The sequence below is a fragment of the Nomascus leucogenys genome, chromosome 16 (assembly GCF_006542625.1).
Source record: "Nomascus leucogenys isolate Asia chromosome 16, Asia_NLE_v1, whole genome shotgun sequence".
NCBI classification, from domain to species: domain Eukaryota; kingdom Metazoa; phylum Chordata; class Mammalia; order Primates; family Hylobatidae; genus Nomascus; species Nomascus leucogenys.
In genome coordinates, this window is record NC_044396.1 from 86,312,050 (window position 1) to 86,888,765 (window position 576,716).

The 576,716-nt window shown below is 43.2% G+C and overlaps 1 protein-coding gene across 2 annotated transcripts; it reads right to left on the minus strand.

Annotated features, from left to right (window-relative positions):
- Positions 1 to 227,937: 227,937 nt before the first annotated feature.
- Positions 227,938 to 462,719, minus strand: ZFAT (zinc finger and AT-hook domain containing). Of its 2 annotated transcripts, XM_003276274.3 has the most exons (16): positions 462,525 to 462,719; positions 409,776 to 409,952; positions 389,048 to 389,299; positions 361,693 to 361,878; positions 359,922 to 360,072; positions 352,698 to 354,154; positions 351,656 to 351,888; positions 341,189 to 341,276; positions 339,168 to 339,317; positions 333,095 to 333,268; positions 314,671 to 314,759; positions 281,536 to 281,674; positions 269,531 to 269,649; positions 261,050 to 261,176; positions 258,241 to 258,371; positions 227,938 to 228,871 (listed from the first exon to the last, which is right to left on the minus strand). In XM_003276274.3, exons 1-16 carry the CDS (start codon positions 462,541 to 462,543, stop codon positions 228,632 to 228,634), a joined length of 3,732 nt encoding a protein of 1,243 aa, XP_003276322.2. In that variant the 5' UTR covers positions 462,544 to 462,719; the 3' UTR covers positions 227,938 to 228,631. The 2 variants fall into 2 exon arrangements, with proteins under 2 accessions (XP_003276322.2, XP_003276325.2); XM_003276277.4 differs by lacking the exon at positions 361,693 to 361,878 and having other exon boundaries at positions 227,950 to 228,871; positions 462,525 to 462,715.
- Between the last annotated feature and the right edge of the window lie 113,997 nt (positions 462,720 to 576,716).

The following is a 576,716-nucleotide window of genomic DNA, read 5'->3' on the forward strand; positions in this document are numbered from 1 at the left end:
TTTTAGATTACTCATTTTTAAATTTAAAGGGTAAAGAAACTTTTCTCATAAAGTTTATCACCATTAAATATAATACCCAAGTCTCTCTGGCTTCCAAATCCATGTGCATTCAACATGTAATGCAGGACTGGAAGTCACTGATTAATTATGAATACTTTAATCTTATTTGGGTATGTATGAGTTGGCTCAAGGAACATTGACCCATGGGTGTAGAAAACAGTACACGTAAGTTTTGATTGCTGAAGGATGAAGCAGGAAAAAGTGAGCAGATATTTAAGTGGGTTATTGTTCTGGCATTTTCTGGGCATAACTCAGTTTCTTATAGAAGTTTAGGCATGACCACGAGAGGCAGTGATTTGGAACCAAGGCATGATAGATTCTATGTCAATAGCCTTAGCAAAAGATGCTTTATAAGGTAGAAGGACCACTCCAGAGGCAAAGTCATAAGAATCAATAGTGCTGTTCTGTTCCATTAAGCAAATGCTTATTGATTACCTGCCTTATGTAATGGCATTGTGTGAGACCCTGCAGAAAACAAAGATGTATGAGGCAGAGTCTCAGATTTCCAAGGATTCTCCCAGCCTCATGGGAAACAGATGAGCCAACGTGACTGCAAGTGCCAAGTTACAGGAATCTTTGGGGAAAGATGGAAGTTTGGGAAAGCGATGCTTGACATCATCTTTTTTTTTTGATGAATTAATTAGCTAATATATTTTCTATTTTATTATTATTATACTTTAAGTTTTAGGGTACATGTGCACAATGTGCAGATTTGTTACATTTGTATACATGTGCCATGTTGGTGTGCTGTATGCATTAACTCGTCATTTAGCATTAGGCATCTTAAAGTTCAGGCTATTTCTTGATGTGGTCTCCAAGGCAAGATTCATACACATTTACCTTCAAATTTTAACTAATTGAGAAACAGACATGGATATTACACTAGAATAGAAGCAAAAGAAGTGGTTGCTTGTTTTCATAAAACTACATTGTGTAACTCAGCTTGAATCTACAGTCAAAATCACTCTGAACCTTGGAATGAACAGAAGGAGAGAATCAGATCTCAAGAGAAGACCACACACCTGGAGAAGCTCCAACTGCTTCACACCTGACAAGAATTAAGACCTCTAAGAAGAGAATGATCTATGGTAACCATGAAGCTGATGTGTTACTTCCTCTTTGAATTCTGGGTTTCCCTTTTTTTTTTTTCTTTCAAATGATTAGGGAAAAAGATGGGATTGGCACTTCTGACAGCCCTAAAGACACTTAAGCTGTGTTAAAAGATCAGTACAAGTGAGCCACACATCCTCCTCAGGGAAAATCACATGGCACTATAAGACATCACAGCTTGCACAGGGAACTTCACGCTGTTTGAAATTACTGAGGTCTTATACATAAAGCAGGAAATTCAGTCTGCAATGAGGGTTTAAAGCTAAGTGTACCAGGAGGGTGGATACTGGTGAGATGAGAAGACCATGGGGATGGATAACTCAGTGCTAGCTGTTAGCTTTCCCAGTCAGGAAACATAGCATGTTGGAGCTAGTGGAGTCAAGTGGCTCCTGAGGAGGTCAACAACTGGGAGAAAATATGATACCATGGGCATCTGAGATGATACTATGGAAGGGAAACCCCATCTGCTTAAGGGCTATGTTTGCTAGGCACACTCTCACCTTCTACTTCCTGTTCACAGAGCAAAAACCAGACATGAGTCTAATAAATTTTGAATTAAAGAGATATTTTCCTCAGAGGTAATCACTACTAACATTCTCTACGAAAACCATTTTCCACTTTCTTTCTTTCCTGCTTGTCCAAAAGCAAATCTTACAAAAGAACCTCTTAAGAGTGGCATCTGTGGTGCAATCTGCCACTTAATCCCTTTCAGAATCATCAGCCCACTTGAAGTTCATTTGCTCCTCTCAAAATCCCTGGGGGGCATCCACAATAGCTGGCATCATCAAGCACTTTTATTTTCCAACTCAACTGTAAACTCACCCTTTTCAAGGCAGTGACTTGACTGTGCCATGCCTTTTCATTTCTTTTGGCAGAACGTGAGTGTGAGTCCCAATGCAGATGATCAGTGTGATCTCGGACAAGTATCCAAAATTCAATGATCATTTGTTTCTTTATGTATAAGTTGGATATAAGAATGTCTAAAATTATGTGGAAGATTAGAAAATATAGTATTTATAAAACATCATTAAGGGTTTGGCACTAGTAGGTGCTCAGCAAATGTGTCTGAAGAAATGAAGCAACAGCCTCCTCATGGAGTGCTCCAATTACTGTGTAACAACATTTAGTAAAACAACTACCATTTTATTTTGCTCACAATTTTGTGGATTGGAATTTGGACAGACATAATAGAGATGGTTTATCTCTATTTCACAACGACTGGGCCTCATCTGGGGTGATGCAAATGACTGTAGATGGCTGCAATGGCTCGGTCAGGTCTTATGTCTGGAGCCTCAATTCTTGCTTCCAACTGGGTTCCTTGGTTCTTTACCCATTGTGTCTGGAGGGACTGGAGTGACTCCTTCTTCACTCTTATGTCTAGGGTTATGACTGGGTTATCTAGAATATCTGAAAGCTACCTAGGCATCTATCTCTTTCTGCATGGCCTCTCCACATGGCTAGCTTGGGCTTCCTCACAACATGGTGGTGTCAGCATAGTCAGCTATTTTACTCTATGGCTCTCTTTTCCCAGAGTGAGCGTTACAAAAAGCCTGGTTGTAAGTTGCCACATCCTACTGTCATCTGGCCTCAGAATACCAGAAGCTTCTATTGGTCAAGCAAGTCACTAGGGCCAACCTTAATTCAAGCAGAGAGGAATTAGATGCCACCCCTCGATTTGTGGAATACAAAGAATTTGCAGTCCTCTGTTTAGATGCTGAAGTTTAGAGCTATCCTACTAGTCTCTATGGTACCCATCACAAAATGCTTTAATATGTCCTTCAGTCTTACTGTTGGAATTTCTCTAGTCAGATTTATTCCTTGTCCTCTCTTCTCACTTCTTAAATTTATTATAAATCTTATGTTGCACACATTTCTTTCTACTATTGACATATTAGAGGCAAGTCAATATACATTATGCATTTATGGCCCTATAAAGGAAATAGAAAAGAGATGTCAATTCATCAAATACATTTTGCTTCTCAGAGAAACAAGGCCTTCACATAAAAGGATGGTGGGGCATGTGGGGAATGGAAGTGGGAGAGATTGTGGCAAAGAAGTTAAATCACCCAGCTCAGATCATATAGCATGTTAGGAGCCCAGCTTAGATAAGGACGGTAATAACCTAAACTTTTTATCTGCCTAATTTTCTGCCATCTGTGCCTTCTCCCTCATTCTCAGACATTTATATCCCACTGGAAAAGTTGATCTCATTTATGAAAAGGTCCCAAGTTCTCTCCAATAAGTATTTGACTAGATTTAATTATGCCCCCTCCCTCCTTGTTTTTTGTTTTTCAACCATGTATTAATTAAACCGTAATTACCAAGTCCCAACCATATATCAACCTCAGTTCTAGGCACTAGGGTACACCAGGAAGTAAGAGACAAGATCCCTGCTTTCATGGATTATTTATAATGAAGTAATAATAATACAGTGCTTGGAAAAGTGATGGCAGGTCACACACATGCAAAAATCAATTTAATGTGGATGTAATAACAAAAAAGCTTAGAGGAAGATTTGCAAACTATAAGAAATTTACATTCCCTTTGTTTTCTAGGTCTTGCTCGAAGAAGAAGAAGAAGAAGGAGGAGGAGAAGAAGAAGAAGAGAGAAGAGAAGAGAGGAAAGGAAGGGAAGGGGAAGGGGAGGGAAGGGGAAGGAGAGGGAAGGGGAAGGAGAAGGGGAGGGGAGGGAAGGGAAGAAGGGAGGGTGAAAGGGAAGGAGGAAGGGAAGGAAGCCAGGAAGGAAGAAAGACAAAAACTGAATATCCAAAAGCCAACAAAGCCTAGGTATAGTTGTCTACAAATCTGTAGAGTTGTGTCATAGTTAAAAAGGCCTCCTCAACTCCATATAAAATTATTATACTATAGTTTCTTATTCAATTTTAATGGATTTATTTTAAACTTTTAATCTTTGTAAAATTCATCTTTTGTAAAGTAGAAGGTAAGGATCCCACTTTGAGATTGTTATCCAGTTGTCCTAAGAGCATTAAATGAATAATTCATATTTTCCTACTTATTCATTCATTCAACAAATATATGGACATTGCTATGAACTAGGCATGGATCTAGGGGGTAGAAACACAGTAGTAGAACAAAACAGAAAAAACTCCTGCCCACATGAAGCTTAACCAATATTGTCGAATTTCTGTGTGCCTTCAGGTCTATTCCTATACTTTTTATTTATTCTCTTGAACTATATGTTAATTTATGTGACAGTACCATACCATTTTCATTATTGGGGCTTTTAATTAATGTGTTTAATACCTGATAAGGGTAGTTGATCCTTAGTATTCTTTTTCATAATTTTCCTGGGTATTCTTACCTGTGTATTTTTTCTGCATGATGCTCACAATCAGCCTGTCTAAAACTATAGGAAAATGACTCTTTGTAATGTCATTGAAATAACATTTTAGATTCAGAGGGAACATGTGCAGGTTAAGTGAGTATGTTGCATAATGCTTGGGTCTGGGCTTATATTGAACCCACCACCCAAACAGTGAACATGGTACCCAATTGGTAGTTTTTCAGACCTTCCCCCTTCCCTCCCTCCTCTCTTTCAGAGTCTCTAGTTTCTGTTGTTTCTGTCTTTATGCCCATGTGTAGCTGCCACTTATAAGTGAGAACATGTGATATTTGATTTTCTTTCTGTGTTAATTCACTTAGGATGGCCTCCAACTAAATCTATGTTGCTGCAAAGGACATGATTTCATTCTTTTTGTGGCTGTGTAGTATTCCATGGTGTATATGTACATTTTCTTTATCCAATCCACTCTTGATGGACACTGAGGCTGATGAAATAATATTAAGTGCATAATTCTTACAAGAGAGAATAGATATATTTATAATATTGAGTCTTCCTATTCAAGAACATATCAGATATTTCTACTTCTGGAGTAGTTTTTTATGTCCCTATGGAATTATTTTTAGCTTTCTTCACAGATCTCTTTCAAATTACTTGAATGTTTCTAGGCATTTTATCTTTCATGTTACTATTGCAAATGATATTGTTTCCTCTATTCAATGAGCTAACTGGTCATTTTGTATATGTGAAAAAATATGATGTCTCTGTATTAATTTCATCCTTAATTGAATTTTCTGTTTGTATTGTCTTTTCCACTGATTCTCATGTTTTCTAGGTATATAATTATACTATCTATAAATAGTAGTAATTTTACAAAGACTACTTGTAAAGCAGCCCAAATGTTCTACTTACATCCTTGCTGGTACCACCTTCCAACCCAGTTTTCACCTGGCAGGTAGCATGAACTTAATAAACCACAAATATTATTATGACACATACACTACTCCCTCCATTGTAAATGCTTCCCATTTTTCTTCAAATAAAGACCACAATCCTTAACACCATGGCCCTACCTAAATCACCCCTTATCTAAGTTCCCTGCCTCATTCCACCCAGAACTTGTCCTCAGTCTCTTTTCCCTACTTCCTGGGCTGTGCCAGGCTCCCTGCCCCAACATAAAGAATTTACCAATACTTTTACCTTTGTCTCAAATATTTGATACCTAATCACCACCTACTCATTCTCTTGATCTCAATTTAATCATGATTTCTTCAGAGACTGTTTCATTGACTCCCTAATTCTGGATCAAGTCCCATTACTCACTTCCATATCACTACATGTCTACCCCTCCAGGTGCCTACCATAGTAGTAATTTTCCAACTGGCCATCTTCTCCCTACTCTAATGTTCCATTAAAGAAGGGACCATATTAATTTTTCTTTTCATTATTTCCCAGATCTCTAGCATTGTGCCTGCCTGGCACAGAGGTACCTATCTGTGCACTCTCTAGCAACATTATGAATATTCAGAAGGAAGGATCCACATCTTACTCATTTTTACTCATCTTACTCATCTTACTCACCACAATACCTAGTACAATCTGATACAAACAATTATTTGAAATTAACCTCTAAATTCATAAGATTAGCTCTTACACATAGAAGCTGCATAAGGCACTAAAGTTTCATTTCCCTGCAGAGGTGGGGAATGGACAAAAGAAAAAAATAGAAAAAAAGGAAATGCCCAGAGTCACGGATCTATACAGAATATTTGGGGAATACCAAGGAGGAGCATAATAGCCTTTCTGTGTCAATGATCAATATATGGCTCTTCGTTAGTCTTACCTCTATCAACCAGACCCCCTCTATGCCTTCATTTTCCTTCGGTATTTGGAAAACATATATTTCTTTAATAAGTATGTATTGCAGATATGTTCTGGCTCCAGGGACCCAAATTTGAACAAATGACATATTGAAATTCTGAACTGGGCATTGAAGAGCAAATTCAAGCCATTTAACAGGCTTTGATTAAAATTATCACCTCCCCATGAGACTCATACCAGGGATGCAACGATGGTTCGACATATGCAAATCAATCAATCAATGTGATCTGTCAATAGAATAAAAGGACAAAAAACATATGATGATTTCAATTGATAATGAAAGCGTACTTTATAAAATTCAACATTCTTTCATGATAAATCTCTCAGGAAACTGGGTAGAGAAGGAAAATACCTCGACACAAGAAAAACCATATACGACAGACCCCAGCTAGTGTCACATTGAATAGGGAAAAACTGAAAGCCTTTCCTCTAAGATCTGGAGCAAGACAAGGATGCCCACTTTCACCACTGTTATTCAACATAGTACTGGAAGTTCTAGCTAGAGCAATCAGACAAGAGAAAGAAATTTACAAAAATTAGAAAGGAAGAAGTCAAATTATCCTTGCTGCACATGATATGATCTTATATTTGAAAAAAAATAAAGGCTACACCTAAAGATGTAAAAAACTTCTAGAACTTATAAACAAATTCAGTAAAGTTGCAGGATACAAAACCAACATACAAAAATCAGTAGTATTTTTATATGTCAACAGCAAAAAATTGAAAAATCAGGAAAGTAACCCCATTACAATAGCTACAAATAAAATTAAATACCAAAAGAAGTGAAAGACCTCTACAATGAAAACTGCAAAACAATGATGCAAGCAATTGGAGAAAACACCAAAAAAAGGGAAATATATTCCATGTTCATGTATTGTAAGAATCAATAGTATTAAAATGTCCATACTACTCAAAGCGATCTATAGATCCAATGCAATCTCTATCAAAATAATAACGACATTCTTTACAGAATAGAAAAAAAATCGTACAATTTATATGGAACCAGAAAAGAACCAGAATAGCTAAAGTTATGCTGAGTAAAAATAACAGAACTGGAAGAATCACATTACCTGATTTCAAATTAAACTAGAACTGTGGTAATCAAAAAGGCATGGTACTGGCATAAACACAGCCACATAGACCAATGGAACAGAATAGGCAATCCACAAATAAATTCATACATCTACAGTGAACTCATTTTTTGACAAAAGTGCCAAGAATATCCACTGAGAAAAAGACAGTCTTTTCAATAAATGGTGTGTGAAAACTGGCTTTCCATATGTAGAATAATGAGACTAGACCCCTATCCCTCTCTCTCTCTCCATATACAAAAATCAAATCAAAATGGATTAAAGACTTAAATCTAAAACCTCAAACTATGGAACTACTAAAAGAAAATATTGGGGAAACTCTCCAGGACATTGGTATGGGCAAAGATTTCTTGAATAATACCCTAAAAGTACAAGCAACCAAAGCAAAGATGGACAAATGGGATCATATCAAGTTAAAAAGCTTCTACACAGCAAACAAAATGCTCAACAAAGTCAAGAGACAACCTACGGAATGGGGGAAAATATTTGTAAATTATCCATTCCAACAAAAGATTAATAACCAGAATATGTAAGGAGCTAAAATAATCAGAAAATATATATATGTAATAATCTTATTACAAAATAGGCAAAATATCTAAATAGACATTTCTCAAAAGAACACATACAAATGACAAACAGGATTATGAAAAGATGCTCAACATTACTGATCATCAGAAAAATGCAAATCAGAACTACAATGAGATATCATTTCATTCCATCAGTTAAAATGGCTTTTGTCCTAAAGACAAGCAATAATGAATGCTGGGAAGGATATGGAAAAAAGACAACACTCGTATACTGTTGGTGGGAATGTAAATTAGTGTTAAATAGTATTAAATACAAACATTATGGAGAACAGTATGGAGGGTCCTTTAAAAACTGGAAGTAGAACTACCACAGGATTCAGCACTCCCACTGCTAGGCATATACCCAAAGAAAGTAAATCCATTTATTGAAGATAAATTTGCACTCCCATTTTTATTGTGGCACTATTCACAATAGCCAAGATTTGGAAGCAACCTAAGTGTTCGTTAACAGATGAATGGATAAAGAAAACATGGCACATATTCACAACGGCGTACTAGTCAGCCATAAAAAAGAATGAGATCCTGTCATTTGCAAGAACCTGGATGAGACTGGAGGACATTAAATTAAGTGAAATAAGCTAGGCACTGAAAGAAAAACTTTGTATGCTTTCACTCATTTGTGGGAGCTAAAAAGGTAAATAATTGAACTCATGGAGGTAAAGAGTAGAAGGATGGTTACCAGAGGCTGGGAAGGGTAGTGAGGAAGAAGTGGGGGAAGTGGATATGGTTAATGGGTACAGGGATACGGTTAGGTAGAATGAATAAGATCTAGTATTTCATAGCACAACAGGGTGACTACAGTTGGCAATAATTTATCATACATTTTAAAATAACTAAAAGTATAATTGGAATGTTTACACAGGGAAATGATAAATGCTTGGGGTGACGAATACACCATATGATTATTATACATTGTATACCTATATCAAAATATCTCACATACCTCATAAATATACACATCTACTATGTACTCATAAAAATTAATTTTTTTTAATTACTACAACCACCCTCTTTCTCCCACTCCTCAGCCACAGGTTTTTACACACTTTCCATTAGGAAAGTAACACTCCCATAATAATCACCAGGAATGGATCGAGGTTTATCGTATCTCTCAGGTACGTTGGGACAGGGAAGCAAAAACTGAGGACCTCTGAATTACAGAAGTGTTATGAGAGGATGAAGCATGCCTCCCATTACAGCTCAACACTTACTGAGAGCCAATCATGCCCCAAGTGCCACTTTCTAGCACCCAGAGTTCAAAGTCTACAAGATAAATTTGGTCCTAATTGAGATCAGAGTTGACTAGAGCAGAGGAACCTGTAAGTGGAAAGGACAGAAAGTGAGGGAGCAAAACAAAAAACAAAAAAGTGGGCATGTGGGGACTATCTGTGTGAGTATACTTGTTTTATCTAATTGGGCTGGGTGGGATATAGTTGGAAAATTGCCCAGACTAAATGCATCTTAAAATATTGGAAATCCTTTCCCAGCCCTCTCCTCTTTCTGACCCTGTTGCTGCTGCCCCTGCTGAATTTGTAATTCCTGGTACTTGCAGATAACACAGGCACTGGTCATTCCATGGGCTACGGTCTGAATGGCTCCCACAGTTTAAGTGGTGAGCCATAATTCCCACTGTGGTGGTACTAAGAGGTGGGACCTTTTGGGAAGTGATAAAGTGATGAAGACTCTGCTTCAATGAATGGACTCGTGTCTTTTAAAAGGGTAGACAGGAACTAGCCTAGGCCCGTTTTATTCTTGTGCTCTTCTACCATGTGAGGACATACTATTTGTCCCGTTTTGTCCTTTCCATCCCTTTGGCCACGTCAGGACACCTAGACAGTGCCACCTATGAGGAAAGAGACCTAACCTGATGCCAAACCTGCCTTGATTTTGGAATTCCCAGCCTCCAGATCTGTGAGAAATAATATCTATTGTTCATAAATTACCTAGGCTGTGGTATTTTGTTGTAGAAGTACAAACAAAACTAAGACAGTATGTCACCATAAATAACCAAAAGATAAGGTAAAAGTTGATTATTTCCCAATACAACACACACGATACAAGAATACCCTGAAAAAAATGTGTCGTAACAATAAATAATATAATTTATTGAGTCCTTACTATGTTCTAGGTATTATACGGAGGATTTCTTTTTTTGAAATCGAGTGTCACTCTGTTGCCCAGTCTGGAGTGCAGTGGTACAGTCTCGGCTCACTGCAACCTCCACCTCCTGGGTTTGAGCGATTCTCCTGCCTCAGCCTCCCGAGTAGCTGGGACTACAGGTGCCCGCCACTACTCCAGGGTAATTTTTTGTATTTTTAGTAGAGATGGGGTTTCACCGTGTTATCCAGGATGGTCTCCATCTCCTGACCTCATGATCCGCCCACCTCACCTCCCAAAGTGCTGGGCTTACAGGCATGAGCCACCGCGCCCAGCCTATACAAAGCATTTTACGGCCATTAATACATCTAATTCTCACAATACTGTAAAGAGGTATTACCCCTACGTAATGAGCAGGAAACTAAAGCCCAAAAAGACTAAGCAAAATTCTCAGTACTATATAGATAGTAAACAGGAGAGCCAGGAATCCAACTCAGTCTGTAATTGTGGTTTGATGGGTCAAAATAGAACACCCGCTGAGTTCAAATCAACTGACATATGGTGATTTGAAATCAGACAGATGGAAATCCTAATGCCAGCTTCATGACCAGTGAAAATAAATTAGGAAACAGGACATGGCTAAGCTGGGCAACCAAAGAAACTTATAATGTTCCCCTGAATTGAGGTGGCCCTTCCTCCAAAATGCAGGTCCCTGCGGTCCAGTGTACTTTACAAACAGCCCAGATTAGAATGCTTTCTATTTGCAGGTTCACCCCAAAAAGAGAGGAGGCCACAAGTCAGGGCCCCTCAAATCCAGTGTGTCCCTTGGGCACAAGGGGCCAGGAGTACTGTGTTAGGAAGTCTTTTAAAGCAAAACAAAGGAGCAAGAAACAAACAATCCACCCTAACATTTCCTTGATCTTGGCCCTCTTACTTAGTTCATTGGGGTTTGATTTTTAATCTAACCCAAAATAGGAGTGAGGCTATGCTTTTCAGGGGAGGACCTCACATTCAATACCAGTCGCTCTTCCAGTGTCACCCTGAAACTGTGGATGAGTAATTTAGATTTTGCCTGTAAAAGTTTCTAAAATTATCTGAATAATCAATTCATTACATGAACTTCAGAAACCTCTACATACAAGCTGAAAATGTACTCCTAGTTCTGTTTCCCACCTCCAGTTATGTTGAGACAAATTGTCTAATACTACTCATGGGAGATTCTGTGATAAGTTTTAAGAATGACAGAAAGATACCTTGATAACCTGAAATCAATTACATGGAAATGCCCTGAAGTTGAATAAAAACCAGCCCCATTACTGTAGTTGCAGAAAGAAATTAAACTCCAGAGATTCAAGTCCTTTTGCAAGATAAAACATGAAGATCTTGTTGTGTAAAGGAAGTAAAGGCCTAAATTCTCTTGCCTTTGTCAGCTAAAAGTCTGTGGACTATGGCAGAGCTTTTCACTAAGATTCAAGGTCCTGGCTAGGCGCGGTGACTCATGCCTATAATCCCAGCACTTTGGGAGGCCAGGGCAGGTGGATCATTTGAGGTCAGGAGTTCAAGACCAGCCTGGTCAACATGATGGAACCCCATAGCTACTAAAAATACAAAAATTAGCCAGGCATGGTAGCACATGCATGTAATCCCAGCTGCTGGGGAGGCTGAGCCAGGAGAATTGCTTGAATCCAGGAGGTGGAGCTTGCAGTGAGCTGAGATTGAGCCATTGCACTCCAGCCTGGGTGAAGAAGTGAGACTCCATCACAAAACAAACATAAATAAAGATTCAAGGTCCTCTTTCATGATATAGGATTGTTATTTGGAATTGGCTGACAATCCAAATAACAGACTCCCTTTCATCTAAGTGTGGCCAAATAGTTGAGTTCTGCCAATGAGATGGGGGCAGAAGTGGTATGTTCCCCCAGGTCCAGACCAGGTTCATAAAAGCCTGGATATGTTCCTCCATTCTCTCTCATTTGTTCCCTCCACCTGATGAATATCTACATCAAGAATAACCCTACAGATCATGCAACCATGTTACCAAAGTCTTCATCAGAATGAATTTTCATAAGACTGCATAGGGCAAACACTCTATATCACCACAAAAGACAGAATTTCATGTCAAAAGTCCAGGGTTTGCTTGTTATGGCAACTAGCATTAACATAATCAAGAGAAAGTTTTAAAAAGTCAAAAATTCAACATCCCTAATTTTTGTTTTATTATGCTCAATCTCAGCCTAGACTTTCATTCAGAGGTATAGCTGAGGTAGAGATAAGACTGAGGTTCCTTCAGGAGTCCAGTCTGGGCTGTTCGTTTAGACATCCATTTATTTAGGACCACAACAAAAAATGTTCTTTTGAGTTTCATTATTTTAAGAGTCTAAACTGTTAACAGAATGCGTAAGATTATCACAGCCCTGGGCCCACACTCATGACATTGGAAAAGTAAATCCTCAGTTCCTAGGGCAATTTTACCAAGCAAAATGATGTTCCCAGAATGTAAGAATGGATAGCCACCAAAAATGAAACTGAGAGAAGGGGAGGGTAGGGGAAAGTGATCTTTCTCAACATCATCATGACCAAGTCACTGCTCATTCTAACGATGATTGTCCAAGGCTCGTGACTTGTGAGACTAAACACGGCACTCTCTACCAGATGGAGTGTCATAAAACCATGTTATGACACCGGTTTGCCATGTTGAGTAGGGAAATCCACCCATGCATGCTTTTTCATTTTCCAGAGAGTAGCATTTGAGAGTTGCCAAATTAGCACAGTTTCAAATGTTACGATGGTGACACTCTCAGTCATCAGATCTTACTCAAGATGTTTTTAATTTCCATCCTGCATCTTCCAACATCTCAATTTCCATTTCCCTCTGAGTCTTAAGGGTCTGGCACCCCTACTTTTAAATTTAACAAGCATTCCAACTTATTGGAATAAGCTCCACAGTCTCCTGGGAGTATGTCTCTGCTCCTGTGTCCCAGTGGTTGCCTACTCTGCTTCCTAGTTGGAATTGCTTACATTCAAGATATCAATTTCATAGGGTATTTTTTCCTCTAGTTTCCACATTTTTTCTCATTGGGGAATCATCTTTAATGGGTTACTGAATAGCAACCATAATTGATGTTTCTGAGGCACATGTCCTAGGGAAAGAGGGAGGACAAATACCTCTGCAACGTGCCCTTAAGATGCTGCCTCAGGTTTTTAAAGTTCCTTTCTTGGACAACCTTTCTTTCTTCCATCTCTCCTTTTATTTCTTGTCTATTTGGACATACTACCACTCATTCATTTCCATCTGTTGTTCACCTACTTAGACTCAGCTGAGTTTCTAAGAGTTTAACCTGCCTCATATGTGGGCCCCTTTCTCTCTCTAACACACCTAAGCTAGCTCATTTACCAGAATGAAGTGCCTTTCTTTGTTTTGCTTCCCCTTCGCTTTTGGATAGTATAATATACAGACTTCTAGAGCTTTTCTTAACAAAAACGACACTAATCTTCATCCTCTCCTCATTTTGCTTTGAACCCATCTTTCCAGAGGGCAAAGGCAGCAACAAGGGAGAGACATTGCCCCACCATTCACTGATGAACCTGCACTGGTTCCCACACTGGCAAAGTTTCATTAAGCACTTCAGCACACTGGCACGACTGCTGCCAACAGCTAGGCTTCAGAACACATCTCAGCAGCATCCGGGAGTTGACGCCAGCCAGCCTGAAGCTCTCACCACCACTGAAATCCTCCAAGGAAGTGCCATGCATTGCCAGCAGCTGCTTTCATGACTTGCAGACATGTAGGCTGGATTTGTTAGCTCCTTATCAACTTGCAAATGACTTTGACAAATTTTCTTGTTTGTTTTTTTTTTTTCTTTTGAGGAAATGTTTGGATTGCTATTGCAGAGTCTTGTTTATATGGCAATTAAAGCAGGAAGCAATTATCATCAATTATCATGTAAGACTAGCTACTGTCTTGTAGTTACTGTGTTAATTGGCAGTAAGTTTAGGTAGAAATTATTGTTGCCCACTTCCAACTAAAAACTAAAGAATGTCATGTCAAGAGTGAAGAGAGCACATCTAAAATACAGTTTTCCCTTTAAAGAAATTTTATCTTTAAAAAGAAAAGAGAGCACTTTTCTTAATGTTTGTATATTTCTCATTGCTTAAGTCATTCGTTCATTCAAAAGTTGATGATGATGATGATGATGATGATGATGATGATGCGATAGACAGCTTCTAAGATGGCTTCCAATGATCTGTGCTTCCTAGCTTTCGTGCCCTTGTATAGAAGTGACTCATATAGCCAATAGGATATAAACAAAATGATGGCATGTGACTTCCAAAGTTAGGGCATGGAAGTTATTTTAGGGACCACCACACTCTCCTGGATTGCTCAGTCTATAAAAAGCTATCAAGAGGACCAATATGTCAAGAGACCCTCAACTCTGTGGAGAGATCAACATGGCATTGAACTGAGGCCACACACCAACCAGCTCATACCAACTTTCCGCCATGCCAGTGAACCACTGTAGAAATGGATCCTGCAGCCCTAGTCAAGTCTTTGAAAGACTATAACCCCAGCTCACGATGTAGCTCAACCTCTTGAAAGACTCTAAGCCACATCTACCTAGCTAAGTAATTTCCAAATGACTGTCTCATAGAAATTGTAAGCAATAATGAACATTTGTTGTTTTAAGCCACTCAATTCTGAGGTAGATTATTATCCAACAGTAGATAATTGATACAGATGGTGATTAATATTGTTAATGACTATGATGGTGATTCCACCTCTCATCCCCTAGGAAGAGAAAATGTACAATCAGACATAGGATTTGCCCTTTAAGAAAATGACTTAATAAAAGATAAACCACAAGGTAACTCACTTAGCACTAAAATAAGATTACTTATTTAGACTCTGGTTTTGTAGTTGCATTGTGGTTTTTTGTGTGTGTGTTTTTGTTTTGTTTTGTTTCTTTTTTGTTTTGTTTTTTTGTTTTTTTTTTTGAAACAGGTTCTCACTCTCTTCCCCAGACTGAAGGGCAGTGGTGCAACTGCGGCTCACTGTAGCCTCAATCTTCCAGGCCCAAGCCATCCTCCTACCTCAGCCTCCTGAGTAGCTAGGCAAAAGGTGCATGCCACCTTGCCTGGCTAATTTTTTTAATTTTTTTTTTTTTTAAGATTCATTATCTCACTATGGTGCCCAGTCTGGTCTCGAACTCCTGGGCTCAATCTTCCCGCCTCAGCCTCCCAAAGTGTTGGTATTACAGGCATGAGCCACCATGCTTGGCCTATAGTTGCATTGTCTTAATAATGAAGTAGAGTAAGGACCTAGATATTTTGACAGCAGGACCTAAAAAAAATAACTTATTTTCTAACTAAAGAGGAAGAAGCAAAGTTCTTGGAAAGAAGAATTATGACAGGGCTCTTCTATCACTCATATAGATTTTCTGTGCTGTATTTTCTACCATTCAGTGTAGAAAAGATAAGATCTCCCTTACTGTCAAATTGTTTTATTACAGAGCTGTCTTTGCCCATCTGAAATATAAACCTGTATGCTTGTACAAATGTTAAAGTTGGTGAAACATGTTTTAGATAATTATATACAATTATAAAACATAATTCTCAGAGAAGATTTTTTTTTATAAATCACTGCTTTTGTTAACTTAAATATAATTGAACTTAAAATAAATGTATTTTATTCTGCTTTTCCATCTTATGCTGACACTGGTGATTAACACACTAGTATTAAAAATATAGTTCAGTATACATCTGGCCTTTTAAACTGTTGTAATTTTCTGCATTATTTATTCAGTAGTTCACAAAAAAGATTTTATTTAAATAATCATATACCTCTAATTGTTTCCAACTCTAAAACATAGTGTGAAGTTTTGTTCTTCTATACATGAGTGTAGTATTTTGGGGTTTAGACAGCATTTGCTCATGTTTTCTCATGTGCAGAATACAACAATAACAATAAACATCACCTGATTAGGCATCTTGATGCTTATTTTACAGATAAGTAAATTGAAACCCTGAAAAGTATAGTAACCTAGAAAAGGCACAGTTAAAACTGGATGCCAAGCTTAGTAAGGGTCAGAGCCTGGAGTTGAAGCTGTGGTTGCCTGACTTTAGGCTGCTGTTACAAGTTGAGGTGAACAGAAGTACTGTTAAATGATATTTTATTCAGAGTGCCCAGGAATTTGCTAATTCTGCCAGGGCATATCACCATACCCTACAAGGTTCCCAAGGAAGATAGGTGCACAGAGCCTACCTGGCAGAGCAAAGCACATTTCATTAGTTGTGATTTTGTCCCCAGCCTCTAAGACAAAACACTAATAAACCAGGCGGGATCATGTGACGTAATTTCCCAAAAGCCAAGGCTTATTCCTTATCTTACCATTGCATTGCAAAGCAAAGTCAAAAATGTATACTCAGCTACACTGAAGAGAAGACACAAAGCTCTTTAGAGAGTGCAAATGTATCTTGCATGGAAAGTCCCCAGGCATTAGCTCCTGGCCTATCATCTAGAGATGCAGGATTGTACGATTGGGTGCCACACTGGAAGAAGAGCAAGCTTCCTGATACAGCATGAAACAGACAGGCACACCATATGAGACCGAGCTGACCTTGCTCTCCTGCTCTCCAGCATTTGATCTGCATGGAAGGAGTTGATGGAAGAGAGTGTCTGTTAGAACTTGGTCTCTACTTGCTTTTGAAGCTTTACCATGAAAATGTAGCCACATCAGTTCCATAGGCACTGATCTAACCTAATCACACTCCTGCCTCTGGTTTCTGGGGAGTTTGGCCCCTGACCCTGCCTCCTTCTTATAAAAGCTAGAGAAGGAGCTACATACTCTCTAGGGGCCAACACCTATGTGTTTTCCATCATGCTGCTCTCTTCTGAGGAACAGGATTTCTGCCATGATTTCCATTTTCTTGGCTGTGTCCTTGCTACCTGCTGAGAGATATCCTAGATGCTGACTGGTCACTAATAATAGTCTGGCTGCCTGTTTGCCATCTGTTCCTGAATTAGCAGCTGCCATTCTCTACCCACTTCCACCACATCCTGGGTTGGATCTTACTGAAATATCAATGATTGTACTAGACTATCCACAGCCAAAAACTACCTATTGTGTGACCCTACGGAGACTTTATCCAGCTTACTAGGCTATCCTTCTCTCAGAATCCATAGAAATCTCTGCCTCTGTCCTCCTCTTTCCATCTCGACACTAGTCAGGCACCACCTCTCCCCTGGATGACTATAATAACTGGTCTCTCTGCATTCTGTGATACCTCTTTACAATCTATTTTCTAAACAGAAGCTGAATAAGTCACATCACCAGTTCTCTCCTGAAAGCTCTGAAGCATCTAAAATGAAATCTAAACTCCTTATCGTGGCTGAGGCTCCAAGAGCTGAGCCTCCATCTCCATATCTTTCATGTCAGTTTCTACCTGGTTCGTACGTTTTAAGCCAGTGGCTCTCAAATATTTTGACCAAGACCCACAATGAGAAAGAAATTTTGCATCATGAATTAGTCCATACGTGTGTGTACTGGATATAGTGTTGTACACACACACAAACACACACACCAGAAAGAAAAGTTCAATGAACTAATACCTTTCTAAGTATTTAATCTTACAAAGTATGAAGCACTCTGATATATTTAATTTGGTTCTATTTAAATCTATTCTTTCTATTCATCAATTTCTTTCTATTCTTTTATGTTTTTATTGTTAATGCGGGTGTTGACTCACTTGACACACTAGTGTATTACAGCTTCTTCAATTTGTCCCATACCATCCACAACACATTTCTTCAAAAATACCAAACTTGGAGCAGCAATGGCATCTTTCCAATGATAGTTTCCACTGTGGTTTTCAATGGGGCTCAATTGGCATTTGGGTTTTGATATGGTTTGGCTCTGTCCTCACCCAAATCTCTTCTTGAATTGTAGCTCCTATAATTCCCACATGTCACGGGAGGGACTCAGTGGGAGGTAATTGAATCATGGGGATGGGTCTTTCCCATACTGTTCTCATTATAGTGAATAAGTCTCATGAGATCTGATGGTTTTATAAAAGAGAGGTCCCCTGCACATGCTCTTTTGCCTACCACCATGTAAAATGTGGCTTTGCTCCTCCTTGCCTTCCACCATGATTGTGAAGCCTCCCCAGCCATGTGGAACTGTAAGTCAATTAAAGCTCTTTGCTTTATAAATTACCCAATCTCAGGCATGTCTTTATGAGCAGCATGAGAACAGACTAATACAGGGTGGAACAATTTTTTATTGTAAGTAACTGCCTAATTCATTTTGGGATATATGGTATCTTTAGCCCCAAATCCACCCAATGCCAGTAATGTCACTAATCATTGTGACTGTGAAAAAATGCTTCCATACATTTCCCAATGTCCCTGCTCCAACTGAGAACTATTAGAACTAATGCTTCACCTTAATATTTTTGCGTAGATTGCTGTTTTTACTCCACTCTTACCTTTCAAATTCAAAGCTGCAGAGAGACCTTCTCTGACCACCTAATCTAAATTTGCCAGTGCCCATAAACTCTGTAATACCATGTTTTAATTATGTCATAAGAGTTTTGATTACTGGAAATTATTTTATCTATTAATTGACTTATTAGCTCTCCATGCCCCCTCTCCTTTGGAGAGTTTAGGAAAACTCTCCAAGTGCGGGACATTTGCTTGCCTTGCTTTCTGGTCTGCCCCCAATATCTAAAAGATCCCGACCCACAGTGGGTGCTTTATGAATAAGTGAATAAAACTCCTTGAATCCTGGTATGACTCAAGGCCCCATTTACTTGTTTCACTTTGTCAATCTTCTTCACTCCATTTATATTTTATATATGTGAGCCATACCAACCATGAACCTTGTTTTTTTCAGACAGAAGTAGTTCCATACTTTTGCTCTGACATCTCTAAGAGCAACCCCTTCCGCCACATTCCTAAAAACCTCTTGATTGTTAGGGGATGCTGTCCCTGAATTTCTCCAGCACTGTGATGTAAGGGAATGAGCATAAACAGAGGAAGCACACAGACACGGACATAGCTTCAGTCTTGAGTTGGGGCTCACCAACTGAGCAATATTGCATAGATTTCTAAGTTTCTGGTTTATCCTCTGAAACAATGAACCTTAACAGCTAGGTCTCAAGATGATTATAAAGGTTAATCAAGACAATGTATGCAGAATATAGTAATACTTAATAAATGATCATTCTTTCCCCAATCCCCTCCCAAAGGTTTACCTACACACTGTCTGAATGTCCATATTCCTGTCCAAGAGAAAATATTTTTAGAACTCTTTTTCAACACTTTCTTAAATAACCCATTCAATAGTTAAATTAGGAACTCATATGAAGTAAGCCATGTGTGGAAGCCAAAGGACAGGGCAGTTTTAGCTTGTTTACCTTTAGAACCGGCAAAGCTAAGAGCTGCCATAATGATGACCATCAATGTAGCAATATACAGTTGCATTTCGGGTCCTACAGTTTTGCTTAATAATTTATCTTTACTAAATGATTTCATGAATTCTCCTAGTTATACATTTGTAGCTTTCTTTTCTCTTCATTTGCTGTATAAAGGTCAGAACCTTGTTTCTGCTTTAATTCTGCTCATTCTAACAGTTTTATGCAGCAAACATCCTCAATTCTGCACACAAATAGAGACATCGTGGTGCAATAGATTTTAACAAGGGATCTGAATTTTGGGAAAATCTTTGTGACTAAAAATATGATATTGAACAAGTCTGAATTTTTCTTAATCCCAGTCAGCTCACCTGTCAAATGAAACTTATAGAACCTAACTAACCAGCTCATGAGATTGTTGGGAGGAAAAATGAAATAATATATGTGTTAGCTCTGTGTGAATTATTAAATACAGTAGTCAATAAGTATTTGCAGAATAGATAAAATTTTTTAAATGAGTAAGTAAATTACCATGTAACCATGTGCCTTCCCTGATAAAGTATTTTAAGGGGTCAGCTTGGCCTTTGGGAGAAAATCTAAACTCAGTAGAACCATGACAGTTGGTGCCTCTCTGTTCATCCTTGATCCCTGAAATTCTGTGACTGTGCCCTGCAGCCATGCTTCTCACTCTGATCCATCCTGTTTCCATACCTTAGCATATGTTTTTCCTTTGGAAAGCTCGTCCTCTCCCAGGACCTCCCTGGATTTCCCCCATCTGAAGGCTTCTCCAAGTGATATGGTTTGGCTGCATCCCTACCCAAATCTCTTCTTGAATTGTAACTCCCACAATTCTCACACGTCATGAGAGGAACCTGGTGGGGGGTGATTGAATCATGGGGGCAAGCCTTTCCTGTGCTGTTCTCATGATAGTGAATGAGTCTCATGAGATCTAATGGTTTTAAAAATGAGAGTTCCTCGCACAAGCTCTTTTTGCCTGCCCGCCATCCACATAAGATGTGACTTGCTCCTCCTTGCCTTCTGCCATGATTGTGAGGCCTCCCCAGCCACGAGGAACTGTGAGTCCAATTAAATATCTTTCTTTTGTAAATGGCCTAGTCTTAGGTATGTCTTTATCAGAAGCATGAAAACTGACTAATACTGTAAATTGGTACCAATAGAGTGGGGCGTTGCTGAAAAGATACCCGAAAATGTGGAAGTGACTTTGAACTGGGTTAACAGGCAGAGGTTGGAACAGTTTAGAGGGCTCAGAAGAAGATAGGAAAATGTGGGAATGTTTAGAACTTCCCAGAGACTTGTTGAATGGCCTTGCCCAAAATGCTGATAGCAATATGAACAATAAAGTGCAGGCTGAGATGGTCTCAGATGGAGATGAGGAACTTGTTGGGAACTGGAGCAAAGTGACCCTTGTTATGTTTTAGCAGAGAGATTGGTGACATTTTGCCCCTGCCCTAGGGATTTGTGGAACTTTGAACTTGAGAGAGATGATTTAGGGTATTTGGCAGAAGAAATTTCTAAGCAGCAAAGCATTCAAGAAGTGACATGGGTGCTGTTAAAGACAGTCAGTTTTGTAAGGGAAGCAGAGCATAAAAAATCAGAAAATTTGCAGCCTGACAATGCCATAGAAAAGACAATCCCATTTTCTCAGGAGAAATTCAAGCTGGCTGCAAAAATTTGCATAAGAAACAACCAAATGTTAATGCCTAAGACAATGGGGAAAATATCTCCAGGGCATGTTAGAGGTCAAGGCAGCCCCTCCCATCATAGGCCCAGAGGCCTAGGAGGAAAACATGGTTTCGTGGGTCAGGCTCAGGGTCCCTATGCTGTGTGCAGCCGAGGGACTTGGTGCCCTGTGTCCCAGCCACTCCAGCCATGGCTGAAAGGGGTCAGTGGACAGCTCCAGCTGGGGCCTCAGAGAGTGCAAGCCCCAAGCCTTGGCAGCTTCCATATGGTGTTGAGCCTGTGAGTGCACAGAAATCAAGAATTGGGGTTTGGGAACTTCCACCTAGATTTCAGAAAATTAATGGAAATTCCTAGATGCCCAGGCAGAAGTTTGCTGCAGGGGTGGGACCTTCATGGAGAACCTCTCCTAGGACAGTGCAGAAAGGAAGCGTGGGGTCAGAGCCCCCACGCAGAGTCCCTACTAGGGCACCACCCAGTGGAGCTGTGAGAAAAGGGCCACTGTCCTCCAGACTCCAGAATGGTAAATCCACTGACAGCTGGCAACGTATGCCTGGAAAAGCCACAATCAACACCAGCCTGTAAAAGCCGCCAGGAGGGAGGCTGTACCCTGCAGAGCCACTGGGGTGGAGCTTCCCAAGACCATGGGAACCCACCTTTTGCAGCAGCGTGACCTGGATGTGAGACATGGAGTCAAAGGAGATCATTTTGGAGCTTTAAGATTTGACTGCCTTGCTGGATATTGGACTTGCATGGGGCTTGTAGCCCCTTTGTTTTGGCCAATTTCTCCCACTTGGAATGGCTGTATTTACCCAGTGCCTGTATCCCCACTGTATCTGGGAAGTAACTAACTTGTTTTTGATTTTACAGGCTCATAGGCAGAAGGGACTTGCCTTGTCTCCGATGAAACATTGGACTCTGGACTTTTGGGTTAATGTTGAAATTAGTTAAGACTTTGGGGGACTGTTGGAAAGGCATGATTGGTTTTGAAATGTGAGGACATGAGATTTAGGAGGGGCCAGCGATGGAATGATATGGTTTGGCTGTGTCCCCACCCAAATCTCATATTAAGTGGTAACTCAAATTCCCACATGTCATGGCAGGAACCTGGTGGGAGGTGATTGAATTATGGGGTCAGGTATTTCCTGAGCTGTTCTCATGGTAGTGAAAGAGTCTCATGAGGTCTGATGGTTGTAAAAGCAGGAGTTGCCTGCACAAGCTCTTTTTGCCTGCTGCCATCCACATAAGATGTGACTTGCTCCTCCTTGCCTTCCTCCACAATCGTGAGGCATCCCCAGCCACATAGAATTGTGAGTCCAATTAAATCTCTTTTTTTTTGTAAATTGCCCAGTCTCAGGTATGTCTTTATCGGCACTATGAAAACAGACTCATACACCAAATGAGAGCCTCTTCTCCTGTGCACTCATATTACCTTAATGATAGTACTCACCATAGTGCAATTTTTGACTAAAAATTGATATTCTTGGCATTATATTTTTGACTCCTGACACAGGGTTGCTATGGATTGGTCAGCTTCTAGAATATTGTATCTAATGCCAGTGAATGGTGATAGAATTTTTATTTCTCCATATAAATGGGACAGGTCAGTGCACATGGAGCTGGTATGTATCTCTGGGTTCTTGATTTATTCCAAACAAATAAAGAGATAAGTATAGTCCAAAAATTGCTGCCCTAACCTTGAGAAGACCTGGAACTAGGTGGAACTAAAAAATGAGGCAAACTCCTAGAAAAAGTGGCTTGGTCTCCAAACTACTCTGCTCATTCCGCCTATCAGTAAAAAATTATTTAGCAGGTACCCCAATATACACTTGTTTGTCTATTAACTAAATACTTATATTTATAGACTAATGTTTATACATGCATATTCTAAACTATATATCTATATAAATTAAATGCCAATGTGTTATATATTTTGTGAAACATGTATGAAAATAGAAGTTAATTGAAGATAACAGTATGAATCCATATCTTAAATATCAAAAAAACTTGATTCTGTTTTTCTTTTAGATAAAAAATAGCCAACTTCTGGCAAAACTATGCAGAACAAACATGTGCTTTTATTCCATTTCCTCATAAAGCCCCTGCTAAGTTACTAATTATCAGCAAAGAAATACAAATACATAAACCCACCCAGATATAGAGAATGAAAAGGAGATAGCACACATTTTTAAAAAGCAAGCACACTTTCAAATATGTAAATCAAAACTGTGGTTCACAAGTAAACTAGCAGACTACAGAAAAAAAAATAAATTTTTGTAGGTTGGAACACAACAAGAATTAAGCATTTTTGAGCTGCAGAATCCTGGAAAGGCTCAGGAATTAGAAATGCCAAATAGTTCTGAAGGCAGCCTCTAAGCAGTGGAGCTAAAAGCAGGAAGATTAGGTGAAAGTCAAACAAGAAGCAATAAATTACCAATACCTATGATTCTACACCTCCCTCCCTGCTCCTTTGTTGTGTATATAATAAAATATTAGTATCCATAATTTGGAGAGAATTCCTACAAATTCTTAAGAAACTCAATAGAAAAAAAAGACAAGAGGCAAGAATGGGCCTTTCACATAAGAGGAAGCATAAATGATGAATATACTTACTTCGCTGGCAATCAAGAAAGTGCAAATCAAGACCAGAATGAGCTAATATTTTATACTATTCATTGAGCAAAAACTAAGAAGCCTTAATATAACAAGTGTTATTGAGGATATAATTTGGCAGAATTCTTATAAACAGCAAAGTGAGAGCATAATTTAGAAAACAATTTGGCATTATTGTGTGCATTAGATTGGCTATGCTAATAACTATAAAAACCAGCTCCTAAATCTAAGTGACTTAACACAATAAAAGTCTAACGTAACAAGTTTCTAGTCTTTCATGTGAGTGCTCCTAATTAAATGGCTCTCCTCCAACCAGTGGACCTAGAGTTCCAGGCTCTGTCCATCAAATGGTTCTGCTATCTCAGAGAATTGTGCTTCTAGTTTGAAAGATCACGTGAAATGTTACAGGGCCAGGTATGAGTTAAATTACTTCCACTCACATTACACTAACCAAAGCTCAATCACATGATCCTATGCTATTTGCAGACAAGGCTGGAAAATGTAGTCTTCTTGTGTAACCAAAAAAATTGAGATTTGTGAGCACCTGAAAGGTCACTGGCGTATCTTGTAAAGTTGAGCATAAATACACCATACATGCTGGGAAATGCTCTTCTGGATAAGTTGGAGTCACTTCTCGGAGACCCCAGAGGGATTCTTGCACATACAAACATACAAGTATGTTGATGAAAGCATTGTTCCTAATAGCAAAACCTGGAAACAACCCAAAAGACCCTGAAAAGTCCAAATACCCACCCATAAAAAACCTAACAACAATCCAAATCAACAAGTAAAGAAATAGCTGGGCACAGTGGTTCACGCCTGTAATCCCAGCACTTTGGGAGGCCAAGACGGGTGATCACCTGACATCAGGAGTTTGAGACCAGCCTGGTCAACATGGTGAAACCCCATGTCTACTAAAAATACAAAAAATTAGCCAGGAGTGGTGGCACACACCTGTAATCCCAGCTACTTGGGAGGCTGAGGCAGGAGAATTGCTGGAACCTGGGAGGCAGAGGTTGCAGTGAGTCTAGATGGCGCCACTGCACTCCAGCCTGGGCAATAGAGCAAGACTCTGTCTCAAAAAATAAATGAAATGAATGAAAGAAAGAAAGAAGGAAAGAAAGAAAGAAGCAAAGAAAGGAAGAAAGAAGGAAAGAAAAGAAAAGAAAGGAAGGAAGGAAGGAAGGAAGGAAGGAAGAAAGAAAGAAAGAAAGAAAGAAAGAAAGAAAGAAAGAAAGAAAGAAAGAAAGGCAGGCAGGCTTATTCGCCAAGTGGAATGTTTTATAACAGCAACATGAATGAACTGTAATCATAGACAGTGAAAAAGGTGAGTCTTATAACAGATGTTGAGTGGAAGAAAAGTGAATTGCCAAAGAGCATCTTCAAGTATATTATTTTTAAATAAAACTTAAAACCTAAACAATTCTAAATCAATTTGTGTAAGGGATGTATTAGTGGTTTTTAAAATTATTTTAAAGTGCATAACAGGATGATAAACACAAAAAGGAGAGAACCTATGGGAAATTCCAACACAACCAGGAATACTCTAGTTATGAGTTGTTATGAAGGTTCATGGGTGACCATATTATTACTATAATGTTTAACTCACATATATTCTAAACTTAGGGGGAAAGTCTCTCTTTGCTTAGAAGTCATGCTTATTTGCTAACTTGTTATGTTTCTATCTTTCAGTAGGGAGAAACATGAAGAGGAAGACAATAGAGGTTGGATGAGCTGCTGCCCAGAGCCCTTTGTTTCTGTCCTCAGGTAAAAATATCCTCTAGATCTGATTCCCATTGGATGGCAGCCTTGTGGACCCTGCAGAGATTTGACCACAGAGATCCTTCTGTCAGCCACCCCCAGTCACTAAAGGAAGGATAGAAGGATCTGTGACCTGGAAGTTTAGGACTTTGCAGAATCTAACTTTTAGGATGAAGGCTGGAAACAGTGCAAATAATATCTGGACACTGTTTCACACTCTGTTCGTTGCAAAAAAGTGCATTTAAAACTCTCCCTTTGATGTGATGAGATTTCCATTGCATTGACATTAAAAAAAAAAATCAGAGTACGGCCTGGCCTAGAGAGAAAAGGAAACTCCAATATGACAGATCCTAAGACTAATGTGCTTAAAGCAATACCTGGAATCGTAAGTGCATTTAATACATGTTTGTTGCTATTGAAATTAATATTTATTATACATATATGACATATATGTATAAGTATACATATGAAAATATGTATTTATTCAAGGCTTTCATTATATACAGACAACAGACTCTCTTCTAATCATGGGATAGGCATAAACTCTAGTCTCCCCATCACAGTACTTTCGACACTCATTCTCTTACTGCTCTATCATGCTGTCTTCACCTTTGTCTTGAGCATCATTTCCTGATTCACAGCATCCTTTTCATGCTGATTACAACAGTTTGCATACCCTGTTTGTTTTCTCAGTTTCGTTTTTTAAAAGGTAAGCGTTTCTACTAGAAGAAGAAACATTCGCTATCTCTATAATTTGGAGGTTAACCAGTTATTTCCTATTTCTGTATTTTTTGCCATTGTATTTGCATAGAGCTTAAAAATAAAAACAGAACCTTGGGAGTCATTGTGTTGCGATTTATAAAGAAGGACTTAGTTGCTGATAAGACTACTCAGCAACAACATGTGGAGAGACGAAAGTAGTTAAATAGAATGTCGCCTGGTGTCCCTTCAAAGCCTATGGTCTTGCCAGCTCCTTGAGAATAATGACTGTATCGTTCACCTCCATATTTCAGGTCTCTAGAGCACAAAGTTCCTGAAATTTCCACCCAATAAATGTTAAAAACAATTCGTGAATTAATAAGCGAAGAATGGATCTTTAGAAAGAAATCGTTTCCTAAAGTTTGACGGAAGATACAAATAGTCTATCCCAGGCTTAGGAAGAGAATAGAGTCTTACCCACATCACTTCATGATGTTCCCCATAAGGATTAAGGAAGGGGACCCTACTTGCGATTGAACACACCAAAAGGCATTGAATATATCATTATATGAGATACTCCAATTTGCTTTTGTATACTCGGAATTATTAGAAAGTTCCCTTTTTCCATTATTAACCTATGGAAAATTCCAACACGGCCAGGAATATTCTAATTATGTGTTGTTTTGAAGGTTCATGGGTAATCATATTATTACTACAATTTTTAACTCATATATATTCTAAACTTAGGGGGAAATCTCTATTTGCTTAGAAGTCATGCTTATTTGCTAACTTATTTTGTTTCTATCTATAAGAACAGAGAAACATGAGGAGGGAGGCAACAGAGGTAGAATGAGCTGCTACCCAGAGCCCTTTGTTTCTGTCCTCAGGTAAAAATATTTTCTGGACCTGATTCTCGTTGGATGGAAGTCTTGTGGACCCTATAGAGATTTGGCAATAAGAGTAACACTTAACCATCTGCTGTGGTGGAAAGAACACTCACTGTAGGGTCACTCTAGCCTGGATTCTAATCTCAGTTCTTTATTTATCAGGTGAGTGCCTGTAGATAAGTTACTTTGACTCTCAGAGCCTGAGATTCTGTATCTATACAATGGGGGAAGTAATGCCTGCCATAATGAAAAGCTTATACAAGATAATCAGGAAGTTCCTGGCTTAAGGAAGAAGCTGAATGTATGTCATTCCCCCTAAATTTGCGCCCATTTGCTCTGGTTCAAGCTTACTATCCAACAGTGAATATGTTCTCTCACTTTTCCAAATGATAGCCACTCTATTAAGCACAACCATGCAGTCACCATTTATGATCTACTCCAAACGCAACGAACCAGGTTCCTTCAAACGTCAGTAATATGGGGTAGTTCATGATCCTTTGGTGATGACATCATAGAAGGCAAATATGACTCCACAGCAAATAAGTGAAGTGAGCCTGACAGGCTTCATCTGTATTTCTTTAGGGAGAAACGGGGCTACAGGAACGAAGTCTGGCTTCTCATTGTCCACATGCTGCTTGGTCAGCGGAGGGCTAGGCCTCCCAGGTCATTCCCATACCCTAGGGATCCATGGGGAAAAGTGACCCTCTCCATGCAGTTCTGAGGTCATGAAGGTCATTCAGCCAGTTGCAAGGAGAACTGGAGCTAGAAGCCAACCTCACTCCCACTTCCTACCCTACCTTCTTTCTACCTGCTTCTTCCCTATCCTCCCACTTGCCTATGGCAGACACTATGCTTTTAAGGTACAGTCACTTTTAAGCCTAAAAATGAGAAGTTGTTTTTACACAGTCTTGCTATAATTAAGTCATCAGCACAACTCATGAAAACATAACAGTGCCTTTTTAATTAGTGTCTTGAATGTGAATGAATGGTTCATTATTCTTTCCCATCTCAAGCTGAGATCATTATTAAAGTCTGAAGAAATAATAAATAGCCAGACAGGGAAATTCAGAACTGCTTGGTGAGGGTCACTTTTCCCCCTGGTTCCCCAGAATACAGGAATGACCTGTATTCAGGAGGCCTGGCATCTGACCAAGCAGCATGTGGACAATGAGAAGCCAAAGAAAGCTCCTAACATTTGGGCTTGGGTCACCCTCAGAGCAAAGGCATACCATTGAAAGAATAAGGAGACTTTCTAAAAAGACTCACCTGGTTCTCCTTTGAGGTTTATTGGATTTAGATAAACAAGCAATCCTATGTAAGTCCAATATCTTGACTCTGGGCCAGAGAAGTCAGAGTTGTCTTTTATGTGTCTACTTTACAAAAATGTCTTGAGAACCTACTGTGTACCAGTTCCTGTGCTCAGTGCTGGGATCTAAGAACCTACTGTGTACCAGTTCCTGTGCTCAGTCCATTCAGGAAGGCTGATTGGCTGTTGTCCTGATATATAGGAAGGTCTTGCAAAGGAGCTGATGTTTAAAAAACTAGGTCTGGAAAATTGAGTGAGTAGCTGTGCCCCTTCCTCTACACGATGTTATATAGCAGAACTTTTTCCTACATCCCTCTACATATTTCATGACACCTGCTAGAAAGAACCTGCCATATAACCATATAAAGAAATAAAGGAAGTGATTTTAATTTCAACTGCATTTATTGAGCATCATTTTGGCAAGACACAGAGGGGGTTATAAAAGATACAGTTTCTGAGTGTCAGCCCATAATTGGTGGCCATTGTTCTCTCTATAAAGAGGTCAAACTGTAATGATTACCACATTCTGTGATTAACCAAGAGACAGCCTAGTCCCAATTATAAAGCTAATTTGGGCAGGAGTCTTTCCCTCCTGGAGTTTCATCTGTAAAAATGAAGAGGTCAAACACAGAGGCCTGAAGCATCCTGTGCTGTGAGTCTATGATGTTATGATTTCTGTGAAATACGCTTCTGCCTTTGAAACACAGTGCCTGAATGATTCTACTCTCAAGGACAGCATTGAAAATTCAGCTAAATGCTGAGGTATCTGATGGTCAAGAACAAAATCCATTATCCCTGAACATTCAAGGAGAAATGAAAAATTTCATACCAAATGTAGCCCGCAACCTTTCTTGTAATGGTAAGAAGACAGAGACAGAAGTGTGTGCAGGCCCAGGGAGCTGGGTTGTAAGTGGAGGCGCATTAGCTGAATGAAGTGTTGGCCAGGAGTAGGGACCCATAAATATTCCATGACACCCAGATGATTTATCAAAATGAGTTCCAGCCCTCATTTTTGAAACCAGCAATGAGTCTTTTGGTTGTTCTTTGGCCGCTGCCATCCACTATGCTCTGCCTATGGCTGAAGTTCTTCTGCTCCACCAAAAAATCAACCTCAATCTACTCTCCCTTAACACTACCAAGCTACTGAAGTTTTCCAGCATTTGGCTTATGAAATATTCACACCAAGTGTAGCAGGACACTTGAGAAAATGGAGGCAATGGAAATTGAGAGAGGTGATGTATGAAACAGCAACAGTGCTCAAAATGGAATGTCAGATTTTCCTAACACTTGAGTCTGGACTCTTTTCATTTAGAATGCTTCTCAACTTTGTCAAGTTATGGCACACAAAAAAAAATGTTAACATTTGCCTGGCACAATGGAGTTAATAGATAGGACTCCCTGAAACTGGACAAGATACACGCAGAAGTTCCCAGGTATCCCACCCCAAGGACTAAATGAATAGCTTAGCACCTTTATTGTATTAGTCAATTTATGCCAGCTGTTGTAACAACCAAAATCTCAGTGGATTAACACAAGCAAGGTTTATTTCTTATTTGGGTCATTGTCTAACTAGGTATTCCAAGTAGCAAGTGGTTTTCTAAATAGTGGTTCCGGGATCACAGCTCCTTCTATCTGTGGCTCTCCCATCCTCTACACTCTCCTGGGAATCCTCCGTTGGATGACTCATATACAGCCTGCTGATAAGCCAAGAGACAGAAGGAGGAGAATCACAGGACATCTTATGACAGTCAGGCATCCACCACTGTCTCCTATATCCCACTGAGCAGATACCAGCCACATGGTCCGTATGGCAAAAGATCCTAGTGCCCCTGGCTATCCGGAGCAGGATGGGGTGGCTGAACATCTTCCCACTATCTATCACAGGCTTAGCCAGGGTCTTCCTTTGACCTCAGGTCCCCAAAGGGGCTCCATGATTAGCAGCCCTGGCAGCACCTGGGGCCTTTTCAGAACTACAGAAGCTCAGGCCCTAGCTTAGGGCTGTGAATTTCAGTAAGATCCCTAGGTCATCTTGTTTTGAGAAATATTGTGCCAGACCACTCACACATCTAGTGACCATCAAAACTGCCAAACCCATCAAAACAGCAAAGAATTTTAATCAATAAGTTTTCTATGGCCATGAACTCCCAACTCAAAATTATGTGGATACATAAAGAAAAGCACCTATCTTGCAAGAGCATCAATATTTATTAATCATGTATTTTGTGTCAAATACAAAACGAGAAACATCACACACATTATCTCATTTAAGAACTATCATAATCCTGGCCGGGCACAGTGGCTCAGGCCTGTAATCTCAGCACTTTGGGAGGCTGAGGTGGGCAGATCACCTGAGGCCAGGAGTTCGAGACCAGCCTGGCCAACATGGTGAAACCCCGTTTCTACTAAAAATACAAAAAATTAGCCGGGTGTGGTGGTGGGTGCCTGTAATCCCAGTTACTTGGGAGGCTGAGGCAGGAGAATCACTTGAACCTGGGAGGCGGAGACTGAAGTGAGCCGAGATTGTGCCATTGCATTCCAGCCTTGGCAACAAGAGCAAAACTCCATCTCAGAGGGGGGAAAAAAAAAACCTACCACAATCCTGAGGGAGGAGTCATGATCTTTGCTAAAGAAAAGTGAGGAAAAAGTAAGTTTGATATGTAAAGAAACTTACCCAAGACCCCCTGGCTGGTTAGTGAGACACTGAGACCAGAATTCAGAGCTATATGTTTTTAGTCTGGGACTTTCAGTGTTCTGCCATGCAGTAGTTTAGCTGCATTTCAAGCTCAGTCTTTAGACAATGGTCCAGTCGATAATAACTTGAAAAGGGCTCTAGAATTATGTAATTTGGAGAAGAAAATGAAATGCTCAACAGAAGCTTAAAACATGCACATTTAAAAATTTTAAATTATTCCATGAAAAAAAGATTTTCTTGAAGTTAGATTAAAAAGAGATCTTACAGGCTGTTCCAGTTAATTTTAACCTCAGTGAGAAATGTCACATTTCCCATGCACATTTGTTTCGGCATCCAGGAGTGTCAGGACATCCTGTCTCATGGTGGATTTCTGTGAGAATTATATGGTCTATGGAAATAATTATAAAACAAAATCTCATCTCAATGTGAACAAGAAGAAGAAAATGAACCACTAATATTCTGATATTCCAAGGACATGGCAAACCAAGATACACTCTGAGCTCTGAAATGCCCTTTCATCCTTACACTTCTCCTATTTAGTAATACTTGGTAACTCACGTGGTAATTGTTTGCGTCTCACTGGGGGTATGTTTGAATTTATTATGATCTTGACAGGTAGAGAATTTCTCATCGTGTTGACCAGGAGTTCTCAAAGGTAAGTGAGCATGAGGATACTGGGAAAGACTATGCACATGTATATTCCTGAGCCCCGTCCCCAGAAATTCTGACTCAGCACATGTGGACTGGCACTCAGGAATCTAAATGCTAAAAATGCAGCCTAGGTGATATTCCTGTAGGTGGTCCATGGACCTCACTTTGAAAAATGTCTTTTGCAGCATTGCAGTCATTCATTTGCAGTCTGCTCACTCCTTCCTGTCATTATGGTAGGACCCCATTTCTCATTCTCTTACTTCTTAATGCTCAGCTCCTTGCCTAGAACCTTAGGACACAATTATTTTAATGTATAATTCTCAATAAACATTTGCTTAATAAAGGAAAATAAGTGTATAAAATAAAGAAGGTGAAGTAGATGAATGAATAAATGAATGAATATCAAGTACAATGGGCTTCATTGCAACATATTGTAAGGTACTGCCCCTGTCTGTTGGAACCTACTGGGGATTGAACCAACATATTTTTCTGTTTCGGTGCTAAATAATTCTGGGACAAAACATATTTTCCTGTTTTGTGCTAAGCAATACTGAGATCAAACAAAAATAATTGATCTTCATTTCCAATAAATATCTTCTCTTAAAAAATAAGGCTATGTCCTAATTGATCAGCTTACATATCAGGGCTAACAGCATCAATACGCACATCAACACCCTCACCCACCTTGCCATGCACAGAAATCAGGTGTTCACATTATAAACTCTGCCCAATCCTAACTAGTTCCCCACCTTGCAACCAGTTCCCTACCACTCAAGAGAGAGTGAAGACTGAAACCACGGTAGAAATCACCTACTCTGAAATACTACTAATCCACTCTCTTCATTTCTTATTTTGAAGATACTATGAGACTGTGGAGTTGATGTTCTCTTTTGTTAAAATAAGCTTAATAAGCTTAACCTTCCTTGATCAGAAAGTTTTCTGGGGAGTCAACAACCAATACTACAAAGCCTCTTAGCACAGAACTATATAAAACCCAGCACACAATGAGCCTTCAATCATTGCTCTAGACTGGACCAAGAACCCTGACTTATATTACTATGAGTAACCCTATAATATGTTATATATAATATTACTCTGGGTAATCCTCTAATAACAACATATAACATGTATTTATAATATATTTATATTTATAATATGCTATATATTATAGGGTTATCCAGAGTGATTTTCAAGCCAACCCCTTCTGGGTTGCCTGGGTTGGAGAAAACAGAAAGACGGAACGCTTTTTATTCATTCATACATTTATTTGTGCATTCATTTGACAAATATTTATTGGAGAATTATATTGAGCTGGGTACTAGGGATAAAATACTATGCATTCGCTGTCTAGCGGAGGAGATAACTATGTAAACTGATCAGTGTAATGATGTGTCACAAGGGCTGTGATGAGTCTATTGGGAATGGTAGGAACATGAAAAACAGAATGGTCTGTTCTACCTGGAGAGGGAGGAAGTACCACTTTGTGCATAATGGACTCGATGCTTGAGCTGAGATTTGTAAGATTAGGTAAGATTAGATATTACTAAGAAGATGAGGTAAGATAAACATCGGAGAAGACAGAAGGAGCAAAGTTCCGGAGGCATAGAGAGTCTGGGGTCAATGGAGTTGTAAGTATTTTGTCTTTTCTGGAACACAGAATTTGAAAAATCAGTGTGGAAAGGTTAGTAAGGGCCAGACAGATAACAAAATGCCTTATGTCGAAAGGGTATTTGGCTTGATAAAACACTGAAGGGTTTTTATTAAGATAATGACAGGACAAGACTTATATTGTAGAAAATTCCTTCTGGTGACAGAGTAGAAAGTGAATTGGGAGGCAAAATGACACTGGACACAAGGAGAGTAGTTGGTAAGCCAATACATTTGTCCCGTCAAGAGATAGTGAAGGTTGCAACCAAGGTGATGTAGATTGAACAATCTCTCCCAAGAAGATAAGTTCACCTCCTAACCAGTATATGTGAACACAATCTTATTTGGAAATAGGGTCTTTGCAGATGTAATCAAGGTAAGATGAGGTCATAACTAACAATGGTGTGCTCCAATCCAATGGCTAGAGTCCTTAGAAGAAGAGGAAAATTTGGACACAAAGACATACAGAGGGAGAAGATCATGTGACAATGGTGGTAGAGATTGGAGTGATGTGTCTGCAGGCTAAAGAACACCCAGAATAATTACCAGCAACTACCAGAAGCTATGAAGAGAGAAGGAAGAGCCTTCTGAGAGAGCGGGGTCCTGGCCACATCTCAGTTGCAGATTAGAACAGTAAGAGAATAAATTACTGTTTTTGGTTTTGTTTTGTTTTGTTTTGTTTTTGAGATGGAGTCTCACTCTGTCACCAGGCTGGAGTGCAGTGGCATAATCTCAGCTCACTGCAACCTTCGCCTCCTGGGTTCAAGCGATTCTCCTGCCTCAGCCTCCCAAGTAGCTGGGACTACAGGCACGTGCCACCACGCCTGGGTAATTTTTTGTACTTTTAGTAGAGATGGGGTTTCACTATGTTGGCCAGGATGGTCTCAATCTCTTGACCTCATGATCCAACTGCCTCGGCCTCCCAAAATGGTGGGATTACAGGCATGAGCCACTGCGCCCAGCCAAGAATAAATTTCTGTTGTTTTAAGCCATGTAGTTTATTTTATTATAGCAGCCCTAGAAAATTAATATAAAAGCAAATTGTAGCAGAGAGTGGGATGGGGTGATAAACAAACTATGGTTAGGGAATAGAAACTTTAGGGCTCAGAGAAGATTGCAAATGGGATTTAGGAAACACGGGGGGTGGTCAAGGTGAACCCAAAGCTCTGTACTTTTTTCAGTGTTGGACACAGTGTATATGAATATCTAAGAGTTTTCCAACTAAAGGAGTCTGACAGGAGAAAGTGCTGGTCTGTGGGCCAGGAAGAAGGGGCAGACTGGAGGGACCCAAATGTCCACAGGAGAGGAAGCCCATCCCAGGCACAGTGTACAACCTGAGACACCTGCAGAGTACTTTGGAGAGAAAAATGTACACTCTTCAGTACATCTGCCATGTAACTCAGGAAACAGATATTTCTCCTGCCTGTCCTTCAATCCGAGGGCTAATGTGTTTTAATTAAGCCTTGGCAAATGTCATTTTATTCAATTGACTGTCTTGTCCACTTGTCTAACATGACTCTCATTCCAACTCTATCTACTTGTTGTAGCATCATTCTGTCTGTTTTTCTCCCTTAACATTTCTTACGTGGCTCTTCTCCACTTTAGTTCCCTAGCTATTGCCCCAGTTCCAGTTCTCACTACTGATTTGGCCTCCTAATTTTTATTCCCTACCTCTAGTCTTCTCCTTCTTCTTCTTTGAGACAGAGTCTCACTCAATCACCCAGGCTGGAGTGCAATGGCGTAATCTCAGCTTACTACAACCTCCGCCTCCTGGGTTCAAGTAATTCTCCTGCCTCAGTGTCCCGAGTAGCTGGGATTACAGGCATCCACCACCATGCCCAGCTAATTTTTGTATTTTTAGTAGAGACAGAGTTTCACTATCTTGGCCAGTCTGATCTCGAACTCCTGACCTCAGGTTATGTGCACACCTTGGCCTCCAAAAGTGCTGAGATTACAGGCGTGAGCCACCGTGCCTAGCTCCTTCTCTTCTTTTTTCCCCAAATCCATCCTCCAAATGCAGTCCAGAGATTGTTTTCTCAAACACAAACCTGATTATGCAGTGACTCTCCAAGACTTCCAGGAGTGAGTCCGACTTCTTTGCCTGTCAAGTCCTTTCACATCCAAACCCTTTATACTTCTCCAGTCTTTCTCTGAGTGTGTCCCTTAAGTTTCTGAATCTCATTATTATCCTGCTACTCATAGCTCTGCAAACTTCACTCTACTGTGATTGCTATTCCTTCTGTCCAGATTGACTTTATCTTTGTTGAACCCCTTACTCGTGTCCCTAAGTGTTACCTTCTTTATGAAGCCTACAGAATTCCTAACCCAGTGCAAGAACTGACCACCTTCTCCTTTATACACACACTGTGAACATGGGGTTTCTCTACAATCCTGGACCATACATATTGTGACTCTGTCTCTCTAGACTACAGTCACAGAAGAGTGTCTGCATCATATTTATCTTTATAGTTGCAGCACCCAGGAAAGTGACACATAGTAGGACCTAAAAAATAGTGATAAATGAGAACAACAAAACTATTTAAATCCTGCTGGAAGCCTGCTCTCCAAGATAAATGCATCCAGTGTAAGTCCCCTGAGACATTCCTATCAGGGCCGGGTGATTCACGAGTTGTATGATTTATCAGGCTCCATGTACCAGGTGTCACCTCTGCATTCAGCTTCACTGATCAAGAAAATGAATTCGATCCTGGATCTCTGTCCTTCCGATAGCAGCTTGCCAGGAGAAGTCGTTAATGTGGTAAATTATCTTCCTGGCTGTTAATATCATGTACCCGTCTTGTTTCCCTTCTTTTAGTTCAGCTGAGCATCAATTTGTGCCGTGATATGTACATGAATATCTTCATTTCATCAGTACCATTGTCCATCTGTTTGGCTGAAGGCTGAATTACAGAGCTGTGGCCAGGAATGGAGGCATTAGGCAGTCTAAATGCTAACTTCTCCCAAGAGAGAAGGGCAGTCTCGTTTTCAGTTTTCCTGCCCCTACTTACTGCTGGAATGCAGCCTAGCAGACATAGAGCAAGAATTAGAAAAATCATCCTTTAACAGAAAGTTAGAAAATGATGAGGGGCCGGGTGCAGTGGCTCATGCCTATAATCCCAGCGCTTTGGGAGGCCAAGGTGGGTGGATCACCTGAGGTCAGGAGTTTGAGACCAGCCTGGCCAACATGGTAAAACCCCACCTCTACTACAAATACGTAAATTAGCCAGGTATGTTGGCAGGTGCCTGTAATCTGAGCTACTCAGGAGGCTGAGGCAGGAGAATCACTTGAATTTGGGAGGTGGAGGTTGCAGTGAGCCAAGATCTCACCACTGCACTCCAGCCTGGGTGACAGAGTGAGACTTCATCTCAAAAAAAAGAAAAAAAAAAAAAAGAAAGAAAGAAAATGATGAGGTATTTGTCTTCTCTAAGATAGAGGCTATGCCATGAAAGCTGAGTGCAGAACATGAAAGAAGCACCCTGGCCTCCTTAGCTGAGTCCCTAGTCTGCAACCCCAGATCTAACAAATACACATTATTCATTCATGTAAACATAGTTAACATGAGCTTACTACAAGCCAGACACGGTCAACTATGAATGCAAAATAGTCTCTGAATTTATGACTCTTCCATTCCATCAAGTCAACAAATATGTCTTGTACACCTACTGTATACCAAGCACTATGCTAAGTCCTGGGGATGAAGCATTGATTAAACAAAGGACATGCTCTGAAAGACTCAGAAGGTGACGTTTGACAACCACATTTGGAAAAACAGCTTTCCATGCAGAAAGAATGGCTCTCGCAAAGGCCCCAGGACAGAAATGAGTTTGACACATTCAAGGCACAGAGAAAAGGTGGAGTGGTGTGAGTGAGCAGCGGGAGTGGAGGTGGGGGTTGCGGACAGAGTCTAAGGGATGGCAGTGGCCATGGCATGCCTCGGATCCTACTCTACAGGTGATGAGAAGACATTGAAGAGTTTGAAGAGAAGCGCTGCCATCATGTGTATTACTTTTTAAAAAGATCACCTAGTCAACCCCCCTCGTGGAGAATGGGCTGCAGAGGAACAAGGCTGGAGGGAAACCAGTTAGAACTATTTCATTTGTCAAGATGAGAAATAAGGTAGCTGGAACAGGGATTGTTGCAGGGAATATGGTAAGAAGTGATTGAATTGGGATGTATTTTGCAGTAAAGTGGCCAGGGCTTTCTAATGGAAGCGAATGAGTTATGTGTGAAAGAACAAAGCTAACTCTGAGGTTTGTGGGGTGAGCAACTTTGCGGATGGCAGCACCATTTTTAAGGTAGGGAAGTCTTGGGAGTGGGGAGCAGATTTGGAAAGGAAAATCAATAGGTCTGTTTCTAACATGTTATGTTTGAGATGCCAATCAGACATCCAAGGGAGGTTGCCAAATGTGCTTACGAAAGGCGGAGAGAAGGAGGCAGCCAGGTAAGGACATGGAAACAGAAGTGCAGGGTGGCACAGAAGCATTGCACAGATTGAAACGCAACTCATATTGCTGAGCATCTGCCATGTGTCAGGCATCAGACTTTAACTCTCAAGTGCATTATCTCATTTCACCCACACTACAAGGGAGGTGTGATTTCCTTAATGATGGAGGGCTTCAGAGTGAGAGCGCTGCAGTCTACCGCATTTGTACCCCAGTTCTGCTACTTTCTGTCTGTGTGACATTGAGCAAGTTATTTAACCACTGCAGGTCTTTGTTTCCTCATCTGTAAACTGGAAATAGTAATACAACCTTTATGAAGAGTAAAGAGGTAATGCATGTAGACATCAAATTACAGCACATATAAACAATTACCAAATAATAGGCATTATCATTAGCATTCTTTACGTTCATTCTGTTGTGGTTTAATTGTGTCCCATAAAAAGATGTGTTCTATTCCTAACTGCCAGCACCTGTGAAGATGAACTTAGGGAGATATGGTCTTTGCAGAGGCAGTCGAATTAAGATGAAGTCATACTGGATATGAGTGACTCCTAATCCAATGACTGCTGTCCTTAAAAGAAGAGGGAAATTTGGGCCAGGTGTGGTGGCTCACACCTGTAATCCCAGCACTTTGGGAGGCCGAGGCGGGCAGATCACAAAGTCAGGAGATTGAGACCATCCTGGCTAACACAGTGAAACCCCAACTCTACTAAAAATACAAAAAATTAGCCAGGCGTGATTGCGGGCACCTGCAGTCCCAGCTACTCAGGAGGCTGAGGCAGGAGAATGGTGTGAACCCGGGAGGCAGAGGTTGCAGTGAGCCGAGATTGTGCCATTGCACTCCAGCCTGGGCGACAGAGTGAGACTCTGTCTCAAAAAAAAAAAATAAAAGAAGAAGAGGGAAATTTGGACACAGGGAAAGACAGGGAGAATGCCATGTGAAGATGGAGGAATGTTGCCTCAAGCACAGAATGCCAAAGATTGCCGGCAACCAACAGAAGCTAGGAGAGAGACGTGGAATGGACTCTCCCTCAGAGCCTTCAGGAGGCTCCAACCCTGCCAGCACCTCGATTTCAGACATCCAGGCTCCAGAACTGTAAGGGAATACATCTCTGTCATTTTAAGGCACCCACTTTGTGGTATTTTATTACAGCAGCCCTGGGAAACTAATACAAGTTCTATTTAATGAAAGAGGAGATGAAAGTTCCAAAGAGGTGACATGGCTCTCCTAATGTCACATGGCAAAACGTTGGCATCCCTGAACCCATGTCAGAGAATATGCTTCCCCCACTCAGCGCCTGTGAAGGGTCAAGTGCACTATTAGAAACTCAGCTTGCAAATGACTTAGTCATGCCCTGCAGGGACCCATAGTCCACGGATGAGACAGGCAGAAAATTGAGCAAAGAGAATGAGATGCTGACACCAAGGTACTAGGAAAGGTCCGTGAGAGTGTAGACTGAGGGAGCCATTCTGATTTGTGCAGGGGTCAAGAATTTGACAAGGCAGGTGAAAGAATGGCTGGATGTGGAGCAGCAGATGTAAGGAGGGACCAGTCCCTGTAAGACTTGGGAAAGGGTCAGGACAAGTGGTACTGTTTGCACAAGCTGCTGGCACGTGCAAAACATAGACAAACATCATTTCACAAAGACCTCATGCCAGCACTTTGAAGGAGGGTATTATCAGTCATGAATTCAACAGCTAAGACCACTGAAGTTTGAGGGGCTAAGTCACTATCCCCAGATCACATGGTCAGTGCCTATGGACAGAAACTGTAGGAAATCCTTGGTCCAAGCCTTCTGCTCTGCTGGTTCTCATCTAAGTTACTAGCTGCCTGACTTTGAAAAGGCAATTACCTTACCCCAGGCTCCTCATCTGCAACCCAGGAATGGCAATAATCATAGCTGATGGTCGGCATGCACATTACCCCTCCAGCAATACCAGTCTAGTGGTCTCAGGTGGGTCTCCTCACTGCTAGTAAGGCCACAGAGACACAAGATCAAGAATGGTTCTTACCATAATTCCCAGTTCCTTCTGAACATTAATAGTGGACAATGAGGTTGCCGGTCTTTTTGCAGCATCTTTGGGGGTATCAGAGGCAGGAAAGGCCAATTATAAAATATTCTGAGAGTTGATCACAAACACAAAAGGATAGAGAAATTGAGTGTTAAGTGTTTCTAACAAAGAGGAACAGATGTAGCAAACTGGGTTCACAGACATGTGGCAATTTCATCTCAATTGGATGTTAGCGCTAGCCTGTTTAACAAATACACCTGCTGCCTAAGGAGATCGTCAATTCCACTTTAAAATGAGTCACAGAGGGGTGCAGCAAACTAATCTAGGTCTAGGTAGTTTTAAAAAGCAGAAGACAGCTGGCTGAATGGTGGGAAAATGAGATAGGACTGTAGCGTGGTTGGCTCCACAGATAAGAAGCATGACTTGGATGTGGAGCCATGTCATCCCAAGTACCGTCCTTAAACAGAGATGCAATAAGAGACTTTTATTGATTGCTTATCACATGCCTGGAATATTCTAAGCATGGTTACACTCCAGTAAAGAAGATGTTATTTTTATTTTTATTCTCTATACATTAGGGAACTAGGGCAGAGGAATATTTGGACCCAAGGAATCTTCCTCCCAAGTGTGTGCTCTTAATCACTATTCAACTCAACTTCAAGTCTAGCCCACAGGAAGGAACAAAGAGATGAACCGGATTTAAGTCAGCTGTTGGAGGATGCCAAGCTAGGCTTTCCCTCTCAGAACATAAAACCCCAGATGTGGGTAGAATCAGGGATAAAAGTGAGCAGAGAGTCTAGTAATTCTGCAGAAGCCCCAGGGGCTGCCATGAAGTTTAAAGTTTCCAGCATCAGTAGAACAGCCCTGAGAGCAACTCCAATCCATCCTGCCGAGAGTTTCTGGCACTCTGACCAGTTGTGTACAGTTGGTTGTGGGAGTGGGCCCTGCAGCCTGCATAGGACTGGGCTCACTTCTGCTGGATCTGTGATTTCATGGGAGAGGGTACTCAGAAAGGAAACAGACTGCTGATGCTGTCAAATATTCAGTGTGTTTGTTATGGAGACTATTTGTGCCTACAAAGATTTTGTGGTGCTTTGATCAGATGAAGACCAAAAAGTGAAGAAAATCTAAATATCAGGAAATCAACAGATTCTACAAGATGGTGTTCCCTGTACCTTCTAACAGGCAACCTGTATATAGCAAGACTATCATGAGGTGGAGCGCTCATTATGTTTGAGTCAGGGCAGCTTCGTGCATGACATATCGGAGGAGATGTTTAGTAATGTGGGAAGGAGCAAGCCTGGGCATCCCTTGGGAGCCAGACCAGGAAGGGCAGAGGAGGCAGCTCTTGGCCACCACCGTGTTCATGAGCTGTCTCTACCCATGTGACTTTTTCAACACTGGTATGGAGTCTAGAGGCTAATTCTGGAAGCCCTAGAATTGTCCAAATACAAAAGGCTAGAATAAGTCTCCAGTTGTATGATTTTAGGTGAGTTAAACTTTCGAAGCTTCAGTTTTGTCTACTCCAAAATAAGATTAATAATAGTGGGTGCTGTTGCAGGGATTAAATCACGTAGTGTACATTAGATACTTGGGGGGCACTCAATAAGTGGAAAGTAATAACTTTTGTTAATGAATGTTTGCTATTGCTATTAATGAAGTTCTCTACAAGAAATCTTGTGCTTGCATGTGTGTGTGTGTGTGTGTGTGTGCGCGCGCGTGGTTGCATGGACGTATCACTGATAATAGACCAATATTATAATGTACTGTTGTCTAATTTTCACTGGAAAGCCTTCATGAAGGAAGTAGCATTTAATCTGGGCTTTCAAAGAAAAATTGACATTGATCAGAGAAGAAAAGGGTGAAGGGTTTTCCAGACAGAGACACCTGCATGGACAAAGCACAAAATTGCCTGATATTATGGTAACCCATGGAGCCTGACACCTCTGTGGGGGAATTGCCTTAGTCTCTGGCTGTTTTAGAAGTGATGCTTTCTTTTCTAAATGACAGAATAAAGGCTCAGCAGGTGCCACATTTTCTATCTCTATTAGAGAAACTCCAGTTTCTCTCTTCTGACCACAGCAGTTCAGTCCAAATGGCCACATCATGGACACCCACAACCAAGTCTAATCTGTGTCCCTCCCTGGTGCCCAGATAGACCAGGCTGTAAGAAACCTTCCGGAAAAAAAAAAAAAAAAAACAATCCTGAAGGAAAAACTCTTGACCTTGATCTGCAAACACCTGGGTCACAGTGAGGAAGTATGATTTGGAGAACAGCTGGCACCTCCACTTCCTCTCTGAATCTGTTAAACTTCAACTACTCCTTCAAGCTTAAGATTCAGAGTGCCCCAGTTACAGAGATGACTGAAAGTAAAACCAATGTGCAGCATTGGGAGGGTGCTGTGTACGTCCATGCACCAGGACTACTAGAAAGCGGGAGGAGTCTCCTCTGCTCCCGCACAGAACGAAGTGTGGCTTCAGGACAGTGGAACATCCAGAACAATCTGAAATATACTCAGGGAGGCACCAAGACACTAGCATTCTTAGGGGAAAAAAAGGACAAATGCCGAGCACCAGCCCAGCATCTCTAGGGACAGTAGCAGGCAGGCCAGCAGGGACTAAGCAATGCCAGCAGCCAGCAAGGGTGCAGCAGAGACAGCAGCCCTCCAGGAGCACCAGCTGGCAGCAGGCACCATGGTGATGCTATAGGATCTTTGGGGTATTGTTTTTCTGGCCAGAAACCTATGGCCAGAGGCATCTTTGCCCGAGTTTTGCTCAGGCCCACTTGGGCTTGTTTTGACCACTTGGCTTGGCAGGCTGTGCTTGGCTCATGCTACTGGCCTGGGTCTCATGCCTCCCAAGGGAAAGTCAAGCATGGAATGGCAGGGGGAATGTGAGTGAGCATGGGGCCCAGCCACTGTGCATAGTCAGACATGCCAGCTGCTGCAGCAGCACAGGCAGCTCCAGGTGCCAGTATGGATGCCGGCTCTGTGAGGCTGCAGCTGGACCAGGTGCACCACAAGCAGCTTCCATGACTGGAACAAGTGGTGCCTGGAAGCTTGCAGATGCCAAGAACCACAGGCCCTCAAAGAGGGAGTCACAGCCCTGGATCCAGGAGCTCCCAGGTCTTGGAGGGCCACAGCTCTTTTTTCCTTATCTTCACCCACAATGTGGTGAGCAAGGGGCATGTCTCAGCCCTGTTTGTGACACAGCTCTTTTAACCTCGCCATTTGGTGGATCCCAAGTTCTTGTCCTGTGGCCAGGAAGAATAAGGTGTGCAGACAAATTAAGGGAGAGCAAGACAATGAGGGGCTTTATTGAACGATAGAAAAGCTCAGAGGACACCCTCAGGGGAAGCTCCTTTCCACGGCCAGCATGTGCCAATGAGTGTTCAGCTCCTAGAAGAGGGGGTATCTCCTCTCTGCTAAGCAATTTGTCCCAACAGGTGTCCAGCCTATCACCAGATAGGGTAGCTCCTCTCTGCAGCTGGTCATCCCATTGTCTGCACAACTGTCAGCAGAGAGGAGGCCCTGGAGTGGGTTGCTCTTCTCTGCAGCTGATCCTTCTGACTTCTGCTCAGCTCTGGCTGAGCCTGGGGCTTTTATGGGCCTCAGAGGGGAGGAAGAGCACATCCATTGGTCCATGGGTGGCTATGAGTGGGCCCAGAAAAGACACCTCAAGTTCCTACTCTGGTCTGTGGGACTGGCAGCATGGCCCCCAGCTTTCAGGTCCTCCCTGGCCTGAAGGTTGGGCTTCACCAGGAACCCTCCCACTTCTGCCCAGGAGCCTGTCTGCCTCCTGCTATTTATGGTGCCCAGGCTGTAGATGCCAAGGGATGCCTGTGGGCTGGTGCTAAATTGCCATCAGTTCCCCCTAGGGTTCCCTCCTATGCTTTTTGGTGCCCAAAGTCCAGAGGGGGCCAAGGTGGTAGGGTGCTGGCATGTCAGCATTGCCCTGAGCATGTGCATACCCAGCCGGGCCATGACAGTGCCCAGGCTTGGCCCCTACTTTGCTCCAAGGTCAGAGCCAGCGCCAACAGCAGGGAGAAGCCAGGCAGCAGGAGCAGGCACTTCTAAGCCTGCGAGAGTGGGGGTGCCTTCCAGGGCCCCCAAGAGTGCAGAGATGCCTGAGTCTCTGTAGCCACAGCCTGGATGGCTGCAGCTGTGCCAGTGGGGCAGGGCTTCTGCCTGCTCTGTGGAGCAGGAGGCACAAATCTGCAGCCGTGGTTTGGGCAGCTACAGCTATACCCAGGAAGGTGGGGCTCCTGCCTGCTCCCAGGCCCCAAGAGCACAAGGATGCCCAGGTCTGCAGCCATGGCTTGGGCAGCTGCAGCAACACCTGGGGAGTTCCCTCCCCAGCTCAGAAGGGCGGGGCTCCCACTTTTCACCAGCTTCTGCCAGCTCCCACCAGCTCCATGGAGCATGCAGCTCTGACTGTGCCTCTCTGCTGCAGCTGGAGTGATGGCAGCGGTTGCTCCAGATGGCCTGCCACTGCCATCAGTGAGAAGCTCCCTGGGCTCAGTGGACGCTGGAGGGCCCAGCAGTGGGTGTGGCCAGAGGAGAGAAACTGGCAATACCAGTGGTATTTCAGGACTTATTCCTTCCTTTGGATATTCCGAATAACCCAGGAGGCAAGGACACAGAGTTCCAAAAATCCTTCTGGTGTGAGTGACAGCCAGAATATGAGTAATTATTGTTATTTATTAATATTATTTAATAATGAAGAATATTCTCATCCATTTGCTTATTTAACAAATGCTCATTGAGCATCCACCAGTGCCAGACACTCTGCTGAGCACTGGGAACATGTTGGTGGATGAAAGAGACACAACCCTTCCTTCATTAATGTACAGACCAGTGGGAAAGACAGACACTAATCAAAAAAAAACAAAAACAAAAACAAAGAAATGAGCAACTAATCACAAATAGATGACGTCAAGTTACAGAAAAATAAACCAAGATGTGGTAATGGAGAACAAAGAAGAAGCGGCATCTACTTAGACTGAATGGAGAGGATCTATCCAAAAGGTGACATTTTAGATTAATTATGAAAACTGAAAAGGAGCCATCATGAAAACATCAGGGGAAAGAGAATTCCAGGAGGCCTTCAGATGGGAAAGATGCATTTCAGGATCTAAAGGTGGCCAACATGGCTGGCAACAGGGAGTGACCATTTTACCTGTAGGCTGATATAACCTAGAGAAGAAAAGAATGCAAAGAAATACTAACAATGTCCCTCTAATAACAATGGCAACTCCCACTTATACAGTTCTTTCTGTTTCACAATGCATTTCCTATTTACTTTTTCAGTTCCCAATCCACAGTCCTGTAAATGATAAAGCCAAGGCTAATGTATCCGTTCATATGAGACAACTGAGGGCTGAAAAATGTGACTCACCCAAAACATAATGGTGGAGATGCCAGGCAGTTGACTTGGGTCTCTAAAATTTCAGTCCTGACTCTTCCCCAAGTCTTGTTGCCTTGACTCACTGGGGTCATAATTTGATGACACAGGTCCCACATTTTAATCCTTGCCTTCAATAAGTCATGGGATGCCCATGCAAGCCACAGCTCCTTGGTGGAGACTCTTACCTCTGGACAAACAGGACCTGTGAAAAGCTCCTGCCTTCTACTCTGGATACTTCCTGTAAACAAGACTCATTTTCAATGTGACTCTAATAATCAAGAAAATAAATTAGATCCCAGAATCTCTCTCACTTTGGATAATAGCTCGTTCCAGGAAGTCATTAATGCAGTAAATCAAACTCACAACTGTTGACACCATGAAAGCACATTGTTTACCTTCCTTTGATTCATCTGAGTATCAATTAGCTCAGTGATATTTACATAAATATCTCGATTTGGAGGGTGGAATTGTCCATCTGCTTCTGGAAAGATTTAATTAGGTCTGTGTTGCTAGAGAAGAAATTAATCCTTTTCAACATTAACCTTTTCAACTAATGTATGTTTTGCGATGCATTGTGTAACATGCCTTGTTATGTAAATTGGACAAAGTGAAATATTTCAGGCTGGTGAAATGATGTCTTTTAAACTGAAAATATATCTCTCTTTCCAAATCTTGAATGCAAGTGCATCCTTTTGTGCTTTCATATACACAGTCCTTCTTGGTGAGGGTTCTTTCAATCCAACGTCTTGAAGGCTTGTCTTCAATGTTGTATATGCTCTCCAGTCTGCAAGGGATATTGGTGGCATTCTCTGAACCTCACTCCTGCTGGGCCTCTCACCTTCACATTTTCTTCCCGGACCTGTGAGGCTTTCCTGGGACCCCTGAGTAAGATCAGGGCCCTGTGTCATTTGTGTCCTTTCCCATAAGGGAACTCCTCACTTGAAGTGGCTCTTTTATGTGTGTCTTACCCACAGAAGTGACCACTCTAGGAATGTAAAGATCGTGGATTCCTTGTCTGCTGCCATTTGCCTGGTGCCTAGCAAATTGTGCATTTTGTAAAAGACTCTCACTAAATGTATGTTGAAGGAATGAATGAGCAAAACCAGAATCATCAGGTAACAGTTTCACCGTGATCTTACAGCTCACCATCCAGCTCACAGAAGCAAACATTTTGTTAAAGGTATGGATATTATTAATAAAAAGTCAAAATGGGTTTAAATGTAAGGCATCCCCCCTTCCTTTTTTCTACACTCTGACATGAACAGGTGCTCCTGCTTCCAGATTATCCCCTTTCATGAACTCTGTACAGCCGGGTGAACTCGCTGAGGACTCCTATTTTGCTCAGTTCAAGCCCTCCAAGGTCTCACTGTTCAAGAAAAAGGTCTCTTCATCTTCATTGCTTGAAATCTTCATCTCTTCTCCCTTGTCTATGATCAAATGTTTCTCACCTCTTAGAAGCTTTCCATGAGGTCTAAATGTTTTCATATAACTTCCCAAAAGCCTCCACTCAATCCAAGGTAGGGAGGATACTTATAATAATTACAGTCACCACTTATCAGATCCCTACTCTGTCCCAAGCACTTCTCTGATCCTTCCTACATAAATCCCTAAGCTTGCAAAACACTGAAATTTAGGCATCACTGCCCATGTTTCCAGACTCAGAGAGGAATGTGATTGCCCAGTCATACAGCAAGTAGGGTACAGCCTGGATTTTTAAACTCAGATCTATCTACCTCAACAGCCCTTCTCTGCCCTTAGACCATCCTGTCTTCAGGGTCCCTGCAAACCAAAGCACCAGTGCTGAGTAAAGCATTAGGTCTTCGGTTACAATTCTGTTAACCCAATTGACCAGGATTAAAATGGCTCAGAATAGGTGATCTCAAAAGATGTGACTCTGTTTGCATCACTACCTCTATAATAAATCAACCCTCTGTAAATTGGTTAACAAAATATGGACATATAAAGCAAACAAAGATCAGTAAACTTCTTCTGTGAGGAACCAGATAGTAAATATTTTTGGCTTTGTAGGCCATACAATCTCTGTCGTGACTTCTTAACTCTGCCACCGTAGAATGCAGCCATAGACAAAACATAATGATTGGATATAGTTGTATTACAATACAACTGTATTTACAATAGGAGGCAGGATGAATTTGCCCCACTGATTTGCTAACCTCTGAAACAACGGGAAGGTAGATGGTGTTTTTTTTACCACTCTACATTAAGAATACAATTTAATCCTCTCGTTAATGTTTTAAAGGAGGTTGAGTATTATCTCCATTTTAAAGACAAGAAAATTGAAGTCTCAGAGGACAAAGAGGTTGAGGTCCAAGGTTACACAGCTATTAAATGTGCATCTACAGCCCCTGGGCACAAGAAGGTCTTCAGCTTCTCAGTCTGGGTTGTTGCTATTATTTGTTTGATTGTTTTTTTCCTTTAAACTGAGAATAGCTTTAAATTGATATTGTGTTAGAATCCATAGCCCTTCAACTTCCCAATCTTCAAAGTGTCCCTCTTTCCTTCTCCAAGCCCTTTCGCCTATGGTGAGGGCAGGAGATAGTAACCTGTTATACAAAGGCATAACAACCACTTTCTCTAAGAAAGTGACAAAGGTAACATGTTATGCAAAGGTAAAGCAACACTTTCTCTAAGGAAGTGACAAATGACAGCTCCAGACAGAAAGGAACTGCCTGGTGCATAGCATGTGATCAATAGTTCCATATTGAATGATATAAGTGGATGAGTGAAACTGACAGAAGAACATGAATTTTGTTGCCTTGGGTTATGACAAGTTATTAGACAATTAATGGGACTTTGGGTCAGACCTACTTCCTCAAAGTCCTGATCTTATCACTTATTAAACACATAACCTAGGAAAAGTTACTTAGCATTGGTGAACCTCAGTTTCCTCATCTTTAAGAACACCAACAATGCTAGTACCACTTTAATAAGTTGTTACGAGGATTACATAAAATAATTCATGTAAGATACTTAACTCATAACTCAACAAGTGGCATCAATGTGATGACTATGTTTGGCACTGTTACTTACTGCATTTGCATTCTGAGCTCTCACTGGCTTCTATATCCATCATTTCCCATCCTAGAGACAAGAACCAGGTACACTGGTTAAGGATACTAGGTATAATATATTAAACACTAAATATGTTAGTGTGAGAATAGCTGTATCTATCACCAAATGCATCCTCAAAGACCAAAATTCTAACTTTAAAAATCTCAGTAAAAAATTATGCCAATACTGGAATTACAAGAATGCAAAAGGATGGATGCATACCAATGTAGAGACGAAAGGTGAACATTAACACATACAAACAGTTTTATTTACCACGCATTATGAGATATGTTTTTTCCATTTTTTGTTTGTTTTTATGTTAGACACAAGGTTACTTATAAGAAAAAGTAACGAAGAAAAAATTCAATGAAATTACATTTAAAAATCAATGATAGCAGGAAAAACTTTGCCATGTTCTAAAAACTGAAATTACTTTTGTTAACCTAAGCATTCATGAGATAACAGCTTCGTTAACTTGACTACAGAGTTTTTTAATTACTTTTTCTTAAAAATCTCATGAATTTCTGCTTTACTGCTTGAGATCCATACAACAGACTACTTGGCTGGTTTCCTTTTACTTGCCTCCCTTGTTTATTACTGATTCCCATTCAACAGCGGAACAGTGAAACAACAGGGCTATTCATAGGAAACACTGATGATTATTTTTATGAATTACGTGTGTCCCGTCAGATGAACTCCATTAGAACTTCACAGAACAGTACAGATGGAAGGTTCTCAGGCCCAAGTTCATCCACTTGTTATTCCAAATTACCAGGCACCTCATTGGCAATTAAGCAACACGCCTTGAGTTTTCTAAGAGTTCTCTTGTTTTACAAAATTTCTTATTCCCACAAAGACCTTTAGAGAAGTATTGTACGTCATTCCCCTTTGGCCCCAGTACTTACTTGTTCCCAAAACGGCATCCTATATGCAATCAGCAGAGCTGGGTTTGCATCTACTTCTGCCATTTTATTAACCATGTGACCTTGGATAAAACACTTAATTTCTCTCAGTTTTAATTATGTTAACAGCCCTATCCACCTCCCCAATATCATGTATATAACATTTTTTTACCATAATTCTATTTTTTCCTAAAACACAAACTGAGCACTTACTAGGTACCAGACCTTCTGGTAGGTATTTAGGACCCGAAAAGGAAAGACACAGGATCTGTATCATTAGAGAAGACAGACACGCAGATGATCAAAATACAGGACACTGTGAGACCGCAGTGGGCATGTTGTGGGGTGGGGTACCTGTCCATCCTCAGGGCATAAAAGGCTTCAAAAGACGTGATATTTCCCTTCACTCTTTGATAAGAGGGACGGAGACAGGAAGGACAGTCTAATTAGTGGAAAGAGCATGGGGAAAGATACCACCATGTCAACAAGCCCAGCACATCTGGGGAAATGTGCTGAGTCTCATCAGGGCGGGAGTCCAAGGGAGCATGAGGGGAGGAGGCAGGCAGGATAAATATAAAACTAGAAGGGAAACAATCACATTGATTATTGAGAATTTGTTAGTAACACCAATTAAAATAATCCTTAATATCATTGGGCTTTTGTTCCCAATTAGTTATTCCACAAATTCTTACATTCTCATTTATATCATTACCACAATCCTGTGAGGTAGGTGCCATGACTATTTCCATCTTTCAGATGAACCAACAGAGGCCTAGAGGGCTTAAGCACAACAAATGACCAATTCAGGACTCTAACTCAGTTCTGTCTGATGCCACAGTCTCTGCTACTCCTAACCATTGAGTTCTCCTGCCCCAGATGAGGGTCTGGGATTTATTGCATGGTCAGCGAGGGCCTGTGTTGGATAGACTATAGAGGGACCCCATGACCCCCACCTCTTGGTAGTTGCCTATGTAATCTCCTCCTATGTAATCATCTCTCTTGAATATAGGATGGCCTAATGACCTTTCTCTAACTGACAGAATATAGAAAAAGCAATGAAATATCACTTTCATAATAGAAAACTGTGATGTCCCTCTTGCTAGTAGGCTCTTCCTTGTTGATTATGATGAAGTAAGAGACCATTTTGGAAAGCCCCATGAGGCAAAGAACTGAGGACAGTTTCCACTTAACAACAATGAACATAATCTCTCAGTCAAAGAGATCTCCGAAAGCTGAATGCTGCCAACAATTTGAGTGAACTTGGAAGTGGACCCTTCCCCAGTCAACTTTTCAGTGGAGACCCAGCCCTGGACAACTTGACTGAAGACTTGTGAGAGACCTTGGCACAGAGGTCTCTAGAAAAGCAGTGTCCAGGTTCCTGGCCCACATAATGGTGAGATGATGAACATGAGTTGTTTTAAGTCACTAAGTCTGTAATGATTTGTGACACAGCAATCTATAAATAGTACAGAACCTTCAAAGGGTTTAAGCACAGGAATGATAAAAAATAGATCTATGTTTTATAAAGTCAGTTTTGTCAGCAGGGCACAGAGTAGATTAGAGAAAGATAAGGAGGAGAGATTGGCTAACAGGATATTTCAAGGCAAGACATGATGGTGACCTAAATTAAGGCAGTGACAAAGGGAGGAAGAATAGGGGAAGTTACAGAAGAGATATTGGAGGTAGATTCAGTAGGACATTAGATCCAACTTGATATATGGAACAAGGGGAAAGGAGCATTGAGTTTAAACAAAGTGGGTGTCACTGCATTGGCTTCACCCAAAGTTATAGACCTTACTGCTGTCAGCAGCTACTTGGAGCAGCAGCCTGACCTTCATCGATACCAACAACAGAGGATCCACTGAACACCTATATGGGACAAGGGAATTTCTTAGGCCATTTGGGTATCAAATTCTAAAAGCCTCATGATGAGAAAATTTGACACTCTTTAAGACCACAATAAGAGAATCATCCTCTTCAAAATTCAGCCCAGACAGGAGTCTTGGCATCAGGACATTACATCTAAATGCCCCCTGAATAAAACAGTTCACTTTGGAGAGAGCCAGAGGGAAGTAAAGGGCATCTTCAAAGATGAAGATGCACGAAGTGCCTCCATTCCAGGAGGACATGCAGCTGAGAGGATGGCTTCATGATCTTAGCCATTCACTAAGTTGTGCTGCCTCCTTACTATCGCGACTTCTTTACTCAAAGCAACCATGCTTATGGCTGTGCAGAATTAATAGACCAAAATGAGGTAAGAGCATTGAAAAGGGAAATGTACTTTTTACATGACACCTGATCCTAACGTGGTATAAGAACTGAACTTCAGAAAAGTTGAAATGTAATAGAATAGCTGGCATTTTTTTCTGTTTTAAACTTTAGTACTAGCAAAGGGCCATCACGAGCATCAGCTAACTTCATCCTCATGACACCACTTTGGAGTAAGTATTATCTATATCTTGCATATGAGAAAACTGAGTCTCAAAAAGATTTAAGTTTCCTTATGAATATTATTTTGGGGGGTGAATTATGCCCCCCTTACCACCAAAAAAAAATTATCTGTCAAAGTCTTAACTTCCAGTACCGCAGATTATGGCCATATTTGGAGATGGGGTCCTTAAAGAGGTAATTAAGTTAAAAGGAGGTCATTACAGTGGGCCCTAATCCAATCTGACTGTTGTCGTTATTATTAAAACAGCCACAAAAAGAAGGAAAGTGATGTGACGATGTGAAGACACGAGGAGAAGACAGCCATCTACGAACCAAGGAAAGAGGACTTGGAAGAAATCAATCAATGTCAAAACCTTGATTTCAGACCTCTGCCCTCCAGAATTGTTAAAAAATAAATGTCTGTTGTTTAAACCACCCATCTGTGGTACTTTGTTACGGCAGCCCTAGCAAACTACTATAATTACAAAGCAATTAGTCTCTGAAACCAAAAAAGTACATCTCCACCCATCAAAAATCCACCCAATTCTTCTATTAGAATCAAGCATCAGCATTGGGGTGCAAAAAGGTACTGGTGGCTGGTCCCAAAACCCTTAATAGTACTGAGCAATGGATTTCACCTTTGTAACCACTCAGCTTAGAATATATGATTGACAGCTGAGGTCAGGACAGGACCCTAGATCAGCAATACTTGAAGCATGGTCCTAGCATCACGTAGGAGCTTATTAGAAATGCAAACTCTCACAGCTCACACCAGAATCAGAATCTTTCGTCTTGGCGCTCAGAAATAGATGTTGTAACAAGCTCTCTAGCTGAATCTTACATATCCTAAATTTTGAGAAGCCCTGGCTGGCGCATAGGTGTCTAAATGGTGTAATGTCCTCCTGCACCTCTGACTAACACTATGTGTTGGAGGTGGCCAGGGAGGGGCATGGGAGATGTCTTCTGCAGGGTGTTCAAGGCCGCAGTGATGAGGAAAGGATAAACATCTTATTGAGCAACAAATATTTATTGAGCCTTTACTATGTTCCAGGAACTATGCAATATGCTGAGAAAGTAGAAAAAGACCAGACCCTCGAGTTTACAGTCTTACAGGTCATATCAAGGAGTGGAAGAGACAGGAGAGAGAGTGGCAAGGCCAACAACTTCGAGGGTTAGGAGAGTTGACCACCCTGCCTGCAGAGTGCCCCCATGTGGTCCAGATGAGAGGTGCTGGGGGGAGAGGTTGAGGCTCTTTCAGGCAATACCAAGGGCCCCTGCCTGGAGCAGGCCAGCCTACAGTTGCCAGGTTCATTACCCCAAGTCCACCAGTGGCTGTAGCACCATGGCGGTGTTCTAATGAAAAATACCCTCTCCATCACCTTCAAAGCCACCTTCCAGTGGTAGTCTTCCCAGATCTCCTCTATCATAGGTACTTCTCTACATCCTCAGTATTTTGATGTATTGTCTTTAGTTTGCACTCCCTCTGAAGCAGACCCTAAGATAGAAAGTGGTACAGGTGCCTTATTTGGGAGAAATTTGGTACAGGCGTCCTATTTGGGAGATGATTCCAGCAAGCATTGTGCATGAGTGGGGAGGAGAGACAATGATGAGAGGAAAGCTAATAAGGCTAGGGTAATGAGAAGGTCACCACTGTGGGCCACTGGGACTCAGTCCCACAGGGGACCCTCTGAGAGATTGCAAAGCACAGTTCAGAAGTGGACTCTCCAAAGGCAAGGAAGCTGGAGTCCTTACCTAGCTCCTCCCCACCCTCACAGGCTGAGGACTGCTTCAGGGCTTTAACCTTCCTCTCTTCCAACCTGTCCTGCACATGGACAAATCATCCTCCTATGGGCCAAGGGACTCATGATGCCACAGATTGGGAAAGAAGGGTCTGCAGATGACCTCAGGGAAGCAGAGGGATACAGGTGTCCACCAACAGTTATCCTACAAGACACTTCACCAGAGCAGCTCTTACAGAACCACATAAATGCATCTTGTATCTAAGCCCTGCAATATTGTCCCCACCAAGAAAATCGACCATTCTCTCCTGTTCAAGAGCCTCAAGTTGGGCAAAATATAGTGCTGTCTGTTGCTTTCTTCAGCCACCCCGTCTTATGGAATAAAGTATGTGTCTTCCAATGAGATATGCAGTGGCAAAATACACACAGGTACTGTGATTCCAGGCAACAGCAAAGAAATGATGTTTCCATTCTCCTGCACAATGCTATTATGGTTAAATATAAGAAGAAGTTGGTTAGAATTTTAAAATACTGAAAATTACTAGCGGATTCCAACCATTGCCTACAAAAACTTGCTAATGGCCTGTGGAACCACTGAAATATCCTGGGGCACAGGGACCCTGTCTCATTCCTCACTGCTTCCCCAGCACCCACAGCAGTGTCCACACAGAGAGGAAACACCCTGTCTGTGTGTAGTTTGCTGACTGGGATCGACTTCCAAAGCTTTAAAGGGCTTTGGGTGTGCTTCATTCCACATAAGTCTAATTTCGCTTAAAAATTCTTAGAGTTTCAAACAGACATGTTGAAAATTCATGCTTTCATTCACTTTTAATGAGAACTTTCTTTTTTCAAGAATCATCTGCAGGCCGCCTTACAAGTAATTCCACAGCCATCTGGAAGACTTGTGTTGCTACTTAGAAGTGCTAAAAGGGATATATATGGAGGCTGGCTCCCGACAAAATTGGAAATGAGGGGAAGCTCGCTTCAGCAACACATGCCTCCCCTCCCTGCCTCCCGTGAGTGCCCAGAATCCTGGGCACAGCCCACATGCACGCCTCCAAGTCACACACATGTTTCAGAGATTTAAGACACTGCTCTTCCCACAAATATATTTTGTTTTACCAAGAACACTAGAGGATGAAATACTTATTTTGCAAGAAGAGTGCAATAATGGGAGCATTTCAGGCATCGTAATTCCAGACAGGAAAGATAGCCAAGGACAAAATAATCTGTCCAGGGCTCTAGAAATCATAAGACATCAGCCAACTGCATCCATTCATAAGAGCAACCCTGGTTCCCAATAACCCCGTTCAGTACACATCCTCAGAGCATTTTACTAGGTGTCAGGAACTGAAGAAATGGAAATGAGAAATCCATGACCCTACACATAAGAAGCACATACTCTAGGGGCATAGAAAGCTCATTACTCAGACATCCAAGTGTGCTGGGGAAAGAAATCATTACCTAGCTACAGATACATACTAAACTGTCTATTATAAGCACGGTGCTGTGGGAGGCCAGAAGAGAACACCTCAAGCTCTGCTGGGATGTCTGAGGAGTCTGGTGAAGCAGATAACTGTCAGGCTAAGCCTGAAGACCACAGGAGCACGGCAACAGGAGAGAACCTAGAGAAAGCATCACTGACTCTGCAGCTGCAAAGCAGACAAGCAAAAGACTCAAAGCAAGGAATTGCAGGGCAGGTTGGAAGGACAGAGAATTGTGACCTGTAGTTGGTTCATCAGGATGAAAATTTAAAGGACCTCTGGTGGCTACTCCAGACAGGAAATTTAGTTTAGTAGTTAAGAGCTGATATTCCAGAAACAGACTACCATGATTCAAAGTCCAGCTTGGTAATCCATCAGCTATGTGATCCTAAGGAATCAACTTAACTCTTGTTTCCTCCAGTTTTCTCATCTTTAAAGTGGGGTTTATAAGAGACATTCTTTCTAAGATTGCTATGATATTTAAATGAGCTAATGCATTTAAAGCACTTACATTATGCCATGACATTGTTAGTTATCATTGCTATTATAAAGAATGTGGACAACAAAGGCAGTGCTTTGTTTCTGGTGTCTGGAAAACTGGTATTATGTATTTAGTTAGTCATTCAACCAACAATCATTAAGGGTGGATGAGAGCCAAACACAGGTAGATGTGTCTCTTGCCCTCCAGAGGCTCATGGTCCCATCGCAGGAAGACAAGCCTCGTTGGGTTATTATCAATGTCTGCAGAGGACAGTGGGAGAGCGGGCACCAAGCAAGGAATAAATTGGCTTGAAGTAGTCTGGAAAGGCTTTGATGTGAGCCTTGGTTTGTGAGCTGAGCTGTAGGATGTCCACATCCAAGTGTTTGTCCCACCAAGTGGGACCCTGGAATAACAGAACAGGGCAGGGTCCCCTCTGAGCCCGGAATGAGCATGGAGATGGGTTAGGAAGGGATCCCGGGTGCTTGTCATCTCATATTTACCTGAAACACACCACGGCAGCAGAAGCAGCTGGTGAAAGCCCAAGGCCTTTCTGATTGGACAGTGCTGGTGCCAACACAGTGCTGGTGGAATATTTGGACTGGACTTCTGAAACTCTTGGATGAAGAGACATGGGCACAGAACTCACAGGGTTCTGGGGAAAAGGGGAAATGGAAGAGAATTCATGCTATTCTGTAACACCAGGAAACTCTATCTGAAGGCACAAATAAGGCCCTGTGAGCAGAAAACATAAAAAAAGCTACAAGGAGAGATTGCTGAGGGGGGTGGGAGGGCCTACACTGCCATGCTAAGTAGAGTGTGAGTTTGTTAAATTCCGTTGATGTGATCAATGCTTATGCAAGCCTGTCATGCTGAGTTCAACACACATGTCCGCAGTGCTAGAAAAACCACTTGCTATGAAGGATCCTAAAATTACAATCAGGAAAAAGACTCTACACTTTTGTTTGAGAATATTACAATCCAATCATATTAGATAAGCGTATCCAGCTTCTAAGCTTTATTTCGTAATCCCTGTGGGAGGTGGGGGTGGCAGGTGGTTGGAGGCACATAACTGAAGGAGATGAAAAAGAATGGAGGAAAAGTGCAGCATACTTGTGTATGTCTTGACTCCCTCAATTAAGTGGAAACTTCCCATGGCTGAGAATTACATTTTACATTCCTAACTGCCTCTCCCTGGCTCCTACCATGAGGCTGAGTGCATAGTAGGTCCTTAAATCTGCTTCCTGAGTTTAAGGTGCAAAATTCCCCTTTATGCAGAAGCCTGGATTTTGCACACAAACAGCTCTAAAGATAAAGCTGATATTAGTTTGCTGCAAATAGTATGCGTGTTCCTCTTCTAGCTGATGAATATTTCTCCCCTTGAGATTTTTTTAGTGATTCTAGCCCACTGGCTATTTTAAGACCCAGATTTATTATTTTTGTTCATGTCCTAAAAGATTTTAAGAGTCCTATCCTTCTCTTTTATTACCTTCACACATCCTCCCACCTAATTCACAAAAGGAGAATAATTTGGGGTCACATTCCTGTGCCGGCCCCATCTAAAGATAATCAACTGCATATTACAAAAACAACACAGTCAGGCTGAGGCTGGCAGCCTCCGTGTCTTAGGTCAGCAGATACATTGTGGGGCCGCAGGAGAGCAGGGGAGAAATGAGGCTGGTGAGCTCTCTTTATGGTAGTTGGACTTTGAAAGTGCCATTTTAGAGGAGCATATTTCAATTGAGAAAATGACACAAATTTCATATGACAAAGTAAGTATGTTGTGATTAGAAAATAATGAATGCACTTCTAGCATTTTCTGTGTTTTCTGATGCAGAGCTACAATTAGTGTTTAGCAAAAGGAAGGACAAAAATGTCATCTTATTATAAGAAACTGACAGTGTAGCCCCTAGACTATTTGTTAGAGATTAATAAGAAATAGATTCTCATTTCTTTCTTGTTTTGGTCCCAGCTCAGAGGTCTTTTTTCCTGGAGAAATAATATAATAAGCAGAAGCAAATCCTAAAAGGATTTGAGGAAGCCAGGAGTAAAGCAGACATATCCAGAAGGAATAACCAATAGTATTTGCATAATAAAATGAGGCTGATGGAATTTAAAAATTGCATTTTAGCAACCACCAATATAATAATTGATTCAGGGAAGAATCATCAATGAGTGATTTTCAGTTACTACTACAGCATAGCAATTATCCCAAATCTCTAGGGCTAAAGCAACCATTTTATTTGATACATGATTTTGTGGATCAAGAATTTAAGACATTGTCCGGGCAATTCTTGCTTGCAGTCATTCATGTGGTTACAGATGTCAGATGGAGCATCAGCCATCTTTAAGGTTCAGCTGGGCTGCAGCATTTAAGATTGGTCACTTGTATGGTGGCAGTTGGTGCTGGCCATTGGCTGGCAGCACAGCTGGGCTGTTGACCACAGCATCCACTCATGGCCTCTCTAGCATGGCAATCTCAGGGTGGTTGGACTTCTCATTTGCTGCCTAGTTCTTCCCAAGGCCAGCAGCCCAAGAGGACAAAACACAAGCTGCATGACCTTTAGTAAGGCAGCCTCAAAGGACACACAGCATCACTTCCCCTTTACTTCAGTAGACAAAGCCATCACAGCCTCATCTAGATTTGATTGGAGAAAATGTAGACCTCTTCATAGGAGGAATCTCAAAGACTTTCAGGGTCATATTTTATAAACTGTCATGTACTGTTGCCTAAAAGTTTACTAGGGAAGAGGATATTTACTGTCTCAAAGTATTTCTCATAGATTATCTATTTACGAGTAAGGGAAAATAGATGTATTTATGGTGAAGAAATCTGGCAGACACCACCTTAGCCAAGAGATCAAAGTTATTGGGATAAGACATCAGTTTGAAAAGAGCTCCTACCAGAATGGTGAAATCATTGATGCTTTATGAAAAGTTTATGAAGACAATGCTCCAAATAAAGCAGCAGTTTGCAAATGGATAACTCATTTTAAGAAGGGGCAAGAGAATGTTGAAGATAAAGCCTTCAGTGACAGACCATCCACATCAATTTGTGAGGAAAAAAAAAAATTAATCTTGTTCATGCCCCAATTGAACAGAACCAATGATTAACAGCACAAATAATAGCCAACACCGCAGACATCTCAACTGATTCAACTTACACAATTCTAACTGAAAAATTAAAGTTGAGCAAACTTTCCACTTAATGGGTGCCAGAACCATTATGCCCAGATCAGCTGCAGACAAGAGAAAAGCTTTCAACAAAAATGTTAAACAAGTGGGATCAAGATCCTGAAGCATTTCCCTGAAGAACTGTAGTAAGAGATGAAACATGACTTTAACAGTATCACCCTACAGACAAGGCACAATCAAAGCAATGGCTACCAAGAGGTGGAAGTGGTCCAGTCAGAACAATAGCAAATCAGTCAAAAACAAAGGCCATGGCAACAGTTTTTTGAATGCTCAAGGAATTTTGCTTGTTGACTCTCTGGAGGGCCAAAGAACAATAACATCTGCTTATTATGAGAGTGTTTTGAGAAAGTCAGCTGAAGCTTTAGCAGAAAACTCTTGGGAAAGCTTCATCAGGGAGTCCTTTTCCACCATGACAAGGCTCCTTATCATTCCTCTCATCAAACAAGGGCAATCTTATAAGCGTTTTGATGGGAAATCATTAGACATCCATCTTAGAGTCATGATTTGGCTCCCTCTGACTTCATTTTATTTCCTAATTTAAAAAATGTAAGGATTAAATTTCCAGGACCCTCACTCAGGTCTTTAGGGATGGACTAAATAAATGGATGATATCATTGCTTAGAAAAGTACCTTGTACCTGATGGAGCCTATTTTGAGAAAGTTTATATTTTTTATTTTTATCTTTTAATTCCATTTTTTCCATGAACTTTTTAAAGTCCCCTTATATTAACAATTAGTGACTATTAGTGAATATTATGTGGGTGTTAATTGTTTTCTTCTTGCAATTTTCCTAATCTTTTAAAATTATCTTAAAAAGTTACAAAATACTAAAAATTTTAAAAATATATTATAAATGTAACAGAAATTAGGAGGCAAGATATATGTACCAAAAAGAAAAGTATCTACAGCTGAAACAGTTTATTTTTAAATATAGCTATGAGCTTTCTAGCAGATCACAAATGTCTAATACTGGAAGAGGTGGAAAATGCTAAAGATATGTCAAGTATTTCTCAAATTTTATCAATGTGAAAATGTAAGTCTTATAGTGGATTATTAAGGTAACTCATAAAGGAAATGAACATTTTTGACATTGCCAGATGATGTACATACATTCTCCCCCTTAATGGTAATGTCCACATGACTAGGGTTTATAGTTTTTGCATTGATGTGAGCTGCTATGAATTTCACAGAATTCCCACTTTGCTTCAACATGTGAAGGTGTTATTTCTTTAGGCTCAGAAAGACCAGGCAACTTGCCCAAGATCTCACAGCTAAAACATGGCAGAGCCACAATTCAAAACTTGATTTTTCTGTATCAAATCCTTCACTCTTTTTCCTACTCCAATGCCATACCCCAATTCTCAATAAAGATATAGAGATGTTGCTAGCCCATGTCTAATCTTTGGTCAACCTAAGCTGTGACATTAATGCAGGTAATTATAACATAGTCAGCATAGACCTGCATGAGCCACTGGGTGGACTTCATGAGGCAGCCCTATGTCCTTAGATGAAGGGATAAGTAGATGATAGGAAATGCTCCAGTGTGCATGGCTATTGTGAATTTCTATGCTCTCCTCCTTCTAAAGGAAAGGAAGCATAAATGTGGTGGCTGCAAAGCTCTCTTCATGAATTGCCCAAGTGTCTTGGTGGACTGCAAGCTCACCATGAGTCAAAACCATGGCCAAGAAAAATTAATCTGATTTTGAATTTGAATCCCTGGAGATTCAATGAATTTTATTATTTGACAGAACTCAGAGAAACCTTAGCAATCTAACCTGCTAATTTTTACAGATGAGGAAACTGAGGCCCAGGGGAGAAGGATGCCTTGGTTGGGGCAGCAAGCTAATTAGCAGAAGAGGCAAGCCCAGAGCCATTAGACAATCCAGCTCTTACTCTCCTGGGAAGATTTGCTGGTATTCCCAGGCTCGATTTTTCTTTATTTTTTAAAAATCATGTTCTTCCCCTTTTATTGAACTAGAAATTTTCTGACAAGCTTGGAAATGTTAATAGACCATCTGAGAGATCTGGTACCTAATGCAGCTAAAAATATCAAAAAGGATAGGCAGTGCTCTTGACTTCTCTTTCCCTTCAGTGTAGCTGATAGGTTTCTAAAAGGAAGTATTGGGAATGGGTTTGGACAGGGCCTGGTGCAGCTATTAATGACATATTAACACAATCTCATGGCTAGGCAGGCTCTGCTAAAGAATCTGTTAAACTGATCGTGGGAATCAGGAGGTCAAAGGGACCTGGGACAGAAGTAAACTCCCCTGAACCAAACTGGGAAAATAGGAACCATAAATATCAAGAAATAGAGGGCATCTTCATGCACAGCCTTACAACACTGGAGGAAACCAAGTGTCTGAGGGTTTGGAAGGATAAGAATATATTGTCTTGCAGGGAGCAGGGTATAAAATCTCAAGGAAAAAGAAAAACCATGGCCAGATTTTCATGTGTGGAGGGGGAGTGTTGAGAGTGTGCTTTTTCTACAACTGATCTAGCAGAATTTGATCTGTTCAGTTTTTAAAATGATGCCCAGATAAAATCTCACTTAACTATATAAACGTATATATGTGTGCATGTGCATATATGCATGTTTGTGTGTATATGTGTATTATATGTGTGTATTGTGTGTGCATATATATGTGGATATATGTGTACTGTGGTATGTGTATTGTGTGTGTGGATACTTTGTGTAAGTGTCTATATATGTATTGTATATATGTATATGCACATGTGTGCGTGTATGCTGTGTGAAGTGTGTATTATGTGTATGTATATATGTGTATGTGCAAATTGATATTATGTATGTGTATTGTCTCTAGATCCTAGTCGCTACTCCCCACACACTCTTCTTCTCTCTTAGCAGTAAGCTAAGGTCTGGAAAACAGACCTAAAAGCCTGGCAGTTGGAATCCTGTTATTTTTCCTCTTCCCACTTGGGCTATGTGAGATGAAATGCATATTTATATTTGAAAGAAGTCCAATTAGCAGAATAATTCTGAAACTGCCCACTATTTGGCCCAGATTCATACACCTGGGCATTAAAGCAACTCTGATACTCATTTCCAAGGCACCACTGCCAGGTGCTCTCTGGCAAAAGTGACTGATGCCCACAGCATCCAGAGTGTGGACATTTGCACAATAAATGGGCAAACTTTGGGTTTAAAACCCATCCACAACCCTGTGCATTGGTCCTAGTTGTGGCAATGTCTAGAATGTGTGGCTGTGCTTTGAGGGATGATAAATTTTATGAAGCAACCATCAAATTGATGTGCTATTGGGCTCCATCAGATATGCCAACATGATCGATGTTTACCCATCAGTATAGCCAAGACACGATGTGCGGGCCCAGCATGTGTAAGCAAAACATTACCCATTCGGAGTCTTAAGACCTGATGAGAAATTTTGTAGGGGGCTGTTTTTATTATTATTGCTGTTATTATTCCCTCAAGGGGCCTCTATGACTACTGAATTATAACTTATTTATCTTGCAGTTTATTGCAATTTGCCACTTTGCTCCTCATGTCAAAAACCCAATATAATTTTCATCCAAAAAAAACAGGCACTACATTATGATAATGGCATTAGCATTTCATCCATCAGCAGAAACTGAATGCATTACTTAACACATTTCAGAGACATTCATGATAAATTTGAAAAGTTGCTCTTTTGGAAGTGTGTACTTAAACCTTCAGATTATCGTCTAGGTTTGGGAAAATCCTGGCAGCCTGGCCTACTGGAGATGAGGAAGCCTTTTAGGGAGTTGCCAGGACTGCCTCATCCTCGCTGATAGGCCAGGACAGGGATAATTAGAATCAGCTGGAAGTTAGTTTACAATCTGGGCAATGGCTGCTCCAAATCCCAGAGTCACTGGCTTTGAAAAGCCATCTGCCTAAAATTTATTGGCTCAGAATGCTGGCACACAGAGATAATGAATCCAAAGTTATAGGGTCAAGTTCACATGCATCTGAGCCAACTAGCTTGGGGAGGGTGGTAGGGAGCTCTGAGACCACAGCCTCTGGATCTCCTCCAGCCCTGTTGGCTTTATGTACATACAGTGTTGGTTGCCAAGAAGAAAACTGGCAGAAGTGGGGGTGGGGGGATTGCTGGTTCACTCAATTCAAAAAGCTTTTGTTGAGCCGCTATTTGAAAACATTATTCGCTCCCAACTAAGTAGACTTAGCAAAGATAACAAGGCCTGATCCCTGTCCTCAAGAAGCTCACAGTCTAGTGTTGAATCACACAGGTAAACAAGCAATTCTCATGAGAGTTAGAGTAAAGGAAGAAGGTTGAGGTAAGTATTTCCCCAGGTATCTCCTCCAATGGTGACCTCCTTTCCCTCCACTACAGATCTCTGCTCCTCAAAAGGACTCTTCTCTGTAAACCTCTACCCTTTCCAAGTTTCAGTAACCAAACCACTCAACTTTGTTTACTCATCATGGCCTAGAGATGACAGTGTTTCTATTTGGGCCCCTTCACAAGCACACTCTAAGCCAATAGTCAGCAAAAATTTTCTGTAAAGAGCCTAATAGCAAATCGTTTCACCTTCCCAGGCCATGCAGTCTCTGTTACAGCTACTCAATCAACTCTATCCCTGGAGTGCAACAGCAGCCACAGACAATACATAAAGGACTTGACATGGCTGTATTCCAATAAAACTTTATTTACAAAAACACAGGCAACAGAATGGATTTGCCCATGAACTGTAGTTCCAAATCCACAGACAGACTGGGAAGTTTAACCTCTGGCTTCAGTATGCTTGCCCTCAAAGTCTACTTTGGAAAACTAAAAAAATGTATTCCCTTGCAGACTTCTGCTGCAGAGTTTCAGTGACTATGAGTGAGTTACTTGAGGAAAAAGACAAGTTCTTATTTACCTGTGTCCCAAGCACCAACTCCAGTGGGTAGAGCTTTGAACATATAAAACAAACAAACCAAAAAAGGTGCTCCTTGAATAAATGACAAATACAATAGACGCTGGCCACAGGAAGTCAGGCTCGCCCACATGGAAATAGTGAAAGGATCCCAGGAACTTTTGGAGAGCACCACCAGCATCTAGGACAGTCCACCCCTGCACCGCTCAGACCCAGCAGTGCCTCACATGAAGTTGACTCCGTCTTAAAACTAATTACTCTGAAGAGTAACTAAAATGTCTCACAAAAAGAGCATTAGTGGGATGTTGGACAAGCTACAGTCTTCACTACTACAGCTAACCCAAGACCATAGTTCGTATTCACCATCTCCTTCCTCTTCCTCCACTCTAGATTTCTCTCATCCTCAGCCAACACTTTTGCCAAACTAGGCTACTTGCCAAATGGGGTAACCCTAACCTTAATTTTTCTTAACAATGCACATATATTACCCTGATGACAAAATATTTTATAAAATAAAATATTGACATTATTAATAAATATTTTAGCATATTATAGGTGCTCGAAATTGTTAATTCCCTACCCTCAAATTATACTCACATGTTGAATGAAATGCGTTTATTTCACAACAAAATAGAACTCATTTTTTAAAAAAAATTTGAAACCCTTTTTCTGCCTGATTGCACATGCTGACATGTTCTTGCCAAATCCAACTGTTGGCTCATCAAAAAAGAGTTCATTCGTGCTGATTCTTCTGGCACTTCCCTAGTAGATACCACAGTGTGCCTCTGGAATAAAGCAGTAGCATTGCTGGCTGATGGTGCCCAAAGCCAGGGAGATGATCCTCAGTCCAGAAGCAACTTCCTCCCTGTCACATTATCTGTTTTTCTCATCAGCTGCCCTACAGAGCCCTACTCTATAAGGGAGAACAGTTCTTGCCCAGGCATTACCGACTTTCCAGAACCCTGGGGGGCTTCCAAACAGCACATTTTCAGGCTCATTTCATTTCCTGACTTTAACTCAACAGTCTGGAAAGGAATGCAGGAGAATGACGCCCAGGCCTTGGCCCAGAGGGCTTGCAGAGGCCATGACAGCCAAGTTAATGTCAATCTCTTTGGCAGGTTCATGATGGAGGTAGTATCCCAGGGTCCATTGATGCGGAATGGGCCCATGCACAGCAGCTGGTAGAATCGGCTTTTTCTGGCTCCCCACCATGGACAAGAAGAAGCAGGCCCTCAAGAATGAGTCAGCATGGCCACAGCGAGAGTCTGCAGAGGAGAAGGGGCTTGCTCTCTCCCACCCCTCTTCCTGGCACAATGAGGGAGCTGCACAGTCAGGGTATCAGCAAGGAGATTTGGGTCTAACTCAGGAGGGGGTTCCAAAGTTCAGGAAGACACCATTGTGCAAGGCACCTAGTAACTGAGGCGGCACAGGAGATCCCAGTACAGAACCCTGGGTGGTCTCCGGGTTCCATTATCTACCAGCTATGTCACCTGGGCAACTCACATCTCCTGGTGGCCTCAGTATTCTCACTTATAGGAAGGAATTGGTAGTACATGCCTTAATCATTTCACCAAGATTCTTGACAAAGACTCAAAAGTAAGATCATAGATATTTAACTGTCTTGTAAAATTTAAAACACCTTATCACTGCAACCCATTAGGATGAGTCTAAAGATGGCCTCAAAGAAAAAAACCCACATTCGGAAGTCTTAGTTTTGAATCCAGGTTCCATTTCCAATTAGTTAGAAGCCTTCAACATTCTTGGCCTCAAAGTCTATTCTGGAAAACTAAAAAATGAATTCCCCCCACAGACTTCTGCCATGGCATTTCAGTACCATGAGGGGAGTTAACTGAGGAGAAGAACAAGTTCCTCTCAAGCGATAACCCAGTGGGTAGAGCTTAGAAAGTATAAAACACAAAGGGTGTTTCTTGAATGAATGAACAACATTTTAAACGAGGGTAACATAGTCAAACATTAACCACGGCGATACTAATGACAATGATACTACAAATTTTGTTCAGCTGGGCAATATTCTAAATACTTTACTTGCATTATCACATTTAAGCGTCATAACAACTGTATGAAGTAGTTCTGTTATCAGCATGAGTTTTTAAATGGGGAAGGCGAGGCTTCAAGGGGTTAAGTAACTTGTCCAAAGCCACCTGAACTGTCCACAGAAAAGCCAGAATTCAGAAGCACATCTCTCCGACTCTAAAGACAGTGTGCTTTAGGAGACGGGCCCCCAAATACACGCACTGTGGACTTGTAAGGGCAGGGCACAGAGCTTCATTCAGACACGCGGCAGTAGTGGTTAACCCTTTCTGAATACGTGCAGGCACGCTGTCGCTATTGACCTTTATAAGGTGTTACTATAATCCCTATTTTACAGATAAGAAAACGGAGGGCTGGTAAGGTTCAAGGGCTTATTGCAATTTTAAGACTAAGTGGCAGAGCCAAAATTTGAACTCAGGGAGTCTGACACCACAGCCTATGCTTCAACCACTCTAGATACTGCTTCACGGACATGCAAACATGGAGGTGCATGGACACACACACAGACTTCTAATCACGGACTCTTCTCCCCCATGGTGTCTTCTCATATGCTACCTACCAGGCCCTCACTGGCATCAAAGGAAGATAGAGCCGCTGTCACAGTCAGGAGTTGCCTCTCTGGTCCTGTGGGACTGAGCCCTCGTGGAGGTGGGAAACTGCAGAGGAAGAGGAAGTGGGTCGTCTGGAAAGGCAGGGCTGGGCCACAAGCCTACAGTTCTGCAGGCTCTGCTGCTAGTGTGAGTTTCTTCCAGATTCACAGGAGAAGGAAGCTTAGGAGCAGCCAGCCTCCCCTGGCATCTCCGCAGGGGCCAGAATGTGTTGCCTTTTATGTTGTTTGTGCCCCATCAGCAGTTTCTCTTTGCAGTGGAAAAACATCCCACCTTCAGGGAGGCCTCTCAGCTCAGGGGTCTTTAGTGACCTCAATGAGGTAGAAAAAGTGCTTATTATCTCTGCAGAGGAAAGGGAGCATCTCAGAGTTGAGAATAAAGAAGCCCAGCAGAGGCTGGAACTGCAGAGGCACAGACTTAAACAGATGGATGCACCAGTGCCACACGACATTAGAGGCTCTTGTCTCCCATGCACCCCACCCCACAACCTTCACCTCCATCCCCCCTAAATCACGCTTCCTCATGGCCCCTCAGGTCACGCCTCTGCACAAACCCCTCAAGGCCTCTCTATTGCCCTCAGAAAAAGTCAAAACTCTTCAGCATGGTTGAAGAGGGTTGGTCAGCCCACCCCTTCCTCACCTGCTACACCCCAAGCACGCTAAGCTGCTTGGACTTTCCCGGCAGGGCGTGTGCAGCCTCCACACCAGTATCCCAGCTGTGGCCTCTGCCTGTGACATCTCTTCCTCCGCTGGATGTTTCCCAAATTTCTACACTTCAAGATTCCACTCAGTCATCTCTCCCCTGACTACACACACACACATATACACACACACACACCCACACACACACACACACACACCCCTCCCGGATTTGAGTCCCCCCTCTGGATGCCTGTTCTGACAATGCTATAAAGAACTACCTGAGACTGGGTTATTTATAAAGCAAAGAGGTTTAATTACAGTCACGCAGGCTGTATGGGAAGCATGGCTGAGGAGACCTCAGAAAACATAATCATGGTGGAAGGCGAAGGGGAGGCAGGCACATCTTACTTGGCTGAAGAAGAAGGAGAGTGAAGGGGGAGGGGCTACACACTTTTAAACAACCAGATCTTGTGAGAACTCACTCACTATCAGGAGAACAGCAAGGGGGAAGTTCACCTCCATGATCCAATCGCCTCCCACCAGGCCCCTCTTCCAACATTGGGAATTACAATTTGACATGAGATTTGGGTGGGGACACAAATTCAAACCATATCAGTCCCCCAGCAGCCTGCAGGGTCCTCTCTCAGAACAGGCACCACACTGTATGATAACCATTGATGTGACTAGAATCTGAGCTCCTTAAAGGTCAGGACTGAAACCAATTCACACCTGAATTCCCTACACCACACACAGAACCTGGTATGTATGACATACTGAATAAATGCCTACAAATTATCCTAATTCACTGCATTGTTAGAATCAAATGAGATGACAGATGCAGAACATTTGGTAACCTGAAAATAATTATATAAGCTAAATGTACTACTTCATAATGACTAATGAGATAAAAGAAATTTTACCCAAAGCCATTTCTAACATAAAAAATGTCAGACACTGTTAAAGTGCTATTTCTAATCAGCAATTATGAGCAGGGTTTTTCTTCCTTATTAGCAGGATTGTTTTCCTTATAATAAAGAGGTTTTGGGGTTTGTTTCATTTGTATATATAGATGTAGCTTTTGTTTTTATTTATATTCCTAAATCCAAAAAGATTTTAAGGCAACTTTTAAAGGACTTAACATTTTCTGTATTTCCCACCACCCTCAATCACACTGCATAACTTTTGGAATACTCAGAAATAATACTGAGAAACAATTTTTGGGGAGTTTTTCTGACTGGGGTCCACAGTGCCAAGAGACCTCAGAGAAGGGAATGGAAGGTAACCCCAGGGTTGACACTTGGCCCAGGCTTTGGATATATTTGAAAATGATAAACCTGGGCCATTGACTCCTTCTTAGAAAGTGAGTGGTCAGAACTACTAGACACTGCAAAATTACTTTCACCAAAACATACTAGAACCCTGTGTTAGATGCTTCCCACGTCTTTTCTTGTTTAAATCTCACTAGGAGGAAGTCCAGTTAGTTCTTCATTTTGTATTTGAGGAAGCCAGTATTCAGGGGAATCTATAAGCTTGCCCAGCCTCAGGGTGGGAGCTGCACCCAGGACTTGTCTGCATAACTGACAACCTGAACCACTGTGCTGAACGCTGGCTGCCATTGATATGTTAAGGTGGAGGAAGGCTTCAGCTCACCTGTGCCACCTGAACTGAGATATAAACTGCAACAGGACGAGACAGCCTGTGAATGGCCAGAGGTAAGATCAAGGCCTCCTCAGGCGCAAAAGGAAGTCTAAAGGGAAATTTCCATCACACAGTAGGTATAGTAGAAGAATAGACTTGGAGTTCAAAGAAACTAGGGTTCAAATCCCTGCCCCTCCACTTAGAAGCAAGTACCATAACTGTGGGCAATAACAATGCCTTAACCTTTATTTCCTCATCTGTTTAAATAACATGAAACAATTTTTAAACATGAATTGTCCTTACACTCCTACAAGGATTAATTAATCCCATGCACTTAGAGCACATTTCACATTGGCTCTCTTGGTTAAAGTGGGTTTCTCAGCCTACGCACTATTGACATTGAAAGCTGGGTATTTCTTTGTCATGAGGGTTATCGTGTGCACTGGAGAATGGTAAGAAACATCCTGGCCTCTACCCACTAGATGATATCAAACCCCAGTAGTGACAACCAAAAATATTCCAAGTGTTGCCAATGTCCCCTGAGAAGGGGCAAATCTAGCCCTGGCAGAGAACCACTGGTTTAGATGAAAATTTGCTATAGCCATCAGCCAGGGGTGGCCCTTGCAGCCAAAGTTAGCCATCTCCACAAGACAAAGGCCTCCTGCCAGGCAGTTACACTTATCACTGCTGCCCCTGGTAATGTCATAGCTGAATGCTTGTGACGGATTTTTTCTTATGCCAGCCTGGCTAGGACTGTTTAATTGAATAACACTACTAGTCATTCAATCAAAGGTAAATCTAGGTGTTCTGGGCAGGTATCGCATAGATGTAATTAAAGCCCCTAATCAGTTGTCTTTAAGTGAGATTGTCTTGGGGGCTGGACACTGAATGAATTGGAAGGCCTCAAAAGTAGGTCTGAGGTTTTCCCAGGCAAGAGAAGAAACTCTGCTCGTGCATGAGATTCAGCCCCATGCTTGTGGGTTCAACCCTACCCAGGGTCTTCTCTTTCTGACCTTCTGCACTACAGATTTAGGACTCGCTTAGCCAACCCCCACAATCACATAGTAAACTATTTTATGTGTAATAAATCTCTCTCTCTCTCTTTTGCTCTCATACAATGTATGTTTGTATATTACAACTGTCTTTGTGTGTGTGCTTGGTTTGTGTGTGTACTTGTGTGTATATCCTGCTAGTTCTGCTTCTCCTGTTGAATCCTAAATAATACAATGCTAGCACACTACATAAAACTGAAGTTGAACCTCATTCCCACTGAATAAGGGACAGCTCTGCAGGACTTCAGTGTTCAAATTCAAGTTGTTATTCTCAAAGGAATACTGGAATTCTTGTTTTTTTCTGAGAACCATACAAGCATGGATTAGATTCCAACTTCAAGCAGCTATGTAATCACGTACTAGTAACTTAACCTCTCTGGCCATCTATTGACTCATCTAGAAACCTCTTGAGTTGTAAGAATTCAATGAAAGAATATGCATAGTGCCTAAAAATATGGCTTTCTACATCTGTTAGATACACTCAGACCTTAAAAATATTTTAACAATCTTTCAAAAATGTAAATTATAATAAAAGGTAAGGTAAATATATTTCCATAGAGAGAAATATTAGCACATTCTAGTTTATTTTGAAGTTAGTAATGTTCTTTTAAACTTAGCTGTATTATGAAATATACAGCAATTAAAGTTACCTATAGAAATGTCCACATTGAAAATGATGACATATGTTTAAAAGGTCAGAGTAGTGTCACATAAAACATCTAGGATCATTAAGGAATCTAAATATTTGTCTGGGGGAGAATAACATTAACAATCTCTTTGTCCATTGAGATTTTCAACCCTTAGAATATTCCATATGAAGTTCTATTGATTATGGATTTGGACACATTTGCATTTACAACGTCCTTCTGTGTAAGCAGGGTGGACGTTGCTGCTGTAACTCAGGAAGGCACACGGAGGTGGTGGAGGTGGGTGTACAGGGTGAGTAAGCACTGCATTACAGAGTCAGAGTAAGGATGCAGTAATTGATGGGAAATGGAGCAGGGATTCATTCAGGTTTAGGTGATTGTGAATCTGCCAAGAAGCATGGAAAAGAATGAGGAGAAAAGAACATGTTTTAAGAAGAAAATAATACATTTGATTTGTGCTGGTGGAAGTGTTTTTGGGGGCGGTCCACAGGGGCATTTGGACCCAAAAAAAAAAATGCAGCTTGCAGAGCATCTCGGTGACTTTGATGGTAGCATTTACCAGCTGCATTTTAGCCATCTGTGGGCCAGCTCCTTCTTCTCTGGGCTGTGAACACCTTGAGGGAAAAGGCCACATCTTCCTGCCATGGTGTCCAGCAGACATGTGCAGACACTCCATGACAGTTGACTATAAGAAAGGCACCATCAGTCAGTGAAGACTGCAGAAGGCTGCTGTGTCTCAGGCCAGAACTCTAAGACTTAAGGAAGACTGGTTCGAATAAGGCCAACATCCTCAGTGGACTAACACTTCCAAGGCAGCTGATCTCCACAGGAGTGTAGGCTCATGTAATAAGAGAATTAGCAGGTTTCCAAAACCAGAGACAGTTGGCTCTTGGGAACCAAGCAAAACCCAGGCATAGAACCAATGGCAAAGGTTGGCCTCAGGGCCAAGAGGACAGGAGTGTGTGTGGCATCCTTTAGAGCCGGAGCTGAGATACAAGTGCACCAGAGAAGGCTACATTTCTGAATTGTGCATTTAATTACAGTTGATCCTCATCATTCATGGACCATCCATTTGGAATTCATCTATTTGATAAAATTCATTTGTATCCCCCAAACTAATACTTAATGGAGCTTTTGTGATCATTTACAAGCATGTACAGAGCTGTGAAAAGTGTGAATCACTCAATATGCATGTTCCAATGTGCATGTCACCTTGAGATGGATCAAGGCAACATCCTGCCTCGTTTCAGCTCTCATACTATAAACAAGTGCCCCCTTTGACAGCCTATTTAGTGGCACATCTTTCATATTTGAGGGTTTGTCATTTATTTTGCTGTTTTATATTTCCATAGATAGATAGACAGACAGACAGATAGATAGATAGATAGATAGATAGATAGATAGATAGATAGATAGAGCCCCAGCACAGTGTTGAAGGGCTGTCCTGTGTTCCCAAGTGCTAGGCTGTGATGTGCCTTATGTGGTAGATAACCTTCGTTCAGGCATGAGTTGTTGGCTGTGTGTTTAAGGTTAACAAATCCACGATCTATATTAAATAAAATGCTTTCAAACAGAAACACATGTAAACAAGTCTATGTACTGATTACTCGACAAAAACGCATGACCAGGGGCTCATAGGAAACTAACCCCATATGTCCCCGAGGAGTCATGGCACAGCATCTGCTAATTCTGTGTTTGCAATGACTTTATGAAATAGGACTACTGTGAATAATGAGAATCGACTGTACTTTGTTGCCTGGGATGAGGTCGTGTAGGCAGGCTCTGAGTAATAATGCCTTCTCCATGTTTCTAAAGAGGCCTTGCAGGAACATCTGCAGCATATCTTCTCAGTGGAGCGTTTTCTCTTTCTGCCTCAGACATCCCATCACCAGAGGGACAAAAATAAGAATTTGTCACCCCCACACCCGCATCCCCTTGCCCCATCTCTGGCAGCCAGGGCAGGAGGAGGCCAGACAGGAAAACACATCCAGCAGGTAACAATTAAGGAAAGCAATCTCGAACTTCCCTATCTGTCGGACAAAGAAAGACAGCACCCGCCATAACACAATTACTGTCCTTGCCTCTTTGGGATTATTATACAGCTCGATCACAACAATAAAAAAGAATATATTCCTAGCTCAGACTGCGGAGAGACAGCCTCAAAGGAGCAAAGCAACTTCTGCACCCTCAGAGGAAGCCACATTTAGCCAAAGTGTCTGGGGTGGCAAGAGTCCATGACTGAAACAGGAGCAGATGGCAGGCTCCCAGGCCCCATGATTTGGGGTGACTTTTAGGTAATTTTATTTGTATCCCTGCCACAGCAAAGGGCCATCTCCTCATAGCTCTTTTCCTGAAGACAATTTAGTAACATCAGGAGCTGGATCTGTCTTTTTTATGATCTTATAAATAACAACCGTCTAGAGATGGCCTTGGCTGCTGTTCTCTCCAAATATTAAATTAGCTGCTGTGGAAGAAAGTAAATTTAAAAGACATGCCTTATTGTTTCTATAAAAGTGAGGAGAAAAGAGAGTAGGGTCTGGAGAAGGATGGCAGCCCAGGCTGGAGAGAGGAGCACCTCGTGTGGTCACATCTTCTGCCCAAATTTCTTAGACCAGGCTGTCACACTTTTATACAAATTCTCAGATCATGGGTTCCTTATTCTTTCTCAATGCAAATAAGTAATAATGCCTTCTCAATGTTTCTAAGGAGGCCTTGCAAACTGGAGACTGAACATCTCTCAGCTTTTGCTTTCTATCCTGCTCCATGCAAGTTATTTGGAATAAGGGTACAATTATATGCAGGGGCCAGCTCTTCTGGAAGGAATGAAAGACCAGCTTTACCAAGAGCTCCTGCCCATATTATCAGAAGGGTCCAAAAGTAATCCTTGTGATCCTTTGCCTGAAGGTGGAAGCCCTGAGTGCTTTCACATGTGCATGCATGCATTCATTCATTTCATAAGTATATATTGTGCACCAACTCTATTCTTGGCACTGTGCTGGGCACTGGAGATACAGCCAGAAGCAAAGCATCGTCCCTGCCCCCAGAGATCTCACAGCTGGGTCAAAGAGAAGAGCATTTGGAAAAACCATTACCATTGAATATGTGTGCTGTCAGATAGGAGAGTGAAGCCTGCTGGCGAAACAGAAGAAGGGCACCCAACCCAGTCTCAACTGCTCAGAAAAATCTTCCCAGAGGAAGTGAAACTGAGACCCAAAGAATAAATGTGAGCTGCTCAGGCAAGAGGGAGAAACAATATGTGACAGCAAGGCAAGGGTAACAGAGAGCCTACATGTTCCAGGAACATCATCAGATTGGCCCATGGAGCTTGTAGGGGAGGGGGAGCGGTGAAAAAATGACAATGGAGAGGTAAGTGGAGGTCCCGTCATAAAGAGTCTAAAAACTTGGCATCCATGCTCAGTGGCAGATTCCTGAATTTCCCTAGAGGGCAACCAGGTTAACCGTCCTGTAAGCTCTGCCAGGGTCTACCAGGTGCCCTGTGGTCCTGGCTCATACCAGCAGTCCCTGGAAGACAGGACGGTGTGGTATAGCCCTGGCAGTTGTTCAGAGGCTGCTTTCCTCTTGCTCTTGGAAAACACTCATTTTCCTAGAACTGAGTCCTGCCCTATTTGGTGATGGGATTTCTGGAGCCACTTGGCTTTCACATGCTCAAATTTTTGTCCTCTTCTCCACCCTACCTGCCCATCTCAATTCCACACCCTCAGTGGGTCCCGTTGGTCTCTCTGAGAACAGTACACGCAGATGCAACTGCTCCCCATTTCCCTACATTCCTGATTCTCTCTTAGCAACTCCTCCTTCCCCAAATTTCTCCTTCTCATGCCCTCAACAGGGGTCACAGATCCTGGAGAGGGGATCCTCAGCCAGAATCTTCAAACTGAAGATTCTGGCATGAAGCTTGTAGAGGCTAAGCCTTACAACTCCATAGTTGCATGCATGTCACACTTTGAAGCTGTCTGTCATGTTAACCCACAGCAGCCCAGGGAGAGGGTGTGAGGGGTCAGTGAGGAACCCAGTGCTTGGAGAGGTGTCATGGCTTCCTAGGATCACACAGCCAGGCTCAGGGAGACAGGGCTCAAACTTCCATCTCCCAAACCCTCATTCAGTGTTCATTCCACTCTTCCTAGCTTTAGTCGCACTCAGTAAAATGTTCCTTTCAAAAAAAAGGCAGCACCTTCCAAAGACCTGTCCTTGTCAAATGGCTGTTTCATTTTCAGACCGAGAATTTGTGATGTCAACTACATCTTAGAAGCCACAGAGAAAATAAAAAGACCAAGATAAGTATCATTTATTTTATTTATTTATTTATCTATTTATAACTTCGAGGTCTAACAGTGTGCTGGTCTCAGGCTATATAAGAGCATTTGTAACCCAGGGAAGAGCCTTTACTTCCCAAAATGAGGCTCCATTCATCACCATATCATGGAAAAGTCAATCAACCAGATCATGGTGAACAATCTACTGACCAAGATGATGAAGACTGTTTATTACAAATGCCAAAGAATACCAAGGTTTCTGACGTCCTGAGGCAAAATAGAAACACAGAGAAACAACTTCCACTCAAACAAGGAGGCAGCTCCACTTCCTGCTGAAACACTCCCTCCCACACGGAAGATGCAGCAACCCACTGAGAGCAAGACCTACCATGTGTGACACCCAACAGCGGCAGAGTTGTGTGCTCTCACACTTCCTGGAGTTGCCCATGATGTTAATCCTGCCTGAAGTGTGCCCTTTCCCTACTTTGTCACTCAGCAAACTTGTCCTCCTTCTTTGAGGCTCAGTACAAATTTCATCCTCTGTATCCCCACCCCCTCCTAGCCTCTCTGGCAGAATTAGTTGTTCCTGTACCTGGGCTCTCAGAGCATTTTGGTCTTAACACTAACGTAGCTTGCCTTCACGGAGGCTCCAGGAATGATCATGTCTGTTGTCTGTGACGTCTCGGTACCTAAAGGAGTTCCTAGACCATGGTGAGTCTCAAAGCAACATTTCTTGAATGAAAAAAAGAGAGACAGACAAATGAAGACTTCCAATTGGAAGTTATGAGTTCTGGTGACATGATTTGAGGAGGAGGATTTGTCATCTGTTACATACCAGGTGCTTTGCTCTCACTAACTTATTAAATGCACCTCTCAACAAACTATGCAGTAAGTTTAACATTTTTATGATGAAGGTGAAAAAGTAGAGGCTTAGTGGGTATAAGTAACTTGTACACAGTGGATCCAGATTCAACTCCAGGTCTAGCTTGACCCGCAAACCTATGCTGTTTTCACTGTACTGACTTACTCCCCAAATATGATCCCAAGGATAAAGAAAGTAAGATTTCCTTTTCTTGCAATTGCTTTTGGTGTCTTTGTCATGAAATATTTGTCCATTCCTATGGCCAAAATGGCATTGCCTATGTTGTCTTCCAGGGTTTTCATAGTTTTGGGTTTTACATTTAATCCATCATGAGCTGATTTTTTGTATATGGTATAAGTAAGGGGTCCAGTTTCAATCTTCTGCATATGGCTAGCCACTTATTCCAATACCATTTATTGAATAGGGAGCTTTTTCCCCATTCCTTGTTTTTGTAAAATAAAAGCTAAAAAAAAAGTATTTCTTTCAGATTAGAATCTCTGTCACTGGCTGCTGCAAGTGTTGTATCTGGAAAAGTCATATAAAGGCCAACTCAGTTGAAATTTAAAAAAAGAAAGATAATTCATGCTCCACTGCTTGTTGTCCGGCACACAAATACCTAAGTTGAGTCATTAAGTTTTTCCACTTCTCAATGGACATATGAGGTACTTCTACTCCCTCACCCCATCAGGCTTCCTAGAAGATGCTGCACGATACCTACTAGTTTAACCAAAGGAGCAGAAAACACCTGGGAAACCTATGGTGTCAGAAATTTTCTCTAAGGGGGTCTTTTTTCATGTTTGAGAGCTTTGGAGTTATATTGTCAGGGGGAAATTTCCTCCAGGGTCCAGCTCAGGGAAACACCAAGCTGTTCCTTTTAAAACTGACATTCCAGAATCAATCATATTTGCTATTCTGATTACCACAATTTCTCTCTTAGGCATATCATGAAAAGTTCGTAAAGTAAAATGATTGCTTTAATACTTCACACTCTTTGGCCAAGTTGATACTTGTGAAAGGCTGCACCAAATCTCACTTCTATAGATCAGCCCTTGGAATTAGTTAATCCATAAAGTTTAATATATGTATATCGAAAGATCTAAAATGCATACAGTTACTAACACAAGCACGCACGCGCACACGCACACACACACACACACACACACAATCTGGGTTACAAATCCAAGTGTTTACAAGGGGAAGTCCAGCCACAAAAAATAAGTGAAGCTGGCCCAGTAAGGACTGTGATAAAGTAAAGAACAAATGACCATCTAGAGGCACCAGCTACATACATGTGCCCATGTGGAAATATGAATCCCACATGTTAATACTTTGACCCACCATCAACAACTTTGCTCCACCATTTGGCCTCATTGTCCAAAGTGTCTCCCTACTCCCTTATGTTCCCAAGCTGACTGGGCGGCTCTTGTGTGTTTTTACCAACTAGATTCAATCCCAGATGTTGTTGAGCTTCACACAACGCAGCACAGACCCATGTGACAACCCAAAGAGTAGAAAACCTCTTTCCAAGATGGGGATCCCATACCCTTTTTTTTTTGAGACAGGGTCTCCCTCTGTTGCCCAGGCTGGAATGCAGTGGCACCATCAGAGCTCAATGTAACCTCAAAGTCCTGGGCTCAAGTGATTCTTCCATCTTGGCCTCCTGAGTAGCTAGGACTACAGGCATGCACCACCATGCCTGGCTCATTTTTATTTTTTAATTTTTTGTTGAAGTGGGGCCTCACTATGTTACCCAGGCTGGTCTCAAACTCCTGGCCTCAGGCAATCCCCTCACCCCTGCCTCCCATAGTGCTGGGATTACAGATGTGAGTCTCGGCACCTGGCTGCTCTCACACTTTTGTAGCCTGAGTAACCAAGGCAGAAGTTACAGAGAACATGCCAAGTGCCAAGACACTAACTGGATTTGTAAATATTAACCTCCTTATTAGAAAATAAAAAGGCTGCCTTTCTATTTTATAGGCTGTAGATGATTGGTAAACTCTCCATTGTAGGACTCACATAGTTCAGGTTAATAAAGTGTTTGCCGTAAGATTCTGAAAACACAGGTGCATCTCAACCATCTTTCAGCACACTTACCTCGCCTCTTCAGAACTCATCATAGATCCATGGCCCTTCTCACAGACTAAGCTTTTCCACGTGACTGTCATTGTTTTCATTTTTGATGCTCAAGCTGTCTCCTCTATAAATTTTATAGTACATTTATAATCATTTGCAAAGATTTCTCTCTCTTTGACATTTTCCTAGCTTCTCTTTTGTCTTCTTCACCTTCCCTGCCCCCTGAGCCTCCTCAATAAGAGAGTGGTAGCCAGAGATCCAGCATCAGGACTCAGGCATCTGAAGGGAATGCCAACCATTCCACTAACAAGCCGCCTTCCTAGTAAGGAAGCCCATCACTTTTCCAGGCAAGAGAGGCTATTTTGGTTTCCTTCTTCCTAGAAGCCTTTGCAGGCTTAGTACAAGTCTGACTTTAACTAGATTAATTGTTACCCCTTCATTTCCACTGCTGTCATGGACTGGAGGGATATTTACAAGCATCCTCACTCCACCACACTTTTCTAGTGCTTCCACTAATACCATGTCCAACCCCCATCACAAGAGCTGTCTTGTCCTAGGCTCCTGCTCACAACACAAGAGCAGACACGGTCACCCCTCCCTCATGGCTCCATGACTCACCAATCTAAGCACCTGTGACTCTTTCCTTTCTGGGGCTACAAGAATGTCTTCCGCCTGCATGTAGGGCAGTCCAGAAGTGCCAGGGAGTCAAAGCTTTCAGGAGCTTAGGTTATAATGGATGAAAGTAGGGGTATAAATACAGTTCTTTTTTTTTTTTTTTTTTTTTTTTTTTTTTTTTTTTAATGCAGTCTCACTCTGTTGCCCAGGCTGGAGTACAATGGTGTGATCTTGACATACTGCAACCTCCACCTCCCAGGTTTAAGTGATTCTCCTGCCTCAGCCTCCCAAGTAGCCAGGATTACAGGTGCCCACCACCATGCCTGGCTAATTTTTAGTAAACGTAGGGTTTCACCATGCTTACTAGGCTGGTCTTGAACTCCTGACCTCAAGTGATCTGCCTGTCTCTGCCTCCCAAAGTGCTGAGATTACAGGCATGAGCCACAGTGTCCAGCCTAAATACACTTTTTGAATAAGAACAGCATGTTCTACACTGTCTCTCAGAGGTCCCAGTGGGATTGAGCCCCAGTTATATGTAGAAGTAACCTGCTCATTCATGCATGCTGAATTGGCTTCCTTCCCTGCTAGTCTCACTTTTCATCTTCCCTACAGGAATTTCTTGGGATCACTTCCCAAGTAAACTACTTGCAATTGAAATCTTGCCTCAGGCTCTGCATCTGAGGAAACCCAACAGAAATCATCACTGTTCTCTTCCCCTGCGCATTTCGCTTCCTACTCCACCAATCAGAACTCATATCCAGCTTCCTCCAGGGACATGGAAAGGTCACATTCATTTGCCAATCTGACCTTGTAATAAATTGAATACTGGCCCGGAAATAGCATCCCTTTGAGAAACTCAATCCTATGCTAACAGACTCACAGTTCATACTGGCTCAGTCCTGTTCAGCCACATTCCCCTCAGTGTGGGTCAGTTGAGCTCGATTACAGGGATCCCTACAGAACATCTTATCTACCTGCTCACTGGACCAAATAGCTGACAGTCTACTCTATTCACCTTTCCATGCTCTAGCTGATGGCGAGGGCATGGAGATTACTTTAAGGAGCAGACAACCACAAAGGTGCTGATATCGAACTAATTTTCACAGGGCACCAGGTGAGTGAGCTGAATTTACCAGAACATATTGCTTCCAGAATGTGTTGCTGGTGAGTAAAATAGAAACCACAAGTTGGATGTGCAACTAAATTATTTATTATCTACACTATCATAAATAAGTCAGTGAGAGAAACAAGCATACAGTCCAAAATTCTCTCTCAAGTGGGGAGGCTCCAGTTCACGTGCCTATTGACAAATCAAATTACTTGCTTTTTGACCTCATTCTTTAGCTGTGGCATAAACCCTGCTGAGACCCCCACCTAGATATTCTCCAAAGAGGAGCTGGCGAGACAGGCTCTGTGTCTAGTTGCCACTTCCTTCATTTGTATGCAGTTTCTTCATGACACTGTCATACTTGGGTACCCATTGTCAGAACTGCTAACAATGAGGTTTAGCAGTTTCATCTTTCATTGAAACTAAGACCTTGCACCTAGCCAATTTCTCCTCACTGTCAAACAAGCCAAATCATTTCTCTCTTTTTGTCATTTTTTCTACCTCTTTTGCTTCTCTCTTTCTTGAAGAACTTGCTAATTTAACTAAGTTAAGTCACTTTAATATCTTGCCCTCCTCCAACATAAAAAATTCCCACTAAGAGTTCTCTTTCCGATCAATAATGCCACTCATTAATCAGATCTTTCTTTTCTTTACAATACTTGGAAAATCTTAATCTTTATATAGAATTTTCAGATATTTGAATGTTGACAGTAAAATAAAATAAATAAGTAAATAAATCACTCTTAAGTCCAAAAGGAGTACGTCTTCAGCCTGACTGAGGCCTGCTTTAGTTGGTCTGTAGCTTCTGGTAATCAGACGAAAACATTTTATTTGCCTGTGGTTCTGCTAGTACATCGTGATGCTTCAGAATTCCCTGCTTTCTTTTTGACTGTTCCTTTAATCTAGAATTTTCCTTCTATCTCCTCAAACTGGCTTATTACTTCTTAAAACCTTCCTCAGTGAGGTGTTAGCTGTGAAAATGTCCCTTCTCCTCCCACCCCATCAATCCGAGTCTATAATTCTTTCTCTATAATGCTTGTCTCTTCCACACACATCATCAGCTGTTTTTAACATGCCATATGGCTTCTTGGGGCACTTTGGTTTCTTCTACCAGACAATTCCTGGATCTCAGAACCTTGTATTGTACAATCAGTGTATTGATTTCCCTTTTTTTTTTTTTTTCTTTGAGATGGAGTCTCGCTCTGTAACCCAGGCTGGAGTGCAGTGGTGCAATCTCAGCTCACTGCAACTTCTGCCTCCCAAGTTTAAGCGATTCTCGTGCCTCAGCCTCCCGAGTAGCTGGGACTACAGGTGTGTGCCACCAGACCTGGCTAATTGTTTTGTATTTTTGTTAGAGACAGGGTTTTGCCATGTTGGCCAGGCTGGTCTCAAACTCCTGACCTTAGGTGATCTGCCCGCCTCGACCTCCCAAAGTGCTGGGATTACAGGAGTGAGCCATCGTGCCCCGCACAATCAGTGTATCCGTATTTCCAACACCTGGAGATATGGTACCTCCAGATACTTCCAGGTACCAAAATACAGTGCCTGGCACATTGATGGTACCCAGTGAATGTGAATTGGATAAAGGATGAGGAGAATGAATGGATAAAGTTTCTCAAATATACTACAAATTACAATTCTTCATAGCAAAGAATATAGTACCTAGTGAGAGGGGTTGGTTGCGTCTGCCTTCAAAAGTGTGATGTTCAATTTGAGGAATAGCAAAAGGGTATCCCTAACATCTTGCTGCTTATACCATCTCAACAATCCCCACCTATTATTATAAGCACCTAGTAACTTGTTTGCTTCCTCTAATCCAGTGGTTCTCTGCTGGGAGTGATTTTGCAACCCAGATAATATTTTGCAGTGCATGAAGACATTTTTGGTTGTCACAGTTGGGGTTTACTAGTAGCATCTAGTGGGTAGAGACCAGGGATGCTGTTAAACTGACTCAATGCACAGGACAGCCCCTTACAACAAATAATTCCCCAGTCCAAAATACCATTAGTCCTAAGGCCAAAAAACTTTGGCTTAAGAGACACTCACTTTTGCTGCTGCATTAGTAGGCACCCAAAGAATGTTTAAGAAATTGAGGTAATTAGGAGATCCATGATGATTCAGAACAGAGAGTGAGACGTAGAGGTGACAACTTGGAGATATATTGGCTTAGGCTAGAATGTTATTAAGAAGAAGCTGCCAACACCCTGACCTGAGCTTGCTCCTTTCAGACCTCACAGAATCTCTCCAAGACTTCAGAATTGCTTTGTGCTATACATGATTAGTAGGCAACCTTTTCAGATGAATTCAGCTTGAACTGTGCAATTGACATTAAAGAAACAAATGGACTAGGTTTTCCCCTGTGATTTTAATATGGAATTATAGCAGTTTCCTCTATAAAAGTTGGCACCTTCTATCTGGCTCATGGAAAAATGCCATTATTATACTAGTAAAAACTACCTTTTACTGAGCACTTACTGCTGTCAGTTAATAGTGTCCTCCAAAAAGCCCCCAGTTCCTGTGAATATTTCCTTCTTTGGATACAGGGTCTTTGCATATGCAATTAAGTTAAGATGAGGTCACATTAGATTAGGGTGGTGTCTTTAGGAGAGAGAGATTTTGAGACACAAACACACAGGGAAGAAGGCCGTGTGGTAACAGAGGCAGGAATCCAAGTGACGCGGCTGCAATAAGGACTGCCAAGCAGCCCTTGGGAGCTAGGAAGAGGCAAGAAAGGATTCTTCCTTAGAGCCCTGATTTCACACTTCCAGCCTCCAGAACTGTGAGAAAACACATTTCTGCTATTTTTGAGCCACTCAGTTTGTAGCAATTTGTTATGGCAGCCACAGGCAACGTATACATTTACTGTTAATATATGCCTGGGGCAGCGTATGTATTACCTCGCTAAATCCTCACAGCCACCCTTAAACAACATTATCCTGTTTTACGTGGGATGAAATTGTGGCATGAAGAACTTCCATCACTGCCCCATGGCTCCATAGCCAACAGCAATAGAGCCAAGATTCAAATTCAAGTCCACTGGATTTCAAGAGCCAAGCCCTAACCACACCAGCTCAGTAGGTTCCATGCAAACCATTTCCTCCCCTCCATGCCCGTGGCCCTTGAAAAGTCAGAATTTTGGTCAGAGCCTTGCTGCTTCTGTTTTTCCCTCAACACGTGGGGTGCAATCTCCATGGAACCTCTCACTGGGTTCCATTTTTTAAAAACTAAAACACACTTATCTAAGGTTAACTCTTCAGTCATGTCCTTCACAGTGAGTCATCCATTTGAATTCCCCACAGCTCCGCCATCTTGGACAGCCTTTGCCTGGGGCCATGGGGCTGGGGCAGTTGCTTCCCTGTTTGGCTGCCCTCCCTGAGCAGGCTTGAGGTGAGACCCCAAGGTGACACAGAAAGTATCTAGGATTTGATTCCACAGACCTGCTTGGCTCAGAGTCTCCACTCAGCCTCTCCTTGGCTTGGCTCTCTGGTTTGTGTTCACAGATGGGGACCAGAGAGCCAAACCAAGGACAGACATGAAAAGGGATCCTTTCACTTTGACCAACTCATACCTACCATCTCATCACCTACAAGGGAGCTCAGGACCATAGCCAAGCAGCTTAGGCAAGGGGTGGTGAAATACACCCTCTCTATTTCAACCCTGGACTTACACCATGTCTGCATCTGTTTCCTCACCTATAAGCTGGAATACTGAACACAGAAACCCCAAAAAAGTTTCTTGGACCTCCTAAAGCCACAGCCACAGCCAGAATCAATGTCAGTCTCAGCCTCTCAAGCCTGATGTCCACTTTTGTCACCTCTCCAGGAAGTAGTTAGCACCCAAGCAAAGCAGAGGAACCTGTGTTCCTGATAAGCCAGCCATTTTCCTGCAGTACTGACTGCCTGATGGAGGTTGTGGGACAAGTGCTAATGCCTTTGACTCTTTCCGGAGCTCCATGAAGGAACCCCATGTGTATGAGTCTGTTTTCATGCTGCTGATAAAGACATACCCCAAGACTGGGAAGAAAAAGAGGTTTAATGGACTCAGTTCTACATGGCTGGGAAGGCCTCACAATCATGGCAGAAGGCAAGGAGGAGCAGGTCACATCTTGCATGGGTGGCAGCAGGCAAAGAGAGAGATCTTGTGCAGGTTTAATGGACTCACAGTTCCACATGGCTGGGGAGGCCTCACAATCACGGCAGAAGGCAAGGAGGAGCAAGTCACATCTTACATGGGTGGTGGCAGGCAAAGAGAGAGACCTTGTGCAGGGAAACTCCCACTTTTAAAACCATCAGATCTCGTGAGACTTATTTACTATCATGAGAACAGCATGGGAAGGACCCACCCCCATGCTTTAACTACCTACCACTGGGTTCCTCCCACGGGAATTGTGGGAGTTACAATTCAAGATGAAATTTGGGTGGGGACACAGCCAAACTCTATCACCATGCCTTGGGCCACTGCTCACACCCCAGGCCCTCCTTTCTTCCTCTGACCCTCAGCCTTCCTACCCCTTCTCCAGCAGCTGCCATGGCCCCTCCTGCCTTCTGAGTTTCCCTCCAAGTACTAATTATAAGACCAAACATTTTGGGGGACTTACTCTATAACCACCAACCTTTTAGGCTCAAAACCATCTCACATAATCCTCACCACAGCCCACTGGGCAGGCATCATTATCACAGTCTTTAGGTGGGCTATACCCTCTCTCTAGAAGGTGATGGGTTGAATAATGACCCCCAAAGATATCCAGGCCATAAGCCCTGGAACCTGTGGCTGTTACTTTCCATGGCAAAAGGAACTTTGCAAATATGTTTAAGATCTTGCAATGGGAAGATTATCCTGGATTATCCAATGAGTCCTATATACAGTCACAAGTACCCCTATAAGGAGGAGGTAGAGGGAGATTTGACACAGAGAACAGGAGGCAACATGAAAAAAGCAGAGAGAAATTTGACAGTTCTCTGCTACTGGCTTCAAAGGTGGAGGAATGAGACATAAACCAAGGCATGCAACTTGAAAGCTGAAGTGGCAAGGGAGCCAATCCCCTCTAGAGCTTCCAGGGGCAGCACTGCCCTACTGACACCTGGACTTCAGCCCAGTTATACTAATTTTGGATTTCTGTCCTCCAGAACTGTAAGAGAATAAGTCTGTGTTCCTTCAAGCCACTAAATTTGTGGTAACTTGTTATATCAGCCGCAGGAACCTCCTGCTGAATTCCTCAGCTGGGTTTCCCACGGCTGGCTCCTCCTTCTTATTCAGGTCTCCATTCGAATGGTGCCATCTAGATAGGCCCCACCGACTGACAATCGAAGGGCCTGCCTCCTCCCCCAAGCCACCTTTCGTCATCCAGCCTGTTTAGTTTATCACCTGGAATGTTCCTGTTTGTGCATTTCCTTTATTTCTTCTTCTTCTAAAAAACAGCGGGATACATATGCAGAATGTGCAGGTTTGTTACATTGGTATATGGGTGCCATCATAGTTTGCTGCACCTATTGAGCCATCCTCTAAGTTCCCTCCCCTCAACCCCACCCCTCAACAGGCCCTGGTCTGTATTGTTCCCCTCTCTGTGTTCTCTTGCTTTTTGGCTCTCTTCACTTACTAGGTTGCGTTTTGTAAGGACAGGGACATTGTATGTCTTGTTCACCACCCAATCTCGAGAGCCTAGTAGAGTGCCCAGCACATCACAGGGCTCCATGGAGGGCTGTTAATTGAACATATACTTTGAATATGCAGAAACTATAGCTCAAAGCTGCCCCGAGCCACCCAGTGAGGAAATGACAGATCTGGAGCTCAGACTTAGCCACCAAGTTCTTCCCTCTGCCCACCACTGCAAGGGGTCTCACCAACAGCTCCAGTTCCCCTTTGGATGAGGCAAACAGCACAAGGGTTGAGAGCATGGACTCTGCAGGGAGAGCAAATGGGTTCTCATCTTGACTATGCCATGAACTAACTGTTTGATTTGGGGCAACCAAATGCACCTGTCTGTGCCATCAGGGGGAAAATGATAGGACCTAATTTACAGGATTGCTGTGAGAATGGAGCAATTAACCACGTGGAAAGCCCTGGCACATCATCCTATAAGGAAAGATTAGCTCTTCCTATCATTCTATGCCATTCCCAAAGGTGAAACCATGAACCACTAGTTTATGCTAAGCACAGAAGAGAGAGATTTGAATAACTAACTTCTAAAGTCTAAGCGCAAGCACTAAGAAGGGGGAAAAGAGGGAGGAAGCTCAGAAATTTGAACTTTAACAACTGGAAAATAATGGACTGAGCACTTTGGTGTGGAGAAGAACCTCTTCAAACAGACACAGATGGGCTGTCACAGCTTCATTCTTGGGTCATGGTTAACAGTAAGGATCTCAGCATACTGCCCTGGGAGGCCTACTGTAGCAATCTTCAGTGCTTTTCTACCATGCCTCTGTGAAACCCCCAGTATATTTTCCATCGAGATCCACTCTGAATGAAATGATGCCAATGTGGGTAACGTACTCCTCAGCCCCACAGAGCTGCACATGGGGAAGGGGTCTCTGGGGCTGCAGAGAGAAGTTCCACAGCTTCAACTGATGGCCACGGGGTTCCAATTGGCTGGGAATTGTGAGACTGGGAGGGACCCATTGTCTCAGCAGAGGGCTCAGTGCCTGCCTATGGCTAAGAACATGGATTTGGGTTCCTAGATTCAATGTTAGGACTTTAGAAACCTTTGATAGACACATGCTTTTTCAAAGAGAGAGAGAGAAAGTCAGAGAGATTGATACTTTTTTAAATGTTTTTATTGTTGCTAAAATCATTTGAACACTAGGGCTTACATGTAGCAATGAACTTGCGAATTTGCACACTCCATCCCAAAACACAGGCCTCCCACTTGGAAAGGAAGCCTGTCCCACTGGGTTGTGTGGCAAAGAGGGGAGATTAGATTGCTCTGCTGTACAGAGATAGATCCCAACTGGAGGCGAAAAGAAGGAATTTAGGCAAGAATCACAGTTAATTCTCCCAAATCCAACCTTCAGGCAAGCCGCTCCCTCTTATATGGGGAGGAGTGAGTCAGAGGTGTGTGATGGAGCAAAATCCTCCATGGAGGCTGCTCCACTGGAAAGATTAGGAAGGAAGATAGGTGTCACCTACCTAATCTCTTGGAGTATTATTTTTATTATCTTTAAAATAATACCCACATCACAGCATTGGAGTGAAGACAAAATATAAGACATGCAAAGTAATTTAGCACAGCATCTGGCAGATAGTATGTACACAGTAAGTCATTAATATATTTATTTGTATCTTTACATATGAGGGAAGGACTTGAATGCTCCATTAGGTGAGAAGAGAACTAGTATGTTTTGAGAACTTTCTATATTTCAGTTACATGCACCCTAATTTATTCCCTACTCAGAACAAAGCAGTAAGGTGATAATGTTCTTTTTTACAGGTAACAAAACTGAGGCTGAGAGGAAACATGGACAAGTAATCGAATGGGGGTCAGAACAGATCCACCCACTTTCCACTGCCAAAGTAAAAAGAAGACTCAGGAGGTACAATGTGATTCAGGAGAGGAAGTGATGGGCTGGAAGGAACAGCCCATTACAGAGCACTTCAGTTTGGGGAGACAATATTGGCTAAGAACAGGGCTTAAAGAGGGGCATTGCAAAGGGTGATAAAGGCCACTGGGTAAGAAGGCTCCTGAGGTCAAGGTGCCAATGGATTCTCACCATGGGCATGAACATCTTCTGGAACGAGATTGAAAGTGGCATGCAGGAAAACACCAACTGGCAAGTAGACAGATTTTGAAGGATTTTCAGCAGTAGTCTGGGTAAATAATAGATGACTACATTGAGATGTGTGCAGAAAAGCAGGATGAGAATTAGGTTATATATCTATCAATGAAGCAACACTCTGCATAGACTCACTATGCCCTCAGTCTCTGTTTCTCCAAAACAGTCTCTGTTTCTCCGATACTCATTACACACTATCCATCCATCCATCCACCCACCCACCCATTTACCCATCCACCCACACATCTACCCATCCGCCCACCCACCCATCCATCCATTTAGTAAGCATTGCATGATTGCCCCATATTCATTAGGTGCTGTACTGGATGTCGAGGTTTTGGCAGAGAATACACAAACAAGGGTCCTGCTCTCAGAGGGCCCCCACCATCCAGTGAGAAAGACAGATGTTAAACTAGAAATGACTCTAAATGGAGTCCTGGGTCATGCTAGGAAGAGCACAGGGGACTCTGTAAGCACAGAACAAGGGATCTAAGGTGAAATGTCAGGCTGTTTCTGAAAGCATCGTTTATGTTAATTCCTAAAGGACAAAGAGCAGTTATGCAGATGAAGAGTCAGGGAGGAGCCTGTACCAAGGACGAGAGGCAAACGGAAAGGTGGTGTGGCCAAGAAAATGAAAGTTCAGTGTGGTGGCACCATAAAGTCAAGGGGCCCAGGCATAAGAGAGAACCCTGGAGAAGTAGGTCAGTTTAGGCAGAGTCTTTTGAGGCATGTTAAAAAGTTAACCTCAGAGCAATGGGAAGCCTTTGAAGTATCTCAAGCAGACAAGTGGTATAACCTGATATGGTTTTGCTGTGTCCCCACCTAAATCTCAACTTGAATTGTATCCCCCAGAATTCCCACATGTTGTAGGAGGAACCCAGCAGGAGGTAATTGAATTATGAGGTCCGGTCTTTCCCAGGCTATTCTCCCAGTAGTAAATAAGTTCCATGAGATCAGATGGGTTTATCAGGGGTTTCTGTTTTTGCCTCTTCTTCATTTTCCTCTTGCTACTGCCATGTAAGAAGTGCCTTTCACCTCCTGCCATGATTCTGAGGCCTCCCCAGCCATGTGGAACTGTAAGTCCAATTAAACCTCTTTTACTTCCCAGTATTTATCAGCAGCATAAAAACGGACTAATACAAACCATATCTGCACATTAGGATGGTCATTTTGACAGATATGTGGAGAATAAGAACATGACTTGAAACAGAAATCAGTCAGGATGTTAGAGATGATGTTGGCCTGCACAATTACAGTGATGTGGAATTGAGAGAAGCTTCCAGAGTTAAGAGCAATACAGGAAGTCAACTGATAGGACTCAGGGATTGGTGAACTATGGTAGGAGTAAGAGGCCTCCCGCCCTTCTCAACTCACACTTCACATTTATATCCTGATTTTTTAACTGTCTTTTTCTTCAACATCACCCTGTCAGGTCAAAGGATGGGAATTACTAACTTCATTTTGATGATGGGATAACTAGGATGCTGACAGTTTAAATAGAGTCATTTCTCCTTACTGCTCTTCTTTGCTGAGTAGGATTACAGCTTCTGAGCTATTTTCTAAGGGAATATCTTTTCCTCATGTGTATGAGACAGGTTAGCTGTTCATCACACTCTTTTCCGTGCAGATGGACTACATGTCCCAGGCTGCCATGCAGTTAGGGGTGATCATGTGACTGAGTTCTGGCCAATGAAATGTGGGCATCTGACATATGTCATTTCCAGGCTACTCCCCTATCTTCTAATGGGAGGTGAATGCCCAGCATGACCTCAGAAGCCAGAGAGCCAAACAAAGGTTTAGGGTCTCTGAATAACTGTAGGCAATTCAGTTTTTCCTCCCTCCCCTTGCTGCCAAATGGACAAATGGTGAGCAAACTTTTATTGTGTTAATCCACTGAGATTTGAAGGTTTATCTATCAAAGGAGTTAGCATTACCTCAACTGATGCAATTTCCAAATTTTCTAGTCCTCCAGATGTTATTTTATCTAGGAAATGCCTCAGATAAAGAAAATGCCCCTTTGACAGCAGTATTTTCTTAGGATGAACGTTAATGTTGCTTAGCATTATTCCCTTGTATTGGCAGCTCATGATTTCTGTGGGTATTTTTGAGGAGCACCACATATGCTATATATGATGCTGCAGGGTCTCCAGGAGCTCCAAACATGCTCCTAGAGCATCCGTTTATGAAAACAAGTCAAGGAAGATGTTCTTCATGCTTCTGAGTGTCATGAAATGCCTGCAGTGTGCTTCCTGCAATGCCTTCCAGAGCTCTTGGCTCTGGAAATCTGTTCTGAAAGATCTTGGTTTCTGGAGGAACCTGTACTGCAAACAGTTACGACTCAGAATGGTTAATGCTTTGACAGAGTACATTATTAGTCAACTTTTTACTGTGGCATCACCAGACAATGAACAATCCTCAGATCCCAGTGTCCTAACAACAGACATTCATCTATTTTCACAGGTCTGCAGAGAGACTGTATTTGGCTGATCTTGGGTGGATTTGCCTGAGCCTGGTTAATTCCAGGCTTCAGGTTGGGGTCAGATCTGCTCCACATCTCTACATTCCAGGACCCAGGTAGAAGAGGCAACATCTGCATAGGGAAACCTTCTGTGTCTCTTATAAGCCCTTGCTCAGAGGGGCACACTGTCACTTCTGCCCACATTCTTTTGGCCAAAGAAAATCACGTGACTAAGTTCAACATCAAAGGGCCAAGAAAGCATATTCTTTGGAGGCTGGTGAGAGAGAGTGAGTACGTGCTGAACCATAATCTAGTCTACCAAACAGAGCATATACACTGCGTAATTAGCAGTAACAGCATAGGGAAGGGGGCATCCATTGGTCCTGGGAGGTCAAGAATGGCCAGGCAAGGGAGGGAACTTCAGATTTAAAACTTGTGAGACAAATGGAATTAAGCCAATTGGAAGGACAGAAAGAATTCATTTCAGGCAAAGGAAACAGTATGTATGGTGTTGGCAATACTATCTGTGACAGTAAGCATTTGGAAGCTCTCTATACATCCATCAATAAGAGATTTGTTTAAAAAATACATAGAATGACTAAACTGTGGAATACCATGCATAAGTTAAAAAATAATTAAATTAACTTATATAAAACAACAAAGAAAGATTTTCAGGACACATGTTAAGTGAAAAAAACAAACTTCAGAACAGTACATGGAAGATAATATCATGTAAATAAATCCTATACATGAACACAATAAAAATGCTTTTTATACAGATAGACATGTGTGTGTATGTATGTGTGTATATATACACAGTCAGAGAGAGAGAAAGAGAGAGGCAGATAAAAAGAGAGAGAGAGGGGTTTTTATATATGTAAAATCATACCCTTTTCAAGAAACCATCAAGAGGAACACACATCAAACGGCCAGCGCAGCTAGAGATGAGGTCTCTAGAGACTGCTGAGTGCCGTCCAGGGGGGACTCTAGCTTTCTCTGCAAAGTTATCACTTTTTACCAAAAGATGTGCTTATTTGTAACCATTTCACTGAACAGGCTGGGAATGACAGGATACAAGCAAACAATGCCTTAATCCGTGTCCTCCACTAGACTTGCTGTCTTGAATCCTCCTTTCCCTGCCTCCAGATGGACCTCAGGCAGGTGCCAATCACTGTGGTCACTGTTAAATGATAAAACACCCTCCAGTCACTTTGTCATAGGAACGGTCCTGGTTTTTAACAATTTAAATGCACCCAGTGTCATAATCAAAACCATGTCTTGTCCTATGTCACGCTTCCCCTGACACTGCAAACCCCAGGCCTGTCATAGGAGAGGGGAGTGTGAGAAGGATATTTTTCTCTGTCCCTCACTCATCCACTCCCCAATTTCTTAGAAACTCTTTCTGACATCAGCAGGAAATAGAGAGGACAAGGTGATGAGGGGCAAGGGCACGGGACAGTGTGGAGGAGACAAAACCCAGAATCTGCTCCCCCTGAGGGTGGCAGATGCACATTGGAGGCGCTTTCTGTCATGGGTGCTTCTGTGTGGACTCTGGAGAGCCCCCTCCCCAGGGGGGATCTCCAACTGCAGCTCTTGTTGCAGAAATAGCTGCTCATCTCTCAGCCCACCTACAACCTGGGCTCTAGTGTCCCAGCTCTCCACTGAGCTCCCGCTGCTGTCCTTGGAGTTGGACCCCACGTAACTCTTCTTGGTTTGCAGAAACACTAGCGTATTTGGGTCCCATTTTAGGGTAAAGGGCAACTCCCAACATTGCAGCACCTCTCCTTCCCTACTTCCAAATAGGCCACCTGCTACACCCTTGCTCCTTTTGTCTTCCCAGATGGGATTCACACACCAGGCCTTATGATTCCTGAATTCCAGGAGACACTAGGCCAGCTCTCTGATTTTCCTCCATGAAACCCCCCTGACTCAGCCTGAGGTAAGGACCAAGTGCAGAGGAAAAAAGAAATCGGTAGGGGTGCACACACCAACCCTTCCTCCAGATAAATCCCTTCCAATGCTTCATGCCACCTCTTCAGAGGGTGTATGGATGGCTTCCAGTGATGATGAGCAGAGTTCCCATCTCTTAGCATCTCTGCATAAGTGACCCAACATCCCACGTTAGGGTGTGGGTGATCTGGACATCAACTGCATTACCCTTTGGTTTCTCAGTGAAAACTGAGACAACGAGTCCTTTTTTAATACCCTATTATACTAGTATAATGTAATAATCAAAGACCAAAAGATTTAAGTGAGAAAGAGAAGCACAGGAAAAAGATCAGAGGTCTAAATATGCTTCTCCCCTCACCTCACACTACATATACACACACACACATGAATACATATACACATGCACACACATGCTTGCACATGCACACACAAACACAAAAGACCAGGAGAGATAAAAGTTCTGATAAGCTCTGAAAACAAGGAAAAGTTCAAATTTGTGAAAAATAAAGAATCAAGAAGAGTTCAGATGGATGTGCGAGATTTATACCAAGTCCAAACATGGCTTCCAAATGTCTTTTAAAAGATATATAATACCTAAAAGAAATGGCCAGGCATGAAGGCTCATGCCTGTGATCTCAACACTTTAGGAGGCTGAGGCAGAAGGATCTCTTGAGGCCAGGAGTTCAAGGTTACAGTGAGCTATGATTGTGCCACTGTGCTCCAGCCTGGGTGACAGAGCAAGACTCTGTCACTAAAAAAAAAAAAAAAAAAAGAAAGAAAGAAAGAATTATTTGGTATTTTGACAGAACCCAAAAGTCTGGGGAATTGGAAATTAGAGTTTGATCAGGTTTTACTTACTATATGAAATTCATTTTTTTTTTGAGCATGCATTCCCGTGGTAAGCCTTTCCACCTTGGTTGCTGGCAAAGCTGCTTTGAGCTATCTAAAATGTGAGTTGATGCAGCATGCCACTCGTGGTTGGGCTGAAAGAGAACCAAAATGCTGTCATGACAGACCATTTGGCGGCCATGCACAGAGCACCTCACCCTTAATTCTGGGTTTCATCCTATCACCACCTCACCAGTAGTGCTGAAAGTCTTGTTTCCAAAGCGTGATTATTTCTGTACTTCATCATACAGTGTTCCCCAAATATGGTCTGCTTGCCCTGGCTCCCCACCCAGGCTTCTGATTTGGTGCCTTTTCTACACCCAGCTTCTCAACTGGGACTGTAACTCAACCTGTTTGACCCACTCTGTGTGTTTTTCCTCTTGACACCAAATACTTGTTATTTTTCCACACTAATAATTGATTATCCAGTTCCTCCACACCAATTGGGTGCCCAATAATTCAATTCAGTTCCAACACTAACCACCCAGAGTTAGCAGAAGCCACAGATAAAGGCTCAGTCCTACAAGACTGTCCCAGTTCCGACTCCAGCCACAAATGGAGTCCCCAGACTACCCACATTTCTTCCTGGCCAACTATAAATTTGGAGGTTCCCACGACCCCCTCCTCAGGTTTGATAATTTGTAAGAACTCACAGAACTCAGGAAAATGCTTTACTAACGTTTTCAGTTTATTATAAAGGATGGAACCCAGGGACAATCCAATGGAAGAGATGCATAAGGCAGGGTATGAGGGTGAGGGAAAGCGCAGAGTTCCCCTAATTGATTAGGCAAATCACCCTCCCAGCACATGGATGTGCGCCCCCACCCAGAAGCTCTCAAACCCTGTCTGTTAGGGGTTTCAATTGGGGTGTCATTATGTAGGCATGATTAATTAACGCATTGGCTATTGGTGATTGAACTCAACTTCCAGCCTCTCTTCCCTCCCTGGGCACTGGGGGTTGGGGCTGAAAACTCTCACCATGAAATCACTGAGTTGGTTTTTCTGGCAACCAGCCCCCGTCCTGAAGCTATCTAGGGCCCTCAAGGAGTTGCCTCATTACCGTAAACTCAGGTATGGCCAAAAGGGGTTCATTATGAATTTAAGAAAAGACATTTCTCTCTTTCAGGAAATTCCAAGGGTTTTTGTTGCTCTGTGCCAGGAACCTGAAACAAAGACCAAATAGATCTTTTTATTACACCACACAGGCCAGACAGCCAGCCTCCTTCCCTAATGGATCCTGCCCTGCTCTCCAAATCCTGGGTTTTACTGCAGATTTTCATTTCTGGGAACATGCCATGCCCTTTCCCCTCCTGGTCTTCACCATTGACCATTGACCTTCACCAGCACCTCTTGCTAGTTTGCTTTGCCCCTCAGACCCAGTCCTCTTAAATGCTGATACCAGCTCAGGTCAAACCTGAGGCCACCACACCTCTGTCTCCCAGCATGCTCCCTTTGAAGGTTCCCTCCCCTCCAGAGTGGATGCTGATAATATAATCCGAGTAGAACCTGCAAGAGAAACTGCCTCAGCTAGCACAGCTAAGCACCTGGCACTTAACATCCATATTATCAAGATTTGTCAGTAATCAATTAGGCAAAACAAGGGCCTCTTGGGAGGATGGTTTCTGTGTATCCAAAATAACAGTTTTCCAAAGCTGATCTCATTCTTTGTTTTTCTCGCTTTTTAAAAAATTTTTCCTGCAGGAAAAGTAATACATTCATAATGTTTTTTTAAAAGGATGATTAAAGTAAATATCACCTGCTATTATTCACCCCAGAGAGAAGAGCAGTTATCACTGTAACCATTTAGAGTATTTATTTCCATTGCATGGATGCACTGCGATTCCTTCCACCACCCTCCTACTTTGGACTGTTTCTTTAACATAGCTCTCGATAATTAGGGTCCTTCCTGTAATCACCCAAGAATCTTTCACTTTATGCCACTTATATATGGTCATTGCTGTAAGAAAATATCATTTCATGGGCCATTAATGGGCTTAACAGTTTTATTTTAAAAAGTAAAAATCCTCTCACTTAATATTTTTTAAGTGGGGTTGAAGGAAAAGCAATATGCCATGACCCCTCATTTCACTCCAGCTAATATTTATTTAACACCTTCCTGGGCCTGATTCCCTGTGCATGCTGAGCCATTTAACTCACCCAGCAATCCCACCAGCTAGGCATTGTTGCCCCTCAGAAAAGGAGAAGTGAGTTCAACAAGGCTAAGTTACTTTGCAAATCTCACAGTATTAAGAAACTGCAGAGCCATGGTTCAACCCAAGCTGGGTCGGACACCAGAATCTGAGCTCTTTCCACTGTAACAGGCAGCCTCAGATAAGCCAATGGGGGAAAAAAAAAACTCAATAACTATGGTTAAGAACACTGAGTCTGGAGCCAGCCTCTTGGATTCAGTGGCTCCCTCTGGCATAAGTAAGCTGTTAAGTTAGCCTGTCAGTGTCTCTGTCTCCTCAGCTGTAAAATGAGAATAATAACAATAGTGACCCCATCAGACTGTTTGAGAATTAAATCGTGCACATAAAGCCCTTTGAAGGGGCCTGGCACACACGGCGAGCATTCAGTAAACACACCCATTGTTGTTACCACCAACTCCTTAGCACCAAAGCCTCCATGACAGAACAAACCATCTGTGCATGTTTCACGTATGGTATGGGGACATTAACATGCCCTCTAGCACTCTCTTATGTGCACTCATGGCAATGGGTGTGATCAGGGTTTTTCTATTTAAAAATTTAATCTTATGTTTCCATGCTATGTGTATTTGTCTTCTAGCTCATTAAGAACTTTTACAGAAGAAAATATTCCATCCTTTCTTTTCGCACACAAATGAAGATGTCAGGTATCCTCTCCTCCCCTCCCCAACCTACCCCAGCTTTTATGATCTGGAACACTCTTCCAATCCCCTTCTCCTGACCAGCAGCCACCACTTGTTGGAAGCCTTCCCTGATCTCCATCCTTCACTCCCTCCCTCCCCTGGCTAGTCACCATGTCTCCTCTTTGCTTGCACTGGTTTCGGTCCTTACCTTTAAAGCAAATTTTCCTTCTGTCTCAACTGTTTGTAACTTTCTCCCTCTTTCCATTAGGCAATATGCTGATTGCATTCTAAATGCCAATGAGTTTTATAATACTGTCTCCAACAGAGATGCAACCTCCTCACTCCAGACTCATGCTTATATTGACATACTTGCTATCACAAGAATGTTGCAGAGGTACTTGAACCCTCCTGTGGTCAGCCATAGCCCTTTATCCTTCACTGTGAGAACAGAATATCCCAAATAAAATCTGCACCTTCACACTCGGTCCCAGAATGAAGAGGAGACTTGGAACAGGACCAGTGCCATACAGTGTGAGCAAGAAAAAAAGCTTTGCTGTGGGTGCCACCAAGACATTGGGGAGATTGTTTCTGCATCTTATTCTAGAGAAAGCCAATTACTATGCCTCTAAATGGTCCCATCCCCATGCACTCGGCTCACATCCACTCTCCCACTGCACCAAAGGTGATGTTTTAAAAATACAAACCTGATTCTATTACTCCCCTATTTAAAAGATTTCAGTGGTTTTCATTGCTCTCAGAATAAACATCAGGGCTTGATTGTGGCTTTCATGGCTCTCGTCCCAGTATCCCTCTCCAGCCCCATCGCATCCCACTCTGCCTGTCTTGCCTGTGTTGCCATCACAGTGCCCTTTTCATTCCTGGAAGGTGTCACATTCCCTCCCACCCAGAGCCTTCACACATGCTTTTTTTTTCTTGGAATTCTTCCCTTCTTTCTCTCTGTATCTACTTAATTCCTGTTCATCCTTGGACCTCAGCTCCAAGGAATTTGTATTCATTCAAGGGGTATTTCCTAAGTGCTCACTAATGTCACATACTCTTCTAGCCTCTTAGGACACAGACAACATTTCAACCAACCAGGGAAGGTTGTTCTTTTGTTTGCATGGCGCCCTGTACTGTTTTACCATGATCCTTATTGCACACGTAATCACATATATGTAGATGTGATCAGTGCTCATTTGAGTAATGACTGTCTCCCTCACTAGACTAGATGGTTCATAAAAATGGGGCTTAAATCTGTATGATTCCCCACTGTGTTGCCTGTGTTTAGTACTGAACTGACACGTGGTAGATTTCATTGAGTATTTTCCATGATACAGCACTTGCCATGTGGCAAGCATCCCTCGTAAGAACCATACGAACTAGGTACCATTATCATCACCATTTTATGGTGAAACACACAGACGTTAAATGACTTGTCAAGTTATTCTGCTAATATGGGATGGAGCTGAGATTCAAATCCAGGCAGTCTGGCTCCTAAGACCATGCCCTTCACCACTATGTGAATGAATAAATGGATGAATGAATGAAGCTCCCTGGAGCATGAACAGTATGCCCTATGTATTGCCACAGCTACAGTGCTGGTTCAGATGCCCTTAGTATTGAACAAGGACTTGCTGAACAAATCAATCAACCCATGGATGAACTAATGATTGAGTTGTCCCAAGTGGTTTGCTATTTCATGAGTGGCAAAGTGGCAAATGCCTTTCCCTGGAACTCAACACACAAACACTTTCTGATGCAGCATAACACCTAAGTCTGCATGTTAATTACAAGGATCTTTACTGTGGGAAACAAAAGGCCCATACATATGAGGAGACACCCAGAGGGCCTCTCCTGTGCCTTGTATACCTCTTAGATGCCACCTCTGAAGACAGTGTCTTTTCAGGGGAGGTAGGGAGGAGAGTGCCACCTATAAGCTACTTTCACTCCTCTAATCAGCAGGGAAAAGTGCCCTGCCCGAGTTCCCTGGGGACACCAATCAGCAGCTATTCACAGGCCTAATTTCAGAGAAGACGCTGAGCCTCACAGGTCCCAAAGGAGGGCCCAGGACAAGCTTTTGACATTCCAGTTTCCACCAGGAAGCAGCTGAGGAAAAGCTACTTACAAAGCATGCATTTCCCCTGAAGAAGTCACAACATGTCTTTCACTAAAGTAATCTGACATGAGTATCACACAAATACCCTTGGTCTGATTGGTCACATCAATGCACCTTGTTTTGCTTGGTTCCTGAAAAGGAGTACAGCAGCACTGTCAAGTCAAAATGCATATGAAATGCACTCAGAGGATTTCTTTCCAAAAACGTTTGGGCCATTGAGACACTGTGCTGGGGCTAAAGATATGCCTAAGACTCTGCACCAGGCCTCAGAGACTCGGCACAGGAGGAGACAGACAAGTTCACTGGCAATTTTGAGCAGAAAGTGTTGTGGGAGCCCAGAGGAGGAGAACATCCCTTATCCTAAAGGAAGGCTTCCTGGAGACTGTGATATTGGAGTTGACCCTGTACTTCCTACATTGAAGTCATACATCAAGAAAAAAACAATGCTTTGTAAAACAAAGACTTATCTTTATATTTTTAAAAATATTGCTCTGTGTTATTCACCAATAATAATCATAATAGCCAAGGCACATTCTGACCCAGCCCAGCCTCACTTCCTGCCACATCCTTCACTGCAGCCCCTAACATCCAGCCTTATGTAGCTCTCCAACACCAGAAATGCCAAGCCTTCTGTTGTATTGCACTGTTGACCTCAAGCAACCCTCAGGGTCAGGCTTTGCTGGAATCTTCAGGAAATGACCAAGGCTTCCCCACTCTCAGAGCCTCCACAGACTTCCCTGGGAGGAACCAGACATCTACAAACCCTCACAGGATCTTGAGTTCACCCTGGCTGAGAACTTGTCACAGTACGTGGTAAGGCCATCAGTAAGGGGAGAGCAGGAACCTCCCGTATGCCTGGCACACAGTAAGCACCAGTGTCTCTTTGCTGAGAAACAACTGGTTTGATAAATTGATGGGAGAACAAATGACTGCATCTAGCCATCTCACTTACCTGAAATTCTAAAAATCAAAAGGGAAAAGAAAATCTGACTTTGCACAGAAAATATAGAACTAACCAAATACTCCCATTCCTGTGGCCCATTCATTTGACTCCAGAAAGGAACCCCAATCCACAGCCCATGTACTGTCCCTCTGGAAAAAAATTCAAACATGTCTTAGAGTCTATAGGTGTCAGTTTCAAATCCCAACTCTGCCTCTTCAGTTTAGTGCCAAAGCCACACTTTCCTGTTCTGTGTGTTTATAACAATGGTACATGTATTCATTCATTCATTTGAAGCTTCAAATAAGTGCCAAGCACTGTTCTAGTCTTCAGAGATTTAGCAGTGAACAAAACAGACAATGCTCAAATAGAGGAAGAGAAGCAATGAACAAAATAGATCAGTAATATATTGTGGGTTAGATGGTGGATGCATTGAGAGAAACACTGCAAGGAAGGTGGATAGGGAGTGTGGATAGCCAAGGCAGGCTTTTGAGCAGAGACCTGAAAAGCATAGCATCTTAGTCTGTTCTGGCTGCTATAACAAAATAGCTTAGACTATGTGCCTTATAAATAACAAATTTATTTCTGACAGTTTTGGAGGCTGGACATCTAAGATCAAGGCACTGGCAGATTTGATGTCTGGTGAGGGCTGCTTCCTGATTCATAGATGGTGCCTTCTCACTGTGTCCTCACACAAAGAAGGGCAGGGGATTTCTAATGGGCCTCTTTTATAAGGGCACTAACCCCATTCATGGGGGCTCCACACTTATGACCTAATCACCTCCCTTCTAGTACCATCACCTTGAGGGTTAAGATTTCAACATATGAATTTGTGTGGGACACAAACATTTAAAGCATAGCAGGGAATGAGTGGGCCATTGGAATCCTGGGGGAACAGTGTTCCAAGCAGGGGCCACAGCACATGCAAAGGCCCTGAGGCCCAAATGAGACGGGTGAGTTTAAAGTACAAGAAAGAGGGAGATATGGATGACGTTGATGAAACCACAGGAGGGGAGGTGAAAGAGGAAATGAGAGCAGGACATCTGGACTCAGAGGGCCATGTTAAGTACTTTGCCCTGTGCTCTGGGTAAGGGGGGAAGGACATTCACAGGCGCTGCAGCAGGGGAGTAAGATGAACTGATTTATGTCTCATCTGATCACTCTGGTTGCTGTATTGATAACAGACTAAAGGGGGAAGCCCAGAAGCAGGGAGGCCACGTAGGCAGCCACGTGAGAACTGATGGTGACTTGGACAATGCGGTGCTTATGAGCATGGTAGGAAGAAATTGGATTCCAGATACATTACGAGAGTAGAACCAACAGGAATGATTATATGTAAGATGAAGAGCAGAGTTGAGGATGACTTCAAGATTTTGACCTGCCTTATAGGGTTGTAATAGGGAAAAGGAGGAAAAAATACCCATCAAAAGCACTTAGCAGAGGACCTAGCATATGGTAAGTACCACAGAAATATCAACGCTGTTATTATGACCATGATTTAATTTTTTACAAAAAGTTAACTATATCTTTAATTGACCCACAGCAAGGTAGAAAAGGCAATTCAGGGGAGAGAGATACTCCTAGAAGACATCTGATTGGGAAAAAAAAATCCCAGTTAGCAATATAAGAGAAGGCTGAACAAATTCATTAAGCAGAGACACAAGAAATCAGAAAAGCCACAGCTACTCAGACCCAGTCAGTAGGAAGACCAACATTCCTACATGCCAAAGTACATTCCTGGGAATCATCTTTTAAAGGTTAATTTTCTTAATGCCAGTGAGTCATTCAGAAGATCAAATTATATTTATTGTATTCTCCCTAAAAGATCAGTAAACTGCAACCCATTATAGAAAGACTTTCATCTAAAATGCTTAAAGCAAAATACTTGGCACTTAAAAGGGTAATTCCTCAGACATGTAGAAAAGAAATGGCTGCCTCGAAATTCTAGGAAGATGCATCTTATTGTGACCACATAAATTCACTTATATTAAAACATGAAAGACACATTCACATCCATTACCTCCTTTGATGCTCATAAAAGCCCTAGGAGATAGATAATTATCCTTAACTTCATAGGCATGAAATGTTATAGGCCCAGAAATATGAAGTGATTTGTCTGAAGTCGCACTGCAGAATAGATTGAGAGCCAAAGCTAGGAACGTGGAAGAAGGATCCTCCTCCCTCAGGTTCTCTTCACTGGCCCATGCCCTCCCAGTGTCCATGTGCCTGGGAAAGCTGCCCACAGTGGGAAGAGCCAGACCTAGAATTGAAATCTCATTCTGCCACTAACATTTGTGTGATCTTTCATAATCTAAATAAGGCATGGCCAAACTTTCATTGCATGTCAAACTTAATTGCTCTCTAATGGCTTCCAGGGGTCCTGTGTTGAAGGAATCCATGATCAGACAATCTGCCCTGGAAAGAAATGTGAGTTTGATTAACAATGTCTGCCATGAGCACAGACTGGGGAATGGGGGCATGATGCCCCATATCTGTCATCACTGGGTTAGATAGTCTACAAATTCCCTTCCAAATCTCATATCAGATGATTATAACTAAACAGAAATGTCTAGATCCATGAATAAAGGCGAAATGCAAATGCATGAATACACATATATATATTATATATATATCAACTTTCTGCAATACCAGAGAGACTCTGCCAGAGGCTTTTTGTATCATAACAACATTTTCAAATATTTATACTTCACATTTTTAGAATATCCTCACGCTGAGAAGCTCAAGGCAATATACCTTACTAACACTTTTGTGTATTTTCCAATTGCCATTTGTAGAAATTGTATCTTAATCTTAAACTATAGCCAACAGAAATTTGCTCATATTTCTAGAATGTGTGTTGCCATTAACAGTGGAGGTAGCTTTATTGCCTAATCAGTTACTCTACAAATTCCATTTTGTTGAATATATGACATTTTGTAGAGAAATAAAACCATGGCCTAAAAGTAATAAATACAAACTGTAATGGGGGAAAGATTGTACTTTTTATACCTAACTCTACCAAGAATAATCATCACACTAAACAACATACGTTATCTTTGGGATGGTGGTTTCTGCAGCTTAATTGTGACATCTCACTTTGGATCACTTTGCTACAATATACATTATTGGCATGTCTGTGTAACAAACGTCACCTTTGATAATCTCAAAAGGCAAAAGTCTATGCACAGCTTTTTTGACACTGCTTTATTCTAGAAATAATCTATTATTGATTGCTCTGAACAAAATATGCTGTGAAAGTAACTTGCAGCAAGCAGTGAAAAAGTTACTTTTTTTTTTTTTTGGAGACAGAGTCTTGTTCTGTTGCCACAATCTCTGTCTCCTGGGTTCAAGCAATTCTCCTGCCTCAGCTTCCCGAGTAGCTAGGACTGCAGTCATGTGCCACCACACCCGACTACTTTTTGTATTTTCAGTAGAGACAGTTTCATCACGTTGACTGGACTGGTCTTGAACTCCTGGCCTCAAGTGATCTGCCCGCGTGGGCCTCCCAAAGTGCTGAGATTACAGGCGTGAGCCACTGCGCTCAGCCAAGAGTTACATTTTTTGAGCCACAAATATATATCAAGGTGAGCTATATCCCACTTAATTTAATACATGCAACATTCATGGCAGGTTTTTCTTCCAAACCTTGATACTGAACATAAGGAAACAGAGGTAAGCTCATTTATTCAACAAATATTTCTTGAACAGATACTAGGTCTCAGATGCCTATTATAAAACAAGTTATATAACTAGTAAGTAGCAAGTGACAGTAATCTAATTCCTAGATTAGAATTCAGCCATCTGATTATCTTTTCTCCAGCCCAGCATTTCTCACAGTGTGACCTGATATGGCCCACCTACATCAGAGTCAACCAGAGTATTTGTAATAAACATATCCTCAGCCTCACCCAGGCTTACTGAATCAGAATCTCATGTAGGAGCTTGAGAATCTGCCTTTTATCAAGCAACTCTGCTGATTCTGCACACAGTAACATTGAGAACAACCGTTTTTTATTACATCATATCCCCAAGATACTTTAAGCAAGAAGACAGTAGGTATGGTGCCAGGCGGATTGTAGGGATTTGATAAATATTTATTGAATAACTAAACTATTGCTGCATTTGGTGCATTGTTTAATTATATTAAGAGGGCTTTATCTAGGAAACTAGCAACATTTTCTTTATTAAACAAAGAACAGAGTAAAAATTTTGTGATGCCTTCCAAATAAACAGCATATTCACACAAGTACCGGATTTAGTCTCCACGAAATATCTTATCAGCGGATAAGTTAATTCAAATGGCTTGTATAAAGGAAATGACTAAAATGCTAGATAATTTACCAGAATTTTTTAAAATTTAATTTTAAGTCCCAGGATACATGTGCGGATGTGCAGGTTTGTTACATAACCATGTGCCATGGTGGTTTGCTGCACCTATTAACCCATCACCTAGGTATTAATCCCTGCATGCATTAGGTATTTATCCTGATGCTCTCCCTTCCCCTGCACCTACCCCCAAAAGGCCCCAGTGTGTGTTGTTTCCCTCCCTGTGTCCATGTGTTATCATTGTTCAGCTCCCACTTACAAGTAAGAACATGAGGTGTCTGGTTTTCTATTCCTGTGTTAGCTTGCTGAGGATAATGGCTTCCAGTTCCATCCATGTCCCTGCAAAGGACATGATCTCATTCCTTTTTATTGCTGCATAGTTCTCCATTGTGTATGGAATGAACCACATTTTCTCTATCCAGTCTACCACTGATGGGCATTTGGGTTGATTCCAGTCTTTGCTATTGTGCATAGTGCTGCAATGAACCTACAAATGCATATATCTTTATAGTAGAATGATTTATATTCCTTTGGATATATATCCAGTAATGGGATTGCTGGGTCAAATGGTATTTCTAGTTCTAGGTCTTTGAGGAATCACCACACTGTCTTCCACAATGGATAAACTAATTTACATTCCTACCAACAGTGTAAAAACATTCCTATTTCTCCACAGCCTTGCCAGCATCTGTTGTTTCTTGACTTTTTAATAATCACCATTCTGATTGGCATGAGATGATATCTCATTGTGGTTTTGATTTGCATTTCTCTAATGATCAGTGATGTTGAACATTTTTTAATATGCTTGTTGGCCACAGAAATGTCTTCTTCTGAGAAGTGTCTGTTCATTTCCTTTGCCCACTTTTTAATGGGGTTGTTTTTTTCTTGTAAATTTGTTTAAGTTCCTTGTAGATTCTGGATATTAGACCTTTGTCAGATAGATAGATTGCAAAAATTTTCTCCCATTATGTAGGATGTCTGTTCACTCTGACGATAGTTTCTTTTGCTGTGGAGAAGCTCTTTAGTTTAACTAGGTCCCATTTGTCAACTTTTGCTTTTGTTGCCATTGCTTTTGACATTTTCATCATGAATCTTTGCCCGTGCCTATGTCCTGAATGCTATTGCCTAGGTTTTCTTCTAGGATTTTCATAGTTTTGGGTTTTACATTTAAGTCTTTAATCCATCTTGAGTTAATTTTTGTGTAAGGTGTAAGGAAGGGGTCCAGTTTCAATGTTCTGCATATGACTAGACAGTTTTCCCAGCACCATTTATTAAATAGGAAATCCTTTCCCCACTGCTTGTTTTTGTCAGGTTTGTCAAAGATCAGATGGTTGTAAATGTGCAGTCTTATTTCTGACATCTCTATTCTGTTCCACTAGTCTATGTGTCTGTTTTTGTACTAGTACCATGCTGTTTTGGTTACTGTAGCCTTGTAGTATAGTTTGAAGTTGGTAGCCTGATGCCTCCAGCTTTGTTCTTTTTGCTTAGGATTGTCTTGACTATATGGGCTCTTTTTTGATTCCATATGAATTGTGAAGTAGTTTTTTTTCTAATTCTGTGAAGAATCTCAATGGAAGTTTAAAGGAAATAGCATTGAATCTATAAATTACTTTGGGCAGTATGGCCATTTTCATGATATTGATTTTTCCTATCCATGAGCATGGGATGTTTTTCCATTTGTTTGTGTCTTCTCTCATTTCCTTGAGCAGTGGTTTGTAGTTCTCCTTTAAGAGGTCCTTCACTTCCTTTGTTAGCTGTATTCCTAGGTATTTTATTCTCTTTGTGGCAGTTGTGAATGCGAGTTCATTCATGATCTGGCTCTCTGCTTCTCTACTGTTGGTGCATAGGAATGCTTGTGAGTTTTGCCCATTTATTTTGTATCCTGAGACTTTGCTGAAGTTGCTTATCAGCTTAAGAAGCTTTGGGGCTGAGATAACGGGGTGTTCATCGAGATATTGGCCTCAGTTTTCTCTTTTTATTCTATCTCTGCTAGGTTTTGATATCAGGATGATGCTGGCCTCATAAAATGAGTTAGGAAGAAGTCCATCCTTTTCAATTTTTTGGAATCATTTCAAAAGAAATGGTACCAGCTTCTCTTTGTAGCTCTGATATAATTCAGCTGTAAATCCATCTGGTACTGGGCTTTTTTTGGTTGGTAGGCTATTTATTACTGCCTAAATATCAGAATGTGTTATTGGTCTATCCAGGAATTCAGCTTCTTCCTGGTTCAATCTTGGGAGGATGTATGTGTCCAGGAATGTATGCATTTCTTCTAGATTTTCTAGTTTATTTGAATAGAAGGTTTATCATATTCTCTGATGGTTGTTTGTACTTCTGTGGGGTCAGTGGTGATATCCCTGTTATCATTTTTTATTGTGTCTATTTGATTTTCTCTCTTTTCTTCTTTATTAGTCTAGCTAGTGGTATATCTATTTTATCAATTTTTTCAAAAAAACAAGCTTCTGGAATCATTGATTTTTTGAAGGGTTTTTCATGTGTCTATCTCCTCCAGTTTCACTCTGATCATGGTTATTTCTTGCCTTCTGCTAGCTTTGGGGTTTGTTTGCTTTTGGTTCACTAGTTCTTTTAGTTGTGATATTAGGGTATTGATTTTGAGATCTTTCTAGCTTTTTGATGTGAGCAGTTAGTGCTATAAATTTCCCTCTTAACAGTGCTTTAGCTGCATCCCAGAAATTCTGGTATGTTGTCTCTTTGTTCTCATTGGTTTCAAAGAACTTCTTGATTCCTGCCTTAATTTCATTATTTACCCAAGAGTCAGTCAGGAGCAGGTTGTTCAATTTCCATGTACTTGTGTGGTTTTGAGTGAGTTCTTTAATCTCGAGTTCTAATTTGATTGTGGTCTAGCACTGTTTGTTATTATTTCAGTTCTTTTGCATTTGCTGAGGAGTGTTTTACTTCCAATTATGTGATTGATTTTAGAATAAATGCCATATGGCACTGAGAAAAATGTATATCCTGTTGTTTTTGGTTGGAGAGTTCTGTAGATACCTATCAGGTCCACTTGATCCAGAGCTGAGTTCAAGTCCTGAATATCCTGTTAATTTTCTGTCTCAATCTGTCTAATATTAACAGTTGGGTGTTAAAGTCTCCCACTATTATTACGTGGGAGTCTAAGTTTCTTTGTAGGTCTCTAAGAACTTGTTTTATAAATCTGGGTACTCCTCTATTGGATGCATATATATTTAGGATCCTTCGCTCTTCTTGTTGCATTGATCCCTTTGCCATTATGTATTGTGCTTCTTTGTCTTTTTTGATTTTTATTGGTTTAATGTCTACTTTCAGAGACTAAGATTGCAACCCCTGCTTTATTCCACTTTCCATTTGCTTGGTAAATTTTCCTCTGTCCCTTTATTTTGAGCCTGTGTATGTCTTTGCATGTGAGATGGGACCTTTGAATACAGCACACCAATGGGTCTTGACTCTTTATCCAGCTTGTCATTCTGTGTCTTTTAATTGGGGCATTTAGCTCATTTACATTTAAGATTAATATTGTTATATGTGAATTTGATCCTGTCATCATGATGCTAGCTGGTTATTTTGCATGCTAGTTGATGCAATTTCTTCATAGTGTCATTGGTCTTTGTACTTCAGTGTGTTTTTGTAGTGGCCGGTATCAGTTTTTCTTTTCCCTATTTAGTGATTCCTTCAGGAGCTCTTATAAGGCAGGCCTGGTGATGATGAATTCCATCAGCATTTGCTTGTCTAAAAAGGATGTTATTTCTGCTTCATTTATGAATCTTAGTTTGTCCAGATATGAAATTCTGGATTGCAAATTCTTTAAGAACGTTGACTATTAGCCCCCAACATTTTCTGTCTTGTAGGGTTTCTGCTGAGTGGTCTGCTATTAGTCTGATGGGCTTCTCTTTCTGGGTGACCTGGACTTTGTCTCTAGCTGCCCTTAACAAAAAGATTTTTCCTTCATTTCGACCTTGGAGGATCTGATGATTATGTGTCTTGGGGTTGATCTTCTCATGGAGTACCTTACTGGGGTTCTTTAGATTTCCTGAATTTGAATGTTGGCCTATCTTGTTAGGCTGGGGAATTTCTCCCTGATGATATACTGAAGTATGTTTTCCAACTTGGTTCCATTCTCCCCATCTCCTTCAGGTACCCCAATCAGTCATAGATTCAGTCTTTTTACATAATCCCATAGTTCTCAGAGGCTTTGTTCATTCCTTTTCATTCCTTTTTCTCTATTCTTGTCTGCCTGTCTTATTTCAGCAAGATAGTCTTCAAGCTCTGAAATTCTTTCCTCCACTTGGTCAATTCAGCCATTGATACTTGTAGTTGCATTGTGAAGTTCTTTTGTTTTTCAGCTCCATTAGGTGGTTTATGTTTCTCTCTAAACTGATTATTCTGGTTAACGGCTCCTGTAATGTTTTATCATGGTTGTTAGCTTCTTTGCATTGGGTTAGAACATGCCCCTTTAGCTCAGCAAAGTTCATTATTACCCACCTTCTGAAACCTACTTCTGTCAATTCATCCATCTCAGCCTCCATCTAATTCTGTGCTCTTGCTGGAGAGGTGTTGCGATCACTTGGAGGAGAAGAGGAATTCTAGCTTTTTGAGTTTTCAGCGTTTTTTCATTGATTCTTTTTCATCTTTATGAGTTTGTCTAGCTTCAATCTTTGAGGCTGTTGGCCTTTGTATAGGGTTTTTGTGGGGACCTTTTTGTTGATGCTGTTTTTGTTGTTGTTGCTTTCTGTTTTCCTTTTGACAGACAGGCCCCTTTTCTGTAGGGATGCTGTGGTTTGCACGAGTTCCACTCCAGACCCTATTCATCTAGGTCCTTCCCACACCTGGAGGTGTCACCAGTGGAGGCTGCAGAACAGCAAAGATGACTGCCTGCTCCTTCCCAGAGAGACACCAAACTGATGCCAGCAGGAATGCTCCTGTATAAGGTGTCTGACAACACCAGTTGGGGGGTCTCACTCAGTCAGTAAGTTTGAGATCCAGGACCGGCTTAACAAAGCAGTGTGTCTGCCCCCTTGGGAGCGGGGGTGCATTGCGCTGGGTAGAATCCCACTTGTCTGGGCTGCCTGGATTCCTCAGAGCCAGCAGAGGGAAAGACTAAGTCTGCTGATCCCTGGAGATCACAGCCACCCCTCCCACCAGGGGCTTAGCCAGAACTTGAAGACTATCTTGCTGAAATAGGACAGGCAGACAAGATTAGAGAAAAAGAATGAAAAGGAATGAACAAAGTCTCCAAAATCTATGGGATTATTTAAAAAGACTGAACCTACAACTGATTGGGGTACCTGAAAGAGATGGGGAGAATGGAACCAAGTTGGAAAACATACTTCAGGATATCATCCAGGAGAAATTCCCCAACCTAACAAGACAAGCCAACATTCAAATTCAAAAAATCTAGAGAACCCCAGTAAGATACTCCATGAGAAGATCAACCCCAAGACACATAATCATCAGATTCTCCAAGGTCAAATTGAAGGAAAAACTTTTAGCGAATAGGATGTCCTTTCCCCAGTGTATATTTCTGTTGACTTTGTTGAAGACCAGTTGGTTGTAGGTATGTGGCTTTATTTCTGGGTTTTCCATTCTGTTTCATTTATCTATGTGCCTATTTTTATACCAGTACCATGCTATTTTGGTTATTATAGCCTTGTAGTATAATTTAAAATCAGGTAATGTGATGCCTCCAGCTTTGCTCATTTTGCTTAGGATTGCTTTCACATTTACCAAAGCCCCTTTTAAAGCCAAAGATAGCAGTCAACTATTCATAGAGGATTTATGGAATTTATATTAGTTTCATGTGAAACTTAATTGATATTATAATTGGCACCTACTTATGTATTGTCATATAAGGTAGAGCAGTACAGCCACTATCAGGCAGTCAAGGGACCAAAAAAGGAGAGGAGAAGACCATGCTTCATGTCTGCTATATACCACCCTTTGATGATAAAGTGAACAAGACTAAGGTGAAATGGAGGTAAACACTATGTTCAGAAAGATCTTCCTTACAAAAAAAAAAAAAACCCAAAACCAAAAAACTACCAAACATTCCAAAACCAATATGAAAAGAACACTCAAGAAGAATATCATGGAAATATTAACCCAGTGAGTTGGAGGAAAAGCATGTCTCTGAAAGTTATTTATTATAAGAAATAAAGAAAATATTCAATACATGAAGTTTGTAAACATGAACCCATATTATTTTGCACTCTCTATCCTTTCCCTTTGGTAGTTTTCCATACTAAATTCTGGGTTAGCCTTGGACTTAGCCTTGACTAATGAGACCTTAGCAAATGTGATGCAAGCCAAGTCTTAAAAAGTATTTGTGTATGTGTGCTTGTCTTCTCTTGCTGCTCTATGGAACCTTGGGATTGCCATATGCAGAAGCCTGGGCTATCTTACCTTAGTATAAAAGACATGTCTCAGCTGAGGCCCCCAAGAATAGCCTTCCTGTCAACTGGCAGACAATTGCATGAGGCAATCCTAGACCACCTGCACCCAGCCAAGCCAACATGGAGCAGAAGAATCATCCAACAAACTTAGCAAAGAGTAAGAAGTAATAATTTTGCTGTTATATGATGCTTAGATTTGTGGCATTTCTTTCTCAATGCAACAAAAATTGAACTGATAAACGTTTGCTTAGCTTCTCAATAATATGCAAAACACTTTTTTAAAGACAAACAAGAAGCCATTAAAAAGAGTATTAGAAAAGACGACAATTGACTCCCATAAGGAAAAACTGCAATGAGACTAAAAATACAATAATTATTAAAATCAGTAATGCAAGAGAGTAAAACAGATATAACACTGCAAAAAATTAAGCAGTGTAGAGAACAACCTACAGCTTTCATCTCAGAATAGACAGAAAAAGAAATAAGAAATTAAAATGAAAGAAAGTTGATGTGTAAGACAAAGCTTTAAATTATGAGTAGTGCGAATTCCAGAAGAAGAAAGAAGAAACAACCAATAGAATATTACCCAGCCATAAAAAGGAATGGAAGATACATGATACAACATGGATGAACCTCGAAATATTAAGTGAAAGAAGACTGACACAAAAAGTAATGTATGATTCCATTTACATAAAATTGTCCCAAATAGGCAAATTCTCAGAGATAGAAAGCAGATTAGTGCCTCCATCAAGAGCTAGTGGGTGGGGAAAATAGGCAATAACTGTAAATAGGTTAGGGTTTCTTTTCGGGGTGATGAAAATGCTCTAAAATTAGATAGTGGTGATGGTTGCACAGCAAAATAACTACACTGTACATTTTAAAAGGATGAATTTTATGGCATGTGACTTATATCTCAGTAAAGCCATTTTTAAGTCAATTAGCAACTAATGACTCTGGGCTAGATAGCAATATCAATGAAACAACACAGATCAGAAACAGACACATACACACACACACACAAGAATTAATATAAAGGATGAATAACAATTAAATAGGGATTGTATTAGTCCGTTTTCACACTGCTGATAAAGACATATCTGAGACTGGGCAATTTACAAAAGAAAGAGATTTAACTGGACTTACAGTTCCACATGGCTGGGGAAGCCTCACAATCATGACGGAAGGCAAGGAGGAACAAGTCACTTCTTACGTGGATGGCGGCAGGCCAAGAGAGCTTGTGGAGGGAAACTCCACCTTATAAAACCATCAGGTCTCATGAGACTTATTCACTATTACGAGAACAGCACGAGAAAGATCTGCCCCCTGATTAAATTATCTCCCACTGGGTCCCTCCCACAACACGTGGGAATTATGGGAGTACAATTTAAGATGAAATTTGGGTGGGGACACAGAGCCAAACCATATCAAGGATCAATGGATTGTTCAAGACATAGTGTAAAAAGTGGCCTTTTCTTTAAAAGTACATCAAATTTAGATTCTCACCACCAGACAGCAAAATAAATCCTGTTTAGATTAATGATGTGGATGTATAAAGAAAGTAGGTACAAACATAAGAATATTTATTGCTCTACAGAAGAAGATAGACTTCCTTAGCATAAAGGCAATGGAAGCAGTCACAAATTAGAACACTGAAGGATATGCTATCTTAAAACATAAATAAACATCTATAGAACAGAAATGCCTACAAAATTTAAAGGACAGTAATAAAACTGAACAAAACATACCTCATAAATTCCTCACATGAGAGTTTAATATTTTTATTTTTAAAAATGCATTAAAATGGATGAATCCTTAATTAGAAAATGAATAAATAATATTAACAGAGAGAAGAAAATCAAATTGCTAATGAACGTTAAATTTCACAAATAATAACAAATATGGGGGCATTTTTCCATCTATCCAACTGGAAAATATTTATAAATCAGTGCTGTTGAGTTAGAAACTCTGGTAGAATTACAAATCAGTACAGAAGCAATCATGCAATATGTAACAAGTTCTTAAAAATTTTAATACCCAGGTAAACATATACCAATTAACATCAATTTATTACAATAAAACTTATACTTTGAAAAAATATATTATCAGATACACTTCTAGGAATCCATCCTAAGAAAAATTTCAGATATGTAAAGAAAATGATGCATGCATATTGTATTCATTTTTTTCACAAATATTTATTAAGCATCTACTATGTGCCTGGGTCTGTTCTAGTTAATAAGAATAACAGTAACAACAAAACAGACAAAAATCCCTGACCTTACATAGCCTATATTCTAGACAGACAGTAAACAAAATACATGGTCTATTTGGTGTTAAATGTACTGAAGCAGCTGAGAAGAGACACTGGAATGCACAGAAAAGTCTCTGGTCCACTTGCTGTTGAGGTCATTGCCGTGAATGCCCCCAAGCAGGCAGTAAAAAGAAACACAAAGATTCTCACGTTTGGTACATGCCTCCAAGAGACTCTTCTCAAGCCTCTTCCCCAGGTTCCCTGGTGCCTGTTCTCCTAATCTTCCTCCATCTGGGTCCCTGACCATCTAGCCATGTGTCTTAGTCTACTTCTTACCTCAGCTCCCTCTCCCTCCACACAATGTCAATGGTCAAGTGTGCCACTGCAGCTCTGCCTGCTTGGAGGGTGGCTCTTCCATCACCATTTAGAGCCACCCATGAGTGGGGCTGCAGTATGGCAGCAGTATTTTTAGTTCACATCCACCTATTAAATAGGTGAGCCATGTCTTACCTCTCCTGTCAGCCAATGGTAGGGAATTTGAAAGGTCTAGTTTCTGCAGCATATGTTTCCCCTGGTAAATGGCCTCAATTTGCTTGGAGAAACATTGCGGGCAATTGCTACTACATTTGCTTGCTGCAGTTTTGCAGGTTTCTTCCTTGAGAAATGCTATCTTCCCTTCAAACAGTGGGCTCAGGGTATGAGAACTATTTCAGAGCTGGAAACTGGGTGACAGACCACCATCTTTACATTGCAATGACTGGCTTCAGCCCGCTCTTCATCATCTTTTGATTTTTTCCAGTTATATAAGCCAAGTTATGCCTTCATAGGTTTACCTGCACATCTCTATTGCTCGCTGGAACATCACGGTCTATCAGCCACTGATTTAGATCCTGTAAAAGTCCAGGGCACCCTGGTTGTCCCTCTGGCCTTGCTGTGCCCATATATTAATTATGTCCTCCTAACTCTGCTGGCTAAGGGCTGACACCAGGCTTCAGTTAGTCTAGAAACTATTTTGCCCAGTTCAAAAGCATCATCATCCAATGTGAACACATAAATAACACTGAGCTTTTCAAAGACTCTCTTCCACCCTAAGCAGTGTATGGTGGATTCCTTATTGGCCTATGCACCTTCCCAGGAAACATAATTATACAGTGTGCTTTCTGGACTCACATAACAAATCCAGTCTATTATTCCCATCCCTTCAAGCATCTGACTCTCTCCTTATTTCTCTGCTAAGATTGTTCTGGCATTTCCATCTCATTAAGCAATCATTGTTTCCAAGTCTCAGGAAGCCATCCCAACAGAAGATTAGGAATGGCTCCAAGGTGTCTTTGCCAGGACGTTAAATCTTGAATAGGAGAATGCTCCTTTATTAAGAAATTTCCTCCTATCCAGCCATGTGCACTCCAGAACCACCCTTGCCTGTGTTGCTCTGGTTCTAGCACATGCATATGATCCAGATCCTGCAAAACCACGTAACTAAGTGGTTTCCTCCAAGAGCAGGCACTGCATTCCCTGTTTAGACTCTGCTGAGGCCTGACTCTATTTATTGGTATGAAGATAACAAGGAGAAATGGCACAGATCTTGAGGGGAACAGAAAACATGTTCCAACTCATCTGCCTCCCAGTCTCTTCATAGGTCTCTAGGCAAGAGCAAGCTTCTTTCCTCTACCAGAGAGAAAGGAACTGCTTCTAACAACCTGGAAGACTCAAAGGAATCTAGGTACCCATAACACTAAGACACTCCATTCAAATGCCCTATCTCAGCTCTCAGGATATCACTCTTTCCTTATCAGGGCACTGACATTGACACTGGATGCATGCTGAAGTCTCTTTCGCAGTTCTGCCACCCTTACAAGTACATCCTGGGCTTGACTTTCTACATACTCTTTCCTGCTGCTGCTGGAGTTGAGTGTATCTTTAAATTATGCTATAGAAGCATTCTGACTCTACATTGTGCCTTGAGTTGATACCTGATCTGAGCCTACCATTTTAATTTTTAAAAGCTTTCAAAGCAGTCAACAGAATCTAGCCAACTTCTAAATCCTTATGATCACCATTGCCCTGTGGCATTCATGCACTAGGGTTACTACATAATCAGAATATCATGGTTTACTTTCAACCTGTACTCATTCATTCCAGCTGAAATTTTTAGTAATTCCAATATTACAGCATGCTACTTATTATCCACACTCCACTTAACATCACCAGTGAGTGACCCAGAGCATCCACTTCTAGGGGAACTCCTAGTGTCCTCAAAAGCAGAGTCAGAACCTAGGACTTGTGTGTAGGTGGATGATTCTGGAAGTATTACCGTGGAACAAGCAAGGGAGACTGGGGAGAGTGAAACAGGAAAAAAAGAAAGATCAACAGAAGGGTCAATTATCCAAGCCAACACTGCTATGGACAACTGGGGCTGAGTCCCTCTGGGATTGCCCAACACAAAGAACGGCTCTCAGAATTTTCTGTCCAAGGATGGACACAGGGAAGCATGTATCCATCAGCTTCCACCTCCCTTGGTTAAAGGTGCCCAATAATTTCTTAGCTCCCTCTGCTCTTGTGAACTGCACGTGAATTCTTTGCTGTGGTGTTAGAGAACTTCAGAACAGAAAGAAAAGGCACATGGCACAGACCCTTAAGGTAAGACCTTGTCCACAAGAAGAAGTAAATTAAAGCCCACGGGAAGTATAACAGAAGCCATGGCTGGAATCAGAGTGCTGTGGGCTGAACAAGAGTCTTCTAAGGACATCCACACCCTAATCCCTAGAACCTGTGAATGTGAGTTTATATGGAAAAAGTGACTTTGTAGATGTGACCAAATTAAGAATCTTGAGGTAGGGGATTATCCTAAATTACCTGGGTGGGCCCTAAATATAATCCCAAATTTTCTTATAAGAAAGAGAAAGAGGGAGACTTGACAACAGAAAAGAAGGTAAGGTGATAACAGAAGCAAGCTTTGAGGCTGGAGGAGGGGGCCATAAGCTGAAAAATGCAGGAAGCCACCAGAAGCTCAAAAAGGCATGGAAACTGATTCTGTCACCAAAACCTCCAGAAGGAACCAGCCCTGCTGATGCTTAATTGCAGCCCAGTGAAACTGATTTCAGAGTTCTGATCTCCAAACAGACAAGGGAATATATTTTGTGTTGCATTAAGCTACTAAATCAATGGTAATTTGTTACAGTAGCAATAGAAAGTGAATACACGGATTTACAGCAAAGACACTATCAGATGATGTGTGCCTAATTGCAGTCTCTGCACAATGGTCCACTGCTTGACTATTCCATGCCCTTTACTGCTTCATGACCTGTGTTCATGATGTCTCTTTTCTCTAAAGCAGCGGTCCCCAACCTTTTTGGCACCAGGGACCGGTTTCATGGAAGACAATTTTTCCATGGACAGGGGTCGGGGGTATAGAGAGGGATGGTTTCAGGATTATTCAAGCTCATTACATTTATTGTACACTTTATTATTACATTGTAATATATAATGAAATAATTATACAACTCACCATAATGTAGACTCAGTGGGAGCCCTGAGCTTGTTTTCCTGCAACAAGATGGTCCCATCTGGGGGTGATGGGAGACAGTGACAGATCAGCAGGCATTAGATTCTCATGAGGAGCACACAACCTATATCCCTTGCATGCACAGTTCACAGTAGGGTTTGTGCTCCTATGAGAATCTAATGCCACTGCTGATCTGACAGGAGGCAGAGCTCAGGCTCTAATGCAAGTGATGGGGAGCAGCTGAAAATACAGATGAAGCTTCTCTCCCTTGCCTTGCCAGGTGCTCACCTCCCACTGTGAGCAGTCCATGGCTGGGGAGTTGGGAACCCCTGGGGTAAAGCACTCTGTGCTACTATCTGCATGCTTGTCTCCTTCCAATCTTCTGGCTGAAATTTAAATCAAATTCTTGGAGGACTTCAAAGCCTTTCCAATCTAAAGTGAATTTCTGTGATTTTTTTTCCAAAGCCCTGCTTCCTTCATGGTAGTTATCATTTGTTTTTATTTTGCACATGTGTCTGCCTACTTGTTTACTGTGTTTCTCTGCCTGTCTATAGCAAAGCCCTGTATTTTTGAAATTACAGTAACTTTATTACTTTGATATTTTGATCCCCACTGGTTATCGAGGCATTGTGTTTATTCATCATGGGTTTGAATATTGAATAAAAAAATGGTGGTATGAGTGGTACCCACCCACTACCCACATGGTATGTCAGAAGGAAGCAGTTTCTCCTTCCTCCTCCACCATCCGGCTTGACCTACATGACTGATTGCTTTCACACTCTCCCTGGCCAACACTCTAAATAGCCTTTAATGCACCTCTCTACCCCAAACCCCAGCCTGTTGGGCTGGTGTCCTGGCAAAGCCCATGGCTCCTGTCTCCCCTAAATGACTTACTCGAATCCACAGCTATTAGCTGGAATCAATTACAATTTATTCAACAAATTGTGGCAAGTCACTTACTCTCTCCCAGGCTGAGCTAGATTACAGAGATGAACAAGGCCCAGCGTCTCTTTTAGGGAGATCATTACCTAACCCAGAAGTTTGTCAGATATGCAAATTAAAGCAATAACTTTTTCTAGGGGCCATGATACAAGGTGCCCAAAGGAAAAATGGGGTCATTTCTAAAGAGGATTCCAAGAAAGACTTCACAGAAGAGAAAATGCTTGATCTGAACGTCAAGAGCTAAAGAGATTTTCAAAAGGCAGGCAGAGAAGCATGAGTCACCTTGAGTAACTGCATGGAGGCAGTAAGTGGCCAGGGCCACTGAGGAAAAGCAAGCAGAGCAATGTAGCCAGAGTGAAGAGTGAAAGGAAGTACAACAGGATGAGGCTGGAGGGGTGAAAGAGCGTCAGTTGTGGAGAAGCTGTGTGCCCACTGAAGGTGCTCCCTGCCACACACACGCGTTGATGCTCACTCCTCATCCCCATCCTAGAAGGCTGACAATAATTTTATGGGACTCAAAAATCTCCTTTAAAAGGCTGTGGCTTGAAAGGACAGATATTCATTCCAATACCAACATTGAAGACAGTCTTCGGAACTGAGCGTGCAGAGTAGACGCTGCAGGGATGCTGAAGTTACATTTGCATTTCTGTGGATATCCAAGTCTAGTGGGGAAACAGTGATTCTCCACCCCATCCACTGGTGAGGGGGCAATGCCTGGTTTACAGCCACCTGCCAGTCACACTGGTGGCTGTTGTTTATTGCTTCTATATTCTACACAATTTACTTACACTTTTTATATTTACTTCATCCAGGCAAAGAATCTTATGTGTTTCCCCATTTTAGAGATGCAGAAATTGAGTTTAGAGAGGTTCAATGTTGTGCCCAAACTCTCTCAATCAGTAAGTGGCAGAATTGGAACTCAGACACCGGCTTGCCTGTGTCTTTCACCTCCAGATCACAGTATTTCATCCAGCCCAATTTGGGGATTGAACAGCATGACCTTAATGTTGCCACTCACCAAAATTTGCAGCTGGGAAGCTGCCTGATCGACATCTGCCAACTTCTCTGGGTTCTTAAAAAACAGTAGTAGTAATAATAATAGCATCAACAATGATAACAACACATATGAACATACATTGTCAATGAGTCAATAATTATACACAACAAAATATAAGGGGTTTGCTGATGTTTTTTACTAGTAATACTCATTATTTATTGTCTTTTTATTGTGGTCATCATCATTTTAATTTAAAATTGTAACAAGCTGAAGAATTATTAGCAAGGCAAGTAATAAAACCCATTATCGTACTTTTATTTCCTACTTGGGACTATAAATTAAATGTGAGAAAACTAACCTTTACTCCTGAGGAGAGATGATTTAATGTTGAATGACACCAACCCAGGTAAAAAACATCCCCGATGAAATAGGAACTCCAAGTGTGATTCAGCACATGGGGATGTCCAAGCAGGAGAGAATCTCCCCATAAGGCAATTAACTCTGGGTAACATGACCAATGAGTTTCTGAACCTTGGTGAGTGAAGGTGAAAAAGGTCCATAAAGTCTGCAGGGAGCCATCCAAGAGAAACACAGTTTGTAATCAAAACAGAGAGGGAGGAAGAGGACTCATGGCATCTGGTAGAGAAGAATTATTTACCCGGATATTTATTCTACCTTGACACCAAGCATCTGGAGGGATCAAGGCATCTGTCTAAGTGTTTGCTCTGTGTGTGTGTGTGTGTGTGTGTGTGTGCATGCGTGTGCGTGTGCGCATAAGACAGCATACAGAATGGAATAAATCAAACATCTGCAGAAGAGGTGGGACAACTGAGGCAGGAGAGAACAGTTATAAGTGCTCAGTTCCCTCAAATCCCAAACAATTATACTCAAATCCCAGCTCTGACACTGACTATGTGTTCCTCAGAAATTTTCCTAAGCTTCCTAAATTCAGGTTCCTTAGGTGCAAAGTGAGAATAGTAACCAATACTGTTGCCACGAGGCTAGTATAAGTGAATGCATGCTCACTGCATAATAAGTGATTAATAAATCTTGTCCATTATTATAACCATTGTTATTGTTGCTAGTCTATTATGTGAGCACTGCAGAAGGATAATAAAACAAAAAAAAGATGGACTGGATTTTCTCCTTTTTAGCCAGATACTTGCATCTCTAGCAAAAGCAGCTGAGATTAAAAACTATCAGGAAAGAAAAGAGTGGGTCACATTCAAAGAGCAACTTTTGAATTATTTCAAAGCCAATTCTTTACAAAACATAAGGTCCTTGCTACACAAAGGGTGATCTGCAATACCTGGGAGATTGTTAGGAATGCACAATCGCAGCTCCCGCTCCAGAGTCGACTACATCAGAGTCTGCATCTTAACGAGATCCCCACATGATCTGCAAGCACAATCAACTTTGAGGCGCACAGAGCTGGGACACAGTCTGCATTTGTCCACAATCATATCAAATCCTCTAATGAATGGAAAGGAAGGGTCCATTTAGCCAAGCAGCTGATCCATTCAGTCACACCTGATCAATTTACGCCCCACAAGTAAACAGCTGAGCTGACCAGCTCAAATGGAGCAATGCCCAAGGCAATCAGCCCTAAATGGGAAGCAGATGGTGTATGTGAAGGGCCATCCAAAAGTATTTTAACCGGGATATTCCCCACCCCTTGCCCCTAGGAAGTTTACAATCTGTTAGGGGCAACAGAAGAATAGACCTTTAAGTCAAATCGCTAGATGAATAAGAAGAAGGGCTAGGGGTAATTTATTCTAACTTGTAAAATCAGAGTAGCCTCTTAGAGAAGGTACATGCGGACAGTGACAAAGGAGCAGGAAGGGAGTGTAGTAGTCCATTTTCACACTGCTTATAAAGACATATCCAAGACTGGACACTTTACAAAAGAAAGAGGTTTATTGCACTTACAGTTCCACATGGCTAGGGAGGCCTCACAATCACGGCAGGAGGCAAGGAGGAGCAAGTCACATCTTATGTGGATGGGAGCAGGCAAAGAGAGAGCTTGTGCAGAAAAACTCCCATTTTTAAAACCATCAGATCTCATGAGACTTATTCACTACCACAAGAACAGCACAGGAAAGAACTGCCCCCAGGATTCAATTACCGCCCACCAGGTCCCTCCCACAACACCTGGGAATTCAAGATGAGATTTGGGTGGGGACACAGGCAAACCATGTCAGGGAGGAAGATAGATGCAATTGGACAGAAGGGATCCATGAGGAGTAATAGCAGAAAAGTGCAGGGTATGTTCGTACAGAGCCTTGAAAGCTCAGGCAGGTGTTCCAGCAGCAACATCAAGGCAGAGAGAAGAGAAACACCAAGGATATTTGTCCTACAGAGAGAAATGACTTGGACATGTAAACAGGCACAGGTGCTATTTTCTTTAGTCTTTGCAAAAGCAACAGGACAGAATCTTCCTGTGGCTGAGACGAGACAATTCTTTATAATCTGGACTTGATTTGTCCTGTTAGGTGTCAGAGTCCTGCTGTTCCTCACTTTGAGGAAGAAGGAAACCATCCCTCTGATTTGGGGATTTCCAGACTTGTTTAGTTATTTTTCTAATACACAAAATGGGCACTTTTGGCCCTTAAGCCTGTGGAAGAGATGGCTAACTCCACACTAAAATATATTCATCCTTGTGGAAGACAGCATTGTCTCTGGAAAGCAGATTATCATTCCAGCCCTTTATTTCCCAACCTCCTATCCATGACCCCTTGCACTTACATGTAGCCACGAAGCTAATTCTCACTAAAGGATAGAAGCAGAAGCAATGTGTTTGAGCTCAGGCCAAGGCTTAGAAGAATAGGCTTTCTTTCTTTCCCCTATCCACAAGCTTGATGCAAATGATGGCAAGACTCTAGAGGACAATAGAGCCTGGGCTCCAAGTCTTCACAAGAAGTAAAGCCAACCACCAACCAGGAACAAGAGATAAGCTTCTATTGTATTTGAGCCACTATATGTTTTGGGGTCCATATGTTATAGCAGCTAGCATTATCCTCATACAGACTTTATAGGAGTAACTGCTAGGATTAAAGGAAAGAAGGAGAGAAAAGTACATTATAAATTATGATGTCCTAAATAACACCACTGCTTCATTGAACATTTGACAGACATCTATGGAGCAGCTATTATATTCCAAGCTTGTACTTGACACAGAGAAATCAGTGATGAACAGCACAGACATATGCTCTCTCCCAGATGAGTATTGAGCCACCACCCAATAGTGCTGGATGGAGCATAAGAATCATACCATCTATCTTTCAGCAGAGAAAATATTGCATCCTAGCCTCATTTATCTGTCCAATGGGACCAAAGGCAGGCAAAATTAGAGCCACTCCCATGAAACGGCTTTCACCAGGTTTCTATATACTTATTTTTAAATGCATAGCTTGCTTTATTCCGAACAAGATTTAAGACAGCTTACAAGATAGTTTAAATTTAAAACGAAAGAAGAAAGTTATAACAAGGTGGGAATGACATGGTACCATGAATATAGCTAAATATGCAGTCACTAATGACTTACACACTTGCCACAAATTTAGATCTGAGTTTGTTTGGTTTTGGTTTTTAGGTTTTTTTTCTTTTTTTTCTTTTGAGACAGGGTCTCACTTTGTCACCCAGGCTAGAGTGCAGTGGTATATGATCATGGCTCACTGCAGCCTTGCTGGCTCAAGCAATTCTCCCACTTCAGCCCCCTGAGTAGCTGAGACCACAATCACACACTACCATGACTGGCTACTTTTTAAAAATTTTTTGTAAAGACAGGGTCTTGCTATGTTGCCCAGGCTGGTCTCAAACTCCTGGCCTCAAGTGATCCTCCCACCTCAGCCTCCCAATGTGCTGAGATTCCAGGTGTAAGCCACTGTGCCCAGCTTGAGCTTCCTGGAAGCCAAATCAAAATGTTCTTCAGCTGTTATAATATGTGATTATTTACATATCTGTATTCTCCATAGACACGAAGCACCATGAAGGACAAAGACTATGTCTTTTGTTTACTTACTCTAGTATCCACATGACCTCCTGGTCCACAGTAGGTCCCTAATAAGTACATCCATAAGGAAAAGGCAGAGCAGCCTGACGTTCAATCATACCCGGCACTGGGACAAAGAGGCATGTCCCTCCAGATCCTCAGAAGTATAAGCCAACATGCTGTGAAGACCAGCATCATTATCCTAGGCCTACAGTTGACTCATTGGCAAACAACCTGTGGCTGGTCCTCATTTCCTAAACCCCAAGTATTGATGGCATCAGACCAAACACAGTACAGACAAAGCAAATTCTGCAGGGATCTAATATCCTGTGGTTCCAAACCCCAAATCTCTGCCAGTCTGATGTGACCCAGGGGAGGACTGTTGACCACCTGGAAGGAACAGAAGTACCACATAACTTTTTAACAGTCTTCTCCTTCACTGTCTCCCTGGTAGTGTTTTAGATTCCATCAATGAGGCAGCTTTGGCTTCTAGAGGCCAGAGAAGCCATTTATTTTATTATTATGAGAAGCCATTTTCTGACCCTAGAATCTGCATTTTCCATGCAGAAAACTGAAAGCTACCATCTACTCTGTCACTCAGGGCTCCCATAGAAAGAGGTAATTAGTTGGATCAAAGTGCAATTTAAATGTCACTTTTGCTATGAAATTAGAGATACTGTTCCTTTACATTCACTTGATTTTTGTGACTGACCTATTCCCTTTCTTGCTTTGGTCCTTGATTCTAAGAAAGTCAGCAGTGTAGTCCCAGCTAGTTAGAGAGATCAGAAGTGTAGGTGGAAGAGCTTAAAGGGGCAGCAGGGACATCAGATGGCAGGGCTATGGCTGGGATAAGACACTAAAGATGGAGGGAGATTTATAAGCCCCAGCCATGCATGGGGAGAGCATAGGATTCCCAAGTGGGTTTCCAAGAACACCCCAGTGAATAAGCAGGGCTGGTGGTGAGCAGGAACCTGCCAGCTCATTGCACAACTCCAAAGCGCGACTTGCACGGACCACATTGAGGACAATGTGATGGCGCCCTCTGGAGTTGTGTCGTGCATCTGTCCTGCAGGACATAATTTGAGAGGGCTCACTAATAATAGCAGTAAGAACCCACATGTACCGAGTGTTCAGAACATGCCAGCCATGATGCTAAGCACTTTATAAGTATTAGCTCATTTAGTTCTCACAACATTGTAAGTAGGAACTATAGTCATTCCCGTTTTACAAGAGGGGAAACTGAGACTTAGAGATGATAAGTAATTTACCTGAAACTATTCCATTAGTACATGTTGAAGCCAGATTTTTAGCCCAGTCTGGCTTCACAGCTCATGCTCTTAGCCACTTCAATATATGGCCTTCCAGTAAGGTTGATAAAAAGTAGATACAAAATTTACTTTTCCAGACATTGTACACAACAGCTTTCAATTCTGCCCTAGCAATGGAGGGCCCATCCCTTAATTTCCCATGCTGATTCCAGTTCCTTGCCTACGAGTATGTCTCCATATTATGGTGCCAAGGCAGGGAAGAACACTCCTCCAAGACACCACCAGAGAGACATTTACAAAGGCGGAGCTGGCCCTGCAAACTGCTCCCAGCACAGCAGGATGGCTGCAGGTTCTAACAGACAGATCAGCAGCAGTGGCTGGGGCGTTTATTAAGTCCCACTGGTTAAATTCTATTTTCTGATGCAGGCAAACGGCTCCCATTCCCCCATAGTGAGAGCCAGGTGAGCAAGTCAAAGGCAGGGCACAGCAGGGGCTACATTCTGAAGGCAGAAAGTCAGGGGGAGGTGGCTTGTGACAGATTATTTTGAGATAGAGCTGTCAGTGCAGAATAGTCCCTGCCCCACCATGATGGCTCCAGTGTCCAGGAGAAAACTGTCTACAATGTGAAGAGGAAATGGACTTTGCAGAGAGAAGTTGCACCAAGTGACATGTCTACAGCAAGTTGCCCAGGCATTTCCAGGCCCTTTCTACTCTCTCAGAGATAAATCAGCCAGGAAGGATGCAGCTTAATCTGGTTCATCTTTTTGTTGTTATTGTTGGAGACAGAGTTTCGCTGTTGTCGCCCAGGCTGGAGTGCCATGGCGCCATCTCGGCTCACTGCAACCTCTGCCTCTCAGTTTCAAGTGATTCTCCTGCCTCAGCTTCACAAGTAGCTGAGATTACAGGTGTGTGCCACCACGCCCAGCTGATTTTTATATTTTTAGTAGAGATGGGATTTCACCATGTTGGCCAGGCTGGCCTCAAACTCCTGACCTCAGGTGATCCATCCGCCTCGGCCTCCCAAAGTGCTGAGATTACAGATGTGAGCCACTATGCCCAGCCACTTTGTTCTTAAACTGTCATTTCAATCTTCTAAACATTAGATTTAGCTTTTCAATCTGTTTGGGGCCTGGTTTCATTTAGTGTCCTTCCTTTCTTCCCTTCCTACCTCTTTCTCTTCCTCCCTGTTTTCTCTTAATTCTTCTCTCTCTTTCCTCCCTACCTCTTCTTCTTCTTCTTCTTCTTCATCTGTGTCTCTCATGCCCCTCATTCACTGATCCCCCTTTATCTCCAGATAGCTAGCACTCTGCAGACTGAACTGGGTCTAGGATGACCTGCTTATTGCACAAGAGCTCTGTACATGCAAACAAGAGTAGATAAGCAAACGACTGAACACAGTCCAACCAATCTGCGTCACTGCCTTTCTTCAGCCTCAGCTCCTCCAGCAAACATCCCTCTGGGGACCCACCACACCAGTGCTCTTTCAAGTCCTGAAACATGCCCTGTTTCACCCCAAGGACTCCACTCAGGCTGACTCTCTGCCGAGAGCAGGGCTTATTGAGAGGCAGCAGAGACGGGTACTGTGGCTACATTGAGACTTCATCACCATTCTGGAGTCAACTGTTTTTTGGGTTTTTTTTTTTCTTTCCCTAAGTCTCTAATTTCATGTCAGAGGCCAGACAAAAAATGTTACAGAAAGTCAAGACAAGGCTTCCTTTACCTAAGCTGTTGGGTCAGCATAGCATGTGCTTTTTAAATGTCATAGATTTCTGTTTTTCTTTTGCTTACAATTTTTAATCTTTGTCTAAACAACTTTTAGGGGAAATGAAAAACATTTCCTACATTTTATGCCTCTTAAAGGCCTTTATTTTTGTAATCATGCACAGCCAGGCTATTCAAATCCTCTTGGACACTCTAGTCCTATGGCTTTGAAGCATTTTCCCAATCCAAGGGGCAAACAAAGTAAGTGAAATAGTTGAAACAAAACTCAAAGTCTGGGATAATAAATACCTAACAATATTGCATTTTATAGCAGATTTCTGTCTGTTTTCCTGAAAATTTGGAAAATACCTAATTCCAGTCCTCTCTGGACCCTGACAGAGCAATTTTAAGGGTGCACCGTATAATGTGCTTTTTCTTTACCTGAGTTGGGGGAAAACTAAGAGGAGGGTAGCTTGTTAAAGAAGTTAGATGAAAGAGAAAAAGATAAAAGGCATGTAAGTGGGTGGTGATAGTAAAGCTGATGGGAGAAAGAGAGAGGGAGAGAGGTTTCAGAAAGTTCCAGGGCAAGTAGTTACGTTTTTGGTTTTTGTCCTTAATAGCGATTATTTGAAAGTAAGTATTTCATTCTGAAGTCTCAGAATATTAGTCAAAGAAAGCTAGCCATTGACTGGTTGGTATATCTGTCCTCTTCTAGAATTACCATTAAGCCTATGGTTTATTGGCATGTCGAAAGTCTCCATGGTTGCAGTTGAATTCTAAATCATCCTTAGGAAAATGTGACCTTTTATCAGTAGGTGTAAGAATGAGGACTGTAGTGAGTGAACACTTAGGAAGCAGGAGTTCTGCAGTCGGAGGCTCTGATTTTGATATAGATGAGCCAATGACAAACAGAAAAATACGCCAATGCAACTGGTTAAAAACGTGTGCCTATGAAGTGTTTTTCAATGAAGCAGAGCTTAAGAAGGAACCGCACTACTTTTATATTACAATCTGACCACACAAGAAGCGTCTTTATGAAGGTTTTAGTGAGGGACTCAAGGCAAATGTTGACCAATTGCTTCTGCTTTCATTCTTCTCTAGTCTAATTAACCTGCAACCTTTGGTCACTGCTCTAATGGACCTATAAACATTAGTCAGTGGGGCCAGCTTGGACCAGAAGCTTAGGAAATTTATGCCTCCACCTAGAACCTAAGAAGCACTTCCTTGTAGCATTCAATATATACAAGACAATCAAGGGCAATACAAAAACACAAAGGCTAAAATGACCTATTAATAGAAAAATGAAAAGTGAAAGTAAAAGCAATGGAAGAATCAATGGATTAACAGAAAATATCAGCCAAATGATTTACCTCTAAACCAAATATGTACAGCATTAAATGTCTAGAATAGGCAAATTTGTAGAGACAAAAAGTAGATTAGTGGTTGCCTGGGGTTGGGGATGGGAACAAGGATTAACTATGAATAAACATGAGTGATCTTGCTGGGAGAATGAAAATGTTCCAAAACTGATTTATGGTGATGGTTGTGCCACTTGGTACAGTCGCTAAAAATAAATGAATTACAATTCATTTACTTAAAATGGGTGAATTTTAGGTTAGGTAAAACATAATTTAATAAGGCAGCTAAAGAATAATAGAACATTCAGTGTTACGGACTGAATGGCTATGTCCCCCCAAAATTCATGTGTTGAAATCCAAACTTCCAACATGATGGTATAAGATGGGGCCTTTGGGAGATAATTGGGTCACAAGAGTAGAGCCCCCATGAATGAGATTAGTGCTCTTGTAGAAGACTCAAGAGAAGAACACTCTTTCCTCCTTTCAACCATGGAAAGATACAATAAGATGGAAGTCTGTAACCTAGAAGAGGACCCTCACCACAACCTGACCATGCTGACACCCTGATCCTGAACTTCCAGTCTCCAGAACTGTGAGAAAAGAATGTATGACTCATGGAGTCTATGCTAATTTGTTATAGCAGTTGAAGTTCGCTAAAACATAGACTATGGCAAAATATCAACCTGTGTTAAGTATAGAAAATGGATAGATAAGTGTCTGTAATGGTGTCTAATTTTTCTATGTTTTGATTGTTCACAATTTTTTAATTTGAAAAATAAAAAACAACGTTTCCTATCTCAGATATGGCATTATCCTGGGAACACATATTTTCATGATTACAAGGCATACACAATACTTTAAAAAAAAATTAAGAGTTACTGGCACAGTTTTCTGCACTTAATAACTACCCAGTGTTCCTTCTGCGTTGTCAACAACACCTGGCTCAGAACCAGGCTCAGTTAACTTGATTCAATGCCTCCTGTTTGCCGAGATCCAAGGAGAGTTTTTGCAAATATCTTGGCCATTCAAGAGGTTTTTCCTGAGACCTTTCCAAATCTATTAGGAGATATTACTGTAATAATAAAGAATTATGGTGGTTTGAGATAGGAGTGCCACGCCAAGGAATGAACAGACTCATTTGTTCAGTGATTTCATTCTGTACCCCAACCTAGCTGCTCCTGTGATTGATTCTTACTTCAGCAAAGGTACAAATCATTGTATCTAGTGAAACCTCGGGGTCAAATGTCAAAGTAGCAAACCCAACATGTTAATAAATTAGTAAAATATTCTTTTACACACATTTTATTGATTCTCTAAAAGACTAATGGAATCACATAGAACATTTCTGTCATATTATTGCCATCTTTCTGAGGAGGAAACGGAGACACAGAAGATATATGACACAGTAAACGTTGGGCAATATGTGCAATATGCATGTAGCAGAGCTGGGAAAGAATTCCGTTCTCTTGTGTGTTAAAGTCAAGTTACAAAAGAATACATGGAGTGAGACCCTATTTATGTTGCTATTGGATATTGACAGCTCAGGCTTACGATGTCCAAAACCACATTTCTGATCTTCATCACCAGAGCCCAGCCTGCTCTTCCATAGTCTTCCCCATCTCAGTGAATGGTAATTATCCCTTTAGTTTCAAGACAAAAAAAAAGTTTCATCCTTCCCTGACATTTCTTGTTCTCTCATGCACATCCACTAGTCAGCAAATGTCTATCTTATCAACACACACCCAGAAACCTACCACTTCTCAGTAGCTACCTCAACCTCAATAGCTACCACCACTTCCAATAGCTACCACCTTGGACAATTGCAATAAGTCTCCTAGTAGATCTCCCTATGTCAACCTATGCTACCCCCAAATCTACTATTAACTCAGTGGCCAGAGTAAATTACCAGGAAGTCAAAACATCTTACACCTCCATTCAAAACCTTCCAGCGGTTTCTCATAATCCAACTCTTCATTGCATCCTACAAGTCCTCTATTAGGAGGCCTCAATCTTTTCTCTAGCCTCTATCTTCTGCTCCCTCTCCCAGATCTTCTTGTTATTTCAAGCATACTACACATGCTACTGCCTCACCTTTGCAGTTATAAAGGAGTAACTACTCCATCACTTCCTTCATACACTCAAATGTAATCTTCCCAGCGAGGCCTTACCTGAGCACACCTTTCCATCCTCCCTGATGGATTGCAAGAAAAAAGGTTTTGGTTCCTGTACTTGTCTCTCTTGCAATGTGACTCTGAAGCTCCTCTCATCAAGAGAGCAGGACTCTATCATTTCCCTAGTCAATAAGATGCTGGCTTTTGCAAAGACCACATTTTTGGTCTCTATCTTATACAGACATGGTCTTCTGGGAAAGGAGTTAAGAGATAAATTAATTATACAAACATGGAAATTAAAGAACAACCTTATTCAAGCTTTCAGTGGCAAAGTCCAGATCTGAACCCAGGTCTCCTGCCTTTTAATTCACTTCTGTTTCCAGAACACCACCATGGCTTTCAGACAGTTACTTACCAATCCCAACCTTGAGCTTTCACAGAGAACTTAAGCCACATTCTGCCAAAGAAATATTTCTAAGCTTGTCCTCATGATATCCCCAGGAATGAAGCAAGTCAACCAGGCCATAAGCTGTGCAAAGGAAGTCATAGAGCCAAGGGTATAAATAGCCTTTCACAGCTGGCGCATGTGGGATTACAAGCAATAGCATTTCATCACTGAAGACATTGCACTTCATTGCGGAACCACTTCAGTTGTTTCTCCAATGTGTTTATAAATAATCCAGGGCTCTCAGAGTGTCAGCTTTACTAGGTTCCTACTCTCCTATCAAGAGCTTCTTGAACCTCAGTAGTGCCAGTCATGACTGAGTCCTTAGTTAAATCCTGACCTACTTTAAGCAATTCTGACCCCAAAATCTGGGTGGTACTATCAAGTCATTTACTGATTATTTGTAGCTAATATGTGACAAACATTATAATTGGAAGATTATGGGATGACATGGGAACATGGAGCAGGGGACCGAACTTGCTGTGGTCTAAATATAAATTTGGGGAAGCATTCAGCATATAGCCAGTCAATTCATGGGAGTAAGTGATTTTAGCAAGAGGAAATTTGAAAGATAAAAAGAAGAGGGCCAAGAGCAGAACTTCAAGTAATGGAAGCCAGCAAGGGAGAATGCGACGGAGGCAATGAGGCAGAAGAAAATCATTTGAGGGATGTCGCATGCTGTTGTCTGAATGTTTGTGTGCCCCTGAAATTCATGTTGAAATCTCAACCCCCAAGTTGATGGTATTAAGAAGTGGGACCTTTGGGAGGTGATGATATCATAAGATTAGAAGCTCTATGAATGGGATTACTGCCCTTATAAAAGAGACCCCAGAGAGCTGGCTTGCCACTTTCACCAGATGAGGAGACAGGAAGAAGGTATTTGTATGAGGAACAGGTCCTCACCAGACACCAAATCTGCCAGCACCATTGATCGTGGACTTCTCAGGCTCCAGAACTGTGAGCAATAAATGTCTATTGTTTATAAGCTCCCTAGTCTATCGTATTCTGTTGTAGCAGCCCAAACAGGCTAAAACATCATGGTAGCCAACTTGGGATATAAATTTTTAAAGTAGGCAATAGATAGCAAATCCAGGCAGTGCCAGGCTGGAGGTAACAGGTTTATGGCAGTTCAATACTCCTGCCAAGAATAAAGCAAATCAAAAGCAAAATTAGAAAAAAAGTGTTTTTTAAAATATAATTTAAGTCTGTCGGAAACTACTCACTCAGTGAGAGCACAGGAACCAAGATTCTAAGAGGAAGGAAAGCACAGAAATGTTAGCCCAACATTATGTGCCACTTTTTCTTTATTTCATTTGCTGATTTGAACATAGGGTCTCAGAGGATAAGATGCTTAGCAAAAACTCCAGTGGGCTTTGTGAGTCTGGGGAAGGAAAACTGGAACTCAGAGCAAAGAATAAGCTTTCTTGGTTATGCATCCCAGGTTTTCAGTTGTGACCCCCTAAGGACAGAACCCTATGAGTTGGGGAACACCTGAATCGGGACTTCTATCACTAATGCTGATGCCCATCTTTGATTGGCTGTGCTTATCCAATACAATGTTCTGCAGCCGTGGAAATGTCTGATATCTATGCTGTTCAATATAACACAAGCCTTATGTGGCTACTGGGCACTTGAAATGTGGCTAGTGCAACTGAATTTCTAATCTTAATTTTAATTATTCTAAATTTAACTTAAAATATCCACATCAGGGTTGTTTCAGCTGAAAAGAGCAACCTCACCCAAGATCTGGCCTGTTTCCCAGGGTGACCCACATCAATGAATGGTTCACACAAAAGGTCCCAAACCCAGAGCAACTGAAAAGCCATTTCAGACTCAGAGTTCCCCCGTGGGGTTGTAAGGGCTCCACTGGGGCTGCCTCACAGCTCACATGCTCCCTCTGATCTCCTCTTCCTTTCTTTTCTTCCCTCCCCTCCCCTTCCTTCCCTCCTCCCCCCTTCCTCCCCTCCCCTTCCCCTTCCCATCCCTTCCCTTCCTTAGCCATTCATCCCAAAAGCATCCCATAATAAAAATCCCACGTGTAAATCTCCAAGTCAGAGTCTGGGTCCCAGGAAATCCAGCTTCTGACATTTGGCACTTGGAGTAATCCAAGAAAGCAGATATTACCTTGGGAATTTGAAGCTAAATCCATCCAGCCATCAGTTGGGCCCCCTTACTTATGGAGGTGACACATGGTCTCTGGAAGAGTGACATCACAATCATTAAAATTTTCACTAATTGTGAACTAGGATGGGATAATGAAAGGAAAAATGTATACTTAGCTAGGTGATGTATCACATATTTGAGAAATATGGGGGATATAATTGTTATAAGGACAGTGGAATTGAGTGCCTTTGCTAAGTTTTTATGGAGATTCTGGAACAAATTAATGAACAGCTGAGAGTAATTAAACAGTGATTAAAAGGAAAGTGTGAGAGCCAGAGGGCTTCCTTGGTAGTATGTAGGGAGATTGTCCTCTCCTGTGGTAAAGGGGCTGAGAACCAGGCCCCAGGTTGAATTATCAGAACGGCTAAGCTCCAAAGACGGTTAAGCTTCCAGTGAAGCCAAGTCTGCCATGCCAAGGACGGACTCCTGATTGCAAAATAATGGGCCTCTAATGCATGGAATGGATGATACCTGGATAAAAGGGCAATACCCCAAACCTTGAGAAATGACCTACCCCTCCTTATTAAGAGCTGGCACCTCCCCCCAATATTAAAAGGTAATCAAGAGTCCTCCTACCTACAAGGAAACAGAGACACACTTCAGGGTCATATGAATGGTCATGTCATGAGCCGACCCTGAAAAAGTCATGTTTTTCAAGAGGCTATAATATACCGACTGACCATTTTGTGGTCAAGTACCAAATTTTTGAAACTGGAGGGTAGACCCTTCCAGCAGTACTACCTTTAGACCAAGGCAAAAGAGGTCCTCTTCCTTGATCTCACCATTCTTTAGGTGGAGCCACATACCACATATGTAAGCAGCAATAGATTTATTAAAGAATACAGTGGGGGCATCAGTCACAGGGGACCCAGCAGTCCCAGCATCCTCCTAAACTCCCCTATCCAGGCCCCAGAGAAAGGCTATTCCACATCTCCCTCCAATGTCCTTGAAGCAAACGGTGACTGTATCCAACTACTGTGCAGGTTTGGGTGTCCTGGGCAGAGGGCAGAGGACACAGACACTGCTCAGAGTGCAGGTCAGGGATTGGAGGTGGGATAGAAACCAGGAGACCAGGCCGGGCGCAGTGGCTCACTCCTGTATTTTCAGCTCTTTGGGAGGCCAAGGCAGGTGGATCACGAGGTCAGGAGATCAACACCGTCCTGGCTAACATGGTGAAACCCGTCTGTACTAAAAAAAATACAAAAAATTAGCTGGGCATGGTGGCGGGCACCTGTAGTCCCAGCTACTCGGGAGGCTGAGGCAGGAGAATGGCGTGAACGTGGGAGGTGGAGCTTGCAGCGAGCCAAGGTCGCGCCACTGGACTCCAGCCTGGGCGACAGAGCTAGATTCCGTCTCAAAAAAAAAAAAAAAAAAAAAGAAAGAAAAAAGAAACCAGGAGACTGTTGAGGAGTTTGAAACTGCCATCTTGAGAAACCTGAGGAAATGCCAGAATCCATTCAGAACACCCCTGCCTTTGCTGTATGTGGGCTTCATTAATTATGTTCAGAGCAGGTCATCTCTAACATTCCTAACTCTGGCTGGGTGTCAGCTCACAGCACACAGTCCAGTCCCCTTGACAGGCCCATTTCTGCCTCATTTTCTTATCAAGCACTGGCCTCAAGTTCCCCAAAGCAGTGTGGTTGAATTCTCAAGGATTCTGCCAAATGGACTTGAGAAAGAAGAAACCAAAGTCAAGCCCATTGATGACTAACAAATGCACCCTAACTTCCCACTGAAAATGAGTGTGGCCTCTCCCCCACCTGGGGACACAGAGATCCAGAGTGCCCTATCAATTCTTGAGGTAACCTCTAGCCTTGGATTCCTGACTCAGTGTCATCTCTCCCTACTTCCTGGCAGGAATCTTTCTAGAGTGCAAAGCCAACTGTGTTATTCCCCCACTGAAAATCCTCTGGTGGTTTCATATTGTTGAGGGATAATAGATGAATGAATGAACAGGACACTTGGGTCCCTCACCCCATGCCCAGATTGTTCATTCAAGCCTCATATTCTCCCACCCTCTACCACCTGCATCCCTGTCCCTAGTACAGGTCCCCTGCCAGCAAACACCACTTCAGACTTGAGTCTAACTCAATGCTTTCTATTCTCACCTCCCCTCTAGCCTGTGGGCTCCTTGCAGACAGGACCAGGTGTATTCACTTTGTCTCCTCAGCACACAGCAGGTCCTCAACTCATGTCTGAAGGAAGAAGTGAATGAAACTTATGGGTATATAAACTGAATTTGATGAGGCTGGGATACACCAGAATGCCCCCAAAATTGACTGCTATTGTGGAAAATGGGGGAAGATGAGGACTATATCTTATCCCTCTCCATACACCCCCACCTGACATCATGATGCTTGGGGTGAAGGTCCCTTCAACATGTGGTGCCATGATTAAACTGCATGACCTGCACCTCACCCTGCTCAGGATTGTCCTGGGGACAGCGAGAGAGAGGCCTCACTGCGATTCAGGAAGTCTTAGTCTAAACTCAGGCTCTGCTACTCTGACAGTAGGTAGCGAGTCAGACATGAGCAGGGCAGGAGAGGATCCCACCAGGAATGTCAGGGGACCATTTGGTGATGGTCGGGGGTTATAATCTGTCTCTCTAAAATAATAGTTGGGCTCAGCCAGCACCAGGAAAAGGCAATCTCCTAATAAACAGAAACACCTGAAACTGGTGATCAGCCGCTTCCTGATAAGAACTCAGGAGTTGGGCGAGTGGACTCAAGCACATGCATTAAGAGACAAAATGGTGGCATTTAACTGGTATATGACCTTCCTCCAGGAACACTCCACTGGTAAGGGAAAAATGCCTCAAGTGAGCATGTGTACAATTCCAATAAATATACTGTGCATGCAGCCTCTCCTGAGTGCTAGCAGGCCACTATGCACGCAGACAGCACATTCCAAGGTATTGAAGGATTTGGCCAACAGCCCGCCATGCAACAGGGCTCTCTCTTTGTTCCCAGGCAGATTGGCAGGTTAAGAAATAATAGACACACACAAGATAGTGAAAGCTGCGTCCAGGGGGGTCACCACCACAGTGCCAACAATGCACTGGATATACCAGCATTTATTATTAAGTTTAGTGAGGGCAGGGGTAGGTTAGTGAGGGATTTAGGGTCATTTGATTGTGAGGTGAGATGGGCACATGGGGATGAAGTAATTCTTTAACATAACATCTGTATGCAGAAGTACAGTATACAGAGATAAGAATATACAATACAGTGTGTGCATCAGTAATTTCTAGCAGAGCCTTAAAACAGAAACACACTCTTTCCATAACCTATGATTAGCAAGATATTAATCAGCAGTAACAGTTGCAGCAAAAGCTGGTTAAAAACAATCCACAGAAACAGGACGTGAAGCTAGACAACCAGTTAGACCAGAAATTCTCAGAAGGGACTATGCCTTAACCCTAAAGAGGCCTAGAAGAGCCGTGGCAAGATGAGGGCGTTTATAGCCCTATCTTATCCATATGGACAGGCGCCACCCCATGCATCCGTTTACAGGCTCTCCACAAGGGTCGCGTTCCATTCCCAGAGCTATGAACATCTGCTTTTCTGGGATAGGAATCTTGGTGATCTGAAACCTCCCTGACTGCACGTCCATTCATAGGCTCTCCACAGGGGGAAGCACATCACACAGTTGGCTCATTCTGGCAGTCCAACCTGGCATTGTCTTTACACAATCCTGCATGCAATTTTGTATTTACAATAATAAGGAGCATTTCATCTTTTATTCCATAGCAATAGTTTCAAGGGGTCTCCCTACACCAAAGGAAGAATCGGGGAGAGGGGAAACAGGCCCCAGAAGTATGCCAATGTATAAAATCCCAAGTCAAAGGTCAAACAGGGCACTCCATCTCTCAAGCAGCCCGCTTGGCCCTCTTCCAACTGCAGTGCACTTAACCTACTTTCATTCCCACTCTACAGCATTTTAATAAATTTTCACTCTTGCTCTAAAACTTGCCTGAGTCTCTCCTTCTTCCTTATGCCCCTCAGTCAAACTCTTTCTTCTAAGGAGGCAAGAATTGAGGTTACTGCAGATTCTAACGGACTCGCTGTCGGTAACACTGCCTCTTCCCTGTGATTTTAATCTGTGTATTATTTAATCTGTTATTTAATGTCTATGAATTTCTCTTTCCTTATTTATACAATGGAGATAAAAATACCTAGCCTGCATGGCCATTGTGAAGATTAGATGACATCAGGTAGGTAAAGCATTGAACTCAATGTCTGTAACATGGCAGTGCTCAATACACGGAATCTATCAAGCTTGAATGATCAAATGAATCAAAATGAAGAATTCTGTATTAGCTGTGATTCTTCATGAGAAATCAAGAAGCTTTCACCTATGATGTAGTCTCCAAAGCTCACATCAGAAAGAACATAAGCCCTAACACAGTCAGAGATGCTGAGTGAGGACCCTTCAGGGCAACCCTATAGTTAAGTGCTTTGTGAAGTACCTCACCCGCTTTTTCTTTTTATCAAATTGAAAATATTGCAGTATTTGGGCACAATTCCCATCTTTGAATTTATGTAACTCTCGAGATGTGCACTTTATGGCTGTTACGTGATTGAGGTTTGATACTATTTGAATGGTGTCAGGGTTAAATTTCTACACCTGAGTACAGCAAGGAAGGTCGCTCCTAAGTAACTAGTTCATCATCCAGATCTTTGAGGAATCAGGAGCCAGGACAAGATGTCCTGGAAGCTGTGTCAGTGCATCGGGGAAGAGCTTGGACATCCTAAGAGCATAGGGTACAGAGTGAAGAATCTCAGAGCAGATGATCTATGACCTGATGCGAGTGAACCTTGTCCTTGGGAAATCACACCTGGCTTTTCTTCTATTTATTGTGTCATGTGCTCCCCTAGTTTTCATTAGTCTCTACCTCAAAAACCTACCCTGATTCAATGGTGCTCAGGCCCAGGAAGAGAAGAGGTGGAGATTAAGGATGGGCCTGGAGACTTAAAGGGGAAGCACAGCCACACTTACCCAAGGAAGCAATCTCTTTTAAGCACCAAGCCTTGGCTAGCAGTGGGATTTCTTCTGGGTTTTTTTGTTTTTGTTTTTGTTTTAACTATGTTGTTTAATATAAAAGGGAGCACAATTCTGTAAAGAGGAATTTTGGGTTGGGCACAGTGGCTCATGCCTGTAATCCTAGCACTTTGGGAGGCTGAGGTGGGTGGATTGCCTGAGCTCAGGAGTTCAAGACCACCCTGGCCAACATGGTGAAATAAAATACAAAAAATAAAATACAAAAAATTAGCCAGGCATGGTGGCAGGAGCCTGGAGTCCCAGCTAGTCGGGAGGCTGAGGCATGAGAATTGTTTGAATCCGGGATGCGGAAGTTGCGGATTGCACCACTACACTCCAGCCCGGGCAAAAGAGCAAGACTCTGTCTTAAAAAAAAAAAAAAAAAAAAAAAAAGGAATTTTGAACTTGATGAGCTAACCAAGAGGGAAAAACTTTCACCCAAGTAAAAAGAAAATATTTGGGCCATAACAGTGAACAAAGTGCTTCCTCTGTGTCAGGCTCTCTTCTAAGATCTTTACATACATTAAACATTTTAATTTTTACAACAACCTAATGAAAATGAGTGTTCTTATCCCTTTTTACATATGAAGAAACACCGACACAGAGAGGGTAAACAGCGAGCATGTGACAGTCAGGATTTGAACCCAGGCAGCCATCCGGGCCCCATACTCCTAACAGCTGAATGATATCATCTCTTAGAAAAGTGCAGAAACAGATCTCAGTAGCAGGAGGAAGTTCAATAGGAATCCCGCATGCTGTAGCTCTCCACTCTTCCCACACCCTCATGCTACCCCTCTCAACAGCACAAGCTGGGAAGTGGGTCAGAGCTCCGTGGGGGCTCAGTGGTTGTGTTTCAGGCTGAAATGGAGCAGAACAGGATGAAAGCCATCTCTAGAGCTGTCAGTGCTGAGCTCAGCAGGTCAGGGCCAGGTGGGGCCACGCATGGAGGGCGAGAAGTCCAAATTGAAGTGCTTTACCCCACTCCCCGCTGCTGCAAGGCTTCCTCAGCACCTCTATTCACTGTGCACCAGCCAGGGGCCTCCGGGAACCAACACGAGCAGCTGTAGAAACGGTTGACCTTCATTTATGAGGGGATTTTGCTTTTTTAATTAAGAGAGTGAGCACTTATGTTTGTTTTCAGTAGCCATCCTCTAGACAGTAAGATGTTTATTTCTCCAGTCCCCAGAAGAGGAACGAAACAGGAACCCAGTTACAGGAGGCAGAGGCAGAAGATGCAAGCGCAGGCTGTGCACAAAACCCTGCAAGCGTAGGGCTCCTCCTGCCAGAAACATGTTCCAGCAGCAGGGGCCACCCTGACCTGCTCTCGTTCCCTGTAGAATCCCACCACTCTGCCTTGGCCCAGTCTCTGTCCTCGGGCCAGGACATCTCCCATCCCCACCTCTCTCATTCAAACCATCTCTGACATACAATGCCCAGCTCACATGCTGTGTCCCCACCATCTCCAGCTGGAAGTGGCATCTCCCACTCGGCTCCCACAGCATTAGGTCTCTTGGATCATGGCGTGCCCACATCTTACTTTTACTGGAAACTCGTTTGGGTTCATGTGCGTCCCAGAGCTCATTCATGGGAGCCTGCCTTCCTTCCTTCCTTCCTTTCTTCCTTCCCTCCCTCCTTCCTTCCTTTCCTTCCTTCCTTCCTCTGCAGCAGGCAGGGTGGGTGTTAGTCTCTGCATTGACAGAGTCAGTAAGTTAAAGACCAGAGCAGCAGACTTGCTCAAAGAAATGTGGGTCTTAATATTGTCCTGTCTCCAGGATGAGTCTTCTAAGTCCACAGGCCAACATCTGCCACTGACCTTGGTTCTTCCTAGGGAGCTTCTCTGAACACTTTATCCCCAATCCACTCTCCAACCTACTGTCCAGGGGTCTTTTGTGCTTTGTGAACTTCATCCCTAAAACTCATAATGTGGCTCACAGGTCCTGTGAGATATGCTTCCTTTCTAAAACTGCCAGCTCACCTCTCGGCCCTCTTCTCTCCTTGCCACTTGCTAGCCTGCTAGCTTGCTCATGTTTCTCTAACATGGAAAACTCCACTCCCTTCCAACTCACAACTTCAATGCCTGTGGGGCCTTTGCCCAAATTTTATCTTGCTCCCCCCACCCACTTCCAGCACCACTCTTCTCCCAGCAGCCTCCTACCTACCAGTCGTTCTTATGTCAGAATAAAAAACACTTCCTCCCAGAGGAGCTCCTGGCCCTAACTAAACAGGTGAAGGCAACCCACTTCATAATCTCGGAGATCCTTTATGTTCTTGATAGCATGAAGCATACTTTGTGGTTATATATTGAATTTGCAATAATTTATTTTATTTCCCTCACTATATTGGCTACATCATGTAAATTTGCTCCTTGTGTCTGATATTGTGCCTGCCAGGTATCTATGTATCTACATACATACACACACACACACACACACACACACACACACACACATTGAATAAATCAATGAAAAACAAGATAAATGTTTTAAATAGCCACTGGAAGGATATTGGACTTTCCCTTTGAAAATCCTTCTTGCTTTTAGAATTCAGTAAGAATATTTTTTTAGACAAGAGGGGAGACTCAGGTTCTGTTCATTTAGAAAAAGTCCACTGAAAAAAATTAGCTTTCTTATCTTGGCTGTCTAGCAGGGTGTCCAGGGGTTCTCCGGGTTTAATTGTGCCATCTGTGGAGTATGTATCTTGGTTCATGTCTCGGGAAGCAAGAGATAAAGATATTGAAAGGTGCTTGTTCCATTTAAGGGAGAAACACACTGGTCACACTGCCAGAAGGGCAGGCTCTGGAGTGAGCCCAGAGCAAATGAGCTTCTAAATGGCCCCAGCAGCAGAGGAGGAGTCCAGACAGGTCCTCACAAAAGTCAAAGCCCCAACACATGAAACTGTTCTTTCAGCCACTTTCTCCACTCGTCCACAGCAGCAAAAGAGAAAAAAGACTTCCAAGCTTTGTTTTGATGCACTCAGTTGAAAACAAATATTGAGCCCACCTGTCTTCACTCTCAGATTTAAGAGAGGAAATCGTGACCAAAGAATGGGCTTGTTTATCACCTTTGGCCACCTCCCTTCCTACCCTAGTGGTCACCCAAAGAAGCTGTCATTGAATGTATATTCTGGCCCTTAAAAACTGAACTACAATGGGATATATGAAAAAGATGGACCGAACTGGCTGTGCTACTAATTAGTAAGTAAGCCTCGTTAATTTGCCTTGGAAGGATTCTGTAGCTTTCCTGAAAGTTGGCTTCTTTATTTACAAAATGAAGATATAAAGATTTTATGTGAATTTTCTTTCCCATAGGATTATATCAGGAAAGGCCCAAGTGCACCCAGAAGTGGTACAGGGTCATGGTCTAGAGGCAAAAAGACGTGGATTGAATCTTGGTTCTGCCACTGTTTAGCTGTGTGACCTTGGACAAGTCATTTAACCTCTCTGGACTTCAGTATCCTCATCTGTACATAGGAATACAAAAAGCACCTACCGATTACTGCAAGGGCTATTGTGAGATTAAATTTTAAAATGTACATAAAGTGCTGAATGCATGACTGGCACATGGCTGGAGCCCAAGAAATCGCAGTAGCAGTACCTCTATAAACATCCCTAAGATAATGTGAACTATAACTCACTATAATATGTAAATATAGTCGACCATCATTGATTACCTGCCAAGTCAAACCTCTATCACCTGCTGACCTTTCCTTTTCCTCTACTCCCACAGAACATCCTCTCCATACTGCGTATTTGGAACTTAACTATATTCTCCCATATGTTTACTCTAATGGTTTGGTTACAGTTAGAAACAAATGTGGCTCACTCAGGTCAAACCTCCTGTGCTGGGGTAGAAGGTGGGTGAGATGCACAAGGTGGAGTCACCTAATCCAGGGCCTGGTTCCCCTCTGCAGGTATAGGAACTTTATTTACAGGAGTTCACTCCCAGGACTGAGCAGTCTCTCAGGGACTGACTCACACCAACATGCTCCCTCCCTTCCCCACCACACATTAAAGCAAATGCACAGTTACAAATAATCCTGAATTCTAGCACATCCTTTACAGTTGTAGAGTTTTCCCTCCAATGACTGGAAAATTTAGAAAGTGATGGTGCCTGGCGTGAAATAAGTGATCAAGAAATATTTATCGGCCAGGCACAGTGGCTCATGCCTGTAATCCTATCACTTTGGGAGGCTGAGGCAGGCTGATCACCTGAGGTCAGGAGTTCGAGACCAGCCTGGCCAACATGGTGAACCCTCATCTCTACCAAAAATAAAAAATAAAAAAATTAGCTGGGCATGGTAGCACAAGCCTGTAATCCTAGCTACTCGGGAGGCTGAGGCAGGACAACCATTTGAACCCAGGAGGTGGAGCTTGCAGTGAGCCAAGATCGCACCACTGCACTCCAGCCTGGGTGACAGAGCGAGACTCCGTCTCAAAAAAAAAAAAAAAAATTTATCAAATAATATGATCATTATTAATGAGAGGATTGTTGGGTGGAGTGTCAGTTATCTATTGCCACAATAATGCTGCAGAACAATCTACCAAAATGCCTCAGTGACAAACCCTAGCATTTATTGCATACATAGGCCAAGTCAGCTTCAAGTAGGTTAGGTGGCTGTGCTGTCCCAACTGAGAAGTGATGTGCTTTGCCAATGGGCATCTTTAGTAGAAGAGCTGGAAAACAGGAGCCAGGTTCTCTGGTACCCAGCCTTGTGCCTTCCTAATAACCCAGGTTCTCCCAGGTCCCTCTTAGGACTGAGTGGTCCCTCTCAGGGCTAAAATTCTGTGTTAGAACAGATGGGGCTTTTGGAGGCCCATAATATGCTCACATAAACATAAGCTTCCCCATTGTATGCAGGGCCAGTCACAAATTCCAACCAGCTGGGCCAGGACTGAAACAAGTTCTAACACAATTGCTGAGTTCTAGGAGGCAGAATTCGGGCCAATGTTATTAATGGGCTAGATTTAATGATGGGCCAGGGAGTGGGAAGGACTCCACTGGGGAGAGAAATGTTTGCCTCCAGGAGGCAAATCATTCATCTCAGCCACTGCAAGGGAAGCCGTTTGCTTGGCACATGCACACGTTACCCCCACCAAGGGAGAGTTTCCTCTTCCAACTCACAGATAAGAAATGTTCAGGTGGTGAGTGACTTATTAAGTACCTCTGAAAGCCTGGATCCAGGGCTCAGAATGGTCTCCCTGGGCTCAAGAATGCAGTTACACATGCAAACCACTGTGACTGAATTAATTTTAAAAGATCTGTAGAATTCGGTCAAAAGAGCCATTTATCTCCTCTTTCTAGCCCCAGATAATTGGTTGAGTAGAATTATTCAATCTTTACTAGTTAGTTCACATAGAATCTAAGAAGGAGTGAAGCAAAAGTCAGCCTGTCTTCAAGGTCATTCCAAGCTCCAAGGGCATGTTTCTATATGACATGATTTATAGATGTAAAATCATCACTATTTCTCATGATTCATTCATTCGTTCATTCAGTAGACATGTATTAGAGCCATAGATGCCAGCCATTGTACTAGACACGAGGGTTGAAGAATGAACAAGCCATAGTCTCTAACCCAAAGAGCTTTATTTTTCCCTAATGGGGAAAAGAGAATCATAATAAATTATAAAAACTATTTGGAAAAACATTATAATGGGTGTATGACATGAGATTAACAAATAAGCACTAAGGAAGAGGTGGCATCAGAGGTAAGTCTTGAAGGATGAGGAAGGAATTCTAAGCAGAGAACATGCATGCTGGTGCATTGTGTGTCAGCTCATTCAAACTCCTTCCTATCATTCTTCTAGGGGAGACTGGAAAGGTAGAGTCCACATTATGCAGATTCCCTTGCAGCTAAGATCTGCACACAAATTAGATTTTACCAATTAGATATATAAGAGTTGAAAGGCATAAATAAGCTAAACTACTCTATCTTCTCTCTTTTTGAGTTGGGTTTCTGCTAGTAAAGAAGGTCTTAGGAATATGAAGTTTCTCCACAGTAACATTTCAAAGTCTATGTTCCAGCATTTGGTCTATGCCCCAACAGGTATTTGAAATGAAAGCTGAGATCCTGGATGCCAGAAACTGCCCTGGGCAGCCTCAGAAATAGAAGCTCCCCTGTGAATCAATTCTATGCTGATCTGAAAGTGATCCCTTTCAATGATTTTGTTAGCACTGAATTCCTATACTAAATGCCTGTCTGCTTAAAATACATATTTGCTGTATTCAACTTCTACTTGTTTGAAACTTGGAAGCAAACAAAGACTTAAAGATGAGGACTTGAGATTTGTTATCTGAGCTTAGTGGGTTTGGAGGCAGGGACAAGGACATTACCATTTGAACATAGGTTACATGGTATGCAACGACAAAAATGACTTAAAGGATCACCTCTGAACCTCCAGATATAATGGTCCAACTGGTATCAGACTTGTCTTCCTGCCATATATAACTATAAAACTAAAAAAAGGAAATAAGACAACTCTTCTCAGGCATGTGACAATAGGCTACAGAAGACTGAAATTCCAAGAGACGAGAAATTCACAGGTGAGCCTCATGATTGCCCAGCTCTCTGCAAGGGACAACTTCCCAGCTGTTCACTGGAGTCCAGGCATAGCATACTAACCTCACTGATATAGTCTGGCTGTGTCACAACCAAAATCTCATCTTGAATTGTGGTTCTCACAACTCCCACATGTTTTGGGAGGGACCCAGCTAGAGGTAATTGAATCATAGGGTTGGGTCTTTCCCAGGTCGTTCTAGTGATAGTGAATAAGTCTCATGAGATCTGATAGTTTTCTAAAGAGGAGTTCCCCTGCATAAGCTCTCTCTTGCCTGCTGCCATGTAAGATGTGACTTTCTTTCTCCTTTGCCTTCTGCCATGATTGGAAGGCCTCCCCATCCATGTGAAACTGTAAGTCCATTAAACCTGTTATTCTTTATAAATTATCCAGTCTCAGGTATGGCTTTATTAGCAGTGTGAGAACAGACTAATACATTCACTGATGAATGTGCGCCGGGGCTGGAATCTGGGAATCAGGTATCGGAGGACACAAAGCTGTACATATTGTGAAAGGAGAAGTCACTTGTGAGTCACTGACTCAGAGGTGGGCTGCGCAAGCTAAAGGTGAGACTACCAGAGGCTTACCCTAGTCAGTAGGACAGAGACACTGCAGGCTGGACAGTGCCTGGGAAGTTGAAATTATGGTCCAGCAAGAGAGAAGCCAAGACCTCATTAACACCTTGCTAACAACCTAGTCAGCAAACAGAGGAAACAAAAGGGTCCAGATTTAGGTTTAAAGACCACAGGCTATGGGAAGGCCTGCACTAGACACACACTAACAGATGCTAAAATTACGATAAGGTCTACAAGAGAGAGTTTAGAGATTGGATCCCCCAAATTATAGGGCTTGAGAAACACCATAGGTTTTTCCAGATCAATCTTTACAAAGCACAAAACCAAACCAACACAAATTCAAGGTGATCAACTATTAATTGAACCACTTGCAAATAAACAACCTCAATCTACATTATCTAGTTTGTTCAGTGGAAGTTCAAAAGTATTAGGCATGCATGGAAATAGAAAATATAAAAATATAACACTTAGTGAAGAAAAAAATCAATTGAAAACCAAACCTGAGCTAGCACAGATGTAATATTTCACAGATTAAAATTTTGAAGCAGCTAATATAAACGTTCACTTAAAGGAAAATGTGATCTAAGTGAGTGAACAGATAGGGCATCTCAGCAAAGAAATGGAAGCTATATTACAGAGTCAAATGGAAACTTTGCAATTAGAAACTGAGATAAAGTAATCGAATGGGCTTAACAACAGATTGAAAATACAAAAGAGTGAGTCAATAAATTTGAAAGTAAATCAACAGAAATTCTCCAAGCTGAGGAGCAGAGAAAAAAAGATTGGGGAGCGGGTTGAACAGAGATATGTGGGACCGTATCAGAGACCTCCTCAGGGACTAGTGGAACAATAGCACATGTGTACTAAGAGTCCCGGAAAGAGAAGAAAATGAGAAATGGTTCAATAGGTAAAAAGCAGAAAGTCCCAGAACGCTTAATAAGCTATGCATTAAGAAATCTACAAAATATTCAAAAGAACAGCATAAGCACAATCTGCCGAATGTATTTGACCCTAGAACCTTTGTACCATGGAGCAGATTACAGAACTATGTTCTGCAGAATGCAATTTGGGAAATGTCACCCTATAGATTGAAAATGCAGCTAAGGTACCTTTTGGAGATGTCAGTGATTCTGGGCTCTCAGAGGGTGATACTATTCAAAGAGTGGGTGATGGACACTATAAGAATACTGTAAGAGATCGAAGAGGACACAGAAAGAGAGGTAAAGGAGGCTAAAGACAAATGTCCTCCACACATCCTAGTCCCAGGCCCTGAGCCAAGCCCAACTCAAGCTCTGCTTTACATCTCCAGGTCCTCAAGCACCACTCAGTGTACACAGCCCCAGGAGCCCCAAGGGAAATCTGAGTCCAGTACTCAGAAAACTAATTTTTACCAAAGGAGATAGCAACCTTGACGAAGTGCCAAAATCCAGGTGGAGAGGATTGCCTCGTGTTTTCATTTCATTTTCTGAAAGTGACAAAATTGGAGGAAAAGCCATTTAATATGAGAGAAATAGCATGAAACCACAAATCACAGGACTCTGGATCACAGCTGAGTCTGACCAACACTTTCCATGTAACAAATGAAAGAATCTACGGGATATTAAACAGAACACACCACAAAATATAAGACGAAACCTCAAGTAGTATCCAAGAGACAATGTCATGTGGTCGTTTGCATAAGAAAACCTGCAAATACATAAGCTTCTTAGTTACAGAGCACTTGGGAATTTGCTGTTACCTTTGAACTTTATGACAACCCACAGAAATGTGGCATCGTTTTCATGTTACAGATGAAGAAATCAAGACTCAGGGAAGAACTCTGAATTTCTGGAGACCACATAATTAGTTCACAACAGAACTGAGACTCAAACGTAGCTCATTTTTCTTAATAACCCACAGCCAAAAAAAGAAACAGCCAAAGCTAATATATTGCAAAATTGTAAAAATTATGCTTTTTCACATTGCTTTTGCCATGTTCTTCTCCCCACCCCAGTTCCCTTACTCCACTGCTTACTTCATACTCCCTTCCCAGAAATGCCCTCAGTCCGGGAACTCTTTCCTTCTGTGGCACCAATGCTTATTGTCTATAGTGCCTGCCTAAAGGAGAGAGAGAGAGAGAGAGAGAGTGACATCAGCAAGATGGCTGACCAGAGACACCTGGCACTCATTTCTCCCGCAAGAAAGGACCAAGGCAATGAATAAACAGCTAAGATGTAGGAAGAGTGTCAATGGGAAAGCACTGGTGTGCAGCAGGGGAGTGGAGAGGCACCTGTGGTAATTGGAAGTTCAGGATGGCAGGGTGGGTGTGCCAAGCCTCTGCAGTACCCTCTCTCCCACCCAGGTTGGATATGCCTGAAGTCAGGAGGGACTCTCCCTCGTGGGAAAAAAGTGAGCAGAAGAACAACCCCACCAGCTCCAATTGCCACCACGTACCTACAGTCCTTACTACAGGAGAATTCTACAGTCCTCACAGGCCATGTGCCCAGTTTGTAGAGCTACCAGGAATTCATGCACTGGCATTGTCCAGATTATGAGCACATTAGATGAATTTCCCACCCACCACTCACCTCTACATGAGCCAAGCTGCTGCAGCACAGTGCCATCTTAAGACTGAAGCCACTGGCCTCCTCTGGGGCCAGTAGCCATTGCACCATTTCAGCACTGGGGCTCCATCTTCACACCACCAAGCCCACACAGGTGGCTGAATATCACAAATACCACAACCCCAGCTGCATGGAGCCTGTGCCTAGGATCGCTGTAACTGGTCCTGCAGATCAGGAAAACCAACCACTGCATACCTCATTTTATTACACTTCACTTTATTGTGCTTCCCAGATGCTACGAGTTTTCTAAATTAAAGGTTTGTAGTAAACCTGCATTGAGCAAATCTATTTGCACCATTTTTTCCAACCGCATGTGCTTACTTTGTGTCACATTTTGGTAATTCTTGCTATATTTCAAACATTTTATTATTATGGGGAATCTGTAATCAATGATCTTTAATGTTACTATTGTAATTTGGGAGGGAGGGGCACCACAAACCACACCCACATAAGACGGCAAACTTAATTAATAAACGTTCTGACTACTCCAATAATCAGCCCTTCCTCCATCTACTTCCCTATCCTCAGGCCTCCCTATTCCCTGAGATACAACAATATTGAAATTGGGCCAATTAATAACACTACAATGATCTGTAAGTATTCATATGAAAGGCAGAGTCACGTGTCTCTCACTTTGAATCAAAGGCTATATATAATTAAGCTTAGTAAGGAAGGCATGTCAAAAGGTGAGACAGGCCAAAAGCTAGGCCTCTTGTACAAAATAGTGAGCCAAGTTGTAAGTGCAGAAAAAAAGTTCCTGAAGGAAACTAAAAGTGCTATTCTAGTAAACATATGAATAAGAAAGTCAAACAACCATATTGCTGTATTGAGAAAGCTGTAGTGGTCTGGACAGAAAATTGAACCAGCCACAACCTTCCCTTAGGCCAAAGCCTAATCCAGGGAAAGGTCCTAACTCTATTTAATTCTATGAAACATAAAAGAGATTTAAAAACAAAGCTGTGAAAGAAAAAAAATTGAAGCTAGCAGAGGTTGGCTCATGAGGTTTTAAGGAAAGAAGCTATCCCTGCAACATAAAAGTGCAAGGTGAAGCAACAAGTGCTACGGAGAAGTTGCAAGTTATCCAAAAGACCTAGTTAAGATCACTGATGAAGGTGGCTACACTAAACAACAGATTTTTCAATAAAGACAAAACAGCATTTTATTGGAAGTAGATATAATCAAGAACCTTCATAGATAGAGAGAAGTCAATGCCTGGCTCCAAAGCTTCAAAGAGCAGCCTGACTCTCTTAATTTTTTTAATTTTTATTTTATTTTTATAGAGATGAGGGCTTGCTAAATTGCCAGGCTGGTCTCAAACTCTTTGCCTCAGATCCTCCTACCTTGGCCTCCCAAACTGCTGGGATTACAGTCATGAGCCACCACACCTGGCTCCTGGCTGTCTTGTTAGGAGCTAATGCAGCTAGTGACTTTAAGTTGAAGCCAGTGCTTATTTACCATTCCAAAAAAATTCTAGGGCCCTTAAGAATTATGCTAAATCTGTTCCGCCTAGCTCTGTAAATGGAATAACAAAGCCTGGATAACAGCACATCTGTTTATAGCATGGTTTACTGAATATTTTAAACCCACTGCTGAGACCTAGTGCTCAGAAAATAACATGCCTTTCAGAATATTGCTGATTATTGACAATGCTCCTGGTCATCCAAGAGCGCTGATGGAGATATTCCAGAAGATTAATGTTGCTTTCATGCCTGCTAACATCGTACCTATTCTACAGCTTATGCATCAAGAAGTAATTTTGACTTTCAAGCCTCATTATTTAAAAAATGCATTTTTTAAGGCTATACGGCTGCCATAGATAATGATTTCTCTGATGAATCTGGGCAAAGTAAATTGAAAACCTTCTGGCAAATGATTCACCATTCTAGATGCTATTCAGAATATGTGTTATTCGTGAGAGAAGGTTAAAATAGCAACATTAACAGGTGTTTGAAAGAAGTTGATTCCAGCCCTCATGGATAAGTTTGGGGGGTTCATTACTTCTTTGGAAGAAGTAACTGCAAATGTGGCGGAAATACCAAGAGAACTAGAATTAGAAGACATGACTGAATTGCTGCAATCTCTTAGAACTTGAGGGATGAGGAGTTGCTTCTAATGGATGAACAAAGAAAGTGGTATTTTAAACTAAATCTACTACTGGTGACAATGCTATGAATGTTGTTGAAATGATAACAAAGGATTTAGAATATTACATCAACTTAGTTGAGAAAGCAGTGCAGGGCTTGAGAAAATTCACTCCAAGTTTTAAAGTTCTTCTGTAGGTAAAATACTATCAAACAGCATTATCACATGCCACAGAAAAAGGAAGAGTCAATGGATGTGACAAACTTCATAGCTGTCTTATTTTAAGAAATTTCCATGGCCACCGCAACCTTCAGTAAACACCAACCTGATCAGTCAATAGCCATCAACATTAAGGCAACACCAGTGAAAAGAGTGACTCACTGAAGGCTCAGACGATTCTTACCATTTTTTAGTAATAAGTACAGCATTTTTAAATTAAGGTATGTACATTGTTAGACACGATGATATTGCACACTTTATGGACTACAATATATTACAAACCTAACTTCCATATGCACTGGGAAGCCAAAAAAATTTTCTGACTCATTTTATTGTGATACTCATTTTACTGAGGTGGCCTGGAATTGAACATGAAATATCTCCGGGGTATGTCTGCATATTCTGTGCCATGGTCATACGTATCCAAAAAATGAATAAATAAATGGAACAAAGGCATAAAGAAGGTACTTGAAAATTATAAAATACTATGTAAATTCAGATACAGTTTCTCCTTGTCCCATTCTACCGATAGAATCAGCTGATTTTTCTCCAAAATGAAATTAGCTCAATTTTTCTAATTATAAAATAATTCAAGAAGATTATGGGTTTAGACATATCAAAAAGTATATAGAAGAAAGTGCAATATCAGTTTTACACACACACACACATAAACATACTTATATATACATACATAGCTGATACTGTATCTTCACCTTTTCATAATCTGTGATCTTTGAGGTACTGCATAATATAGGACAAAGAATGACCTGGATCACAAAATCTTAGGCAATTTTACTGATGCAAGATGCTTCCCAACATTATACAAACAAGGCTGTTGGCAGTTTCCAACAGCTCAAAGGTTTAGGCTGATACACAGCACAAAATCTCTCTAGTTCCACATCACCATCAGCAAAGTAACCAAGAACCCAGGAGAATCCATACACCATTCATTAGTGAAGTAAATGCAGAATGATCAATGTATACAACAGTGTCTAAATTCAGAGGACAAAGGAAAATACATATTAATGCAGATGACTCCTAGCTTAGGCAGAGGCACTGTAATTGTAAGACATCTCCAAAAGATTTTTTTTTTTTACCAAAAACTGGATAATAACATATGTACTATTTAAAAATCCATGACTTCCTGTTAACAAATATCATGGGGAATGTATATGTTAAAGAATCTATGTATATTTGCCTCTTCCGTTCATTTCATATAAATGAAATCATACAATATGTGGTCTTTTGTGACTGGCTTCTTTCAATTAGCGTAGTGTTTTTAAGGTTCATTCATGTTGCAGCATGTATCAGAACTTCATTTCTTTCTAATTCTGAATAACATTCCACTGTATGAATATACCACATGTTATTCATCCACTTGTCAGTTTTAATCAGCCATGAATAGCAGTCTTGTCTGGCTGCACCCTCACTGCTTCAGCTGATCCCCAATGATGGACACTGGATCTTTCCAAATGTCTAATTTCTTTTTCTTTTAAAATGGAGTCTCTCTCTGTTACTCAGGCTGGAGTGCAGTGGTGCGATCTGGGCTCACTACAACCTCCGCCTTCTGGGTTCAAGCGATTCTTCTGCCTCAGCCTTCCGAGCAGCTGGGACTGCAGGTGCGCGCTACCATACCTGGGTAATTTTTGTATTTTTAGTAGAGATGGGGTTTCACCATATTGGCCAGGCTGGTCTTGAACTTCTGACCTTGTGAACCGCCTGCTTTGGCCTCCCAAAGTGCTGCGATTACAGGCATGAGCCACCGCACCTGGCCCAAATGTTTAATTTCTATGGACAACAATACAAATTATATACTTATAAAATTTTCTTTATACACATATCCTTAAACTTCTAGAATTGAAACCTCTGATTTAAAGGGTATACATACACTTAAGGCTTTTTTGTATATATTGGAAAATCCCTTTCTACCTAACTGCTTCATAAAATGGATTTGTCATCAGTGCTCTGTCTTATAATTATATATAATAGAAACAGAGTGGAGACCTGTCCCTCCACTCATACCTTACCACCCCAATGATGACATGCTAAGAGAGACTTCCTATTCGGTTCCCTCAAAATTCTCTCTTAAAGCCAGCTCGTAGAGTTCACTATGCCAGTGAAGGAAGGGCCAATAAGGGAGACATGTCTACTTTCAGGATGTCAGACCTAAGGAGCTGATAGAAGAGGAAAGGCCCCTGCTGTGAAAATATGACGAGGCATAGTGGAGTACCCTGAACATTGACTTCATAGTTAGCCATGGGTTTGGTTTCAGCTCTGCCATTCACTGTCTGACTCTGGGTGAGCTGGTAAACTTGCCTACGCCCTAGTTTTTTCAATCTGAAAATGGAAGCAATAATACCACCCAAGCAAGACCATTTTTGATGATAGAGATGGTGCACGTAAAATGCCTGACACAAGGTAATGTTCAAAAACACCCCTCAGAGCTCCCAGAACCCCGTGTCACATTCACTTACCTACAGATTGCATTCACCTTAAAGGTTTCAATGTTGTTACTAGCTTAAATTCTGAATTCTGAAAGATGACATTCGGGTGTTCTCCAGGAAGAACTACAGGCAGAAAAGCCAGGCAGGCTTTTCTTCAGATGCGGCATGAATGAGAAGATAGTGGGGTCCCGTGGTCTTTCACAGATTCATTCCCGGAAGCCTGGAATGTGAGATACCTGGCCTGGCCTAGCCCCAGAGTTGAGCGATGTAGAAAGAATGCACAAAACCACCCTCCAGGGAAGCACACGGGGAGCCAGCACCCCCAGCACAGCTGGAGTGTTGTGCGTCCTCAGCCAGAGAGGACAGACACTCCTTCCCTTGAAACTCTCTGCTCGCAGCTTTTTTGACTCCACTCTTTCCAGATACCTTTCTACCTCTCTGACCATTTTCTAATCTTCTTCAAAGACACCTCTACTGCCTCAGTATTCCCCAGCGTCTTCTTTCCCAGTTTCCTCGCATACTCTTACGGGAGTTCTAATCCCACTTCTGTCCCAATGGCCTCATTCAACACTGCATATTGATAATTCACAAATCACAATTACCAATCCCTATCCTAGGAATCATCTAGCTGACTGCTGACTGCACTTCCCAACTCAAACAAGCCTCACACTCCTTAAACTTATTCAGAATTACAGAGTTGGCAGGTGAGAGCCAAAACTCAAACACAGGTCAGCCTAGTTACAAGAGCACAGCCCTCCTACAACCCACCTTACCTTCACTGTCTATCTTAGATTCAGTCACGCTTTCTGATTTTGCTTGAAGAACTACCTCCTCCTGCAAAGTTTTCTGTTTTTAGTTCAGTTCAATTCAATAAGTGTTTGTTGACCATCTCCCTATAAAATATAGATGCAAAGGGGAGCTAACAAGCTGTTTTCATGACCAGGACAAACGTAGGCTTACATAAAAGTGGCCCTCCGCCTCCACACCCAACAATTTACATCTTAAAAATCCAATCTCTGATTATCAAACAGTAAAACTGCAGGCTTTGGGGACAGCACTTCCTTCCTTAGAATGCTATTATAACATCCTTACATATTGTTCATCCGAGTATTTATCTTCCCTCAGACCAAGAAAGATAGGTATATAAGTGAGATCACTAGGATAGTTTGGCTTTCAGCTGTGATGAATTAGTCTGTTGCAGGCCGAAAAAACTAGAAACACTGGGTAATTTACAAAAAAAAAAAAAAAAAACTTATTTGAAGGCATCAGAAAGCTGCCATGGCAGGGCAGGCAGGACACCACGTGGCCAAGCTGCTACAGAGAAGAAAAGTGCTTGAGATGGACTCAACATTGGCACATGACTTTTTGCATGTGGGAATGTTTGCAGATTCTTGGCACGGATGGGGAGGGGAAACAGAAAGTGAACTTTAAGAAACAGCAGCTCTCAGAAGAGCTTTTGTCATCTCACAGGCTGGAGAGATTAAAATTTGAGGTTGGGACTGCCAAGGAAGTCAACACTGAAGCTTGAAAATCCATAAAGAAAATGATTTCCTTTTAAGGGCTTTGGCAAAAATTTTTTGAATTTTTTTGTTTTTGTTTACTTCAAAAGGTAAGCCCTAAAGGAAGCTGGACATACAATGCACCACTAACCAGTGGTTCTCAACCTCATCAGACCCAGGAGGCTCCCTTTCTTTTATATTTTATTTTATTTTTAAATGATAAATAATAATTGGGTATATTCATGGAGACAGAAGGCCAACAGCTAGAAAGCCAAGTGGAACGTAGTTGAAAGTACTGACCAGAAGACTCAGGATTTTACTGATGAAAGTTATCTCCAAATTGATCTAAAGATTTAAAGCTGTTCCAAATCCCAGTAGGTTTTTCAGTGGAAATTGACAGCTGATTGTGCCATTTATATGGAAATGCATGGAGCCAAGATAAATGAGAAAATCTTGAATAAAAACAAAGTTGAAGATTTTAGATTACAGATTATCAAGCTTATAGTAATTAAGATGGTATGATATTGGTACGAGGATAGAAAACTGACCAATGGAACAGAATAGGGAATCCAGAAATAGACCACACACAGATAAAGTCATTCAATGTAAGACGAAGGTGACACGGCAGAGCCATAGGAACAAGGTGTTTTGTTTTGTTTTGTTTTGTAAATGATATTGAGATTATAGAATATCCCTGGGGGAAAAAAATAAGAAATCTTGACCCCATCTCACACTGTAGACAAAAATCAATTCCAGATAAACCCTAGATCTAAATGTAAAAAAAAATTATAAAGCTTTTAGGTGACAATATAAACATGGCCTCTTCTCTTAAACAAGACACAAAAGCACCAATCACTAAGTAAACAATTGATAAATTGGACTTTTTCAAGATGTAAAACTTTTTTAAATTCTGAAGTCACCACTGGATAAAGTATTTGCAGTAAATATATCCAACAAAGAGCTCATATTCAAGATACTGAAAAAACTCCGAATCAGTAAGAAAGACACAGATAACCCATTGATTGTGATTTAAAGACTCAAAACAGGCACTTCATAAAAAGGATATCAAAATGATCAACAAACATGTGAAAAGATTCTCCACACCACTGGTCACACCAAAATACAAATTAAAACCAAAATAAAGTACCACTATACACCTACCAGAACAGTTTTAAAAGGCTGACAAGAATGTAGAGCGACTGAGACTCTCTTACATGGCTGTTGACGTGGGTTTAACAGTCACCTTGGAAAACTGTTTGGGTGTACTTACAAAAGCAAACATGTACTCTAAGACCCAGAAATGCCATGCTTAGGTATAGATCCAAAAAACAAACACATGTATGCACCACAAGACATGTAATAGAATGTTCAAAACAACATTATTCACCATAACCTGGTATTGGACAAAAATGTTCAACAGCAGCCAAATAAATAAATTGTAACATACTCATATAGCAGCAAATAATGCAGCAGTGAAATGGTGCCATTGCTACATGAAAAAAACATGGATAAACCCCATAAACATAATATTAAGCCAAAGCTAAACCCAAAATAGTAGATACTGTATAATTTCTTTTATATAGAATAAAAAACAGGTGAAGATATTTGATAATGAATAAAAATAGTGGTTAATTTTTTGGTGATAGTGATTTTGGTCACCCAGGTGTGTTCACTTTGTAAAAACTCATCAGGTTCTACACATATGATTAGTGCACTTTTTTGCATATATATTATGCTTCAACAAAAAGGTTATTTAAAAACAAGTGATATCCAAGATCACTGGATGAACTTTCAGGGCCCCACCCTTGCCATACACAATGGTAGATTTCCTCTGTCATTGCAAAACAAATCCTCATGATGGATTGGTGAGTCTCCACACCCACACATACCATACAGCCTTCCTTCACAGAAGAAGGATGTAGTAAAGTCAACGTGGTCTGATGGGCAAGGAGTTTGGAGAGGAGCTTGGTCCAGGAGAACGGACTCTAGGACCTCAGTTGTCTAGAGACTCACTGGTGCCCCTTGTCACCTGGATTGAAGAGAAATGGGTTTAGGGAAATGGGGACCATTATTGTTTCTCTGTCTAATGTGGAGGAAGGGTACGCACCACCAACTGCCACGGAGTCAACAGAGACCTGATTCTCCATCACGTGGCCACTGGCAAGCAGCATCTTGCTGCCCTCACCCCCTAAAATCTCAAAATCGTCATTAGGAGGTAGTGACTAAAAGGCCTAATTCAGTGCATGGAAAACTATTTGGGGATGTCAGAATGTAATATGAAAATTGTAAATTATTGAAAAATAAAAGAAAGAAAACATGGAAGTTGAGGATTTCCTATAACTCAGAAACAAGACAGATCACAACTGAGCACCACAGTACTTTTTATTGAGTAGCTCCCCTGAGTTCAGCTGCACTTATCCTGCAGAGCTCTAAATCTCATGGAGGTTGTGGATGGCCTCTTTTATTTATCTGTGCAGTCTCCTTCTAGGCAGGGAATCTCAGGAGGGTCCTCTCTACTCTTTCCCCAAAGAGAAGGTGTATGCAACTGTGTTCTCCTCTTGCCCCATAATGAGAAGAAGGAACTCCATTCCTTGCCAATAAGGGAGCTGGGGAAGGAGAGCGGGACCCCCATTCCTCATTATTATGAAGTTCTGATTATTCCAAGTGCATGAAAGCAAACATATCCATACTCAATTCTGACAAAGTACTAAGGGGTTACAAATGCAAATACTGTTGACGGGATCAATTCAAGAGTCAGAGGATAGAAAATCAGGTAACATGAATCTAGTCAATAGGACAATGGTAGAGAGGTGAGTGGACCTGCCAAAATCACAAAAGTTCCCTGTTATGGTCCGTTTGTATCACCCCACCAAAAAAATTATATGTCGAAACCTCATCACCAATGTGATGGTGTTAGAGGTGGGGCCACTGGGAGGTGATTAGATGATGAGAGTTAATCACACAATTAATAGAATTAGTGTCCTTATATAAGAGGCCCCAGAGATCTGCTTTTCCCCCTTCATCATGTGAGGACACAGTGAGAAGGCACCATCTGTGAACCAGGAAGCAGGACCTCAGTAGACACTGAATCTGCCAGCAACTTTATCTTGGACTTCCCAGTCTCCAGAACTGTGAGAAATAATTTTGTTATTTATAAACTACCCAGTCTATGATATTTTATTATAGGAGTCCAAACAGACTAAGACACTCCCACAGAACAAGTCACCTCCATCTCCCCATTCAGATGAAGACACTAACATGGACACCCACCACAAATGACCCAGGTGGGGCTCCAGTGGGTCTACCCCAGTGGCCATGCTCTTAATCCTGCAATCCCCAGTGTTATTTCCAGGACTGAGTTGTTCTTCAGGAAGTCTTTGTAGAAGTGCCAGGACTTGAGTCAGCTGCATAAGCCTTTCACAGCCTGTGTTCCACACTAGACTTTTCTGACTGCTGCACAAAAAAGGAAGTGGATGATTCTCTTCACAGTGGGACTGCTGGCTCTCTCCTTCCAACCCATTAAGCATGGCGAGGAGCCGTGTAACTTTGCACACGCTGTGCTGTTCTGTATAAATAGGGACCATCCATCAGAAATGTCACAGACAGGAAGTCAATGAGGTTTCTACAACCAATTTACAATCAGAATCTGCTGTGAAATACACACAGAAAATGCCTTAACAGACAGAGAGGATGTGAAATACACATTATGTATGGCTAATAAAGCCATGTTAAATTTGAGGGACCCAGCACAAGGAAGAAAAAGTGGAAAATGTACAAAAGTAAAGGAACAAACAGTGAAGAGTAGGTGGGGTCTCTACTATTCATATTTAGAAATGAAAAACAACAGCAAAAAAAGGCAAATAGAAACAATTTTCCTTTTTTTTTTTTTTTGCCATTCTGCAAACTCAGCAAACCAGGGGCACTCTTGCAAATAAATGTTCTTGATGCTGAATGTATTACTGCTGAGCTAAAAAAGTATAAAAGATTGAAGATTTCTATTTAGGCAGGAAATAAATTTAACCAAAGAGATGGCAAAGCAGGTTTTTAGAGGCAGAGCTGCCAAGTTGCCTCAACCTTGTCCTGGAAGATTGACTTCCAAATGTAAAATTTTGACTGGAGTTCAGACACAGTTTCATCTTTAGAAGCTTCAAAACTATCCTTCCAGGCTAAGGAAGAGATTTTTCCATCATCCCCCTCATAGGCATCCTGATCACACAGGTCCAAGGCATGGCCTTCCATAAGGTAGAGATTCAATACAGTTCAATTACTTTAATGAATGACTAGCAGCATCTTTCTTTCCACATATATTGATGCAAAGAAAAGAGATGTTCGAATGCTAACAAGATCCTTATCAACATCATCATCGTCATCCCAGTGGATATTTAATGACAGCTGGTTTTAATGCTACAATCTCAAGATTATCACAAGAATTGATTTCATACAGAGTGAGTACTATTGCATGCCCACTTTACAGATGGATAAAATCTAGGCTTAGAGCCGAGGTCCCCAACCCCAGGGCTGCAAACTGGGTACCATTCCATAGCCTGTTAGGAATTGGGCTACACAGCAGGAGGTAAGCTGCGATCGAGCATTGCTGCCTGAGCTCCGCCTCCTATCAGATCACCGCCAGCATTAGATTCGCATAGAAGCATGAACTGCCCATGCAAAGGATATAGGTTGCACACTGCTTATGAGATATTAATGCCTGATGATCTGATGTGGAACCGTTTCATCCTGAAACCATACCCCAACCCTGCCACGGTCCATGGAAAAATTGTCTTCCATGAAACCAGTCCCTGATGCTAAAAAGGTTGGAGACCACTGGCTTAGAGAGATTATCAGAAAAGTGATAGACTCAGGATTCCAGCACCTACTTTCTAATGCTAGATGACCAAAAACTGGTCAATGGACCTTCTGCCATTAATCAAGGGCATTTATAAACCGTTTACATGGGTTATTTGTCCATTTTCTTCTCAAGTGTCTCTGAAACAGAAAATCTCTCCTTCTTAGCCTATTCCTGTAATCAGTGTCCCTCCCAGTGAAGAATGAGTCAATAAAATAAACTTTTTCCACATGTAGAACACTGATAATAATAGCTAACTTTATTGGGTGCATGCCAGGCATGGTGCTAATCATTTTATGTGGATTATCTCACTGATTTAGCACATTGGCTCTATGAAGAACCTGCTATTATTAACCAACATTTTACAAGTGAGAAACAAACTTTTGCATACACCCAAAGTACCTACATTCTGTACATGGCAGAGCTAGAATTACTCACTCCCTTGGCAATCTCATCCAGAATTTTCAACACCATCTACAGGCTGGCAATTCCCAAATTTGTTTCTCTATTCCAGACTCATCCCTCTAAATCCTTAATACTATAGCTGATGTCTAACAGGTATCTCAAACTTAACAGTTCCAAAGCAGAATTCTTACAACCCTCTTACTTTGTCCAACCCACAAACAAAAAATCTGCCCCCCACCATAGTCTCTTCTTCTTGGTGTATAGCAACTCCATCCTTGGAATTGCTGGAGACAAAAACTTTGAGATCATCCTGAATTCCCCTCTTTCTTTCACATCTCATGCATCATTCATCAATAAGCCCTTTAGCCTCTATCTTCAAAATATGATCATAATTGGATCATTTCTTACCACTGTACTGCTGTCAACCTGCACCAAGAAACCACTAAGGATTACGACAATAGCCTGTGAATTGACCTTATTGTTCTGCCATTCCTCGCTCACCAAGTCTGCCCTCAAGAGGGTAGCTAGAGAGTGGTAGCTGACTACACTAATTTTCCCCAGTGAACCATGCCTTCTGGTATCCACACCCACGTTGTCTCACACTGACTCTGGGCTGACTTTGGGACTTAGCACATATGAGGCAAACAGAAGCTTAAGAGGTGCTTGCTCTCCAGGAATGCTGCCAGCATCACAGAAGCAATCCCAACCTGGTGTAGCCTCCTTGAGGATGAAAGTCCACATGGAGAGTGGGGGCCAGACGTCCAGGCAATTGCAACAGAGTACAGCCCCTAGCCAGTCCTTTGGCAGATGCAGCCACATGAGTGTGGTCAGGTGAAACCAGCAGACAACTGCCCAGTCAACCCACAGGACAGGGAGAAAAATAAACCACCACTGTTCTGAGCCACTAGCAACAACTAATTGACACAGACATAATCCTTTCAAAACATGCTTGTTTAGTTCATTCCTCTGCTCAAGATGCTCCAATGGCTTCCCATTTAACTCAGAGTAAAAGACAGTTCTAACAACAGCCTCCAACATCCTACACACCCTGTCCTCCTGTCACTTTCTGATGTAATCTCCCGCTGCTGCCTTCTCCACCCCAGCACACTGTCCTCTTTGCTTTTCCTAAAGTTCACCAGGCACAGGATATTCTTTTCCTAGATAATACCCTGGCCTCTTTTGTTTCCTCCTGATTAGAGGAGTACCCTCTAACAACCTACATTAGACAGCCCCATGCCTTCCTCCAGCCCCCCTTCCCTCTGCCCTGGGTGCTGTTTCCTGGAGTTCTTGTCACCGCTGCACCCACTACATGTTCATCTGGGTGCCTGTCTATTGTTTGTTTCTCCAAGTGGAATGTGAGCTCCATGAAGGCAAGGGCTTTGTCTTTGTTCTCTTCTGTATCCACAGCCCAGAACGATGTCTTAATCCTGGTAATGGTCAATGAATATTTGCTGAAGAAAAATAAATGAATGAATAAACTCATTTATGAGTTCAAATGAATGAACCCAAAATGAATGAATGAACTCAATCTAACACACATCCTTACTCCACACCCAAAGGACCACTCAAAACTATTCTACCATCCATGTTATCGTTACTCAAGCTTAAATTAAACATGCTCACCAGATCCATAGTGAAGTGAAGGAGTCATGCCCTTGACAAACCCGTAATCTAGACTAGCATGAAAGTAGGACACGTGAATACTCCCAGGATGGTCTGTAGGATGCTATGGTGAGAAACATAATGTAATATTTAGAAATATAAAAATATTTGGAATATTTAGAAAAATTCAAATATTTGGAATATTTGAGAAATATTTTCTCCAGTATTAGGAAACAAAAACCTAGTCTTTAAATTGCAGCGCCCTAAAATCATAAAGTATTAAGCAAAAGTAAAAATGTTTAGAATGATTCTTTAAAAGCCGTCTCAGAGATCAGTTCTCATTCTCCAATTCCCTGCATAAGCAGTTTTGTTTTCAAAGCCCGTGCATATCCCCTTAATAGATTTGTGTACCTCCAAACACAGGAAATGTGAGCAAGAGTGTTTTGCCACCAAAGACAAAAAGTCAATTTCACATCACAGCAAGAAAATCATTTTCCAAGAAGTTACACAAGTCAACAAACAACAATATCCAAACCTCTGGCACTGGCCTTGTCCAAGGAAATAACTCTTAAATTTAAGGAGAGAAACAACCCAAAGAGATTGGGATGAAGTCACCTTTCTAGAAATTGACAAGATCAGTGACAAAACGTCAAAGCCAAGTTCTCAAGCTTTGCAAGGTTAACAGAAATGTCTGTATAGATTGCAAACTGTAGGCCACTGGATGCTGTAACTTCTCCAAAATGCATAAAAATCCTGTCAATTATAAGCTAGTGAGCTTGACTTCCATCATAAAAACTGTCAGATGAAAATGAGAAACTTCTTTACAAGCCCAGTATTAAATATGACTTGTCAAATCAGTTGTGTCCTGAGCTTGCCGATGGCAATGACCTCATGGCCCTGCAGTTTGCCATGTGTAAGCTCAATAAGGCTCCACACCAGCAATGTAAAAACCTAATTGTGGAGAGCTGCAGTAGAACATGTTTGATGGTTTTGCCTTCCTTGCATATCTTTCCTGGAGAAAAAGGGTTTCCTTTACTCTGTCCCGTCAGCAACTGTGCTTCACTTGGGGGTCCCCGGTGGGCATGTAGCCTAGCCCATCCAATCTGAAAATTCCACCTGCCAGCAATAGGAATTGCTTTGGTTTTGATCACAGGACTCAAATCCACCCAGTGAAGTTAATCCTGATGCTTGGTGGAACCACTGAGAAAGAGGCTTTTACCTGTAGATCACTAAACTGATGAAATATAACCAGGAGCTTCTCTGACTCAGTACAAGAAAAGAAGCTGCTTAAGAATAAAGACAACACAGAGGGAGGCAGAGCTCAGAGATGGAGCAAGAGGGACTGAGGACAGATCCATAATTTTCTGATTCTGCCCTAACTGAAGTTAGCTCTAACCCCAGTTCTTTGCCATCAGCCAGTAAACTACCCCTTTTTTTGTTAACTTGGTTTGATCAGGCTCCTACTTAATGTTAGTGCTGGGCACTTTGTCCCTCAACCAGCACCTCCCCCCATTGACTCAAATCTTCAGGCTTATCCTTGATGTAGCCCAGGAACGAGCCTGCTCTTCCCCAGGCTAGCCGGGGAATCAGGGAATGAGAATTCAAAATCTCCAATAACCTCACTTTACATATTGCTGATCCCAGCCTGGACCTGTTTCAATAACTGAAATTTAGCCTTGCTCTTATAAATACCTGGACTCCAGTTGCAGGTCCCGGGATCCTGTCTCACTAATCCTGTGCTTGAAAGTTCACCTTCAATAAATTTTTGCCCAGACACAACTCATCCATCTTTGATTTCAAATTGCCCAGAAAGTGCCTAGGATGTAATAGAGGTCTATTAGATGCTTAAGACATGTAATAACTACCTAATTGAATGTTTTTAGCAGATGGTATTGGTTCCTGCCCAAAACCCCCTTATCCAGCTGTTGGTGTTGCTGCTAGTGGCTCAGGCTGCACGCTTCTCTGAAGGCTATCCCTTGGCTTACCCATCAGAGCAATTCCCCTGGAAATGCCTGGAGGGTATACTTTCTGCCACAGCATAGAACATCTCATAGGCAATGGCTGATTGGCAGTTACCTTTTTAAAAAAATAAATCTTATTGTGTATATTCAAGGCATACAACATGATGTGAGATACATATATATAATAAAATGGTTACTATAGTGAGACAAAGTAACATAGCCATAATCTCACATAGTTACCCATTTTCTTTTCCCTGTGGCAAGAGCAGCTATAATCTACTCACTTAGCAAAAATCCTGACTACATGACACTATTATTACCTACAGTCCTCCTGTTGTACATTAGGCCTTTAGATTTGTTCATCCTACATGTCTGCCATTGTATATCCTTTGAAAAATATCTCCCCATTTTCTCCTTCCCACCGTGACCCTGGTCATACTATTGTACGCTCTGTCTTTGTATATTTGGTCTTTCATATATATATTCCACATATAAGTGAGATCATGCAATATTTTTCTGTGTCTGGCTTATTTCACTTAGCAAAGTGTCCTCCTCCAGGTCCATCTATGTGGCAAACGGCAGGATCACCACCTTTTTAAAAATTGAATAATATTATATATAAATAAATATATATATTCAGTGTTATTTTTGTTTTTGTTGTTGTTTTTGAGACGGAGTCTCCCCTCTGTCACCCAGACTGGAGTGCAGTGGTTCGATCTTGACTCAGTGCAACCTCCACCTCCCGGATTCAAGTAATTCTACTGCCTCAGCCTCCTGAGTAGCTGGGATTACATGCATGCACCACCATACCTGGCTAATTTTTGTGTTGTTGTTTTTTTTTTTTTATTAATAGAAATGGGGTTTCACCATGTTGGCCATGCCGGTCTGGAACTCCTGACCTCAAATGATCCACCCCCTTCGGCCTCCCAAGGTGCTGGGATTACAGGCATGAGCCACTGTGCCCGGCCTATTCACAGCTTCTTTATCCATTTCTTGGCTATTGTGATTAATGCTGCAATGAACGCAGGCACATGAAAGTACAGATATCTTTATGAGATAATGATTTCATTTCCTTTGAGCATATATATCTAGAAGAGAGATTGCTGGGTTATATGGTAACTTCTTATTTGGGTAAGGCAACTGCTGTGTGCAACTCACACTCCTGAGCCTCCAGTGGAATCTGCCCAAGGCCGACTTCGCCGGAAGCCTAGCTTTCTTTCCTACCTTCTTTTCTTAACTCATCCTGCTTCCCTTCCTCCCTCCTAGGTCTCTTTTGAGTGGTCCCTTAATAAATCACCTGTGTGAGAACTTCTCAGATTCAGCTTCTGGGGAACCTGGATGAGACACTAATGAAGCAATATCTGTTAATGTTGTGGTTGCACAGAACAGGGAGAGGTCACATCACACTTCATGGGAGAGTTGTCATTTGATGTAGATGTTGAAGCATGGACAGGATTTCAAAGGTGGAGGTGAGGAGAAGGTGCGACATTGCAAAAGGAACTGGTTGAGGAAAGGCCCAGAGGCAGATCAGTGTAGCAGAAACATTAAGTGGACATGAAAAGATGAGAAGCCAAGGGGACATTTTTCATTTCCTGTTTTTACCTTCCATAAGTGCCCCTCCATAGTGTTGTGGCTGGTCATACATTGAAAGTTCAGTAGAGTCACGATTTTCATCCTATGTTGTTTGTTAGTGTCCAGAACCCAGACGAGCCAGCTGGAAGAACATGTGAATCAGTGTCAGACTGAACGTATGGGCTGAGGAGGGATGCCAAAGCTTTACACACAATAGAGAAAGGGAAATAATCCTCCCAATGTATTTATATTCACTGGAATACTCCTAGGGAGAAAGAATTTCAGTGGCTAATTCCAAAAAGGAGAACTGAAGAGTAAAGGCTTTGTAATGGGATGAGATAAATTGGAGATGCAGTAAACAGCAGATTAACTAACAGGGAAAGGGCCTGGACATGTTTGGGATCGTGTCTATGAGAAATCATATTTATTACTCATTATGATCTTAGGAGAATGTTATCCAGAAGCTGAGGATGAGAGATAAGCAGCAAGCCCGTAGCCAGTGCATTATCAGGGTGGGCAAAGGCTTTACTAATCAACTCCCAAAGCTTGCTTCTTCTTTGTCAAAGAGTTCAAAATGAACACTCCTGAGCAGATAAATACTTTTCTTCATCATGTGAGAAAAGAAGGGTAGATCCTAGGAACTGTTTGGGTTAAATAAGTGTTGGAAAAGTGGAACTGTATAGAGGATAGGGCTGGTCTCTTCAGTGCCTGCAGTGGAAACAGAGTTTAACAGCCAAGTGACTAAGAAAAGAATCAACTTCACCGACTCCAAACCTCCCTTCCCGAGAGGTGAAACCTCCATGTGGCCTGCATATAATGCAATGCTCTAATGAGGCAAAATTCCAGTGATAATAAACATGGGTTGGGCACAGTGGCTCATGCCTGTAATCCCAGCACTTTGGGAAGCCAAGGCAGGAGGATCACTTGAGTCCAGGAGTTTGAGACCAGCCTAAGCAACTTGGCAAGACCCTCCTCGCTACAAAAAATAAAAAATTAGCCAGGCATGGTGGTGTGAGCCTGTAGTCCCAGCTAAGTGGGAGGCTGGGATGGGAGGATCACTTGATCCCAAGAGACAGAGGCTGCAGTGAGCCATGAGCCATGATCATTCCACTGTACTCCAGTGTGGCCAACAGAGTGAAACTCTGTTTCAAAATTAAAATTAAAATTAACATGAATGAAGAGAGGGAAACACCTGGTTGCAAGAAGCTAGACAATCGAGAATTTCAAAGTAATATTTTATTGTGCTTGGCATAGTCTCACTGCCCACTGCAAAGAGTGGATTGTAACAAATACTTATTTTATTAAGCTAACTTTATCTTGCTTTAAGCATTTGACCTTGTTAGGCTCTAGGTCTCTCATCTGTAAAATAGTACCTATAATTGCCATCATGCCTTGCTTCACAGGATTGTCTTAAGTGAGATAATTCACCAGAGTTTTCTTTGTAAGCTCTCAGGCACCATGCAAACATATTCACCTTCTCTAAAAGCAACAACCCAGCAATATCAAGATGTTAATTATTTTGCATTGATTGAAATTAAGAGGAAGGTCAAAATGGTGACTTAATAATAGTGCCAAGAACACAAAAGATAGAAAAGGAAAACTGCTTTTTATGAGAAATAGCATTAACCTATGGCAATCTCATTTTATTGTGTGCTTTCCATGCTCTATTCCAAGCTTGGGATAGTCAGTTTTCTGAGGAAGCAGATGGATGTTGGTGGATATGTGACCTGCCCACAACAATTACACAGCTTTATGGTGCTTTAAATCATCCCAAAGATCAAAACCAAAAACAAAGTTTCAGAGCTTGTCAAAACTAGTCTAATTAAAGCAGCAAATGTGCTAACTAGCAAATGTGCCTCTGCAGTGAGATAACTCAGGCACTGTCAGCTGCAAAGCATGTTGGAGTCTTGCTGACTTGGGTTGGTGGAAAGAAGAATAAAGCTAAAAATGAAGGATGAGGGATGGGGGATGAAGGGCTTCAGATTCTAAGGGAAGTGGGTTCCAGTGGCCCAAAACAAACCATTCAAGGGAATAGTGTACTAAGTCTTAGTTGGGCCTGGCTGTAGTGCTCCAGAAACTCCAGACTTGTAGGGGGAGGATATAAGAGCCAATGGAGAGTTCATTTGAAAAGAGGGCCCTAGCCAGTGGTTAGTAGCCTTGGTGTGTCAGTACAGGAGTTTGGTCAAGAGCTGTCCAAGGTGCTGAGAATACAAACACGTATCAAACTCAGTCTTAGTAGCCAAGAAACTAACAGGATAGTGGGGAAGACAAAAACATAAGCAGGGTACTTTGACACAATAATAACAACAGATACCATTTATTGATTCTTTATGCTGCGCCAGACAGTGTGCTAGGCATTGTTTCAAACGTAAATAGACCTTTACACAATCCTTCACATACTGGCCCTACCAACATCTCTAACCTCTTTTAAGTAACATTTATGAAACAATCCCACATTCTCAGGCACACTCCCGAGAATATTATAAAATCTATCTCAGGAACCATATGAGCACGAGGGTGGCTCCCAGAACTTGTTATAAAGCTTGCCCGACCCTCCTGGAAAAAGATTATTGAAGTACTTACTCAAATTGATCTAATAATAGTGCTTTTTTTTCAGAAATTGGATTGGAATCCATTATTCTTGCCTCATCCTGTCTCTTAAAGAGAGACAATGTAAGCTAGGGAGTCATTTGTACTCCTGAGTACTGAGAAGCAGGTAAATCAGCCTGCAGTGAGAATTATTCAATAGACACACAGAAAGAAACAAGAGATAGAAAATGGAAAACCTTTCCAATTTATTACAGTTCTACAAACACTAATTTGGACTCCTACCAGAGGTCCAGCTATACTCCTCCTTTAGAACCCATGACATGGCCATGAAACTTGATGACAAATGTCCCCATGTGATTAAGTTGCTTAGGTAAGCCTCTTTTCTTGCAACGAAGAGTCGTGACTCTGCACCACCCAAGGACACCTAGATTGTAATCCAGGATTCAAAGCATAGTTCCTACCATACATTTTAACTTCTTCCACTTCCTCTTCTGATAATTTCCCTGCACACCCTTATTCTATGCTCCAGCCATACCGAACAACTGGCAATTATGTAAACCTTGCCTACATTCTATTATCTACCTTCCACTGCAAATGTTGCTCTCTCTGCCTACATAAAGTTTCCTTCCTTTCTTGCACTGATGCACTCATATTTAACATGCAGGACTCAGTCAAAAGCATTTCTAAGGCTCAAATGTGATCTTTTGTCTCCCAGTCACATCTCCATGTCAGTACTCCTGGCTTTGCCAGTATTCCAGGCTGCTGCCAGGTTCAGAGTCTTCTCTGCACAGAGCATTAACCAGTCTGTCTTCCCCAACACATTTGGCAGCAAGGACCATGCCTTTTCTCTCTTTGTCAAGACCGTCTGGCATAGCACAGATGCACAAGCATTTAGAAACACAAGCAATATTCATTGTGTGGATGAACAATTAAAATTAACATTTTTTGTTTTACACACTTCTTCCAGTACCATGAAAGATGGTTGAAACTTGGTTCAGGTAAGAAAAAAATACTGAGTTTCTTTAGATAAATCTCATGCCATCATGGGATAATAGGATTCAGAAGAACTACAGAGGCTAGCTACATGGTCTGTATTGCTGAATAAATTACCCCCTAACTGGTCTGCCTGAATCTTCTTTTGTCCCATCACCATTCACTCTCCACACAGGAGCCAGAATGATCTTGCTGGGAAATGCAAATCAACTGTAACCCTACTTAGTTTAAAACCCTTCAGTAACTTTCTATTGACTCCAGAATCAAGTGCAAACATTTTGCCATAGTCTATAAGACCCTACGCAATCTAGCCCAAGTGTGTCCCTCTTATGCCATTTCTTCTCCCTCGGTTTATTTCTAGAACTACTACTAATCTTTCATTCCAACTTGCCAAGTTTGCTGCTTCTTTAGGGACATTGCAATGTTTTTTTCTCTCAACTGGAACAATCAGCTTCTACATTTTCAGATGGCTAAATTTTAATTCAAATAATACCTCTCTTAGAGTCCTCCCTCTTCCTCAGTCTAAAGTAGCTTCCTCCCTCCCCACCACTTCCTACGTCACCACTCTCTTCTATTATTTCTACACCTATCACATCTTTATCATTATATTTGTTGGTTTATACCTGTACTTACTCTCTTTTCTAGAATATAAACTCTTTGATGGCAGAGACCATGACTATTTTGTTCATTGCTCTATCCCCGTACCTAGAATACTTTCTGACAAATACTGTAGGTTCTCAATAAATAAATATAAATGGAATCACTGGATATGAGTTCGAGTGTTAGCTTTCTTTTATTATTTGGATGACCTTCGGAAAAATCGCACGTTTCTTCTGAGTTTTTGTTTCCTCATCTATTATTAAAAAAACAAGAACCCTAATAAAAAAAACCTTACCTAACTTCAGAGTGGCATGGTTCCATGATGGTGAACCATTAGTGGATATTAGAATAAAGGGAACTTGCCCTTGAATAACTTTTTAAATGACATATCCTTAATGCAAAGACTAAAGTTGTACAAGTCTGATGTCAAGACTGCTCAGCATAAACCCAGCTGAGTATGTTTAGCTGGAGTAAAAATGAAACCTAATCATTCACCTGCTAATCATCTCAGTATTTCTAGAATATTCATCCTGTCCATTTTATAGCCTGCAAATTGCATCATAAAATTCACAAACACATATGATCTGCTTTTGCATTAATCTCTGCCTGCCAGCCTATGTGGAGAGGAGGCATCTGAGTTTATCTAACATTGGTGATGGCATCAGCTGTTGGTCCCATGGCCCCAGCGGGCAGCTCTCACAAGCAGAAAGGATAAAAGTTTGAGCCTGACTAGAACTAGACCATCATTTATCCTCCACCCTATTTCCCAAGCAGTCAATTGGACTTTCAGAGAAAATTACTGTCAAAGTCACAATTCTCCCCAACATTTAACAGTGGCAGTATGGAAAGAGATTAATGGACCACAGCCAAGAATGCCTCGTCCCTTATCATACATATTTCTTCATGCAATTTACTTGTTTAAATCTAGTTTAGCTAATTCCACATTACACATTTTTCTTTTTTATTTGAAACGGAGTCTTGCCCTGTCGCCCAGGCTGGAGTGCAGTGGCGCAATCTCGACTCACTGCAAGCTCCGCCTCCCGGGTTCATGCCATTCTCCTGCCTCAGCCTCCCGAGTAACTGGGACTACAGGCGCCCACCATCACGCCCGCCTAATTCTTTTGTATTTTTAGTAGAGACGGGGTTTCAACATGTTGGCCAGGATGGTCTTGATCTCCTGACCTTGTGATCCGCCCACCTTGGCCTCCCAAAGTGCTGGGATTACAGGCTTGAGCCACCGCGCCCAGCCACACATTTTTCTTTTTTTTTTTTTTTTTTTTTTTTTTTTTTTTTTTTTTTTTTTTGAGATGGAGTCTTGTTCTGTTACCCAGGCTGGGGTGCAGTGGCATGATCTCGGCTCACTGCAACCTCTGCCTCCTGGGTTCAAGTGATTCTCTTGCCTCAGCCTCCTAAGTAGCTGGGAATACAGGCATGCACCAACATACCCAGCTAATTTTTATATTTTTAGAGACAGTGTTTCACCATGTTGGCCAGGCTGGTTTCGAACTCCCGGCCTCAAGTGATCTGTCCACCTTGGCCTCCCAAAATGCTGGGATGACAGGCATTAGACACCACACTGGGCCCCTTGTAACATTATTAAGTTATTTCTCCACTGTCTTCTTGACTCAACTGTTACCGTTGTGAAGTCTAATGCCGAGATGATTTGTGTTCTTTAGTGGGTAATTTTTTCTCTCTCTCACACTCTCTTTCTCTCAACTTTTCAAGAAGCAAGAGTCTCTGGTGGCTAAAATCCCAGGCACTGGAGCAAGAGATTGCGGGCTTCAGGTCTCAGCTGCCACATGTCCTGACTATAAGATCTGGGGCAAGTTATTTAGACTCCCTGTCCTTCAATGTCCTCATGTGTAAAATGGGGATAATATGAATGGCCACATCTTAAGACTGCCCTAAGGGCTAAATAAGTTCACCCATGTGAAGTACTTAAGGCAGTGCCTGCCAGCAGCACTGGATAAATGTTATCTGTTATCATCTTTGGATTTTCTTTTTCTTTGATAGACTTAAATCTTTCTCTAATATGTAAAAAGTGTCTGTTTTTCTTTGTCCACCCTGTCTTGCACTCAATAAAGCTTTTCAATCAAGAGAGAGTTTTTGTTGTTGTTGTTGTTTGACAGAAGTTTCACTCGTTGCCCAGGCTGGAGTACAATGGTGCGATCTCGGTTCACTACAACCGCTGCCTCCCGGGTTCAAGCTATTCTCCAGCCTCAGCCTCCCGAGTAGTTGGGATTACAGGCACATTCCACCACGTCTGGCTAATTTTTGTATTTTTCATAGAAACAGGGTTTTCACCATGTTGTTCAGGCTGGTCTTGAACTCCTGACTTCAGGTGACTCACCTGCCTCAGCCTCCCAAAGTGCTGGGATTACAGGCATGAGACTTGGCCTCTGAGTGCTAGGATTACAGGTGCCCAGCTGGTTTTTTAAATTTTAAATTTTTTCTTTAGAGACAGGGTTTCACTATGTTGCCCTGGCTGGCCTTGAATTCCTGGGCTCATGTGATCCTCCTGCTTCAGCCTCCTGAGTAGCTGGAACAACAGGACCATGCCATATTGCACATAACTATAATCAAGAGTTGTGATCATTCTTTAATTCTGAAAAATTCTAAGTCGTTTTTTCCTCCACTACTCTCTCCCTTCCATTGATTTTTGCCTTTCCTTCCAGGACTTCCGGTATAAGATGATGAACATTTCCCCAACTCATTACTCCCTTCTTGATGCCTTTGGGAGAATTCCTCAGACTGGCTTTCTAGGTAATTTGTTCTTTGACTACAGGCATTGTGCCATGTAGTCTATCTATTGTGTTCTTTATTTTGACATAATATTTTTCCCACCATACATTTCAATTTGATTCTGTTTTATTAACTCCTTGCTCCTGCTTCCTATCCTGTCTTATCTCTGTGGGAAAATTTATTATGCTTCTTTTGAATTTATGACCTATCTAGACCATTAATTTTTATTTGTATACTATAGCTGAATCTCATTTTCTTGTCTTTCTTTCATAGTGACTGTGTCCCTCAGGTGTGTGGTTAGTTTTTTCTGTGACATTATTTTCCCCTGGAGAGTATCAGGCACCAGTTGATGCCATTCATAGTAAAGGCATATTAGGGGTATTAGATAACACTACCCACACAATTGTAGAGTATTCTGCATTACCGAATTTTGTTTCTCACCACAATTTGTTGTGTCCAATTTTTGTGTCCCGTAGTGACATCATCCTTCTCTTTGGGGACTAAGATTTCTAGACCATCAGATGCCTAAATTCTTGAGATGGAAAACCAAATCTCTGCAAGTGGATTATTAACATAGAGGTTGCAGTCTCAAGTTCACCCCTTCATTTCTAAACCCATGTATTCTGGCTATGGAAAAGATACGTAATTGTCTCTGATTCAAAACATACATGGCCAAACATACATTACATCCTGTAATACAAAATCCCAAGTTTTAAAGATGTACTTACAGTTGTCTGCCAACTCATTACTCCAGGGAATAGTTGTCTCCGAACTGTAAGTACATCTTTAGTAAGCTATTAGCATTTTGATTAGATCAGAGACTTCTGGCTGAGCGATGTAGTAATACCTGATCATTCCATGGTGATGAGCACATTGTTGCACATTTTTTGGCTAGGAAATGCGTTCCTGGGTTAGAAACAATGCTATGCAGAATGGCATGACGCTGGACAAGGCATTCTATGAGTGTGAGGGTGGTGATGTCAGCACAAACACTGTGAGAAAAAAAGGTAAATCTATACCCAGAATATGTTTATTTCAGCGCAGATAGATCTTTATCCTCTTCATGATGGAAGAGGTTCAATGTCATAAACAAACTACCTGGCGGCTGGCTGATCCTCCAGGGAATGGTGCAATGTCAGTGCTTATTGCTGCTTTCCACACTTGGAAGACTAGGCACTTAGCAGTAGTGTTAGCCAGGTCAGTCTTGGCAATAGCAGGTCCATGGTGCTGAGCTCACAGGTTGAGGGAAAGGAGGCAATGCAACAGTGTAGAAGGAGTCAAAGCCATCTGCTCATGCAGCTTATTTGCACCTTCCAAACCTGGCCAAGCTGTCTCATACGTATCATTTTCACCAGATGATATATCACCGCTGTGTACTCCCACAGTGTGTCAGAAACACTCAATACATGATGTGAAACTCAGCCCACATGGTCTCCGGGTGTTTCATGGTTAGGCAATCACAAGGACCAGGAGCAAGCCAGAATGTATCTCTCAAAAGAAAAATCGTTACTTTCAGAAAAGGGAATGGATTTGCTCCAAAGTCCTAGAGGTCTGCACTGCAATTCTTTTGTTGTTGTGGTCCAGAGGCTTCATACAGTCTCCCTATTTTCACTGACACTCTATCATTGTATCTGCTAGATCATGAGACCCCAGTGGCAGAGAAAGTTGCACTGTAGCCTACCTTGCTGCAAGAGGCTTCTCTTTCCCTGGTCTCCAGTTGAAAGTAGCAGCCTTGCAATAACTCTCAATGTGTCAAAGTCGCACACTCGACTGTATTATATGTTGCCTCCAAAATCCAAAAAGACCTAACATGCTTTAAAAAAATTTTTTTCGAAGGCAGGTATTGTGTGGTACAGCAAAATGCCTCTCATCATCTGGAGATGATATCTCAGCATTCTCAAGACCATGGAATAACATTCTTAAGAAACTCATCTGAGGTAGAAGGACTTCAGTTTCTGGAGAAAGCTTATCCTCTACCCTCTAATTCACTCACATCTCTCTAAGGCATCAAAAATGCTTGCTACTCAATGGGGAAATTATTCCCTATTCAATAAACGGTGCTTGGAGAACTACCCAGCCATATGCAGAAGATTGAAACTGGACTCTTTCCTTACACCATATACAACAATTAAGATGGATTAAAAACTTAAATGTAAAACCCAAAACTATATATAAAAAAAAAAAAAGCCTTGAAAGCAACCTAGGCAATACCATTCAGGACATAGGCAGGGGCAAATATTTAATGGTGACGAGTCCAAAAGCAATTGCAACAAAAGCAAAAATTGACAATTGGGATCTAATTAAATTAAAGAGCTTCTGCACAACGAAAAGAAATGACCAACAAGGTAAACAGATGACCTGCAGAATGGGAAAAAAAATTTTGCAAACTATGCATCCGGCAAAGGTCTAATATCCAGCATCTATGAGGAACTTAAATGAATTTACAATTTAAAAAAACATAAAAAGTGGGCAAAGGACATAAACAGACACTTTTAAAAAGAAGACACACATGTTCACAATAATAACATGAGAAAAAGCTCAACATCACTGATCATTAGAGAAATCTAAATCAAAACGACAATGAGATACCAACTAACACCAGTCAGAATAGCTATTGTTAAAAAGTTTAAAAAAAAAATAGGCCAGGTGCGGTGGCTAATGCCTGTAATCTCAGCACTTTGGGAGGCCAAGGCAGGTGGATCACCTGAGGTTAGGAGTTTGAGACCAGCCTGGCCAACACAGTGAAACTTCATCTCTACTGAAAATACAAAAATTAGCTGGATGTGGTGGCAGGTGCCTATAGTCCCATCTACTCAAGAGGCTGAGGCAGGAGAATTGCTTAAACCTGGGAGGCAGAGGTTGCACTGGGCCTGAGATCACGCCACTGCACTCCGGCCTGGCTGACACAGGAGACTCTGTCTCAAATTAATAAATAAATAAAAGTCAATAAATAACAGATGCTGGCAAGATTGTGGAGTAAAAGGAATGCTTATACACTGCTGGTGGGAGTGTAAATTAGTTCAGCTATTGTAGAAGACAGTGTGGTGATTCCTCAAAGACCTAAAGACAGAATTACCATTCAACCCTGCAATCCCATTTGGGTATATACCTAAGGAATATAAATCATTGAATGATTGAATGAATATAAATCATTCTATTATAAAGACACATGAATAGGTTTACTGCAGCATTACTCACAATAACAAGACATGGCATCAACCTAAATGCCCATCAGTGAGGTTGGATAAAGAAAAGATGGTACATATACACCATGGACTACTATGCAGCCGTAAAATAGAACAAGATCATGTCCTTTGCAGGGACATGGATGGAGCTGGAGGCCATTATCCTTAGCAAACTGACACAGGAATAGAAAACCAAACACTGCATGTTCTCACTCATAAGTGAGAGCTAAATGATGAAAACACATGGACATATAGAGGGGAACAACACACACTGGGGCCTTTTGGAGGATGGACAGTGGGAGGAGGGCAAATCTGTGACAGAGTACTATTGGTTCTGCCATGTATAAGCAGGCTGCTTCTGGTGGTCTTAAAAATTGGTATGGAAAAATATAAGCTAGGTCAATAGCTACATAATGAGTGTAACGGCTCATGTTAATTTGCTCCAGTGAAGATACTACATCTGGAACAGCAACTGCAACTAGAGTCCAATCTAATTAAGTTTATGATTGTCTACAGGCATTCTCTAATATTTGTCTGACTTTTGGATAGACTAAACTGGTCAGTTATGTGGAACAGTGACAGCTATCAGCACTTCTGTGCCTTTCAAGACTTTAATGGCGACATTAAACTCTGAAATTTCCGCCATGAATAAAGTATTGCTCTGGTTTATAATCTTGGTAGAACGGAGCTTGGAAGTTTCTAGGATCTTTACTTAGCCCTTCTTACTGGAAAACCCCTCATACCTTGGGTCAGAGGCCCAATACAAGGATTCTTCCAATTGCTACAAATGTCTATTCCAATTACACTGAAGAATTAGAGACATGACCACAGGACAGATCCATGAAACAGCTGGACACACTGTGAACTGGATGTGAGTTAATACTTCATCACCTGACTGCTATAAATCCCCACTTTGACTGGTGGGCCACAGTAACATTTGGGGTTCTCAGAAGTTAATGTAAATTCAGAGCCAAAGCCTCAAATCCTCAAATGATCTGGGCAGTCTTTTTTCTCTGTGTATAGTCACCCCGGTAAATAAATAGGCATACATTCCTTTGAAGAAGGCTTGGAGGAAGATTCACATTATGTACTTGTGGCAATGTTGCAGGATCCTTCCTCAAAATGATCCGGTGTCCCCTTTATTCAAGGTGCTTTAGATTTGTGAACTGTCTTAACCTGGAACCTGGGTGAAAAGCCATAACTCTCTACCATGACAACTCAAAATTAGGTTATTGGCTATCAGACCTAGAATTTTGAGTTTCAGGGTGTGTGTGTGTGTGTGTGTGTTTCTTTACATAGATCCTGCAGTACTCTAGTATCCTGGCCATTTATTTCATTCCTAGATTTTTAGGAACACGATGATCAATTAACAATGCCCAACGGTACCTACAGGCCAAGACTTTGTGAATATCAGTGTTGCATTTATGGTAAATGCACCCATCTTATTTTTTTCCAGGAAGTGCTCTTGACTTCTACTACTCCAGATTCCTATAACCTGAAATGAAATCAAAGAGTCCATCTCAATAGGATTACCCTATTATCACACTTGGCCTACTAAGAAAAATCAGAGATTTTTAAGGAGATAGGTGCTCCCCTCAACACCTTAGTTAAGAGAATGCCTTCATACCACAACTGTGCCACATAGTTGGAGGTGAGTACACAGGCCACACATGATACTTCTACTCCAATATTTATTTTTTCCTAATCCTTTGTTTTCTCTTCCATATCATGTCAGGGAAACTCTGGCATCTCAATGTTATGAAATATATCCCACCATTAAGTCTAAGTTCCAGTCAACCAATCAGTAAGCTGTCAGAGCCATTTCCCACTTCATGAATAATACATTAAATTCAGAATCTTCAGAAAGAATACCCATATCTATTAGTTCAGTCTAATATAGTGTTATAGTCTGTTTTCCTTGATTTAACATCCTTAGAATCCACTCTCACTATATTAGCAATGTTTTCTAATTCATTTTGTACATAAGCTATTTTGTCCTGAGTCATAGAGTGCATCTGCCCTCCAAAGCATAACTTAATATTATTTTGGGTCTACTAGAAATAAGGAATTGCTGTTGTGGGTTTTGAGGAGAATTAGCATCTCTCCTAGGTGAGGTTATCGCTGATTTTCAAGCAACAAAAGAATAATCTTCTCAGATGGTGGAGGGCAAGCTACTTCTACTAGCAAGAGAAGATCAAGCTGACTTGGATTTCAATATGGGCAGCTTCATGTGAGTTCAACCAGATGTCCCCATTCAAAATTTAGGATCCCATTTTTTTTGCAATTAACTTTCACATGGGAAGGTTGGTGAGACTCAAATGATCAATGGATTAAAAGTCCTAATGTAGTTGAGAAATTGTTGCAGTTGCTATAAAAGTGTAAAAGTAAAATATGAGGTAGAAATTAGGGAAAACAAATAATTTCTTAAATCCAATTCCAAACCTGAGGAAAAAACTCTGAATGGTCAGCTTGGGTTTGATGGCTGCCCTAGAGAATCAACAATGAAGAAAGAGTAAGCAGAGAATGTCACCGTGTACTGTAATATGGTTCGTATTTGGTTCAGGTTCAAATTCTGGCTCCACTTCTCTTGCTTTATTATCTCAAGCAAGTTACTTAACCTCTATGTCTTTTACTCATAAGTAAAATAGAGATAGTAATAGTACCCACTTCATGGGGTTGTGGAGATTAAATCAGTTTACGTAACACACTAATAATTGTGAGTTAAATTAGACAAGTGTGGCTCATCTACTGGTAGCTATATTGTGAACCAAGTGAGAAAACTATTTCTATCGAATGAGCGAGTGCATTTTTAAGGGAAATTGTGAAAAAGGAAGTATCCATGAAGCCCATTTATACATGAAGAAACTGAGATGCCAAGAGATTTAGCAGCATGGTGGGTAAAGAGTGTAGCTGGAACTCAGGTCCAGGATCCGCTCTCTAATACCAAGTACCCACTCAGATTTACTCTCTTTCTTCCTGTATCATTTGTAAGGTAGTTAATAGAGTTAGGGTGTCCAAAAGATCATGAGCAGCAGAGGCAACATGGGTAGTCTGTGTCAATTATTTAGGAACAATCTCACTGGTCATAATCCTCAGACAATATTTACCTACCCAAAACTTAAATTTGAATTACAGTACTTTGCATATGGAAGCAAGTCACTGTGTGCAAATGAAGCAGGCCAACTGTCCCCCATCCATGCTTTCCTGTTGCCTTTTCATGTTCCCCTAGACCTGGTAATACTCAGAAAACACTAACAGCTTTGTTGTAGCAAGGACTCTGCAAAAGAAGTCAGTAGCCAATGGAATGGAGATATATGAGGATTTGGATAAGATCTTATGAGAATCTTATGCTGGGACAATGATACCTGGTAGGATTTAGGTCATAACAAAGAACGTCCCCAGGACCAGAGGGCACCAGAGCTGCCCAGATCCTGGGGCAAAACTTACCTATGGAGTTGATTGATAATATATTGATACAGCTAGCACTCACATGTACAGACTCTCTTTAACTGTTCTAGATGTGGGCGTTGCAATGAGACTGACTTGGGTTCAGAGCCCTATTCTGCTACCTCATTAATTTTGTAGCCAAGTAATTTAACTGCTTTGCTTCTTTACTTTAACTAAGTCATGCTGTGAGCATTATAAATCAAGCACCTACTATAAGCCAGTCACTGTTGAAGATAATCCAGGAATGGCCCCATCTTCTGGGAGTTCACAGTGGCACAATAGACACACAATTATAATAAGGTGATAAGGGCTGTGGAAGAGGTGGATGTGGCTGCTTCATGAGTGTGGGGATCATGATGGCTTCTTCATAATCCTGCATTGCAATCTCTTTTCACATTGATCTCTCAACCTGAAATCAATTGCTAACTCAAGCTTTCAATAATCACAGCACAGTGTTATTATAGCAGCTATTTTAGGGATACAACCTTCAACCCAGAATCTTGTTCACATGCCCTTTCTTTTGTGCTTTCCACAAAGGGCTCTGGGAAGCCCTCAAAGGATTGGGTTCTCATTCCCTCTGTATCCCAAAGACCTCCCTCTGACTTTAGTTCTACCACAAATTTCATAACCAAAGTGGGATGGATCCTGAGGCATGCTGGACCCTTGGATCCTATGTCCACAGAGTTAGGAGAGAACAGGGAATTGGCAGGAACAGATCAGGAGATATTGTGCCAGAGGTGGGGGTGGACATAGAGGGGAATGGTCATTAGCAAGGGCCATATAGAGTGTTGAAGGGATACCAGTGAATGAAAATTCAATATGGCCTAGGGCCATGCTATGGTCAGGGACACTCCAGACCTTGGAAATAGTCAGAGATGGGCAAAGTGGCAGCACCAGGCAACCAGTTATGCACTGGAAAATCAGAGATAAAGAGGGGCCTGTTCCTGTCCTCAAGTAGTTGCCAATCTGGAACTGGAGAGAGCAAATGCATGCTTTGCAATATTCTGGTGCCATGATGTCAATCTTCACAGGCCTAGTTGGGACACAGAGCATAGTGACCTCTGCGGGGGATTGGGGTGAAGGAATACGGTTTTGGGAATGTGACCCTTCTATCTGGCAAAGGCTCCCTCTTACCTCTGTTCAAACCTATTTGATCCCAATGACTCAGAACATGAGTTTCACTGTCAGATAATCCTGTCGGCAATGTCAGGAATACCAACATTCCTCCAAATATATTTAACTAGGAACCCTTTAATATATGACACTAATTAACATCCTGTAGAACTAATGCACCAAGAAAGAGCCTTGAGGAACATGGCTTTTTGGCATTTCTACAAAACGCAGCACTTAATAAACATGAACTTATATCAATCACTAATGACTTCAATTAATCAAGAATGTATTAATTTATGCGGATCCAATTGAAAGAAAAGGTCTATAAATTTAACATGAGCTATGCCCCAGCTTATTTATGACCTTTATGATGTGCATGTTGTCATCCCCCTGCCTACAAAGTTTTCTCCACAATCCCCTTCCCAGTCCATGGTTCATCATCCCAAACCCTACTCATTCTTTAAAGCTCACCCCAAACATCCCATGAGAGCATTCTGATTTCAAGTAGTTCCATACCTGCTGCCTGCCTCCCTCATGCATTATAAGAGTCCAGGAGACATTCTGCACCTGGTACTGAAACAATGAGACTATCTTTCTCACTAGAGAGAGGGCGTTCCTATAGGAAAGCTTGAGGCAAGGGGTGCCTATAGGGTCTTAAGGTGATGCTCTCCAAGTCTAGTTTGTTAGAGGATAATAGGACAACAGCAAGGAATTCAGAGTCCTGCCGCACAAAAGCTGCTACATATCTCTGGGAGCCAACTAACTCATCCCACTTCCCCCACTCTTGCCCTCCTCCATTCACCTCCAATTCATTATCCTTACTGCCACTCAGCGTAGCTTTTCTAAAACATATACCTGATCCTGATTACAGCCCTTTAAAATTTCTTTTCCTGCAGATTCAAGCTTAAATTATCTGCCATGACATATAAAGCCATTCACAATTCCAGCCTTTCTCACCATTTCCCAACAAGGGGGCTTTGTTGGAGTCTGATTGAGCTCATCATCCTTCGTTTCTGAATCTAGCACATTTCTACACCCTTGCATACGTTGGTCTCTCCCCTCAACTCCTCCCAATCAGCCTGACCTGCCTTCTCTCCCTTCAGAGCTCAGCTGGCATGGTCTGCCCTCCATTCAGCCTGCCCAGGGTTGCCCAGCTGGGGTAGGTCCTCCTTCTCTAAGCCCTTATGATGCCATGCATGCCTCCTGCTCAGCTCCTGTAACTGTGCTCTGTCCTGCCTGTCTGCCTGCAGGACAGTGTGGGCTCCTCAAGGGCACAGCCTTATCTGGTTCCAGCATTTGCCCGGCCCTCATGAGTGCTCAATCAGCTAAGGCTGCATGGACAATGAGGGAGATGAATTACAGATAATACTTACTGCCTTTCTTCAAACTGAAGGGTTACCAGTTCTGTCGTTTTAATCTAAAAATGAGAAAGTATCTGACATAGTAAGATGACACACTCAAACTTGAGGCAGGGGGATCTTGGAATTGTGATAGAAAAGAACTGGATTCCAGTCCTAGTTGTGTTGCTTGCTCTCTGTGTGACCATGGTCCCATTACTCAGACTCTCAGAGGCAGACAGAGCTGGACTGAGGCCCCTCACAGATAATTTTTAAAATAAAATGATCCAGAAAGACAACCAGGGAGAGGACAATTGCAATACTTAATTTATCTTTGTCTCCCTTATCACAACAAGTGCAGGTACCCACTTGCTATAGTTTTGAATGATTTAATGAATTAATTGACAAGTTAAAATGGATTCCTCCAAGCCTGGAGGTAAACTTTCAAAGGCCAGATTTAAATATTCCCTTCGTTGTGTTGAAATGACAAGTGCCGAAAAACTCAGAGGATCTATCAATTTAATCTTTCCCTAGAGAAGCGGAAATGGGGAGAAGCCAAAAGGCACTATTTTCTGAAAGAGCCCAGATTCTGCTTTGACACATTCGTTGTAAACTCAGAACCAGCTGAGGCTTTCACTGCCCTAGCCTCAGATCACAGGCTCTGACTGTTGGGAACCAGTCCTGGCTTTAATAAAGTGGCATCAGGCAGGATCACATCCTCGACACAGAAGAGCCTCTCACTGCCTTACACCTGAGGCTATGCTAACAAAGCCAGCCATCCGTCCGCAGCCTGAAGGTGCATCTGGGACATGGAGAAATAACGCAGACCTGATTCTGAGGACTGCTGTGAGAAGCCCACACTTCAGGGCCAGGCAGTCACTCTAGAATGTTTCATGCAAACATGAGCACTTTGCATGGAGACAACTATGGGGTCATTGGAAAAGGCTGAATTTATTTGGCTAAACTAGTAGGTGTAATACAAGTTAAGCCCAGAAGACTAGGAGTTGGAGACAGCTGGGCTGGAATCCCAGCTTGACTGTTAAGTGAGGCATGTTGGCAAGTTGCTGAACCTCTCTGAGTCTTTGTTTCCCTATTAGTAAAAGAGGAATAATAAAAATATCCGGCTTGCAGGGCTGTTGTGAATTGTGAGAATAAGAAAGAATGACACATGTAAAGCAGCCCCATGTCATTAGCCCCAGCTGCCATCCCTCCAGCTGACTGTAGATGCATGAAAGAGCCAGCCCAGCCAGAATTCCCGCCCAGGCACACTGTGGTTCTGGAAGAGGGGTGATGCCATTTTGGCACCTGGAAGACAACAGAACATCCTGCCCACAGCAGGAGCATTGGCATCGTATTTTCATAGCAGGCTCTGGCAATGGAAACCAATGGGCTGAGACCACAGCTAGAGTAGAATAATGTATGGAACTGCCCTTGAGAACTTGTGAGATCCCCCAGGCCCCTCAGAAACAACTGCAGTGTTTGCTTACATAGGGGTGATGGGGGTGGTGAGCAGCTGAATGTGAGCGGCTGATCCATGACGCAAGCCCAGCCAAGTGATGCTGGGAGCATGAGGCCACACTAAGGCACTCCCGCCCTTCTAGGGTTCAAGCAACCTGTGATGATCCCCAATGGCAGCTTGTTAGAGCACAGTGGGGACAATATGAAGTCCTCAATGAAGTAGAAATGTGATTTCTCCATGTCTAATTCCTACTAAATGCTCCAAAGGCTATTTATTGATTTCTGTTTTAAGGAATATGAAGCAAACCAATGTGGCTGGGACATACCATGCAATCCATAAAGGCTCCTTGAGTGAATTACAGCAGAATATATAATTTCATTACCTCAGGGATGCCATTCAAAAGGACTTTGGAAAACACTTTTATGTAAGTAACCAAAATGATCCAGTATCTATAGAAACAACAGCCTCGTACTGTTGAAAATCAGCAGTCACTTCTTAAATGTGCATTCCAAAACAATTTCACAACTATTCCTGGATGTAATCACCTCATATTAACTCACTGAATTAGATAAAAACAGGAATTATTAAGCATATTACACAGATGAGGAAGCTGAGACAGATATATGATAAATGCCCAGGTCACCTAGCTGGCAAGCGACAAAATCTGCTGTGGCATATTACGTGCATCTTCTTTGATGATGATACAGGGAAAACGTGTAAAACTCATTATTCAGGACAAATATTGAGGCAGCTACTCTATACCTTGTTATTCATTTCAGTATCACAACCAAGAAGTAGTCATTTTTGTTTTTCTTTTTTTGAGATGGAGTCTCGCTCTGTCACCCAGGCTAGAGTGCAATGGCGTGATCTTGGCTCACTGCAAGCTCTGCCTCCCAGGTTCAAGCGATTCTCCTGCCTCAACCTCCCAAGTCACTGGGATTGCAGGTGCCTGCCCCCACACCCAGCTAATTTTTGTATTTTTAGTAGAGACAGGGTTTCACCATGTTGGCCAGGCTGGTCTCAAACTCCTGACCTCAGGTGATCAGCCTGCCTTGGCCTCCCAAAGTGCTGCGATTACAGGTGTAAGCCACCGTGCCTGGCAGAAGTAGTCATTATTAATCCCACTTTACAGGTGAGGAAACTGAGGTTCAAACTGCTGAGTAACCTGCTGAAGGTCACAGTGCTGGCAGATGGCAGATCCAGAGCTGGAGCAATCCAAAGTCTCTTTAGAGCACCTTCCCTCTCCAAGGCAGAGGCGTGGAGCAGGGGATCACAGACCAATCCAAATTGCTTTGTGCTTTGCATACAACTGAATGAAGTAGCAAATAACTAGTTGGCTATGCTTTGGCAGAGAATGAGGCCATCAAATCCTGTCGCCATGTTCAATCACAACTCAAGTAACACAGGAATGGAAGCTCCCAAGGCTAGTGGAGTTAGGAATGAATAGAAACATCATTGTCCCTGGTGTGGACATTGAGCCCACCTTCCCAGGTACAAGATTCAGTTTAGCCCTTCCTTCACTTAATTGATGCTCAGAAAATTGCACCCTCTTCTTGAAAATTCCCTGAGAGAATACAATTAATTTCTTGATTAAAATTATTAAATCAAGAATCATCTGCAGTAGAAACATGCTGAAAAAGAAAATGCACCATATAAATAGGAGTGACAGTCTCACATGCCATCTGAGGGACCGCAGCGGAGGGAGCCAGTATCGAATAAATGACAGATGAGGCCTAGGCCAGAGGGCTGAAGAACTGGGATTTAGGAAGCAGCTGTTATTGAGGGGAAAGAACAAGAGTTCTGGAGGCTGAAGATTCAGGGACAAGTTCCAGCTCCACCCATTACTAACTGTGACACTGGTAAGCCATTTAACCTGTCTGTCTGTCTGTCTGTCTGTCTACCTATCTTTCTTTCTTTTTTTTCATTCTTTTTTTCCTTCCTTCTCTCTCTTCTCTTTTCTTCCTTTCTTTTCTATTTTTTTCCTTCTTTCAACAAATATATTTTGAGCACTTACCATGTACAAGGTACTCATAACTTGGAATAGATCCATATGCAACATAGGCTATATCAAAATGGGGAAGCACACATATAAATAATCACAGATGAATGCAAAATAATATCTCTGATAAGTTCAATGAAGAAGGAAGACAAATTAAAAGTGTATAATTGGAGCATCTGGCCAAGGCAGTAAAATCAGGGAATGTCCCCGGCAAAGAAGCACAGCTAAGTTGAGATGTGAGAAGCAAAGGGAGTTATCATGAGCAAGAATAAGAGAGACTGATCCAGGCAGTATGTGCACAGGTCCTGCATCGGGAGACAGCATGATGCTCCTCAGAGTATTAGAGGGATATAAAGAAGTCCAGTGTGCCTGACACACAGAATGTGAGTGGGAGGGTGGCGCATGATGGGGCTAGAGAGGTAAGCAGGGGTGAAGCAGCAGGACACCATAGAACATGTTAAGACTGTGAGTACTGCATTATAAAAGTAGGATATGGCTAAAACTCCAGGCTCCAAAATGGGTGGGAGTCTCCAAAAATAGGCAGATACTCAGGAGAATGAAAAAAAAAAAAAAAAAAAAAAAAGACCTCCTCTTCAGGTCTTCAAAAAAGCCAGCTGAGGGGCACTTACTGGAGTGTAAAACCTATAAAAACTCCTGTCTAAAATGCACTCATTGAGAGGGGTAGGGAGGATAAGCTGGCATCAGGAAATTCCCTGCATCAAGTTTGATTTAAAGCACAGACACAGAGCCAAACGTGAGGCATACTGAAGACAGATTTGCAGGAAGCACTCTGTAGTATAGCAGCAGCACAAGAGAAGAGAGCTTTGCATTGCAATAAAACAATAGAACAAAATAACTGTCTGTCTTCATTAACACTGGAAGGTTAAGTGATCATACACACAAAACCCTAGGTCATAAGAAAATATTCTAAATAGCCAAGGGCACGACTTTGGTCCTTCCCCTGCATGAATGCCCTAAAAATAGTTGATCTAAGGTGGAAAAAACTAAAGATCCAAGCCTCCAACCCTCCACTGATGATACGTAAGTAGAGCAGCCCATAATCCATATATATATCAGAAGGAAGAAGAAAAAAGAAACAGATAAATCAAATAGACAAAGCATACCTGCCAGAAAAATATAGCCATGAAGCACGGAGGTTTATGTTCCTATAATACAAGGCTTCTCAAACTTTGTTCAGTATCTGAATCATCTGGGGAGCTTGGTTAAAATTCAAAGGTCCAAGACTTATTCTTCATCGTTGAGCCCAAGCCTGTGTTCTTGATGAGCTCCCCACGAGCTTCTGACTCACACTAAGTTTGAGAACCACTGCTATAATAGAAAACCAGCCTTAACTCACACCGTGTATGATGGCCCCTAAAATACTGTTACTGTGCTCAAGCTATCACAGTCCAGTAAGACTGAAGGGTTAGACTTTTGTTCCACACTGAGGTTCTAAGGTCTCCTTGGTTGCAAATGAGGAAGCAAGTAGCTCCTGTTGCTACCTGCATCTGTGCGGCCACTCCAAAAAGCTACCATTAGAAGGAAGCTGACTTTGCACATGGCAGAGACTAATGAAAGAAAGCATTCAGGTACTGTATGATGATGTTGAGCTCCTTCATTGACAAGCCCTGACACTCCCCTGCCTCAGGGCTTCCACGGCTAAAAGCCAATAAATTGTGTTGAGTAGGCCAGAGCAAGTCACAGTTTCTAATACATGCTACCGAAAGCATCTTTACTGATATAATAAGACTTTCGGCACAGGGTATGACCTTGAAAATATAGTTCTTTCTCTGTTAGTGATTTTGACTTGAGAATCCTCCACCCTCAAAAAAAAATAGCAAAAGCTACTTCAACATTCAATTCAACAATTCAGATCAGTGGCCATCAGGTACTTACAGTTCACATGGTATCAGCTTTCAATGAGGGTAACAAGATACAAAGATTCATGTGGTATCACCCATAGCCACACAGAACATGGTTATGCTGCAAGACATAGTGAAGGAAATATGAGACGTACATAAAAATGGATACAGTCATCAGAAAGATTTTGAGCCTGGATGCAGTGGCTCACACCTGTCATCCCAGCACTTTGGAGGCCAAGGTGGGAGGATCACTTGAGCCAGGAGTTTGAGACCAGCCCACACAACAAGGCAAGGCTCCATTTCTACCAAAAATTTTTAAAAGCCAGACATGATGGCCCACACATGCGGTCCCAGCTACTCAAAAGGCTGAGGCAAGAGGATCACTGAGCCCAGGAATTTGAGCTTGCAGTAAGCTGTGATCACACCACTGCAATCCAGCCTGAGCAACAGAGCGAGACCCTGTCACAAACAAACAAAAAAGGTTTTGAACCAAGTGATGAGATGAGAGAACAGAGTTAACAGCACAGTTTGTGAGTGGAGACTCATTCAGATCCCTCCCTGCCATTTACTCGCTGTGTAGCCTTCAACAAAGAACTCATCCTTCCTGACTTTGATTTTCCTCATTTGTAAAATGAGGAGAATAATGGTGTCTTTGAATTAGGGTTGACATGAGGATTAAGTGAGATAGTCTACATACAGCAATTAGCACAGCACCTAGCCCCTAGCAAGCAGCCAATCAACGAGAGCTATTAATAACCGTAGTTCTATTGTTTTTATTATTGTTATTACCAGCCTGCAAAGGGGAAGACATGAACAGATAATGGCTATGAAAGCAGAAGAACACACAAGCATTAAGGAGCTCCAGGGGAGAGAGTGACTAGCACGGGGGCACTTGAAGAACAAGCATTCAGCAGAGGTTGGAGCAGGCAATGAGAGGAAGGAGGAGGAAAGAAAAGAGAAAAATATAAGGAGCATGGGATATCAAGCTAGGAGAGAGCTGAGAAGGGCACTCTCTCTAAGCCAAGGAATGAGTCTTCAGGAAGCTTTGGGAGAATGTGTCATTTTCTGGGATTGACATAAAGCTCCACACTGGACCCAAGACTGCATGTTCCTGTGTGGATCTAGGAGAGGTGAAGGGAGACGGACAGATGGAGGCCACACCAGGAGAGCCCAGGCTGGCGAGTCAGGACTCAGTGCTTTGAGCAACTGAAGCCACTGAAGGTTTAGGGTTTTGTTTTGTTTGAAAGTCCAGGGCTGTACTGATCAAGCTTTCACTCATTTGCAGAAGTCCTCTCTGATGACAGCGCAGAGGATTCACTGCAGAAGACATGGAAGTGGGTAGGCGGCTGGATTCCAGGGAAAAGGTCAATGAGATCCTGAACAGAGGTCAGAACAAAGGAAGCCATGAGAACAGCAATGAGTGCTCTAAGGAGGTGATGTAGTGAATGTTCTAGGAGGATGCCTCTCGGGGACACCAGGCTGATAGGGGTACCCTTCCCTGGGACAGGCAGGATAGGAGGAGTTGCGGGTTTCAGGGAAGGTTTGCTGTGCCTGGGGAGCCTCCAAGTGGAGATGTGCATAACACAGCCACCTGGATGCATCTGATGCTCAGGAAGACTGTCCACCCTGGAGATATGCATCGTGAAACTTGGCTGCCCAAGAGATGGCACTTCCCTCATCATTCCGTAAGTGAGTTGACCTCCTATTATGAGCCTCCATTTTCAGGGCAGCAGCAATGCAATCTAGGCTTCCTCTCTCCGCAGGGGTTGTTTCTAAGTTCCTGGTCCCAAACAGCTGTGGTCTTTGCCCACACAGGTGGCTTTATGCCTTGCTCTATGCCTCTTCAGGCCCTTGCTCTAGGGGGATGAGAAGTCTGCTGCAGCTCTCTAAGCCTTGTTGGGAGAATGAGGACCCTGTAGAGCTGTGTCTGGTCCGTCTGTCTGGACACCAGTGTCAACCATTTCTACTCTGCTCCAGCCCCTGCTGAGTAGAAACTCTATGCCTTGCCACATTCCCACACTGTCCCTGGGAATGGATAACACAGCTCCTCTATACCTTAGGTTCCCTGCAGTCAGTCTGGAGCCTTCGTTCCCCTCCCATTCCCAGGGCTTGCAGACATGAAGCAGGTGTTTGGCATCTTGCTCTCCTTGCTGAGTCTACAGAATCTTCATCTGAGGATGGCAAGGTCTGCCCCCCTCCCTGTTCTTACACGGCCTTCACACCATACATTTGTATACCTGGAGTTCTTCAGCTTAGGTCTGTGAAATCCCACCCCCCAACCTTAACTCAAAAGCCTTGGCTTTGGAAATCCACAGTCCCTTCTGTTTGTCTGGCTGTCATCCACCCCCTGAGGCATTGAGTGCTGCTGGTGGAGGAGAGGCTGGGGCAGGAGAAGGAGAAACTACGGAAGAAGGGCCTGAGTTCCCATCCCAAACCATCCTGCCACCCAGAAATGAAAGAATCCTGTGCACACAGATGATAATGAAGACGTAGGACTGGACGAACTTACTACCCAGACAGAGCACAGAAGGGAAAGAAAAGGGGCACAGAGTGGAGCTCTAGGAGACTGAGATGCTTTAAAGCAGGGGCACGCAACCTTTTCCTATAAAGGGCAAGAAACGTTTTTGGCTTCGCATGAATCACTCAAATGTGCTGTTGTAGGCCAGGAGCAGCCATAGATAGTACATAAATAAATGTGTATCACAGTTCCAAAACAAACAAACTTGAATACAAAAACAAGTTCTGGGACAGATTTGATCTACAGTCTGGAGTTTACTGACCCCTGTCTTTACAGATAGGCATGAGATGAGGCCTTCAAGGAGGAGCAGAAGATGGGAGCCAAGTGAGACGCTGTCAGCGTTAGAATTTGTCCCTGGGATTGGTTCGTGCCAAAGCTTGTGCTCTTACCGCAGTCTAACCCTGGCTGCATATTGCAATCACCTGCAGGACTTCAAAAAATTTCAGTGACTCTGGCTCAGTCCCTCAAGATTCTGCCATAAATGATCAAGGCTAAGGCTTGCAGAATTTTCAGAGCTCCCAGAGTGATTCTATCAGGTGACCGGGATGGAGAGCCTGTCTGTGGCTCCTCCTTGCAGATGCAGGCCATCATCTCAGTGCACCTCCCAAGTCCCAGCACCTCCTCCCCATCAGTGCAGCAAACATGGCAGTTCCCTCCAGTCTGGGATTTCTCACACTTGATTTCTCTGTCTCAGGGGGTCAGAGATGATTTCCCAGGACAGAGACAGGTCAGGAGGAAGAAGGGTCAGAGGAAACCTGTTGTGTTCTCTCTAATGTGATGATTCCAGTTGTCATGGGAAACAACAGCTTCTCTTGAGCTGGCTGAGGCGGAGATTTCTTTTTCCTTTTTTTAATGTGGTTTTGATTGTTTTTGCTTTAAAATGAGGCCAGTTGGAAAGGTACAGATTGGAGGAGAGCTGGTGAGAGGTCGCAGGCCATGACCTGAGGATTCTAGGCTAGCTTTCAACTGCCCACCAGGGTATGTTTGGATGGGTCACAGGGCTGGGCTGCCCAGGGGAGCTACCCCCAAGGACAAAGATGGAGAGAACAGGCTGTTGTGCCCGACCAGCCCCAGGGTGCACCTGCAGCCTGCTGCTGGGTGAGAGCCACACAAACTGGGGTCCTTGATCTCATTAGCAGCCCCCGCAGGGAGCAGACTCCTCCACCCTGCTGTCCTCCACTGAACAAGCAATCACTTTCTACCTCTGACCCAGCTGCTCACCCACCTGGCCTCTCTGTCCCCACACCCAGCAGGAGAGCAAGGAGAGGATCAGATGCACTACACGGAGAATGACTCTAGCCCCTGCAGAACGCCTCAGTGTGTAAAGCGGCTGCATGAGTCATTTCATAGTCACAGTAACCCTGACAATAACAGAACAGAGGCTCAGGCAAGCTAAATGGTCCAAAGTCACATCGCTAGGGAGTGGCAGAACCAAATTTGGACCCAAGTTAGCCAGACTTCAAAGACCATGATCTTTCCAGAACATTCTGCCACCTGATGTCTTCCTTCTGAGCGTTTGCTAGAGGACCACTCGGCAGCACGGTGAGGCCAGGCCCTAGAATACCCGGCTGAATGCCTCTGCCCGAGGCAGAGGACAGAAGGCCTGACTCAGGGCTCAAGGCGCTTCATGGTTCAGATGCAAGACAGAGTCCAACATGTGGTTCAGAAACGGTGCTGCAGAGCTGCACTGCCTGGGGCCAAATCCTGGCTTGCTGCTCACTAAATGTGGGATTTTGGGCAAATCACTCAAACTCCTTAAGTCTCAGTTTCCACATCCTTACAACAGGGATCGTCATATTAGTGCCCATGTCACAGAGCTAAGCTGAGACTTAAATGCAATTTGAAAGTGCTTCCTTAGTGTGCATTAAGCCAGGCATTCCCAGTGGGGCCCAACCTCCAAAGGGTGAAAACTGATTCTTGGGAGGTAAAATACATCAGATATTACAATAGTTTGTGGCCTACCAAAGTTCAACTCTACTCAACAAAATTGTGTTTCTTACTATTTCATTTCTTTCATTAGGGAGAAATTAAATTCGAATTTAATTTTACTCCTTAAGGGGACAATAATGAAATAAAGGGTGAAAAAAATACTACAACAAGTACTGGCTCCCATTAGCTTTCCCACCTCATCCCTCCTTCCCCTCCTGGTAGAATAGGCCCTTCTCACATGGCCCTAAGATAGGTTTCTGCTGCTTTTGTCCCTCGTGCACTCTCATTCAGGAAGGTTCCTTCCCACTTTTGACCTGTTGCCACCTTATTTATCTTTCACAATTAGCTCAATCCAACTCCACTGTGGAGCCCTGCCCTGTCTTCCCAAGGGGAAGTAATCTCTTTTTCAAAGCCTGCTGATTAGACCTCTGTGAGAGCACGCAACTCAATGTGTGCCCTGATGGAGTTAGTTATTTATATGGCTGACAATGAAAAGGGGAAAGCTATTAAATTGCAAGCCCCCTCACTCCCACCACACTTCATTGGCTAGGAAGAGAGGAAGCCTGCCTGCTGTGTTAGTCCCTGAGCCTGCAGGTCATGTAGACTCTGAGTGAAGAGAAGGGCAAGAAAATGCACTGGCTAAACTGGCTTATAACATGAAAAAGAGTCAAGACCCAACAGGGAAATCTAGAGAGACAGAAAGTAGATTTATGGTTGCCTAGGGCAGTGGGGTACTCTGGGGAGACAGGGGCGTGACACCTAAAGGGTGTGGAGTTTCTTTTTGACATGATAAAAATGTTCTAAGATGGACTATGGTAACAGTTGTACATATCTCTAAATATACTAGCAACCATTAAATTGTACATACTTTAAAGGGGTGAATTGTATGGCGTGTGAACTGTGTCTCAATAAAGCTTTTTTTGTTGTTTGTTTTTGTAAAGAGCTGATCCCAGAGAGAAGGGGGAAAGGAGGAGCAAAAGGTGGGGCTGTATGAGTGACAGCTTTGGGGAGGACAAAGGGTTTGGACAGAGTGTGCAGGAGATAGTGGCCTGCACCTGGGGTTTAGTGTGAGAAAGATGGAAGCACTTTCAAAAGTTTGTTGTGTCTTATGAGTGCATTATCTCTTTGGTATTTTTTGGAAACATCACCATAGAGATTTCAGCTTCTTTCCCATTATTAAGGACACTGGATTGAGATTTTCTTTTGTAAATTCAACACTGTACCAAGATTGAACCATGAAGGAGCTGGGGTCCTTGCAGCTTATTCATGTCTTTCCTAAAGACAGAGAATGCTTGGAAAGCCCAGGCAGCATCTCATGCACTGTTGTTCCCCAATGCCTGGCCCCATGCTGTACCTCACATCATGGTACTCTGCATGTGAGATGCCCTGGGCTGAACCCCACCTCAACCTGCCTAAGCATCAGACTGTGGGCAAATCACTTCCCTTCTCTCAGATTCCTCATCTGGAAACAGCAGAATATTTCAAATCCTTTTGTGTTCTTAAATTCTGTGAGGTCAGTGGGTAGCTCTTGAAAGATGTCTTAGTCTGTTTGCTGTCACTATAACAGTACACCTGAGATTGGATAATTTATTTTTTTTTAAAAAAAAGGAAGTTTATTTCTTGCAGTTCTGGAAGCTGGGAAGTCCAAGATCAGGCAACTGCATCTGGTCATTCTCTGGTGAGGGCCTCGTGCTGTATCATAGCACAGCAGAAGGTCTTCACTGAGAGCCAAACTGGCTTTCATAACAGACCCACTCCTATCATAACCAATGAAACCATGAATGGATTAATCCATTCATGAGGGCTGCTTTTGTCTGTCATGCTTCCTCATTCAGGAAGGCTCCTTCCCACTTTTGAACTGTTGTCACCTTATTTATCTTTCATAATCAGCTTCAATCGCACTGTGCTGTGGAACCCTGCCTTGTCTTCCCAAGAGGAAGTAATCTGTTTTTCAAAGCCTGCTGATTATATCTCTGAAAAGTATAATCAATGCATGTCCTGATGGAGTTGGTTGGAGCCCTCATGGCCCAGTCATCTCTTACAGGCCCCACTTCTTAATACTGATACATCAGGGATTAAGTTTCAATGTCAGTTTTGTAGGGGACAAACCATCCAACCATATCAAAAGAAAATGAAGAGAACTTACCTAGGAAGAAAAGCAGAGTAGATTGTAACTTTATCAGAAATATGTTTCTAGGTAGAAAACCTGAAACAAATATGACAAAATGCTAACATTGTCCAGGTGAAGGGTAAAAATGTCACACACACACCCACATCCACACACATACAACCTAAATCAAAGAGAGTAAAATGAAGGACGCTTGAAACAAGTTCATAAATACAAATAAAGAATCATGAAGAAAAGAGCTGGCCAGCAATCTCCCCACCTCCCACCCCGAAGACTTGCCCTTGCAAGAGGGCAGCAAAGGCTGGGAGACAACTGATGGCTTCTGCCACTTGCAGGGCACTCGGAACTCACGTCAAATATGCCAACACCTGTGTCTAGAGTCAAAGAAGGCCCCATGGAACAAGTCCAGCCTGATTTTGAATGACACACAGAGAAACACAGTATTCTAGATTCATGAACCCCCAACCTCATGGAATGAGTCTGGGCTTTGGAGTCAACAGTCTGGGTCTCATTTTTAGCTCTGCTCCCAGCTAGCCATATCACAATGTCTTCCTGGGCCTCAGTGATCTCATCTTTAAAATATTACAGAGAAATCATGGAAAGCTTCTAGCAGAGTGCCTGGCATGTAATAGATGCCCAAAATAATATAGCTGATAATAACAGCTAATACTAACATAAGGTCTATAGGTACCAGGTGCTAAAACATATCTACCCTTACAAGTCTCATAATTACACTCCTGTGACGGAATACCATTATGACTATTTTACAAAAGAGAAGTTGAAGCACAAGATTAATAACTTGTTGAAAGTCACACAGCTAGTTATTGGCAGAGTTGGGATCTAAATTTGGGCAACAGTAAACGTCCTCTCACACTGTTCACAGTGTAGTAGTGGTGGTAGAAGAATCATCTGTTAGAGTCATGGGCTCTGGGGGAACAAAAAAAGCCCAGGATTTTATTTATTCAACACACCTTAACTGAGGGCATTCTCTGTGCCAAGCATTGGGCCCAATACTAGGTATACAGTGATGAGAAAACAGATACATTTCTTTCTTAAATTCATTATCTCTGGAAATTCCTAACTGGGGGAAGAAAAAGGAAGAAGTCACAGTGTTACACTTAAGCCAACTCATATGGGCTCACAAAAGCATATTATTAAATTTTCAGAAATTTTTCATGTGGTTGTCAAATCCAGCCATTATTGAAAATTAAATTATATAAATTTATAATAAATTAATGACAAACATAATAAATCCTAAAAACTTGCCGCACCCTAATTATTTTACTATAGTTTACTGAATCTATGTTGGGACGGCTTTCTGCACCTATTGAATCTATAGGGTGGAGACACTGTGTAGTGGTGGCTACTGAGCATATCTTCCCAGCTCCATGTCAGGGGCATCACAGGCAGTGTGTTAGCAGTGTTTACACTACAGTGATGCACAAACTATGAAACTCAGTGCTTGGCTGATTGTTGATTGTCTAAGCTTAAGAGATGAAGAAAATGTCAATACTGCAGATTAAATGTAAAAGTGTATTATGTCTTGCCACTACATTGTGAGTATCACTATATAAGAAAACAGTCTAGAATTCGAAAACTACTAGCTGACTCAGCAAAGAAGTTGTTCATACCATTGAAAAAGGAGCAAAGTTTGGACACACAATTTCATTGTTTCACATTCATGTTACTCATTAGCGTAAACAAAACTATCAACTGGCGTTCATGTTGAAACTGCTCATTTATCTATTGTAATCAGAGGTTTCTTATAGATAAAATCAACAAAACTGGCAAAAATCAACTAAAGCATTCTGTGAGAATATTGGCTATATGGAATTTATAATAAAATATTATACATCTTATTTTTATAAATTGTGTGCCCATATCCTTTATAAGTAAAATTTATAATGAGCTTATTTATGTATATGTATGCATCATTTTTCCCATAGAGCCAATTGTTAAACACTTACCAGCACACTTTTAGAAAAGGGTGAATTAGATCTAATTAATAAGGAATATGGGGCAGACATGTATATTTAGAAAATACTCATCCAAAAAGATTTACAGGCCTCTCCATGACATCTATTGAGTATGCTGTCTTAGAATTATAAACCCAGATGTACTCAGGGCTTTTCTCACTTAAACTTGTAAGTAAACTTGATTTAAACCTCCCTTTGCATGGAGTATGTGTACCCAGGGTCTCCCTAGAGCTTCAATAAATCCTGCCCTGTCTTCATCTTGGTGGACTCTACCCACTTCCTTCTCCTTCCTGTTGTCTTGGCTCAGCTTTGGCCTGCCTGGAGCCACTCCTTTCCAAGAAAGAGTCCACCAAGCCAAATGTCTAGAGTTAAAAAAAAAAAAATGTGGTGAGAAATTCATGGCCCATAGAGCAATCCTCATAAATAATGGGATTACATGGAAAAATACTCTAGCTTCCTCACCCCTTGGATGAGGCATGGTTGGTAGTGCATCCCAGAAGAATCACATGCCACTTGTCCCCATCAGTAATCTGCTCAACACAAGTTGAAGAAAGAAAAGCTTGTTTCTTTTTGCTAGCTCACTTTCCCTATTCCCCTACTAGTATTTCCTGGCATCACCTTCTGTCGAGCCATGGCAGAATCAGCTTCATGGCTGTAATAGATGAATTGCAAAAATGGTCCCAGGTCTTCATCTCTTTCTGAATCCAAGTCTTTGAAATATAACTTTGCAGCCCCTCCCATCGGGCCTGTGGCTTCCTCTGGTCAGTGGAATACAGTGAAAGGTCAGAAATGGATTATAGTAGAAGGTCAGAAATGGAATGCAGTGAAAGGTCAGAAATGGAATGCAGTGGAAGGTCAGAAATGGAATGCAGTGGAAGGTCAGAAATGGAATGCAGTGGAAGGTCAGAAATGGAATGCAGTGGAAGGTCAGAAATGGATAACATGGTGAAACCCCATCTCTACTAAAAACACAAAAAATTAGCCGGGCCTGGTGGGGGGCGCCTGTAGTCCCAGCTTCTTGGGAGACTGAGGCATGAGAATGGCATGAACCTGGGAGGCAGAGCTTGCAGTGAGCTGAGATCGTGCCACTGCACTCCAGCCTGGGTGAAAGAGCGAGACTCCATCTCAAAAAAAAAAAAAAAAAAAAGAAAGAAATGGAATGCAGTGGAAGGTCAGAAGTGAAATACAGTGGATGGTCAGAAATGGAATGCAATGGAAAGTCAGAAGTGAAATACAGTGGAAGGTCAGAAATGGAATGCAGTGGAAGGTCAGTGTGCCAGTTCTGAACCTGGACTTTGAGAAACCTTGTGCACTTTTACTCTCTCTCTCTCTCAATCCTTTACCATCAGAACACACTTGGTTATCTTGATGGGGGATAAGACATTTGAAGTAAAGCCAACCCAGCACTATTTTCCAAGCTGAAGCCTCAGACATGTGAGAGAGCTCAGCCAAGATTAGCCAAATTTCAACTGGCCACAAAAGTATGAGTGAGCCCAGCCAAGCCCAGCTAAGATCAGCAGAACCAGTCAGCTGACCTATAGACATGTAAACAAAAATAAATATTTATTGTCATATGCTACGAAGATTTTGTGATTAGTTATTCCACACAAGACTCTAGCAAAAGGTAACTTGACTATGGGTCCCGTGTTCCTGTTTCTTTATATATCCAGTAATTTGGAATTATATCCTGGACATTATAGAAGATACACCATATGGATTCTGGATTCTGTTATGTTCCTCTTAAAATTATTGATTTTCATTTAGGCAGGCAGCTATCTTGGCTGAACTCAAACTTCAAAGTCTGTCTCCCCTTCAGCAGGCAGCAGTGAAATTTCTACCCAATTATTTTCATTTTAGCCAGACTACTTGTAATTTGCCCTAAGTCTGCATAGTTCAAGCCATAAATTCAGGGAGAATTTATACACAGAATCTGGGCTTCCTCTTTGTGTTTCTCTTCATTGCAGGATTTTGCCTATCATTTCAGATATGTAGTAGTGGTCCCAAACTCCTTCTTCTTGATCCCTCAATAAGCAAGGCTTCAGGTATCTATCTAAATTTCTGTGACTCCGAGGAGCAACAGCTGGAATCTGTGGGTTCAAAGCTATAGAAATGAAAAGCACAGTCACAGCTGATTTCTCCTTCCAGGTTTCTGAAATCCCCTGTGATTTCTGCCTGTTTTTGTCACTCTTTAAGGCCTTCACATTGTTATTTAAAAAATATTTTGTTCAGAGTTTTACAATTGACCCTTGAACAAACCCAAGTTTAAACTGTACAGACCCAATTATATGCAAATATAGTGAAGAATTTTTGGAGATTTTTGACAATTTGTAAAAACTTGCAGACAAACCAAGTAAGGAATATCAAAAAATTAAGAAAAAATATGCATGCAGTTGTTAATTCCAGCACTATTCACAATAGCAAAGACATGGAATCAACCTAAATGCCCAATGGTAGACTGGATTTTAAAAATGTGGTACATATACACTATGAAATAGTATGCAGCCATAAAAAAGAATGAGATCATGTCCTTTGCAGGGACATAGATGGAGCTGGAGGCCATTATCCTTAGCAAGCTGATGCAGGAACAGAAAACCAAATACCACATGTTCTTACTTATAAGTGGGAGCTAAATGATGAGAACCCATGAACACAAACAAGGCAACAAGAGATACAGGGGCCTACTTGAGGGTGGAGCATGGGAGGAGGGAAAGGAGCAGAAAAATAACTGTTGGGTACTAGGCTTAGTATCTGGATGATGAAATAATCTGTACAACAAAGCCCCATGACACAAGTTTACCTATATAACAAATCTGCACATCACAAACACAGACCATACATGGTGCTATTTAAGAGAAATGTAAACAAATATAAAGATGCAGTATTAAATTGTAACTACATAAAATCAACTGTAGTATGTAATTTACCACTGTAATAATTTTGTAGCCACCTCCTGTTGCTATTTCAGTGAGCTTGAGTGTTGCAAGTATCTACAGAAAATGCCATGTGTCACTAATTATCTCCCTATGAGCAGTTAATCTCTTTAGCAAATTGTGTATTACAGTAAAAAGTGATTTCTCACAGTTCTTATTTTTCATCATGTTTAGTTCAATACCATAAACTTTGAATAATACCATGGGACTCATGTCACTAGTGATTCTGGCAGTGTTGCCAAGAAACAGAGAAAAGTCATGACTTACAAGAAAAAGTTAAGTGGCTTGATATATACCTTAGATTGAAGTCTGCAACTGTGGTTACCTGCCATTTCAAGATAAGTGAATCCAGCCCACGGACCATTGTAAAAAGAAAAAAAAAAAGAAGAAGAAGAAGAAAAAAAATTGCAAAGCTGTCACTGCAGCTACACCAGCAGGCACAAAAGTCTTGCACTTTTTGTGCAATACTTTTTTATCTTATATTGAAAATACAGATTTTATGTGGGTACAGGATCACTATAAGAAAAGCATGCCTATAGATTTTAGTAAGGTTTGAGAAAAAGTGAAGTCATTACATGACAATTTAAAGCAAACAGAAGGTGAAGGGTTCAAAATGGGAGAATTTAATGCCAGCAAAGGATGGTTTGATAATTTTAGAAAGATGTTTGGCTTTAAATATGTCAAAATAACAGGAGAAGCAGACGCTACTGACCAAGAGGCAGCAGATGAGTTACGAGAGTCATTAAGAAAATCACTGAAGAGAAAGAATATCTTCCTGGACAGGTTTATAATGCAGATGAAAGTGCCTTAATCTGGAGGGAAAATGCCACAAAATACATTTATTAGTAAGGAAGAGCTAGCAAGCATCAGGGTTTAAGACAGCAAGAGATAGGCTAACTCTACTGTTTTGTGCAAATGGAGTCAGGTTTATGATCAAGTTTGCCCTTATCTATAAAGATGCTAGCCCCTGAGACTTAAAGGGAAAATATAAACACCAGCTGGTAGCTTTTTTTTGTACAAGAAGAAGGTCTGATTGAGAACCAGTTTTCTAGATTGGTTCCATCAATGCTCTGTCTCTGAAGTCAGGAAATACCTTGCCAGTAAGTGATTGTCTTTTAAAATTCTTTTGAAAATGGAAAATGCCCCTGGCCACCTAGAATCCCATAAGCTCATCACCAAAGGCATTGAAATGGTCTACTTACCACCAAACACAACATCTCTAATTCAGCCTTTAGATCGGTGGGTCACAAGGACCTTTAAAGTTCATCACATATGTACTCTATGAAAAAAGACTGTCAATGCTATGGAAGAGAACACCAATAGAGAGAACATCACAAAAGTCTAAAGGGATTACACCACTGACAAAGCCATCATTTTTCAAGAAAAGGCCATGAAAGCCATCATGCCTGCCCCAAACAATAAATGCCTGTTTGAGAAAACTGTGTCCAGATGTGCATGATGTCACAGGATTTACGAAAGAGCCAATCAAGGAAATCAAGAAAGACTGTGAATTTGGCCAAAAAAGTCAGGGGTGAAGGGTTTCAAGATATGGATCTTGGAGAAATTCAAGTGCTTATGCACACCAAACCAGAAGAATTAACAGAAGACAACTTGATGGAGATGAGTGCTTCCAAACCAGTGCCAGATCATGAGGAAGATGACACAGAAGCAGCAGTGCTAGAAAACAAAGTGACATTAGACAATTTGGCAGAAGGATTCCGATTACTCAAGACTGCTTTTGACTTCTTTTATGACATGAACGCTTCTATGTTCTAGGCACCGACGCTAAAGCAAATGGTGGAAGAATTGGCACCAAATAGAAACATTTCTAAAAAAATGAAAAAGGACAGAAATTATGATATATTTCTATAAAGTTACACCAAGTGTGCCTGCCTCTCCTGTCTCCTCTTCCACCACCTTCACCTTTTCCACCTCTCCCACCCTTGAGATAGCAAGACCAACCTCTCCTCTTCTGATGGGGATGAAGACCTTTATGATGACCCACTTCCATTTAATGAATAGTAAATACATTTTCTCTTTCTTATGATTTCCTTAACAACATACTCTTTTCTATAGCTTACTTTATTATAAGAATACAGCATATAATATACAAAATATGTGCTGATTGTTTATGTTAGAGCAAGGCTTCTGGCCAACAGTAGGCTATTAATAGTTTACATTTTGTAGAAGTCAAAAGTTATTAAATACGTAGAATTTTGACTGCATAAGAAGCTAACACCCCTAACCTCCTTGTTCAAGAGTAAACTATAATTGTTATTGGCAAGAGGGTTGGCTTAGTAGAATTGACTTCGTAATTCCCAGAATAATTACATACATAATTACCAACTTTCAGCAATAGGTAACTAGTGCAATGGGTTAATAGAACTACAGCACTTTCTCTTATGGTAGCTTGAGTTCAAATAAACAAAAAATCTTAAAGTTGGAAAAGGACCATTAGAGTCATCTAGTGTTTGCTTAAGCCAGGTATTCAATCGATGTTTGCTAAATTAAGTTAAATGACAAATGTTAGGATCTCAGGGACTGATTTGTACAGCTGTAACATGGCTGTAATCAATGGCTTATTGACTGTTGTCCAGCCTGATGCTACAAGAAACGCTTGTTGAGGCTGCTCGTGAAAGTCAGAGATCAAAGGATGTGGGAGAATTGTGCACCTTTACTCCAAACCAGGGAAATCATCTCCCCACCCTCGAGACATTGTTAATGCCTTTATTGACTCTGGGAAAGTTCACAGACGTTGAGGCAGCGTTGGGAGAGGCCATAAATGAACGTTAAAGTTTGGAGCCTCTTAGAACGAGCAAATATATTCTTGTAAGCAAAAAATGTTCTAGCATACTGGGATAAAATTGATGACAATATAATTTATCATCTGAAACAAGCACTTATGAAAGTGAAGGGGGATTCTAGTATTAATTATGCTAGGGAAACAGGCCTGAAGTGATACTGCCACAGAAAAATTGTTACGTATAAGACCTTGAATGATGTTGAGTATGTGCTGCTCTCCTACTGGCATTTTGGGAAATAATATACCCTTGGTACCCTAGAAGCAATTAAATCATGGGCAACACAGTTGCTCCCAGGCCCTCGTGTGCACCAACAACACAGCTCCATTGGCGTAGGGCAGGCTCGAACTTCGGCAACAAGCTCTTGGGAAAGGCAGGAGACTGGAACTGAATATACTGGCCCCATTTTAAAGCTGGTCGCTAGAGATAGCCAGATATCCAATTTTTAGTGTCCAAGGAGGCTGGAGAACTTGAGCTTAAGTCACATAAAGGCTGATATACTGAAGAGTTGAATGTGGCAAGTAGCAGCCCATTCTGTGGCAGTCCTAGAAGCCATAGACTTCTATTTCATTTATTCATTCAACAAACACATATTGGGCCAGGGTACCAGGCCAAGAGATGAGGATACAATGGCAGCTTAGTGTCACCACAGTTTATAGGAGTAGGGGTCTAATCTCTAGAACTTGGGCTTCAAGGGCTAGTCAGGTGGTCAGGGCTCTGCAGCATTTGCTGAGGTTCAGCATAGGACTGCAGATAAAGTAGAAAATTGGCAAAAACAAAAAGACAAGAACTAAGGCAAAACCCAGATTTACAAAAAAGCACGCACCTTGGGACAAAGCATAAAACTTGGTAGTGGTGGTGTGCTTGTGAGTACCAGGCTTACTCCTAGCACACCTGATGCTGGGCTTGGGCGCACTGAGGACTCCCAGACCCAGACCCCACCTGCCACTGCCTGTGGATGCTGATAATCTCCAGCTGGGTCCAGGTTGGCTGAGGATAGACGTGTTGAGCCTGAGGCTGACCCACAGCAGGGCTGGCGAAGCCAGGCAGGCAGCTACTGCTGCAGGGCTGGGCTCTCAGGGAAGCCAAGGCCCGTCTGTGGCTAATGATGAGGGAAGGGGAGCAGGAGAAAACCACCAAGAGGACACGCACAGCAATGCCAGCCACACCTTCTCCTTCATCCAACTGTGGGCCAGCCCCATTCAAGGTAGACCCAGGGCTTACTGGCTCCATCTAGCATTGCTAACCCTCAAAGACGATGGCATTACTGGTGACACTTTCCTGAAGGACAAGACCACAGGGAGATTTTATAACAAAATGCTTTCACTGAACTATTCAATTCAGTAGTCTTACACACACACAACCAGTTCTCTGCTGGGCTTACCTGACTGTAGGGATTCCAAGGATGTATAAAGACTCAATCTCTGCCCTCAGGGCTCACAGGCTAGTGGAGGAGACAGTAATTGCATTTAAATGGCGCAAGTAGAGGTTTGTTAAATAGAGGTTAAAAGAAGGCACCTGACCAGGGTTAGATTGAAAGGGTCCAATATCACTTCTAATATTTTCTTAAGCAAAGAAGAGATGCCCTATTTGGGGAAAGTGATTCTTCTCTAAAGTAACATTTTTTTTAAAAAGAAACAGGGTCTTGTTCTGTTGTCCAGGCCGGAATGCAGTGGTGCAATCATAGCTCACTGTAACCTTTACCTCCTGGACTCAAGCAATCTTCCTGCCTTGGCCTCTTAAAGCACTAGGATTACAGGCATGAACCCCCATGCCTGGCCCTAGAGCAACATTTCCAAATGCCTTTGAATCATACCATTAATCCCTTCATGCTTCATTTATTTGTGAAAACTGAGAACTTTGCACCATATGTATTCTATACCTTATATCAGTCAATTTCTGTTGAATGACTACTTTGTGTCAAGGTGAGGTGCTTTTATTTATGTATTGGTCAGCTATTGCTGTGCAACAACCACAAAATCTGATGTACAATAAGCATTTGTCACACATCGTAGGGATACCCTAGGGTTAGGTGAGCTTGGCAGGGCTTGAACTGGAGGCTCTTCCTCAAGCTGCAGGTCTGCACATGTGCTACTTGATCTGCTCCATGTCTCATCACTCTCCTGGGCAAATGGGCTAGCCAGGGTATGTTCCTCTCCAGGTGACAACAGGGGTGGAAGACCACAAGCCCTGCTGTGTGGGCACACTGTGTCACATCTATCAATATTCCACTGGGCCAAATAAGCCACATGGCCGAACCCAAGGTCAAATGGTGGGGACGTTCCTCTGTTTTTCTGTGAGAGGAATTGCTAAGTTGCCCGACAGTATTTCTGGATACAGCAGTGGGTGAAGAACAGGGGTCAAGGATTCAGCTTACCATAATATATACAGTACATGTAATGCCCTCAACACCATGTGAGCTGGATAACACTATCCTTATTACAGAGAGAAAGCTAAGACTTAGGGATGTTAAAACACTTACCAAGGTTGAAGAAAGAGCCAGAATCAAAACAAACACACACCCTGCGTGCTGTCTTTCCTTCCAGTCTTCCAGGCTTCATGCTGATAGTGAAGGACTTACCCAGAGGAGGAGCCTTATGTACTTATTTTCTAAGGATAAGAAAAAGAGCACGCCTCTTTGTGCCCTAGAGAGGCCCATGGAAGATTGCTGTGGATCACAGACTCCTGTGTATAAAGGTGAGAGAGGGGGCTACCTTTAGGAGCTGGGCCTTATATAGCCCCTCACTGACAGCACCTGAGCCTGGTCATCCAGGTGGAGACCCGGTGATGTGTGGAGCCATGTCTCATCCAACAGAAGCCTTCAACATCAATGACAACTGCTGTGGGCCAAAAGATGTTGTTACAGAGCTAACTGCCCAGGAGGATGAATGTGTCCAGGCTCTGTCACTGAGAAGGAGGGGATGGTGGGAGGGTGGCCAGGGCAGACTCGAGGGGCTAAGCTCCGTCTCATTCCAGCCTCCTGAAGAGGCACCTGGCTCTGGCATTAGGCCTGAGATTGAATTCTGGCTGCAGCCCTCAGGCTCCTCATCTGTGAAGGGAGAGGGATGATTTCCACCTTCCAGAGCCTCTGGGGTGCAACAGGGAAGAGATGAGTCAGGGCCCAGCTGGATCTCTGTACCTTCGGTGCACACAAGTCCCAGCTGCTGAAGGGCTGTGGAGAATTTCACCTGACAAGGATGCTGGGATTACCCTCCAGAGACCCTCTGAGCATCAGGCCGCAGCTAGACTTTCAACTTACCCCACCCTCCCCACCCTACCTGTATTAGTCATGGTTCTCTAGGGTTTTCAAAAAATTGGCTTACATGTTTCGGAGGCTAGCAAGTCTAAATCTGCAAGTGCTCCGGAAGGAGGTGCTGCCATCAGCAGTAGTGTCTCTTTCTCCTCAGGCAAACCTTAGTTTTGCTTTTAACGTCTTTCATTGATTGGATGATGTCCCATCCAGATTACCTGGAGTAAATTTAAAGTCAACTGGTTGTCGATGTTGACCACATCTACAAAATACCTTCACAGCAACACCTAGATTCACGTTTAATGGAATTAGTGGGTACTAGAGCCTGGCCAAGATGCACTGAATTCACCAGAGCCCACCCTTTTTACCTCACAGGCTTTTCCTGAAGAGCTGCCCTCATTAAATCGCATGCACCTGGATCCTCCCCTCAAGCTCTGCTTCTAAGGAACCCAACCCGAGCCAAGGGAAAAGGGGGTGCCAAGGGACAACTGGTCCTGCCTTAAGGTATTAAATGATTGGAACAAACCAGTTATTCCATGTCCCAGAAGCAATTGTGTTCTAATGAGGACTGTTGGAAAGAAAAAGGACTTCAGGACCTAAAGGAAGTTCTGTTACTGTAAAGCGGTCCCAATCCAGACTCCAAGCGAGGGTTCTTGGATCTCATGAAAGAAAGAATTTGATGTTCCCCTTCCTGTGTCCGTATGTTCTCATTGTTCAATTCCCACCTATGAGTGAGAACTTGTGGTGTTTGGTTTTTTGTCCTTGTGATAGTTTGCTGAGATGGGTGGGGGGAGGGGGGAGGGGGGAGGGGGGAGGGATAGCATTAGGAGACATACCTAATGCTAAATGACGAGTTAACGGGTGAAGGACACCAACATGGCACATGTATACATATGTAACAAACCTGCACGTTGTGCACATGTACCCTAAAACTTAAAGTATGATAATAATAAAATAAAAAAAGGAAAAAAAAGAAAGAATTTGAGGCGAATCCATAAAGTGAAAGCAAGTTTATTAAGAAAGTAAAGGAATAAAAGAATGGATACTCCATAGGCAGAGCAGCCTCAAGGACTTCTGGTTGCCCATTTTTATGGTTATTTCTTGATGATATGCTTAACAAGGGGTGGATTATTCATCCCTCCCATTTTAGACCACATAGGATAACTTTCTGATGTTACCATGGCATTCTTAAACTGTCATGACACTGGTGGGAGTATAGCAGCAAAGACCAGAGGTCACTCTCGTCGCTATCTTGTTGTTGGTGGGTTTTGGCAGTATTCTTTACTGCAACCTGTTTTATCAGCAAGGTCTTTTGACCTGTTTCTAGTGCTGATCTCCTCATTCTGTGACTTAGAATGCCTAACCATCTGGGAATGCAAGCCCAGTAGGTCTCAGCCTTATTTTACTCAGCCCCTATTCAGGATGGAGTTGCTCTGGTTCAAATGACTCTGACAGTTCCTCTATGTTAAGGCTTGGCTCAGAGAATCCCCGTCTGCTGGGAGAGAAGTTGAAACCCAGGATTCTTAGCCGGGAAGTGTGGCCATTGATTTGCTCCATGAACAATGACAAGAGACGTTCATCTCTGACAATGCCCAGCTGAAAGCTCATGATTGGAGAGGCCATGTTGAGCCTTGCCTACACTGAAGCTGTGAGGAAGCAGGAAATAAAAAGCAAGCAAAAGCCTTGAATTCTAGACAAAGAGGTGCTGAGTAGAGATCAGGTCAGTTAGGCACTTAGAGTCAGAAGATGAAGGAAGCAGACACACTGCTGGAGCAAGGCCACATGGCCTGTGACAGAAAGAGACAGAGTCAGTGAGCTTCTCACCCCACCTCAGGCCTCACACATATCTCCCTCACCCCACCTTTTCCTAAGGTGGCCCAAATTGATAGGGACAGGAGGCAGGGAAATTCTGGGCCAAAGAGGGGGGGTCCCCGGCGAGGGCCCCACCCTCAGGCTGAAAAGCCTAATACCATGGCCCAAAGTGAGAACTGACATCCCTGTTTCCCATTCAAATGTTGCCTTTTCCAAAACAACCCATGGCCCACCCCACCCCCCATCCTTTGCCTATAAAAACCCCAGAACTCAGCCGGCAGAGAGGAGAAGCAGCTGGACTTAGGAGACTACAGTTGGATGTTGGAGAGAAGCAGCTTGACTTCAGATGGACAGCTTGATGATGTAGCTTCAGAGAGGAGTCCAGCCAGGGATGGGTGGACTCCAGGGGAAGATTACCTTCCCGCTCCATCCCCTTTTTAGCTCCCCTTCCCACTGAGAGCCACTTTCATTGGCAATAAAATCCGCCACATTTACCATCTCCCAATTCGTTCATGCAACCGGATTCCTCCTGGACACTGGACAAGAACTCAGGTGCCACAAGTGTGGTTGCAAAACGTTGTCACACTGACCCTCCCCTGAGCTGCTAACGCTTAAGCCGTCTGCAGATGGCAAAGGTAAAAGGGCACTGTAACACTCCATCTGGGGCTTCAGGGGTTGCAGGCACCACCCTAAATGCTGCCGTGGGGCCTGCACGGACTTTTGCTCCTGCCAGTGCCCAAAAGCACTCACCCCGGTTGCTGCACCCACTCACCTGCAGTCTCCCTCCTACGAGGGTTGGAATGCAGCAGGGCAGCAGGACCAAGTGAGTGGAGTCCACCCCCACCAGCACCGAAGCAGCCAGCTAGTTCTAGTGCCCATGCACTCCAGTTCTGCCCATGAAGGGGTCAGGGAAATATCCTGCTTCAAAATGACTTTTGGTACCTTCCAACCAAAAGAACCCACCTGCATAGCCTGGGCCATCTTTCTCCCTACTTGTTTACTTGACCAATTCCTAGTCACCTTTGGATCTCAGTACAATCACAGCCTCCTGGGGGATGCTGGCCTGACCTCTTAGTCTGATCCAAGTGTGCTGACCCTATGTTCCCATACCCCTCTTTCACCCTATCCTGGAGCCCTTGTGATACCTAATTTCTTCTTGGTCTTCCTGATTAATCTGAATAGACTATGAGTACCCTCCAGGACAGGGCCTGTGTCTTATCCATCCCTGGACCTAAAGTACAGTGAGTGGCACAGTCAGTGCTCAGTGAATGAATGGTGGCTTGGAATGCCCTGCTCACAGCACTCCTAGCTTGTGGAAGTGGCAGCTGCAATCTGGTTGTCATAGTGGCATTTTGCAGACACATCTCCAGGTAAACACAAAGGAGAGGTTAACTCCAAGCAGGCCACTCCAAGAGGGCAGTCAGGAGCAGGTAGCATCTCAGCTGGGCTTTGAAGGATGAGCTGAGCACTGACAACCAAACGGGAGGGATTAGCCACGTGGGCCCTGGAGGTAATGTGGGAACATGAGAGTTGGGAAGAATTGAGGTGTCCCCAGACAGGGTCTGGCCCAGAAGGAGGCTTCCATGAGCCTGCCACCAGCATCTGCCCCATCTTTCCACCAGCCAGGCCTGGCACAAAAGCAAAGTCCATCAGTCAGCTGGTGTGAGTGGAGGCTGAGGCCCAGCCGGGATTTACAGTGACATACATTGATTTTGGCTCTCAGAAGGTGTCAGCTCCCCTGTAAATTTGAAGATTTATCTGCAAGTGCTACAAAGATAAGTAGCTTTGCACATAAATACCTTTCCTTTGTTTAAAAAAAAAAATGAAGACAACATTCCACTGTACCAATGACAGGGACACATCAGAATCGAACAGGTGACCCTCTCTAAAAATCAAAAAGCGGCGTGGGGGGCGTGTCCAGCTCGGAGGCTGAGCAGGAGAATGCGTGGGGGGGCTGCAGTGAGCGGATGAGCACTGCACCCAGCTGGCGAAGAGCGATACCGTCAAAAAAAAAAAAAAAAAAAAAAAACAAAAGGCTTAGGGAGCTCCTGCAAAATCTCTGGGATCAGCCCTGAACAGCATGTGGAGATGGTCAAGGATGCCTGCAAAGCACCCAGCCTTGGGGCTACCAGAACTTGGCGCCACAATGTCATCCCCATCCTTCATCTATCGTCATATAAGGAAGGGGTGTGCTGTCAGTCTTGTGTGCATTGCTGGGTTCTAAAGGATTCACTCACTCATTCATTCATCAAATATTGCCTGAAGGTCTACTATTCTGGTCTCAGGGCCAGGAACTGCAAACAGATGCAGAGGTGATCTAGACAAAGTCCCTGCCGTCAAAGAGCTCCCACGCCAGTAGAGGACACAGATGATCAATAAATGGGATGATAGCAGGTGTGATCCATGCTCTGAAGAAAGTAAATTGATCTATGTGAAAGATATTACTCAGGCTGGGGTGGAGGCTACTCACATGGGTGGTCACAGTGACTGGCCCAGCCAGGGCCAGTGAGGTGGCAGGGGAAGTCAGACACAGGTCTTGTAGAAAGATTTTCTCCATTGATGAAATGCCAAGCAGAAAACACTCCCATTTTTGTCTTTGCTGAAAGCACATGATGCCTCAATTGGGCATCCTATCAAGGCTGTTTATTACTACGTAACTGACCAAAAGAACAAGCTGAAATGTCAAGGACAAAGAGTGAAGGAACCAAATAAGCTGATGCTGGGACCACTCTACCTCCAGGCTTCCCTTCTTATGTGTGTAAACAAACACCCTTTAGTGTGTAATGGGTTTTGAGGTGGGTCTTTTGCAGCCCAAGCCCCTGGGCAATCCTGTTCAGATGTGTTCCCACGGCAGGCAGCCCACTCCTTGAGCCATTTCTAACCCTGGTAGTCTCCATTAGGTGATGTCAAACCAGGCTGCTTCTGCCAGGCAGAACTAGGCACAGGAGAATCAAAGGTACTTCTGATTCAAAGGAGGCACTTTGATTTATCCAAAAGAGGTGACCTCTGAAGGAAAAAAGGGAAAGGAAGCAGGAGTGGGTGAGATTGCTATGGATAGAAGGTGAAGAGAGTGCTAGGGACCCTAGGAAAACACAACTGCATAAGACATCCTTGAGCATTGGATGAGGACCCCCTGGCGGGGCTGCCCCTCCATGGAAGGTGCAGCAGTGGGCATGGCCATTGGTATCTGTCAGGATCACAGCAGGATACTGATGACTGGGTGACCTGAGGAGGGTTTAACATACAGGAATTATCAGAGGGAATACAGAGTCTGGAGAAACCACAGGGAGAGTGGGCTACATGGGAGCAGAGTTACTACCCTGAAGCCCCACACAGCAAGAGGCAGGGCCATTCCTGGCACTGAAGCAGAGAGGGCTTGTGCAGGGAGGGCTGCCAGGCAGGAGCTAGGACCTTTAGTCAAGGGACAGCTCCAGCCCTCAGTGATGCTACAGGGAGGTAGCAGAGGAGTCAACACCTCAATCTCCCTCCCTCTCCCTCCTCCTGCCAATCTCCTGCTCTTGCTCCCCAATGGCCAAAATTCCTGGGAGCAGAGCACAAAGGCACCAGTGGAGGCGGTTTGTATCTACATGTTTCCTCTTGCTGCTGCAACAAACCACCACAAACTTGGTGGCTTAAAACAACACGAATTTATTATCTTACAGTTCTGGCAGCCAGACGTAGATGTGCAAAACGAGTCTCAATGGCCTAAAGTCAAAGTGCTGCATCCCTTCTGGCAGCTCCAGGGTAGAATCTATTCCCTTACTTTGCCCAACTTCCAGTGGCCACCCACATTCACACTGCATCGCGCTGAGTCTGATACCTGCTGCCTCCCACTCAGTATAAAGGACCCCTGTGTCTGCATTGAACTCATCCACGTAATCCAGGGTAATCTCCCCGTCTCAAGATCAACTGATTTCCAGCCTCAATGCCATCTGCAACCTTAATTCCCTTTTGCCATGTATGTAATACATTCACAGGAATGAGGACATGACATCTTTGTGGGGCCATTATTCTGCCTAACATAGTGTAGTTCAGCCTCCTGGGCGCACAGAGCACAGTGGAGAAGGAGAGTAGTTCTGGTGGGAAAACGTCCTCTTTCAGCTGGCACCCTGAGCAAAGGGTGGGGACAGAGTAGTCACTCAACCTCGCTGAGCCTCAGTTTTCCCAACTGTAAGATGGGGATAATCATACCAACTCTAGGTTGTGCTGAAGACGAAATGAAACGTATGCACAGGATCTGGGCACAGTGCTGGGCAGCTAGGATGTTCTCAATAAACATCATAGCACTGTAAAGGGTGAACAAGAAGCATGGTACCAAGGACGGGAGGTGTTTGCTGCACAGGAAATGAATCAGTTCACCATGCACCTATCTCTCCTCAGTGCCATTCTGAGCCATGTGTTCCCAGTGCTACCGTAGACCAACCTGAGAGTAAAGAAACATAAAGCTTCCCCAAGAAGAGACGGCCTTTTAGCCCTGGAAACTGAACACCCCTCTTCTGTCCACCAAAGAATCAAAGGGTGAACCTTGCCCCCTGGGTCTCTGGGACCCAACCTGCTCCAGTGGCCTTGCTGGGTTGGCCTCACTCTGACCCAGTCTGTCCTGTACAGGATCTGGACTTTGATAGAAGGCAGGGTGGCAGGAGGCTAAATCAGAGGCACCTGGAGCCGGTCCTGGGAAGGTCTGGCTTCTGCGCCTGCTCTGCCTCCATCTGTGCGGTGACCTTAGTTGAGTTGATTTCTCTTTCTGGGTTTGTTTCCTCAATGCTAAATAGGGAGATTGGATACAAGGCCCCTGAGAGCCATCCAGCCAGTGATGCCACCCGATGCCATGCATTGCAGGAAGCCTCTCGGTGTTGCAGGTTCCTGGGTGCAGCCTGAGCTCTTTGTCACTCGGGGGGAGCTGAGCCTCCACCAGTGCCATTCTTCTTGTGGTGAGAGCCTCCTGGGCCTGAATTAGGACAATCAGACCCATGCTATCTATCTTATATTCTTCTCAATAATTTGTAAATATATTATTCCAATTACATGTTATGATCATCTTTCAGAGAAGATCTTTTTTCCACATCCAGACGAGGAAATGAGATCCAAAACTAATAATGGCGGGTAACGTGAAGATCTTATGTGCTAGGCTCTTGGTAAACAATCAGCATTTCATCTTCACAGAAGCTCAAGTGTTTGATGCCTTCCCTGCATATTATAGATAAGGCCACGAGCAGCAGAACAAGTGGCCAGTGCTGCAATTCCCAAAAGGGAGTGAAACCCGGTGCAGAGCCTGGCACGGAGGAGGTGACAGAAATCAGCTGACAGTTGGATGAATGGAGGGGCTATGACTTGAGGCCGGGCCTAGCTAGCTGCAGAACTCATGCTCCTGATCACAGCCCTGTAGTGTAAGGCCTAGGCTGGAGCCTGGAACTAGAGTGGCATATGGAATCACACCTGCACTCACAGATACTAGAAGCCGGTTTCTTACCCTGCAACCTGGAAGAAGAATCTGACCTACGGACAGTTCTTTCTGGAGAGGAGGAGGCAGAGGGAAGCATTCCGGCCTGTGGGGAGTCTCATGTTAAAGGGTAGGTCAGGAAGGATGTCAGGGAATCAGGTTTAGAGAGTCTGAGGTCAGAAAGTGGAGTCCTAATTTCTTCAACCCACAGCTCATGAAGGGGGGCATGGAGATATCCAGAAAGGTACAGGTGACCACAGGAGCACTGAGACTAGTGGCTGCCTCTCTGGCCAAACCCAGGGTGCCACGTCTCTAGAGGAAGCTCGGATCTAACTAGGTGCCATCAGTCACCAGCTGATGCCACCACTAGGTGCCATCAGATCCCCAGCCACCCTGTTGCTACAAGATCATTAAGACCCTAAACACTGGGGAAGGAGAAAAATCCGAAGAGCAGAAAATGTACATGGAGGAGGCAGAATAAATACACAAGCCTCCCTTAAACTGAAGAAAATAAAGCAAAGATACACTGTAAATTGGCAATTTGAGGAGCCCAATCCTCCACTCCAAGCAGGGTGTGGGCTTGGGAGGAAATCTAGGAAATACAGATGTGACATTTCCCTGCACATGTAACTCTAGTATGCTCCCATGTATTTGTGATGGCTTTTCAGTAGCTAAGTGCCCTTGGGTGTGTCACTAAGTGCCCTTGGGTGTTTTGTCCAAGTAGAAGCTTGGAGAGGCTCAGCCATAAAATAGGGAAATGATACTGGGCTCTGGGAAAGTTTGAGATACAGTTCCCATGAAATGTAAATTAACGGTGGCCAGAAAGGCACACCCCAGTTAGGAAGGTAAGGAGAGACCCCATGGAGAAGGGAGGGCACGACGGGTACCTGACAAGGAAAGTGGGATTTTGAAAGAAAGCGACGAGTTAATGGGTGCAGCACACCAACACGGCACATGTATAAATGTGTAACAAACCTGCACGTTGTGCACATGTACCCTAAAACTTATAGTATAATAATAATAAAAAAGAAAATGTAAAAAAAAAAAAAAGAAAGTGATGAGGGAAATAGGGTTGCAAGTGAAGGGGCCGGCAGGTGCAAAGTGGCCTGACAGGCTGGGCAGCCATGGCCATCAGAACGTCTGTGTCTCAGGAGAGTCTCAGCATATTGAAGGCAAGAGGAAAGGCAGGCGCTTAGGAGACTGAGTCTTCTAATGGGAATCTTTCAGCTTCGGATCCGCCATTCACAGGAGTAGCCCCAAATGCTTGAGAACTTTCTGGAATGTTTGCCTACAGAACAGTCTGCCCTCTAACCTTGCTGGGTTTGTATGTGTGTGTTGTTGTTGTTTTGGCAGTGCTGGGGGAAAAAAACCCAACAACTCGGCTCTCTTTCTCAGTTTTCTCTTTCCTGACAGCGCATCAGGAGAGATTAAAGCTGCAAATCCGATCCCTGGTGCAGGAGCTATTGGTCCAGATGCTGCATCCTGGGCTGTAGAAAGCCTCCACCCAGAGGCAGCCAGGGACCTGGGAACTGCAAGGGGCAGGGGCACCAGATAGTGACAGGGCAGACAGAACCTTTCCTTCAGGCACAGAGAATGGCTGGGGAAAAAAGAGGAAAATCAGGAGAAGGAATGAAGGGCTGGGGAAGAGGGCCAAGCATTTACATAAAAGCACCGAGGACTGCTAAGAGCCAACCACAGGCGGTGCCCCTGTCATCTCTGGAGACTATGAAGGTGAAGTGGCAGGATCTCAGTGCCACTCCTGTCCATAATCAAAGGAACCTTTATCTTCACAGTACAGAAAAGAGTACAGAGCTGAATGATGGCAAAATGATGCTCAGCTCTGTGTGTGTGTTTTATAGCCATCCATTAATAATTCATGCAGCAGCTAAATGACGAGAGTTGGAGCCCCCGGCTCCAGCACCTGCGCCCTGTCACAGACCCCTCTGGGGGACTGCCAGTCCCTCTCTCTCCGCCTGGAACCAGAGGCGCCTGCCTGCCGCGTCATGCAGCGCCTGACATGCTCGTGACAAAGGCTGACATCCCCTTGACAAAGGCTGACATGCCGTCTCAGGTTTTTCCTTCAACCCACCCAAAATCAAACGAGCTACAATGTGGCGATCGACCCTCCCTCCCACTGTGCTCTCAGGACCCTGCCCTCAGATGACTGGGCCAGCTGGGCGGGCCTCTGGGGCACAGGCCTGAGTTCTGATTGGCCCTGCCCCACCCACGGCAACCTATCAGCTGCGAGGCTTTACGTTATCCCCTGTGACCAGCTTTTAGTGACATCCCAGGTGCTGCGTGAAGCCTCTGGGCAGGCTGCAAAGGGGAATGATGAATGTGTATTATTTCCTCCCGCCTGCCCCCCAGCGCGACCCTTGACACTGTTTGTTCCAGCAAATCTCCGGGCAGAGTTTTCCATTCCTTGGGTGAAGGGAGGTAGGGAACATCTGTCCCGGCTCCATCCACTTCTCTCTCAAATTAGCACTGGCTTTCATAGGGATGGCCATGCAGTCCCCACGGGGGACGGGACAGAGATCTGGACTCTGGGGAGGGGAAATGCCGGCAGCCCTAAGGAAGCCTCTCTTCCAGCCCGCACCCACCCGGAAGTGGGACTCGGAATGTCAGCGCAGCCACCAGTAACACCAAGGCCACAGGCAGGGGTGGGAAACAGATCCGTTCCTGCAGATGTCGTAAGAGACCAGGAGAGATGGTTGACATCACACAGCAGACCACACAGCTTCGTATATTCATTTTGTAGTACCACTGTTCTTTCTCCATTTGCCTCCCTGTTCATTTGGTGTTCTTTTGTTTCATTCAACAGATATTTGTGGAACGCCTACCTTATGACAGGCACTGTACCCAATACTAGGGATACAGCAGTGAGCAAATAAACTCCTTGCCCACTTAGAAATTACGTTCCAGTGGGTGGGGGCAATTATGCAATTATGCTACAGCGAGAGAGAGAGAGAGAGGTAAAGGTGGAGGTAGATGCAGATACAGATACTACTCAACATTATGCGATGGGAAAATACATCAGGCAGAAGGAATGGGGAGAATTGCGGGGAGGGTGTTGCTGTTTGGCTGCAGGTGATCAGGCGGCCTAGTTAACCAGGCCTGGGGCAGGAAGAGCAGGCACTATGGCTGGCAGGTGAGGAAGGGCTCCAAGGAACAGTGGGAGCTGGGAGGCTGAAGGGAGGAGGGCACAGGAGACAGGTCAGAGAGGTCCCGGGCCAGGTGAGGCAGGGATGCTGGACACAGTAGGGACTTTGTGCCCCTGAGGGAGAGGCGGAGAGGGTCTTGAGCAGAGAAGCCACCTGACCTGATCAGGCTTTCCCAGGAGCCCCCTGGCTGCTGGGTTGTGGATGACTGACTGTAAGGGATAAAGGCAGAAACAAGGAAGCCAGCCAGGGGCTAACAGAATCCTCCAAGCGATGATGGTGCTCAGAGCTGGCTGATAGTTTGGAAGGGGTGAAGGGTGGCCTCCGGATGCTGCTCCAGGTGTGGATGTGTGTTTGCCAAGGGACCGGATGTGGGGTGAATAGAGGCTCCCTCTTCAAGAGGCTTCTGCCCTTCCTCTCAATAGAATCCATGCCCACATTCTGGAAGAACTGGGCTGCCTGCTGCCCCACCACTCACTCCCACCGTGGAGAGTAAGGAAATCCCTGGGCCCTCATGCACCGGACAGGCTCTGACATGGGTGAGATATTACTTCTACTATTCTCGAAGGGTTATGTATAGAAGACAGGGAAGCTTTACTGAGCCCCCATGTACAGCATAGGGCCAAGCCCTTGGCATGCATACCCTGTGTGAGTCCTCAGCATCAACCTGTGGGCTGGAGCTCCCCAGCCGCACTTGACAGATGGGAGTGCACAGACATCCTAGACAGCTATGGTGGCCACAGACAGCCCTGCAGAGTCCCTGTCCTCAGGAACTGGCAGGGGTGAAATCACGCCCCATACCTGGGCCATCTGACTCCAAACCACTTCCTTTTTCCCCTAAGAAATGTCTGGTTTCTCTCTCTTGGTCCACAGAAAGGCAACACTACAGCCGGGCGCGGTGGCTCATGCCTGTAATCCCAGCACTTTGGGAGGCCAAGGCGGGCGGATCACGAGATCAGGAGAATGAGACCACCCTGGCTAACACAGGGAAAGTGAAACCCTGTCTCTACCAAAAATACAAAAAATTTAGCCGGGCATGGTGACGGGTGCCTGTAGTCCCAGCTACTTAGGAGGCTGAGGCAGGAGAATGGCATGAACCCGGGAGGTGGAGCTTGCAGTGAGCCAAGATTGCACCACTGCACTCCAGCCTGAGCAACAGAGTGAGACTCCATCTCAACAAAAAAAAAAAAAGAAAGAAAGAAAAAAAGAAAGAAAGGCAATACCACTAGCCTGCAAATCTCTGGGCTCAACTTCTTTCCTGACTTCAAGACAGACTCCTCTGTGGTTCCTTCCTCATTTCTTCTTTCCTCCTCCCTGGGTTTTAAGTCTCAGAAAATGAACCATTTCATGAAAAAGAGCTGCATAGGAAAATCATATAGATCATGTAAACCCATTCTATAAAATGTTTATATCAATAAATTGAAAATAAATCCACCAAAAATGTCAACAGTAGAATTTTCTAGAAGTATTGTTCTTTGCTGTATATTGTAAATTACCTACAATTCATAGGAGCCATTATTGCCTGAGGTTTACAAACATGGACTCCAGATTGGACAGCCTGGAATCACCCCTGGCCCATGATCTGTGCTGATCTGTGACCACTCCTTGGCCTCTCTGGGCCTCTCTCTCCTGTTCTATGAATTAGGGATTCTATGCATATAAAGTCAAGCCTCCCTTCTAGGGCTGCAACCAGGACACAAGGAGGAAGCCCAGGTGAGCGTGTATCACACTCGGGCACATAGTAGAGCCAAATGAATGACAGTTCTCACAATGAGCCAGTGTTGCTCTTAAAAATCATGGGATACGGAGCATTTTTAGAGGAATAATTTAAAAATAATTCAAAAGCCAGGGTTGAGAGGAGGAGAATTAAACCTTGCTCTAATCTTCAAAGCATGTGATTTGGAGGCTTCTGCAATTGGAACATTTCAAAGCTTCCTGGAATCTATCTTCATTTGGTACCCAAGCACTGGGGAAAGATGATAAACAGGCCTGCAGGAAGAGAGGCAATTAGCAAGCCATGGCTGGGGGCTGCCCGGGAGCCTGCGGTGCTCATGCTCCTGTCTGTGCGCCGGGTTGTGTCTGTGGGAGTGTGTGGGCCATGTGTGTGCTGTGTGACACGTGTGTTTTTTGAGTGTTTGTATGTGTGATATACTGTGTAGTATATATGTGAGTTATATTATTGTAGTATGTGTGTATGTATGTAATGTGTTTTGTGGGTGGTGTTTGTGGGGACTGGAGTGTTTTGTGGTATGTGTGTAATGTGTGGGGGCTTTTGTATGTGTGGTATTTTGTGTGCTGTGTGTGCCGTTTCTGGTACAGGTCTATGTGTAGAGTGTGTTTCCTATGTGGCGTTTGTGGTGTGTGTGATATGCAAGAAGGTGGGGGTGTTTTACGGTGGGTCTGTGTGTGGTGTTTCTGGTGTGTTTGTGTGTGCGGTGTGGGAGGGTGGGGTGTTCTGTGGGGTGTATGTGCATGGCGTGTGTGGTGTGTATGTGGTGTCTGTGGTTTGTATGGAATGTGTTTCATGTGTGGTATATGATGTTTCTAACGTGGTATGTGTAGTGTGTGCAGTGTGGTGTGCATGTGGAGTTGTATATGTATTGTGTGTGGTGTGTATTGTATATGTAATGTATTGTGTGTGGTGTGCATGTGGAGTTGTATATGTATTGTGTGTGGTGTGTATTGTATATGTAATGTATTGTGTGTGGTGTGCGTGTGGAGTTGTATATGTATTGTGTGTGGTGTGTATTGTATATGTAATGTATTGTGTGTGGTGTGCTGTGGAGTTGTATATGTATTGTGTGTGGTGTGTTGTATATGTGATGTGTTGTGTGTGGTGTGCTGTGGAGTTGTGTATGTATTGTGTGTGGTGTGCATGTATTGTATATGTATTGTGTGTGGTGTGTGTGTGGAGTTGTATATGTATTATGTGTGGTGTGTGTGTGTTGTATATGTAATGTATTGTGTGTGGTGTGCGTGTGGAGTTGTATGTGTGATGTATTGTGTGTGGTATGTGTGTGGTGTCTGTGGTTTGTATGTATGGAATGTGTTTGTGTGGTGTATGGTGTTTCTGACATGTGGTATGTGTAGTGTGTGCGGTGTGGTGTGCATGTGGAGTTGTGTATGTAATGTATTGCATGTGGTGTGTGTGTGGAATTGTATATGTAATGTGTGTAGTGTGCATGTGGTGTCTGTGGTATGTGTGAATGTGTAGAATGTGTTTCGTGTGTGGTGTGTGGTATTTCACGATGTGTGGTATTTGTGCCATGTGTGGTGTGTGTGTAGTTTCATGTGTGATGTGTGTGGTGTCTGTAGTATGTATGTATGGAATGTGTTTTTTGTATGTGGCGTATGGTGTTTCTGAGGTGTGGTATGTGTGGTGTGAAATGTGTTTTGTGTGTGTGGAATACGGTGTGTGATGTTTATGATGTGTGGTATGTGTGGTGTGTACAGTATGGTATGTGTAGGGAGTTATATGTGTGACATATAGTGTGTGGTGTTTACAGTATGTGTGTAGTATGGGATGTGTTTCATGTGTGTGGTATATGGTGTTTCTGACGTGTATGTGTGGTGTGTGTCGTGTGGTGTGCTGTGTGTGTGTGGAGTTATATGTGTGATACATTGTGTGTGGTGTTCATAGTACATGTGTATGTATGGAATGTTTCGTGTGTGTGGCATATGGTGTTTCTGATGTGTATGTGTGGTGTGTGGGATAAGGACATGGGTTTCCAGCACTGGCCCAGGCAGCAGTGGCGACGCACACATCTGGTTCCCCTTCCTCATTTGCCTGTGTGCTGTGCCACGTGTGGGCTGGGCACTGGTGAACCAGATGGATGGCAGGCATGGGGGTCAGACCAAAGCCACCTAATGACCCAGCCACATCTGCAGTGGCTGCCCTGGGGACCCCTCGGACTGCCTCTGAGGGACGATGGCCGACTAGAAGGCCTGTGTTGACTGTCCAAAGGCCAGGCTGAGCTGGGTGGGCCATGACTGCCTTGTCCACAGAGTGGATCCCCCCACATCCACTTATCAGCCACTGACCATTGCTCAGCAGGTCTTTCCACTGCATGCCCATCTGCCCACCTCCACCCCCGGTGCTCATCTGAATCACCGGCTTGTGCAGACTGGCTGATTCTTCCATCCTACACCAGAGAGGTCCAGGGGCCTGGCTTGGGCTCATTCTGGTCCCCAGTGCTGGCACATGGGAAGTGGTGGGGAAGAGCATGGAACCTGGACCCAGCTGTCCGGCAACGTGTCAGCACAGCTGTGTGACGTGGCATGTGCATAGGTGACTTTCCTCCCCTGGGGACAGGTTTTATGAGGTCTAGATGAGACCACGCACATCAAGTGCCTAGAAACGTGCCTGGCACATGGAGAACAGTCAACAGATGTTAGCCTAGGAGTCAACAACCAAAACACAAAGGTGTTGAGTAAAGGGATGCCAAGCACTCCTTCCTTCTGGCTCCCCAGCTGGTCATTTGGGGCTCCCCAATCTGGCATGGCTTTTAAACCCCAAATCTGAGCACTGATCACTCTTGTGGCAGCTCTTACCCAGCTGCAGGGGGACCCAGACAATCATGGAATGAGTGTCTCGCCTCCCGCCTTCCTCCAGGTGGACCACAGGACCAGGGAGGGACTGAAGCCAAGGCAGGCGGCAAGCACTTTGGGGCTCTGTGACAAGAGCTGGCACCGAGGGCAGATGCAGATTCGAGACTAGACAAAGGATCCTGACAGTCTCCCAGCCCCAAACCAGCAGCCTGTGTCACACTCACAGGGCATGGGAGGGCTGTGAGAAGGCAGTGCGCTGACAGTGGAAAGCTGTGTGGCCCCAGGGATGGGAATGGAAGAGCAGTCAGCTCCTGCCCTGTTGGGGATGGCAGAGGGAATCACCGCAGGAAGTCAGGGCAGGCAGGCAGAACCCAACAGACTCCCTGAATTGAAGAGGCAGAGGTGAGAGTACAGGAGAGCTCGCAGGACAGAGTACCAGGGAAGAGGAGGCTGCACAAAGGCAGAAGCCCAGAGATCTGCCGAGAGTCGCTGTGGGATGCCAAAGAATGGTCTCCAAAGATGGCTACATTCTCATCCTCATCCTCAAAACCTGGGAACAGGTTACTTTCCATAACGAAAGGGAATTAAAGCTGCAGAGGGAATTAAGGTTGCTCGTCATATGCCCTTAAAATAGGGGGATGATCCTGGATTATCTGACCCCAGTTGGGTCTGAGAAGTGAGACGAAGGAGAGGTTCGAAGTGTGAGAGGTGCTCAGCCACCATGGTTGGCTTGGAGATGGAGGAAGGGGCATGAGGAGGAATACAGGCAGCCTTGGGAGGCCTGCCATGTACAGCCAGCTAGGACATGGGGATCTCACAGGTCACCGAATTCTGCCAAGAACCCGAGTGAGCAGGACATGGATTTCCACCAGAGCCTCCAGAAGGCAACAGAGCCTGCAGACATCTTGATCTCAGCCCAGTGAGACCTCATCAGACTTCTAGCCTAGGGAACTGCAGGATAATAATTTTGTGTTGTATACATTACTAAGTGTTTGGTAGTTTGTGATGGCAGCAATACAAAATTAATAAAACCCCCTGGAGTACTCATCCTGCAGAGTATCGAAAAGCACATGCATGCAACACCCCAGAGTTCTTGCCCTGCAGAGTATCGATCGATGAGCAAATGCACACAATGCCCTGGAGTATCAATGAGCACATGCACACAACACCCTAGAGTACTCATCCTGCAGAGTATTAATGAGCACATGCACACAATGCCCTGGAGTACTCGCCCTGCTGAGTATCAAAGAGCACATGCACACAATGCCCTGGAGTACTCACCCTGCAGAATATCGATGAGCACATGCACACAATGCCCTGGAGTATCAATGAGCACATGCACACAACACCTTAGAGTACTCGCCCTGCAGAGTATCAATGAGCACATGCACACAACACCCTAGGAGTACTCGCCCTGCAGAGTATCAATGAGCATCATGCACACAATGCCCTGGAGTACTCACCCTGGCAGAATATTGGAGCAGCACATGCACACAACACCCTGGAGTACTCACCCTGCAGAATATTGAGCACATGCACACAATGCCCTGGAGTACTCACCCTGTGGAGTATCGATGAGCACATGCACACAACGCCCTGGAGTACTAGCCCTGCAGAATATCAATGAGGACATGCACACAACACCCTGGGGTACTCACCCTGTGCAGTATTGATCAGCACATGCACACAACACCCTGAAGTACTCAGCCTGCAGTGTATTGATGAGCACATGCACACAACAGCCTGGAGTACTCACCCTGTGGAGTACTGATCAGCACACGCACACAACCCCTTGGAGTACTCGTCCTGCAGCGTACTGATGGCCACATGCACATGGGAGAGGGAGGGAAAGAACCGTCCGAAAGGATGACACAGTGCCTGATGACAGCATAGGACCCCACCTCGTGCACTGACTCCGGGTGCAGAAGAAAGTAGAGACCAGTTTCCTGACCTGGCTTTGCTACTACCTGATCGGTGGCCCTGGGCAAGACACCACCCCCTGGTCTCCATTTCCTCATGTGAGAAGCATGGGCTTGGTCTGGGAGACTTCCAAAGCCCGTTTCCCTCTGCAGGTCATTAACATACAGTAGCAGTCTATTCCTGGATTGGGTTTGATGCCACTGTTTCTTGTGGTGGAGAACTGAATTCTGCATGCACACAGCTGCCTGGATTCACTGCATCAGTGCTCAAAAATGGTCATTGGTCCTAAGGCTCTGCTGCTGAATGGACATGACACAACATGGTGACTCAGTGCCTGGTGGCCACTTCCCTCCACAGGCAAGGCCCTGCCTTGAGGAGATACCTCATCATTTATAGGAGTTAAAAGAAAAATAAATGACCCAATGTATATCCAGCAATAGCGGAGGAGTTAACTAAACTCCAAGGAGTCTGTGGAAGAGCATGCAACAGTTTAAAAAGAATATGCCTTGTAGCAAGCTCTCCACTCTTCAAGATATATGGATGTCGAAAAGCAGGTTGCCGGGCAACATTGAGTGACAATGTTGATGTTTGAGAAAGATGCAAAGATTATGTGTATTTATATTTAATATACGTATATATAAAACATGTAGGCATAAAATGCACTGAAAAGAGGTCCATTTCCCACAGAGCTGCCAAGCGTTCCTTTCAAAACATAAGTCAGCTCATGCCACTCCTCACTCCCAACCCTGCACAGGCTCCCAGCTCACTGGGAAGCAAACACACAGTCTCTGATCTTCTCGCCAGCTACTCTCCACCTGACTGTGCTGCCCACTGTCTCTCCCTCCCTGTGTGTGTGTGCAGCCACCCACCTCCCAGTGCCCCATGAGCAGGCTGTGCCTGTCCCTGCCTCGGTGCCTGTACCTGGTGGCCCCTGGCCAGGTGTCTGCCCACGCCCTCTCTCCAGGCAGACATGGCTGACCATTCTGTCTGAAATAACACTTCTTCCCCAGCAGCTTCTCTCTCTCACCTCACCTTACTTTTCATTAAAGCGCAAATCATCATTTAACGAATTTTAATCTCATCGGCATGCTTGCTTTTAGTTTCAGTCTATAAACCCTTTGAGTGTTATAAAATGTCATATCCCTAGGACACAGAGTAATGGCAGCATAGAGTAGGTCCTGCATAAATATTTATTAAAGGAATAAATAAATATAATATAGTAAACCACACCTGATAGATGCTTCATGGGGCTGTTCTGGAAGGTGGTTAAGGGAAATCCTATCTCTACAGTCTAAACTGTCTACAGTGAGAAGGTTATCGTGGATTGCTTGTGAAATTACTACACATTTTAGAAAAAGGCCACTATAATTCACTGTAACAAGTCCTATGGTGGTACCGCTCTGGGAACTCACAGGAGTCTGCACTGGGGTAACTGGGAACTGCAGGTGGGGCAGTGGAGAGGAGCACAGAGTGTTCCAGGCAGGGGGACCAGCGGGAACGAAGGGCCAGGGGTGGAGTGAGCTCGCCCACCAGCCCATCCTAAGGGGATGGAGGCACTGCCAGGCCAACAGTCAGGTTGTGTAGAAACATCTGACTAGCCCCCTATGGCAATGCCACGCAAACCACCGGGCCGTGAGGGCACAGGGCGCAGGTGACAACAGAGAAGCATAGAAACCCAGGCATTGCTTCCCTGCTTCCTTCATTGAGAATGTCTCAATACAAAACAAACCCACAGAAATTCTCTCACGCGAACGCACAGCACTCTGAGTGATGAGGCCAATTTTCATTCTGGCCTGGAGCAGCTCTTCCTCTCACCACAGATGGAAGCAAATGGTCTGTGACCTGGGACTAGGCCTCAGGCTCCCCTGAGCAGCCTCGCAGTCCACCTTCAGTCATGGGCCAAGGAGAATGGCTGTGTGGGTGGTGTTTGGGGGCTGGTGGGAAGGAAGCGGCAGAGACCCAGGCTGTGCTGTGTTCAGAGCCACCCAGCTGCGACATACCGAGCCCCACAGTCACTCTGGATTTCTGAAGAAGCTCCCCCACGCCCTTCCTTCTCCCCTTTCTCTGCATGCCTTCCTGGTCTGACTTCTTTCTTGCCTCTTCAGGCCTGTGCTGATTCCTTCCTTCTCACTGTTTCCCCTGGGTCGTGCTCTTGCTGGCCTCCAGGTCTCTGTGCCTGCCATACCCTTCATCTGCTCGATCCTGGACAACTTGGAGGGCTTGGCTTGGGAAGGCCCAGCACCTCAAGGAAGCTTCGCCTGACCCTCCTTAGGGCTACCACAGCCCTTGGAGAAACCCTTAGGCATTTCTCGGTTTTGTCATTTCCCAGTGATCTGGGAGCTTGTGTGAGGACTTGGATGGAGTCATGTTCAGCTCTAGGTGCCCAAGTCTCCGGAAAGAATTTCTCAGTAAATACTGGGTACATTTTAAAAATTAGATGGAATGTGCTAGAGTCAGTGAGGAAAACACTAAGTAGAATATTCCACCCACCGCCTGGGGAAGCGTAGAGTGTGTCTCACCTGCAGGAGGCAACCCCTGCATAGCCAGGACAGGACAAAGGCAAGGCGCTCTGTGTTGCGGTTGGGATGCCACAGGTAGGGACAGGACAGTCTGGGTCGAAATTCACAGCCCACCCTGACGGGAGCTGGGGGTTGAGTGGACCTACTGGAGTGTGAGGGGTGGGATCTGTGGAGCTCAGAAATACCAACATAGAGTCTGAATTTTAGGACATTCCCTAGCCTCGCCAGGAAGGCAGCTGAACCAAACAGAGTCCTCACCCCTGGCTGGGGCAGGAAGCATTAATTGCTTTTGCAAGCTTGTGGAAAATCATACAACTTAATTAAGATTGGCCCATCTTGAGGACATCCATCAGCTGTGGGCGCGCAGTAACAGGAGGGTGGCTTGGAGTGGGGGAGAGAAAGGAGACCCAGTGGGGAATGGTTGCTGCAAGGAGACAAGACTCTCCCAGCCCCCCATCAAAGGGTTTGCTGAATGTCCCTGGGGATCAGACCCCTGGTATCCACCATCAGGAAGAGCAGGGAACACAGCGGTCTTTTAATTAATCCACAGAGAGAGTCTCGGCCTTGGCCTCACCCTGCATTTCAATCACTCAATCCTTCTAATTTCCCAGCAATTTAATTAAAGGATCTTCCCCCTTACAATAATGTCTCATTTCCTCAGAGCAGGTTTAAAAGAATTAGAAGCCGCTAAAGCTGATTGGATTGTAGCTGTTTCCCTGAGACTTTGGTCTGGAATCTCAGGATACAAAGGTGCTTAAGAGGATGAGGCCACATCCCAAAGCCCCTTCCACATAGTAGAAGTTGAGGCCCAGAGCGAAGAGGGGTGCCTCCAGGATTACATGAAGAAGCGGGGGCAGAATAAGATCTTGGTTAACTCCATCCCCTCCCATCTCCCATCCGTCATAGCAGAAAGGTCTCTACTCTTCAACCAGTGACCTCAGTTTATTCTTCTTTAAAATGGCATGCCATTTGTAAAAATTAAATTTGATTATGAGTGTAAAAGTGCTTGGTTGGTGGAAATCAAAATAAAACACAAATACTCTGGAAATTTCTGTGAGTCTGGCCCTGGAGATCAGAGCGTCTAGGACAGGGGTCAGTAAACTATGGTCTGTGGGCCAAATCTGGCTCCCCACCTATTTTTATAAATAAAGCTTTCTTAAAACACAACCATACTTATTCATTTGCATACTATCTGTGGCTGCTTTCATGTTACAATGGTGCAGCTGAATAGCTGCAGTGGAGACCATATGGCCAACAAAACAAAGCATCTACCTGGCTCTACCAAAAACATTTGCTAAACCCTACATGGCTGCAGAAGGCCATGACTCTATCAAGAATCCTCAAAGGATAGAAAAACCAAAACACTGTCTTTGAGCAAACAGAGTAGTATCAGCTACCAAATACTGAGTACATGCTGTGTGCTAAGTATACTAGATGACAAGGTGTAGAATACTGCATCAACCCTACAGATGGTGCAAACATCCCCATTTATAAATGAGCTAACTGAAGCTCAATGAGACTGAGCACATTGCCTGAGGCTGTGGAGCCAGCAGGCTGGGGAATGTAGCTTCATTCCATATCCATCACCCCAATCCCAGACTCCTCCATACTGAGCTGAAACCTTCCTTCTCCAGGGCTAACACCAACCCACAATGCATGAGAGCTGGGTGGGACCTCGGAGATCCTCCAACCCCAAACCCCTGACTGTATGCCAGGGAAACTGAGGCCCAAACAATGCGAGGTCACTCAGAGAGTCCATGGCAGAGATGGGGAAAGAGACCACAGTTCCTGGCTCCCTACAAAATGCCATCACACTCAGGTGAGCACCTGCTCTGGGTCGGGTGAGGTGCTAGGCAGGTAATAGATCTTATACAACAGCTGTAAGCATGTTAGTACCCCCATTTTTCAGATGAAGACACTGAGGCTCTGAAATCAAAGATGTGTCCCAGGGCACACAGCTAGTAGAGCTGAGGGATGGATGTAGGTTCCTCTGAGTTCAAAACTTGTTCTCTTCTCACCGCCCAGGCTGTAAAGTGGGGCCATCCGAGAAGCAGAGAAGGGCCACACTCCTCTGCTCTTCAGGGCAGTCCACGAGTCCCCCACATCCACTTTCTGCTGGCACCCAGCTGGGGTAGGTCGGCTTGGGTGGGGGGCCCCCGCGGCTGAGGCTGATGTAATCAGCACTCAGGGAACACTGTCATTGTCATCCTTCAATGGAAGGAAACTGCAGTGCCAACAGCTCAAATGACTTGCCCAAAGCTGCACAACTAATTTAAATTAGAACAAAAATCCTTCACTTGGAGCCCATGAACACCTTACAACTGTGCTCAAGTTTTGTGTGTGTACATATTTTTCTGGGGAGTAGGTCTATGGCTTTCATCAGAACCTGCAGAGCTGAGTGGCCCTACAGAGTTAAGAGCTGCTGTTCAGATCCAGGGTTCTTGGCAGACGTGCCCAGCACATTAGCTTCCAACGTCTGTGGGACTCTCCTCCTCCCTGCTCCCCTTAGCCCAGAACATTCTCCCAACCACAGCCTCCTCCAGTCCTCCCTCTCTGACATCTAGGATTTGGTGGAAGGTCTGTGACTGGCACAAGCTTTATCTTTTGAGCCTCTGGAATCCAGGCGTCATGAGGGCAGAATAAACAGTTAACGGACCTGACCTGAACATGAAAGGCAGAGTGTGTACACTGGCCCTCTTCATCTTTCTGTCTGGCCTGACAGTTCCTAGGGCTTCAGTCAAAGAACATCTCCCAGTTACACTGCACTCAACCTGTAGATTTTGGCTACGTGAAAATACCTCCAGGAGACGTGTTAAATTCTAGAGATGCCGCAAACATTGTGTTACCTAGGGAGCCGAGCAGTTTGGAGTGGGGATGCCACATGAGGGGAGCAGGTGCTTCAGCCCTCCATGTGATCAGCCCCCATTTGAGAAATGGCTCTGTCACCAGGAGTGGGATGCTGGCGGCTGCTACGGGTCAGGTGCACATCCTCTGCCAGTGTGATTATGTGTGTTTCTCATACAGCCTTCCGCTCTACTGGGAGATCAGTATCAACCTCCCACTTTAAAGACTTACAGAGGAAGGTCAGGGATATATAAGGGGAAGAACAGAGGAAAAAAAATAGCTTTAGGTTTGTAGATATTCCAAGGAAATCTTTGCTTACCACAAAGAAACAAGGCACTTTGGGACGGGTTTTAAAGTTCTGATGGGCCAGGTGGACTTCTGGCCCGACAGGGTCCAAGGCTCAGGGTCCCTTCCCTCTGCAGGCTGCCAGAGCTCCCAACACTGCAGACACCTGGTGTCCGAATCACACTGAAGGGAGGACTGAGTGGGCTCAGGATGAAAGTGACTGCTACTCCTTCTCACTGATGGCTGTAACTACTCTGAGCGCCCCACAGTGGGAGGGGCTTGTCCTTGTAGTGGGGGTGGATTTGTAATGACCCCTTCCTAGGTGTCTCTCTGAAAGGTCTGGGCAGTGAGTCAGCAACAGCCAGGAAGGAGGCTGCTCTCAGAGGGTGGAGCACCAGGGACAAGCCTTCCCAGGACTGCGGCAGGAATCTCAGACCCTTGAAGACACACGCCTCACTAATGGGGCCAAGCAGGAGTGTCTCAGAGAGTCACTTGCTCTGTGCCATCAGGGGAGTCCCTTTCCCTCTTGGAGCCTCAGTTTGTTCATCTGTGAAATGAAGCAGCATGACTGTGTCCCTCAGTCCCTCCAGCCCTGGCCTTCTGGCCTTGCTTCATAGTCTCTGTTCTGCATTCACATCACTCTTTGACGGTTGCTCCTGATCACTGCAAATGGAGAAGTCCCTTCCAGCTTCCCCCAGCCTCTAGGGCTCCTGCAAGGGAACTTGCCCTCCAGATTGTTCTGCCACTCATGCATCCAACATGGTTACTATAGAATACAAATGATGACAATACTCACAAGGACTGTAAGAATTAACCCTCCTTGGATGCCTGAGCATGCCAGAAAATTGACATGCATCATCTTATCGAAGGCTCACAGCAATTTGATGAGGAAAGCGCTACTGTGATCCCCATTTTAGAAATGGCAAAACAGGCTCAGAAAGAACATGCGATGTTCCCAGCTCTTACGAGGTGAACCGGTGACTCCAACCTGGGATTCTGACCTCAGACATGGCCACGATTCAGTCGCTCACGATGTATCTACACTTTTTTTTTTTTTTTTTTTTTTTTTTTTTGAGACAGAGTCTCGCTCTGTTGCCCAGGCTGGAGTGCAGTGGTGCAATCTCGGCTCACTGCAACCTCCGCCTCCCTGGTTCAAGTGATTCTCCTGCCTCAGCCTCCTGAGTAGCTGGGGTTACAGGTGTGTGCCACCATACCTGGCTAATTTTTGTATTTTTAGTAGAGACAAGGTTTCATCATGTTGGTCAGGCTGGTCTTGAACTCTTGACCTTGGTTACTATAGAATACAAATGATAACAATACTCACAAGGACTGTATGAATTAACCCTCCTTGGGTTAATTCATTAACTGTTGTCACTGATGATTTTCCCCTTGTTCTTCAGTTCCATCTTTCAAGGCTGAAGAAAAAAGACCATTTGATTCCAAATCCATCTCCCCACTCCACCCCTTTTAAAATTTAAAATGAACTGTTCATCCTACCCTCTGAGGGCCGCCTCGGCCTCCCAAAGTGCTGGGATTATCCACACTTCTTCTTTACATAGTGCCAGCTGATAGCCTTCTGGATATGCCTGGACTGGGTAGACTCTATTAGTTATTACAGTCAATAATGCTATAACTATGACCTACACAGGACAGAAGCTGGGTGAGCACCCTTCCCCCAGGCCCTGCAGAATCTGTCTCTTGAGGCCAACTGCCCTCTAGGTACCTGCATGTGACCTACGTGTTCACTGCAGGCAGTTCTAACACTTGCAGCTCCTTTATCAGTTTCACCTGGCCCATGGCAATCCCCTGGGGCCAGGGCTGCTGTCTGGGGCATCTCTCTATGACCCATAGGTCTGATTCTGGATGCTCAGGAAAGAGGTGCAGAACGGAGGAGGGGAGGCAGCTGGGGCCCCTCTCTCCAGCCTGGTTCCCCCATGGCCGCTGGTCTGACACAATCTTCTTCTGTCTACACAGACCTTTCTTCTCCCTTTCGTCTGCTTTTGATAGTTAATAAACTAAACCATCACTGCCTTCTTAGCCTGCAGGAAGTATAACAACTGTTATCTACCACAAACCACCGAAGCCTTAAATTGCAGCAGGAATGGTGACAGTGATAGATTAGAATTTTAAAAATCAAACCCAAACATGTCCCCATCATGGCTAAGAGAAGGGCTGAGCTGACTTGAAAATAATGTACTTAGAAAATTTGGTGATGCATGGTAAATTAAGTCTCCCCTCAGCACTTTGTCCCTTTCCTCCAGCAGAGTATTAGTCAGTTAATTGATTCCCAAAGATTTCCCACTATGACCTAAAACTATTCCCACTGTGGGGAGACTGATGGAATCCTGGATTTCATCCAAGGGCAGGATGGACAGTTCATTTTGAATTTTAAAAGGGGTGGAGAGGGGAGATGGATTTGGAATCAAATGGTCTTTTTTCTCCAGCCTTGAAAGATGGAACTGAAGAACAAGGGGAAAATCATCAGTGGCAACAGTTAATGAATTTTAAATACTTATTACAAGAAAAATTAATTTGTCAAATTAGCCCCATAGATACAGGTTATACAATGAGTCACTGTCTCCTCAAAAATGCAAATTCAGAGCAACTAACACATCAAACTTGCTGTTGCACAGCCAGGTCGCAAGGTCATGTTCATGTTTGAGCGCTATTAAGTGGGGCAGGAGCCTCTCCTCCACCCCAGAGACTGCTGAGCACATCACAAACATTATCCCATTAATTCTAACACTACGGTTATTTGATAAACTTCTACACCTATGCACTGGGTGAGAACACCCACCCCTCCCAATGCTGTCCTGAGAAGCAAATACTCAAGGAACAGAAAATTTTTTGCAAGTCCTTGATGCACAAGGAGCATTTGTGCCTTTCAGCAATTGTTATCTTATCACCCCCATTGCTGATGGGGGAGAGGTGGCCCAGCCTGCCCAAACTGACACACCTGCTAAGAGTGAGGCTGGGCCAGGTTTGTCTTGCCTGCGCTTCAGCTCTTTAATTAAAGACTGCCCTTCTCCCCTTCCTCAGTAGATGAGAGTATGGAGGCCAGCTCACACGACAGAGGCAAAGCCCATCCACGTGAGAGGTGGGTGTCGTCTGTGAAGATGCATCTGTGGGAAGTGCCAGGGCTCTTCCAGGGCTAGGCCAGCTGAATGCTGCCTCTGCCTCCTCCCCAGCCCAAGCATTACAGAGCACTCTGGGCTGGGCCCCATCTCCTGCCTCCACCCTGTCTCTGACCTTGGGCCAGCCCTAGGTCTCTTGTCCTTGCAATGACTTCTGCTCACACTTGGCCATGTGGCCCTGGACTTCAGCTCCCTGTAGCCAACCTGGCACCTCGCCTCTGTCCTCCATGTCCTGGGCCTGCACTGCCTACCTGTTGTCAGGGCTGACAGGGAGACAGGACAGCACAGGGAGGGCAAAAAGTACCTGGGGGAACAAGAACTTCATACCTGCGTTCGAGTCCCAGACACATCCCTTTCAAGTGTCCCCCAAAACAGGTTACTTACTGAGCCACCATCTTCTCAGCTGTAAAAGCAAGAAAAGAGTTAGCAGAAGGCACGTTGGTTATGAGTGCAGATATTGCTTGGGCTCAATTCCTGGTTCTGCCACTTCCTGTGTGACCTCAAGCAAGTTACTTAACTCCCCTGTGCTAACAGTTCCCATGAATAAAATTCTAACAATAGCACCAAACTCACTGGGTTGCTGTGATGAGAACATCCATACTCCTAACATACAGTAAGCTCTATAGAAGCGCCAGTGTTCAGTCTTAGGAAGACACAGGTGGACAGGAAGTCTGAATAGGAAGATGCCCATGAAAGGGCCTCATATGGTATCTGGCACACAGTAGGTACTTTACACCCATTCTAAAACAGGGAGGTAGAGAATTCAGCCTTTTAGCACAAGCTTTTACCTTGCCTGACACAAAAAAACACGTGGAGTCAAAAAGCACACGAGAACAATAGCCAAGGGGGTCGGGAGCAGTGAGAAGCTCCATCTCACAGTCACACAAACGGACCACTGGCTTTGAAAGCTTCCCCTCTGAGCCCAGCATCAGCTCCCCAGGAAAGAACCGCGGAGAACCAGGCCTCCTGTCTGCCCCACCCACACACCTACCAGGCCTGGTCAGCCAGGACCACCAGCAATGCCTCACCTCAGCTTCCTGCATTTCCTCATAAACCAAGAGGACAGGAGGGGAAGGGAAGTACACAGGGTCTGTGTATCCAGGCAGGGCAGGCTCCGCACTCAGGCTGCGCAGAGCACGGAGCACACCCTGGGAGTGCTCCCAGGCCACCTTCATGGGCCCCCCTCTCCCGCTACCTTCTGCCCTTGAGGAGTCTGAGGGATACTCATGTTTAAGACCCCCATGCCAGGAATACAAGCAATCTGTGATGTTTCCAGAGTGTGGACCAGGACACTGCTAACAGCTTCAGGGGCTTCACTCATTTAATCCTTTTAATCATCAGGAGTCAGCGATTATCCTCAGACCCATTTCAGACATGGGTAAACTAAGGCTAAGAGGTCTGGTGGCAAGGCAAGGTCACGTGGGTAAGTGACAGGGCAGGGTTTGAGCCCAGGTCCTCTGCCTGCGAGCTGGGCACTCACCCATCTCAACACAGACCACACGGATGCATGGGCAAGATGTCTCATTCTGGAGAACCACCCTGACCTTCTCACCCGTCCCCTCCTCTATCAAATGCCACTGCCTGCCCCACAGCTTACGTAGTAAAATCCACATCCACCATTTCGCATCCCTACTCTTCTAGGATCTGGCTTCTGCTGATCTTTCTGCCCTTCCCTTTAGAGTTGCTCCCAGCCAAACACAAATGCTCATGGCTCAAGTCCATCTCCCACACTGCCCGCCCCAGGGGGCGCTGTGACTCTTCTTTGGAATTCCTTTCCTGCTCCCTCCCACCCCAATCCCTGGAGGTGCAAAGCCCATCTAGGTTCCCAGGCCCTATCACAGGTCACCTCCACCATGAAGCTTTCCCTAACTCATCCCAAGTCAGCAGCGTTCTCCCTCTTCCTTGCTTAAGGCAAGGAGTCACTTTTCTACTTGAGTCAGAGCAGCAGCTTTTAAGCTTCTCCCAGGAGGTGCCCTCAGGCCCTGCTGGGGTGAGGTGAGAGGGCTGGTAAGAGGGAGGGCCAAGTGAACTCTGCCCTCTTCAACAGGGTGGCTACTCTTTTATTTGCTTCTAAACCTGCATCAGATTTCACTGCAAGAAAGGGTTCTTGGAGGAAACAAACCTTGACCTGAGGGTGTCAGATGTTGAAGATGTCAAGACACCCCAGGGCTGGGCTGGGTGTATCAGGACTCAAGTCAATGCCCCACAATGCTGTGCACAGAGCAGGAGTTCCAAACACATGGAATCTGTGTTGAGCACCTGGACTAGAAACCTTGGTCACACAGTCCTGTGTTATGACACCTCTGATGGTCATTGCACTGTTCCTCCCAAATACACAGTGGAAAAGAGGGCACTGCCACTTCCTGGCTGGCAGCAAATCAAATGCTGGGTGCCAGGAAATGGAAGGTGAGATCATTAACCTCAAAAGGTTTCCAAAGCAAACCTAAATGCAGAGGAAAGAGCATCATCATCTGCATTTTAAGGGTCTGGGTTTGGATGGGGTCCTTCTGGGTGGGCCCCAAATCCAAGATTTCAACTTGGGAAGGGGAAATGTAAGCCATCCCGCCTGAGGAACCAAAGCATTCAGACAGGAACTGTTTTTATTCCATCCACCTCACCTCCTTAGAATGGGAAGCGAACAGTGAAATAGTGCATTTATCTTAAAAGTGAAATAATTCCAGGATGGTAGGGCGAGACCCTGTGACGGGTGAATTTACCTCACTTGATACCAAGGGCCCTCAATACTGGGGGAAGTGGGACTTCGTCGACAAAGCCAGGACAATCCCCTTACCCCCACCCCACCCAGCAGTGATTAAAAACCCGTAAGGTCACTTTCTACGTGATGGCTGTCTCCCTCTCACCAGACTGCATAGCGGTTGCAGATGAACATTTGGCACCTAGATGGGGGTCAAGAAGCTGGGGCTGTGATTCAGGGAAGATGCTGAGGGGGACTGGGAGTCTCTGTTTGAATCTTGAAGCAAGGGGTGAAGGTGTGGAGTATGTGTAGGGGAGCTGATGCTAAAGTCTTTCAGGAAACAGATGGTAAGGGTCAGGGGGTGTGTGTCTATGCTGGGGACAGGGTCCTGTGGTGCTGCTGGTGATGCTGACTGCCTTGCCCACCCCAAGTTGGACTAGAAGAGTCCCATCAGGCTGCTGGGCAGGGAGGGCAAAGGAGAGCACCATTCTGTGGGTAGGGCAGGAAGGGTGGCCTCCCCACCCTGGGTGCCTGCAGAGCCTGGTGGCCCCGCCCTGTGGCCATCCGATGCCACATGTCCTCTAGAGTTCCTGGGCCGGCTGCTCCACAGCCTGCTCCTCCACAGGCTGCATGGCCTCCTGCACATAGACGATGAACTCCGAGGCCTCCCCGCCCTGCGTGTAGACAGTCACCGTCTCAATGCCCTCCACGTCGTCGGAGGACACCACCAGGTGGTGCTGCTCGGCAAGCTCCACGGACGCTTGCTGGACCGTCTCCTGGATCATGACCGTGTGGTTGGAGCTGGGCTCCTCCTCGGTGACCTGGGGGAGGACGCAAGAGAAAGGTCACACAGCGCCTACTTCCCGGTCCAGCGTAACAACAAAGTCACAACTACAGTTTAGGAGCAACCAGTGCACTGCGAGAGCATGTCCATTCTCCACGGATCCTCTCTACGAGGCTGTGCTTGCTCTCATGCCCATTTTACAGATGAACAGAATGAGGTTCAGCAATGTAGGGCAACGTGGTCAGGGTCCCCAGCTGTGGCAAATGGTGGAACCCAAGTTCAAACCCAGAGTCCAAGGTTGTTTCCTGATGCCAAGCTGCTTCCCGGGGCTTCCAGGAGGTGTGGGGTTACCTAGAGAATGAGAGCTGGAAGGCATGGTGGGGGTTACTTACTGCAGGTGTCAGCGGTAGGGGTTGGGGGTGCTCCTGGAAATGTATAGCTGGTCCATCTGGCAGTGATAAAGGCACTAGGTCTATCCTGGGCTCTCTGTGTTTCCACACTCAGGGAGCTTGCCTCTGTGTGAAGATCTGTATCCCACTAGGAAGGAGCAGACGCCTGGCAGGCCTGATTTTCCCCAGGTTTCGTCCGTCCAGCAACACTAATGCCTTAACTATTTGGGGGAAGGCCTGCTGGTGGAAACTCACTGCCACAGGGCTGGACAGGAGAGCCTTCTGGGTATCCGTCAGGGGAGCGACCTCATGGATTCTATGGCCAGGCCTTTCTCTGAAGCTCCAAGCTGCCAGATTCCAGGGAAGACCAAATGCCAGCTGGTGCTAATACCCCACATCCCTCATGCTGCCAGCTCTGGGCTGTTTTCAAATAACCACTGTTTTTGATCTTGAGATGAGAAACAAAAGACATGGAGTTGAGACCTTAGAGCTGCAAAAATGAGTGAAGGATTAGAAAACAGGCACAAGAGGAAAGCAAAGGGGCCTGGAATTATCTAGCTGGAGGATAACAGAGTCTTCAGACTTACAGAGGGGTGTCAGGGACACCCATTCATTTCCAGATGAGTCTGAATGGCAAGGTGGAGAGAGCACGTGCTTTGTCCTGCACTGACCGGGCTTTGAGCATCAACTCCACCATTTATAAGTTATGAAGCCTGGGCAAGACACTTTTGCCCACAACCTTCAGTCTACTCATCTGTAAAACAGGGACTAAAGTGTGTTCTTCAGAGGATTCCTGGGAGAATGGAAGGAGATTCTGTATGCAAAGTGGGTGCTCAATAACAGCACTGAGCTTTTAATCCCTTCATTCATTCATTCAACCACACTTTTTTTTTTTTTTTTTTTGGAGACCAGGTCTGACTCTGTTGCCCAAGCTGGAGTGCAGTGGTGCAATCTCAGCTCACTGCAACCCTGCAACCTCTGACTTCTGGGCTCAAGCCATCCTCCTGCCTCAGCCTCCCAAGTAGCTGGTACTATAAGCATGTGCCACCACACCTAACAAATTTTTGTATTTTTGGTAGAGACAGGGTTTCTCCACATTGCACAGACTGGTCTCAAACTCCTGAGCTCAAGTGATCCACCGCCTTGGCCTCCCAAAGTGCTGGGATTACAGGCATGAGCCACTATGCCTGGCCTCAACCACACTTTCTTAAATACCTGCTGCTGCCTGGAAGGTATTCTAGCATGTCAATCACTCATTCTCTCACTCTACAGAACTTTTGTCATCTGGGCAGCTACCAGTAGACTGCAAGCTCCACAAGGGCAGAACCATGTTTGCCTGGTCACAACTGTTTCCCCAGAGCCAAGGTGAATGCCTGACACACAGCATGTGCTCAATATTTGCTGACTGATGATCCACTAGGTGTCAGATGCCACACTGGACACTAGAAAACCCCAGTCCTCTGAGGAAGCCGAGTCTCATGGTGCAGACACAGGGCACAGTGAATGACTGTGCTGTGGAGTAGTTGGGCTCCTCCAGGGGCAGCCTGTGCCGGTGTTGGGGTCCCAGGAGAGGCATAGGGATGGGCATAGGGACCGGGGAGCCATGACTCCCAGGAGGTGTAGGGAGCAGCAAGTGTGCTCGGGCAGCCTCCATGAGGTCCCAGTCACGACATGTCTGGGTCCTTTCTTGGCCTGCAATTGACATTGGGTGGCCTTCTATTCCCCGCCTCTTCTGACTCTGCACTCTCTCTGGGGAGGGCCCAACTGGCTTGGAGGGTCTCATCCTGACCCTGTGATTATTCCAGTCTCCGTGAGTCAGAAGGGCTGTGTCAACAGGTGGGTCATGTTTAATTCAGAGAGAAAAATGGAAAGGGTTCCTCTGGGGTGAGCTCCGGAGGTTCCAAAATTATGGATTGGAAGGAACTTTTGATTCAGACTGATGGAATCCACCCGGAGCTGGAGAGCTATTCTGAGTGGAAACTCTCAATATATTTAGACTGATTTGTTTTTTTAGAGTGAACTGAGATCTGTTTTTTCATCTTTTCCCATTTGTTTCAATTTCATTTAACTGGGAAAATGTACCATGAACCAGGATTTTAGAAGTAAATATTAATGTATTTCACTTTGCAAGACAGAACCTGACAGAAGACTGGGAAAGGGAAGGCATCATGCAGCTAATCTTTTCTCCTCTTACCTGTCAGCAAATGCCACACAAAAGAAAGGGCGAGGGGATGGGGATGGTTTACACCCAGGTCCCCAGGGCCTCACATGTGCAAACAAGCCCTCCACACTCCTGGTAAACAGACCACATACAATACAGGGAGACAAACTCATCCATGAGCTTTAACACGGCTCTGGGTCATGGCACCATTCTGTGAACATAGTGACTCCCACCGAAGCTAACCCTAAAGAGGACAGTGACTCCTTCACTGATGGAAATTTTCCACTGGCTAAAAACCCCCACCCTTTAAAAACACTAACACCACAATGCCCAAGTATGGACAGTGGCTGAAATCACTGCCAAGGACAAGGAGAACCATGCCAGGGCCGGGCCTTTTAGGGGCAGAGGCTGCAGCCGCCTGTCCCCTGGCAGCACAGGGGACAGACTCCAAGTTCTCACAGGACCAGCCAGGAGGAAGCAGGAGGTCCCTCGCTGGCCTAGAAACGGCTGCTGCCCATAGACACCGCAGAGGGGGCCAGCGTGCCTGACCTGAAGGTAAACGATGTGTTAATAACTCTGCAGCAGCAGCGCCTGGGACCACTTCTTGGAAGGTGGCATTGGCCACAGAGGGTCTGTGGTGGGAAAGGACATCGCAGGCGAGAGAAGAGAGTGAGCAAAGAACAGGCGTGTGCCCTACAGCCCCGCCAAGGCCACCGGCCACCTCCCAGTCACCAAACCCACTGGGCAGTGTCCCGTTTTCACTCTTCCAGAGCACTCTCTACCATCCGGCATGAGACGCTCTTCACGGCTTTCACCACTCTCCTCCCCAGCACTGGGATCTGTTCCGCGCCCTCTCCCAGACTGCAGGGTCGCTCACTGCTCTTCTCCTTCTGCCCATCACAAAGCCTGGAGGACGCCTGGGTCTCCCACCTTGACTTCTTCTCTGACCCCCCAGGCACTTTCACTCCCGGCTGAGCCAGACTCCAGCCACCACTCTTGAGCTCCAGATCATACCTCCGTCTGCAAGTGGGAGGCGTTCAGGGATGTCTGTCAAACAATGCGTGAACAGGGCTGTGCAAAAGTCACAGGAGAGAAGGCATTTGAGGGAGAAGCAGCAGATGAGGCCTGAAACGAAGTTCGCAGGCGGATCTTGAAAAGCCTTGGTCATCAGCTGACAGATTGAGCGTTTATTTTACAAAGGAAGGCACAAAAGGTTTTCAAAGAAGGGCCCTGCGTCATCCAATCTGTGACATTTATGAATCAAAACTTGCCTAACATGAGAAGACCTTCTGAGAAGTATGCCTCTCTCATTATCCCTCTAAATATTTATTTGCCCATAGTATCTTTTCGAAGTATTAAATCTATTTAAAGATAACCTTTCTCCATTCATTTTGTTCTGTTTTTTCAATTTTCAGCCTCCAGGGTTTGTCCAACAGAATCCCCATGAAATTCACCCACTGCTAATTATCATAGTACAAAAAAGTGTCCCAACATCATCCTTTGGGCTTAATTCACCAGAAAAAGCGATGGAGGCAATGGTGATGTATATTTCACAAGTCCTGCAAAGAGCAGGCTTCCTGGTGTGCACAAATGTGACAGGGGGGCATGCTGTTGCCCTGCCGTGTTACTGAGCATCCAAGACACGAAGGGTTCCTGAAGGTCCCCTGCAGCCTGCTGTTGGGCCTCCTTTACACTCTCCTCAGTGTTCACGAGTGGCTCTGCTGGCCCTGCAGACGCTGCCCACACAGATGTCCACATCACAAAAAGCTAATGTGTAGCGAGGATGAAGGAGGGAGAGTGGGTTGCTTTACAGAAGGGGTTCATAAGGCTTTCTGCAGAGTGCACCTCCTTTATGCATTTCATGGCATATGATCACACTCTGTTTGCTTTTATGCAGTTTTTACAAACCATGCACCTCCTTCCTTGTTCCCACGGCACCCAATATCCACCCAGCCACTTGCAGTTTACTGAACATTCTCCCATGCCTTGTCCCGATTCTTTACACACAATGTCTTGTGCCTTGGGCATTTGTGTTCCCATTTTACAAATGGGGACACTGAAGCTCCTCCTGGCCTCGTGACTTATGTAAGGTCAAACAGCCAGAAAGTAGCAAAAGCTGGAACTTAGTCTGGGTGGTTCAGAGACCTCCTTCAGCTGGTGTAGTGTGACAGCCACTATCAGGATCCCATGTTATGGGTTGAGATGATTAAATTATCACTCTTTACTCCTCCTGATTAGTCTCAGGCTGGCTGTAGAACTCTCAACCACTCTCTTTGTTCAAAATAATCACTCTAGTAGCTTAATCTATTAGCACAGGCTTAAAATTGTTCTTCACCACAGAAATAATATGGCGTTCACAGTGTCATTATCCCCTGAGATGAGTACTCCATTTTCCCCAAATGCTGTATCTAACACATCTATCACATAAATTAGCAGCAGCATAGAGAGCTTGACAGAAACCCTTAACCCCTGGGATGCAGAGATTATTCACTGAATCAGGCACTGCGTTCTGCTGTTCCGCTGTCTCCAGTGTTCTGGAGTCTGGACAAGATCACTGTCAGGACCGGCACTTTGCTGGGCTCTCTTTGTGCTGAAGGGCAGCTTCCCCTTGAGATCCCATATCTTCCTTGGCTTTAACCCATCATCATCCATTCATCCAGCAAACGTCGAGTGGATACTCCGCTGTGCGCCAGGCAGTGGCTATGGCTCTGGCTGCCTCATTGTCTTGCTTTTTTTCTACTCCCCTGCCTGTTCTGCCTTCTCCTTCTCCTCTAGCTCCTCTCCTCACTTCCTTTGTAAAACCCATTCCTCTCAGGTTAAGCTTTCTTCCCCCAACATTTAAGAAAATCCCAGAAGTTCCTTTAGCTCAGGAAACCCTCCTTAAGGAAGGTGGGTCCTGCATTGCTCCCACAGTGCTCCAAGGGTGCCCCGAGGAGCCAGTGCACAAAGGCTTTTACAATCCACCTCTGCACAGATCTCCCCAGAAGCAAGTACAGCACTGGCTCCTCCGTGACCAGTCCAGTGCCACGCTCTTGGTAGGCACATAGTAGGTGATGGTGATTTAGGCTGGTGCAAAAGTAACTGCAGTTTTTGTACCAACCTATAGCTGTAGAACTGCCCATGTGTAGAACCTGGAAGCGACGATAAAGAGAATTGTCTGGAGCAGTCATGGACTCCAGGGCCAGCTGCTGCCTGCCCTTCATTCAAACTCTGTATGGCAGGAGCCCCCCAGATGATCTGAAAGTAGGGAAGACGGTGCACTGTCTATGGAGGAGAGTCCCTTTTGGCTCCAAAAGTTCCAAAGGTCCAATCACCTTATTCTATGGAAGGGAAGTCAAGGCTCAGAGAAAATAAACTGCCCAGGGTCACACTGCTGGAAATAGAGCACAGATTTTTTGATTTCTGGTCTGCAAAATTCCCCAGCCTGCACAAGGCAACTTCACACCAAGCCACAAAGCACTTTGGTTACTGGGAGAACACAGCCAGAATGTACAGCATGGCACCTGGGCAGGGGCGAACGCCAAGTAGATTTTCCCTGGAATAACAATATTATTTATAATAGTTGTAGTGATTATTATTATTTTGAGACAAGGTCTCATCCTGTCACCCAGGCTGGAGTACAGTCACACAATTACAGTTCACTGCAGCCTCAAACTCCCGGACTCAAGAGTTCCTTCCGCCTCAGCTTCCAGAGTAGCTGGGACCATCCCTGGATGAACAAAGAAAGCAGTAAACACACAGTGATGATGATGATGGAAACATCATCATCAGGACAGATCTAGGGCTTTGAGATTACAATCTGGAATGATAAGAAGTGCTTGCTGTGGGTCAGGTGCTGTGTGAAGAGTTTACGTGTATTAGGTACTTAGTCTTCACAGCACCCTAAGAAGTCTTAGTGTCCCAGCTTTAGAGGAGAGGGGGACACAGGGGAGGATGACAAGCTGCCCTGGGGGGCTCTGCCCACCCACTGGGTCCTGGGGAGTTACATAGTTGCTTCCCCCTGCTCCTCCAGGCCTCTGAGCCTGATGGTCGCAGCAGCCAGGCCACTGTGCACAGCTCTGGGCTTGGCCAAGCAGGAGGCTGCAGTGTCAGGGTCCACACAATCTTCTTGATTCTCCCACTGGCCTCCTGCATTTGACCCTAGCACAGTCTTTTTTCATACCTCTCTTTCCTCTCTAATGAGAAGGCACTGATGGACTCCTCTGTGAAAGTACCCTCTGCCTGGGAAACATGTTCTCAAAAATGCCTGGAGGCTGGCTGAAGCAGGAAGGACAACCCCTCCTCGTCTGACACGCGTTTTCAGGAATCCTTGACACTGATGGGGAGGTGTCTTGCCAAACAGGAAGACTGTAGGGAAGGCAGTGGCCCATGGAGACACTTGGCCTTAGTGTATAACCTGGCCCACAGCCTCTGAAACCCAACCCCCTAACATAGGTCTTTCTGTGTCAGAGGCTGCACCAACACTCCTCCCCAGGACACTGAAACAGCCCCAGGACACATTCAAGGACATCAAAACATGACAAACAAAGACTCATTAAGAGGAGAGAGAGCTGAATCTTATGGCTGAATCCCACAGAGGAGGCAACCAGAAAGGGAAAATGTTCTTACTAGCTGGGTATTTAAAGTAACAATTGTTTAAACTGCTGGTGGAATATGATAAACACCACAAATTCGCATCACAGCTTTCAAAACACGGTGCGAAGAACCTCCTGGTGCCCGGGTTCCCCACATGCCTGTGCGGAGGGGCTGGGGCCGCCTTCCTGTTCAGTCCTCACAGGGGATTGGAATTTCCAGGGTTTTATCAGACCATGCAGAACCTACCAAATTATTTGAACTTAGCTCTCAACACATAAATAAGTGATGAATAAAAGAATTTAAAATAAAACCCCTGTTGGCCCTAAAATGAAAAAGCAGATGACAGTGGGATGGCATCAGTGAACCTCTTACTGGGTTTGCATCCCTTTGAAACAAAGCTGCCGCCAACGCAGCTGCCTTTAGATGCTGCCCACATTCCCGGTGCCCTCCCGCAAGCCTGTGCCCTCCGTCAGGCACTGGGAGGAAGATGAGCTGGGGGGTCTCTTTAGGACAGGAATCATCCTTTATGTTTTTCAGGGGAAAGAAACTCCACCGACACCTTTGCCACCGTTGCCACCACCATCAGGAGGTCGTTTTGCTTCAGGCAACCTTCATGTTTCCAATCCATTTTTAAATAAATGGAATCAGGTTCCTATTTATTAAACCATGTCTTGGAGAACAGCCCTCTCACAGATGTCATGAATGTCCTTGAAAGGGAAGGCACCTGGGGCTGTGGCTCAGGAAATGAACAGAGAAGCCACTCTTTCTTCTCCTCTTGTTGGCACTCCTGTTGTTCTCAGGATCAGTTCTCAGAACCTGCTGGGAGGTAGCCCCAGATCCAGATCCAGCCTTCCGTGCTTCTGGGGAGGCGGACGGAATGCAGAAAGCCACCAGGAGAACACAGCCACTGTCAAGATCATCACCACAGAGAATGTAGTGAGCACTATGATGAGCAGGACTTGATGAGATCAGGCCTGGGAGAGGCAATGATGCAAAGACAGGAGCAAATCGAAGGCAAGATGCAGGCAATGTGCATAGGGGTGAGGGGCGTGTGCGAGGGTTTGCTATGTACACGTGCATGCCTGTGTGCAGGAACATGGGTGTGCATGTGCGCATATGTGTGTTCATGTGTATATCTGTATGTACAGGTGTGTGTCCATGTGTGTATATGTCCATGTGCGTGTATATGGGTCTGTATGTGTCCATATATTTGCATATGTCTACGTGGATATCCATGCTTATGTGGGTGTGTGAGTACATGAATATTGTGCACATACGTGAATGTGATATGTGTGCATACATGTATGCGGGTATGGGCATGGCTTTGTGTCCATTGCTACACTTGTGTATCTCCATCTTTAAATCTCAACAAAGGCCTGCAGGTAGAAGACATCTCTCCTTGCTCATGCTTCCTTTCCTTCTTTCTCTTCTGCAGCCTGTGACACTACTTGCCCCCTGGTTTACAGTCACTTCTCATAATGACCTGAACAGGTAGGCCCCTCCCAGTTTACAGAGTGTTTGTGGATCCTATATCTCCTGTAATTCTCATGGAGCCCTGTGAGGAAGGCAGGGTGAGGGGATTCCCATCGCATCCCTTTGAGAAGGGGTGGCTCAGAGAGTCGATGTGAGCCCTCAGCTAGTAACAGGTGATTCTGGAATTTGAAGCCAAGTGAAAAACCTCCGAAGCCCACAGCCTTTCTATAATATTCACGGCTTCCTGTAACCTTCAAAACAAAGGCTGAGCTCCCCTGTTGGACAGGCAAGGCCCTCCCTGCCTGACTCCTTCCCCCACACTCAATTTTGGTCCCGGAACACACATGCCCTCTCGCCTCTGAACTTCCAGCTGTGCTGGTCCACCATCTTTTCCCAAAGATCCCTTCTTGCCCTTGAGAACTCAGGTCCATGCCCTCTCCTCCAGGAAGCTCCACCAGTGTGCCCTACAACGCGGTGCTGACTCCTGTTAAACACCAGCAGCACTGGATCCCAGCTAGCACTTTATGCGAGGCGCAACCTGTGTCATGCTCTCCCTCGCCTTTCCGGCACAAAGGTGAACAGTGAATGCTGCTTCTCAAATGAATCACTGGGATAAAGAGTGCAGAGTGGAAGTCTTGCTCAAATCACCACCAGATGAGGCACAGCTGAAGAGGAGGGAAGACGCCCCACCAGGACTTGACCTCTGTACTGAGCAACCACAGGAATAAGAGAGTGTTAGTTAGTGAATGAATGCAGCAAGCCCCAAGCGGGGGCAGCTCAGGCACTGCGGTTCCAGGGGGACGTCTAGGGAAGAGTGGAGGCCTGACTTCAGGAGGCCCCTCACGGCCCAGATGCTGCTCAGTGGGGCCTTCGTATAGGTGAACAGCTCCCCCATGCTGAGCTTTCGGCGGCCCTTTGCTAATGAAGTTGGCAGATGGGCAGGTTGGTGCAAGTTTGCTGGGGCCAGAAGTGACTGAGAAAGCAGAAGATGGATAGAAAACAAGGCTAACATGGGGAACAGGTGTGAAAGGCCAGTGCTTGTGCTGAGCTGCTAGACTGCAAAGCTGTCACTCTCCTTGGGTGGAGTTAGGAATGTGCAGTTACATAACATCAGCACTTGATTTGCAGACAAATCGAGGTGGCCTCTGTGTTTAGACACCGCTAAGAGGTGGGCCATTTGTTGAATAAGCCATCTCTGAAAGCCACCCACTCTCTGCTTTGGACTCATGTGTTCAATTCCCACATATACTTCAGACAACTTCTGGGCCCTCTCTTCTGTCCACTGAGAATTTAGCATGTGTCAGATGCTCTGGTGGAGGCTAGAAACAGAACCATGAGGCCAGATGCAGTCCCTGCCCCCAACAGGCTGCAGTCCAGGGAAAAAAAGGACAGGGGGCTTGTCCTGGGTTGTCAGGGTCAGGGGAAGGTGGGGTGGGAAGCAGCCAGTGGCCAGGGATGCTTTCCTGAAGATGATGACCCTGATCTGTAACACTGTGGGATTCCTACGAGTCTGAAGAATGGGAGGAGGTGTAAAGAGATGGGGAAAAGCACCAGGCAGAGCAAAGGGTGTAGCAACAGCCCAAGGGCTGGACAGATGCAATGAAATTCAGTATAGCCAGAGCACAGAACAAGATGCAATGAGATTCAGTTATAGGCAGAGCACAGAACAAGATGCAATGAGATTCAATTATAGCCAGAGCACAGAACAAGATGCAGTGAAATTCAGTACAGCCAGAGCACAGAACAAGATGCAGTGAAATTCAGTACAGCCAGAGCACAGAACAAGATGCAGTGAAATTCAGTACAGCCAGAGCACAGAACAAGATGCAGTGAAATTCAGTTATAGCCAGAGCATAGAACAATGCTCAGTGAAATTCAGTATAGCCAGAGCACAGAACAAGACGCAATGAGATTCAGTATAGCCAGAGCACAGAACAAGATGCAGTGAAATTCAGTACAGCCAGAGCACAGAACAAGATGCAATGAAATTCAGTATAGCCAGAGCACAGAACAAGACGCAATGAATTCAGTACAGCCAGAGCACAGAACAAGATGCAATGAAATTCAGTATAGCCAGAGCACAGAACAAGATGCAATGAAATTCAGTATAGCCAGAGCACAGAACAAGATGCAATGAGATTCAGTATAGCCAGACAAAAAAGAAAAATTCAGTAAGCCAGAGCACAGAACAAGATGCAGTGAAATTCAGTATAGCCAGAGCACAGAACAAGATGCATGAAATTCAGTATAGCCAGAGCACAGAACAAGATGCAATGAGATTCAGTATAGCCAGAGCACAGAACAAGATGCAATGAGATTCAGTATAGCCAGAGCACAGAACAAGATGCAATGAGATGAGATTCAGTATAGCCAGAGCACAGAACAAGATGCAATGAGATTCAGTATAGCCAGAGCACAGAACAAGATGCAGTGAAATTCAGTATAGCCAGAGCACAGAACAAGATGCAATGAAATTCAGTATAGCCAGAGCACAGAACAAGATGCAATGAAATTCAGTAAGCCAGAGCACAGAACAAGTGGGGGATGGGGGTGGGGAAGAGATGAAACAAAGAGGAAAAAAAAAAAAAAAAAAGACTAGAGAGACCATCAGGACCCAGATCATGAAGGATCTTATAGGAATTTTAGTTTTACTCTAAAATTAATGGGCGCCTCTCTATTAGACAGCAGAGACCTGATCTGATCAGACCCCCAAGCTCACTCCCCTGAGGTGTAGGAGGGGACTATGGGGAAGAGGAGGCAGAAAGCCTCCAGGTAGGGAGGCCAGGGACAGTCTGGTATCCCGTGAACAGGATGGGTCTGAACATGGCAAGAGGGTGCAGTGATGGGGGCCAGCAGAGGAGCCTCTGTGGTCTATCTGAGCCCTGCCCACCCACCCCTCAACCCATTCTAGGAGGATCTTAGGCCCACTGCTCCCCGGGCGTGCCCCCTTCCAGAGTGCAGTGACTGCCACCCTGGCCGCTCCGATCCTCAAGCTCAGTCTGCACCTTGCTCACCCTCTGCAGCCTCCAGCCCTCCCTTGCTCCTCTCCTGGGCCATTTTCTTCACTTGCCCCACAGCACAGCTCCCTCCTCAGCATCCTCCGTCCTCTCTGGCTGTTTCCTCTCCATCTCTGCTGCATCTGTCTCCACTTCTGCACCTCTAAGTGGCATAGGGCCCCAGCGTTCAGCCCCAGGAGGGCTCTTCTCTCTCCGCATCCCCTCCTTCCATCATCTCAGCCAGGCTCATAGCTTCAAATATCGTCTTCAGGCTGACAACTCCCAAATGTGTGTCTAGACCAAACCCTTCCCCTGAAATTTAAATGTGCATAGCATATTTCCTACTAGACATATCCATGTGGGTGTCAAATAGTAATTTCCAAGTTAACAAAGCCAAAATGGAACTAGTCACTTTCTGCCCACCCAAGCTGCTCCTCCCTCCTCTGTCCTCTTCTCGGTAGAAGTCACCACCATCCACCCTCTTCTCAAACCAAAAGGCTTAGGCATCAGCCCAGATTCTGCTCTCACACACACTCCACGTCCAAAGCATTGCGGGACCTGTCAGCTCCACCGGGAAATGCAGGCCAGAGCACTCCAGTCCTCCCCTCCCCACAGGGCTACCTCGGCCAGGCCACACTGTTTCTCACCCTAGGTCTGACCACAAAAGCCCTTAAGCAACTTTTTAATTATGTGGATCATCATAAAAGTCTATGCCTCAGTTTACCACCTAATGCCACAAACACAGATGGGAGACACGGAATCTGAGAGTAGCATATGCTAAAGAGATCCAGGGGTTTGAGGTGACACCAAGATCAAGGTGAGTGAATGGTGAGCGTGGTCACTGTAAAGGCAGCTTAGAGTTCACTGAAAAGAGGGACAAAGACCCATCCCAATCTCTTCCAACCGCTGTCAGCTTCAGACCTCCCCTGGAGTCCATGCCTGCGTTCAACCACGAAGAGGACTAAAGACTCATCAGTCAACATTCCAAGAAGGCTGACGAGTTCTAGAAAAAAATGGCTGGGGTACTTGGCGATGCCTGTGCCTTCAAATACACAAGGAGCTGTCACATGAGGGGCCATCAGATGTACTGCTGGTTCGGGCGGGGGCCAGAGCTGACAGAGGGGCTATGAAATACAGTGGGCTGCTGTCTGGAATTGATATAACCAGCTCCCCATTGTTAAAGTTATGCAAATAGCTGCTCCAAGACCATCAGGCTGGATTCTTCCTCAGGATGGACACTGAAATTAACAGGAGAGTCTGCCCTTTACCCCTCCCTGCATTCCTAAGTCCATAAAGCAGGAATTCCTACCCTTTCAGAAGTCTGACAGACAAGTCCTGCCTCCCCGCTGCCCTCTCACATACCTCCCTCAGAGGGCCTGGAGAAGAAATGCAAGCCGGTGGCTTGGCCTCCTGTCTGCCTTGCTGTCCTCCCCTTGCCTAGAGCTCTCCTCCTCCACCATGCCTGAAGCCAGTGCACCTCAGCGGCAGAAACCTCCACACCCTGTAGAGATCTTTTAGAAAGCTGCAGGTGTGGGCAACAATGTGTCAGAATGTCCCTCACAACCAAGAATTGTTCTGTTCTCACCAAGACTTCTAAATTTTCCCCCAAAACAGTCACAAGGATAAAAATAAACAATAACAACAACCTTATTTATGATCTGAACCTAGAACCTAACTGTTTCACATGCAAACATAGAGTACTGAGTCTGTGTGCTGCATTCTTCTAGAAATACAACTGCTGTTTCCAGCGAGGGAAGACTGTACTTCATTTGCTTTAGGAAAGCCCTCCAGTGTCAGCGATGCTGCTCACATTAGTAGCCTCACCCTCAAGTCACAATGTGCTCTTGGCCTGTGCTTGTGGCTGGTGCACCCAGAGTGGACACTACGCTTAGGAGAAGGCACCTGACCACATCGTTAGGTTTTTATTTCATTTTCTTATTGTTGCTTTAACCAATTACTAGAAATTTAGCAGCTTAAAACAACACAAATGTATCATTTTTCAGTTCTAGAGTTCAGAAGTTTGAAATGGGTCTCACTGAGCTAAAATCAACATTTCAGCAGGGCTGTGATCCCGGCTGGAGACTTTAAGAGAGAATCCACTTCCTTGGCTTTCCCAGCTTCTAGAGACCCCTGCATTCCGTGGCTTGTGGCCTGCTTCCATCTTCAAAGCCAACAACATTTGGCGGAGTCTTTCTTACAATGTCATCTCTCTGGTTCTGACCCTACTGCCTTCCTCTTCCCCGTTTAAGGACACGTGTGATCACACTGAGCCCATGTGCATAATCCAGGATAATCTCCCCATCTTGGATTCAGCTATTTAGCAACCTTAATTCCCACTTGCCATGTAAAACCTAACATATTTGTAGGTTCTGGGGATGAGGACGTGGACATCTCTGGGGCACCACTGTCCTGCCAACCACTGTATCTTGGTATAGTCATGTCTGAATATTAAAATACTCAATTTATTATTTTATAATTAATAACTTTCCATTTACTTCTTGTTATTTTGGTTAGAACATTAGAGGTTCTTTTTTTTTTTAAGTCATACATGTGTAGGAATCTATGAATTTCATTTCAGGAGAGTAAAAGGAGTGTTAAAAGGTAGTCATTAATCAATGGGAGTCCCGGGTCCATCGGGTTGAGACTCCACATGTTACGGCAAGCAACTGCCCTCCTAGGAAGAGCTGCCCTGCTGTTTCCCAGCCCTGCCTGTGACTAGATGGCTCAACTGGTCTCCAATTCCTCTTCCTCTCCTGTTGCTCTCATTACCATCTGATTCACTCATGTCTTGTTTCTCAGATGCTTCCACACCTCGAGATCAAAGGAAAGGGTGCAATTCATTATTTCCTCCCAAATGGCCAACATCTTCTATGGTCCCTTCCACTCAGAAATTCGCGGACTTCATATTATGGTAAGAATTAGAGGTCTGCAGACAAAAGTCCAAATACAACCCAACAACAAGAATGAAAAAAGAACACTGCAGTCGATTCTTGCAGGTAGAATATTCCCCTGTGTGTGTTTAAGCTCTGGGGAAGAAGCCTTATTTTTTCCAGTGATTAGGGCTTCACTCACTGCTTAAATTATAACCAAGCAATAGCTTCCTTTTCATTCTCAAAAGGGGGACTGGCAGAACCATTTTACAAGGTTAACAAGTAAGCACATTTGCTTTCACAACCCTAGGTGAAGAGTGGAGTTGTATAAGTCAGAAACAAAGGGAAACGGCAAACACCATCCTGAATTTATAGAGGAAAGAAAATGCATCAATGAATGTGGTTTGTAAAAAACATCATAAATTCCTAACTCCAGAAATATATATCTATATAGGACAAAAAGAAGGGTGTTCTGAGGGGGCATTATGTGCAAGAAACTTGTGGAAATATCAGAAGATATTCACAGGCAGGAAGAAAGCATTCCATACATCAATGGAGATTTAAAGCCTTTTAAGGAGGTAAGAATGCACAGGAAGTGAGGAAGGCCGTGATTCATCCCACTGTCAGGCTAGACACCTTTCATGGAGGAAGACAGTATAATGGTGCCTCTCCACCCTATTTTTCTCTTGGTTGTAAGTAGACAGCGGACACATTTTCTTTCCTGAAAGTATAAATCCCATGCACAGTGCAAAGCCTAAGCTGTAAAGGCCGCCTGCTAATGGCAGTCACCACCCATCTCCTGTGTCGCCTGGGTCTCTGCAACACTGAGACTCCACTATCAGCCGACACAGCTGCAACCCTGTTTCCTAAGCCCCAGGCACTGGAGAGCTCTGCTGCCACCTGCAACATGGACTTGTCCACCAGGTCCCCAGGCCTGAGAGAAACGGGAAGGGCCAGCTCTCTTTATTGAGAGAGAAGGGCCTTCGAAACAGGATAAGAGGGGCAATGCAGGCTTCCTGGCCCCAGTGCTGTAAGAAGAGGATGAAAAGGTTTCCATACTGGCCAAACCAACTCACTGGGCAACAGAAAGAGTATGCCATGACTAGAACATCTTGTACTTCTTGCATGTCTCGGCAGTCTAGGCGTAGCTTAGTTTGGTCTGAATAATCATTTGACTGGAAAAGGAAACCTTCTCTCGTAAATTGTAGGAAACTAGAGAGATCCACATGGTAGAGAGAGTGAGTGGGAATGAAGAGACGGCGGGGCTGGGGGCAGTGCCTGGCACAGGGCAGGTGCGTGAGGCGCGGCACTCATGACTGCTTCTGGATGCTGGCCCTCCTTGGAGGAAGGGTCTGCCGCCCCCTCCCCTCCCCAGCTAAGCCAAGCTCCCACGCACTTAAGCTGCTGCCCGTGCGCTTCACACATCCCTTCCACACCATCATGCCATGGCCACAGGGCACCCAGCTTATAGTAGGCACTCAATAAACACTGAATTGAATTATTCAAATGTGGATCCCAGGAGATATTTCAAAGCTGTGCTGAAACAGTTCAGAGCAGATTCACCATGAAAGGGAAGGAGGCAGGCAGAGCTTCTCCCTTCTCACAAATATCTTTTGATATTTAGACACATTTATTGTGCATAGTACTTGACTTTCTTCCCCTTTAAGTGTACATACACTGAATCACTATTTGATTTAGTGCCAGGCCTGGTGTGGCAGCTCTACAGCATTGCCCGGTCCTCACGCAGGGAGCACTCTCTTCCCTACACATTCTCCTCCCTCCACACCCCTACCTGGTGATCCCTGCACAGCTGTGCAGCTGTTGGGGTTGGGCAAACCTTTCAGATTTTTTCTCACCCAAGTCCCCTCCACTGTACTTTAGGAGTAGTTTCCCTTGTACATTTCCACCTGCCTGACTTTCACAAAATCACCCCCGTGACCATCCTTGCAGGCCCCGGCCTTTCTCATTGCTGGTGGCTCTGTCAACCTGAAGGGCAGGTGCTCGATAAAGCTGAGGGGACAGGATTGATCCGCTGCCCTTTCATGGGCCACCTCGAGGACGCTGTCTTGGTGCCTGCTGGGGAAGTGCTTGGCTCCTTTCCTCAGCTGACGTACACTCTTCTCCCCCTAATTAAGCAATCTGCTTCCACTAGCAGTTTCTTTCCCAGTACTTTGACACGAGTGACCTGAAGCCTCCACAGAACCCCACCAGGGCCTTGCTGATAACCGAGCAGAGAAGGAAAATGGAGCTGGCAGGACCCAGGTCGTATTCCTCCCTGGAGGACCACAGAGCAACAGTCCTTGCCCAAGGTAGAAAAACCAAACTCCCAGGAATAAAGTGTTTTCATTTTTTGTTTAAAATATGTTTATCATAACAAAACACAAACCATTTAAATCACTCATCAAACTTATCGAGGTAAGTTCATTAGTAGCAAGCAGATCTAAGAACAGAAAAAGAAACTGACTATCTCTTCTTATTGTGAGCACCAGTGAAGCTTTGACATTCACCCTACTGGTGTTGACATGACAGTCTCCGATCTTACGCTGAAACCCCAGAGAGATACCAGCTCCTGCTCTTCAAATCCACACGACCCATGTACTTCTCTCTCAGAGTAGGAAGATCTACTTAATTCAACTTAATTCAACTCTCTTTTGGCCTGGTCTTAAGTCTCTCTCACACAGAACCACCTCCTGCCCAGCTCCCCTGACTTTGGGCAATGTCCCTCAGTATCCGCAATTCCAAAGCAGCCTGGTCTCAGCTCAGGCTGCTGTCACAAAGCAGCACAGGTTGAGTGACTTATAAGCAACAGAAATCTATCTCCCATAGTTCTGGCGGCTAGAAGTCTGAGATCAGGGAGCCAGCATGGTTAGGTTACAGTGTGGGCCCCTCTTCCAAGGGCAGATTATTGACCTGTAATTGTATTCTGACATGGTGGAAAGACAGAGATCAAGCTCTCTCCCCTCTTATTAAGGCACTCATCCCATTCATGGGGCTCCACCCGCAGGACCTAATCACCTCCCAAAGAACCCACCTCCAAACACCATCATTTTGGGGATTATACTTCAATCACATGAATTTAGGGGAGAACACGAGCATTCAGTTCATCATAATGCCTCCCCCAGGGCCTCCTCTAAGGGGATTACTCACAGTGACTCAACAACTGGAGTCCGTAAGGTGTCAAATGATTTGGAGCCACAATCATGTTAATTTGTGTAACTATGTGTTTACCTCCCTGAACCAAGCAACAAGCTCTGCCATGAGAAGTGGTATCTGGCACAGTGTGGTGGCTCACACCTGTAATCCCAACACTTCAGGAGGCCAAGGCGGGCAGATCACTTGAGCCCAGTAGCTCAAGACGAGCCCGTGCAACATGGCAAAATCCTGTCTCTAGAAAAAATACAAAAATTAGCCAGGCACAGTGGTTCACACCTGTGGTCCCAGCTACTCTGGAGGCTGGAGTGGGAGGATCACTTGAGTTGGGGAGGTTGAGGCTGCAGTGAGCCATAATCACACCACTGTACTCCAGCCTTGGTGACATTTTGCATAATTAGGTATAATGCATGCAACAGCCCCTTGGAGTAAGTTCCATGATCTTCCCATTATACAGATGGGGAAACACAAGTTCAAAGAAGAGAAATGTTTTGTCCAAGGTCACACACTATTATGTGACAGATCCAGGGTTCCAGCCCAAGCAGTCTGGCTGTCTTTTAGACCCTTGCTACACCATTGGCTGTGCCAAGGGCTCCTCCATCCACTGTGACATGAGCTGGGGTGACTCCCATGAAACGGGCTTCTCCAGAGATACCCCCTTGTCCTGTCCATCTGGGGCAGGGGGGCTCTGTCCCAGAGGCCTGAAGCTCCTGTGGTAGGGTATGCACTGCCAGCCTGGAGAGCACGAGGCTGCTCAGCACAAGTCACACCCAGGGCAACTGGGCCCCACTAGCTCAGCTTCCCAACATCTGATCTGGCATTCACGGTTTTGAATGTGGATGAAGCCTTTAAAATGTACCAGGCCCTAAGCCAAGTGCTAGAGATCCCAGAGATGGGTGAGAACAAATTGTCACCTGCTGTTATGGAGCTTCCAGTTTGCTGGGCGGAAAAGCCATGTGTATAACCAACCACACTAGATATGGTTTGTGATACAGTTCCTAAGAACTGTGATGGGGTGAGGGAGGGTACTCCTCCCCCGTGGCCCCATCTTCACCACTGCCTGGAGACGGAGGAGAACTTCTGCCCCTCTGAAAATATTCCCTTCCTAATTGCCCCCTCAGGGCAGGAAGGACCTGACAATCTGACAGCTGAAGCTGACCACAGGGTCTAACCTGATGTGTCCTAATGGGCAGGGGTTATCCTGACATGGAGGGACCCCCCGGTAGGTCGTGCTCCTTCTTGCAGTGTTTGCTTTTATGCGGAAGGAGCTGCTCCCGGATCTTGCGCCTTCCGGTCAGCACGGGCGAGGTGGATCTTCTTGAAACATCCACCATGAAGCAAGAAGGGAAGTGGAGGGAGAGAGGCGGGCACCTTGCTGTCAGGCCTGGTGGGCCATGGAGAGCTTCTATTCTAAGTTTACTGGAGACTTTCTGAGTTACTGGAGGATTTTAAAGTAAGGGTTGCTATGATGTAATGATACTTCTAAAAGATCGCCCTGGCTTCTATGTGAAAACTGGATCTCAGAGCAGCAGGATGGAAAGAGAACAGCATCCTCTGTGAGCCAGGGGAGGGGGACTGACAGCTGAGAACAGGCTTCTAAAATTCTAATGTGCAGGATGCCCCTGCTGCTGGTTACACACAGGGCCTGATTTGGTAGGGTTGGGGTGGAGCCAGGATGCCCCCGCTGCTGGTTACACTCAGAGCCTGATTTGGTAGGGTTAGGGTGGAGCCGGGATGCCCCCACTGCTAGTTACACACAGGGCCTGATTTGGTAGGGTTGGGGTGGAGCTGGGATGCTCCCGCTGCTGGTTACATACGGGGCCTGATTTGGGAGGGGTGCGGTGAAGCCAGGGACTCTGCATTTCTCACAAGCCCCCTGATGCTGACACCGCCGGCCTGGGGACCACATTTTGAGTAGCAAGGGCTTAAATGAAGGTGGTAGCTGGGAGCCAGAGGGACTATTTGAGGCCCCTTGTGAAGCAGGAGGCCACCGCATGTGCTGACAGGGCAGACGTCGGGTGGGAGAGGCAAGAGGCCCTCCACCAGGTGGAGACACCAGATGGACAGGAGGAGTAGGAAGGAGGGGGACACCAAGAGTTCTTGTTTCCGGGAATTCCTCCAGCCAGGATGGAGACTACTGTTCTGGTGGGAATGAAAAACAAGGGCCAGCCTGAGGCAGGACAAGTCTAGAGAGGGCCTGTAGCGCTCTCCTCCATATGAGGGACAGCTCTGGCTCACTCCCGTCAGGAATACTACAGCCTGGCCCTGGCCCCAAACTTGAAATAGACCAAGTGATCTCAGCCAGCAAGGACAACTTCCCAGGGTGAAGCTGCCTGGAGGGGAGATGTCAATTAAAACCAACCTGCTTTGGCTAAGGACATGGGTCAGGAAACAGGCACCAAGCAAACAGTAATAAACTCAGCAGTATTAAAACTCAAATAAAGTGGGATTCTGCAAATAGCCCCAACCAAGGCTGCAGCTTCTTCGGGCATAATAGCAGAAAGATGGGGACTTAGGAAAAGGAAGAAAAGCGAAGCTGGATAGATGAGCATCCTCAGGTTAGCTAAGGATGGCTTGTATGGGAAAAAGGCATCATAATGAAACAGAGAATAACCTTTGCACTCTATGTTTTCAGACCATTTCTCATACGGCCACAGATATATCATGGGGCTTATTTTTACTTTAAAAATTTCGCAAGGAAATGGAATTTTCCATTAACTACTATGGTGTAAGAGAGCTCAGCAAGTAATAAAAGAGCTTTGGGAGAGGATGCAACGTGGAGTAGCAGCCATCCAAAGTCATACCAGAAGCAGTAGCAGCCGTCCAAAGTCATACCAGAAGCAGAAGACTCTGAAAGAAGTTTTAGTTAAGACAAAGAAAAAGAAAAGGTTCAAACGACCACAGGAGAACTAAGAAAGGCCTACAAAGGACAAGAGTTGGCATTAAGTGACAAGGGAGGGTAACCCATTGCCAAGACTCTGAATGAACTTTTTGTTTCTGAATCTACATGCTAAAGGTCACCATTCCGCAACAACAGAAAGAACATTCTATAAGGAATGTCAAGTATGAGAACACTTTTAAGAGGCTACCTGCATGTATAATTAGGAGTTTCATACAATTAAAGCTGGCAGAGGCCCCGGATCAAATCAATTGCACTGCAGAGTTCATTAGGCAGGAGCCTAACCTCACCAACCAACAAAAGCGTGCAGCTGAAAAGTGGCTGTCATAGTAAGGGCTACGATACAGGGAAAAAAACAAAGTCATCAGTGAGACTTCAGTATTTTACAAAGATCAAAAGGACTTGGCATTAAAAGATAAAAGTGAAACCTAGATTATAGGTATCTATTAGAAATCCTGAGCATATGCCTAAGAATCTAGTATTAGATCATCTGAGGCCTAAGAAGCACATGGGTGCATATGCTCTCCGTCCTGGAGATACACAACCAATTTGACTGCCTACAGAGGTCACAGGCAATTCTCTTGCCTGGGTCTTCCACAGGCATTTGAATCCATCGTGACTCATTACACTACAGAGTCTGCAAGGATGGAGTGGGTGTGACATCCAAATACAATGAAGAGTAACAGAAAATACAAGCAGTTATGGCAGATGAAAATTGCTGTTACCATCAATTCTTTTACAATTACACATACTCTTAATCTTCTTGGAAGGATTTGATTCCTTAGATGAGCCACAATAATGACAGAAAAAAACTGTAACGGGAAAGTGGAGTAAATGATACAACTGAAGATGCTAGGGTTCCATTACAGCGTGAGAGAATGCAGGTCTGCTATTGTAATGTACCACACATGCACAGGCAAGATGAAATGAAGTCAAAGGAGGCTTTGAAGGGGAAAGGTGAGTGGAAAGTAAAGTAAGAGAAAGGCCAGCCAGTGACTCTCCTTTTATCTGCACTGCGAGAATTGTGTTGAAGTTAGGGAGAGACTTGTTTATAGTAGAAGTCAAAAAAGTGCCTCTGTGGGAACAAGAAGAGGAAAATTCCATTAACTCACCAGTTATTTGAGCTTAGAGGGATAACAGAAAAATGGGATGGACTTCACTCAATCCTTTTTGTGGCTAGGATTAGAGAAGAGATCTCATCTTGGTCCCACTTTAAGACAATTCAGATGGCCAGGCTCTCTTACACCACAATCTGTAAAGTGTTAGAAGAGTATCTTGCACCAATGCGGTTCTTCTGTCAGATCTTTTGCTGTGTATCTACAATCACAGTTGTAGAATAGAGTGCTTGTTTTTAAAAGTAAAAATAAAAATAGATTTTGAAGCCTCATTGAAGTCACTTTCTAGATCCCCCTCCTCATTATTTTGCCACAAGTCTTATAAAATGTTCAACATCTACCCCCTGACGGGAGGAGGCCAGTCTGAGCATCCCTTCAGGTGGCCCACAGGGCACCAGGCTTCTCTCAAGCCAGAGGCTGCACTTCAGAAGTCCCTTCTGCAGAGTGGCTTCTCCCTACCAGGAGCCCTTGTCCAGATGGGCAGTGAGAAAGGGGTCAGGGGACCACGTTACTCAGGGCCTTAAATTAAAACATGACAGATTGGACATGCACTTCCTTGCAAACAGGCAACTGGTGTATGTGGTCTCCACTGAAGTAGAGGGCCTTTTCTTGCAAAAAACAATGAACTGCAAATAACAAACAGCAATTCCAACGCTGGCTGGCAACCAACATATGTCTTCCAGCAAGAACTGCTACTTAAGCTCCCTCTCAGGCTTCACGCTGTATGCTGAGCCCAGGGTGGGGTCTCTGCCTGCTCTTCTCCCAACACTGCCAACCATCACGGGGACCCACCTGAAGGCTGAAGGTGGCAAAGGTTGTGTAGAAGCAGTTGGGAGAAGAAGGTGGGGTGATTTGGGCAAAGCTGGGGTTCCTGCTTGGTTTTCTGTTTGTTTCGTTTTGATCAGTGGTTAAAGCATGTCGGAGGAGCACTTGGGATTTTGAACAAGATTAAGGCAGAATAATTCTGTGCTGTGCCCGGCTAAGGTCCTGCATGGGGAAGAGGCAGGTGCCCATGGGTCTGAGGCAGTCCAAATTGCTCCTTCCCACTGAGGCCCCAGCACACAGTGTGGAAGCATCTAGCACATTGCAGGAAAACAACCAACAGAAGAGAGGGGCAACCCCAGGAGGCACTAAAACTGGCAGGCAGTGCATGTGACACCCCATCCCCACCCCAGGCTCATAAGCCAGGGGCAGCCAACTCCTGGGCTGCAGGGGAAATGCCCGATGTGGACAGAGACACAGGCCTGCCACATAGAGTGCTACTAACACAAGTTCCTACTGAACTTCTACTCCCATGGGGGCAGTGGCAACAATGGTTTGCTTGCTCATGGCCAGGAGGATTGAGTGGAGTGCTGGTGCTCCACGGAGGACTCCTGGGGGTCAGGGCGCCACGCCGGCACAGTCCTCAGCTGTGACTCTCTCAAGGATATGCAGGATGGAGCTGATTCCTGAACCTTGAACCAAAATCTCAACTGTGATAGAAATATGGATCTGCCAATGGATGTGTTTTCTGGAAGCTACTAAATCACCATGAAATCTGTCCACCAAAATTGTCTCTGTGAAACTGAGAATTTCACCCTTGAAGCAAATAACACTCTTTCACTGACAAAAGAGACACTCGTACCCTGAAACATATTCTTACATGTGGAATAGTTCATTTCATGTGTCAACTTGACTGGGCCATGGGTGCCCAGATATTTGGTCATACATTATTCTAGGTATGGCTGTGATGGTGTTTTTGGATGAGATTAACATTTAAACTGGCAGACTGAATAAAGCAAATGGCCCTCCCTAGTGTGGGTGGGGCCCATCCAATCAGTTGATGGCCTAAATAGAATTAAAAAGTTGACCCTCCCCTTTTGAAAAGGAAGGAATTCTTCTTCCCAACAGCCTTCAAGCTGGGACACTGGTTTTTCCTGCCTTTGATCTCTAGCTGAAACACTGGCCCTTCCTGCATCCCAAGCCTGCCAGCCTTCAAACTGGAGTCACACCATTGGCTTTCCTGGGACCCTAGCTTGCTGACAGCAGACATTGGGATTTGTCAACCCCCACAGTCAAATCAGCCAATTCCTTCTTTTACACACACACACACACACACACACGCACAGGCACACACACACACACACACACACCTCTATGAGTTCTGTTTCTCTGAGAAACTCTGACAAACACAGTGTATTTCTTATCAGATCTCAGTAAAACAGGAATGGTGGCCGAGTCACAGAGAAGCAGGCTTGGTAAAGTGCATGCTGCTGGACAGCCTCACTTGGATGAGACTGCATCAGGTAAGCTCTTGTACACAGGGGAGTGTCCTGGCCATTCATACATGCACATTGACTGAAAAGTAACTTGTACAATGAACAAATGACTCACACCACTTCACTGAGAGCCCAAATCTCTCCACCACCCTCAGAGGCTGACACCCCACAATGCCCCAGCACCCCCAGTCTGCTGTTTAGGGCAAACCCTCAGCAGTAAAAACAATACAAAATTTAACAACACAAAACTCAGAAAGACCGAAGATTATCGTAAAGGCAAACTGTTCAATCATCCTGACCTTCTTAAAAAGAAGATGCTGTGTCATCATAAGGTGTACTTATTACTTAAAACACCCCCAGGGAAAGAAGAAAGGACATGGTGCAGTAGCTGGCTTGGTGGACCCAGAAACCAGAGGCCAAGACAAATGTCAGTGACAGTCTTAGACAGGCACCGATTGTTCTGCTAAATATCAAAGGGCAGGAATGCTCAGTGCAGGTTCACTATTTGCAAGAACCAAGACATTGTCATTTGTTAAAAATGCCAACATGACTTCAAGAGGGTAGCATAGGTCAGGAAACCCATGGCCAAAGGACATTATGCCCTAGGACATGCCATAAGGCCACAAACTGTTTGGACTCCAACTAGGCGGAAGTGAAAGACCAGGCTGAGATACTTCCGAGACTTGGAATCCCTGGCCCATGTTACAACCAGGCAAGTCATTACTCTATGCAGGGCCTCTTCCACCACCCCTACCTCTGCCTCCAGTCACCCAGCTGGCACCAGCCACCAGCTCCTGTACCCACCCCTGCCTGGAGCCCTGCTCCCACCCTACACTCACAAGGCCTCCCTGCTCAGCACCTGTGCCCACCCCAGACCCAGGTTCATGGGTCCCTGGTGCTCCCCACAGCACTCCTGGGTCCCTGGGCCACCTCCCTGAAGCATTCATCACTCTCGATTGGAACTGCCTGTTTAAGGCTGCATTTCCCATACCTCTTGACCAGTTGTGCCTGTTCTTTTTTCCATTGCACTTTTTGCCTCTAACGTACTATTATAATTTACTTATTACATGTATACGGATTGGCTATCTACCCCAGTTAAAACATAAGCTTCTCAACCATATCATCCATCTGATTTGTTCACTGAAATATCCCTATTGCTGAGAACAGTGACTGGCTGGTAAAAGCAGCTCAAGGAGTATTTGCTGTATGAAAAAATAAGTCATGTCCCTTGTTAGACTATTTGCCTCTTGAGAGCAGGAACTATCTTAATTCTGTAGCCCAGTGTGGTGGGCACGGTAATGCCCGCGCCCCTCAACCAAAGATGTCCACGTCCTCATCTTTGAGGCCTCTGAATATGTTGCCTTACATAGTAAAGAAGAATGTGCAGATGTGATCACATTAAGGAGCTGGTGATGGAGAAGCCATCCCAGGTGGACAGTCCTGGATTATCTGGGTGGGTCCAATGTCATCTGAAGGGCCCTTAAAAAAGGAAGTAGGAAGGCTGGCAATTTGCCCCTGGAAACAGAGGTCAGAGTGAGTGGATGTGAGACTTTAGCCTGCTGTTGCTGGCTCTGGGGATGGAGGAAGGCAGCCTCGGGTCAAGGAGTGTGGGTGGCCTCTAGATGCCAAAAAAGGCAAGAAAGGAATCTTTCCCAGAAACACTGTAGCTCTCTCAACACCTTGATTTTAGCACAGGAACCACTGCAGACTTCTGACCTCCAGAATTGTAAGACAGTATAAGTTTGAGTTGTTTTAAACCATAAATTTGTGGTAATTTGTGGCAGTGGCAATAGGAAATTAACACAACCAGAGACTGAACACACAGTGGTTGCTCAGTAAATGCCTGCTAAATGAGTGCCTGTCAACCATAAATACAATGCTACTTTGAGTCTAAAATAAAATTTAATCCATAAGAACATCCACGAGTGATTTAAGCCATCAGCCACTGGAGATGGCTGTTGCTGTTATTTTCTTCGGTTTTTCTTTTCCCTTAAATAACTAATTTTGACTCAGAGATGCTCATGATAGCATTTCCTGTGCGGCTAGCTGTCTTCCATCTACCTTCTTAGGCAGTTCTATCTATCGAATACAAATTTTCTCCTCATAAAACCTTAATGCAAGATTTAACAACACTAACAAAGGAATCACCTTATTTAATGAAAACTGTCAGGTTTAACAAACACACATTTAGCTGCACTCAAGTCCTCATCTGGGCCCTTCTGCCGGGCTGGAGTGGGGCACGCAAGCATGATTCTTTCTGAGCATTTGGAGATGCTCGGGCCCCATGGATCTATTTTTAATGCCGACACCCAAGAAAAGAGAGAAAGTGACGAGAAGTCATTGAGGACAGATTTCTGCGTCCAACAGAGAATTTAAATGGTCTCAATTATGGGCAAAATCTTTTCCTTGTCTCTTTAAAGACCAAGAAGCAAACAGTTTTTTCCCAGCTCTCTTCTCTCCAACACTGCCAGCCCCGCACCAGGCCTGCCGTTACTTTCATCCCAGAAGCTGAAAACCCCAAAAGACTTGGGATTAATCCCTTTCAGTGATTATTGATGAATTTTGATAAATAAGATTTTTTAATTAACATTAGTAAATCGTGAAAAATTATAAAGAGTATATATCTATGTGTTTATATGAGAAATAAATTTTGAAATGTTTAACCATCCAGAAGCAACTTATGTACAATGTAGAATTTGTTTTGTTTTTGGTCTTATGGAAGGTGTATATAAAATAGATATAAAAAGATCTCAAAAGATGCTATCCCATAGTAATTTGAAACATTGTTCTGCAATATACATCACATACTTTATGATGAGGAATTCTTGCTTTTTTCTCTACAGCAATACTGATTTATAGGATACAATTAAAGAATCAAAACCTCCAACATAATCAATTCTACTTCATAACATTTATTGAGCAACTACTATGTGTGATGTCTTGGGTTCGAGCAAGAGAAAGCCCCCAACATCAAGGTGCCTCCCGCGGGAGGAAAAGCTTTCCTCTTTCCAACTGGTGCACCAGAGTTCATATTTCAGTGCTTCAGCACAGTTGTTAATCAGATACAATTTCTTGACTGAAAAATCCTAAACCAGAGTTTAATTAAAAGAAAAAGGTTGAAACCAATTTTTCTAATAAATAGCACTATATTTCAATTTAAACTATAGGACAATGGAATTCAGAGGGCATCCTTTCACCTGGGAGAGCCTGAAACACTTCATTTCCTTTGCTATAGGAGTGGCGCTTAGCGTCTACCCGCCCATCAGTCTGTCCACCCACTCTCCTCTCTGTCATTTATCAACAGCCGCCGTGAGCGAGGTGCGGGGCCAGGCAGACAAGATAATGGCCAGGACATACACCTTCTTGGGGAACATTTCCAAATGTAGTTCCCCACAACTGTGTTCAACAGCACCACTCTTTGCTGCGTTTGCAATAAGAAAGAAGATCCTCGGAAGTGCGGCACTGTTTTCTCCTCCTGCAAACACATTTAGCTTGTCGACACTGGTCGTTCTGGATGCTTATCTGCCTCATCCCTTGTTGTGCTGTCGGTCTAATGCCTCAAAGCATATCTAAGCTGTAACCCAAACCCGGTGACCTCGTGTATCACTGCATTGCCTGCGAGGCTCAATAAATCATGTCTCCCAGCAGCAGCGAATCAATCTAGTTCTTAGAAACAAGACACAAGTCACAATCAGAAGTACCTTCCTGCACTCTCAAAAGAATTTCACGTATATGAAACATTCAAAGTCCTCCTGATACCATCCCAGAGAGACCCTTCCTAAAGTACCAGGTCCAGCTGGGGACTCCACATGTCCAGATGCAAATGAGGAGTTTCAGAAGATATTTATAAGACAATCTGAAGATTGCAATCTAGTAAACATCAAGAAAAGCTAAAAAGGTACTTAGCCTGGAAGTGTATGAATCTTTTCTCAGCCAATGCAGATACCAGGTTGCTATAGACTGAAGCATCCCCTTGCCTACTCTCCAGCTCGACTCCTGAGAGAAACCGCACCGTAGTGGAGGGATTTTAGGACATGTGATCCAAACATTCATCTAGATATGCTAAGTCTTGTCCGTAGGTCAAGAAACCCAAGAGTTGAACCCGAATGTACTTACTAATTCCCCCAGAGAATTACTTGGCCTGAATTTCATGCTTTGCATTGTGCCCTGGGCACACTCAGGGGACAGTTGTGGAGACAGCACTGGGATGTCTCCTCCTGGCTCATCAGGTCACCAGGGATACATCACTCAGGTGTCCCTATGTGAGTGCCTCATTAAGAAATATCTTATTTGTTAGTGCCAAGAAAAGCTAATCCCCTTCCTGAGTCAACTGTTTAACGTCTCCTTTTTGTTTTCTGTTATACAATTCAGTAACAAATTTAGTCAATTTCAGACAGCTCTAGTAACACGCACCTCTTCCAGGTCTCCCCTCACATGTCACAGATCTTCCCCAACAACCCTTTACAAAATCACCCCAACCCACACTCCTGGACCCCACTCCTCTCCCGCTTCCCTTGCTTTACTTTTCTCCTGGCACTTGTTCACCATCTGACATCCTTTATGTTGTACTGGTTTATTCGAGCTTTATTCTTTTCCCCACTGGAAAGTAACCACCATCATGGCAGACACCAGTTCTCTCCTAGATCCCAGCAACTGGAACTCTGCCTGACAACAGGAGGCACTCAATAAATACCAAACGAATCAATACAGGAGTGACTAAATGTCAGAAACTCCATGGTTTGCGTTTCTACTTTCTCTGTGAACTTGAACTTTGATTTCAGATTATATATTTCCCTGGTTTTGATGCATTTACTATTTTGGTTTTCTGTTTTTAAAGTATTTGTGTAAGCCAGCTGAAATCTTTTGTAAAATGAAACAGGAGGTAGCAGACAGAGACATAGGTATAAACAGATAAAAAGGATGACCTAATTATCAAACACATTGCATTTTAACAGATGGCAAAGTCTCCACTGAGGACAGAAAAGGAAATGAGCCAAGCAGATAAAGGATTAAGTAAGTGGAGTAACCTTTATTCCCAAACTGATCATCTCTTCCTACCAGAGGAGTATCCTGTGTTGATCTGATCGGGTGGTTACTATTTAGGAAGGCCAGTCCATTGGGAAATCCTTCTGGCTTCTCCAGCTACCCCCGTGCATCCTACTAGCTCAATTTACTGATGGGACCTTAGGCACTGAGAGCTGTTTTCATCAGAGATGTGTCTCAATGGTCCACATCACGCTCATTTTCACTCTGGGATTCTTTGAAAGAAAATGAATGGAGAGTTTCCACAATTTTTTGTTTTACTATACTGTACCTCTCCCCCAAACACCTCCCACATATAGAGTTATTGAAGAAGCACTCCCATGAGATCAGAGGTAGAATAAGAAAAGGTATGAGACCAGGCCAATTTCATTCCAAGTTCTACCTCAGGTAAGTTAAAGACTTAGAAACACAGGGAGGAGGAGAGAACCTGACTGTGAGACACACAGGGATGAATACTTACAGAAGGAGGGTCCCTACCTGCTTAACCACAGTCACCGTCCCGGGTGCCATGGCAACCACCGAGGCAAGGGCAGTGGCGTCGTGGGTCTCGGCGCCCAGCTCAATGATCTGCTGCAGGATGTTCACGGCCGTGGGGTCCAGTCGGTCGCCTTAAGAGGAAGAAGCAAAGAGGACACCATTCAGGCCACTGGTGCTGAAGGACATGGAATGCAAAACCAGCCTGTCTGTTCTCTCGGGTGACGCCTTCTCCAGAGGATGAAAGGGCTCTCCGTAATCGCTCATTTTTACAACAGAAATAATCTGTATAAGCAACCCTGTGAGGATGGGACATTGAGACGTTATTTGCATTTTGTAGAATCCTCATTTGGGCCACTGAGTCAGTTACACCACAAAGCCAGAACTCAAACCCACGTGCTCTGAGTCCTAACATGCGGACACGTGGCTGCCCTCGAAGCTGAACTCCTGAGGAGTGCCAGCCAGCCTGTTCAGCTGCAGACTCAATGAAAGTGTGTGCCAAGAAATTCCACAAGTTATAGGCAAAACATCCAAGGATGTCTCAATTATTCAACCAGTGGGCTTTAGAACTCCAAACCAATTGAAGCTGGGGGTTCTATTTTAACCATCTCTAAAGACGGGATTCTGTATCATCAGGGCAGCTATTTAGTATCCCCGCCTGCTCCCACCATCTGCCAGGCCATCTGCAACCATCCTGAGTGTGCACACCCTGACCCTGATCATTAATTTACTAAAAGAGAAATGACTGCTTGATCTCCACCTTAGCATAATATTATCTGCCAACATTTTCATCCTCATGGGCAGCTTTTTGTGGGCCATGTTCCAATGTGAGTCAATCAATAAGAGATCAGAGAAGGGGAACTCAACGTGTCTCATGCAGAAGGTAGGACATGCCGGTGGCTGAGGCAGTGGCCGGCTTATATTCACAATGCATCGCCCGGCACCCCCCAAACACATGCCCCTTAAAGGAAATGGTGCAAATGTACCTTGCAGCCAACCACTCTGAATACGCAAGGACGAAAACATTTACCTGTGCAACTTACTGAGGCGAAGTTCTAATTCCGCATCCACGGACTCCCTCAATGACCTATTTATCAAGCCCTAGGACTATTGCTCCTGATAAGAATAAAGACAAAGCCCTACCCCTTCCCCCTCAACCCCGACTCCTCCCAGGGCTCACAGGCTCCTAAGCCAGACTGTAAGCAAATCCTTACAGCACCTGGCAGGTCCCATGTCAGGAGTGCAATTAGGAAACAGTGCAGAAAAGAGAGGGGGTTCTCAGGAGGTGACCTGCAGTCTGAGTACTGCAGATGAGGATGAGTTTGGCAGAAAAAGGCTGTGAGGGAGAAGAAACCAGGCCATACCCCAGGGAACACTGGAGTGTGTGTCCCTTCTGAGAGCTGCAGATCTGGCCGAGGGCAGCACAGCCCAGGGATGGGGTGGCAAGAGACAGTGACAAGGCCAGGCAGGAGCCAGAGAAGCTGAGCCTGGCCTTTTCAGCTGCAAAGTTAAGAGATAGGAAGAGACATCAGAGGGCCTTAGAAGGAGTGAGAGAGTGAGTGAGTCTGAGAGTGAGTGTGTGTGTGGGGTGTGTGTGTGTGTGTGTGCTCATAGGGGATGAAGACAGACAGACTGCATCTTGTAGGTCCTGAACAATCACTGATGTTTCTGGACATCATGGAAGGAAACTCAAGCCCTGAAGGAAACTCAAGTTCTGACAGAACCTCAGTGCTGAGAGCCACGTTTAACAGCCTGGGCCTTGACTCTCCCGTCTGCAGAAGTGGAGGCGCTGCCTCCCGAATTCCCTGCAGCTCAGCAGGCAGTGAACACAGCCCTGTCAATTAATCCTCCCTAAACCAACTGGCCCACAGGAGTTTTCTGTGCAGCTTTCTTACAATCTGGAGTTTGGGGTTTTAAGAACTGGGTAAAAATGGTGTCTTCCTAATTCCTATTTCCTATCACCATTTCATTTCACCTAATGCTTCCCTTTTAACCCAACCTGCTTGACCTCTGCCCTCCAGATACGTACAGGGCTGTGGTATGAAACATTAACTTGTGTTCTGTTCATCTTTTAAAAAGAGCATCAAGAAAAACTGTTTTCTAAGCATAATGCCCCAACTGCCACTAGGCTGGTACAGCGGCTTGTTTTTTTAGAACTGATCTAACATTTGAAAAGCACGACATTTGATGTAAAAATCCTGACTGCGCCTTTTGGGAAGGACTTGGAGAATGAGCGATCCTGGTCTTGCAGGTCTGCAAAGTGACCCCCCGCAAGCCAGAGTCTCTGCCACTCTCTACCACGCACTGAGCCCACACCACCTCCTGCCACTGCCTTCCTGGCCCCTGTAGGCCCTGGAGGAGATGTCCCTGAGGAAGCATAGAATGGGACGATGCCATGACAAGAAGTTAGGAGACCCAGATTCCAAGATGAGCTCCAGCACCCTAAAGTGGGTGACCCTCAGTCAACCACTAACAACTATTAACCACTAACAATGAAAAGCGACCTTCCGCATATGCGAAGTGAGAATAGTCAGATCTCCTCCCCTCACAAGGCGGTTCAGAGAATTAAATGTGATAAGATGTGGGAGACTCTTGCGGCCCTGTTCAAAGGCCTCCCCTCTGCTTTGGCTCTGTTCTAGACCATTTCTGGAGGCAGAGATCTCTGGGGGCTGGCAATGGGGCTGCTTTGAACGCTGGGTCAGGGATTCAGAAGTAGATCACCTGATGGACATCATTCATCTGCAAACACATTCATTCAGCATGTCTAGGAAAGACAGTTCTGAGATGGCAAAGGAACAGCAGGCGTCCTCACCACTCTCAGAGGTGTATCTCAGGTCCTGGAGCGCGGCCACTGCTGCCTGTGTCCCTTGAACATCTTCTTCGGCTTCTGTGATGTGGAGATACTGGGTGGAGGGCTCCTCAGGAGCTTCTGTTGCTGTCTAAATAAAAACATAATACCTAAGTCATCTCCTAAAAGATTGACTGTTGCCCATAACTTCCAAGATAACATATTAAGATAGAACAGATGCACACAAACAAGCAATACATTGCAACATCTCGTTTACCTGGCACCCCTGAGAAACCAGTTGCTTCCATAAACACACTTCCCAAAGAGAAAACTTCTCTTTGTGAGGACCAAGACCTTTAAAAACCAGCTTTGGTAAAAAGCCCCTGCTGTACATTTTTGTGGTGGGAAACAGAGTATGTATGCTGTTCACAACTGGAGATTTGACCAGCTCAGATATTCTCGCATACACTCAGATTCTAACGGCTCCTCTGTTTTCCTCCCACTGCTACCAACACTACCACTAATCTGTGCCTTACCCTGGGGACTGGGTGCCATGTGGCCAACAGAGGAAGGGGCACAGCCACGGGGCAGCTGATGGTGGAAGGAGTAGGGTGGGTGATTACACAGAGGAAGGGGCACAGCCATAGGGCAGCTGATGGTGGAAGGGAGAGGACCAGTGATTACACAGCACGTGGAGAGCACAGGTTCTGTCATCCAGGCTGGAGCACAGTGGTGCGATTTCGGCTCACTGCAATCTCTGCCCCCCAGGTTCAAGCGATTCTTCTGCCTCAGCCTCCTGAGTAGCTGGGATTACAGGCACGTACCACCACACCCAGCTAATTTTTGTGTTTTTAGTAGAGACAGGGTATCACCATGTTGGCCAGGATGGTCTCGATCTCCTGAGCCTCCCGAAGTGCTGGGATTACAGGTGTGAGCCACCACGCTTGGCTGTGCCATTCTTATTCGAACATGAAGGTGTAAGAAATAAAACTGACTACAAGAAATATATTTGCACAAAATCAGGACTTGTGAGGGTAGGAGGAGTTAAAGTGGCATTCACAGGTACCTCGTGCCTCAAAGAGAGAAGAGATGGAACAGAATTTTTACAGAACCAGATGTTAATAATTATCTCTTTCTGGAAGGGACAGAGAGTGCAAGCAAAACTTTAAGGCTGGATGCATGAATGTCACCAATCAAGAAGAACAAAAAGGACTTCAGACAAAATCTACAGGTGTCAAGTTATGCTCTATAAGCACATATCAGTAAATGACATAGAGGTTCAGAATAGCATATAATATTCCTTCACAGCCAACTGGCCAAGTCCATTTAGGTGTTTCCATCCTGACATATAGTAGACACCCAAAAATATTCAATGAATGCATAAATGAACAAAAAGAACAACATTTTGTTCTCAGTACCATGAGGCAACAGATTAGCCGACAGTAGATCCAGGCAATGCCTTAGCCCGTGAAAGGACAGGAAGCAACCTGAAAGGTTCCTCCTCATTCTGGGGAAAGCATGTCATAGTTGCTGTCAGGAAGGCTGGTGCTCATTGCAAGGCATTCCTGGGAGCCAGGTGCCACAAACATTGCTGGAAGAGGTGGCTTGTTACTCCACCGGTGACCACTGCATGGCAGCTTCCTGGCTGTTCACCATCTCATGGAGATGAGTATGGAGTCAACTACCCAGCTTTATGTCAACTATTTCTGTTGGGTTCACGGCTCTGCATAAGGTGCTAGCATCAGCTGGAAGCGAGGCCTTACTGCATGCTTTTATAAAAGCACCGACTGACAAGATGGATTGAGTTTTACATCGGTAATTGACACTCGAGTGTCTATTTTGTTAATGAAGAGTAAATTCTTCCAGTATGTACTAATACTTGAAACACTAGGTGACTAATTGTTTTTTGCATAGATGAAGATGTAAAAGTGATCATCATCAACATCCGCAATAATCATAGCAGCTGCCATTTTTTGAGGGCCTCCAGGGGCTCATTCAGGCCTCAGCATTTAACACATGGTTTCTCTCAGTGCTTCTGAGCTCTCAGGGATTATCAGCCTACTGTACAGAGAAGAACACTGAGCCATGAGGGTTAAACAATGGCTCAAGGGCAAGCAGTTTATAGGTGACAGAGGATTCAAAGTTAAGTCTGTCAGACTCTAAAACTCTTACTTTTTAAAAGAATGTTTATAAAAAAATTTTAAACACACAAAAGCAGAGAGATGGGTCTAATAAACCTCCACGTGTCCATTAACCAATCTCAGCAATTATCAATCACGGCAAGTCTTTCCTTTTTTAATTATACTTTAAGTTCTGGGGTACATGTGCAGAACATGCAGGTTTGTTACATAAGTATACACGTGCCATGGTAGTTTGCTGTACCCATCAACTCGTCATCTACATTAGGTATTTCTCCTAATGCTATCCCTCCCCTAGCCCTCCACCCCCAACAGGCCCTGGTGTGTGACATTCCCCTCCCTGTGTCCGTGTGTTCTCATTGTTCAACTCCTATTTATGAGTGAGAACACGTGGTGTTTGGTTTTCTGTTCCTGTGTTAGTTTGCTGAGAATGATGGTTTTCAGCTTCATCCATGTGCCTGCAAAGGACATGAACTCATTTTTTATGGCTGCATAGTATTCCATGGTGTATGTGTACCGCATTTTCTTTATCCCGTCTATCATTGATGGGCATTTGGATTGGTTCCAAGTCTTTGCTATTGTGAATAGTGCTGCAATAAACATAGGTGTGTGCATGTGTCTTTATAGTAGAATGATTTATAATCCTTTAGGTATATGCCCAGTAATGGGATTGCTGGGTCAAATGGTATTTCTGGTTCTAGATCCTTGAGGAATCACCACACTGTCTTCCACAATGGGTAAACTAATTTACACTCCCACCAACAGTGTAAAAGCATTCCTATTTCTCCACATCCTCTCCACCATCTGTTGTTTCCTGACTTTTTAATGATAATCATTCTAACTGGCGTGAGATGGTATCTCATTGTGGTTTTGATTTGCATTTCTCTGATGGCCAGTGATGATGAGCTTTTTTTCATATGTTTGTTGGCTGCATAAATGTCTTCTTTTGAGAAGTATCTGTTCATATCCTTTGCCCACTTTTTGATGGGGTTGTTTTTTTTCTTGTAAATTTGTTTAAGTTCCTTGTAGATTCTGGATATTAGCCCTTTGTCAGATGGATAGATTGCAAAAATTTTCTCCCATTCTGTAGGTTGAATCATGGCCAGACTTTCTTGGACTATGTTCCCATGTACTCCATGCCCTGCCCCAGGATTATTCTGAAGCAAATCCTGAAATCATTATTTGTCCTATAAAGATTTCATACTGTGTCTCTAAAAAATAAAACTCATTCAAAAAAGAACTACAATGCTCCTGTGACACTCAAAAACTTTACAATAAATCCTTAACATCATCAATGGTCTAGACAATGTTTAAATTTCCCCAATTACCTCATTTTTTAGGTTTGTTCAAATCAAATCTAAATGAGGTTCACACATTAGAACTGATTAGTATGTCTCATAAGACTTAAAACCCATATGCTCTTCCTCCATTTCTGGCTTTTCTCCCCTTGTAGTTTATTTGTTGAAGACAGCAGGGTGTTTGCCTTACAAAGCTGTCAGCAATCTAAGTTTCGCTGATTGCATCACCATGGAATTGACCAATGTTCCTCCATCCATGGTGTTTTCTGTAAATTGGTCACTGGATATAAATACAAAAGCTTAATTAGATTCAGGTTCCCTTTTTGCCAAGAATGCTTCATGGGTTATATTGGGTAGTTCCTTCAGGAGACATGCTTTGGACAGTGGTCTCTTTTATGTAATGTCAGCAGTAACTGATGATCATTGCTAAACCCATGACATCATTAGAAGGTTGCAACATGGTAATATTCTAATTTTTCATGTGTTAGTTGAAATATTTCAAAAGAAAAAACTTCCCCTCATCAAATGTTTGGTTATGTTTACATAGGGTTTTGTTTTGTTGTGTTTTGTTTTGTTTTGTTTTTAAAGGTAGAATAGGGCTGGGTATGGTGGCTCACTCTTGTATTCCCAACACTTTGGGAAGCCAGGGTGGGAAGATTGCTTGAGGCCAGGAGTTTGAGACCAGCCTAGGCAACAAAGGGAAATCCTGTCTCTATTTAAAAAAATTTTCAAAAAATTATCCAGGCATAGTGCTTGCCTATAATCCTATCTACTTGGAAGATGGTAGATAGGACTATCTACTGTCTCCTGAGGTAAGAGAATTGCTTGAGCCCAGGAGTTCGAGGTTGCAGTGAGCTGTGAAGGGAGGCTCCATGGCATGCCAGCCTGGGTAGCTAGACCCTATCTCTCAAAAAAAAAGTTAAAAAATAAAGGTAGAACAATTGCTTGATTCTTGGTCTTAATTTACCAATTTTCAAAATAAAGAGTTGATTCTCTAACATTCTACAAAGGTGACTGAGTTGTTTTTTCCAAATATCATTATAAACTTACAGAATTAAACATATTGTATGTGTTTCACTGTCATTATTAAACACTAGTAACAGCCTCAGAATCACAATATCATCCCTACTACCAACAGTAGAATACTTGAAAACTTCAGTTTTTGCAGTTTGTTTTGCCCTTAGGTTACATCCCAATCAAATAACTGTTTTGAAGTCTCTTGAAATTGTTCCTCTCCATGTAGTTATGTCACCAATTTGATATACAGTTAGAATCATTTATTTCATTTTACTCACAATGTTTAAGACTTGCTTTCTAAGTTTAATTTTGTTTTTATTATTATATAAAATACTTTTACAATATTTTATATAATTAGAGTCAAGTCTACACAGAAGGGTATTTTGAGAAATTTAGCATCTCCCCATCCCTTCCATCTGGCTCTCTGCCTCCTTTCCCTACATATAATGACCCCATTTCTTATTTTTTGTAACTACTTTGCTTTGAAATAATTTTAGACTTACACAAGAGTTCCAAAGACGTAAAGGGCTGCAACAGAGAGTTCCTGGAGACCCTTTACCCAGCCTCCCCTAATCTTAACATCTTTTGTAATCATGGCGCAATGATCAAAACAAGAAATTAACATTGGGATACTATTACTAATTAAACAATAGGCTTTCTCCAGATTCCTCCAGTTTTCTCATTAATGTCCTTTCTCTGTTTCAGGATCCAAACCTGCATCCCACAGCACATTTAGCCATCATGACTCCGTTGTCTCCTCCTGGCTGTGAAAGTTCCTCAGACTTTCTGTATCTTTCATGACCTTGACATTTTTGAGGAGTACAGATGAGGTATTTGACCACACCCATCATTTGGATTTGCCCGATGGTTTCTGATAATTAGGCTGAGGTTGAAGATTTTAGTTAAGAATACCATGAGATGAAGTGTCTTCTCATCTGATCACATGGTATCAGGTGACACATGATGTCAGCATGCTTCATTACTGATGATGCCAACCTCTATTGCTTGGTGAAGGTGGTGCCTCCACCGTAAAGTTCCCATTTTTGCCTTTTGTAATTAATAAATATTTGGAAGGAGATATTCAGAGTTTATGTGAATATCTCATTTATCCTTAAACTTTTGCCTACTAACTTTAGCACTCACTAATGGATCTCACCTGCTACGATTGTTCCTGTGGTATTCTAATAGTAATTTTCTATTTCCCTCATTCCTTCTACATTTATTAATCATTATTTTTTGGAGGAAATGCATAGTTCCTTCTCCCACATTTATTCAATCATTTATTTATGTCAGTATGGACACAGTGTCCCAGTGAAACTTTGGGATGGTTTCCTAACACCATTATTGAGTTAATGGATAAAGTGGGATTATTGAGTTAATGGATAAATAAATGCATATGTAATTTTGTTACATATTGCTATTCCCTTCATAAGGCTGGGCCATTTTACATTCCCACCAACAACGTATGACAGCAGATTTCCCCACAGCCTTTCCAGCAGAGATAATGTCAAACTTTTGGATCTCTGTCAAGCTAGTAGGTGAGAAATTCCACCCCGGGCTAACTTTAATAAAAATTTCTTTCCTTACATGTGAGGCTGATCATGTTTTCAGATATTCAAGGTTATTTACATTTCCTTTTCCCTGAACCTTTCTTATCTCTTGTCCATTTTTCTAAAGGGTTGATCTTTCTCATCACTATTTTTGTAGGCCTTTTATAAAGATATTATTTTTTTCTACATGACAAAAAATATTTTAATCATTTATCTTTTTACTTATTTATAAGCTCTTTTCCATATGACTTTTAAAGTTTTTCTATGCAGTTAATTTTTAAGACATCTTTTTCCTTATTGAGTCTGGATTTTGAATTATAGTTACAAAAGTTCTCCACACTCTGTTTATAGATGAATTCACGTATGTTTTCTTCTAGTACTTGTAAAATATTACTGTTTCTACATTTAAATATCTGATCCTTTTGAAATTTGTCTCATATAACTTTATGTTATAATAAACAGATTCAATTTTATCTTTTTTCAGATAGCTATTTAGTTATCCTATGTCACTTATCAAAAAGCCCACCTTTCTCCTACCAAGATGAGACACCATCTTTATCATATACTAAATTTCCATATGTCATTGGGTCTATTCTAAATTTTCTGTTCGATTCCATTAGACCATCTATTCATGCACACCGTCTTAGAGAGATTTCATAATATGTTTTAATATCTGGTAGGATTCTCCTCTTACGGTTGTTATTCCCAAGGGTTTCCTAGCTAATTGTACTTACTCTTCCAAATGAACTTTAGAAATCAACTTGATTAGCTCCAGAAAAATATCTAATGGTATTTAGATTACATGTAATATGTAATAGATCATATTACATTGATAAATTATTGTATAAATTACCTTCAGGGGAATTAACATCTTTATGATATTGAGTATTCCCATTAATTTGCTCAACTCTAGGTTTATGTCTCTTTCAGAAGTGTTTTATAGTTTCCCATATTTACATTTTGGGCATTTTTTATAAGATTTATGCCTAGATTTATCTTGGTTTCATTTCCTGTATCAAATGGGGGTTTTGTTTCCATTGTAACTGATTTTATATATATATATACGTGCATATATTAGCGTATACATATTCTTATATTTACACGTGTGTATACACATTCATATGTGCAGGTGTACATGTATCTACAACTAATTGTATGCTGATCTTTTAATCTGCTGCTTTTTGTTTGTATTAGCTTTTCATTCATTCTTTTGGATTTTCTGAAAATATCATCCTATTATATGCATAGAGAGATACTTTTATTTCTTTCCTTCCAGTTCTAGGTCTCCATCTGCTTTGTCTGGTCTAGCCACACTGACTGATGCCTCCACATGCTGTTAAAGAACAGCAGAGCCACCAGGCACTCTTGTCTGCTTCTGACTTCAGTGAAAACACTCTAGTGTTTCCCAGTGAAGTAAGATGCTTGTGTTTGGGTGACACACATTTTTTTTTCATCTTAAGGATGTATCCATCAAATTCTATTTACTCTTTTTCATCAGTGAACACTGAATTTTGTCAAATGCCTTTTCTGCATCTATGAAGATGACTGTTTCATATTATAATGGATGTTAACATGTTACCTTTCCATGAGACCACTTGTGCCTTGCATTCCAGAATAATCCCCACAATGTCATAATGTATTATTTTTTTCATTTGTTGTGGATTCTGTTTAAAAAGCCTTCTCCTAACCACTGGATGCTCTGTAAAGTCCTTAGATAAAGTGAGGGTGATTTTTACCCCCAGGAAACGCTGAACACTGGTAATGTCTGGAGACATTTTTGGGTATCTCAACAGGGGATGGGGTTGGGGGGATGATGCTACTAGTAACTTAGTGGGAAGAGGCCAGAAATGCAGCTAAACAGCCTGTAGGGCACAGGACAGCCCTCCACAACAAAGGATTTGTCCAGACCAAAATGTCGACAGCACTGAGTCTGAGAAACCCTGCCTTAGGTAACTGCAATTAGTCCGTGGTGGCGATACCTAGTATCTGAAAAGAGAGATGGTTACTGGCTCTTATAAAAAAGGTGTGTTTTCAGCAGGTGGCTGGTTCCAACTCCTACGGGAAAAAAAAAACAAAAAAGCAGCTAGGAGCATGAGCTCTCCATCGAAAGAGAGCAGGGCCTAGATTCAGGAAATGCAGCCTTTTCCAATTCTCTCAGTGAGGATGGCAATACAGTAGGATCCTTGCCTTCCATTCTTCCAGATGCAACACCTGAAACTCTGGATTTGTGAATAACATAAGTAAAAGTGTCAAGGAAGTCAACACAAACTTTCACAAGAGAGTCTACATTCAACCCAGAACAAGAATTCACAGGCTTGGCCCAGATCTTAATCCAGTTATACCCCTCAGATGTGAGACATCATTTGAAAAAGTTTCAGAAGTTCCCCAAACAGAAAATCTAATGTTCTGAGGAATGACTGTCCATGCCCAGTGTTTGGGCTTGCCTGGTTTGTCATCTGTGTTTAGAAATGTCGAGATTAATACCATACTTAAAAAAATTACCTCCCACTTGGGGTCTCCATCAATTTCCACCACCTTCAAGCCATGTTTGTTCTTCAAGTGCCTATTGAACTCCCATTTGGTGCCATATACAAAGCTGCAAACAGGACACTTCAAACCACCTGAAAGCACAGACAGAGGTTAAAAAAAAATGTGTTCGTAATGCAGAAAAATGCAACAGTTCCTCCTCCTGCTCAAATGCTTCAAATCTAGTAAGTATTATTTTGTCTCCAGCACTTATATTCAATTCAAGCTTACCTTAGTATTGGAACACAATAGCAACAGTGTATGTTTTTCAAGGCAGAGATTTTAAAACTTAATGTACTTTTTTTATTTGTTGAATAAGCTTTTGCAGACAGCCTAATATGTGCCCAACAGTTTAAATGCCAGAGAGAACTAAGATAAGTAACATAATTCCCTTGGCCAGTGGGTAAGTGGCTTAAATCATTCTATCATTTTTTCACTTGTAAGTAACAAATAATTTAGAAAACGAGAACAATGGAAAGGGAGTGTCTGCTTTTCTTAATCTCCTTTGTCCCAAAACACTAAGACCAGGAGCCAGATTCTCAGTCTCCTTCACGTCAGAAGCTAAGTCATTAGCATAAATTCCCATGCGAATTTCCCAGTGAAGAACAAATTTAAAAGCTGGTCACATCCTGAAACGTCATTATTTATTGAACTCATTAAATTTTGCGCATGTTCCAGGAAGTGTTTGGATGCTTTAATTAAGAGAATGTACAACTCTAGGTTTTTTTAAAAAAAAAAAAACTGGAGAGTCACACAAAAGAATATCTTTCTACAATTATATCAGAAGCAGCAACTAAACTGCAGCCTGGACAAAAGTCTCTTTGAACAGATAGTGCCTTCAGAAGCAAACTCCAGCCTCAGGAGACTAAGGGTAGTGCTGGTGCCAGGTCTGTAGTCTACTGGCCTGAGCCAGGCTGATGCTGGCACCACCGGGCTGCCACCCTGAGCTGGGCCAGGGGAATGAGCCCTCTCACCAACATCCCCAACACCACGGCTGTCTGGAACTGTGAGCTACCAGCAGTAGACAGCTCACAGAACTGTGACATTCCAGCAGGTCATTCCCTAGTCGCAAACTCTGGCCTCCCATCCTTCTCTGCCATGTCTTCTCTGTGGTCCACATGGTCTCTCCTCTATGCCAATGTTTCCACAGCACCCTGGAATCTCAGACATTCTGGCCAACAAAATCCCCAACATTCACCTTGCCAGAGAGCGTGCTCCTTCCCTCTCTTTCTTTGACCACACTCTCTGCTAAGTCCTCTCAGGTGGAGGCTACTCATGCTCTTGAGCCCCAGGTAAGGAGGATGCCAGGCCCGGGCAGGGCAGCAGTGCCACCTCCACGGTGGAGTGGGGGCATTTCCCCATCCTGTCCCTGCTACCCACAGTGCCAGATCCATCAGACAATTTGGCACCTGGCCCTCTCCACTTAAATACTGTTAATATCCATTGACTTTAAGGCCAAGAACCTTCCCTACCATTTCACAATCTGTGGAGTTTCATTCAGTCACCCATATGATTATTCAGCACCACCCATGGGGCTAAATCCAAGCATCTCACTCTGATGACTATCGGCCCTCTGGCCCTCTCTTACTTTCACTGTCATTATTCTTCGATTTCTGGAGGATCTTCAGTTTGCATTCCCTCCCATTTTCTCTCAACCTACTCCTAACTATGCTCCCCTCTCCAAAGAGCACACTCCAGAGCCCAAAACTTACAACTTTTATTGGCAAAGCCCTCCACGTCCTCAGCCACTTCTCTTTCTCTCAAACCTGCCTGGCAAATCCACAGCCCAGCATCAATCCAAGCCCCAGCCCTCCTTGCTCTGACCCTGGGATGCTGAGACAAATCACAAAGCCATTATTTATTCTTATGGCCACACTTCCAACCTCATGTATTTCCCTAGTCAACTCTGTCCAATTATCCAGAAGAAGAACTGCAATTCTCCATCGATCTCATTAAGTCCCCTACATTATTGTCGACTTCCTCTTTCAATCTCAGCCTCAGTTCTTGTCTCCTGCTTCATAATGGGAATATCAGGTAAGAACTTTCCAGACCTTCTTGTACTATACAATTCTGTCCCTCTGCACCTGCCTATGCCTGGCCTGACACCAGCTGTGGGTGAGAGTTCCCCTCTGCCTTCCAAGACCCCTTTCTCCTCCTCCTAGAGCACTGATCCTCAGCCCTGTTAGACTCAATGCCCCTTTCTACAACAAAGTTTAAGATTCCTCCATCATCCTGAAGTTTTTTAAAAGCCCCTCAAGTTTTGAAACCCTGCATGGGTGCAAGTACCACTCCACTGAACACTGTGTTCCTCCAGCGTCCACACCTTTCTGCTTTCCCTGTCCCATGGCTGGGTGGCTGAGCCCTCCTACTCTGTCCCATGTCCCCTAGGCTGGGTATCCAGACATTCTTCAGGCTTTTCCTCCTGCCCAGGGCATATATTATCCACAAACTAATGACTTTCCTATCTGTAGCTCCACTCCAGACTCCTGTCCTAAACTCCAGCCTGGAATGCCTCCCCACAGGTAGACAGGACTGTGCATCCCAGTGTCTCCCACGCCTCCTGGCCAGGCCACTGCAGGCTTCTGCACAGATGGGAGCAACCAGCTCCTAAGTGCTCTCTCAGCGTTATTGTCTGTCCTCCACTGACGGTCCACTTCCCACCCAGCACACAACATGGTCTTTTGAAAACACAGACTAGATCACAGTCTCAGAGGTATAAACCCTTCCAATGGTCTTCTGTCTCACCTACAGTAAAATCCTGACTCCTCCCTGTGGCTTGCGAGTCCCGCCTCCCTCCCTCTCTCCCTCATTATCTCCCTTCTCTGTCTTTTGCACTGACCAAGTTCATTCCCTTCCTGGGACAACTGCTGTGCCTCCTGGTTCACAAACTCTTCCCCAAGATCTCCATTTGACCTTCTCCTCATCTTCAGGCACCACCTCTTCAGAAAGGCCCTCCTGGGACTCCTAGCGAAAGCAGCCCCGCCAAACACATAGAGCCATCAAAACTCTCTAACGGATTTCCCTACTGTCAGTCTGACATTGTATTAGTATCTTTCCTACACATCTTCATTGTCCTTCCTCCCTTCTAAAGTGGCACCTTCCTAGAGCGGGGACTTCAGGGGCATCATCCACTTATTCGCTGTTCAAGTCCCAGCACCCAGCATCTAGCTTCTCTTCAATCACTCTGTCTTGCATCACTGACTCTGGGTCTTGGCAAATCGTCTGCTTTCTTTAGTTCCTTCTCCAGCCATCCCCCTGCTCTCCTTGGACTTCTACACCTCCCCTCTGTACACATCTGTCCCCTCACCAAGTAAGTGTGTTCGGTGTTATCCAAGGGCCTGCCTCGGTGCGGCCCTATCTTCCCCTTTCCTTCACAGCCAGGATTCTGTGGAGTCTCCACTTCCAAGAACTCACCAGAAAGAGGTGCTGTTAGTGATGCCTGGGGTGGACAACAGGCTGGGATGCAAGTGGAGGAGGCCAGCATTCACATCTCCTCCATCTTTCAAATTTTATTCCATGGGAGAGTAACTGCCCTATTCAAAATAATCACTGAAATTAAGATTATAAATTTAAACTAGAAAAATAATATGAAGTCATCACTTCCCTGTCTCTCTTCATTACTTAGGCCAGTGGTTCTAAACTATGGGCAATTTTCCTCCCAGACAGGCAATGTATGGAGGAACTTTTGGTTGTCACAACTGAGGTGTGCCCAGGGCATCCAGTGGATAGAGGCCAGGGATGCTGCTAAATACCCTACAACACACAGGACAGCCCCCAAAACAAACACTGGCCTGGCCCCAATTGTGAGCAGTACTGAGGTTGAGAAGCCTTGCCTCACACCATAGCATGCTGCTTCCTGCACTCAGTCCTCTCCTGGCATTGCACATGTCAGGATCAGCTAACATTCTCATTGGTTAATCCAATGAATACTCTTCACTCTTTATCTTATCACTAGTACCACCACCAACATTACTAATAACAGATAACAGCATGTGTCTTCCACTAACAGGGCATTTACCATGCATCAGGCACCTCATACATCAAGTCACAGTTTCTTCCCAATAGCCCAATGACACGGGCATGCTTAGCTTGTTTTATACAGAGGCTTGGCATGGTGAAGTAACCCTTCTGAGGTCACACTGGCAAGGCTAAGAAGTGAATCTAACACACATCCTTAATCCCAGGCTTTGCTATTGTCCAGTGTGACTTCTCTGCATTATATGGCAATGCTGACCACATTCTCCAGTCAAGATCTAGTCTTTTGGGGCTTCTGTGACACCACTCACTCCTGTTTCTTCTATCAAGCACCTCTCCAACTCAAATCCCTGTACAGCCTCCTCATCCTCTGTGTGGGGGTCCTAAAGCCTCACAAACAGTCCCCTCTATATCTCTGATATGCAAGTCCAGTGATGTCCCAAAGTATCCCACCTCCCCAATATACATGTGAGCTGAACAAACCACTAAGATGCTTATACTCAGGCAACGAAAGAGCTGAGATGACCACTGAGTGTATCTCAGGCTGCTATGTTTATGTATTGCTCATCAGGGTACTAGGGAAGAAATGGGGGAATTCTGTCCTGATTATCAAGGTTGTCTGGACGAATTATACCAGATAAACCTCACAGGGATGTGGCCCACATTTAATAATCTCCCAGATGCAGTTTTGATGTGTTCAATCTCCAAATCAATTCCATGTCAGTGGAATCAAGACAGAGCAGTGTTCTATTATTGGGGTTTCTGTTCTATCAGCTGAGGTTGTGGGTGATTTTCCAAAGAGTCACTAGTACAGAGGCCAACCTGCCAGCCACATGCAGCCCCAGCACCTCCGCCCACTGCTTCCTGGCCCCAACCCTGGTGGAGGCGGAGGAAGGCACCGAGGCAGAAGGCGCCTGCTGTCAGCAGAAAGACTGGCAACAAACACCAAATTCTTAAATTCTAGAATATTCTGCAGAAAAGACAGCTCAGATGGATGTTTATTTTCTGAAACTCAAACATACTGTGCTCTTTTTTCAGGCAAGAACAAATGAGCTTCTTTCTTGCCCAGAGGATAAACTTCATTTTTAACTTCCTTTGTTATCGCTTTTTTAAATCACATAAAATCATGTCTTTTCCTTCAATCCTCTTTTAAAAACCTCCAAGGTATGAAGACCTCTATGGTTTTTGTTGTTGTTGTTGTTAAGCTGATGCTGCTTCTCCTATAAAGACTTAATATGTGATGATGAACAAAGGCAAACTTTTAAAGGTTAAACTTAGGCTTTAAAATGAAATTAAAGATTCCTTCTGGGGTATTCTTTAGTGGAAACTAATTCAGAGAGGAAAACATTCTTATATTATGTTTAAATTAAACTTAATATGATAATGCCCCCACATTAATTAAAACTTCAGCCTTTGCCACAGTGACTTTAATTAAAGAACAACAAATGAAAATATGTAATCTAGACTGAATGTATAACTATGCCAGTTAATTGACATCAAAGCTGAGAGAAATTAATTTCTATTTAAATTCATTAAATTCTTAGGCAATGCACAGTAAAGGTCAACGGAAGACTTGGTGAATTTACTCATGGCACTGATATTAAGTGCACACCATAAAAACCGGGAGTCCTCAAATCACGATTTCCCCCCATGGACTGATTAATCAGGTAAAAATACAGAATTTCAAGAGCAATTTAAAAAAACTGATCATGGTACCCTTTGCTCTTTTTGGAATGCAATATATTGTGGAGCAGTTTCAGGCAGTAAAATATCTCTGCTCCTTTGTGGTGCTTGATGTTATTGAAAATTCAATTTCATTTTCAATAATATAACTCCCAGAATGGCATACAACATTGGGTTGGGCAGTCACAAGACCTGAATCTGGCACTTTCTCAGTTGAGCCAAAGCTTCCTGAAACTCTCGGGTCTTGGTTTTCTCTTCTACTAAGGTGAAGATGCTAAAGTTCATATTCTTTTTTTTTTTTTTTTTTTTGAGATGAGCCACTGCACTAAAGTTCCTATTCTTAAAAATGGCACTGAGTGTAGTAGGCAGAATAATGAGCCCCTAAAGACAGCCACATCCTAATCCCCAGAACATGTGAATACGTTACCTTACATGGCAAAAACGATGTGACTTAGTTCAGGATCTTGAGAGGGGGAGGTCATTCTGGTTTCTCCGAGTGGGCCTAATGCTATCACGGGGGTCATTATAAGAAGAAGGCAGGAGAGGGCACAGAGATGCAATCTGAGAGAAGCTCCACTGGCCATTTCTGGCTTTGAAGATGGAGAAGGGGGTCACAAGGCAAGGAATGTAGGTAGCCTCTAGAGGCTAGAAAAGGCCAGGAAAGGGATTCTCCCCTAGAGTATCCAGAAGAAATATCTGTTAGCACTTTGATGTTAACTTGGTGAGACTCATTTTGGACTTCTGACCTTCAGAACTAAGATAATAAATCTGTGTTGTTTTAATCCACTACGAAGTGTGTGGTGACTTGTTACAGTAGCTACAGGCAGCTAACACAGGCACTGACGGATACAAATACGGATAAGGACAAGGAACAAAAGCAGGTAAATTATCCAAGGAAAGTGGCTATGGAATAATTGTATTACACAGATTAACAAGTGAAATATGGAATAGAATTTTGCCGACACTTTCCCTTCCTGTTGTCTCTTAACTCAGTGTCTGTCCTAGGGCCCAGCCAGAGCCCCGGTTCAGAGCTAGGAAATGTTTCAGGGTAGAAATTAACCGGAAGTCACATGCAAGCACTGAGGTGGAGCGTTCCTGGTGACATGGCATGCAATATTCGATCTTACCTGGGACTATCTGAATCCTATTTAAATCCCAGCCCTTCTTCCCACAGGATCCTCAAGAAAAAGAGCAAAAGGGAAAATGCAGCGGAAGAAACAAAGTGCATTTTATTATCAGCCAAGCTGATATCCCAAACCCAACGAGAAACACTTGGCAGAGGAGCATAGCGAGGTCTTCCCATCCACCCCGTCCCCTCACATACGCCCCCAAATCTTGGGATCTGAGACCCTCTGGATAATCACAGGGAAGGACTTGGAAAGACATAGGTGTCAGAGTCAGTCTTGGGTCAGATTAGCAATTAGCCTCAGGGATGAAGAAATAAGAGAAAATAAACAGTACCCATGTGTGTGACTTTTCTGCAAACTACCAGCAAATATGGCCCAATTGCTTAAGAGATGACCATGCCTCTTCCTTCTCCTCCTCTTTCTCCTCCTCCTCTCTAATAAGTGCAAACATCTACAAACTTTAGGGGACATCAAACATGTGAGTGACAAAGGCACAGACATTGAATCAGGAGACAGGTTTGGCTTGGCCACTTGCTCGCTCGGTGTGACCTGAGGTCAGTCATTAGCACTCCCTTCATTTCCTTATTTTATAGTAGGAATGATTGTGCCAAGCTCACAGGGCCACTGTGAGAGATAAATTAACACATAAAATAACAATCAATAACACAGCATTATATCACATCACTAGAAGCATGTGCCAAGAACTTATTGAATCTGAGCCATAATAAAAAACAATTTTAAAATTAAGATGTCTAAAAATCAAATACATCACCTGTGGGTTACCTCACAGTTTCTGGATTTCCTGCTATGCTATTTTCCCTGAATCTGTTGTAAAAAACTAATATACGAATATACATCCAAGGTACACACGCATACATATTTACATTTTTCTAATATAGCACTTCAAAGTAACATAAAGATTCTAGCAGATGCCAAATACTAAGACGTCTCCTTGACACTTCTCCTCTTATTGCTTTCTCTTGCTCCAGTTACCCACCCTTACACTTCAATGACTCTCTAAAACTGGGGGACACAGCCCCCTGGGAGAAGCAGCTAACTCTGCTCCAGGGCAAGCTGAAGGGGATGTATTCCTTCTGCTGTAATTAGAATATACAGCTTTGGCGGGAGCTGCCTAGCCCTGGTCCCCAACCTGGGCAGGAATGACAATAATACCACTAACGATTGCCTTGTTTGACACCAAGTCCCAGTGCCTAGCATGGTGCCAGGCACACTGTAGGCGCCTGAGAGATACATGCTCAAAGTAGAAATACATAGATAAACATAACAGTGGATTTGAGCCAGTCATCAGGAACTTACTGTGGGCATTCTCTGGGAATCTTAGAGAATGATATCTAATCTTTGTAACTGCTGTGGAGGTAGGTTATGAGCCTTCCTCTTTGGAGGTATATAAACCAAGATTCAGAGAGGTTAAGTACCTGGTCCAAGGTCCACAGTGATCAGAAATCCCAGCCCAGGTCCATCTGACTCCCAAGCCTGTGTTCACTCCAATAACCTAGAGAGACTTGAGGGAGGGCTTGGAAGCCACCGGAAAGCCCGCTAAACCCCATCCTCACCCTGCTACAAGCTCTAGGAGTGAGCAAAAGGTTCGTAAAGCTTAGCATCAAAGTATCTGATGCCTCTCATAGCCTGTGATTTACTGAACCAGTTCTTGAGCTAGCTTAATCAGGCATATTTTAAGGGGAGGAAAGGGGCAGGCCCACTGAAGCAATACAAGTATTTCTTCCTTAAACAGCATGAAATGTGCATTTGTGTGGGAGAATGCTTCAAATCCATATTAAAGAAGTGATGGCTAAGAGGAATCTGTCTTCAAAGCATCAGATGCACATAAAATATAAGCCAGGAGTACAATATTTACATAGTGCTCAGTACTACCTTAATTACTACAAAGCATCAGAGTTCTGAGGGATCGGTGCATCCAGACGGGCCCTGGTGGCAGAGACCTGGCAATGTCACCCAGTGCCCTCAGGGTGAAAGGTACGTGGGAACCAAGATACGCAAGCTCATAAGCCAAATGTGCACATGTCCCCCAGCTCCACGTTGAGGGACATCATGTGAGCAGCTTAAACTTGGCCATGGTAGAAGTATTTACACTACAGAAACTGGCAAATTCTACCAGTCAGGTTTCCCCTCCCCCTCCTACTTGGGAAGAGCCTAAGCAGCGGCCCTTCCCAGCAAGCTTTGGGAACACACTGTAAACCACCCAAACTCCACGGAGAACGCCATAGTACCTTCCCTTAGAAACCCACACAGAACCGAAGTATCTGATGTAGGAACTCTCAGCTCCTTTTAGGCCATTTTCCTGACCTCCTCTGCAGCACTGTGCACTGAACCCCCCCCTGGAATCCCAGGATCCCTGTGGCCTAGCAGGCAGGAGGGTCTTTCCTAGGAATCAAAAGCTTTGCACATGTCACAGTGTGACAGTGTTTAACACAGCTGATACCCAAGGAATCCCTGCACGTGGTTTAAAGGAGACTGTAAAATCCTTTTGAGAAAAATACATGTTATTTGTGTTTTTTATGATGTTATTTTAAGATATCTTCCTCTATATCAAAACATGAAATTATAAAGTCTCATGAGGATATTTTTGGGGGAGTAGAAGAGGAAAATAAAACCAAATGGGGATGGAGAGAGTTACTTGAAATTAATCAAAGGAAAATGAAAAATTCCAGTGCTTCCAAACAATTCAACATTTCCAAACAGTAATTTAATCTGGTTTCATGTTCTTTCATTCTGCTCCCCTCTCCCAGACATAAGAACAATGTGAACTTTGTGCTTCTGAGATTTCTAAACTGTGTTCATACTCCACCAGCCATCTGATTTCAGACACTGTTCTCCTGCCAGAGCACAACGGCACATGGCCTCTTAAGAGTCAAGAGATGTTGGGTTGTCTCCTTCTTCAACACGCCCCTTGAAGGGAATGGGAGGATAAACATACATATATACATATGCATACAAGTACATATGCATATGCAAATGTTACATATATATATATATATATATATATATATATATATATATATATGTACAGATGGCCCTCCATATCCATGGGTTCAACCAACTGCAGATTGAAAATATTCAGGAAAAATAAATAAAATATAACAATACAAAAATAAAAAAAAATACAAATTAAAAACCAAAGTATAATAACTATTCACATGGCATTTACATTGTATTAGTTATTATAAGTAATCTGGAGGTGATTTAAAGTACATAGCAGGATGTGTGTAGGCTATATCCAAATACCACGCCATTTTATATAATGGACTTGAGCCATCTGCGGATTGTGGTTATCTGCGGAGGGTCCTGGAACCAATCCCCCATGGATGCCTAGGAACAACTGTGAATATATATCTGTGTGTGTCTGTGTGTCTGTGTGTGTATCTCTGAAAGAGGAACCAGAAGCAACCCTGCAAAGATAAAATATAAAACCCCGCTCCTGTCAGGGAATGCCGACTGATTACAGAGAGTTTTAGGAAGTTAACTGGAAACTTAGGGCATGAAACAGTTCAATCTCAGCACATTTTTTCCAAGGCAGTGATGAAAGTTTGGAAGCACAGGGCAACGATGGTATCATCACTCAGATCCTCACGCCTGTCCCAACAGCCACAGTAAACATCTATTTCCTGGCAATCCAACCCAAGAGTGTGAAGGATGTGAAAAAGAATCCCTAACCTCCAACTCCAGTTATTTACTGGGGCTGTAAGCCAATCTATTGTCCCCTCTGTGATTCCTGGACATGGGGCATTGCCGTGGGTCATAAAAAACAATGCGATGGCTCCACGAGTCCTAGATATGTTCCAAAAAATATATACAAAAGCAAGGACTGAACATGCGCTGCGTGCACGTGTTTTTTCATTTAATCCTCTCAACCATCGTGGAAGATGGCTGCTGTGAACTCCATTCTACAGGTGAAGAGCCTAAGAGGGAGAGCTTGGGTAACATGCCCAAGATGGCACAGCTAAGAAAGAAGAATGCAGATTGGAGCCAGGGCCCTTCCCACTGCATATCCTGCTCCCCAGCTCCATAAAACTGCCATGAAGAAAACGAAGGCACATGCTCGCCATTACCCCAGATGGATGGCTTTAAAATTATCCTGAGTTTTCTGTGCTGCTCATCTATTTCCGTGCATCAGCCCTGTCACTGAAAGTGCTGAAGGATATAGTCAATTCATTTGTTTTACATTAAGATGCATTTCATGGCTATTACAGCGAGCGGAGCTTCGCGCTGAAACGAAACTCCAAGCATCCCCAGCTGCAGCAGTCTGCAATTCCACATCTCTGTTTACTGGGGGCAGATTCCTAAATCTGTCTTCAGCTTCAAATAGTCACAGGACTTAGGAAAGAGGAGCAGCTAACTGTGTGCTGCAATCATTTTTTAGCTGAAGTATTGAAGTGTAGATATAAATACAACACAATTCTCTGTATGGTAACAGCACATAAGCTAAGCCCTCTCAAGTGGGAATGTGCTTATTTATTGAAATAAAACAACAAAAAACCCCACAAAGTTTTAATAGTTTAAAATGAAAAGAGGTTTTCCTCAATTCTCATTAGTTTAAATGTTCTAGAATGTCCTTTTTTTCTTTTCAGGATGAATAAGTAACAAGCTTACTCAATAAATATTTTTAGATAATCCAAAAAAGTTCACCTATAAATATGCTTACAATAGCATTAGTTATAACTGCAAAGGAAGAAAAATCTAAAAATCCCACAATGTTCAATAACAGAATTGTTAAAGTGTTTCCATTCAACATTGAATGACAAGAAGCCCTTAGAAATCATAATTAGGAAGACAATATATCAAAGAAAAACAACATATTCCTGTTAACGTGAAGAAAGACAACTGAACTTTCATCTCTGCGAACTTTATGCACGGACAAAGAATGGAAGGCAGTGCTGACAAATGAGCATTGATGGGGGTAGTAGAATTTGTGTGTGAATTTTTACTTCTGTCATTTTAGACTTCCACTAAGCTTGTTGTAATATTAACCAGGCAAGAAGTAATGCTGACAAACAATGATAAGGACGATGATGACAACAATTATGACGACGAAGAATGAACATCACTGGCACATTTATGTATCAGAAATGAACTGCAGGATGTCAGCAGCTCTTCCCAATGGGGGACTTGGCCTAGAAGGAAGTGGGCAGGGCCCCAGCTCGCTGGCCCCTCGCCTACCTTGCTGGATGAGCACCTCCGCCGCTAGCTCCCCGGTGCCCACGTTGGCATACTCCTCATTGGGGTGCTTCCTGTTGTAGTGCCGCTTCAGAGAACCAGATATGTTGCAGGAGTAATGGCAATGGGCACAGCGGAAAGGCTGCGGGGACAATGAGGAGGGGTTAGGAAAGGTGAGCCCCAGATGTCTGCCTTTGCTGCTGCTCCCACCTGGTGAGCATCTGACACCCCAAAAGCCTGATACGAGCAGGCCCCATCACCTGTGATATGTTCTAGGGAAAACCACCAGGGCAGGAATGCTGAGACCTGCCTTTGCAGCGACCAACCAAGGGACTGGGACAAGGTGCCCCAGAGGAGGAGCTGTCTCTACTAAGTGAATTTGCTTTTGTTACTTCTTTTATTTTTTCATCCACCTCAGAATTTAGTTTTTGTTCAAGAAGAAGACAAAAAAAGCAATATACTAATCTATCATTTTTTTAAGTAAATGACATTAAAAGTAGCTCTCATTACAATTAGTTCCCTGATATACAGTCAGGTGTCACATAATGACATTTCACCCAACTACAGACTGCAAATACAACAGTGGTCACAGCAATAGGTTCTACCATACAGCCTGCAAGTGCAAGTAGGCTATACCTTCTACATGTGTGTAAGTACATTCTATGATGTTCTACAACTAAGAATTTGCTTAAGGACACATTTCTCAGAACGTATCCCTGCCATTCAGTGATGCGTCACTGTATTTGCTTCTTTAGCTAAATGAATTCCTCCGCAGTATTTGCCTGCAAGCACTGGCACACACAAGTATCAACCCTCAGGGAAGTCCAGCAGGTAAAATCTATTTCTCAGGCCCACCTGGTCAAGACAAGCCACTTTCAGGATGAGGCCACATATGAGTCATGCAGTCTTGCCTTTCCTCTTGCACAATGCTTCGGAGGCTGCATAAATAGTGGGGCTGGGGAAAGAGGCGCCTGCTGGGCCCCTGGGGAAACTCAGTGAGACCTGGCCTTTGGCTGGTCGACGGATGGGCATCTCCATCACTATCAAATTCCATGCCACGGCCCCTGGTCAGGAGCTGCCAGCATGCCCCTGTAATCCACGTGCTGTATGATTCTGACAGTGCTCCAGGGTCATTCAGGGCCTGTTTGATGACCCAGCAACCTTCTAGCCCAGGAGGAGCAGAAGAGGATGGAGCAGCCACAATGGGAGCAGCACTCTGCCTGGTGGAGGGGACTCAGATGGAGCAAGTCCAGCCACACCTCTGGCCTTGACCAATGATGGAACCTCAGGCAGGTTGTGAAACTTCTCTTAGCATGGATCTTTTCATCAGGGAAATGAAGGTCATACCCATGTCATAAGGTTGTTGTGAGAATTAAATGGTATCATATAAATTGATACCTAAAATGCCGTTCAAAGCATTTCTTATTGATTTTATCAGCAATTCTATCACAATTCTTACTGTGCATCTGGAAGCTAATGCACCACTGCATCTATTAAGACCTCAAACACTACCTTTATTCCTCGACTGTCCAATTCATCAATCTTTTCACCACTGTTGCCCAGAAGACCTAAACTGGCAACTGCAATGTCTGAATGTGAAGTGCACCAACAGAGAGAAAATGTCCTCTCATCTTTGAAGCTTAGATCAGCCCCGTTTTCAAGGTTTCTTCCCTTCAAGTATAAAACTGTGATGAAGTATCCCCATAGAGGCAGATGGGAGAGAGGGAGAAGGAGAGGAGGAGGAAGAGGGAGAGAGAGAAGGGAGAGAGGGGAGAGAGGGAGAGAGGGGAGAGAGGGAGAGGAAAGGGGAGACAAGAAGAGAGAGGAGGAGAGAGAGGGGAGACAAGGAAAGAGACGAGGAGAGGGACAGAAGGAGAGAGAGAAAGAGAGGGAAAGAGTGGGAGAGGGAGAGGGAGAGAGGGAGAAAGAGAGAGAGAGAGATGAGGGAGAGAGGGAGTGAGAGAGGAGGGAGGAAAGGAAGCAAATGAAGAGGAAAATCTTCCACCTCAGCCCCTGCCTAAGTCACACTCCTTCCTCGTAGGCACCTTGCCCACCACCTGCTCCAAGAGCAGCTCCCCCTTCTGACTTCATGCTGTCACCTCCCTTTCTCAGGCTTCTGCCATCTCCCAGCAAACAACTCCTGGGGGTGCTGCCTGCTCAGACCTCATGCTCCTCCATCCTATCTCCTTAGGCTGGCTGCCCCATCCCACTATGACAGTTGTGACATTGTCATGCCACTGTCCCCAGGTTCTGCCAGGACTCAACTTTCTAGATTTATTTACAAGATCTGCAAGCCAGGCTTAATGTGAAATGCTGGATCTCTCTAAGGTGCTGGCCTTGGGCTGGATTTGTTCTTCTGCTCTGGTCCCAATTATCATTTTTGCATTGTTGATTGGTGGATCTATATGTTTTGTTGGGTCATCTCTCCTGAACCATACACAGGAATTTTCAACTGCCTTCCAGGTATCTCCACAAGGATGTTCTATAGGCACCTTAAACTTTGGACTCACATCTTTCTGTAAAATCAGTTAGTCATCAAAGACAGAAACCCACAGCCATCTTTCATTTTTCCTTCTTTCTTACTATTCAACTGATCACAGTCTTGTCCAGCCTTCCTGGGAAGCCTTTCCAGAGGGCCCCTGTCCTTCTCTCTCTCTCTCTCCAGCACAGAGAAGGAGACCCTCCCAGCCTATGAAGGGAATACTGCCATCCCCAGAAGGGCCATTCTTGCAAAGACACAGGGCAGTTAATCTGGTCAGTCAACCTGCTCTAAAACATTCCCCAGGGACTTCGTCCTACACCAAGGCCACACTCTGGTTACCGGATGCTTTGTGCGACACCGTACGTGCTGCGTTTCTACATTAAGTCCCTGGGTAAGGAATCCTTGGAGTTTGGCCCACGGCATTTACTAAACAAAAGGACCTGGAACAAAGGCAGAATTTGTCGGGCTTTCTCATCTATCTAGTGCACAGAGAACAAAAGGTCTAGAATTCTAATATATGATTACTGCAAAGTTAAAATAAAAGCTAAACCATTTTCAAATGCTTTCATCTCTAAATAAGCAAATAACATGAAGATATTATTTTTAGAATGTTAGCATTTACACAAAAATCAAAAAGAAAAAGTGAAAATGCTATATTGCCAGCATCGGGCAGTCAGTGGGCATAAAAGGCAGGAAGAAAAAGGGCGATGAAAATAAGAAATGGTCCTGCAAACCTAGCTTCAGACTCGAGAGCCAATTTCACCCTTCTTGCAGCAAAGCAGATAAACAGCTTCCTGTGAGTTCAGCTCGCTTTCTTCCCCATGCCCATCCATTGGCAGAATTGCTAATGAGAAGAAAAATTGCCAAAATGTAAGCATATTGGCAAAAAATGTATGTGTGAGCCCAAATGAGGATTCAGTCTCTTGAGCTAGCAATTTCTATCAAAATTTTCAATTCTGAGAGTTGAAAGAAACACTTGGCGAAATCTTCCCTCCATGGAAGATTTTCTTCTGTAGCCTCTCCAGCAGTCTGCTGTCTACTTAGCCTCTGCTTTGATGCAGGGGGTTCAAAACATGCCCCAGCAGCCTTTTCACTGCTGACCAGTGCAGGGGGAGTTAGGAAGATAAACCTCCCAGACTCTTTCCTTCATTGGTCTTGCTTCTATCCTTCATATCCATTAGCACCTCTACATGAAGTCAATTACTATCGGGGAATCTGCCCCGATATTCATGTAGGTTCTTTTCTATTTTCTCTAAGCATCGGCCGGTTTGAGAAATAAAGGCACAGAGTACAAAAGAGAGAAATTTTAAAGCTGAGCATCCGGGGGAGACATCACATATCGGTAGGTTCCGTGATGCCCCACAAGCCACAAAAACCAGCAAGTTTTTATTAGGGATTTTCAAAAGGGGAGGGAGTGTGCCAATAGGTGTGGGTCACAGACATCAAGTACTTTACAATGTAACAGAATATCACAAGGCAAGTGGAGGCAGGGAGAGATCACAGGACCACAGGACCTAGGCGAAATTAAAATTGCTAATGAACTTTCGGGAACCATTGTCATTGATAACATCTTATCAGGAGACAGGGTTTTTGAGATCAACCGGTCTGACCAAAATTTATTAGGTGGGAATTTCCTCTTCCTAATAAGCCTGGGAGTGCTATGGGAGACTGGGGTCTATTTCACCCCTGCAATCTTGACCATAAGAGAGGGCTACGCCCAGGGGAGCCGTTCATAGGCCTACCCCCAGGCGTGCATTCTCTTTCTCAGGGATGCTCCTTGCTGAGAAAAAGAACTCAGCGACATTTCTCCCATTTGCTTTTGAAAGAAGAGAAATATGGCTCTGTTCCGTCTGGCTCACTGGTGGTCAGAGTTTAAGGTTATCTCTCTTGTTCCCTGAACAATTGCTGTTATCCTGTTCTTTTTTTAAGGTGCCCAGATTTCATATTGCTCAAACACACATGCTGTATAATTTGTGCAGTTAATGCAATTATTACAGGGTCCTGAGGCAACATACATCCTCCTCGGCTGACAGGATTAAGAGATTAAAGTAAAGACTGGCATAGGAAATCACAAGGGTATTGATTGGGGAAGTGATAAGTGTCCATGAAATCTTCACAGTTTATGTTTAGATATTGCAGTAAAGACAGGCATAAGAAATTATAAAAGTATTAATTTGGGGAACTAATAAATGTCCATAAAATCTTCACAATTCAAGTTCTTCTGCCATGGCTTCAGCCGGTCCCTCCGTTTCGGGTCCCTGACTTCCTGCAACAAATTACCACCCATTTTCTGCTGGGGATCTTCTCTCCTGAAGTGTGGGAACTGAGCCTCATCTAGGCTCTTCAAGCAAAACAAGTTCTGACCTGTGAGGCACTGCCACAGGCCAGCAGGGAATTCTCCCCGGGCTGATGCAGAGGAGGAGACAGGCAGAGGGAGGGAATAGCATCGCTAACTGCAAGTCTCAAGATTTCATTTATGAAGCATATATTTACTGACCTCTGACTGTCCTCTGACCCTCAGGGATACGTGGCAAATGTAGCAGATTTGTGATTCCCTAAATATAGACAGGTTTGGGGACTTAAATATCAACTCCAAAGATTAAATGCTATCTGGGCAAACTAAATCATAGAACTTGGTTGCTAAGTCAGAAACTTGCAAGCAACAAATGACACTAGATCTCAAAAGGGAAGTTATTTATTCAGAGCTTTCAGGACAGAATCCAGCCTCGAGTTGGGAGGAAGATATAAACAGGCTCCATAGCTCATTTGGAATGCAACATCAAAGTTCTTATCGTGGTCCAAAAAACAAGACAGGGAGCCCATTAGCATAGCTATTATTCAATGTTGCACAGAAGTTCTTAACCGAAGTAATGAGATCTAACATGATAAATATTACTGATTTCTCTAATTTTTACTGATAGCTACTATATGCCAGATAGCTCTAAATGTTTTGCATGGATTAATTCCTATAAGTCTCACATCAAGCTCATATGGTACGTGCAATTATTATCCTCATTTTTACAGGTAAGGAAACTGAGACACAGAATGGTTTAGAGATTTGCCAAAGTTTCACAGTCTCCCAGCCTGGCTACTTGATTTGCATCAGATTTGGGGCCCCAGGCCCAGCCAACAATAAAGAGATGATTTGGCTTTCCACTGGCCATTTTTTTCTCTAGCATATATCTCCCTAAAACCACAACTGAGAAGGGCACAGGTTGGTATTCTTGGGTCTCCTGGACATAAGGTGGCCCAGATCTAAGTATCAACCTCTAGACTGAGGAACCCCACGGTGGACCGGGAGAGATGTGGGCAGTTACTGGGCTATCATTAGGAGGCAGGGACTTGGCAGGGGAGAAGACGAGGGTCGATACTAGCCAGGTCAACACAGTGTGCTGTATGCTGGGTCAGGAAAGTAATGACAGACAATGGGAGCCCCTGGTAGGTGTCAGGCGGGACAATGGCCAACTTCCCATTTTGAAATATCACTCTGGATACCTGGAAGTTAAATGGAAAATGGACTTGAAAGGAACAAGACTGGAGGCAGGGAACCAATTATCCAGTTAACTGCAGTGGTATGGAAGAGACACTAAAGGCTTAAAATGAAGCAGGGGAATAAAAATATGGGAAAAGAAGAGAATATTTAAGAGAGGTGAAGAAGGTAAAACTAGCCAGACCTGATGGCTGGGATGATGTGTGAGAGGGAGGAGATGGAGTCTCTAGGATGACTCCCAAACTTCCAGCATGGATGACAGAAGGCAAGGAAGGCCACCAGCAAAAAGCAAGTCATATGGATAATGGGAGGGAGAGGGTGTATTCCTAGAACTCTGAACATCCCACAGGGTGAGTCTAGAACTCAGAGGATAGCTCTGGGCTGCAAATACAGATCAGGGCACAGGCAACTAGCAGAGGTCCTAAGACTGAATGTGGCCATAGAAAGAGTATATCAAGTGAGAAGAGAAGCAGGATTGGAACAACACCCTGGAACACAGGAGCAGGTAGGCAAAAGGAGGCAGACTTGGAAGAAGGATGAGAGAGGATAGCAGGTGCGGGGATCAGGGGAGTCTGGAATCATGGGATCTGAGGAATAAGGTCCTTCAGGTAGGGGAGGAAAATGGAGCTGAGTGTTCTAAGAAATCCAACAGGAAGGGGCCTCCCCCGTGTCCACTGGACCTGGCAATCAGGGGGTGGCACCAGTGACCTACCAAGAAGAGGTTCAGCAGCATGAGAAAGACAAAAGCCAGGCTTTGGCAAGTCAAAAGAGAAAAGACGAGGAGCGCAAGCTGGGCTTTGGGTCATGTTCCTTTTTCCAAAAGGTGGCATCAAAAAACTCTTTCTCAAAAGGTACATTGGGTCAGGCGCAGTGGCTCACGCCTGTAATCCCAGCACTTTGGGAGGCTGAGGCGGGCAGATCACTTGAGGTCAAGAGTTCGAGACCAGCCTGGGTAACATGGCGAAACCCCTTCTCTACTAAAAATACAAAAATTAGCCAGGCATGGTGGTACGTGCCTGTAGTCCCAGCTACTTGTGGGGCTGAGGCACGAGAATTGCTTGAACCTGGGAGACAGAGGTCACAGTGAGCCAAGATTGCACCACTGCATTCCAGCCTGGGTGACAAAGTGAGACCCTGTCGCAAAAAAAAAAAAAAAAAAAAAAAAAAAGATAAAGATTAAAAAGAGATACATTGAAGATTTACAATTTGAGTTGAAAGAAAACGAGATTGAATGTGTTAAAGCTGAAACTCTTTAAGTCCTTATTTTTATGTCGAGAAAGCAGGTAAGATGTCACCACCATAGTAGGAATCTGGGTGACAGAGTGAGACCCTGTCTCTTAAAAATAAAAAGCAGGTAGAATACACATTTTCATAATTTGAGAATTTGCTGTTTTGGTTCTCTAAACAGAAAGAAAGAGAATAGAAGAGGACAGGGAATCATATCTCACACATGAAACTGGGTTCTGAAAAACCTGATTAGAAGACATCTGAAAACCTCTAACTATATTAAAGTGATCACATTTCCCATCGGCACCAAAGAAGGGACCTAGAAGAACGTTTGAAAGCAGATGAGAAGCTGGTGATGAGGTAATGTTCAAGGTCGTGACATTGGCAACTGACTGCAATGTACAGGACGGCTTTTTGGTAAAAGGAGGAGTTGCTCTGTTGGCTCCTATTCGCAGCAAGCAAGAAGGCTGTCATCAGGTAAGGTTTTTGCACTCTAATTTGTGCAACCAAGTATGGTATTAAGGTGGCACATACATCAGAAGGCTCAAAGATCAGATGTGAATCCGCCCCTTTGTTGATAGGCCTACCTTGGAGAGGGTGAAGAAGAATAAAGGCAAAACAGGAAGTGCCAGATGACACTAGTGTGTGAAACCTGGGGCCATACATCACTATTTCAACCTTAGTTTAACAACCTGGCTGATGTAGTAATAGAGATACAGACAGAGATAGACATACAGAAGGAGACTAACCACCCGTCTGGTATCAGAAAATTTGGATTCAAATGCAGAAAAAGGCCATGTAATGGTTATGACCTACATGAAGTGGACTGGTTGGTACAAGACCATTTATACACTGCTGATAGACGTGGTGTTTTTAGAATGCAGACACCTTTACAACACAGAAGGACCTTCTCAAGGACATGATTGCGTTCTATGTCAAGCAAGGGTAGAAGAGCGGAGTGCAGGAGCATGAATGAACCAGGAGCAGGAGAAGAGGGTCAGGTGTTAGGCCCACCACTAACAGTGGAGTCACCCTGGCCAAGTCATTACATCTCCACTGCTTTTGATTCCATATCTGTGAAATGGGAGAGCAAACCTTCCCTGCCTACCTGACGGAGATTAGATGGGCCACCAAAAACACAGAGTATGACTGTGCTTTGAGAATCATAAAACCCCATAGGCCTCAGTACTGTGGTCTTTAATCAGTTCATTAGCATATTAGCACAGGCAACTAGCAAATGCCCTAAGACTGAATACAGCCATAGAAAGAGAGTGCATAAAGTGAGAAGAGAAGCAGGATTGGAACAGCACCCTGGGATGCAAGGGCAGGCAGCCAAAAGGAGATGGGCTCGGAAGAAGGACAAGAGAGGACAGACAGTAGGTGGGAGGATCAGGGGACTGTGGAGTCTGGAACTCCATCTCCTCCCTCTCACACATCATCTCAGCCCTCAGGACTGGCTGGTTTTACCCTCTCTATCTCTCTTAAATGTTCTCTTTTAACATGTTCACATATTTTTATTCACCTGTCTAATGTGGTCATCTGAGGCTCCAAGAAACCTCCTGGTGGGTGTCCTCCCAATTTCCCCCATGACAAGAACATTCCCTTCCCTTCTAGAGAAACTCTTCTCTTCATGTAGCCTGGGACTCTGTGTAGGAGCCTGCCTGCCTGCAGTATGGAGGCACAGAGTCCCTCCACCACCTTCAAAGGCTATGGAAAGTCCCACCTACACCACCATGACCCTATTAAACTGTACCTACTTATACATCAACTGCCCTGGACTCAGTCCTGTAAATGTAAGTAAAAAGACCTTTAAAATGTTGCATGTTAAGCCACTTAGAAACACTAACCGTCACTCTCATATGCCGTTATTCCTCCATGGCCATCTAGCGCACTGGGAAATTCTGAAAAAGTGAAAAAACTCTAACCTAAAAAATAGATTTCAAATGTCATGAAATTTTTATGAACTATATTTAACCATCAATTAAGTTTAACTTTGGCCTGTAGGCATTTGTTCATCTTGATTTTGTAGTTTTCCTGTAGTTTGGGGTCATTTTTTAGGCTCACGAAAATGTGCTCAGGGTTCCGTGGATCAAGTGGCCCTGCCCACTGGCACCAGAGGGGAGAGGGGCCAGTTCTCGTAGGCCCAGCAGGACTCCGGGCCCTGGGTTCCATGTGCTGGCCAGGACAGCAGGCTCTGTCAGCGCTTCCTCACGTGACCTTAAGGGAAATCTGGACTTCAGATTTGGAGATAGCCATGAATATAGTTTGAATATTTTTCCCTCCAGAACTCATGTTGAAATTTAATATTATTGAGTATTGAGGGGTATTGAGAGTTTGGGCTTTTAAGATGTGACTGAATTATGAGGGCTCTGCCCTCATGAATGGATTTACCCATTCAAGGATTGACGGATTAATGGGTTGTCATGGGAGAGGAATTGGTGGCTTTATCAAGAGGAGGAAGGGGACATGCACTAGCAAACGAACACTCTCAGCCCCCTCACCATGAGATATCCTGCACTGCCTTGGGACTCTGCAGAGTCCCCACCAACAAGAAGGCTCTCAGCCAGATGCAGCCCCTTGACCCTGAACTTCACAGCCTCCAGAACTGTGAGAAATAAATTCCTTTTCTTTATAAATTACCCAGTTTCAAGTATTACGTTATAAGCAACAGAAAATGGACTAATACAAGCCAATCATCAGTTAATCTTCATTTACCACAAGTAAAGAGACAGACAAAAAAAGAGATGAGGAAAGAAGGAAAGGAAGAAAGAAAAAAAGGAAAGAAAAGGGAGAGAGAGGGAAGGGAAGAGAACGGAGAAATTAATGCCAGTGAGGAATGACAATCACAGGATCAATCAACCATGATCCACTGAAAGATAAGAAAAATTGGCAAAATATGTCATCACCTCACATAAAAATTAAATGCCAAATCATGCTGCCATTTCTTTCCAAAAAGATCTCTTATCTTTACTTATAAATAAAGTATCTGCTGAGTATCTGCTACATGCCAAGCAATATGTTAGGAACTGGAGGTGGCTGGCACCACACTCACAGGCATTCCACTAAATCCTCTTACCTCATTCACCACCTTCTACTGGAGGTCCTGAGTGTTTACATCTTACCTCCTCCCTCCCAGATGCCAGGACCCGGAAGGCCAGGCCAGCTGGTAACTTTCTTCCCTTCCTGCCTGATCCAGACCTGCCCACTTCTCTGACCACATCCCTCTTCATGGTCACCCTCGTTCACTAGACTCGAATCATATTGGCTCCTTTCTCATTTGCATTCTCACTCTCCCTCTATCCAGAACACCCCATCGGCAGATTTCCCTCAGGCAGCTGTGTCCTGGACCAAAGTCAAGTCTCCAAACTGCCCTTCTTACCCTAGTCTTGATCCTACCATTCTCTCTACAACAAGTGTCTTTCTTTTCTTTCCAACTTTTATTTTAGGCTCAAAGGGTACATGTGCAGATTTGTTACATGGGTAAATTGCAAGTCACAGGGGTTTGGTGTACAGATAATTTTGTTACCAGGTAATTAGCATAATACCAAACAGGTAGTTTTTCAATCCTCATCCTCCTCCCACCACCCTCAAGCAGGCCCCAGTGTGTACTGTTCCCTTCTTTGTGTCCATGTGTACTCAGTAAGTACCCACTTATAAGTGACAATATGTGGTATTACAGTTTTGTTTTATTGCACTAACTCACTTAGGATAATGGCCTCCAGCTTGATCCATGTTGCTGCATAGGATATGATCTCACACAACAAGTGTCTTTATCAGCCCCCTGCTCAGAGCCTTCAAGGTCTGCCAGAGCCTGTGGAGAGCCCCAGATGACCCGTCCGCACCTCTTTGTAATAGTGAGCAAGGTACATGCAGGTATTGTACAGAAGTGAGGGTGGGGGGCAGGGGAAGGAGAGCATGTACCAAGCCCCAAATAACCTGCCCACACCTCTCTGTGACACTCAGCCAGACACATGCAGTTACTGCACAGAAGAAGAGATGGGGTAATGTACAAATCCCCAGATGACCTGCCCACACCTCTCTCTGATAGTCAGCCAGGCACATGCGGGAGATGTGCAGGAGCTTGCTCCAAACCATCTCACTCCTGCAGCTGCCACTCATGTTTTCAAGCCATTCCTTTTTCACTGAGAACACTCCCCACCTGCTCTCTCTACTTCACAAACTTTCAGGACAACTTCAGCACCCAGGAGACTGTTCCTGCCCCTTAGTGGATCTCGCAACTGTTGTATGCAGGCATCCACTTCTGTCCTTCTGATATTGCTCTATTCTACTGAGTTCCTTGGGTCAGGCTCTCTGTATCTTCCCCTCAATATCCTTGAGAAGGAATCTATTGATTCTAATACTAGATGACACCAAAGTGAGAAGGGGCTATGGTCATCTAGTGAAACATGCCACTGACTGTGAAAATCGGCAAACTTGTCTGAATGAACAAGTTGATCACGTTGGATTCAACGCTGCCCCATTCATTCCAAGCAATGCATCAAGACTTAGATCCCCAAAGCATAAATCGTAGGATGACACTGTATAAATACCCACCCTCCCCATTTAAAACAATGCCCCCTCTTATGCGTTGAAAGAAGATAATATTATTATGCTTCACAGATTTGAGCCAAACTTGATGAGTTCAACATTTTATTTATCCCCAAGTTATTAAAAATGTCTACCCATTGTCTCGTGGTACTAAGAGTGGGAATGTTCATCAGCTAGGCTCCCATCCATTCTTCACGTGCCTCAGCTCGCTTCTTACTACCCCTACCTTCACCCGGAAATTTTCTCTAACTCTTCCAGGAAGATGTAAGTTCTTCTTCTCATCTGTCCCCCAACACCTGGTAAAGCACTAACCCTGCTATGGTGTAACTGCCACCTGCCTCTCCAGGTCCGCCGTCCACAGGCTGCAAATCCTTTGAGAGTAGAGTCCACATCAGAACCCGCTCACCTATGCTCCCATGGCAGCCAGTGCAGTGCCCAGCACAGGCAGACGCTCAAATACAGTTATGTGGCTTAAAGAAAAAGGGAAGATTGCTTGCCTCTGTTAATGATTCACATGTAGTTAGTCCAGCAAAGCCTCCTAACAACAACAACAAAAGAAAAAAACTAAAAATCTGGTTAAAATGGTTTAAAAAAAAATTAAATTTAAGAACTTTAAGAGACATCATAAAGTGAAGAAAAGCCAAATGAGGAGAAACTGTATTCCTAACATATAACCAAAAATGACCACACTTAAAAGAGATAAATAATTCCTGAAGACAAGATAACAACAAAATCACCCAATAGAAAAATGAAAAAATAGTTGAACAGATACTTTACTAGAAGAAAAGGTGGAGGAGGGAGGGAAGGATAGAAAAGAAAGTAAAGAAATCCAAACAACTAAAAAAATATGAAAAGGGACTCAACCTCATTAACAATCATGAAGATAAAAGTAAAACCACACAGAAGGTCACTGCACAGCCACCAGACTGGCAACACGGAATGTTCACACCAAGATATGGACCAATAGAGGCTAATGTGTGCTGCTGCAAACTGGCGCAACCACTCTGGAAAACATTTGAGCATCACCTAGCAAAGCTGAAGCTGTGCATCCCATGGCCTGCAAAGTCCTCCGTGGGTGTATGCATCTTGGAGAAAACGGTGGACAAGCATACCAGGGGACGCACATGTCATGAGTCCACAGCAACTGAGCTCATAAAAGCAACAAAACAGAAGGAATCCAATTATCCACTGCAATTGAATGAATAATTACATCATGCTAGGTTCACATGGTGGAGTCATATTTCACACAAGGGCATACGTACTGCAAAGAAATGAGTGAACTAGGAATACACGTGAGAACTGGTCAGTCTGACCAATGTAACTCTGAGTAAAGAAGTAAACTTCCAAACAAATATACAAGGCCAGGTGCAGTGGCTCACACCTGTAATCCCAGCACTTTGGGAGGCTGAGGTGGGAGAAATGGTTAAGCCCAGGAGTTCAACACCAGCCTGGGCAACACACTGAGACTCTGTCTCTACAAAAAAATTTTTTTTTAATTAGCTAGACGTGGTGGCACACGTCCACTCTGTAGTACCAGCTAGTCTGGGGGCCAAGGTGAGAGGATCCCTGGAGCCCAGGAGTTCAAGACCAGCCTGGGCAACATAGCGAGACTCTGTCTCTACAAAAAGTAATAAAAAAAATTAGTTAGACGTGGTTTAGAGATGAATACGTGGTTGGCAAAACTATAATGAAATAAAAAAGTATTAGGCTGATACAAAAGCAATTATGGTTTTTGCCATTAAAAGTAAGGCCATCCATGTATGAATCTCTAAACAAGGTGCTTTAGCATGTGTTTTACTGGCAAAAACCACAATTACTTTTGCACCAACCTAATAATTGTCATTGAAGTCGGGACAGTGGTGACTTTTGGGACAGAGAAAGGGTAGGCTCAGGAAGACCCCACAGGAGAGTGTCTGGCAATGGTCTATTTCTGGGCAGCAACTATGCAAGTGTTCACTTCATAATTATTCATCACACCACATCTTCATGTCATACGTACTATTCTGGACATACATTCTATTTCACAATAAGAAAAGTAAAGAAAGAAAGACAGTAAAAAGAAATATAATGACCAAATGGGTAAATAGGCAACAGAGGCCCCCTTCACAAGGTTTTTATGAGGATTATAGAGAACTTACATTAAATGCCTAGAATGATACATACCACCCAACTGGTAGTTATTACTAACATTAATAACACTGACAATAACAACACTTATTGCAGCACATGCAAAGTGATTTTTAGGTTTATTTTCTTTCATCTGTGTGATAAAAACTGCATTGATACTGTAACATATTCCAAAAAGGAGGCTATAGTAGGAATTTCTCTCTAAAGACCCAGTGACAGGCCTGAGGAAATATTAGCTATAACTCTGGCATTGCCAAGCTTAAATCAAGTTACCCAGGTGGAGAGATGGTCTTGATCATGCAAGTGCTTCCCGAGGGGTTTTGGTGTTAGGACACCTATAAGATTTACAACAGCACTTCTGCAGCTGAGGAAATGCGACAGGAAGATGACTTTTTTTCATTAATGTCTGGGGTGGCCATCAATCCCCTAAAATGCAAGCTAGCACCAAGTCACCCTGAGAAGTGTGTAGCTGGGCTGGGGGAGGGCGGGATCCCAAGTTCTTGAGAACTTTGAATTCAGACTTAATTCAGTTAGTTCTGAGACTTAGAAAGCAATTTCATTTAATCAGAGCCCGTAAAGGATGAAGTGATAGCTTCTTCAGTCTTACCTCTCTTTTATTTCTGGGGGAAAAAAACAACCAGAACAGATACTTCTGAGAAATATTCCCCACCACGTAGAGTGGAGAGGTCTGTGGCCTGTGACACTTCTCACAACCCCTAATTGGCAGAGGTTTCTGGAGTCAGACCTCAATCTAGCTCTACTGCCTAACAGCTCTGCAACTTTGAGAATGTTTGCTCCTTTTATTGCAACGACTGGAGCTAATGTAAACAGAGCTGTCTGCATGGAGATATTCATCAAATTATTATCATTGACAGTTTACACAAAGAACAGTAGAAACGCCTCAGTTAAAGGAACAGAACAAATAGTATTTCTTTTAACGTGCATTTGCAGTTTGAGCACTTCCTGTTTACATTTGCAGCAATAGATGAAGACGAGCTTAAGGAGGGGACCCCAAATTCACAACAGATAATGAGAGCCGTCACTGAGTTTCTACTACATGCCTCAGTCACCTAGGGTAAAGATGGAGATATTAACATTCTCATCTTGCAGACAAGGCCCTGCGAAGTTAAGCGGCTTGCTGAAGGTCATGCAGTTAGTCACCAGCCAAACCAGTGTTCTAGCTAAGGTCTGTCAGATCCTAATTTTCACGCCTCAGTCTCCTTGGCTGCTGGAGCACTGATCACCAAAGCTCACCATAAACAAGCTTCACTTCAGCAATAATCTCTCCTGCTAATGGATCAAATGAATGATTTCTGCAACTTTTGCTTTTATACTGTATTTTCAGTTTTGCAGATAACTTTGCATTTCAAATCACAGCATCAACAAGATGGTGCTGTTTTCACAGCAGCAATTCCAGCTCCCAAAGTTCTAGTAGCAAAACCTTCTCACCATTTCTTCCCCTTTCCTCTCTATTCCCTCCTCAGGACCTGGCTCTGTACAGACCCCCATCTGAACTGCCCACAAAACTACCAAACACTGCAGGTCAGAGTTAACACCACTGCAGTAGTGAAGATTGATTATAACTGCATGTGCATAGATTTCCAAAGAACACACCAGAAACAGATTACATGCACTCCCTCTTACTGGAATATATCCACTGAGGCTTCTTGAACATAACAATAATGAAGTTAGGTTTGCTGTGCTCAACATAAGAAAACAATACACTTACAGATAGTAAACCTGCTCTTTGCTAAGAGGAGGGCTCCTGGTGGGCTGCAGTGAACCTCTGCTGTGATCCTTCAGTATCCTCCAGGGCCTGGCTCACTGCATCTGGTGAGTGTGAAGAATCCCATGAGCCTTGGGACCATGTTTGCTGATCCTGGGCTGAGCACCTCCTTTCTAAAGCATTTACACATGTTTTATCTTGTATTAACCTCAAGAGGCCTCTGGCAACTGTGAGAGGAGGGAAGAACTGAGAGCTGAAAGCCACAGAATGGAGTGAAGGACCAGGCATGGCCCAGAAACAGAGGATCTGTTGAACGCTGTGCCCTTGTGGCTCCAAGCCCTTGAAGGAGCTCAGAGTCCTACCTCCACCTGGAAGTTGGCCATGATAAATCTATCACATTAAACTTCTACAGAACCTATTCATTTACTCATTTGTTCATTCAGCAAATATTTATTAAGCACCGCATAGGTGCTGGGAGTAGGACAAAAACTAAACAAAGGGCTTCAAAGAATTTACCTTCTAGCATCATGAACAAGTAAATATATAACCCGTTGATGCTGTTAAACACATAAAAATAAGGCATTTGAGCCAAGACCTGAAGGAGGTGAGAGAAGCCCCATGTGACTGCCTGGGAGAAAAGCAGAGTGAGAAGTGGGAAGAGCAGGTGTAACCAAGCACGGAGATGGAGTGGGACACGCCACGTCTGCAATGGAGGGTGGAGGGCGAGGCAGCGCGGGAACCAGGGGCCAGGCAGGGCAGGTGCTTGTGGCCACCTGTAGGATTTCGGCTTTAACTCTGAGTGTGACCAGAAGCCACTGAAGTGACAAACATACATGGGGTTCATTATACTATTTTCTCTACTTCTGGGTTCTCTGATAACCAGTGTTTCCCAAAGTCTGTTTCACAAAATGTAAGTGCTGGCAGGCACTTTGGGAAAAATGGGAGGAGAGGGACTTCTCCAGCCAAATGAGATTGAAAATCACTGCATACTGTGTCCCCACCACCTAACACCTACTGACATCCCAGGGAACTAGTGTTCTAGAGAGCTCACCGTGGAAAACACGGACTTACGGCCTCTTCCAGGGAGGGTCTATCTTGTCTCCTAGGTAAGCTGAGCTTCCTGAGGACAGAACCCATGTCTTCTGCTACTGCTGGGTTCCACCACAGCCAGTGGAGAACTGGGCACTAGAGACTCAGAACGGAACATGCAAAAACAAAAGCTTGATTGGCTGACTGCTGGACTCACCTCGCTACTCCATGTTAACTGCGCCCATGAGAAACTTCTTTTCCACTCAGAGGAATTCCATCACATTGAATCTCTGAACTCTAAGGCCCATTATCTACCCAGGGTCACCCAGTAAAGCTTGTGACTCTTCCAGAATGTTCTGGATGATGACACAGGCTGACAGACGGAAATGTTTCATAGAAATACTAGTTCAGACTGGGCGTGGTGGCTCACATCTGTAATCTCAGCACTTTGGGAGGCCAAGGCAGGTGGATCACGAGGTCAGGAGATCGAGACCATCCTGGCTAACATGGTGAAACCCTGTTTCTACTAAAAATACAAAAAATTAGCCGGGCGTGGGGGCAGGCACCTGTAGTCCCAGCTATTCAGGAGGCTGAGGCAGGAGAATGGCGTGAACCTAGGAGGCGGAGCTTGCAGTGAGCTGAGATCACACCACTGCATTCCAGTCTGGGTGACAGAGCAAGACTCCATCTCAAAAAAAAAAAATAAGAAGAAGAAGAAGAAGAAATACGAGTTCATCCCCAGAGGCTGCTCAGTGCCTGAGAGTCATTGCAGCAGAGCTACGTGAATGCTCCCCACCCCACAGCAAGAAGAATACTGATCACCAGGCCAATGGCCAAAGATCTGCACCCCTAGACTGGGCAGTGGGCAACTTGAAAAAAATGCATATTCATAACAAAGGACCAAGACTGTAAATTACAAGATACATGGTGGTGCTCATAAGGAAAATTCCTAAAGAACATTTGCACCTAGAATGCTCACCTTCTTCTCCAGCCTGAGCTCAGTGGGAATGTGAACCACGTGTACACAGGACAATGTGGGGGACCGGTGCACTCCACCTGACCCAAACATACACACCCAGACCCCCATGACCCACAGACAGTCATGGGAGACAAACAAGGGGAAAGAAACACAGAGGCAGAAGCCAAGAGATATCAAGAGACACATGCCCGAAAGGAAGAGGCCCTCAGACCAAGGAGCGTGGGGGAAGCAGATTTTCATGGGCTCACGTTAGCATGTAAAGAAGTTTGTACTAAAGATTTCAAAGTAATGTTGATGTTTACAGGATATCAGGTGAACGAGAACATCATTCCCTTCTCTTTTTCCCAGTGGCCAAGTATAATTCAGGCAGATTTGGTAGGTCACACTCTGGTCTATAATCCAAGTCTTCCTGAAAGCAGAGAGGCTCAAGGCCGAGTCCACCAGGCACCATCCACGCTGGGAGAGAAAAATCTTTTAATATATTTTTTGCCTCATCTCTTCAGGATTTACAAACCTGAGAACATGAGGCTGGGACTTAACGTTCCATCCAGGGTTGGTCACAACGGAAAAAACAAAAAACAAAACAAAAAAAGAAACAGCACAGGGTAAAGATCCAGAGAGAAAATGCCAGGTCTTCATATCATTTAACAAGCACAAAGCTATCTTGGTTTTAAAATAAGGCCAGAGACCAATTAAACAATTTAAGAGAATAAATGTTTTAAAATCGTGGCATACCACAAGTTCAAAAATGGCTTGTGTTGAGGCAATTATCTCATCACAATAAATAACAGTAAGTCAATCCACACTAATTGCCTTTTGTGCAAGCTTAGAAGACTCTTTAGCGTTCTCTGATTATTGATTTTTTTGTAATCACTTGTGTCAAAAATGCAGTATTTCCAGAGAATATACTGCACACTCTTAGACAGGATTTTAATTTAACATAAAACAATCCAATTTCCTTTTTTTTTCCAGAGGTGCTTTAAACATCTAAAATAGAATGAAGCTGAAGATGGCACTAAGAGGTTTTTAGCAGAGACTTTGCATTTCAAGCCAATTTAATAAATGGCCCCTGTTACCACCACCACATGGCCCTGCCACGCATCCCGCTCCCAACCCCACCCGCCACGTTCAAAATTAACAAGAAAACCATGTGTAATCTCAGATTCCTCATTTTCTTGCAAATTTGGAACTGATAAGCAAGACAAACACCACCAACAGAAACTCTATGCTTTACTTCTTTCCCTCTGCCCCTTGGTTCAGTAGTTTCCACTGAACCTGGAAAATGTTCTGGCTGCTAACTTTACACTCCATCAGCATTTTGTTTGAAGATTTTGCTCGAGTCTTGATAGCTAAACATACAACTGCAGGCTTAAACAGGCAAAGCAGTGAGGGGAAAAAGGACAAAGGGGTAAATAAGTTCTTCTGCTTCACTTGAAAATGAGACAGCGTGGACTAACGTGCAGAGAGTAGTTTTCACTACAGAGACATGGATCAAAATCCCAACTCTAGCTCACAGAAATTGTGTTACTCCTGAGCGCAGTACTAAACTAGACTCTGGGCCTCAGTGTCCTCATCCGCAAAACGGGGATGTTAATTACCTACCTGGTAGAGTTTTTCAGGGCAAACTAAGGTAATGCACAGAAAACACCTATGTAATGAATGCCAAGCACATGGCTATTACAAAGAAACCAGCCCACCCGTCTTATTCATTCTAATGCTAGATATTTAAACATTCAACCTTGTGATGGAACTTTCTTGTGGAAAGATGAAACCGTCTTCTAGGTAACAGGAGGAGTTGTAGTATAAATAAAACTGCAATGCCATAAGCAATGCCAGATGACTCAGCATTCTGAGGGGGTACTGAGACTCTCAAGCGATTACTTTGAACTATTTATAAATGTGTGGCTTCCAAACAATCTGCTTATTTGAGATCATTTTATTGCTTTCATTTCCTTGCTGACAAAGTTTAGATTGGAAACTAGGAACAAATTACACAGCCACATCCTCGGCTGACCTCATCCAAACATCACCTTTGTGCAACTGAGCACCCAAGCCCCTTATACATTCTAGGTGCTTAGATGCCTCGTGTATTTTGTACATACAACCATATCCCTTTCACACCGACACATTATAAAGGCCTTCGGGACCTATTTCATCATCAGGAATGCAAAAAGAGGTTATACTAGTTCCCTTTGACTTGTGGGTATCAGTCAATCAGAGAGCTTTCTGGTTGCTACAGGTTTTTTAAGCTACAGGTTTTACACAACAGGATAATATATTAATCCAATTAAAACATAATTTTTAAAAACTGATAAAGTTGGAATAATTAGTTTGCTGGTTTTCTGGGTCCCCACAGCACCCTGTACATAACTTTTTGTAGCACTTAACATATTTGCTGTTACTTTTGATGTCTATTTGGCTCTCCCCAGACTTGTAACCCTGGCAGACCAGAGGCCTGGCTTCATCCTGAAATCCTCTGCCCCTGTTGTGGTGCCTGACATAGAAGTGCCTGGTATCCAGAAAAAAAAATGTGTTGAATACATAAGTAAACATTTCATATGCTTTGCATCAAAAAACCAAATGAATACGGTACTGTATTTTGTACTTATGTTTTTTCTTAAAATTCTGAATGTCAAATCATGGTATCAGGTATTCTATATGGCATTCTCAGGAAAAGTTCCTCAATGATAATGAAATCAGTGATTGAGATCTTCTTTGCCTCTCACTAGTTTTATGAAAATACTTTTAGTTATACAAATTTTAGGCTGACAACAGGCAATACATTTCTCCGGCCGCATGGTGCACATTTTTGAAGATTCAATTGCATTTAGAGATACATCAAACATAAACTTTAAACAGTGTCTTTTCAAGATGATGGCGTGGATGGTTTCCCTTGTGAAAGAGCATACTCATCTACACCAAAAGGCTGATGGCTACAGAAGAGAAGGCCAGTCTCACCTTCTGGAGGTCAGGGACAGAGGAGTGATCTGAGCTATTTGTCAAACAGCAGAGAGGGTTATTCCATTTCAGAAGCAAAAGTATCTAAAGTAAGAAGGAAGGGTCAGCATGAAGTCATACTGAAAAATCTCCAAAATGCACAAATCTCAAAAACTATGTATTTCAGACCTGAATTCCTTTTTTGTGGACTTGCACATTCACACACCAAATTTTGACATGCTTTCCATAAATCAGGAAAAGCTCTTGGTGCACCTGGAGCTTCACAGAGGAATGAGCCAAAGAGCAAACTTCCTCCAGTGCTGGGGTCTTGTGGCATGTCCTGTGCGATGCAAAAAACTGGTGAGAGGTAGTGACGAGGAAAGAATGGCAGGGCAAGGGCAGGGCAAGGCCCTTCTGCAGGAGAATCACACTTTTTGAAAGCACAGGCAGCAGATCCAGCAGTGAAGGGCAGGGCCACTGAGGAGAGAGACATTTGCTGTTAGAAGGAGGCCATTTATTAAGAACTCCGTGTGGGAGACATACCTGGTAAAAGCTTCTCAGCAGGCACGGTGGCTCACGCCTGTAATCCCAACACTTTGGGAGGCCGAGGCAGGTGGATCAAGAGTTAGGAGTTCAAGACCAGCCTGGCCAAGATGGTGAAACCCCACCTCTACTAAAAACACAAAAATTAGCCAGGTGCAGTGGCAGGCACCTGTAATCCCAGCTACTTGGGAGTCTGAGGCAGAAGAATCGCTTGAACCTGGGTGGCAGAGGTTTCAGTGAGCCGAGATCGTGCCACTGCACTACAGCCTGGGTGACAGAGTGAGAATCTGTCTCAGTGACATATTTATGTGGTCAGGTACATCATGAAAGAATGTGCCCCATTAGTGGAATTAGGTGAATATGACTCTGTGAACAAACAGAACATGCCACGGGCACCAAGAATCTTAAACAAAGTCATGAAAGAAAGGAAGACTGTAGAGTCACGACAGTCCTGTGATGAAAAAAGGAAGAAACCAGGATGGAGTCTCTACAGAACTAACATTTGAGAACAACGTGACAAGCCCTCTTTACTTACTTCCTGACTAATCACAATGTGTACAGTGGCAAGAAGAGGTACTTCTTTTATCTCTGTGCTACAGATAAGCTGCAGAGGGGAGATTGCTTGCCCAAGGCCACCCAGGCAATAAGTGGGGAGCCAGCATTCTATGATAGTCTGACCATAGAGCCACAATCTCTAATGTCAAAAAAGGAAGGTCTTGTGCTGTAGGATACAGGCCTTCCATCAAACCTGCACACTGTTGTTTCTCCCATGGGGACAGTCCCAAGGGTCCATGAATCTCCAAGTCTTTCCTGAACTACCCACAGGTAATGCTGCATTGATAATACCCTTGCATGACAGCTGGCAGAGGACTCTCTCCTCGTGACTCTGCACCCGCCCAGATTACTCACATCAGCCACAGTCTGCTGTCTCACTCACCCTCCTTGCTCCTTACTCCCAGCTTCAAGTTCGGTGTATGTTGGAGCAGGGGCAATAGGTACATCTGATAGGCACCCACATTGTGCAGACACTGACAGGCACTGTCAGAATCACAGGGGTGGAGTATTCCTAGCTTCCAGCTAGGATGCAGAAAACCACAAGAGACCACTGCTCTCACACTAACAACTTGGCAGATCTATCCGATTGCCGAGGATACAAAGAAACCTAAGTGAACTAATTCTAGAAAAAGACCTGAGGTGGACAGGTCGCTATGCTAGAGACCAAGGTACCCACCAGTTCCTTTTCTCCTACTTTTATCTCCAGCATAGTGACCCATCAACCTCTTCCCTGTGAAATGGAGAACTTCACCAAGGGCAAGAGGGTTAGGGGCTGAAGCTGGGGCCAGAGATGAAAGAGGAGAGGAAACCCGCCCCTTACAAAGTACACGAGGCCTTCACCAAGTGCACCGCCGACTCTGCAAAGCGTTCCCTGGGCAGGGCAAGGCGGGAGAGCGATGCCTAGTAAACAGAAAGCCCCGGGTGGAGCTGGAGAGAGACAGAAACTCTACAGCATCCCAAAATGCTGGCAGCTGACCTGTAAAGCTGGTAGAGAGCCTGTATGACTGAGAAGGCCAGTGCTGGGCTGTAAAACACATGATTTCTGGAATCTCACTGGTGCTCAGATGCTCAACCTTGCTGAAAGCAAAGTCCTGATCCTGTTCTCAGAATATCTGAAGACAGTGAAAACCAACTCTAGAGCTGTTCGGAGCCCAGACCCAGACCCAGCTCGACTACAAATGAGATTTATTCATTCTTGAGTTGGCGGTTGCCAAGACCACCCTCAGGTTCAATGACTCACTGAGAAGACTTGCAGGACTAAGCATATAGTCATACTCATGGCTACAATTTATTATAGTAAAAGAATATAAAGCAAAATCAGCAAAGGGAAGAGGCATATGGGGTGAAGGCTGGGAGAAACCAGGTGTGAGCCGCCAAGGGTCTTCTCCAAGTGGAGCCACACAGCACATGCTTATCTCCCCAGCAAGGAACTGTGACAATACTTATGAAATGCTGTCAACCAGAGATGCTCGTTAGAGACTTAGTGACCAGAAACTTTAGTGATGGCTGATCATGTAAGTACCCTCTGCCTAGCATGTACCAAAATTCCATACTCCCAGAAGAAAGGCAGGTATTCAGCATAAATCGCATTGTTTGTATAAATGCTTTAGAAAGTGTTAGCTCCTCTTAACAGTGAGGTGCTACGAACTGTCTTGGAAGTCCATGTTCTCAGATGCCAGCTCAAGCTTGTAAGCAGGTCTCTCAAAGGAGAGCAGCCAAGCCTGCTATATTAACTCTTTTCTGCACAATCCCCCACACTAATAACATATACTTTCCCAAGGCCAACTACTGTTTACCTCAGTCTACTATTTTTTCACATACAATGTCTGGCATTCAATTAAAACATTACGAGGCATGCAAAGAAGCAAGAAAAGATGACCTCAAATCAAGAAGAAAAACATCTCTGCAGCCCTGCAGGGAACAAAAGAAAAAGAAAAAAGAAAAGATAAAAAAGTCAATAGAAACTGATGTGCAGGTGCCCCAGATGTTAAAATTATTAAACAAAAACATCGAAGTAACTAGAACAAACACGTTAAAAGCTCTAGGAGAAGAAAATAAAAAACATGTGTGAACAGATGATAAAATGTAATAGAGAAACAAAAACTACAAAAAAAATGCTACATGGGAGGCTGAGGCAGGAGGATCATTGCAGCTCAGGAGCTCAGGCAAGATACAAAAAGAAGGAAGGCAGGAAGGAGGGAAGGAGAGAGGGAGGCAGGGAGGGAGGGAAGGAAGGCGGGAAGGTGGGAGGGAGGGAAGGAAGGAAGGAAGGAAGGAAGGAAGGAAGGAAGGAACAAAGGAAGGAAGGAAGGAAGGAAGGAAGGAAGGAAGGAAGGAAGGAAGGAAGGAAGGAAGGAAGGAAGGGAGGGAGGGAGGGAAGGAAGGGAGGGAAAAAGAAAAGGAAAAGAAAAAAGAACCAAATGAAGATCCTAGAAGTTTTATTAAAACATCACATTTGGTGGTCTTAATAGCAGATTTAATATAGCCTAAGAAAGGATAAGTGCACTTGAGGAAAGGCAAATAGAAATCACACAAACTATACAAACTGAAACATAAAAAGAAGAATCAAAGGGAGAGAGAGATCACCTGAATGTGAGGTGCTATTAGTGCCTCACATATATGTATTAATATATATGTGTTAATATATGTGGTATTGCAGTCCTAGAGGAAAAGGAGAGAACAAATGAAGCAGAAGGAACAAAGAGATAATGGTTGAGAATAGTCCAAAACTGATGAAGGATATCAACCCACAGAAGCTCAACAAACCCCAAGTAAGGTAAATATAAAGGAAACCACACCTAGACTTGCTGATGTTAATATGACGAAAACCAAAAAAAAGAGGAAAATCTTAAAGCCGGCTAGAAGACAGAGACTCATTACACATAGAGAAACAATGATAAGGGTTAGAAACAAGAAACGATGAAAAGGGATGGAACATTTTTAGAGTCATGTCCCCCTAGAAGTCTATGGCTATCAAAATGTTTTTCAAACATGAAGACCACATACAGACATTCTCAAACAGACAAAAATCGAGAGAATTCAATTCTAGCATACCAGCACACAAGAAATGCTACAACAAGTTCTCCAAGCTAAAGAAAAGTGTATCAAATAGAAGCCCAGATCTGCGGGGAGAAAATGAAGAACACCAGAAAGGTAAATTATGCAGGTAAATGTATATTTACCCTTTTAAAATATTTTAATATTTTAATTAAATGATTTTTTAATTTTAAATCTTTTTAAAATTTTAGTTTCATTATGTATTTTTAAAATATTTTATAAATATTCACTGATTACAGCAAAAAATAACACTATATTGAGGAGTTCATAACATGAACATGTGTGACAACAAGAGCACAAAGTGTAGGAGGAGAGTAAATGAATTACAGTGTTTTATGCTTCTTACATTGTGCATAAAATAATATAATATTTGAAACTACAATATGTTGTAATAAAGATAAGGTAAGGTCTACAGCGACCACTAAAACAAGAGGAACACGAAAAAGTATGGTTAAAAGGTCAGCAAATCCCACCTGAGGGATATTCTATAAAATAATTGACCAGTATCCCTCAAAACTTCCAAGGTCATCAAAAACAGGGAAAGTCTGAGAAACTGTTAAATCCAAACAGATCCTTAAAAGGACACGAGAACTAAGGTACTGTGGTATCCTAATGGGATCCTGAAATAGGCAAAGGCCATTAGGTGTAAACTAAGAAAATCTGAATAAAATGTGGACTTTAGCTAATAATAATGTATTAATATTGACTCACTAGTTACAACAAATGTTCCGTATTGATATTAGATGGTAACAACAGAGGAAACTGGGTGTGGGGTATATAGAAACTCTCTGTATTATAGTCAAATTTTTTTCTATAAATCTACAATTGTTCTAAAATAAAAAGTCAATACAAGGGATAAAATGGAATACTAAAAAATACTTGATTCACTCAAAAGAAGACAGAAAAGAAGGAAAGAGAAGCAAAGAACTTATACAACACATAGAAAATAGATACCAAGATCATGCTCTTAAATTAAAAGATGTTGATAATTACACTATATGTAAATGCACTATGCACTCCAATTAAAGGGCAGTGATTGTCACCCTGTTACACACAGGTACATAATTCACATACACACATGTAGGCACACACACAGACACAAACAAGAACTAGCAGTGTGCTGTTTACAGGAAAACATTTTAAGTAAAAATATTTGAATAGGGCCTTTCTTTGCAGAATTCAAAACCCAGTGCACTGTCTAGCAGATTATGGGCTGTGGGGCCCCTGCATCAGAACCTCGCAGGAAAGTCTTCAAGTCGAGGATCCTAGGTTGGGCTCTAGGCTTACTGAAAGCATCTTCTGGGTTTAGAAACCCATTATGTGAACATTTATCAAGATCCCAAGGTAATTCTGATGTTGACTAAAGTTACAGAAAAGTCAATCTTGCAGGAAGGGTGGCAAGAGGCCAGAGCTTCTCCTTGTAAGAAGAAAGCCCCCTAACTCTCTTCATGAGAGAGCAAACCTGAGGTCCTCCCCAGCACCCCAGCACTTCCTCCCCAGGAATGGCTTGGCAGGTCTGATGGGCCAAGCCTTCCCAAAGCTGTGTGGAGACATTCCTTCCGGTCTGTTCCCTCAAAGCAACTCCTCTTTCAAAGCCTCTGAAATAATTACATCAGTCTTCATATTTTTCAAATAAGAAGACAGAGGCTCAAAAAGGTAAAGGAATTCCCAAAGGTTAACTAATTAGTAAGCAGCAGCACCAACATTTTGGCCCCAATCTGCCTAACCCAACAATTCCAAACAACAAGAAAAAAGTAAAGCAACATCAATATCTACAAATTTATAAAAAATACAATTAACACCTAGAAAAATATTTAGAGTGAGCTATTTTTAAACATAATGTAATCTCACCAAAAAGTATATAAACCACGATCAGCCTGGGTTATATTCCTTGCTGTGGTTCTTTCGAGAACTAGAGTCATTTTCAAGAGATAGGGGAGGAAACAAGAGCCAACAACTTTTGATCACCTGCCTGGTACCACGTACCATACTCACTACTCATAAAAAATGGTATTGCTTTTAATATCTCCAACACCAGAAGACAAACATCACTATCAGCATTTTACAGATCATAAAATTTGTTAAATAACACAGCCTACAAGTGGCGCAGCCAGAAATTGAAACGTCATCTGCCTGGTTCTAAATCCTGTGCTTTGCTATGAGATCTCATCACTCTCAGAGATTTTCAAATGCCAAACACAATCTCAGTGAAATTCCAAAGGCAATTTGCACTATCTTCATAAACAGAATCTCAATGAAATTCCAAAGGCAATATGCACTATCTTCATAGGATGGTATCACGGATGAGAAACATGTTTACATTCTGCTTTGACTTTAGATAGTTTCTAGGATAATATTCTTATTTATTATCTTCCTGTTTTTTACTTAAATTATTGAATAGGTAAAGCAATTAATTGACATGGTTAAAATATATATATAGGGAAAAGTCTCACTCTCAGCCCTGTCCCTCAGTCTACCCAGTTCCAACCCTCACCCACCTGCAACAGGTTATGTTTCTTTGTTTATTTTGCATGTATTCTTGCAAAGGCTTGAAAGCAAATATAAGTAAATATAAATATGGTTTTGCCCTTTTTAAATCTTATTTTTTGCCCTTCCTCATACATCTTAAAATCTTTCTATAGAAGTAGAGACATCCCATATTCTTTCCTATAGCCACAAAGCATCATTCTGTTGTTTGTGTGCCCCATTGCCTATTTAACCCTTACCCTAATTCATGGACATTTCAGTTGTTTCTAATGGATAACCCTGCACAGTAATCATTTCATGCATCTGCAAGTATATCTGTAGGATAAAATCTTACAAGTGGTGAGTCGAAGAACGCATGCATTTGAAATTTTGACAGATTCTGCCAAACTGACCTCCACAGGATCAAAGGCACTAACACTCCCACCAGCAATGTATGAGAATGGCTGTTCCTCATAGCCTCATCAATGGAGCATGCTTGCAAACTTCTGAATGTTTACCAATCTGATAAGTGAAAAATGGTATCTTAGTGTAGTTTTACTATTTTTTTTTTAATTATCAGTGAGGCTGGACAACTTGTCATATACCCAAAGTTATTCCCTTCTCTGTGATCTGTTCTTTTTATATATCCTTTGCCTATTTTTCAACTGGGTTACTGGTAGCAGTTTATTTTTAATATGAGATATTCATCAAAATAAGACAAATATTAAAGAGCTAATATCATATGAAAATAAAAAATAATTCCAGCTGTCCAGTCAATATTTTTTTCTTGGATTTTGAAAGTATTATCTTAAAATCCATTCTCAGGCTTTGATATCTAACAAATATGCTAAGAGAAATCTAGCATAGTTTCCTAGAATGAATGGGCCACTCAATCAATCTACCAAACTATCTGGGGAGGGAGGCAGAGAGATTCAAGATCAGCTAAAATGGCAGATCTCACAAACCATTTTGGCATGGGGTTGTGATGTAAGCCCTAGCAAGACTTTCCTCTCATGTTCATCTGTTTTTCTTCTCTCACTCTCTCTCTCTTTCCCTCCCTCTCTATCACTGACACCACCCATACTAAACTCAATGTCTCTCATGACAGCGTTTTCACAGGTTTTATGAATCCCATGAACTCAACATATAACAACTTTCAAACTTAGTATAGAATGATATATATATAAGGTTAGCACAAAGAGGATCCTCTTTAAATGAAAATGAGTGTCCCTTTTAAATGAAAAGATCAAATTTTATTTTAAAATAAACTCACTTTTGATTCATGTGCAAGGAGAATGCCACTGAATCAGCTCTGTCATTGAGAACATTTCTATCAACAGAGTTAGGGGTCCAAATGAGCCAAATTAGAGAGAACACCACAAGGTGATTCCTGCCTCCTAACTACACTGCCTTACGTAATGATACGTGGACTTATTTATTTGGAAGAAAGCAAAGAGTTGAATAGCTAGATGGAAGGATGTGAAGAAAGCAAAGAGTTGAATAGCCAGATGGAAGGATTTGGAAGAAAGCAAAGAGTCGAATAGCTAGATGGAAGGAATAAGCCTATTTCTGTTTAGAGAGTCCTGGCTCAGCAACATTCGTCTTGTCTAAGTATCTTCTCTGGCACCTCTTTCAGGTTGAAAATATCAGTTCCACCCTAGGGAATGCATTTTAATTGCATCTGCAAGAAGAGAAAATAACATCTTTACTATTTGTGAATTCTCAGATGTTTGATGGGCTTCACCCAGCGTTTTATAGCTGTTTAGATTTCAGGATGACATGGAAATACTTTTGGCATAAAGATATCCACTGTAGGGTTACTTATAACAACAGAAACTGGGAATGACCAAACTATCCAATTATGAAAGGAATGGTTACACTATGATAATCATCCTTACGCAGCCATTAAAACTAGTTTATAAATACATTTTCATAAAATGGAAAACACCTACAAAATGCTGATTTAAAAGGCAATATTAAAAACTGCATATAAGCTCTCTGGCCCTGCCTTTCACTGGGAAGGTACCCTAACAGCAAACCACCAGGCCAGCCATCTAAGCCACATTCTCCAATAGAGCTTTATCAGTGGTAAGCCTAGGCACCGATTTCCATCAAAAAGAAAAAAAATCTGCATTTATAATATGACCTCAACCATGTCTAAATAATATCAAAAAAATTCCATATGGAAAGGAATCAACAAGTACTTTCCGAATTTTATTTAGTGAACACATTAATTTTATTTTTGAAATAAATATACAAATAAGAAATATGTACTTTTAAAAGGCAATACAGGAATTTGCCCTTATTATAGTATTTCCTGACACAAGTCATATATTGTAAATCGTACATCTACATCTAGAAAAGCAAATCGATTTCATCTTATAAGCCAATTGCAATTGATTAGTAGCATCTGTGTGAGGATGTTGAGCTCTAATCTAAGATTAGTAAAAAAGAGAGACTTGATTTCTTTGTAATGTTTGCCATTGGAATACGTATGAATATTATATATTTTCTGATCTTTCTGAAAATGCTCTACCACGGAGTAGATGTAAAAGGAAGAAAAGTCGGAGAATATGATTGCCAGAATAATGGCCCTCAAAAAAGTCCATGTCCTAATCCCTGGAACCCATAAATATGTTACCTTGCATGGCAGAAAGAAATTAAGATTGCAGGCGGTATTAAGTTTACTAATCATCTGAGCTTAAAATAAGGACATTCATTGTTGTAGGTTATCTCAGTGGGTTCAATGTAACCACCAGGTCCTTAAAGGTAGAAGAGGAGGCAGAAGAGGAGAGTCAGAGAAGGAGACATGGTGAGTGATGCCATGTTGCCTACTGTGAAGATGAAGGGAGTGACCATGAGCCAAGGAATGCAGGTCGTCTCTAAAAGCCAGAAAGGCAAGGAAGTGGATTTTTTTCCCAGAACCTCCAGAAAAAATGCAGCCCTGCCAACACCTTGATTTTATCTTAGTGAGATGTGTGACAGACTTCCAAACTACAGAAATGTAAGATAATCAATCTGAGCTATTTTAAGCCACCAAATTGGTGGTAATCTGTTACAGGAGCAATAGGAAATAAACACAGAGAGTGGGAAGGGAAGACGACAGGGAGAGAGTGATTATCACTATTTGGATGAGGGGTTGGCATGAAGCAATTTCATTTTGCTTTGTCAGTCCCAATTAATTGAGAAACACTACCTAAATTGACATGCATTTGATGAATACCCTAAGTTGTGGGATGAGAGAAACTAAGGCTGGATTTACTGTTTCTCACTCAGGTCTGAATCTCTTTCCCATCTATAGTACCACTCAATACGGAGGAAGCCAAAATCCACAGGGAGCCCAAGGGAAACCAGCCATGACCCCAGGTCCAGCTCAGTGCAGCAGGTCCTGAGGCCCAGCACCGGACACCAAATATGTAATGGCAGAAGTTAATAATACATATGTGGGTGATTCCTTAACTGAAACCACCCCCAAATCCATTTCCTCTGCACATAAACCAGATAGTCCACAATCTTAAAAACAAAACAAAACAACAACAATAAAAACCAGTAAGGATTTCAGGGCAAAAAGGCTGTTTCAGCTAGGTCTGATTAGGGAAGGAAAATGTTTCACAGTGAAAACCAAGGAATGATTGAAAAGTCTAGTAGCAATGCTGCAAAAGCCAGGAAAATAATTAACCTCGCTGGGTCTAATTTTCTCACCTCTAAAGTGAAATTTGCCTTAGTTCTCTATTTTCTAGCACAATAATTGCACTAGTCCCCCAAAGAAGGACACCTATATGCTGTGAAATGTGAAATAAAGCTCTTAATTTTAAATATGTACACAAATATGCATAACACTAAAGACCCTTCTTGATTCAGACACTGCCACAATCCCACTAGGTGACATATGAGTCCTACCTAAGAAACTCACGGTCAGTACAGGTGGCTTTAAAAAGCAGCTATATAAGCAACACCTTTCAACATCCTTAGTTTCTCCAATTTCTCCCTTTCTGCCCCCAACAAGTAACTGAGAACATGTAGTGAGAAAAGCACAGGACTAGGAGTGAAAGGATGAAGTCCATGTTTTAGCTTCTTCACTTCCTGGATATTGAAGGCATACCAGCAGATCCCTCTGAGCCTCCCTCTGACACTCAATGTCTTCAACTACAAGAGGGGGAACCATGAAAATTCACCTCCCACGAGGCTGTTCTGAGCATAAAATTAACTTGCCAGTGGGGAAGGTCCTCGTCACCTCAGAAGTGCTGAATGCAGGTGAGTCAATAGCATCATGGTGACTGAAGTCAGTGGATATAGCCATGGCAGAAAAGACTGGCAGGTGATCAGTTAGCTTCTCTGAGGTTTAGAATCTTCGTATTTCAAAGACGGAAGATAATATGTACCATGAAGGAGATTCTAGATGATGAACATGCAGTTCCTGGTACAGTGCCTGCACGCAATGGATGTGCAATAAACACAAGCCAGCAGTGTGCTGGTGTAGGGTCGCCCAGCTCCCCAGTGCTGTCTTTCTGTGTCCTGACCAAAAGTCAGGGTGCCTTGACTGTTCTGTGAGCCAGCCAGCTGCAGGATTTCCCAGTAGGCTCGAACCAGAACTGATGCCTCGAACATTCTCAGGCACCAATAAAAATATCTAGCTTGTTCATAGTGAAACCCTGTCTCTACTAAAAATACAAAAATTAGCTGGGCGTGGCAGCGGGCTACCTGAGACCCCCTGTAGTCCCAGCCACTTGGGAGGCTGAAGCAGGGGAATCGTTTGAAACCAGGAGACAGAGGTTGCAGTGAGCCAAGATCGTGCCACTGCATTCCTGCCTGGGCAACAGAGGAGTGAGACTCCTTCTCAAAAAAAAAAAAAAAAAGAGGAGTATCTAGATTGTTGCCCAAAACACCACTGAAAGAAACTAGCCTTGGCCCTGAGCCAAATTCCATTAACGCTCATACAACTCCATACCCTGAACACCTCGCTGTGGACATATCCAAGTAGAACACCCCATGCCCTGTCCCCTTGCTGTCTGTGGCAAGGACTTAGTAATTGCTTTAAACAAATCACCCCAGTGTTTAGTGCTTCTTTCTTTGGAATCCCAACAGGCCCTATATCAGGATGGTTTGGGGCACTGCCTGGTAGGAACTCCACTGCCACCACTTTTGGGGTGATTCCAGCTGCAAGTCCAGTGGGACAAAACAGATGCCCTGCAGTCCCTCCCATGTTCTATGATTCTCTGGGATGTAATGGTAGACACAATTTCAAAAACCATTTTAGAGCAACAAGTTTACAAATCTTGATGATTCATTTCTATGTGTGCCATGTGTGTCATGTTGCTGTGCCAGCAACGGCAGTAATTTTAAGGGTCAAGTTTCCCCAAGTGCTGAGCAGAACTTTTTACTGAACACATTACTGCACCCTAGTTATTGTTGTCAATAATTGCATCATAAGCAGTGGCTAAGCAAGCATTATCACCTACACTGAAGAAACACCAATTAGAGGCATTAAAAGAATATGAAGGGCCACCATCTCCTGAGCCTCTGCAACATGCTGGGCACTGTGGTGGACACTCCTGAACACAGTCTCCAGTATTTACAACTGCTTGCCGGGTGGGCTTCATCACACCTGCTTTATCAGGTGACTCACCTGCGGCAATCCAGGATCTGAAAGCAAAGATAAGTGTCCCTAAAGCCTGCAAGCCTTCCTCTAAATCACTCCAGTGCTTTTATGCAAAGATTGTGCCTTTTCTTCTGTCTGCATCCTCTTACACATCTTTGACTTGGTTTCCAAATTACAGAGAAATGCTATGCTTCTGGAACGAGAGAGCACAAATAAGCTGCACTGTGCCTCAGACTCCATGTGTACCAGCTAAGGGGGCCCCAAAGCGAAGGTAAAACCAACAAATAATGAAAGAATGCTCTCTCCATCTTCACTTTGAAAAGCAACGCCTTTTCTGCCTGAACATCTGCCTCCTTCTCCAGAGCCCTCTTACCTTGAAGGAGACATGCTGTTCCATGTGCCGCAGCAGCTGTGGCTTCTGGGCCGCTGTGTAGTCACACACCGTGCACTTAAACTGCTTCCCTGGAAAGAAGCGGAGGACAAGGTGAGCGTCACCAGGCCAACAGCTCCCACTGTGAATGAAGTGCCAGGCATGCAGCCAGGTACACAAAGGTGCTCCTTGCCATGTGAGGATCAGAATCTCAGAAGGGAACAGCGACGAGGTGCACAGGCACAATGCAGCATGCTCAGTCTTCAACAGGTGGGAGTGCAGAGGCGCTCCCCAGGGAGGGAGAGGCACAGCCAGCTCCACCTGGAGAGGCCCCATGAGCAATGACATTCGATCAGGCTCCTAAAGAAAAAGTAAGGGTGTGTCCAGCTGCCCAGAGAGAAGGGCATCGAGGGAGAGGGGTGCACACAGATGAGACTGCAGGGGAATGGACCACAGGGTGCTCAGGAAAGTGGAGCAGCTGCATCTTCCTTCCTGGAGTGGAGCAGCTGCATCTTTCTTCCTGGAGTGTGAGGTCTGCAGAAAGTCAAGAGCTGAGCCGGAGAGGTTGCTGGCCCAGAATTATCAAGGGTCTGGACCATCTCACAGGGACCTCAGACATAACCCTGAAAGTCAGGTGTGTCTGCAGGATGATGGCCAGCAAAGTGCAGGATCTGCGTTGCAGAACTCCTAACTCTGGTTGGAGTGCCAAAGACATTTTGGGGAGAATGCTAGAAAGAAAACTAGGGAAATGTAAACTACTGGTCTTAAAAAGATTAAGGTTTTAGGCCGGGCGCGGTAGCTCATGCCTGTAATCCCAGCACTTTGGGAGGCCGAGACGGGCGGATCACGAGGTCAGGAGATCGAGACAATCCTGGCTAACACAGTGAAACCGCATCTCTACTAAAAATACAAAAAAAAAAAAAAATTAGCTGGGCATAGTGGCGGGCACCTGTAGTCCCAGCTAGTTGGGGGGCTGAGGCAGGAGAATGGCGTGAACCCGGGAGGCAGAGCTTGCAGTGAGCTGAGATCGCGCTACTGCACGCCAGCCTGGGCGACAGAGCAAGACTCCATCTCAAAAAAAAAAAAAAAAGATTAAGGTTTTAGCAATATTTAAACATTCAATAATGGGATATGTTAAAACAAATTAATAGATGTATGAGGTACACTACATTTTGCCTCTGATTAGCATAAATAAAACCTCAACAAGCAATAATACAAACATGTATAACCAAATGTAAATGTGGCCTACTTCATATAGCAGTAAAGAATTCAACAAGCAGCTTCTAATGGTGTAAACCTCCTCTGGGCATTACACCCACAGCCACTGTGGCTGAGTTCCCAGAAGTACTGGCTCCTCCTAGAGCACTCTTGCACCTTTCCCTCTTAGACATTCCCCCTCCCCTCTATTCACTGCCAGCTCACCTGGAAACCTGTTCTCACTATGATGCCAAGCCAATGGCAGATTTTGGTCTGTATGTTACTGGATGACTACTGCATGTGACTCCATTAATAGTCCACACTTTGGAAATCTTCTGTTCCTTTGACTCCGCAACAATACCACCTCTCTGGGCTTCTCTATTCATTCTGAGTACCCCTGAGGCATTCCCTCTCACCAGGGCAGCTATCATTAGGCCCTGATGTTCCACAGTGTTCCAGCCCACACTCCTAACTCTAACTCTACAAGCATCCTTGCATATAACTGACCCTAACTGACCCCTTCAGACTTTTGTAAATCTTTGATGCCAAAATCAGCATCTTCTACTCTGATCTCTTCTCTGAATCTGAGACTTGAGTATCCAACTGCCTGCTGGACCAGCCACTTAGCTGTCCCAAATGTCCTAAGCTGGACATATCTTCTTCACCAAATGGCTTCCACCTCCAGCCTTCCCAGTTTATCATCCATCTGATCACCTACATCAGATACCCAGTAGCCTTCCACAACATCTTTTTGGCCCTAACTCACACTCACCTCATTTTTTCAGCACCTGATTTCATCTCCTAAATATTTCTCATGTCTGTCTATTTCTATTTCTAATACCTCCACACTGGTTTAGGTCCTCCTCATTTCTTTCTTAGACAACAGCAAAAGCCCCTAAGCTGGTTTTCTTGCCTTCATAAAACCCTACCATCCATCCATCCATCCATCCATCCATCCATCCATCCATCCATCATCCATCCATCAACCACAATCCACCCATCTATCCACACATGCATCCTGATGCCTCATCTTCTATCCAGATGATCTACAGCATAAACCATCCCACAGTCTAGCCATCAGAACCAACCAACGGCCCCAACTTCAGAGCAAAGTTGACGTTCCAGAGCACAGAAGAGAAGGCCCTCCAGAATCAGAACCAACTCTCCCCAACCCACCCCACCCCTCTCTCTGACTTTCTCTTGTGCCTGTCCCCTCGGTATTTAGGCTCATAACACTGAAGTCCTTGAGTTCTCCAAACTTTCTGCCTTGCCTTTGCAATCTCAGACCCCTGAGCCTTTGCTAACATTTTCCATGCCTCAAATGCACTGTCTCACAGCATCTGGTCATTCTTCCTGTTAATTCAGAACTCAGATTGAACACTCCAGTAACCGGGCCAAGAGGCAGCCCTCCACAGGCCCCCTACACACTGTCCACTTGCCTCAATCCATGCCCCACCTCTACAGCCTTGTACAAGGCAGGGGCTGCCTTCAGCTGCCCGTGGGCAGGAACCACATCTTACTCATCTTGGTACCCCAGGGCATAAGTGCACACACAGACTGAATATATTCCATGCATTTCATTAAACTGAACTGAGTGAAAATTTTTTACATCTTATATGAACATCACTCTCAATAACAGCAGCGAAAGGAAACAAATATTAACACCACAGTTGTTTCTATTGTTCCAGGTGAATGAACCCAAAATTCTAAATTGTATTAATTCTGCAAGCCCGAAGTATAAGGAAACTTTTTCACTTGTAAGTCACACAAGTTACAATTAGAGAGCAATTAGAACTTAAAAAAAAATACAGTAACATCTTCTTTCAAACACAGGGCCACACATTTCTACACAGCTCCAGTCGAATCTCAGCTAAACACGCTTCTCCACTGACACATGGCTCATGTGCATACAGCATCATTATGCTGGGCAGCCTGTGCAAAATTGTGCTGTGTTCTTCACCACTACAGTGGGGGAAGCAGAGCTGACGGAACCATTCTCTAAGTTGATAAATATTCTGTCATTCATTGTCAAACACTTGGGTCAAAGAGTAACAGATTAAGTGCTAAAAAAGAGCCCTAAAATGAATAAATGGAATTGCCTCATTTGAAATCAAGAGTCAGCCTTTCATGGATGTACTTCCAAGGCTCTGCAAGAGACAAGAAAAGAAGGCAGCAGCTAAAAGCCATCCCTTACTGAAGCATCAGAGCCCTGGCAATAAATATTACCAATGTTTTCAGCAACCACTGCCAGCACCTATCAAACAGGCCTGGGAAGGCACCTGACATAATTGTTTGCTGCCTAATTAAAATAATGGGATGCAGATTCATGACTAATCATAAAAGAGCAATACTTTGAGACCATCAGATGGCTTTCTATCGAGAGACTTCTGAGACTTACAGGCAGAGTCAACTGCAAAACCTAGTATTTACTCGAGGTGAGATTGACCTCAGAGTGCTGAGAGATGCACGTCGAATGGCTGTATATGGATGCGAATCTCCCAGAATCCCAGGGGAAGAAAAGAATGATTACAAAGAAAAGAGGTTGACTGTTAAAAAGTAATTCCTTTTCCCCAAAATATACCTGGCTAGGTCTACCCACTGGACTACTAGGCATCATGAGTTGTGCTGGGGCATGACGTGCACAATCTTACCACACACCAAAAGCCCAGGAGGCAGGCAGCGTCACCCTTTCATGGACGAGGACCTGGGATCAAGACTCTGAGTAACTTGCCAGATCACAAAGTGGTAAGTGGCAGAGCCCAGATTTGGCCCCCAGTCTGTTGACCCCAACACCCCCATTCACAGCCACATAAGAATCTTTTCAGCTAATAAGGGTGTGATACAATTTCCCAAATGGAAGGAAGAATTTATACCAGCAATGGCATATCTGTGCCACTAACACATAAGGTGACTGCCCATCAGAAGGTGACTACCCAACAGAAAGGACTGCCCAAGAAGAGCCAGTCGCAGGGGAACTATGTTCTCTTTCTGGCCCTGTCCTGCTCACCCTGAGTGACCCTGGGTTCTTTCTTCTATGCTACTCAGAGGCCCCATTAGAAAAATGGGGAGGTAATCCCCATCTGCTGTGAGGATGGACTCAGAGACTGGGCTTGCAAGCATCTGAAAAGCAGCCCCCTGAAGGATGAGGCTGGCGGTGCATACAGGTGACCCCGCAGTGGACCATTCAGCTGAGTGCAGTGCCCTCCAGACCTGTACCTCCCTGACACTCTCTGAGACAATCCAAATATTCAGTTCTAATTAAACCAGCCTAAATCAACATACCTAAAACAAAAAGCATAAAAACAGAGCAAAGGAAAATGTTTGTACAACTATATCAAAGTGTAAGTAAGCAGTTATAACAGCAGAGTTTACAGAAAACCTCCTGCTTCTCTTCCCAGCACCCTATCTGGCCTCATCTCCACCCACAGCAAAAGCCAGGAGCTTCTCAGTGGCTGCAGGGCACAGTGGTGTGTGGGCCCCTGTCACCTCTTGGAGCTCATGCACTGCCTTCACCTCTCTCCACTCCATAGACAGTCCACTCACCCACCTCCAGGCCTCTGCACCTGCTGTTCCCAGAGCCCGGGGTGTCCATCCCAGATATGCTGTGCTCTGCTGCCTCATCTCCCTCAAGTCTCTGTTCAAATGTCACCTTCACACTGAGTCCTTTCAGACCATTCTGTTTAAAATCACAGTCCCTATGCCCCTTTACTGATTCATTTTTAGCACTTCTCAGCTTATATTTTCATACTGAAATGGAATCATTTCTTATTCATATTTTTATTTTCATCTCTCAGTTTTCTTAATATTTTAGATGTCCTCATATTTCCATTGTAATATACCACACACTTTACTGATTTATAGTGTTTGTTATCCATCTCACTCATGAGAATTTTTGCCTCATGACAGTGGAGATTTTGGGTTTGGGCTTTGGTTGCAATCACCGAAGCAGTGCATTGATTCACCTTTGGTTGGTCTGTCTGGCACCCTTGCAGGTTGTGGGTACTTTGAGACAAGACTGCAATTTTCATGCCATGTCCTCAGTGCTTGGAGGTGACTGCATCCTGGACGTAAGGCTAGCAGTTAATTTATAGGAGCACCCCATTCAGAAGTCTGTTCAGCCACCCTTTCTCCCCTCCCCATAATCAACATGGTCACACAAGGCATCACAAGGGCCAGTGATATGTGGTCCTACCCACCATCTCCCCACCCAAAGTCATAGGAGATTGGACCACAGTGGACAAGAGACTGTAGCTGAGCCAGGAATCGGAACTGTCCAGATATGAAGCTTGCAACTCAGGAGTGGATGGGAGTTGTGTTTTCACTCTCTGGGTGAAACAAGTAAGCAAGACAATCTGCAGGGGGTGAGAGGAGAGCACAGCGAAGAGAGACAGAGACAGGACATCAGAATGAAGTAAGGAAGCAGAGAGGACCAAAGGTGGAGGATGAAGACAATCACCTGGCTGGCTGTGTCCATTCACTCAGCGAGCATTCACGGAGGGGCCGCTGGGTGCCAGGACCACGCCTGACCCCAGGAGATGAGAGTGGACAAGAGAGCAAAGGCCCTGCCTCTGGCACTCATCACCTAAATGGACAACCAGCAAGTATTCCAACAAATAATTACCAATTGCAGCAGGCCACGAAGGACAAAGGCAAGGGGCCATGGTGGAGCATGAGGGAGTGTGGAAGGGGTGTGGCCACGTGGCCAGGCCGTCAGGGAAGGCCTCTGTGAGGAAGTGATGTCACACTAAGATGGAAGGATGAGGAGGACCAGCCACAAGAGGAAGAGGTGAACACAGCCCTGGGAAGAAGGAACTCAAACACAAAGGCCCTGAGTCTCTGTAAGATCCCAGGTAACTGTACCATAAATGCCCGGTGGCGACTTCTGTGACCTCAAATGAGTTTCTGTCAACTGCAACCAAAATGAATTTCTGTCAACTGCAACCAAGAGTCCAAGAAGTATAGCTGTGAATGTATGACTAGGAAACACCAAGACACCAGAAAGCAGGCAAAAATAGGGCTTGACCAAACAGTGTTCTCTAGAGAGGACAGAATCAGACTTAATTAATTGAAAAAAGTCCAATGACAGCACACTCTCCTACACAGCACTATGAACCAATGCTACAAATGCTTTATGACCATTCACTCATTTAACTGTCACAATACCTGTTTGATTTTATGAGCTATCATATAAATAAAAATAATAACATGGTAAGATTTGATACTCATTAAACTAAGAAACTAGACATTTTTAGTAACAAAGTGTTAAAAATGGAAGAGTTAAGCTGGGACACTTTCTTATTTCTGGTACAATTTTTTGGAAAGGAAGTGGGCAGCGCAATGCACAATTAAAACCACCAAAACAAAATAGCCATCCCACTCCTGGAAATGTGTCCTAAGGAGTTAATTCAAAAGAAGAAAAAGTTTATATGCAAGAAAGAAGCCCCTGCCACATAAGTTAAAATAATGGGAGGAAAAATGAAAATAACACATTGTCCGGAAATAAGGGAATGGTTATACAACTCGTGGATCACCTTAGTGCATCATACAACTCTTAAACTTGTTATTAATGAACTGTACAGCAACGAAGAATTATTACAATATTAATTTCAAGGCTATAAGAATGATATCCTTTCATTACAACTATACAGCCATTCCATATGAGCATGAATAAAGATTTTTAAAGAATCATTTATTTGTTAGGTGATAGAATTGTGGGCATACTTATAGGAAGCGATTGGATTTTTATGAACATTGTTTTCGTGTTGTCTGCGCTTTAACGGAAAAGCATTTCAGATAATTAGCACCCATCTCTGAAAGGCTGAGATGTTTCATCCGCTACTGCACACAAACCAGAAGAAAGATCTTTCAACGCAGAGCCATAAAATGATACCAATGGCTTCTGAACCTGAAAGTTCACTGTCTTTTAAAAAACAGCACCCCAGCCTTGATTGGCTGTGCATTGACTTACGGGTGCTCTTTCTGACCAAGCATCTTTCTCCCTCTTCTTCACGAAAAAGAGCCAGTGGCCTAATTTTGCGAATAATCTCAGGAATAGTCAATTCTTCTCCTCTGGGGCAGGATTTAATTTCTGTAAACAGTCAAATGTCATTCTGAGCCACGTCTTGTAAATCAGGACAAAGCAAAGCTGAGTCATACCACTTTTTGGAGAAACACTCTTGGAGAACACACACTCCTAGCTGACTGCAAAAATATTGCCAAATTGGGGGGGAAAAAAAAAGCTGACTGTGGGAACAAAGACTTCCTGGTCAGAAACTACAGAATTTAGAATCTCATTTCCTTATGAAATTCTTTATTTGACCCACAGGCCCAGATGGTAAAATGGTAAAACTCAAAATCATAACAACCTAGATGAATCTCACAAGCATAATATGAAAAGGAAGAAGCCAGACATAAAAGAACACATACTGTATGAATCAACTCTATGAAGTTCAAAGACAGGGAAAAGCAAGTTACGGTGCTAGAAGTCAGTGCAGTAAGTAGTCACCTCTGGGGAGGAGAGACGGGCAATAATGTTTCGAGAGGAAGAAATTGCCAAGAGGCTGGCAGTGTGCTGTTTCTTCTCCCAGGCTGTAGTTACACAGGTGTGCCTCCTTTGTAACAATCCATTGAGCTGTACACTTCTGAACTGTGTATGTGTGCACGTGTGTGTACATGTTACTTTAATTTAAAAAATGTAAAAAGAAAAATAACACAACAACAAAACAGGCCACCTTCCTTGGAAGGTTCTTGAGAATTGGCAAAAAATTCGTTTAAGAAAGGAAAGATGCGTCGTGTAGTTCAAAGATTAACTTTGAAGACTGTATGGCGGTTTGTGGATTTATGCAGGCTGATGTTGCCGGTGGAAGGAAAGGGATCTCATCAGTGTTCCTGTCCCTGTAGTTTTCAGTTAGACATGTTTCTGAGCACCAGGCTTGCTGGAGGTTTCCACTGCAGACACTGCAGCTCTTTCTGGAAACACAGTGTTTCACTAGCAGCTCCATTTCCCTTCAAAAATGTGTGAACTGGCTGAACTCTCCTTCAAAGATGGGGATGCAGGCATGAAAATGTCATTTCCATTATTTCTGTTCATCTCTCCAAAGGTGAGGCACATCTTTGCAAAATCTCTCTCCACTTTCAAGTGCTCTTTTGGAAGGAGCCTCTTTCTTTGCCTAACCATGAGTGCTGGGACTGCATGTCCATGACTGATGAAGCAAAGCTGACCTCTGTCCTTTGGAGAGCTGCCTGGGCCCGGCAACTGGATGCTGGCTGAATTTAAGGATCACCAGACAGTGAAAACCAGCACAGGGTCTGGAGTCAGAGAATCTGAGCTCTGCTCTTTACTCCAGCCTTACCCAGGTAAAACGTTACCCAGGCTATCCTGTTAGAAAGGGAAGAGGGGACTTGAAAATAGGAGAAGGAAAGAAGAAACAGGAATACTTGTTATCCTGCCTCAGATTAGATAAAGAGATGTGATCCACCAAATCTAAGAGAGTTCCAACTTCGCTTCCTGTTGACTCTCCACGTGGAAGGAGAGGGGGATGTCAATGTGATAGGTGGAGGAGCCAGCAGGGTACCTGCCTTGCTGAAGCCCCTGGGCTCAAGCAGGAAGTTATTCACAGCTGGACATGGAAGCACAAAGGCACCCATGTCGCCCTAGACCTCTGAAGCTCAGCTGCAAGGGAGCCACACTCTGAGCTCCCATTCTCTGCTCCTGAGAAGAAAGGCAATCACTCCCTGCCTCCCGGCAGCTATGGGCAGGCCACCGTGGGATCTATGAAGCCCCAGCCTGGCGACTTGGCACTAACAGTATGTGCCGCACCTGTTGTTCCCTTTGTTTCTTACTACAGTCTCATCCGCTTGGTGACTTTCCCTGAGGATGACTCCAGCTGCTTGCTTACTTTAAATAGAGTTCTATATAAAACTAAGAAGGAATGGAATGGTAGGAAAAAAAAAAAAAACTTAAAACGTCACCTTCAGCTTTTGGCATTCAGATTCCATCAGAACACAGAGAGAGACAGCAATGAAAAATTCCTTGGGATTTAAGGCAACTTGTTTGAAGTATCTGCTAAATTAAATCATCCTTGCCACATCAAATTTTATGTGCACCTCAAACCTGAAGGAGCTCTAAAGTACTTAGAGGAAAGAATTTCTATAAATCTCAACTGTTATTAGTAATACTATTCTAGAGGCATAAAAGTAAAAATGCCTCCTCATGACTGTTTATCCAGTCTTACTGAAAAAGGTGGTATTTTACATAAGTAAATTTTCAAGAGTTTTTAGAAAATTGACTTTACCATTTTTTCAGAAAACTGACTTTTACCCGTTTCAACAGTGATACTCTTCAAATATTAACTATTGCACTGTGCCTTCCTAATAGGAGAATATTTGAAAAAAAAAGTGATTTAATCTTTCCTAATGATGTAAATTAACTGCTACAGATATCCATTCTTATACTGTGTCATTAAGAGCTACTGGTTCGTGCACCAGAGGAATGGGTACACGAGCTGACATCCATAGTATGAACCCAATTAATCTTCCTGCAACCCCATGCTGTGGGTTGATAATGGCCCTCCCAAAGATATCCAGCTTCTAATCCCCAGAACGTATACATGCTATCATATATGGAAAAAAAAATAAAAAGGAGTTTGCAGATGTGATTAAGCTAAAGATCTTGAGCTGGGGACTAGCCTGGCCTATCCAGGTAGTCCTAGTGAAATCACAAGGGTCCTTATAAAAGGGAGGCAGGAGGCCTGAAGTCAGAGAAGGAGCGTGGTGATGGAAGCAGGGACAGAAGAGATGGGAAGATGCTGGACTGCTGGCTTTGAATATGAAGGAATGGGTCCATAAGCCACAGGATGCAGAGACAGGTTCCCCTCCAGAGTTCCTAGAAGGAATGCAGCCTGGCTGACACCTTGATTTTAGATTGCTGACCTCTATAGCTGCAACATAATACATCTGTGTTGATCTAGGTCGCTAACTTTGTGGTAATTTGTTACAGGAGTCACAGGAAACATGTAACATCCATGTTACAAATGGGGATCACTGTTCAAGACTGTTCAGGCAAGAAGTGATTCCAGTCTGGGACTGCCTCTGGAGCCTAGGGTTTTCCCTACTCTACCTCCCTTGCTTCTCCATGTAGCCCAGCACTCAGAGGCTTGCTGCTCATGTAAGAAAAGCATCCTGCAGGAAGCATAACAGGCATTTTGCAGCAAGTGTTTCGCAAAGCACACATCTTCACAGTTCTAGCATCTGTGGTGATTTATGCAGCGGCAAATCAGAACAGAAATAGCTACAGCAATAAAAATACAGTTAAAGAAGTCTCTGCACTTTAAAGGCTGAACTTCAAGCAACTGCAGACTTTGGGCCTGATGACTCTCTGTAATTAGTACATCAGTTTTGATATAAGGAGGGATGGATTGGCATGAGACAGAGGTGGAAAGAAACCAAACGCAGCACAAAGCCACATAATGGACAGAGCACAGCACCAGGGCTAGATGAAAGTTACAGACACTATGCCAGACATTTGCAGCTGAGACCCCTCTACCTGGTGAGGTTTTAGGCGGCCAAGCCTCATTAAAAAGTTAAATCTATATATCAATCTAAGCTAATTGCTCAGTAAGCTGTGTAGTTCACTTTATAGTATGGGCCCACTTATTCCCAGTGGATCTTGTGGTTTATAAAAACCTGAGAAAAAGAGCTACATATGAACACCAACAGGGTGAACCTATTAAATGGTATTTGTGGGCCCTGAAAGTAGCCCTACCTTCTCCGGCCCATCACCCAGACTCCAGCCCAAGGATAAGCAACAGCAATCCACCATGTTCATCCAGTAGCCACACTTCCACACCTGCACCTTCACCTCTTCTCCAAGGGCAAGCAGGAGGAAGGACAAAAGGGACAAGGATGCAGTGGAAAGACCAGTCTCACTGAAGTCTCGCAAGTTAACCTTGTAAGATCAACCCAGCTAGGTGCTCACGGACCATTTTCTATTTACTTCCTGGCTCTGTTTTTAGAAGCAAAAGGCCATGGAGCTACTTCATCCTAGAGTGGCTTTGCTTTTTAGAGGACAGGGGAGGAAAACAAAACAAAACTCCGTACTTAGATCTCCTAGAATATTTTAACGCAGCCATGACATCTCTTATCATAAATTGAAGGGACAGAAAAAAAGGATACTTACTCCACTCAAACCTAATTTCCATACTCAACTCTCCACTTGTCTATTACAAGAGTGCTTGAAGCCTGGATAATTCTTTTCAAATTTTACCCAAAAACTTCTTAATTAAAATGTACAGGGGCAGTTTGGATCGGGGGAGGGGAGAGACCCAAAGGAATTAGAAATAAACTCCAAAGACTTTTTTTATTTCATGATTTAAGGATTCCTGTTTGATTACATAACATAAAGGCACTGTACAGCTTAACCTTCCCCATCTGCTATGGGTGGGCAGAATCGTGTATAAACCTCCAGATAGCACATCATGTCTAGGCCTTTTTAAAGTCAAAAGTGGGGAACTACATTACAGCATGATTTTGCATTAAATTCTTACATCCTGTTGGCATACACACAAAGGGCTTAATTGGGCCCTTTATAGATCAATTTCTCTCTTTGTACATATTGACTGGCAAACCTTTTTAACTGAAACCTTCAGCCAGAATGAGCTATCTTTTCTAAGGTACAGTAATGAGTTCCTTTGGGAAACAGGAATGCCACAGATAGGGATCTATCACTTTAAGTAAGCCAGCAAATATGAAAAATTGGACTCACAAGTAGTTAGAAGAAAGGGTAATTGTAATTACTCAATCCCTTTTTACTTCATTAAAAAATACCCAAGAAGATTCATTTAATGGGGAGTTCCTTGACCATATTTTAAAATACCTAATTCACAAGCATTTGATTTAACAGAATTATCTAAGAAGACACGGAGAAAATAATTGACATTTTGTGAGTATTACTATATCGCAACCACTTTATGCAAGGCACTTTACATTTTCCACTTATTCAATAAACACAAACTTATTGAGTGCCTATGATAAGCCAAGCCCTGTTCTAAATGCTGAGGATACAAAATAAATGTAGTAAGTTGAAAATCCCTGCTTGTGAAGCTTACAATCTAGTGGAAGACACGAAACATCATAAATAAGGAAATTATACAGTACATTGGAGAAGGGTTGGTTTAAAGAGAAACAGTAAAAAACATGAAAGAGAGTATGAAGTAATTAGTGGGACAGTTCCAGTAATAGAGACAAAAAAGTAGTAAATAAGGAAACTATATAATACACTAGAGAAAGATAAGCCAAGGAGAGCAGCACAGGAAGCCACGGGTGTCTGGATTACTTGGTGGGGGTATGGAGACTTTCCATACGTGAGCACCCAGGGAAGACTCATTCAGAGTGACTTGTCAGTAAAGACCTCCAGGACATGAAGGAGGTGTCCATTCAGACAGGGGGAAAGAACACTCCAGGCGGAGGGAAGGGCCAAAGCAAAACCCTTGAGATGAGCACATACCTGGCAGGTGTGAGGAACAAGAATGAAGATAGGCCAGGCATGGTGGCTCACACCTGTAATCACAGTGCTCTGGGAGGCTGAGGTGGGCAGATCACCTGAGGTTAGGAGTTCAAGACCAGACTTCCCAACATGGTGAAACCCCATATCTACTAAAAATACAAAAAATTAGCCAGGTATGGTGGCAGGTGCCTGTAATCCCAGCTACTCGGGGGGCTGAGGCAGGAGAATCGCTTGAACCTGGGAGGCAGAGGTTGCAGTGAACCAAGATCGTGTCACTGCACTCCAGCCTGGGCGACGAGTGAAACTCTATCTCCAAAAAAAAAGAAAGGAATGAATACAGTATGTCTGGAGAGATGCCAGTTGGGGGAGAGTAGAAGGAGAAGACATCAGAGAGATGGGGGGATCAAGCAGGTCATGGTGAGGAATTGGGCTTCCACTCAGAATGACAGCAGATAGACAGGAGGGTTCTGAACAGAGGAGTGGCATGACCTGGCCTTTGTTTCCACAGGATCACTGGCTGTTTTGTTGAGAATGGACTTGTGGGGACAAGGAGACATTCTAGGGAAAGCAGTTAGGAGGCTACTGCAAGATTGGAGGCAGGAGATGACAGTGGCCTGTACAGAAAGGATGGCATGAGGGTGCTGAGAAGCGGGAGAACTCCGGATCATGTTAAAGACAGAACGCACAGGATTTGCTAATGGATTATGTGTGGGGTATGAATGAGACAGTCAAGACTGACCCAATGCTTTTGACCTGAGCAAAGGAAAAGGAGTAGCCATTTCCCAAGATGGGGTACAGCAGGGGTTGGCAGCCTATGCCCCAGCACCAAATTTAGCCTGCTTCCTGCTTTTGTACAGAAGCCTAGCTTTTACACTTTTCAAAGTTCGTAAAAATAAAAACAACAAAAAAGAGAAAACTGGATGTGGCACTCAAAGCCAAGAATATTTACAATCTCTTTACAAACTTTGGCAACCCCTGGGCCATAAGAGACCGGGTCTAGGGAGGAAGATTGGAAGCTTAGTGTTGAGCACGCTGAGCCTGGGGGGCCAGGTGGGCATCCAAGTGCAGATGTTGAGTGGGCAGTTTCAGAGAGGGAGTGCCAAGGCTGGGAGGAAAAAGACGACTGGAAATACAAGTTTGGAAGCCTTCTGTATTAGTCCGTTTTCACACTGCTGATAAAGACATACCTGAGACTGGGTAATTTATAAAGAAAAAAAAGCTTAATGGATTCACAGTTCTATGTAGCTGGGGAGGCCTCACAATCGTGGCGAAAGGCACGTCTTATATGGTGGCAGGCAAGAGAAAATGAGAGCCAAGATAAAGGGGAAATCCCTGATAAAACCATCGGATCTCGTGAGACTTATTTACAACCATGAGAACAACACGGGGGAAACTGCCCCCATGATTCAATGATCTCACACATCACATGGGAATTATGGGAGCTACAATTCAAGATGAGATTTGGGCGGAGACACAGCCAAACCATACATCTTCTATCTAAATGGTGTTTAAAGCCATAAGACTGGAGGGATCACCTAAGGTGTGAGGAACAAAAGAACACATGGTGGCTCATGCCTGTAACCCCAGCACTTTGGGAGGCCAAGGCAGACAGATCACTTGAGGTCAGGAGTTCAAGACCAGCCTGGCCAACATGGCGAAACTCCATCTCTACCAAAAATACAAAAATTAGCTGGGTATGGTGGCACATGCCTGTAATCCCAGCTATGGCGGGAGGCTGAGGCACAAGAATCACTTGAACCCGGGAGGTGGGGTTCAGTGAGCTAAGATCGCACCACTGCACTCCAGCCTAGCTGACAAAGTGAGACTCTGACACAGGGAAAGAAAAAAAAAAAAAAAAAAAATGCCCACAGGCTGAACCCCATGGCCTCCAAGAGGTAATCAGAAAGCTAAGGCAGAACCAGGACAGGATGCCGAGGCAGGGCAGCCAGGAGAGCAGGAGGCTGCCAGGCAAACATGGGGTGCACGTCCTGTCTTTTGATCCTCAGACCCACTCAACAAGAGGGTATACCTATCCCAGTTTACTGATGAGGAAAGTGAAGTTCAGAGAAGTAATCTGACCAAAATCACCCTACCAGGAAGGGGCAAAAAGATCCACATCCAAGCCTCTCTAGCTCTACCTACTCTACACAGCTTCTCTACAGAACAACCTATTGAGTTATTACTCATACCACAAATACGACTAAAACCAAATAATTCCAGACAGGCTGTAAGGCAATCTTTGCTTCTAAGTAAAAAGCTAATTCTATGGTTAATGGCTAAGAGCCTCATCAAGACAACCAAGGCACCTGTATAAGCACAAGTGACCAATGGGATTCAAAGCATGTTACAGACATCGTCAAACAGCTCACAGGGTCATCCCCAGGGATAGTCCTAACTTGATGAACAATTCTGAAGTTTATCCAAAGGAATAATAACTAAATGAGAAAAACTATGTAATCTTCATAAAAAAATAAACTTTATTGGATAAGAATAAAGTTAATTATTAGAACAGCTTGAAAAATAAGGTACTAGTATAAAAATCACTGACACGGACCAAAATCTCAGAATTAGACCCAATATCTTGGGAAATTCTGGCACTGCAAAATAAAATTGAAAGGTCTGATTTCTCTATAAATATACTGAGTCGATGATAACTGTTTGGAAACAAAGATTCCAACCACATACCATATGCTAAAATAAACTGCAAGAATATTATATTTCATAAATGTTATGTAATCATAAAATAAAACTCAAAGAAAAAGTAAAAGAATTTTGCCCCAAACTGAGGAAGGTTTCTTTTGACAGAGAGAATCATGGAAGATGAAAACATAAAGGAAAATAACTTTAAATGAACAAAGTTATTTAACTTTGTATATAAAAAGATACCATAAACAAAATATAAAGGCAAATGATGACAAAGTATTAAGATACAAAGAGCTCTAAGACATCAACAAGATAAAATATGAGCACTACAGAAATGAGTAAGAGATGTAAATTAACTTTTTTCAAAGTTTCTATAATAGACATGTTATGGGAGAAAATTATAAAGGAAAAGACTTACCTATAGCTTAATTAAAGCTACATCCTAGATCAGCAATGGAGCTAGAACAAGGAGTCTATGACTCAACACTCTGTTTACCAAACTAGCCCCAGGCAAAACATGAGACTGGTAAGCGTCAAAAGAGAAACACAAATAATGAAGTACAGCAGCCCTGTGGGAAAGCAATCATCCGGAATTTAGAAATAAAGTTGTACCGGCACCTCCTATTTCCATCCCTTTAGCTCTACTTTATCCCTTTCTTCCTAGAATCAGAGAACTGAGGCTAAAAGAAACCCAAGAAACGTAAAGGTATCATTTCCTTATTTTGCAATATGACAAAACTGAGACCCAAGTAGTAGAAAAAGTTGGCACTGAAGCAAGCTACCTGTTCCAGTGGTCCTCTCCTTGAACCTGATGACTGATGCCCTTCTTTTCTTTGGGAGGGGGGTGTGGGGAATGGGTCTCACTCTGTCACCCAGCCTGGAGTGCAGTGGTGCAATCTTGGCTCACTGCAACTTCCGCCTCCAGTCTCAAGCAATCCTCCCACCTCAGCCTACCAAGTAGCTGGGACCACAGGTGTGAGCCACCACGCCCCATTAATCTTTTGTATTTTTGGTAGAAGCAGGGTTTCACCATGTTTCCCAGGCTGGTCTCAAACTCCTTCACTCAGGCAATCCACTTGCCTCCCTCGGCCTCCCAAAGTGCTGGGCTTATAGGCGTGAGCCACTGCGCCCAGCCTTGATGCCCTTCTTCCCAGACAACTGAAAAGTGTTGAAAACTAAGACATGACTTTACAAATACCTCACCCTCCCAAAAATGTCAGCGGAAAGAAAGAGAGAGAAACAACACAAATTTCCAATGTTTTGTTAGAAAATACTTCATAATGTTTGAATACCATTCCTTTTTAGGAGTTGCATTCCTGCTTTGACAACAAGACATTTTTGTCCATCTGAACTCCCTTTCCTGCCAAAGAACTCAGAGAATCATGACAGAGAGGATAGGCAGAGTGTGCTGCTGTGGACCCGTGATACCACCAACTACTCACACCGACCCCATCCCTCCACATCAGTTGGTCCAGGCTCTGCCAGATTAAATGGCTTCTATCTGCTCAAAGGCTAAGCCCAGACTGCAGAACCAGGCATGAGATGACAGAACCCTGTTCAGTGCCTGTGAACACCTTCTTGACTCTGTCACTGTGGCCTACTGGATACTCCAGGCTTCCCTGCTGCTGGGGACAGCTGCTCTTCATTACTGAAGGACTGCAGTAGTTATGTGCTATCACCTTAAGAAATGGAATTCTTGCCTAAACGTTCAGGCAGCTGAGCGGTCAGTAAGGCTTATTGTTTGTGGAGGCGTAGAATCATAAAAAACTACGTGACTTTAATGCTTTCATTATTCAAGTATGACTGCTTTACTGTCATTGTATTTTTAATTTTGATTTTGGATTTTTTTTTGAGAGAGAGTACTGCTTAAGTTTTAATAGTTATGGCTCTGGCTCTTTTTCAGCCTTAGGCAAGCCCTTGAGCCTTAATTCTGATGAATCCCAGCCAAGCATTCAGCCTTTGCACTGATCCCTGGAGCTCACCTGAATTCTTGCTGAGGGCCCAACCCCCACACACACAACAGGATTGATTTTCAGAACAATCTTAAAATAAAGATAGAACTTAAGAGCTATATCACCCACTAAATTTTGAAATTAAAAATCACTGTTGAAATAATTTTGATTTCTATAGTAAACTCCAATTTTTATACATAATTTTGGTAAATAACAATACATGTATAAATAAAGTTTATTAATCTTGTTACATGAAGTATTTGCAAGCCCCTCACACAACCTGTCTTTCTGAGTAAAATAAAAAATGTTAAAAGTCTCTTATGGTTTAGCTGCCTGTCTTCCTAGAACAAATCTTCTTTCCCTCTATCCAGCCTGTGCCAGGGAGACTGTGCCCACCGCCCACCGAGCTCCCCGCTCACCTCGACCCATGCCCTGCTCCCAGGGCTCCCGAGCTCCCCTCCATCACCACACTTACCTTAACCATGGCCTGCCTGCTCTTCTGCCCTGCCTTCTAGATTATGAACTCCTTGAACGCAGGAACTGGTCTCTATTTGACCTGGTATCCCTAGAACCTACCTCCATGGCTAGCACATACAAGAACTCAATCAATGGTTCTTAATGAATGAATGAAATTAGAAATCCACTTAAGTATACTTTATCTAGATCAAATCTGCCCAAATGTTGGTTTTACTTTAGACTCAGTTCCACCACTGAGGTAGCTTGGATGATAAGAGCCTCACTTGAAAAACCAGGCCAGGTGTAATCAAGGTTGCCCCTCAAGATCCTTGAGCTCCAGGTAGGGATGGAGAGCTAAAAAGGATGGAAACTTCGGAACCACGGATCAAGGCTTCCTGAAGACACCTCCTTTCCTGAAGCAGCTTCCCTCCCTGCATACCTCCACCACTGGCACAGACACACCCAGTAAGTGTTTATCCTGCACCTGCTGGAAGTGAGGCACTGAGCCCAGGAATGGGAGGAAGTCAGGCCTGGTCTTCACTGCTCTTCCAGAAGTTCCTTCTAGTGGGGGATGTGCTCTTTCCTGCCTCTGGTACAGCAAGTTTCTGACGAACTGGAACATCAGCTTCAAACCACACATTTAGAGGGGAAAGTTCACCTTGGGCCATTTACTCACCATCTGCAGTGTGAAGGAGTTTGTGACTTTTCAGTGTCCCTTTTGATTTGAATTTCTTGCCACACATGTCACATAGGTGGGTTTTCTCAGTGCTGTGACGATTCATATGAGCCTTAAGGTTACTCTTGCTACGGGTTGCATACTCACACAAAGAACACTTGAAGGGCTTCACACCTGCCAAGGGAAAAATGTATATATCTATCTCTATATATTTACATATGTGTATGCTTATGTGTGTGTGAAACTGAAGGAATATATATATCCATATCTAAATACACTTACAGATATGTATATATAAAACATCCATTTTGAACACAGCAGTATACTTGCTTGGCCCTAACACACCACACACTTCCCACGCCAGGTTCTTCCCCAGGCTGTACCTTCCTCCTGGGATGCCTTTGCCTCCTGGTATACCAGGTGCCTCCACCCTGCAGCTTTCTCTGACCTTCCTTGGTAGATTTCCCTACCTCCCTATCAATGTTCCCAACTCCTGTAACTCTCTACTAGCTGAAACGTTCACTACACATTACAGTGAGTCCTTCATATCTGCCCTCTCCCCATAGTCTGGGAACTCCTTGAGGACAGAGATCCTGAGCAACCTGCAGAGCAGACAGTCACTAAATTCAATTGAACTGAGTTAAACTAAACACAAAGGCACCAAGGCCCTTTGCAAAAACTCAATGGGATCAGGCACCAGGACCAAATGTGGAAGCACATTTACTTTGTAAAACAAATCGAGCTTTAGCAACTGGTGGGTGATGGGCTGATGACTCTGACTGTAGGGGCATCTTGGCATTCACCACTCCTTCATTCACCAGGTGTCTACTGAGGATCTATTTTCATAGTAGGAAATTTTATAGAGAAGAGTGAATCCCAGCCTTCACTGTCCGGTGGGAGATGCAGACAGGTAAATAGGCCGTTGCAACATGGTGTGATGTGCTATAGGGACAGGGGCTGGGGCCGGGGGGAAGGGGAAAGAGGGCGGGGAACAAACCTGAACACAGTAATGAAGCAGACAATTTTTAGTAAGCCAAACGGTTTTACCCATTATCTACATTACCTATGACTTTGCAGTCGAGGAAACCAACGCTTAAAGAGGCTGAGGGCGATGTCCAGGGGCACAGAGCTGAGCTGCACATTGGGGTCTGATGTGCCTTAGGGCCCACGCAAAGCCCAGCTCTGGCCTGGGTTTCTAGAGATGAAGTAATAATCTAATCGTAAGTGTCAACAGGCTGTGTGCCCTTGAACTTATGTTTGGATCATAGTTCTCATCTCTGTAAAATGACAGGAGCAGGAGTCACTTCCCAAGAAGCCTTCAGGACACCAGATCCCTCGCTCTGGGTTGGTCATTTACAACACACTCTCACCAGAGCAGGGCCACAGCTGTGGTGCTAGCCTGGGTCAAGCAGCATCTTTCTGTATCTCACATTACCCTCAGCAGGCATTTCAATCCCGAGTCAAAGCTACAGATGGCTCAGAACTACCACCACCACAGAGAAGCCCACACAAACCATACAAAGAGGGAACACGGTGCATCCCTGCTGTCTTTAGATCCTTTATAAATGTGTAAACAGTTGAGTATATTCAGGCACTATTTGACCTGGTGTTTTTCTAAAACATTAAAAGAACTCAAAAATGAAGAAGACATGCACTGTCTCCCAGTCCTGGAGAAGCCAAATTCCTAATATCTGTTCCTCATTATGACTGGAAGGAGAAGAACCAAGCAAAGCAACACAGAGACTGAAGTATACATATTTCCATTAACATCTTTGCCCACCCACGGGCCGGTTGTGGAACCCTAGGGAGTCACCTCAACAGCTCTGTACTTCTGTGGACTCTGTGACATATGGTCGTGGAAAATGAGATGGTGCAGGTTAACCAGCTGTGGATCTCCAGATCATCCACAACATGGCATTCAGCCCAAGGTGATATACCAAGACACTGTCTACTCTAAATTCTCCCCTAAGAGCCAGTGTTTAGAACTGCTGTAGTGGATGGGTCCCAGGTCCATTGCTTGACTATTAGGAAACCTTAAACAAAGTTGCAGGTCCTCTAAGCAACAAATGTCACAGGTATGCACAAAGTTCTACACAAATGGTTAATTTCTGTGACTACAATCAATACCTGTGTTTTCTGTTTTTCTTTCTTTTTTCAATTTAATTTTTTGGGTTTTTGAATTTGTTTTTCTTTTTTTCTTTTTATTATTATACTTTAGGTTTTAGGGTACATGTGCACAATGTGCAGGTTTGTTACATATGTATTCATGTGCCATGTTGTTTTGCTGCACCCATTAACTCGTCATTTAGCATTACGTATATCTCCTAATGCTGTCCCTCCCCCCTCCCCCCGCCCCACAACAGTCCCCGGAGTGTGATGTTCCCCTTCCTGTGTCCATGAGTTCTCATTGTTCAATTCCCACTTATGAGTGAGAACATGCGGTGTTTGGTTTTTTGTCCTTGCGATAGTTTATGAGAATGATGGTTTCCAGTTTCATCCATGTCCCTACAAAGGACACAAACTCATCATTTTTTATGGCTGCATAGTATTCCATGGTGTATATGTGCCACATTTTCTTAATCCAGTCTATCGTTGTTGGACATTTGGGTTGGTTCCAACTCTTTGCTATTGTGAATAGTGCTGCAATAAACATACGTGTGCACGTGTCTTTATAGCAGCATGATTTATAGTCCTTTGGGTATATACCCAGTAATGGGATGGCTGGGTCAAATGGTATTTCTAGTTCTAGATCCCTGAGGAATCGCCACACTGACTTCCACAATGGTTGAACTAGTTTTCAGTCCCACCAACAGTGTAAAAGTGTTCCTATTTCTCCACATCCTCTCCAGCACCTGTTGTTTCCTGACTTTTTAATGATGGCCATTCTAACTGGTGTGAGATGGTATCTCACTGTGGTTTTGATTTGCATTTCTCTGATGGCCAGTGATGATGAGCATTTTTTCATGTGTTTTTTGGCTGCATAAATGTCTTCTTTTGAGAAGTGTCTGTTCGTGTCCTTCGCCCACTTTTTGATGGGGTTGTTTGTTTTTTTCTTGTAAATTTGTTTGAGTTCATTGTAGATTCTGGATATTAGCCCTTTGTCAGATGAGTAAGTTGCAAAAATTTTCTCCCATTCTGTAGGTTGCCTGTTCACTCCGATGGTAGTTTCTTTTGCTGTGCAGAAGCTCTTTAGTTTAATGAGATCCCATTTGTCGATTTTGGCTTTTGTTGCCATTGCTTTTGGTGTTTTAGACATGAAGTCCTTGCCCACGCCTATGTCCTGAATGGTATTGCCTAGGTTTTCTTGTAGGATTTTAATGGTTTTAGGTCTAACATTTAAGTCTTTAATCCATCTTGAATTAATTTTTGTATAAGGTGTAAGGAAGGGATCCAGTTTCAGCTTTCTACATATGGCTAGCCAGTTTTCCCAGCACCATTTATTAAATAGGGAATCCTTTCCCCATTGCTTGTTTTTGTCAGGTTTGTCAAAGATCAGATAGTTGTAGATATGCGGCATCATTTCTGAGGGCTCTGTTCTGTTCCATTGATCTATGTCTCTGTTGTGGTACCAGTACCATGCTGTTTTGGTTACTGTAGCCTTGTAGTATAGTTTGAAGTCAGGTAGCGTGATGCCTCCAGCTTTGTTCTTTTGGCTTAGGATTGACTTGGCGATACGGGCTCTTTTTTGGTTCCATATTAACTTTAAAGTAGTTTTTTCCAATTCTGTGAAGAAAGTCATTGGTAGCTTGATGGGGATGGCATTGAATCTATAAATTACCTTGGGCAGTATGGCCATTTTCATGATATTGATTCTTCCAACCCATGAGCATGGAATGTTCTTCCATTTGTTTGTATCCTCTTTTATTTCATTGAGCAGTGGTTTGTAGTTCTCCTTGAAGAGGTCCTTCACATCCCTTGTAAGTTGGATTCCTAGGTATTTTATTCTCTTTGAAGCAATTGTGAATGGGAGTTCACTCATGATTTGGCTCTCTGTTTGTCTGTGATTGGTGTACAAGAATGCTTGTGATTTTTGTACATTGATTTTGTATCCTGAGACTTTGCTGAAGTTGCTAATCAGCTTAAGGAGATTTTGGGCTGAGACGATGGGGTTCTTGTCCTATGTTTTGAGAGTAAACGGAGACAAGGGACATTTTATGGTACAGGGGATCAATTCCAAAGAACCCCAATGTAGTGTGTGTACTGATATCCTGTTTCCTTTGTGATTCCTTCATTACAGAGAAAGTCATAAACTAGAAAAAAAAAAAAAAAGACGCCAGGATACAGCAGCCTTTGGCTTTCTGAATCTTTATCAATTCTGAAGTCGCTTAAAATATTAGATTACTTTCAAATGGCACATATGCCACATTACTGCATCATCACAAGTATTTACTTAACACAATAGCATCAGCCATGTATTAAGTACCCAATATGTGCTAAGCCTTCTACTAAGGGTTTTACATAAATTATCTCGTTGATCCTTGCAACAAATCCCAAAGCAGATCACATTATAGATAAACAAACTGAGTTTCAGAGAGATGGAATTATTTGTCCATCACACATGGTGAGGGTGGGATTTGAACCCAGTTCTCTCACTTCTTCTCATGTGAGTACAATTACAGTTTGATGCCTTTATAAGCCTATGGTCTCCAGCCTCTGCTTGGCCCTCTGTGCTTCCATCAGGGTCAGCTCCCTGCTGATTCCCATGAACGCCATTCCAAGCCTGCCTTCTTGGCATTCTTTGCTGAGCAAACTGTGACCATCAGCTATGAATGTCTTCAACTTCATAACAAAGAAACAACACGTGTATATACACATACCTGCTACTACCCTCACCCCCTTCACTCCTGTCTCAGTGTAGGAGGTGCCTCCTCCTCCTGAAACAAGTCAGTTCAGAAGAGATGAGCAAGGGTTTCGGAATCAGATGGCATTGGTTCAAATCCCAGTTCTGCCACTTGTTAGCTGTGTGACCCTGGGCCAATTACTTCATCTCTCTAAACCTTTTTCCTCATTAGTAAAATGGGGATGGTAACAGCACCCGCCTTTAAGGTTGTTGAGAATACTGACTCCAATAACGTGAGTTCAAACACTGAGCACTGGCATCTAGTAGGTGCTCATTATATGCTGATAAACAAAAAAGTAGCTTCCAACCTTGGAATTTCAGCTCCTTCTGCCTTCTCCAGGTTCCCAATCTGTCAGTTATGATTCTCATTACTGAACCATTGGTCTCTCTCTCCTTAATAGTTCCTTCCCTGGGACCTATAAATAGGTCATTTTATCCCATATTGTAGAAAATATTTCATCCTTCATCCCCCTTGAGTCCTGTTTTCCTATCTGCAGCATTCCAGGTTCCTAACTAACAGGCAGGGACCTGATGCAGGTGTCTGGAAGGGCCTTCCCTGGCCCCTTGGCTCCTACCCTAATCCCTAGGAGGGCCATGTCCTTATCCAGGGGGAGAAAACAAAGTTGACGGTCTGTTGCCCTAGCAGAATCTTCACTTCCAACTTCCCAAAGCCCTGAGAGTGGCCCCACACTTCCCTTCATTGGCAAGCAACCCAAAAGCATAGCCTACCTTCTTCTCTCCATTTCCTCATCTCCATTTTGCCTTTCCACCTTCTGAATTCCTTCGCCATAGCCTGAATGGTAACACTCCACACTGCTGGAATGGGAGAACTACTTGCTGCCCTCCTTCCTTCATTCATAATACCAACAGTTCTGGAAAACCTGCTACGCACAGGGCACAGGGTGGGCACTGGAGTTCCTGCCATGAATAAGTCTCTGGTGTTCCTGTTCTCAAGGTACCTACTTTCCAGCAGGCGAGTCATGGTGATTTATTTCACTACAATTGCAATGAGACCTATGAAGGAGTGCACACCTCGATTCATTGCAATTGCAACTAATTAAGTAATGGTTTAAATTACTGTTTGTAGCTGGTTGATGGACACACCTCTCACTGTGCTAAGGAAATTCTAACAACAGGGATGTGAAGATATGGCTTCCTCTTAATGTACTCCCAAAATGAAGGATGGAAGCACAAAGTTAGAAAGGTGCCCAATTTGGAAAGATGAATACTCACCTTCATGAGCCCAAATATGACGCTGAAGGTCTGAGCCATTCTTCATGAAATAAAAGTCACAATATGGGCATTTCATGGCTCTCTTTCCAATTAGCCCTTTCAGCTGAACCCTCCTCCCGAGAACCTCAGAAATGGTGCTCATGGAGACCTCTAGAAGAAAAGCAGGATGTCAGAAGGAGTCAGAGCACCTCAGGGGAAGGTAGACATAAATAAACCTCATTGTTAAGCAGCACCACAGGAGGAATCAAGGTGTGCCTCATGGTGTCCAGAGACAGAATTTTCACCTAAAAAGTTAAACCAGAACCAAATCGAGTCTCAGATCTCAGTATCTGTTAACATCACATATGAGGAATGGAGAAGCAACATCACAAGGCAATTACCACACAAATGCAGAAAGTGAAACTGTCTAAAGGAAAAGTGACTCAGTTTCCCCCATAAGTCAATGTCATAGAAAAAAGCATAGCGGGGCACTAGAGGAAACAAGAAACAGAAACGTAAGGAACTAAACCACTAGATGCAAATGCATGGATGCTGGTTCAAGCAAACCAACAGTTAAAAAGAAAAATCTTGGGGAAATTGGGGAAATTTTAAACAGATTGATAATAGGTGGCAATAATGAATGACAGTTGATCCTATTTGCTTTACTGGTAACACGGTGGTTATGTTGAAAGCAATCCTTATTAGATGGAGATGCATTTTAAAGGTTTTTATGGAGGAATTACACACTGTCTGGAATATACTTTAAAATATCCTAGAAGAAGAAAAGTGTGTATGGTAGATACATGTGAAGAAGAGTTTGACAAAATGTGGATAACTGTGGAAGCTGAGTGACAGATACAGGAGGTTCCTGGCATTGTTCTGTGTGCTCTTGTATTTTGGGATTTTCTGGAATAAAAAGTTTAAAATAATAATAAAATAATGTGTTACATCTGTTCATCAGCAAAGGCTAGCTGTTTTAAGAATAACTTTGGCTCACATTGGATCCCATATTACTTAGGACATGAGTTAACATGAGAAGGACAGAGCTAGGCCTTCAGAGAAGCACATAGCCCACACAGATGAAGGCCTCACAGCTCTGTCCATTCCCAGCTGAAACATGAGTGTTAGTGCCCTTCTATTATTTCTTTATCTTCCTCCATTTATAATCAATGAGTCAGTTCCCTTATACCAAGAGCAGATACAAAATAAAGAACAGGAAAAAAGCGACAGATACTAAGGGAGAGGCACATGTAGAAGGAGTATCTGTTACTCCCTCATAAAACACACAACACCCTTGTCTGCCTTCTTGGGCCTGCCTGTGGAGGCACTGGAGATCTGCGGATAAGCCCCGCCTCAGGGAGCCCATGGGAGTTGCTGGAGAGTCACAGTGACTGGAGCACAGTGGTCAGTGCGCCGTGTGTGATGTTAGCAGGGGTGGGGGGTGGACCCTCAGCCAGGCTGGAAGCTACAAAAGCCTCCCCAAAGGCAGGGCTCTGAGGAAGAATGCAAAGAATGAACAGGAATTAACCAGGCAGGGCAGAAGGGAAAATGTTCCAGGTGGCACAAACAGAAATGACAAGGTATGAACACCCAGGTAGCTGATGCCTCATGCACCTGAGCAGTGTAGAATATGAGAAGACCCATGGTGATTGTCTCTCCAACTCAAGGATGCTCCTCAGCCTGGGCAGGAGCCAACACCCCTTACAAACCACCACTCTGGGTAACACAAGCTTATGACAACAACCCTGCCTCATATGCAACTCATCCAAAGGCATGCAAAGTTCCCATTAAAAGAGGCAGGGGGTATCACTGAAATTGCAGGGGTGAGGGCAGATGCATCTGAAGACCAGATAAAAGAACAAAAGGAAATAAATAATTACATCAACTTCCCAGCGTTGAATAAAGATGTTTGTTTCCCATGAATGTATTCACAGCTTCATCCGTTTTTGTTTCTATATAGTGCAGTTAATGTAAAACATTGTTTTAAAATAAACATAAGCATTTTTAACATTAATCTTCCACTCTAAAATGCACAACCTTACCAGGATGGTTGGTCTTGATATGTGACTTTATCAATCGATCCTCTGAAAAAGACTTTTCACAAACAGGACAAGAATAACTCCTTTTGTCCTTAATAGAAAGAGAACATAATCAATTGACTTTCTCATTTAAATCTGTGGCCTGTAAAAAATAACCACCACCATCACCATCATCACCCACCACCACCACCACTACCACTCACGCTATCAACAGTCATCACCACCACCATCACCATCATCAATACCACCATCACCACCACTAGCACTATCACCAGTCATCACCACCATCACCACTACCACCACCATCATCACCATCATCACCACCACCAGCACCATCAATAGTCATCACCACCACCACAACCAACGCCATCACCACCATCAACACCACGACCACCATCACCATCACCATCATCACCACCATCACCACCACTAGCACTATAACCAATCATCACCACCATCACCACTACCACCACCATCATCACCATCATCACCACCACCACCACCACTATCATCAATAGTCATCACCACTACCACAACCAACGCCATCACCACCATCAACACCACGACCACCATCACCATCACCATCATCACCACCACCAGCAGCACTATCAATAGTCATCACCACCAAAACCAACACCACCATCACCACCCCATCAACAACACCACAACCACCATCACCATCACCACCACCACCACCACTACCACTAGCGCTATCAACAGTCATCACCACCACCATCACCATCACCACCACCATCACCACCACTAGCACTATCAACAGTCATCACCACCATCACCACTACCACCACCATCACCATCATCACCATCACCACCACTATCAACAGTCATCACAACCAACACTGCCACCATCACCACCACCACTATCAACATCACCACGACCCCCATCACCATCATCAACACTAGCATTCTCATCAGCACCATCATTATCATCAGCTTCATCAAAACCAGACAAAGTACATCCTTCCAAGCACATACATACAGCCTCTACCGGGTGCTGCACAGCCTGGCGAGCTCGAGAGTAGGGGAATGGGGGAATGGCATCAGCCCCATTTCAGAAGGAAGGGATGGGGCTTAGAGGGGAGAGTTCTGTGGAGGTGGGTGGTACTCAACCTCAAGGCTGCAGGTCTACCACACAGACCAGTGCTACTCTATAACCCAAGAGCATATTATGTCCGCCAGCACTCAACGCAGGGATTGCACAGGCAAGTGATTTTATTGAGACTCACAACCACTCACAAAAGATAGGCACAGTTCACGCTCATGTTACAGATTAAGAAAACGAGGCCCAGGAGATAAGCCCAAAGTCTGAGAGGAGGAGCCAGTGTTGGAAGCAGAGTGTGCGGGTGGCCACCCAGGATGCCTCCTGCCCCTCAGTGTCCCACTGAGGCTGCAGGTAGGCTGTTCATACTGCACTGCTGCAGCTTCACAGCCAGGGCCACCATGGTGTAACATTCTCAATTAGGAAGAAGCTTTTGTGAATTACCAAGATACGGCTTTTGCTCACCTCCCTTTGCTCTCAGCACTCACTTGAGGGCAATTTCATATCAATCTTTTCCCCCAGCATGGGTGTTATTGGTTGAATTGTATCCCCTAAAAAATCACATGTTGGCGTCCTAACCTCCAATACCTCAGAATGTGACCTTATTTGGAGATAGGGTCTTTACAGAGGTAATCTAGTTAAAATGAGGTCACTAGGGTGGGCCCTCATCCAATGTGACTGGTGTCCTTATAAAAAGGGGAAATTTGAACACAGAGCTGCACACAGGGAGAACACCATGTGCAGATGGAGGCAGAGACCACAGCAATGCATCTGCCAGCCAAGAAATGCCAAAGACAGACAGCAAATCACCTGAAGCTCAGAGAGAGGCACGGACCATATCCTCCCCTACAGCCCTCAGGAGGAAGCGGCCCTGCCAACACCTTGACCTCTGCCTTCTGCTCTCCAGAATAGTGTGACAGTAAAAATCTGCTGTTTATACCACCAGCATGTGGCACTTTGACTGCCATGCTTACCAAACCCACAGCTTACAGAGAGCCAAACCCTGGTAGGGAGGACTCTGCGCAGACAGCTGAATAAAAAGTAAAAACAAAAAATTCAGAACTGCCACTGCAAGGAAATGTTTTGGGCCGTGTGTGTTTTTGGGGAGGTTAATCCACTCCACGCTCACTTGGATTTACAGAAGGACTAATTCCCTCTACTTGTCGAGCCCCTACTGTGAGCTCCACAAGGCACCAAGTGTGTTCCACGCCTTGTGTGATGAATGCTCTCCTCACTGTGCTCCCCGCCGAGCAGTCTACTCCTGCTCTAAATAATAAAAAGCAAAAGAGCTACCACTTCTTAAGAACTCCCTGGATGCGAAGTGATTTACATACCATATCCTATGAGGTCTTTAGAAACTTGCCCAAGGTTCACACTACACCGAGGGCAGAGCTGGACTCCAGAGCTCATGCTCTTGTGAGACCCTGACTAGCAGAACAGGTTCAGGGCTCAGAGCCCTGGGTTCAAATCTTGGTTTTGCCCCTTATTAGCTGTAGAACTTTGCGCAAATGATTTAACCTCTCAGTGCCTCCGTTTCATCGTCTGTAAAATGGAAATAAAAAACAAGGCCTCCTTCACAGGGTCACAAGAAGGATAAGGGAGATGAAAAAGACATAGAGTGTTTAGAATGGAGCCTGTCCTATAGTGAGTGCTCAATAAATCTGAAAGACTTTGCTGCTGTGGTTCCTGCATTGCTATCACGCAACTCAGCCTGAGACAGCAGCCCTCCTCATGGGCTAATATTCCCTGGGAGTCTCTGAGAGCGGGATCTGAACGAGCACCCTCCACCTCCTTTGGTGCTCCCCAGCGTACACTTAGAAAAAATGTACTTTACATTAAAAACCAAAACCAAACCAAACCAAAAGTCCCTCTGAACAACCAAATGGTTTCGATGCACTTCCTACCAAACATCTGAATACCAAGCAACGCCAGCCAGGCGCACATGTCCAAGGGATCCAGGCACCTCTTAAGAAACTGTCCGAAGTTTTCTGGCCAGGCAATGCCACAGGTCCCCACACAGGCTACACCAGAGGCTCAGGGCTCCTCAGAGTACTCCTGTCACTGTCCTCCTCTGCCCTTGGCCTTGGGCAAGATGCCCCAGATCAGGCGGGCATCCTGGAGGAGACCTCCACCACCCCTGGCTGCCTCTCGGTGCCCCCATCATCAGAGTTGATGGAGGCGTTCAGAAGGGCTTTGAAGGAGTTTACAGTGATCTCCCCTGAGCCTCTGCTATTTGATTTTTTTTCTTTTAATCTCTGATAGTCAGAAAGCAATTTATCTCAGAGCTTATCAGGGCCCTTATTTTTTGATGCCTTTGAAGACTGTCAGAAGGACACAGATGGTGGTAAAGGGTACTAGGCGGGGGTGGTGGGGGGAACTCTTAGGACTCACTGACTTCTTTTTCAAAACCTCAGTTCCATACCAGAGATGAAAACTCAGACTGACACAGCAAACTTAAAAAGAGTGGTGGTTAAAAGAGCTCCCAGCAGAGATGGAGAGTCTGAGAGACCCGTGCCTTAATGACGGTAGGACAGCCCAGCTTTTGGAGTCTGTTTGCTCTGACAGAAATGGCCTTCAAAGCAATCAGCACCCTTTGAAAGAAGGAAGATGCTGCACGAAGCCATGGCATGGCCTGGGGTGCAGGGTCAGCCCCAAGCCTGAGGCTCACAGCCCAGCTCTCTGCTCCGGGCAAACCTCATCTGGTCTATGCCTTAGCGGCAGGTGCTTTAAAAAATAAAGGTGGGGGTTTCTACTCAACCATTTCTCAGGAATAAAGGCCACAGTCAGGGCATGTGCTTTCCTCCATGAACTTACTCATTCATTCCTCAACTGCTACAGGGCCCCTGCTATGTGTCAGGCGCTGCACTGAGGAAGAGGTGTGAGACTCTCAGGCGCTCTAATGCTCATCAAGAAAGAGATGTGTCAACACGTGGAACCCAACCATCAGTGAGGATGTCTGCAGAAAGTGCAGCAAAGCACAGGAAAAGTGATGCTGAAATTGCAACTGATTTGAACAAGTTAGAAGAAAGCCAGAACGTGCTCGATTTAGGATTTCAACTCAAGCGTTTTCCTTTCCACCGGAAATAGTTCTGTTTTGCCATGTGATGCCCTTTCAATTTTGAATCTCAGTTTTTGCTGAAATGAAGCTGATCTATACACAACATGCTCTGGTAGCCTGAGGTCTCCCGGACAGTGGATAATACACCTAAATGGAGCAACACAGAAACAACCTTGTTTTGTGATCAAGTAAGAAAAGACCATTTTCTTATAGCTCTTGGGAAGGGAAAACATTATGTGCAATCATTTTAATTAAATAACATGTCCTCTACTTTAAAAGTACACATACTGACTGGGTGTACCCATTTATTTTCAGAAAGAGATTGAAAGTAGCTTCCTCTACCTTCTCAGTGTTTTGTTGGCAATATATTATTTTAGCTTATCTCCAGAAAGTACATGTAAGATTTCTTTTGAATATGTGTACCTTGATAGCCAAAGAAATACTATGCACTTCTCAATGAAAAAGGTTAAGTATTCTAAACATTTGTTGAGAGACCATCAGACTCAGTAGATGCACCACCACCAATCACTATTACTATTCCTCTTCTTCCTCCTCCTCCTACTGAAAAGGAGGATTAGAAGGATGAATTACTCTAGACAGGCCCCTCCCTATATGCTGTGTCCCTTACAAACATGATCTTGCTAAACTCCCATGGAGGTGGGTCCTGTTGTCTTCATTTCCAGTGGATTTGTTAGGTTATGGAGCCACACCACTTTTAAGTCCCAGAGTCAGAAAGTAACATCAAATGTACCAACTCTCAAGCTCAGGCTGTAACTGCTACAAGACCCTTAGCATCGGGTATCTTTGAGGTTTTCTGAGAAGCAACACAGGCTAGAAATAAAGGGAATAAACTGGCATATCATAAACATCCACCAGATGCTCCACTTCCTGCTGCCTCACACTTTTGTGTCAGAAGGAACTTTAAATAACAGATTCTCAGATCCCACCTCAAATTATGGTGGAGGCAGGAGCCCAGGAATGTCATTCATAACAATTATCCCCATGAGACTCTGACTGAGGAGGTCATGAATTATGTGATTTAGGCCACTAAATATGTATTTAAGGAGACCCACAGGGGTCACCCATCTGACAGCAATACCCAGCACATTCATGCACACACTGACAGATAAACATTTAAACACTGAAACAAAGGTCTCTGAAAATAATACTTACCCTTGGTAGAGGTGAATAATGCTGACAAATTCTATTTTATTTTATTCTGTTTCATTTATAAGATATCCTAGCTGTGAATCACTAAACTGATTTCACAACCTTCTAATGGATCTTTTTTTTTTTTGAGACAGACAGAGAGAGAATGCTGACTTGGGTGTTGTGTACAGTACATATTTTATAATGCAGTCCTCACAGCCCAAAGAGGCAGAGGAAAGTACTTTTTATCTCCATTTTGATAGATGAGAAAACTGAGGCTCAAGGAGGCTAAGGATTTGCCCCAAATCACAGAGACAGATACGGGGCTGAACTCGGGCACATCAGAACCTAAAGCCTCCTCTCATCCTACTAAAATCGTTTCAAGTGCCCCCTTTATAAAGTTTGCACAGTGCTGTTAAAAGTGGATTTGCTCCAGAAATGTCACTGACTAACTCTCTTGACTAGGTCCCCATATTTCTTCAATGCCAAGACATCTTTGACTGTAAGTTGACATCATCTAGTTACTAATTGGAAGAAGGAGGTAGTGGGAAGAAATTTTGTTAAATGTACACATTCTTTCCAATCATTAGGTTTATCCTTGGCTAATAAATGGCTGTAAGAGTCACAGAAACAGGCACACAGCCAGAATATCCTACAGTCCTGATACAACTGGAAAGAACTTGGATATGGGCCCATTTGAGGGGCAGGTGGGGGAGATGGCTAATTTTAATCTCCTTCATTTCTGCTCTTCATGGGAATCTGTGCTAAAAGCAGTAAACACTGAAACTAATGCAGAAGGCCAGACAGCCAGAATTATAATACCTGCTTCCATCTCCAGGGTCACAGGTAAGGAAACTAAGCCCCACGCTGGTGCAAGGTCTCGCCCCAGGTCCCATGCATTTCCTGATCAGAACAGCACCATTCTCCTGACCCAGCTAGACCCTGCCATGATCACAGTCCTAAGATCAACCACATGGACATCCACAAGGCACTTTTACATCACAAAGCACAATCATGCTATCCCACTGGAGCACTGCCACCATCCAGAGAAAGCAGGGAAGTATTTTTCACTCCACTTTCAGGTAAAGGGAAATAAAGACCAAGCAGTCTGCACAGTCCACAGACGTAGAGCCAGAGAGCCCTGTCCCATAACTCCAAATTCCCAGTTTTATCCACTTCATGGCAGCAATAATGGTACAAGTGTCAAAACAGTGACAATGACACGGCTAAATCCTGGTGGGTGGCGAATAAAATAACTTTTCTTAGATGCTTCATAATTTTTCTTAGATGCTTCATAATTTTTGAAAACCCTTTTAAGGAAAGGTTAATACTTAACCTCCTAGAATTAACCTCCATGCTTTCTTAGGTGATTTCACAAAGAATTAGATTGAATCCTGTGGATTTAAAACACTCTGTAGTTGGGAGGTACTGTCTTGGTGAAATTACCACTAAAAAATGCCATCAACTGATGAAATGCAGTGTATCCACGCAATGGAATATTATTCAGCTATAAAAACGAAAGCATGGATGAATTAAGTGACAGAAATGAGTCACAAAAGTCAATATTCAAAATGTATATTGAATATACATATTTTATTATTTCTTTCATATGAAATGAAAGAAATTTCATATGAAAGAAAGAACAGGCAAATCCACAGATATAGAAAGTAGATTAATAGCTGCCTAGGGCTCAGGGAGGGGAACAAGGGATGGCAGCTGATGGGTACCAGGTTCCTTTATGGGATGATGAAAAAGCTCTGAAATTAGCTATGGTGATAGTTGCACAACTCCGTGAATACACTAAAAAAAAAATTTGATTTCACACTTTAATATGCAAATTGTATGCTATGTAAAATATATCTTGATAAAGTAAAGCTGTTACCAAAAAAAATCCACCTTAACTGTCCTTGAAAATACGGAATTCTATTTAAAACACTTTGCAATAGCAACTTTATTATCAGATCAAAAGAGTCTTCATTCTGGGAAAGCAGATTTTTTTTTTGTACTGTATCAACATTTTCTTGGTACCCTTGGCTTCATTACAAAAATAATTTGCAGGCTCAAAAGACAAATGTTGTCTAAACTAAAAATCCTGGAACCTGTTTTCATAAATCATGCTATCTTACTATGTTGGCAATATGGTCCACCTGCTTTATGGAAAATGTTGAGTAATTCAATATCCTGGAGTAAATACAAAAAGCTTCCCCTTGGTGTGTGCTGTTGACTCTGCTGGGAATTTCCTCCTCACTCTCTTTCCTGGCCCAAATCTACTCATAACCTCAGAACCCCTTCCTCCAGACAGCCCTCAGAACCCTTCCTCCCAGGCCCTTTCCAGGCAAATTTTTTTTTGGGGGGAGTACATTGTTGTATTGATGTCACTGTCCCTCTCACGTTGCCATTTTGCCATTACTGTTTACTTGTTTAGCTCCCCCTTCACAAAACCAAGAGCACCCTGAAGGCAGGGACCAGGTCTTACTTGAAAATCTCAATGCCTGACATGTAGAGGAGGGGCCTCCAGCCAGTGCTGGCTGGCTTTGGAAGCAGCAGCAACACATTCACCTTTAAAAGCGTTTCAGCTGGAAGAACTGCAAATATCAGTGAGGGAAAAGACTGAAGTTAAACTTACAACTTCTAAGAAAATGTGAGAGCTAATGAGAAGCAGGCTAGCATATCTTTTTTATAAGGTCAACTGAGTCACACCCCCTTATTCAGCACAGTGCTCTTCTCTTGCAGTTAGTTGCATAGAAATTTTATTATTGTAGCATAAAGCACAACTGCCACTTAACAGCACAGAAAGAATCAGCACAGTCCCTGCCCTCATGGCACAACATCTGCCTCAACCACATTCCTTCAGATGATGGACAAGTGTCCAAGAGACCTACCAAGAGCCATGTGGCTGCTGTTAATGACCAACTACAACAAAATGAGCAGCCCCGGGCAGTGGTGAGAATGTGGGCTTGAATTCTGTCTCTGTCCCTTACCAATGGCACGACCATGAGCAAGTTACCAAATGACTCTGTAATGCCAGGCCCCTAATCTGCCCAGTGGAGGAAATACTCCAGCTCCTAGAAGTAGTATGAGAATTAAGACTGCACAAGGAGTTGACCCACAGGATAAACACAGCAGCTGTTCCTTTCCTTTCCCCCAACATGTATTTCCCCAGATGCCATCCTATGTGTTCACATTGAAGAGATAATCCTCTCAGAAGGAAGATTCATAACCATAGAAAGCTGAAAAGAGCAACCTCTTTAAATGCTGGTTTATTAAAAAGAATGAAGACAGATGAGACTGGGGCCAAAGATCTCAGCGCACACTCCTGACACTCCCCTGCTGATCATGAGGCTCAGGGATGTGGCCAGGAAGCCAGGCATCAGCAGCTGGGGAAGAAAATCGCTGGGCTGAACCATGGGTCCCTCACAACAGGCAGGCAAGATTTGGGCACTGAAGAATACATACAGTCCCAGGTGGTAAAGCTCACTTACGACTTCCTTTTTCTTGTCATTCTTTCGGCCTATGTTTCAAAATCTCTAAATCCAGAGCAGCAAGTTCCAAAAGGAGAAGTAGAATCAATAATGATAACAGTCCATGACACACAGTGCTTGCTCCATGCCAGGCACTGTTCTGAGACACTTACATCTATTCTCTCACTTCATCCTCACCCAAGGATGGGTAAACTGAGGCAAGTAGGTCACACATGACTTTTCCCAAGGCTAAACACATGGTAAACGGGGGAGCCAGGGTGAAGACCCAGCAGTCTGCTTCCTAGTCTTTATTGCCATATTCAAAGGCTTCTCCCAAGAACTCGTTCTCATATTGGCTTTGCTCCCTCCCGACTTCATATGAGTTTCCAGCAAAATCACTTTAATGAATTCTGCCACCTCACTTATCCTGGCCATAATAGCGTACTGGAAGCAGTACCTACGTAACAGCAGTTCTATGAGGAATTACAAACAATGTGTCTTCACATGCTACTCAAAGAGAGAGAGAAAGAAAAGGAAGGAGAGACAATGTGTACTGAGAAGTGCCAAGTGACAAGCAATAGCCGGTACACAGTCAAGTATATGACAAGTACTGTGCCAAGTTCTTTAGAGTACTGTACATAGATGTGTATGTGTGTGTGTGCACGCATATAAGTGTATGTGTGTAGGTGTGTATAAGCACGTGTGTAAATATATGTGTGTATATGCATATGTGTGTGGATGTATACAAAATAGATTTGTTAAAAATATGTATCTTACACAGAAGGCTATTTCATACAGGCCTCAGGTTGCCCAAGGCCACAGGGCCTGTGACAGTGCTGGAGACAGTGTTTGAATCCAGGTATCCAACCCCAAAGTCCATGCTCTGACCTACTCACCACACCCAAACACCTGACTTTACCCTTAGTGACAAACTGCTATGATTTTTATGCCAGGAAACCATGGTAGCACATCAAATGTCTGAAGCTTCACTTTTTGCTGTCTGTAGCATAAAAAGGCATTAATTAAAACAGAACCACACCTGGGGCCAGATGTGCTTCCTTTATAACTTGAAGAAGTCTCAAATCACTCTCAGGTGTCAGCCTCTTGAGTTAGATTAGAATTTGCAAAAATGAACATTCATTCATTGTGTTACAAGATCCTCCACCAAAGACCTAAAGAAATTTACCTTTGTGAATATTAACAGCATCTTGAATTAACATGTCACTTTTTAAAAATAAACGTGCTTCAAAGACATTCTCTCCCAGAGACTAAAATAAATAACACAAAACTGTGACAACAGTGGTCATCAACATCTACTATGCTCTTACTCTGAACCAAATACTGTTCTCATCACTGTACAGCATTATCCAATTCAACCTCTCAACCACGTTCAGTAGGAGCTATTACTGCTATCTCTGCTATTAATTATTCTTTAAAATGTCATTTGAGAAATTCGGACTTTACTTCTACTCTATAGATATTTCTTCTGTAGACTTTATCTGATGCTAAAAAAATTTGCACAGGAAACAATTTGTTCCATCTAATCTCTTTTTTCAGCGTACTAGAGACTCTTGCTGTGAAAGGAACCTGGGAAGCCTCTGTCACGTGCACAGCTGTGTAAGGAGAAGGACCGCCCTATGTTTTCAGGGCTGACCTGCAGCGGAGGCACCTACATATAAGCACAAACTTGAGAAAGCAATGAGCACCCAGGGGAGACAGGGCTGCCGCTTGGGCTTGCTACTTACCAGCGCTGTGTGAACTTTAAGATGTGCCTGTAGCTTATATTTATCTGGAGTCGAGTAGTCACAGCCGTCGGTGGGACACTTCAGCAAGATGTTACTGTGTTTCTGAATTACATGGCGTTTAAGGCAGTTTTTGGTGATGGAAGAATAATGACACTGAGAGCAATAATACAGATGTTCCCGGGTGTGGGTGCGGACATGCATATCAAAATGCACTTGGTACCAAAAAAGTTTGCCTAAAAAAATATTTTCACATGAGAACAAGGAAGTTTCTTTTTGACTGATTTTGAATTTTTTTAATTATTATTATTTTTTATCTACAATATTTATCTCCCTCTTGCGCTTGTCCGGGTCACCCTTCATACTTTTCACCACATTTCGTCTGAAAATTACTTTTCAAAGGTGGGAGGTTGCAAATATTAAGGGTGCTACTATTTTTTGCATGATGTTAGGGCCAGGAGAGGAGGAAGCCAGTGTTTACTGAGAACCAGTTATGGTGCCAAATACCATGATGCACATGCATACATCTACAAGTCTCTAAGTTCTACCGGCCCTCCTGGGACAGCAGGTCTGGAGCTGGATTTTCTATATCCTGTACCACCAGCTCCCCAGGAGTTCCAGGAGCCATGCTTTCATTGTGAGTTGCAGGGTGCTATTTGGGACCTCCCTACAGAGAGCTGCAGCCACTTTTGTAACCTCTCTTGGCTGATCTAGCAGTTGGCCACAATTTAAAGCTCAACTTTAAACTTGTCATGTGCCAGAAGAAAGATTCTTCTTGGTTAGGGTTCTGGTAGAGGTCATGGGTAACCCTCAGCACACACACCTGACCAGGCCAACACGGTCAACTGTGCAGCCATCCCGGCCGCTTCCACAAGTCTCCAAGTGCTAACTGCCACACAGGGGTCACCGTTCCTATCTACAATGGAGGGGGGTGGCTCACTTAGAAGGTGTTCTTTGCAAACAGACATGAGCTCAAATCAAATGCGAGGTGACCACAGCATGATGGTTGTGGACAGGGCCATGCACCAGCGCTGCCTTTCCTTACCACAGTATTCACACTCCAGGTCTCCATAAACCTTCCGGATCCGCTCACACAAGCTGGTGTTCATTTGCTTCTTCTGTAAACTGTTCAGGACCTTCATGAATGCGGTGATGCCTGACCGGTGCTCAGGGGCCACTTTGCAAGAGTCAGGCTGATGTGTGATGGTGTCCCCACCACCAGCTACTGGAGGGAGGAGGTCTAAGGCCTCAGCTGGGTTTGACCTGAGACACTTGCTGGGATCTGGGTCGCCAGCTGAAAGCGCAGCCATGTTCTGCCCTTCCCCTGGGGGGCTCTGGGCGACCTGGCTTTCCTGATCTGACCCAGCACTCTGGGCCTTGGACAGCAGTAGTGTGATCACTTCACCTTGTGTCTGGACTGAGCTTCTGTGCTGCATGTCTGGGGGCTTCTCAGGAGCAGCATGAGCCTCCGCGGAGGAGCTATCATTTTTCAACAAAAAATCATCTGAAACCACCTCTTGAGAATGCAGGTCTGAGGAGGAGACCACGGTGGTTTCCAGCTCACAGGGCGGCAGGGCTGTGCTTTCGGCCTGCGGGGAGGCCAGGTGCACAGCTCGGGCAGGCATTTCCCCAGGGGCCTCTGGCTCCTTCTGGCCCTCCTCCAGCTGAGTGTCCCCAGGACAGGCCTCTTCCTTGAGTGCATTCACACCCTGGAGGGCAAACTCCTCTTCCACCAGCTGTAGCTGGTCCCCCAGAGCTTCTTGCTGGATGTCCCCACCAGGCTCCAGGAGACAGAAGCTCTGGTTGATGGAACTGGTGAAGACCAAGGCCTCCTGGGCAGCCTCGTGCACCTCTTTGATGTGGGAGCGCAGCCTGATGGAGCTGACGAACTTCTTGCGGCAGACGGCACAGACGTACACGAATGGGTGCTTCCTGACATGCAGCTCCAGCGCCTGGTACTTGGTGGCCCCATGGCCACAGAGCTCACAGGCAAAAGGCCACTTGTCTCCGTGCACCAGCATATGGCGGTCGCGGTCCAGCTCGTTCTTGAACTTGCGCTCACAGATGTGGCAGTCATAGAGCAGCTGCCGCTTGCCCTCCCTCGTCATCAGGCAGAGCTCGTCCAAGGCCTCTTTGACCTTCTTGTCCTGTGGGTCATGCGCGTCTCGGATGTGCTTGATGAGGTTCTTGACGTCAGAGTACTTCTTCTTGCAGAAGCGGCAGTGCTGCTTGATCTTCTTGTGCACTCGCTCGATGTGCACCTTGAGGTGGCCCTTGCTCAGGCAGGTAAACGAGCAATAGTCGCAGGCGAACTTCTCTCCAGTGTGCTTGCGCAGGTGCACGTTGAGGTTGGCCTTGATGGCACTGGCATAGCTGCACTGGGGACACTTGTATGGCTTTTCATTGGTGTGGATCCTCAGGTGGGCCTGCAGCGAGTGCTTGAACTTGAAGACCTTGTTGCAGTATTCACAAGTGAAGATTTTGAGCTGAGTGGGACCTAGCCTAGAAACAGATGACAGCATGGTTACATCTGGAGACCTTGAATGTTCCTCATGAACTCTACATCCTTTTTATGAACCAAACACTAAAGGCTGAAAAGTGAACGAAACTGGGCAGATGCTGGATGGGTGCATTCACTCAGTCAACAAACAGGATCAGAGGGCTCGTGTGTGCCATGGTCCTTCAGGAGCTCACAGTCTTGGGGGAGGGAGGACAGGTTGGCAAATGTTTGCCTGACAGCGTGGTATGTATTGATAGGAATATGCACACAGCAAAAAAGGAAAGAGCCCTCTAACCTGGATTAGGGTAGCTGAGAAAACTTGAGGAAGAGATGTCTGTCTGGACGGGGGCTTCAAGAACAGGAAAGAGGGAAGCAAGAGAAGGAAGACGGAAGAGGAAGGACAGATGTGCTGTCCACAACACGCACAATAATAATCAGCTGTGTTCCAAGCTGATCTAGGTGGATTCTGCGATATTTTAACAAGACTAGTCTTAATGGAATGAATTCAGTCTGCTGCATAAGACTGGATGCAACCACCTTTTCAATAGCTTGGTTAAGCCAGACTTGCCTATTCATTCAACCAACTGTTGAATGACTCTTTTCCTTTCTGCAAGTTTCCATATGAGGGCCACCCATTAGTGAATGACCCCTGGCCTTTCTTCATATCCTTACTTCTTCCCAAGAAAAGAGAACCAATGTGTTTGATTGGTGACTTCAGAGCAGGACCTAAGTCACGAGCTGAGCTCTGCCTATTTCTGGTGAGGATGTGCCTGCCTGGGGTGAGCATGGGACACAGTGGGCACTTAGCCAACTGGGCCTCTGTGAGCTTGGCCGGAGCGATCCAGGACTGCGGGTGGGAGAGAAAGTCTGTCTCATTCTGCAGGCAGTAACAGGAGCCTACTGCTGACTTGTACCACACTGTTCTCCTCCACAGCTCTGTCAGTAATAGAGCTGGCGTGTGGCTCTCCGTCTTCCTCCTCCTCTATCATGGTTGGTTTAGAACGCAGATGGGGAAAATAGGATTGCTGTTTATTAACGTCGTATTCCATTTATTCATAAATGGCCACTATTTGTTAACACCTGCCAATGTGTTTCAGACACTGCGTTAGATTTTATGCATATGGTGAAGAACAAAAGCATGGTTCGCCTGCCTCATGAATTCTGTCTCTTTCAATACAGTAATGTGTGTGCTGAATGAGATGGTAATAATAACAGCTAATAATTATTGAGTATGTGTAGTATGATAAGCTCTATGCTAAGTATTTAATCCCAACTGTATTGTTATACTCACTTTACAGATGAGAAAACTGAGTATTTGCCCCATGTTGTACAGTTAGTAAGTGGTGAAGTCAGGACTTGAATCTAGGAAGACTCTCTGACTCTAGAGCCTACACGTGCATGCTTACCCTCTCTACTGCCTGAAATCACTGACACGCAGCGACCCTGCCCCAGAGTGACCGTACCGCAAAGAAGGCTCCCTGTGTGGGGTTTCCATTGCTGTTGGAATGGCCAAGCCTTGTTTCTGAAACCAGCAAATGACAGTCACCAAAGTACCACAATAGGCACCAGGGACAGGCACTGACAGATGAGTCTAAGGAGGCAAATGAGGCTTCTTCTCCAGCCGTAACCGCTTTCTCTGGACAATGTGTCCAGGTTATCCAAAAAGGACCTCAAACATACTAATAATCATGTAGTGCTATTAACCAGATACCATTCAACTGTACCCACTCTCACTGTAAAGTCTATAGTTACAAAACTATCCAAACAACTGTGTCTGATCAACACAGGTGGCCTTGTCTTTAAATTTAACTTATTTAATTGGATTGCAGTCCATAAATACCAGAGGGTACAATCCACGTGATGTAATTACAATATTTAAATTTGGAAGTTACTAGTATGCCTGCATGCTAAGCCCAAGACTAATTTAAGGAAAGTAATTTGGATCTTTCTCAAATGACAAAGATATCCAGAAGGTGATACATATTATTGGCACAAAGAATGCCAAAGAAAGAAACCCTGGATTCATAACATTAATTAAATAAATAAATCAAGACTTTGCATATTTTCTCCTCTACTGCAAGATCTAAATGGTCTTAGGAGAATCTTTTGCTCTGATTTTTTGTATTATTAGGCAAATACCTGGTAAAGGCCTTAGTGCCCAGGTTCCCCTCGAGGATAGTGAGTCTGATGAGGATGCTACACAGCCTCCATCTGACCCTTAAGTTCAAGTCATTGACTGTGACAGTGAACCGATGCCAGAGCTTTGATGTCCATGTGAGTTCTATTCCAAATGCTGCCTCCTCAGAGAGGTACTCTCACCACTGCTTTTACAAAGAAATCCGGCCAGGCGCGGTGGCTCACGCCTGTAATCCCAGCACTTTGGGAGGCTGAGAAGGGCGGATCATGATGTCAGGAGATCGAGACCATCCTGGCTAACATGGTGAAACTCTGTCTCTAATAAAAATACAAAAAATTAGCTGGGCGTGGTGGTGGGCACCTGTAGTCCCAGCTACTTGGGAGGCTGAGGCAGGAGAATGGTGTGAACCCAGGGGGTGGAGCTTGCAGTGAGCCGAGATCCCACCACTGCACTACAGCCCGGGAGACAGAGCCAGACTCCGTCTCAAAAAAAAAAGAAAAAAGAAATCCAGCAGAACTTTAAAAGGTCATACTCCTTAATCCAGTTATTCCACTTCTGGGAATTTATCCAAAAGAAAGAATATAAAATTTAGATGATGGTGCTCATGGCTCATTTTCCACAACAGTTAAGAACGGGAAGCTGTTCGAAGGTACCAACATAGGGAACTAGTTTGTTTGCACATTTATCTTTCTTCACTTATTCATTCCCTTAAAAAGTGTTCCAGGTACTCAGGATACAAAAGGAAATGAAAACGAGCACAGCCCTGCTCTCTGAAGCTCACCTTCCAGAAAGTGCCATAGGCCAGCCTACGTACTAAATATAAAAGTAAGCAGACAAGGACCATCAGGCTACCTGTGAGAAGGATAAGGGCCGGACACTCCGAGAGTCCAGTCAGGGTAGATTGACTTGGTCTAGGGACAGGGAAGGCCTCCTTGAGGACAAGACATTTGAGCAGAAAGCTAAAAGACAGATAAATATTAACTAAGCAAGAGGGAGGAAAGGCATCCAGGAAAAGGAAGCGGCGCCTGCAAGAAGAGACTAAGGAAGTGAAAAGAGGCCGAGATGGCTGGAACAGATGGCAGGAGCAAGAGTACTGGGGAACCACAGCAGGTGGACAAGGCTCAGAGGTGGCAGGGCTAGTCTTGGAAGCCAACTGTACCCCTAAGAGCAAGGCAAAGCCTAAAAGGGTAACAATCAGATGAGCATTTTTAAAAGATCTTATTGGCTCCAATGTCAAGAGTTGAGTTGATAACACTATATCCTCATGAAGTTATGCCTTGTTGCTATAAAGCAAAATGTTTGTGACTAATTTGTACAAAGGCATATAAATGTAATGTGATTAAGTTTTAAAAAGTGACAGCCGGGCACAGTGGCTCACACCTGTAATCCCAGCATTTTGGGAGGCCAAGGCTGGTTGATAACTTGAGGTCAAGAGTTCAAGACCAGCCTGGCCAACATAATGAAGCCCCATCTCTACTGAATATCCAAAAAAAAAGCCGGTCATGGTGGTGCACACCTGTATTCCCAGCTACTCAGGAGGCTGAGGCAAGAGAATAGGCAAGAGAATAGCTTGAACCTGGGAGGCAGAGGCTGCAGTGAGCCAAGATTGTGCTACTGCACTCCAGCCTGGGTAACAGAGTGAGACTCTGTCTCAGAAAACAAAAAAAAAAAAAGTTTTAAAAAGTGAGATACAAAATCGCATATAAAATATAAACTCAATTTTATAAAATATACATGCTGAAAAAAAGGCTGGGAGGAAACACATTTAAAATAATAAGTGGTTATCTTTGGGCAATAAGATCATAAATGACTTTTTTCCCTCAGTTTTCTGAACTTCCAAAATTTTTTATATAACTCTGTATCATTTGTTATGAGAGAAGAATTATATAACCTAAAAGTTTTTATCTGTATTTTACAAAGTAAAACCCTTATGCAAAAACATCTCTTTCATGGTTATCTTATAATTTGCATAATAAAATATTAATAGAATGCATGACAACAAAAATATAGCCTAGATCTGTTGATTAAATATTCAGTGTATTTACCTGTAACTAGATTAACATTTAGCTGAACCTCCCCCACAACAGACCTTGAAATATTGTGAAGATAATTAATTAAGGTCTAAAAATCAACCTGACTTGAAACACAGAATGATTTTAGAGACTTAATTCTATTATGAATTCACCAAAGGAATGAGAATTGTTACAACTTCATCAATAAATTCAATTGTTCACATTTACAGGAATAGAGGATTGAGGCTACAAATTAATGAAGCATACCACATGACATAATAATATAATTTAATGAGAGCACTACATGTGCCAGGCACTTTGCATATTTTATCTCTTATTCTCACTACTAAACTAAAATTCTATTAGACAGTCTTAAAACTGTGCAACAAATGTTAGATGCAAAGTAACGTGTGTCAAGTTACAATGGAGTGTAAGCTTCATCAGGGCAGGGGCTGCAACTGTCCGATTCTTTGTCATATCACCAGTGCCCAGCACATAAATGGTGTTCAATTGTTGAGCTGAACTCATACAGAATAGTCTAGAGCCAACCTAGGTCTATTTCATCCTGAAGCTTATGTTCTACTCAAAAACACCCCATTTCTCTTCTTCCAGAAACAGGAAAACCACGGGCAACTGGCATTTTCTTTGTCTTTCCTTCTAGCTGGGAGAAATGTTTTCAGACCTCTGGGGATCAGAGTTTGTTAACCGACTTCAGCAGGTACAGGCTAAAGACAAACAACTTGGGGAGAGTGTAGAGAAACACACTGGTTTGCTATGGGTGGTAAACTGATCCAGTGTATCTGGAGGACAGTTTTTAATGTCAGTTAAGCACTAGGCACTCATATCCTTTACTGTAGCAATTTCAACTCTAGCAATTGATTCCACAGGAAGCCTTGAAGTATGGAAAGATGTATGCACCAAAACGTTAATCACTGCATTGTCCGTAATAGTAAAAACTGACTATATAAACTAAAATACATCCACATAATAGCAAACACAGCTTTTTAAGCTGTGTACTAAAAATGAAAGACTTTCAAGGTGTAGTAAGCCTTTAAAAAAAAGTTGAAAGCAGTACTTTTGGTATTTAGTATTTGCAAAAAGCAACAAAATTAAACAAATATATGTTAGTATATTTCAAAAGACTTATAGAAGCACATGAACTAAACTACCTCTAGAAAGAGTAACTCTAGGTTACTTTAATGCCACATCATATGGGACATGTGAGCCCTTCTGCAACACACTTGTGTTACTTTTGAAAGTGGGAAGGAAATAAATATTTTTCTAAATTGTAATATGTGAAGCTATAAATATCTAAAACTTTACTAAAGCTACGTTTCTATTTCTTTTTATGAAGGTAAAAAATAGGTTTGCTTTAAATAAAATGCTCTGGCTTCATTAAGCCGATTGGTGCTCAGTTCTAAAAGCATGCTACTCTGCAACACACTAGAGGCTCAGCGAGCACACTGAGGGCTGCAATGGAGGGGTAATTCTACCGCTGAATCAAGGAGTCAAGTTTATAAACAGAATCCAAACGAACAAGCATACTGATCCTTCCTGCACTCTGTGGAGTTCACTCACATTCAGCCTCTGGCTGAAGTTACACAGAACAAAACACTTTACCTGCTTGACTTCATTGGTTGCTCATAAGGTGTCTGCTGAATGGCGTATTCCTGGTAGCCTCTCCGAGGCACCAGGTCTGCTGAAGTGGTCTCAGAATTTGTAGCTCCTGTTTCAGGGGGCCCAGCCTCCACTGGTACAATCTTGGTAGCACCTGAGATTGATGCAAAAGGCATTGCTTATTGAGAGGCATCGAAAGTGGGCGCTGACCCTATCGCAGCAGAGGGGATGGTGCTGGGAAGTATATTTCTGTACTGTCTGATACCCACGCAAGATAGTTTTCACTCAGCTCACACATTTAAATTCTTTGGGTGGCTGTGTGTGTGTGTGTGTGTGAGTGTGTGCATGTGTTTGAGAAAGGACAAGTTTTTCAATAATCTGTCTAAATGTCCTCGAGATATATTTTCACTTGATCTACTTATGTTAAAAAGTACACATATATATACATACACACACACACACACATACATATATACGTATATACATATACATATATATGTTACTTGCAAGGTTTTATATAGGTCACCCGTGTCAAACTGCATTAAAGAAAAAGATCCAATTTACCCCTTGTTTCTGGAATTGCAAAGGAATTATTTACACTTTTCACCCTTCCTTAAAGAAATATCAAAATACTACCACTAATTTTTAGAAAAATTGTAGAAACTTTCTCTAGCAACAATTGAAAATAGGAAATTCTCTTCTGGGCTTCTTATTTTCCAGAATAATAGTGTTCTGAAGTGAGTAGGACAGACAAAGTGACTTTCCAGAAAGTTTTTCTAATCACACAATTTTATATGGTCTGTTATCTACCAATCACCTTGGTCTGCAGTGATGTACAGAAGAAGAATTTATTCAGAGTTTTCATTTTAAATAATGAGTTACTCTTAGCATTGAAAATAGGCACTTAAAAGGCTGTAGCCGTCCTTAAAATCCTAAACTTAATTTTTAAATTTTATTTGACAGCAATCACCTCAAACACATAGGGAAAAAAATATTATACTTTGAAACACTATTATAAACTGCTTTTTTTATTAAGAGTCCTATCCTAGAAGGAAATCTTTTTTAAAAATATAGTGTCACATATCCACCAGCTATTTCATGTAAAAGAATACAGAGATAGAAATTTCTAGTATTATAAAATATTTGGTGAGCCCTTCTAAAAATACAAAAAAAGATCAGAGGCACCCCAGGATACCACCTTAGGACATTTCCCACTGTCTTGATCTTGAAAGAAAAGAAAAATGAGAATAGAACTCTAAACCTTTGAGAGATGGAAATAGTGGGTATCTATGTCAGTTTACGTCTTTTCTGTGTGTACAGAGGAAAAAAATACAAAACAGAAGGTGGGCAGAGTTAGCATGGGTTTTGGAGCAGCAGCCTGCATGCGTCTGGCTGAATGGGCCGGCCTCACATGCAGGACAGCATGGCTGAGAGCAGGAGGGGAAGGCACACACCCAGGGGAAGAGCTGGGTGAGAGGATGAAGAAAACAAACTGCTCCCGGAACCACTACTCCAGCAGGAGCGGCACCGCGGGGCTGTGGGACTACAGCAAGAGCAGCGGCCCTCACAGCAGCCCTCACAGCTTCTCCTCCATCCACTAACCACAACACCTGGGCAGTAAGTAGGTCTCATCCTCTCGAATTAGTGGGTGATTAAATGGAGAGCCCCACCAATGCACCAGCTCTGTGTTCTGACTCAGACTGTGACATCAGGCTGCCCTTGGCACAGACTTGACAAGGGTCTTGCCTTGTCCTTTCCCGCTTGGTGCAGTCACCTGGAATTGCTTCGTGTGCAGTTAAAACCACACTTATGATGGGTTTCTTCGCCCCAGAAAGCTGTCCGGCCTCCTTTCCTGAGATCTTCTGGACTTTCTCTGTTTTCTGTGACCGTGGTCTTTTCGAGGCTTTTTCCCGATCATCTTCCTTACACTTCTTTTCTAGTTCAAGGTCAGACTCGTTACCTAAGGAGCAAATACCAAGATGCATAAGGTATCCTTTTATATCAGTGGCAGAGTTGGAAGGTAAACATTACTCTTTCACGGGACAGTAAAGGAAACACAGCTCTTTGGTCTGCAGTGCCACGCAGACCACGGAATCACTGTAGGTACCACGGTGGCTCTTCACTCCTTCACTCGATTCAGTACATGTTCACTGCTCCCCGCCACAGGCCATCACCTAGGCCCTGGGCATACACTGTTGGGTGAAGTAGACAGTTTCTTGTCTTGTCTTGTCTTCATGAGGCCTAGCAGACTTCAGAATCATTAATAAACAACACTGCAGAGAAGATAAGGTCTCCAAGATTTATATTCTAAGAAATAAATCATTCACTTATTCAACTTACAGTTATCAGCTACTGTCTGGTGCCAGGCATGGTGGTCAAAAAGAGTGATAAGGTGCAGACCCTGCTCTCGAGGGCCCCACAGTGCAGGGGAGAGGCAGACATGCAAACAGCACAGGCAGTCCAAGGCAGTCTGCTGCGCACCAAATGAGATGAACAAGGGTCTGAGATGGTTACAGGAAAGGACGGTAGATTCTCCACTTCATGGGGAGGTAAACCCTCAGTTCACATGAAAAGCAAGCATGTGCGAAGCAATGGTCAGGGAATACAGGCAAGGGGTATGCGGCAAAGGAGTGGGTGTGGTGGAAACGATGGTGTTCCAATCTAGGGACAGATGGCAGAGCCAAAGTATCAACCAGTGCCCAAGTATCCCATGTGGTGACAACTCCATGAGGAAGCAGGGAGATAGAAATAAAACCAGGGGAGGGCATCAGAGCTGGGCCCCAGAGGGCCCTGAATGGCCATGAGAAGCCTGGAACCTTCCTTTGGGGAACCGGAGGTGAAACATCAATGTGCATGGAGACCAGTCAGGCCTGGGGCGGGGGAGAAGCTGGAAGGAAAGGAGGCTCAAGTTCCCACAGAGGACCAGCCTGCTGGGTCTTCTGACGGCTCACGGCGGGACTGGAAATTCAGATTTACACGAAATCTTCTGATTTTTCAAGGCTGACTCTAGTCTAAAATTTCCTAAAACAATGGAAGAGCGAAGGGAAACGATGCCTGGGGCCTGCCTGCTGCCTCTGGAAGGCCATGGAGAGCCACAGGTGTCTAAGCCGGGAAGGGCTGGATTACATTTATGCCGCTGCTGCAGAGAGCAAAGTGAACGGGTTCAAAAAATGTTGAAATACACTGAAGAGGGAACGCGTCAGCCACAGAAAGAACAACAGCTAATTCCACAGGGCTACCCTTGGCATTAGCCTGAGGGGTAAGAAAAGCTTCGATATCCAAGTGAAGAACAAAGGAGCCATCTCTTGAATGCACATTATTTGAGAGCCATCTCTTGAATGCACACTATTTGAGATCCCTAAGTGAGGAGGAAATATAGGGAAGGGAGGAAAAGGAGTTTTCTCTTTCTTAGAAATAGAGCCACAAAACCTGAAATAACCTGCCCAAAATTCACTTCCTCAGAACATATGACAAATGCACAGGGAACAATTCCACATAAGCCTTTCTCAGCCATGAGTGTGGAAACAGATGAAGGGAGGCAGGGTGCGCAGGCGCAAGGTGGGGGTCCAGAAAGTGCTGCAAGGTCGGGTTATAGGGAGGTGAGATCGGAACCATGCAGTAATATGGCAGAAACAGGAGAAACCAAAGGGAGATAGACAGAGGCCATTCGGTCTGTTTCCAGTGATTCAACTCTGCCTAAAGCCAGTTCCCCAAGTAAATGTAGCAAGGAATGCCTGGAGGGAAAAGATAAAATGGAGGAGTATTCTTTCTTAGGGAGGCAGGTTGGTTCAAGGAAAGCTCACTCAAGAAGAGGCAAGAAAAAAACTTGGCTAATGGCAGACTGATCAAAACAAACATTCTAATTTTCTATGTTCTATAAAGTTTTTTTTGTGTTTGTCCCACAATCCAGGTGCTTGGACCATTTTTAGACCTAGTGAAACAGTTTTATAGAAGTTCTTTCATTCACTGGAAAACGTCCTTAATCATATAACTAGTATCAGCACTAAATATGGTAACATTGAGCTAAAAAGAATGAATAGATGAGATCATGAATCAGACAGAACTGCATCACTCTCCAAGGCTAAACGGAAAAAGTCAAGACCATCAGACGTGTCCCTCCCTTGAAGAGCACGATGACTCCTATAAAGCCGGAGAATGAGGAAAACAAGTGATCTCAAAGTCGCTGGCAGTGCCTACATTTTGTAGGCTTGATTTGCATCATGCCTAACAGCAGTTTTAGTTTTATTTTACTTTTTAGTGCCTATAATAAAAACATTTCAAAAGGTCTACAAATTGCCTGAGTCACAGAAGTTCTTTTTGTGGCCTACATACTGGGTGATACACACGCATAAATAACTATAGCAGAATATATTGGATGCTATAAAAAGGTAGAAACAACATTTTACAGAATTTTTTGCTTTTAAAATGATGCTTTGCTTTATACCGGAATTCACCATGGGATACAATTCAATATGTGGGTGATATGCCAGGAACAGATTTGTTCACATTTAAAAAAAAGACCTGAGAATTAGAACTTGCCAGAAGCTCAACCCAGGTGAACAGCATGAATCAACAAAAGCCAAACGACATTCACCTACACTAATAAGAAGCAGCTGAAGAGATCACCACACTGCACCAGATAAACTGCGTCTGGATAAACTGCGTCCAGACTCTGCTTTAGGCATCGTATGTTAGGAACACACTGCAGAACCGAGTGGCTGGATGTGGGTGAAGGTCTGGCGCCATGCCGTTTTAAAAGCCAATGGAGACCTGAGCTGGCGTTGGTGGAGAAGAGAAGACCGCACAAGAATCTCATCTCTCCCCTCACCATTCCTACAGCTCCAATTTGAGTTTCCTTCCCCATGGCTGCTTTGGGCTGTGCATTGTTGGTATCCACCCTACGCATTCCCAACACCCATCCCTCCTGGAGCATGATGCCACCTCCCACTCCAGGAACTCGGAATGCTGCTCCGTCTGAACAGCTAGGACTACAGGGGTCTGAGGAGAAGGGTCCAGGGACTTCCAGGAGTGGTTTTCCTTCCTCATGAGGAAAGTACTGCCTCTCTTCCTCAGCTAGGTATTGCTATGTCCACTGCTAGAACTGAGGCAACCACCCAGCAGCTAGGAGAGGCCAAGTGAAAGACCATGATAATTCCTTGGGCATCACAAAGAGAGAGGTGGATCCTGGGGCTTTCATGGCACAGATGTGCCCCTGGACCAGCCCTTGAACCACTGTGCCTGGACTTCTGGTTACATGAGAGAACATTCTCATTAGTAACTCGTTTTTAACCAGTGCCTCTGCTAACAGTATCTTGACTAACACACTCTCTGAACCATCCTCCTCCACCTAGACCCTAGAGTGAATTGTTTTAAAAATCCAGGCCGGGCGCGGTGGCTCACGCTTGTAATCCCAGCACTTTGGGAGGCCAAGGCCAACGGATCACGAGGTCAGGAGATCGAGACCACGGTGAAACCCCGTCTCTACTAAAAATACAAAAAATTAGTCGGGCATGCTGGCGGGCGCCTGTAGTCCCAGCTACTCGGAGAGGCTGAGGCAGTAGAATGGTGTGAACGCGGGAGGTGGAGCCTGCAGTGAGCCGAGATCGCACCACTGCACTCCAGCCTGGGTGACAGAGCGAGACTCCATCTTAAAAAAAAAAATCTTAAAAAAAAAAAAAAATCCAAATCTAATCCTGTCACTTGCCTGCTTAAAACCCTTCATCGGGCTTCCTTCCCATCTCCATTACGAGAAAGTGCTAGGTAAAGTCCTCCAAGAATTGCCATAAATCCTCTCCCATTATCCCTGCACCATCAAGGCCATGACTTGCAAGCACACAGCCTCACGTACTTATCTCCTACCCCTTTGGGCTCCAACAATGCTGAACCACAAGTTGACCGACACCCGGTGCTGTTTATAGCCCCTGGACCTTGGCACACAGACATGCATTGCACAATGTCCTGATCCACACACCCCTGCTTGTCTGAGTGACAAGCCAAGAGGCAGCTCAGATTTCCCCTCCTCTGTGATACTCTGTATCCTTCACCTTCTTACTTCCTCCATTCTCTTTACACACACACACAGCACTGAACCAATGGTTGGACTTTCCCACACTGCTTGCAATTATCTGTTGACATGCCTTATCCATATTGTGACCTCTTGGAGGTTGGTTCCATGACTTCTTGCAATTTTATGAAGCCTAACGTAGGCCTCCAGAGGGCTAGAGCCAGACAATGAAGAAGACCTGCTCTGTTGTGTTCAAAAAGATGAAGCTAGGACCAATGGGTAGAGTCCCCTGCGATACATCTCAGAGCACAGAAAGGAACTTCCAACAGTTAGAGCTGTCTGATGAAAGGGTGTTTTTCAGACACATTTCTAAGGAGGGTTTTCCAGGAAGTCACATATACCATTGGAAATGCTGTGGAAAAGGCTCTGAACTACATGGGAAGTCAGACCAAACAACGTCTAAATCTCTAAATTCCAAGGCCCTCACATACAAATAGGTGGAACTATTACATAAGGAAGAAGGTAGGAGAAAGGAAGTTGCAGGGAGAAAGGGTGAAAAATACGACAGATAGTAAAAGAAAAACCTGGAAGAGACAAAAGAGCAGGGAACAGAACACCACGTACCTTCAACCCACTGGACCACACCAGCCTCGAGTCCGTGCTGAGTGCAGGCTCTGGTCCTCCCCTCAGCAAGGGACAGTGGGGCTCTCCTTGTATCCCATGGCCCAAACGTGACTCTGGTAGCAGCTAAGGTGGAATCAGTGCTCTGGATACTGTCTAGGCAGACAATTCTGGGAGTCACCATGGCAGCACCTTTTTTTTTTTTTTTTCGAGACAGAGTCTCACTCGGTCGCCCAGGCTGGCAGGCTGGAGTGCAGTGGCGCGATCTCGGCTCACTGCAACCTCCACCTCTGGAGTTCAAGTGATTCTCGTGCCTCAGCCTCCCAAGTAGCTGGGATGACAGGTGCGCACCATCCCAACCAGCTGATTTTTGTATTTTTTTTAGTAGAGACAGGGTTTCACCATGTTAGCCAGACTGGTCTCGAACTCCTGACCACAAGTGATCCACCCACCTCGGCCTCCCAAAGTGCTAAGATTACATGTGTGAGCTACTGTGCCTGGCCCATGGCAATATCTTGAGAATCAAATCCCCACTACCTACAGCAGGGACCCCACTAACAAGCCCTTGGCATTGCTCCTTCCCTGTCTCACTCTTCTCACTCCCCCACTCCTGCTTCCTGGGACTACCACTCAGGTAAACTACCTGCAGCCAAACCTGCTTCCAGTGGGGAACCTAAGCTAAGACTCTGCCCACTCAAGACTGCCCCAAATACACACCTCCAAGACCCCACATCCTTCATCAATTCTCTGTGGCCTCATGCAACATGGATCCACAGTCCCCGGACATTACATTCTATTCTTGAGAGCTTCAGAAGCTTCAACACTAAGCTTTCCAACCAATTCAGGTACCATGGTGCCAGGCACTGCAGTGAACGGCCTTGGAAATGGTTCTTGGAGATGATCTTAACTGATCCCTTGAGGCCTGGAGCACTGTGAAAAGAACAAGGCTCCCACCGAAAAAGAACACGCATGCTCACTCAGAGGCAAATGCCAGGTGCATTTAGGGAGTAGCAAATAACTCCAGGTAAAACACCCAGTATGTGGGGGGTGGCAGGTGAGGCAGGAGAAGAACCGGCATGGAGACCCAGATGCCACCCAGAGACTCTGGCCTACAAAAGCAGGTGCTTCATGGAGAGAAATATCAGGTTCTCCATTGCACTCCTGTACACACCATGCTCCTTACAGCCCTGAACCCACCTCTCTCAACAGCCGCATGACTGTGTGTTTCTCATCCCCAGCATTAGGTCTGGTGTGTACTAGGTGCTGAATACTTCTTTGTGGAAAGCAAGAAGGGTACAGGGTAAAAGAGAGAGACATTTTAACAACAGCCTTGTTAGTAATTTTCTGCCCACTCCCTTTTGGACACCAAAGTCCTCGTTCCCATTTGACCTGGTTGTTCACCAATTTCCCTATATCCTCACTTGACCTATCTTTGTACTTTTCAAAGTTGCATTTTGTCCACTGAAATGCCTTGAGGACCCAACCTAGAAGCCATGCTGATGATGCTTTTCTGAGGGCTTGGCATGTCCCATCTTCAGCTCACATGTATCATGGCCTTTCAGTAGGTGTTTTTCAATAGTCTCCTGCTTCCTCTGAATTACTGACTTTTTAAACTTTTCTACTCTTTCCTGCCTATGCTCCCCTCCAGCTTCCTTTCCTTTTAAAAATTCCATAGCTGTCGATGGGTTTTGCTTCTCCCTCTTGCGCATGGCTGCTGTATTCAGTCATGCTGTGAGCTCGCTACAAACCAGCTCGCCTGAGCAGCACAGGGACTGGTTAATGGAACCACTGCAGAGAGGCAGTGGGCATGTAGCACTCTGGAGTCAGAGAGGCTTGGGTAGGACACAACTTAACCACTTGCAATGGAACTCTGGACAGTTGATGAATCTCCCTAAAATCACTCATAAAAAATAAAATATAAATAAGGACCTCAAAAGATGGCTGTAAGGAGGAAGAACACAATTACGGGGAAAACCCCAGGCACCTATTAAACATCTCATCAATGTTCACCTTCTCTGCCTTTTGAAAACATATCTGGGACACCACCCCAAAGACTCTCTCAACCACACACCATAGCTACTCTCACTCCCCTGTCTTGGCAGCCACCCTGATAGGCACCAAATTTAGAAATCCTAAGAACCAGATGAAATTAAGTTAGTCGTCAGAGGCAATCTTGAGGAGAGCTTCCCACCTCTGCTCTCAGCATCTGGTGGTTCTAGACGGCCACGAGAGCTTCCCATGCACCCACACTCCTGGAGCAGGGGCCATGGCTCTGCACAGTCACGCAAGAAAACCCCTACCTCCACATTCTCCCAATGAACAAAGCCCTCCTCCTATGTTGGAAGTGCTTCAGTTCATTCAATCCAAAATATCTTGTTTTAGATTCAGCTTTGTTTTTAAGACTTTTATCATCTTTACCATGCAAATTAAATAAATATACAACATAATGTCCCAGCTAGTATTAATAACAACAATTAAGATTAGATATTTCTTGGACAATGATATGGCAACACACTAAGAACCATGACAGAAAGTCTGGGTTCTAATGTAGACTCAGGGACCCCAAGCCTTTAGGGGCAGATGGGATGATGGGGGGCTCATTCTGTACAATTTCCAGTCATCAGGCAGTTATCACGCAACCATCTCAAAGGAATGCCGTCTACACTATCTGTGAACCACTCTGGGAACAGAGACTTCACCACTACGAAACAGACAGTTTGTATGGTGACCTGCTTAGAAATAAGCTGCGTTGCCCAACACACCTTGCACATGCACAAGAGCCCTCTGAGCTGCCGTAAACCATGTGCTTGATTCACTAAATTGCAGATAGTCTCGACCATGATTACTGACATGGTTTGGCTGTGTCCCCATCCAAATCTCAACTTGAATTGTATCTCCCAGAATTCCCACGAATTGTGGGAGGGGCCCAGGGGGAGGTAACTGAATCATGGGGCCTGGCCTTTCTTGTGCTATTCTCACGATAATGAGTAAGTCTCATGAGATCTGATGGGTTCATCAGGGGTTTCCGCTTTTGCTTCTTCCTCATTTTTCTCTTGCCACCACCATGTAAGAAGTGCCTTTCACCTCCTGCCATGATTCTGAGGCCTCCCCAGCCAAGTGGAACTGTAAGTCCAATTAAACCTCTTTTTCTTCCCAGTCTCGGGAAGAAAAATGTCTTTATCAGCAGCGTGAAAACAGACTAATACAGTTACTATGAGCAAATTCATTGCTATGAGTTTTCAGGAAACACGAACAGAGAAGGACACTTTGCGACGCCCATATTCCTGCTCCAGAGCCACTCGTCATCTTGTGCAGTTGTGGCAACAGAAGAGAGGTGCAGCATTGGGGTCGTCTGAGTGTCTGCCAGCTTCCTACCCCAGGCTGTCCTGGTATATGTGGTGTTTGCTGCAGAATGAGGCAGGGAGTCACACCCCTGGTTTCTAGTCTCTGTGCATTTTTATTTGCAAAAGAGTGGCTGCTTGTGACTAGGGAGGGCCAGGTCAACTTTGGGTCTGATTTCAAGTCTGTCTCTTCAGTTTCTATGCCTGCTTGCTGGTTACCCTCTCCTCAATTTGGTTAAATATTCATACCAAGCGTGTCTCCTCTGAAAACAGAATTTCTATCTCCAATACAAAGTTTAACAATTATACCCTACTACTAAATAAAATATTCTCCTTATGAGATGATTTTCCTGTCTCACTTTCTTGTTTTCAAATTTTCTTAAGTGTCCATATTCAAGCAACATATCATTTCTGCACAAAAGAAATAAACATTTACTTGTAAATTATGTACACACTATAGCATTTATTTGTTCTTTACCAGCCACAGTTCGTTCAGCAGATACTTATGGAGTGGTCAGCACTGTTCTAGCATTTGTAATACCTTAGTGTACAAAACAGAGAGAGAGCCCTGCCCGCTGGAGTTTACATGCTAGTGAGGAAAGAGACAATCAGTTTAAAACATAATAAATAACTAAACCACACAGTATGTTAGAAGGTAATCATTTTACCTCAGTCTGGTAGAGTGCAGGCCTTTGGGAAGTAGGAAAAGTTTGTGTTGTTAAATACAGATGCTCCTCAACTTACGATGAGTTACATTTCCAATAAACCCATCCTAAGTCAAAAATATCATTGTTAAAAACGCACTTAAAACACCGAACCTGCCAAATATCATAGCTTAGCCTATCCTACCTTGAATGTGCTCAGAACACTTACATTAGCCTAGAGTTGGGCAAAATCATTTCACACAAAGCCTATTTTATAAAAATAATATGAATTTTATAGTAATAAAAAATAGAGATAAAAATAAAAGATAAAAATTTTTTTTTTTGAGACAGAGTCAAAAGATCAAAATTTCTAATTCAAAGTACAGTTTCTACTAAATGCATGTCACTTTCAAACCATAGTAAAGTTGAAAAACCGTAAGTCCAACCATTGCAGTTGCGGACCACCAGCAACTGTGGTCTAGTGCTCTAAGCTCTGATCTAACAAACACATCTAACAAACACATCTCATACAAACAGTCCCTACTGATAAGGACAGTTATTGTGAGTGGCTTGTCTACGTATTTGTTTACTTGTTTCTTGTTTGTCTCCCCTAGGTGGATGTAAGTTCAGTAAGGCCTGGCAGGATTTAGCCTATTTCACTGGAAGTCTTCCACCGTGCCCAAAACATCATAGATACTCAGTAAAGTGGGGAAAGAGAGGAAGGGCCTCCAACCTCACAAAGTGGGAAAGTCATCCAGTCATTAAACAAATAGCAAGGGAAGGCCTCTTGCAGCCACTCAGGACGCTGCACATGCCATGGTCTCCCTCAGTCTCCACCATCCTGGTGAGGCAGGACTGCTCCCAAGCCCCTTATAAAGATAAGGAGTCCAAAGCTCAGTGAGGAGAAGAGGTGACTGAGCCTGGACACTGTCCCCATGAGTGGTACACCCAGCATCACATTGAAGTCCAGCAGACTGCAAGGTGAGTGCTTCCCACAACCCCTCCTGCCTCTGACGCTCTGCAGGAGCGGAAGTTTAGAAAGAGTGTAGAGACGAGCCAGCCGAACACCTGGCTCCACAATGAGATGAGGTGACGGTCAAATGGCAAAGTGTAATACTGTGTTAAGGTGCTGGAGAGAACAGAGGGGCCTGGCTAGTGGACTATAAGTGGTTTCCATAAACAGCATTTTTGCTTTCACCACAGGCAGAGGTGTGAAAGGCTTACGGGAAGCTCAGGCACCGCAGCATCCAAACACCGCTCCTTTCCTTCTCACCCACCTCTCTCTGACCCGGGGCTTGGGCCCAGCTGTGCTGAAGGCTGAGGTAGACGAAGTAAGGCTGGCATTTGCTCTGTGCACCCTCAGCCAAGTGCCCATACACAGCAAGAGGCCATTTGCTCCTAATCACTCCATGCAGATGAACCGCCCCACTCCAGCCTGAGAAGGCACGCTGCACAGTCAACTGCACAGCTGGCTCCCGGGTGCAACAGGCTGCTGCTCTGGCCTGCCATTCAGGCCCAGGCATTTAAAGTCCCCTATTGGCTTGTCAATGGTGTGCCCAGCTCTTCCAGCTCTGCAGTGATTCTCTGTGCTATGAAGAGGCAATTCTTGGGGACTGAAGAAAGCCAGAGTTCTGTTCAACAAATAAATGCCTATCTCCCTTGCACTGAGATACACTGAACCTTCTGGCAATAAGCACGGCTGCTAAAAGTCAGTCTTCCGAGATGGTAGGATACAGTGCGGGGTCAAAGACCCCCAGCTGAAATCCAAGCCCCCTAGCGGATGCTGACGGGGAATTTTGGATAATTTACTAACACTTGTTTCAGAGAAAATCCGGTTGAGTCCCTGGGCCTAGGCAGGGTGCTTGACAGAGAACAGCTGGCAAGCAGATGTCTTTTAACAAACACATCCTAATGTGGAAAATTAGGACACTGAAGGGAGCCCCAGGGGTTTCTGGGCTTGCTGGGGTGACCCAGGTCAAACTCCACGTCCTCTAGATGCCATTTTCAAAATGAACCCTCTTCAAATATCCTGCTTCTTCATGTATATGCGCTAATTACACAGTTGATTCTAAAGTAGTATTTTGTTTTCATTGTATTGAATGTTTAAAAATATCTTCACTGAGTTCTAAAAAAGACTCTTTAGCCAAGAGAAAACAGAATGTAATTTTAGTGAGATCAATAGCTGAAATCTGTCTGAGATGCTTAAGAGGAAGAGCAGACTAGATGACATCAAACCCCAATGAGCTCTTTATGGCCCTACCCTGGGTAAGCCAGATCACAGGAAGGGAGGCCAGCATTAATTCCATCAGCAACAGTGGGTGTAAATGGAAATTTCTAACAGCAGTCTATGCCTGTCTAGTATTTTCCCTTTAGTCAATATCACAGAAGGGAGATCAACTATACTATTAATACTATAATAATAACAATACCTTATCTTCTGAGTGGCACATGACAGTTTGCAAAGCACTGTCTTGAGCATTAACTAGCACCTGTATCTCTACTATTATGTACATGGCGTGTGTTTTTAACCAGTCTTTTAATAGTTCACTTTTTTTCCAAGGCTCTTATAAATGTGCTCTTCCAGAAAACAAGGCCGTTAGCTGAAGTCCCCTTGTCCATCAAGTTTTACATCATGCAGCATCACTGTCTGAATTCAGTTGTGATTGTCAGCACACTGGGATGGTAATTTTCCAATTTTTTTAAGTGGCAGGACCTTTTTCTTGCTTTTTAGGCAATTTCAATATAAATAATCTAAAAAAAGTACAATCTCTCAGATTAAAGTGGATGAGCTCCCTGCCAGCCTCCCACACCTGTCCTCAGTATCCTTCTAGCCCCAGCCACTAAGCATCTCTGAAGAGCCCTGGAAACAGTATTAAAACTACTGAATTAAGAGGTACAGTGTACTACGTGAAATACGGCTTTAACAGAAAGTCACTGTTTTGAGAACGCATGGTGAAAAACACAAGATTTGGAGTTAAAGGCATCTCAGCTAAGATCCAGGCTCTGCCTTTCAGCTGGATGAATTTGGAACACTCTAAACTTATCTGCGTCTGCAGAATGAGTCACTGTAAGGTTCACATGAGGGAACAGATGCAGAACCTTCGCACGTGGTGAGCACACACAGTAGGCCTTCAGGAAACACTGGCCGCACGCCAGTCTGTCGACTTCACGCCCAATTATATACATGAAAGTCCTACTCAGGCCTGAGGTTGGAATGATGACTTCTTTCTGGTTTCTTTCGGTTTGTATTAATCATGAGCTGCGACCGAGCCCCTTTCTCCCCCTACCACCCAGCTTTGTGCGTTTTCCCCAGGTGCTGATGTTCCAAGAACTGTAACTGTTACTGTGCAGCACTGCTCTTCAACCCTAGCACATTAGCATACTTCTTTATATTTCATTTCCTTTGGAAAAGACGGCATTTGAAAAAGCGATGACATCGCACAGCGTGGAATGCAAACCTTAAAGAGGGAAGCAGATGTTGGCGAATGGTGTGCATGCCCCGCAGGGCTGAAGCCCTTTCTACGACAGCAGGGTCTAGCGCCCCTGCACGGAACGGAACGGGATATTCTGATGTAAACTGGAGGGGGCCATTACTTAAGGAACAGAAACCCGAGTGTGTCCCTTTTAAGGGCAGAGAATGAGCAAGCACCCAGAGTCCCCTGAAGTTCTGGTGAGGTCCTGCTTGCCCTTCCAGGTCACCCCTCCCCGCTCTCCACCCAGCTCCCAAGGCTGACCAGTAAGGACCACACAGTGGGCCCTACTGCTCTGTGGCTTCCAACTGAGTTTGACCAGTGGAGGCACCAGCAGGAGACGAAAGGAAAGGGGGAAAGGGGGAAAGTCGGGGGGGAGGGGGACGGTATTTATTCTCCAGGCTCCCTCCCTGCCAGGTTATCACAGCTGACCTCATCCTCTACCAAAGGCCACAGCTCTCTCCCTCAGTGTTCTGGTGACTTCTCTCCCCTCTTGCGTGTTTACCCTGCTGTTCCCAGCTGCCCTCAGTCCCGCAGGTACACTATGACTTGATGCTGTACCTAGACCAGAACATACCTTTACAAAGGGTCTTAGCTTTTCAAGTCACCCATTTGAGCATGCCACCTGCCTTCTGTTGGCATCCTGATGGCTCCCCCAAGCCATCCTCTTAGTCATCTCTGGATGACTCCTCTCTCCATTCCCATTTTCATTCCCTCCCACTACAAGCATCTCCCACTGACCCCCTTCCACTGATACTGCTCCCACTCAAGTCAGCAACGAGGCACACCCCCAATCAATGGAGTCTTCACCCCAGCTTCCTCTCACTGAACTCCCTGCATCACTCACCATCCTCAACCCATCCTCTTCCTCCTTCAAGGCAGCCTTCCCTGCTCTCCATCCCTGGACACTCCCCGCAGGGGGCCTTACGAGGCTGCCCTTGGTGGTTTATTCTTCTGCTTCCACCCAGTCTCTACTCATGCCCCTCCTCCACTGAGGACCTCATGCTAGACTCCGTGCATCATGCTGCCCCCAGATCAATATGTGGCCACAACTAACTCACCCTTTTTCCTCCAAATCTGCATCTCCTCTGGGCTCTCGAGGTTGGCAGGGATGCCACCATTCACCCTGGCCACCAGCCAAAACCAAGGCAGCTCCCCTCTGCGAACTCTACCAGGTCCTGTGAATTGCACTTCCTCAACATCTCCACAGTATGTCCCCTTATTTCAACTCCCACTGCTGGATTCAGATGCCACAGAACACTTCCCAGGATCACTGCATCAGCCTCCTCTGTGTGGCCAGTGGCTCCTCTGTGTCTGAGCAAATGCTATTTCCTCTTGCAGAGGTAGTACTCCCCTCCTCTCCTCCCCTCTTCTCCCTGCCCTCCTCTACCCCCAGCCCCACTCTTCAGAGCTCGACATCTATGTGGCCTTCAACTCTCTGCCCCAGCGAGTCACCAGAGAGCTACCCACCTCACCTGCTCTCCAGGCTGCTAGAGAAGCCCCTTCCACAAGCTCCCCCAAGACCCTGTGGAGCCCCCACCAGCTGTTCCCCACACTTACCTCAGAGTGTCGGAGTCATTTCTCCCCAGCCCACTACACTCTAAGAAACTACCCTACAGACCTCCATTCATGCGACATCCTGTAGTCAGCAACCACCCCATGGCTGGTACACAAACAGTAGGCGCTCAGTGCCTCTGACACACTCATGAATGACCCACAGGAGGGCTCAAAAAGTTCCCATTCTTCTCAGCCCCTAACGTGCAGGCACATGTGCACATGCACACACACACACACACACACACACACACACACACACACACCCTTAACTCCGATGAGCTTCCCACACCTTACTAAGAAAAACAAAGCTCATTTGATACAAAATCTCTCAAGTAAGTTCCTTCTACCTCAAAATCTTCCTGTTCTTTGTTTACCATCCCACCTCTTCTAGAAGTGCTTCTTTAGGAGGGGTCCTGTGGCCAGGCATGGTGGCTCACACCTGTAATCCCAGCACTTTGGAAGGCCAAGGCGAGCAGATCACCTGAGGTCAGGAGTTTGAGACCAGCCTGGCTAACATGGTGAAACCCAGTTTCTACTAAAAATACAAAAAATTAGCCGGGCATGGTGGTACACACCTGTATTCCCAGCTACTCGGGAAGCTGAGGCAGAAGAATCACTTGAACCCAGGAGGTGGAGGTTGCAATGAGCCAAGGTCGCACCATTGCATTCCAGTTTGGGCAACAAGAGCGAAACTCTGTCTCAAAAAAATAGGAGGGGTCTTGCTTTGTTTTCCAGCCCTACAATGTTAGTGCAGGATTTGTGTCTGCATTTCTCACCCTTGAATTCCCCACACAACAGAGTATCTCACATGTAACTCGTAATTCAAAGTATGTTGAATTGGAAGCAGGCAACTAAAGAGTTGAATGTAAATGCAATCACATATTTATAGAAATTAGTTCATATGCATTCATTTATAATTAACACTGCACTAATATTCTAAAGTACCTATTCTAAATTGCCCAAGAACTAATTAAATCTCAGAATGCCCCAGACAGTAAAGTGTTATCAGCCACATTAATAAAAAGCCCAGAACAGTTGTCAGAACAGCAGACTGATAAGGGATTATATTCTGGGACTCTGCCACCAATTCACTCCACACTGCTAATAAAGCAGTTTAAAGCACTTATTACACCCACACTGATTCAAACCTGCTGAATGTGCTCTTCCTCACCCTCTTCCTTTAGGCTTTCTTGCATCCTCCTATCTCTCTTACTACAGGGGAAGAACAGGCAGGCACCTGCTTCCAGCATGTGCTCTTCCCAATAAAGAGAAACTGCCAGGAAAATAAACCTGTGAAGGGCACGAGGCCATTGTCTCACAGGTCACCCATGGTGGCCTTACACACTAACTGCAGTGACCATCCCAGACCTCCTCAAATGTGCCCGTGTTCCCCTATCTGCAGGCTTTTGTATGAACCATCATGAGAGAAATGCCTATTCCATCTCCTTCTCCACCTTCTCCCCCAGTCCCAAGTCATCCTCAGAGATGGAGTTCAGGGCTACCTCTTCCTTCAGGAAGCCTTCCAGGACACGCTCCAGCAGACGCGTGGTCCTGCCCTGCTCCCTCTGCAGATGGCTCACCTTACCACATTTGATTGTCTATTTACATCACTGTCCTCCTCCCCAGACACTCAGCTGCTCAAGGGAATAGACTCGTCTTACTCAACTTCGATCCCCAAAGTCTGACTTGGTGCCCAATAATAGTACAAGCTCAGGAAGCAGGAGAAAAAAAAGAGAAGAGATTCTGCCTGCTGCAGGAATCTCACTCAGCCCTTGGCTTCAGCCAGTCTCCCTGAGATGGGAAGCCTCGGCCCCAGCAGTATGTCCAGATTTACAGACTGCTGGGCACGAGCCGTGAGCCACACATTCCAGTACTTCTCCAGTCTCAGGCATGGTCACCATGAGACCGTTAATTAGAGCAAAAGCCCCCTGTGCCATGGGCTGCATCACACTGGATCAATCGCGGACCCTCCACACTGAGAATCACTGAACTTCAGACAGCAACTCTAGGATGAGGCCACTCCCTCTGCCTCCAGACACCAGCCTACCACGTAGTCCCTGGGAGCCAGCAGCCCCAAGGTGACCTCCGAGATGCTGAGGAAGAAAGTCTTCCTTTCACAATTTTGCTGGGGGGGGATTCTGCCCCTGCAAAAGGCCGAGTGCCCTTTGGTCATTAAGAGTCACAGTAAGCAGCAGTGAGAGGGGGGGCCGCAGTGTCAGCCCTGTTTCTATCTGACACGTCTCTCAAGAAGACATCACTGCCACCAGGACTGGAGGTTTGAATTCACACGACTCTGAAGCAGGGCAGCATGGAAAATCAGAGGACCACCCAATCAGCAGCAGCATCCCTGAAGACTGATGGATCTGTGTGGCAAGAGCTTGAGCTAGGAAGTCCAAGGGTCCTGGACCAGAATCCCTGTTCCAGCAGGTACCCTCTAGCTAGGCTCAGGCAACTTCCTTCACCTAGCAGAGCCTCAGCTTCTTCATCTAAAAAAGAGAATGGCGCCCTGCCGCGGTGGTCGAATCAGAGCAGAGACACAGTGACCCACACGGCAGCAGAGACAGATGGTCACACAGAAGAGGAGGCAGCGTCGCTGGGGAGCCCAGCTGGGGTAGGTGAGCTTCACAATCCCTGCTGAGCCAAGAACTGGGATTCCAAGGATCTCTGGGAAGTTCTGGAGGGGATGGCTTGGGGAAGTTTGGAAGTGTGTAAACGCAAGTATGTAAAACTCAGCAGCCTGATTAACACTGCAGTTTGCTCATCCGGCCCACCCCTGGGCATGCTGGAGCTCCCCATGGGCTCAAGGCTCTAGGGCCCACACTTTCTTCCTTTAAACAACTCTGATAACGTAGCTTACTATCATTTATCTGAACTTTTTATCTGAACTATGTAAAGTATAAGAAGCTACTGGAGTAACAAAGGTCATACACAGGTACTTTCACCAGGCAGATGTTTGCCGGGACTGCCTACATTGAGGGATTGTGCACGCCATAAAGAATGAGACAGAATTCATTAGCCAGCTTAGAGGGTAGAGGGGGCTTTCCAGGAAGAAAGCTCTGCCTGCACAAAAGAATCCATAAGACCAGTGGGGCCAATGGCATACAGAGGCAGTGGCCCAAGACGAAGCAGTCCCAGGACAGAGTGAGATCCATCCGTGCCCAGCAAGAGCAGGGGAGGCGAGGCCACGGGAGGCCCACCGGCAGGAAGCAGCATGACCCCATGTATTTTACACCATTCTGGGAGTGTGGGCTTACAGGCAGCAGATTCAGAAGGAGAGCGGCCCATCTGAAGACTGTTGCAAAACTGTCTGCATTAGAGGTGATGACAGTGGACCTGGGGCAATGAGAGGAAGGAAGAAATGTTGGCAGGACTAGGGACTGAGAGATTTGCAGATGAGACAAAAGGAGGAATTCAAGATGGCTCCAAGGTTTCCAATTCAAATGGCTGCATTAGATGGCAAACAAGAGGTAACTTCCATACATAACCCTTAAGTACCAGTGAAAAAATTGATGGCTGAAGCCGAAATGTGAAAAGCAGGAGAGCAGAAGGAAAAAGAACTAAAGCAGCTTCAGATTCGGAAATACATGGGAGCAAGTATAGATGGCAGCCAGTCAGCCACAACATGTACCTACCCAGGGCCTCATCCGAGTCACTGGGCCACACCGCAGAGAAATACAAATGCAAGGTATAAAATAATTAACTTTGCGTTTCCCACCTATTAGATATTGCACAGTTCTTGTGTCTGCTCTATGAGAATTGGTATTTTCACTCAAAAGATATTCACTGAGCACTTGCTGTGTGCCCGGCACTGTTCTGAAAGCTGGAGACAGAGCCAGGAAGTGACATACCCACACAGAACAAGTTACTTGGTCTGTTTGTGCCAAATCCACCAAGGACTAGAGTCTGGCCCTGGACTTTGGTAAAGAAAAGAGAGATGTGTCCCTATTCTGTCCACAGGGAACCAGGCCATGGTGCAAGTGTGGGCTCCTGCCTTCTCAGTTATCAGCTGATGGGGAGACAAACACACAAACCAGCGACTCCAACACACCGAGGCATGTGCACAGCACAATGAAAAGCCTGGATCTGCTAGGAAGCTGAGCGCAAGAGAGGGGACTCTGGAGCTGGAAAGGGGAAATAAAGCTGTGACTTGAAGACCAGCAGGAATCACTGGCACAGGAGAAGGTTGTGGCATTCCATAGAGAAGGGACAGATGACGGGATGGGGCCCTGCTGGCTCAGGGGGCTTGTGCATCTGCCAGGATCATTGAAGGTTAAGCATATTCAGAGGGAAAACGGCAAACGGACATTGCAAGCAAAAAGAATGACATGTACAAGAGATGGTGAGGGCACAGGACACTGGAGGCTTTCAGAGGTTCACTGCAGATCCAGAGGTGGGCAAAGTGGGAGAGGGTAAGAAGTCAGGGTGCAGAGCGGGCAGCGGCTAGGTCCTAAGTGACATAGCAGTTTCTTAAGAAGCTTAGGCTGTCCCTGAACAGCAATGGGTGTCACGAAGGGGTGCGTTCAGAGTAAGGATAAGATGGGTTCCTATGTCATAAAGATGCTTAACGTTAGGGAGTCAAGGTGGAAGGTGAAAGGCATACAGCCAGGGGATGCCTAGGAAAATCCACCGAAATTTGGGAATAAAAAAGAAGAATTCCTCTTTACCTTTCTTAACTCATCCTTTTGAAACTTACCATTTATGTGTGTATTATAACACCTATAGCATATTAATACAGCAGTCTAGGTATCTGAGCCAAAAGGCCTGAGTCCATATCCCTGGTCCATCGCTTACTACGGGGTGACACTGGATAGGATGCTTGCCCTAGTGTCCTCATCCATGAAATGGGAATAAAAACAGTAACTACCTCATAGGGCTTTTATGAAGAGGAAATGAATTAATATTTGTAAGACACTCAGAAGACAGGCAGGCCCATAGAACTCTATAGATGCTTATTTAATTTTAAAAATGCAACTTATTACTAAATAAATATTTAATGGGGATAAATCCCCCAGAATATCTGCAAACCACTGGTGTACACAGAGCATGAATTGGGGTAAATAGGCAGACTGGAGCTGTCACAGAGTCCACAGAAAAGATGATGGACCCACAAGGACAAGAGCAGGGATGGGGGAAGGACTGAAGTGATATTCAGCAGGTAGTCAACTGACCACGGTAAGTGTCAGGATGTGACGGGGATGTTTCTGGCTAAATGGTGCGGGCCAGTCACCAAGATGAAATAGAGGAGGATCATCAGCTGGGAGCTGGACGAGTTTAGGATTGAACACGCTGCATAACTTAAACTGCCTGGGGAACACCCAAACTGAAACATGGGCAAGGAAGATATTTGCAAGACATGAGAACACAGCTGGTGGTAGAATCAGGTAAATGGATAAGAACCAAGCAGCTGTCACTAGTGACGTTCACCAAGCATTTCCAGGGCTCCCTTTCCCCGAGAATGGGACAGAACTGCACTTCTTGGGCCCTTGAAGTCAGGTGGGGCCATGTGATTCCCTGCTGGCTGATATGGTTTGGATTTGTGTCTCTGCCCAAATCTCATGTTGAATTGGAGGAGGGGCCTGGTGGAAGGTGATTGGATCATGGGGGTGGATTTCCTCCTTACTGTTCTCATGACAGTGAGTGCGTTCTCATGGGATCTGACGGTTTAAAAGCGTGAGGCACTTCCCCCTTCATTCACTCTCTCTCTCCTGCCACCATATGAAGACGGTCCTTGCTTCCCCTTCAACTTCTGCCATGATTGTAAGTTTCCTGAGGCCTCCCAGTCATGCTTCCTGTTAAGCCTGTGGAACTGTGAATCAATTAAACCTTTCTTCATAACTTATCCAGTCTCAGGTAGTTCTTTATAGCAGTGTGAAAAAGGACTAATACACTGGGAAGTGAACAGTGCAGAGAAGAAATGACAGATGCTCTTCTGAGCCAAGGTGAAACCACCCAGGGCTCTCTTCCCTCCTGTACCATGACCAGCACGACCAGATGGTGGCTGCTCACTCCAGCTGGGTCCCTGAGTGAGCAGAGCCCCTGAGGAGCAGAGCCCCTGAGGACCTGCAACACCAACAAGAAAGCAAGCACAGGAATATTGAGCCACTGTCACTCAGGGTAGCTCTGCTATCAGATGTAACCAGGTCTCCCCTTAATCAGGGACAGTGACATGATAGGCAGAAGAGGGGCCACTCACAGAGCAGGCAGGCAGGAGCAGTGGCATGAACTGGGCCATGCAGAAGCCACACTCACAAGTACGCCCAAGACCAAGCATGGCTGGAGACCACTGGGCTTCCACTCACCTAGTTAGTACAGAGGAAAAAATGAGGGTTTACAAGCAGCAAAAAGAAACAGACATTACCACTATCCATCTTTCCACAGAGAAATGCGGGATGTTCGGAAACACATTTTCACCTGCAAATTTTCAAACATGACTCACTCAAAACCATTTTCAGTCATGGCAGGTATTTATCAAGCCAGCTGTTTTGCTAACACAAATACAGTAGAAGGCAGAGGCTTGAAACACTGTAATAAAAAATCATCATGAAGATTACAGGTGGATCTTAAGACCATAAAATGAATGGCTTGTCTTTGACAGGAAGAATTTAACGAGAATAAGAGGAAATTCTCACAACTCTCCCTGCATAAAATGACCCTAGAAATAACAAGCTTAGAAAAGTTCACAAGTCACTTTTATAAATTTGACATACTGATTTCTGTAGGCTGCAAAACATTTTAAAAACACCAGCTGTTCTACATAACCACAGGAAAAAAAAAAATCTCTTTTCCTGGTTTCTTCTACCATTCAAATGCAGAATAAAATAAATAAATGTTGAAAACATATCAAAAGAGTTATTTTAACTTGCCATGGTTCAGGGTAAGAAAAAGCTTATTTCGTTTTCTTCTAATTGTTTTAACAAGCTATACAGCCAAGGTCAGCTGTTTGAAATGTCACTAGACTGCTCTTGACAGAGCACATATTAAAACAATTACTCGAGAATTTTCCAAATTGTAACATTGTGCTTGGTAAACTAGGGAACACGGTGCAATCACATGGATGCCAGCCACAAGGCAGCTGGGCATAAGGTCATTTCTGCATATTTTAGAGCTTCAACAGTGGCCAGAAAGGAAAAAACACCCAGGGCGTCTACCTTTCCACTTGGTATTTGTTAAATTAAAGTCAATTTAGGTCATTCAAATCAATGGAATAGGAGGCCATTTTCTCTACAGCTATTCCTGGAGGAAGCCAATAATCTGATTAGAAAGGACTCTGTCTGCCGTTGCTGAAGAGACTGCCTAATTATTACAGAGTAGAAAATAAGCATCAGGAATCCACACAGGGTGCCACTTCCATCGCTTGTAAGGTTAGAGAAAAATATGACAGAGATATGCTGAACTGGAGAAAATCTCCATCCATCAGGTAGAAATGAGAGTGGTCTTAAGGCACAGACATGATGGAGCAAACTGGTAACGAGGCAGGAGTCGGGAGATGCAGGCCCCAACCAGCCCCAAATGAGTCATGTGACCTGATCATCATCACTTCTGCATCTCAAATTCCTCAGTCATAAAATTAGAACTTAGGTCTAAAAGGGGAGTTCTCTAAGCCAACTACAAAAGGTCACATACTGTGTGAGTCCATTTACACAGTGTTCCCAAAATGACAAAATCACACAGTTGGAGAACAGGTTGGCAGCTGCTAGGCAAGGGTGACAATCGAGGGACAGGGTGCATGGCCCTGTGACAACAGAGCAGTTCTGCCTCCTGGCGGTGAGCACAGGCCATACTTGTGAGTGGCAAATTGGCAGCAAGCCACGCGCACTCAAAGGCCAGCGTCCTGATTCTGGTGATACTGCGCTAGGGTTGTGTAGGGTGTAGCCTCTGGGGGAGACCAGCTAAGGAACACATGGGACTCTTCTGTATTATCTTTGTAGCTTCCTGTGAATTCATAATTATTTCAAAACACAAAGTTTTATTTTTTAAGGGGTTTTTGAGACTTTGAACCGCCAGATCTGTATTTTCTCCGTGGACCCTATGACTTCAAATATTTTATCTACTGAATTGTATTTATTAAGACAATTCCTTTCCCTAGATTTATTGGTCAAATATATACAGTTGACCCTTGAACAACATGGGTTTGAACTGCGAGGGTAAACTTATACTGAAATTTCTTCCCACCCCTCCAGAAAGACCAACCCCTCCTCTTCCTCCTCAGCCTACTCAACATGACGAGAACAAGGATGAAGATCTTTATGATGATCCACTTCCACTTAATGAAGCATAAATATATTCTCTCTTCCTTATGACTTTCTTAGTAACATTTTTGTTTCTCTAGCTTACTTTATTATAAGGAAATAGTACATAACATACCAAATATGTGTTAATTGACTATTGGTAAGGCTTCTGGTCAACAGTAGGCTATTACTAGTTAAGTTTGAGGAGAGTCAAAAGTTATACTTGAAAATAACTGTTGACAGTGAGATGGTGCCCTTAATCCCCACGTTGTTAAAAAGTCAACTATGTAACTGCCTTACTTCACAACTTACAGAAAACAAAAATGCAATGTCCAAATGAAGCAAAGATATACATAAAACCATACAGATAACAGAGAAATAAATAGAAGCATTTTTTTTTAAATTGGAGGGGATATGAGGTAAATTTTGTAAACTATGATAAAAGGGCAAAAAATGTAAAAGATACATTTGACAATACAGTACAAACAGTGGTGACAATACAGAAATTTAAAACTCCAGCAAAATGCAAAAGGAAAAAAAGCAATGCTAAAAAGAAAATTAAAAGACAAATAACAAATTGCAGAAAATATTTTCAGCATATATGATCATTCAAAGGTATAAGTAAAGTGCATGAACAAGGAATGCCCCCAATCACACAAAAAACACAAATAACTAGTAACTGTAACAGAGATAGCCCACTAGTGACCAAGGAGCAGCAAATTAAAACAATTAAAGCAAACTGTTCACAAAAGAGAATGGCAAGGACACAGGCTGACACAACCCAGGATAAAAAGGATAAAGGCGATCTGAGGACATGGCCCATGACGGAAAAATAATTGATACGCACATTCTACAGGGCAGTTTGACAATGTGTATGTGTGTCAAAATGTAAAATATGCCCTATTTCCATTTTCCTAATGCAAAAGAAAAAAAAAGCAATGCTACAAAGGAAACTAAAAGATACACTTACAGACTGTGTGATCTATCCAAGCAAACTGCTGAAACTACCTGTGTCTCTGTTTCCTCTTCTATAAAATGGGAATAACAATAGTGCCTACCTCTTAGCTGCTATGAGAATTAAAAAAGCTATTAGCTTAAAACACTGAGAAACAGCAACTGCAAAATAAAAAGCACTAAAAAACAGCTCGTTACATAAAAACTTAACAAGCATTACATTATTAGTCATTTAAGATAATGGCACAAGTGCAAAAAATAATAATAATAAATCTAAAATGCATGCTCGGGACTGTTCACCTGAGTAGTGCTTTTTGATGAGACAGAAAATTTTTAAACAATTCTAAATGCCCATCAACTAGAGACCAATGAAGCAAAATGAGGTATGCCCACGCATATGAAGAAATGCTGTACGGCCTTTAAAAATGACAACAATCAACACTGTTTTCGGTAAGGACACACAGCAAAGCAGTGAAACGCACAGATCCTGGAGCCAGCCCACCTGGCTTACAACCAGCTCCACCACTTATGGGCTGTGTGACCAAATCAAACGGCTGAAACATCTGTGCCTTAGTTTGCGCTTCTATAAAATGAGAATAACAACAGTGCATACCTTGGCCAGGCACAGAGGCTCATACCTGTAATCCCAACACTTTGGGAGGCTAAGTGAGGTGGATCACCTGAGGTCAAGAGTTCAAGACCAGCCTGGTCAACATGGTGAAACTCGATCTCTACTAAAAATACAAAAAGTTAGCCCAGCGTGGTGGCAGATGCCTGTAATTGCAGCTACTTGGGAGGCTAAGGCAGGAGAATCACTTGAACCTGGGAGGCAGAGGTTGCAGTGAGCTGAGATTGAGCCACTGCACTCCAGCCTGGGCAACAAGAGCAAAACTCTGTCTCAAAAAAAAAAAAAACAACAACAACAAAAATAGTGCCTACCTCTTAAGCTACCATGAAAATTAAAATGACTATCAGTTGTAAAACACTGAGAACGGCAACTGTAGCATAAAAAAGCGCTAGAAAACAGCTTGTTAAATAAAAAATATTGTCATGAAAAATTTATCTGCCACATTAGTGAGTGAAAAAAGATCACAGAATATTATGAATAATCTCAGTTCTGAAAAATACATACGGGTGTACAAAGAATGGAGGAGGGTCTTCTCTTTTTCAGTGTAACAGTCATTGACCCCAGGCAGTGAAATTTTGGAACATTTTCACTTTCTTAGTATTTTCTGTTTCATTACAGGTATTAAAAACTAAAACAAACAAAGTAATAATATCCAATAGGCATTCTCAGACACTTCTGGAATCTAAGTTGATGTGAGCTTTCTGGGGAGAAATCTGGCAATATTAACATACTTTCCAACTCAGCAATCTGGTTCTAGGAATTTATCCTACAAAAATCATAATACAAGTCTACGAATATGTATACATATTCACACACACACACATATTTAGGAATAGTTATTAAAGCAGTATTTACAACAGTGAAAAATTGATCAAAACCTAAGTTTTCATCAATTGTACCCTAGTTGGTACAAAAAACAGAATACTTTATGGCACTGACAAATGATGCCACAGAGCCACATGGAAAGATGGTTTTGGTGAGGGTTTTGAACATGCAGGGAAAGACTCTGCACTCTGCTGTGATGGGGAAACACTAAGGTACTGTGTTTTAGAGCAGCGGTCCCCAACCTTTTTGGCACCAGGGACTGGTTTCATGGAAGACAATTTTTCCACAGATGGTGGGGTGGGGTGGTTTGGGGATGAAACTGTTCCACCTCAGATCTCAAGCATTAGATTCTCATAAGGAGCACGCAACCTAGATCCCTCGCATGCGCAGTTTACAATAGGGCTCATGTTCCTATGAGAAGCGAGTGTCGCAGCTGATCTGTCAGGAGGCAGAGCTCAGGTGGTAATGCTCGCTCACCAACCACTCACCTGCTGTGCAGCCTGGTTCCTAACAGGCCACAGACCGGTACCAGCCTGCGGCCCAGGGATTGGGGACCCCTGTTTTATGGAGTTGACCCTAAGGGCAGTGCAGCCACAGACCCAATTGAACTTCTGGGCCTCCAGGGTCTGTGCTGTTGACTTTGAGCCTCAAACCCAGAGCTTGACCTGAGGTCTGGAAGAACAGAAAGCAGAAAAATTTAGTGTTGACAAAGAGCGAAGTCTCTGATTTCTAGCCATAATTGTGGAGAAAGTCCAGGAGTGTCTCAGAAGGAACCTGACAGGAAACACCCTGTGAAGGTACAAACAAAAGGGATTCTCGAGAAGACAGCAGAAAATGATCGGAGAGAACTGGATTCTCTCAAGGGCTCAGGCAGTGCAGAAACTACAGACAGCAGAGCTGCCTCGATGGCTAGCACTGATTAAAATGCAACACCGTTACCTAGCTGTGCCAGAGCAGGGGGCATGCGTATGTATGCATGTGAGACAGAGAGAGAGAGACAGGGAGAGAGGGAGAAAGAGAGAGAGAGACAGGGAGAGAGGGAGAGAGACAGAGAGAGAGACAAGGAGAGACAGAGTGTGCACGCACGCACAAGAGGGTGGGGGAAAGTCTCTGTAACCCAAATCCGGTGATTAACAAATCACTGGAAATCAGAGCTTCGGGTTCAGGGGAGGTCCATCCTAATCCTTCCTCTTTCAACCATCTCATTTCTAAAATTATCTTTATTTCCCAAAAGGACTTTAGGTTCTGAAACACGATGCGGATTCTTCTGAAATGACAGCACTCCCGGCCTACAGCTCTCACACGGAAATTACTCGGCTCCATTTAGAGACAGCTCCACCTCCTTTGATCCTCATGGGTTATTTTCATGAGACCGTGCAGCCCCACAAGGTTTTACATCATTGCCTTGAGAGTTCTTTATGAGAGGGAACAGTGTCTGGTATTTTCTACAACTTGTACAGATGTTGGCAATGAGCCTTGGCCACCAACCTAGATGTTCCATAAATATTAGTTGATGAGTTACTCAATAATTCACCCGAACTATGATAGGGTTTTGCAAACCAAGAGTCTTGCTTATTGTAGGGAGGCATTTATGGTGAGGAATTTAAGAACAGGGGTCAGAGTAGGAAGGCCTGGGTTCAAAGGCCAGGTCCCCTTACTAACTAAAGGACCCTAAACAAATTACTTAATCTCTCAGAGTCTAAACGCCCTTATCCAGGAAACAGGAAGGATGAAAACAGTATTGTATCCGTGTGGTTTTGAACGGCTCGCTGTAATAGCTGGCATTCACTCGATGCTTTTGATATAGCAGGTACTACTGGAAGCACTTTACAAGTCCTATCTCACTTAATTGTCAAAGCAACCATAGGAGACAGTACTGCTTTTATTCCGATTTTACAGATGAGGAAACTGAGGCAAAATGAAGTTAATAAGTGCTGAAGCTGGGATGCAAACCCAGACAGCTGTAATCCAGAGACTACGTTCTTAATGAGAACTGCTTCCCACATAACACGGTTAGCACAATACAGAACAGAAAGAACTTAAACATGGAGTACAGTTTGAAGGCTTCAAAAATGGTGCAAGGACTCAACAACAACAGAACCCACAGCAGAGGCCCTAACCACTCCAGCGCAGCCTTGCTATTTCATTCCTCCGACAAAGGCCATCTGCAGACACACTACCCCACAGCGACTTCATTCCCTGATCGCATTTATCCGCCTGTCAGCCTCTTTTAGAAGCTGCTTCAGAGCTGAAGCCTAGTCAAGAATGTATCTGAAGGAAGCAACTGATAGTCTTTATTTTCTTCAAGAATGCCCCCCGAAATCTAGTCCTCAGCCAACACTGGCCCATCAAGGTGCCTCATAGGAGCCTTGAGAATCCTAATCTCTGCACTTCGGCCCACATGGCCCCATCCATCCGCTAAGACGTCCTTCCTTCCTTTAATTCAGTGCTACCCAGACTGTGACACCAGATTCACTCCTGACTTTCCATCAGAATGCTTTCTCCTGCTGACAATTTGTTATCCATTAACATGATGCATTTAAAACCTTGTCTTCTTTCTCAGAACATAAGCTCAGCAAAGGCTGTGTTTTACCATCCCTGCAACTCTCAAAGCATCTAGCAAAGCAGTCCCCTGACCTGCATGCCGTGGGCATCAACTCCCAGATGACACATTCGCTTCAAAGACTACTTACAGTAATAGTCAGTCATCATTAGGAAAATAAGCACTTTTCCAGATGGGTTAGAGCTGAATAAATATGTGCTATTTCCAAGTAATAACTGACCCAGTGAAACCTGATATTAACAGATACACCTCTTCATAAGAAATTGACATGTTCAGCCCTTTGGCAGCATTTACCTGCTTCTCCTTCCTCCTCACCCAAATTCAGCACGATAATGCAGATGTGCTTCCGCAGCTGGCGCGTGTTGGAGAACTTCCGACAGCACTTGCTACACTCCAAGCTGCTTGGAGGCAGGCTGTTCCCTTCCTCCGGAGCCAGCGGGCTGTCCTCAGTCGGGCTCACAATGTTTTCTGCCAGCTCCTCTTCTGTGCTGGACTTTTTCGTGGACCCCTTAGGCCTGCCTCTCTTTCTCTTCATGACCAAAAACTCTACAGAGGAAACAAGAGGGCACAATGGAGTCATGTGAGACGGCAGTGCAGGGCTCACGTTCACCCTCCAAGTGTGAGGATATGTTCAGGTTTCACGTTTTATTAAAAATGAAAAATCTGAGGTGATTCCAGAAATTAACAGCTGCAAACAATCATTGTTGGTACTAATATCACTGCATCTGTGTACTAATGGGTAATCAATTTTCTACTGTTGTGATTCAAGACAATCAGTTTATCAGCATCTCTGTACATCTTTCTCCAGCAATGCTGGGAGGATTTTAAGTTGCGGCTGTCAACCCCCCGTTCACAAATCCTGCCCCTTGCTGAGCACCATTTCCACTGAAATCCAGTTCTCAGAAACTGCTTAGGGACTTCTTTGCAAAGTGTTCTCAAAGGCTGCTGAGCTTGTCATGCCCTTAATGAGTTACACAACTATTCAGATTATTTCAAGGAGTCATAATTATTAGAGTCAAATTGTCCTGGCAAGAAAAAGAAAAAATAATTACAATCTAAAGCCAAAAATTATAGCACTAAAGACAATAACAATATTTTTCCAGTTTCCTAGCGACCTAGTGATTTTCAATGGCATGATCAAGCTGCTTTAGAGCAAGTTTAAAATCATTTTACAACTTGTGATTCTTCTCAATTAGTGTTAATTTTTAAGGCATTCATCTCCAGAATGAAGGTGGGAATTAAGAGGGGTGAGCGGGGGCCAGGCGCGGTGGCTCATGCCTGTAATCCCAGCACTTTGGGAGGCTGAGGTGGGCAGATCACGAGGTCAGGAGATTGAGACCATCCTGGCTAACACAGTGAAACCCTGTCTCTACTAAAAATACAAAAAAAAAAAAAAAAAAAAAAAAAACATTAACCAGGCGTGGTGGTGGGCACCTGTAGTCCCAGCTACTCAGGAGGCTGAGGCAGGAGAATGGAGTGAACCTGGGAGGCGGAGCTTGCAGTAAGCTGAGATCACGCCACTGCACTCCAGCCTGGGCAACAAAGCAAGACTCTGTCTCAAAAAAAAAAAAAAAAAAAAAAAGATGGGTGAGCAGGGCAGGGAGCAGAGCATCTCATCCAGTTGTGTGAAGGTGGTGAAGGTGGAGGGGTGTGGTCTTTGATGATCAGACTTGGGAGATGTCCCTGAGCGAGACCAAGCAGAGAGATGCCAGCAGGCTGGCTGACATCCCCAATGCCAGTCATCTGTCTGGCAGAGGCATGGCATTTCAGCAACCCTCTTTGAACCTGAACATTGGGGTAGAGGAGGAGTCCTAGATTCTGGCACCATCTTGGGTACATGTGCATCTGTAGAATGTCTCTCAGGTCCCTTCCTGCTCTCTCTAAAGCTGTTGCTCTGCACAGTAGGACACCAGCCACTTTATCTACTGCTATTACCATGAGGACCCATTAAGTAAGTCACTTGTGCTCACAGATCAGAGAGGGAGGCCACAGGGGCAAAGGGGAGCAGAGATGGGCAGAACAGTCTGGGGCAGAGTCTGCAGGGACACAACAGCCTGACCACAGGGAATCTGGACAAAGGAGCCTGCCTTGGTATGGGGTATCCAAGACCTCAGGGAAACCTGGCACCAGAATGAGGCAAGAGATTTCCTGGGAAAGGAGGGCCCTTGCTGAAACAGAGCTTCGACCAAACTGCAACGCAACTGGTGAGTGGGTCAGCCTTGGCTGAAAGATCCAAACCAGAGTCCTGCACCAGGGCAACCAGTGAGATTCCTGCCTTCACTCTATCTCCCTGGGGCATGGTGGGCAGGGGAGCACAAAGGAGGAGAAGGTACTTAATGATAAGAAGGCAAACCAGATAAAACAAGGGACAGAAGGCCCTGGGAGCCCTCCCTAGATTTAAACAAGGAGAACAAAGGCCGTGTTTACAGGAGAACCAGCCCGTATGCAAGGGAGATGGGAGGAAAGAAATAGAAGGTACAGAGTAAGAAACCATTTCCCTTGGAGTCTTTAAAACTTTTCTCCTTATTCTTCTTCACAACAACGTGTACTTGCACAACCTACTGAAGCAGCAATTCGTATCAGAGAAGCAGAATTAGCAGAGAGGTTACAAAACACCCACCTCGTGTCATGTCAGCTGAGTTCCAGAAACAGGGTGCCTAAGAGTTTATTGAAGTCTGCGGCCCAGGTCTAAACCCAGTGACAGACTCTGCCATCCCGCAGACACAAGCCACTCCCCTGAAACACTCCATGAGGATGTGATTGTGAGTGAAGAATTAACTTTACCCAAAGAGAAGTCTGGCCTTTGCCCTTGGCTACAGGGGGGTGATTTCTAGGCCCCTGGATGTCCCTCCTGATAGGAGCATCTTTGTTTACCCAGGGACTTTGGCCACCAGACAATGGGATTTATGATGGGAACTTTGGAAAATAAAAGGCATCGGTCAGAACCTACAGGAGGGACAGGGACTAAAAGGCGGCATGTGGGCAGTGTGTCATGGGGCCCTCATAAAAACTCGGGATACCAAGGCTCGAGTGAGCTTCCCTGATGAGAAATACTCTTGAGTGCTGTCCTACGTTGTAGTCGGGAGAGAGGTAACTTTGCTCAGGACTCCATGGGTGGAGCAAAAGCTCCACATCTGGAACCTTCCCAGTCTGCAACTTTACCCACACACCTCTCTCCCTTTAACTGGCTCTCTGATGTGCATCCTTTGAGTATAATCAAATTATAATCATGAGGACAGGGCTTGCCTGAGTTGTGTGAGTTATTCTAGCAAATTATCAAAGCTGAGAGAGGCCACAGGGACCTTCCAAATCTGTAGTAGTAAGAAGGAAGTAAAGGTGGTCCAGGAGACCCTCTGAACTTGTGGCTGGTATCAGGAGTCTTGGGCGGACTTGTTCGTCTTGCGGAGAACTGTGCCCTTAAGCTTGAGTTTGGCAAACTTACTATTGCGGGGTAGCCAGTGTTTTCTCCATGCAGACTCAGTGGAGCACACAGAGCCACCGTGTTTGTACTTGCTGGAGCACAGCACAGCGTGCGGTACAGCAGCCATCGTGAGTCTCCGCTCCCCCAGACTGGAGACTCCTCGAAGGCAGAGTCCCTGTCCTGATTACTTTTTATCCCCCTCAGCACCTAACCTGGTGCCCTGAGCAGCAGGCAGCCAGCAAATCTGGGTGAATTAAACTGATGAGCAATGCACAATTAATTCCACGGCAAGGAAGAAATAAAATCGGCCTGAAAGCTTTGGAAAACCTCAAACATGATGGTGACAAAACTAATCTTCCAGCTTGCTGCATCCATAATTCAGATCCTCAAGACCAATTAGCTAGCTAAAAATGAAATATTCATAAATGAACTTGAATAATTTAAGCCCTGAAAATGAGTTGCTGCTGTCAACTACTCTCATTTTATGGCAGAGCTGAGAGTCTTGGGACTGGGCAAGGAAAATCATGTAACCTCTAAATCAAAACATTTCAATGGAGGTAGCTTTAATTCCTCTTCCTCCCTCTGAATTCGTTTATTTAATCTGTCACTAAACTCTATGGACTTTGCCCTAAAGATGTCTGTCCAGTAAATCCCCTCTCTGTTCACACAGCAACCTCACCACCCAGATGCCTGCACACGGTGTCCAGATTCCAGCCTCCTGCTCTGGGCTTTCTCTGCCTCCATCCTTCATCTGTCATTCCCTCACTCTAGAACCTTCCATTGTTCGGGATGACTTTGCCCACAACTCTCAGGCCTGGCCTTCAAGGTCCTTTAGCACGTGATCCAACCCTACACATATGCACATGCACACACACACACACACACGCACACACACGCAGTGCCCCCACTTCCTTCTTCCTCCCCCTTGACTGCTCAGGGCAATTTTCTAGACCTCTCCAAATATACACAGAGAATCCCTGTCTCTTTTCACTTACTTGTACTATTCTCCCCACCTGTGACCACCTCCTTCACTACCTATCAGACACCCAGCCCCAGTTCAAATCCTAACGTGTCCGGTCCAGTTAAGACCTCAGTGCCTCCTCCATGTGGTGTCACCAGCTAAGTGAGCAGGATGACTATCCCCACGGCTTGATGTGGATTACAGTGTGAGCCACACGCACGTAGGGTGCGGATGCGCCCACACCACTCCCTGATTCTTTCTATTTCTCCCCACCTTTTATGACAAACCCTGAGGTCTGAGCTGGCCTTTTAATTCCTGGGTCCCACAGGGTCTTGAACACAGCTGGATGTGGAGTAGATACAATTAATAAGTACACACTGATCCACTGTTTGATGATAAGAAAAGAAATATCTGGAAAAGAAGCCATTTCCTGTGTCCCCAGTTTCCAACAGGAAGAAAGGGCTGAGCCACAGGGCCTCTTAACCCTGCTCTAAATCCATAGTTTGGGGACAACTTCCTCTTAGTCAGAAAATCATCCTTGCAGATCCAAGGCCAAAATCTGGCAAAGGGCAGAGAATCAGCCAAAGGATTTCTTCTAACTCGATCAAATACAACATGAACATTATGAAAAAAATAGCCCAACGTTATCAAAAATTTAATAATGTAAGCCCTTTATTTGTGCATCACTCAAGTTTGCAAGGCACTTTCCCAGCTATTATCTCAGTTTAGCCTTATAAAAACCTTAAGAGGGCCGGGCGCGGTGGCTCAAGCCTGTAATCCCAGCACTTTGGGAGGCCGAGGCGGGCGGATCACGAGGTCAGGAGATCGAGACCATCTTGGCTAACACGGTGAAACCCCGTCTCTACTAAAAATACAAAAAATTAGCCGGGCGTAGTGGCAGGCGCCTGTAGTCCCAGCTACTCGGGAGGCTGAGGCAGGAGAATTAAGGAGGATGTAGCAAACACAATGCCCTCAATATGAAAAGAAAAAAGGGACACGACGGTTCAAGTGGCTTGGCACGTTTTCCAGAACCAGCTGCTGAGCACGCAGAACTGGAATTTGGGTTTCCTTATTCCCAGTCAAAAATGTTTCTGCAGAATCATATACCCTTGAAGCATGGGGAAGAAAAGGTCAGCAGTAGACACTTTAATAGAGACAACCTGCACTGTGCAGAGAATGCTGGCTTGAGCTGGACCAACCTCGGTTCAAATCTCCCCTGAGCCTCCGTTTCCAATGCGAAAAATAAACACAAAACTGCCTCTATTTCATACAGTCACTACTGATAAAAGCAATCCATTACAATGCTGGGCACAGAACTCAGGAGGTGATTGATAAATGCCAACTGTTTAATATTATGGCCATAGTCATTAAGATTCTGACTTAGAATATCTCTTTTAAGAAACTATTATCCTCCCACCTGGTCCACAGTTAGATAATGTGATTTCTTGATGTACATGCATTCTCATTCATTCTGACTCAATACGCATTTTTTCCTTGAGTTCTTCATTTTAAAATAGCTCTCACACCAGGAAGTCCAACGTAGAATTAAAGGCACACAAATTTTATTATGCCTAAAACCCTGGATACGGCCAGCTTCCCAGCACTCGCACAGGGCAGCTCAATCTCTAGTCACACCAACTCGAGAATTTCGGAAAATCCTGAAAGACTAACATTTTAAGGCCCTGACAGTCAATCTCCCTGACGTTTATTTCCAAAGCTCAGGAAGTAATAGGGGAGACAATGAATTATTTATCATAAATAAGGGAACACAAGCCTGTTAGGGTGATGAGGAATGCAACAACCCCTTTGCAGGGACAGACTGCATCCTGTTCCACAATGCCAGGCACCAGGGAGGCTGAAGCCATCCCAAGCCTGCTCCTTGTACTTCTACCAGCCATATCGTAGAAATGCCATGTAAATAATGGTGATAACTAATCATTATTAAGCACATATATCTCAGGCATCATGCTAAGCACTTCACATGCATGTCCTCATTTAATCCCCAAGAGAGGCATTAGTATGATCCCCATCATATAGTCGAGGTCACTGAGGCTTAAGATGATTAACTAATTTGCTCCAAGGTCAGGGAATTAATAAATGGCAGAATCAGGAATTGAGTACAGACCTGTTTGCCTCAAAGTCAGTGAACTTCATACCCATGTCATAGCAAGTCCTTTGGACAATTCAATTAATATCTAAGCACAGAAATAACACACTTTGACCTCTTCACTAAGTTCTGTAGGAAAATGATGATAGTCTCATGCAGTGACAAGCTTCAGTGTGACCCCACTCCCTGGGCTGGAAAGTACACGGATGTAAGCTACAGGAGGGTACAATGTCTATCAGGCAGTCACTATGGACTAAGGCATCAGGTATGAACATGCACTTGTCTCAGAACCTATGAAAAAGGCCAGTATCTTCTCTCTCTTTGACAGATGACAAAAGCTGCAGCCATGCCACTTGTCTAAGTCCCCAGCAGAGCCTCAAGGCTGTGGTGCAGGCTGTACCCTGTGTGAGGCGGTGATTGAAGACTCACCAGGGCCAAATTCCACTAGCCAAGCTGTGTGCTCCAGCACTGGCTCCATCAGCCCTGAGCACATTTTATGTTTGTTCATCCAGAAAGAGCTCCAGTTACTAGCTCATCCCCTCAGAATGAGGGCACCTTTTGTAATCTGCACAGAGGTCCCTACGTGCCAGCCAAGGCTCCAGCAATCACATGAAAGCTCCAGGAATAGAGCCTAAGTCTGATCCAAGACGTGTGCCCTTTCCACTACACTGCGCTGCTGACCAGGGCAGATCAGAGTGCTCCACATTCGTACATGCACTCAGAATGACTGGATTTGTGGTAAATGCCCAGAAGAGACAACATACAGATTTAAACATAGACATCAACCTCCCCTGGGAAGCCTCCTTTTACCCTCACATTAGAGGACGTCTTTAGCAGCCTGAACTTAACCGCGCAGAGGCACTCGCCCTGCTGCACTGAAACTTCCTTTTTGCCTATTTGCCATTCACCAGCTAGGGGGCCAGAGTCAACAGCCTGTGGGGCCCCCCCTGCAGCCCCAGTACCTAGCACAGCACCCAGACATACAGCAGGCACCCAACAAACAGTTAATGACTAAAGAGATGGAAAGAGGGACGGGAGAGGAAAGGAAAGATAAGTAAGGAAGAATTCCTGCAGAGGGTCTGAAATGAGAGAGAAGACGGGAGAGCCAAAACGAGGCTCTCGGGAGACCCATGTACATTCTTCCTCAATTGCCCCAGCCTCCATCAGGGTAAATGAATGCATGCGTGTGCACACACACTTTCACACACACATGCTCATACACACCCATATACAAAATCATACACGTGCACACACATATCCATATACACAATCATACACACATACACAAGCACCCATACACACAACCACACACACATGCACACTCACACACGTACACAACCACATACACAACCCATATACACAACCACATACACATGTGCACACTCACAAATGTACTATACACAATCTCATACACAACGTGCACTTACACATGTGCCCACAGCCACACACACGTGCACTTACACGTATGCCCACGACACACAGCACACTCAAAAACGTGCCCATATTCACAATCACACACACACGTACACTCACAATGTGCCCAGATATGCAATCACATACATGCACACTAACATGTGCACACATACAGTATCACACACATGCACACTCACACGCCATCTATATACACAATCACACAATGTGCACACTCAAACGTACCTATATACACAATCACATGCACACACACAAACACACCCATATACACACATACATGTGCACTCACAAACACACCCATACACACACACACAGAGATATGATCACACACTCACATGCACATGGGAGCACACACACGAGAATGAGCCTGGTCCATTAGGAAATTTCTTCTTGGATCACAGCCAGAGGTTTGATGAGGAAAAGAGAAGGAAAATGAAAGGTCTTTCTGCAGACCACTTCCTACATGAGCAAAAAAGATTAAAAGGCTATAAAATAAACCAGAGGATTTCAGCGGCTTCACATTATAATGAGAGACCAAAATAATACACCAATTACTACTCAGTTAAAGGTTTAATTAAACCATTTCAAGTATCTCTCAACTTAAAATGAATTGTGAAGGTTAAACCTGAATGAAAATCATTAGAGAGAAACTAAGCCTCTATAAGCCTCAAATTTTATGAACTTTCACAAAGAGAAAAGGAAAGACTTGAAGTTCATAATGAAAGACTTTTTAAAAATTTTTGTCATGTTAAGAGGCTGAGTTTAACCAAGGAATTAATGCGTTTTAAAATTAAACTACACAGACAAAAGTAGTTTAGTATACACACACAAAAAAGAAAACATATTGAAGAAGAATTTGTCAAAAGTAAATTATTTAATAAAGGAAAATAATTTATAAAAGTAGGCTCAATGATAAGAACTTGATTATTCCTGGACTACCACCATAACATGCAAATAACATCAAATCAGCTGGGCCTAAATTCCTCCCTCTCACTTACTAAATAGGTAATCTCGAACATGCTGTTTTAACTCCTCTGAGTCTCTAAGCCACATATTCCTCAATTATAAAATCTGGGCATCAGCCAGGAAATAGATGTGAATAACCCTATAAACCAACAAATTATAATACATATACCGAACACGCCACCCAGCAACAGCAGAATACAAAGTATTCTCAATATAAACCAACAAATTATAATACATGTGCTGAACACGCCACCCAGTAACAGCAGAATACAAAGTATTCTCAAGTCCACATGAAAAATTATCCAAAACAGACAACATTTTAGGCCATAAGTCAAGTCTCTACAAATTTAAAAGAACTGGGCCAGGCGCAGTGGCTCACGCCTGTAATCCCAGCACTTTGGGAGGCCGAGGAGGGTGGATCACAAGGTCAGGAGTTTGAGAACCAGCCTGGCCAACATAGTCAAACACCGTCTCTACTTAAAAAAATAGAAAAATTAGCCAGGCATGGTGGCGGGCGCCTGTAGTCCTAGCTACTCAGGAGGCTGAGGCAGGAGAATCGCTTGAAACTGGAAGGCGGAGGTTGCAGTGAGCCGAGATCACGCCTCTGCACTCCAGCCTGGGCGAAAGAGTGAAACCCCATCTAGAGGAAAAAAGAACAGAAATCATTCAAGTATGTGGAATTAAATTAGAAATAAAAAGGAAGAAATTTGGGAAATTCAAAAATTTATGAAAATTAAATGGTACTTTTAAATAGCCATTGGGCCAAAAAGGAAATCATAAGGGAAATTAGAAATACTCTGAGACGAACAAAACAAAAACACAACATACCAAAACTTATAGGATATAGCAAAGGCAGTTCTAAAAAGAAAGTTTATTGCCTACATTAGAAAAAAAGAAAAATCTCAAACAACATAATTTTACAACTCAAGGAATTAGACAAAGAAGAATAAATAAGCCCAAAGTGGACAGATGGAAGGAAATAATAGAGTAGAGCAGAAATAAACAAAATAGAAAAAGAATAAAAAAGATCAATAAAGAGCTTGTTTTTTGAAAAGATAAACACAGTTGAGAAACGCTTAGCTAGACTAACCGAGAAAAAGAGAGAGGCCACAAATGAATTAAATTTTGAATGAAAAAGGACACATTATAACTGCCACAGAAAGACAAGTGATCATAAGAGACTACTATCAACAATTATATGCCAACCAACTAGATAACCTAGAAGAAACTGATAAATTCCTAGAATCACACCATCTACGAAGACTGGATCATAAGGAAATAGAAAACCTGAATAGATCAATAACAAGTAGGAGACTGAATCAGTAATCGAAATCTCCCAACAAAGAAAAGCCCAGGACCAGGTGGTTTCACTGGTGAATTCTACCAAACATTTAAAGAAGAATTAATTCCAGTTTTACTCAAGCTCTTCGAAAAAATTAAAGAGGAGGGCATACCTCCCAACTCATTTTGTAAGGCCAAAGCTAGACAGACACTACAAAAAAAGAAAATTACAGGCCAATATTCCTGATAAACAAAAATACTCAAAAATACTAACAAACCAAATTCAACAGCACATTAAAAAAATTACACACCACAATAAAGAGGGTGTTATTGCTAAGATGCAAGGCTGGTTCAACATATGCATATAAATAAATGTGATATATAACATTTATAGAATTAAGGACAAAAATTATACATGATCATCTCAATAAGTATGGGAAAAAGTTTGACAAAATTCAACAACCTTTCATGATAAAAACTCTCAAAAAACTAGATAACAAGGAATGTACCACAACATAATAAAGGAATATGCTTCAACAAACGACAGACCCAGAGCTATCATAATAATCAACGTGAAAAGCTGAAAGCTGTCCTCTAAGATCAGGAATAAGACAAGGGTGCCTGCTCTCACCATTTATATGCTTCCTGGCATTGGAAGTCCTAGCCAGAGCAGTTAGGTAAGCAAAAATACAAAGCACGCAAAGTAAAAAGGAAGGAGTAGAACTGTCTCTGTAGATGACATAATCTTAGATACAGAAAGCCTGAAAGGTTATACTTCTAGTAGCTTTTGGATAATGTATAAAGTTACAAATGTTACAAGATACAAAATCAACATACAAAGATCTGTTGTGTTTCTACACAAAAACAACTGAAAAAGAAAATGATCCCATTTATAATAGCGTCGAAAAAAATACTTAGGAATAAATATAATCAAGGTGAAAGATCCGTATACTAAAAACTATATCAATGAAAGAAATTGAAGATGACACAAATAAATGGAAAGATATCCCACATTCATGGATCAGAAGAATTAATATTGTTAAAATGTTCATACTAACAAAAGCAACCTATAGATTCAATGCATCCTGGGAATCTAAGGTAAAGCATGGTGACTATAACTAACAACACTGTATTATATACTTAAAATTTGCTAAGACATATCTTAAATGTTTTCACCACACACATACAAAAATAATGGTAGCTATGTGAGGTAATAGATGTGTTAACTAACTTGATTGTGGTATCATTTCACAATATGTAAGTATAACAAATCATCACTGTAAACTTACACAATTTTGTCAAGTATAAATAAAGCTGGAGAAAGAGAGAGAAGGATCTGAAAGATAAAAGAGGTATCTCAAATCAATAGCCTACCCTTTCCAACTTAAGAAAAAAAAACAGAAGCAAGCTAAATCCAATACAAGCAGAAGGACAGAAATAATAATGCCTAGAATGGAAAGAGATTATATAAAATATAGAAAAAGAAAAGAGAAAATCAACAAAACCAATGTTTTTCAAAGATTAAGAAAATGCCAAACCTTCAGCTAAACTTACCAAGAAAAAATAGCAAGACCTAATTTGCTAAAATCAATAATGAAAGGGAGAACATTACTGTTTAATCTTACAAAAATCAAAATAATTATTAAAGAATATTAAGAACAATTATATGTCAACAAATTAGACAATCTAGACAAAATGGAAAATTCCCTAGAAAGACAAACTACTGAACCTAATTCAAAAATAGCAAAGATGCATACACCTATAACAAGAGATTGAATCAGTGAAAAAATAAAAAGCCCAGGACTAAATAGTTTTACTGGTGAATTCTACCAAATGTTTAAAGAAGAATTAACACCAATACTTAAAAATTTTTCCAAAAAATAGAAGAGGAGGGAATGCTTCTCAAGTCATGCTATGAGGCCACTATTACCCTGAAACCAAAACCAAAGACATCAAAGACTCTAGACCAATATCTCTTATGAATATAAATGCAAATATATTTAACAAAATACTAGGAAACTGAATCCAGCAGCACAGCAAAAGGATTATGCAACATGACCAAATGAGATCTATCCAAAAATTACAAGAGTGATGCACTTGGCATGTAAAAACACATCAGTGTAATATACCATATTAATACAACAAATAAGAAAAAAACCACACAGTCATCTCAACAAACTCAGAAAAAACATCTGACAAAATCCAACACCATTTTATGATTTAAAAAATAAACAACACACTAACAAACTAACAATAAAAGGAGCTTCCTTAACCTAATGAAGAACATCTATCTCACACACACACACACACACACACACACATACACCATCATACTTAATGGTAAAAGACTGGATACTTTCTTTCTAAGATAGTATCAGAACAAGAATGTCCACTCATCATTTCTACTCAACCCAGTACTGGAGCTTCTTGCCAGGGCAATTAGGCAAGAAAATAAAATACAAAGAATCCAGATTAGAAAGGAAAAAGTAAAATTATCTCTAGTCACACATGACAAGATTATATGTATAGACTCCTGAGGAATACACTAAAAAACTAATAAACAAGTTTTTTAAAGTTTTTCTTAAAAACTAATAAACAAGTTCACAAGATCTAATCAACAAGTCCAGCAAAATTGCAGGATAAAATATCTATATACAAATAACAGTTGTATTTATAAACTAGCAATAAGCAATCTGAGAATAAATTATGAAAATAGTTCTATTTACAGTAGCATCAAAAAGAAAAAAATACTTAGGAATTAAAGTAATCAAGGAGGTATAAGACTTGTACATCGAAAAATACAACACATTGTTGAAAGAAATTAAATAAGACCTAAATAAATGGAAAGATATTCCATGTTCATGGATTGGAAGGTTTAAAATTGTTAAGATGGCAGTAGTCTCTAAATGGATCTTGATACAGCTTGGCTCTGTGTCTCCACCCAAATCTCACCTCGAATTATAATCCCCATAATCTCGATATGTCAAGGGCAGGACCAGGTGGAGGTAACTGGATCACTGGGGCAGTTTCCCCCATGCTGTTCTCGTGACAGTGAGTTCTCATAAGACCTGCTGGGTTTATAATTGTCTGGCATTTCCCCTTGTTTGCACTCACTCTGTCCTGCTGCCCTGTGAAGAAGGTTCCTCTTCTCCTTTGCCTTCTACCATGACTGTAAGTTTCCTGAGGCCTCCTCAGCAACAAAGAGCTATGAGTCAATTAAACATCTTTTCTTTTTTTTTTTTTTCTTTTTTTTTTTGAGACAGAGTCTCGCTCTGTCACCCAGGCTGGAGTGCAGTGGTGCCATCTCGGCTCACTGCAACCTCCGCCTTCCGGGTTCAAATGATTCTTCTGCTGCCTCAGCCTCCCAAGAAGCTGGGACTACAGGTACATGCCACCACACCCAGCTAATTTTTGTATTTTTAGTAGAGATGGGGTGTCACCATAATAGCCAGGCTTGTCTCGAACTCCTGACCTCATGATCCGCCCACCTCAGCTTCCCAAAGTGCTGGAATTACAGGCGTGAGCCACCGCGCCCAGCCTAAACCTCTTTTCTTTATAAATTACCCAGTCTCTGGTATTTCTTCATAGCAGTGTGAGAACGGACTAATACAGATCTAATACAATCTTTATCAAAAATCCAACTGTCTTTTTTGAAGAAACAGACAAGCAGATCCTAAAATTCATATGGAACTGCAAAAGACCCTGAAAAGTCAAAACAATCTTGATAAAGAAGAACAAAGTTGGAAAATTCAAACTTCCCCATTTCAAAACTTACTACAAACTTACAGCCATCTAAACAGTATAGTACTGATATTAGAAGAGACATATTGATCAATGAAATCGAATTAAGAGTCCAGAATAAAACTCATACATTTGTACTCAATTGATTTTTGACAAGGGTGCCAAAACCTCTCAATGGGAAAATAACAGTCTTGTCAACAAATGATGTTGGGACAACTGGATAGCCACATGTAAAAGAACAAATTTGGAACCCTACCTCACACCATATGCAAAAATTAACTTAAAATTGATCGAAGACTTTAATGCTTAACATCATTAATCATCAAAAATGCAAACCAAAACCACAGTGAAATACCAGTTCACATTCACTGGGATGGGTACAAACCAAAGTGTGAAAATTAACAAGTGTTGGCAAGGATGTGGAGAAATTGGATCCTTTACATGTCGTTGACTGAAATGTTTTAAAATGGTGCACCTCCTATTGAAAAAAGTTTGACCATCCTCGAAAAACTTAAATATAGAATTGCCATATGACCCAGCAATCCCACTCCTTGGTATATATCCAAGAAAAATGAAAACAAATATTCATGTGAAAACTTGTAAACAAATGCTGATAGAAGCATTATTCAGTAGCCTAAAAGTGAAAACAACTCAAACGTCTATCAAAAGAGGAATGGATAGACAATATGTAGCATATGCATACAATGAAATATCACTCAGCCATAAAAAAGGAAGCACTGATACATGCTACAATATGGATGAATCTTGAATGACTGCTTAATGGGTACAGAGCTATTTTTGGAGTAATGAAAATGTTCTGGAATTAGGTAGTTGTAGAAGTTGTACAATCTTGAAAACATACTAAAACCATTGAATTTTATATTTTAGAATTCTTAAAATGGCAACTTTTGTTTCATATGAATTTTATCTAAAAATAACAGGTAAAAAATAGTGAACTGGAAAATGCATCAGAAGTAAATACTCAGAATGCAGCACAATATGAAGGCAAAGAAAACACAAAAGTTAGGGTAAAAGTATAGAGAAGGACTAACAAACATTTAAGTTACAGAAAGATAATGAAGCAGAGGCAATACCAGAAGGCAGAACAGTTTATATTCTTCTAAAATTTATACAAATCGTAAATCTATAGGTTTAAGAAGACCAACCAACATCAATGTAAAAATTTACTTAATCCTACCTGGATGCATCACAGTAAAACTTTAGAAAACCAAAAACAAAGAGACTAGGGAATAAAAGCACTTAAAGTCAGATTGACAGCTGGCATCCTAACCACAATAAAAGCCAGGATTCAATGAAATAATAATTTCAATGTGCTGAAATGAAAAAAAAAAAAAAAAGCCAACCTAAAATCCTATCCCCAAGAAAAACATATATTAAAAATAAAGACAATAGGCAGGGCACGGTGGCTCACGCCTGTAATCCCAGCACTTCGGGAGCCCAAGGCAGGCAGATCACTTGATGTCAGGAGTTCAAGACCAGCCTAGCCAACATGGCAAAACCCTGTCCCTACTAAAAATATAAAAATTAGCCAGAAATTGCTTGAACCCGGGAGGTGGAGGTATCAGTGAGCCAAGATCGCGCCACTGCACTCTAGCCTGGGCAAATGAGCGAGACTCTGTCTCAAAATAATAATAATAAAGGCAATAATTAGGACCACATCAGATAAACAATAACCAGGAGAGCTCATGATCAGCAGCTCCATTCAGATTTCTTTACAAAGAAATCTAAAGTGTATTCTATAGCAGAAAAAAACTCATCCATGGATGGAGATGGAATGGATGGAGATCCAAGGACAGAAGAGCCAGAGAGTCATAAATATGGAGCTAAATCTAAATGAACACTTACTGTATAAAATAATCATTATCATGCATTGTGAGGTTTAAAATGAGTATATACAGATGCTCTAAAGACAAGTGTTAATATTTTCTATACAAAGAGCTCCTACAACTCAATAAAGAGCAAACAAAAACACAGACGGCTGGGCGCGGTGGCTCACGCTTGTAATCCCAGCACTTTGGGAGGCCGAGGCGGGCGGATCACGAGGTCAGGAGATCGAAACCACGGTGAAACCCCGTCTCTACTAAAAATACAAAACATTAGCCGGGCGTGGTGGTGGGCGCCTGTAGTCCCAGCTACTCGGAGAGGCTGAGACAGGAGAATGGCGTGAACCCGGGAGGCAGAGCTTGCAGTGAGCCGAGATTGCGCCACTGCACTCCAGCCTGGGCGACAGAGCGAGACTCCGTCTCAAAAAAAAAAAAAAAAAAAAAAAAAAAACACAGACAACTGATATGAACAGTAATTCACAGATGTGTAAATTAATTAAACATTAAACATGGTCAACCTCACTAGTGACCAGCAAAATGCAAATTAGAATAATACACCATTTTTTGTCTATCAAATTGGCAAAAACTCTTCAAAATAAGATAATATCCTTGGGTTGATGTGGATATGGGAAAACAGAAGATCTTAGATCCTAGTGAGAAAATATATGGATAAAACCTTTCCAGAGAGCATTCTGATAAAACCTAGCAAACTTTTAAATGAGCATACCCTCTACACAAGCAGTTCTCCTAGGAATATAGCCAACATGAATGCACAATGTACAATGATATTCGTGGCAACATTTATTGTAACATTTATAATAGCACAAAATTAGACAGAAAACATGTCATCAAAAAAAGAAACGAAAGGTTGAGTAAATTATGCATTATCCATAGAAGTAATTACCATACAGACACTAAAAAAAATTAGGACATACAAATAATACAGTATTGTGTACTTGACATTTGCTAAAAGAGGAGGTCGGGTTTTGGGTGGGTTTTTTTTGAAACAGGATCTCACTCCATCACCCAGGCTGGAGTGCAGTGGTGCAATCACAGCTCACTGCAGCCTCAACCTCCTGGCTCAGCCTCCCTAGTAGCTGGGACTACAGGCACATGCCGCTTTATCTGGGCTTTTTTTTTTTTAGAGACAGAGTCCCATTATGTTGCCCAGGCTGGCCTCAAACTCCTGGGCTCAAGTGATCCTCCTCCCCCAACCTCTCAAAATGCTAGGATGACAGGCGTAAGCCATCACACACAGCCGAAAAAGAACAGATCTTCTCACAATATACACACACACATAAAAAAGTTAACTACATAGGGTGATAGATAAATGAGTTAGCTTGGCTGTGACTTCACAATGTATACGTATACCAAAATATCAGGTGTACATCATAAATACATACAATTTTTGTTTGTCGATTATACCTCAATAAAACTAAAAAAATAAATTAGGAGACATGTCGGTACCGAAATGAAGAAATATCCAGTACATACTGCTGACATTTTTTAAGGCTACAGAACATATATTATGATCCCATTTTTGTTTCTTATTAAATAACAAAGCAATAACAAACAGTGTATTTATGTGTACATATGCAGAGAAAAAGTCTGGAAGCACACTTGTTAGCACCATTATTTCTAGAACTTGGAGAGCAGTTAGAAAAACGTGCTTTCCCCATATTATATTGCTTTAGTTTTCTTTTACAGCAAGATTTCAGGGCCAGGCACGGGGGCTCATGCCTGTAATCTCAGTACTTTGGGAGGCCGAGGCAAGTGGATCACCTGAAGTCAGGAGTTCGAGACCAACCAGCCTGACCAACATGGCAAATCCATTTCTACTAAAAATACAAAAATTAGCTGGGTGTGATGATGGGCACCTGTAATCCCAGCTACTTGGGAGGCTGAGGCACGAGAATCACTTGAACCCGGGAGACAGAGGCTGCAGTGAGTCAAGATCATGCCATTGCACTCCAGCTAGGTGATAAGAGCAAAACTCCAACTCAAAAAAAAAAAAATTACTCTTATAATTGGAAAAAAAAGTATAAAGTAAAAGTGTAATTGCTTTGATGGGTTTACCCACATATTATATTTGCCCAGAAGAAGCGCCAAAGTCCACCTGGAGGAGTTAAAGGAAGTTTTACAAGTGTGGGTTCACTGCAACACCACGGAGGGAAAAAGGAGCTGGGGGCCTAGAAGACCTCCAGCTGTTCGGCTATAGAAGGAGCCTACAGTACTAAGAGAATGGCCCCACCAGTGAACCCATGCTGCCAAGGGCACTCCACAGAAGGCAGGGGTCTTATACTAGTCAGAAGAATCCCCAAGTCAAATGAGTTTGAGGAGCCCTGCTTTGGGTGGGGAAAGCCAGTGAAGTTTCTTGAGCAAAGGGTGACAGCTGGGACGGAGGGAGGGCAGCAAGGCCCAAGGCAAGAAAGCAAGGACAACAAAAAGTAATTCATTCACTGGACACACACGGAAGGGGCTGTAGCCCCATACCAGGACCTGAGGCTAAGAGCTGAACAGCCCAAATCCCTTCTTTGGGACATTTCCTGATAAGCAAGAGAAACACAGAGACAAATGAAAGCACACCCAGGTGAGACAGAACTGAAACAAGTCTAGCTGTGGGGTTCTGGGAGCCCAGGGAAAGGTCCTGCAGCCCCACTTGGGGCCAAAGAAGTGTTCCTCAGGGTGACCCCAAGCTGAGTGAGTCCCAGCCACATGCAGGAGTGAACCAGCAAGAACACCTACAAGGGGCTTCCCAGGAAGAGGTGACCTTTGTATTCAGTTGCTCCTCCACCAGCCGCCGGGGTCCCGTGGCTACAGATCAGTGACGAGAGGGAGAAGAGGGGCATGGGGGACGGTTGAGAGGGAGGTGAATCTCCGGGAAGGGGCAGGAGCTCAGGGCCAGCTCCTACATGAATGGCACTGTCTCTCACTAATGCTGGTTAGGCGTGGAAGGGTGGGAGTCGGAAAATGCACCTTACAACACTGACACTCATAATTCTATGTGAATTCTGTTTTTTTTAGCATTTATTCATTTCCTATTTATAAAAGAAATGAAAGGCAGGGTGCAGTGGCTCACGCCTGTAATCCCAGCATTCTGGGAGGCCTAGGTGGGTGGATTGCTTGAGTCTAGGAGTTTGAGACCAGTCTGAGCAACATAGTGAAACCCTGTCTCTACAAAAAATACAAAAATTAGCTGGGTGTGGTGGCAGGCACCTGTAGTCACAGCTACTCAGGTGGCTGAGGTGAGAGGAACGCTTGAGCCCAAAAGGTGGAGGTGGCAGTGAGCCAAGATCACGCCACTGCATTCAAGCCTGGGCAACAGAGTGAGACTCAGTCTCAAAAAGAAAATGAAAAAATTAAAAATTAAAATTTCTCTCTTATCTACATCTCATTTAGAAAGAAGAGAATCTTAATAAGCAAAGAACTAAAAGCTTTGCAAGAGCCAGTCTAGAAGTTCTTTCCACATTGATCCACATGGCTTCTATCTGCCATATGAATTGGACAAGAGACATTATCCATTTTTCTGAGTCCATATACATTCAACCCCAGAGGCAGGTACACAGATAAAACCCTGTCTCTACAAAAAATACAAAAATTAGCTGGGTGTGGTGGTGGGCACCTGTAGTCACAGCTACTCAAGTGGCTGAGGTGAGAGGAATGCTTGAGCCCAAAAGGCGGAGGTGACTAAACACAGTTCTTGATTAAAGCCCTCTCTGTGAAGCTATACTCTTTAGAAGGCAAGGCACTGACTGCTCAGCAGGGAAGTGGGCCATGGAGAGTGTGGGTGTCACAAAGCTTCTGGCCAGGGGTCAGGACTCACACAGCCTGGGTGGGCAAAGGGAGGACGCTGAACTGCAAGGCCCCTGGCACCAAGCAGGTTCTGACTCTCAGTGCCCCATGCAAACTTTCCTCCTCTACCCCAAAGCAAAGGGTCTCAAGTGTGTGCTACTGGTTGAGACGTAATTACATCTAACTTTCTTCCTCACTCCTGCTTCCTCTAAATGGGGAGAGGACAGGTCCGCTCATGAGGCCTGTGAGGGGCTGGGCATGCCATGGACACACACCCTATTAGCTGACGGTGGTGACAAAAGAAAGAAATACTAACTGCTGCTCCTTATTCACCCACCACTAGCTTCGGGTGCTGCATCTTTTTCGTTTTTCACTTTATGCCACTAACAGTAACTTTCAGAACTTCCTAACTTCCCAAAAACTTAATCTTCTGTCAGGCATGTTTCTCTGAGAACCCTGGGAATGACCAGAGGGACTTGTTAACCAAAACATTTTTTGTCTGGAATCTCTCCTTGTTAATGGTGTCCGACAGATGATGAATAGCCAGCCTATTTAGAAATGTCAGTCTGAATATTCCCAGGAAAGAGCCAGTGAATTATTAGTGTGGCTGATGAACTCTGCAATGGGACACTGACTGCTATGCACTGGGCTTCTGCACAGGTGCCCGGCTGCTGTCCTTTATCTTAGGGTTTTGTGAGGATCTTTGCAGCGGTTCCTCATGTGCTATATGTTTTCTCTGCCTGTGGGGACCTAATTACAGTGCCTGGATGGTTTCTCTGATCCGTGCACCTGCTGCATCTGATAACCACACAGTGATAGATGTCCGGACACTACAGATAAGATGCATCTCACTTTGCACATTGACTGTGAACCCAAAGGATTCTGTGCAAATCAAAGCTTTGCAATGTGAATCCTTGTTCCAGGTTTATAGGAACAGTTGGAAAATGCTGTTATATAGACTTATTTATTAATCATGTATGTTAGAACAACAGCTTCCTTTTATCATGTTCAGTGTGCCAGGCATCATCTTAGGTCCTGTAGGTATATTCTTTAACTTCACCCTCACAGACCCCCTTGTAACCAGCATATTTCTCTTCATTTGTCCAGATAAGCAAAGTGAGGCTTGGAGAAGTAACATCGTTGGCTTCAGGTAATGCAGCCAGTAGGTGCTAGGGCTGGGTTAAACCCACACTTGTCTGACAACGAGCTCATGTTTTTCACACTGTTGAATACTGCCACTTCCTTTCATTCATTCATTCGCTCATTCATTTGCCAACCAGACACTGGAAGACACCTACAGGGGGCCAGGTATGGGACTTCAAAGACACAATCTCATTTGAGCATATCTACAACTGGACACTTATTGTGACTTCTGGTTTGGAAATGTGGATTTTCTAGGTTTCTGCTATGCCCACGGAGCAAATCAACATCAACAAGTGTGTCAGAAGGTATCCTACCCCGCCCCCCAGCCCCCTTACCATCTCCGGTTTTGCTTGAGTTGGGGGGTTCAGGTGTACTCAGAGGCCTAAGGGGAATAATAATCTCATCAACATTAACCCCTTCTTCCATGTGCTTCTCTGAAACGTGGGAGAGGAGTTCCGACTGATTTGGTGAGAAAAGGTTACAACATTTACACATAAAGATGGCCGTGTTTTCTGTAAGAAAAAAAAAAAGGAAAATATATTATTTCATCTCCACATAAACAATTATTACTTCCAGTTGCCAAAGTAAATACCGAAAGCTGCCCTTCTGAGCCATCACCAGCCTCTACCAGATTGTGTCCCTCTGGCAGTCACCTCGACAGCAGGCCACTCACTTTCATCTTCAGGGAGCTCCAGGGGCCAGAAAGTTCTTTATTCAGTATCTCAACCCTCAGTCCTTCTGGATAGTGTCTAATACAAACCTCCTTGTTACCCAAATCTACTCATCAGCCCAGATTCCGGGATAAGTACAGCCAAGTAAAAAACAGATATGCGGCTGGGCGCAGGGGCTCACGCCTGTAATCCCAGCACTTTGGGAGGCTGAGGCGGGCGGATCACAAGGTCAGGAGATCGAGACCATCCTGGCTAACACAGTGAAATCCCGTCTCTACTAAAAATACAAAAAATTAGCCAGGCGTGGTGGTGGGTGCCTGTAGTCCCAGCTACTCGGGAGGCTGAGGCAGGAGGATGACGTGAACTCGGGAGGTGGAGCTTGCAGGGAGCCGAGATCGCGCCACTGCACTCCAGCCTGGGAGACAGAGCGAGACCCTGTCTCAAAAAAAAAAAAAAAAACACAACTTAAAAAACTAAATCCTACCCCTCAAGTGAATGAACTGCACACTGATGGCAATTAAGGAGTCTTGCTAGATTCTCTCAAATTAGGTGCAAGGAAAAATTGACCACAATAGCATTTCTCAAGAGCCAAGCACCTTTCAATGAAACGATGGGAATTTGTTGCCTCTTTAAAGCCACTGAATTCCTATTTAAAGCATTCTCATTGTTCAAAAAATTTACCAGTAGTTCATTATGTTCATCTCATTATACTAGGTAGGAAGACATAATAAGGGAAATAAAACACTCACTTTTTAGACTGATAAAATAATTATAGGTATATGCAAAATATTAAATTCAGATTCAATAACAATTAAAAGCCAGATCTTTGTATTATTATTTTTACATTTAGACTGAAAGGAAGTAGCTTTGTCCACTGAAAAGGACAATGGCTTCGGAGCCAAAAGGCCCAGGTTAAATTCCCAACCCGTCCCTAAATGCTGGAAAGCTGGAGACCTCAAAGCAGTCATCTGTCAGTTGCTGCAATCCATAGGAACTTTGGGGATGGAACATGCGTATTCAGCAGCAAGAACCCAGCAGACACTCAGAAAGCACAACACTGGCTCGGCACAACTCTGCACCCATGGCATGCCCTTGCCCAGCAGCTGGACGGCTGGCAATCCACACGCGGCTCCCCTGAGCCTCTCCCCCTCACCAGCCTCCTGGGGAGTCTCAATACTGCCTGGAAATCACGTGCAACTTCTACGCCATTTACTGCCTGGCGATGCTGGACAAATACATGGCAATCATACGAGCTCTGTGCTCCCTGGTGATGGTGAGCAAGTATCTCACCCTCCTCGCTGCTCACTCTCAACAGCTGACCTTGCTTCATATCTCACTGGAAGCAGCCAGAAAAAAAACTGCCTCTGCCACCCCTTCCAGCCCGCCTGCGTCTTCAGCTGTCTTCCCACCTCCCTCCTGCTGGCTTGAAGGTGGGCATAGTGAGGGGGACACAAGGTGTGCGGGTGAGGGCAGTGGCCCACCCCAGAGCAGGGCTATCATATCTCTGATATTGTCTGGAATTGCTGGTTCATGGAGATACTAAAAGCAGACCAACACTTCATTTGTGTGATCATTACTTTCAAATTCTCTAAAGATAGCACATGCCTGATTGCCTGCACCCAGGAAGATGCCCCCACAGCCCTGTGTGAGAAGGTTACTAGACAAAGGGTGCATGATGCTTGTGTGTGTGGAATTCACTCTCTCCGATGATTGTTCTCCAGGTCATCAATTCTTCCCTCTGTACTAGATCTTTCCATTGGCCTATAAGCATACTCTTATTCTCCTATCTTAAAATGAAAACATCTCCTGATCCCCACTCCCCCAACCCATTTCTCTCCTCTTTACAGTAAAACTCTCCTACCAGAAAGAGGAAATAAGGAGGAAAGGCAATAGGTCAACTCAGCCTTGCTGGCGTGAAGGTGGAGCCCTTGGAAGGCACTGGAGTCCCGGGAGCGAGCCCCTCCCTGGGTTCACAGAAACACTTTCTCTGTGAACTAGCAGGGAGGTAACGACCTAAGAGAATTCTTTCCTACCAACAACACATGAAATCAAAATTTAACAAAGCAGAACATTGCTTCGTCAATGAAAATCTCTCACAGATACTGCCAATTAATATTGTTTTTTCCAGGAAACGTTCTATTCCTAAGAAACCCAAAATGCTTCCCGAACAAGAAGAGATTAGAGTAATATATTTTTCTTCATAGGAGGCCAAGTTGTTTCCAATGTGCTTCCTGCTAATCCTACAATAATCCAATGATTTAGGCGGAAAGGGGTTTGCAATCCCCAGTCCAAAGGTAGGAAACTGAGGCTGAGAGAGGAAAAGCAACTTGCTCAAGTCATTATGGGCAAGAGGCAGGGACCAGATTCTCTCCTACCTGCATTTGACACGAGTTATGTTTGGCTACAGCCCATGAGCTGAGTTCCTCCAAGTTATAGCTAAAATACTTAAGACTCTACACCCAGCAGCATCTGAAATAAAACTCATTAGAGCAAAGAGCGTAATCCCCAAAGCACATGTCAACTTCAGATGTGTTCATTTCAGCGACCATTGAGCAGTAACCACAGGTGGGCCCAGACACTGGAGACAGAGATGAATCAGGCATGAGATCCAGGCCCTGCCACAAGAGGAGGCCACCATCTCACTGAATAGATAGACATGTCACAGCACAATCTCATTTAATGGTTTTCACTGAAATTATTTCATAGACATGTCACAGAACAATCTCACGTAATGGTTTTTACTGAAATTATTTCCCAATACCTGTAAGTATTCTTGGTTCCTAGGATGCTCTCAGGAAAATGGGAATTCTGTGACATGTAACAGAGCTGAACTTCTGGGGACCACAGGGCTATTACAACGGGTCTCCTAGTTCAAAGGTACACAAAGCACTGCCTAGAGATTACATAAATAAAACGATTTTGCATGTGTATATGACAAAGTGTTGGAGACTACTGGAAATAAACTACTGCTCAGCTATTCCACACCACCTGAAGGCCTGAGGACCCTGGGTGGCACCTGGCCTTGGCCATCTGTTATGAATTTGCATAACACATGTCTGTGTGCTCAGCTCTCTCAGGCAGGGAAACTGGACCTGGAGCTCCCGAGGTGGAGACAGAGACAAACACAGCAACCTGGAATGACTCTCACATAACAGAAGGCTCTGCCACGTGACGTGGGCCATAAGAATGGGGTGATCCCGATCTGGACAGGCTGCCATGGACAGGAGAGGCTTCTCAGACGAGGGACAACCAGAGCTCAGTGCTGCAGGGCAGTGAAACCCCAGGAAGGGCACATGGGCAGGAGACATGCAGGCTCAGGGAGGAAACACACAGAGTGCCATGGAGGCGGGAGGTAAGGAAATGAGTGGATCTGCTGACAACACAGGGACCTGTGCCCACAGGGACAGAGATCCCCAGCACAGTCACTGGGCAGGCACTGGCAGCTCCTGAGAGAGCCAGGAGTCCACCAGCAGAGCAAAGGCAAGGAGAAACTGTGTCTGAAGGGGCTGGCCCCAAAGGAGAGGCCCCACGTGCCTGAGCTGCGCCAGCTCCCCTGTGTGTCCACACCCTGGATTCTGCATGGCCCCATCACATGGCTCCCCCTAGAATGTGAGGTCACTGGAAACAGCATCTGGCTAGCCTTGGACACCTCGGTGCACCTGGAGGACAGCAAGTGGCCATGGCAGAAAGAGGGAGGGAGAAGGAAGGAGTACATTGGCCCAAGACGGGTGGGACTGACACCAAAGAGCCTATCCAGGGATGAGAGCAGAGATGATGGCCTGAGACACAGGTCTGCAGAGGAGTCAGGCCAAGCAGGCATGACACCATCACTGACTAGACATGGCCAACAACAGAGACAGGGGAGGGAGATGTGCTCCCAAGGGAGCAAGGACAGGTCTAATGGGCAGGATCAGGTGGTTTTGGGCAGGACATCAGCATGCAGATGCCTACTAGGAGCAGGCAGCGCAAGACGGGGTGGGGTTCAGCTACAGTGGGGCAGAGAAATGGAGTCAGCATGCAAGGAGGAACATCAAGCCTAAAGATGGAAAGTGTCAGGAAGCCAAATCCTTCCAAAGGCCCTGTCTCAGTCCATCCGAGTAGCTATCACAAAATGCCACGACTGGGTGGCTTATTAACAGAAATTTATTTCTCACAGTTCTGGAGGCTGGGAAGTCTGAGATAGAGGCACTGGCAGAATCAATGCTTGGCGATGGCTGCTTCCTGGTTCATAGCTGGCACCTTCTTGCTGTGTCCTCACATGGTGGAAGGGGCAAGGTAGCTCTTTGTGGTTTCTTTTATAAGGGCACTAATTCCATTCACAAGGGCCCCACCCTCATGACCTGACCACCTCCCAAAGGCCCCACCTGCTAGGCCATTACATTAGGGGGTAGGTTTTGATCTATGAATTTTAGGAGGAAACAAACATTCAGCTCATAGCAAGCAACAAACAGAAGTCCTTAGTGACAGAGAAAGCCCTTAGGGAGAAGGTGGAAGAGAAGAGGGGCTGCTCCTGAAAAGTGCAGCAAGAATGGGGAGGGCAGGCAATGGATCTAGCCAAGAGGAAGACACTGGTAACCTCAAAAAGTGAGATTTCCCTAACATGGCCACAGAGTCGCACAAGGTGGCTGAGATCAAGGCAGGGATATTCAGAAAGTAGGCACCCTCATCAGGCCTGGGGAAGGTTTGCTCTAACAAAAGGAAGCATCCTTTGGCCGGCTGAGTGACAATGGCTACCGCCAAGCACTGGCTACACTGGACAAATGACCTTTACCAGCTTTCCAAGACTTCCAAGCCTTTGAGTAAAAGGCCAGCATCTATGTTAAAATTACAAAATAATAAGAAGTCTGGTCAGCAGGGAGGCGAGCGTGCAGAAAGAGTGTGCAGAGAGCATGTAAAAAGGCCAGAGGGGAGGCAGCCCAGTGTGTCCTGAGCCTCTGCATCTCTCTGGCCTGCAAGGCAGCCTCTTTTGGGTCATCCGCCCACAGAGGACTGCTCAGAGGTTTCCAGGGAGTCTGGCTTTCAGGACCAGCCCTACGCCCACGACCACTTCTCCCTACAAAGTTGTTCTGCAGCACAGACACACACGCACAGACACGCACAAGGGTGGTGGAGTCTGCTGCTCTCATGAACGAATACTGCCATGGCAAAGGGGCCAAGAGCCTCAAAGACACTCGCTCATAACTTCTGACCAGTGGTTTTCCTCCTTGAGATCCTGCCTTCGTGATCATCCAAACCTAGAACCGGGATTATGCACTAGGATATTCAACACACAAGCAAGTTCCCAGAAGCAACCAAAGTGCTCAGCAGTGGACAAATCCTGACACTCACAAAATAAATTATGATACAGCCACTGAAAATCATATTTCAAAGAATACTGAATGGCACAGGGAAACGCTCCTAATGAACACTAAGTTTTAAAGAATGGAATACTCAGCCATTTGGTATGAATACAATTTTGTTATTAATGGATAGATATTATTTATGAATAGATGGAAGGAAGGAGAGCTGGCCAGGATTAAAGGAAATATACCAAAATTTTCACTGTGAAACTTTTTTAAAAAATAATTTCTGCCTGTAATCCCAGCGCTTCGGGAGGGCAAGGTGGGCGGATGACGAGGTCAGGAGTGCGAAACCAGCCTGGCCAATATGGTGAAACCCCGTCTCTACTAAAAATACAAAAAATTAGCCGGGGGTGGTGGCATGCACCTATAATCCCAGCTACTCAAGAGGCTGAGGCAGGAGAATTGCTTGAACCTGGGAGGTGGAGGATGCAGTGAGCGGAGATCGTGCCACTGCACTCCAGCCTGGGTGACAGAGCAAGACTCTGTCTCAAAATAATAATAAAAATAATAACATCCGTATTTTCTACAATGAGTCTAAACAACATTTAAAAATCAGAAACACTGCGAGGCACGGTAAAGGATAACACAGCAGATCCAACATGGTTCAGGAGGATCCACTCTAAGCTGCTCAGGCAAGGATGGTGTCTTATTCAAGTCCATGTCCCCAGCCTGGCACATGATAGGTGTTCAACTAATGAGGAAGCTGAGTCGCACGCTGCAAATCATGAAGACCGTGAGCAGAGGAAAGGGGAAAGCCTTGGCTGAAGTGCCTGGGAAGTTACGGGTGGAGGCACTTGAATGGATCTTGAAAAGTAGCCAGACCTGCACAGGAGGTCACAGAAGGGGCTCCCAGACTCCAGAATGCATCAGGCATCACCCCCGACCCCACCCCTCCGAACACTCCCTCATTCAATCCCCCACCTCTCTGCTGGCCGGCCCATGATCCCCACTCTACAATACAGGACGGAGGGTCAGAGAGGCTGACCTCCCCTCAGCCAGGGAAGTGCAGGGGCAAGCAGAACCCGGATCTGCCTGACCCAGGCCCAGGGCTCCACAGTGCCACATGGCCTGTCCAGGGTCAGCGCAAGTGAAGAACGTATGGCCACACAGAGCCCACAAAACCACAAAACTCCCCAAGGGAGCAGAGGTCTTGGACACAGGGCTGGTCCTGACAGCCAGGCTCCCCAGGGGGGCTCTGTGCTGCTCCTACCATTGCAATCCCATATTTAAAAGCAGCCTGTTCCAAAAGCCCAGGGCAGAGAGCATGGTGCTCCCTTTTCAACAGAACATATGAGTGCCTCTCAGGCCTCCCACGGGGAGGGCAGCTGCACTCGTTGGGGACATTCATAAAGCAGCGTATAAACGGCAAAATGCCAAAGCACACAGAGAGGGCGCCGGGTCAGGCTGCATCCCCCAAATATTAAGAATTGTTAATCCGCCAAAATAACAACAAAGGAGCCACTTTTGTTTTCTATAGTGGACTAATATGAAAAAAATATATCTTGCACCCTGAAATATACTCATAATTATGTTGTCAGCTAATCCTGATGAAGATGCTATAATTTGGATGCATTTTTAGGCCCAATTACTGTGCACTCATCCTTATCAAAAGAATTCAAAGGGAAAATGACATATTCAGCACAAAGAAAATCACGAAAGTTTGGGGTTTGAGCATTCAATTCCTAGTAACCATTTGCCAGGTTTTAGCCAGCTACTCTGTACTATTAAAATGGAAAATCCTAAAATAACTGTACTAATAAGTCTTCATTTCTGATCTCTGATTTGTAAACACTCCCAGCCAAGAACAGCCAGGTTCTGTCTGCAACCTCTGACCTCCCTGCCTGCTCTGGGACCTTGGGACAAGCAAGGTGTTTCGACCCAACTCCTTCCAGAAGGCAGCTAAGAACTGGAATATGAATTCATAGGCCCCGAGGGGAAGACTGAGTCCCTTGCACTTAGGGAGGGTTCCAGGATGCAGCAGGAGGTGGCCACTTCTCTGGCCATGGGCTGCAGACATGATCAGATGGAGTTGGCCTACTCTGAGGGACCCCTCCCCAACTTTCAGGCCCTCAAGGAAAGGGGTGACGAGGGTTAGTTGGGCCTTGAGCTGGAGTCACGGATGCTCACAGCCAGCTCACATCCAGCCAGCTCATAGAATGCTCTGGCACCCTGCACATGAGGCAGAGTGTCCTCCTCTTGCTGCTGCTGTCCTCTGTACATCCACCTGGTGGGAGTCTCAAGGGCAGGATGAGTGGAACAAGACAGGGTTCAGGCTTTATGGGGTCCCCCAGCCCTTACAATGGCTTTTAATATTTCCATTATTGTTTATTACAAAAGGTACATAGGAGTACATGCTCATGGTAACAGTAAACAGAACAGCAGTCTATAGAATACAGACAGCCCCCGAGCATCCCCTCTGAGAGTCAGAGCATCACTAAGCATAGTGTGGTGCCTGTATCCTTCCGGACCTTTTGCTGTGCATCACGGACAGAGAGAGATGGACAGGAGAAGGGGGATGAATATCACCTTCACAGCAGCAAAACCTTGTACAAACCCTTCCCCACTGGGGTCTCCAGAGCCCTGTGCCCCTCCATACCCCTCTGCCTCCCCTGAGGTCCTGCAGGCTGGGCTTGACACAGAAGGACGACAGAGGAGGTAGCTGGTATTGTTGACATGGAGGGTCTCAGGGGCCTCAAGTAAAAACTCAAAATACACTACCCAACAGGTAACAGAGCACCCCTTCCCATTCCCAGCTGGGCTAGTGTCAGAGAAGGCCTAGTACAGAGCCAAGACTTTCACCAGCATCCAGCAGTAATGAAGCTATCACCGTCCACTGAAGTGTCACTGGAGGCCCCATGGAGGGTAGTACTAAGGCACCCTTGCCCCTCCTAGCTAGCATTGGTATCAGCAGCAGACACCCAGTTGGGAGCCTGAACTCCCACCCCCATCCACCAGTAATGAGGTGCACTTTTCTCCAGGCATCAAAGAGACTGAGTGGGGAACCTAAACTTCTACCCCCCACTGGCAGTAACAAGGCAGTACCCCCTTGTCTTCACCAAAGCAGTGTCAGGTGGAGCCTGCTAAAACCGAAGATTTAAATAAGATCCAGAGTCTCTTAACATAATACTGAAAATGCCCAAGATTCGATTAAAAATCATTCCTCGTGATTTTCCAAGAGCCAGGAAAATATCAACTGTAATGAGAAAAGACAATTAACAGACACCAATACTAGGTGGTACAGATGTCAGAATTAGCTGGCAAGGGCTTAAAGTAACCATCACAAAAATGACTTCACGATCAAGGATAAGCCTGTCTACAACAAGCGAAAAAACATTGTGTCTCAGCAAAGAAATCAGAGATATAAGAGAAAACCCAAATAAAAATTTTACAACAGAAAAATACAGCAAGAACAAAACCTTCAAAGGATGGGCTCAAAGCAGAATGAAAAGGAGAGAAAAATAACACAAAAAAGAGATTGAAAAAGAAAAGAACAGTGCCCCAAGGACCTGTGGGACTACAACAAAAGATTAACATTTGTGATATGAGTCCCCAAAAAAGAAAAAGAGAGTAGAAGTGGGAAAGTATTCAAAGAAATTATAGCTGAAAACTTTCCAAATTTGACAAAAGATATAAATCCACTAATTCAAGAAGCTGAGCAAACCCCAGACAGGATAAACCCAAAGAAATTCATGCCAAGTGCAGCCATAAAAAAGAATGAGTTCATGTCCTTTGAAGGGACATGGATGAAGGTGGAAACCATCATTCTCAGCAAACTAACACAGGAACAGAAAACCAAATACCACATGTTCTCACTCATGAGTGGGAGCTGAACAATGAGAACTCATGGACATAGGGAGGGGAACATCCCACACTGGGGCCTGTCAGGGGCTGGGAGGAAAGGGAAAGGAGAGCATTAGAACAAACAGATAATGCATGCAGGGCTTACAACATAGATGACAGGTGGCTGGGCGCGGTGGCTCACGCCTGTAATCCCAGCACTTTGGGAGGCCAAGGTGGGCGGATCAGAGGTCAGGAGATCAAGACCATCCTGGCTAACACAGTGAAACTCTGTCTCTACTAAAAATACAAAAAAATTGGTCGGGCGTGGTGGCAGGCACCTATAGTCCCAGCTACTTGGGAGGCTGAGGCAGGAGAATGGCGTGAACCTGGGAGGCAGAGCTTGCAGTGAGCTGGGATCGTCCACTGCACTCCAGCCTGGGCAACAGAGCGAGACTCCGTCTCAAAATTAAAAAAAAAAAAAAAACATAGATGACAGGTTGATAGATGCAGCAAACCACCATGGCACATATATACCTATGTAACAAACCTTCATGTTCTGCACATGTATCCAAGAACTTAAAGTAAAATAAATAAAAAAAAAAAAGAGGGGGGGCAGCTCCAAGATGGCTGAATAGGAACAGCTCCAGTCTACAGCTCCCAGTGTGAGAGACGCAGAAGACGGGTGATTTCTGCATTTCCAACTGAGGTACCGGGTTCATCTCACTGGGGCTCGTGGGACAGTGTGGGCAGGACAGTGGGTGCAGCCCACCAAGTGTGAGCTGAAGCAGGGAGAGGCAGTGCCTTACCCAGGAAGCACAAGGGGTCAGGGAATTCCCTTTCCTAGCCAAGGGAAAGGGTGACAGACAGCACCTGGAAAATCGGGTCACTCCCACCCTAATACTGCACTTTTCCAATGGTCTAAGCAAATGGCACAACAGGAGATTATATCCCACGCCTGGCTCAGAGGGTCCTATGCCCACGCAGCCTCACTCATCGCTAGCACAGCAGTCTGAGATCGAACTGCAAGGTGGCAGCAAGGCTAGGGGAGGGGCACCCACCATTGCTGAGGCTTGAGTAGGTAAACATAGCCGCCGGAAGCTCGAACTGGGTGGAGCCCACCACAGCTCAAGGAGACCTGCCTGCCTCTGTAGACTCCACCTCTGGGGGCAGGACATAGCCGAACAAAAGGCAGCAGAAACCTCTGCAGACTTAAATGCCCCTGTCTGACAGCTTTGAAGAGAGTAGTGGCTCTCCCAGCACGGAGTTTGAGATCTGAGAACGGACAGACCCTCAAGTGGATCCCTGACCCCTGAGTAGCCTAACTGGGAGGCACCCCCAAGTAGGGGCAGACTGACACCTCACACGGCCAGGTACCCCTCTGAGACGAAGCTTCCAGAGGAATGATCAGGAAGCAACATTTGCTATTCAGCAATATTCACTGTTCTGCAGCCTCCACTGCTGATACCCAGGCAAACAGAGTCTGGAGTGGACCTCCAGCAAACTCCAACAGACCTGCAGCTAAGGATCCTGACTGTTAGAAAGAAAACTAACAAACAGAAAGGACACCCACACCAAAACCCCATCTGTATGTCACCATCATCAAAGACCAAAGGTAGATAAAACCACAAAGATGGGGAAAAAACAGAGCAGAAAAGCTGAAAATTCTAAAAATCAGAGCACTTCTCCCCCTCCAAAGGAACGCAGCTCCTCACCAGCAAGGGAACAAAGCTGGACGGAGAATGACTTTGACGAATTGAGAGAAGGCTTCAGACGATCAAACTTCTCTGAGCTAAAGGAGGAAGTTCAAATCCATCGCAAAGAAGCTAAAAACCTTGAAAAAAGATTAGACAAATAGCTAACTAGAATAACCAGTGTAGAGAAGTCCCTAAATGACCTGATGGAGCTGAAAACCATGGCACGAGAACTACATGACGAATGCACAAGCTTCAGTAGCCGATTCGATCAAGTGGAAGAAAGGCTATCAGTGATTGAAGATCAAATGAATGAAATGAAGCGAGAAGAGAAGTTTAGAGAAAAAAGAGTAAAAAGAAATGAACAAAGCCTCCAAGAAATATGGGACTATGTGAAAAGACCAAATCTACGTCTGATTAGTGTACCTGAAAGTGACGGGGAGAATGGAAACAAGGTGGAAAACACTCTTCAGGATATTATCCAGGAGAACTTCCCCAACCTAGCAAGGCAGGCCAACATTCAAATTCAGGAATTACAGAGAATGCCACAAAGATACTCCTCAAGAAGAGCAGCTCCAAGACACATAATTGTCAGATTCACCAAAGTTGAAATGAAGGAAAAAATGTTAAGGGCAGCCAGAGAGAAAGGTCGGGTTACCCACAAAGGGAAGCCCATCTAACTAACAGTGGATCTCTCGGCAGAAACTCTGCAAGCCAGAAGAGAGTAGGAGCCAATATTCAACATTCTTAAAGAAAAGAATTTTCAACCCAGAATTTCATATCCAGCCAAACTAAGCTTCATAAGTGAAGGAGAAATAAAATCCTTTACAGACAAGCAAATGCTGAGAGATTTTGTCACCATCAGGCCTGCCCTAAAAGAGCTCCTGCAGGAAGCACTAAACATAGAAAGGAACAACTGGCACCGGCCACTGCAAAAACATGACAAATTGTAAAGACCATCGATGCTACGAAGAAACTGCATCAACTAACGACCAAAATAACCAGCTAACATCATAATGACAGGATCGAATTCACACATAACAATATTAACCTTAAATATAAATGGGCTAAATGCTCCAATTAAAAGACACAGACTGGCAAATTGGATAAAGAGTCACAACCCATCAGTGTGCTGTATTCAGGAGACCCATCTCATGTGCAGAGACACACACAGGCTCAAAAATAAAGGGATGGAGGAAGATCTACCAAGCAAATGGACAACAAAAAAAGGCAGAGGTTGCAATCCTAGTCTCTGATAAAACACACTTTAAACAAACAAAAATCAAAAGAGACAAAGAAGGTCAGCACATAACGGTAAAGGGACCAATTCAACAAGAAGAGCTAACTATCCTAAATATATAGGCACCCAATACAGGAGCACCTAGATTCATAAAGTAAGTCCTTAGAGATCTACAAAGAGACTTAGACTCCCACAGAAGAATAATGGGAGACTTTAACACCCCACTGTCAAGATTAGACAGATCAATGAGACAGAAAGTTAACAAGGATATCCAAGAATCAAACTCAGCCCTGTACCAAGCAGACCTAATAGACATCTACAGACCTCTCCACCTCAAATCAACAGAATATACATTCTTCTCAGCACCACATTGCACTTAATTCAAAATTGACCACATAGTTGGAAGTAAAGCACTCCTCAGCAAATGGAAAAGAACAGAAATTATAACAAACTGTCTCTCAGACCAGAGTGCAATCAAATTAGAACTCAGGATTAAGAAACTCACTCAAAACCGCTCAACTACATGGAAACTGAACAACCTGCTCCTGAATGACTACTGGCTACATAACAAAATGAAAGCAGAAATAAAGATGTTCGAAACCAATAAGAACAAAGACACAACATACCAGAATCTCTGGGACACATTTAAAGCGGTGCATAGAGGGAAATTTATACCACGAAATGCCCACAAAAGAAAGCAGGAAAGATCTAAAATTGACACCCTAACATCACAATTAAAAGAACTAGAGAAGCAAGAGCAAACGAGACCCAAAACCTAGCAGAAGGCAAGAAATAACTAAGATCAGAGAAGAACTGAAGGAGATAGAAACACAAAAAAAAAAAACCTTCAAAAACTCAATGAATCCAGGAGCTGGTTTTTTGAAAAGATCAACAAAATTGATAGACTGCAAGCAAGACTAATAAAGAAGAAAAGAGAGAAGAATCAAATAGACACAATAAAAAATGATAAAGGGGATATCACCACCGATCCCACAGAAATACAAACTACCATCAGAGAATACTATAAACACCTCTACACAAATAAACTAGAAAATCTAGAAAAAATGGATAAATTCCTCAACACATACACCCTCCCAAGACTAAACCAGGAAGAAGTTGAATACCTGAATAGACCAATAACAGGCTCTAAAATTGAGGCAATAATTAATAGCCTACCAACCAAAAAAAGTCCAGGACCAGACAGATTCACAGCTGAATTCTACCAGAGGTACAAGGAGGAGCTGGTACCATTCCTTCTGAAACTGTTCCAATCAATAGAAAAAGAGGGAATCCTCCCTAACACATTTTATGAGGCCAGCATTATCCTGATACCAAAGCCTGGCAGAGACACAACAAAAAAAGAGAATTTTAGACCAATATCCCTGATGAACATTGATGCAAAAATCCTCAATAAAATACTGGCAAACTGAATCCAGCAGCACATCCAAAAGCTTATCCACCATGATCAAGCAGGCATTTCATCCCTGGGATGCAAGGCTGGTTCAACATATGCAAATCAATAAACATAATCCAGCACATAAACAGAACCAAAGACAAAAACCACATGATTATCTCAATAGATGAAAAGGCCTTCGACAAAATTCAACAGCCCTTCATACTAAAAACTCTCAATAAATTAGGTATTGATGGGATGTATCTCAAAATAATAAGAGCTATTTATGACTAACCCACAGCCAGTATCATACTGAATGGGCAAAAACTGGAAGCATTCCCTTTGAAAACTGGCACAAGACCAGGATGCCCTCTCTCACGACTCCTATTCAACACAGTGTTGGAAGTTCTGGCCAGGGCAATCAGGCAGCAGAAAGAAAGAAAGGGTATTCAATTAGGAAAAGAGGATGTCAAATTGTCCCTGTGTGCAGATGGCATGATTGTATATTTAGAAAACCCCATCATCTCAGCCCAAAATCTCCTTAAGCTGATAGGCAACTTCAGCAAAGTCTCAGGATACAAAATCAATGTACAAAAATCACAAGCATTCTTATACACCAGTAACAGACAAACAGAGAGCCAAATAATGAGTGAACTCCCATTCACAATTGCTTCAAAGAGAATAAAATACCTAGGAATCCAGCTTACAAGGGATGTGAAGGACCTCTTCAAGGAGAATTACAAACCACTGCTCAATGAAATAAAAGAGGATACAAACAAATGGAAGAACATTCCGTGCTCATCATGGGTAGGAAGAATCAATATCGTGAAAATGGCCATACTGCCCAAGGTAATTTATAGATTCAATGCCATCCCCATCAAGCTACCAATGACTTTCTTCACAGAATTGGAAAAAACTACTTTAAAGTTCATATGGAACCAAAAAAGAGCCCGCATTGCCAAGACAATCCTAAGCCAAAAGAACAAAGCTGGAGGCATAAAGCTGGAGGTGGGAACTGAACAATGAGAACACTTGGACACAGGAAGGGGAACATCACACACCGGGGCCTGTCATAGGGTGGGGGCAGGGCAGAAGGATAGCATTAGGAGATATATCTAATGTAAATGACAAGTTAATGGGTGCAGCACACCAACATGGCACATGTATACATATGTAACAAACCTGTACATTGTGCACATGTACCCTAGAACTTAAAATATAATAATAAAAAAAAGAAATCCACGCCAAGACACATCATAATCAAATCTCTGAAAACTAAAGACAAAGAAAAAATGTAAAAGTAACGAAAAAAAGTCTGTAGAGGAAAATTAGGTGAATGACAGCAGGTTTATCATCATACACAATGGAACTCAGAAAGAAATGGCACAACATTTTTCAAATGTTGAAAGAAAAGAACTGTCCACCTAAAATTCCATGTCCAGTGAAAATATCCTTCAGGAATGGAGGGGAAATCAAGACATTTTCAAAGGAAGAAAAACTGGCATAATTTGTCACCAGTAGATATAACCTAATAGAATGGCTAAAGGAAGTTCCCTAAACAGGAAGAAAATACAAAAACAATCAACCTTAGAATATCAAAAAGAAAGAAACAAGAAAGGAAAGTATAAAAATATGGGTAAATACACCAGATTTTCTTCTTAAGTTTCCTAAATTATGTTTGACGGTTGAAACAAAAAGTCTATCTCTGTGGGAAGTGGTTCACAATGTATGTAGAAGAAATACAACAATTATACCATGAATGAGGGACGGAGTCCTCTCAAACTTCTGCTCTGAGATGTTGATAACCTTCATAACTTCACTGTCAACCCTTGTACTGAATTCCCTTCCCTTCTACTACAGGCACACCCCAACAACAGTATACAAGAGCAACAATCCTCAAGTAAATCAGAGATGACTTGCTTTACAAGAGGAGAGGAGTAAAAACACTGCTATCTGTGCAGAAAGAAAGAATGGCAACATTGAGATACCCATTACTCAGCACAGTTCCTAGGCTTGAAAGAGAACTAACAAACACTTAGCTTAAAGGACTTCAGAATGAATGAAGAAGTGACCCATTCCAATGTTGCTGCAGTTTCCGCATATTTAACAGATAGGATCCTTCTGAGAATGCTAGAATCGGGGATTATGACACCAAGTCATTTCAGCCGTAAACCTTATTCTTGTACTTTTCTTTCTTGCTGGTAATTTTACATACCAGGATATATAGCTAGAATAGACTATATACCAATAATTTTGATAATGAATTCTATGATGTGTTCTGTCTGCTTGTATCTTTTCCTTCCTACCATGATACCAGTTACTTATAAGTGATCTGTGTAGTTTGAATGTATTTGAAGAACCTCAGTATATTTTAGCTCTACTCACTGATTTGACCTAAAAAAGCACCAAAAGGACGTAAGTATTCCCATGTATTTTAGAAGCCTAAAGTCAGTGACAGGAAACTCAACATCAAGAATTTGAAGCAAGTCAGGCGCAGTGGCTCACGCCTGCAATCCCAGCACTTTGAGAGGCCAAGGTGGGCAGATCACCTGAGGTGAGGAGTTCAAGACCAGCCTGGCCAAATGGTGAACTCCTGTCTCTACTAAAAACAGAAAAAATTGAGGTAGCTGGCAAGATGGCCGAATAGAAACAGCTTTGGTCTGCAGCTCCCAGTGAGAGCGAAGCAGAAGGTGGGTAATTTCTGCATTTCCAGCTGAGGTAGCCAGTTCATCATATTCGGTCTGGTTGGACAGTGGGTGCAGCCCCAGAGGGCAAGCCAAAGAAAGGTGGGGCATGGCCTCACCTGGGAAGCGCAAGGGGTCAGGAGATTTTCCCTTTCCTAGCAAAGGAAGCCGTGAGAGGCTGTACCTGGAGGAACGGTGCATTCCAGCCCAGGTACTGAGCTTTTCCCATGGTCTTCGCAATCGGCAGACCAGGAGATTTTCTCTGGTGCCTGGCTTGGCAGGTCCCACCCCCAAAGCCCAGCAAGCTAAGATCCACTGGCTCGAAATTCTCACTGCTAGCACAGCAGTCTGAGGCCGACCTGGGACGCTGGGGCTTGGTGGGGGAAGGGGCATCCATCATTGCTGAGGCCTGAGTAGGCAGTTTTACCCTCACAGTGTAACAAAAGCTGCCAGAAGTTCCAACTGGGTGGAGCCCACCACAGCTCCGTGGGACAGAGCACCTGTGGGAAGGGGCAGCTGTGGGTGGAGCCTCAGGAGACTTAAACGTCCCTTCCTGACAGCTCTGAAGAGAGCAGCGGTTCTCCCAGCACAGCATTCGAGCTCTGATATGGGGCAGACTACCTCCTCAAGTGGGTCCCTGACCTCCCCACCCCGTGTATCCAGACTGGGAGACACCTCCCAGTAGGGGCCAACAGACACCTCATACATGAGAGCTCTGGCTGGCATCTAGCAGGTGCCCCTCTGGGACGAAGCTTCCAGAGGTAGGAACAGGCAGCAATCTTTGTTGTTCTGCAGCCTCCACTGGTGATACCCAGGCAAACAGGGTCTGGAGTGGACCTCCAGCAAACTCCAGCAGACCTGCAGCAGAGGGGCCTGTTAGAAGGAAAACTAACAAACAGAATGGAATACTATCAGCATCACCAACATCAAAGACCAAAGGTAGATAAATCAACGAAGATGGGGAGAAACCAGCGCAAAAAGGTTGAAAATTCCAAAAACCAGAATGCCTCTTCTCCTCCAAAGGATCACAACTCCTCACCAGCAAGGGGACAAAACTGGACGGAGAATGAGTTTGACAAACTGACAGAAGCAGGCTTCAGAAAGTGGGTAATAACAAACTCCTCCGAGCTAAAGGAGCATGTTCTAACCCAATGCAAGGAAGCTAAGAACCTGGAAAAAAGGTTAGACGAATTCCTAACTAGAATAACCAGCTTAGAGAACATAAATGACCTGATGGAGCTGAAAAACATTGCACGAAAATTTCATGAAGCATATACAAGTTATCAATAGCTGAATTGATCAAGCAGAAGAAAAGATATCAGAAATTGAAGATCAACTCAATGAAATAAAGTGAGAAGACACGATTAGAGAAAAAAGAGTGAAAAGAAGCAAACAAAGCCTCCAAGAAATATGGGACTATGTGAAAAGACCAAATCTACGTTTGATTGGTACACCTGAAAGTGATAGGGAGAATGGAACCAAGCTGGAAAACACTCTTCAGGATATTATCCAGGAGAACTTCCCCAACCTAGCAAGGCCAATCAACATTCGAATTCAAGAAATACAGAGACCACCATAAGAATATTCCTCAAGAAGAGCAACCCCAAGACACATAATCGTCAGATTCACCAAGGTTGAAATGAAGGCAACAGCCAGAGAGAAAGGTTGAATTAGCCACAAAGGGAAGCCCATCAGACTAACAGTGGATCTCTCAGCAGAAACCCTACAAGCCAGAAGAGAGTGGGAGCCAATACTCAACATTCTTAAAGAAAAGAAATTTCAACCCAGAATTTCATATCCAGCCAAACTAAGCTTCATAAGTGAAGGAGAAATAAAATCCTTTACAGACAAGCAAATGCTAAGAGATTTTGTCACCACCAGGCCTGTCTTACAAGAGTTCCTGAAGGAAGCACTAAACATGAAAAGGAACAACTGGCACCAGCCACTGCAAAAACATACCAAATTGTAAAACCCATCAGCACTATGAAGAAACTGCATCAACTAACGGGGAAAATAACCAGCTGGCATCATGATGACGGATCAAATTCACACATAACAATATCAACCTTAAATGTAAATGAGCTAAATGCCCCAATTAAAAGACACAGACTGGCAAATTAGATAAATAGTGTGCTGTATTCAGGAGACCCATTTCATGTGCAAAGACACACATAGGCTCAAAATAAAGGGATGGAGGAAGATCTACCAAGCAAATGGAAAGGAAAAAAAAAAAAAAGCAGGGGTTGCAATTCTAGTCTCTGATAAAACACACTTTAAACCAACAAAGATGAAAAGAGACAAAGAAGTGCATTACATACTGGTAAAGGGATCAATGCAACAAGAAGAGCTAACTATCCTAAATATATATGCACTCGATACAGGAGCACCCAGATTCATAAAATAACTTCTTAAAGACCTACGAAGAGACTTAGACTCCCACACAATAATAGTGGGAAACTTTAACACCCCACTGTCAATATTAGATCAATGAGACAGAAAATTAACAAGGATATCCAGGACTTGAACTCAGCTCTGGACCAAGTGGACCTAATAGACATCTATAGAACTCTCCACCCCAAATCAACAGAATAAACATTCTTCTCAGCACCACATTGCACTTATTCTAAAATTGACCACATAATTGGAAGTAAAACACTCCTCAGCAAATGCAAAAGAACGGAAATCATAACAAACAGTCTCTCAGACCATAGTGCAATCAAATTAGAACTCAGGATTAAGAAACTCACTCAAAACCGCACAACTACATGGAAACTGAACAACCTGCTTCTGAATGACTACTGGGTAAATAACGAAATGAAGGCAGAAATAAAGATGTTGTTTGAAACCAATGAGAACAAAGACACAACATACCAGAATCTCTGGGACACATTTAAAGCAGTGTGTAGGGGGAAATTTATAGCACTAAATCCCCACAAGAAAAAGTAGGAGAGATCTAAAATTGACACCCTAACGTCACAGGTAAAAGAACTAGAGAAGCAACAGCAAACAAATTCAAAAGCTAGCAGAAGACAAGAAATAACTAAGATCAGAGCAGAACTAAAGGAGACAGAGACACGAAAAACCCTTCAAAAAAAATCAATGAATCCAGTAGCTCGTTTTTTGAAAAGATCAACAAAATAGATACACTGCTAGCAAGACTAATAAAGAAGAAAAGAGAGAAGAAACAAATAGACGCGATGAAAATTGATAAAGGGGCTATCACTACCAATCCCACAGAAATACAAACTACCATCAGAGAATACTATAAACACCTCTACGCAAATAAACTAGAAAATCTAGAAGAAATGGACAAATTCCTGGACACATACATCTCCCAAGACTAAACCAGGAAGAAGTCGAATCCCTGAATAGCCCAATAACAAGTTCTGAAATTGAGGCAGTAATTAATAGCCTACCAACCAAAAAAAGTCCAGGACCAGATGGATTCACAGCCACATTCTACCAGCGGTATGAAGAGAAGCTGGTACCATTCCTTCTGAAACTATTCCAAACAATAGAAAAAGAGGGAATCCTCCCTAACTCATTTTATGAGGCCAGCAGCATCCTGATACCAAAACCTAGCACAGACAAAAAAAAATTAAAAAATAAAAAATTTAGGCCAATATCCTGATGAACATCAATGCAAAAATCCTCAATAAAATACTGGCAAACCAAATCCAGCAGCACATCAAAAAGCTTGTCCACCAGGATCAAGTTGGCCTCATCCCTAGGATGCAAGGCTAGTTCAACATACATTAATAAATAAACATAATCTATCACATAAACAGAATCAATGACAAAAACCACAATTATCTCAATGGACGCTGAAAAGGCCTTTGACAAAATTCAACAGTGCTTCATGCATGATCACCATTCTAACTGGTACGAGATGGTATCTCATTGTGGTTTTGATTTGCATTTCTCTAATGACTAGTGATGATGAGCATTTTTTCATATGTTTGTTGGCTGCATAAATGAGTGTAAATTAGTTCAACCATTGTGGAAGACAGTGTGGCGATTCCTCAAGGATCTAGAACTAGAAATACTATTTGACCCAGCAATCCCATTACTGGGTATATACCCAAAGGATTATAAAACGTTCTGCTATAAAGACACATGCACATGTATGTTTATTATAGCACACAAACTTACACACAATAAAAATGGATTCAAACTATACACACACACTGCACTGGCACCAATTTCTTGGTTTAATATTGTATGATAGTTAGTTACATAAGATGTAACCATTAGGTTGGGATAATAAAAACAAAGTTCTAGAGATCAAGGATGGTGATGGTTACATAACAACACTAATGTACCTGTTGCCACTAAACTGTCTACCGAAAAATGATTAAAATGGTAAACTTTGTGTTGTGCTGTGTATATTTTATATTTTATATTTATTTTTTAAATGTAAACCTCTTTTGGGTAAACTGGGTAAAAGGTACATGAGACTTCTGTATTATCTTTACAACTTTCTGTGAATCTATAATTTCAAAATACACATTTAAAAAAATAACTGTGGCAAACAAAAAGAGTCTGGACCTTCTGGAACAAACAATAATTTTGAGAAGATCATGTACACTGCTAGGTGGCTTATCCATGATCCCAGTCAATCCCAACTACCCTGGAAGATACGTAAGGCTCAGAAAGGTAGAGGCAGGCAGCTCCCAGAGACACACCCAGAATGCAGCCCAGTGAATGTGCCCATCTCTGCTGGGAGGGAAGTTTGGGATCTGAAAGGCTGGCTATGGACCCCACACCTTTACCCAGTACCTTCTATACCAGCTGGTGGGGAGGTTTGGGGTCTGAAGGGCTGGCTGTGGACCCCACACCTAGGCCCAGTACCCTCTACACCAGCTGGTGGGGAGAGGCAGGGTCTGAAGGGCTGGCTTTTGCCACACCTTTGCCCACTGCCTTTCATACCACCTGTACTCATTACCTGCAGTGACAGCCTCACCAGCCCAATGCCAGCTTCCCCTTAGCGATGATGCTGCTGACACAGTAGGCACTCAGTAAGTACTCGATGATCTTATTATTACAAAATGATTAACCATTTATCAATGCCCTCAAGAAGACAAAATGCTACATTATGAGACTAGTACATTACTCTGTTTAAAAGCTCTAGATTAAAAATCTCTTACTTCTTCTCCTTGATTAGTATAAATCATCCTCCCTGCTTTGTAACTATCTTTTACTTGTATTTATTAACTTTAGAGAGAGTACAACAACCAAAACTAAGATCCTATTAAATTATCTATCTTATGAGGAGAGGAGTAGGGTGGCAAATTCTTTCTGAGTTATACTTTTGTTTTCTTGTTTTTCATTTGCCCTTAAGTTATTAATTTAATAAGGGCCAGCAGCTTCCCAATAGGAATGGAAATATTTTAACAACATAAAGCCGGATTGCTGCCACATCCAACGGAATCAATAAAGTCTCATATGTGCAGCTGAGTACAGTTTAAAATATCTTTTTTATATATTCAGGAAGAGACTCAGGTTAGAACAAACATTTTCCTTACATTGAGCTCATCTTGCAGAACTTTTAATCAGCTGTGAATAAACTACGTCGTCAACTTCATTACCATCATCATACTTAGGGAAAACTTGCTGTAACCAAAACAATGGCATTGAAAGAGGAAGAAGCTGATGAGAACGAAGGTTAAATTAAACCCTCACCATGAGCTGGCACCACCAGAGGCTCATAGGAGGCTTATTTAATTCTCACGACAATCCGGTGAAATAGGTTTTATTATTGTATTTCCTCAAATCTAAGACAACATCTACTTTAGGGAGCATGGATATTTTACATACCACTAAAAAGACAAAAACGCTGCCAAATAAACTCAGAGACACTAGTTTCTCACCACACCAACCTCCTGATCTTAGAGATGCTAAAATCTAAGTCTGGCTGGGCATGATGGCTCATGCCTGTAATCCCAGCACTTTGGGAGGCTAAGGCAGGCGGATCGCTTGAGCTCAGGAGTTTGAGACCACCTAAGGGACATGGCGAAGCCCTGTCTCTACCAAAAATACAAAAAATTAGCCAGGCGTGGTGGCACCTGCCTGTGGTCACAGCTACTCGGGAGGCCGAGGTGGAAGGATCGCTTGAGCCTGGAAGGCGAAGGTTGCAGTGAGCAGAGATCATGCCATTGCACTCCATTGTGGGTGACAGAGTGAGACTCCGTCTCAAAAATTAAATTAAATTAAATTAAATTAAATTAAAAAGTATTTGAATCAATGAAGTTCAGAAACATTTCCATATAGCTGGGCAGGCTGGATGTGAGCTGGGGAGAGCCTGGCTCCCAACCCCGGCTCCCTCCCCTGTGAGGCCCTTTTTCCCTACTCTGCACGCCGTACACACTCAAGCTGTAAGCCCGGCTTCTGAGCTCACCTCTATGCCGGAATGACAACCCTACTTTCAAGAGAGAGGAGATAAACATTTCCTGAGTACCAGAAGCTTTCGCACTCCCTCTCACATTTGATCTGGATGAGCTGGGTTGCCCTTAAGTCACCTCTGTGAGAACTGGACAAACGCACCCTTCCTTAAGACACTAGCACCCCCTGTCAGAAAATGGTTATAATATATTGAGTTTCTTGGAACAAGACACTTTGCAGCCATTTGTGGAAAACTCATAATAAACATACAAATTCACCATGCGAAATGAGCCCCCTTAGAAGTGGCTCCCTTGGGGGCATGGAGGATACAAAAAAAAAAAAAAAAAAGAAGTGGCTCCTTTGTGCAGTGTGTAACCTGCACAGCTGTACACAGTAGCTCTGCTAATGTGTCAGACACAAAGATATGATTATCCCACGTTACACATGAGAAAGTTGTAACTTGCCTAAGAATGAAATACAGGCCTGTATAGTTCCACAGCTACTTGATGAATCACAAGGAGCTTAAAAACTAGGTAGGAAAGCAGGTTGTATGTGTGCGCATCTACATATGAACATACTAACCACAGGCCACAGGAGTATGTGTGGAGAAGGCAGACATCCCTGTGGCTGGAGCACCCGGAAGAGGTTTGTCAGATAAGGGGAAGTTGAACTGCTCCAGGAGGTGGCCAGACAGCTGGAGGAAGGAAAGGAGAAGGGAGTGGAAGCCATGCAGCCAGAGGGGGCAGAATCAAGAGGCTTGCCTGCTGGAAGAGCCTTGAGTGTGGAAAGAGGACAGGTTAAAGGCAGGGCAGGCACACTGAGAGCTGCGGCGGCTCCACCAAGAGCTCCCCACCGCCCCCCTCCAGACCAGTAGCAGGCCAGGAATGGATGCAAGAAGCTCCTGCCCGGCAAGCAGGAGGCCCATCCCGGAGGTCTGGAGACAGGGGGTGGGGGCACTTAGAAAGCCTGCCCTGTCTGATGGGGCAGCTGCCTCCCAGTTCTAGTCAATGGAGGCCCAAATATTGAATTTGTAGTTGGAGTCCCCTGATTTTTAAGCACTGGCCATCAAATAAGATTTTTCTGGGAAAGAAAAAAAGAAAAGAAAAAAACCTCTGCAGCCTCTGCAGACCAAACTAAGCAAATCTGCAGGTTAGGTCTGGCCTCGGGTTGCCAATTTGCAATTTCTGATAAAAGGCTTTCCACTTGGGTGACTAGGGGAAAGCTGTTAACTTACAGGGGAAAAGCCCAGGAAACTGGTCTGAAAAAAACAGAGACACACAGACCACGAGACAGAGAGAGAGAGGGACATTGAGAGGGACAGAGAAGAGGACCCAGCACCTTCTGCCCATCCACTCAGCTCCCTAACACCCCATACCAGTGCCTGGCTTGGATAGATGGATGACAATTAGTGTTAATTTTCTAGTTTAGAGATTTTCTCTGAGTTTTTCAGATCTTCCACAACAGGAATTACATGTGTAATCCAAGAAAAATTAAATTTTAAAAAACACTTATGTGGGTGTTAGAAATAAAGGGATAGCAAATGACAAAATAATGAGATCTCCCTCTCAGGGCAGGAAGACTTACTGATCCCCAGACAGCTTTGGCCTCAGACATGTCAACTTGTCTTGGTCAGGACCAAACACTCATTCAAGACTGCGATCAAGGCCAGGGCTGCCCACACCATAGGGACACGCCAGCTCTAGACACAGCTGCTGGGTTCCTGGTATTTCTCCTTGACACTGATTAGACATTTGACTGGACAGGGTAGGGATATGTCTTACACTTCTCCCTTCCTTTATGTAATAAAGGTATGTTTGATTAATAAAATGACCCAAAAAATAAAAGAAGACAGGAAACTAGTTTAACCAGTAGCAAGATAGATTTAGATTACGTGGGGAAAAGGCATTCTTGGCACAAAAGTTTCATTCATTGCAACGAGAAACTTGGTGAGTGTGGCAGGTGTGGGCAGCCTAGCCTCAAAGTGCCAGATTCCAGAGCTGCAAATGTGTGGGCTGGGTGCGAGGAGTGCCCGGGTGATCAGACGGCCCACCAGAATTAGAGGAGGCCAGCCAGGAAAAGGCACAGGAGCTCCCAGAGCTGGTGTTCTAGGAGTTTCCACGCGTCGGCCATGGGAAGGAGGGGAAGACATCAAGACTTCATGGCACCCCCACCCTCCCCTGCCCCAGCCGCCAGCTGCAAGGAGGTGTTTACGCTGCCTCCTGTTGCTCACACGGACGTTCCTATTAGTGACCACACTGGACCCTCCCTGCTGTCCTGTGAAACAGCCGAGTACGTGGTGCCATCTCCATCACCACCACCACCGTCATCATCCCCTTTTTACAGAGGAGAAACCTGGGGCCCAGGTTAGTGAGCTGCCAAAGAGCCTCCAGCCAGATCAATTAAAAAGCCAGAACTTAACCAAGACCCTCCAAGTCGACCACCACATCTGCCCACCCACCTGGTAGTACGATTCCCCCTGCTACGGGGAATCGCTTGTTATTTCCTATAATGCTCACAGGGAGCAATACTGCGAGGAATGCAAGTCTTGGTCTCCCCAGCCCACAGCCAGCGTCATGGTTAGAGGGACATTTCAAATGATTAATTACAACTAAGAAAAGTAGCTACATGGAGAAGGGGACTTTGCTGTGTTATAATTTACTACAGCAATTCATTTCGGGGAGCAACAGCTGGAAAATAACAGTATGCCAGATGTAAGTGATACCAACCCACCCCAGACCACATACTTAATGAGCATGCCCACTGCACAGGTTGGCAGCAGGTCCAGAACCAGGGAACAGCGGACCACCAGGTAAGAGGCAGACAGTCTTTTAGCAAAACAACACTGGGAGTTACTGTCAGGCAGAAAGCACAGACCTTCATCGATGGGAGGGCGACATATACGTGCTAACATCACCCTCCGGTGGCCCATCAGGGCACTACATCTGACTAGGCCATAATTTTTAAAAACATGGCTAGTATTTACTGATTGCCTAACTCTTGGCCTGTGCCTTCCCCGTCACCCCACTTAATCTTCACATTAACCCCATAAGTGAGGGGCTGCTGTTCCCATCTTAAGATGAGTTCACTGGGCCAAGTAGGGGATTACAAGGTGATACAGCAGGTGGGCACACAGCAGGGCTACAACCCAAACACACATCCTTGGCCCAGGACCAGACCCTGCTGCCCTTCCTAGGTGGAGTCGCTGCTGCTGCTGGTCCCCAGAGGGGGTGCAGCTGCCCTGACAGCTCAGGTGCCCTGGCCAGCCCCAGCAGGTAACTCAGACCAACTCTGACCACAGATTGGCCGCCACCTGGCCAATTCTCAACCTGAGTAAGTTATTTTCAACTCTTATGGGCTTCTCCGTGTATGCCCACATTTCTATGTGAGAGAAATGACACGGAGAGGAATAAGCCTAACCCAGGGTCCAGGTGGCATGCTTCCACTGACACGGCTACAAGGAAGGCACAACCACCCTGCCCTGAGTCCTGGTTATCCGGGGTTGGGGGCTGGGACCAGAGACTTCTGGGGTGCAGGGGAGTTCTGCTTCCAGATGTGATACTGGTTACTCACTGGTTATGCAGTGAGTTCAGTTTGCAAACATTCACTAAGCTGTTTATCCTATGCATACTTCTCTACATGTATGTTATGCGTTAATCTAAGAAAATGTGAACAGCAAATTTTAAAGGAAAAGATATAGAAAAAAAAACGATATTCTGATTCACAAGTGAACCTCTCATTTAAAACAACATAGATCGGAACACTATTTTGGCCCTCGTAGCTGCGTGACCCTGCACACACATACTTGGCCTCTCTGAGCTTCAGTTTCCTTCTGCACAGGGCTGTAGAGAGGACGGCAGGACATCACGAAGACGACGTGCCTAGCTTAGTGCCTGGCCCCTCAGAGGCACCATTCTATATGAAGCATCATGAGGGGTACCCGCCTGGTCAAGAGCCCAGGCCTCCCAGCAACTAAGTGGCTCCCACACTTCCAATGGATGGACCCTGCATACGTCTCTGAATTTCTTTATCCCTCATTGTCTCTTCTGAAAGAGGAGCAGCCCAAATTAAAAGTGGCCTTGGAGTGTTTGAAAGTGGAACGTAGTCTTCAAGCCTTATGCAGAGGCTAAAGTGCAGAGAGACAGAGAGAGCATCTTGAACCAAAGCAAGGGTGTGGGGCAGACCCACCAGCACCCACCTCCCCTCCACCCTGCAGGGACACAATATGAACCAACCCTCCTGCCTCCTGCTGCTCCCCTGCCCAAAAATCATCTCCAAGGTGCCTCCCTTCCAGCTCTGATGCTCAGTGGACTGAAGATCCAATAAATGCACACCCCTAATTTGTGAAATGATTATCATGCATCTCATAAAATGCTGATGAACATGCCAACTCCCATAGCTCACACAGTTAACGTGTTTATTAAACGCAAGAGAGAAATCCCGTGGGTGTTTCTTTGCTGAAGCTGGATTAACAAAATAAAATGAGAAATACTCAGCATCAGCTATAATTAAGGCTGGGCCAACAGTTGCATTATAATTTTATGCATACACATCTCTTCCATGTTGAAACTTGGCATAAATTCTTTTAAGTTATTTTTAAGCACTCTCAAAATGAGAGCCCCTGGGCAATGGAATATATTCACATTTAACACGATAATCACAGCTTTAAAATGTGGCCCTCAGGAAAGCAACACAAATCATTTTACATAAACAGGAACAGCCCCCCACCCCGAGAGCAGATGTGTGGGAAGCGCTGAGGGTACAGGAACATCCCCTGTCCCGCTGCAGACCCTGGACAGCACAGCTCCCCATTTGCAAACTGACGAGGTGGCCCTGAAGAGCCGCCTACCCACAGCTCTCATGTGATGCCTCTAAGTAACCAAGTCTCTGTGGTCATTTCCACATCAAAAGTAAAAGGAGCAAAATCCTCTCCCATTTTCTAGCATATTGGGGAGAAATAGCAATGCCCATCACCACCGCACATCCAGGTTGCCAGCTGCTGGTCTGCGTTGCTTTAGTGTATTTCTGTTCCTCCGTGGGGCCGGCCTGCCTCTCGTCTTGTTTCTGAAGTAAAGGGCTGCCTGAAAGCCAGCCTCAGCACTGAGCTTGGGTCAGAAGCCCTAGGTTCAAACCCCATGGCATCAGCCACTTCGGTGTGACTGGAGCCACCTTTCCCTTCCTGAATCTGTAGGGAGTCAACTCAAAAATGGAGATAACCACAGCTGCCCTGGTAAGAATGATGGGCGGTGGGGGGGAATCTTGTGGTGGGGGTGTTATGTAGGGGAATACTGGGAAAAGGGCTTTGTAGACTGCTAAAGATGGTGTCAATGCTGAAGAGAACAGACACACATGTGTATGTTTTATGTGTGTGTATGTGTATTTGTATAGATGTGTGTTAGCGGACAGCAGAAGCAACTAGGGACCCAGTAGGTAGCTTTAGCTATCCAGCTGAACATTTCTGGATTTAAAAAATTGTCTGTTCTCTTCAGCATACACATGTGCACACATGCACCCACAAAACATGTGTGTACATGCACAAATGCACATACAGCACACATGCGCACACAAACATACACATACTTTCTTTCGGGAAACCAAGGACACAGGCAATTCAGAAGCTTTTTGAGAGACAATATAAACAATACAGCAACAATAATGACAGAAAGTAGAAATCAGGGATCCAAATCCCAAGAACTGAGAAGAGAAAGAGCCACAAGGAAGGGGAGAAGGAAGGTGGAGGAAACAAAAGGAAGAAAAGGAGCCAGGACTTGGGTTTCCAGAGTTTGAGCCACAGCAGGTGCTTGGAGGAGCTGTCAGGAGCTCTGGGAGGGAGTAGGGAATTGCCACTCAGTTCCAGCTCTGGAAAGACAACACTCGTTCAGGGTTCCACACATGCCACCTTCGACCTCCACCCTCTCCCTCAGGGGCCTCAAATTCTACCCGCATTTTCTATCCCGTCTCATCCTCAACCCATCAAGAGAAGGAAGGGACCAAATAAGAGCTTGCTGCAGCCTCAGGGAACCGAGAGCTGCAGGAGGTGGGATTCAACCCATTTGTTCATTAAACGTGTCCAGCCATGGTTTCCTCACTCTGTTTCCTGGGGTCTTCAAGATGCAGGAGTTTATTCCAGTGAAGCACCAAGCACAGTGCCTGGCACACAGCAGATGATGGTGCCGCCTGCCCTTTTCCCTGTTTCAGCAGGTTACTAACATCACACTGAGGTACAAGGCAGGCAGGATTCAACTCCAGACCTGACTGAAGACTGGCCAGAACTGGGAAGAGGGGCCTAAAGCACCTCTCACTGCCTATCACCATAATACACGCCCACCAGAGCATGACAGTTTACAATTGCGATGCCAACACCCAATAGTTACTGCCCCTTGCCATGGCAACACCGGAAGTTACCACCCGCCTTCTAGCTATTTCTGAATAACCTGCCCCTTAATTAGCAAGTCACTGAAAGTGGGTATAAACTTGGCTGCAAAGCACTGCTGCTCTTGGCGCTCTGCCTGCGGGGCAGCCCTGCTCCACAGGAGCGGTAACACCGTCACTGCCTCAATAAAGCTGTTTTCCACGACCACCAGCAGCTCACTCTTGAATTCCCTCCTGAGCGAAGCCAAGAACCTGCCCTGCATCAACACCATGGTGGGTGAGAATTCCTGCTAGACAAAACCCAAGTCCTTAGAAATGCTGACTCTACTCAGCCTCCTTCCCCTAATTCAGGGATGTTTTAATTCAACAAAGATGTGATTTGCATATTACGATAGAGAGCAGAGGGAGCCATGAAAGAGAAAAACAAGTAGAATTTCCAGCGGTCAAGGTATTCAATCTACCAGGTGAAACAGGCTTGAAAACGATATATAAGGCCGAATTCAGTCAACAGCTACTTTTTTCTCAAAAGGTGCTAGGCACTGATCCTGGAGATGGCCCCTGCCAGGGACACCTCCTAGAGTGGAGGACACAGACAGATGTGGGACTCTGCACAAGGACACCCACTCCAGCCCAGGCCTGTGAAAGCACGGGGCAAGAGGTTGGATGTTTTGTCCAGGCCAGTGCTCTCCAACAGATAAACAGCGTGGCCACTGATGTCATTTAAACTTTTCTAGTAGCCATATTAAAATAAAAATAATCAAGAAAAAATAATTTTAATGATGCTTTCTTTAACCCAGTATATCCAAAGTAGAATCATTTAACTTATAATCCATTTTCAAAGATCAATGAGAAATTTTAAATTTTTTGTACTAAGTCTTCAATAGCCAATGTGTTATTTTTCACCTACAGCACATCAAAGTTTGGACTAGGCACGAACCCAGTATTCACATTATTTCCAGAATACCAGGCGACTTTTTCCCTGCAGACGAGAGAAATGTAGTACACAAGTTCTACTCCCTGACCTCCAGCAGGGTAGGAGAAGGCTTCCACCACCCTCAAACTCTGAGATTCACTGAGTTAGGAAAATCGAGACAAAGAATTAGCAGACTTAGAACCTGCAGACCAGGTCCCTGTCCGCACTGTTACAGGAGAAGCAGATGACGGACGAACATTTTCATTTATTATTGTCACAGGTTTAAAAGCTGACTGTGTGCTCAGGGATCCTGAGGTCCTGATCAAGGAGATAAAATAACAGGCTGGCCAGGAACTGGAGGCAGATGTGGAAAACATACAAATTCAATTCCAAATGTCCACTTTATGAAAGTCTGAGATTGGCCTAAGTTATATTGGCCTCAGTTATATAAAATGTTCTGATTTTCAAATTAAATCCTGAAGAAAGAACTTCCCCTTAGTATTTACATGTGTCTAGGGTCTTTTCAAATTCCAGAATAGAGCTTTAAATTTAGGGAAGGAGAGCCACTGGGAAAAGAAGAATTCTCCAAACCATCCCCTCAGCCCATCCCCAGCCTACCAAAATGATCTGGCCCATTTTTCCTGGTGACCAAAATATAAAATAAATATTTAATGTATTCTCCAAATATCTGGGCTGTTCAGTTTTTATTAGGAGAAAAAAGCAGAATTCTTTTAATTTATGTGTGTTGGCCTCATAATTCAACACTAAATGAATGCCTGACATCTGTCACTCACCATGCTAGGTGCAATCAGAAATGAGGAAGACGCAGACCCTCCCCTCCAGGAACATAAATAAGCAATTCCATTTTGTTCATGAGAATAATTTTACAGGACTGTGGTGTTATTTATAATTTAGTTTTGTAGACTCTTGCTGTTGGAAAGGACAGAGTGTCCAAGTCCGGTTCCCAGCCGGTGTCTAAACAAGGTCAGAAAGTCCTACCTGGCTCTCCCCTCGATGCAGAGGCATCACTGTGGGCAGCTGCCACCTATGTTTACACCACTGGGAGCCTCAGAAAGGCTGCCCCCCTTCTCCCTCACCACACTAGGCTAGTACAGCCTCAGGGTGTCCCTGGCAAGGCCAGTCCCTCCCACAGCCAAGTGCTGTAAGCATCTGAACAAGCTATCCAGTGGCCCTGGGTCTTCTCTCCTGCAGGCCTGGCATCCTGGCCCTTCAGCCCCATGCTTGGGAGGGGCCTGCACTGTGGTGGTGGCCAGGAGGCCAGTCTCCGCTGCAGCGGGGGCCTCCACAGTGTCTCCCAAGCCACCTGTAGCAGGTCCATTCACACACATGTCCCCTAGGGGGCGATAAAAGACAAAAAACTCTGGCCACAGGGCAGCTTGTTCTGGCCTGCAGGCTTGCAATTTTGCAAGGTGAGGAGGACGGGTAAGCAAGCACCTGCTTGCTGGTTTTCAGACTTTTTATTAATTCAGGAACCTCATTCTTCAAGTCTCAGCTCCATCCTAGCTTTCTCAGAGAGACTTTTTGTAAATCCCCTTCAATATTAATGAGGTCTCTGGTACTCCCTCCTGCTTATTTGCCTTGTAATATGACCACAATTTGTAATCATGTATTTAATGCTGTGCTTATTGGTTTAACCTGTCTCCCTCAAAAGACTATAAGCTCCAAAATCATCAATATCATTTAATTCAAAATATAGTAAAGTGCTTTAAAAGATCAATGTTAAAGCTATAAAAGATATTTACCTGCATTTCCTTTATCATGAAGACCAGAACATTTCCAGAGTGTTCACTTAAGAACCCCTGAGAATAATCTGAACTAACTGAACTAACTGAACCCTCCTGGGTTCAAGTGATTCTCCTGCCTCAGCTTCCCAAGTAGCTGGGATTACAGGCATGAGCCACCACACCTGGCTAATTTTGTATTTTAGTAGAGACAGGGTTTCTCCATGTTGGTCAGGCTGGTCTCTAACTCCCACCTCAGCCTCCCAAAGTGCTGAGATTACAGATGTAAGCCACCATGCCCAGCCTGAACTAAGTCATTCTTAACGCTCATTTTCTAGAAAAAGAAGATGGTGTGCCAAGGAAGAAAGATCAGGCTCAGGGTGGGAAAGCCCCCAGTCCAATCCCCAGTAGAGGAGAAAATACAACTTCTCTGACCCTCTGACTCTTCATCTACAAAATGGGAATAAATGCAAATCAGAATGGTGGTTTGAAGGAAGAGAAACCAGAATCAAGACAAAGCACTGGAAGACAGACTCTCGCTGAAGGGTTTCAGAATCCAGGTGTCAGCAGGTGCGCCCCAGCCCTACCTCAATGGGGTAAGTCCCTTCAGGGCCACGGCCGCCCAGGACTTCTACTCCTTCCTGGAAACTTACACCTTCAGCCCTCTGCCATTCTCTGTTCATGCCCCACAAACAGAAAGAAGGGAAACTCAGTCCTTTCACTGAAATACGCTCACCTCCAAAATTCACCTAGTCAAAGGAGGAAAGTAAATACAATAAACAAGTATGGGAGGAAATCTTAAAACAAAATACAAACAAACAAATGAACAAAACCATACTTTAAATGAATAACCATAATTGCACTGAAATAGGAGACGATCAACCCAAGTAACTTTGGAAGCTGCTGTTTACACCAGATGCCTCGGGCTAAAGAGAAGAAGAGCTCTAATTAAATACTGAACTCTAGATAGCGGGCTTCTTTTTCACAAAGACATGGTTTCCTGGTTCTGAAACTATTTTTAGTATAGTCCAGGACTGAGCAAATAAGTAACTATATTATGGATAGTGAGATCCAGATTTTTCTTTGTCAGAGAAGGGAGTTATCAATATGGAAAGGAGAGAGGATAGAATACACTGTGTTGTTGAATTACAACTGGAAAAATCCATGTGAACTCAATGATTTTTAAGAGAGAAATACAGATTGTGTAGGTGTGTCTTGAGTTTAGATACATGTATGTCTCATATATGTACATACATACTTCTGTTTCCTAGCTGTGTTTCTGAGAGGGCGGAGAGGCAACGACACCCAGCTCACCTAGTTCCCAGATCTCCGTTTCTAAATGCCACTCTCCACTAAAAGAAACCAGGTCCCCTGTAGAAATAGCTGATTCCAGAGCTGGAACAGGGAAAGCACAAAATGAGCCCAGAATATCTTGTACCAGAAAGTAAGGAAGTCCTCATAAAAGCGGGGGCATGCTGAAGGAACACAAAGGCCCAGTTTAACACAACTGGCCAAATATGGGGCAATCTGAGCACCAAATTAAACAATAAGAAAAGATTACAGACCACTGACTAAAATAAGCATTCCTGAGTCTACACAAATATAAATAAAGGAAAAGAGAACGTTCTTGCTTACACAGACAACTAGTAAAACAAAATGGTAACAATGTGAGGTACGGCTATGTGAATTAGCTGACTGTAATAATCATTTCACAATGTATGCCTGTATCAAAGCATCACATCGTACACCTTACATACAATTTTTGTTAATTACACCTCAATAAAACGGGGCGGGGAGGTGGAAGAAGACAACTAGTAAATGCGGAAGAAATGACGGAATTAGACACCCATCACGTAGCAGCCATTCTGATGATAACCAACTCTGGCAAGAATCATCAATGGGTGCTGAAACTACTGAATGAAGAAAGTCCTTGGAGTGAGGAGTAGCAGGATAAACATAGGGTCTCAAATAGTTCACCACAAGGCATTTCATTACAAAGGGGAAATACAGTAACTTTACAGTGAAGAAACCTGGCCTCCTCAAATATGTAGCATCACCAGTAATGGGACAAATCATGATCACATGCCTCCTGCTATGGTGTGCTGAGAACGCAGCATTGTTTCTGCGTCGTTCCTGCCCAGAAATGCAGAATTTAAATCCACTCATGAGGAAGCATTACACACAGCCAAAGGGAGGTAGAGTCTACAAAATAACTGGCCTATACTCCACAAAAATATCAATGTCGTGGAACACAAGGCCAGAGGCAGCGCTCCACATTCAGAGAGTGAAGAGACATGATGCTGGAATGCGCGGCGCAGCTGAGGTGTCCTTCCGCCATAAAGGGTGTCGCTGGGAAAATCAGTGACATCTCAAGAGGAACAATGCACTGATGCTGTTTGTCATTTTGATAACTGAAATGTGCTTATATGGGAGAATGTCATTGTGTTTAGGAAATAAACACCAAAGATACTTAGGAACAGGCAAAGGGGCATCAGCTCTGCAACTGTATCCCTATGGCTGAGAGAGAGGACACAGCAATGTAGTAAAATACTAACACTCAGGAGACTGAGTGAAGGGCATATGAAAAGTTTTTGTACTACTCTCTCCATTCTTCTGTAAGTATAAATTGTGTCATAATAACAGGTTAAATGAGAACAAACCCTACATCCAACATGCCTTCGGTATTTGAGCATCTCAAGGAGAGGTCAACACACAACAGGCTCCATTTAGCCATCCTCCTAGTTCATTTGCCTCTCCTTCTCATCGCTGGATCTTCCCTGCCTCTCTAAACGCTCCAGAAGCTCCAGATCCATGCTCTTTTACTTGCAGAAACTTCAGCTCTCGTGTGTTCCTGTGCCCCCTCCCCCCTGGAATCCTCAAATCAAGCTGGCTCAAAGAATAAAAGGTGTCCATGTAACCAAAGCCTTTCTCCCTAGAAGACATTCGGAGTATTAAATAGAAAAAGCAATCAAATCCATTACGGTATAATACCGTAGTGATAACTACAATTCCCTAAATGTTGCCTCATTATATATCTAAGGTCTTCATTTTTTAAAGTTGGAAAATTAGTTCTCAAAAGACATCTCCACATTGAAAAAAAACACGAAAATGAAGTCACCTGGGAAAGGGAGGATTCTCATGCCCACAGCAGGATGGTCGAACCGCAAACTGATGGGTCTCAGGGCTTCAGGGGAGGGAGACAGGCAGAGAGAACCCAGGAGAAGGCAGCAGCCAGAGGAGGACAAAGCAACCATGGCCCAGGCTGCAGTGGAGGAGCTCACTCCAGACCCAGGGCAAGGGGGTTGCGTCCACATCCTCCCCGGGAGGCAGCCCGGCCAGGAAGGCCCTCGCAGACGCTCTGAGAAGTGAGACGCCTTGGCTCCGCTACCAGTAGGGCCCCTGGCCACGCTCTTGAGCAAATCCCACACCCCTTGCTCTCTCCATCTTTGTCTCTGAAAGGCAAGAGGCACTCCCCGGCTGCCAGGCCCATGCCCTCCGTCCGTAACTAAGGATGCGCTGCCCCCAGGCCTGGCCATCTCCAACCAAGGAGGCGCCACCCTCCAGGCATCGGGAGAATTACCTTAACCAAGGTGGCGCCAGCCCCCAGGCCTGGGCCATCTCTAACAAAGGTAGCACCGCCCCCAGGCCCTGCCTGCGTCTCTAACCAAGAAGGCACCACCACCCCCAGGCCCAGGCGGCATCTCTAACAAAGGCGGCACCGCCCCCCAGGCCCTGCCTGCATCTCTAAACAAGGAGGCACCACCCACCCCCAGGCCCAGGCAGCATCTCTAACCAAGGAGGCGCTGCCCCCAGGCCCTACCCGCATCTCTAACCAAGGAGGAGCCCATCCGCAGGCCCAAGTCCTATCTGTAACGAATGAGGTGCCACCACCCAGACGCCCAAGTCTCTAACCAAGGAGGTGCCACCCCCAGGCTCTGCCTGCATCTCTAACTAAGGAGGAGCTGCCCCCAGGCCCTACCCGCATCTCTAACGAAAGAGGCACCACCCTAAGGCCCTGGCCCCATCTCTAACCAAGGAGGTGCCACCCCCAGGCGCGGGCCATCTCTAAACAAGGAGGTGCCACCCCCAGGCCCTGGCCCCATCTCTAACCAAGGAGGTGCCACCCTCAGGCCCTGGCCCCATCTCTAACCAAGGAGGTGCCACCCCCAGGCCCTGGCCCCATCTCTAACCAAGGAGGTGCCACCCCCAGGCGTGGGCCCCATCTCTAACCAAGGAGGTGCCACCCCCAGGCCCTGGCCCCATCTCTAACCAAGGAGGTGCCACCCCCAGGCGCGGGCCATCTCTAAACAAGGAGGCCCCCCGGGCCCAGGCCCCATCTCTAGCCAACCAAGAGAGCCCCTGAGTCCCGGGCCACCCTGCGAAGCAGCACGGCGTTCCTGCCAGGAGTTGCTATAGGCGACCAGGAGTGGAGAACAGCCCAGACACCTCTGAAGCCACCCAGGAATCAACAGGAAAGTACAGAGTGGAAACTCGCATCGGGAGAATTACCTCGTAAACCTCCACCAAGGGCAGAGTAGGAGGGATGCTGGGCGCCTCCGCCGCTTCCCACAGAGCATGCAGAGGTGAGGCCACCGCCTCTCCATCTACACCCTTCCTTCTCAGACTCGCGCACTCTCCTAGGAAGTCCTACCATCCTAGTTATCCCTGGCTGGCGCCACCCACCCGCGCTTCTCTCCAATAAGGCCACAGCCCTACCCAGGTGGGACAGGGCATCCTGCCGCCACAGAAGGCTCTGATTGGCCCAGAATGGGCACATGACACCATTCACAGACCAACCAGCACTCCGAGGGGGTGTGGCCTGAGGCTGGAGCCACCCCCGCCCAGCAAGGGGCCCTCCTAGGTCTCTGGGAGCCCGCTCCAGTCCCAGGAGGCTGCAGGCGAGAAGCGCCGGCGTCTAGAAAAACTTGGACTCTACATATCTCTCTCAGGCATATTAAAGGTTCTGAGCTGCCCTCAGTCAGGAAACTCATCCAACAATTTTTTTTTTTGGAGACGAGTCTCGCTGTGTCGCTCAGGCTGGAGTGCAGTGGCACGATTTCGGCTCACTGCAACCTCCGCCCACCAGGTTCAAACGATCCTCCCACCTCAGCCTCCAGAGTAGCTGGGAAAAAGGTGCCTGCCGCCACATCTGGCTAATTTTTTTGGTTTGTTTTTGGTTTTGTTTTGAGACAGTCTCGCTCCATTGGTCTCACTCTGTCACCCAGGCTGGAGTGCAGTGGCACTGCAACCTCCACCTCCCTTGTTCAAGCAATTCTCCGTCTCAGCCTCCCGAGTACCTGGGATTACAGGCACCCGCCACCATGCCTGCCTAATTTTTGTATTTTTAGTACAGACAGGGTTTCACTATCTTGGCCAGGCTGGTATTGAACTCCTGACCTTGTAATCCACCCACCTCAGCCTCCCAAAGTGCTGGGATTACAGGCGTGAGCCACCGCGCCCGGCCTTTTTTTGTATTTTTAGTAGAGAACGGGTTTCACCGACCAGGCGTGGTGGCTCACGCCTGTAATCCCAGCACTTTGGGAGGCCGAGGTGGGCGGATCACGAGGTCAGGAGATCCAGACCATCCTGGCTAACACGGTGAAACCCCGTCTCTACTAAAAATACAAAAAATTAGCCAGGTGTGGTAGCGGGCACCTGTAGTCCCAGCTACTCAGGAGGCTGAGGCAGGAGAATGGCGTGAACCTGGAAGGCGGAGCTTGCAGTGAGCCGAGATCGCGCCACTGCACTCCAGCCTGGTAGCCTGGCCGACAGAGCGAGACTCTATCTCAAAAAACTAAAAACTAAAAAAAAAAAAAAAAGGGTGGGGGAGGGTTTCACCATTTTGGCCAGGCTGATCTCAAATTCCTGGGCTCAAGTGATCCGCCTGCCTCGGCCTCCCAAAGTGCTGGGATTACAGGCGTGAGCCACCGCACCCAGCCAGCACAACAATATTTAACACGCCCAGTGCTGAGCAACAGACCCTTATGTCACATAGTCCCTCCTACCTGCTCAGACTGCACACAGAGCAAACTCCAAAAGCCCTGCGATAAGGGAGCCACCAGGGCCAGTCAGGAACACGCAGAAGGATGACCCAACTGGGGCCGGGCGCGGTGGCTCATGCCTGTAATCCTAGCACTTTGGGAGGCCAAGGTAGGTGGATTACCTAAGGTCAGGAGTTCGAGACCAGCCTGGCCAACACGGCAAAACCCCATCTGTATTAAACATACAAAAAAAATTAGCTGTGCATGGTGGCAGATGCCTGCAGTTCCAGCTACTCTGGAGGCTGAGGCAGGAGAATCGCTTGAACCCAAGAGGTGGAGCTGAGTGAGCTGAGATCACGCCACTTCACTCCAGCCTGGGTGAAGGAATGAGACTCCATCTCAAAAAAAAAAAAAGAATGACCTAAATAATAGCAGCAGGAGAAGGAGGCAAGGGAAGGCAGAAGAGATAGACAGCGTGCCCAGGAGAGGCAGCGGGGAAACGTGACAGCACAGGACAGCCAATTATTCAGACACTCCAGTAGGCTTGCTAAGGAATTCTGAACTAAAATAATAAGACCAATAATAAAGAATGCCCTGATCATATCTATGTTCCTTGCATCCAAGAATTCCAAACACCATGCCCCACCCAAATCGCTCATGCCCTGAGCCCCTCTTCCCTGGAACATTGTGGTAGAAGCATCAGAAGGTCAGGTGAACCATCAAAGCCACTGTGTCCCAAAGAGGAACTCTCCTCCCACTCAACAGAACCAGCCTCCCGACACCCCCAGGGATCCAGGGCACAGCACCCTCCTGGCCACCCTCTCACCTTTGACTCCTCCCCTGGAAGGGCACCAAGAAGCAGTCACCAAATCCCATCAATGTTCCTGCCTACCTGATGTCTAGCCATCAGTTCCCATCACCAACTCTTTTCCCAATTCAAGCCCTTCTGTGGGCATTTCTTACACAGTCTTCCTATTAGACAGCAAAGACCAAAGAAAATTAAAAAGGAAAAGTACAGAATGTTTTTCTTGATTACTTTGTCTTCTAAAAATTTAGAGCAGGAGAAGGAGGAGAGTGAGATCAACATTAAAAAGGCAGAATCAAAGCCTAGTGTTCCAGGGCACCTCGTATTTCTGCAACTATATCTCTATATTCCCACATTTCCCTAAAGTCCAGTGATCTTAATCATTGCCCCTCACCCCCTCCCCGCATTGCATAAGGAACTGAGGATAAAGCCAGGGTCCACACCTGAAAGGAGGTCAAACCCACCACAAGGGCAAACAGCAAACTCTGGCAGGAAAGGGTTAATAACCCCAAAGTATGAAATGCTTCCATCAATCTCTAAGGAACAATAAGGCCCAAAGAGGGAAAGGAACAGAGACATGAAAGCAATGACAATAGAGGAAATAAAAGGAGCTAACCCACGGCCTGCAGGTGTAAAGACCTGTGCTTTGGGACCACACTGACCTGGGTGAGTCTGGCTGCACTCCTAGTGAGGAGTGGACTCTGTGCCATGACTCTGCCCTGCTGAGCCTGTTTCCTAATCTGTATAATGGCAATAACAGCATCTGCCTCCCTGGGTCCTCATTAAATTAAATGAGGTAGGGTGGGAAGTGCTGACGGCCCAGGTGCTCAAGAAATGTGACGGAGTCCACTCAGTAGCCTGAAAAGAGCACAGTTTGGTTTGGGATTGGACAGCCCAAAGATCAAATCCTGGCTGGACCACCTACCAGCATGTGACCAAACCTCTCTGCCCCTCCGTTTATTTGTCTGTAAATCAAAGATAATATCCCAACATGCGAGAACTGCAGTTACGCTGGCAGAGAACAATGGCTGGAGAGCACTTCACACAGCACTGGGACACGATGGAAGCTGTGATGGTAGATAACCTCTCTGGTGGTTAAGAATGTGAGTGCTGGAACTTCATGCTGTTGGGATGGACAAGGCACCAGGGCAGAAGCCTCGGCTCAGGCAGAAGGCTGGCACGCACCCGTGGGGAGCTAAGTGGCATACAGGCAGTGGGGCCAAGGACAGCTGCAAGTCCTGTGCATCATCAGGCAGTGATACTCCCCGACAGACTTTGAAAAGCCACAAGCTGCCTCTGATGGAGTCTTAGGCGCTGAGTTCAACATGGGCTTGCTCAGCAAGAACTCTCAAGATCACCTCAAAAGCACTTCCTGAGCACCAGCCAGTCCAGTGTGTACCTCACCTGATTTGGTTCTTCAGAGAATAAAATCCTCAGATGAAGACATGTTTAGCTACAATTTTGTAGTAATGGGAACTGAGGCTCAAAGAAGTCACAAGGTCTAAAATGCAAAGCTAGGTCTCTGGGACTCCAAAGCCGGTGCTATTTCCCAGAGCCCACATTTCTAAGGTGGGGGACCCCACAGACACCCAACTCAGCAAGAAGCAAGGCCAAGGAGAGGAGAGAAAGGCAGGCTAGATGAATGAGGAGTTGACCCTGCTGATGGAGGCAGAGACTCAGGACGTGGGCAGGGCCTCGCAAGCCAGAGGCTACTGGATGGCTCAGCCAGAGTGCTGGCACCTCCAGCAGGAGAGAGGCCGGCTGAGCACACTCCCCTCCCTCCACCCCGGTGCTCGGCAGCTCGGGCCTTGACCCCTGTACAAAGAACGCACAAAGACCTGGAGGTTCACTGTCAGACTGTGGGCTGTGACTGCCCCACCTCAGAGGAGCTCTGGCCAGTCCAGGGGGAGGCAGAGGCTGCGTACCGTGTCAGGCTCCCTCATGCTTCCCTGCCTTGCCCCCTGCTGTGCCCCCTTGGCCTGGTCACTCTGCTCAAACATCACCCTGTGGCTTTCCTGAGCCCCTTGCCCAGCCCAGGCAGAAGTGACTGGCAGTGACCATGTCACTGATCCCCCTACTCTACCTTGTACAAGCTTCTAGCACTGTCCAAGGGACCCTTGTACAAGTGAGTAAGTTTAAGTCAAGAGACAGGGTTGTGTCGCCATCACCACAGTCAAGACACAGACCAGTCCCAAGCACCCCCACCAAGCTCCCGGTGCCTTTTCAGTCAGTGCCCTCACCCCCCACCCACATGTAAATGTGTGTTTATGGTAAATACCCATAAAATGTACCATCTTAACTATTTGTAGGTATACAGTTCAGTGGCATTAGATACATTCACGTTGTTGTGCAACCATCTCGACCATCCATCACCAGAAATATTTTATCTTACAAAACCAAAACTCTATGTCCGTTAAACACTAACTCCGGATGCCTCCTCCCCCAGCTCCTGGCAACCACCATCCTACGTTCTCTCTCTTTGAATTTAACTACTCTAGAAACCTCATGTAAGGGTAATCATTTGGTAATTGTCTTTTTGTGACTATCTTATTTCACTGTGCACCGTGGCCTCAAGGTTCATCATGTGGTAGCCTGCGTCAGGTTTCCATCCTTTTTAAGGCTGAATAATACTCTATTCTATGTATATACTACATTTTGCTTAGCCTTTCATCCCTTGGTTTGTTTCCAAGTTTTAGCTATTATGAATAATGCTGTCATGAACATGGGTATACAAATATCTCTTTGAGATTCTGCTTTCAATTTTGGGAAATATATTCCAAGAAGTGAAGTTGCTGAATCACATGGTAATTCTATCTTTAATTTTTTGAGAAATTTCCATACTGTTTTCCACAGCAGCTGCACTGTTTTACATTCCAACAAACAGTGAACAAAGGTTCTAATTTCTCCCATCCTCAAAGTGTGTTGTCTTTTGTGTCTGGCTTCTTTAACACGACTTTGAGATTAGTCCAGGTTGTTGCCTGCATCACTTTTTCATCCTTTTTCATTGCCAAGTAGTATTCCTTTGTATGGATATACCACAATTTGTTTAGCTATTCACCAGCTAATGTGCATTTGGGCTGGTTCCAGTTTGGGGCTTGCTATGCTTTCAATGTTCCCTCCAAAAATGCATGTTGAAACTTAATCCCCAATGTGGCATTGTTGAGAGGTGGGGCCTTTGAGATGTGATTGGACCATGATGGCTCTGCTCTCATGAATGAATTAAAGAGATAATGGATTAATGGGTTATCATGGGAGTAGAACTGGTGACTTTATAAGAAGAGGAAGAGAGTCCTGATCATAGTACATTAGCAAACTCAGCCCCTTGCCACTGATACCCTGTGCCACCTTGGGGCTCTTCAGAGAGTACCCACCCAGCAAGAAAGCCCTCACCAGATGCAGCCCCTTGACCTTGGCCTTCTCAACCTCCAGAACTATAAGAAATACATTCCTTTCCTTATAAATTACCCAACTTCAGGTATTCTGTTATAAGCAACAGCAATCAGACTAAGACAGGGCTATTACAAATAAAGCTGCTATGAATATGTGCATACTTGTCTTCAGATAGACATAGGTTTCATTTTTCTCGGAATAGGATTGCTACCTTTTATGGTAAGTTGATATGGTCTGGCTGTATTTCCACCCAAATTTCATCTTAAATTGCAGTCCCCATAATTCCCACATGTTGTGGGAGGAACCCAGTGGGGATATAAATTGAATCATGGGGGCTGTTTCCCCCATACTGTTCTCGTGGTAGTTAGTAAGTCTCATGAGACCTGATGGGTTCATAAGAGGTTTCCCCTTTCACTTGGTTCTCATTCTCTGTTGCCTACCCCCAAGTAAAATGTGCCTTTCACCTTCTGCCATGATTGTAAGGCCTCCATAGCCATGTGGAACTGTGAGTCCACTAAATCTCTTTTTCTTTTTTTTTTTTTTTTTTTGAGACAGAGTCTCACACTGTTGCCCAGGGGCGCAATCTCGACTCACTGCAAGCTCCACCTCTGGGTTCACGCCATTCTCCTGCCTCAGCCTCCTGAGTAGCTGGGACTACAGGCACCCACCACCACGCCCAGCTAATTTTTTGTATTTTTACTAGAGACAGGGTTTCACCGTGTTAGCCAGGATGGTCTCAATCTCCTGACCTTGTGATCCGCCCGCCTCGGCCTCCCAAAGTGCTGGGATTATAGGCGTGAGTCACCGCGCCTGGCCTAAACCTCTTTTTCTTCATAAATTACCCAGTCTCGGGTATGTCTTTATCAGCAGCATGAAAGCAGACTAATATGTAAGTATACCCTCAACATTGTAAGAAGCCAGCAAACTATTTTCCAAAGTAGCTGTACCATTTTGCATTCCTACCAATGACGTATCAAAGTTCCAGTTGCTTCACATCCTTATCAGCACTTGGGATTGTCTTTTTAATTTTCACCATTCTAGTGGGTAGGTAGTAGTGTCTCACTGTGATTTTAATTTGCATTTTCCTAGGAACTAGTGATATTGAGCATCTTTTCATACATTTATTGACCATTTTTATACATTCTTCTGTTAAAGTATCTTTCAGACCTTTTGCTCATTTTAATTAGTTTTGTCTGCCTTACAGACTGTGAGTACCTTCAGAACAGCTCTCAAGGACCCCTCAATGCCTAACTCCTGTGAGTACCATTCCCATAGAGGATATGTGAGCAGTGCTGTGGAGCCACCTAACAGCTCATGCCTTGGCCATTGCATGCAGCCCAGATAGGGCCTCACACACAGCAGGCACTTCAGAGATGTTTATGACCACATCAGCAAGCGCAGATGGCCAGTAGCACTAGGGAGAGATTGAGTGGGGCTGGACAGCCACAGGGACCAGCCTGAGCTTCTGTATCCTCGCTTGCAAAGCAGACATAATAAGCCCACCTTGCAGAGCTTTTGTGAAGAGTAAACTAAAGAATGGGTGTGAAGCGCCTGACTGAGCAGGTCTACAGAAATGATAGTTATGACCAAGCCCTATCTTATGCCCCTGCAACTGCATGAGGGATTAGATCCAATCCCTCCTCATGCATTTAATCCTCCCAGATACTATTAAAAGTGATAAAGTGTTCAGGGAAAGAAGGTGAAGACTGACAGAGGGAGAATGGAAGGGGAAGAGAGGAGAGGGAAAGAAGGAAAAAACGGATGGTGGAAAAGAATAAAGTCCCCTGCCATATGCCAGGTATGTTCCCAATCCTCCTCTATGAAAACTCTACAAGCACGCTACCGAGTAGGTCTGTGGGGACCATTTTCATATAATACAGGAAGCGATGGTGACTCAAGATACTTGCCAAGGTCCCGGGGCTGTTAGACAGCAGGACCAGGACTTCCACCCAGTTCTGCTTCCCCGCAGGGCCCCTTTTCCCTGCATTACCTGAGCCTGGTTCCCTATGGGGCTCTCTCCCCGAGGAAGGGTCTTCCCAAGGTGCTTCCAGGAACCTGGCTAGCCCTGAACAAGCCCCTCGCACCAACTCAGAAACAAAAACAGGCAGAATTCAAAAGATGCTTCTCTCTACCACCATAGGAGGAAATTGAAGACTACAGACCCAGGGCTGCACATAGGAAACCTGCAGAGTTTTCGTGTCCCTGAGCCTGTTATGTTCACCATTCCTCTTTCCCTAGAAACAAACACAGATGGAATGCCTGCAGGTCCCTAAGGTAAAAGTCAAGCCCTCACCAGTCCCAGGGGCTTCCTCTCTGAACTATTTCTCTAAATCTGTCCCTTCTCATCCCTACAGCCTGGACTGCACTAGGACAGCACCTAATGAAACTCTCCTGCCTGCATTTTTGTCCCTTCAAAAAGTGTTCTCTTGCTTATTCTTTATACTTCAAAAATTACTATAAAGCTGTAGTAATCAAGGCAGTGTGGTACTGATAAAGAATAAACAAATAGAGCAATGGAACAGACCAGAAAGTTCAGGAGTGAACTGACGCATAATTTTCAAGAAAAGAGCCCAAGTAATTCAATGGAGGAAGAAAAGGTTCTTCTAACAAACGAGGCTAGAAAGACTGGATATCCACATGCAAGAAAAAAACATTCTCCATCCCTACTTCATACCATACACAAACTTATTAGAGATGGACAGTATACCTAACAAAAGCAAGAAATATAAACCTCTAAAAAAAAAAAAAGGAGATTTTTCTTAGTGACCTTAAAGTAGGAAAACATTTCTTAAGAGAAGATACAAAAAGCACTTCCTATAATTGTAAAAATAATGGCAAATAAAACTCCAGTAAAATCACAAACTTCTGTTCATCAAAAGATGAAAGACAAATAGGTGAGCAGAAATTGGGAGAAAATATTCACAACATACACACACACACACATATATATACAACAAAAGACAAATATCCAGAATATATAAAGAACTCTTACATTCCAGCAACAAAAAGACAATAACCCCTATTTATGTATTTACTTATCTATTTATTTATTTTTAGACAAACTGTTTCACTGATGCCCAGGCTGGAGTACAGTGGCATGTTCACAGCTCACTGAAGCTTTGAACTCCTGGGCTCAAGCAATCCTCCCACCTCAGCCTCCTGATTAGCTGGGACCAAAGGCATCCACCACCATGCCCAGCTTTTTTTTGTGGAGGTGGGGTCTCACTATGTTGTATGTTGCCAAGGATGATCTTGAACTCCTGGCCTCAAGCAGTCCTCCCACCTCAGACTCCCAAAATGCTGAGATTGAAGGAATGAGCCACCACACTCAGCCCCCAATTTATTTTTTATTTTATTTGTTTTGAGACCAAGTCTCACTCTGTTGCCCAGGCTAGAGTTCAGTGGTGCGATTTCAGCTCACCACAACCTCCACTCCCAGGTTCAAGCGATTCTCATGCCTCAGCCTCCTGAATAGCTGGGACTACAGGCATGAGCCACAAAGCCTAGCTAATTTTTTTTTTTTTTTTTTTTTTAATTTTCAGTAGAGACAGGGTTTCACCATGTTGACCAGGCTGCTCTTGAACTCCTAACCTCAGGTGATCCACCCGCCTCAGCCTCCCAAAGTGCTGGGATTACTGGCGTGAGCTACCATCCAGCCCCCAATTTTTTAAAATAGGCCAAAGACTTGAACAGACATTTCTCTAAAGATGACACAAATGGCCAATAAGCACAAGAAAAAATGCTCAACATCATTGGTCATCAGGGAAATGCAAATTAAGGGAGATACCACTGCATATCCTCTAGGGAAGGCAAAATGAAAGACTGAAAACACCAAATGCTGGTGAGGACAGAGAGCGAGCGGAATTCTCTGACTTTGCTGATGGGAATGTAAAATGATACAAACTACTCTGGAAAGCTATTTGGAAGTTTCTTAAAAAGTTAAACATAACTACCCTATAACCCAGAAATTCTACTCCTATGTACTTATTAACCCAAAAGAAATGAAAATAAATATCCACAAAAAGGCTTGTACAGGAACATTCACTGCAGCTTTATTCCCAATAACGAAAAACTGGAAATAGACTATGGCTGTATCCACACAACAGAAAGAAACAAACTACTGAATCTCAGAAGCTTTATGCTGAATAAAGGAAACCAGACACAAAAGAATTATATGATGTTCTATAGAAGAAGAAACTCACCCATGGTGACATCAAGACTAGTGGTTGTGGCTGGGAGTGGTGGCTCATGCCTGTAATCCCCAGCCCTTTGGGAGACCGAGGTGGGCAAATCACTTGAGGTCAGGAGTTCCAGACCAGCCTGGCCAACATGGTGAAACCCCATCTCTACTAAAAATACAGAAATTACCCAGGTGTGGTGGTATCCCCCTGTAATCCCAGCTACTCGGGAGGCTGAGGCAGGAGAATTGCTGGAACCTGGGAGGAGGAGGTTGCAGTAAGCCGAGATCGTGCCATTGCCCTCCATCCTGGGCAACAAGAGCAAGACTCCATCTCAAAAACAAACAAACAAACAAACAAACAAAAAGACTAGTGGTTGCTTGGGGTGAGGAGCAGGGATGGGATAGTAAGGGGCAAGAGAAAACTTTCTGGGCTGATGAAGAAGTTCTGTATATTGTTAGGAGTGTGGGTTATGTGAGTGGTCAAACTCTACACTTAAGGTCTATGCATTTCAGCATATACATAGTACCCAAAAAAAAAAAAAAAAAAACCTGTCTCTTGGCAGCTGCCAGAGATCTTTCTTTCTGAAAGGCTAATCAGCCAGCCTTGTTATCTTCCTGTCCTTCAAAGTTTCCAAAATAAAGTCCTGACAGCTTCCCACTACTCAAAGGCCTTTCATCACAGACCTCCAGCACCCCATGCCCCTCCCCAAACTCAGTGCTCACCTGGTCACAAAGAGTGGGTCACACCTGTGTCACTGCACCAGCTGTCCCTTCTACAGGGCACCTCTGCTCACCCTACAAGACCCAGCTCAAAACATCTCCTCCTTCAGGAAGCCTTCCCACAATCCCTGGGGCTGGGGTAGATGCGCCCACTCTGAAGGCCTCAATACTCAAGGCTTACTTCCATCATAGCACCTAGCCCCATTCCTAAAGGAATCCGTTTTCCACTGCCAGGACTGCATGAAATCCTCAAGAGAAAACAGCATGTCATATTGGACTTTGCATCCCTAGCAAACAGCACAAAGTTTGGCATAAACATCTAGGTAAACTGATGACCAGCTTGATAGTAAAAAAAAAAAAAATTAATAAGCAGTAATAATAACCCTACGGGGCAGAGAAATGGTAGCAACTCCTGAAGAGGCCCACCAGCAGGGACACACGGAGAATATCTAACACTAAGAAGGAAGCCAGTTAGGGCCCTACAAGAAGCCTTGGGGCTGAATTAAAATGCCCTCCAGCGATGCCAGGACACCCCAAGCTCTCCTGGTCCTTGACTCCAGGTCCCATGGCTGAGCTGATCCTCTTTTCCCCCACTGCCCAGTAAGGGATGCTGCCCCTTTCTTATTCAGACAACCTGCAGCTTCCACTGGCATCCTGTAAGGCCAGGTCCCTACCCCACCCATCCTGCCTTGATCAGACTGTGTTGAACACAAAGGCACCCGATTCCAGAGTTCCACCTTTTGCAGCTCCATGTATTACATGATTTAAAAGAACTCAAAAGATTTGAAACAAGTATATTGAAAGGGATGACTGAACCATGTTCACTGTTGTGCTATTCACAACAGCCAAGTATGGAATCGGCCTCAGTGGCCAACAACACATGAATGATTTTTTTAATGTGGGACATATACACAATGGAATATTATTCAGCTGTAAAAATGAAATGCTGTCGTTTGTGACAACATGGATGAAACTGGAGAACACTGTGCTAAGTAAAATATGCCAGCACAGAAGGACAAACACTGCATGTTTTCTCTTACATGTGAACTGTAAAACAATGGAGCTCAAAGAAGCAGAGAGTAGAATGGTGGGTACCAGAGCCTGAGGGTGTAGGAAAAAATGATGATCAAACGGTACAAAGCCTCAATTAGACAAGAGGAATAGTTTTTTCTTTGAGACATATTGCACAGCATGGTGAATATATAGTAATAATGTACATTTCAAATTTGCTAAGAGTAAATTTTAAATGTTTACTTACTACTAAATGATAACTATTTGAGGTGATGGATATGTTAATTAGCTTGATTTAATTATTCCACATTATACTCATAAATCATAACATTACATTATACCCCATAAAGAAACAAATATGTCCAGTTACAGTTTTTTAATTTAAAAAAAGAAAATTGTTACCCAATTTTAAGTCCCTGTTTTTATATTAATATGCCAAGCATTATCTTTATAAGTAAACTCAATTATCTAGATATTTTGTGTTCCCTGAAAAAAAAGGAGGGAACTTTAAATCTGTAAGATGTTTAAAATGTCTATTTTGTTTTGCTCTGCTTTTTTTTTTCTCTTTTAAAAAAAAATTACTCAGCCAGGCACAGCGGTTCATGTCTGTAATCCTGGCACTTTGGGAGGCTGGGGCAGGCGGATCACCTGAGGTCAAGAGTTGGAAACCAGCCTGACCAACATGGTGAAACCCCATCTCTACTAAAAATACAAAATTAGCCGGGCATGGTGGCGCATGTCTATAATCCCAGCTACTTGGGAGGCTGAGGCAGGAGAATCGCTTGAGCCCAGAAGGCAGAGGTTGCAGTGAGCCAAGGTCGCACCATTGCGCTCCAGCCTGGGCAAAGAGCAAAACTCGGTGTCAATAAATTAATTTAATTTAATTTAATTTAATTTAAAAAATGACATTTAAAAAAAAATTACTCGGCTGGGCACAGTGACTCAAGCCTATAATCCTAGCACTTCGGGAGGCCCAGGCGGGTGGATCTCTTGGGCTGAGTTCAATACCAGCCTGGTCAACCTGGTGACACCCCATCTCTACAAAAAAAATACAAAAATTAGCCAGGTGTGGTGGTGCACCCCTGTCGTCCCAGCTATTCGGGAGGCTGATGTGGGAGGATGGCCTGAGCCTGGGAGGCTCTGCCTTTCCATCCACAAATGCTTTCAAGAAGCGAGTGGATGACAATGTACTGAGCTGTACGCTGGGAAGTCTGGTTCTGGGAAGGGAAGAGACAAATCCCATTTCCTGAATGCCATCAGCAGCCACCTGTGGCAGGATTGTGTCTCCTTTGCCAGTGAAGGGACTGGGGTCCCAAGGGTTCTGTGACTTCCCTTAGGTCAGGAATCTGGTGAGAGGCAGATCTCTGGACCTAGAACACGTGCTCTTTCTACCCTCCTAAATGTTCCAGCCCTGAAAGTTGATGCCTGCCCTTGAGAAACTGCAAAAACAGTGAAACTTTAACAGGGTAAACAGCTGAGAAGAGAGGGAAAACTTAACTCTAGGCTAAATCTCTTTTACATAATTAAATCAGCCCATCTTGGTGCAGACTTTTTCAGAGGCTGTATGCTTGAAACTATCTATAAAGGGAAATGCAATTAAGGAGACTTTTTAATATATCTGATTCTTGACTGCCCTTGCTCTAGGCAAGAGCTTAATTCTACTGAACGATAGCTATCTTGGAAAAGTTATGTAAATTGCAAGGTATGGGGAGAAAAGAAACAGGAATCCTTTCACCAGAGGCAAATGAGAAGCCCACTGAGAAGGGAGCACTGTGGTAAAAGGGCTCCAATTCACACAATGACCATCTCAGCTCATTTGCCACCTACAGCTGTGCCCTGTAGACCACTGCAACTCCACCTCGTTATCATTCATTGTACTCCCTTTCCTAAATCAACCAAAACAGGAAACTCTTTTCAGAAATTAGCTGACCATGAGTTGACAGTAACACGTTTTAAAATATGATCTTTTCTCATTTGGTACAGCTGGAAATTGAAGGAAACTTCAACATATGTCCAGGGTTCTTTTTTAAAACTGTTGGGTAAATTCCAGAAGTGGAGAAGTGGGCAACTCATTCTCTCTATATAAGCAACAACGTGGGAGGAGGAAGGCACCAATCGAGAAGATATTTCACGTTTATCAAAATGGAGTCACTCATGTCAAACTCTAACAAAATGGAGCCAGGGGATATGAAGGAAGGGCCCTCACGCTAGTATGCCTATGACAGGAACTATGCCAGGAATTCCTTAGAGCCTGTTGCTTGCACAGGACACTTGCCTCGTGTGCCTGTCTCCAATGGACTAATGCCAACTCCTGCAATAAGCCTCTGAAACCAATGGTCTTTGTTTCAAAACCGCTTAGGTGGACTTCCCTTTTGGGTCTTAAAAGTTTCCATTTGCCCCAACTTCTTTGGATGTACCTATGATCCAGCATAGCGCACGTATCTAAGTTGCAATCCCCTATTATTCCCAAATAAACTACAGTTTCGGGATCCCATATCCAAAATGCTTGGGACCAGAAGTTTTAGAATTCCAGATGTTTTTGGATTTTGGAATATTTGCATATACATAGTGAGATAACCTGAGCATGGGACCCAAGTCTAAACATGAAATTTATTTATGTTTGATGCACACCTTATACACACAGTCTGAAGGTAATTTTACAATATTTTTAACTTTGATCATGAAACAAAGTTAGTGTACGATGAACCATCAGAAAGCAAAGGTGTCACTATCTCAGCCATGCATATGGGCAATCTGTGGTTGTCTGGCATCGCCATCATTCCCGACTCTGAATTTCTATGCTACCAGTAAGACAATCACTTTCTTACGTTTATTTACACATAAGTCCTTACCACTAAAAAGATACGACACACCATTAATACAGTGAAAAACAAGGTGTTCAAGGTACCTAAGCGGCACAGCAGCATCACCAGAACACATGCATCAGCTGCTAAACAACAGAACAATAAACAACGGCTGGCTTTAAGTCCACTGTTTGGCCTGCATTTCTTTCGGAGTGTTAACAGCATCGTCTTTACAGTTGTGCAACTGTTTTTTTGTTTTGTTTTGTTTTTTGAGAAAAATAGAGATGGGGTTTCACTACACTGCCCAGGCTGGTCTTGAACTCCTGGACTCAAGGGACCCTCCCGCCTCAGACTCCCAGAGTGCTGGGATTACAGGCGTGAGCTACTGCGCCCAGCTATGGAACTGCATTTCTGCTGAGAACCTTCACGAGGTCAGATAGAAAATTTTCCACTGTGGCCTCATGTCAGTGCTCAAAGTTTCAGACTTTGGGGCATTTCCAATTTCGGATTTTTGGATTAAGGATGCTCAACCTGTATTTGGAGAGCAGGTCTCTCCGGTGCTCATTTTAGGCTGACATAAGACAGCACGCCTAAATTAGCTGGGCACCACAGCTAATCAGCACACCTGTGGTCACAGCTACTTGGCAGGCTGAGGCGGGAGGTTTACTTGAGGTCGGGAGGCAGAGGTTGCAGTGACCCCGAGATTGCACCATTGCACCCCGGCCTGAGTGATAGTGCGGAACTCTGTCTCAAAAAATTAAAAAAATTAAATTTAAAAAAAGCATGCCTAATATAGTTCGGGTCTCCTGACCCAATATTCGGCTCTGGGCCCTCTGTCACTCCAGGACACATTCTCCCACATCTAGCAACGCAGCAGGTGGAGGCAGGACTGCGACTGGGACTGCTCTTTACCCCTGCCTGGCGTGCAGAGGGGCTCCTTGAAAAGCTGTTATTTGAACTAAAGTCAGGAAAGGTGTCCCTGGGGGTTAGAGGTAGGACACGCTACTTCCTTCAGCATGGGGACACACACTACAGATGTTTCAGTAGATGAACTGGTAGGCTCGGAAGATAAAGCTGGTGAGAGGCAGCGGTGCAGGGTAAGTCCCAGTGACACGACGTTTGCATCTCCAAAAGGTCACTTGGACTCCAGCAAAAAAAGCCAGACTGATGGGCAGGCGTGATCAGTTAGCGCGTTCGTTCTTTCATTCACTAAGTATATACTGAACACTTACATGAGCCAAGCCCTGTTCTAAGAAGATGGAGGTACAAGTCAGGCGAGCACGCAGGAGTTTGGATTTTAGCCCAAGTTGGAGGAAGTTAATTTTTAAAGCGCCAGATCTGTCGTTTTTAAACTCTGTAAAGTTGACCTCGCTGAACTTCTGTTCCTCATAATAAATGACCTACAAATTAGAGTTCTCAAGAGAGCTGAGCAGCAAAACGTGTTAAGTCAGTGCCCAAATGTGGAACCTTGTGGTAATTACAGGTGAAGGACCCCAAGCTCAAGGTTAAATGACTTGCACCGGGTGTGAAGTGGCAGATCTGTCACTCTATTAGGTCCAGCCGGCGGCCGGGAAGCCTGCAGGAGGTACTCATTTCGCTGAGGAGGAATCTGAGGCCAGGCAAGAAGGAAGCCCCGCCAAGGTCCACTCAGTCAAAGAGCTGGCACCGCCGGGATTCGAACCTCGCGCCCACTGCGTTCCGTCGCCGGCGCGCGCCCCGACGCCACCCATTGCCGTGGAAACGGCTGGGCGCATGCTCTCCCACTCGCTCCCTCCTTGCTTTTTTTTTGCGGCGGGATACCCCAGCGACTGAACGTGAGCCGCAGGACGCAACTACGTTCGCTCTCCTCCCCAGACCCGGATCCCTCCGCGGCCGGCGGCCGGCGGCCGGCGCGCTGCTTCCCGACTCGACGCTCGAAACGGCTTCCCGCGCGCCGCGCCGCGCCCCACCCCCACCCAGTCTCACCCCAACCCCCAGCCCGGCTCACCTGCCGCCCGCGTCTCCATGGCAACGCCCCCACCGCGGAGGAAAAAAAAGCCTCGGGCTCTTCTGGGCCCCCTCCCGTGCCGACCGAGGGGGCGGGGCGCCCTGCTGACGCTTCGCTTTTTATTTTTATTTTTTTAAGAAAAGAGCCGGCGAGGTTATGGCGAATCTGCGGCATCCAACATGGCGGATGGAGTCTTCGCCCTCCTCCCCACGGGGCGCAGACGCCTGCGTAGCGGACGTCCGCCTCGGGTGACCCTCCCCCGGCGCCGAGCGCGGCCCTGCAGGGCCGAGCTAACGCGCATGCTCGCAGCCGGGGGCCGTGCTTTTTATCCCACTCCGCGGATTCCGCCGCGCCGCGTTTTGAGCCACGCCCAGGGAGGGGCCCTCGGGAGGGCCGGAGCGCGGATCTCGGGATCAGGAGTCTGGCGGTTGTGCCAGGCCTCTGCTAGCGCGACCCTAGACCCGCGGCATGTGGGGCGGCCGGGCTGGGCGTGCAAGGAGAGTTCTGGGTGCGCTTCGTGTCCCAGCTCTACCTCTCACTACCTAACTTAGGGCAGCGAATTAACTTTTCTTGCTCTCAGTTTACTCATGTGTCCATCGGGGTGCTCCCAACCTGCATCCCGCTCAAAACTGCGGCGTTTCCTGAAGCGTGGGGTGCTTTCCTTTGAGCCACCCGGCTGGGTTTTAGGGGCTACAGAGCACTGAGCGGCCCAAGATCACACGTGACAAGGCGACTTCCTCCTCTCTGGTCTCTTTTTGTCCGGCAACAAGTCTGCGCCGGGTGTGCGCGCCTCCAACACCCGCTCATTCATTTCTCTGCTTGTGGCACAGCCTTCGGCAGGCAGCTGAGTCTGGTGGAAATTTAATGACCTTGTTTTTGGTTTTGATGTGAAGGTGTTTAGCTCCAGCACTGTAGTCCTCGGCTCAAATGATATCTTCCAGCCCCTAACCCTCACCCCGCGAAACCCATCTAAAGTAACCTTCCAAGACACTTCATATTTTCTACGTGGCATCCATTCCTATCTGACATTATCTCCCTCTCTTACCTCTGTCTTGGTCACCCCGTTAGCCTCAGAAACAAACTGAGCCTGACATTTATTTCATGAGTAATGAGTTGATGTGGTCCATGTTCTAAGGTCATTTTCTGTTTATGACATAACGTTTTTCACTTGCAGTAGTCACATAAAGTTTTCTTTTTAAATTGTTTACATTTTCAAAAATCAGTCAACTTAAAATGGTGTACGTGCTGCAAAGACATGCCCCACCCCACCCCCCCAAAAAAACTGTAAAAGCAGACTTCAAGAGACTGAAGCTTGGGAAACTGATTTGTGTTCATGGTTCCCCTGAAATGCTAGTCTCTGCCTGTTCTTCTTTTCCTGGAATAACCCTCTTTGGTTGCTGCTCAACATGAAATTCTCAGGCAGCCCTGAAGCTCACACTTCACGTTCCCACAGCTCTGGTCGCACTGGCCTAGCTCCGTCCCCCACTTCTCTGTTTGCACAGCCTTCGTTCTCACTAGACTGAGCTTCCTGAGCAGTGCTTACAGGTCCTTTTCATTTTGTTTTCCCAGCGCCTGTTGCATGGTCATATTACTGAATGAACACTTCGTTCTGGGGTCACTTATTTTTTAGGAGGAAAACTCCCTTGGGCATTGAGCTTCAGGATGACTCATCTGATTTCTCAGGAGCCTTCCTGCCTGCTCCTTAACCCTGTTCTTGGGAAATACGGAACCATGAAAAGACCCTAAAGTTGTCCAGTCCGTTAAATATATGCTCACAGATATAGCCTCCCCCCTTCTTCATTTCATCCTCGCAATCTGGAAGATTAAGTTGGGCAATATGATTATTGTTCTTTTCCAGATGAGAAAATGGAATGTTCAGAGTGGTCAAATGGCTTTCGGAGATTACACAGCAAAATAGTGAAGAGCCAGGTGTGGACCTCGCCTCTCCATGCCCAGTGTTCTTCCCCCCACCACATCTGAAATGTACCCAAACTGCCCCCCAGGCCTCCAGGAGAGCCTCCAAGAGAGCCAGTTAGAAGAGAGCCACAGAGTCGCTGCACAGCCACCACGTCCTCCACCACAAGATACATGGCTAGGTGGGGCCCATCAGAATCTTTATTTGGAAATGAACTGCTCAAAAAGCTGCATTGATGAGCGTTTCCTTTTAGAACTATAAATATTTACAATAATCATTATTTTGCTGTGAATCGATTTCTGTCAGGAAATTAGAGTTGTCCTGGGTTGCTGACAGTATTGGTTTTGTGCCGGTTTGCCTTTCTCACAGCAGCATTTAAATGTTGTTTATTGATTAGCAGATGGATTGCTCCTAGATGTTGTGACCAAACGAATTTTGGAAATGAAACAATTTAAAATTTGTCTCAAAACCCAATTACCTCAGACTGCTGAAGACAAATTAAAAGAAGAAATTGTGGACTGTGGATGATGGTTCCGGGTTAATTATTTGGAAAGCTATGATTTTCTCCACTATTCCCATGGCATTTTCTTCCTCCTACCCGTTCATCAGTCAGAGAAGAGTTACTGAGCACCTATTATTACTGGAAACTGTCCTGGCCATAGGCAGATGGAAATGACTAAGAGATGGCCCCTTTCTGTGGGGGAATCCAGGTTCGTAAATGGAGAGATGAGTCCACAGCTGGCTCTTCCATGGCCTTACTATGTAATTTGCACATTTTCCATCAGCAAACATCTCTATTCTTTCTATTTGCCAGTAGTATTTCAAAATGCCTTCAATTAATGAAGACACATTTGTGGAATTGGATGTAAATCACTCAAAAGTATATAATTCATGGCAACCTGCCTCAGTGATGGTTCCTAGAGGAGAGCAGCTTCCCAGCTGCCCACTGGTGGCAGTCGGCCTCTTGAAGCTAGTATGTGAATTAATTTGTGTCAATAAATGTATTGACATGAAATGGCATTTAGTTATATAAGAAATATAATTAATTTGCACAACTGAGTATATTCGTGTCAATAATTTTATCATTATATCCAATATCTTTATGAGAAATAGACATTTACATGAAAACAATGACTTAGGAACATAATTTCACAAGATGCTTTCTTGAAAGAAGGTTTTGATAAAGGATACATACAGGTGACCTCAAAATAATGGATCTTGGCTGGGCATGGTGGCTCATACCTGTAGTCCTAACACTTTGAGAGGCCAAGGCTGGAGGATTGCTTGAGCCGAGGAGCTCAAGGCTGCAATAAGCTGTGATCATGCCACTGCACTCCTCCAGCCTGGGCAGCAACAAAGCAAGACCCTGTCCCTAAAATTTACACACACACACACACACACACACATATAATGATAAAATTAGAGGTAAGAATAATCAGTTTGGGTTAAGAGTTAAAAATCTAAATAGGCACATTGTAGAAAATAATCCACTTAAAAATCATATAAAAGAGAAGGATGTAGTAATGCTAGAACTGTATGAGCAGTCTCACTATGAACATAATTACACGCTTAGGAAACAGCATCTTTCCCACCTGTCTTTCCAGTGGCCATGGAGTGCCATCGCATCCCCGGTCTGCCTGTGCACACCTGTGTGTACTCTCAGTACCCAAGTATTAATCTCTGGAGTGGTTTTCATTAGCAGTAGCCAGAGCCCCTTCAGAGAAGCTAATTCCATGTGTGGGAGTAAGGGAACATCAGAATGGCCTGAAACATATTGCTATTCTCAGAAAACCGGGTTCCTTCCAAAAATGCTGGGTTAGTGCTGAAAGGACAAAGGAACAGGCAGTGACAATTTGCATATCACAACAACTGTAGATCTGTGGTTGTTGATCTACAAGTTAAGCCATGAGGCTTCACTGATAAAAAGTTAACATCATGTATACAAAAATAGACGTATAACTGTGTAATTACAAAACTAGTTACAATTCAAAGAAAGGGTCAAAATAGGATATTTTAGTAAAGAGACAGGTTTGGTAGATATGGGGTCCTATTTCTTACTTGAAGTTCTGTATGTCTGTTTATGAAATGGTATATTTGTGTAAGTTTCGAGGGGCAGATAAGTTTACTAAGAGTAAGTCAAAGACAAGACTAGGAACCATGCCAAAATGAGGAAGGGCAGGTCAGGACCAGTGGTCTCATAAATAACCAGGTAAAAGGGGGGTTCGATAATTTATGTTGCAAGTTAATGGATTAGCCAGATGTCCTAAGGGAGTAGCTGACAGATTGAACTGCTATATGGCCCTGCTAATGTTAATGAAATGCTAATGATGCATAATGAAGGTCATTGTAAACTGTGGCAGAACATCATGTACCCAAGACTTCATGCACATGGGAGTGAAGATTGCAAGAACTTGCTGTAAGTCCTGATGACATAACTGTTGACAATGGTCTGAGGGAGCCCCCACCAGCAAATGCCCGCTGCCACCAAGAACCCACCAGTCCAGGCCCAAGGCTGCCACTCAGTGCACCTGGGAAGGAGATCATCTTTCTCTCTGTGGTCCAATAAGGGCAGTCCTGAAAAGGTATAAAAATACGTTTTGTAGAGATGATAAAGAAATTGGTCAAGTCAATAACAACTTTTTTTTTTTTTTAGACGGAGTCTCACTGTGTCGCCCAGGCTGGAGTGCAGTTGTGCCATCTTGGCTCACTGCAAGCTCTGCCTCCTGGGTTCACGCCATTCTCCTGCCTCAGCCTTCCAAGTAGCTGGGACTACAGGCGCCCGCCACCACGCCCGGCTAATTTTTTTTTCTTGTATTTTTAGTAGAGATGGGGTTTCACCGTGTTAGCCAGGATGGTCTCCATCTCCTGACCTCGTGATCCACCCGTCTCGGCCTCCCAAAGTGTTGGGATTACAGGCGTGAGCCACCAGGCCCAGCCAACTCTTTTTTTTGAACACAGAGTCGCTCTGTCACCCAGGCCGGAGTGCAGTGGCGAGATCTCAGCTCACTGCAACTTCCGCCTCCAGGATTCAGGCCTACTGCCTCAGACTCTCAAGTAATTGGGATTACAAGCGCTCGCCACCACGCCCAGCCAATTTTTGTATTTTTAGTAGAGAAGGGGTTTTACCACGTTGGCCAGGCTGGTCTCGAACTCCTGACCTCAAGTGATCTGCCCACCTCAGCCTCCCAAAGTGCTGGGATTACAGGCATGATCCTCCATGTCCAGCGTAATAACAACTGTTTTTACAAAGTTAAGGTATGGGTGCAGTAGGTTTAGGTATGGGTGCAGTAAAAACTTTTGTGTTAAATGTTAAGATATTTGAAGCATTTCGAAGTTACATTCGACAATTACATTGAGACAAGATAATTTGACTGTGTAAATGTTTAGGAAAATTTTATTTTGAAAGTTTTAAGTTTTGATTTATCAGTTGTATTTAAATCGTTTAGGAAAGGCCGGGCACAGTGGTTCACACCTGTAATCCCAGCACTTTGGGAGGCCGAGGCAGGAGGATCACATAGTCAGGAGTTCAAGACCAGCCTGGCCAAAATGATGAAACCCCATCTCTACCAAAAATATAAAAAATTAGCTGGGTGTGGTGGCACGCACCTGTAATCCCAGCTACTCGGGAGGCTGAGACAGGAGAATTGTTTGAATCCAGGAGGCAGAGGTTGCAGTGAGCTGAGATCGCACCATTCACTCCAGCCTGGGTGACAGATTAAGACCTGTCCAAAAAAAAAAGAAAATAGTTTAGGAAAAGGGTGACTATATTTATAACCAATTTTCTTTAAATCAACTATGAATAAGAGTAACAGGGCCATGAAAAAAGGGACAGGGAGTGGGGTTGGGATCCCAGCAATCAAAAGGAAAACCAGGAGAGCTACCAGAGCCTAGCACTGTTGGATGCACAGCTGGGACCCAATAAACCGTTGTTGAAGAAAAGGAGAAGGGGTAGAGGGAGGGAAAGATGGAGTGAGGGATTGAGGAAAAGGAATAATATGTAATTAAGCATTTATGTGTAGCTGTCATGTAAACAGCACTGCTTTGAAAGTTCAGAAGAGAGAAAAACTATTTCAAATAAAGGATGGCATCTGGTGTCCATGACTAAAGGGCCGGTTAAACGGATGGTTCAGCCATACGGGGAAATATGACGTGGCAGTTTGAAAGAATGAGAGTGCCATGTGCAGAGACCCGGGGTGTGCTCTGCAGTGCACCCTTGAGTGAAAAGAGCCAGGTGCAGGACAGCATCAGGAGCACACTGTTGCTTGTGAACATGGTTGTACCTGCACAGAAAAACTGAAAATGTGGAAAGAAACCGGCTAGAGCAGACAGCTTTGGAGACAATGTCTGGGCCTGGAGATCTGGCTCACAGGGAGACTGACTTCACTGAACATCCTTTTGAAATATTGGGATGTTTAACCATATGCATATACTGCCTTTTCAGAGAAGAAAGGGGAGGATTTGGAAGCCCAATCTCCAGGTCTTGTCCTACTTTTATTACTCAGTAGCTTTGACTTTGGACAAGTTACTTATCTGCAATGTGCTTCCCTTCTCTGGGCAATGAAGGTGTTGAGCCCCACATCAGGGGTTGGTGGAAGGGAAATGGGACAAGAAAATGCAGTTGAGTGCCATGGGTGGGGGCGAATCAAGTGGTTTCAGCCCCTTTGGGGACCAAAGCAGCTCAGCAGCAGCAGCAGTGAGAGTGAGAGCCAACATACAGTGTGCTGTTTGATTTAAGGGCTGCTGCCAGCTAGCCGCAGAACTCGAAAAAGTGATCTTAAAGTCTCCAGATTTCAGTTCTTTCATCTGTAAAAGGGCATCGGTGGGGAGTGGCAATTACACTAGATGGTTCACTTCAGCTAAAAACAGACATAAAACATGATTTTAATATTGGTTGGAAATGACTCAGAGCAATAACAGAGGCAGAAAAAAAGCCCCCAAGGGAGTTCGCAGCACAGAACCATCGCTTCCAGCTGCAAATGTGCAGAGGGGAAGAGGACGTTGCAGAAAGGAGAAACTGGTGGTCTCTTTACCTAAATCACCCAGCCCCTGGTGTCAGGCAAATGTTCACTCTTTCAGCTGTTTTTGTAAAGGCCAACAGAAAGGAGAGGTAGCTAGACAGTCTGTAGAATGGTGGCCCCCAATGAACTATGCCTCCTTGTAATCATGTCCTAGTGTAATCCCCTCTGACACTGACTTTGGGATTGACCATGTGACTTGCTTTTGCCATGGGACACAAACAGCACAAGCACAAACTTGATAAGCACTTGGACACTAGGTCTTTGGAACACCACCTCTGGAAGCCAGCCTCCATGCTGTAAGGAAGCTCAAGCTAAACTACCAGATGATGAGAGAACATGGAGAGAAAACCCAGAGGATAGGAGTCCTCATGAGCATTCAAGTCTTAGCTGTTCCCCAGCTAATGCAGCCACATGGGTGACCTCGGCAACCCTGCACTGTGCAAAAGAACTACCCAGCTGAACCAGTCGACCCACAGGATTGCAAAACATGATAACCAGTTGTTGATTTAAGCCACTAAGTGTGGGAGTAGTTTTTTGGGCAGCAAAAGATAACTTAGTATTGTGGGAAGCTAAAATTTCAGTTTCGGGGAGGGTTTTGAGAGTTGATGAGTCCATTTGGGGGAAGGATGCAGTCTTAAGCTTGGTTCCCCAGGCTTTCAGTTTCAAGGAGGGTTTTGAGAGCTGCTGAGTCCATTTGGGGGAAGGATGTAGTCTTAAGCTTACTTCCCCAGAAGCAAAAGGGGAATGAGATAAACAGACCTTTGGCTGGACTCCAAGCGTCTTTCAACCAAAGAAAGTTTACTGAAAAAAAAAAGAGAAACTTGGCTGAGATCTGAAGTGTGATGAGAATTTGGAACAGGGAAGACAGGCCAGGAGGCCCTTCTGAAAGTAGGAAGCCACAGAAGCAAACGGTGCCAAGGAGGACAATCCAGGGCAGGCCTGGCCGCAAGAGGGCACCTTGCAGAAAGTACCGCAGTTGGCAATAAGCAGGCATTTTCCAGAAGAATCCCGAAGGCAAATACTCTGTTCTGCTCTCAGTTAACCTGTGCAACTGTCAGACCACATACACCGTAGAGTTCAGAGGTAGCTGCTATGGGAGTGAATCTTCTTGCTGCTGCCAAAGAGAGTAAAAATCAAACGGAATAAAATAATAATGGTGGTATGGGCCCAGACTTCTAGAGTTTTCCATGCCCTTCATTTCACATAGCCTTCACACCATCCTGTAGGGCCGGGAGGGCATGAATAAGAAGCCTCCTCCTGAAGATGAAAGAAGAGAGAACAAAAGGGGCTGAGGGACTTTTGTGAGACCACGCGGCAATCTGTGGCCTAGAAACATGAGCTCATCCATCCTGGCTTTTCTGCTGTGCCTCTGCCATCCACTGGTCCAGGGAGGGTGCCAGCCCTACGTGTGTTTAGTGAGAAGTGTGGGGTGAGAGCAACCACAGGAAAGAAAGCCCCGTTGTGAAAACGTTGTGCCCTTAGCTGCCTGGCCCACTCATTCCACTGGCTTGTGTTCTACCCAGGACGGGCCGCATGTCCCAGGGTTTCTGCTGAGCAACCAGTCAGCGTGCTGCTGAGCACCCAGGCCCCATGTGAAATGGTCAGCTGCTTTCTTTCTACCAGTGCCAACTGCTGCACCTGCCAGCCTCTGCCTAGCCTCCACCACTGATGCTGCTGTAAGAGGAAGAAGATTCCTGTCTTAACAGAATTCTCATGCATGCCTTTCAAACTGAGGAGCTCACAGGTTGATGGAAGAGGATGACAAGGAGTAGAGGCAACTGCACTCCGGTGTTTGTAGTGCACATACATGATTCATCTCAAACCAGACAAGCCATGCTGCACCTGACGGCTCGCCATTTCTCAGAGATGCCAAGCCTTCTTACAACTCTGAGCCTCTGCATGTGTCTAGAACATTTTACCCACATTTCTCTACCTGCCAGACTCCTTTCCATCCTTCAAAACTCAGACTAAATGTCTCTGCTCTGTGAAACCCTCCTTCCTCCCAGGCAAGTTAATGGCTCCCGTAGCCCCTTTCCATGATTCTTACATATTGTACCATGTCTTGTAACATACTTGGTTCTCTGTTGAACAGGGGACTCCTGCAGGCCAGCAGCAGGGACGGACTCACCTCCCTGTGCCTTCTCCCAGCAGATGACCTCAGCCCTCATGGGTTGAAGAAGTTGGTAAGAAACTGACAATTTGGTGTAGGAAAATTTAAAAAACTGTCAGCAATTTCACTGAATAACATTTGGGGGACTTCATTATGAAAAAGGGATCAGGCCATTCATTCATTCCTTAAGCATTTATGGGGTGCCCACCAGGTGCCCAAAGTATGCTCCAAAGAGGCACAGATGAGGCCACAGGATCTGTCCTCAGATCTGGATTTCACAGCCCAGTGGAGGAAGTGATGCCTAACAAGGTGAGTGTCATACAGCACACCACTCACAGGAGAAAAAAGCTCTGGAGCAATGGCAAGGGGACAGAGCCAACCCAAGGAGTTGGGAAGATGTAGGAGGCACACCTCAGAGGGGTAGAGAGTCCCTGGGAACTGTGCTTCAGGCAGAAGGGACAGCCTAGGCGAGAAATAGCATGCCAGGCACAGGGGAATTTTGTCATAAGGGGAGGCAAGAGTATAAGAAAACCAGGTTTTCCCTATTGCATTCAAGGGTGGCTATCTTGGCCAGCATCATTCAGGTGGCTGTTTTGAGCTGTTCCCGGCAGCCTCCACCGAAGACAAAAGAGGACTGTGTACAAGCTCTCACCTGGCCAGGCCCTCGTGACTGGCAGCTTACATTGCCAAGACAGCTGCTTGGATCATGAGATGTAACACAGCTGGCCCAAAAGGCAAATAAGAAACGATCCATGGTGTCACCTCGAGTGCCTCAAAATCACTGAAGCACATGCTGAGAGCCCACCTCTCACTTTGCAGATGAGGAAGCAGAGGAGGGGAGGGAGTTGTCTAAGGTCACACCGCAGGATAAGCATTGAGTGACAGGGCAGGAATCAGGCACCTGGAGACAGAGCTGCAAAGGACACTGTCCTTGACCTTGAGGGGCTTACAACATGTTATTGACTGAACTGTGACCCCCTTAACTTGTATGTTGAAATCCTGACCCCCAGTACTTCCAAATGTGACTGCATTTGGAGAAAGGGCCTTTAAAGAGGTTATTAAGTTAAAGGGATATCATATAAGTGGACTCTAATCCAATATGGCCAGGGTCCTTATAAAAAGTGGAAATTCGGGGCTGGGCGCGGTGGCTCACACTTGTAATCCCAGCACTTTGGGAGGCTGAGGCGGGCGGATCACGAGGTCAGGAGATCGAGACCATAGTGAAACCCCTTCTCTAGTAAAAATACAAAAAATTAGCTGGGCGTGGTGGCAGGCACCTGTAGTCCCAGCTACTCGAGAGGCTGAGGCAGGAGAATGGCGTGAACCCAGGAGGCGGAGCTTGCAGTGAGCCGTGATTGCGCCACTGCACTCCAGCCTGGGCAACAGAGTGAGACTCCATCTCAATTAAAAAAAAAAAAAAAGTGGAAATTCAGACAGAGACACACAGAAGACACAGAGAAAAGGTGGCCATCTACAAGCCACCTTCTACAAGAGCGGCCTCAGAATGAACCAACCCTGCTGACACCTTAATCTTGGACTTCTAGCCACCAGAATGGTGGGGACATAAATTCCTGTTGCTTAAGCCACCCAGTCTGTGGTATTTGTTACAGCAGTCACAGAAACCTAGTACCCAACCCTTGAGAAACAGACGTGAACACTGCTCATGAGCCCCTGGAGTAACAGGGAGTCCTGTGAGCTGCCTGACTGCAGGCAGTGCTGTCAGCATCCCCATCCCCCAGGATCACCTGGGACCTCCCTCTTATCACATCGCTCCACCTCAGCTCCTTGGCAGCCAGACCCCCAGCGGGAGGCAGAGGTCACCATCAAGCTGGGCAATTGGAGAAGCATTTAATGATGGGGCTCTTTACAAAGGTGTGGGCAGGGTTTAGGGAGGTCAGAGAGGAATGATGCAGCCCTTCTGCATCCTCCCCTCACCCCAGGCCTGCAGGCATGGCATGCGGAGGGAATGCCCGCTGGAACCCAGGGCCAGGACAGGGCCTGTGCAGAGGAGTCCACCTTCAGCAAGACGGACCACCAATACTCTACGACTTAGAGAAGGAGACTGAGGAATAAATGCCCAGACCTTACTCCTCTCCTGCCCTCCTGGTTTCCTGCCAGAGTCTCCCCTTGTCTGAAGCCAACCTGAAGACACCCCTTGAGGACCCCTTCACTGTACTGGGACCATGGGGGCTGAGCCTCTGGATCCAGTCACCTCCCTAACCTCCTGCATGAGGAACAACTTGATGAACACACATTTCAACCTGTAACAAGGTGGACAAGCAGAACCCTTCTTCAGAAGCACATTTATGAAGTTCCCGCAGTAACTGGCTCAGAGAGAAATGCTGCTGTAACAGCTGAGAGAAAACTGATAACCCTGAAAATAAAGTGTCCATGGAAATCTCAAATATTGCCCATTGTTTAAAAACAGTGTCTCACATAAAAGAGGTGATGGATTAGTTTCTTTCATTATGCTGCCTCAAGCTATCCACGTGGACAAAAACCTATGCGGCTACTTTTACACTTTACAGCCAGACTTGATTCACTTCCATTCTTAGGAGTCAGGGGTGGCATTTGGTGGGCATCTCTTGATGCAGAATCTTCTGCCAGTTTCTATAAGCAGGCTCAGGTGCCATCTGCATAGGAACTCCAGAGGGTGGACATGTAAAGAAACTTTGGGACTGTGCGTTGGTCACCGTCTTTGGCTACCACACCCCTAAGGCACACCCAGAGGGTGATGGCAGCTGCCCTGTAAATTATTGGGTGGGCATCTTGAGAGGCAGGGAGATGCAGTGAGCTCCAAGCCCAGTCAAGGCATAGCAGAAGGAAGGACAATGGAACACGGGTGACCCAGGGTGACATTTGTCAATAGATACAGCGTGGACACTGGCTAATCAGAAAGAACGCATGCCCCTGATGTGCCAGGGGTTACTCCTTTAATTTCAGAACCTGAGAAAGAAGGTCCTAGGAGTTTGGGGCCAGTGGGCTATACTGGCAAGAGTATGGGGACACAGGGCCACAGCTTAAAGAGGTGGTATTTACTAAATCACTAAATAGGGAAAGATTTCATTAGTATAATAACCACCATGACCGTAACTCATGTATATGGGTTGAACAGCAGCCCTGCTGGTAGGTGGCCAACTGGTCTCGGGTGGTCTGGGCCTTTCCTGGTTTCGTCACTACAAGTCCCAGAACCTCTTTAGCCTGCCCTGGGTATCATTCTGTCAGTTATGGTACCTGCCAGTCAGGTTACAGTGCAGGCTAGAAGCTCTCAAACGGGAGCTGTCTATAGCAAGGGGGAGAAACTCGCCTCCCTTCCCCTTGCAGAGTCAAGATCACCATAGGCTCTGGGGGAATTCACCCCACACTCCCCAGTTAAAGCGCTTCTCCCTTTGCTGACTGAAGTCCAAGCAGTTCTCACCCACGGAAGTCCTTGGCAACCAAGCTCACCTCTCCACTTGTGCTCTCCACTGCAAGCTCAGTTCCAGTGGCACCCCTGCAGGTTCTTTAAAGCACCTCCCTGGGGCCTTGCTTGAGAAAACAGTCCCCCATCTGCTCCTACCACTGCTCCTCTTTGCAGATCTCCCTCCAGCTCTCTGGGCTGGAGGTAACCTACACAGAGAAGGCTTCCCCAGATTAAGGCTAGCATCCTTCCTGCCTGTTTCCTGGGCACACTGTACTGCCCCATCCCACATATCGTTATGGCTTGTTTAACTACTTTCTCCCTCAGAACTGCAAGCTGCCTCAGGGCACAAGTTCAAGTGCCTGGCAAAGAGTGGTGTATTAGTCTGATCTCAGATGGCTTTCAAGAAATACCTGAGACTCGGCCATTTATAAAGAGGATGAATTGGCTCACCGTTCCACAGGCTGTACAGGAAGCATAGCACTGGCATCTGCTCAGCTTCTGGAGAAGCCTCAGGAAACTTACAATCATGGCAGAAGATGAAGGGGGAACGGGCACATCTTACATGGCCAGCGTAGGAGCAAGAGAGGGATGGGAAGAGGTGCTATACACTTTTCTACAACCAGATCTCATAAGAACTCTATCACGAGAACAGCACCAAAGGCATGGTGCTAAACCATTCACAAAGGATCCACCGACATGATCTAATTACCTCCCATCAGGTCCCACCCTCAACATTGGGGATTACAATTCAACCTGAGATTTGGGTGGGGACACAGAGCCAAATTATATCAAGTGGGCCTCCCATACATATTGAATGAATAAAGCAACTAGATAGGAGTTAAAGAAAGTGGCATGGGCAAACCAGAGCCCTTTTTGGTAAGTTAATTAAGTCATTGGTCCTATGCACCTATAAACAGGAAAAGCTCTGCCTTCAGCTCACCACTGTGAAGCCAGGCTGGGTGGGGAAAGAAGCAGAGACCCAGGACTCAGTAATTACCGTGTGGTGGTTAACTGTTCATTAATCCATTCAATTCATTCATTCATTCTATCAGTGAATGAATTGGTGGAATGAATTAATTAGTGGACTTAACTCATTCCGTTAACTTATTCCATTAATTCATTCTTTTCCTTTAAGACCCATGGTGTGCCAGGCACTGCCTAGGCTCTGTGGGTACAATGATGAGTGAAACAGACAAGAGTCCTCCTTTCATGGGGTCTGGAATTGTTAACAGTGGGGAATTCATATGGGTCCACAGCAACTTGATTCTTGCTTCTCGGAGGGAAGAACTCATCTGAGGAAGGATCCTTCCTCAGGACAAGCAGGAAAGGAAACGAAGTAAAGTAAACTTGGAAGAGGGCCAAGTGGGCAACGTGAGAGATTCAAGTGCCCTGTTTGACCTTTGAGTTGGGGTTTTACGCCTTGGCATGCTTCCACGGTTTTGCATCTCTCCTCCCTTGATTTTTCCTTCGGGCAAGCTGACTGCATGAGCAGTGGCCTGCCAGCACCTGGGAGGGGCCGCATGTGCAATGTGTTTACTGAAATTGGGCACATGCTCACTTGAGGCATTTTCCCCTTACCAGTCGCATGTTCCTAGAAGAAGGTCATATATACCAGTTAAACGCCACCAATTTGCCTTTTAGTGCATGTGCTTGAGCCCACTCACTCAAGTTCTGAGTCCAACTCCTGAGGTCTTATTGGGAAGTTGCTGATCACCAGCTTCAGGGTTTGGGGGGTTTTCTTTGAGATGGGGTCTCACTCTGTCACCCCGGTTGGAGTGCAGTGCTGCGATCTCAGCTCACTGCAACCTCCACCCTCCGGGCTCAAGCAGCCAGAAGTCCTCCCACCTCAGCCTCCTGAATAGCTGGGACCACAGGTGAATGCCACCATGCCTGGCTAAATTTATTTTTTTTTTTTTCGTACTTTGGTAGAGATGGGATTTTGCCATCTTGCCCAGGCTGGTCTTGAACTCCTGAGCTCAAGCAATCCACCGCCTCCCAAAATGCTGGGATTTACAGGTAGGAGCCACCACATCGGGCTGGATATTTTCTATCTATTGAGAGACTGCCTTTCCCTGGCACTGGCTGTGATCAATTATTATTTTAGAGAGACAGTTTAACAACCATCTGACCATCACCTGATGCTTGCCTAACCTTCCTTGCAGAGACTCTTTCTTGCCCTGCTCATGTCTGCCTTGCTACCCACTCTAACAGGATGACTGACACTAAACAAGCACAAGATAATTTCATCTAAGGAGTGACACGAAGTGAAAAAAAAAAAAAAAACAAGGAGTAATGTTTTCTAGAATGTGTCTGCAGGAAGCAAAGGAATCTTTGGAGTGGGCGAGCAGGAAAGGTCTCTGCAAGTCGGCGACATTTGAGCTGAAACCTGAGTGATAAGAAGGAGCCAGCCTGGTGGACACCTGAGAGAAAAGTGATCTAGATGGAGGAAGCGGCTAGTGCAAAGGTCCTGAGGTCAGAACACTGCTGTGTTTGAGGAGCAGAAGAACGGCTGTGGGGCAGGTTCATTCGTAGGCAGAGGAAAGGATCCTGTCACTGTGCCCTCTACTTGCCTTTCTCTGTCTCTGATCATTGAAGACCCTGTCTCTCCTCCTCTCATGGAACTGCCCTTTTGGGATTTCTACAAACTCTGAAGTATAAAACCAAATTTTAAAACACACTGCAAATTATAATGCTTTTTAAAGTACCACCTATTTTACATGTCAAGCCAGTTTTGTGACTTCAAAATGAATGGGGCTTTTTTCTGAGAAGTCAGGAGATGAGAAACTAAGGCTATCCGTCTATGTCGGGGCGGGGAATCTTTTTCTGTAAAGGGCCCGATAGTAAATATTTTCAGTTTTGCAGGTTGCAGAGTGTCTACTGAAGCTACGCCACTCTGCCCCGTGAAAGCAGCCAAAGGGAATGTAAATTAAAGCCCGTGGCTGTGTGCCAATAAAAGTTTATCTACAGAACCAAGTAGGAAGTGAGATTTGCCCCCTAGGTTATAGTTTGCCAATCCCTAATCTACTTATCATAATGATAAATATCATTATCAAAAATACATTTCTTGTTCTTTTAGCACTAGATATGGGCCAAGCAAACAGGCCATTTTTGGGTGCCCTTGTCTCCTGGTACTGAGCAGACATGCTGTACCAGGTACAATGTGAGTGATGAGCAGAGGAGTACCTGAAATCTATAATACCTCACCTGGATATACTACCAGTGGTGCAATTCTATTTTTAAAAATTTAAGATTCCAATATTAAATTTTTTAAGTTTATGGAATATTTTTCCTAAGGCCAAACTTAAGCCAGTTGACTCTTCACAACTGACTGGTCTCGGTGGCTATTGGAAGCCTTCCCTGATCACGGGGAGGAAGGTGAGGGCCGGAAAGACCCCACTGGCAATCTCTGCTAGGTAGCATGTACAGGGAAGGCAAGCCTCAAATGGAATTGTGCAAAATATTTCTACGCAAGCAGATATAGAAACAGGCATGCAAGCTTTTCCTAAAAGTCTGTGAGGCCCTGCTTTGTGCCCTTTAGACTGTCTACTAAATCATGAAAGGTTCATGTGAAGCAGATACACCCATAATTCAGCAATAGGGTTTAGCTAATCTTCTAGAGGGACTGGCTGGAAAATCCCCAGCTGCAAGTCCAGGGCACCACTCTGGAGGGTGTGAGCGTGCTGGGCTCAGCGGGCTCCTGCATCTATCCACGCCAGGACACGTGTGCCTGCAAAGATGCACACCCAACCCCAGATCCTAAACCATGTTTACTACTGGTGAAAAATTAGCCAAGGATCTAATAAAAAGTTTTGATAACTTATAGCAGCACTCCTGAAGTTTGCATTTCTGAGCAAGGCTTCTAAATGTTAAAATTGCAGAGTCTATATTAAAATCAGTTTGCACACACGTATATAAGAATGTTTATGGTAAAACATTTTAAAGTAAATTATACATTACATAACATATCTCTCTCCTCTTACAGTAAATTTTTGATGCTTTGGAGAGTTCATTCCTTTTTTCCAGTTACTCATCCTGGATTTTTTTTTTTTTAATGGAAAGTGAAAGAAAATATATGACTTTTTATTTTCAATTTTGAAATCGTGGCAATATACTATACACTAATTGTCACATTCAAAAGTTTAAAATAATCCTTAAATATTCTTAGGAGAATTATACTATCAGGAAAGAATGCATATCTTTTCCAACTAATAGCTTCATCTCTAACTAATACCTTTGTAAAGAAGGCTGGCCTATATAGACATGACCCCTGAATGGCAGAGTCACTGTGCCCAACCAGGATGATTTTTTACATCACTCTTAACACTACAATTTACTTTAGTAAACTCTGTGACCCTGGGACCCTCATTCCTAGGCCCCTCTGTAAAATTGGAAGATGGCTGGATTTGGGCTGCGCCTGGGATTTCATCCACCTAGCCATTCTTTTGTTTTGTTTTGTTTTGTTGTTTTTGAGATGGAGTTTCACTCTATCGCCCAGGCTGGAGTGCAGTGATCTCAGCTCACTGCAAGCTCCGCCTCCCGGGTTCATGCCATTCTCCTGCCTCAGCCTCCCGAGTAGCTGGGACTACAGGCGCCCCCCACCAAACCTGGCTAATTTTTTTGTATTTTTAGTAGAGATGGGGTTTCACTGTGTTAGTCGGGATGGTCTCGATCTCCTGACCTCGTGATCCGCCCGCCTCGGCCTTACCTCACCATTCTAACACCAGAGCTGGCCAAGCTGTCAGGTCCCACTTCTGACTGCCAGTGAGGGCTTTCTTCCCAAATGCAGCTCCCTGTTACTATACCTGAGTAGCATCGTCCTTATGAGCAATGCCTCTGAAGCTGGACTGCTTGAGTTTGTAATCCTGACGGGCTGTTACAAGCTTGGGTCCTGGGCATATTCTAAAACTTTGTGTGTCTTGGTTTCTCCATTTGTAAAACAAAACTTAAGAGTATCCACTCCATGGGCTTGTCCTGATGCTTACATGAATTAATATACAATAACTGGATTTTTCTTTTACAATATTCAAAGCTGTGCTCCTATTAGATTCAGTGGAATCTGGCATCTTGCAAACCTAACCAATATTTTCATTTTCTCCTCCCTGCCTTTGCGTTTTGACAGTGTTTGGGTCAGTTAGATGAGGCTGGTGTCTGCCTGCCATCTGGATTTGGTGACCTGGCCTTTGGTTGTTACCCACTACTCCCACTTGTGTCAGGGAGAAAGCAGAAGAGAAGTCTGGCCCGGGAATTTCTTGATACAAAGGAAGTTCTGGGAATACTGAGGGTGAAGCCTGCACTCTCCTCATCTCCAGGAGGAGCAATGCCCCAGGCCAAATGCCCCCAGTGACCAGGCAAAGGCTCAACCTACTCCTCCCTCGCCTAGCTAGCCAGCTACCCTGCAGCTTGCAGTGATCTGCATCAACCTCGACATTTCCCATGACTCTCGCCTTTTAAAGGTGCACGTGGCACAGTTACAGCCTCCCTTGGGTGCTACAGAGTTGCCCAGGCACACAGCCCACTTCCCCACCCCCCCTTCCTGCCAGAGTTGTATTTGTTACAAGAGAGACCTTTATCAGTCCCATCATCCTGGATTCCTAGGGCAGCACGTGGAACATCCTCCGTGTTCAGGAACATTTGTTAGAGGAAAAGATGAATAAATAAACGTCTCCATTCTCTACTGTCAGCAGGTGGCCAGTAGACATTAACAGTAGCATTTTGGTGTGATCTCCTGTTTAAAGATGTGTGCGGACATCTCTTCAAGGGTCCCCGTGACAACATTTAACACAAATTATTGGAGTTCAAATGACTAAACATCTTTTCATTGAACTCCCTCAGTTTACAGACAGGGGACCTGAAGCCCAGAGAAACTAAACATATTCATCAGGCAGCCAGGATGACGAAGGCATGCAAATTCATGTCTTTTGAGCAACTTTAAAGAAGCTAGAAATATTCTGGTTTCTTTTCCTGGGGAAGATAGCATTCCGTGGGAATATGAGCACTGATTTTTTAAACATCTGAAGGGCTACTATATGAAGAAAAGGTCGTAAGAGATCAGAAGTATCCAAAGATGAAACGGTTGCCCCTTGAGGCCATGAGTGCTGTATTGCCAGAGGTGTCCAAGCACAAACAGAAATAGCTTAGAGAGAGGAGAAGCATCAAAGTGTGGGGCAGAAAAAATGTCTGAAATGATAAACACAGAAAATAGCAAGTGTCCGAAGGATATGGAGCAAGGGGAACCCTCAGACACTGCATCTGGGAGAGGTAATGGTGCAACCACTTTGGAAAACTAGCAGTTTTTAATAAGGTTAAACTGACATCTTCCCTGTGTTCCAACAATTCCACTCCTAGGAATGGACTCAACAGAAACACATATGTATTTTTCACCAAACACATATATGCGATCTTCATAGCAGGTCACTCATAATAGCCCCAAGTTAGAAACTACCCAATCTACTGCTTATCGACAGTAAAATGAATAAATAAATGTTAGTATATTCACACAATGGAATATTATACAGAAGTCAGGAGACTTTTTCTGTAAAGGGCCAGATAGTATTTTCAGCTTTGCAGGCCATATGGCCTACATCTCAACCACTCAGTTCTGTCATTGTAGTGCAAAAGCAGCCATAGACATAGACATATACAGAAATAAATGGGCATGGCTGGGTTTCAAAAAACCTTAATTTACAAAAGCAGATGGAATACAAAGTGTGCTCAGTTTTTGGAAATTCATTAAGGTGCACAGCTATGGTATGTGTACTTTCTGAATGTATATAAAAAGGTTTTCAATTTTTTAAAAAGGGTTTTCAATAAACAAGTTTAAAAACAAATAGGGGCAGGGCAGTTATTGGCCTGTGTGTCTATGATTCAGCGGCTAGTCCCAGATAAAACAGTTAGATAATAGCAAAACTGGAACTGAAACTCAGGCCTCCGGCTCCCAGAAAGGAAAGGGAATTCATACCTATGAGTCTTTGCAGTATTCAAGGCATTTGTCACAGTCATTCCTCATAATAACTCTCAGAGAAGGCATTATTATGCTCATTTTTGTAGATGAGAAAACAGGGGCCCAGAGTGGGTACAGACTTAGCCAGGATCATACATCTCATCAGGAGCAGCAATGTCATCTGAGCCCAGCTCTGTCTGATCCTGACCCCAGGCTCTTAAGCTTCCTCCACAGGCTTGAAATGCAAACATGGCATTTCTTACATGAACGTTGCATGTGTATAAAAATAAACTGTGAGCCCCACACTATGAAATATTATCCAGTTATCACTGGCTTCTGCTGCTGACAGCCAGGGCTGCTAAATCTTATTAGGCTGTGCCCGCTGCTTCTGGGCAAGCCCTGGCCATGGGCACAGCTGGGACATAGGCCTGCTCTGCAGGCTTTTTACTGTGGCTTTCCTCTCTGAAGCAAGCATAGGGGGATGAGGCGGAGAGGGAGAAGCAAGGGTGGGCAAGATGCTGGATGATTCAGGTTCTGCAGCCAGGAGAGGCCAGAAGGCAGGCGGACTGATGGGGAAGGGGCTTGTCACAAGGGGCCAGTCCAAAGGGGAAACTAAGACCATTCCCCTATCAGGAGCCACTTGCCCCTCATGTCCAACTCTACTTCTGAGATTCTCTCCCTCACCCTCAACAACCCCTGCTCCCAATACCGGTTGTAGAAAGAAAGAGAAAGGTACCTACTCATACAACTCAGAGAATGGGGTAGGGTGAAGTTCTGCTTTCGAATGTCTTGTGACAATTTTCATTAGTTCTCAATAGTTAAAAATTAGGAGGGTTTCAGAAAGGAATGCATATACTCAGTGAAAGATGCCAGTCTGAAAAGGCTACATACTTTACAGTTCCAGGAACTTCACATTCTGGGTAAAGCACAACTATAGAGACAGCAAAAAGATCAGGGGCTGCCAGAGGCTGGTGTGAGGAGTGGAGAGGAATGGGCACACAGAGCACAGACTTGTTAGGGCAGTGAGACTATTCTGTAGGATCCTATAATGGTGGGTACATGTCAGTATATCCCGTCACAATCTACAGAAGATACCTCACAAAGAGTGAACCCAAATGTGAACTATGGGCTTTAGTCAGTAGTAATGTATCAACATTGGTTCATCAATTGTAACAAATGTGCCACACTAATATAAGGTGTTCATTAGAGGGGAAACTGAGGCCAAGAAGAGGGCATACATGGAAATTCTCTATACTTTACACTCAATTTTTCTGTAATCCTAAAACTGCTCCAAAAAATCATCTCCTAATGCTATAAAAATTAGGTGGATTCTAGGAAAAAATCTGGATTTCTGTCTTCATGCAAAAATCTGGTCTGGGAACATAGGGCCAATATTCCTAGAGCTGCCAGAGTCGAGCAACAACCGCTCCTGGGGAAGAAGTACAGCTTCTCAAGTCCCCAAGTCCTCCATGGCCAAAATGAGTCAACATCACGCTTTATGTGACCATCCGGCTTCAGTCATTGGAGTTTGAGACTCCCTGGGGTGAAACCAGCAGTTTATGCAATGGTTTTCTGGGTTATTGAGAAAGTTTCCTGCCCCCGGGGTGTTGAGGCCAGAGAGGGAATGCGGGTGCATGGGCAAGGCCCTGGGCCCCGCTTATGATCCTTCTTCTTTATCTGCTGGACCTATTGTCCTTATCATATAAGATTCACCCCAACAAACTGGCCTGTGGGTAAAATACACATGCAATTTCTAATGCCTTCCTTTAACAGACAGGGAAACTGAGGCTGAGGAGGACAATGACTAGCTAAATGTGGTTGCTTGTAGGTGGAGGCAGTGCTGTGTCTCTTGATTGTCCCTCTAAAGTTCCTCTATGAGAAACCCAGTTTTCCATCTTTGTCTCGTCCTTCGTAGGTCACCGTGCCATCACCTGTCCTGACATGACTTAATGGCTTGAGGGATGTTTTGTGCATGGAACATTCCTTTCCTATCATCCCAGACTGCCCTGTTTACTGGACAAGCTTTGTCCTGCGGCCACCCCAGCTCCTCAAAGGCCCTCTCATTCAGGGTGAAGGCCAAAAGGTTTAATTCAAAGAAAATAAAAGCACAGAGGCCTAACAAACATGAGGTCTGTGGGATGCATTTTGAAAATGAGATCCCTGGATGAAACCCTTAAACCTTGCGAGTGCTCACCCTGGTTAGAGAGTGTGTTTACCTTCCTGCTTTAGGATGCCGTTATTCAGGAGTTTTGCCATGACGCTGCTCTTAGTGTTCTGCCTCCATGCTCAGTAGGGGCGTCGTCTGTCCTCTGCTGTGGGCTGCTTCTGCCACTTCAGGCTGCTCTCCCCACTTCAGGGAACTCCCACCACCACTTCAGGATACTCTGGCGACTTTAGGCTGCTTTCACAACCTCAGAATACTCCTGCCACTTCCGGCGGCTCCTGTCGCTTCAGCCTGCTCCCTCCACTTCAGGCTGTTCCTATACCCTTGTGACCAGTCTTTATTTTTAGGAAAGATGCTTTCATGAATGTTGGGGCTCCCCAGAGTGTCTGCATCCTGCATGCATCATATAGATCACATTCTTTCAGTGGGTTGGCCATATATCACACAGTTGAGAGCATTTCACAAACATTTAAAAAGTAGTCATTGTGTACCTGACACTGTGCACAGAGCAAGTCTTTGTTATGTTGGTGAAGCTGCATGAACAAACCCTCATGGCACAGTGTGGTGGGTGCAGTAAAAGAGGGGTGGACGGGGTGCCAGGGGAGCACTGGAGAAGCAGCTAAACTACCACCCCCAGAATTAGGCTGGTGGCTCCTGTGAGTTGAGAGGAGAGCTGTCTTGCAGAGCATGCAGGAACGGACCAGAGGGGTGGCATTCCTGACACCATGAGTTCTGGGAAAGGCAGGTGCTGGGGAGCAGGGAGTGCTGGCCCACAGCTACTGCTCCCACAGAGACTTTTCTGACTGAGAAAGAGCGAGCTGGTGCAGCTGCTCAATCTGAGGGCATTAGGAATAGTGGAAGGGCAGTGTAACCTAATCCTCTTATCAGATCTGCATAGCCCTGTCCTGCCTCCACACTTGCTGCTCCATTCCTCTCAAGTTTGTCAACAGCTCAGCCTCCAGGGCCATGAACCACACCTGCCATTTGTTCTGTGCTCAGTGTGGGTGCAAGTGTCTGCTTGTCATCTGTTCCTACTCTATGATTTATTAGGGTAGGCTGTCCAGTCTGTGTGCCTTCACAGGCCAATGTCACTCTGAGTTGGGCCTTAATAATCTTTTCGTGTCAATGTTGGAAAGATTTTACAGGCGGGTTTTGAAAATCTGGGTCCATGGATTTGGGGGATATAAAAACACTCCAAAATTATATACAAAATGTTGTTGATCTGGGCGTTTTTCCTAGCAAGAACTCCCAAGCTTTCCTCTAAGCCTAAAAGGGTTGTGTGACCCTTTACACTGGAGCCATGGCCAAATCCTCCCAAGAGTCACTGAAGTCTTTTCCCCAAAAGCTTATACATGGGAAGTAGCAGCATTGAGGCTAGCACTGGGATTGGAGGGCAGGCTATAGCTGATCCTATGTCCAATCAAATGAAGATTTCCTTTTACAAAACACTTTATTTACAAAAATTCAAAATGAAAGAAAAAAATGGTCATCTTTGACAGTACTTGACTATTTGGTATTTCCATTATAACAGCAGTTCCAACTGGCTTTTTCTTAAGTAGGTGTGTGTGTTTTCAATTTTATTCCCTTTCTTGACTTCCCATTGGGACTCCTCTGATACCTTAATCTAGAAGTGAAATACTGAGAAACTAGTGCAATCTGAGTGAGTGGGATTGTGTTTCATTTTTTGTTTTTTGTTATAAAATGAAATTAAATCACTCATGAGGCCTCTAATAGAGATTTAAATGCATATAAGCTTATACTTCACTATGACATTATTATACCATTTCCACCCAAGCAAAGCTGACCCCATGAGCCCAGTAGGTTAAAATATATTTGTCACTAATGCTAGTGTTATGCAAAATAAAGCACAAGTTGGGATTTTTTAGAATTAAAAAAAAATGTCTAACATTATTGAATATTACCTGTAAATCCATCATGGATATATAGACTTTAGAATCATTTCAAGTGGCAGGACATCAGCTCCAAAGAGGCGAGCAGGCAAGGTTAAGGCCCAGCCACCTGTCCTGGAGGGAAACTGGGGTCTCCGCAGCCCTAAAAGATGGCCAAGGAGTAGGGATCAAGGCTCAGTGGGTGCCAAATGTTAGAACTGAAGTCCATCAACAGGGAGATGCAGGGAGAGGGGAGCCAGCCATGGGCCTCAGTTACTAAAGTGGAAGCACATATGTAAGGAATGAAGAAGGGATGGGATAGAGAATAAATAAAAATGACCACACCCCAGCAACCTACTGCAGGTGGCCTTGTTTATTCTCCCCTCTGCTGACTGGCCCTTTCTTCATGAGTTATAAGTGACCCTCATGACGACCTTTCATGTGCAAAGTAGATATGTTCACATATCAGAGGTTTCGGGGATGCAACCAAACATATCAGGGTGCGACATGGTGGCCCTGCCTGCCGTCTGACAGCTCCATTTCAACAAAGATGTCATTTTTGTTATACAAACATTATGGAATGCAAAATTAAGTATTATTTGATAGTGATGGCTTCCACACAGCTGCACAGAGCCAGGTTTGCCTAGACTGGGCTCCAGGTCCCCCAAAGCCTTTCAACATGTGCCATTCTCTCTCTCTCTCTCCCTCTCTCTCTCTATTGGGTCTTGCTATTTCACCCAGGTTGGAGTCTGGAGTGCAGTGGTGCGATCACAACTCACTGCAGCCTCAACCACTCAGGCTCAAGTGATCCTCCCACTTCAGCCTCCTGAGTAGTGGGGTGCGTACCACCACACCCAGCTAATTTTTTTAATTTCTAGATACAAAGTCTCGCTATGTTGCCCAGGCTGGTCTCAAACTCCTGGGCTCAACCAGTTCTCCCATCTCAGCCTCCCAAAGTGCTGGGATTACAGATGTGAGGCACCATGCCAGGCCTGAGCCATTCTTCTCTTATTGGCTTGTATATAGAGGTTCTGTGTAGGCTTTCATTTAAAGAAAAGGTTCTGCTGTTAGACCAACTTTTGTTTAAAATGTAAAAACATAGTTCTGGCCAGGCGTGGTGGCTCACGCCTGTAATCCCAGCACTTTGGGAGGCCAAGGTGGGCAGATCACCTGAGGTCAGGTGTTCAAGACCAGCCTGACTAACATGGAGAAACCCTGTCTCTACTAAAAATACAAAATTAGCCGGATGTGGTGGCACATGACTGTAATCCCAGCTACCCAGGAGGCTGAGGCAGGAGAATCGCTTGAACCTGGGAGACAGAGGTTGTGGTGAGCCGAGATCACGCCACTGCACTCCAGCCTGGGCAACAAGAGCAAAACTCCATCTCAAAAAAATAAAAATAAAAATAAAAAATAAAAATGTAGTTCTGTTATACTCGCCACAATTATTACTTTATGAAAATAAATGGAGTGAAGGAATGAAAATACTGGCATGAATATAAGATGCTGGCTGGTCAAAAGCAGCAGCTTCCTAAGCCCAAATGCTGGTGCTCTTCAAACTTAAGCCAGGGCTCTGTGTGTTCAGTCATGGGGGCTGGAAGGACAAAGTTCAAGGGGTACAAAAAGTGGGGAAGGTCAAAGCATGTGTCTACAAAGCAAAGAGTAATTAAGTTATACAGCACCCTTTCTCACATTTGATTTTCAGGACACATCTTTAGGACCTTATTGCAGGTAAAACTTAGGACTGCCTAGCTGGGTCAGGGGTTGCAGTGGGGAGTACCCTGAATGTGATAGTGAGGAGCCAAGGCTAATGAATTAATTTTAACCTCAAATCAGGATGGACCTGGGAATCCATCAGTTGATGAATGTAGCATCATGGGTGGCGATATAAGGCAGGTCTGATACAGCTACAACCAGAGACTCTATCTCTTGGCTCCTATCCAAGTGTCTATGAGATTGGTGGGTTTTTCAATCCTGCTTAATGTATATCCCATCAATTATTTGAGCAATGAAGTTAAGTTTCCTCAAGAGAGAGACAAAAAGACCAGGAGATCTTTTTTGTGTCTGGAGATTGCTCTGCATTGTGCTACCATTAAGGTCTCTTAATTGTAAACATGGGGCATCTCACTTCATCTCACGACCCTTTGAGGACTGGCATACCAAGGCTGAAATCACCTTGTCATTATCTCAGTTCCTGTAGTCTAGTGTTGCTTTTTGTGTTGATGCACATAAAATGATTTCGAGACCTAAATTATTTTGTGTGCATCAACAAAGAAAACAAATATCATAGGACTCAAGTTTCCCTTGAATGGCCCCACCTAGCCTCCTCTCCCAATATCACCAAGCTTGGGGGTTGAAATCAGGCAGCACTGGGTGGAATTCTGCGGCTGTCCCAACTCATGAGCCCTTGGGCTTTTGGCAAGCCCAAATCTTCTGAGCTTCCATCTCATTATCTATAAACGAAGATGAGTAAGGGTTATCTTGGGAGGAGCTTGTGAGGCTTAGCTTTTCATTTGATAATTAATCCATTCATGCATTCAAAATATTTGAGTACCAACTATGTACAAGAGTGAAGTACTAGACAAAACCAGACACAGCTCTTTCTTCCCAGAAATGTAGACTGTAAAAGGGGAGGTTGTCCTGAAAAGATATGACTTCAGTAAATGTGTATACTTGCAAACTGGAATCAATGCCACGAAGGAGGTGGGATGGCTCCAGGTAAGAGGGTATGAGGTGTAGGGGGTGGAGGAATGTAGGGGTGCAGAGAGGGGAGGCACACTCAGGAAAGGACACCAGAGCTAATGAACAAGGAAGGGAAGGTAACTAGGAGGAAGCAGAGGGGCTGAATTCCAGGCAGAGGGGACAGCATGTGCAAAGGCCCGGGGGAGAGCCAAGCATGGTTAAGGAAATAATAAATAACAGAAGCCCAATTTGGCTGTGGAGCAGAGAACAATGGGGAGAAGGTAAGGCAAGGCACAGAACCTGTGCTCGGAAGCAAGCTTCCCTGGTCCTTTTAGGAAACCATTCAAGGGGAAAACCAGCTGAGGCTGCTGAGAGTCACCCCAAATCAGCAACACCTTCAGGAGATACAGGATATCATAGGACTCCAGGTGACAGAGTTTAAGGTCAGCTTGAGAGGACAGAGCTGAGGCCACCCTCCTTCCCTTCCATTTATCTTGTGAATCCATCTGGGGCCATTCTATATCACCTCAGAATGGATAACGCCATAGACCCCAGCTGGGTTTGCAACTTGTAAATATCTATTAGAAGACCACTCTCACTTTTTCATTCCACCTTGCCACCAGCCCAAAAGAAAAAACAAAGCAGCAAGTATCTACAGATATCTCTATAGAGAAGCACTCAGTGGTGTGTCTAGAGATGTGTGTGTGTGTGTGCGTACACATACATGTCCTTGTGCATGCTCTTGAACCGGGATATGGGAGTAAGAAATGGAAGAGAAAATTGCAGGCAGCTGTTATCAAGAGAAGAACCAGGATTTGGAATTGGGAGATCTGATTCTGCTACTAGTTAGCTTCATAACCTAGGGCAGGTCATAGCCTCTCTCTGTCTTATTCTGTTAACTTTTAAAATGAGGATAAAAGCAAGCCCATGCCGAAGTGTTGGAAGGCCCAGATTCATGCATTCTTTCATCTTCTGGGATGAAAAATACCACACTCTACAATGAGATGCAGAGATACAGGATATAGCCTTTGCCCTTAAGGAGCTCCCAGTCTAGGTCCTAGACTCTAGGAAGAGAGATAAACAATAAACAAGGAAATAGATAATTACAAAGCAATGCGATGGGCATGGAACAGAAAGAAACCATAGGGTCTGATAGGACTGTAGATGGAGGCAGATTGTAGCAGAGGCTGAGTACTCCCACCATTTCAACTGAAGGTACCAGCAGTTTCTTGCCTGGGGGCTTTCTCTGGCCACTGGAGACCACTTGGCCCTGCAGGCTGGTAGTGAGGAGGAATTAATGTCCTGCTAAGCAGCTGTCTCCTTATGAATGACCATGGTGTATCAATACCCAGCTTCCTCATGCCTTGGGGGAGCTAACTCCAAGGTGAGTGTCTCCACCCTATTTCTCAGAATCCCCCCAGCAGAACCAAGTGTCAGTTGTCTACCAGATGACTTGCTCAGTTGATCCCTTACTGACTTTTCCCATTCTCATTTCATCTCCCCACTCCCTTTCCAATACTCTCTGGGGTTCTTTCCCAATAAACTCCTAACACTCAAACCCTTGTCTTGGGGAAATCCACTGTCAGATGGCAGGCACCCAACCTCTCCTAGGAAGAGTGAGTGAAGTAGAATCCGTAGGAGGAGTGGCATCTGAACTGAGCTCCTGAGAGCCTGAAGGCAAACACACTTGGCCATCCCAAGTGCTAGACATGGGTAAGGAGCCAGAATTAGCATTGTCAATGGAAGTGGCAGTGAACTTGTGCTACCCACAGCGTGGTCCTGGAACAAATGCTTGTCTCTAAACAATACATTACTCGTTTAATTACTCAAACTTTCTGTTTGAGTAAGCATTGGCCTGCAACAGATTAGAAATTAAACAAAACAAGCAAAGCTTTATTACAGATAGTTTGACCACAGTTTAGAACACCTAGTTCTCTTCTTACGCATGTTTTTTTTTCTGTTGTCACGTCCACAAGCAAAATAAGTGGTGCTTTGTCCCAAGTCTTTTCCAGGATAGGTCAACCTAGAGAAAAAACAAAGCACAAGGGCCGCTCACATGGAATTTAGCCTTAGGCTTCCAGAACCATGGAATGTTCTGGCCTTTGGAAGGACCTCTGGCCTCCAGCTTGCCAAAGACTCAGAGCTCATGTGCTTCTCCCTCAGCAGGGCTAGGCACAGCCTATTCATTACTCTGGTACAGCCAACCAACAAGCTCAAGAAGCTAATCAGTAAGACAATGTCTAGAAGACTGAGCCCCATAACATAGGATGAAAGGGGCTGTGGCATTTCATCTACCAGATCCAGCTTGTCAACACCACTTTGAATATGTTTCTGAGAGCAGGTAGGAAAGTCATTAAACTTGATGTGCGCCCTTTCTCCCTCCCTTTTCCCTCTACCATAACCAACAGAACCCAAGCCCTGCAAAGGGTAAGAGGTCAAGAAAGTTCTGAAGTGAATCAATAAAAATCATACTATAATTTGTGTTTTAAATTCAGAGCCCCTCCACCTACATTGACTCCTTCCCATCAGAACTCAAACATACCCAAGTTCTCACCTCTCAAAAAACACAAACCCACTTGTCCTGCTCCTACTCCCCATCTTGCCCCCACCCCTCATAGACAAAGTTCTTGAAAGAATGGTCTTTTAACTTCACATTGGCTCACATTGACCTCTCAAATCCTCTCCTCTGGCTTCTGCTCCAGTACTTCTCTGAAACTGCTTCAGCCAGGGGTCTCCAACAACCTTCTTGTCCTTAAATAAACACTTCTTGGAGTCTGGATTGTACTTGCCTTCTCGGCAGTATTGGGTTCTTATTGGGTATGAATACTCTTCTATTCTTTACTCTTTTTCTTGGCTCTCATGACAGCGCTGTTTTCACATTTCCTTTCCACGCCCTGGACTGTCCACCTCAGTTGGCTTTGCCAGCCTTTTCTTTTCTGGCTGTTTCTTAAATGTGGATGCTTCCCAGGACTTTTTCCCATGTCTCTGTTCTCACCATACACAGTCTTCCTGGGTAACAGAGACATGGACCGTGGATTCAATTACCATCTACACGCTGAGACCTGCTAAAGCCACACCCAATCCAGACCTTCCTTCTTAGCTCCAGACTCATACACTCTGCCTATTTGGTTGTGCCACTGACACCCAAAAAGGAACACACCCAAATCTCACTCAGCATCTGCACCAAATTTACCTCTCATGCTCCAGCCCTGATGCCAGTAGAATGGCAATACCTTTCCACCAGACACTCAAAAAAAAATAAAAACACCAAGGTTACATCTTCACTTCTCTGCCTCCTCCATCCCCTCTCCCTGATCAGTAAGTCCTTCAGAGTTCCCCTCCTAAACACCTCTCCATCTGCGGACTTCTCCCCAGCCCCACTCCTAAGAACTGTGCCTCATCAGTTTCCTCTGGGACCATGGGAACAGCCCTAACCAAGCTCTCTCTGCTCCCCTCTATCTTGCTATTTCCAATCCAGTCCCCTAGAGAGGAGAACCAGAGAAATTTTTCTTAAAAGGGTCTTTGAAGCTTTATTTATTTATTGCCGTGTCAGATCATTTCTTTTTTTTTTAATTTTACTTTAAGTTCTGGGATACATGTGCAGAACATGCAGGTTTGTTACTTAAGTATATATGTGCCATGGTGGCTTGCTGCACCTATCAACCCGTCATCTAGGTTACATCAAGCTTTATTTTTAAAGGAGACCTGTCTTAGTAAATTAAGCCTTCCCAGAACTGCTGGGTCAACCAGGTGAGAGCAGCAATGCTTTGGAGACGCACGCAGGTGCCATCATGAAGCCCTCGTCCCCTCCTCTCTCCCACCCCAGAGGAAACTTTGGGCTCTGGGGAACTGTGTGAAAATCACAGTCCTCGGGGTTCAATCTGGTGACATTGATCTCCTTTTTAAAATGCTCCAAGTCACCCATTATCCTCTGATCAGATTCCTGAGCACAGTGGCAAGAACTTTCCAGGACCTGGCTCCCGCCTTTCTCCAGACTCGCATCCACCCAGCTCCTCGGCTCTTTGCTGCCACACAGTTATTTCATTCCTGAGCTCATCATTCTCTCACTGCAAATCTGTGAGCTCTGGCTCCCTGTGCTCCCTTCCTTCTCTTCCTGGAGCTAACTCCTGCTCTAGTCCTTCCGTTCTCAGCTCTGATGCCACATCCCAGATCTTCTGGGGCTGGGCTAGGGTATCACATAGCACATCAGGCTCTCCACTTCTGGCCCTAGGTGGCGGTTGCAGTTAAGGAGCTGAGCCCCCCTCCAGCAAGCTCTAAGGGGAGGGCCCTCCCGCCACCACCTCACCCAGAGGTCCGGGAGCCCGACACCCACTCAGTGCACGCCCCAAGTGTGCCTCTGTCTCAGGTACACGTTAGACTTGCCCATTCACAAAGTCCATCGGGCTGTCACAACTGCCTCACCCCAGTTGACAGGTGTGAAAGAGTGACACATAATCAAGACTACACAGAAAGTGGCCGATCCATGACTGAAACAGTGGTGAAACCATCTCTATGCCCTTGCAGGTCTCATCACAATTGACTGCAAAGCCTCACTGGTTTCGCTTCATTGTGGCAAAGGCCAATCTAAATTAAGGAAAATGTGCCAGGTGTGGTGGCTCATGCCTGTAATCCAAACACTTTGGGAGGCAGGGTGGGTGGATCACTTAATTTCAGGAGTTCAAGACCAGCCTGGCCAACATGGTGAAACCCCGTCTCTACTAAAAATACAAAAATTAGCTGGGCGTGGTGATGGGCGCCTATAATCCCAGCTACTTGGGAGGCTGAGGCAGGAGAATAGCTTGAACCCAGGAGGCGGAGTTTGCAGTGAGCCGAGATCACGCCATTGCACTCCAGCCTGGGCGACAGAGTGAGACTCCATCTCAAAGAAAAACATAAAAATAAATAAAAATAAATAAATGAAGGAAAATATCATTATACTTTAAAAATATATACAACTTATTGTTGTCAGTGACATACCTTATTGCAGCAAAGTGTTTCTTGGAAGAATCACTTTAGGGAACAGCTAAGAAGTCTTTGTAATCAGCCTGCTGGTTATCTGTAAAATAGTGCTTTTCACAACCTCACAGAGTCTTACCTGGGGAGGGGAAGGGGGGTTTGGAGATTGCCTTGCCCCAGAAGTGTCTGTCTCTCCTCAGCCTGGGCACCAGCCTGCACAGTCACAGCAAGAAGAGAACCCCACTTATCCACCTTTTCCTACTTGCCAGGCTCCTGGGGAGGCAAATCTCCACCCAGGGCTGCCACAATTAAGACTGCCTTTCCTTTCTGGCCAAAAGGACGCACTGGTTTCTTATTGCAATGGCATAGAATATGTGGCTATCACGAGATGGTGACAAGGACAGGCCAAACAGGTTTCTTGCTCCTACGTTTGTTTTCTATTGCTACATAACACATCACCGCAAACTTAGTGACTGCAAGCAACACAAATTTATTATCTCACACTTTCCTTGGGTCAGAAGTCCGGGCATGAGTTAACTGAATTTTCTAGTCAGGGTCTCACCATTTTAATGGGGTAGTTGCGCTGCATTCCCCACTGAGGCTCAAGGTCTTCTTCCAAGCTCACTGGTGGTTGGCAGAATTCATTTCCTTATGACTGTATGACTGAGGCCCCCATCTTCTTGCAGGCTGTTGTTCTTGCTGGCTGTTGGCTGGAAGCAACTCCCAGAGGCTAAGAGTTTTCTTATTTGTTTGTTTTTTGAGACGGAGTCTCACTCTGTCGCCCAGGCTGGAGTGCAGTGGCACAATCTTGGCTCACTGCAACCTCCGCCTCACAGGTTCAAGCAATTCTCCTGCCTCAGCCTCCCAAGTAGCTGGAATTACAGGCACCTGCCACCACACCTGGCTAATTTTTGTCTCTTTAGTAGAGATGGGGTTTCCTCACATTGGCCAGGCTGGTCTCGAACTCCCGACCTCAAGTGATCCACCCGCCTCAGCCTCCCAAAGTGCTGGGATTACAGACGTGAGCCACCGTGCGCAGCCTAAAGGCCAAGAGCTCTTTGTCACATTGCTGTCTACACAGGCCTCCTCACAACAAAGCAGTTTACTTCTTCAAAGTCAGTAGGAAAATCTTTTGTACTTCAAATCTCTTCCTTCAGGAAGGGCCTACCTTTTTTTTTTTTTTTTTTTTTTTTTTGAGACAGAGGCTTGCTCTGTCACCCAGGCTAGAGTGCAGTGGCCTGATCTCGGCTCACTGCAACTTCCACCTCCTGGGTTCACACCATTCTCCTGCCTCAGCCTCCCAAGTAGCTGGAACTACAGGTGCCCACCACCAGGCCTGGCTAAGTTTTTGTATTTTTAGTAGAGATGGGGTTTCACCATGTTAGCCAGGATGGTCTTGATTGCCTGACCTCATGATCTGCCCGCCTCGGCCTCCCAAAGTGCTGGAATTACAGGCGTGAGCCACCGCGCCTGGCCAGGAAGGGCCTACTGTCTTGTAAGGGCTCATCTAATTTACTCAGGATAATCTCCTTTTGATTAACCCTATGTCAACTGATTTGGTACATCAATTATATCTGCAAAATCCCTTCACCCCTTTACCTAATTGTGGGAATGAAATCTACCACATTTACAGCCCTGCTCACACTTGAGGGAAGGGAATTATATGGCATGTTCGCCAGGTGTGGAGGAGCTTGGAATTCTGTCTACCACGTTTCCCTGGTCTAAGTCCTTGAGACGTGCAGTGCCAGGCAGGATCCAGGTATCCTTGCACTTTTCTTGCCATCTGCTGGGTGGGATTCTGCAATGGTTAAGGCAGTCCTGGACCCTAAAGCTGGCCTAGCTTGCTTGGTTTTGAATGCGGAAAGGTTCTGCCCTGAGTCCACAGCTGGGTGAATGTTCCAATAAGGAGGTGGGAGAGGTAATGGTCAAAGCTGGGTTAGGACTTTATTACTTTCTCTATGACAGAGAAAGGGAAAAGAGGAGTTAGTGAGGACATGAAATCACAATGTTCTTTGACCTATTTTGGTTAGCAAAAAGTGCCATGGACTCCCCAGTTTCACAGTGATGTTCAACATGTGCAAATGTGATTTCTAGGCAGAGGAGCTTTTATCAGATCATAAAAAGCCAAGGTTCGGGATTTTGCTTGCTGCCTTGCAGGTTTGCGATTAAGACCCCACTGAAGGGATTTCCTCAAGGGTTGCCAATAATAGCATTACTTTATTTACTCATCCAAAACATCCTGTGAGATGAGTATATTATTATTATTATTCCCATTTTATAAGTATGGAAACTGAAGCTCAGAGAGGTTAAGTAACCTGCTTAGTCACACAGCTGTTTAGTATAGAAAGATGGGGTTGGCTGCAGTCTGTCTGGCTCCAAAGCCTTTGCTGGTTACCATTTATGAGGCAGTTTCTTAGTTTTTCACATCAGCCCCTTTGCCTGTGCTCTTCCTGCTCTCTGGGACTCTGCCTAATACTTTACAAGAAAGCCGCTTCCAGGTTTCACTGGCCCTGAGTGTAAAACTTCTTTAATTTGGAATCTACCATTCTATTGATTTCCTCTCAATTCCTCTCTTTGCAGTACATTGAAAAAGCAACCAACCAACCAATCAATGAAAAGAACCTCCTCCTTCTGCAAGACACTCAAATGTTTAATGGCAGCTCTCATGTTCCCTCTAGGACTAAATCTTGATAGGTTTTCTCACCATTCCTCACATGACTTGATTTCCTGATCATCTGTAATTCTATTTGCCCTCTGGTTAATCTTTATCATTTTCTGCTGAAAACAAGATGCCCCAAATTGAAGACTGTTTGTGCTATGCCTAATGCATAGAACACCATAAGACCATCACCCACCTGATATGGATACCATGCCTGTGTTAACGTACCCTAAAATCGCATTAGCTTTTTAAACAGCCAAATCACATTGTTGGCCCATATTTAAATAGAACTTGGCTAAAACTTTGGGTCTTTCTCTGCTAAACTAATGTCAAGCCACAGCCTCTCAATACTGACCTTGTGTTGCTGAACTTTTTTTTTTTTTAACCTAGTTTTCATTTCCTTTCTGCCCTCTTTTGGAACATGTTCAAATCCTTGTTAGTCTGAATCTTCAATGCAATGTCTTAGTTCTTCCCCCAGTGCTGAGTCATCTGTACAGCTTATAAGTAAGTTTTCTAGCTCTTCAGCCAGATATCAATCAAGGGTTACAGTGGATGAGTTGAAGAGTAGAGTTATTTAAGGTGGTTATGACAAGTTAAATAACTGAACAATTAAAAATTGTTAATCCCTTAATTGAACTAGAATCCACGCTTTGTGAAAATTGAGCTATAATATGCCTGCGACATTCCCTTTATTCATGAACCTAGTGATTTCCTTAAAATGGAAATGAGATTAATGATGAATAATTTTTCCCTAGAAAAGCTATGCTGATTCTTAGTCACTACTAATGATTATAAACTATCTGTTAAAAATCATAGCCTAATGTTTTGTCAGGGATTGATACTATCATAATTTGTTCCTGGAATATACCTTTTCTCTAAAGATCTTATTTTTTCTTTTTGAGATAGGGTCTTGCTCTGTTGCCCAGGTTGGAGTGCAGTGGCATGATCACGGCTCACTGCAGCCTCGACCTCCCAGGTTCAAGTGATCCTCCCACCTCAGCCTCCCAAGTAGCTAGAACCACAGGCACATGCCACCACACCCAGCTAATTTTTAAAATTTTTTATAGAAATGAAGTCTTGCTGTGTTACCCAGCTGGTCTCAAACTCCTGGACTCAAATGATCCTCCCACCTCAGCCTCCCAAAGTGCTGGGATTACAGGTGTGAGCCACTGCACTCAGCCTCTAAAGACCTTTAGAGTGTTTGAAAACCTTGTTTAAGCATCTTTTCTGAAATCTTATACAGATTATTAATTGGCTTATATGAATATTTTTCCTAATAGATTTTTTAAAGACATTTAACACCATTCTTTTAATTCGAAATACTGAATAAGCAAGGTCCTAACAATGTCTCGAACTACTATTATTTATTACTCACATCCCTCCAGAACATAGCCAAATACACATAACAAGCCTGTGAAATACATTTATAGAACTTGTAACTGTGAAGGACAAATTTAGGTAAATCATGACCTTCAGGTCAGCTGTGAGGGAATCTAGGCCACTTGTTTTTCTTTGTTCTTATTTTGAGATAATCTTTTTCTCCCTTTTTTTACAGCCCTGTAATTTCGTGTATCTAATTCCTTTTTTATTATAATGAAGGCATCATCATCATATTACCGTCTGAGTAGACCAAAGATGTAAATTAATCTGAAGCGTCTCTGGTCTCTGGGCTAGTGGATAGCCACCTGGGCTTTGGTCTTGATGAAGTCCAGAATTAATGAAATGTGGATAACAAGAATCAAAGCTTATTTCTGATAATATATGTGCACAGTTTGTTCAGCTAGTTAGATCTGTCCATAATATCAGAAATATCTGGGGTTTCAGAAATATCTGGAGTTTTTGTAGTTTTTAAAGTATTTTTTAATTAAAGATATATTACTTGGACAAGTGCATAAAATTTGTGTGTACAGTTTAACATATGGTAGTTAAGTGAAGACCCATGCAATCATCCCCCAGGCCAAGAAACAGAACATTAAGAGCACCACAGAGGTCCTCTCTCTATTCCTTGCTATAATAACAACCCCCCTTCCACCCTCCAGAAGTAACCGCTTGCCTTTTATAGTAATAATTTCCTCACTTTTCATTGTAGGTTTATTGCCTGAGGATGCATCCCTAAACTGTGTGTATTTGTTTTACTTGGTTCTAAACTATTTAAAAATGGAACTGTATTGTATTATTCTTTGAAACTTAATTTTTTTCCTCAACATGTCAGATTCATCACATTGTTGCATTAAAACTGATTTGCTTATTTTCCTGCTGTAATCTACAGTATGAATATACCATATCATGGGCATTTTGTTTGTTTCTGGTTTTTGGTAATTACAAAAAACAAATGTTGCTTTAGACATCCTTTTACACTTATCTTAGTGAATGTACATATGTGTATCTCTAAAAAACATGGAATATTCAACTTCACTATACAACGCGACACTCTTTTCCACAGCAGGTTTACTGATTCACATTCTTATCATCAGGATTATGAGTTTCTAAATCTCCACATCCTAGCCAACATGCAGTATTGTTAGTCTTTTTAATTTTTACCAATCACAGGTGTGTAGTTGTAGTATGTTACAATTTTAATTTGTATTCTCCTGATTAACATTGAGGTTGAGCACTTTTCATATGTTCTTTGGCCATTTGAATATCTCTTCTTGTGAGGTACATGTTCAAGTCTTTGCCTATTTTTTTTCCTATCAGGTTTTCTGCCTTATTTATTTTTAATATTTCTCATATATTCTGTATGCTAGCCCTTTTAACCTATTTCTTGTTTAGAAAAAGAAAAAGTGCAGCCTACTGCCAGTGCTCATTTCTCAGGGCAAATGGGAAATGGGTTAAAAAATTATATATGTTACAAAAATGTCCTCCCACTCTGTGGCTTGTATTTTAACTCTTTTTGTGGCATCTTTTGAAGAATGGAAATTTTAATTTTTACTATAACCAATTTATAACTTTTCCTTTGTGTTTAGTGTTTTTTCTCTCTACATAAGGTATCTACTCCAAAATTATTAAGATATTCTCTTATACTACCTTCAAAAGCTTAGTATTTAGCCTTTCACAGATCTTTGTCTTGATCCATTCAGCTACTGCAACAATACATCTTAGACTGGGTAATTTATAAACAACAGAAATTTATTGCTCACAGCTCTGAAGGCTGGGAAGTCCAAGATCAAGTTGCCAACAAGTTTGGTGTATGGTGAGGGCCTGTTCCTCATGGACAGTGCCTTCTATGTATTCACATGGTACAAGGGGCAAGGAAGCTTAAGCCTCATTTATAAGGGAATTAATACCACTCATGAGGGTAAAGCCCTCATCAATCACCTCCCAAAGGCCCCATCTTCCAAAACCATCAGATTGGGTATCAGGCTCCAACATATGAATTTTGGGGGGACACTAACATTCAGACCAAAGCAGTCTTCAATCCACTTGGAACTGATTTTACATACAGTATGAGGAAGGAATAAAATCTCAATGTTTCCAATATGAACAATTTCCGGTTGTTCCATTATTATTTATTTAAAATGTTATCCTTTACCTACAGCCACTTCTGTCATAGATCAAGGCCATGTATGTGAGATCTAAGTTCTCTATTCTGTTTCATTGGTCGGTTTTTATTATATTTTTCCCCTCATTTTCTATACTCTAGAGGAACTACTTGCAGCCTGTTTTTAAAATCTTTGCATAAATACCACATCATCTTGAGAACTAAAATACTATAATGTATCTTGATATCTGATAAAACAAATCCTCCTACATTTTTCTTTTTCTTCAAAAAGTAGCTTCTTAAATCCTACAAAATAAAATCAATTGGAATTTTGATTGGGGTTGTGTCAAATCTACAGATCAGTTTGGGAGGAACAAACATTTTTAAAATATTCATTTTTCTAATCCGTGAACATGGTATAACTCCTTTATTTGGATATTTAAAAATATCTCTAAGTAAGTTTTAATTTTTCACCTTTAGAGGCCTTCTGCATCTTTTCATAGATTTATTCCTAAGTAATTAATGCCTTTTAAATTATATTACGATTGGTATCTCTTTTTAAATTCTACTTTTAACTGGGTTTTTACTGGAATAGAGAAATACAATGTTTTTTGTATACTGGTATTTTGTTATCAGTAATAGTTTAGCTGTAGTTTTTTGGATTTTTTAATGTATATATAATAGCATCTAAGAAAAATGATAGTTTTTTTCCTTACAACTCTTGTGCCTTAGATTTATGTGTCTTCCTTATTTCACTGGATAGGCCCTCCAGTACAACATTGACTAGAAGTACAGACTTGCTCCTAATCTCAAAGTGAAATCTTTTTTTAAAAAATAATTATTTATATATTTTAAATGGCAAATAAAAAACTGTATATATTTATCATCTAAAATATGTTGTTTTGAAATATGTAAAGCTGGGCATGTTGGTGCATGCCTGTAGTCCAAGCTACTCAGGAGGCTGAGGTGAGAGGACTGCTTGAGCCTGGGATGTTGAAGTTGCAGTGAGCCATGATTGTACCACTGCACTCCAGCCTGGGTGACAGAGCGATACCCTTTGTCAAAAACATAAAAACAGAAATGTATATATACATTGTGGAATGGCTAAATCAGGCTTATTAACATATGCACCAAAGGAAAATCTTCTAATGTTTTATTACGTAGTATAAGATTTGCTGATAATTTTATGTTGATATGTTTTATCAAATTAAAGGAGTTTCTATTTCTAGCTGCAAAGGAGATATGTAATGAATGTCACCTAATGCTTTTTCTGCATCAACCAAGATGATCATTTAGTTTTCTTCTTTAGCATGTAAATGTGGCAAATCACATTAATTTATTTTCAATAAATGTATTTTTATTTAACACTTGCTAAATACATTTTTTTTTCAGGTTCCAGACTTAAACAATTAACTGCAGCAGGAAAGAGCAGAACACGGGTGGATGGGACCTGAAATATACCTACTCAAAATGACCAAACAGGGTTTTGAAACTTCCCTCCCACTCTAAGTGCTGAAAGGAGGCTGTAGTTGAGTTGGGATTCAAGTGGTCTGAAAACAGGTTCCCATCCTGGAAGCACTTTTCAATGGGGTCAGGCGGCTCCAACACCAAGTGCTGGGGAATGTAATGGACAGATAACATCAAGGACAAAGGTCCTCAGCAGGTTCAGAACCCTTAAAAGTGCAGGATCAGGACACCAGTCGGGATATGTGGGTTGGGGCAGGAGGAAGGGAACTGACAAGAACAAGGCAGAGACCCAGTCCAAAACTGGGACAGCAGCATGAACTTGTGACCAACACTGGAACCACAGTAAAATGAGTTATTAGAACAGAACACTACATCAGAATCTGAAAAATAGTAAAAGTGACCCAGAGAGATGTAATTGGAGCTACTTAAATCTCTTATCTCACATGAGGATTGATTTTAGGAGCTAGAAGTAGGGCTGTACTTGCAAAGACAGATCAAGTAGCACCAGCTGGGGGAATGTGAAGACAGTGGGGGATTGAAATAGACTGGGCTGCCTGAAAAACTTAAAATGCCTGGACATGATTTGAAGCTCAGACCTGGAAAAAATAAGAGAGAGAGAAGTAGCATGAGTTTGGTCGCATTAGCCTAACCCAGCTCTTTTCAGAGGAAGCTGATTCATTCAAAGCCCAGTGCTATAGAAGACCATTTCCCTCAATTAAACTATGAAATGAGAACATGTCCCTTGCACACCAGGGAATCCACCTGGCTCATGGTAGACTTAATACATGTTTATTGAATTCTTGAACTAGCTGGAGTGCCCTGGACACATTTATTATTTTCTCTTCAATCCTCAATTTCTTCCTCTACCAAATGAGGGGGTTAGGCTAGATCAGCTCTAAGATTTCCCTTAACTTTGTCCTCCTTCATTCCTAGTGCTTTGCATTCTTTCAGGCCTTCATCACTGCTCACTTTTGCAGATCTCCTAGCTGGGACCCCAGCTTTCTGCCTTGCCCACCCCACACTGCTTTCTGAGCTCTCGCTAACATCTTAGTCTACGTTACTCTTTTCCTAAAACCGTTCAAACACCAGCCTCTGTGGGCCAAAAGCCAAACTCCTGAACCTGCCACAAAAGGCCCTACATGTGCCAGCCTCTGCAGTCCTCTCTTCTGTCCAGTGACTTACCTCACATGGCACCCCCGCCCTTGAGCCATCTTGAACAACTTAGAGTTCTCCAGATGTCTCTATTGACCGTTATTGTCCTATAAAATGGGGATATTTACAAGGCTGTCATGAAAAGCAAATAAGAAATGTGGAAACAAATTATAAATGATCTAGTTAGATAACTAATTATCTAATAACATCACAAGTGTTAAGACTGATGGATCCTGAGTTTGTAAGTCAGCTTGGGCTGCTATAACAAAATCCCAGACTGGGTGGCCTGAACAAAAGACATTTATTTCCCACAGTTCCAGATGCTGGCAAGTCCAAGATCAAGGTACTGGCATGTTTGATGTCTGTTGAGAACTCACTTCCAGGCTTGTGCACAGCCATCTTTATGCAGCGTGCTCACATAGCAGAGAGGGAGGGCATGCACGTGAACCAGCACGTATGTCTTCTGGTGTTTCTTTTTTATTATCCAATCATAAGGGCCCCACCCTCAGGACTTCATCTAAACCCAAATACCTCCACAAGGCCCCATCTCCAAATACCATCACACAGGAGGTTAGGGCTTTAACAGATGAATTTGGGGGTGGGGGAAGATATAATTCAGCCCATAACACTGAGCAAAGGGATTATGGTTGATCGTGACTTTTGGTGTCCAGTGTCCTGCTCCAGTAGAGCACCTATGGTATCAGGAAGTTCATGTTCAAAACAAGGTATTCTGTGTGTAAAAAACTACCTATTTTTTCAGGAGGCTGAGGCAGGAGGATCACCTGAGCCCAGATGTTCGAGGTTACAATGAGGTGTGATCACACCACTGCACTCCAGCCTGGGCTACAGAATGAGTCCCTGTCTCTAAAAAACAACACAAAACCAACCAGCCAACCAACAACAACAACAACAACAACAAACCTATCTATTTTGGGGGGGCAGAGGGAGGGTGGTAGGAATAGAAGAGAAAGTTGGGGATTGTTGGGAAATTAGGAGGGAGAGACAGGCAAAAGCCGGTTCATGGAGGGGTCCTGTAGTTACCAAAAAAAGGTGAATTATAACTCATGAATGACTAGGATCATGAGGAAACAGGTTCACTGACACACTCGCACATGATAGGCTGTTAGCTTTAACAGCTATTTAAATTCTCCCCCTAATCTAATGACCTTATTTTTGGGAATTTATCCTAAGAAAATAATCCAAAAGATCAGGAGAGGTATGCATCCAAAGATATTTATTACATTATTTATGATGACAAAAACTGGAAGTAACTCATAGTGGAATAGTTAAGTAGTTATTAGCTAAAGAGTTTCTGAATGAACCAACAAATGCTTGTTGAATATAAAGTGAAAATGAAAACAGTGAAGTCCAGGTTCACAGAATGGAAAAATCTATGAAGTAAAATAAACAAAATATTAAAGTATAGCTATATAACACTACAACTATATAAATACAGTGAAAAAATAGACAACACTAGAAGTAAATATAGATTAAAATGACAACAGACTATTTGTTACGGTGGCGGAATTATGTGCCACTAAGATATTATGCTTAAAAAGACACTGCCTTTTTGAAAATGAAAAAACAACCAGTCCTGCACAAGGTAATCTGGCTGGTCTGTCTGCAGCACAGCCTCACAAAGTAGCCTTTGTTTGTCCCAGCCTGAATCAACACTTGGCTTTCAGTAACACAAGTGAATTGATGAAATATTTGGGGTCAATATAGTGGAAAGAAGTATTTGTTTTATAATGAAGCCCAGAACAATGGTCACTGGGGAAGCAGGGTGAAAAAGGAAGAGGATTTGAACTGCTAAATGAACTACACGCTCCAGGCCAAAGCATCCATTATTGCTTACAGGCAGGATGAGAAACAGAGTCCTTGTGAATAAATAAACCAAAGAGAACCTAAACCATCAGAAGATGCCCGAGCAGAACGGTGTTTACCCTCACTTAGAACAAATACCGAGGAAAAAGAGAAGCAGGTATTTGGCAACAGTTATGACATTACTGGATTTGTAGCTCATCTAGTAATAAGTTTCCTCAAAGGAGAGTTGTCAAATTTCAGAGCTGGATAAGCTGACCAAGGTCAACAGGGGTAGGTGGATTAGGCCAAGGTCATCCAGTCAGTATACAGCATGGGAATACAAACATGGGCTGCCGGTCACACAGACTGCATGTCCAACTCCAGGACTGCCCCTTCCCAGCTATGTCTTAATCAAGCATTCCCTCAAACAGATATTAAGACAACGTGTGTCTCAAACAAGTCACTCAGTCTTGCCTGCTGTCAATTTTCTCACCTGTAAAATAGTACGAGGCCTCTGCTGTGGTCCTCTGTAGCTGTCCACCCACCTCACCCTTCTCCAAAACACCAGAAGAGCCATCTGTCACCAACCTTCAGCCCATGGGCTCTGAATAGGCCCTGAGCCCATGAGCACATCATATTCTCAGGAACTTGGGTGCTGGGTCAGGAAGGATGTGGGACCTGATGAGAGGTGCTGAGGGGTGAGATCTCAGCAATGACAGAGGATGCAGCAAGTCCTCTTCGCCACTGGCTTCAGCTGCCATGACCTCCATCTTGGCCAACACACGCAAAGAACAGAGCCAAGAGATGGGAGATGGAGAAAGCGGGTCTCAGAGATAGTGCAAAAATCGCAGAACCAAGTTATTCCTGAAGCCAGCCTTACCTTTTATATTCCTTTTTTTCTGTTGGTGTTTGTTTTACCTAAGCAAGTGTGAGGGATTTTTGCTTTCATTTTTTATTTCAATAGCTTTTGGGGGCCAGGCGCAGTGGCTCACGCCTGTAATCCTAGCACTTTGGGAGGCCGAGGCAGGCGGATTGCCTGAGCGCAGGAGTTCAAGACCAGCCTGGGCAACATGGTAAAACCCCGTCTCTACTAAAATACAAAAAAAAAAAAAAAAAAAAAAGCCGGGCGTGGCGGCATGTGCCTATAGTCCCAGCTACTCAGGAGGCTGAGGCAGGAGAATTGCTTGAACCTGGGAGGCGGAGGTTGCAGTGAGCCAAGATAGTGTCTCTGCATTCCAGCCTGGCAACAGAGCGAGACTCCGTCTCAAAAAAAAAAAAAACAAAGCTTTTGGGGTGTAAGTGGTTTTTGGTTACATGGATGAATTATATAGTGGTGAATTCTGGGATTTTACTGAGTTCTTTTTTGCTTAAGATAGTTGGATTTCCTGCCTGGTGCGGTGGCTCATGCCTGTAATCCCAGCACTGTGGGAGGCTGAGGCGAGCAGATCACCTGAGGTCAGGAGTTCAAGACCATCCTGGCCAACATGGTGAAACCATGTCTCTACAAAAAATATAAAAATTGTCTGGGTGTGGTGGCGCATGCCTGTAATCCTAGCTACTTGGGGGGCTGAGGCAGGAGAATCACTTGAACCCGGGAGGCAGAGGTTGCAGTGAGCCGAGATCGCGCCACTGCACTCCAGCCTGGGCGACAGAGCAAAAGCAAGACTCCATCTCAAAAAAAAAAAAAAAAAGAAAAGAAGAAGAAAAAAGATAGTTGGATTTCCTTTCACTTGCAATCAAAAGTTTCTGAGAATCACCTCCTTTGTGGAGAGATAATGCAGGTACAAGTGCCAAGCCTAGCACCTGGCACATCGTAGTTGTTTAACAAATGTTGACTTCACTTTCTTCTCTGTCTTCCTTACTGGGATTCCATCTCTTTTTTCTTCGCTTCTACTTTCTTCACCAAGTTTCCTCCTTCTTGTAGGGCTCTTTCCCTACTAGTCCTCTTTTCCTGGAAGCACAGAGATAAGCAGCTTTCTCCAGCTCCTTGTAAAACTCTGCCAGCTAAGACTCTGGCATAAGCCTCAGTGAGCTCTGCTCTAGACCTCAACATCCCCTGTGCACACTTCTTTGAAATCAGACCCCATTAATCAGAACTCCTCACACTCATACAATATTTTACCATGGGCTCTCACCTCCAGATTCTCATTTGGTTTGACTTTAGCCACGTGCAGAGGCAGGGCAAGGTGTTCTTGTGATCATAACCATTACTCAAATGAGGAATCAAACGTTCAGGAATGTGACATTACTTAAACACAGTCACAGAGTGAGCAAGTTTGGGAACTGGGACACAAACACAGGTCCCAGGGCCAAACTCACTGCCCTCCCCGTTCTCCAGCATGGTGCTGTTTCCTTCATTTAGAGTGAAACACTCATGTGCAATGGATGCTGTGGTGCTCCACCTCCAATCCCTCTTCAGGGCCGGTGCCCTGTCCTCCAGATGCTGGGCACACTGCCTGCCGATTTTCACAGCTGCACCCCTCTCTGGGAACTGTGGTCAGTGGCAGGGGATGCCCCACCTACAGTTCTGCTTCCTTCTAAGGGGCAGCCCACGGCCAGTGACTTATCTTGCTTCAATTTAGGACAAGTGAAGGGCCAGCACTGCTCCAGAGCTCCCTGCAGGATCCTGAAAGCTGCCAGGTTTGGGACGCCTGGAGTGAGAGGCAGCTCCACATGCGCAGTTGCTGTGCAAGCTGCTCTTCCACTTTGGCCACAGAATCCAGCAGATGTGTAGGTATGTAAAGCCTCTATGGCAGATAGGAATGCTGTGAGTGGAGGCTTTGGGTTGAGTAAGGCCTCAATTACAACCAAATCACAAGTCAGCTTCTCCCTCTGCCCATTCCCACCTTCCTTCCTTCTTTTTTTTTTGAGACAAAGTCTCACTCTTGTCGCCCAGGCTGGAGTGCAGTGGCGCAATCTGGGCTCACTGCAACCTCTGCCTCCCGGGTTCAAGCACTTCTCCTGCCTCAGCCTCCCAAGTAGCTGGGACTACAGGCACCTGCCACCACACCCGGCTAATTTTTGTATTTTTAGTAGAGACGGGTTTTCACCATGTTGGCCAGGCTGGTCTCAAACTCCTGACCTCAGGAGATCCACCCACCTCAGCCTCTCAGAGTGCTGGGATTACAGGCGTGAGCCACTGCGCCCAGCCCTTCCTTCCTTCTTTAGAGGCATATTTCCTGAAGCACTTGAGTAAACTTTCTGCATTCCACTCTCCAGCTTAGATTCTGTTTGCAGGGATTCCTGTCTAAGGCAGTTGGTAAGAGAAGTGATCCTAGGAAGCACACTCTAAAATGAGATTTTAGGGATGAACTACTTGCTGGCCAGCTGGCAGTGAAGATTCCACCACTTGTAGTGGGTGGGGTATTGGCAATGTCCCGCTGTCACTGGCAGTGAATTGGGATGGGACACTGGTGACAGGGGACATGCTCCTGTCTCCTGGTATACTTCTGGCACTAGAGAAGAATGGTACCTAAAAAGACAATGGAATTCAGGGCTTTTGCAGGGTACCAATGATTTGATGGAAAGAGATAAAAACAGACTCAGGATGAGTGGCAGACATCCCATCCTGTTTTGCTGGGGTGAATTGTAGCAGATATGTCCTGGGGCTGGAGCTGCCAGTGGCAGTGGCTGCCTCCTGGTGATGCTGGTTTCTCTCCCTAGTACAGTCATGGTCCCAAGGGGACCAGAGACAGGAACAGCTCTCTTGGCAATTCAGATCGGCATTGTGGCTTTGGTTATTGTTCCTGGAAGCTCAACAGAGATTGATTTCTTCAACCCTTTCAATGATTCTGCAACTGACTTCTGATCAATCTGAAGTCAAATCTTCCGATTTCAAAACCTACATTCTGTCCTCAACACCACGTGATGAGTAGGAGACTTGAGATTCCACGAACTCAAATGAACTAAATCAAGAGAAGGAAAAAGTATTGAAGTTGCAAGGATAAATGAGTTCAGTTTTAGACATAGGAGCTTGATGTACTAGTAAGACAGCCTGAGACCATCCAGCAGAAATGTGAGGGGGATTGGCTCTTATTAGCCTGGGGCTAGGAATGTAGATTTGGAGCTCTTTGCTAGAAAGTATGATCCTGGGTATGATCACCCAGGATGAGTGTAGGAAGAGACCAGGACTACAGGGAAGAAAAAAGATGCAGTGGAAAAAACAAAACAAAACAAAACAAAACAAAACAAAACAGTCATTTGGGAATAAAACACTTGGTTCAACTCTCCACTTTACCTCCTACTAGCTGTGTGATGCTGGGCAAATTACTTAACCTCTCTGTGCTTGGTTTAAGAGTGAGCACTAAGCATCTTGCTTTTCTGGCTCCAATCTTTGGTTCTGTTTTGGGGAAGGCAGAGGAGGCTTGTTGCCTAAGCTTGCTATCTCTAGGCTTGTTGCCTCATGTTTGCAAAATGGCTTTTCATGGCCCTGGCCATTGTGTCTACATATAACCATGTTCAAGACAGAAAGAAAAGAAAGACGTGGAATGGAAAAGCTGGTTTTCCTCTTACTAGGAGACAACTTGTCTCTGGCAACTTATCAGCGAATGTGTTCTTATATCTCATTGGCCAGGGTTGGGTTACAAGACCACCCTTAGTTGCATGGGGGTGCTGGAAGAGCAAATGTTCCATCAAGGATTCCTTTGACTGATACTGATCATGATCCATCCTGATCCGTGGCACATCACTGCCCCAAATAAAAAAGCATGATGTGGTGGTCCACCTCAAGGTGGTGTTCCACTGGTGCTCCACCTCAGGGAACCAGTGATGTGGTGCTCCACCTTTGGGGCAATGATGTGCCATGGATCATGAGGGATCCATGATCCATGGCGCATCAATGCGCCAAACAAAAGCAGTCATATTAGCAAGGGAGGAGGGACTGACTATTGGAGCAACAAACAACATTGTCTGCCAAAACTCATGAAAGTCATTATTTAGGGAAAGGTATAAATTTTGAATGCTAGAATTCAGACACGAGGCAGGACTCATTGATAGAGGAGGTGGCTTTACCAATGCTATATATTTGTATAGCACTATAAAGTTTATGAAAACTTACCCAGGTTCTTATTTGACCCTCACAACAGACCTGGGAGATAAGTCGAATTTCCATTTTGTAGATCCAGCAAGAGGGATTCAGAAATCATTAAGTGAGGGAAGGGTCAGGCCTCATTCTGGGCCAACATTCTTCCTAGTCAGCCAGGTAGATTTGGGACCCCCAGGAATAGACAGCTACCTTGATGTAAATCCCAGGTTACCTCTTCTTCCACCACTGAAAGGCCTGGAACCCCAAGATTCCTATTATCTGGGACATCAAAATTCTGAATGGTAGTAAATTGCTAATTCAATATTGATCGTTTATAGCAAATCAAACCTTTGGTGGAGGGAGGATGGTGGTATTGAAAGAGAGTTGTGGTTTAGTACATGACCATAGGCAAAGAACGTAATTATTCATTTAGGAAAAAAAAATCAAGAAACTGAAGAGTTTCAGGAAACTCTACAACTGAATTCATACTTAGAATTGAATTTTTAAAACAACTTCCCAGCTGGGCGTGGTGACTTATGCCTATAATCCCCGCAATTTGGGAGGCTGAGGCAGGTAGATCACCTGAGGTCAGGAGTTTGAGACTAGCCTGGCCAACATGGTGAAACTTCTACTAAAAATACAAACATTAGCTGGACGTGATGGCAGGCGCTGTAATTCCAGCTACTTGGGAGACTGAGGTAGGAGAATTGCTTGAACCTGGGAGATGGAGGTTGCAGTGAGCCAAGATCATGCTACTGCACTCCAGACTGGGCAACAGAGCAGGACTCCATCTCAAAAAAAAAAAAAAAAAAAAAGAGGCTAGGTGCGGTGGCTCATGCCTGTAATCCCAGCACTTTGGGAGGCTGAGGTGGGCAGATCACGAGGTCAGGAGATGGAGACCACGGTGAAACCCCGTCTCTACTAAAAATACAAAAAATTAGCTGGGTGTGGTGACAGGCACCTGTAGTCCCAGCTACCCGGGAGGCTGAGGCAGAAGAATAGCATAAACCCAGGAGGCGGAGCTTGCAGTGAACTGAGATCGCGCCACTGCACTCCAGCCTGGGCAACAGAGCAAGACTCCATTTCAAAAAAAAAAAAAACCCAAACCAAAACAAAACAAAACAAACAAAAAACAAACATCTTCCTATGGATTATAAGCAATGCAAAATGCTAAAGAACATCCATAGGGAAGAAAACCAGAACCAGACCACTGATTTGGTAAACACAACAATTCTATTGGCAGGCCCAGATTACAAGGGATTAGAATGGGAGAGGACTGCACTTATCTCATTTCTATCTGTTCTCTGTTGGAGAATCACTCAGGAATCACCCAGAAGACTAGATAAAATTGTCAGTCCTCTCCCAAATATTGGAGAAGTTGCAGGAGTGGCGGGTGAGTGGGGATGTGAGTGTGCAGATTTCTCAAGTACCTACAATGTGCAAAGCAGTACTAAATGCTGGGAGGAATAAAAGTGTGAATGAAAGTATCCATTCATTGATTTATTCAGTAACTTCATTAACAAACATTTATTGAGATGTTTTATGTGTGCAGCACTGGGCTAGGTTCCAGGGATACTATTCAAAAAGCAGTCTAATTGGTGAAGGAAGGAGGGGGATGGGATTACAATAAGAACATACAAGAATTTTAAATAAACATCTGATCAAGGCTATATGACAGGTGCTAACTGCTGTAAATACTAAGGGGAAAAATTCCAGCTGGATCTGGGATCCAGGAGAGGCTTCCTTCCTAAGTAAGGTGGGAATTGAGCTTGGTCTTAAAGGATGGTTAGGATTTTGACAGTATGGATGAGCAGACACTGGAAGGGATCACATGTTACAGTCTTTCCTGGTCTTTTATCTTAGAGGAGACAAACTCCCTATAGCAAACGTCAACAATGCACACAACTCTCCATAGTGAGACAAAGAGCCTGGTATGTACAGAAAGCCCTGCTGATTGGTGTTTCTCAGGCTTAAATCATTGTACTTTATCCTTTCCACTCCACAAATATCTATTGAGCCCCTACTATGTGCTGAGCACTGCGTGAGGCACTGAGGATACAACTATGAATGATACAGGCACAACCAAGACCTTCAAAGGACTGAGGGTATGATGGGAGGGAAGATAGAGCAAGCATTTGTGATACATGCATCTAGAGTTATGACAGTGGAAGAATGAGGGCTATGGAAGCACATAGTAGGGGAGCTTAGCCAAATCTGGATTTTCTGTGCAATAAATCACAACAGGCCAGGCATGGTGGCTCACACCTGTAATTCCAGCACTTTGGGATGCTGAGGCCAGCAAATCACGAGATCAAGAGATCGAGATCATCCTGGCCAACATGGTGAAACCCCGTCTCTACTAAAAATACAAAAATTAATTAGGCATGGTGACAAATGCCTGTAGTCCCAGCTACTTGGGAGGCTGAGGCAGGAGAATCGCTTGAACCTGGGAGGCATAGGTTGCAGTGAGCCGAGATCGTGCCACTGCACTCCAGCCTGGTGACAAAGCGAGACTCCATTTCCAAAAAAAAAAGTAAAATAAAATTAATTAATTAATCACAACAATAAGCACTTATTTTTCAACAATAAGTCACCACAATATGCATTTATTTTTCTCACTTATCAGCCCTTGATCTTTTGGGGAGCTCCACTTCAGGTCGCAGGCTGGCTAAACTTGATTCAAGGTTCATATTAGGGCCAGATCCCCTCCACATGTCTTCACATTTTTTCTGGACCAGCAGCTATTCAGTTCTCTCTCTCCCTCTCTGTGTGTGTGTGTGTGTGTGTGTGTGTGCGCGCGCAAATGTGTGCTTTCCACAGGACCACAAGAGGCCAAGCCAAACTTCTCAAATACATTTAAGGCCTTTGCTTGTGGCCCATCTTACAACACTCCATTGGCCAAAATAAGTCATGAGCTAAGTCCAACATCAAGTAGGTTGAGACATATGCTGCACTCTCTCTCACGTATAGCAAGGACCCAAATCAGAGGGGCAGTAAATAACTAGGAACAATATCCAATCTACCACATCATTCCTGGTCTCTACAAACCCCTCTTAATTGTCATCCACTTCTTTGCACCTCTTTAAAACAAAATCTCTGTGACAGAATTGCTTGTATCCACAGTATCATTCATTCAGCACACTCTAAGCCATCTTTCTTTCCCAACCTCCAGCTGAAACTACTCTTGTCAAGGTTGCCAGTGGCTTCTATCTTGCCAATGGTCAACTCTCACCTTAGCCTACCTTTCAGGAGAATTTGACACAGTTGATCTCTTCATCCCTTTTTGTAGCCTTTCCTCGTTTGGTTTCAGACGCCATCATCTCCTGATTTTCCTGATTTCATTGGCCTCTTCTCAGCATTGTTTGCTAGTTTCTTTTTCTTTTTCTGACTTCTAAATGTTGAAGTGCTTTGGGATTTGGTTTTTGTGTCTCTTGCCATCTGTATCTTCACTTACCACCTGTAAACATGGATTATGTTCAAATTTATATCTTCAGATTCATCCTCTTCCATGCAACTGAGAAATATATCCAATTGTGTACCTGACATCTTTATTCTTGGATATCCAATAACCTTTTTGAATCTAACATGTCTAAAACAGAATACTTGCTCCCCTACCCATACCTCTCTACCCTTGAAAACCCTGCTTTTTCCCAGTCCTTCTCTGGTAAATGGCAGCATCGTTTAGCCAAGTGGATAAATAGATAATGAATTACCCATTGCTCAGGTCAACATAGATCCTGAATGCAACTGCTCCTCAGCACTTCCACCACTACCTCCCCTGTCTAAGCCACCACCATCTCTTTATATGGACTACCACAACAGTCTCTTAACCAGTCTCCCTATTAGCACCTTTGGTCCCCTACAGTCTCATCAGAGTAATCTTTAAAAAATGTAAATCAGACTGAAAAGTCTTCTGCATTAGAAAGAAGAAATGTGAAGGGGCTTCTGATAGAAATAAAAATAATATCGTCATAAAGTAAACAAATAAAAAATGTATATCAGATATAATGATGTCAATTCTCTTTCAAAATTCCTAATGGTTTTCTATTTACCATCAACTATAAGGCCTTAACATAATCTGCTTATCTCACTGAATTCACCTCCTGTTACACTTAATCTCTTTCACTCGGTTCCCCTACAATGTTCTTCTTGAAACAAGACAAGTTTATTACTACCTTGGAGCTTTTTTCTTGTTTCCTTTCATAATCCTTCTTCCTCCAGACTTTAGAATGGCTTGCTCCCTCATTTCTTTTAGGTCTCAGCTCAAATCCTACCTTCTTAAAGACATGCACTTGACCTCCCTAACTAAAAATTCAGCCTTCTTCATCTCTACTTCGTTACCATGCCTTATTTTTTATAGCACTCATTGATTGATTTACAGATTGATTTATTCAGCCATTTGAATATAAGTTTGCTAGAATGTAGGCTCCTCAAGTACAGGAATTTTTATATACTCTTTATTATATCCTCGTGCCTAGAACAGTGCCTGGCCCATAGAAGTTGCCTCCCTAAAGATTTGTTCAATAAATGCATAAATGCACGAATGAATGATCTTTGCCACAACTATCTGAGTCAGGTATTATTCCTATTGGGTGACAGAAAACAGTGGCTTGGGAATGTCCGGCAGCTGGTCTAAGCTCTATAGTTAGATGATGGTCCTATCTTTCCAGAATCTAAAAAGCCTATCTGATTCTATTAAACCACACTTGGCCCAAGAGTTAGAAAATCAGGTTTCCTGTCCTGGATATTTAGAAAATTTTCCGTGTAACCTTTGGCCAAAACAGAGGGGACAAATTAGAAAACTTGCATTTTCTAAGCCTTGTTATACTGATCATGTATGTAACAGCAAGGGATTTTCTAAAATCTCCAAGGCCCTTGCGAGATCCATTATTTAAATAAATGTAAAATAATTCACACTTACAAGATAATCATTGTTATAATATTTGATTTCTGCCTTGGGGCAAAGAATGCCTGAGAAAATAATGAAGATGTAGAACCCAGTGGTCTCACATTTACCCAGCAAAGTCCACGTCAATCTTTCTTTTCCTTGCCAGGTAATTTCCGTATTGCTAAGTAGCTGCTGCCCTTGTCCTTGCTAGTTCTCTCATCCTGGGTAAAATACTTAGCTCCTCTAGACTTCAAATCTTTGTTTTGAAGGTTAAGTGGGATAATATACATAAGACAGAAATTAAATTGCTTGTAGTTCTGCAAGTGTTATAATAAATCCTACCAATAAACAGATAAATTGGCTTGAATGGTTTTAAGTTTAATGATTGCTGTATGTAGCTCCTATACTGGAAATATTGCTTAACTATGCAAATACAGTAAATATAGGTTCCATGTGTTTTTCCTGGAAAATAAATTGGATAAGCGTGTAAACTTTCACAGATTTATTAGAGACAATAGGAATACAAGCTTGAATGTGGCTCATTGATATAATAAATCACTTCCCTCCATGAGCCACCATTCAAATACATCTGATGTGCATCTTTTAATTTGAATATTCTTGAATAAGTCTATTGTTTTGTATGCATTTAAATGTACAGTATTGTACTATACATCTAATTCTGCTTTTACTTTTTATCACCAGGCACTATGCTTATCAGTGGACTTTCCAAGTTGGAGGCCTCACTGTTGCTTCAAGTGTGACATGGTATGGCAGCACCCATCTGCTGTGTCCATCTACACTTTATTACATGTCTATGCACCTCTTCAGGGAAGCGTGGGAACCCGCAGGCACTGCTAGTAGGAAGGCAAGCTGGCCTGGCCATTCTGGAGAAGAACATGGCAGTATACTCAGTCACATTCCAGTCGCACAGCCTGTGATTTGGGTATGCATCATGGATAAATCTTCATTGTAGTGTTATTTAAGAAATCCAGGAGCTGGAGATGGAAAGCAATGTGCTTGAACTAGGTAGGATGTATACAGCTCAAATGGGCCAACTGTTAAATTTTCAGGAATTTGGTGAGCTGGTTTTTATACCCCATTATTATTTAAAATCAAATTATATAAACTTACCACTAAATAACATATATTTTTAAAAGTAATAAATACTTAAAACACACTGCTTCCTAGTGCTTTCACTAGACTGAACCATCATCTTGGCTTCTGGGGTCACTGAGGCCTACTGTATCTCCCTGGTGGACATCCCACGTCATGGTGTGCTGCTGCCGCCGTTCTCTCCCGGTTCTGTGTTCAGGGATGTCCCACTGGTAGCTTGAAAGAGGCCATGGCGGGAATAATTACACTATGGAAATTAGCAAACCCTATTTTGGCTAACCTTGACAGCTAATTGTTAAACATTTACCAGTTCACTGGAGACTAGTATTACTCCCCTTTACAAATGAGAAAAATGTGGCTCAGACGCTTATGAAACTTGCCAAGAACCACACAGCTTGTGAATGGTGCAAATTGGATTCAGACCCAAGCCTGTCTCAGACCTTGTACTTTACTTTGATGAAAATTAGAAGTAAGTTACAACGTTTAGACTATAAAATTCCCAATACTTTACCACCAACATTGCACTTATGTTTTTGTTTAAAAAAAAAGTCTATGGCTGCCTGCACCTGAGTACAGTGTGAAATCAAGAAATGGCACAGTTTTTAGAAAAATCTGCTTACTGATTGAGCTTCATTAACTCCTCATATGAGATCCCAGTCCTGAACCACAGGTGCTGTTGCTTACAATGTGTAAGAAAAATAAATGAGTTCAGCTTCCAGGTTAGTGCTGTGAGGTTACATAAACTAATCATTAAACATGACAGCTAAGATATTTTAGCTACTGTTTAACTTTAAAAGATTTGTTAATAAATAATGCTATTTGCACACTGGAGGCCTTGACCCTGTCTCTACCTGAGTCGCAAACCTTTGTGTTTGTATAGAAGTTACACTATTTCCTACATTTGACTTGAAATTTAATCACATTTTCTTCTCATTGTCAATTATCTACTTTCTCCCTCATTCAGTTATCAATAAACATTTAAAATGATGAACACAACTTGAGACCAAAAGAGTTGGGAAAAATCCTTTCTAACATGACTGAATGAAAATATTTCATGAATCAAATGCTTTCTAAAATGTGAATATGAGGCAAACAACCTCCAGGACAACTAAATGGTCAGATGCAAAGGTGAACTGAAATGAGCTCCTAATTGGATTTTGCAGGCCAACAGTTTTTTAAAAAGTATTTTTAATAAGGAAAATTTCAAATGTTTACAAAAGTAGAGAAAACAGTACAACAAGTCTCCATGTACCTATTGTAAAGCTTCAACCATCATTAACTCATGGCCAATCATCTGTCACGCCCATCTTGTTTCATGCGTGTCTCCATCCAAACCTGTCTGCCTTTCCAATCCCAGCAATGCCAGGGCATTTCACTTATTCAATTTATTATTTACATATATATCCTAAGTAGATACATTCATCTACTGTACTCTATACACTGGGTTCCACAAGAGCAAGCAGACATTTGTGGTGCTGTACAACTACTTTTATAGAACTTGCACCATACATTTATAAATTATAACCATTTAATGTACCAACAATGCTTTGAGGTAGAACACTACCACTTTACAGATGAAGGAACTGAAACACAGAGGTTAGGCAACTTGCCCACCATCACACAGTGAGTTAAGCAGCAGAACTGAGATTTGAACCCAGACAATCTGGTTCCAGAGGCTATGCCTTTAGCCATGACACCACAGCCTTCACACAGGAATTTACATGCACTACTGAATGCTCAAGTGCCTAGCCAAAGGTTCTGCATTAGAATGGTTCCTGCCCTGTTACCCCAGATCAATGAATAGATACTTTCCTTAAAACACTATTCAGATGGCTCTCCTCATCCCCAAACAATATCACAAGTTACTCTAGGGCATATTGTGTTTATAATTTTGAAATGTCAAGTTTCATTTCATTCATGACATCAAAACTTTGAAATTTGCTGAGATGAAACTTACGGCACAGTATATGATCAGTTTTTATAAATATTCAATGTGTGCTTGAAAAGAACGTATATTCTGCAATTGTTGGGTTCTATACACATCCACTAGATTGTTAGTCATGTGTTCAGCTTTATATGCATATAAAATGTTAAAATTTCTCATCATGACTGTGGATTTATATATTTCGTCTTGTAGATGTGTCAATTTTTGCTTCATGGGTTTTGGAGTCTTTTTTTGCAGATGCAAATCTAGAATTAGTATACTTTGCTGGTGATCTGGACTTTTTAATCATTACAAAGTGTGCTTCTTTACTCTTTGTAATGCCATTTGCCTCAAACTATTTTACATGATAATACCATGGTATAACTTAATTCCGTCATTTTACTTTCAACCTAGTACACAGGCTTTAGGTGTACCTATTAAGTAGCACACAACTGGCCAGGCTCAGTGGCTCACACCTGTAATCTCAACACTTTGGGAGGCTGAGGTGGGAGGACTGCTTGAGCCCAAGAGTTTGAAACCAACCTGGGCAACATAATGGGATGCTGTCTCTACAAAAATTATGTTTTGGCTTCGATTTTGCTGTTAAGAAGTCTATTTCTCACTTTTTTTTTAAAGGTAAGCACTATCTTGTGCCTTTAAAATGTTCTCATTGTCTTTAGTTATCTACAATTTTTACTATGTTGTAAATTTCTGTTTATCTTGCCTGACATTTCTATGGTCTTTGAATCTGTGGACTAATGCCTTTCATCTGTTCTGGAAAACTCTTAGGCATCATCTTCTACAAAATTGACCCCACCTTATTCTTCTCTCCTTCCTCTGGGACTCCAGTTAAACATATAACAGATCTTCTCCACTGTATTATTTAAGATCTTACTCTGTCTTCTGTTTATTCTCTATCCCACATCTTTTTGTCTTTTCATTCTTCATTCTGTATACAGGCATACCTTGTTCAACTGCACTTTGGAGATACTGTTTTTTGTTTTTACAAATTGAAGGTTTGTGGTAACCCTCTGTTGAACAAGTCTCTAAGCTCCATTTTTTCCAACAGCATGTGCTCACTTCATGCCTCTGTGTTGCATTTTGAAAATTCTCACATCATTTTCATTTTTTAATTATTATTAAATCTGTGATGGTAACTTGTGATCAACGATCTTTGATGTTACTACAATTGTTTTAAGGCATCACAAAACAGACTCTTATAAGACAATTTACTTAATTAATAAATGTTGTGTGTGTTCTGACTGCTCCCCTGACCAGTTGTTCCCCAACCTCTTGCCCTCTTCTCAGGCCTCCCTGTATTAGTCCATTTTCATGCTGCTGATAAAGACATACCTAAGACTAGCCAATTTACAAAAGAAAGAGGTTTAATGGACTTACAGTTCCACATAGCTGGGGAAGCCTCACAATCATGGTGGAAGGCAAAGGGGGCAAGTCATATCTTACATGAATGGCAGCAGGGAAAGAGAGAGCTTGTGCAGGGAAACTCCCTTTTTAAAACTATCAGGCCTCATGAGACATATTCACTATTATGAAAATAGCACAGGAAAGACCTGCCTCCATGATTTAATTACCTCCCACCAGGTCCCTTCCACAACATGTGGGAATTCAAGATGAGATTTGGGTGGGGACACAGCCAAACCATATCATTCTGCCCTGGGCCCTTCCAAAATCTCATGTCATCACATTTCAAAACCAATCGTCCCTTCCCAACAGTCTCCCAAAGTCTTAATTTACTCCAGCATTAACTCAAAAGTCCATAGTCCAAAGGTCGGGCACAGTGGCCCATGCCTGTAATCCCAGCAATTTGGGAGGCTGAGGTGGGCAGATTGCTTGAGGCCAGGAGTTCAAGATCAGCCTGGCCAACATGATGAAACCCCGTCTCTACAAAAATACAAAAATTAGCCTGGTGTGGTGCATGTGTGTAGTCCCAGCTACTTAGGAGGCTAAGGCAGGAGAATTGCTTGAACCCAGGAGGTGGAGGTTGCAGTGAGCTGAAATCATGCCACTGCACTCCAGCCTGGGCAACAGAGCAAGACTCCATCTGAAGTACCCCCACCCCCCAAAAAAGGCCACAGTCCAAAATCTCATCCAAGATAAGGCAAGTCCCTTTCACTTATGAGCCTGTAAAATGAAAATCGTTAGTTACTTCCTAGATTCAATGGAGGTACAGCCATTGGGTAAATATACCCATTCCAAGTGGGGGAAATTGGCCAAAACAGAGGGGCTACAGGCCCCATGCAAGTCTGAAATCCAGTGGGGCAGTCAAATCTTAAAGTTCCAAAATTTTCTCCTTTGACTCCATGTCTCACATCCAGGTCTCGCTGATGCAAGAGGTGGGTTCCCATGGTCTTGGGCAGCTCCACCCCTGTGGCTTTGCAGGGTACAGCTTCCCTCCCGATGGCTTTCATGGGATAGTATTGAGTGTCTGCAGCTTTTTCAGGTGCATGGTGCAAGCTGTTGGTGGATCTATCATTCTAGGGTCTGGAGGATGGTGGCCCTCTTCTCACAGCTTCACTAAGTGGTGCCCCAGTAGGGACTCTGTGTGGGGGCTCTGACCCCACATTTCTCTTCTGCACTGCCCTAGCAGAGGTTCTCCATGAGCCCTGCCTCCCCCGTTCCCCCACCCATCAAACTTCTGCCTGGCATCCAGGCATTTCCATACATCTTCTGAAATCTAGGCAGAGGTTCCCAAACCTCAATTCTTGACTTCTGTGCACTCGCAGGCTCGACGCCATGTGGAAGCTGCCAAACCTTGGGGCTTGCACCCTCTGAAGCCACAGCCCAAGCTTTATGTTGATCCCTTTCAGCCACGGCTGGAGCAGCTGGGACACAGGGCACCAAGTCCCTGGGTGGCACACAGCACAGGTACCCTGGGCCTGGCCCACGAAACCACTTTTTCTTCCTAGGCCTTCAGGCCTGTGATGGGAGGAGCTGCCACAAAAGTCTCTGACATACCCTGGAGACATTTTCCCCATTGTCCTGGGGATTAACATTCAGCTCCTCCTTACTTATGCAAATTTCTGCAGACAGCTCGAATTTCTCCTCAGAAAATGGGATTTTCTTTATCTATCACATTGTCAGGCTGCAAATTTTCTGAACTTTTATGTTCTACTTCCCTCATAAAACTGAATTGTTGCGGGAAGTCAGGGACCTTAAATGGAGGGACCGGCTGAAGCCATGGCAGAAGAACGTGGATTGTGAAGATTTTATGGACATTTATTAGTTCCTTAAATGAATACTTTTATAATTTCTTATGCCTGTCTTTACTGCAATCTCTAAACATTAAGTTGTGAAGATTTCATGGACACTTACCACTTCCTTAATCAATACCTTTGTGATTTCCTATGCCTGTCTTTACTTTAATCTCTTAATCCTATTAGCTGAGGAGGATGTATGTCACCTCAGGACCATGCGATAATTGCATTAACTGCACAAATTGTAGAGCACGTATGTTTAAACAATATGAAATCTGGGCACCTTGAAAAAAGAACAAGAGAGCTAACCTTAAACTCTGACTGCCAGTGAGCCGGGCAGAACAGAGCCATATTTCTCTTCTTTCAAAAGCAAATGGGAGAAATATCGCTGAATTCTTTTTCTCAGCATGGAACTTCCCTGAGAAAGAGAATGTGCGCCTGCAGGCGGGTCTCTAAACTGGCCCCCCTGGGCATAGCCATCTCTTACGGTCGAGGCTGCAGGGATGAAATAGACTCCAGTCTCCCATAGCACTCCCAGGCTTATTAGGAAGAGGAAATTCCTGCCTAATAAATTTTGGTCAGACTGCTTGATCTCAAAAACGCTGTCTCCTGATGAGATGTTATCAATGACAATGGTTCCCGAAAGTTCATTAGCAATTTTAATTTCGCCTCCGTCCTGTGGTCCTGTGATCTCACCCTGCCTCCACTTGCCTTGTGATATTCTATTACCCTGTTAAGTACTTGATGTCTGTCACCCACACCTATTCGCACACTCCCTCCCCTTCTGAAAATCTCTAATAAAAACTTGCTAGTTTTTGCGGCTCATGAGGCATCACAGAACCTACCAACATGTGATGTCTCCCCCGGATGCCCAGCTTTAAAATTTCTCTCTTTTGTACTCTGTCCCTTTATTTATCAAGCTGACTGATGCTTAAAGAAAATAGAAAAGAACCTACATGAATATCAGGGCAGATTCCCCAATACTGAATGCCTTTAACAGCACCCAAGTCACCTCTTGAATGCTTTGCTACTTAGAAATTTCTTCTATCAGATACCCTAAATCATCTCTCTCAAGTTCAAAGTTCCACAGATCTCTAGGGCAGGGGCAAAATGCTGCCAGTCTTTTGCTAAAACATAACAAGAGTCATTTCTGCTCCAATTCCCAACAAGTTCTTCATTTCCATCTGAGACCACCTCAGCCTGAACTTTATTGTCCATATCACTATCAGCATTTTGGGCAAAGCCATTCAACAAGTCTCTAAGAAGTTCCAAACTTTCCCACATTTCCCTGTCTTCTGAGCCCTCCAAACTGTTCCAATCCCTGCCTATTACCCAGTTCCTAAGTTGCTTCCACATTTTCAGGTATCTACAGCAGCTCCCCACTCTACTGTACCAATTTACTATATTAAGTTTGTTTTAACACTGCTGATAAAGACATACCAGAGACTGGCCAATTTACAAAAGAAAGAGGTTTAATGGATTTACAGTTCCACATGGCTGGGGAGGCCTCGCAATCATGGCAGAAGGCAAGGAGGAGCAAATCACATCTTACGTGGATGGAGGCAGGCAAAGAGAGAGTTTGTGCAGTGAAACTCCCCTTTTTAAAACCATCAGACCTCATGAGGCTTATTCATTATCAAGAGAATAGCATGGGGAGAACCTGCCATGATTCAATTACCTCCCATCAGGTCCCTCCCACAACACGTGGGAATTCAAGATGAGATTTGGGTAGGGATGCAGCCAAACCATATCACTCCCTATTATATGAGACACAACAATATTGAAATTAAGCCAATTAATAACTACAATGGCCTCTAAAGGTTCAAATGAATGGAAGAGTCACATGTCTCTCACTTAAAGCTAAAAGCTATAAATGATTAAGCTTAATGAGAAAGACATACTAAAAGCTAAGACAGTCCTAAAGCTAGGCCTCTCATTCTGGTTAGCCAACTTGTGAATGTAAAGGAAAAGTTCACGAAGGAAATTCAAAGTGCTACTCCAGTGAACACACAAATAAGAAAGGGAAACAACCTTTTGTTGACATGGAGAAAATTTTAGTGGTCTGGATAGAAGATCAAACCAACCACAGCATCCGCTTAAGCCAAAGTCTAATCCAGAGCAAGGCCCTAATTATTTTCAATTCTATAAAGGCAGAGGATGAGAAAGCTGCAGAAGTAAAGTTGGAAGCTAGCAGAGGTTTGTTAATGAGGGCTTAAAAAAAGAAGCCATCCCCATACCATAAAAGTACAAGGTGAAATAGCAAGTGCTGATTAAGAAGCTGCAGCAAGTGATCCAGAAAGTCTAGCTAAGATCACTGATGAAAAGGTGGCTACATTAAACAACAAAACAGCCTTCTCTTGGAACAGGATGCTATCTGGAACTTTAATAGTGAGAGAGAAGTCAATGCCTGGCTTTAAAGCTTCAAAGGGGTGGATGTGGTGGCCCACACCTGTAATCTCAGTGCTTTGGGAGGCCGAGATGGGAGGATCACTTGAGGTCAGGAGTTCAAGACCAGCCTGTGTGAGACGTCACCTCTACTAAAAATTAAAAACAAACAAACAAAAAGAACAAAACAACAACAACAAAAAAAACTAGCCTGGCATAGCAGCATACACCTGTAGTCCCAGCTACTGGGAGGACTGAGGTGTGGGAAGATTGCTTGAGCCCAGGAGTTTGAGGCTGCAGTGAGCTATGATTGTACCACAGCACTCCAGCCTGGGTAACAGAGCAAAATCCCAATTCAAAAAAAAAAAACAATAGAAAAAGAAAAAGAAAAAAGCTTCAAGGGACAGTCTGAGTCTCTCATTAGGGACTAATGCAGCTGGTGACTTTAAGTTGAAATCAATGCTCATTTACCACTCTGAAAATCCTAGGGCTAAATCTACTCTGCCTATGCTCTATAAATGGAACAATGAAACCTTGATGACAACACATTTGTTTACAGCCTGGTTTATTAAATATTTTAAGCCCAGTGTTGAGACCTACTGCTCAGATGAAAAGATCCTTTTCAAACCACTACTGCTTGTTGACAATGCACCTAGTTGTTCAGGAGCTCTGATGGTGATGTACAAGATGAATGTTTTCATGCCTGCTAACATACATCCACTGTGCAGCTCATGGATCAAGGAATAAGTTAGACTTTCAAGTCTTACTATTTAGGAAATATATTTTGTAAGTCTATAGCTGCCATAAATAGTGATCCTCTGATGGGTCTGGGGAAAGTAAGTTGAAAACTTTCTGGAAAGGAGTGACCATTGTAGATGTCATTAAGCACATTCGTAATTCATGAGAGGCGGTCAAAACATTAACAGGAATGTGGAAGATGTGAATTCCAACCCTTATGGATGACTTTGAAAGGTTCAAGCCTTCAGTGGAGGAATTAACTGCAGATGTGGTGGGAAGAGCAAGAGAACTAGAAGAGGAGCCTGAAGATGAGACTGAATTGCTACAATGTCATGATAAAACTTGAACAGATGAGGAGTTGCTTTTTATGGATGAGCAAAGAAAGTGATTTCCTGAGTTGGAAACTACTCCTGTGAAGATGCTATGAACATTGTTGAAATGACAGCAAAAGATTTATGATATTACATCAACTTGGTTGATAAAGTAGCAGCAGGGCTTGAGGATTAACTTGGTTTTTTTTGTTTGTTTGTTTGTTTGTTTTTTTGAGATGGCATTTCACTCTTGTTGCCCAGGCTGGAGTGCAGCGGCACGATCTCAGCTCACTGCAACCTCCACCTCCCAGGTTGAAGCTATTCTCCTGCCTCAGCCTCCGGAGTAGCTGGGATTATAGGCACACCCCACCACGCCCGGCTAATTTTTTGTATTTTTAGTAGAGACGGGGTTTCACCATGTTGGTAAAGCTGGTCTTGAACTCCTGACTTCAGGTGATCCACCCGCCTCGGCCTCCCAAAGTCTTGGGATTACAGGCGTGAGACACCACACCTGGGCTTAACTCCAGTTTTGAAAGAATTTCTATTGTAGGTAAAATGGTATCTAATGGAATCCTAAACTACAGAGATCTTTTGTGAAAGCATCAGTTGATGCAGCAACCTTCGCTGTTGCCTTCTTTTGACATTGCCACAGCAACCATAACATTCAGCAACCATCACCACGATCAATCAACAGCCACCAACATCAAGGCAAGACACCACAGCAGGAAAATGATTATGACTTCTGAAGGCGCAGATGGTTGTTAGCATTTTTAGCAATAATTTTTAAATTAAGATATGTACACTTTTTAGGTATAATGTTATTGCACACCTAACAGACTACAGTATATTGTAAACTTTTATATGCACTGGGAAATCAAAAAACTTGACCTTCTTTACTGCAATATTTACTTTATTACAGTGGTCTAGAATGGAACCCACAATATTTCCAAAGAATGCCTATAATTTCTTCCTAACCTATCTTCTCATTCACCAACTCTGTATCTAATCTGCTGCTAAACCCTTCCAGTGAACTTTCTTTAGAACGCAGTCGGCCAGGCGTGGTGGCTCATGCCTGTAATCCCAGTACTTTGGGAAGCCAAGGCAGGTGGATCATTTGAGGTCAGGAGTTCAAGACCAGCCTGACCAAGATGGTGAAACCCCGTCTCTACTAAAAAATACAATAATTAGCCAGGCGTGGTGGCGTATGCCTGTAGTCCCAGCTACTAGGGAGGCTGAGACAGGAGAGTCGCTTGAACCCAGGAAGCAGTTTGCAGTGAGCTGAGATCGTGCCACCGCACTCCAGCCTGGGTGACAGAGAGTGACTCCATCTCAAAACAAAAACAAACAAACAAACAAAAAAAAAGAAAAAAAAACAAAACACAGTCCACTTGTTTCCATTGTTTGATAATACCAATATATGAAGTCCCTGTGGATCTGTTTTTGTTATTTTCTCTTATACTGTCTTGTCCCCTTAGGGCCTGATTATCTCTGATTGTGTGCTGTATATTACAATTGAAAATTTATTTGTAGAAATAATTTGAAGCATAAGGATTTTTGTTTGCTTCTGCTAGACACCTGAGAGTGCTAACAAATTTCAAGATTTTCTGTCTTGGCCACTCATATGACATAAAGCCTGGTTAAACAGATTGATGGCTGGTTTATTTCTGGTTCCTTCATGTTTCTATGGTTTGGGTCCCAGGCGAAAATGAGGGAATTAACAAGGAAAGTACCCACCTTCATAAGTCCTGAACTTTTGACTTTTGTACCTTGTCCCGAGAGCCATGAATATGCAGCTCTGATCTTTTGTGTTTCTCTTTAGCTTGGCAAATACTCCCAAGACAAAAGCGGTTGCAAGTGCTGGGTGTATCATTCTTAGTTTGCACCTTTTCTCAGATCTCAGTTGGTAATTTCTCACTATTTTATTTTTTGCTTTAAAAATTTTTGTATTTGGTCCAGGTTTTTTGGTTGTCTGATGTAGGAATATTGGTCCAAATTATTGAGACTTCCACTACCAGGAAGAGAAAACCCCACTATTATTTCCTCCCAGACCCCATAATAATTGAAATTATTTGATAAAGAACTGTTCTCTATAGAATAAAGGCATAAAAACTGTACATCAAAGTATGCATGTTCAATATTCAGGGCAACAAAAGGAAGTGAAAGGATCCATAGCCTGGAAGAAAGGAAATACTGGATTTTACACTCACCTTGTTACTGCCATCTTCATCTTTATAATAGCCAAAGCTATAACACTTGAATAAAGCATTATGGTAAATGCTGTTTCCAGCTCTTTCCATTTCCAACCTGTAAGTCCTCTTAAATAGAAGCAGAAGATCTTCTGTCCACATATTATCTGATTAACATGATGAACACTGTGTGGTATTATAATACTCATTTTGTAGACGGGGAAAATGAGGCTTAAAGAAGTAGACTGCTCTAATTCCAGCTTCTGTGATCAAAGGCCAATGTTCTTCCTATTCTATCATTTTACTTGCTCAATTTCAAAGTCACCCCTCCACCCTAAGCTTTTCCTTCTTTGAGACAGGGTCTTGCTCTGTCACCCAGGCTGCAGTGCTGCAGCACAGTCATGGCTCACTGCTGCCTTGACCTCCCAGGCTCAAGCGATTCTCCCACCTCAGCTCCCCAGTAGCTGGGACCACAGGCACGCACCACCACATCCAGCTAGTTATTTTATTGTTTTGTAGAGACAGGGTCTCACCATGTTGCCGAGGCTTCGTTTTTTGTTGTTGTTTTTTAAAGTAAAATGAGATGAGACAACAAAACCTCTACAGTCCCCCCCTCCTGCTCTGACATCTGGAAAATAGCTAGGCCTGCATAGCTGATGGGCTTTTGTAGCAGTTACGTAAGAAGCCACAGGAATAAAATTGCGCTAGAAGCTTCCTTTTAATGGGAAGATTTCTAAGCCTTCTTTCTCTACTGTGCTGAGGACCACCTTCATATCATTTGGAATGAATAACAGTGGTTAACTCTTTGCATGTGTTTTCCCACACCCATTTGTGCAGTCTTCCAAGATGCCGAGTGGTATCTGCACGTTCAGATAATTACAGTGGGATATGGAGAGGCTTTTGTGTACTTAATACATTTCATGCCTTAGAAGGATAAACTTTTCTCAAGATATGAGAAGAAACAAACAGAACTCTGGAGAGTGAAATTCTCTTCCATCCTTACAGAGAAACCCCACATATTCTCATTTGAGGATGCGGTAGAAAGAGTATGTGAAATCAGAAATTCTGGGAGGGGAAAAGCCCTTTGCTAATAATTAGTTCTGTAACCTGGGGCAAATCACAAACTTATCTTGATTTTTAGTTTCTCCTTTGTAAAATGAGGATGAAATAAGATTTTGCAAATTTTTTGTGAACTCTTAAATTGCTACTGAAATGAAAATTATAATCTTTTATAAACTAACATCAATCTGGGCACTGAATAGAGATTAGTGAAGAGGGAACAGGGGGTGCAGGTTTGCTCATCTTCTCCAAAGAGGAAAAAGAGAATTAGAGGGGAGGAAATTAACAACTCAGGGTACTTCTTGCTTCCTGTAACATACTTGACTCTGTTAATAAGGTTTCTTACTGCATGGCCATTGGAACACAACATGGTAATGAAGGAGAAAGAATAGATAACTAAGTCACAGGTTCCTTGGCCAAACTGTGTGGATGGGAACATTGCCTAACCTCTTTAAGACTGTTTCTCTGTCTTAAAATGGGGGTGGCCTTTTAGGGTAATGGTGAAGGTTTCCTGATATACCTCATGAAAAAAAATGCCTAATGGTGTTCTGGACATAGTAGATGCTATATAAATGCAAGTTCTGTTCTCTGTCTCATATAGGGGAATTGCTGCCCTTATAAATTTAATTTTGTCAACTGTTTATTGAGAATTCATTTAGACCCTTCAATAAAATTATATATAGAAAGGAAAATTTAGGTAGAAAACCTCCATAGAACTTTCTGCTTCTATGATAATTGCCTGGGTGCAGTAATATGACAATTAGGCTATAAGGAAAAGGAAACTTAAATATCATCTAAATGATTTTGAAACCTGTGTTATACAATCAATATATATTTAGTGCAGCTTCCAGTTCATTCCATTCCACATTTCAGTGACTCTGACCGTCTTGTATCACTCAAATGCAAAACACTCTTCTTTCCAAGGAGCTATTTCGCTGTTTAAAAGAAAAAATGTAGACAAACAAGTATCACTGGCCTTCTTCCTGCCAGCTTTCAAATTACCCCCATTTAACCTCAGAAGAACAATCCAAAGAGCTGCATCCTGTAGCTGAAATTTCAGCTAAAATGTTTCTATAACTTCCCAGCTGAATTGTCATTTGTAAGCCTTTTAAAAATTAATTATTAAAACCACTTCCATTAGTCTTTTGTTTGGCCTTCAAGCAATCATTTTTCTTTTGCTGTTTAACAAGAGAAAACCCACCAGCATTAGCTATAAATATATGGCACCAGATATGGAGAGAGGGCATATGACTCATGCTGGACTGTTCCCTAGGGCTAACTCAGCGATGACTGCATTCTGGGAAGTATGTCAGGTCTACTCTTAGCCCACAGACAAATCCTAATCCAGCCGGCCATATGAAGAGAATTCTCTTTTTTCAGTTCCTTCTATGTCCTTTCTCAGTTCAAGGCACTGGGACACTTCACTCACTTGGTCTGCTGGCAAATTCCTTTATCCATCCATCTGCTCATCTGTCGATCCATTCATCAAACATACCTGATTACCAACCATGGGCCTGGCCCTGGAGGCAGAATATCGAATAAGAACATGTTCCAAAAAGAACACTATTGCAGTGTGGGGAGTGTGACTAATAAATTACCTATTACAGTGTAGCAAAGTCTATGATAGAGGAATGAAATGAATGCAAAGGAAGCACAGACAAGGGTATCAGGGTAGATTTCCAGGAAAAGATTATATCAAGGACAACTAAATATCAAAGTGGCAGGAGGATGAGGAAGCATTCGCAATGGAAGCACTGGACATACGAAGGCACAGGATTACAAACAGGGCATGGTGGGAACTAAACGTGGTTTAAAATGGCTTTATTGGAGAGTCTGTTCAGGCTAGTGGCCAGAGACGAGGATAACAACGAAGGTGGGCTTAACTCAGTGGTCTTGGAATTGTGTGCCTCAGGTGCTAAAAGGGGTAACCAGGGAATCAGCTTAGCAGGTGGGTTCACATTCATGTGCTTTACATGGTGGGCTTTGGTGAATGATTTCTTTTAAAGAGCAGGTTCCACTGTAAAAAAATATTTGAAAACTACTGGCTTAGATAATTAAATGTCTGTGCTTAAGCCAGGGAATCTGAACCTAATTCTCAAATCGATGTTCAACAGACTGAGAGACAAAGAAAGTGTCTTGTTTTTTTCCTCATTCCCCGCAGGACAGTGAGTCTCAATAGGAGGAGAATGAGTTTGAAAAAATAATAAAATTAACAATTTAGATCATGAAAAAACTGCATACTGTCTTAACAATACAGACTACACAAAACAAAACCCTATAAAACTGGTTGGTGGATTATGGGTTAAAATGTTGCAAAACTGCCAAACAGGTAACCACAGTGTGGGACAGACAGGCTGAAGATGCAGAAACGTACTTATTTCACAGCTCATGTACACTCCTGACCCTGGTAAAGAGCAAAGAATACACACTTAGTGGGAATTCACCGTCTATACTTTTTAAATGTGTTATTAAAAACACGACAACTGGGCAGTTGCAACACTCCTGCTTATGAGTGTCTTATATCCAAAGTGAGGTTCCCTTGGCTTGTTTTCTTTCATTTGCAAAGTTTGGCTACAAGAATGATTTACTTCTCCTTAAAAATCGTTGCCAAAAGACAAAAAATATATAAGTATCTATCTTAAAAACCTTTCAAAGTTAGAAAAAAGCCATTAAAACCATATTACAGCATGTTACGATAAACCCTATTATACTCTTTTCACAGTAGCAATGTCAACGCTGCTTGAACATAAAACCTGTCATCTACATCAATCTTTATATCTTCCAAGTATTTTTATGTTAATCATTTTATACCTGCAACCATGAAGGTAGGATAAATGTGGTGACTGAGGCTCAATACATTCTTATAAATACATATAATCAGGAATTGCCTTAAGGGAAAAGGTATAGAATCCTGGTCCACTGAATTCTACCTCCACTGTTTCTCCAGCCCCCATCTCCCTCCCTCCAATACCTAGTACTCTGAAATGAGTTTTAAAGAATCAGCTGCCGTCCAAAACATCTTTAAGTAGTTATCTGATGTGGTGTGTTTACAAAATGATGTATGTTATGTTACAGGCTTTACCCAGACCTTGGGCCTGTTCTTGAGTTCTGAAAATGACTAGAATCTTCCATTATTTTCAGGTATCTTCAATTCTACATGCTTTCTTAATGACCCTCCCATTCACCTGCCCCTATTTCTTGTCCTGGGACCAAATGGTTGCCAGAGGCAACAAGTGTAAATGTTCTAATCTTCCAAGACACACGCACTGGCTCATCTAGGCAGGTAACTCAGTAAATGGTAACTCTAGCTATCACTCTCCCTTGCTAGCAATGCCTATTTTCCTATACCTACCAAATTCCTACAAGGAAAGACCTATATGATTATTAGTTATTTTTCCTTATTTATAGCTCACCTCTTGTCTCAGGAAACCAAAGTGAGTAATGTTTTTTTCCCTTTGCAATTATAATTACCCGCATGAGTGTCATCACAGTCAGGTTACTAGTAATACTTTTTATAAGACTAATTTGCATAGTATTTTATCATTTTTAAAGGTGAGGTTTTGTGGGGTTTCTTTGAACGTTGTCTCATCTGATTTTTCTAGTAACTCTTGGAATGCAGGTAGGGAAGGTGTCATTAAACTTTATATACTAGAAATCTTATTATTTACTTATTTTTGAGACAGGGTCTTGCTCTGTTGCCCAGGCTAGAGTGCAGTGGCGTGACTGTGACTCACTGCAGTCTCAATCTCCTGTGCTCAAGCAATCTTCCCACCTCAGCCTCCAGAGTAAGTGGGACGACTGAGATGTGCCACCATGCTTAATTTTTAAATTTTTTTTGTAGAGAACAGGTCTCACTATGTCACCCAAGCTGGTATATACTAGTTCAGTTTAGAGTGGTTAACATCAGGAATACCACTTTTACCTTAACTTACAATTTGCAAAGCATTTTAATACCCATTTTCTTATTTGATGATTACTCAAGATCCTAATAGCACTTAAAATGCAATACCTTTAAAGTCTTCCAGATATCAGTGGACACTAAACTTGGTGTGATCTGGTTTTTGTGGCTGCTACAAATAACCAAGATTTTTTTTAAGAAAATACCAATTGGTTACAGTGCATGCTTGAACACCACAGGTTTGAAATGCACAGGTCTACTTATATGTGGATTTTGAAAAATAAAAGTTACACCAACCGTGCCTTGCTTCTCCTGCCTCCTTTTCCACCTCTTCTACCTCTACTATATCTGAAACAGCTAGACCAACCCCCCTCTGCCTTCTCCTCCTCAGCCTACTCAACGTGAACATGAGGAGGATGAAGACCTTTATGATGATCCACTTTCACTTAATGAAGTGTAAATATATTTTCTCTTCCTTACAATTTTCTTAGTAACATTCTTTTCCCTAGCTTAAAGAATACAGTATATAATACATATAGCATACCAAGTGTGTGTAATAGACTATTTGTTATCAGTAAGACTTCCAGTCAATAGCAGTAGTTAAGTTTGAGAGCAGTCAAAAGTTACACTCAGATTTTCAGGGGGTGGCAGGGTGGGGGTTAGGATTGGTACCCCAACTCCAACGGTGTTCAAAGGTCAACTGTATATTGCCTCCATTGTAAACCAGGGGTGGATTTAATGTCTTGCCCCAAGCCTAAAGAAGACTAGCCCCTGCAAAGGCAATGCTTTGTCATTTGTAAAAGAGGTAGCTTTGAGTTCTCAGAAAGTTTCTCTTTCTTGTTACTCATGTAATCTCTCAATGTTCTCAACGTAGAGTCACAAAATGAAGAGAACTTGATGTCTCTAAAATGTACAGTACAGTCCTTATATCTTTATTCCTTTATATTTCAAAGATCAAATCTCAAGTTTCCACCATTCAAAATAACTAAATCTACCAGCACTAAAATATTTCCTATAGAATGCCGTCTTTAAGAATTCACCATGACTTGGGCAATTTACCTACCAAGGCCTGTTTCTGACTTTCTATAGTTCTAAGCTAAGTTGATTTAAGGAAATACATGAAAATATTCATTAAAATAACCACCTTTTCGTTTGTTTTACAAGGTCTGTTTTTTCCCTGAGATATGAACCCGGTGGCAGATAACCGAATCATGGGGGCGATTTCCCTCATACTGTTCTCATGGTAGTGAATAAGTCTCACGAGATCTGACAGTTTTATAAGGGAAACCCCTTTGCTTGATTTTCATTCTCTTGTCTGCTGCCATGCAAGATGTGCCTTTTGCCTTCCGCCATGATTATGAGGCCTCCCCAGCCATGTGGAACTATGAGTCCATTAAACCTCTTTTTCTTTATAAATTACCCAGTCTCGGGTATGTCTTTATCGGCAGCATGAAAATGGACTAATACACCCTGCATCTCTTTTTAAGAAACAAAAATGAGACAAGTAAGTTTTATCATCCATTCCATTTCCGCCCCCTGCCCCAAGCTTTAAGTTTGTGGACATCCTCAAACTATTGTTATGAGCAAATACGTAAATATATATATATATATATATATATATACACACACACACACATTTATTTTCAACATATATATGTTGAAAACAAAAACCTTTGTGATTTTCTTAATGCATATGCATTTTTCATAATTGTTTTTAAGTCACACAAATAATACACTATATCAAACTTCTGTTACTTTTTTCTCCAGTTACAAGTTTAAAATTTCATCCATTTTAGCTGTTTTCAATGTAGGAAACAAAGTTATTTTTTCATTATATTTCTGCAGGGGTTGGTAAAAGTATTCTGTAAGTCAAGGGTCCCCAACCCCTGGGCCAAGGACCAGTACCGGTCCATGCCCATTAGGAACCAAGCAGCACAGCAGGTGACTGATGGCCAAATGAGCATTACCACCTGAGCTCCACCTCCTGTCAGATCAGCAGTGGTCTCTGTGAACTGCACATGCAAGGGATCTAGGTTGCACACTCCTTATGAGAATCTAACGCCTGATGATCTGAGGTGGAACAGTTTCATCCCGAAATCTCCCCCCTTACCCCTGTCCATGGAAAAATTGTCTTCCACAAAACCGGTTCCTGGTGCCAGAAAGGTTGGGGACTGTTGCTATAAGTGACCAAATAGCAAATATTTTAGGATTTGCAGAACATACAGTCTCTATCAAATATTATTTTTAAAAAACAGTTCTTTAAACAGTTATGGCAGGGTCCCCAAGACCACTGTCCAGTTCAATGACTCACAGAACTCAGAAAAGTTATGTTGACAATTAGTTTATTAGAGCAAAAGTACAGTTTAAAATCAGTACAGTTTTAAAAGGCAGATAGGAAAGAGTTCAGAAGAGAGCAGGGACAGGCTTCCAGTTGTCCCAACTGACAGGAGATGCATGCACAGCACTTAATCCTCTCTGAATGAATGTGGGTCATTTATGAAATATTATCAACCAGGGAAGCTGAGACTTGGTGTCCAAGGTTTTTATTGGGTGTTAGTCACATAGGCATGGAGAACAGAAATGGCAGATGTTATTCAGTTTCCACCTCCCCCAGAGATTAAATTGATACTGCAAGGTGCAATGCCCTCACCATAAATCTGTAGCATAAACTATCTGGTGTGATCCAAGGCCCCAGGTAAACAAAGGCCTTGTGTCAGGCAGGATATTCCAGGGGCTTAGCGCTGTGACCTCCCAGGAGCAAGTTGAGGGCTAGACCTTTCTTTGAAAGGTGCAGGGTTTCAACACGCCAGATCTATTAAGTCACTCCTTTCATACACACGTCAAAAATGTTCTTAGTTCAGGGGCCAGGGAGTAGATGTGACTGGAGACTCTAGCGCTAAGTGTGTTTTAAGTATCCTTTTTCTTCCTGCTGTTTCAATAACTGCTGTAAGAAACATCCTTGTACATTTTGCATTGTATATATAAGCCATATATTAACAATGACAAAGGTATGCTCTTTCAGAAGTATGTAAAATTGGAAATATATAAAATATGTGATTCTCTTTAAAAGCAAATCAGTCTCTAATGCTAATCACTAGAACCCCAAAATTACTAATAAATTTCAGTCTTTCTTAGTAAGAAAACTGAATTTACAATCTAGGGAACTAAACATAACAATTTTGTATTAGATACTAGTAGATTTAAGCAAAGATCTCAAGAAATATTCAATTTGAGTATCATATGTATTCTGTCATAAGCAATAAACTGCTGTTGCTTTTCTGCTATTTCATATAAAGAGAAAAGAACTTTTTAGTCTAATTGTTTTACTACACATATGTTCTCCTAATCTGAACTGTAACCTCTGTATGAATATCGACGTTATGAAAAAAAAAAGTCTTACTTGTCAAAATATGACCAATATAGGAGACTGGTAGTTCACAAACTGCATTCATTAATATCTTTAAATGTAGATAAATTTAACAAAATACTGTAGTTTTTTTCCCTCTCTAAAGCGAAGGTTCTGTTTTACAACACATCAATGTGATTTCCAGTTTTTGAAAAAAGCAATTCAGTCTTCTGTCTCCCTGCAACAAACGCCTACAAACTTTAAGTGTTCTGACAATTTCTATAACTAAATATGATGCAAAACTTTAGTCTTGTAAAAAGACAGATGTTGAACTGCTGTTATAAGCAATGTGTAATTTCAACTTTACTAAAGTATGAATTATTTTCTCAACATGTTTGCCAATCCCTGATATTCTCTGACTGGATGTGAAATGGTATCTAACTGTGCTGACTGGCATTTCCTTGACTACTAGTGAGCTAAAACATTTTTCTGTTAATTGACCTTTTGGTTTTGTCTCATACATTGCTCACTTATTCCCCCCTTAAGTAGTCCTTTATGTAATTTGGACACTTCCTTTGTCAGTTACTGGTAGACAATTGCAAGGTAAGTACCTTCCAAGTCTGTGGCTGGCCTTCTAATATTCAGTGTCTTTTGTCATACTTAAGTTTCTAGTTTTAATATAGTCAGATGTGTGACTCTTTTTCTTCATGGTTCCCACTTTGAGTCACATCCAACAACTCCTTCCTTACATTGGTTCAAATTTTCCTGTATTACCTTCTAAAATATTTAAAATGGTATTCCCACCCCCCCTCCCCCTCTGCCACATTTAGGTCTTTAATCTACCAGTTTTTAAAAATATGGTGTGAGAAGGGTACATAATTTTTTCACATATAGACATGCAATTGTCCTAGTGCCATTTATTGAAAAGTTACTAATTTCTCCACTCTGTCACGTATCAAGTTCTCATGTATCTGTTTCTGTACCATAGATTTACATGTCTATCCTGGCATCACAAGGGCTGTGTTATCACTATAGTTTTATAAGCCCTACTGTCTTTTATGATAGGTACTCCCCTATTTTCCCTTTTTTAAAAAAAATCTCAGCTTTGTCTTTCCACATTAAGGTTAGGTTGATTAAATTCCATAAAAAGTTTTGTTGAGAATTTGATTGGAACTTCAGTGAATTTATAGATTTGGAGAGAACTGGTACTTTAATGTACTGATTTTTCCCATTCTCTAACATAAAATATTGCTCCATTCATTTTAGTCTACTTTTACAAAATCTTGCATATTTTTATTGGATGTATTATTAGGTCCCCTTAGAGTTTTAATTGTGAATGAAATTCTTTCAAATAATACACTTTCAAACACACTGAAGTGGAAAAGAACACTACTAATTCTTGCAGATTGCTCTTATATCCAAAATCTCTCAACTCTCACATTAGTTTTGCTACTTAGTAGTTTTCCTTGGACTTTCAAATAAACAATGATCTTGCCCATTAACAATAATTGATTCTCTCTTTCCAGTCCTTATGCCTATTATTTATTCTTCTAGTCCCACTGCACTGGCCAAGATCTCCAGTGCAACATGGAACAGATGTATTAATACAATAGCCCATTCCTGTACTATTGCTGACATTAAGGAACATCTCTAAAGTTGTACCATTAACTTGTAACAATAACTATGGGTTTTGGTAAGCTATCATTTATCATACTAATACGTTTATTCATCTATTAAGAGGATGTTTTATTTTTAAAATCCTAAGTGAACATAACTTGCATTTTGCTGGTTCTCCCTCTCCAACCCCCTGCATTCACTGAGATAGTAACATGCCTTTTCTCTTTAACCTATTAACATGGTATATACTATGTGAAAAGATTTTCCAGTGTTAAATCATTCTCCCATATGGAAATAATCCTTACTTGGTCACAATGAATGTATTTTAATAAACCATCCAGAGCTTGTGCATTATTCAGAGTAGATTTTAAAAAACAGATTCAGACTTATTTACTAATACATATTTGGCAACACTCATCAAAAAATATCTAAAATTTCAAATTTATTCACATAAATTCACAGTTTCTAAATCAAATAATTTTAATTTTATCCATTTTCATGCCTTATTTCTTTCCTGATATCAAGTTGTCTTTTTTTTTTTTTTAATTTTAGACAGGCAGGGTCTTGCTCTGTTGCCCAGGCTGGAGTGTAGTGACACAATTATAGCTCACTGAAGGCTCAAACTCCTGGGCTCAGATGATCCTCCTGCCCCAGCCTGCCAAGTAACTGGGACTACAAGTGCATGCCACTGCACCCAGTTAATTCTTAAAATTTTTGTAGAGACAAGGTCTCGCTATGTTGCCCAGGCTAGTTTTGAACTCCTGGCCTTAAGCTATCCTCATGCCTCAGCCTCCCAGTGCTAGGATTACAGGCATGAGCCACTGTGTCTGGCTAAGTTGTCTTTTCTTATTGATCAATTTTGCCAGGCGAGTGATAACCTCTACCCTGATTCTATCACCACAAATTAGTTTAAAATGTTCCTTTGTGCTTTATGTCCTTTAAATAGTTGCCTACCCCAAAGCATGAAGACACTCTCCTGTTTCATTATTTCCTTTCGCATTTAAACCATATTCCATATGGAATTGATTTTTCTGTATATATGGTGTCAAGGAAGGGGTCTACTTTTTTCCCCAATACAGCTATCTAATTGACTGTACCATTACAATAGTTTCTCTTTCTCACAAATCACAGATGAACTAAATGTGTGGATCACCATGTATACAGAATTCTATGTAGTCTGTTACTTTGGTCTATTTGCCTATCCTTATGCCAGCCAACATCAGTGTTAATTACAACTATACTTCTATAATCACAGGTCTTATGTCTGTTGGTGAACACTTTTCAGTTTTGTTGCTCAAGTTTATCTTGGATATTCTCAGTCCTTTGTGTTTCTTCAGTTTGTTAATTTCTCCAACATACTGTTGGGATTTTGATAATATCATATATTGAAGTTACAGATTAATTTACAAAATTGACTTCGAAGTCATGAACATGGTATATCCATATATTTATAATTAAAAAAATTCTTAAATGATTAAAAAATTTCTTGTAGGTATTTATTTTACGCTAGTGTAAATGGTATCATTTTATTAATTTCTGTTTGTTTCTGATATATAGAAATACAACTTCTGCCTGAAGAACTCTCTTCTACATTTCTTTCAGTGTGTTTGTACTGAAGACAAATTTCCATTTTTCACTCAAAAGTCTTAATTTTGCCATCACATTTGGAGTGGATCTTTTGTTTCTTGCCCATTCTTCCTTATCTGGAATGTGAGCACTACAGCCACTATTTTTTGATCTTGAAGACAAATGCTACATGGTAGAGAGTGGATCATAAAGAACAGAAAAAGCCTGGGGCCCTACTGATCTTGTGGAGTTATAGTACTGGACACCTGGACAGCCTACATCTGAAAGAAAAGCAAAAGCACAACAGTTTAAGCCAATGTTACATTGGTTCTTTTTCTGGAAGCAAGCATCATTCCTGATGTCTTTGGTCAACTCTGGAAATTTCTTGGCCATTTATTGCTTCCAGTATAGCTGTTTTCTGTAATTCACATGGAAATACTCCAGTATACAGTGTGGTACACATAACTTATGTAAAGTCATCGCTTAAGTCTTGCTACCATCCTGATAGAACAGTTCACTAGGAAGATGAACTAGTGTTCTAATCAGAGAATGCATACTCTAGTGGAAGCTATTCTAGGTATTGTTGACTGCATCTTGATCAACATACAGCGTTTTAATTTTCACACTAAATGGTAGAAATTTTTATTAATTAGTGACCTGCTAAAATAATTTTTTAAATGGGCCTCCAATGGTGAGATTAAAGGTTTTCAGATTGACTAATAGCAGAGTAACACATACCACCATTGCAAGAAGAGGCCATAAGAATCCAGCATGGCCTGTAGCCCTTATATTTTGGGATGATGTCCTAGTCTAACCCCCTAAAAGGCTCTTGTCCAGCCATGAACACATCTTTTGTTAAGGTAATAGAATTCTGCTTCTTAAAGGAACCTTTCAGGCAAGATGGTGGTTAGAGCACCTAAATGGGCCGAGGGCAATTTCCTTTAGGCTGCAGAACATGCTAAGATCAGTTCTCTTGCTCAGTTAATATAGATAATTATAACAGAAGCTGGCATGAAACTGTTTTCATTATAATGTAGCCGTTAGGGGGTAATTTGGCGGCAGTAGTACGCGTGAGAGAAGGAAGCTTCCTGTCCCCCACGCCTCAAAAACTTCAGTGCGTACCATTTATCTACCAAGAGCTGTATACTACACATTCTTAAGTCAGTTCAGAACTGCCTCACATCTTCTGTTTTCTCCTTAAACTCCTAAAATATATATGTATATTGGATCTTCCATGAATTACTTTCAATTTTCTACCTCTTCTGTGCTGCATTCTAGCTTATTCCGTTTTAAAATTTTCCTTCAGGCCAGGCATGGTGGCTCATGCCTGTAATCATAACACTTTGGGAGGCCAAGGTGGGATGATCACTTGAGCCCAGGAGTTCAAGACCAGCTTGGGCAACACAGTGACTCCATCTCTACAAAAATTTTAAAAACTAGCTGGGCATGGTTGTACACGCCTGTGGTCCCAGCTACTCGGGAGGCTTAGGTGGATCACTTGAGCCCAGGAAATTGAGGCTGCAGTAAGCCATGATCATGCCATGCGATAGAGCAAGACTCCATCTCCAAAAGTATGTAAGTTCTTCAAATGTGTCTGAATATATGCCAATTCTTTCCCCTGATGACTTTAAAAGAGGCCCCAAGAGAACACATACTTCTGTACATCTTATTCATTGCTTTATTAAAGCCAGTAACTTAATGTGCCTGACATTTTTAAGCTAAGCAAGGATATTCTGAGAGCAAAAACTGAAATGTAAACTTCAACTCTTTCTCACAGACACCTTCCTTTCTCCACCCTAAAGTCTTCGGTTCAGACAACTTTGTAGCTTCCCTGGGTTATTGTGTAGAATTTTGCTCATCCTCCTTCCTGAGGCTGGAGCACCTTCTAGGGTCTTGGCTTTGTGTAGAGGTCTCAGTCCCAGCTTCCCTCTATAGTCAGGCCATATCTCTTGTTGTTAAAGTCTCAGGGTCCATTGGTGAGACCCACAGCCAACACTATCATCCCCCTAGGTCAGTGTACCTTCAGCTGCTGAGTTCACTATTCTGGCTTTGTTTTTTCTTCACTTCTGGCAGCTGGGATTTCCTTTTTCTTTTGTGGTTAGCTGTATGTATATTTGTTGTTTTCTATGACATCTCTATAAGTTTAGAGTTATGGGATGGTAGTGGTAGGATAATTTATGTTAGTCAGAATAAGTAACCTATATAGAAGTTCTTCACCCTTCAAGGAAATCCTCCAATCTATGACAAATGACTACTTCAATTGCCACAAAAGGTTAATTCTAAGTACAATGATCCAAATAAAACTTTGATTTTGCTGAGTGACAATATGCCCAGCAAAAAAACTGTTTCTCAGCATCTCTTACAGCTAAAACATAGCCATGTGACACAGTTGTGGCAAATGAGACATAAGCTGGGAGTTTCTGAAAAAGCTTTGTCTTTTGTCTTTGTGAAAAAGGCAGCAAGACTTACGGGTTAAAAAAAAAATCTTGCTTAAGCTACTGTCTTAGAGTTCTCTGTTACACCACAGCCTAATTCAATCACTAGCTGATAGACTTTGAAGAGCAGATCAAATGAAAAAAAAAAAAAAAAAACAAAAAAACACCAAACTCACAGTTGGAAGAAAATGTTTATTTAGCAAAAAGGTATGGAGTGAAATTGGTAGAATAGAAAGGAGAAATTAGAAGTGGGGAATTTTGAGAGGTTGTTTTAAAACATGGTAACTGGGAAATAATTTTGACAAAATTCTCATAGGTAATGAAGCTTCATATGCCCTTACTGCCTAATTAAAAGGCACCTAATAACGAATTTTATTTGTATTAATTGTATTGAGAATAATTTTCTCTAACCTTCTACCTTTCATAAGGAAAAATACAATCCGTGAATACCTAGATGGTACTGTTTTCACTGTATGGCACAAAGTATCAATGACTTAACTGTGGAGAGTAGTATCAAGTAGAGACTTGTCTTCTTGTGTTCAGGAAGTATTATAGCCTTTAACTATGCATCTTGTCAGGTATGCCTTTGCCATTTGAACTCTGTTACTCTTCCCTATCACAGCATAATGGAGATAAAACCATTGTTTTTCATTACCTAACCAAGAGTATCAACTAATTTAAATAAAATTTCTAGCAGTAAACAACTGTATCTATGTGATTTTTTAAAGTTGGTTTTTCTCAAATTTAAACGATACAGTATTAACCGCAACTCCAAGACATATTTGAGTGTCTTCTACTTACCAGGCACAGTGGTAGTTTGTATGAATATTTCACATCAATCATAACAAGCGAGAAATAGAGATGATCCCTATTTTGTCTAGCCAAAGAGGTAATATAGCTCGATCACTGTCATATGACTAGAAAGTAGCAGGGCTATAATATAAACCCAAGGTTTTTGATTCTAAGATAATACCTTTTTATAATGCCATTATGTTGCTTTTACACAATTTCTGATTATAGCACTTATTAATTCATATTTAGTGGACAGTTTTCTCCATTTGGCAGTCACTTTACTACTTTATTTTCTTAGTAAAAGGAAAAAAGTGTGAAAAAGGGAAGTGAAAAATTGATCCAATCCTTAGGATTACAACGGCAACTACATAGCTGTTTAAAAAAGCCGGGGTGGGGTGGGTTGAAAGATTTTTTAGAAGACCTGTCACCTTTGCTCCCAGACTATCCTCCACTCAGAGGTGGAGGGGACCCTGCTTAAAAATAAGAATATGATTTTATTCTTTTAGCAAATATTTATCATGCCAATGAATTTATAAATATGAGTAAACCCATCTCTGTCCTCAAGGGGCTCACAATCTAAGAAGGGAAGTGGACACACAGATAAATGAGTAGTACATTTAGCACTAGTGATAGCAATTTAGCACTACTGAGTAAAAGGCACATTTATGGCACAAAGAGAGGACCAACTACCTTGGAGTTCCAAGGTCAATATACTCTTAAGACTTGACACTGGAACTGAGTTTTGAGAAATGGGATATTTTCTGAGTGCTTGGTATGTGCCAGATAGAGTGCTGCATCAGAGGTCCCCCAAAATTTTGGCACCAGGGACGGGTTTCATGAGATGGTTTTGGGAAGAAACTGTTCCACCTCAGCTCATTGGGCATTAATTAGATTCTCATAAGGAGCACGAAACCTAGATCCCTCACACGCACAGTTCACAACAGGGTTTGTGCTCCTATGAGTATCTAATGCTGCCACTGATCCGACAGGAGGCGGAGCTCCGGCCCTAGCGCTAGCTTGCTCCCTGCTCACCTCCTGCTGTGCAGCCCAGTGCCTAACAGGCCACAGACCAGTACCAGTCAAGAGTCCGGGGGCTGGAGACTCTTGTGCTAAGTGATTTATGTAGATTATCTAACCAAATCCTCATTACAATTTAAGAGATAAGTGGCCCCATTTTACAAATGAATCCAGGTGGTTTAACCAAGAACTCATTCTACTGAATACTGTGCTCTACCGTCATGCACAAACACACAATAAAATAAATAACTGAATGTAGTCACAGAGCAAAAGGAATTTACAAGACTGTAAAATTCTCATCTACGTACAAAAAATATGAAGTCAAAATGTGTAAGGAATTAGTTAAAGGTTACATAGTAAAGATAGAGATATCTCATTTCTTCTATTTAAGGCCTGTTGTATGATCACTTTTTCCTAAAAATAGTTTTCTCTTCCTGGTTTTGCCTTTAACTCCTTCAAACAATCCATTAGCACTTACAGCTATCTCAAATCACATGCCAACTTACCAAAGAATGAGGTCATTAAATGACTGCAGCACAAGGACACACAATTTAATAGGGTTAGCTAATATTTAATATATTTACTGTAAATATCAGTGTTTTATAAGCACTGTTCTGAAAAGACTGAGAAACAAGTAAAACAAGTTTGCCACCTTTTATGAACACTGCTTCTTGCATGTTCAACCTGTTACACATGGACATACATACAAAGCATAAGTTCAAATCCCACGCTAGCCAACACAATTTTAGAAGAGACTTCTCTAATATAACCTGCTCTGTTCTACCTATCTCGAACGCTTCATACCTTGTAATGTTTTGTTTGTTTAACTGTTCTAACATCCCTGTATAACCTGGACCGTGTAAAGCTTTCTAGGCACTCTGATTAGTGTTTTCTAATGTTACTCCTTGATAATCTTTTACCTGCTTTGTCTGAACTGCCTGAGGCAGGCTTAATCATTTTTTCATACATAATGAAATAATACAGACTCTTTATCTGTTCAGTTTGAAGCTAAACATTTGAATGCTTGAGTAAAAAAGTTTAACTTCCATAGGATCAAAACAAAAACCCTAACATTCTTATAATGCAGTTTTAAAAACACACGTTAATTAACTTAAAGATTCAAGGTGGATGACCTTTAAGATTTGACTGGGATACACATCATATGATTTGGTGGTACACACTTGAGGGAGCTCACATGAGCTTGGGAGCAAAATAAATTGAAATAGTACTTACTAAACAACTTTATTGCTAGCACTGTGCAGGGTCCTTGACATAGTTCTCTTATCTAGTCCTCCTAACAACCTGATAGCCACCGTTTTTTTTAATTTTTTTTTTAACAGAGAACTATCCAGAAAAGATTAACAACTTGTTCAAGGTCACAAGAATGGCAAGTGAGGGAGCCTAGATTAGATCAGAGGTCTAATTCCCAAGGGTATGTTTGTGATATTGTGAAATATATATTTGCTCTTCATCTCCACTTCCTAAAGCCCTTGGAATCTCTGAAATTGTAAGAATGTCATTTGTATGACAACGAAATGAATGTTGCTGGGGACCCGTAGATAGCTTTAGGGTGGGGTCTGGTCATCGGAAAGATCAAAGCATGATGAGATGGTTGGAGCTTTCAGTGCCACCCTCCAACCTCCAGGGACAGGACAGGGCTTGAAGATTGAGTTAATCACTGGCGACCAATGATGTAATCAATCATGCCTACAGACTGCAGGGGCAGAAATGGAGTAATCCCTTTCTTCCCCATCATATATAATCATGGTGGTTACCCCTAAAATGAAAAAAAAGTTAACAAGTATAACAAAGCTATTACATGCATATGTGTGCACAGGAGTCATACAAAATGTGAAAACTCAAAGAGCCGATAGATGGCTGACACTTAAATATCCTTTTCATTGGGGAAAAAGGAGGAGCTGTAAATAAATGGGCCTGAAGATCAGACAATGGTTTGTAATGATTCCCTTTGGGAACTAAATGGGACTGGCGAACAGATAATAGATTGGGACAGGTCATCTGGGCTCCAGGTGTGGTGTTTAATTTTCAGTCTCTTCCTCTGTGATGTAAGTTTTAATCTTCTCTGGTTAATGAAATTACAGGGACGGAATCGCAGGCAACTGTGTTCCTCTTCGAGGTCCAGTTTCTACGTAAATAAGAGAACTTTGGTGAACAGCCTCATCCTGTGCTTTGGGAGAGACAGGATTTGGGTGAGGAGAGCTGGAGAAGGTCAAGAGGCCTTGAGGCTGCTTCTTTAATTCAGCATGTCAAAGCCCCATATTTTGGGGTATTGATTTCTGAACCCTAACATAATGAAGCCTCCACAGAAACTCAGAAGGACAGGGTTCGAATGGCTTCGAGATAGCTGAACACGTGAAATGACTATTCCCAGAGGGTGGTGCACCTGGAGAAGGCACAGAAGCTCTGTGACCCTTCTCAGTATCTTGCCTATGCTCGTTGTCTTTCTGGCAGTTCATCTGTATCCTTCATAATATCCTTTATAATAAACGGGTAAATGTAAATGAAGTGTTTCCCTGAATTCTGTGAGCTGCTCTAGCAAATTAATCACACTTGAGGAGGGGGATCTCTAGCCAGTTGGTCAGAATCACAAACAGCTAACTGTTTGTGACTGACATCCGAAGTAAGGGGTAGTCTTGTAGGACTGAGCCCTCCACTTGCGGGATCTGACACTATCTACCAGTAGATAATGTCAAAATTGACTGGATTAGAGGACACCTGGCTGGTATCCGCTGCAGTAAAGAACTGCTGGTTGTTGGTGGAGAGAAATCCCCACACACATTTGGTGAGAGAAGTGTTGAGTGGAATGTGAGAGGAGAAAGCACTTCTGGTTTTTTCCTTTATCTCTAATAATGTTCCTTCCCCTGCATTGAACTGCCTCCTCAGGAAGCACCAGGAATAAGAAAGGACATCTGCTTTTCACATGTGTCACTTGACAGGCTTGTCACGATGATGGGTTAATAAAGAGACTAAAGAAAACCATTATGAAAAAAATATCTGAAATTTACTTTGGCCACAAAGACGAATAGCAGTCGGACATTCTTGACAACTGCTTCTACTTTAGGTCTAGTGACTATGAAGCATAAAGATTCTCCATATATCATTAATAAATAAATATATATATGTATGCAAGCATGTATTAACTTTGCTTAATGTTTTAGTTTAATCTGATATTAATATAATATAATTTAATCTGATACTAATATTAACATAATTCTATATGTTAAAAGTTCATTTACCATCCATGTAACATAGTCTTCTGCACATTTAATCATGATATTATATCAGTTTTGAAGACATAGTCTGGTCACTGCATTTAATACAGAGATACTGATTTGAAGAATTTATAACATTAAAAAAGTGTAAGATTACAGATTGAATGACCATTTAGAAAGTTATCTGAAAAAGAAGTACTGACAATACCCAATCCACAAACTGTTTCTCATTCATACTCACACCTTTACTTGAAAAATAACTCAGTATTTTGGTGAATACTGACCGTGCTATTGACTACAAACAGGAGACAATTTTTTGTATGTGCTATTGACTACACATAGGAAGATAATTTTGTTATATTAAGTATAAATAAGATACCCACCCCCCACCAAATTTTCAGATAACCTATAAAGTGGGGAAAGCTTATCATAATGTCAAAATGACTGGGATATCTAAATAAAAGTAACTGTATACCTTTTAAGTGCCTTTTATACCCTTCAACCAAAAAAACCTTATAAAAGTCCTCCCTACCCCCAGGGAATTTGAGCTCTTACAACATTTGCACAGAAAACAAGTGGCAAAGGAAGTTTCTCAAACTAATTTTAAAAAACAGAACAACCCATAAATCCTGTTTTTAAATATTTTTTGACAAAAGAAAAATACTGAACATATTTTAAGGAATGATTTTGAAACAAGCAAGGAAAAGGTCACAACTCTGAAACCAGTTATAACTGCACCTGGATAGTCCCAAGACAGAAAGTTAAGTAGCTCAACAGGTTCTACTGCTAAGATTTTGAATCACAGGAATAATGTATATTAAATAGTAAAAATACCCTTGGGACTAGTTCTTTTCCATAAAAGTTAAAGAAAGTTAAGGCTAATATTAAAAAATAATCCTAATTTATATACATATAAAAATTCTTGAAATTGTCAGTTTTATAATGTACTAGTAGCTTTGTGAAGAATTAAAATTAAAAAAATAAAAATACCTTTAAATTTTAACCTGGAATTTAAAACAAGAATATTTCTAGATTTAAAATACCTCTCAACATGAAGTCATTATCAATGAAGAGGTTAGTTGATTATAATATTGCATAATATGTTGCACTGAGTAACACTTTGACATTTACTAAAAAAAAAAAAAATCATTAAAAAAAGTGGAAATGAACATAACTAAAAGATAAACTCTATTACATATTACAGATTTCCCCCATCTTAACTGACATTTTTCAATTACTGAAGTCTACAGGAGACATTCCATAACATTTTCCTATTGGAAATCGATGAGAACAGAAAGAAATCATAAACACGGGAGAAGCTAAATAATTCATGCCAAATGCTGACCAAATAATTATAAGATACCAAATCTTCAAAATTCACAGAAAAAAGTTCAAGTTTAATTTCAGAACATATCCCAAAATTATCAAAGGCATCCAATTTTACATTATGTTATCTATTAATACCAAATGGCAATATGGTAAACAAGGCGGGAAAACTGAGACATTTTAACATATATCCAGATTTCATAACATTTAAAACTGATAAGCACACATTAATCAGAAAATACGTGATTAGAATATATTTACTAAAATTCTGTAACAATTCCAATAAATATACAGTGTTTTAAAAAATGAAGGCACGTACCTTCCTGTAAGGGTGGGAGACGCTAACTATAAGTAGAATGTTTCACTGCATCAATTCAAACAAGAAAAATACTCAAATTTTCACTTAAGTACAACTATAGTTTCACGTATAGCTTCTTCTAAGAGACAAAGTGAGGCAAATCTGATAGCCCACATGATCAAAGACCTTATTATATAATCAGGAACGTATGTAATATAAAGATATAAACATATGGCCATTAAACAAGAAGAAAAAAGGCAATGAATTAAACACTAGAATTAGGAATTTAACCTACAGGCTATTTTGTAGCCTAAACCACATGCATATGCTGAGTATTTTTCACATCTAGCATATGAAAGAAAAATTCTATATTTTGTGCACTGAGGTTCAAAAACAAATTGATGGGCAATTCCCAAATATGCTTAATTTGGGAGAAAAACACTTCATAAAACTACCTTTACATTATATGCTTTGTAATGTATTGCAATATGTTTCTCAAAGTACTATAAATTATAAAATAATGTAAGAATTTGGCAAGTTTCAAATTAACATGTGGAGCTCACTAAAACATAGTATGCTTTGCACCTAAGTACAGAATAAAACAGCTCTCTCGTAATGACAAAGAAAATAACAAATTATTCATTAAACAAATAAAATATATAATTAGAAAAACAGCACTCACCTTCAACAAGTCTCCATGCTTTCCTTTCACATTTTTATTTAATCATGTATTTCTCATAACATTTAGACATCTTCCACAGGAGCACCAAACATGAATTCTAATTCTGGATTTAGGCACAGGCAAGAGCATACAGACACTTGCCAAGCTGCTAGGATGTGTGTACTTCTTACATAACTTTCGTTTTATACTTGTTTGTTTTGCTTTTTACCTATACAGAATGTGGATGCATCACCAAAAAAAGAAAAGGCAGGCTGATTTCATGGAACTGAAAAACAAAGCTATAAAAAATTAATTTTCAGTATTTTAAGTAAAGACATGAAAATGGAAATAACGTTTAGACCAAACAATACATATATAGAACTAATTATCAGGTATTAGCTTATTTTTAAATTGTTACCTCATTTAGTCTCAACAATCCTATCAGGTAGGTGCTATTATAATTTCAATTTAGTGGAACTGAGGAAACTGAGGCACAGAGAGATTTATAACTTCCCCCAAAGTAACATAGCAAAGTAACTGGCAGAATCAAGATATGAGCTCCAGAAGCTGGGCTTCAAAATTCTTTGCCACTATATTACAATAACATCAAAGATTCAAAGCATTTCCATTAAACCAAAAAGTTGGCATCATCTTTATTGCTAAAATAAAAACAAGTTACGTCTGCTTTAAGCATTATGGCAACTATTTACTGAACACCTAAAACACAGCATTAATAATAGCTAGCATTTATTGAGTACTTAATATGACAGGTACTGTACTAATGAACAACTTTATATTCATCATATAAGTCAATCCATGCAACCACCATACCTATTTTGCAGATGAGAAAACCACTGAGGTATGGAAACAGTGCCTTGCCCTCCTCCAAATCCTGTAGCTAAATCACTTGTGGAGTCCAGATGGCAATAAATGTCTGATGTCAAAGCCCATGCTTGTTAAAGCACACTGCAATAGTACAAACCCGACCCCAACTACCAAACAAGGGCATTCTTTTGTCCCAATACCCAGAGCCTTATGTCATGTTAGTGCTATAGCAAAATTGAAAAGATACAATAAAAATTTAAATTGAGTAACAAATTTAAAGGAATTTTAATAAATTTTTAATAAATTTAGGGTCATTTTTCCTCTATAAGCACATTGTTTTTCTGTTTTAACTACTCCTACTGCAACCATGCTTTCTTCTGCTTTTCTCTGCAAACATATTCAAGTAGATCCCTGCCAGCTAGACAATTAACACACTTTTTCTCTGGGAGAACAAAATGGTCTCACATTTCCAACAAACCTTTAATTACATTAATTACATTAAAAATTCAAGCCTCTCTATACTATTCTTGCCAAATCTTTTATCAATGTTAATTGGTTGATATTCCAAGTCAGTTGAAGCAAACATCCACCTCCCAGCCAATTCATGTATTACAGCTGAGTGTAGGATGTTTACATGAACTGAAACTTGGTTTAAAGCGGGACTTAAACTCTGTACTAAGTTTGTATGGTCCTTTACGTAAGACTCTGTTGAAAAAAAGAACAGGCACAGCATTCACATAAATGAGGCAAGACTCAATTGGAAAGACATCCTGAGGTGAAAGTGTAGAATCCAAGGAAAAGGCAGAAGTGAGTTGGGTGCTTGTTTTTTTGGAAACGGGGGAGTGTCCAGGGCGGTGAGGGGCACTGCAGGCACGCTACTATGCCTGGCTAATTCTTCTTATTAAAAAAAAATTTTTTTTAGAGACGAGGTCTCACTATATTGCCCAGGCTAGTCACAAAGAAATGATAATGCTTTTCACCAAAGGAATTTACAACAATAAATGCAGACATCCTGTAGCGTTCCATATCTAAATGTAGCTGATTGTCCAGCCTTCCTATATCCTTCCCTTCAAAACAATCAAACTTGCATTTATAAGAACTTACTTGATGACCAGTATGATGCATCAACCAATCTTCATTAAGAAGATTCCTCCTTTAGGTAAAAGACAGTTAATGAAACACTGTGAGGAGCTTAGTCATCTCTCCTCCCCCTCAACCCTCTCCTCTTCTCCCCCACATTCAGAATTCAGATAATTTCATCTCAGGCACATCTTTCCCACACTCTGATCTCTTTCCACCTTCTACTGTTCCCAGTGTCATTAAGGTGTCTCAAAGAAATGTCTCCCCCTCTTTTTGCATTCTTTCTGATACAAAATATATTCCCACAAATATCTCTACGAACTATTATCAGTGGTCCTACCAATACACTTGCATCAAAGAAGAGGAAATCTTCAAATTTGGAAGTAAAACTACATATAATAACCACTGCCAGCAAACTTTAAAAATCTTTGGCATTTCATAGGCAACCCAGGACTTTCAGGAACCTTGCCAGTCTCTACCTAGCCTCTTGTCCCTTCGGGATGTTTTCCAGAAGCATCGGTTCTCAAGATTAAATACACATATACCTCCCCGCCACCCCACTCTACAACCATACTGCTTTTCTGTTTTAACTACTTCTATTACAACCATATTTTTTCTTCTGCTTTTCTCTGAAAACACATTCAAACAGGCCCGTCCCGGCTAGACAATTAATATACTTTTTCTCTGGGAGAAAAAATGGTCTCACATTTTCAACAAACCTTTTTATAATCAAATTTCTGGATTAATACATGTTTTTAAGTTAAGGATTTTTCTGTTTTACTTCATGTATTAATTGGGCATAATATCTAGCAAGAAAAGAATGTAAGATGAGCTCCGTGATTCTGAAAGCATGGGCCTAGAGGAGCAGCATCAGCAGTCCTTGGGAACTGTGGGGGAAAAAGCACATTCTCATGTTCCACCCCAGACCTACTGAATCAGAAACTTTTTTTGCAGGGCCCAGCAATCTGTGTTTTAATCAATAAGCCCTCCGAGTAATTCTGATGCAAGCTGATACAATGGACTGTTTCACCAAATCTGTTGGAAAGCTAAAGCAAAGACAGCAGTGAATGTCAAATTACTAGGAAGTTTGTAATATGGTACAGATAAGAAAAAGGCAATGCCAAAACATGTAGCATGGGTCCACCCACAATTAACCAGGCCAGGCAAAGTGTGGCAGAGACTATCTGAAATGGCCTTATTTTAAAAAGTAACTAAGCCCAAACTGATATTCAAACTAAAAAAAAAAAAAAAAAAAAAAAGAAACAAAAATATTACCTGAGCACACACAGCAAATAATGCACATTGATCCAACGAATAAAGCTGTAACAAGAGTAGAAGGGAATCACAGAACATGCTCGATGCAATACCACATGCATGCTGGGGTTTATAGGTTCACAGTCCATTTCTGCGTAACCTCAAGCCCATGACTCATGTAGAAGGAACTGAGGCGTGGAGATCAATGAGAACATGTCCAACAGTGTATTTATATGACTATTTCTAACTAAGAATATTTGTACAAAAGTATGTAATTTGAAATAAATTGGAAGACCGAATTTTGTAATTAGTTATTTGCTTTAAAAAGTTGTCCCTAAGTGATTTCGGACCATATACTCTGGATAAAATACTGCCATTTGCAGAATGGTGTTCAGTACCTAAAAATGTTTTACTTTAAATATCAACTGGTAGAACAAATCTTAAATAATAATTTCTGTGCTTTCTAAGTCCTATCAATGAATACCACAATTTTTTTCTTCAATACTAAGTTAAGGGCTAGGGAAACAAGTTATTACAGGTTTATTGACAAATACTGATGATCTAACATCTCAAGCCATTTGCTATAAATAATCAATTGCTAACCTTATAGGCCAATGGGAAGTTAGTGGTTCTTCAATATAAAAACATAAAGAAGCCATCTGAAAACTACTAAAAAAGGCTGTACCTATATATTATACTACACTGAAGCAAGGGCATCCAGAATTAAAACTGACATCGTCTTTGATTCACCTCATTAGAGGCAGAATAATATAGAACAAATGTTACATAACACAGATTGCCCCATTAATCTGCAGCATCTAGGAATAACTGGCCTAGCTGGGCAGAGTATAACAGCTTTTTTATAAAGAATGCCTACCCCCTCGTTTAGCTTAGGTTTGGCCTTATCATTTTGAAAAACCTTTCAAATTTCACTGTATAAATTATGCATCCATCTTACTAAATTTTAAAGCTGTAATCAAAATTTTTCATAAGAAATAAACAGTGTCACCTGGTCAAACAAAATAATCCTATTACCAGAGAACACATTACATTCTACCTTTGGCAGGGAAGACTTCTGAGCTCAGTAATAACTATCCATTCACTGCTATTTGAGTCTAAGGTTTCCAATGTGCTAAAACAGAGGGCCACAGAATATGCAATAAATCTGCTTTATTTAGAGTTTATAGGAAGGGATGCTTGATGCATGCTAATCATCCAGCCTGAAAATTGTACTTACAAGTTGGAAAGCCACCTGAGTCTGAAGCAACTAACCCCCATCCCCAAATAAGTCTTATAAACTACTACTCTAACAAAAGAGCATTTAAAAAGAAAAGCTGTAGCACAAATACATCTGGGGTAACTACATTATGACCAAAACTGTCATTTGCTCATCTGGATAAAAGATAAAAGGAAACAGTAGACACTGCTGCAATAAGATAATATAAAATCATTACTAAAGTACTATACATGCAAGGTGCTTTACTTGCTGTTTATAACAGGAAAAAATAGAATTATCAAGATTTAATGTCTCTGACCTCAGAAAGCTTATAATCTAATCAAAGAAAATAAGCATGTAAAAAAATTAGATTGGCAAGACCTTTATCTTTTGGTTTAATCATGTACTGAACCTAACATAGTATGTTTAGCAGTTTAATAAAAATAAATGATTTAAAAAACCAATGCTTTATTGAAAAGAAAAATGCCAATAAAACAGAAATGTTTTCCAGTGTCTAAAAGACTAACAGAAATAAAATAACAATTTTTTAAAACTCAGAAAATAGCTGTTATAAAATTATACATTATCAATTAGTCCACACTGAGTGTCATCTGTGAGAAAAGCCCTGGATTATTCAGATCTGTGGGAAAACACAAAAAATAGATACAATACAGCTGCTTCCAGGGCAGCTATATTTTAAAGAGGAAGCAATAAATCTGAAAGCAACAATCTGAAAATACTTAGGAAAAATATTAATATAAAAAGACATGCATACCCATTAGCAAATGTAAACAGGCTTAGTGGCTTGACGTCTTGCAGTTTTTCTTAGAGGAGAGTTCTGATTAGGAGCTGTAACATCACTCAGGGTGAGGGGAACAGGAAGTGGGGGGCTAAGAGGACAGAGAAAAATGTTGCACACACATCTCTTAAGTATAGGGAAAGCTGAAATTTCTAGATTGCTTACTGCTGGGTGGTAGTGATGAAATTATTCTCCAGAACTTCTACAGAATTTACAATGGAGAAAATCAGTCTCCTGAACTGCTGGGAAGTTAAACTCCAGCCTACTTGGAAAGGTTATAAAGACTAAAATTTCATTGACAGGGCAGAAACAGGAATAGGCGGGGAAACTTTTTATTTAACTAAATTCTCTAAGGCCCAGCAGCAGCATGCTAAGTCTGGGAAGCTCGAGACGGCATATCCTGTTATTAGGAGAGCACCCTACATTCAACTATCATAATACGTGCACTGTCAGTGCAGTAAAAGAATGCAGCTAAAGATTTCTGAGGTTTTCCCACAGATTTTATAGCCTCCTCAACTCCACTCCGGGATAGAATTATATCAAGAGGATGTCTGTGAATAGCCGGTAGCAGCAAACATCTGACTGAAAGCTTAGCTGTGTCTTACAGCTTCCAGTCGGGGATGTTTACAACAACAGACTTTCTGAACAAGAAATTTAAGAGGAGGAACAGACATAAATGTTGCCAGTCATCATCTTTGGCTAATAATTTATATAATTTCTAGTGCTGAACAATACCTGTGACATCTTGAAACAAAAATGATAAAGTTAATGCTAATAATTAAAGAGTAAGTGGTTCACCAAGTGCAATTTCTCCTAAATAATCCAATTTAAAAAGAAAATATGCATTACAAATTTATCTTGGTAAGTATGAAACATTAAAGATATTACCCTGATATCCTACATGAGGATACATTTTTCCAACATATGCGAAATAAGTTTTCTTCTCCCTAGAGTTTCAAAATAATAAACACCTTAGAATGATAACCCTAATGATCGGAGTGACCATACATCTCATGGATGCCTGTTGGCCGGACATTATTGTTCAAAAGGACTCCTTTTATTTAAAAAAGCGTTAATTTAGTTGACAATGAATAGAGTGGGTTTTCTTGGCAGAGGATCTAAACTGAGTAAGAATCTAACACTTTCTTCCCCTATCTCCAGCTGATTTAGATTAGGGATGTACAGTTCAAGGAAATGAGCAAAGCAAAGAGGATAATAAAAGAAACTCATGATCTTAAATTTGTTTATAAGGCAATATACTAAAACCATTTTGTTTCCACACCACTTTTCTGAAAGGAAGGAAAAAGACTAAGTGAAATATAAGTAAATCTGCATTCCATCAAAAACCAAGATTTGCTTTAATTTAAAATATGTAAAATTGCCAGGCACGGTGGCTCATGCCTATAATCACAGCACTTTGGGAGGCTGAGGCAGGTGGATGGGTGGATCGCTTGAGTCCAGGAGTTCAAGACCAGCCTTGGGCAACGTGGCGAAACCCTATCTCTAAAAACACACAAAATATTAGCTGGGTGTGGTGGTGCACGCCTGTGGTCCCAGCTATTCGGGAGGCTGAGGTAAGAGGACCCCCGAGCTTGGGAGGTGGAGGCTGCAGTGAGCTGAGTTCATGCCACTGCACCGCAGCCTGGGCGACAGCGTGAGACCTGTCTCAAAAAAAATAAAAATAAAAATAAAATAAAATATGTAAAGTAACTTTCTTTTGGGAAGAAAAAAACTATTAAAACAATTAAAGTCCACAATTAAGTCACAGTGATTTATAAGAAATGAACATACATACATACATGAGCATGCATATGTACACACACACTCTACAGAATAACTACTGAAAAAACCAATATACAAATTCTGAGAGGCTACTAATTTCCTAATACCAAGTTTTTTAAGAAACTATGAGAAAAGGATTTCAGTTGCTGATATTTACCCTGCGATAATATTTAACGGTTGCTCTCCGAAATACTTTGTTTCATGTTGTAAATAACTCTACCCATTATATAAATAATGCTGGAAATAATGAGGAAAGTACATGTGGTCTCTATGGATACAAGACGACCTTCATTGTTTTTGAAGACAAATACTTTTTTAAAAAGTCCAGTGGCTATTTACAACAACAGCTATTCAAACTGTACTACAATTGAAACTTTCCAGATTTAAATTAGGAAAAAAATAGCTATTTCATGCCTAGGTAGGCACATGATACTTGACTAATGAGGATGCTGCACATTAAGTTGCAATAAACCAGTTACCACAAGTCTCCAAATCTCCCCTTTAATTTACCTTCCTGTTCTCAGTTTAATTTTTTTAAAGACTGATCAAAAGACATTTTTATCAGAGCCACTGTATTTAGCTCACACAAACAAAACATAGAATATTTTCTTCAGAGTTATGAAGGAATTTGTCAAATGCTGTGACTTTGTATAATATATTCTTGAGGAAACATGAAAATTAAATGTACAGAAGTTGAATATTAAGTATATGTGATAAGAAACCCTATTATAAAATACCTTCTATCATTATAAAATATCTTCTAGACACAATCTTTGTAATAATACACAGTAAGAAGGCAAAGTCTAATGAGAGGATAGCTGAAGCTAAAGGTTTACCATTTTTGGCATGCTTTATGATTTCCATCTTTGTCAAAAACATTACATATTTGAGGGTTAATTTTCTATCAGCATTAGCATTTTACTTTTAACACATTTTTATAAAAATGGGCAAAACACACATGCAAACATACAATCTGCTGTATAGACAAAAAATGGATATTACTGAGCTACTGACTGAAATAGTGCTACTGGTTCAGTAACTGGAAATGTTTGTCAATCTATCAAAGGCAGTTTATGAATATCCATATATAATGTATGTCATGCCACATTTGCCACAGATTCTGTCCTACCACAGATGTCTCAAGTACAATGCTGAAACCAAATTAGATACCTAAACACATCTCTTCCTATGTGACAATCCAGAGCGAATACAAGCCATTATCCCCCAAGAGTATTGTTACAAGAGAGTTTTACTGGGTTTATAAAATTTTACCAGAATACATAAGAAAACAATTAACAGGAAACAACATTTTGTAACTTAAGATAAATATTCTGGAAAAAAAAAACCCAAATGAAGTAAAATTCTGAATTGGCCTAGATTTCGCATCCCTTAAATCTATTAATTAGCTGAAATTCAGTGGTGTCTAGGAAGGCTCTCAGAAATGGTTGGCTACAATTTGCCTCTGAACTCTGAAATAAGGCAGGGCAGCTGGGAAGGTAAACACAAAGAGTAGTAGCAAGGTGGTGACAGGGAGAAAACACTTGGCAGAAGGCAAGAATTCACAAACCACTGGAAACCGACCATGGAGCAGAAAATGCCCCCAATTACATGGGAAAAAAAAAAAAACACAGATACTCCCAAAGAGACTCTATTCTTGTTTTCAATCCATTAAATAATAATTACCATTCTCTATATATCCAATGTTAAATAAAGAGAGCAGAGACAAAAAAGGAAAAGAAAACATTATCTAAATTAATAAACTTAATCCACTTGAAAAATTTATAAAATAGAAAGGTGTTTAGGACAGAAAGATGAAAAGGCTTCCTGTTCTATAAGGCTTATTTATCATTTACTCATTATTACTAACTGCCCTTTGTAACAAGAGCTTCAAAGTGTTTTTATACACTTTCTCATCCTTATGCAGTAACTACTTTCAAGGTTAGTAGCAGAGCAGATGATAACTCTATTTTACAGATGAAGAAGAAGGTACAGATTGGAGAAACGATTTCGCTAAGCTCACATGAGTAAGGAGCTGAGAACAAATTCTGGTTTCCCTGACATGTACACGCACACATGCAGAAACGTATGTAGTATGTGTGTGTATGTGAACACTAGGCCCTGGGAGAAAGACGAGCAAGCGAAGGAGTCCAAGGAGGGCCTGTTCTGTGATTAACAATGCTCACTGCCTAGAAGGTTGAGACTAGGAGACCACAGACTCAGCCTCCCAGGCTGCTGACTACCAGCTAGCTGTGGATTAGGAGCACAGCACTTACTCTTTTGCCTTTATTTTCTTGACACACAAAATGAGGTTTAGGCAAAACAATTTTAACTCAGTGGGCAAACATACCAAATCCTGATCAGGCAGGCCCATTATCTAGTAACAACCAAGTACCTGGTGACTCTGAAGACATCTAAGCCCGGCACACTGAAGTCTGTAAGATCGTAGCAAGAGTCACAGGGAATGGTAATGTCTGCAGTGCCATCTACTTTCCTGAATTCTGAAGACACCTGAAAACAACCAAATGGAACATGAAGATGAAAGCACTGTGAAACATACTGTCCAATAACAAAGTACACTTTAATCATCACCATGACATCTTATTTGTATAGCATGCTCACACCTTTTATGTAACTAGATTTTTATAGCGGTAACTGAGAAGTAGGCAAGATGGGTACCATTATCCCTGCTAAACCCAGCTATAATCAGTTCTGCTATAATAATGAATATCTGCTTTCTGAAGTATCCATTTCAGATGTTGTGACTGTAAGACTCAAATTAATTGTCAAATCAAAGTTTGCCTAAGATACTATAAACAATCAAAATATATCCATACCATGAAGGATTTGGCAGCTAGACTGTTTTTAACCCTTCCCCTACTTCTGTCACCTCTAACAGGAGCACGTCTCTTCTTGTGCTGTATGAGCACAGTTCAGACACAAATACACTTTGGTGTTGTTGGTGCTTAGGCCTGTGAGGCAGAGAAACACAGCTCCCCTTTCTCCACAATTCTAAACCAAGCATCATCATATACTCACACAGTACACAGCCTGATCTAGGCCAGTGGTTCTCAATGCACTCCCCTAACCAGCAGCGTCAGCATGGCTTAGGCAACTGTTACTAAAGTAATTCTCAGACCCCCACTCCAGGCCTACTCCATCCAAATTAGGGGGATGGGAGCCAGCAGTCTGTTTAACAAGTACTCCAGGTAATCCCGACCCATGCAGAATCTTCAAAACCATCGATCTGAGCTTAGTCTATAGTCTCAATAACATGCCTAAAGCCTAATCAACAACACAGCCTTGCCGTTAGAGTGACCAGTTGTCCTAAATAGTATTTTAAGAAACTGTTCTGGTTTGTCCAGGACTGAGAGGGTTCCTTGGACAAGAGATTTTGAGTTTTAAAACCAGGACAGTCCTAGGCAAGCAAGGATAATTTACCTTAATTGTGATTACAAATCAAAGCTGAAACAACTATTCACTTAAAATGGAGTGATGCCATTACGGACTAAATGCATATAGCATTTTGAGTGGAGGGCAATGGTAACATTAAAATCCTAGGATGCATGAATGGATAATTTCGTTTATCATGTCGGTAAACAGTCTGCATAGGAATGCTTCAAACCTAGAGGGGAAGTGAAGTGGGAGAGTGCTTTGAACAGAAGGATCAACTACTTTTTATTAAACCATAGGGCATTCAGAGTTTTTGTTTTCAAAATTCTCTGACCATAATTGAAACCGACAGTGAGTTGAATAGTAGCCAGTACCTTCTTAGATTCTTGAAACAGTGCCCACTCAAAGACCTAGGTCATAAATATAGTAAAATTTGTCACCACCAACACACAGAGCTAACTGAGTGTTAAGACCACTTAGAACAAGAGAACCTGCGTGGGTATGTAGCCCCACAGCACTCAGGTAACTGAAATGCAGAGATTCTAAACTCGGCTTTAGAGACTTAAGTGAACACCATGAACTACACCCAAAACAAAAGTGATAACCACTATAGATTCTAGAGTGCATTCCATGATTCATACATACAATAATACATTTAAATTTCCAAGAATCCTGGAGGGTAGCACTATATAAATGCAACCTACATTTCAATAAGTATATTTAATTTTCAAAGTCCACACCTGGAGGAAAATTGCTAACTTCAGTCTCAATATATAAGCAAAAAGAGATTTCAGAAAACAAGGATTGAAGAGACCTTAACTCTAAACCTCACTGAGAGAATATGTGTATAATGTCCAACGGATGCCAGGCCCTGAAACATTTCTTATTATACACCTAATTTCAAAGCAGTTTTAATTTTCTGAAATGCATTTTCAAGCTTTTCTAGTAAATAATCTACTTCACGCTCTACTTGAGAAAAAGAATCCTCTTTACAGACAAGTGAGATGAATGACTCTCCTACCAATTTATCCTTCATAAAGTCTGACTATTTATACTGTTTCCTGGAAGAGGCCACACCTGTTCCTTCAAATCCTTGTCCTTCCACTTATAACTAGCTATGTAATCTTGAGTAAGTCATTTAACTGCTCCACACCAGTTTCCCAATCTGTAAAATAAGAAAACCCTACAACATAAAAGAATAAAGCTCTCATAGAATAGTTGTGAATATTAAATAAAATTATGTGGGTATAAAAACATTTGAAAACAGTAATGCAATGTGCAGATGTTAAAAGCATTTACAGATTTGCAGCCACATTTTTTTGAAAACTTTCTCCCCTGAAAGGCTGTATCTGAATAGTCTGCTGACCATGAGGGGCATAATCTGTGAGTACAACAGAGTTCTTCAGTTATATTTGACATGGTATTAACTAACATGGGGGGAAATCAGTAACACTAGCTAGCACCTGAGTCACTAGCTACATCTTCTGAAAAAGTTTTAAACAGTAAAAGAAAAAAAAAAAGCATCAAAAACACAGAGGAGAGAAACAACCGTCAGTTAATTAATAGAAGGAAGTAGTACACAGGGACCAAAAAAAATTTAATTCTGAATAAAGCCAGTGAGATATGTGAGTGGAAAAAGAATGAGTATGCAATTATTAATTTATTAATTCCCTAAACATATCAAAAGAAAGATGATGTGACAAATAGCTAGAGAATGAAGGAATGATCAGTAACAGAGTTAAGATTATTGTTTTTATACTTCAAACAAATTTGACAAACACGAAACCATAAATGCTGAAGACTGGGAAGCACAACTGTAAACACCTCTCTGATGCAGGGAACTCAAAAGGGTACTCAGTCAATCCCAGGCAACAAAATTTGGAATCTAAGGTGTGCATCTGGATATAATTGGGGATATCTGCTTAATTTCTAGTAAGAAAGATAACAAAAACGCCAATAACCACAATACCATTATTCCCAGGTCAGAAAAAACAAGTACTTCCATAGTGACAGAATAATAGGGGAAACAATGTATTTGGCAAGGACAGGCATGTCTGTTTCTCTTCAGCCTTTGAAATGACCAGCAAACACAGCATCCAGAGTCTCTCACAGCAGCAAAGTGATCACATGCATCCTTAATAGTATAATTCTATTAATGTTTTGAACTCCAACCCTAGAGCACTCATTCTTTTAAATATCTTTAGGAATGATAATCTGATAGTCTACTGATAGGAAAGCAGTATTAGATAACAATTAAAAGCATGGGCTTTACAGTCTGACAGAACTAGGCCAAACATTTGACTTTGTGAGTTTGAAAAAGTGGCTTTACTTTTCTGTGGCTATTTGCCATCTGTTAAATGACAATTTAAAATACCTATCTTGCCTGTGATCCTCGCACTTTGGGAGGCTGAGGAGGGTGGATCACCTGAGGTCAGGAGTTCGAGACCAGCCTGGCCAACATGGTGAAACCCTGTCTCTACTAAAAATACAAAAATTAATTGGGCATGGTGGCGCATACCTGTAATCCCAGATACTCAGGTGACTGAGGCAGGAGAATCATTTGAACCCCTGGAGGCAGAGGTTGCAGTGAGCCAAGATCGTGCCACTGTACTCCAGCCTGGGCAACAGAGCAAGACTGTTTCAATCAATCAATCAATCGTATTACAGATATGCAGCAACAAACAGTAAATACTTACATGGTGCTTACTATGTCTGAGGCAATGTTCTAAGTGTTTTATATATATTAACTAATTTAATCCCCATAACAACACTGGTAGGTAGGTACTAGTGTTATCTATCCTCTTTTTGTAAATGAGAAATGAGAGACAGAAAGCAATGTACCCAGAATCACAAGAGCACTGGTAGACTGGCTCCAGAGCCTACTCTCTTACCTGTGCTGTACTGTCTGTGCTGTTAACTGAGAAGGATGATTAATTATTGCAAGGAGACATTCAAAGAACTGACAGCTTTATATTTAATACAGCTGGAGATGTTTTCTACGCAGGCTAAAATCACTCACTTTGGATAGCTTATTCACCCTTTCATAGAAAATACTTGCATAGTTCAGTTTCTTGATCTGCACAAAATAAAGATGAGAAAACAATAATTCATACATAATCTGATTGTATTTTTATATCGGTTTTATATTTTAGGCTGCTAACTTGAGTTCAATTTTCTCAGTTCAAATTTCTAAGATTCTGGCTCCCTTCTTCCTAAGGCCCAGGACATGGATAACCGAGATGGGCAGCCTTATCCTCATGTGACCAAAGAGATAGATAATGCCAGATCACCTACCACATTAGATTGCTAAAACTATTGCCATCTAATTGTTTTTTTTTTGAAACAGAGTTTCACTCTTGTTGCCTAGGCTGCAGTGCAATGGCACAATCTCAGTTCACTGCAACCTCCGCTTCCCCGTTCAAGTGATTCTCCTGCCTCAGCCTCCCGAGCAGCTAGGATTACAGGTGTGGGCCACCATGCCCAGCTAATTTTTTTGTATTTTTAGTAGAGACGGGGTTTCACCACGTTGGCCAGGCTGGTCTCCAACTCCTGACCTCAGTTGATCCACCTGCCTCAGCCGCCTCCCAGAGTGCTGGGATTAGAGGCATGAGCCACCGTGCCCAGCCTGCCATCTAATTATTTATACAACTATAATACAGCCTTCAGGAATCACTGAATATTCTCAAAAATGTATGCCATTTTGATTTTACACACACACACACACACACACACACACACACACACACACACGTCAAAGATACTTCTTTGTAGATTAAAAAATATATATATTTATTACTCTTTAAACAAAGGGAGGCTCAAGGGTATGGCAACAAGTCATACCCAAAAATTACAATTATGAATATTCTTTGTGTGGGAGACAAAAAGTTAATATCTTTCCTTTTTAATCAAACTTTATAACACAGAATCAAGAGAAATAATAAAACACACGTGCCCAAAGGATAATGTTTGGTTTTTACAGAAAATTATAAGCTCTTGAAAGAGAAAGGGCTTATAAGAAAACTACCATTTTTCCCTAATTATAGCAGTGCTACTTTATCTATTTGTTCTATGAATGTATTTTTGGTACCTTGTTTTAAGATACAGAATATGTTATAACATCAACAATGAACTCATGTGCTAGTGTTCTTAGGAATGGCTATACTTCAAAATAAAATACAGTAAAAGGAGCCAAAATTAACAAAATGATAGCTGTTTCTCAATTTCCTTTCAGGATTTTTCAAAATACAAGGCTTAATAAAACCTGCATCGCTTAAGAGAAGGAATACATCTATTCAAGACCAACTATTCTTACATTAGTCTCTAACCAGGTTTCTATTTAAAATAAGGCATGCTGTCATCATGGTGACTGTCAAGATAGGTAGGTCTTACTGGTCAGACACGGATTAACCCACTAGACCTGATGGATCATGGCCTTCAAACTGGCTTATGGCTGGGAGGCAAACAAGTGCAAGAAAGGCCAAACAGCCAAGACAATATAATATGTACTAAATTGAAATGAGGAGCCAAGGACATTCAACTCTATAGGAAAACAGACTCTAAACAGGGACACTTAACAGACACACCCATCAGGTCCTCCACAACACACTAAGCTTTCCTTTATCATATGATGCCTGCAACTTGTGTAGCAACTGTGTGTTTACTTGTCTGTTTCCACACTAAGGGAGCAACTGTTTGACACATCCCAATATCCTAAGTCCAAGGATAACTGTGAAACAGCATAGAAGTAAAATAAATGAGCAACAGAGAAGGCAGCAGATACAAAGCAACGGATGTCACTATCTTCTCTCATTCCACATTTTGCCTCAAGAACCTGTCATCCTACAACTAGACGAATAGTAAAATCCAGGTTTATTTTTTAAATATTTAAATAATGTGAATCACTTAACCCCTTTGAATCTAAGTTCCCTCTTCTATAAAGGAAAAAAGACCAACTCTTAAGGTCCATTCAGCTAAATAATTTCATAATCCTATAATGAAATATATTCTGGCAATATATCCTTGTTAATATTAACTTAATGCTTCTATGTGATCAATCATCATGCTCATATCTGAAACCACAGTTGTACTCTTTACTGCTATGCCAGTCAATTGCCCCATGGACTCATAAAAGGAAAACAATCCACAAAGCACTATTTTTGAAAACATCTGTAACATCTATAAGTGCATAACAAGTCTTAGTAAAATTAAAAAGATATAAAATGCTATTTGCTCTAGATAACCTAGACTTGCCTTTGCTAGAGGCTTGCTGGGATTTTTTTATCAGGGAAAATAAGTTGTTTACCCTCATGTTTCTTGGGCAACTAGAAATCCAAGTTGCTAGTATTTAGTTTGCTAACGTTTCACAGCTAAATTCTCATTTCCGAAAGTCCACAGCAACATTTCCATCTAATGATCACAACACCTCTGTTTTAAAACCCTCCAGTGGCTTCTCCCTGCACCTAGAATAAAATCCATTCTTATTGTGGCTTGTAAGACCAGCTAGTGTAGACTAGCTGGTCCTCTCTGACTTCTCCACTACTTGCAATCAGTGCCTCTAGGCTTCATTCAGTCCTCTCAATCTGTCACATTTTTCCCATTTTAGAGGCTTTGCGCACTATCTTTTCTCTCTGCCAGGAAACTTTACACTCAGATCTTCACGTGCCTAGTTTCTCCAAAATCCTAAGGGCATTTCTACTCAAATGTCACCTTTTTAAAGAGGTCTTCCCTGACTACTCAGTCTGAAGTGGGCTTTCACCACAGCAATTCTTTATTACCACGCACTCTTTGATTTTCTTTACACTTCTTACTACAATCTGAAATTGTTTATTCCTTTCCTTGTTTATCATCTTCCTCTTCTGTCAGAACGGCCAAGATAGAGGCTCTGTAAGAACAGGAATGTTGCCTATCTTTTCACTCCTATAATTCCAGAGTCTGGAACAGTGTCTGGCATATAGTGAGTGTCAAATATTTACTGAACAAATAAAAAAATAGTAATGGGAGCTGCATCTATTTAGCAGCACTAGTCCAGGCTCTTTACACAAAGCATCTCATTTAACTTCATGACAACTCCACAGGAAGTGGGTATTACTCTACTTTACAGATGAGGAACTAGGACTCAAAGAAATTAAATGACTTTATCAAAGAAGGAGACTAGCATAAAGGTGATACCTAAAATATGAACCTTAACTTCTCTCCCAAACTTCCTATATCTCTGTTTTTGGTAACATGTCTATTTTGCCAATTATGCTCTAAATTGACCTAGAATTTTGATCTCTAAAATATTTAAGGACTGTTACAATCCTGTGATGAAAAAAATAACCAGAAAATGGCCCAAAAAAATAAGACAAGACTCTTAAAATGAAATTGCCATTTCTGTCAGATGATTCCAGTAAAAAAAAAAAAGAAGTGAGAGATTAAGTAACAACATTAGGACTTTTCTTTAAAAAATTCATATTTTTAAAGGATATGTCTAAAAACAGAGGGCAATCCTAATTTCAGATGAAAAGGCTGCTAGTCATGAATTTAAGAATAATGAAGAGAAGGCTAAAGTATTTTTTAAAAAGTAATAGTGAACTAGCATCAATCAGTAACTGAGCTTAAAAATGCACACCACTGGCCAGGCGCGGTGGCTCACGCCTGTAATCCCAACACTGAGAGGCCAAGGTGGGTGGATCAGGAGGTCAGGAGTTCGAGACCAGCCTGGCCAATATGGTGGAACCCAGTCTCTACCAAAAATACAAAAACTAACTGGGCATGGTGGTGCATGCCTATAATCTCAGCTACTCAGAAAGCTGAGGCAGGAGAATGGCTTGAACCCGGGAGGCGGAGGTTGCAGTGAGCTGAGATCGCGCCACCGCACTCCTGCCTGGGTGACAGAGTAAGACTCCATCTCAAGAAAAAAAAAAAAAAAGTATACCATTTACAATAGTATTTTAAAATATGAAATATTCAGGGATTGCAATGATATTAATAGTTAATTTAATGTGTCAACTCGGCTAGGCTATGCTGCCCAGTTGATCAAACACTAGTCTAGCTATTGCTATTCTGTAGATGTGATTAATGATAACAACCAGTTGACATTAAGAAAAAGAGCTCTCCTCCATAACATGGGTGGGCCTCATCCAATCAAATGAGGCCTTCAGAGCAAAAACAGATTACCCAAGGAAGAAGGAATTCTAACTCAAGACTGTAAGAGAAATCCTGCCTAAGGTTCCATCCTGCCTGCCAATTCTATGAATTTTGGACTTGCCAGCCACCACAATCACATGAGCCAATGTCTTAAAATCAATCTGTCTCTCACTCTACACACACACACACACACACACACACACACACACACACACACAAACACGCACCCTTATTGATTCTGTTTCTCTGGAGAACCCAACTTACAGAGGTATATACGAGACCAAAATATAAAAGACTTGCATCCTATAAACTACCAAACATTACTGAGAGAAATTAATGAAGCCCTAAACCGAGCGCTATACCATGTTCATGGGTTGGAAGACTCAATAATTTTAAAATGTCAATTCTTTCCAAATTGACCTACAGATTCACTGCAATTCCAATCAAAACGTCAAGCAAGCTTTTTTAAAAAACTGACACTTATTCTAAAATTCATAAGGAAATGTAAAATACCTAGACTAGCAAAAATAACTTTGAAAAAAAGAAAATTGGAAGACTACATGATTTAAACACTGAATAATTGACGCAGTGTAGCATTGGTGTCAAGATCAACAAATACCTCAATGGAACAAAATCAAGTCCAAAACGGAACTACATATATAAAGTCAACTGATTATTCACAGGGGGAAAAGGGAATTCAATAGAAAAAGGATAAATTTTCAACAAATGATGTTTTAAGAATATCCAGACAGAAAAGTTTTCTATACTCAAAACTCAACTCAAAATGGATCACTATATTTAGATAGAAAACCTAAAACTACAGGGAGAAAGCACAGGAGAAAACCTTTATTGATCTTGAATTATGCAAAAAAACATTTTTAGATACAGTACCAAAAGTACAATCCATGAAAGAACAAACTGATAAATTAGATATCAAAATTAAAACCTTTGCCCTTCAAAAGACATTGCTAAGAGAATGAAGAGACAAACCATAGACTGGAAAAATATTTGCAAATCATAAATCTGATAAAGGATTTATACATAAGAACCCTCAGAATGCAGTAAGAAAACAAACAACCAGATTTTTTTAATGGGTAAAAGATTTGAACAGATGCTTCCCAAAAGAGAAAGGGATGGCAAATAAACATATGTAAGGATGCTAACCGTCAGCAGTCATTAGAGAAATGCAAATTAAAACCACCACTACTCACTAATTAGAATGGCAATAGTTAAAAAGACTGACCACACCAATTGTTAGCATAATGCTGGTGGGAGTGTAAAATGGCATCGCCACTTTGGAAAACCATTGGCAGTTTAAGAAGAAACTAGGTAGGTATAGAACATATAGCTACCATATGATTTAGCCATTCTACTCCTAGGTGTATGCCCAGAGAAATGAAAAGTTTATGTCCATACAAAGACATGTACATACATATTCATAGAAGCTTTACTTTAAAAGTCAAACACTGGAATCAACCCAAATAGATTATCAAAAGGTGAATGGATACACAAAATGTGGTATATCCATACAATGGAATACTACTTACCAATAAGAAAGAGTAACTATTGGTGCATGGTACAACATGGATGAATTTCCAAATAATGCTGGGTGAAAGTAGCCAGACGAAAGGAGTGCATATTGTATTCTAAGACATGCATGCCAATGTAAAGTAAAAGAAAACAGATAATGGTTGCCTAGAGAATGCAGGGGAGGGTTATCAAGGGACATCAGAAAACTTTTGGGGGTGTATGTTTAGTGTCTTGACTGTGGTGATGGTCTCATGGATAAACACATGTCAAAACTTAACAAACTGCACATTATATGCCATTTATTGTATAACAACTGTATGTCAATAAAGTTGTTTCAATAAAAATACAGACTTGCCAAAAGTGTTAAGGACAATAAAAAGACTTAAATACATTCTCAACAACAACAAACAAAAGCCAGGTTACTTACTTGCAACAAAACTGCTAACAGATAACCTAAGGAATTGTTTTACTCCTGCCTTGAATCGGTCTGGGAATGGGAAGGGGAAGATGAAGGGGGTGAAGGGAAAACAAACAGGAAAAAAAAAAGTGATCTTTTAATCTGCGAAGGATAGGGATTAAAAGAAAAATCAAAGTCCAAGATAGGAAGGAGACAGCAAAAAAAATTAAATTCATGTTTATAGGTCAAGAAAAATATTATCCCAGGACATTAAATGTATCTGCAGATTTGGTAATTTCCAAGGAATCACAACGAAATGCCATGAGAACTGCCCGATTTACCCCCCCGCCCCCCAACACGCCACAAAAGCTCTGATTAATAAGGAACTGGCTTCTCTGACATTACATTTGCTCCCGCTCCTCAAATATTCTAATTAACTACACCTTCTCTGACTTCTTTCTGGGCTCCCATTCCACCTGTCCCTTAAATATTGGTGCTCTCCAGATCCTTGTTCTACTTCTAGTCTCACTCTACAATAGGGTTTACAACCTTCCAGGGAAGGTTTTGATTTCCTTTGATAATCTGATGAAAGCTAGGGACCAGAACAATGTATATTTACATAAAATTTTACATGTAATTATTCCAAAGGTTTCAAAACTCTTCTGAACCCTGGCCATGTATGTATTCCTTAGCCTCTCGGGGGCGGGGGGGGAAGATCCCTTTTGGAATCCCAGCCAAAGCTTTGTTTCTTTAAAATCCCATGCACAGTGAGAAGCACACATAGACATGGCAATGGGAAATTTAAATGCTCACAAATAAAGTTCACATAGAATCTAGGACATCATGATATCTTTCTGGATAATAGAGAAACAGTTTAACTGGGTATATTCTTAGCTTGCTATTAAATGCTGATTAATAGATTTATGAAGGAAGCTCATAATCACAATTCTGTAGAAGTTCATCCTCTTAAATGTTTGTTTTAAAAAAGGTGATTTGAATGAGAGCATAGAAAATATGCCTATCAAATTTTGGACAATAAGAGGTTGTGACAGTTGAGTAGTGGATCACAAATCCGGGGTTTAAAACATATTGACTGATTCAGCCTAGGGATGAGATGGAGGTCAGGAAAGATCCTCAACTTCAAAGATCCTTACGTAATATTACTTTCCTTTTCCTCAACTCCCAATAACCTGTGGAAATGTAATACATCTACCAAGACTGTAAGCTCCTTTAGGACAATGCCCAAGTCTTATCATCATCATATAGCACCTTGAGTGATGCCAGTATCATCGCTTGAACTATATTCTGCTGTGGTAACAAATGTCCAAAATCATGGTGCCTTACAGCACAGTATTTATCTCACAATTATATACTTGTCACAGATTGGCTTCAGCTCTGCCCCATTATTCTGGGACCAGCCATAGCTAAGTCATGCTGGTTCCATGACAGAGGGCCAAGGGCCACTGGCAGAACCACAAGATGAAAAATATCTGCTCAAACGTGGGACATGTCACTTCCTGTTAACATTTTATTGGTCAAGGAAAGCCAAATGGTCAAACCTGATGTCAACAGAATGAGAAGTATAATCCGACTACACAAAGAACCCTGATAGAGAGAAGCAATAAATATTTTTGAAATAATAGTCTACCACAGTGCCTTCCTTATGAAAAGTGCCTAGTAATTGGTAGTAATTATTTTTACACCAGATCATAAACACAAGGATAGAGACTGTAATGTGTCTCGCCCCTGACACACCAGCACCACATGGTGCCTACCATATATGAATGGACACACTAAATGCATATGAATGAATAACGAGATGAGCATGAGATCTGGAATCAAAAAGCTTGCAATGAAGTTCTACATGTGCCAATTCTAGACCTAGTGGAAAGTCATTTTTTCTGATTCTCAGATGATTGCTGTGAAGATTAAATAGATGTGAAAACACCATGAAAATTGTGCTATTTTATACAAATGTTAGTTGATATCTTCAGATATATAAATTCATTTAAAGTTTTATAGTAATGCAATACATAATATCCTGCATTTACTTTCAAAGCATCAACTGGCAAGTAAAGAGTGACAAAGATTAGACTTACAGCAATTCACATGAAAAAAAGACAAGGCTTTAGTTGATCATAAGCTGAATGTGATCAAAGGGTAATGCGGTTGCCAAAAAAATGCAATGCAAATTTCAGACTACATTAATAGAAGCACAGTATCCTAGATAATAGCTTCATTGTATTCAGCAATGGTCAGACCACATCGGAAGTAGTCAGTTCAGTTCTGGCCACTGTATTTTCAGAGGTAAACTGACAAAGACTTTGTCATGAGTAGAGCGATATGGATGGGGAAAGGTCTGTAAACCATGTCACATGCATGTGGCTTGAAAAAAAAAAAGAATTTTTTCCCTCAGTTTGGCAAAAAAGAAGACTGAAGTAGAACGGTCATTTTCAAATACTTAAGAGTTATTGTGTACAAGAATAAGAAGTTTCACATATATAGTCCTAGATTTCCAAGAACGAGTTAAGAGAGGAAATACATTTAGCTCAATGAAAAGCTATTTCTATAAGAAACCTAAAACAAGGAAAAGTGGATGAAAACATGGTTAGAAATGCACTTGAGGAGATCAAATTGGGTGTGAGTCCTATAAATCTAACTCACTCCTCTGTGTAACCAAACATTTTTGAGGCATATGAAAAGGCCCAAACAGCATTTCTTTTCTAATTAAATAATAACAAAGAAGAACCAAGGTAAGAAGTAAAACAAGAAGTTGTTTGGTCTAACAAACATGGAAACGCGTGCTGTTGAGGGAAATGAAATTTTAACAATAGATAACATTAAAGATAGATACAGTGTCTTGGGTTTTTACAGAGAAAACAGGTTTAATCAAAATTGTATTTATTCTAGAATTTATTTTTCCTAATATGACCTAACTCACCATTTTCAGGGGAAATGCAAAAACTATTTTAAAAGTTCCTACAACAGCTGTTGAGAAAAAATTTGTTAATATTAAGAGTTAGTGTTCAAATTACAAGACAATATTAGTCTATCAACTAATTGTATAAGCATTCAAATTTCCCATGGTAGACTATTACACAGCATGTCATTGGCATTGAAAAATGATCCCTTGCTAAGTCTTCCTTTATTTCCTGGCACTATTCAAAATCCAGCACTTTCCCAGTCTCCATTCCCAGCTTCCAAATTCCCGTATGTTCTCTGCATACTCTGGACACCCTAGTAGGTCATAAGTAGTAAAGATAAGTACCTGATTTAGCTTTATAACCTAGCCCCTCATCTTCAACTCACAGCTGGCATAAAAAACACTAAAATTTATTAAAATTTGAAAAATTTCTGATTTTCAAAACACATTTCCTTCCTATAATGAAAATTTTTTAAGTTACTCAAATAACTTTGATTATATTTTAATTGTTATGAGAGCATAAGTGTGAGAAAGTAAAGGTGGGCTAGAAGGACAGATGGGGGATTGATTATTACAAGAAATATGCTTTTATAAAGAATACTTTATAAAATAACTTGGAAAAAACTCTTCTTCCCTTAAATTTTTCTTTGTGTACTACATGTGCATATTTCACAGGATTTAATAGGACATGGTTCCTGACACAAATTACTAAAGCCCTACCTACTTCTCTCACTGCAGGTATGCATCTTACAAAGTAAGATTAAAAAGCGGCTTCATTGACTTAGGAAAAATAACTTGCACATGCCTTTTTGGAATATAAATTCAGGTTTTTAAAAAATCTATTCTGTTCTCTACTAAGGAATATGAAAGTTTAGCACTGACTTAAAGTACAGGTTAAGGCTTAAGAACTTGCCACTGGAATTCTGTATTATTTCTCTTCCTGCTCTGTTGTGGACACTACCAACACCTGTGCAGGTCATGGGAACTCAATGATAAGCTCAGAAATCAGGAGAACTAGTTTCAAATCTCCCATGTCAATCCATCCAGCGGGAACAGCCTACATTCCACTGGCAGACAGGACAATACCTCAGTAGAGATAGTACTTTTGGAAAGTACTGAAACAGTTGCCAGTCTAAAACACAGTAACTAACTAAAAATCTTAAGTTTTAAAAAAATTAGGCTGGGCGCGGTGGCTCACGCTTGTAATCCCAGCACTTTGGGAGGCCGAGGCGGGCGGATCATGAGGTCAGGAGATCAAGACCACGGTGAAACCCCGTCTCTACTAAAAAAAATACAAAAAAAAAAAAAAATTAGCCGGGCGTGGTGGCGGGCGCCTGTAGTCCCAGCTGCTCAGAGAGGCTGAGGCGGGAGAATGGCGTGAACCCGGGAGGCGGAGCTTGCAGTGAGCCGAGATTGCGCCACTGCACTCCAGCCTGGGCGACAGAGCGAGACTCTGCCTCAAAAAAAAAAAAAAAAAAAAAAGTTAGATGCTCAAGTATTAAAGCAATTATCTTTAAAAGATGAAAATGATGCAGAATAAATATTGATTTAGCCACTTCAAATTAATTACAGTTAACATGTATTATTTTCTGTGTCAGGCATTCTTTTAAGTGCTTCATATACATTAATTCCTGGCTACTCTTCACCACAGCCATATAAAGTAATATCATTGTCTTCATTTTACTGATGAGAAAAAAGAGGTATAGAATGGTTAAGTAACTTGCCTAAGACAACACAGCTACTGAAAGACAGGAGAGTGATAGGAATTTAGGCAGGATAGCTCCAGGTTTCATTCTACCTTTAGAGTTGGTATTGCTGTATTATATATCTTGACACTTGAAGGCCCCTTTAAGTCTATTAGCTTTAATCACATATGAAATATTATCACAGGCAGCCAAGGCTGTATAGAATTACTAAAATGCTTTCACAATCAACTTTTAAGATCAGATGACTGAATCTAAGATATCACTTAAGCCACTAGAACCTAATATAATTTTAAAAAATATTTTGGCTTTATTATACTTCATGATAAGTGCAAATGGGTGCCTTTTATATATTTAGCATAATGTCTGACACTGTCACTAAAACTCTTTTGCACAGAACTAGATCTGGGATATTTTATTCACATTAGTGTTTATTAAAGTAATTTTACTACTTCTCAAATTCTAAATGCAATAATTCAACAGACATTTGAATACTGAATAAACACCAAGTAGTATGAATACAAGATAAATTAGATGGTCTCTGCTCTCAAGGGAGGCCACGGTTACAAAACAATGTAATAACTGCTTTTATGGAAAGATGACCAAGGTTCCAAGGAAATTGAGTGCTGCCTAGCTCAAGTGAGAATGGTGGCAGTTCCATGTGCGAAGGCATGCAGATGTAAAAATAACATTTTCCTCTCAGGGAACATCAAACAATTTAAGTAGAACTAGAATGCAGGGTTTACATGGAAAGGAAAAGAAAGTGATCAGAGATAAAGAATAAAGCTGGAGCTAGGGAAAGAAAAGTCTTATCAGTCGTAACAACAATAAAAAAAAAAGCAAGGATTTAAGCAGGCAAGTGATAAGATCAAATATGGTAACAATAGAGGCTATCGTATTTTTAAATAACAGAACCTTGCTCAACTAAAATACTATGCAAACTTCCATGCTTAAAATTAATCAAAATAAAACAGCACTGGTTGAAACCGGGATGAAATGCTTGACTTCCTCCAGCACACTCTCGGCAGAAGAGTTTCAAAACCACTGCTTTAGAAAGTAAAATTACTATTTCTACACAAATATATTCTACTTACTTCATGCCTCTCCTGACATGATTCTAACTGCTCAAGTACAATAATTCATTCTAGTAGTTGTCCATCAATTGCAGAAATAGTCATATATAAAACTAATCACATAGCATGAGATCTTCAAAATTAATGACAAAAAATTATAATACAGAAAAAGGAAGATAAAAATTATCAGCTTTTTCACTCAAGTTAAAACTATAATTTAAATGAACACATTTTCTAACCTAAAAGTCAGAATTCATGGTTGGACAAATACTAGTGTATTTATGGGCACAGAATATTCAAAACCGGTACGGTGCAGTGCTGTAAGACATAGAATGTAACTGGCATAACTGTAATTTTTTTCCAAGATTGGTAAACTTGAATTTTCCTAACAATGACCTTCTGTCTGAAAGCCCTTCTCCACTATAGTTATGGCGTCTATTCTTCCACCTTACAAAATTTGGAAATCTAAACGTGATTACTAAAAATGATCATCATTGTGAAACTGTTTATATTCCTTATTGCCATCTAATATTCCCAGCAATAACATGTAAAACTGGTTAAAGAGGTACATATGCCTCTCTTACAATTCACTACTCCTGACCCTTCACAGTGAGAAGGGTGAATTAAAAATCACCAGGGAAAAGGCATACAATGATTAACTCAATATGTTTTAGAACGAAACAATTACACTTACTTTATACAATCTAAACTAATCCCTATGATCTTTCTCTTTACCTTTACCCCCTTCCCTCCCAGTACTAACATTTGTGGGGAACATAATCACTCAGTCTTAAGAATTTTTAAAGAATCATCTGCTTTATAATCAACAGATTGAAAAGAAATGTTCAAAACAATGTTTAACACACAATAAGAGTTACACAATGATCTCAGATAGTTATTTCTTTACTCCATCAGATAAAACATTAGAAAACAACAACCCTGGAGCACTCTATCAGCGCATTAAAAGTTCACTCACAGAATACGGCTGAAGACAAACTATTGACAATTACTAAAAGGAGAAAGGAGTGAGAGAAGCATACACTACAAATTAAAGCTGTCAATACATCATTTGACCAATATGTGTAGTATATTTACTTACAGGCATACTTAAGAAATGGTCCTTAGGCCGGGCGCGGTGGCTCACGCCTGTAATCCCAGCACTTTGGGGGGCCGAGGCGGGCGGATCATGAGGTCAGGAAATCGAGACTATCCTGGCTAACACTGCGAAACCCCGTCTCTACTAAAAATACAAAAAAATTAGCTGGGCGTGGTGGCGGGCGCCTGTAGTCCCAGCCACTCGGGAGGCTGAGGCAGGAGAATGGCATGAACCCGGGAGGCGGAGCTTGCAGTGGGCCGAGATTGCGCCACTGCACTCCAGCCTGGGTGACAGAGCCAGACTCCGTCTCAAAAAAGAAAGAAAGAAAAAAAAATGGTCCTTAATCAGTAACAGTATGCCATTACAAGCAAAATACCATTTCCATATGATATTTACTCAATTGAACACTTGGCAATCAACAGTTCATTTCTGGGCACATTCCAGATTCCCTAAATTTGCAAAAAATAGCAAATGATTCAGCTATAAATTTGTTCGGGATAAGGACATCTCCGCACATTATAGTAAAAATAAATTACATCACATGCTCCAACTAGTCATTTTAGATAAACAGCTTAATAAATCACTCATTTCTACTTCTTTCAACTACAAAAGTCTGAGGACTACCATATAATCACGAAGAACAAAACAACTTTTTTCTTTTGGAGAAGCTTGTTTATAAACCAAAATTAAAACCTATTTAAAAGTAGTTCCACAGAAACATGTAAAAAATCCTCACATGTAAAATAAAAACAATCAAAACAATACCAGTAACACACATTTAACTATATATTCAATTTACTAGTAAAATTTCCACTCCATCTATTTAAGGGCATGTTTTTTAGGTCCTTTTGAAAAATATTCCACAGACAAATAGATTTGTTTTTAAAAGACTGTACACCTTACTACATTGATTTTAACAATACAGCAAATAAATTTAACTTAGAACAAGTGCCAATAGAGATATTAAATTATACATACTGTGCTTAGTTGTCCCCACATGAATATAAAAATGTTCATAAACTTAAGATAGTTTAAACTTCCCCTAGTTTGTGAAAATTGCAATAACCTATTTAGAGTAACCGATTAAACTACATTCGGCAACTGAAGTTCAAACAATTTCTCAGATGAAACAGCTAGGAGAAAATAAACGGAACAGTTTTTACAAATGAACTTTGTATTGACGCTATAGGTAAGATGATCCAACACCTAATAGCATGAGTGGAATCACGAAAATAAAAACATGTAATAGTGAAAGAAAACCCTTTAGGGAGAAAAAGAAATTGCAATTTACAGGGTCACCCATGACTAAAACTCTGAACTCGGCCGGGCGCGGTGGCTCACGCTTGTAATCCCAGCACTTTGGGAGGCCGAGGCGGGCGGATCACAAGATTAGCAGATCGAGACCATGGTGAAACCCGTCTCTACTAAAAATACAAAAATTAGACAGGCATGGTGGTGGGCGCCTGTAATCTCAGCTACTTGGGAGGGTGAGGCAGGAGAATTGCTTGAACCTGGGAGGCGGAGGTTGCAGCGAGCCAAAATCGCGCCACTGCACTCCAGCCTGGGCGACAGAGTGAGACTCTGAATAAAAAAAAAAAAGTCTAGTTAATATTATTTTGAAACCCCAGTTTACATAAAGTATGGTGCAGTAATGATTGCATTTTATTGAAAAGAACATTGGGAACAGAAAAATTAAGTGACATTTTAAAAGTGACATTGGCTTAAATAATGAAATTGAGAACATAAATCAGTCTTAACTTCCAATTATAATTTCTAATCATTACCACTAGCCTCACATATCTTGGCACAAATATTTGTAAACTGAAGTAGTATACTCACCTTTTTTACATGTATTTTTTAAAAATTGTAATTGTGTCCTCATTAATCATAAATCAATGTAATGTACTTTTTAATCTATGTTCTGAAATTAGCAATCATTTGAGACAGTCCCTTGGGATTTTTTAAAAAATGGAAAACACTTCTTTTAATATCATCTCTTCTTTAATCTTCATTTTTTACTCATTTGTTCAATTGAGGAACTAAGAGCCTGTACTAAAAAAATCAATGGCACCATTCAAGCTGTTCCTTCCATTTTTATAATATTCAACTATGCTAAGAGGTATGAAACTGTGCCCAGTATCCCAAAGTTGGGCTTTTGACCCACATTCAGTATTAAAATAATTTCTTGCTTTCTGTCTAATGTATAAAAACAAAACAAAATACTATTAAGCATTCTGAAGATATTTTTTACTTCTTGTACGCCCTGATGCTTAGCTCTTATCCTTCAAACCCCTTCTCTAAGAATAAAATTTCTCGAAAACTAGGAAAAGGTGAAGGCGTCACTGTTACCCAAGCCAGGCAATGAACAGTATAAATCAAATGAAACTTGATTAGTTATCCTTAATAAAGTTTGCGGCTACTTCCTCCCTTTCCTCCTTATCCCCACATGAAGTACGAACTAACCCACAAATAAGTTCTCCTATTAACTCACATTCCTTTTTTTTTCTACATAACCAAAGCAAAATGAGTTCTGCATTAAACTTCCCAAGTACTTCATTCATCATCTCCTGCAATTCCAAATAAACGCAAATCCATTAACACAAAGGGAAAAAAAAACTCCTTTGAAAGAATACATAGTTGTTCTTTTACCAAAATAGCATTTTTCACAAGTGACTCAAACAGAATTACAGCTTAGGAAAATCAAGCCTTTAATTCTGAAGAGTAATTTGCACCTACAGAAAATTTCAAGGTAACGGTTTTTACTGCTCGTGGACTTTAGACCAATCTATTTATTTTGATTTTGCTGAAGTTTGGGTATAACTGCTTGTTGGCCTCTGCTGCGGGACCACTGTTCTAGTGAGTGTCTGACAACAAGGTGCTTTTGATACTCCACTAACTAAACTACCTTGGATGAGGTTCCTGACAAACCTGATCTTAAAATTTTACTCAATGGTGAAAAGCATTTTAATTAGGCTGCAATGTACTCCTTAAATCAGGCTTGTCCAACCCATGGCCCAGGACAGCTTTGAATGAGGCCCAACACAAATGTGTAAACTTTCTGAAAATATGATGAGATTTTTGTTACAAATTTTTTAAGCTCATTAGTTATTGTTAATGCATTTGATGTGTGGCCCAAAACAATTCTTCTTCTTCCAATGTGGCCCAGGGAGGCCAAAAGATTGTACACCGCTGCCTTAAATGATGTGGGATAAATCAGATGACAATTTTCCCACTCAGTTAAACCATTATAGGAGGCATATAAGTGGAACAACACTGAATTTAACTTTGTCCCCAAACACTTTTGGTAAAGAGAGAACTCAAAGAAC

Coding starts and splice junctions, on each gene's coding strand:
- ZFAT (XM_003276274.3), bottom strand. Junction 361,879..389,047: donor TGAGGAGGAAGGAGAAGCAG/GTAAATGCTGCC, acceptor TTTGCTCCTTAG/GTAACGAGTCTGACCTTGAA. Junction 228,872..258,240: donor CGGTGACTGTGGTTAAGCAG/GTAGGGACCCTC, acceptor GTCCTCCCCCAG/GTCACCGAGGAGGAGCCCAG.